Source organism: Macaca mulatta, chromosome 5 (assembly GCF_049350105.2).
Source record: "Macaca mulatta isolate MMU2019108-1 chromosome 5, T2T-MMU8v2.0, whole genome shotgun sequence".
In the NCBI taxonomy this organism is placed as follows: Eukaryota; Metazoa; Chordata; class Mammalia; order Primates; family Cercopithecidae; genus Macaca; species Macaca mulatta.
Genome location: NC_133410.1, coordinates 16,223,968 through 16,772,500, shown reverse-complemented (window position 1 = coordinate 16,772,500; position 548,533 = coordinate 16,223,968). Strand labels below are relative to the sequence as shown.

At 42.2% G+C, this 548,533-nt stretch overlaps 5 protein-coding genes, 2 long non-coding RNA genes, 2 other non-coding genes and 2 pseudogenes across 9 annotated transcripts in view; 7 read left to right on the top strand and 4 right to left on the bottom strand.

Annotated features, from left to right (window-relative positions):
* The window catches only part of FAM184B (family with sequence similarity 184 member B), a 151,940-nt gene extending 72,476 nt beyond the window's left edge, over nucleotides 1–79,464 (top strand). Inside the window, exons 2-18 of the mRNA XM_015138087.3 lie at nucleotides 1–752; nucleotides 1,813–1,948; nucleotides 3,935–4,074; nucleotides 4,621–4,827; nucleotides 16,485–16,595; nucleotides 19,838–19,945; nucleotides 44,613–44,710; nucleotides 51,729–51,858; nucleotides 53,308–53,520; nucleotides 59,241–59,394; nucleotides 64,129–64,283; nucleotides 67,373–67,545; nucleotides 69,710–69,856; nucleotides 72,535–72,652; nucleotides 74,402–74,506; nucleotides 75,645–75,844; nucleotides 77,645–79,464. The exon at nucleotides 1–752 is cut by the window's left edge and continues 1 nt beyond it. Of these exons, the coding sequence (XP_014993573.3) occupies nucleotides 1–752; nucleotides 1,813–1,948; nucleotides 3,935–4,074; nucleotides 4,621–4,827; nucleotides 16,485–16,595; nucleotides 19,838–19,945; nucleotides 44,613–44,710; nucleotides 51,729–51,858; nucleotides 53,308–53,520; nucleotides 59,241–59,394; nucleotides 64,129–64,283; nucleotides 67,373–67,545; nucleotides 69,710–69,856; nucleotides 72,535–72,652; nucleotides 74,402–74,506; nucleotides 75,645–75,844; nucleotides 77,645–77,738 (3,041 nt within the window). The 3' untranslated portion in view covers nucleotides 77,739–79,464. The remainder of the gene's footprint in view (nucleotides 753–1,812; nucleotides 1,949–3,934; nucleotides 4,075–4,620; nucleotides 4,828–16,484; nucleotides 16,596–19,837; nucleotides 19,946–44,612; nucleotides 44,711–51,728; nucleotides 51,859–53,307; nucleotides 53,521–59,240; nucleotides 59,395–64,128; nucleotides 64,284–67,372; nucleotides 67,546–69,709; nucleotides 69,857–72,534; nucleotides 72,653–74,401; nucleotides 74,507–75,644; nucleotides 75,845–77,644) is intronic.
* Nucleotides 79,465–84,600: 5,136 nt separating this feature from the next.
* Nucleotides 84,601–94,885, bottom strand: MED28 (mediator complex subunit 28). Its single transcript, XM_015138086.3, has 4 exons — nucleotides 94,718–94,885; nucleotides 88,939–89,005; nucleotides 87,222–87,334; nucleotides 84,601–85,309 (listed from the first exon to the last, which is right to left on the bottom strand). The coding sequence occupies exons 1-4, from the start codon at nucleotides 94,874–94,876 to the stop codon at nucleotides 85,112–85,114; spliced, it is 537 nt and encodes a 178-aa protein (XP_014993572.2). The 5' UTR covers nucleotides 94,877–94,885; the 3' UTR covers nucleotides 84,601–85,111.
* Nucleotides 94,886–99,957: 5,072 nt separating this feature from the next.
* On the bottom strand, nucleotides 99,958–131,326 carry LAP3 (leucine aminopeptidase 3). The gene is given in 13 exon segments (NM_001260698.1): nucleotides 99,958–100,522; nucleotides 101,005–101,114; nucleotides 103,616–103,695; nucleotides 109,594–109,696; nucleotides 111,020–111,108; nucleotides 112,617–112,741; nucleotides 119,201–119,359; nucleotides 123,342–123,506; nucleotides 124,830–124,989; nucleotides 126,394–126,499; nucleotides 126,975–127,029; nucleotides 128,851–128,966; nucleotides 131,218–131,326. Coding segments are annotated over 13 exon segments (1,560 nt in total). The 5' UTR covers nucleotides 131,320–131,326; the 3' UTR covers nucleotides 99,958–100,332.
* Nucleotides 131,327–145,131: 13,805 nt separating this feature from the next.
* LOC100427096 (nascent polypeptide-associated complex subunit alpha pseudogene) lies at nucleotides 145,132–145,542 on the top strand (annotated as a pseudogene).
* An 18,331-nt stretch (nucleotides 145,543–163,873) lies between these two features.
* On the bottom strand, nucleotides 163,874–163,977 carry LOC114678589 (small nucleolar RNA U13). Its single transcript, XR_003730023.1, has one exon. It is a non-coding gene; the product is annotated as a small nucleolar RNA U13 (small nucleolar RNA).
* Nucleotides 163,978–165,754: 1,777 nt separating this feature from the next.
* Nucleotides 165,755–177,979, bottom strand: CLRN2 (clarin 2). Its single transcript, NM_001194741.3, is given in 3 exon segments — nucleotides 165,755–166,042; nucleotides 169,828–170,007; nucleotides 177,625–177,979. Coding segments are annotated over 3 exon segments (699 nt in total). The 5' UTR covers nucleotides 177,878–177,979; the 3' UTR covers nucleotides 165,755–165,776.
* Nucleotides 177,980–180,909: 2,930 nt separating this feature from the next.
* QDPR (quinoid dihydropteridine reductase) lies at nucleotides 180,910–207,137 on the top strand. Its single transcript, XM_015138085.3, has 7 exons — nucleotides 180,910–181,169; nucleotides 183,742–183,834; nucleotides 188,909–189,005; nucleotides 191,527–191,667; nucleotides 201,197–201,305; nucleotides 202,797–202,880; nucleotides 206,297–207,137. Exons 1-7 carry the CDS (start codon nucleotides 181,068–181,070, stop codon nucleotides 206,400–206,402), a joined length of 732 nt encoding a protein of 243 aa, XP_014993571.1. The 5' UTR covers nucleotides 180,910–181,067; the 3' UTR covers nucleotides 206,403–207,137.
* Nucleotides 207,138–209,379: 2,242 nt separating this feature from the next.
* LOC106998276 (uncharacterized) lies at nucleotides 209,380–210,252 on the top strand. The gene is made up of 2 exons (XR_001444696.3): nucleotides 209,380–209,501; nucleotides 210,111–210,252. It is a non-coding gene; the product is annotated as an uncharacterized LOC106998276 (long non-coding RNA).
* A 33,964-nt stretch (nucleotides 210,253–244,216) lies between these two features.
* LOC144341129 (uncharacterized) lies at nucleotides 244,217–548,211 on the top strand. Its single transcript, XR_013417782.1, has 3 exons — nucleotides 244,217–244,665; nucleotides 246,543–246,659; nucleotides 548,074–548,211. It is a non-coding gene; the product is annotated as an uncharacterized LOC144341129 (long non-coding RNA).
* On the top strand, nucleotides 258,388–265,937 carry LOC106998272 (small ribosomal subunit protein eS7 pseudogene; annotated as a pseudogene).
* Nucleotides 379,976–380,112, top strand: LOC114678560 (small nucleolar RNA SNORA75). The gene has a single exon (XR_003729996.1). It is a non-coding gene; the product is annotated as a small nucleolar RNA SNORA75 (small nucleolar RNA).
* Nucleotides 548,212–548,533: the final 322 nt, after the last annotated feature.

Below are 548,533 nucleotides of genomic sequence, written 5' to 3'. Positions count from 1 at the left end.
TGATTTATGCCCTGAACACCCGCCAGGATGAGGCTGAGGCCAGCATGGAGGCGCTGCGGGAAGCGCACCAGGAGGAGCTCCAGAATGCGGTGGCAGAGACCAAGGCCAGGCTCCTGCAGGAACAGGGCTGCGCAGAGGAGGAGGCGCTTCTCCAGCGCATCCAGGCCCTGGAGAGCGCCCTGGAACTGCAGAAGAGGCTGACGCAGGAGGCGCTGGCTGAGTCGGCCTCCTGCAGGCTGGAGACCAAGGAGAGAGAGCTGAGGGTGGAGGCGGAGCACGCCGAGCGGGTCCTCACGCTCTCCAGGGAAATGCTGGAGCTCAAGGCTGACTACGAGAGGAGGCTCCAGCACCTGACGAGCCACGAGGCTCCCCCGCGGGGCCGGCCGCCCCAGGAGAGCCCTGATACCAAGTCAGAGCCAGGCCAGGGCCCGGAGATGCAGGAGGTCCTGCTAGAGGTGCAGCGGCTGCGAGTAGAGAACCAGCAGCTCAGCAAGGACTACGCCCGCAAGGCCGAGGAGCTGCAGGCCACCTACGAGCGGGAAAACGAGGCCATCCGGCAGGCCATGCAGCAGTCGGTGAGCCAGGCTCTGTGGCAGTGGCAGGAGAAAGAGTCGGACCTCCGCAAGAACTTCCAGGTCCAGGAGTCGGCCCTGCAGGCTCAGGTCCGGAAGCTGGAAGGAGACCTGGAGCACAGAGGCCGCAAGATAAGTGACCTGAAGAAGTACGCCCAGAAGCTGAAGGAGAGGATTCAGGTAAAGCAGCATCTCTTCTTACAACCCCTAAGGGGATAAATCAGCAGGGCTGCTTATTGTGAACCTGCTACAGGTCAGGCAATGTGCTCAACACTTGCTTTCTAAGGAGGTGAGCCCTATTATCTCCATTGAATTCAACTACATTCGTTCCACACACAAAAAATAGATATATATTCGTTTGTTTGTGTATTTTTGAGACGGAGCCTCACTCTGTCTCCCAGGCAGGAGTGCAGTGGTGTGATCTCAGCTCACTGCAACCTCCACCTCCCAGGTTCAAGCAATTCTCCTGCCTCAGCCTCCCTAGTAGCTGGGAATACAGGCGCCCACCACCAACCCAGCTAATTTTTGTATTTTTAGTACAGGCGGGGTCTCGCCATGTTGGCCAGACTGGTCTCCAACTCCTGACCTCAGGTGATCCACCTGCCTCAGCCTCCCAAAGTGCTGGGATTACAGGTTTGAGCCACTGCGCCCCGCCTACAGATATTTATTGAACACTGACTATCTGCCAGGCCCAGGACTATGGGCAAGGGACACATAGTGAGTTAGACTTGGTCCCTAACATTGGAGAACTTGGAAACCTACAGTCTATAGTTGAGAAGCTAAGACCGAAATTGAGAGGCTTAAGGACTAGCCTTATTGGCACATGGCTAATAAGTGTCTGAACTCAGGTCAGCCTGATTCTATAAACCCCTGTTCGTTTCACAGCAACCTGCCTGCCCTAAAATCCCCAGGACTTTGTGTTTATAGAGAGCAGGATCATTGATGATTCAGTTATGTGAGCCCCACAAAAGCACAGAGCCCCATCTCTAAAAGTAGAAGCAGTTAACATTTCTAACATTCCCTGAGCATTTTTTTTAACCACTTTATCTCATTTAATCCTCACTAAAGGAAGACCAGAGGATGAGGAGGGATTTGATGAACCCTGGGTCACTGAATTCCACAGACTCAGGGCTTCTGCTGTGCAATACCCGCCTTTCAGGTCTGATGGCTATTCTATGTACACAGGATGTCTCTATACAGAGCTATAACCAGAGAAATGGGACCCTTGCTGTCTGTTTAGGACCTGGATGTGCAGCTTAAGGAGGCTCGACAGGAGAATTCGGAGTTGAAAGGCACTGCAAAAAAACTTGGGGAGAAGCTGGCTGTTGCCAAAGACAGAATGATGCTGCAGGAGTGTCGTGGGACCCAGAAGACAGGTGAGATGCCCTGGAATGATTTCCTTAAAAGACCCAAGGTTAGCTGCCAGCTTGGTCTGGTGCTACTGGCAGCCTTACGCCTGCTAAGGGAGCTGAGAGGAGGGGCAGGGCTGCTTGATCTGACCCATCTGGTGGGTGAGACCAATCTCTGCAGGGTACAGGTGAGCTGATACCTACAGCTGCCTCACCTGGATCTGGCTCAGGTTGGACATCTAAAAGGTATGATGTGAAAGGACCCCTTGCCCCCAAAAATTTCTCCACCAGGCTCACCACAGTGCCTGAAATTCTTAGCACTGACTCCCTTCACCCCCTACCACTTACACAATGCTTTATGCTTTTAATATCCTTTAGCACAATTATGCTATTGAGTCTTTCCAATAATTTTGTGATAAGTATTGTCCATCTGGTTGGGCAGATTGATGGTGGCTCATGCCTGTAATCCCAACACTTTAGGAGGCTGAGGAGGGAGGGCCACTTGAGCCCAGGGCTTTGAGACCGGCCTGGGCAACATAGTGAGACTCTGTCTCTATGAAAAAATAAAAATTAAAAAATTAAATACAGGCCAGGCGTGGTGGCTCATGCCTGTAATCCCAGCACTTTGGGAGGCTAAGGCAGGTGGATAACCTGAGGTCAGGAGTTCAAGACCAGCCTGGCAAACATGGTGAAACCCTGTCTCTACTAAAAATGCAAGAAAATTAGCCAAGCGTGGTGACAGGTGCCTGTAATCCCAGCTACTTGGGAGGCTGAGGCAGGAGACTCGCTTGAGCCCTGGATGCAGAGGTTGCAGTGAGCCGCAACTGGGCCGTTGTACTCCAGCCTGGGCAATAACAACAAAACAAGAAAGAAAGAAGGAAAGAAGGAAAGAAGGAAAGAAGGAAGGAAGGAAGGAAGGAAGGAAGGAAGGAAGGAAGGAAGGAAAGAAAGAAGGAAAGAAGGAAAGAAAGAAAGAGAGAGAAAGAGAGAGAGAGAGGGAGGGAAGGAGGGAGGGAGGGAGGGAAGGAAATTAAATACAAAGTATTGTCTTGAAATTTGGGGCTCAAGTGATCCTCCCACCTTGGCCTCCCAAAGCGTTAGGATTACAGGTGTTAGCCACCACACTCAGCCCAAAAAGTATTGCCAATCTTTCATGTTACAGATGAAGAAATAAGACCAAGAAAGGATAAGTGGCTGGCTCAAGGTCAGCCAACTGGTTGGTGATAGAGCTCTTGCTTGTGTCCAAAAATACATGATTCTAAGTGCCTTCCCCTAGGCCCCTCAACAGAAAGCTCCTGACACTGGGACACAGTGTCAAAGGCACAAAACCTGGGAGCTGCCTTCAGGGAGCTCATGGGTCTGTACCTTACAGCCCACAGCATGCTTTGGTATCATAGACACGACCCAGGCAGCAGACGAATAACGTGCATGGGAAAGAAGCCACCATGGGAAAGAAAGGTGCAGAGAAGGAGAGGTACTGGTTCTGGAGAAACCAGAAAGGTGCAGAGAAGGAGAGGTACTGGTTCTGGAGAAACCAGAAAGGTGCAGAGAAGGAGAGGTACTGGTTCTGGAGAAACCAGAAAGGTGTTGTGGGTTTCGAGCAGAGGTCTCAAAAGTGGTACACGAGTACTTTAGAGAATATGGGAGGAAAACTTAGTCATTCTGCTTATATTAAATATTTTTTTTGTTTCATCCTTTAAATTCCTATTAAAAGAACGTATATTTGGAACATGCTCAATTTTTTTAACCTATGGAAACTGTAGTCAAAAAGATTTGAAGATTATTTAGGAAGGGAAAGCAGGGCAGCTATTTAAGCTCACGAGGCTTCTTGAGAAGAGATGAGAATTGCTACCTTGACCATGCTTGGGGACCAGCAGACCACAGGGCAGGAATTACACAGGGGGTATTGGACAAAGTGGTTGAAAAGCGGAATGGGGGCCTGACAGCAGAAAGCCTTGAACCAGAGGCTGCGGCCAAGAGCATCCCAAATAATGCTGAAATGTATGCTTGCAGATGCCAGGAAGACTGAGCTAGTTTCAGAGAACAAAGTCCTGGGGGAAGAGAATGACTTGGAAGCCGGCAATCTTCATCCTCAGCATGATCAAAGCTGTCTCAAGGAGTGCCCTTGCATGAAAGGAGGCACAGATATGCAGGTAGTGTCTGACCCAGCCCTGGGAATGGACAAGGCACAGAGAGCTTTGCTATCTATCATAAGCATCAGGTAGAGGCCAGTTCCCAAACATAGTGGATCCACTTGGAATCAGCAGACCCCGTAGTTCCTAGAGTAGAATTCCAGCCAACTTACTGCCTACTCCATGCCATTGGAAACCAGGAGACTGAGAATGTAGCAGAATCCTCCCAATGCTATGTCATCGGCTTCTGGGAAACTGGAAACTGGCTTAGGATCTCATTGCATGTCCCCAGTCAAAACAAGCAGAGCATTATTTAAAATCTACCATAATATGGGCTGAAATATCCAATCTCATGATAATAGATACACCATTCCAAAAAGCCCTTTTCCAGTGGTGGAGACTCTTCCTAACATCAAATATATAGTCTTGTAAAATTGATTGCACCTTGTGCTACGTGCTGTAAAAAATGAAGTATAAACCTTGTAAAAGTTGTATGAAAGGGAAATCGTGATTCCCTGCTCCTCATCCCTCCCCAGTGGTTTTACAGGGTCCTTTTTCTTTTTATAGACCAAGAAAGAGGCAAGTGCTGAGACAGAATATATGAAGCAACAGTATGAAGAAGACCTTCGTAAAATCAAACATCAGACAGAAGAGGAGAAGAAACATCTCAAAGACCAGCTAGTGAAGCGACTGGAAGACTTGGTAAAGAAGCACACCGTGGAAATCAAATCCGTTCGCTCATCTATGGAGGCCGAAAGAAAGAAACTGCAGAAGGTGAGACCTACTTCCATAGAGATTGTTCTGGTTCTTTTTTCTTTCTCCCACCTCCTTTCTTCCCTTTTTTGTTCCTTCTTTTCTTCCTCGAACATTTACCGAGCTCCTGCTCTGTACAAATGTAAGCTTCTTCTCTGAATACACACAGATGAAACGTACAGTTATGATAGCAGAGCTCCCTATGCCTTCTCCAAAGGGAGTCCAGGGTCTTTTGGAGGAGACAGAGGGACGCCCCTATAAGCCTGGAGTCGTTGACATGGGGCGGAATCATGTCATGAGTGGTGAACTTAGGGAAATTCAACTCCACTTACTCTGCAAAAACACACAGAGAAATACCATGAACCAAAAATTCAGGCCTGGAGGACTTCCTGGATCCAGTTCCCCACTCTATCACCACACTTCAAGTGATTTAACCTGGGCCCCCACAGAGGGAAATTCCACATGCCTCAGGATCCTCATTTGTAAAATGGAGGATAATAATAATAGCACTTCGTAGAGTAGCTGCAAGGATTTAATGAGGAGCCACGTGAAGACACAAGGCGTATCCTAATGCCTAGGACACGTGCGCAGCAGGCCAATGCACGTAATTAATCAGCAGCGTGCCAAAGTGAGGGAAAATTCTGCCCATGTGTGCTGTTCCACTCTCCCTCCAAACAGGACGGCTTTCTACTGGCAAGTCATGCGAAGCCTCATCTCTTGTGTTTGCTGGAATAAGTAAGTAACGTGAAGATTTCGGAAAAGAATGAAGTGTGAAGCAATATCATGGTGAACGTAGGTGGAATGCTTTGTTTAATTATTATAAGGAGGCCTCTTTATAGCCCAAGATTCTGCAGTACCAGCTTTGAGTGTTCACTGAAAGATAATACTGTATCACTGGGGCGTGCACTGTTGTGCGGGGGTTACGAGTAGTAAATACTCAAGATTATATGTTAAATGAACTCGTGAAAGATCAAAAGATCAAGACTAGTCTTGGATCTAAGTCTGAACCCTAACACAAGCTGTGTGGCTGTAGAAAGGTCATACAACCTCTCTGAAGCCTTATTTTTTTTTTTTTTTTTTTTGAGACAGAGTCTTGGTCTCTCACCAGGCTTAAGTGCAGTGGTGCGATCTCGGCTCACTGCAACCTCCACCTCCCAGGTTCAAGCAATTCTCCTGCCTCAACCTCCCAAGTAGCTGGAACTACAGGCGTGTGCCACCACACCCAGCTAATTTTTGTATTTTTAGTAGAGACGGGGTTTCACCATGTTGGCCAGGTTGGTCTCCATCTGGTGACCTCATGATCCACCCTCCTTGGCCTCCCAAAGTGCTGGAATTACAGGCATGAGCCACTATGCCCGGCCTAAAACCTGATTTCTAAAATAGGGCTAAATACTTCAAGGGCTTATTATGTAAATTAAATATGGTATTATAGTATATATAAACCCTTATCTTAGTGCAAAGCATGTAATGAAAGTTCAAGATACGGTAAGTATTGTTAATTTCTTTTTTTTCTTTTCTTTTTTTTTCTTTTTTTTTTTTGAGACAGGGTGTCTCTCTTGCCTAGGCTGGAGTACGTTGGTGTGATCATGGCTCACTGCAGCCTCAACCTCCTGGGCTCAAGGGATCCTCCTACCTCAGTCTCCTGAGTAACTGGGGCTGCAGGTGCACGCTACCATGCCTGGTTAATTTTTAAATTTTTCTGTAGAGATGGGGATCTCACTATGTTGCCCAGCTGGTCTTGAACTCCTGGACTCAAGGGATCCTCCCACCTTAGCCCCCCAAAGTGCTGGGATTATAGGCGTGTGCCACCATGCCCAGCTCTCATTGTTAATTTCCATGTGCATTGGGTAACATAATGTGTGATAATGTTATTTCATGCCCATTATACTTTATAAAGTACCTGATACTTTAGAACACATTTAGTCTTTCCAACAATATTACAAAATGTTCATATCCCCATTTAGAGTTGAGGAAACTGAAGCTCAAAGATGTTATATATCAAGACACACAGCTAAGTGGTGGAGCTGCAATTCAAACCTGATATCCTGACTCTAGAGCCCGTGGCTTCACGCTGGGTAGGCAGCTGTAGTGAAAACGTGTTTTCCTCCCCGTGAGCTGCAACTGGTTGCACAAACCTAATCCTCAGACAAACAGATGGACACTCTTTCCATCCCCGGCCGCAAGCGGCAGGAGGGAGCACAGCATGCTCTCGCAGAGCTACAGGTTGCCCTGGTAACCTGTCAGCCACACCTGACTCTGCATGTGTAAATCTCACTTCGGCCTTAATAGGGGGCATGAGTCCATCTGGGATATGAATCATGTCGCAATAAATTGCACTTACTTGTTTTTTTTGGTTTTACATTTTGTTCGTTTTCAAGAACTGAGCATTTAAATTAGGCCATGCACATTGGGAAAGGTAAAACCTTAAAGAGGCCTCCAATCTAGGGTTTATGGACTAAAAATAGATACCATTGTCCCCTGTAGAGTTAGGAGTGCACTATTTCTTTGAGCCCTTGTCTGCAGGTATATTGTGTATCCTGAATGCTACCCTAACCTAAAGAACACACTATAGGAGGTGGCCTGGAGCTGACCTGGAGGCCTTGATGCCTTCCTTGACCCCAGATTAGATGCTACTGTCACCGAATCCTGATGGACAGCACAGTACACATCCTATAATTAGCATTTGCATACACTGACTCTTAGGAAAGGGATGCAGACGATGTATTTAGCACCTCCTGAGCTGTGCTAATCACTTCTGCACATTCTCATTTGTATGTGAATCACTTAGGATTCTTGGTGACAAGAATCACAAACCCACCTGGGAGTTTATGCAGAAAAGGAATTTAACAAAACATAATGGAAGACCAGGGAACTGGGCTTGGCAACTACCCAGCCAAGAATAATGTCCCAAATCTATTGCAAGACAGATTAGAACACCTATGCTGCCACCTCTGAACCTGGATCTGCAGCTTACACAGCCGAAACCACCAACACTGGGCCCTGGGCATTGCCTGGAGAACTGAGCTATCTAATATGGGAGCCAATAGACACATGTGATTACTTAAATTTGAATTAATTACAATCAAATGAAATTTAAATTTCAGTTCCTCGGTGGTACTAGCCGCATTTCAAGTGCTCCCTAGTCATATGTGACCAGCACATGTCATGTGTGACCAGTGGCTACCCTAATGGCCAGCACATCTCTGAGGGATTTCTGCACATTAGCTATGTCACACTGTGGAACATTCCATCATCACAGAAAGTTCAGGTGGTCAGTACAGCTCTAGAACAGCTGGCCCTGCTGCCCCTGAAAACTGCAGGTGCCAAATTCTGTGTGACTCCCACTGTCCACATCACTGGCCTCTGATTTGAAATCCAGGATAGGTGCGCCTTACTGGGGAGCTTCAGTCCCATGCCCATGCTCAAGTTGCTGGCAGTCTGGTGTTTTCCAGATCTATGATAAGAAGAGGGCTCTGATGCATCAGATGGAGAGTTCTCAAACACCAAATGGAAGGGAGGCTAGATCTTTGGCAGCCAAAAGGAATGACAACTCTCCACTCAGCAATCAGATCCCGACTTCAGCTCTGTTATTGTTTTTCCATTTCATAGACAAGGAACTTGGGAAATTAAGTAACTTGAGTAGAACACAACTAAGAGATAACAGACTTGGATATGAATCAGGCCTGTCTGACTCCACAGCCAGTAATTCTTGCTCTCTACTAGTCTACGTGTATAAAAGAATATACATTGCCCTGGGCCTTGGATAGTAACATTCAAGTCCTTGCTCTATCATTATCCATATACTGTTTATTTATCATTGACTGAATGCATATTTATGTTTTGAGCAATGCAGGGATACAGGAATCGGCCATGTCTTCAGGGAATACACAGTCTGGTAGGGAGGAAAAGATCTAGTGATACAACCAGAGTCAGGTCAGTGTGTACTGAGCGCTGTGCCTGGGGAGAGCATTCTCACTGTCAAGTCTTAAATATGTCACTTCGAACCACTTCGAAAACAGAACCACTTCGGGCCTCTGTTTTCTAATTTGAAATAACAAATATTAATGATATTATTTTCTCAAATTTTTTCTTTATTTGCTACTACCACCAAGATCTCAGATTTTTTTTTTCATATTTCTATCAATTCCCAAAATACCCCTGGTTATTTAGAAGTATATTGTTCAATTTTTAACTATTTGGTACATTTCTAGATACCATTTTCTTATTGATTTCTAATTCGGTTCCCCTGTGGTTAGAGAATAGATTCTGTCATTTCATTCCTTTGAAATTTGTTCAGCTTGTTTTTGACCCAAATATGGTCTGTCTAGATGAATGGTTCCTGTGTGCTTGAAAAGAATCTGAATCTGCTGCTGTTGGGTGGAGTGTTCTATAAAAGCTAATTAGGTCAAGTTGTTTGATAGTATTGTTCAAGTCTGTTACGTCCTTACTGATTTTTCTCTACTTGTTCTGTTGATCATTGAGAGAGGAAGATTGAAATCTCAAATTAGAATTGCAGATTTGTCTATTTCTCCTTTTGGTTCTCAGTTTTTCCTTCATGAAAATTGAAACCTTTTTATTAGTGCATATACATTTAGGATTCTTGTGTCTTCTTGATGAATGGATTCTTATTATTTATGAAATATTATTTGTCCTGAAATCTGCTTTGTCTGATAATATATACATATTCTAGCATGTTTATGGTTAGTGTATCTTGGTCTATTTTAATCTGTCCTTTTATTTTAACCTACCTGTGTCTTTCTATTAAAAGTGCTTTTGTGGTATACTTAATCCTTTTTTATACAGATTGACAACCTCCGCCTTTTAGGGGACATTCAGACCATTCACATTTAATGTAATTATCATTAAGCGTACGATCTTGTTTTTCCTACTTGTCACATCTGTTCCCACCCCCTTTTTCCATTTAATTTGGGTACATTGAGTATTTCGGGGGTATTCCATTTTCTAGCTCCACCTTTGACTTATTAGATATGCTCTCTTTTGGCAAAGTGGAGAGCTAGCGGTTACTCTAGGATTTGGAATATGCATCTTTAAATTTATTGGTCTGTCTTGAAATACATTACTTCACACATATAAACCTCATGATAATACATTCTCATTTTACCCTTTGTGTTCTTCGTACAATGGTTGTTATATGTTGTATTTTATTTTACACATGCTGTAAATCCCACAGTATGTTGCTTTTATATTTGCTTAAACAGACAACCATATTTTAGAGAAAAAAATTTAATGAGAAAAAAGGGTCATTTTCCCATTTGTTTGCCACTTCTGCAGCCTTCATTCCTTTGGTAACTTCAAGTGCCTGTATAGTATCATTTTTCTTTAGCCTAAAGAACTTCCTGTAACATTTCTTGTAGCATATGTCAACTCCTACTCACAACATATTTTCTTTCTCTATTTTGCCTTCATTTTTGTTGAATATTTTTACTGGATATAGAATCCTAGGTTGACAGTTGTTTTTTCTTTCAACACTTTAAAGATGTCATTCAGTATCTTTTGGTTTGCATTTTCTTCTAGTGAAAAGTTAATAGCCACATTTATCTTCTTTTCCTTTTGCATAGTATGTTTCTTCTTATCAATTGCTTTCAAGATTTTCTCTTTATCACTAGTTTTCAACAATTTGATTATGATATGCCATGATGTGATTTTCTTTTTTTTTCTTTTCTTTTCTTTTTTTTTTTTTTGAGACAGAGTTTCACTCTTATTGCCCAGGCTGGAGTACAATGGTGTGATCTCGGCTCACCGCAACCTCTGCCTCCCGGGTTCAAGCGATTCTCCTGCCTCAGCCTCTCTAGTAGCTGGGATTACAGGCATGAGCCACCACACCCAGCTAATTTTGTATTTTTAGTAGAGATGGGCTTTCTCCATGTTGGTCAGGCAGGTCTCGAACTCCCGACCTCAGGTGATCCACCCACCTTGGCCTCCCAAAGCGCTGGGATTACAGGCGTGAGCCACTACATCCGGTCACCATGATGTGATTTTTCTTTGTGTTTTTGTTATAAGTTCATTGAGTCTATGGGTTTACAGTTTTCATGAAATTTGGAAATTTTAAGGCCATTATTTCTTCCATTTGTTTTTCCTGCTCTTGCTCCTCTTCTAATATTGTCCCACAAGTCATTGAGGTTCTCTTCAGATTCCTTGTCTCTGTGTTTAAGTTTGGATAATTTCTCTTGCTGTATCTTCAAGTTTACTCATCTTTCTTTCTGTACCATCTAATCTTTTTAAAAACCCATTCAGTATATTTTTCACTTTAGATATTATAATTTTTTGCCTTAGAAATTCCCTTCTGTTCTTCTTTACAGTTTTTTTTTCCATCCTCATTATTTTCATGTTTTCCTTTAAATTATTGAACATAATTATAATTATTCCTTTAGCATTGTCATCTCTGTCAATTTTGGGTATTTTTGATTGACTGGTTGTTCCGCTCTTTATGAGTCACATTTTTCTGCTTTTTGCCTATTTAGTAATTTTTTATTGGATGCTGGACATTGAGAATGTTAAGTTATTAAACATCTGGATTTTATTGTCATTTTTGCTAAATTTTCTTTTGACAGGCAGTTAAATTACTTGTGAACTAGCTTCATTGTGTGAGACATCTTTATTATGATAAATTATACATAATATAAAGTTTTCAGTTTTTGAGACAAAGTCTCACTGTGTCACCCAGGCTGGAGTCCAGTGGCGTGTTCTTAGCTCACTGCAAGCTCCGCCTCCCGGGTTAACGCCATTCTCCTGCCTCAGCCTCCCGGAGTGATTATTTAAGGCCTTGTACTTGTTGACTCTTTCAGCTGCATCATGAACTTTAAATATATGCCAAATAATTAACTTTTCTTTTTGAAAAAAAGTTAACAAGTTTTCTCTTAAAACTCCAACTGAAATCTCCACATGGTAATTTTCTGTGATTGCTCAGTTGTTGTCCCTTACAGTGGCACTTTTACATCGCTTTTCCTTAATTACCTGTAATTGTAGACAATCTGGACAAAGAAACAGAAAATGAGTGTGAGTCCTGTATCTATGTCTTATCAGCTGTGGGATTTCCTCTGTGTAAAATGGGTGCCATCAAACCTGTTTTCCTGGGTATCTGAAAGTTCAGTGAGAATAGCATTTATGAAAATGCTCTGTGAATTCTAAAAATTAATGGCCCATGAAACAGTTTTCCAGATTCAGGATGAAGCAGTTTAAATATCTGAGAGCATTCGTCTCCTTTTTTCTCAATATCCTTGTCTTTGTTATTTTTTTATTTTTATTTTTTCTCTTTACCTGAGTTAAGGGAATTTTCCTGTTGAAATCTTCAAGGTCACTTTCAGCTGAGCTGGACCGGGCATGCTTCTTTCAAATCTGTGTTCTCCAGTGACCCAGAAATGTTTGTTTTCTGACAGTAAACCACATTATTTTGCACCCAAAATGAAGCTTACTTATGCCAAAAATTACTGCTGAAATTGATTATTTCCATCTGTGGGGGAATTTTTTTCACATTAGGTTCATTTGTCAAGGTTACAGCTGAAGCTATGATTAGTTACTTGTAGACTGGGAAGTCAAGTTATGTAAAATTAGAAATAGCCATTCGTTTATGCTAAAAATTATTATCACAGGGGATTGTCACTGTGCTGTTACAGTGAACACATGTTGGCAGTGTTAGTGTCTTCTTTATTAAAGCATGTTCAACAAAACTTCTGTTCAATAAAAGCTTCTATGGATGAGAAGCTCATTAATGAAGTAAAGAAAATGAATTTTTGTTGAAGGGATGGCCTTGCTGCTGATGATTGCTTAAGTTACCTGAACTTGTTTGAAACCAAAGGAGAATTTACATACCGTGTTTAGAAAATGAGCTCTCAAAAACAACAAGCCCTGCAAAAGGGGATCATAGATTTACTGAACAGAGACTATACACATGTTAAATGTCCAGGGTTTTTTTCTTCTCTTTAAGTGACTGACCCCAGGAAAAATGCTAAGGGCCTCCCCAGAGTCACTGGCCTAGGCTGGGCTTGGCCCCACAGAAAGTATAAAGGTGTCATGGAGGTGATCAGCAGCAGTGTCTTTTCAGATGTTCAACTTGGAAACCCAGGAGTCAAACATGATCTCTTTCTCACCCCTCACATTCAGTTGTCCATCTAATGTATTAATTCTGCTTCTTCAATGACTGTGGAATTCCTCCACTTCCCCCTCTCCTCAGTGGTACCATGCTGATCCAGTCAACCACCATTTCATGATGGAACGTGCGATGATTTCCCTGCCTCCAGTCTACCCACTTCATGTAATCTAATCTTCATTGCAGTGGAACCTTCTGAAAATTCAACCTTCATTTCAAACTCTCCAGTCACTCCCTATCATCTTTATAATGTATTAAATAGTTCCAATTCCTTAACATGATTTTTAAGACCCTACAGAGGCAGACTCCTGATTGCTCTCTCCTGCCTTATCCCACACCTCTCCCCTGTCCTACTCTGCCCTCCAGCCTTTTACTTTTTATTCATTCATTCATTCATTCATTCAGAGACAGGGTCTTGCTTTGACACCCAGGCTGGAATACAGTGATGTGATCATGGCTCACTGCAGCTTCGAACTCCTGGGCTCAAGTGATCCTCCTGCCTCAGCCCCCTGAGTAGCTAAGACATGCCACCAAGCCCAGCTAATTTTTTAAAAATTTCATACAGATAGTGTCTCGCTGTGTTGCCAAGGCTAGTCTCAAACTCCTGGCCTCAAAAAATTCTACTGCCTCAGTCTCCCAAAGTGTTGGGATTATAGGTGTGAGCCACACTCAGTGGTTTCAGCCTTTTGGTTCATCATTCATTCCATGTTCTTTCCCTTGACGAAGAGCACTTTCTCCCTGCTCCCAAATTTTCCTGCCTGATCCTGTCCAGTTCTTACTGATCCTTCCAGTCCAGCTTAAACATGGGTTTTCCTACAAGTCTTCTCTGCTCAGCCTAGTGATGCTGTTGTCTGATACATGACAACTTCTGTACTCACATAGTCAAGCGTTTTTCTGTACTAGGAGCTAAATTTTCCTTGAGAAGGCAGGGAAGAAGCACAGTCAACCAGTCAGGCTTTCCTGAGTTCAAATCTTGACCCTGGGCAAGGCATTTAACCTCTTTAAGTTTCATTTATTTATCTTTACAATAAGCCTTGGTGGTAGTACCTAAGTCATAGGGCTTTCACGGAGACCAGAGAGATGGTCTGTGTAAAGTGCCAGCAAATGGCATGTACTCGGCAAATGTCAGCTACTGTTTTCATGTCCATTAGATCTACAGGTCCATAATCAACTGACAGCTTAGGAGAGCTGCTCTACAAATACCTGCTGGATATTGTAACCTCTAATTCATAGGAAATTTTGGAATGTCTGAGGGCTTGGTTCTTTAATGTCTTATATTTTCCTCATGTTCTCATTCCTGTTCTCTAGCTTTTCTCATTCCAATGCATGCCTCAATACATTCTGTATGCTGATGGCTCCCAAATGCATACTCCAACCCAGAACCCTCCCCTGAATTCCAGACCCTCCCAGAATCCTCCCCTGAATTCCAGACCCTCTCTCTATCTACTTAGACATCTAACAGATGTATCAAACTTGACACATGCAGAGAAGCTCCTCAGAGGGTCCCTGAATCCACTCCTGTCTTCCCCATCTCAGTTCATGGTGGCACCATTCTCTCCTTGCTTAGGTCAGAAAGCCTGGTGCCATCCTGACCTCTCCTTTCAGTGAGTCCTGTCAGTCAACATTCCACATATGTCCCAAGTTCTACCCCTCCTTCCAGCTGCACTGCTGCCACAGGCCCAGCCACCATCACTCTTACTTCAGTTACCACCACAGCCTCCTCCCAGGCCTGCCTGCCACTGCTCTCCCCCCACCCCTCCACCCATATCAGTCTGTACTCAAGACAGAAACCAGTAATGAAGCTGGGCATGGTGGCTCATGCATGTAATCCCAGCACTTTGAGAGGTGGAAGTGGGAGTATCACTGGAGTTTAGGAGTTCGAGACCAGCCTGGGCAACATAGCAAGACGCCATCTCTACAAAAAAAATTTTAAAATTCGCTGGGCATGGTGGCATGTACCTGTAGTCCCAGCTACTTGGGAGGCTGAGGTAGGAGGATTGCTTGAGCCCGGGTGGTCAAGGCTGCAGTGAGCCATGATTGTGCTATTATACTCCAGTCTGGGTGACAGAGCGAGACCTTGTCTCAAAAAAAAAAAAAAAAAAAAAAACCAACAACAAAACACAGTAGCAAGCTTATCCAAATATCATTGCAACCACATCACTACATCACTCCTCTGACCAACAGTTAAGTGGCCTTCACCTCACTGGTAAGTCTAACTTTGATGTTTGAGGCCTCAGATGGTGCTCCTCAGACCTCATCTAGTCCAGCCACCATGGCTCCTCTCTGTCCTTAGAATGTGCCAGGGCCTTTGTACATCCTGGAAATCTCACACCCAGACATCTCCTTGGTGAACTCCCTCACTTATTACAGGATTTTACTCCAAAGTCACTTTCTGGAGCACTTCTCTAGCCAAGTTATCTAACATTTCAGCCCCTCCCCAGCACTGCAGAGCCCTCTCCCAACTTTATTATTTCTCCATCCAACCTAGTGTTTGCCGTCTTGTTTACTCATGGACTTTGATTGCTGCCTATCTTTTTCACTCAAACGTCAGTTTCCTGGTGTGTAGGAATTCTCCCTTTTATCTCCCCAGCTCTGAGAACAGTGCCTGGCGCACAGTAGATCTCAAGAAATATTTGTTGAATGAATGAGTGATACAATATCTACCTAAAGTTCAGCTAAGAGGGACAGACTATCTCATTCACTACTCTAGATACTTGCACAATGTCCATAGAAATTAAGCTAGAACAGAAAGCCTCGGTCTCTATGAGAATATTATTAGTGCCTATCATCTACCGATCCTTTACTATGTACCTGGAGTGGCAGGGAGCATGTGAGGAGCACAGTGAGTCACTGAGAGGTTAGGAAATGTGCTCGAGATGACAGATGGAACGTGACTGCACCACTCATGTGGTCCCCAGAATGTTCCTTCACCTGGATCTGCTTTGCACTGAGGTTCATGGGCTGTGGTGAGGGACCATGGAGCAATCGGCCCTGGGAATCCCATCATTTATTTTATTTTATTTTTATTTATTTATTTATTTATTTATTTTATTTTTAAAATAGAGACACCATCTCACTATGTTCCCTGGGCTGGTCTTGAACTCCTGGGCTCAAGCGACCCACTTGCCTCGGCCTCCCAAAGTGCTGGGATGGCAGGCGTGAGCCACTGTACCCGGCTAACCCCATCATTTTGACTCATGTATGGATGCTGTTGAGAAGAAATTTCATACTGCTTTTCCTATTTCCCTGCATCCGAAAATGTAGTTGGCTTTTTTACTTATGTGACACTGAGAATTTTGTTAGTAATGAGCATTTTTTAAAATTTGATGCTAGAAAACTTAAAGACAACAATATGCCCCACCCCACCCCTATATATATATATCAGGCTTTGTGGTGTGAAGTTAACACACGTTTTCTTTTGACCTTCTCGTGTATGTCTAGTTTCTGTTTATTTGTGGTATTTTATGACTCTCGTAAGCTTCTTTGATCTCTGGGAAGAAGGCAGGGTGTGAAAACGTTAAGTGTCCTGTTTCCGTGCCTTGTATGGTTAACTCTAACAATCGTCATTTAGGAAGTAGAAGCACAGCTGGAGGAAGTGAGGAAGAAATCAGAAAAGGAGATAAAGCAGCTGGAAGAAGAGAAAGCAGCGCTCAATGTGAGGCTCCAGAACTCTCTGCTCGAGGTAAGCCCTGAACAAATGCAAGCCTTGGGGTGCTGTTTCTGGTCCCTGGGAGCTTCTGCCTAACTGAGAAGCCAAGAATTTTGGAAGACAGAAAAGGACACTCAGCCAGACAGGAAGGCTGTCTCAAGGGGCATGCTTTTAGCTACAAGTAACAGAGAACCAGATTAGAGGTGCTTAAACAAAGAGGCCTTTAATGTCTCAAGTAAGAGAAGGACACAGGAGGCCGCTGGTGTTGGTGCTGTGGCTTCATGAAGGCACAAGTGGGTAACCTGCAGTTCCCCTGCCTTTGCTTCCCCAGGGCTACATTCGCCCCTTTGTGGGCTCTTAGCAATTTTGCCTTTCTAGGCCCTTCCTTTATTAAAAAATATTAAAAATTTATATTTTATGACTGCAGTGGTAGAAATATGAGTATCATCCAGACTATACATTTTTCTGATTTTAAAAGAAATTAACACATTTTCATGGGCACCTGAAAGTATCAAAGAACTAGTGGAAAAGGCTAGAAACAGAATCCTAAGAGCCATTTCTGAGCCTGCTTAAACCAAAAAAATGTCAACAAGTTTCATTCCTTCCCCTGTCCTCCCTCAAACCTTCCAGATGAGACCTGTGTCTCCCATCTGCTTCAGGAACCCATGACGCCAGTTCCTCAGCCCTGCTGTACATCACAACCTCTGGGGTATTTTTAAGAACACAGAGGCCACGCGCAAAACAGTATCGATTGTTTAGGAATAGCCAAGAGGTCAATCTAAACAAAGCACGAGGATGATAGAATCAAATTGGGCCAGTGGTTTTCTCTAGAAGGGAGAGAGTGTAAGGGGCTGCAGCTGTATTTGTGACATGTTATTTCTTTAGCTGAGTGATGAGTACACAGGTGTGATGTTTTCTCTAACTCCTTCTATTTCTAAAATCATTATTTTAAAAAATGATGAGCATGTCATTCCTTAGACTTGATATTTCAGGGTCTAGAGGTAGGTCTTGGTGAAAAGTTCTGGGATAGAGTCTTCTGGTCCAGCCCAGACCAAGGTGGGGCCGCACAGCAAAGAAGCCTTTCTCTCTCCTTCCTCCTTTCTGCCCTGTTGTCCTCCCTTCCTCCCGCCTTTCCCTCACTCCCTCCTTCACTTCTCCCTCCCTCCATCTCTTCCTCTCACCCTGTTGGAGATACACTGCCAGTGTTCCTGTTGTACCTGGACCACACCTTGCTGCAGAGCTTAAGGTGGCCTCATGTACATGTATGAGACCAACCGAGTTATTCGTTTTTTTGGTTTGTTTTTTTTTTGAGACAGTCTCGCTCTGTCGCCCAAGTGGAGTGCAGTGGCGTGATCTTGGCTCACTGCAGCCTCCGCCTCCCAGGTTCAAGCAATTCTCCTGCCTCAGCCTCCCAAGTAGCTGGGATTACAGGCACCTGACACCACGCCTGGCTAATTTTTGTATTTTTAGTAGAGATGGGGTTTCACCGTGTTGGCCAGGATGATCTCAACTTCTTGACCTTGTGATCCACCTGCCTTGGCCTCCCAAAGTGCTGGGATTACAGACCCAGTTATTCTTTTGAATAACACAGGTCAGGGAAGCCTGGGCCCTGACCTATTTCTGTGAATGTGCCTTAGAGCTCTTTTTTTTTTTTTTTTTTTTTTTAAGCGGAATCTCACTGTCACCCAGGCTGCAGTGCAGTGGCATGATCTCAGCTCACTGCAACTTCTGCCTCCCAGGTTCAAGCAATTCTCCTGCCTCAGCCTCCCAACTAGCTGGGATTACAGGAGCATGCTACCACACCTGGCTAATTTTTTGTATTTTAGTAAAGACAGGGTTTCACTGTGTTGCCCAGGCTGGTTGCGAACTTCTGAGTTCAGGTGATCCACCCGCCTCTGCCTCCCAAAGTGCTGGGATTACAGGCATGAGCCACCGCACCTGGCCCTATTGCTGTAAATTCTATGCAGTAGTACCTACCTTATAATGGCTGTTGTGAGGATTAAAAGAGTTAATACTGTAAAAGGCTTAGGTTCCTGGCTGGGCGTAGTGGTTCACCCCTATAATCTCAGCACTTTGGGAGGCTGAGGTGGGAGGCTCTCTTGAGCCTAGGAGTTTGATACCAGCCTGGACAACATAGCAAGATCCCATCTCATTTTTAAAAATAATAATAATAATTTTTTTAAAAAGGCTTAGATTCCTGGGTGGCACAGAGCAAATGGACCATTCAGGAGGTGCTCTTATTATGTTATACGTATCTCTACTGGGTGTCATTGGGGTTATAAACATTTATCTATCCCCTTCATAAAGTGATAGCTTTTTAAAGGCAGGGACCATGCTTTATGATTTTACTATCTTGCTCTCTGTCCCTTCCCCATCCCTCCTTGTACCTAGCATGGTGCCTAACTAGTATTAAGGTTTCTAGAAAAATTTGAGGAAAGTCCAAGTTTCCTTTATGTTTTTTGGCCTCATTCTCCTCAAAGTCTAGGGGAAAGCCGTCTGTTTAATTCATATATTACAATTAGTTGGTTAATCATCATCATCATAATTAAGGCCTTACACTTTAAGAGCACCCCCAAGCCACTCTTCTCTCATTTTATCTACATAATTCTTAAGTGTTGTTCATTTTCTTTACCAATTAGCTTTTTTGTTTTGTTTTCAAAAGAAATTGAGTGGCCTTCCGGGAATGATATGAAAGCCACCCTACAGATCTAGTATAGAAATATGTATGTAAATAACTTAAAGGAAACTGTGGAATACTATAAACCTGCTGGGCACATTTTCTTCTGGAAAGACTAAGCAACTAGCTCATTAGACATGGCATTTCTAGGCCTGGCGCAGTGGCTCACGCCTGTAATCCCAGCACTTTTGGAGGCCGAGGCAGGCAGATCGCTTAAGGTCAGGAGTTCGAGACCAGGCTGGGCAACATGGTGAAACCCCATCTCTACTAAAAATGCAAAAAATTAGCTGGGCATGGTGGTGCGTACCTGTAGTCCCAGCTACTTGGGAGGCTGAGGCAGGAGAATCACTTGAACCTGGGAGGCGGAGGTTGCAGTGAGCCAAGATTGCGCCACTGCACTCCAGCCTGGGTGACAGAGTGAGACCCTGGCTCAAAAAAAAAAAAAAAAAAGTATTTCTAGAAGTGTGTGTAAAATTTGCCTAATGGGGCACTCTTCCCAGAACAGACTGACCCAGGAGAATTGATTCCCGGAAGAATGACTGTGTCGAGGAGGCAGAACTTGGTTTCATTGCGTGGTGTTTCTTATCTCCTCTTTTAGGTTTTAAGGCTGGAGGAATTTATCCAACAAAATAAGGCACGCCCCACAAGAGCTGAGGAAAGTCCCCAGGAATTAGGCTGCCAGCGCTGCAGCATTCTGGAGACCCAGGTAACCTCCAGCTTTGTCAGATTTAATTGAAGATATTTCTCTTCTCAGTCTCAGCCTTTCAGTGTCCCCAGTGACGCATATTGATGTTAATGGGCTCTTTTACATCTCCCCTCGACACTGCCAAAATGCCTGGAAAAAAAAAAAATCACCACAAAATCCATTCACAGAAACCACGAAGGAAATAGAATTCTGACTAATTATCTGGGTGGTTTGAAAAAGAATAAGGCCTGTCAGATGAGTCTCCGCTCTCTCTCTCAGAGCAGCCTGCCTGGCGGATAAAGGGCGCACTCAACTGGAGCAGGGCCTTTGATTCTGCCCAGCATGAACCCCAGTAGTCATCATAAAAGCCCCTCTCTTGCCCCGGCTGCCTCCCTCCACAGCCATGATCTCATTTACTCTCACAACAGCCCTTGTCCGTGAAGCTGCCCTTTCAGGGACGCCGCTTGAGGGTAGAAACTGGTTGGTTTGTGTCTCTGTCTGGCCTGCGGTGGGTTGTATCGTTCTCTAGGATCACCATAATGAATGACCACATACTTGGTGGCTTCAGCGATGGAAATGTACTCTCTCACAGTTCTGGAGGCCAGAGGTCTGAAATCAAGGTGTTGGCAGGGTTGGTTTATTTTGGAGGCTGCAAGGGAGAACCTGGTCTGTGCCGTTCCCCTCGCCTCTGGTGGTTGCTGGGCAGTCCTGGTGTTCCTTGGCCAGTCTTCCTTGCAGACGCTCACTCCGGTCTCTGCCTCCGTCATCACATGGTCTCCTTCCCCGAGCGTCTGAGTCTCTGTGTCTTCACATAGCCTTCTTATAAAGACACCAGTCATTGGATTTAAGGCGCACTCTACTACGGTATGACTTAATCGTAACTAATTGCATCTGCAAAGATCCTATTTCCAAATAAGGTCACATTCATAGGTACCAGGGCTTAAGACTTCAGTATGTCTTCTTAGAGACACAGCCTAACCCACAAGATAGGCACTCAGTGAACATTTGTTGTACCATGTCAGGAATATAAATAATCCCTGTGAAGTGGGCGCTTGAGTACCCTGGCTTGAATAACCCTCTTAATTCCTGTTTTGGCAGCAAGAGAGTCAAAAAAAAAAAAAAAAAAACCCACGGCCTTCAATTTCATTTATTTGATTGTTGCCTGCAATTTTCAGGCCATTTCAAACTCAAGGCAGGAAAACACTACATGGGTGAGTCTGAATCTTCCCACATCAGTCTCACTAGTCTCTTGTTTACCCATTTCTGTCTACATGAGTGTCCTCAGGAACTGCAATTTCTCTCCCATGACCCCCATCTTCCAGGGCTCAGGCCCTGGTCCTGCCAACAGCCCCCATGACATACTCCTCTGGAATAACCCCCAGTCAACCACATATTCACCAGGGCAAGAAAGAGCCAAAATCTAGTGACTGTGGATTTAAATAATAATTAACATTTGTATGTGAACTGGTCAGTCGTAGAGCACTGTTCTCATCTTTGACTTCATTGGAGTTTTTTGTTTTTGAGACAGAGTGTCTTGCTCTGTACCCCAGGCTGCGGTGCAGTGGTGCAATCATGGCTCACTGCAGCCTCGACCTCCTGGCCTCAAGTGATCCTCCCACCTAAGCCTCCCGAGTAGCTGTGACATCATATGTGTGCCACCATTAGTAGAGACGGTGTTTCATCATGTTGGCCAGGCTAGTCTTGAACTCCTAACCTCAGGTGATCCTCCCAAAGTGATGGAATTACAGGTATGAATCAGCATGCTCAGCTTCATTGGAATTTTGCAACAACCCTGTAAGGCACCCATTTTACAGAAAAGAAAACTGAAGGTGAGGGCAGGTGACCTGCCCACAGTCACAGGCCGGTAAATAGCCAAGACAGGATGGAACCACGGGCTCTGATCCCCTCCTCTCTCCATAAGAGCGGCACATGCCCAGGATGCCTTCCAGATAAAACAGGCCCCAGCTGTCATTGGGTTAAGGGGAGCAGCCAGGACTCTCTGGGTTTCCTCCTTCTTCCTCTGACACCCAGAAAAGGGGAGAATCCTTGAGCAGCCCTGTTGCCCCCGCTGCCCCCCGCCACTCCGGTAAGCCTGGAAGAGAATCCTAAAGGAGCAGAGGCACCCTCATCCACAGGGCTTTCCCCTTCCTGATCTGAGGCTGTCCCCCTCCTTTCGGAAGATTTCTGCCCGAGGGAGGTGCAGATATTTTCATTCTCCTCGGTTTCTTAAGAACCAGTCTCATGAGCTGGCATTCCAGAGAACTTTTGGCCCCATGGACAACTGCGTCTTTCACCAGCACCATGTGGGGCTTCCGAGAAAGGTTGTCCTGAGATATTCAAGTATTTCTCAGCTCCTCAAAGTGATGGTGGCAGGGAGATGGACCGGAGTTGGCTGATATCCTTCTTGATGAAATTAAATCTGAAATAAGGTTGGTAAGCTGGAGACTGAATTAAAAAATGCAGTTCAGGAAGATTGTAGAGCAGGCCGTATTTTAGGAGGGAAAATAAACACGTAGAAGTTCTAGGTATGTTCCGGGGCTGATGACCCGAGTCTACCAGTCACGGTCACGATGTCCATGAGCCGGTGCTGCCACCACAGCTCAACTTCAGCACTTGACTTTGGGGTTGGATAATTCTTTGTTTTGGTGGGTTGCAGGGAGCTGTGCTGTGTGCTACAGGATACGTAGCAGCCTCCTTGGCCTTTACCAACAAGATGCCAGTAGTACCCTCCCAATCAAAAATGTCTCCTGGGGGCAAAACTATCCCCAGTAGAGAACCACCTCTGTAGCTAAAAAAGCAAGTCCTGAAGAAGTCCAGAATACAAGTGCCTGTTGGGAACATGGGTTGGTCCACCAGGAAACTCCTCAGCATTTTTTTTTTTTTTTTTTTTTTTTTTGAGACAGAGTCTCACTCTGTCACCCAGGCTGGAGTGCAATGACGCGATCTTGGCTCACTGCAACCTCCGGCTCCCGAGTTCAAGCTATTCTTCTGCCTCAGCCTCCCGAGTAGCTGGGACCACAGGTGTGCACCCATGCCCGGCTAATTTTTGTATTTTTAGTAGAGATGAAGTTTCACCATATTGGTCTATGTCTCAAACTCCTGACCTCATGATCCGCCTGCCTCGGCCTCCCAGAGTGCTGGGATTATAGGCGTGAGCCACCGCGCCCAGCCCTCCTCAGCCTTCTTAACCTAGAATGTTGTCTTTCAATGAGCTTGGGTTTTTTTGTTTGTTTGTTTGTTTTTTAAGTTCCAGGGTACATGTGCAGGATGTACAGGTTTGTTACCTAGGCAAACATGTGCCGTAGTGGTTTGCTACACCTATCAACCCATTACCTAGGTATGAAGCCCAGCATGTATTAGCTCTTTGCCCTATTGCCCTCCCCCAAGAGGCCGCAGTAAGTGTTGTTCCCCTTCCTGTATCCATGTATTCTCATGGTTCAGGTCCCACTTATAAGCAAGAACTTGTGGTGTTTGGTTTTCTGTTCCTGTGTTAGTTTGCTGAGGATTATGGCTTCCAGCTCCGTCCATGTCCCTGCAAAGGACATGATCTCATTCTTTTTTATGGCTGCACAGTATTCCGTAGTGTATATGTACCACATTTTCTTTATTCAGTCTATCATTGATGGGCATTTGGGTTGGTTTGATGTCTTTGCTTTTGTGAATAGTGAATGAGCTCGGTTTCCAGAGGAAAGTGCAGATGCCTCCTCTATACCGTTGCAGCAGGAACCTCAACAAATATCAGTTTCATTTGATTCAACTCAGTATGCACATTATTCATTCATTCTGCAGTTGTGTGTGCAACACCTGGGATATGCCAGCCTCTGAGCTGGATGCTAGAGGGAGAAGTGTGCATAAACAAATAGCTGGAAAACAATGTGGACAATTAGTAACAGCTTAAACATCTGGTGCTGTTTTCTATTAGGCATTTTGCAGGTATTTGTTCTTTCAAATTAAGACCACTTTTCAAATAAGCAATCCACATATGTGGTACAGAACTCAAATGGTATATAAAGGTATACATTGGAAAGCATCTTTCTTCTTGCTGCCAAGTTCCCTATCCCAGGGCAAACTACTGGCTGTGTTTTATCTTCTCTCTTTTTATATATCCTTTCAGAGATATACTGTATATACAGGCATAATTGTGGATTTTTTAAATATAAATGATAGCATACTCTCATGAAATCTTTTTTTTTTTTTTTTTTTTTTTTTTGAGACTGGATCTTGTTCTGTCATCCAGAATAGAGTGTAGTCCTGGCTCACTGCAAACCTCGACGTCCTGCCTTAGCCTCCTGAGTGGCTGGGACTACAGGCACCCACCACCATGCCTGGCTAATTTTGGGGTCTCACTGTAATCCTCAGCTCACTGCAGTCCTGGCTCACTGCAATCCTCCTTGCTTGGGCTCAAGCAGTCCTCCTGCCTCATCCTCCTGAGTGGCTGAGACTACAGGTGCCCACCACCACGCCCAGCTAGTTTTTGTATTTTTTGTAGAGATGGGGCTTCATCATGCTGTCCAGGCTGGTCTCAAACTCCTGGGCTCAAACCATCCACCCACCTCCGCCTCCCAAAGTGCTGGGATTGCAAACATGAACCACTGCGCCTGGCCAATCTGCTTTTCTTAACTTAAATTTTGTAGCTTAGAGACACTTTTATAGCTCAGTACACTTCCCTTTCAGCTTCATTTTTTTTAAAAAAACAAACCAACCATCTAGTTCTCCCTTGTATAGAAAAACCATATTATATTGAACCATTCCCTTGTGATTGACATTTAGATTGTTTTCACATCTTTCTATTTTAGATAATACTTCAATGGATGGCACCATAGAGGGATATAATATAGTATAGTAGTTAAGCAAGCTCACCCCGAACCAGACACCTGGGTTCTTACTGGCTGGATAATCTTGGACAAATAATTTGATGTCTCTTTGCTTCACCTTTCTCATTTATATGCCAAGGATGATGATAGCATCTACTCCAGAGGGTCTTTGTGAGGTCTAAATGAATTCCTATCTGTCTGGTGCTGGAAACAGCACCTAGTGTGTGTAAATGCTCCCTCGGTGCTAACTCTTGCTCCCATGGAATGTGCCAGGTCCACTGGTGTGTGCGTGTTTAACTGCAATAGATACCACCACTTGCCACCCACTGAGGTTGTTCCGCTCTGTGCCCCCACCAGCAGCACGTGTGCCTTGCTAATACAGCAAGTTACAAAACTTTCTGAACTTTTCCAGTCAGAAAAAAAATTGTAATCTAGTTCAAATAGTTTTGGCAAGCCAGCTCTGTGCCAGCCTGGTGAGCCGAAGCTCTGCCGAGGTCTAGAGGAGGTGTGAGCAGCATACTTCAGCATGGCCATACCTGCAACCACACAGGATGGTACAAGGGGCAGAGGTAAAGCCAGGGAGGCGTGGGCAGGGGCTTGAACAATCCGATGGCAGATCTGCTGGTGGAAACAGGGGCATCAGAACAGGATATTAAATGACAACTTCCCCAGTGATGTTCCTGCTGGATTGAGGCTATAAAATGTAAGTTTGCTCAAGACTCAGGGGTTTTAGTTTAGGCCAGTAGCTGTTCTGCCAAAGCATTTCAGTGAGTCAAGAGAAATAAAAACAGGCCAGGCGCAGTGGCTCACGCTTATAATCCCAGCACTTTGGGAGATGGAGGCGGGTGGTTCACTTGAAGCCAGAAGTTCAAGACCAGCCTGAGCAACATGGCAAAATACATGTTAAAATACAAAAACTACTTGGGCATGGTGGCACACCTGTAGTCTCAGCTACGTGGAAGACTGAGGCACGAGAACCACTAGGACCTGGGAGGTGGAGGTTGCAGTGAGCCAAGATTGTGCCTCTGTACTCCAGCCTGGGGAACAGAGTGAGACTCTGCCTCAAAAATAAGTAAATAAACAAATAAACAATAAAAAGAAATCTAAAAAAGAAAGAGAGAGATAAAAATAATAATGTCAGCTGAGAGCAGGCTTTCCACTCCATTCCCAGAACATGCAGCGAGAGGGCTGCCAAACGTGGGTGTGACTCTGTCCCCACCAAACTTAGCTGGGACCTCACTAAGCCTTTAATCCTGGTTTCTCCCTGCCAGCCCTTGATTTCGTAGATTCAAAGTTTTACTAATTGGTTTCCAGAAAGCTATTTTAGTCATAATCATTCTGAAGGAAAATTTTTTTCCAGAAGACTCCTTTGGTGCCTGGGCCACACAGAACGGGCAGTGGAAAAGGGTGGAAATTTTCATACATACCCCTGCCCACGCCCTCTCCAGAAGGAAAAGGGAGTCATTTGTGGTAACTGCTATTTAAGTCATCTCGTCTCTACAAATATGTCTGAGTACCGTCACTATACAAGCCATGGGGCTGCATGTCCAGGAGAATGAGGCCTAATCTTGGTCCTTGGAGGGCTCATATTTCAAATGGGAGAAATAACTATTTCCTTAAATATTAACCTGTTATGATGACTGCTATGATGATGGCAAGAAGATATATTAATGGCAAGCCCATATGGGAGAGGAAGCTTTCTGTCCAGGGGAGTCCAGGAAACTATTCCAGAAGAATGACGTCTGCGGACATCTGCTTGACACTGAAATCTGAACATGACTTCACCAGAAAATGGGATGCTGTGGGGAAGCAGCCCAAGGCAAGCTCCCTGAGGTGTTCGGGAAGGAGCCAGGGACACTCCCAAGCTCTCCAGGCCTGAAAGTGTCCCCTGCTCCTTGGAGGCCTTGAGTAGTTTGCTGGGCAACAGTCACCCCGTGCCATATGTTGGAGGACCATAGGAATTGGAGGTGTCAGCTGTCCTGGCCGTTGGCAGGCAGATGACCACTAGGCTGTTAAACAACTGTGACATCCTGAGTGTTCCTCAGGCCAATTGGGAGCCAGCACCCTCGGTCTGGTGTGAATGGAGGGGTCTGGTTCCATCTGACATGGAACAAGGCAGCCTGCCCTTCACTCCACAGAGGTTCTGGGCATCAGCTGAGATTCAGTGTCGGAAGACAGTGTAGGGCAGGGCCACCCGCCTAAGGCTTAGGACATGGGTTCCACCCAGCTCTACCCAAGAGCTGCTTAGGAGCCTCAGACAGGCCAGAAACCATCCCTGAGATCAGTTTCTTCATTATTCATAATGGCAAACCCAGAGTACTTCACACAGTTCACAAACCACCCTATGAGACTTCTTATAGAGAAACCACGGCCCAAAGGGTGGCACCAGGGCCTGCGCTATAAGCTGCAATGCTGCACTACTTCTTGTTAGTAAAACAGCAGCAATAATCCCTGCCCTTCATAACCCCAGAGACTTGTGGTAATGAACAGGAGAAAGCATATAAAGGCACTTTTCGGAACTATTAAAGATTCTGTCAATGTGAGGTGACTTTATAGTATCTATTACAGTCCCCTGTAATCATTTCAGCAAAACTCCATTACATTTGGTGTTCTATTTTAAGATGCACATAATGCTACCTTTGAAAGATTGTCAAATGAACTTGAGAATGACTGAATATTCCTTTATAGGAGATTTCCTGGGCGTGGGTGTTTCTTTAAAATAGAAATAATCCAGAAAAGGTTAAATAAATGGAAGATGAAAGACGAGAACCTAATGTGAACATGGATTTAAAATAACCAGCCATTTGCCTGGGAGGAAGTGGGAGGAGGCATTTGCAGTGGATGGTTTGGAGGAGAAGCAGATCCATTTATTTTTCCATGCACTAACTATTCATACCCAGGCCACTTTAGCACTGGAGAGAGCACTGGACTGAACCTGAGAAATACGCCTTTTGGGAAAAACCCAAGAGTAGGAATTGGGTTAAATAACTCAAGATATACCAGGAGTGGTTCAGGGATATTCTCAGAAGCCATGTTCTGAGTCTGTTTTATTTAGAGTTCAGAGAAGTTCAAACAATTTTTTTGTTTTGTTTTGTTTATTTATTTCAATAGGGTTTTGGGGAACAGGTGGTGTCTGGTTACATGAAATAAGTTCTTTTTTCTGTTATATCATTATTTTCACTGAACACGTGTTTAAATCTAGGCTTTTAAGGTTTTCACAAGACAGAACTATTATATATTTAGTGCAACCAGGTACAAGACAGGCTCAGAAACAAAACTGAAAAAGATCTGTGGAAAAGCTCTCAAAATAACAAGATTTAAATATAATTTTTAATGACAAAAACTATAATTTATCATGTGTAACATGTTTTGAAATATCTATACCTTATGGAATGGCTCAATATAGCTACTTAACATATGTGTTAACTTATATGCTTGAATAAGTTCTTTAGTGCTGATTTCTGAGATGTTGGTGCACCCATCACCCGTGCAGTGTACACTGTACCCAATGTGCAGTCTTTTATCCCTCACCCTCTTCTCACCCTTTGCCCTGAGTCCCCAAAGTCCATTGTATCATTCTTATGTTTTTGTATCCTCATAGCTTAGCCCCCACTTATGTGTGAGAACGTACCATGTTTGGTTTTCCATTCCTAAGTTACTTCACTTAGAATAATGGTCTCTAATTCCATCCAGGTTGCTGCAAATGCCATTATTTTGTTCCTTTTTATGGCTGAGTAGTATTCCATGGTGTGTATATATATATATATATACCACAATTTTTTTAATCCACTTGTTGACTGACGGGCATTTGGGCTGGTTCCATATTTTTGCAATTGCAAATTTTGCTGCTATAAACATGCGTGTGCAAGTATCTTTTTCATATAATGACTTCTTTTCCTCTGGGTAGATACCCAGTAGTGGGACTGCTGGTAGTTTAACCACTATAGAAAACAATATAGAGATTCCTTGAAGAACTTTACACACTGTTTTTCATAGTGGTTGTACTAGTTTACATTTTCACCAGCAGTTGTAAAAATGTTCCCTTTTCACTACAGCCATGTCAACATGTATTTTTTTTTTAATTTTTTGACTATGGCCGTTCTTGCAGAGTAAGGTGGTATCACATTGTGGTTTTGATTTGCATTTCCCTGATCATTAGTGATGTTGAGCATTTTTTCATATGTTTGTTGGCCATTTGTATATCTTCTTTTGAGAATTGTCTATTCATGTCCTTAGCCCACTTTTTGGTGGGATTGTTTTGTCTTGCTGATTTGAGTTCCTTATAGATTCTGGATATTAGTCCTTTGTCAGATGTATACATTGCAAAGATTTTCTCCCACTCTGTAGGTTGTCTGTTTACTCTGCTGATTGTTTCTTTTGCTGTGCAGAGCTTCTTAGTTTAATTAAGTCCAATCTATTTATCTTTGTTTTTGTGGCACTTGCTTTTGTTTTGTGGGTCATGAACTCTTTGCCTAAGCCAATGTCTAGAAGGGTTTTCCCAATGTTATAGAATTTTTATGGTTTTGGGTCTTAGATTTAAGTCCTTGAACCATCTTGAGTTGATTTTTGTATAAGGTGAGAGATTAGGATCCAGTTTCAATCTTCTACATGCGGCTTGCCAATTATCCCAGCACCATTTGTTGAATAGGGTGCCCTTTCCCCACTTTTTTTTTGTTTGTTTGTTTTTGTTTTTGCTTTGTCAAAGATCAGCTGACTGTATTTGGCTTTATTTCTGGGTTTTCTACTGTATTCTATTGTTCTATGGGTCTCTTTTTATAACAGTACCATACTGTTTTGGTGACTGTGGCCTTATAGTATAGTTAGAAGTCAGGTAATGTGATGCCTCCAGATTTGTTCTTTTTGCTTAGCCTTGCTTTGGCTGTGTGGGTTCTTTTTTTCTCCCACATGAATTTTAGGATTGTTTTCTCCAAGTTCTGGGAAGAATGACGGCAGTATTTTGATGGGAAGTGCATTGAACTTGCAGATTGCTTTTGGCAGTATGACCATTTTCACAATATTGATTCTACCCATTCCTGAGCATAGGATGTGTTTCCATTTGTTTGTGTCATCTATGATTTTTTTCAGCAGTGTTTTTTAATTTTCCTTGTAGTGGTCTTTCACTTCCTTGGTTAGGTATATTCCTAAGGTTTTTTGTTTGTTTGTTTGTTTGTTTGTTTTGCAGCTATTGTAAAAGGGGTTGAGTTCTTGATTTGATTCTCAGCTTGGTCAGTGTTGGTGTATAGCAGAGCTACTGATGTGTATACATTAATTTTGTATCCTGAAACTTTGCTGAATTCATGTATCAGTTCTAGGAGCTTTTTGGAGGAGTCTTTAGGGTTTTCCAGGTATACGATCACATCATCAGCAAACAGGGATAGTTTGACTTCCTCTTTACTGATTTGGATACCCTTTATTTCTTTCTCTTGTCTGATTGCTCTGGCTAGGACTTCCAATACTATGTTGAATAGAAGTGGTGAGAGTGGGCAACCTTGTTTTGTTCCAGTTCTTAGGGGGAATGCTTTCCTCTTTTCCCCATTCAGTAGAATGTGGACTGTGAGTTTGCTGTAGATGGCTTTGATTACATTGAGGTATATTCCTTCTATGCTGATTTTGCTGAGAGTTTTAACCATAAAGGGATGCTGGATTTTGTCAGATGCTTTTTCTGAATCTATTGAGATGATCATGTGATTTTTTGTTTTAATTCTGTTTATGTGGTGTATCACATTTATTGACTTGCATATGTTAAATCACCCCTGCATCCCTGGTATGAAACCCACTTGATCATGGTGGATTATTTTTTTGATATGCTGTTGGATTTCATTGGCTAGTAGTTTGTTAAGGATTTTTGCGTCTATGTTCATCAGGGATATTGGTTTGTAGTTTCCTTTTTTTGTTATGTCCTTTCCTGATTTTGGTATTAGGGTGATACTGGCTTCATAGAATGACTTAGGGAGGGTTTCCTCTTTCTCTATCTTGTGGAATAGTGTCAATAGGATTAGTACTGATTCTTCTTTGAATGTCTGATAGAATTCAGCTGTGAAATCCATCTGGTCCTTGAATTTTTTTGGCAATTTTTTTTACCATTTCAGTCTCACTGCTTGTTATTGGCCTGTTCAGAGTTTCTATTTCTTCCTGGTTTAATCTAGAAGAGTTGTATATTTCCAGGAATTTATCCATCTCCTCTAGGTTTTCTAGTTTATACATGTAAAGGTGTTCATAATAGCAACTGAAACAAGTATTGCTGGACTTGAAAGAGCTCATTCAGGTCGGGTGCAGTGGCTTACACTTGTAATCCTAACACTTTGGGAGGTCAATGTGGGCAGATCACTTGAGCTCAGGAGTTTGAGACCAGCCTGGGCAACATGGCAAAACCCCATCTCTACAAAAAATACAAAAAATTAGCAGGGCATGGTGGTGTGTACCTGTAGTCCCAGCTACTTGGGAGGCTGAGGTGGGAAGATAGCTTGAGCCCAGGAGGCAGAAGTTGCAGTGAGCTGAGATCGTGCCACTGTACTACAGCCTGGGTAACAGAGCCACAGACCTTATCTAAAAAAAAAAAAAAAAAAAAAAAAAAAAAAAAGCATTCATTCAGTCAACTATTTATTGATCTCCATGGTCAAGTTCAATTGTGAAATACAGTTATATGTCACTTAATGACAATGATACATTCTGAGAAATGGGTGGTTAGGCGATTTTGTCATTGTGGGAACATTATAGATGGTGTAACCCACTACACACCTAGATTATGTGCTATAGCTTTTTGCTCTTAGACTGCAAGCCAATACAGCATATTACTGTACTAAATATGTGGGCAGTTGTAACACAAGGGTAAATATTTATGTATCCTAATGTAGCTAAAAATAGAAAAGATAACGTGTAACACTATATCTTTACAATGGCTATGTCATCATTAGACAATAGGAATTTTTCAGCTCCATTATGAAGGCATACCTTGGAAATATTGCAAATTCAGTTCTAGACCACCACAAAAAAGAAAATATTGAATAAAGCAAGTCATACAAATTTATTGGTTTCCCAATACATGTAAAAGTTATGTTTATACTATACTACAGTCTATTAAGTGTGTAATAGCATTATTTATAAAAATATATGTACCTTAATTTAAAAATATACTTCATGTCTCTGTGTCACATTTTGGTAATTCTCACAATATTTCAAAACTTTTATTATTATAGCTGATAAGGTGATCTATGATTAGTGATCTTTCATGTTGCTATTGTAATTGTTTTGGGGCACCACAAACCATGCCCATAGAAACTGGTGAACTTAATAAATGTTGTGTGTGTTCTGGTTGTGTTCCAGAACCAGCTGTTCCCCTGTCTCTTTCCCTCTCTATCCTTGAATGTCCCTATTCCCTGAAACACAACAATATTGCAGTTAGGCCAATTAACAATACTAGAACGGCCTCTAAGTGTTTATGTGAAAGGAAGAGTTGCACATTTTATGTTGAATCAAAAACTAGAAATGATTAAGCGTAGAGAGGAAGGCATGTCAAAAATTTTGAGACAGGCCTAAGCTAGGCCTCTTGTGCCGAACAGTTAGCCAAGTTGTGAGTGCAAAGGAAAAGTTATTGAAAGAAATAAATAGTGCTACTCCAGTGACACATGAGTAATAAGAAAGCAGAACAACCCTACTGCTGATATGGAGAAAGTTTTAGTTGGCTGGATAGAAGATCAAACCAGGCATAACATTCCCTTAAGCCAAAGCCTAATCCAGAGCAAGGCCGTCATTCTCTTCAATTCTGTAAAGGCAGAGAGAGGCGAGGAAGCTGCAGAAGAAAAGTTGGAAGCTAGCAGAGGTTGTTTCATGAAGTTTAAGGAACAAGCCATCTCCATAACATAACAAGCAGCAAGCGCTGATGGAGAAGCTACAGCAGGTTATCCAGAAGATCTAGCTAAGATCATTGATGAAAATGGCTACCTTAAATAACAGATTTTCAATATAGACAAAACAGCCTTATATTAGAAGATGTCATCTAGGACTTTCATAGCTAGAGAGGAAAAGTCAATGCCTGGCTTCAAAGCTTCAAAGGACAGGCTGACTCTTTCGTTAGGAGATAATAAAGCTAGTGACTTTAAGTTAAAGCCAATGACCATTTATCATTTCAAAAATTCAAGAGGCCTTAAGAATTGTGTGAAATCTACTCTACTTGTGCTTTATAAGTAAAGCAATAAAGCCTGTATGATAGCACATCTGTTTATGGCATTATTTATTGAATATTTCAAGCCCAGTGTTGAGACTTACTGCTCAGAAAAAAAAAGATTCCTTTTAAAATGTTATTGCTCGTTGACCAATTAGTCACCCAAGAGCACTGATGAAGAGGTACAAGGAGAGTAATGTTGTTTTCATGCCTGCTGACACAATACTCATTCTGTAGCTCATAGATCAAGGAATAATTTCTCCTTTGAGGTCTTATTATTTAGGAAGTAGATTTCTTGGCGCAATAAGACAGGGTGAAAAAAAAGGAATACATTTCATTTCATAAGGTTATAGCTGCCATAGATAGTGGTTCCCCTGATGGATCTGGGCAAAGCCCTTTGAAAACCTTCTGGAAAGCATTCACCATTCTAGAAACCATTAATAATATTCATGATTCATGATTTATGGGAGGAGATAAAAACAACAATAGGAGTTTGAAAGAAACTTATTCCAACCCTCATGGATGACTTGGAGGAGTTCGAGATTTCAGATGAGGAAGTAACTATGTAGAGACAGAAAGAGAACTAGAATGAAATGTAAAACCTGATGATGTGACTGAATTGCTGCAATCTCATGATAGAACTTCAATGGATGAGGAGTTGCTTCTTACAAATCATGAAAGAAAGTGGTCTCTTGAGATGAAATTTACTCCTGACGAGACTTCTGTGAGCGTTGTTAAAATAACAAGACAGGATTTAGAATATTACATGAACTTAGTTAATAGATCAGTGACAGCCAGGCGCGGTGGCTCACGCCTGTAATCCCAGCACTTTGAGAGGCCGAGGCGGGTGGATCACAAGGTCAGGAGATCAAGACCATCCTGGCTAACACGGTGAAACCCCAACTCTACTTAAAATACAAAAAATTAGCCGGGTGTGGTGGTGGGCACCTGTAGTCCCAGCTACTTGGGAGGCTGAGGCAGGAGAATGGTGTGAACCCGGGAGGCAGAGCTTGCAGTGAGCCGAGATCACACCACTGCACTCCAGCCTGGGCGACAAAGCAAGACTCCATCTCAAATAAATAAATAAATAAATAAATAAATCAGTGACAGTTTGAGAGGATTGCCTCCACTTTTTAAAGAGGTTCTACTGTGAGCAAAATGGTGTCAAACAGTATTGTATGCTACAGAGAAATCTTTTGTGAAAGACAGAGTAAAGCTATGTGGCAAACTTCATTGTTATCTTATTTTAAGAAATTGCCACAGCTGCCCCAGCCTTCAGCAATGATCATTTTGATCAGTCAGCAGCCATCAACATTGAAGCAAGACACTTCACAGCAAAAAGATTACAACTCACTGAAGGCTCAGATGATTGTTAGCATTTTTTAGCAAAATAGTACTTTTAAATTTAGATATGTATTTTTAGACATAAGGTTATTGCACACTTAATAAACTGTAGTATAATGTAAACATAACTTTTATGTGTACGGGAAACAAAAAAAGTGTGTCTTGCTTTATTGCAATGTTTGCTTTATTGTGGTAGTCTGGAACTGAACCTACAATATCTCTGAGGTATGCTTGTAATTACTAATATTTTTGTCTTTTAACTTTTATGCTAGAATTAAAAGTGATTGGCACACTACTGTTACAATAATATAGTTCTATATTTGCCTATATATTTTCCTTTTCTAATGAGTTTCATACTTTTAGGCTACCCTGTTGCTGTTTAACATCCTTTCATGTCAACTTGAAGAAATCCCTTTAGCATTTCTTGTAAGGCAGGTCTAGTGATGAAGGATTCACTCCACTTTTGTTTGTCTGGGAAAATCTTTCATTTATTTTTGTTTGTTGTTGTTGTTGTTTAAAATTGTTTTTTATTTCCATAGGTTATTGGTGAACAGGTGGTGTTTGGTTACATGAGTAAGTTCTTTAGCGGTGATTTATGAAATTTTGGTATACTGATCACCTGAGCAGTATACACTGCACTCAGTTTGTATTCTTTTATCCCTCACCCACTTCCCACCCTTTCCCCCTGAGTCCCCAAAGTCCATTGTGTCATTCTTATGCCTTTGCATCATCATAGCTTAGCTCCCACTTATGAATGAGAACATATGATGTTTGGTTTTCCATTCCTGAGTTATTTCACTTAGAATAATAGTCTCTAATCTCATCCAGATCACTGCGAATGCCATTAATTCAACCTTTCTATGACTGGGTAGTATTCCATTATATATATATACCACAGTTTCTTTATCTGCTCGTTGATTGATGAGCATTTGGGTTGGTTCCACATTTTTGCAATTGCAAACTCTGCTTCTATAAACATGCCTGTGCAAGTACCTTTTTCGTATAAGGACTTCTTTTCCTCAGGGTAGATACCCAGTAGTGGGATTGCTGGATCAAATGGTAGTTCTACTTTTAGTTCCTTAAAGAATCTCCACACTGTTTTCTACAGTGGTTATACTAGTTTACATTCCCACCAGCAGGGTAGAAGTGTTCCCTGTTCATTGCATCTACACCAATATCTTTTTTTTTTTTAATTTTTTTGATTATGGCCACTCTTGCAGGAATAAGGTGGTATCACATTGCGGTTTTGATTAGCATTTCCCTGATCATTAGTGATGTTGAGCATTTTTTCATGTTTGTTGACCACTTGGATATCTTCTTTTGAGAATTGTCTATTCATGTCCTTAGCCCACTTTTTGGTGGGATTGTTTGTTTTTTTCTTGCTAATTTGTTCGAGTTCATTGTAGATTCTGGATATTTGTCCTTTGTCAGAGGTGTAGATTGTGAAGATTTTCTCCCACTCTGTGGGTTGTCTGTTGACTCTGCTGACTATTCCTAATAGGTGCCAATCCTATTGACACTATTCTACAAGATAGAAGAAGAGGGAGCCCTCCCTAATTCATTCTATGAAGCCCGTATGACCCTAATACCCAAACCAGGAAATGACATAACAAAAAAAGAAAACTACAGACCAATATCACTGATAAACATAGATGCTAAAATCTGTAACAAAATACTAGCTAACCAAATCTTACAACATATCAAAAAAATGATTCATCATGATCAAGTGGGTTTCATACCAGGGACGCAGGGATGGTTTAACATATGCAAGTCAATAAATGTGATACACCACATAAACAGAATTAAAACCAAAAATCACATAATCATCTCAATAGATGCAGAAAAAACATTTGATAAAATCCAGCATCCCTTTATGATTAAAACTCTCAGCAAAATTGTCATACAAAGGACACACCTCAATGCAATAAAAGCCATCTATGACAAACCCACATTCTACTGAATGGTAAAAATTCAGCAGAATGGGAAAAAGTTGAAAGTATTCTGTCTGAGAGCTAGAACAAGACAAGAATGCCCACTATCATCACTCCTCTTCAACATAGTACTAGAAGTCCTAGCCAGAGCAATCAGATAAGAAAAAGAAATAAAGGGCATCCAAATCAGTCAAGAGAAAGCAAACTTTCTTTTATTTTTGAAGGAGGGTTTTCCCAGGTATAGTATTCTTAGTTGACATTTTTTTTTTTTTTTTTTTTTTTGGCACTTTGAATATATCATCCCATTCCCTTCTGACCTGCAAGGTTTCTGCTGGAAAATGTTCATTGTCTTATGAGGGGGTTATTTTGTATGTGACAAATAGCTTTTCTCTTTCTGCTTTCAAAATTTTATGTCTTTGACCTTTGACAATTTGATTATCTATCTCAGTATGGTTCTTTGGGTTCATCTTATCTGATGTATTTAGGGCTTCTTGGATCTGCATGCTTATTTCCTTTTCCAGATTTGGGAACTTCTTAGTCATTATATTTAAATAAGCCTTCTTGTCCTTTCTCTCTTCTTTTTTCTTTTTGCATCTTTGACTGAATTATTTCCAGTGACCTGTCTTTGAGTTTACTAATCCTTTCTTCTGCTTGATATAGTTTTCTATTAAATTCCTCTAGTGAATTTTCTTTTTTTTGAGACGGAATCTCACTCTGTTGCCCAGGCTGGAGTGCAGTGGCACGATCTTGGCTCACTGCAAGCTCTGCCTCCCAGGTTCATGCCATTCCCTTGCCTCAGTCTCCCAAGTAGCTGGGACTACAGGTGCCCGCCACCACACCTGGCTTATTTTTTGTATTTTTAGTAGAGACGGGGTTTCACCACGTTAGCCAGGATGGTCTCGATCTCCTGACCTTGTGATCTGCCTGCCTCAGCCTCCCAAAGTGCTGGGATTACAGGCGTGAGCCCCTGTGCCCGGCCAGTGAATTTTCATTTCAGTTATTGTGTTATTGTGTTTTCAGATCCATGATTTCTTTTGGTACTTTAAAAGTATTTCCTTTTTTTGTTGAAATTCTCACTTTGTTCATTCATTGTTCTCTTTATCTTGGTAAGCAACTCTATCAGAGTTATTTTTATTCTCTGTCAGGTAAATCATATAATTGTTTCACTAGGGTCAATTTATGGAGATTTATGTTTTTCCTTTGTTTGGAACATCTTTGCCTGATTTTTATTTTCCTTGACTCTCTGTGCTGGTGTCCATGCATTAGACAAAACAGTCACCACTCCCAGTCTTCCCAGGTTCATCTTGTACAAGAGAATCCCCCATCAATGAGCCTGGCCAGATAATGGGGGTCTCTACAAACTCATTTCCTCCCAGTGAGAAGCAGGAAGCTGCAGCTTTCGTTTGCTCACTCTACACTGAGCCAAGGAGGAGCTATGGTATCTACCAGTCCAAGTTTCTATCTCCATTCTCTTCCAAGTGGCTAGACTGTGATGGACCTTATAGAGCTCCAACAGCAGCAAAACAAAAGCTAGTCCTCTAGGGACCTCCCCCTTGGAAAAGTTGGGGTACTAGACATGCCAATGAACTCCTTTCCTCCTCTGGTTGAAGCTAGTGTAGGGGGTCTCTTCATGATCATATGGTACTTCACCAGGGGCAGCATCTTTGGCAAGAGTGTGTTCTGAATCTCCCTACCAGCTTTGGAGTCTGTTTTTGCATTCTCCTGGGGTGCAGGAGCCTTTTGATTAGTTTCTGATTTTTTACAAAGGGAATATGTACATGAATTATTGCTGAAGTGATATGCTCATTGGGGAAAAAAGGGATCAGGACTTCCTTCTGCCATGTTGCTGACGTTACTCTTCTCAGGTTGATTTTTGAGTCGCAGTTTTTTAGATACTTGGTATTTGCACAACATGGTTTGAACTCATATCCATTTAGGCCTTGATGCTGGTAGTTGACAATCATGTCAAAACAGCCCAGCTGAGTGTCAGTGCGGTGACATGGAATTACGTGGATGAGAATCAGAAAATATAGGGCTCTACTTTTTGTGCCACCCTCCGGTGGTCATGAGACCTGAGACAAATGGCTGGACTTCTCCAATTTTAGTTCCACATTATGGCAGTGCCTTTCCTGGCTACTTCATAGAGTCATATGCATCCATGAGAAAATGCAGAGAAATAGACAAATGCAGTGTAGCTGGGAGCCAGTGTTGTTATCTGGGTGCATCAGCCATTTTAGTATTTTCAGTCCTCTCCTCTTTCTGGACTCCTTCCCAGGACTCCTTTAAATATAGCTGTGGCCAATAAAATGGCCCAAAAATTATATCCTGCAGATTCCCTTCCATAGGCCCTGTGTTGTCTCAGAGTACATTTGGAATTCTTTTTAATCGCTAATAACTGTCATGAGATCCTTGTCCATTATTCATGTTGCTTTAAGTTTTTTCTCCCCTTTTCCTTGATCAGGCTTGCCAGAAGTTTGATGCATCTTTTCTTTCTTTCTTTTTCTTTTTCTTTTTTTTTTGAAACGTAGTCTCTCTCTGTTGCCCAGGCTGGAGTGCAGTGGTGCAATCTCGTCTCACTGCAAGCTCCGCCTCCCGGGTTCACACCATTCTCCTGCCTCAGACTCCCGAGTAGCTGGGGCTACAGGCGCCCGCCACCACGCCCGGCTAATTTTTTGTATTTTTAGTAGAGACAGGGTTTCACCGTGTTAGCCAGGATGGTCTCGATTGCTGACCTCGTGATCTGCCCGCCTTGGCCTCCCAAAGTGCTGGGATTACACACGTGAGCCACTGCACCCAGTCGATGCATCCTTTCAAAAACCCAACTTTTAGATGTGTTGGTCAGATGTGTTTTTTCTATTTCATTTGTTTTGTCTCTTATATCTCTTTCCTTCTACTTGCTTTGGATTTATTCTTTTGTTCATTTTCTAACTTCTTGAATGTCTTCTAATGAATACATTTAAAGCTATAAATTTCCCTCTAAGTGTATGTCTTATCTGTGTCCCAGAGTTTTGAAGTTTATCTGATTCTTTTAAACCTACCTTCTTATTGCTTTCTAATGTTCTTGCAGTGCCATCAGATAACACAGTCTGTAAAATGTCAGCACTTCAAACTGTGTTGAGGTTTGCTTTGTAGACCAAGTCAGGGTCAATTTTAAATAGTTCCTATAGATAAGGAAAAAAGCATATATTCTTGGTGTGGTAGTAAAACACGCATATTTGAATCCTGGCTCTGGAATATATTCACTGTGTGACCTCACATAAATATTAGTAGCTGTTGGTTTATTTCTTAGCTATTAGGTTTAGCTTACTGATCTTGTTCCAATCTTCCTCATCCTAGCTCATTTTGTCTGCTTAATGCATCAGTTTCTGAGAGATGTGTATTTAAATCTCCCATTATAAGTTGTCCCATTTCTCACTACAGTGATACACATTTTGCCTTATGTTTTCAGGCTCTGTCGTTAGAGGGCTACAGCTTCATTGTTGAGTGTTTTAGTGAACAATTCCTTTCATCAGAAGAGCTCTCCATGTAGAACTTAGCCAGTTCATGTTTGTTCTGACTACTGGTCTTATTAGAATTGTTTTGCCAATATATTTTGTGTTTTCTATTGAACACAATTTCTTTGTAACCTTGAATTTTCCTTTTGAGACAGGGACCTACTGAATCATACATCATTTATATATTTATATTGTAATAGTACGTATGCTCATCTGATTATCTGTTTTCCTTCCACGTTCACCATGCGATTCCCCCAGGTTTATACCAAACCTGAACTTATGGCAGGTAACTCACAAAGCTGTTTTGCTTCTAGACTATGATATTTACTGCTGGGTTTTGTGGGAATTAGAGATCTCTGAGATATTTTTTATGCCCAAAATACCTGAAACTAGGAGGCACAGGAGGACCTTTTAGCCTCTGGTTCACATGTAGGTTGTAATCTGTTTAGTCACAACATGTTTGAAAATACGCGACAATGAACCAACCTCACTGGACCCTGTGACCAGTTCATGTCAAACAGCTTGACTTCAGTTTCTAGTTACATGAAGAGGGAGGACTCAGGCTATGAAAAAAATACTGTGCTGCAGGTTCTCAGTCCCTGGCTGTAGGGTTTATAACATTTTTAAAACTATATCTGGGATTATGTTTACATTCACTTATGTTTAGGAAGGGAGAAAGAAATTGCTCCTATAACAATACAAGGCAGAAAAACTTGTGTTGTTTTGTTTATTCATGTGTTCCTAGAACAATGCCTGGCACATAGTAAGTGATCAATAAGTATTTGTAAGAAAATTGTGGTAGCAAGGCTGGCTGCGGTGGCTCATGCCTATAATCCCAGCACTTTGGGAGGCTGAGGCAGGTGGATCACCTGAGGTCAGGAGTTCGAGACCAGCCTGACCAACATGGTGAAACCCTGTCTCTACTAAAAATACAAAAATTAGCTGGGCATGGTGGCACTCACCTGTAGTCCCAGCTACTTGGGAGGCTGAGGCAGGAGACTCACTTGAACCCAGGAGGTGGAAGTTGCAGTGAGCCTAGATCCCACCACTGCACTCCAACCTGAGTGACAGAGCAAGACTCCATCTCAAAAACAAAACAAAAAACAACAACAACAAAAAGAAAATTGTGGTAGCAAAAAATTGTTATGGGAACTTCAAGAGGAGAAGGTGTAATTGCAACAAAAGATATTGTGAAGCCTTCATGAGGAAGTAACAGTTGAATAGGCCCTCGAAGAATAAGTAGGATCTGGAGATTAAAAGGTGCATCAATTAGGGTTTGATCACAGAAACAAGCTACTAAGAATGATATAGGATATGAGATTAAATTTAGAAACTGACCTAGCATAATTGAAGGCGCCAGCTAAACACTTTACATTCCACTGTTGCTTCTTTACCTGGTGGTGGGACTAAAGTCAGCAGGGTGGGCCGCTGGAAGGAAAGAAGGACAGAAGTGAAGTGAGGAAGATCAAGAACGAACTGCAGCCCACAAGGCTGGGCTTGAACCATGTCAGTGTCTGAAGCCAACAAGGCTCCACATTTGCTAATGCAGTGACCTGTAGGAGAATCAGGCATCCTTCATCATGGAGCTAGACATGCACGTGGCCGGGGATAGGGAGAACCCTGAGGAGGATCTGGTGGGTGTGGGAGGAGCTTCAGGCCTGGCTGCTGCCCCAGGAGCTGTACACACAGGCCCAGGATAGAGAGGACTCAAGGAGAAACCAGCAGGAGCTGAAGGAGCTGAGAGGCCAAAACCTGCCCTGGCCGATAAGGTGAGCGAGCAGATCAGCAATGACATGTGTAAGTACAACAGCACCAGGTGCCCTGCATTCAAGCATCCAAGCTTAACAGGGAAATGACTGCTGCTTCACTTCCATCTTCCACATTTTATGCAAAGTCACATGGTCCAAAGTATGCAGGGAAGGAAGTCCTGGGAAGTGTATTTCTGGCTTAGCAGAGTTAACTCAGAACATGTCCACCCCAGAGGGAAGATAAGGGCTTAGGGAGAAAAGCTGCAGGACGCAGAGTGGATGTTTACTCTCTCTCAGGCCATCACTTTGGAGTGCCCCAGGACAGATCCTCCCAGCACAGTGGGCAGTGGGTACCCAAGTGCCATCTCCTTGCTGATTCTCTGGAAGTGGGCATCACATGGTATTCTGCTACATTTAGAGGCAATGCAAATGATTTAAACAGAACTTGAACTTATGAATCATAAAGGCTCCTAAAGCAGGGCAGGAAAACACTCAAAGTTTGGGCAACAGCCATCTCCACATGCCACCATCCAGCCACATGCCCAGGGGATTTTCATGACAATGCAGCAATCCCAGGCCCTTCTCTCCATGGGATGTAAAGCAGGGGAAGGGTGGGTACTGTGACTTACACCTGTAATATGAGAACTTTGGGAGGCTGAGGCAGGAGGATCATTTGAGCCCAGGAGTTTGAGACCAGCCTAGGCAACAATAGCAAGACACTGTGCCTACAGAGAATGTAAAAAGTACCCGGGCATGGTGGCATATACCTGTAGTCCCAGCTACTCGGGAGGCTGAGGTGGGAGGATCGCTTGAGCCTGGGAAGTTGACGCTCCAGTGAGCCACAATTTCGCAACTGTACTCTACCCTGGGTGACAGAGTGAAATCTTGTATCATAAAACAAAACAAAACAAAAAAACAACAAATAAAAAAACAACAACAAAAGTGAGTATAGGGTAAGCATGGGAGAGAGTAGTCTTCCCGCTATCCTGGAGTGGCCCGTGACATATTTGTGCTTATTCGTTTAGTAATGACTCACATGTGCCACACACTGTTCTAGGCATCAGGGAAACAGGTGAGCAAAGTCCCCGCCCTCATGGAGCTTACCTTCCAGTGAGGGAAACAGATAATTAAAAAGTGGACAAGTCAACATCAGGCCGTGATATGTACTTTGGGAAAAACAGAGCAAGGTGGGGAAAACAGAGTGAGAGGGGCTGGAATTTTAGAGAAGGTATCCAGGGAACAAGAATCCCAGGGAACAGTCCAGACATGGTGGCTCACACCTGTAATCCTAGCACTTTGGGAGGCCAAGGTGGGCAGATCACTTGAGCTCTGGAGTTCGAGACTGGCCTGAGCAACATGTGAAATGCGTCCTTACTAAAAATAAAAAAATAAAATTAAAAAATGAGCCAGGCATGGTGGCACGCGCCTGCAATCCCAACTACTCGGGAGGCTGAGACAGGAGAATTGCTTGAACTCGGGAGGCAGAGGTTGCAGTGAGCTGAAATTGCACCACTGCACTCCAGCCCGGGTGGCAGAGTAAGACTCTGTCTCAAAAAAATTAAATAAATAATAATAATTCCAGGGAATAAACTTGAGTGTTGAGTGTTCCTTAGGTACCTAATACTGTTCTAAGGACTTTACATTGTATCGACTCATTTAATCTTTGGGAAAACCTAAGTAATTTTCCAAGGTCACATCATTAATAAGTGAAAGATCTGGCATTTAAACACAGGTCGTCTGGTAGCGGAGCCTGAGCTTTAAGTCAAAGACGATCTCCTGGTTGCAGTGAGTGAAGTGAGGGAGCAAGGAATGCAAATATCAGAGGGAAGAGGGAACAGCCAGTGCAAAGCCCTGAGCCAAGTGCATGCTTGTTGTTTGGAGGAGTAAAAGCAAGAGTTTGGTTCTGGACATGTGGCAGTTTGAGAAGCAGGAGAGGAGGAGACTTCAGCAGAGAAGACTGAGAAGCAGCAACTGGGGGCGGGGGGAGGAGAAAGCCCAGGAAAGAAGGCTGCATAAAGGAAGGAATCATCAATATTTCCAATTCTGCTGGGAGGCCCAGTTAGCACAGACCCAAGAATTGACCATTGGATTTGGCAATGTGGGGGTCTTCATTGGTCTTGACATTGATGGCCTTTTATAGACAATACAGTATGTGGAAAGGCAACCAAAGCAGTTCCAGATCAAGGGTGAATGGGAGCCCAAGGCTCTACCCTCCAGCCTCAGCTCTGCCCCTTCCTACCACGAGACACCTCCCAGGATCCCTGGGACACAGTTTGACCACAGATGTAAGCCAGCCCCTTTGTTTCACAGCTGATGAAACTCAGGTCCAAAAAAGGGAAGAAGCTGGCTCAAGGCCATACAACTAGTTAGTGAAAAGCACACGTTACAATGATCACTATTTCATGAGACAAATCTATTCCTACCCTGTCTTATGCTGCTTTCGTGGACCGTGTGGTTATGACAAATAGAAAAATCAAAATAACAAGGTCTTTTACACCCGTGTATCTCTGTGGGAAGGAAAGAATGATAACATGAGCAAATTCAATTCATAAAATATTCAGAAGCCTCATTGTTAACTAATAGTTTCCATATTCTCCTCCCATACCACATTTCTGGTCATTCAGCAAGTTCCATGTTTTCTGATCTACATAATGGGACATAGCAGACTACAAACTGTACAATGGATGTAATAGTAACACTAGTTGCTCACACTTACTGACCACTAGCCATGAGCCAGCATCGTTCTCAGGTCCTCACAACAGCCCTGTGCAGCAGGCTTACCAAGGAAACAAAGCCCTCTCTGAGGGTTATGCTTGGAACCATATCATGAAGTGGTCAAGAGTTCAGTCCCCAGGTCCTATTGTCCAGTTGCATATTTCATTTCCACTCCTCACTGATGGTGGCACCCTAGCCAGGTTACTTCCCCTCTTTATGCTTTAGTTTTGTCAGCAGTGTGAAATGCTTCGTAGACTGAAAAACAGGATACAGGGATCAGGGCTGGCATTGATCACAGTAAGCCAGGCACTGTTCTAGTCACGTCATCATCACAAGCCTTGGCATCCCCTGCAAGCAGGGCACTGATAGTGGGTTGCCTAGGCTCCCTCTCCTCTGCTCTCTGATTTGAATAAGCCACAGATTGAATCATTAAGCTGTACTTAAGCTCATCTTGCCTTTTTTTTTTTTCTTTTTGCCTTAGGATCCATGCTTGAAGCTGGATGAAACTTCACCGAGAGGAGAGGAGTATCAAGATAAGTTAGCAGCTGAAGAAGGAACCAGCAGTGATGAAGAAGAAAGGTACAGAAAGACATGCAGATTTCTGAGTGCTCCAATGAATGAGGACTCAGATGTGGAAGGATTCTTCCATTCATTCATTCTATCCTCAAGTATTTATCACTGCTCCTTGCAGCATGCTTGGGGAGGCAACAAGCATATCTTGTAGGTCTTCAGCACAGCTATGGGCTTTACATAAACTATCTTACTTAATTGTTACAACTACCCAGAGAAGCCATTTTTTAGCTTAAGAACCTGGAGCTCAAAGAAGTTAGCAAACCTGTCCAAGATTCAGACCTGCACTGGCCCAAAACCTCTGCCCCTATGTTTCCAAGTGTTCTTTAATTAGGGGATATAAGCGAGGTTTGTGATCCTGAGGAGATCCCCACCTATATCACCTATGTCAGTCAGCTATTGCTGCTATAACACCCCCAAATATCAAAGATTTTTAGCTCATAGATTAGCTACCCTTATGATTGGCTCTATCAGGCTCTGCAGGTATATTAGGTCATTTCCACACTGCTATAAAGAAGACCCCAAGACTGGGTAGTTTATAAAGGAAAGAGGCTTAATTGACTGACAGTTCTGCTTGACTGGGGAGGCCTCAGGAAACTTACAGTCATGCCAGAAGGGGAAGCAGGCACGCCTTACATGGCGGCAGGTGAGAGAAAAGTATGTGTAGGAGGAAATGACAAACACTTATAAAACCATCAGATTTCGTGAAAACTCTCACTATCATGAGAACAGCATGGGGCAAACTGCCCCCATGATCCAATCACCTCCCACCAAGTCCCATCCTCAACACGTGGGGATTATGGGGATTACAACTTGAGACGAGATTTGGATGGGGACACAAAACCTAACCATATCAGTGGGACTTATATGAGCTTGGCTCCTGGGTGAGGGTCAGGTGTTATTGCTCTGCCACACACTACAGTTAAAATCTGCTCCACATGCCATCTCATTCTGTGGCCCAGGCTGAAGGATTAGCCCCCATCTAGGGAATGTTGTTGTCATGGTAAAGGGAAGATGTTCAAAAGGCTTATGGAAACATGCAGTGGCTCGTCAATCCTAAACTCAGAAATGCACTCTCATTTCCACCCAGTTTCCATGGGCCAGAGCAAGTCACAGAGCCAAAACTAATATTAAAAGTCTTGAAGAAGAAAGTTGGAGGACTCAGGCTACCTGATTTCAAGGCATGTTATAAAGCTTTAGTGATAAAGACCTTGTGATATCAATATGCCAGTACACAAATAAGCTAATGAAACACAATGGAATGTTAAGAAATAGATTCACACACACATAGTTGCTAGATTAATTTTTGTTCATGGTGCCAACGCAATTCAATGGACATAGGAAAAGTTATTCAACAAATGGTGTTGGAACTGGATACACATGAGAAGAAAATGAACCTCAACCCCTACTATGCCCTATGCACAAAAATTAATTTGAGATGTTTCATACATCTAAAATATAAAAACTAAAACAGAAAAGTATCTTTGAAACTTTGGTGTAGGCAGTAATTTCTTAGATAGGATGTGAAAACAGTAATTATCAAAGGAAAATTAATACATTGGTTTTCATCAAAATTGAAAGTTCTGCTTATTAAAAAAAAACTTAAAATGAATAGAAAAGCCACAGACTGGGATAAAATATCCCATCTGTATTAAGAATATATAAATAACTCTTATAAATCAGTAATAAAAAGACAAACCTATTTGATTTTTAATTGAACTTTTAAGTTCAGGAGTTCATGTGTAGGTTCATTATATAGGTAAACTTGTGTCATGGGGGTTTGTGTTACAGATTATTTTGTCACCCAGGTATTAAGCCTAATACACATTAGTTACTTTTCCTAATTCTCTCTCTCCTCCCACCCTTCACCCTCTGGTAGGCCCCAGTGTCTGTTGTTCCCCTCTATGTGTCCATGTGTTCTCATCATTTAGCTCCCACCTATAAAAGCGAGGACATGTGATATTTGGTTTTCTGTTCCTGTTTTAGTTTGCTAAGGATAATGGCCTCCAGCTCCAACTATGTTCCTGCAAAGGACATGATCTCATTCTTTCTTATGACTGCATAGTATTCCATGGTATATATGTACCACATTTTTTTAAATCCAGTCTACCATTGATGGGCGTTTAGGTTAATTCCATGTCCTTGCTACTGTGAATTGTACTGTAGTGAACATATGTGTGCATGTATCTTTATAATAGATTTATGTTCCTTTGGGTAGATACCCAGTAATGGGATTGCTGGGTCAAATGGTATTTCTGCCTCTAAGTCTTTTAGGAATTGCCACACTGTCTTCCACAATGGCTGAACTAATTTACACTCACACCAACAGTGTATAAGCATTCCTTTTTCTCCATAACCTCACCAGCATCTGTTATTTTTTGACCTTTTAATAGCAGCCATTCTGACTGGTGTGAAATGCTATATCATTATGGTTTTGATTTGCATTTCTCTAATGATCAGTGATGTTGAGTTTTTTTCATATGATTTTTGGCCACATGTATGTCTCCTTCTGAAAAGTGTCTGTTCATGTCCTTTGCCCACTTTTTTAATGGGATTGTTTGTTTTTTTCTTGTAAATTTGTTCAAGTTCGTTATAGATGCTGGATATTAAACCTTTGTCAGATGCATAGTTTGCAAATCTTTTCCCCCATTCTGTAAGTTGTCTGCTCTCTCTGTTGATAGTTTCCTTTGCTGTGTAGAAGCTCTTGGTTTAATTGGATCCCATTTGTCAATTGTTGCTTTTGTTGCCATCTCTTTTAGTGTCTTCGTCATGAAATATTTGCCTGTTCCTATGTCCAGAATGGTATTGCCTAGCTTGTCTTCCAGGGTTTTTATAGTTTTGGGTTTTACATTTAAGTCTTTAATCCATGGAGTTAATTTATTTTCTTAGAGACAGGGTCTCACTATGTTGCCCAGGCTAGTCTTGAATGATCCTTCCACCTCAGCCTCCCAAAGTGTTGGGATTCAGGCATGAGCCACCATGCCTGGCCTTAAGTTAATTTTTGTATGTGGTATAAGGAAGCGGTCCAGTTTCAATCTTCTGCAAATGGTGCCGTTATCCCAGCACCATTGATTGAATAGGGAATTCTTACCTCATTGCTTGTTTTTGTCAGGGTTGTCAAAGATCAGATAGTTGTAGGTGTGTGACTTTATTTCTGGGTTCTCTATTTTGTTCCATCAATCTATGTATCTGTTTTTGTACCAGTACCATGTTCTTTTGGTTACTGTAGTCCTGTAGTATAGTTTGAAGTCAGGTAGCATGATGCCTCCAACTTTGTTCATTTTGCTAAGGATTACCTTGGCTATTTGGGCTCTTTTTGGGTCCATATGAATTTTATAATAGTTGTTTCTACTTCTGTGAAAAATGTTCAATAGAGATAGCATTTAATCTATAAATTGCTTTAGACAGTATGTTCATTTAACAATATTGATTCTTCCTAACCATGGGCATGGAATGTTTTCCCATTTGTTTGTGTCATCTCTGATTTCTTTGAGCAGTGTTTTGCAGTCTCCTTGCAGAGGTCTTTCACCTCCCTGGTTAGCTGTATTCCTTCTATATTTGTGTGTGTGAGAGAGTTGTGAATGGGATTGTGTTCCTGATTTGGCTCTCAGCTTGAATGCTGTTGGTGTATAGGAATGTTAGTGATTTTTGCACATCAGTTTTGTATCTTGAGACTTTGCTGAAGTTGTTTATCAGCATAAGGAGCTTTTGGGCTGAGACTATGGGTTTTCTAGATATAGGATCATGTCATCTGCAAACAGGGATAGTTTGACTTCCAGTCTTCCTATTTGGATGGCCTTTGTTTCTCTCTCTTGCCTGATTACCGTGGCCAGAACTTCCAATACTATGTTGAACAGGAGTGAGAGAGGGCATCTTTGTCATGTGCTGCAAAACTATTTTTTAAATGGACAAAATACTCGAACAAGCACTTTCCTAAAAAAGATGTATGTGAGGCCGGGCATGGTGGCTCATGTCTGTAATCTCAGCACTTTGGAAGGCCAAGGCAGGTGGACTGCTTGAGCCCAAGAGTTCAAGACCAGCTTGGGCAACGTGGCAAAACCCCATCTCTCCAAAAAAAAAAATACAAAAATTAGCTGAGCGTGGTGGCACATGCCTGTAGTCCCAGCTACTCAAGAGGCTGAGGTGGGAGGATTGCTTGAGTCTGGAAGGTTGAGGCAGCAGCAACCCATGGGCCACTGTAATCCAGCCTGGACAACAGAGCAAGATCCTGTCCCAAAAAAGAAAAACATATATATATGTGAGTGGCTCGTAAACACATGAACATGTGGTTAACATCATTAGTCATCAGGAAAATGCAACTTACCACCACAGTGAGATACCATTTCCCACCCACTGGAATGGCTAAAATTAAGAAGTCTGACAACATAAAATGTTAGCAACAATCCAGGGCAACTGAAACTCTCATACATTGCTGGCAGGGTCTAAAATGGTACAATCACTTTAGAAAACTATATGATTGTTCCTTAAAACATTAAGCACATACCTACCAGCAGCTCCACTTTTAGGTATTTAAGCAAAATAAATGGAAAACATTGCCGGGCGCAGTGGCTCACACCAGTAATCCCAGCCCTTTGGGAGGCCGAGGCAGGCGGATCACCTGAGGACAGGAGTTCAAGACCAGCCTGGCCAACATGGTGAAACCTCGTCTCTACTAAAAATACAAAAATTAGCTGGGCGTGGTGGCACACACCTGTAGCCCCAGCTACTCAGGAGGCTGAGGCAGGACAATCACTTGAACCTGGGAGGCGGAGGTTGCAGTAAGCCAAGATCACGCCACTGTACTCCAGCCTGTGTGACAGAGCGAGACTCTGTCTCAAAAAAAGAAAAGAAAAACATATATCCACAAAAATCCTTGGACACATTTATTTCTATCAGCTTTATTTATAATAGCCCAGAAGTGTAAACAATCCAAATGTCTATCAATAGAAAAATGGATAAACAAACTACCATATATTCATGTAAAGGAATACTACACAGCAACAAAAGGAATGAATTGCTGACATACACAACAACATGGATGAGGCCCAAAGACATGATGGGGAGCAACATAACCTGGAAACAAGAGAATGCATCCCACATGATTCTGTTTGTATGATGCTTCAGCTCAGGCAAAAGTGATCTATGGTGATGGAAATCAACGCTTTGGCTGCAAGGGAAGTTTTGGGGTCATGAAAATATTCTGTATTTTGATTGAGATGTTGGTTTCATGGTTGTATATATTTGTCAAAACTCACTGAATTGTACACTTAAGATCTGTGTACCTCACTATATGTAAATTTTACTTGAATAAAACATTAAAAAGAATAATAATAACTGAGCCCCATCCTGAGAGAAAGTTCAGCCCCCTCCTCTCTCCCGGGACTCACCGGGAGTGCTTACCTGGCGGTGCCACCTGTCACTCTTGCCCGAGGCTGCTCCTCCGCTTTCTCTGGCCTCCTAACCCTTGGTTTCATACCCAGAGTTCAGACCCAGGTATCCCTGCTTCATTGCTCCTTAAAGGTGGCTATGTTTTGCACACCTTCGAAAGGCTTGAGGATAACCTAAGAGAATCAGAATGCAGAGAAAGTAAACGTCTCTCTTTTAATGTGTAGTTTTGTTTGTTTGTTTGTTTGTTTGAGACGGAGTTTCACTCTTGTTGCCCAGGCTGGAGTGGAATATTGTGATCTCAGCTCACTGCAACCTCCGCTTCCTGAGTCCAAGCAGTTCTCCTGCCTCAGCCTCCTGAGTAGCTGGGATTACAGGTGCCCGCCACCACACTCAGCTAATGTTTTGTATTTTTAGTAGAGATGGGGTTTCACCGTGTTGGTCAGGCTGGTCTCGAACTCCTGACCTCAGGCTATCCACTCGCGTCTGCCTCCCAAAGTGCTGGGATTACTGGCGTGAGCCACCGCGCCCAGCCCATAGTTAGTTCTTTATGTAATTCTTACTATGTGCCAGACACTGTTTTAAGTACTTTATAGATACTGACTCTACTAATCCTTGTGGAAAAGGTAGCATTATTAACCTTATGTTATAGAGGAAGAAGCTCAAGCCAGGAGAGTTTAAAGATCTCACCAAGATCTCACTGCATTGAGTGGGCTGTAGAGCTGGAATTTGGAGCTGGGTAGTCTGGCCCTTGCACCATCCTCTTGGCCACCTTCCTATGCTGCTTCTAGCATTATACCCTTCCTTTCAGGGGTCCCCATTGTCTGTCTCTTCCTTAACCCCCCAGCCTGGGCCTTCACACCTCTGCCAAGCAGAGTACCCCATCTCATGGCCTTTTCTCACAGCCCAAGACCCTAAACCCCACCTCTGGAGCTCTGGCCTGATGTCCTTGTCAGGGGAAGCAGATGCTGCTTATCACCTGGCAGTCTCTCCAGAGAGCCCCACCATGTGGCATCCTTTCACGTTGTGAAACAAGATAAATACTTAACATCCCAATCTAACCCAATCGCACTTGAAATTCTCAGCTGGTTCAAAAGTTCAGAATTAAGGAAGGGAGCATCTTATCTAGAATGCAGAAACTCTTGCAGCTTTAAACTAGCATTTCCTTGTTCACGTTACATATGTGGAGGCCTATTTATAGTCCGCCGATTTGTACTTGGGGATGCCAGTAAAATGTGTGAGCGTGCTTTGACAAGCGCAAAACACTGTGTTAAAGTGAAGTGTTGTTGTCATTTTTATATGTGCAGAAAGAGCTGCAAAATTAAGACCATAGAGATCTCTTTTTGGAGCCCCCAAAGACCTCATATCAGTAACTCTAGCTTTCAGTCATTTTGACAGTTGATCACCATTTATTAAGAACCCGCTAAAACAGATATCGGGTGGTTCCTGATTGTATCCTAAGTGCAATAATACACTTTATATGGCAGGTTGCTTTTTGAAAGTCAAGTAAGATGTTTCTAACCCCCACTAACTGCTCTCAGAGCTCCCTCCTCCCAGGCACAGTGGCTGTCACGTTATCAGAGTGGCAGTGTCATTCCCAGCCCAAGGATCTTTTGTGATTGTGGCATCCCTATCTTCAAAGGACCGAAGTGCTTCTCAAGGAGGGAAGTGACCCACAAGCTCCACTGGGCTCTTTGTTGAAGGAGAAAACATCCGAAATCCCCCGTCTACAGGAGGACTGGCAAAGCCAGAAGGCCAAATTGCAAGCCCAGGTAGGACAACCCTGGTTGGGATTTCTCCCTTCCTGAGATCCTGCTCCCTCCTTTTTACAAACTTGGAAATGCATGCAGGGCCGGATTCACATCCAAGCTGGGAAGGCATTACAGGACCAGGGCAAAGTGGGATTCTTGGTTTTATTCATTCATTCATTCCAAACCTGCTGCAGCTGGGCACGGTGGCTCACGCCTGTAATCCCAGCATTTTGGGAGGCCGATGGGGGCAGATCACTTGAGGTCAGGAGTTGGAGACCAGCCTGGCCAACATGCTGAAACCCTGTTTCTACTAAAAATATAAAAAATAGCTGGGCATGTGGTGGGCACCTGTAATCCCAGCTACTCAGGAGGCTGAGGCAAGAGAATCATTTGAACCCGGGAGGCAGAGGTTGCAGTGAGCTGAGATCACACCACTGCACTCCAGCCTGGGTGACAGAGTGAGACTGCATCTCAAAAAGAAAATAAAAAACCTGCTGTGCTAATGAGCACTCAGTATGAGCCACTGATGAATTCATCAATGCACAAACCAGAAAAAATACCTTACATTTTACGGCCAGGTGTGGTGGTTCACACCCATAATCCCAGCCCTTTGGGAGGCTGAGGCAGGAGGAACGCTTGAGCCTAGGAGTTCAAGATCAGCCAGGGTAACATAGCAAGACTCTGTCTCTACAAAAAAAAAAAAAAAAAAAAAATTACCGGGTATGGTGACATGTGCCTGTACTCCCAGCTACTCGGGAGGCTGAGGTGGGAGGGTTGCTTGAGCTCAGGAGTTCGAGGCTGCCATGAGTCATGATCACAACACTGCACTCCAGCCTGGGCAACAAAGCAAGACCCTGTGTCAAAAAAAAAAAAAAAAAAAAAAAGATATTTTATATATATATAAAATATATATATATATATATATCTTTAAATATAAAGATTATATATATATTTTAGCAATGGAAGTGGGAACAGACAATAAATGGTTGACATAAGAAGTTAGTAAATCACGTAGTTCATTCTAAGGTAATGATGGCTCAGGAAAAAGAAAACTAGAGCAGGGAGGCTGTCCTGTGATGGGGGACGTGGGCTTGGGGGAGGTAGTACTATATGGTGCTATCAGGAGAAGCCTCAGTGAGGAAGCCAGATTCGAGCAGGCACCTGAGGGAGGAGGGGGGACGTCACATGGGTCCCTGGAAGGCATTCCAGTCCCCTCTTGATTTCTCTTGAAAGGTTGGTGTCCCCACCCCTCTCTTCCTCTTTCCCGGCATTCGTGGCTCTAGCTGAGGGGTCCCTGGAAGGACTAGCCACCCCCAGGTCCTTCAGGCTTGCAGCTTCCATCCCCTCAGAGTCCCTAGAGACAGAGGAGGCTCAGCTGCATGGAGGTGACATTTAGAAAGCTTTTATTTAAAGAAAACATCCCAGGAAAGGCAAGGGGCTTAGACTGAGGGTAGGATGCCTGGTGCGCAGGTCTTGCAGATGCAGCAGGCTCTGGAGCAGTGCACCAGCAACTACAGGGAGGACCTGCAGGCGCTCAAGCAGCTCTCGGACCTTGAGAGGGAGAAGCTGCAGCGTGAACTCCAGGAGACCACTCAGCAGAACCAGGCTGTGAAAGCCCAGCTGGAGGCTTCCCATCAGAGAGCCCTGCGCATGCTGGAGAAAGCCAGACATCAGGAACTCAAGGTGAGGGAATGACTGTGTGGTCTACTCTGTGCCGGGCACCTGCTAGATGAGAACTGCCATGCGCAAAGCCGTCCCTTTTCTACATGACGTCCAATCCCCCGAGAATCTTTCCAGATTGTTATTAGTGTATTCCCGTTTCCAGATGAGGAAAGAGGCTCAGAGAGATTTTGTAACTTGCTCAGGGTCACATAGCTAGTAAGTGGCAAACCAAGAAAGCAGGCTAGGTCTGCCGGGCTTCTTGTGCTACGTTTCCCCACCTGCTTGCGACCTTGGTGGCATAAGAATGAGTTGCTTTCATGACTAGAGCAGTGGCGTGCATGAACACACCAGGAAGGCAGGCTCAGTCCTACGGCTAAAAACGAAGATGGCAGCACAGTTGAGAAAGAACAGCTCAGGCTGGGAACAGTGACTCACGTCTGTAATCCCAGCACTTTGGGAGGCAGAGGTGGGTGGATCACCTGAGGTCAGGAGTTTGAGACCAGCCTGACCAACATGGTGAAGCCACGTCTCTACTAAAAATACAAAAATTAGCCGGGTGTGGGGGCAGGTGCCTGTAATCCCAGCTACTTAGGAGGCTGAGGCAGGAGAATTGCTTGAGCCTGGAAGGTGGAGGTTGCAGTGAGCCGAGACTGTGCCATTGCACTCCAGCCTGGGCGACAGAGCAAGACTCTGTCTCAAAAAAAAAAAAAAAAAAAAAACTCAGCCACAAAGACCTTTCCAAGGGTTTGGAAAACCGTAGTGTGTTATACAATGATGGATAATCTGGTGGGGTGCTTCAGGCATGTTTCATCCAGCACCTTCTACCTTGTGGCCTGGCTTAAACACAGCTTTCTCAGAGGGTGTTCCCTTCCTGCCCTCTTAAGAGTTCCTTGAAGAGGTGTCCCACAAAAACAAGGGAGCAAACCAAGGAAGAGGGAATAAAAGAGAGATGGGAAACTGGGGATTCAATGTAGGAGCAAGAAGGAAGGTTTGAGGAGTCTGGCTTTGCAGCTGGACAAGGAACTGGGGGCTCTGGAAGAGCTGTCTCCAGGGGAAAGCAGACTGATGGATTCTCTGATCGATTTGGCCATGTGGAAAACTGCACTGTGTGTTTTACAAAGCATTTAGAAGTTGTAGGAAGACTTTGCCAGATAGCCAAAGGAAACTAAACAAGTAAAAAATGCAGCATTTATTAATGCAAGGAAAAACAAAAAACTGCACAAGGCAGAAGTTCAATCATAATAATTTATTCAGCTCAACAGTAAATAATATTTACATATTCTCTATAAGGAAAATAGGAAGTGTACTTCAATATATTAAAAATATATATTGTATACTATGTAAAAGGAATGGAAGACATAGAGTGAGTGAGACCTGAAATCCTGATCTACTAAAGTAGAAAGACAATTCATAGTCTCAAAAATGATCAAGATACACTAGAATGGAAACATTGTCTTTTAAATGCTGGTAAATACAACAAGAAACAAGGAGCTGACAATGGCTGCCTCAGAGAAGAGGAGTCAGAGAGGGAGGAGGAAAGGACTAGGAGGCTGCTTATTTTCCTTTCTTTTAATACTATTTGGCTCTTTATACTAAATGCACATATTCCCCTGAGAAGAATATAAGAGAAGTTTTTTAAAAAAAGAAAGAAAGTCGAGCACAGTGGCTCACGCCTGTAATCCCAGCACTTTGGGAGGCCAAGATGAGTAGACCACTTGAGACCAGCCTGGCCAACATAGTGAAATCCCAACACTACTAAAAATACAAATATTAGCTGGACATCATGGTGCACGCCTGTAGTCCCAGCTAGTTGGGAGGCTGAGGCAGGAGAATTGCTTGAACCCGGGAGGCAGAGGTTGCAGTGAGCTGAGCTCACACCATTGCTCTCCAGCCTGTGTGACACGGCGAGACTCCGTCTCAAAACAAAAGGAAGGAAGGAAGAAGGGAGGGAGGGAGGGAAGGAAGGGAGGGAGGGACGGAGGGAGGGAGGAAGGAAGGAAGGGAGGGAGGGAGGGAGGGAGGAAGGGAGGAAGGAAGGAAGGGAAGGAGGGATGGAGGGAGGGAGGAAGGAAGGAAGGGAGGGAGGGAGGGAGGGAGGGAGGGAGGAAGGGAGGAAGGAAGGAAGGAAATAATGCACATGGACTGCCCGGCACTTATTAGGTGTTCAAAAAAGATGTCAGTTTCCTTATTTCTTTATTTCTTTAATTCTTCTAAATCTTTTTTCACTTTGGCTTACAATCTGCAAGAGCTCAGTGTGGGGAGATCCCAGGTGTATTCGCTGCTGGGTGATATTGACCTTTGTGTATGGCCGAGCTTTATTCCTCCATGCTGTGGACCCCAGTTTCTCACAGGAGGCAGACAGGCAGGGGGCTTCACCCACCTGAGGCAGGGAGTTCCAGGGGCCCTAGCGGGTTGGACTCATAAGGTCTGAGTCCCGGCCAAGGGAAAGTGAAAGGACATTCTGCCCATCGGGTATACCCCAGTTCCTGTGTCAGCGATTAGGAATGGGCTGCCTGCGTTCAAGTCCTGGATCTGCCATTTACAAAGTGTGGGAGCTCAGATAGGTCATTTAGCTTCTTTGTGCCTCAGTTTCCTCATGTATAAAATGATAGATGGTAGTATGAATCTTATGAGATGGTTATGAAGATCAAAAGGGATACTGCTTGTAAAGTACTTAGAACAGTGCACGGCTCAGTAACAGCGTGGTTTTTAAAAGGTCCACTTGTATTATTCACTCATCTATCCTGCAGGCATTAATTGAGTAGCTGCCACGAGCTGTCATCATGCAGAGCTGCGGAGATACCAGATCATCACTACACTCTCTGTCCTTACGTAGCTCACCTCTAGGGGAAAAGGCAGCCCCTCAAACAGGTTGCTGGGATCGTTGGGTGGAAGCCATGAGGGAGTTGTCTAAGGTATTTGGAAGCACTGGGAATGGAGACATTATATAATACAGGACTTTTGGAGAGACAGGGTGAAACTAGGTCCCTCAGGAGGCCTCAAACTGGCCACCACAAGATCAAGGTAACCCTCCTATAGCAGCTGGAGAAATTCACCAGGAATGAGTCTCCAACTTGCCCTGAGCCTTGAATGCTGCACCCTGTGTGATCCTCACTGCCAAGGGCTCCTGAGCAAGCGAGTGGGCAGTGCTGACCTGAATCTTTGGTTGCCCCCAGGGATGGAGAGAGGCTAGGTCAGAGTGAGAGAGTTTGGCTCCCTCTTGCAAAGCCAGGCTTCAACCTCTCCATCCCCATTTCCCTAGGGATAAAAATGTCACCAGTTGGTGTTCTCTGAGCCTTGCAGCAAGGGAAAAAGGAGGAAGGTATCAGAGAATTTGAAAAGTATGAGGCTTTTCTGTTTTATTAAATAGTCTTGCAGCAAGGGAAACAGGAGGAAGGTATCAGAGAACTTGAAAAGTATGAGGCTTTTCTGTTTTATTAAATAGTCTTGTAGCAAGGGAAAGAGGAGGAAGGTATCAGAGAATTTGAAAAGTATGAGGCTTTTCTGTTTTATTAAATAAACTCGCAACTAGGCATGGTGGCTCACGCCTGTAATCCCAGAACTTTGGGAGGCCAAGACAGGAGGATCACTTGAGGCCAGGAGTTTGAGGTTAGCCTGGGCAACATAGAGAGAACCAAGCTCTACAAAAAAAAGATTAGCCAGGTGTAGTGGCGAGCATCTGTGGTCTCAGCTACTGAAGAGGCTGAGGTAGGAGGATCACTTGGACCTGGGAGGTCAAGGCTGCTGTGAGCCATGATTGTGCCGCTGCACTCCAGCTGGGCAACAGAGTGAGACCCTGTCTCAAAAAAAAAGAAAAAGAAAAAGAAACTCGCCACAGAATGACTGAGTTTCCCCTGGAAGGAGTGAGACCAGTTCCCTATTGCTATCCCCAGTGACAGGTGGCAGAGACAGGCTGAGGAAAGCCTCCATATGATCCGCTGGGTTCAGGAGGCCAACTGGGCTCCAAGATGGTTGAGTTCTTCCCTCACGGGAGCCTCATGCATTTGGTGAAATCCCAGAGGAAATTTGGTGAAATGTCCACTGCATGAGTGAGTGGAAAGGGCTTGGGCCCTGGACTCCACCACTAATGGGTCACGATCCTGCCTCTTCCATCACCTGTCTGCAGGCGGGTCCCCTGCCTCTCTGGCCCCAGTTTCCTGCTTTGTTAAAAAAGATGGCAGCGGGGGTGGGTGCCTGGGCGTGGTGGCTCATGCCTGCAATCTCAACACTTCAGGAGGCTGAGGCGGGAGGATTGCTTGAGCTCAGGAGTTTGAGACCAGCTGGGCAACATAGCGAGACTCTCCCTCTCCATATATATATAAAAAAAGAGTTAAAAAAAAATGGGGGGATAATACTTTCTGCATCTTTTTCCGTGTGACCCTGGGAAACCAAATTCATCTCTCCAGTGCCCATCTCTCATTTCCTTATCTAAAACCTGGGGATATATATTAACTGGAACTCTCCTAACTGAAAAACAAAAAGCAAAACAGAAACTATATTAGTTTCCTATTGCTGCTGTAACAAACTAGCACAAGCCTGGTGGCTTAAAATAACACAGATTTATTATCTGACAATTCTGGAGGTCAGAAATCCCAAAATCATAGAATTGGCAGGGCTGGTTCCTTCTCAAGGCTGCAGAGGAGAATCTGCGTCCTTGCCTTTTCCAGCTTCTAGAGGCTACCCAAGTTCCTTGGCTTCTGGTCCCTTCCTGCATTATCAAAGCCAAAAGTGTAGCAGCTTCGAGTCTGGTGTTCTCTCTCCCTCTCCCTTTCTCTCCCTCTCCCTCTCTCTCCCTCTTTCTGTCTCTCTGACCTCTGCTTCCACCATCAACTCTTTTCTCACTGAGCTTCCTACAGCCTTCTTATAAAGACTCTTGTGATTGAGGCCCACCCAGATATTTCAGGATAATCTCCCATCTAAGATCCTTAATCACATCTGCAAAGTCCGTTTGACCGTGTAAGGTAACATGCTCAGTTTTCAGACATGGACATCTTAGGGGTTGTTTTTGTGCCTCTCACAGAAACCAACTTGCAGGCAGTGAAGAGACACTTATTAAAGTTTACCCAGCTGCTCACAGAACTTGCTTTGGGTGTTCGACACACAGTGGGACTTCAGTAAATAAATGTTTGTTGAGTGAAAGCATAAATGAACCAAAAATAAAAAGTAGGGAAAGAAAGAATGAATGAATATGAACCCAAGGACAGAGACACAGCCAGTTCTCAGGACCAAACAAGAGCAGGGACTGAAAAGCTGTAGGGATCCTTCACCCCTCCTCATGTCATTTCTGCTCTGCTCTGCTCTGCTCTGCACACCAGCCCTGGGCTTCCTCCACAGATGGCCGCCTCCACCTCACTGGTCCTGCAGCAGATGTCAGATAGTTACCTTACTGCTCCTGAGTATGGTAAATTTGGAGCCACAGAGTCAGTATCTGCCTGTCAGTCTCTTTTGCTCTATCCCCCACCTCTTCATATCAAATTTGCATTAAAGGAACTCTGATTGTCCCAGGTTTAGAAGAGGTATCCACTCTCGCCCAATCAGCTGTGGAAGGGGGTGGGTTCACCTGGTACAAAATGGCTGCTGTGGCCAGGCTATTGCTACAGCATTCTCTGTAGCCTGATAAGCCCTCCATGGGAGAGAGCAAGTCTTCAGAGCATCCTGGCTCAGAAGAGTTTGGCAAAGGAGTCAGGTCTCCCACCCTTGTGCCCACTTTCATGCCTTCTTGTCCCCACTTTTTCCCACAGGCCACAGAGGAACGCTTGAAGAAGGAATCCAGCCACAGCCTCCAGATCCAACACCAGGCACACCGGCTGGAGCTCCAGGCCTTGGAGGAAAAGGCCAGGCAAGAGCTGCAGGAGGAACGTGAGAGGATGCAGGCACAGCAGGCCCTGCTGCTAGGTATACACCCAACAGTGCACCAAGGAGGGCCTGGCCAGCTGCAGGGTCTGCACGTAGAAACCAGCGACAAGCTGAGGGCCAGGGCTCCTGGGCTCTCTGACTCACAGGCCAGGGCTCCTGGGCTCTTGGACTCACAGGCCAGGGCTCCAGGAGTCCCGGGTTCACAGGCCAGGGCTCCAGGGCTCTCGGACTCACAGGCCAGGGCTCCAGGAATCTCGGGCGCACAGGTCAGGGCTCCAGCATTCTCGGGCACGCAGGTCAGGGACAATCCTGGCTCTGCCACCAACTAGCTGTGAACCCTGGGATGGCTTACCATGAGCTTCATTTTCCTTTTGTATAAAATGGAATTACAATTGTCCCTACCACATAGGCTCACTGTGTGGATTACATGAGATATTAAATATAAAGTGCCTAGCATATAACATGAGCCCAGTGAATGTAGATACTATCATTATCATTATTATTGCATGTAACCCAGATCTCTGAGCCTTCATATGAGTTTCATGGCATTGCCTTAACCTCTCATTTCTGTTCTGAAGATTTCGGCAAGTTGGGGGATCTTAGGCCTCCAGGCTCTGCTTCCTCTGCCTGCCCCCACATCATCCCCAGCTCAAAACTCTGCCCCTTTTCAGTTGCCACATCAATAAAACACTCACACAAAGCATCCTGGAAGTCAACAGAGGTAGTTAAGATCTTTAGAGCCAAACTGCCTGGGTGTGAAGCTCAGCTGTAACATTCACTGGCTGTGTGACTTCGGGGAGGAAGTTGCTTAACTGCTCTGTGCCTCAGTCTTCCATGTATAAAATGAGGATAATAATAGCATTCACCTCACTGGGCCGTAATGATGATTACATAAGTAAATACATGAGAAGTGCTTCAAATAGAGCCTGGTATATAGTAAGTCTATGTAAGTGTTCCCTGTTAAATTATGACTGAATATTTCTTTTCTTTTCTTTTTTTGAGACAGAGTCTCGCTCTGTCACCCAGGCTGGAGTGCAGTGGCGTGATCTTGGCTCACTGCAGGCTCCGCCTCCCAGGTTAACACCATTCTCCTGCCTCAGCCTCCTGAGTAGCTGGGACTACAGGCACCCGCCACAACGCCTGGCTAATTTTTTTGTATTTTTTTAGTAGAGATGGGATTTCACCATGTTAGCCAGGATGGTCTCGATCTCCTGACCTTGTGATCCACCCTCCTCGGCCTCCCAAAGTGCTGGGATTACAGGCTTGAGCCACCACACCTGGCCATGACTGAATATTTCAATGTTGCATGCCTGATTCTGGAGACCTCTGTCATTTTTGTAGATCATCCCTGTCACTCATTTTCTCCTATACTCTTATCTTTCTCCTCACTCTTAAGAGCAAGACAAATACCTCTCACCATTTCATGCTAAGCACTAAAGATCTTGTTGGCTTTATTAAATATTTCTTCCAAAACTAGACAGGGCTCTTCTTAAGAGATTTCTGAGTGCTGAGTGTGGTGGCTCATGCCTGTAGTCTCAGCACTTTGGGAGGCCAAGGTGAGAGAGGATCACTTGAGGTCAGTAGTTCAAGACCAGCCTGGACAACAGAGCAAGACCCCATCTCTACAAAAAAAAAATTAATTAGGAAAAAAAGTAAAAAGAGAATTCTGGAGGACAACATTTTCTTTACCTCCGTAAGTGAGTTAGGCTCTACCTTGCTGCTTGTTTGAGTTCTCATTAGAAAGCGTGTCCCACTGACTGCATGTTTCTGAGGAAGTGGTGTGAGAAGCAGGAAGTTTCATAGACTTCCCAGTTAGCAGCTACCCTGGAATGGAGGCGTCCACATGGGAAATGCTGAAGTCAGCAGCATGTAAACATAGAATCCAGGCTGTGCCACATGGCTCAGGTCCAAGGCTCCCCATGGACAGGTCAGGCTGGACACCCTGGTGATTCCAACACCCAGCAGCAGCTGCCAGTGCAGATGTCCCTGCCACCCCTTCCCTGGCTTTTCTGACTCCACAGCAGCCCCGTTCTTCCCTGAAGAAAAGAATCAGGAGGGATCCCTGGAAAGACCCTGGGGAAAGGCTGGGCTTCTCAGCACCAGTCCCAAGAAGAAGGGGCTCTGTGGACTCTGTGAGGCCAAAAAATCATAGTCTTCAAGGGAAGGCGTGAGCACCTAGAGCAATGGCAGGTTGATATGAGATATTCCTGAAGCTGATTATTCATCTTCTGATATCTGTGTGGGACACAACTGACCTGCAATACCATAGGTCCCTGTGAGAGGGCAGGGAGGGTGGGTGTTTACTAGAGGGTTGGAACCCAGACATGCTGGATGGATGGATGGATGGATGGATGGATGGATGGATGGACGGACGGACGGACGGACAAGTGGATGGGGTGTGGGTGAATGGATGGTTGGATGGACAGGTGGATGGACAGAAAAATGGGTCAATGGATGGGCAGGAGGAAGGAAGGATGGATGGATGGATGGATGGACAGATGGAGATGTATGGATGGGCAGATGGGTGGGCAGACAAATGGGTGGACACACAGATGGATGGGCAGATGATTGGGTGAGCAACCGATGAGTGGATCGGTGGATGGATGAATGGATGGACAGATGGGTAGACAGACAGATACATGGACAGACAGATAGGTGGGTGGATGGATAGGTGGATGGATGGATGAGTAGATGGATGGATGGATGAATGGATGGATAGATAAGTGGATGGGTGGATGGATGGACAGGTGGATAGAGGGATGGATGTGTGGATGGATAGATGAATGGTGGGAAGGTATGAAAGAAGGAGGAGGGTAAAGAATGAATACCTTATAATTTATGATTTGGTAAAAAGTTTTATTGCATATATCTTGTGATAACAGTTTTCAAAAAATGGGGTTGTGTTTGGAGAATTTTTTTTTAAGAAAATAAGCTATAGAAATCACTTTATCAAAATTCTGCTGGAAAGGAAAGATGACCAAGTAAATTTTTCATCTTTTTTTTTTTTTTTTTTTGAGACAACATCTCGCTTTGTCACCCAGGCTGGAGTACAGTGGCGCAATCTCGGCTCACTGCAAGCTCCGCCTCCCAGGTTCATGCCATTCTCCTCCCTCAGCCTCCCAAGTAGCTGGGACTACAGGTGCCTGCCACCATGCCTGGGTAATTTTTTGTATTTTTAGTAGAGATGGGGTTTCACCATGTTAGCCAGGATGGTCTCGATCTCCTGACCTTGTGATCCAACCACTTCAGCCTCCCAAAGTGCTGGGATTATAGGCATGAGCCACCACGCCTGGCCAATTTTTCATCTTAATGTCATCCAAATACACTATGCTTTTGCACGTGTTTAATATAGTTAACCTTTGAGGGCAGGTTAGTAAGCTTATAGGAAAGCTTTTATAACTAATACACTTTTATCACCTCATCCATTTTCATTCTAAAGATCGTTTATTTTACAAATACATGTTGAGCACTTGCTGTGTACTAAAACCTGTGCTGAGTGCTTATGGAATGATCAGAACAATGTTTCAAAGGTTATTTTCAATAACTAAAATACAGAGTCTCAAAAGCTCATTACAGAAAAGTAAAGTATCAAATTTACAAGCACTTAAAAAGTATCTTTTTTGAAAGGAATATCTCACTAAATAGCATCTGCTCTATCAGAAAATATTCATTTTAAAATAATTGTTTCAATCATGCTGGGAAGTGTCTAGTGTACTAGAAATCAGTCTCCATCCTCAGAGGGGAAGCTCAAGTTTCTGGTCTTACTCTCCCCTGAGTTTAAGAGAATGTACACATTTCTTCTGGATGATTCCATTGTAGTTCCTATCCTGCTGGGATGACATGCCATCTCCTGCCTCCATGATCCAGCCAAGTGAACATTTTGTCTTTTTAAGAGTTGACATTGACCGGGTACGGTGGCTCACACCTATAATCCCAGCACTTTGGGAGGCCAATGTGGGTGGATCACTTGAGGTCAGGAGTTCGAGACCAGCCTGGCCAAAATGGTGAAATCCCATCTCTACTAAAAAAATTCAAAAATTAGCCGGGCGTGATGGTGCGTGCCTGGTCCCAGCTACTCGGGAGGCTGAGGCAGGAGAATCGCTTGAACCCAGGAGGTGGAGGCTGCAGTGAGCCAAGATCGTGCCACTGCATTCCGGCCTGGGCAACAAAGCGAGACTCCGTCTCAAAAAAAAAAAAAAAAAAAAAAAAAACTGACATAAACTTCAAACTTTCCAACTTGAGACCATTGCCCCCAGTAGAGGCCTTTGGGTCATTTGATAATTGCCTGTTCTTTGCCTGGTCTCCTAACTTGGTGCTGAGGCCAAGCGTTGTCACAGGATTTGGCCCTGGGCTCAGGCCATGCTGCCCTCACCTGCCACCCATCCTAACCAACCAGTAGAGGGCAAGCAGGGGGTTCAGAGTGAAGAACCACTTGAAATTTTGCATCCAAACTCCACTATTTAATAGCTGTGTGGCTTTGAGCATTGTACTCACCCTCTCTGATGTTCAGGTCCCTCATCCTAAAATGGAGCAGGGGTGGGGAGAGGGGGATAATTCATACCAGAAAAGATGGTTGTGGACTTAAATGAGAACAGTTTTCACACATGGCCCTGTTGTTACTGTTATCTTGGAAAATGTTTGGGGAACTCAACCCACCACAAGCCTTCAGCAGCCCCTCACTTCATCCACCCCCGCCCCAGAGACTGTTGTCCCCACCAGACAGGCTTCAGCCTAGACCCAGCAACTAACTCCCTACTGCTCTCCCTTTTCCAGAGTCCCTTAGGCAGGAGCTGTCGGAGCAGCAAGCTGCCTGCTCTGGGCACCAGAAGGACTTGGAGGCGCTGCAGGCCGAGCTGAGGGCTCTGGGCAGACAGCAAGCCAGCAGCCAGTGTCCAGGAGACAGCGAAGACCACATCATCACCACAGAGGTCAGCACCCCTCCCAGAGCAGCATCAGGGCCTCAGGGCCCCATAAAGAATGGGCTCTGAGGCCAGGTGCAGTGGCTCACACTTGGAATCCAGCACTTTGGGAGGCCAAAGCCAGAGGAGCACTTGAGGCCAGGATTTCAAGACCAGCCAGGGCAACATAGCAAGACTATGTCTCTACAAAAAAATCAAAAATTAGCTGGGCGTGGTGGCATATGCCTGTAATCCTGGCTTGGGAGTCTGAGGCAGGAGGATCACTTGAGCCCAGGAGTTCAGGCTGTAGTGAGCTATGACTGTGCCACCGCACTCCAGCCCGGGCAACACAGCAAGACCCTGTCTCAAAAAAAAAAAAAAAAGGATGGGCTCTGGGTACTCAGTCATTCCCCTGCCCCCTGCCCCCTGCCCCCTGCCCCCTGCCTGAAGCGGGGAAGACCCTTCTCCACAGGCCTGTGGGATACTGGGTGGGCCTGCAGGGTCTTGTCTTTGAAAAGAAAAAAAAAAATGGTCTTAAGCGCTGCATGTTATTTATAGTTCAGAGGCAATGGTATCTCAGGGTGTTGGTGCTAGCCAGGCCTTCGATGCAGCTGGTCTGGGCTACTCCTTTGGATCTGCAGGGGAATTTCTCAGAACATTTTCCCAGATAGGCTCTGTCTAGACCTTGCTGTTCCCCTAAGTGGAGCAGCTTTGTTGTCACCCAGACTCAGTGCCGGCTCTCCTTCCTCTTCCTGCTCAGACTTTGCCCATCAGCCCCTTCCCTGCACATCCATCATTCCCGGTCTAGCTGGGTGGCACAGTCACCTCCTAACAGCCCAGTCCTCTCTCCCTCCAGTCCATAGTGTATGGCTTCAGGTATTCCCCCAAAGCCCAGCATCACTTTTCATAAAGCCTTTGGTGGTTCCCACTGGAGAAAGCTCCAAATGCTTCAACTTGGCATTGAAAAGCTTCCACCACTGACTATGACCTGTATGTCCTGCCATATTCCCTGTGGCTCATAAACCCAGCATCTGCACCCTCCTTTCATCCTTTGCCTGTGCCACTCCTCCTGCCTGGGATGCTGCCCAGCATGTCCCATGCTGGGGGTCTCCCCTGGCACACAGTGGCCTCCTCTGGCTCTGAGATCCTGGAGCACTTGCTGTTAAGACAGCTCAGCTGACTTTAGGATCTACCACCCGGTCCTGTTGGGGACATGCCATTTCATGGACGTCTTTGTTGCCTAGACTGGATCAGAGTCTTTTGAGGATAACCCATCTGTTCTGCCTCATCGCTGCCCCACCCCCACTCCTAGCCCTCAGCAGAGTCTCCACCAGTGCCTGTGGATGGTGAGGATTCATTGGTGGCCCAGTCCTGCTGAAGGTCCCGGGGACATGAGAATCATGTGTGCCAGATTTAGCTGTTGCTGAGCATAGGAAGGCGATTTCTATGTTTATATGAAAAATACTAACAAATGATGAATCACAGGTTAGCCCAGTGGGTAGGTCTAGCAGAGCGAAGACAGAATGTGTTCCATTAAGTGTTTAGATGGGTGGGAGCCACCGGTACCAATGGGAGGGGACAGGGGAAACGTGGGATGATGACAGCTGGGGACTGGGCCATGGAGGAAGACAGTGTTTGCCCGAGGGCTTGGGATAGAAGCCAAGGAGCACTGAGTGCATGAGCCGCTACCTGGCCACCTGTGCACCAGCCCTCACTTTCGCCCCATAGGAGGGAAGCCTGAACCCTCTAGAAGGAAAGCGTGGTCTCAGGTGATACCCCACACAGAGAGCAGATGCAGGGGTGTCAGCAAAGAGGCACAGCCCAGGTCGCAGGAGTCAAAAAGGAAAGGGAAGGGGACACATGCCAGACTGCAGGCCCAAACTGGCCACCGCTGAGCTAAGTGGAGTCCGTCCCACTGGAATCTAATTCTCATATCTCTCCTACCCAGAGACCCAAGAGGGGAACGCATTTTTCCATCCGTTTCTGTCCTCCATGGGTCACAGGTTGTCCTCACAAGGCAGTAACCCCCCTGCTCTTGCTCTTCCAGGCTATGCATGTGAGAGTGCCAAGTGGGTGCCCACAGGCATCCCACACCATGCCAACCCCAGGGCAGGAAGGCAGGGACATGGGGCCTGGGCCACAGATTCTCCCTGTGCACAGCTGTGCAATCACTGTTCAGTGAACAGATAACCTGCACAAGTGGTCGGGCATGTTTGAGTGAATTTGAAAACTGGAACATTCACTAATCACAGATTAAATCTGACCCCATCTGCTGTTGGACAGCAATCTTTGTGTTTCTACCTGAACTACTGACATTCTAGCACAATTTTATTTAGCAAGCATTCACATGGCACCTATAGAATACACCAGGCTAGGTGCTACAGGGTTGGAAAGATGAAGAGAGGAATAGCTCCCAATCTAGCCAAGGAAACCAGCATGGAAACATATTCTCTTCAGTGTCACCCCTTACAGAGCCAGAGTTAGCGATATTTGGTGGTATTAGAGAAAGTTCATCAGTTCTCCCCTGAGAGGCGGGGAGGACTTCACTGAGGCAGTGTCACTTCACTGAACGCTTCACTGAGGCGGTGTCACTTCACTGAACACTTCACTGAGGGAGGACTTCACTGAGGCGGTGTCACTTCACTGAACACTGAGGCGGTGTCACTTCACTGAACACTTCACTGAGGGAGGACTTCACTGAGGCGGTGTCACTTCACTGAACACTTCACTGAGGGAGGACTTCACTGAGGCAGTGTCACTTCACTGAACACTTCACTGAGGGAGGACTTCACTGAGGCGGTGTCACTTCACTGAGGGAGGACTTCACTGAGGCAGGCAGGGAGGGCACCCAGGCAGGTGGAGTGTGGTTGGTGTTCATTTGGATGCAAGCCCCATTCTTGGCTCAGCAGTTTTATTAAACTCTAAGGGCCAGATTTGGCCAACACCCAAAGAAGGAAATTTTAAGAGACTGAATGGGAGTCCCTGCAGGGGACCCATCCAGGCTCCAGCCTGGGCGGGTCGCCCGTGGGTCTCCATCTCGCCGCAGCACATCTCTGGTCCTTTGTAACGTGTCCGCCCCTGCGCCTCCTGAAAACACCTCCTGGTTGCCTTCTCCTCAGGAGCGGGGCGGCCCGGGCCAGACCGGCTCCCCACCGGGCGCTGATGGGCAGGGTTCCAGCGAACGATGCGGGCTCTGGGAGGAGAACGCGCAGCTCCAGGACGCGGTGCGGCGGCTGCGCACGGAGGTGGAGCAGCATCAGCAGGAGGCGCAGCAGCTCCGCGACCAGCGCAGGTGGGTGACCGCCCCCTGCCCCTGCTCACCAGCTTCCCTCCCTCCCCCACTGCGGCTCGCTGAGCCTGAGACCTGAAATGGGTCACTCCCTCGGCATCCTGCCCCGCAAGACACTAGACACTTAATGCGCCAGCATTTCACAGATGTTACTCCTCTGACCCATGAAATGTCCCAGAGCTCCCGAAATTCTAGATCTCAAAACCGCAGATGAAGTGCCTTGAAATAGAAAAGGGAGTCCGGCCGGGCATGGCGCCTCACGCCTGTAATCCCAGCACTTTGGCTGGTAGAGGCGGGCGGATCACGAGGTCAGGAATTAGAGACCAGCCTGGACAACATAGTGAAACCCTGTCTCTACTAAAAATACAAAAATTAGCCAAGCGTGGTGGTGCGTGCCTGTAGTCCGGTTACTAGGGAGGCTTGGGAGGGAGGATTGCTTGAGCCTGGGAGGTGGAGGTTGCCGTGAGCTGAGATCGTGCCACTGCACTTCAGCCTGACTGGCATAGCCCGAACCTGTCTCAGAAACAAAAACAACCGCGCCCGTCAGGGCTGTTTTAGAGTGCAGTGGAATGTGTGCAGGAGGCTTGGCATGTCCCTAGCATGAATGAAGCGCTTGGTTAATTTTAGAAGTGAATAACCTATCATCAATCCTGAACTCAGAGCCTTTTTCCCCCTTGTTGGAAAGTTTTTGATAAAATTCAATTTCTTTAAAGACTTAGGACATTTCATATTGTCTATTTCTTAAGTGAGCTTTAGCAGTTGGTATCTTTCAAAGAATTCATCTATTTCATCTAAGTTTTTGAATGTCTTAATGCCAATCATAAAGTTGCTCATAATTTTCTTTTTGTCATTTTAATGTCTTGAGGATTCCTTTTTTCTTAATATTTGTCAACTGTGTACATTGAACCCTGTTGTGTTGGCCCAAAATTGCTTTGAGCCTTGACTGGGCTTGTTCATTAAATTCTCCCCTCCCCTCCCCTCCCCTCCCCTCCCCCCTTCCCCCCTTCCCCCCTCCCCTCCCCCCTTCCCCCCTTCCTCCCCTCCCCCCCTCCCCTCCTCTCCTCTCCTCTTTTTTGGAGACAGAGTCTTGCTCTTTTGCCCAGGCTGGAGTGCAGTGGTGTGATCTCAGCTCACTACAACCTCTGCCTCCCAAGTTCAAGTGATTCTCCTGCCTCAGTCTCCTGAGTAGCTGGGATTACAGGCGGACACCACCACGCCCAGCTAATTTTTTTTGTATTTTTAGTAGAGACGGAGTTTCACCATGTTGGTCAGGCTGGTCTCAAACTCCTGGCTTTGTGATCCTCCTGCCTTGGCCTCCCAAAGTGCTGGGATTACAGGCGTGAGCCACTGCACCCGGCTCCATTTAATTTTCATAACCACCTATTTTGATAAAGGTGAGGGATAAAGATTCAGGGAATGGCTGGGCATGGTGGCTCATGCCTGTAATCCCAGCATTTTGGGAGGCTGAGGCACGTGGATCACCCGAGGTAAGGAGTTCAGGACCAGCCTGGCCAACATGGTGAAACCCCCGTCTCTACTAAAAATACAAAAAAATTAGCCAGCGCCTGGTGGCGGGCACCTGTAATCCCAGCCACTTGGGAGCCTGAGGCAGGAGAACCGCTTGAACCCGGGAGGCGAAGGTTGCAGTGAGCCGAGATCACGCCATTCCACTCCAGCCTAAGCAACAAGAGCAAGACTTTGTCTCAAAACAAAAACAACAACAAAAAAACAAAGTTCAGGGAAGCTTTCCACTGCATTGTAGTTGTTAGGAAAGACCTGGTCTCCCGGGTCTCAGAGTCCCAGCATTCAGGCGATACTGATAGAGAATCTCGGCCTCCTGCCTCCCCGCCTGCCCCAAGTGAAGAGCGTGTGTTCTGCGGCTCCCCTGTAGGGCTGCTCTCCATCGCTTCCGCCTGAAGGCTGTCCCCATGCTCAGGTTTCTCCTTCTGAGATGGGAGGGTGCTGAGAAGGGGTCCCATAGTGGGGGTTTGTCATGGACTCCACAACTCGGAGACCTCAGCTCTCCTTATCACAGGTGTCCTCAGATCACAACCTCTCCCCACTGAGGCCTCCCAAACTGGGCAGCAACGAGGGGAATAAACCCCAGAGCCCAAGGGGCGCCGTCCCCGGAGCTGGGCAAGCCTGGCTGTGCTTTCGTCCACCACAGGTTGCTGGAGGAGACTCAGCAAGCCCTGCGGACCAGGGAGGTGGAGACGCTCCGCCAGGAACACCGGAAGGAGATGCAGGCCATGGTGGCAGACTTCAGTAGTGCCCAGGCCCAGCTCCAGGCCCGGCTGGCTGCCCTGGAAGCCGAGTAAGTGAGGCCTTGGGCCCCAGGGAGGGACTAGCAAGTGTGCCATTCAGTAGGGTGGCCAACTCACCCCCGTGGCCCTGGGCTTTCCTGGTTTTCAAATTCAAAGTCCTGGGTCCTGGCCAGGCACGGTGGCTCACGCCTGGAATCCCAGCACTTCGGGAGGCCGAGGCAGGCGGATCACTTGAGCTCAGGAGTTGGAGACCAGCCTGGCCAACATGGCTAAACCCCATCTCTACTAAAAACACAAAATTAGCCAGGTGCGGTGGCACACGCCTGTAATCCCAGCTACTCCGGAGGCTGAGACAGGAGGATCAGTTGAGCCCAGGAGGCAGAGCTTTCAGTGAGTGGAGATCAGGCCCCCGCACTCCAGCTTCAGCAACAGAGCAAGTTCTGAGTAGGGGATGGGTGCAGGGAACAAGCCAGGGGCTCATCAGTCTCCCTTCATTTTATGAAGCTGTGCTCCCGTTTCCTGCAGGGCACTGGGAATCTGTGAGGATGAGCATTGGTTTAACCCTCACACTTGGAAGAAATCAGAAGGATCAGGGCTGCTCAGTTATGAGCATTTGCTCTGTTCTAATCTGTATCATCTAATTCCATCTTCACAACAGTACTTCACGAATATTTGTTAAGGAACCATTGTATGCCCAGCACTGCTTTAGGCTCTGGAGTCACCGCAGGGAACAAAACAAAGACAATGCTCTCATAGGCTCACAAATTCTGCTGAAGATTCAGATAAGAAATAAGCAAACAGGCTGGGCTTGGTGGCTCATGCCTATAATCCTAGCACTTTGTTTGCATGGCTGAGGCTTGAGCCCAGGGTGGATCCCTTGAGTCCAGGAGCTCGAGACCAAACTGGGCAACATTGTGAAACTCCGTCTCTACAAAGAATACAAAAAAAAAAAAAATGCTGAGCATGCTGGTGTGTGCCTATAGTCCCAGCTACTTGGGAGGCTGAGGTGGGAGGATCTTCTGAGCCCAGAAGGTTGAGGTTGCAGTGATCCGTGATTGCACCACTGCACTCCAGCCTGGACTACAGAGAGAGACTGTCTCAAAACAAAACAGACCCTGTCTCAAAAAAAAAAAAAAAAAAAAAAGCAAACAGTTAAGTTTATACCAGGCAGTGAAAGTGCTAGAAGACAGGATTGGGAGTGGCAAGGGTGGGCAAAAGAAGGCCTCTGTGAGGAGGTGCTATTTAAGGACAAGGAGGTGAGGGCACTCCTGAGGCATCTGGAGGAAGAGCATTAGAAGCAGCTGGAACAGCAGGTGCAAGGGCCCTGGGCCTGCCTCAGGCTCCTGAAAACAGCCCAAAGGCTTGTGTGGCTGAACAGAGTGAGAGGGAGGGGGAGGGAGGAGAGGAGCTGGGTGAAGGAACCCCTGCCCTGTTGGGAAGGAGTTTGGATGTGTTCAGAGTGCCCTGGGAAGCCATCACAAGGCACTGGGCAGGAGTGACATGCCTGACTTGCCTTTTCACAGGGTCACTCTGACTGCTGAGAAGAAACAGGGGGAGGGGGTGACTGCAAGAAGACCATTTAGGATGTGATAGCAGCAAGCCAGGTCCAGACAGGTGAAGCCGCTTGCCCAAGGTCAGGCAGCATTAATTGAGTTTAAATGTCACCTGTGTGACCTTTAGCCTGAGCTCTTAAAAACATCTCCACTGTCTCCAATACAATGCAAATCATCCAAAAGCCAGCAGGAAAGCTTTTACCAGCTACAGTCTAAGGAGCACTTACTACATGCCAGGCTCCCATTATCACGTTGAATTCTCACAACCACCCAGTTTCATGCCCACTTTAAAAGAGAGGGAACTGAGGCCCACACACAGGTGAAATGATGCCCAAGGTCGAGAAAAAAGCAGAGCCAGTATTAAAGCCGGGTCATCTCACCCGAAGCCCTGGGCTCTTACCAACTCTAGTCAGTAGATTATCTGCAGCCCCTGTCCTCCTCTCCCCACCACCTAGTAACTCCTCTCTGGCTTCAGGCTGAAAAAGCAGTGGGGGTCGGGCGTGGTGGCTCAAGCCTGTAATCCCGCCACTTTGGGAGGCCAAGGAGGGCGGATCACGAGGTCAGGAGTTCCAGACCAGCCTGGCCAACATAGTGAAACCCTGTCTCGACTAAAAATACAAAAATTTCCTGGGCATGGTGGCACGCGCCTGTAGTCCCAGCTGCTCGGGAGGCTGTGAGGCACGAGAATCGCTTGAACTAGGGAGGTTGCAGAGAGCCGAGATAGCGCCATTGCACTGCAGCCTGGGCGACAGGGCGGGACTCTGTCTCAAAAAACAAAAAAGAAAAAAAAAAAGCCGTGGGTAGCAGCCACTGACCGCACTCCGTGTCCGCCAGCAGATGGCGACAGAGCATTAAGAGAACCCTAGCGGCATTGTTCTCCCAGTAGCATCCCTGGCTCTTGAAGCCCCCGCTGAGTGCACCATCTAGCTGCACACACGGGCCTTTGCTTCCTGGCCCTGCAGCCTTAGGGGACCTGACAGAGCTGGGATCCTGGGTTCTGCAAGTCATCTCCCCGGCGGGTCCTGGGCAAGCTTTTGCTGCTATCTGAGCCTCCCTGGCCAGGCTGAACACAGGATGGCATTCCCATCGTGTGCTTTGAGGCACATGTGTGCCCATCTCCCTCCTGTTGAGTAATTGCCATAAGGGGAACTTGACTGCATGCCTGCTTGAAACAGACTGAAAGATTCCGGAGAGAAGCCAGGGAAGGGAGCGTCCAGGCCAGAGGACCTTCAGCTCATAGGCCGCCTGCAGACTCGCCTGAAGGAGAGAGAGGACATCATCAAGCAGCTCACGGTGAGGTTGTCAGGGGGCGCCTCGCCCACGCACCTGGCCGGGCACTGCGAGCTCCTCTGGGAGGGGCGTTCACTTGCACCCAGCATTTCTCTAGGTGCCCTAACATCTTGCCTTATAAAGAATCCTTTCTGGCCGGGCGCGGTGGCTCAAGCCTGTAATCCCAGCACTTTGGGAGGCCGAGACGGGCGGATCACGAGGTCAGGAGATCGAGACCATCCTGGCTAACACGTTGAAACCCCGTCTCTACTAAAAAATACAAAAAACTAGCCGGGCGAGGTGGCGGGCGCCTGTAGTCCCAGCTACTCGGGAGGCTGAGGCAGGAGAATGGCGTAAACCCGGGAGGCGGAGCTTGCAGTGAGCCGAGATCCGGCCACTGCGCTCCAGCCTGGGCGACAGAACAAGACTCTGTCTCAAAAAAAAAAAAAAAAAAAAAAGAATCCTTTCTGACCGGGTGCGGTGGCTCAAGCCTGTAATCCCAGCATTTTGGGAGGCCAAGGCGGGTGGATCACTTGAGGTCAGGAGTTCGGGACCAGCTTGGCCAACCCCATCGCTACTAAAAATACAAAAATTAGCTGGGTGTGGTGGTGGGCACCTGTAATCCCAGCTTCTAGGAAGGCTGAGGCAGGAGAATCACTTGAACCCAAGAGATGGAGGTTGCAGTGAGCCAACATAGCGCCACTGCACTCCAGTCTAGGCGACAGAGCAAGACTCTGTCTCAAAGAGGGGAAAAAATCCTTTCTCTTCTATTATTACAGAAGACATATGCACTAAAAAGTTAATACAGGAAAATAGAAGGCAAAAAAAATCATTTTACTCCCAAGTCCAACAGCATCTGCCCCATGTTAATATTGCTTTTTTAACTTATAGAATTTGAGAAAATCTACAATGGCTTAGGTTTGAATTGTAGTAGAATCAGTGTTTTTATTGTTGATCTTTTTGTAAACATGACCACCTGTTTTCTACTTAGCAAAGCCACTCCCTAGACCCCTTGAAAAGAACCCAGCTCCCTCTGATTCAGTATCCAACCAAGGCCTGCTAGTCATGTCTTTGGAATGTCTCCCCCTTTGCCTGCTCCTGCCCGCCCACCTCACTTCTGTATCTCCCTGTGCTTTGAAAATTAGGTGGCATTGATAAGGAATTATTGCTCATTTGCTAAGTGTGAACAAAGGTATCATGGGTTTTTTTTTTAAGTAATCTTTATTTCTTAGAAATTACATATCGATGTTTTTACAGAGAAAATTATGTAATCACTGAAATTTAGTAATACAGCAGGAGAGAAAAAAGTGGAAAATGATACACACAAACAAGATTGGCCATATTGTTATAACAAGTAAAGTGGGGGATGGGTTTCATTACCCTCTCTATGTTTGTATATGTTAGACAACACAAATGTCAAAAAAAGGAAGAAGACAGGCAAAATCCTTTGCATACCTGGGGGTTTTCTCTCTTTGCCTTAATCACTAACTTTCTGCAGTAGGTTACCTTCACATGCTAAGAACAGTTGGATTTCCAATTTCCAGGCAAGCACAAGCTTGCCCTTTTCTTTACAAGAGGGGCTGGGGACATAAAAGACAAAGAGCAAAGGTGCTTCCTCAAAAGCTTCAGTGTCTGGCAGCTTGCTTCTGACTTCCCCTTCCTCCTCCGGACTTCCCTTCTCTCTCTATTCTGCCCTCATAGCCATCTTCCTTCAAGTCAAACCCAGTGCTGTGTGGTTAGGCTCACTTAGACTCAGTTGTATTGGTTTTCCAGGAAGAGAGAAGATTTCACTATGCAGCATTCCCCAGTGCAATGTCCCACCGGAATCGGTCTTTCTCTTTCAATCCTCACCCGGGATATTTGACCCCTTCCATGAAGGTAAATTGGTTCTACTGGTTTTAATGCATTACACAATTCCATTGATTTCGTTTTTCTTAAAGGTAACCACAGGTTATTTATGGGCTGGTGTACACCCAGAAAAATATTCATTGGAAAAAAAAAAAAAAAACCCACAAGAAATAGTCCAAAGTATTAACCGTGTTTGTATCTGGCTGGGCAGATTATGTGTGGTTTTTATTTTTTATGGGATTTTGTATTTTCCAAATTTTCTAGAATAAGTATGTGTTAGTATTAAGAATAGCTCTATCTAGGTGATGGGAGGGAGGAGTAAAAATCTTCCACTTCTGTACATATTTTTGGAATTTTTCACAATGAGCATATTCACATCCAATTCTCATCTACTATCACAAAATCCTAAAGGTTCTTGAAAAATAGTATTTTTGGCTGAGAGCAATGGCTCACACCTGTAATCCCAGCACTTTGGGAGGCCGGGGTGGGTGGATCACTTGAGGTCAGGATTTCAAGACCAGCCTGGCCAACTTGGTGAAACCACAACTCTATTAAAAATATAAAAATTAGCTGGGCATGGTGGCAGATGCCTGTAATCCCAGCTAATCAGGAGGCTGAGGCAGGAGAATCGCTTGAACCCAGGAGGCGGAGGTTGCAGTAAGCTGAGATCGCACCACTGCATTCCAGCCTGAGCGACAGAGCAAGACTCCATTTTAAAAACAAAAAATAGTATTTTTAAAAATAGTTCACAGGACAATACACTTGTGACCTAACTAATGTGATCTCGCATGTAGTTTTTATGTATCCTTCGGTATGACAAAATGTAAGTTTCACTCCAGAAATGTGAATGCATTTGAGGCTAGGGTGGGCCCAGCCCCTGCTGGGGGTGTTATATGACCTTCTAAAATCTTAAACAAAATTGAGTTGCAAAACACATCCATCTCCAGAAGTTTTGGTTAAGAGGTTGTGAACATACATATTTATTTATAATATAAAATGAAGATTGGAGGGAAAAGTGCTTTAAAAAACAGCATGTTAAGTATATAAATGAAATTGTTGCTGCTTCTCCGATACAATTTTGATTGGGTGAGCATTATTTGCTTTTATAATAATGCTTTGTTTTGTTTTTTGCATTGCACTGCACTAACATTTCCATTAATACAAACAGAAAAAGAAGATGGAGGACGTGCCCAGCCGTGTGGTCAGCGTGCCGAACCTCGCTTCCTATGCAAAGAACTTTCTGAGTGGCGATCTGAGTTCCAGGATTAATGCCCCTCCAATAACTAAATCACCCAGCTTGGACCCAAGCCCCAGCTGTGGCCGGCCCTACAAACCCAACCAGTCTACAGATGCAAAAACTGCCACAAGGTTGTAGGGGATGTTGGGGGCAGAGGCCCTTATTGTATTTCCCTGTAGACAAGAGGGAAATTAGGATTCTTTCTGGCACCTGCTAATTACCCGGCATTTGGGCGATATAAAGAGTAGTAAAACAAGCCCTGCCTTTGAAAAATGGTAATTTAGCCAAAAGGGAAGACTGTAAGAGAAGGGAATTATGTCATTCTTTGGAAGGGGTACTATTCCTGGTACCAAATTCCAGAAGGCCTTTTTCCATGGATGATTAGACAAGGGACACTGAATCACTTAGCTGAAAACTTCAGCATGGGTTATACAAAAGGTGGACTCTATCTGGCCTGGAGGTCTGAATTAGTCTTCCTCATTCTCAGCTGTGTGGCCTTGGACAGGTCACTTGACCTCCGGGTCTCCATATCCTTCCCTCTAAATTTAAGATAATACAGCACCTATCTCATCAGACTGATGTGAGACTAAAGGAATTAATTCATAGGATGTGCTTAGCACAGGACTTGGCACAGAAATCTTCAATATAGTTTCAGTATCATTACTAACATTCCTCAAGATTTACTGTATCACCTTGGAATTCTTTTTTGTTTGTTTGTTTGAGACAAGAGTCTTGCTGTGTCCCCCAGGCTGCAGTGCAGTGGTGCGATCTCTGCTCACTGCAAGCTCTGCCTTCCGGGTTCACGCCATTCTCCCGCCTCAGCCTCCGCGGTAGCTGGGACTACAGGTGCCTGCCACCACGCCTGGCTAATTTTTTTGTGTTTTCAGTAGAGACGAGGTTTCACCATGTTAGCCAGGATGGTCTCGATCTCCTGACCTCGTGATCCGCCAGCCTTGGCCTCCCAAAGTGCTGGGATTACAGGCTTGAGCCACCGCGCCCTGCCTTTTTTTTTTTTTTTTTTTGAGATGGAGTCTTGCTCTGTCACCCAGGCTGGAGTACAGTGGCTGAATCTTGGCTCACTGCAAGCTCCACCTCCCGGTTCACGCCATTCTCCTGCCTCAGCTTCCCGAGTAGCTGGGACTACAGGCGCCCGCCACCTCGCCCAGCTAGTTTTTTTTTGTATTTTTTAGTAGAGACGGGGTTTCACCGTGTTAAGTCAGGATGGTCTCAATCTCCTGACCTTGTGATCCGCCTGTCTCAGCCTCCCAAAGTGCTGGGATTACAGGCTTGAGCCCAACCTATCACGTTGGAATTCTAAAGTCTCTTAATCAGGCTGGGCTCAGTGGCTCACGCCTGTAATCCCAGCACTTTGGGAGGTGGAGGTGGGTGGATCACCTAAGGTCAGGAGTTCGAGACCAGCGTAGGCAACATGGCAAAACCCATCTCTACCAAAAAAATACAAAAATTAGCTGGGTGTAGTGGTGTGTGCCTGTAATTCCAGCTCTTCGGGAGGCTGAGGCACAATGATCGTTTGAATCCAGGAGGCTGGAGGTTGCTGTGAGCCGAGATCATGCCACTGTACTCCAGCCTGGGTGACAGAGGGAGACTCTGTCTCAAAAAATAAAAATAAAGTCTCTTAATCTGTAGGTTTGGTTAATCCTGCATAATTATCAGAGCTACAACCACTAAGTCTCAAAGGAACAACAGAGAACCAAACAATGGTGAACCTTCTGTTTTCAAAATGAGGATTAGGTACTCCCTCCCCAGCCCCATCCTTTACAACTTGTTTCCCACTACTAATGTTGGCCGGTCCCATTCAGGTGTTTCTAAAGAGTAAACATGCAGTTACCTTTCCCTGAAAAGATGGTGGGTATTAAGCTGTTTCGTGCATAATTTTCAAAACCATATAAAAAACCTTTTTTTGTTTGTAGGACACCAGATGGTGAAACGGCCCAGCCCAAAGAAGCCCAGCAGAAACAGGGCTCTCCGCACCAGGAATGGTTTACCAAGTACTTTTCTTTCTAAGCTAATCTTTGGGATACATCACAGAGGATACTTGAAAAACATTTCTTTTAAATCATCTGATTGAAGGAATGAACTAAAACCGACCAACCAAATAATATGCTTGTAATATGATTTATATATGAGAGCTAAAACAAATTTTGGCATTAACACTCCATACTGCTCTGCCAGGCACAGTGGCTCACCTCTGTAATCCCAGCACTTTGGGAGGCTGAGGCAGACGTATCGCTTGAATCCAGGAATTTGAGACCAGCCTGGGCAATATGGTGAAACCCCGTCTCTACAAAATATACAAAACTTAGCCAGGCATGGTGGTGTGTGCCTGTGGCCCCAGATACTTGGGGGACTGAGGCGGGAGGATCACTTGAACCTGGGAGGCAGAGGTTGCAGTGAGCCGAGATTGAACTCCTGCACTCCAACCAGCCTGGTGACAGAGGGAGACCCTGTCTCCAAAAAAAAAAATTGTTCCATGGGTCCATGGTGACAGTTCATTACAAATATCTTGACATTAAACAAACCAGTGTTATTAAAAAGCATCTATAGGAAAATGTTATTAGCATTACTAATGACCTGTATGTTGTATTTCTAGTGTCCATAACATCATACTCCATTTTGTAGAATATCAGACTTTGTGATTTCCATGATCTACTTTAAAAGTGGTTGTACTTGTCCTTAGGATGCTAGTCAACTCCACTGGAAAGCTGTTTCTATGTAAAATGATGCAATTCCAAAATGCACATCTAACCTCAATAGGAAGATGAATAAAAGTTAAAATAAACAGGAAAGTCAACTAAAAAGAAAACAAACCAAACCTACCAGAAATGGATGGTAGCATGCTTGGACTATTTTCACTTCCTTGGTCTAAGACAAGCAGCAGATTGTAGATGGGATGACACCTACCTCTAAAAGGGCTTTGCAAGGATTAAGCAAGATAACATAAGTTAACATGAATTGGAATTAATTAAGTACCACAAGGTTTTTCTGTAAATAACCAATCCTAGCCCAGTTACAGGTCTCAATGTAATGACTGTAGTGTCAACTTGATCATTTGTGAAGGTCTCGAGACTATCTGTTCTTTGAAGTCAAAGATCTTCTAGACTGTGCACATGGCTCATGCTGTAATCCCAACACTTTGGGAGGTGAGATGGGAGGAGAGCTTCAGGCCAGGAATTTGAGACCAGCCTGGGCAACACAGTGAGACCTCCATCTCTACAAAAAATAATTAGTCCAAAGAAAACAAAAAAATAAAAATAGTAAATAAAAATAGTAATAATTAGCCAGGCACAGTGGTGGGTGCCTGTAGTCCCAGCAACTTGGGAGGCTGAGGTAGGAGGATAGCATGAGCCCAAGAGTTCGAGACCAGCCTGGGCAAGATAGTGAGTGAGACCCCATCTCTACAGATAAAAAATATTTATATCCTGAACCTCTGGTCTTTGGGTTTGAGCCATTTGCCTCATGGTGTATTGCTTCTTCATTGCATGAATTCCCAGTGGAATAAAAAGGAACCGGAATGGCTGTTCACGGTGCTGTCTTGCTCTCAGTCCACACTGATTTGTCTCACCTTCTGATGGAGCAAGGTGATTTGACAAGACTCAGTACAACTTTTAGGGAGCAAAATATTTTTTCAGTCTTTGGTGCTGGCCCAGGAGGTGGCCCACAAACCAATGTTAATTCTATGCATTGTCAAATCTTTGCTCTTTAAATAAAACTTTGAACTGGGCAATAAAAATAGTTGACTTGTATTGATTTTCCACAGAAAGGTAAAATGAGATGAAGACAGCTTGGAAATAGAAAGTTCACTTCACATTAACCTCAATCACATCACCTTAAAAAAAAAGCTGATTATACATTATAACTGTCAAACAAACTTACATATTAAAGGTAAATTTACCGCCTAATCAAAAAGAGGCCCCAATACATTTTTAAATACAAACACTTGTCATCATACATTAACACGCCATATTGTTTTTCATTACCAAATATTTTTTGTGAGTTTCCTGCTTAGAGTGTCTTAGTTCGTTCAGGCTGCTCTAACAAAATATCTTACTTATGCTGGATAATTTATAAACAATGGAAATGTGTCACTCACAGTCCTAGAGGTGTGATCCCCGGGCAGGAAGAGAATTTTACTAATTAAGACTGTACATCTGTTTTGACTCCTTTCTTGTTGCAGGCGCCTGAAAGATCTTCTTAAATTTCTAAATTCTACCCTGCAATGATTATATCTTTGTTAACAAAATCTTGGCATGCTTCTATAATTTTTTCTTGAGGCCATATGTCTTGAGTATTGAAGTAAGGCATTTAAGGACACAAACTTAAGCTTTTTGTTTGATATTACCAAACTGCCATTCAGCAAGTTTCTAGCAATTTACACCCTTACCTGCAGTAAATGAACCTGCTGTGCCCAACACTATTGACAAAGAAATACAATTTGATAGATAAAACATTCTTTCTGTTTTAGTTTGCATAATGATTCCATCAATCTCTCAAGAGCAGAGTGGTCTAGAGATGACAGTGATGGCACAGAAGTGACAGACAGTGGAGATGAAGAGAAATTATCCAATTCGGGATTAAGTTAGGAGAGAGAAAAAATGGGATATTATGACGTATGGAAGAGGTAACATGTTCCTGTAGCAAAACTGAAGGGAATACTATCTGTTCCACATGAATGCAAACTGTTTTGTAATTGGGGTAGGTAAGAATGGATTCACCTAGTCAATGGCTTGCACACCACATACCTGAGCCCTTAACTGCTCTAACATTGATGTAATATCCAACCCAGCAATTGTGATTGAGACTACTTGGTTAATTTTTCTCCAGGATCCATCTGGATTCTGCAGACGAGGCTGGCAAATTAAATGGAACTATGATAAGGACCGTCTTACTGCATCTGTCAGATTTCCAAGGGTAGCACTGATCTTGACTGTCACCTCACCTCCACCCCCAGGATGCAGTATTGTTTGTTTGTGTGTTTTTGAGATGGAATCTTGCTCTGTCACCCAAGCTGGGGTGCCATGGTGCAATCTCAGCTCACTGCAACCTCCACCTCCTGGGTTCAAGTGATTCTTCTGCCTCACCCTCCTAAGTAGCTGGGACTACAGGTAACCACCACCACGCTAATTATTGTACTTTTAGTAGAGACGGGGTTTCACCATGTTGGCCAGGCTGGTCACGAACTCCTAACCTCGAAGTGATCCGCCCGCCTCAGCCTCCCCAAGTGCTGGGATTACAGGCGTGAGTCACCGTCTGGCCTCAGTATTGGTTTTGATTATTTCTACCAGCGCCTCCAAGATAATGACAGAGGCCCCAGGCACTCACAGTCACCTCATCAGTTTCTCACTATCCCTCTGCAGGGAACTGACACTCTACTGTCCTTGTTGCAGTACTCCTCTTACCTCCCACAGGTTTGACTCCTCACATTCCCCTCCACAGGGATATTTTCCCAGGGCACCACTAGTGGAATCCTCAGCAACTGGGCCACCCCCTCGTGAGGTGACTGTCCATACCTCACACGCTGCTCCAGATGGGTTTTGCTGTCAGTTGGGCAGTGAGTGAGCCAGTCCCCAAGCCCCATGCTATTGCCTGCTCTCAGACCACATCCAGTCACAATTGTCTCAGTCAGGTCCTCCACCAGGCACGCCCCGAGACACAATGAGAAGCGCAAGACATTCACTGGGGGGTGTGAATGCCTTTAGCCAAAGCCCACCAGAAACGCCTGATTTGAACAAGGTGGGTTTATTCATCACAGAGAACCATGGGCTTCTCAGACAGAGAATGTCACAAAGAACCTCTTTTAGGATTCTGGCCCTGGTTGGGTGATTTCAAGGAAGTGAGGATTCACTCGACTGGATGCTGTCAGAGTGGGGGCGACTGTAGGATTGAGCATCTCAATACATCTTATTTATAGGAAGGTGGACTAGCGTAGGAATAAAGGTATAATTGCATATATATACATACATATATAGCAACTGTCACTCATTTTAACCAGGAGAAGGATGTTTGGTATTTTGTGAGTGGTAAACTAACCCTGAATTTTCTTTGTATGTGCTTAGACAAAATTATGAAGTGGTTTATTTTATCATGGCCTGAGAGCAACTTTAGAGTTGGTATTCAGAGACTGTTTATGTCCTACAGGAGAATGACATGACCGAACAGTGTTGTCAGCTTCTGAATGTCAGGGACAGGTGTTTTCTTCTCTCTTTTTCAGGAGAAACACCTATTTAGAGAAAGGGGAGAGGACATAGAAGACAGGAAGAGCCTATGATGTAGGTCTGACAGGTGGGCCAAGGAACACTGGGGCAAAAGAAGGCAGGACAGCTCCGAAGACGTTGTGGCCGGGCTGATGGAAGCGCCCAAGCAGACTGCTCAGTTTTTTTTTTTCATTTTTATTTTTTTGACACAGAGTCTTGCTCTGTCACCCAGACTGGAGTGCAGTGGCTCGATCTCAGCTCACTGCAACATCCACCTCCTGGGTTCAAGCCATTCTCCTGCCTCAGCCTCCTGCGCCCGGCCTCAGACTGCTTATTAGAGGAGTCCTGTGTCGAGCAGAAATGGCCTAGCACCTGGACCTCCACTGTGCTTGGTGACAGCCAGGACCAGCATGGCCTGGGCAGGAACACGGCGGCAGATCCCCAATGCCAGGAGCTTTTGTAACTGAACTCCTTGAAGCTGCTTTCTTGAAGGGAGGACTGAGCAGCACTCCTTCACAACCTCTAGAGGCCCACAACCAAACACTTGGGAATGTTAACAGTTAAGACATTTGGGTAGAGGAGAAAAGAGGAAAGAAGGGAAGATGAATGAAAAAGAATTAAGTTTAAGTAAAGAATATGAAGATGGGCTGGGCGCGGTGGCTCACGCCTGTAATCCCAGCACTTTGGGAGGCCGAGGCGGGCAGAGCACTTGAGGTCAGGAGTTCAAGACCAGCCTGGCCAATGTGGCAAAACCCCGTCTCCATTAAAAATACAAAAATTAAGGCCAGGCACGGTAGCTCACGCTTGTAATCCCAGCCCTTTGGGAGGCAGAGGCGAGTGGATCACGAGGTCAGATCGAGACCATCCTGGCCAACATGGTGAAACCCCATCTCTATTAAAAATACAAAATTATCTGGGTGGGGTGGTGCATGCCTGACGGCTACTTGGGAGGCTGAGGTGGGAGAACTGCTTGAACCCGGGAGGCCGAGGTTGCAGTGAGCTGAGATCGCACCACTGCACTCCAGCCTGGACAGAGTGAGACCCCGTCTCAAAAAAAAAAAATTAGCCCATCTACTTGGGAGGCAGGAGAACTGCTTAAACCTCTGGGAGGCAGCGGTTCTTCTGGGGGGAATGTCAAATGGCTGAAAAGGTCACCCACCAGCTTTGATGTCGGGTGGCAGGAATGTCCTGCAGGAGGCAGTGCTGCCAGCTGCTGTTTGTAGAACACACAGGCTACCTGATGGCTGGGTTGGCCTTTCCCCAGCACTTGCCTGTGGCACCCCGTTGTGCCACTGCACTACAGCTTGGGTGACAGAGCAAGACTCTGTCTCAAAAAAAAAGGCTGTCCTGAAGATGTAGATAGGTTTATCTGTGGAGAGTGACAGCCCACAGGCAATCTGCATCTTGGAGCCTGACAAGGAAGCTGGAAGCTAAGTAGTATTCAAGAAAAAAGGCCCTCCTGGTGGAACTTTCTACCTTTCAAAGAGCTACCACACCCAAGACAACCTTGGCGTCTTAAGAACACCCTGGAACCACAGGTGGGTGGGCTGTTATAACACACTGACCAGGGAAGAGAGGCGTGAAAACTCACTTCAAATCCTGCTTCTGTCAAGGGTTAAAAAGACTAACCTCTTGACTTTGGGCAAATCACTTAACCCTCCTAAATCCCATACTCTTCCTCCATAACCCTCCTCTTCCCGGAACAACAGAAATCACTAACACCTGAAGAATACTTGCTACATTCCAGCACCCTTGCTACTGACTTCCCATTCAACATCTCCTTTTTCTTTTTTGAGATGGAGTTTCACTCTTGTAGCCCAGGCTGGAGTGCAATGGCACAATCTCAGCTCACCACAACCTCTGCCTCCCGGGTTCAAGAGATTCTCCTGCCTCAGCCTCCCAAAGTGCAGGGATTACAGGCGTGAGCCACCGCGCCCGGCCTCAACATCTCCTTTAATCTGCAAAAATAATCCTGGAGGATAGGTCCTAGTCTTATCCCTATTTTATAGACTTTTTTATCCATCTGTGAAAATGGGAACAACAATATTGATTCTGTTATAAGCCTTCTAGAAGACTGAATAGGATCATTTACAGAATATGTGTGGCACAGATGTTTGTTTGAAAGTCGAAAGCCTGAAGCCTATGGACGGACCTTAGATCAAGCAACAAGCCAGGCCAGAACCCACCCGTGGACAATCAGAGCGGGAGTCTCTTCCAAGACATAATACTCCTCCACTCCTTTCTAGTCACTCTAGTCCCTTGGAGTCAAATCCACTGGCAACAACCTTCCTTAATGGAAAATGTTTCCCCTCCCAAAACGTAAAACAAAAATGAAACACGCAAACAAAACTCAAAGCAGAAAGAGACAATCAGAGCAAGCTTTAGCACCTCTTAGCTCACCTATGCCCCCACTGTCATGCTACTGAAAACAGTGTCTGCCCCATTAAACAGATTCATTACTGCAGAATGTAATGAATGTTAGCGTATCACTGCTCCCACTATATCCTTCTCTGTCAAAAAAAAAAGTAAACAAACACCACGTAAAATATAAACATACCCCAAATAGAAGTCAGCATCAACCTAAGGATCCTAGTGTAAGATTACTACACTAACCCAGGAAAATTCCATCCTCTTCCCACCTATTTACAAAAATATCCTCATTGAGAGCTCTGGAAACATTACAAATATTGTATTAGATTCCTCTTCTTGAGGTAGTTCAAAGTCTTAAAACAGAGCAAATTTACATACTTTTCTATACACCACTGAGGGGTAATTATCATAAGACCTACAACCAAAATCCCCATCTCCTGATTCTCAGGCTACTATACTCTTCTCCTTCAGATCAAACTACAGGAAACACACATACAAAGATGAAAAGTCATACAAAAATTTAAAAACAAAGCCACCATAGAAAATAATCTGTATCATCACACTCACAGTCTAAACTTTGCTAAAGACAAAAAAAAAAAAAAAAAATTGGTTTATCCAAGCTACAGACATGTTATGAAGTACTCAAGAAATTAACAGCTTATAAAAATAGTGGAAAAATTTTCAATGCAAGCATAAAACTAAAATGAACTCATTATCTGGCAAAGAGTTCTTCCAAAATGTCAAGTCCCCAGGAAGGGATATGTGGCCAACCTCACGCACCAGCCCACTCATAGGCCGAATGCCTCTGCCCTTTGCTCACGTTGGCTTCAGAGGTGCAGGGATGTTGGCAGACGCCTGCTCCAGGTAGGCCAAGGAGCCCTGAGGGATGTCGGCGGGCTTTTTGTGCTGCACGTTGATTTCCTCCAGCACCTGCTGCCAATGCCTCAGCTTTGTCAAGTGCTTCTGGACTAGTGCGTCTTTCCGCTGTAATTCATTCCTTAGCTCCGACACATCCTGCCGATGAAAGCGATGGAGTAAGTCAGAGCAAACTCAAGAAAAACACACACGGTTCTGGTTGGTTAAAAGGCTAACAATTCAAAACAAAGAGAATCCATTAAACCATATTAAGCCCACTACTCTGCTTGGCTCCATTATTTAATTAACCCAAATGATAGATTCTGACATAAGTTTATATGGGTTTTCTTTTTTTTTTTTTGAGACGAAGTCTTGCTCTGTCACCCAGGTTAGAGTGCAGTGGTGCAATCTCGGCTCACTGCAGACTCCACCTCCCGGGTTCAAGTGATTCTCCTGCCTCAACCTCCTGAGTAGCTGGGATCATAGGCACACGCCACCACACCCGGCTAAATTTTGTATTTTTAGTAGAGATGGGGTTTTGCCATGTTGGCCAAGCTAATCTCGAACTCCTGACCTCAAGTAATCCACCTGCCTCAGCCTCCCAAAGTGCTAAAGTGCCGGGATTACAGGCGTGAGCTACCACGCCCGGCCTATGTTTATTTTTCTTATAGAAAGTAATATGCAAGTTACAAAATTGAAAAGGGCAGCCAAAAAGAAATCAGATTGATATGGTTTGGCTATGTCCCCACTCAATCTCATCTTGAATTGTAACTCCTACAGTTCCCAAGTGTTGTGGGAGGAACCTGGTGGGAGGTAACTGAATCATGGAGGCAGGTCTTTCCCATCCATGCTGTTCTCCTGGTAGTGAATAAATCTCACGAGATCTGATGGTTTTAAAAATAGGAGTTTCCCTGCACAAGTTCTTATCTACCACCACGTGAGATGTGTCTTTCACCTTCTGCCATGATTGTGAGGCCTCCCCAGCCACGTGGAACTGTAAGTCCATTAAACCTTCTTCTTTTGTGAATTGCCCAGTCTCAGATATGTCTTTATCAGCAGTGTGAAAACAGACTAATACGCAGACTCTATCCCATCCTGGTCCCCAGCCACCCAGTACCTCTCTCCAAAGGTTACTGCTGAGAACCTAAAACACTGAAAATCTGAAACATTTGTTAACAACTGTTTACAAAAAACTCCACACCACTATTCTATCACTTCAGATTATGAACTGTTAAAATTACATTTTCAAGAGCTTTTTATGAACAACAGCGTTACATCCTTTACTAAAGACCCAGTCTTGGACATATCTGCATTGTTATTCAAGTATTCACACCAGGAAATGATCTGACATGATAAACTGTAAGAATATCTATCCCCAACAGCTGGTATCATGAAAGAAAAGAGACTTTTTGATTAATTGGGACTAGTTACTTCAAAAATTGCCCCCAACCAGTAATCTCAATTCAGTGTTTCTCACTGAGGGCATCGCTGGCTTTTTGGGCAGGATGATTCTTCACTCTTCCACATGGCATGGAGCAGATCCTAGCCCAACCCATTCAATGCCATTAAAGCTTCCCAAGTCATCGTGGCAACCCCAACACACTTCCAAATGTCCTAGCCTAGAACAACTGCGATCAACGAAATCCTGAGTTTCCAGGAGCCTGGGTCGAACACTACTTTCTGATTTCTTGGATTCCTGTGTGCAAGGCACTGGCTAAGGCAACTGGGGACACAGATCTCAGTTTTTGTCAAAACAAGCCTATATATGTTATGGCTTTTTATCCTTTTTTCACATGGCAGAATCTTTTAAGAAAAATCTTTCCTGAAGGCTAATGTATGACACAAGTCACATCAGAGCTGTTCTGTCTGACACTCTGCTTTTGGACCCCACTCCTTGGCTCTACTTCTTGTTCAGGTTGTCCCAAACATGGATGACTAGCCACGTTTCACACTGACCTATAAAGCCTGAATGAAACTCACGGGAAACGGGTACATCTCATTTAAAGCATAAAAGGATTCCTGGCACCACTTAGTTATTCCTATAGAGCTAAGATGAAAACTGAGTCCATACCTCTTTGATAACTTGCTCTGGTTTCTGGACAGATAACTGCAATCTTTTTTGTAAGAAAAAACACTCTGTCTGTCTTGCAATATCCAGAAACTTCTGGATACACTGATCAACACCTTAAAAAAAAAAGGACCAAAATTATTAAAATAAGAAAAACAACAGACTCATGTATCTCCCTCATAAATGAATAATCAGAAGGTAAAAACAGAGCTTTCTCATAGACAACTCAGGGATTTTAATCTTGGCCACAGCAGTAGTAATAACCCCCAACTTCTCATGTGTTAACCAACATTAAAGAGCAGATAATTTGTGCTTTTCTCAGGTTAAAAAAAAAGAGAGCCCTTAATACAGTATAAAAGGCATGAGATCTTTAAAAAGACAATGCAGCTGGGCATGGTGGCTCAAGCCTGTAATCCCAGCACTCTGGGAGGCCAAGGCGGGCAGATCATGAGGTCAGGAGATCGAGACCATCCTGGCCAACATGGTGAAACCCCATCTCTACTAAAAATAAAAAAATTAGCTGGGCGTGGTGGTACATGCCTGTAATTCCAGCTACTCAAGAGGCTGAGGCAGTAGAATCCCTTGAACCAGGGAGTCTGAGGTTGCAGTGAACCGAGATCGTGCCACCGCACTCCAGACTGGTGACAGAGCGAGTCTCAAAAAAAAAAGACAATGCAGAGGCTGAGCGTGGTGGCTCATCCTGTAATCCCAACATTTTGGGAGGCTGAGGCAGGAAGACTGCTTGAGCCTAGGAGTTTGAGACCAGCCTGGGTAATACAGCAAGATCCCATCTCCACAAAAAAAATAAAAAAACAAATGTGGTAGCTCACACTGTGGTCCCAGCTACTAGGGGGCTGAAATGGGAGGACTGCTTCAGCCCAGGAGGCAGAGGTTGCAGTGAGCAGAGATCATGCCACTGCATTCCTTAAAAGCATGAGAGAGCAAGACCTCTGTCTCCAAAAAAAAAAAAGAGAGAGAAAGACAATGCAGAGATCCAGCAATTAGCATCATAATTTCCAGTTAAAATGGCACATATAAGGCTGGGCGCAGTGGCTCACGCCTGTAATCCCAACACTTTGGGAGGCTGAGGTGGGTGGATCACCAGAGGTCAGGAGTTCGAGACCAGCCTGGCCAACATGGTGAGAACCCCGTCTCTACTAAAAATACAAAATTAGCTGAGTATGGTGGTGCATGCCTGTAGTCCCAGCTACCTGGGAGGCTGAGACAGGAGAACTGCCTGAACCCGTGAGGTGGTGGTTGCAATGAGCACTCCAGCCTGGGCAACAAAAGTGAAACTCCATCTCGGAAAAACAAAAAAGAAAAAGAAACATGTAAAATATAGTACGAAGAAATCAGAAGCTCTGGTTACCTTTAGGGACAGAACTCGGGGAATAAAAAGAAGCACAGGGGACTTTTCTCTGTAAGACCTATTCCAAAAATAATAAAATTTTTTTGAAAAGCAGTACACACCATTGGTCTTCTTCTTTACCTAGTACCAGTATGAAAAGTTCATTATAAATGATTCATTATGGGTGATATAAGATGTCAATTAATAAACTGAACCAAGAGTCAGCAGCTCATAGAGATTATGTGCACACATTTCAGTCCCTGAAATATTCTCTTAGGATAAAAGCAGGACTGAAACACATGAAGTATAAAATTAGCAACTAGGAAATCTTGCTGAAGCCAAGAACATTGTGTACACAGAGGGAATGCTTACCAGTTCGAATTTCTTCCTGATCAGTGCCATTGACATAGTCCTGACTCACCAGAGACGCAAAGCAAGCCTGTGTAATAAAAACGTAGGAAAGAAAAAAATGTCATTCACACATCAAAAATTTTACTCCAGAGGAAGAAATAACTTCTCCTGAAGTCATGTGATAAAGTGGCAGCATCTGTTTGCACGAGATGGCAAGACATCAGGCCAATGGAAACATTTGGTAAACTCAGTTTACCAATTAATTAGGCCCATGGAAGAAGCGCCAGGCAAATGAGCTGCCACCACATTTGGTCTCTGTCCTACCACATGCCCCTTCCCCGTACCTTATTCCACACCAGGCCCAGACACTCTTCCAGCCCCACTGTGGCCTCTTGCTGGTGCTTACACAACTCACATCACCACCCATTCAGGACTCAGGCCAATCTTCTCCCCCTCAGAGAGACTAGCCAGTCTACCCTTTCTAAACTGTGCCCCTCCTGCTCACGCTCCACACCCAAGCACAGTTTTATAGTTTTTCACATAATTAAGTGACATCATATCCATTATTTTCATCCATTATTATCTGTCCCCTACTAGTAGGTGGGAATTTTGTCTGTCTTGTTCACCATTGTCCTCCTAGTGCCTGGAACACTGCCTTGGCACAAGGGAAATGTTTAATAACACATATTACTGACTGACTGGACGGCCTAAAAGGACAAGGTTGGTGTCACATAGATAATCAAGTCCCAGAGAGAGTTATCTCTAAAGGGCACCTATACAGATGCAAATGTGAATCAGCCAAGGGGTTCTGCGCACAAGCAACTCTAAAGAAATGTACCAAAGCAGGCCCACTGCAGGAAGTGGGCAGGGAGATTGGGGAGGCACAGAAAGAGAACAGCATGGCAGGTGGAAGAGCAGGAGTTAGAAAGGAAGCCTCAAATACAGGAAAGCAGAGCTCTGTCAGCAATCAGCAAACTACACTTGGTGTGAGGCAGACAGATCTGAGCTCAAATTTAGAACATTATCTACACATGAAGGCCCTTTGAGAAGCAAAACTTCTGCCTGCCTGCAGCTCCCGCGCTTGATTTACAGAGAAAGTAAATCAGCAACACAGATTGCCCATTCTCGGGATTACTTTGAAAGTTGACTCCTGGCCGGGCACGGTGGCTCATGCCTGTAATCTCAACACTTTGGAAGGCCGATATGGGCGGATCACGAGGTCAGGAGATCAAGACCATCCTAGCTAACATGGTGAAACCCCTTCTCTAATAAAAATACAAAAAATTAGCTGGGCATGGTGGCACGTGCCTGTAGTCCCACCTACTCGGGAGGCTGAGGCAGGAGAATCGCTTGAACCTGGGAGGCGCAGGTTGCAGTGAGCCAAGATCGCACCACTGCACTCCAGCCTGGGTGACAGGGTGAGAATCTGTCTCAAAAAAAAAAAAAAAAAAAAAGGGGGGGCCGGGCGTGGTGGCTCACGCCTATAATCCCAGCACTTTGGGAGGCTGAGGCGGGAGGATCACAAGGTCAGAAGACCGAGACCATCCTGGCTAACACAGTGAAACCCTGTATCTACTAAAAATACAAAAAATTAGCCAGGTGTGGTGGCGGGCACCTGTAATCCCAGCTACTCGGAAGGCTGAAGCAGGAGAATGGCAAGAACCTGGGAGGCAGAGTCTGCAGCGAGCCAAGATCACTGCACTCCAGCCTGGGCAACAGAGAGAGACTCCGTCTCCAAAAAAAAAAAAAAAAAAAAAAAAAAAAACGAAAGTTGACTCCTGTTGGGTTTGGGATGTGGGTAGGATGTACCTCCTTTGTGAGACCTATGGCTACTGGAAAATGTCACATCAAGAGGCCAACCAGTCACAAACTGGCCAAAAAAGCTGGGCCAGCTCCCCAGAGCCAGGAGGCCTACCAGATAGGGTGGCAGGAAATCTGATCTCAAGAATTTTACTGCCCTCCACCTGCTTAAGAAAAAAATTTGGGGTCAGACGTGGTGGCTCACGCCTGTAATCTCAACACTTTTGGAGGCCAAGATGGGTGGATGGTTTCAGCCCAGGAGTTCAAGACCAGCATGGGCAATGTGGTGAAACTCTCTACAAAAACAAAAATTAGCCAGGCGTAGTGGTGCGCACCTGCAGTCCCAGCCACTTGGAAGGCTGAAGCAAGAGGACCACTTGAGCCCAGGAAGTGGAGGCTGCAGTGACCCAAGATCGTGCCACTGCACTCTGGCCTGGGTGACAGAATGAGCCTCTGTCTCAAAGAAAAAAAAAGAAAAAAACAGATACACAGGCCTTTATAGACAGTTGGACAGCTGTATTAAGAAGAGAACAGCCTTTTTTTTTTTTTTTTTTTTTTTTTGAGGCGGAGTCTCGCTCTGTTGCCCAGGCTAGAGTGCAGTGGCACGATCTTGGCTCACTGCAACCTCTGCCTCCCGGGTTTCAGTGATTCTCCTGCGTCAGCCTCCCAAGTAGCTGGGATTAAGGCGTATGCCACCACAGACCACTAATTTTTGTATTTTTAGTTAGAGATGGGGTTTCGCCATGTTGCCCAGGATGGTCTCGAACTCCTGACCTCAAGTGATCAGTCACCTTGGCCTCCCAAAGTGCTGGGATTACAGGCGTAAGCCACTGCATCTACCTAGAAAGAGAATAGCTTTTTAAAAGCATGGCTAAAACAGAGCCTTTGCCTGGAAAGTAAGTGCCAGTCCTCATTTCCACAAACCCAATAGCTGGCTTTGAGCAAGTAACTTGTCCTCACTGAGCCTCAGTTTCTCTATCCATGAATAGAGGAAATGGAACTAGATGGTCTCCAACGTTCCCTCCAAAATCAAGAGTGCATGAGCTCAATAAATTCCTTCCATCAAAGAGCATGTACTGAGCAGCTAGAATGAGCAGACAGAAACCTCAAGGGGTGGCACCCCAATAGGAATGAGAAGCAGGTAAGCAGGCGCTGCCATGTGCCACTGGAGGCTGTGAAAATTGAGGTCCACACAGAACACAAGGGAGGAAACAGGAAAAGTTCCAAAGAAAATGTGGCCTTTGAATTGAATCTTGAGACAAGACTAGACCGATCGTGATCACCCAGCAGCAGAGAGAGGATCCAGCTCGCACCTCTCCCACTCTCCTTCGCCTGGCTAAATCAAAATGCTTCTTTGGCTTTCATGCTCTCTGGGAAGCCTTCCTTGATGTACACACCTATATGTGCTCCCACAGTACCCTAGATTTCTTCTATCAGAGCAGTGATCGATCCTACAGCAAGGCAACTGCCTGCCGTTTATCACAAGCTTCCTGAAGGTAGGGACTGGTTTTCTCTGTATTCTCCGTATGGATAATCAAGTCCCAGAGGGAGTTCTCTCTCAAGGGCACCTACAGACACATTTGTGAATCAGGCAAGGAGTTCTGTGCACAGGCAACTACACTACAGGCTCCTTCAATGTCTGACAAATGTTCATCTAGCACTTGCTATCTACTACCACTGTATTAGCCCTACAGGATACACAATGTGAGGGGTGGGGGTACAAAACAGGTAGTCTCTGACTTCATGCAGCCTGGTTTAATGGTAAGTATTAAAAAGGCCAGAGAAGGGTCCACTAAGGAAGTGATGCAATGAGCTGAGGAGGGGCCTGGAAGCCCAAAAAGAAAACAAATGGTACACATGGGAAAGTCTTGTGTGGCTGGAGTAAGAAAATGAGTCTCGGCCGGCCGGGCGCGGTGACTCAAGCCTGTAATCCCAGCACTTTGGGAGGCCGAGACGGGCGGATCACGAGGTCAGGAGATCGAGACCATCCTGGCTAAAACGGTGAAACCCCGTCTCTACTAAAAATACAAAAAATGAGCCGGGCAAGGTGGCAGGCGCCTATAGTCCCAGCTACTTGGGAGGCTGAGGCAGGAAAATGCCGTGAACCCGGGAGGCGGAGCTTGCAGTGAGCTGAGATCCGGCCACTGCACCCCAGCCTGGGCAACAGAGCGAGACTCCGTCTCGGAAAAAAAAAAAGAAAAAAGAAAATGAGTCTGAAGGAAAGAACTCAACATGCAAAGCCTGGGAGACCACACTAAACATCTTGATCTTATCTCAAGAGCAACAAGCAGCTACTATAAGTTTTTAAGCAGCAGGGTGCTGGGAGTCAACTTTGGCTAAGATTTGTACAGGGCCAGTCTTTCAACAAGTGCCCAGGACAGAGAGCCAGCTCCCCTCAAGAACAATGCTAGATGCTGCTCTAAAGCTCACCAGTCCCTTCCTTTACCACTTACCATCACCTCAAAGGCGTCTCCTCCTCCTCCTCTCCCTCCTCCTAAACGGTCTCAGTCCTTTAAATCATTTATTTCTGGCTAGGCACGGTGGCTTATGCCTGTAATCTCAGCACTTCGGGAGGCAGAGGAGGGTGGATCATGAGGTCAGGAGTTCAAGGCCAGCCTGGCTAAGATGGTGAAAACCCGTCTCTACCAAAAATAAAAAAAATTAGCCGGGCGTGTGGCGGGCGCCTGTAATCCCAGCAACTCAGAAGGCTGAGGCAGGAGAATCGCTTGAACCCGGGAGGCAGAGGTTGCAGTGAGCCGAAACTCTGCCACTGCACTCCAGCCTGAGGGAGAGAGTGAGACTCCATCTCAAATCATTTATTTCTAAATCTTTGTACATCCGTGTAGTAAAAGCATTTTGTCCATGCCGTCTGAATAATACAATCGCTTACAAATTACATATTTATAATTATAAATGTACCACGGTGCTATTAGATACAATATTAAAAGTCACAAAATTGGGATTTTTATTTAATTTAATTTTATTTTTTTGAGACGGAGTCTAGCTCTGTCACCCAGGCTGGAGTGCAATGGCGTGATCTCGGCTCACTGCAACCTCCGCCTCCCGAGTTCAAGCGATTCTCCTGCCTCACTCTCTTTCGTGTCTGGGATGACAGGCGCACGCCACCACGCCTGGCTAATTTTTGTATTTTTAGTAGAGTCGGGGTTTCACCATGTTTGTCAGGCTGGTCTCGAACTCCTGACCTCGTGATAAGCCCGCCTCGGCCTCCCAAACTGCTGGGATTACAGGCGTGAGCCACCGCGCTGGACAAAACTGGGATTTAAATGTGGAAAAGTTAACTCCAATTTGAAGTTATGTTACTTTATTACTAGACAGGAATAGCTCATCTTCCATTTTAAAGACCACTGGAAATCACCAGAGCACTTATTTTCACCTCTCTATCTTCCCTCAATACACAGTTCACCTTTCTCGCTACAAGGTAAACTCCTTGGGCAGAACTGAGATTGGGTCATCTGTGGCTCCCTCGCTCCCTAACCTCCACCATTCCTCTTTCCTCGGCCCCTAGTACCAAGCTGCGCCTGGTAATTTAAGGAAGTCAATTTCCCCTCATAAGAGTCTCTTTAGGATCGTTTAAGGGTGAAGCCCAGCGGAAAGGATACAGGACACAGTAGTGAAACTTTGAGCTCCGAAAAGGCTTAATGAACATGCAGGGATGCAAGAAACGGTGCTCAGGGATGAGACCGACGACCGGTTGGGATGGCAGCAGCCGGCTGGGAATCTGGAAGGGTTCCAAGTTTGGGGTTTAGGCAAACTTCGGGTCCACATTTCCAGAAATCTCGAGTTTACGCGCCCCCGCCAGCAGACCTGAATTGAATACGGGCCACGGGGAAGCCTAAAGCAATGACTTACGTTCTTTAAGCCTCAGTTTCCCTATCTGTAAATTAGTTGCTCGCATCCCTGGAGTAGATACGCGTACGCGCAGCTCACGTTTCAGAAAAAAGGAAAGGCTGGGGACAAAGACGCCCATGTCTTATATTACCTCGAAAGATGACTCCAACTCGTCCACCAAAGTACTGCTGGAAGGTCTAGGAGCGCCTGGAGCTGCCTGAAGAAGCGAAGCTTGGCCCGGAAGGCCCGGTGGGGCCTGAGGGGGCCCGGGTGGCTGCCCAGAAAACATACCCCCTAACGGAGCCGCCATGTCTGGAATGGCGCAAGAGAGGTCCACTGCGCCTGCGCGGAAGCCGCCTCAGAAGGTCAGGTGTCTGGTGTGCGATGCGTGGTCACGTGACAGGACCGCGCTGTGGAAGGATTCTGTTGCGCCTCCGGAGGGAGGATTTTTGATTCTTCTGTCTTCTCGTCTATCGCAAAACAGAGTTTACATGTATTTTCCTTTTTTCTTAGCTTAAGAATTGAAGACTGTGGCTGGATTAGACCTGGTTGTATGGAAAGGGGAATGAATAACTACAGTGGAGCGAGTCCTCCCGCGAGAGTCGAGATACTACTATGCTAGTCCCGACTCTGCCCCAAATGCCTGGAGAGACTTTGGCTAAGTCACTTTTTCTTTCCGCGGGCTGTTTACCGTTGGTAAAAGGAGAGGGTCACCCACTCTCTCCACAAACATTTGTTGAGTCATTGATTATAGCGGGAACAAGACAGGCAAAGTTCTTCCTGAATTCTGGTTGGTGGTGGATAATGGAAACAACTTTGTTGAGGTTCCCAACGTGGCCGGCACTGTTCTCTTTAGATGTTTATGGTTACATCAAAGAGAAAGTCACTGTGCTAATCTTTTTTTTTCTTTCTTTTTTCTCAGGGTCTCACTCTGTTGCCCAGGCCGGAGTGCAGTGTCATGATCAGGGCTCGACCGCCCGGGCTCAAGCAGTCCCCCCACCTCAGCCACCCAAGTAGCTAGGACCACAGGTGCGTGCCGTCGCGCCAGGCTTTTTTTTTTTTTTTTTTTTTTTTAGTTGAGTCAGGGGTTTTACCATGTTATCCAGTTTGGTCTCCAACTCCTGAGCTCAAGTGATTCTCCCGCCGCGGCCTCCCAAAGTGACTAAATCACCTACCCCCCTCCTCCTTCTCTATCAAACACATGCCAACTAGAAAATAAGTTCTATACATACATCAGAGCCTGCCTGTCTTATTCACCTGTATCCCCAGAATCTAGAATGGTGCCTGGCATAGATAGACATAATAAATACGTGATCACTGAAAAAACCAGAAGAGACTGCCAGGAGGAAACAAGTCCAGCAGTTTTCAGACAGTTTTGGTCTCAAGACCCCTTTACACTCCTAAAAATTATTGAGGATCCCAAAGTTTTTGTTTATGTGAGTTAAGTCTGCTAGTATTTATCTGATAAGTTAAAACTGAGACTTTAAAAAATCAATTCATTAAAAAATAATAAATTCATTACATATTAACAGAAATAATCTTTATTAAAACTAATACTCTATTTTTTAAAATAAGGAATAAATTAGTAAAAATAATGGCATTTTACTTTTTAGCAAGTATATATATATATATATATATATATATATATATATATATTTTTTTTTTAGACAGTGTCTTCTTACTCTGTTACCTAGGCTGCAGTGCAGTTTCACAATCACAGCTCACTGTAACTTCCGCGTCCCAGGCTCCCAAGTAGCTGGGACTACAGGCCTGCACCACCACACCTGGCTAATTTTTTGTAGAGATGGGGTCTTGCCATGTTGACCAGGCTGGTCTCGAAGTCCTGGGCTCAAGAAATCCACCTACCTTGGCCTCCCAAAGTGCTGGAATTACAGGAGTGAGCCACTGTGCCCAGCCTTTCAAGTCTCATTAATATCCAGTTTACCTAACCTCAATGTAAATTTCCTGAGAGCATGGTCAGTGGTATTTCTCTTGCAGTCCCCCTGGAGTACTGCACAAAAAAGCACTAACATTTTTTGGATTTTGCTGAAAACCCATCACTTCATTTATAAGATGAGGGAACACTGTTTTAGAAAAATTACCAAGAACAAGATAATGTATGTAGAGGTTTAATACAGTGCCTCGTGTAGACTGAGTTGCTAAGGAGTGACATGATGTAACTCCCTTTTTTTAATTTTTAGAGATAAGGTCTCACTATGTTGTCCAGGCTAATCTTGAGCTCCTGGCCTCAAGTGATCCTCCCACTTTGGCCTCCCAAAATTCTGAGATTACAGGCATGAGCCATTGGGCCTGGCCTGATTTATGTTTTAAAATAATCTTTCTAGTCATACAGATAACAGGAGAACAAGTGGAGAAGGCAGGGAGACCAGTGAGAGTTATCTAGGCGTGCAGAGAGGATGGTGACTTGTACCAGGGCAGCTGAGACAGTGGTGGTGAGACTTGGGTCAAATAAACCATGATTTGTTTAACAACCAACTGGTTGGGAATAGAATGTTAGTGTGATTTTAATGTAACTTTTTTTGTTTTGAGAGGGAATCATGCCCTATCACCCAGGCTGGTGTTGGAGGGCAGTGGTGCAATCTTGGCTCACTATAACCTCTGCCTCCTGGTTCAAGTGATTTCTCCTGCCTCAGCCTCCCAAGTAGCTGGGACTACAGACACATGCCACCACGCCCAGCTAGTTTTTGTATTTTTAGGAGAGACAGGGTTCATGAAGTTCTTGGCAGCTAGATGCACGTTCAGTGACAACTATTAAATTTCATCTCAGTCAGGCACAGTGGCGGCTCACATCTGTAATCCCAGCACTTTGGGAGGCCTATACAGGTGGATCACTTGAGGCCAGGAGTTCGAGACCAGCCTGGGCAACATGGCAAAACCCATCTCTACTAAAAATGCAGAAACTAGCTGGATGTGGTGGTGTGCACCTATAGTCCCAGCTACCTGGGAGGCTGAGGCATGAGAATCGCTTGAACCCGGGAGGCAGAGGTTGCAGTCGGTTGAGATCATGCTACTGCACTCCAGCCTGGGTGACAGAATGAGACTATCTTCAAAAAAAAAAAATTCATCTCAACCAGATTAGGTAAGCCACATGAAACCAGGGCCTGTGCTATGCTTTTTGTATCCCACACACTAGTAAACACAAGAGTTCCATTGTTCCTTTATCCATAAAAAGCCTTGACAGAAAGCCTTCTATCAAAGCCCGACTGAGGCTCTGTATCACCCAGAATAAATCTGTTTTCAGTTTCCTTCATAAGCCTGTAATTCCAACCCTCTGATTCCATCTTTCCTGATGAAGTGACTTCTGAACATGGATAACCAGGGAAAACTGTGTTTGCTCACTACACTTACCGGGTTTTAATTCTAATAAATACCACAAACATGCATGCTCATTTCCATTCCCACTATAAACCAGTTTAGATATACAATATTTTTGCACGTCAAATTTCTTTAATGTTAAAATTAACAGTAACAAAGAGCTTTTCCTGTCAAACATTTTCGAAGTTAAAAAAAGGGCACACATCCCATTGATGGATTAATTTGATTCATCGGATACAAAAGTAAAAGAGGAGAGCTTTGTTCTAAGTCTGCACCAATGGAATTATGTTGATTGGTTATAGTCTCAGGAGGTGAGCAAACAGTTTTACCCATAGACAGTCTTTTTTTTTTTTTTTTTTAAGAGATGGGGTCTTGGTCTGTTGCCCCAGTACAGTGGCTCATAACTCCCTCATAGCTCACTGCAGCCTCAAACTCCTGGGCTCACGCAATCCTCCTGCCCCAGCCTTCTGAGTAGCTGGGACCTATTTATTTATTTAGAGATAAAGTCTCGCTGTTGCCAGGCTAGAGTGCTGTGGCACAATCTTGGCTCACTGCAACCTCTGCCTCCAGCGATTCTCCTGCCTCAGCCTCCCGAGTAGCTGGGATTACAGGTATGCACCACCGCGCCCAGCTAATTTTTGTATTTTTAGTAGAGATGGGGTTTCACCATGTTGGCCAGGATGGTCTCAGTCTCCTGACCTTGTGATCCACCCGCCTCGGCCTCCCTAAGTGCTGGGATTACATGTGTGAGCCACTGCACCCAGCCTTAAAATTATTTTTTTATAGAGACAGGGTCTCACTATGTTGCCCAGGGTAGTCTCAAACTCCTGGGCTCCAAGTTATCCTCCCGCCATGGCCTCCTAAAGTGCTGAGATTACAGGTGTGAACCACGGCATCCGCCTGCCTCCCCACCTGCTTTTTGAAACAGGTTTGTTTTTGTTTGAGATGGAGTCTAGCTCTGTCGCCCAAGCTGGAGTGCAGTGGTGCGATCTTGGCTTACTGCAACATCCACCTCCCAGGTTCAAGCAATTCTCTGCCTCAGTCTCCCTAGTAGCTGGGATTACAAGCATGTGCCACCACGCCTGGCTAATTTCTTTTGTATTTTTAGTAGAGATGGGGTTTCACCATATTGGCCAGGCTGGTCTTGAACTCCTGACCTTGTGATCCGCCTGCCTCGGCCTCCCAAAGTGCTGGGATTATAGGTGTGAGCCACCGCGCCTGGCCCAAGACAGGTTATTGCTCTTTCACCCAGGGTGGAGTGCAGTGGCATGATCAGGGCTCACTGCAGCCTTGACCTCCAGGCTCAAGCAATCTTCCCACCTCAGCCTCCAGAGTAGCTGGGCTCAGCTGACAGTCCCTTTTATGATCATTTCTTTTATCAACACGGTGTTGCTGGCTTGAATTGTTTCTTTTTAAAATTTCATAAAATAGAGACAAGGGTCTAACTATGTTGCCCAAACTGGTCTCAAACTCCTGGCCTCAAGCAATCCTACTGCCTTGGCCTCTCGGAATACTGGGATTACAGGCATTAGCCACTGTGCTTGGCCTGTGGTCATGTTTCTTACTTCAGTACTTCAGATAAATTCTATATCCATTCAAGTCACTGAACTGAAAAAGAGCATTGCGGTGTACCAGTGCAGCAGCCAGACCACCTGGCTTGAACTTTGAGCTACCAGTTACTTGCTCTGTGACATCAGTGCCATGTTACTAAACCTCTCTTGTGCCTCGTTTCCCTCATCTGTCATATGAGGGTAATAATAGTACCTGTCTCATTGGGTAAGACTCAATAATTTAATACCTGAAAACACTGAGGACAGTGTCTGGCAGATGGTAAGTCAACGATGGTTAGCTAGTATCATTCTGACCGATTCATTTTGGAAATCATGTGCCAAGCCACTTTAAGTGATGAGGAACATTGAGAAAATACATAGACCACTGTGTGCCAATTTAATTACACAGTTCATATAACATGGCTACAAAGACGAATGATATTCCAATAATAAGTTAGTGGGTTTGTAGCAATATGTAAGTAAATATCAGAGCCACACCAGAGGGCACAAAATGGATTTATTGTTTCTGACAAGTGCATAGTAATTTTCAGTTTGCTCATGTTCCTAGCATCACAAATCTGAGGTACAATTTTGCTTATCAATTAAAAACATATACTCTGAAAAGTGATTAGGAAGTTCTAAAAATTTTAATCATTTATAGAGTATCTTAAAAATCCTTGTCAAGTAAGATATTAACTTTACCTTTATAAATCTTTGTGTAAAATGAAAAAAAACTCAAGGCATACAAATTTCATTGTGTTCTACATTTTTAAATACCATCCTCTGTCTCCATTAAAAGATTTTCATCCATTTATTCAAAAACCTTTTAAGTTCAACTGTCCAATTTAAGACAGACCGAAGACATTTTTGAGTATCTGAACTAAGCATTGTCTTGACTGAAACGAAGTAAGAACTCGATGAGAGTCCTTGTGGGCCTCCCGGTCATGCCTTTCCGGAGATAGGGAACCTCATCTTTGTTGGTCATCACGCCTGCTATGTCTAAATGTGCCCACTTAGGATGAGTCACGAATTCTTTCAGGAATGCTGCAGCTGTACATGCTCCCGCAGATCTGAAGAGAAAGACAAAAAGCACTTTACAACCCCATGTAACTGTGCACTGAGATCCCACATTCTTGTTAAGTACATTCTATAACCAGAGAACAAAAGTCAAGCTTATAGGACCTATTAAGATGCTAACCCACATATCACTTTCAGAATATTTACTTTCAGATATTGCTTTAAGCAGTAAAGGATACATTCCATATCCCTTTTTGCTATGGTAATGAATTCCCGTATTTTCCATCTCTTTCCCTTACCATTTACTTAAAATTACTGTTAGATTAGAAACATGCAAATTTTGAGACCTGGTTGAAGATATATTTGAAAATTAAAAAGCTTTAAAAAGCTTTTTAAAAGACATTAAAAAGCTTACAAGCACTACACCGAAAGGATATTAAATAGTTAAACCTTTTATAAGGGGATAAAATTGAAAATAGCTATTCTGGCAATCAAGGATGATTGTATAAATGTACATTTAGCTTATCTTACATACCTATATTTTCCAATGTTGTTAACATCAGCAAGCTGGCAATCTACAACCTGTCTTGTATAATGTTCGAAGAGAGGCATCCTCCATACACGGTCCCCTGTTTCAATGCTGGCCTAGAAGAAACAGGTATGACAGGTGGAAGAGTGGATGAGGCGGTTCTGGGAAATTCATGGCATTAACATGCTCAATGCATGAAGGAAGAGTTGTTCTAACCTGTTACTCTAAAACATGAAACTATAAAATAGGATTCAGAATTGTGTCCACTCATTAAAAGATTTATTTTAGAACTATAAAAGAAACCAGGAGGCCAGGCACGGTGGCTCACACCTGTAATCCCAGCACTTTGGGAGGCTGAAGCAGGTGGATCATGAGGTCAAGAGATCAAGACCATCCTGGCCAACATGGTGAAACGTGGTCTCTACTAAAAATACAAAAAATTAGCCGAGCGTGTGGCCGGGCGCGGTGGCTCAAGCCTGTAATCCCAGCACTTTGGGAGGCCGAGGCGGGTGGATCACAAGGTCAGGAGATCGAGACCACAGTGAAACCCCGTCTCTACTAAAAATACAAAAAAAGCCGGGCGCGGTGGCTCACGCCTGTAATCCCAGCACTTTGGGAGGCCGAGGCGGGCGGATCACAAGGTCAGGAGATCGAGACCACGGTGAAACCCCGTCTCTACTAAAAATAGAAAAAAATTAGCCGGGCGCGGTTGTGGGCGCCTGTAGTCCCAGCTACTCGGGAGGCTGAGGCAGGAGAATGGCGTGAACCCGGGAGGCGGAGCTTGCAGTGAGCCGAGATTGCGCCACTGCACTCCAGCCTGGGTGACAGAGCGAGACTCCGTCTCAAAAAAAAAAAAAAAAAAAATTAGCCGAGCGTGGTGGTGTGCACCTGCAGTCCCAGCTACTTCTGAGGCTGAGGCAGGAGAATTGCTTGAACCCAGGAGGCAGAGGTTGCAGTGAGCCAAGATCGCATCATGGCACTCCAACCTGGCGACAGAGCGAGACTCCGTCTCAAAAATAAATAAATAAACAAACAAATAAATAATAAAAAGAAAGCAGGAAAGCTGTGAAGCAATTTCACAAATCTGTAGGGCATTTTGCTAAAATCATCAAACTACAATTACAGGCTTTGTGGGTTGATTAGGGTGAAAGAGTTCTTACGTGGCAGGTCACTTCAATGTGACAGAAACACATGACTGGACCTGTATCGCTGAAACCCTGAGACACAGTGACCACATTCATTCATTCATCATTTACCCACTCACTCATTCATCGTTTACTGAACTATTGAGCACCATCAGGTATGCTGAAATACTACTATCTGAGTCACCCAAGGGCCTACAGGCTAGTAGGAGAAACAGATACATAAACAGATTATTTAACTCACTGGTAAAAAGTCAAAGACCTAAAAGTGAAAAATCAAGAAGCGGCAATATAAGCTGTTATTTTAAGACGTAAGTAAATACTAGATGAATCAGCCAAGGGTTGAAAGTGGCTGCCTTCTGGAAAACAGACTGTGGGCTGCTGATTGTTGATTTATGCACATATAACTGAGATTTTTTTTTAAAGCTTAAATGATTTTTAAAAGTCAAAACAACAATGTTGTGGGTGCCATGAAAGAGAGGGATAACAGTTATGTGGGAGGCCAGAGGAGAGGTTCCTGGCCCGGCCTGGAAGGAGATGATGGGGCTGAGTATTGCAGAGCTGGGAAAACTGGGCTTCACGAATGATGACATATATGAAGGGGAAGCAGTTTAGGGTAAGCTCCCATTAATTACTAGTTGAATGAGTCAGCAGCCAGCTGGAGCTGTCTAGCAACCACATGGGTACACAGAGGCTGGGGCTCAGGAGAGAGACGGGAGCCATCAGGCACATGTGTTGGCTGGAGCTTCCCTGTGAGGACTGTGTAGAGTAGAAACATCCTATATCCTTGAACTGAACACCAGCCAAAGGGTGGCCAAAGGGAATAGATGAAGAGAAGGACAGGAGAATCACCAGAGAAGGCAGCCCAAGAGGATTATCACAGAAGCTGAACCAGGTGTCAGGAGGCCAGAGTCACTTGGCCTGTCACAGAGACAGGCTGAGTTAGGCTAACAGTGGCGTGGGCAGTTGAAAACCAATGGCAGTAAGTGAGGGTGTGTGTGTGTGTGTGTGTGTGTGTGTGTATGTGTGTGTGTGTGGAAATGGGGGTGACTGCTGGGAAGAGGCTGGCTGTGAAGGGTCATGGAGGGAGGCACAGAGCACAGGAGTCTGAAGACATCCTCATCGCTGCAGGGTGAACTCCCTTACATGACTCACGACACGCAGTCACAAACGCTGCTCCACAAAGCCGTTTCTACCTCAGGGATTCTAAACTATGACCACAGCGTTCATGAGACATTTTCACAGGACTCTTGAGGCTACCGGAGGGGAGCAGGGGGTATCATCCCCTCCTTTAGAAGCATTTGTGGAAAACCTGATGCCACTGAACTCAATTTATTGCTGCAGTTCATTTTCAATTCAAAGGCAAACCTGCAGCATAAAAATCTCTAACACAGGGTTGAAGAAGTCTATCCTTCTAAGGCTAGGATAATTTATTCACCATCTCTACAATTTAGATATACAAATATTATTCCTACCTCGAAGAGTTTGTTCCAAAGCCAGGACGAATTGGTAAAGACCCCAGTGGCACCGGACCCCAAAGCTACATCCATGGCACCTGTAAAACACAAGGCCTCAGGTCAAGTGCGGTCTCTCCAGGCAAAATGGGCTCCTCCACCCCGCAGGCGGAAACCTTAGCACGTAACCTATTCAATGGCTTCCTCATTTTCAAAAATAGATAAGCTTAGAAAATCTTTCCTGTAAATACTTACCATATTGTTATATTTTTCAAGCCAGAATTCACTTAAATTATTAGGAAATGCACAAAAGGAACCTACTGAATTTGACCAATAATTGCATTGTAGGGATAACTTACCTATTTTTGACATTTCCTTCCAGACCTCTAAACCTTTTTTTTGAGAAAGGTCTCACTGTCACCCAGGCTGCAGTGTAGTGGTGTGATCAGAGCTCACTGCATGCAGCCTCAGACTCCTGGGCTCAAGTGATCCTTCTGCCTCAGCCTCCTGAGTAGCTCTAATTACAGGTACATGCCGCCATGCGCAGCTAATTAAAAATTTCTTTTTGGGCAGGGCACGGTGGCTCACACCTGTAATCCCATCATGGGCAGCTCACCTGAGGTCAGGTGTTCAAGACCAGCCTGGCCAACATGGAGAAACCCCGTCTCTACTAAAAATACAAAAATTAGCCGGGCGTGGTAGTGGGCACCTGTAATCCCAGCTACTTGGGAGACTGAGACAGGGAGAATCATTTGAACCCAGGAGGCAGAAGTTGCAGTGAGTCGAGATCACACCATTGCACTCTAGCCTGGGCGACAGAGTAAGACTCTGTCTCAAAAAAAAGAAAAAGAAAAAAAAAAGGCCAGGCACAATGCCTCACGCCTGTAATCCCAGCACTTTGGGAGGCTGAGGCGGGCAGGTCACCTGGTTGGGAGTTTGAGACCACCCTGACCAACATGAGAAACCCTGTCTCTACTAAAAATACAAACTTAGCCGGGGATGGGGCGCATGCCTGTAATCCCAGCTACTCAGGAGGCTGAGGCAGGAGAATCGTTTGAATTGCTTGAACCCGGGAGGCAGAGGTTGTAGTGAGCCGAGATCACACCATTGCACTCCAGCCTCAGCGAAACTCCATCTCAAAACAAACAAACAAACAAAAAACAACTATTTCTTGTTGTATAGATGGGGTCTCATGTTGCTCAGGCTAGTCTTGAACTCCTGGGCTCAAGCAACCCTCCCATGTCAGCCTCCCAAGGCACTAGGATTACAGGTGTGAACCACCATGCCCAGCCCAACTTCTAAACTTTCATAAGAAACACTTAAGACCATCCTTATGTGTTCAAGCGTGTGTTCCTCGTTTTTTGAGGCAGAGTCTTGCTCTGTCGCCCAGGCTGGAGTGCAGTGGTACGATCTCGGCTCACTGCAACCTCCGCCTCCCGGGTTCATGCCACTCTCCTGCCTCAGCCTCCCGAGTAGCTGGGACTACAGGCACGTGCCACCACGCCTGGCTAATTTTTTTGGTATTTTTAGTAGAGAGGGGGTTTCACCGTGTTAGCCAAGATGGTCTTGATCTCCTAATCAAGATCCTCATGATCTGCCCGCCCTGGCCTCCGAAAGTGTTGGGATTACAGGTGTGAGCCATCGCGCCCGCTGTGTTCTTCCTTTTATGCTTTAAAAATTTATTCTAGTCCTCTTTGGCTGGGCGCGGTGGCTCATGCCTGTAATCCCAGCATTTTGGGAGGCCGAGACGGGTGGATCACTTGAGGTCAGGAGTTCGAGACCAGCCTGACCAATATGGTGAAACTCCGTCTCTACTAAATATACAAAAATCCGGGTGTGGTGGCGCATGCCTGTAATCCCAGTTACTCGGGCGGCTGAGGCAGGAGAATGGCTTGAACCTGGGAGGCAGAGGTTGCAGTGAGCTGAGATCCGGCCACTGCACTCCAGCCTGGGCAACAGAGCGAGACTCCGTCTCAAAAAAAAAAAAAGGAAAAATTATTCCTTTTTTATAAACAAATGTTTGAAAGTCTTTTTAATGATTTAAAAATAGTCCACTGGATGGAGGTATCATAACTTACATACTACTGGAATTGAGGAATCTAATTTTTCAGCAATTTTAATCACATCTAAGTATTGCTATAAGACTTTGATATCTATTATCACTGCATTCATATTTACTTGTTTCATCTTTAGTTTTTTTCTAATTAGGATATGTTTTAAAAATCAACTTAAAAATCCAGATTTGCAGATCCTCTTGAGAAGAGACAATCAGGTACAGCCATTAGTGCTGCCTCCTTTAGTTGTGGTATTAGCTCTCCGCAGTCTCCTTTGTTACTTGCCTGGCCCATCTGTAAGCATTGAGTCAAGGAACACGTCTGCTTCCTATGCATATCCTTAGGGCCCAGAAAGCACACTGCCTGGCGTAAAGGAGTTAAGTATTGAAAGGAAAAGCAAACCTTACTATCCTTCAGTACCAGGACAAGCACTGAACCCACCACCATCAGTACCGGGACACGCATATGGAATGTCAGAGGAGACAGCACTGAAACTGGGGGAAATCTACAGTCTTCACAAGGTGGCATTTGCTCCCTGTAATGCAAAGTATGTCCAAGTTGCTCCTTAAATTCTTAACCATGTCTTTACATGAAACTGCTCATTAGCATCTCTCCCAAGGAAAACTGAAACTTGCAGATACTACTAACTAGTCAGCCCTCCGTTATCCATGTGTTCTGCATCTATGGAGTCAACCAAATGCAGACGGGAAATATTTTGAAGCGGGGGAGATGGCTGCATCGGTACTGAACACACACAGACTCTTTTTTCTTGTCATTATTCCCTAAACAATACAGTGTAATGAATATTTACATAGCATTTATATTGTATCAGGCAGTATACGTAATCTAGAGATGACTTAAGTATACTGGAGGATGTACATAGGTTATATTTAAATACTATGCCATTTTACATAAGGGATGTGAGCATCGTGGGTTTGGCATCTGAGGGGGGATCCTAGAACCAATCCCCCATGCATACTGAGGGACAATATATACATACCCATTAATACTTTTTCAAGTTAGTGGTTTTTTACATGATTATTCACTTGTCCTCAAAATATTTCAGTCAATCCCCTAAGAGTCATCTATCAGTTTTAAAATTTGTCACAGAAAAGATGAACAATCCCCTCAAAAAAGAACATGCCATCTTCTCTTAAAGTAATAGAAAATGGCAGGCATAAATATTTAAGGTGGTCCAGTTGGGACACGGCTCTAAAGATGATTTCATTGTATATTTAAGTAGTTTATTTTCTCTAATTCCAGAATTATTACCACTACCCATTTCAGAACTACTAGTAGCAGAGGCATACTTCCCATTTTCCTTCACAAGGCACACTTGGAGCCCTGTGTTGTGATGCTCACTAATCGATGTTACCAGAATTGCTCATAGTCTGGAAGAAACATCAAAGCCCCAAGGAAAGTGAGGATAGCACCACAGTCATTCCAAACTAAATTATGCCCATGCATTAAGAAAATGAAGAGAAGCACCGTGATTGGATGGCCATCCCTGAATATGTCACTGTTCCTACAATCTGGGGTATGGCCTGCCTTTCAAAGGACACTAACATCTGTTCAGCGCCTATGATGTACTGGGCCATGCACATCAACCTGTATCGTCTCCTTTAATCTTCGCAGGCATCCTTCCTGTGAACGAGGTGTTGTTATACCCCTTTTATGGATGAGACAACTAAAGCCTAGTCCAAAGTCATGTGTTATTAAAAGTGAGAACAAGTTTTAAAATCAGGTCTTCTATTTCTGAAGACTGTGTACTTCCTCCTATCAAGAGCCTAAGCTTAGAAACTGGTTCTTATTCTCCTCTTGGAACCCTAGCTTCTGGAACTCAGAAGGGGCTCTATAGTATTTGGGGAACCATCACCCGGTGTGGTCTGAAAGGACACCCAGGTCACCCTTGGTTACTTAGGGCCTTTCTCACCTTCTCAATCCCTCAGACTGAGAAAAAAGTGGGGTAGAATGCTGCTATTAAGCACCTAGGAAAAGTATTTCCCAAGTGGTATTATGAAGGTTATGTTTAAGTTGTAGAACTTGATGTATCTGATGTATCTCTCCTCTGTGATTCCTCATTTACAGTAAGGGGGTACCTGCTTCACCACCACTGCCTCCCCCAACCCCCCACCCTAGAAGCTCTGCTTTTCAGCTTAAAGTGTTTGCTAAACTGAATAGGTAGACCAAAAACCATGGAAACACTATAATACCAGCTTTGAAAAAGAACTCTTAGCATAATACCAGCTTTGAAAAAGAACTCTTAGTCCTTAGACTTATGGACTATTTTAGACCTACATATAAAAGGGAACATGATTTCTGCCAAAGTAAAGGCTCAACATGACCAGGGCAAGAATAAAACCAAAGGATAAAAAATGATCTAAATTTTCATCTTAAAAGTGGCAGAGTCTGACTTTAAGATTCAGAAATTAGTCATCCCTTTAGGAATCTATTCCCGGCCCTCCAGGGCTGGTGGTGTCACAGCCTGTATTAAAGAGGCTTTCTAAAAATTCCCTCCAGCCTTTACAACTCTTCCAGGTAAATGGAATTGTTCCCAGCTACCAATGCTCAAAAGGGATAAAGAACTTGCCTGGCTAACTTACTAGCAGGTGGCACAGCTGGGAGTTCCACCCGAGCCTGGCCTTAAAGCGCAGGCTTCACACTGTGTCACTTGTTAAATGAGGATCCTGCTACCCTGTAAAATGTTTTTATTTCCTTATAACGTCAAGTATAAAAAGTTCCGGTGGGGGGTTGGAAAAAAAAAAAAAGCTCTGAAAGCTCAGAGGATATCAGATACATTACAATTAGTTATAAAAAGTAAAAGAAAGCTGTTGACTTGGGGATTTATCATTAATCTTTTCAGATCTGTATCAAATGATAATTGTAACAGAAACCATCTCTTAACATCATTTTTTTAAATTTAATTTAATTTTTTTTTTTTTTTTGAGAGGGAGTCTCGCTCTGTCACCAAGCTGGAGTACAGTGGTGCGATCTTGGCTCAGTGCAACTTCTGCCTCCTGGGTTCAAGCGATTCTCCTGCCTCAGCCTCTTGAGTAGCTGGGATTACAGGCATGCGCCACAACACCCAGCTAATTTTTGTATTTTTAGTAGAGACAAGGTTTTACCATGTTGGCCAGGATAGTCTTGATCTCCTGACCTCATGATCTGCCCACCTCGGCCTCCCAAAGTGTTCGGATTACAGGCGTGAGCCACTGCTCCCAGCACTTTACATCATTTTTAGATGTCACTCTAGATGAGTTCATCGGGCCCACTTGTTATTTCTTTGTTTAAAGGTACAGCCCAGGCTGGACACGGTGGCTCACGCCTGTAATCCCAGCACTTTGGGAGGCCAAGGCGGGCAGATCACCTGAGGTCAGGAGTTCAAGACCAGCCTGGCTGACGTGGCAAAAACCCCATCTCTACTAAAATATAAAAATTAGGCCAGGTGCAGTGGCTTATGCCTGTAACCCCAGCACTTTGGGAGGCCGAGGCAGGTAGTTCACCTGAGGTCAGGAGTTCGAGACCAGCCTGGCTAACATGGCAAAAACCCTGTATCTACTAAAAATACAAAAATTCACTGGGTATGTTGGCGCATACCTGTAATCCCAGCTACTTGGGAGGCTGAGGCAGGAAAATCACTTGAACTCGGGAGGCAGAGATTGCAGTGAGCTGAGATCACGCCACTGCACTCTAGCCTGGACGACAGAGTAAGACTCTGTCTCAAAAAACAAACAAACAAAAAAGGTACAGCCTGGAATGTTTTAAAACAACAAACCTAATATTCAAAACATTTTACAACTGCAGAACAATTCCTCTGGTGAAAGCTCTTTGAATGCCAATGGACCAAGCCAAATTTTAGCAAAATAACGCCCAAGTATAGTGTGTGAATCCATGTAACAAACAAGACTTCCTTCAAACAAAATCAAGGCAAGTGCGTGGTCTGACCTGTTAAGGTGGCAGCATTGAGGATGACCTTCGGGTTAAATGTGTGTGCGTAACAGAGCGCATCAGCCAGTATGAGCCTCCCCTCAGCATCAGTGTTATCAACCTGCAGAGGGTCAAAAACAGAAAGGGTAACAGCTTGAGTAACGAATATGAAAACTAGACACTTGCAACAGTGTTCGACAGAAAAGTTGGAAAAAGCTACTGTGACGTGTGTCATTATCAAAACCATTCATATACTTCAATGAGAATAGGAACATATCTAATTGGGAGAGCAAATATTATTTAATAATTCCCCAGCACCTTGGGAGGCAGAGGTGGGCAAAGAGCTTGAGCCCAGGAGTTTGACACCAGCCTGGACAAGATGGTGAAACCCCATCTCTAATTAAAAATAAAATAATACTAATAATAATATAATAATCCCTGTACCAGAGCTGATGACTAAAGTTGATGACTTTGGAAGCCAAAATAAATAGAAAAATGTCTGGCCCACTTTATCCATAACTTTGTAACAAGAAGGGGAAAAATGTAAAGATTTCTGCAAATGGGGTTAAAGAGCTTACGCAGCTACAGCTACATGGCAGTCTCAATCCTAAAAATGAAAACTCTTGCAACTTCAGTAACACTTCCTAACTATATTCCCTTCTTTTAAATAGAGGTCCAGTCATTATGGGTGGCTTGTACACACACGCATGCATGTGCCACATGGAGGACTTGCTGCCACATCCCCTTGAGTGCAGGGCCCACGATGTAGGACAGCGTTTTCCACCTCAACAGCTAAAATGGAAAAAAGTCACTCATAGCACAGGTAGATCCAGAAGATAGCTCACAATTTTACTGCTTTGCCACACTCTGCAGGGCTGGCGGCAAATTCACCGAAACGTGTGTGTACAGCATACAGGAAGTGGGAGGAACAATCCGTCTGGAAAAACATTCTTCAAAATTTCAAAAAGAGATACTTCTGCCTTTACAAGAAAAGCTACTCAGGGGCCAGGAAAGGTGGCTCACACCTGTAATCCTTGCACTTTGGGAGGCCAAGGTGGGCAGATCGCTTGAGTCTAGGAGTTTGGGACCAGCCTGGGCAACATGGCAAAACCCTGTCTCTACAAAAAATTAGCCAGGCATGGTGGCATGCACCTGTGGTCCCAGCTACTCAGAACGCTAAGGTGTGAGGATCACCTGAGCCTGGGGGGGTCAAGGCTGTAGTGAGCCATGATCACGCCACTGCACTACAGCCTGGGTGACACGGCGAGACCCCATTTCAGGAAAGGAAAAGGAAAAAGAAAAGAAAGCCTACTCAGCACTAAAGAAAGCACCCTCCCCTAATATGGTGCTGGGTCTCTGTACCCATCCAAACTATGGTTATGTGGCTACCATGGGATTCCTGAGGAATGCCGGATGGGGAGTGCTGTGTCTCGCATTTACAAACCTGGATGGTCTTCCCGTTCCTGGCTCTAACAACATCCCCTGGCTTGTTGGCCTTGCCGCTGGGCATATTTTCACAAAGAGGGGCCAGACCTATTGGAAAGAATATATGAAAGCACACAATACATGCTGGGTCCAAACATGCCATCCATGGGACAAGAGGCCACCTGTGAGCCATGAGAAGCAAGACACAAAGGCCACCTTAACGCACTGATCAAACATCACCAATGACACAACTGACATGATGTGTCAGCAACAAGATGTACACATCAGCCATGTAGCATTCTTCCCAAAGAAGTCTAACTTGATTCTAATCAAGAAGAAGCAATTCAAATAAATACAAATTGCAGAATATCATGAAACAAGCCTTGACCCTTCAAAACTGCTAATGCCATGGAAGAAAATAGGAATACGGTCTAGACTCAAGAAATCTAGAGGGACATGGCACCAACGGCAACGTGTGCTCCTTGATTAGTTTCTGGATTCAAAAGCAAAATATAGGCTGGGCACGGTGGCTCATGCCTGTAATCCCAGCATTTTGAGAGGCCAAGGCGGGCAGATCACTTGAGGTCAGGAGTGCGAGACCAGCCTGACCAACATGGAGAAACCCGGTCTCTACTAAAAATACAAAATTAGCTGGGCATGGTGGTATATGCCTGTAGTCCCAGCTACTCAAGAGGCTGAGGCAGAAGAATTGCTTGAACCCGGGAGGCGGAGGTTACGATTAGCCAAGATTGCGCCATTGCACTCTAGCCTGGGAAACAAGAGCAAAACTCTGTCTCAAAAAAACCCAAAAAAACAAACAAAAAAAACCCTAAGTATAAATAAATAAAATGGACGTTTTTTACACAACTGGAAACTTGAATTAGGTTACTGTATTAATCCTTGGAAAACATAATGGTTTTGTCATTACATAGAACGTCCTTTTTCTTAGAGGACATGTCATGATGTCTGCAACTGACTTTTAAATAGTTCAGGAAATAAAAGGACTATGATAGTGAAGGACAGGGGCATGTCTGACAGACCTGGATTCCAGTTCTACCTTCCTTGTGCAACGGACATGACTCTGGGCATTATTTAATCTAAGACTCTCTCCTCCTTCCCCGTCTGCTCTTAAATGAGTATGAGCAATGCTATTACACAAACTCCCAGCACTGTGCCTGGGAGTTTGTATCTTCCACTACTAAGAACTGCCACATAATGAGCACTTTTTCTGTCCTAGGCACTTTCTGTGTGTTGTGCCATTTCACCGGCCACAATCCTACGAGGCAATGAGCCAGCAATGTCCTGCCACCCCAGCTACCAAGCACATGTCATAATGTCAACTACAAAGTTGACATTATGTGCCCCTGACTGCTAACCACCTGTTGCAGAAGTAAAACAAATCAATTTCAGTTACAGCCCACGGGCTGCAAGATACATTCGGCTCAATCAGCTCTGACAGTAAAACACTTATCTGAGCTAAATAGCTTCTGCTTGATGACTATTTAAAAATCATTTCTTATCTTTTCAGATTAGGGGAAATCATATCTGTTGTTTCTGTTCTCCCACCTGGCTGGAATCCAGAAGCTCTCTGAGATGTAATCCCTTGCCCCACTTACCTATAATATTAATGGGCAAATTGAGCTTTGCAGCAGACACGATGGCTGAGCATATAGTTGCAGCTCCTCCCATGTCAGCCCTCATGAGGTCCATATTTGCAGAAGCCTTGATGGAGATACCACCACTATGGGGAAACAGACAGTGTGCAATATTAATAGCAAAGAAGATGGCCAAAATTACTTTATTTAAAAAGTACAGCCAGGCACGGTGGCTCACGCCTGTAATCCTAGCACTTTGGGAGGCCGAGGCGGGCAGATCACCAGATCAGGAAATCGAGACCAGCCTGGCTAACACGGTGAAACCCCATCTCTGTTAAAATCACAAAAAATTAGCCAGGTGTGGTGGCACGTGCCTGTAGTCCCAGCTACTCGGGAGGCTGAGGAAGGAGAATCGCTTGAACCTGGGAGGCGGAGGTTGCAGTGAGCCGAGATCGCACCACTGCACTCCAGCCTGGGTGACAGAGCGAGACTCTGTCTCAAGGAAAAAAAAAAAAGACATAAACTGAGAGTTAACCACCACATAAAAGCACCATATATGCCAAAAACAAGTCAATTTTCTAAATTTAGAATCTGATTTCAACATTTTCAATGATGATAAATTTAGAATCTGATTTCAACATTTTCAATGATGATAGTACAGTCTTTATAAAAGACACAAAATAATTCCAGAAATATAGATGAGTGTCTTAGCTCTTTTTCTTTTTTTTGAGATGGAGTCTCGCTCTGTTGCCCAGGCTGGAGTGCAGTGGCACGACCTTGGCTCACTGCAAGCTCCACCTCCCAGGTTCATGCGATTCTCCTCCCTCAGCCTCCCGAGTAGCTGGGATTACAGGCGCCCACCACCACGCCCGGCTAATTTTTTGTATTTTAATAGAGATGGGGTTTCACCATGTTAGCCAGGACGGTCTCAATCTCCTGACCTCACGATCCGCCCACCTCGGCCTCCCAAAGTGCTGGGATTACAGGCATGAGTCACCTTGCCCGGCCTTTAGCTCATTTTATTTCTACTTGAATGAAATTTAAACAGTGCCACTGGAAACATTACTATATCATAAAATCAACACTGTGCAAATTCCATCTCTTTATTATCTCATTAACTCCTGACACCCACATAGTCTTTTCAGCAAATTTTATGAATTGATCAACTGATGGAACGTGAAGGTCATGAGCTGTGAAGGAAAGCTGATGAGCTCATAGACGACTGGGAGCGTGTCTCTCAAACCCACAGGACAGAGGGCTAACATTTCCTTCCAACACTGCACAAGGTGTGCTCTATCCTGCTGATGGCAGAATACAACCTGAATGAGGCACAGGCCCAACGGCTCAGAGACAGTACTTCAACATGAGAACTGAATAAGGCTGCAATTAGCAAGAAACCAAACTACCTGACCCCAAGAGGCCTCTAACTAGTTAGTGGCTTTTCTGCTTCCAGTCTGTAGGAGTCCGGAAGCAACATGCTTCCCAGGCCAAGCACAGAGCCAGGGGCTTTGACTCGGAGTTCTAATTGAGATCTGCTGCTCACGTGCCCTGGTGGCTCACTGGAGAGAGGTGTGCCTGCTGCTCTGAAGGCTGCTTTCCTTCAAAATTAAGTCCTAATTCTCACTTACCTCAGCAGCACTTGTTACTTAGATGATGGGCATGTTCACCAATAATTAAAGATGATCCCCTGGCTCAAACAAGAAAAATACATGGGAAAACCCCATGGACAAAGGGGACGCGCTTTTGCATTTGAAGTTTTTCTTCTGTCCACCTGCCACATTTATCTGCAGGCCTCTTCTGGAAGTTCAGCTCTCTAATTCCTATGACTGTGGTTCTAAGGCAGCCACCAGTTAAAGATCAGCAATCAGCTTTGCTCACTTTTTCAATCTCTCTCAAATCCACCCACTTATTTTCTACTCAGCCGCCCTCGTTGATGCTACCACCCTCTGTCATTTAGACGTTTGTCAGGTCTCCTTAAAGGGTCTTTCTGTATCAGTCTCACCACTGTCATTTCATTAACCACAAAGACAGCACATTTTTACACACACACAAAATCTATCTCAATCAAACTCTCAGTAGGTTTTGTTGTGTGAAAAAACAAGCAGATACATCAAGTGTGGTGGCTCACGCCTGTAATCCCAGCACTTAGGGAGGCTGAGGCAGGCAGATCACTTGAGCCCAGGAGTTCGAGACCAGCTTGGGTAACATGGCGAAACTCCATCTCTATAAAAAGTACAAAAATTAGCTGGGCATAGTGGTGCGCATCTGTAGTCCCAGGTACTCGGGAGGTTGAGGTGAGAGGATCACCTGAGTCCAGGGAGGTTGAGGCTGCAGCAGGCCGACATTGCACCACTGCACTCCAGCCTGGGCGACAGAGTGAGACCCTGTCTCAAAAAAAACAAAACAAAACAAACAAACAAAAAACCCAAGCAGATTCTAAAATGTATATGAAAATGCAAAGGATATAGCCAAAGTCATTCTGAAAAAGAAGAGCAAAGCTGGAGGACTCATGTGACTAGATTTCAAGCCTACTCAAAGCTGCAGTAATCAAGATACTTGGTCTCCAGACACTGGTGAAAGGATACAGAGTCCAGAGGCAGACCTACAATTATATGGACACCTGATTTCCACCCAAGGTGCCAAGATAGTCCAGTAGGGAAAGGACAGTCTTTTCAACAAACAGTGTTGAAATAAATGAACATCCACATAGGGAAAAAAAAGACAAAAAACAAACCACGTCTTTTCACACCATATACAAAGATTCAAAGTGAATCATAGCCTCAAAAGCTAAAACTCACTTAAAATGAAATATATTTTAAAAACCTTAAAACTCTGTAAAGCAAACACTCCTACAAAAAGGGACAAAAGATTTGAATACCTTACTACAGAAGATATACCAATGTCCAATAAGCACATTAAAAAATGTCCAGCTTTGGCTGGGTGTGGTGGTTCACGCCTGTATCCCAGCACTCTGGGAGGCTGGGGTGGGTGGATCACTTGAGGTCACGAGTTTGAGACCTGCCTGGCCAACATGGTGAAAACCCATCTCTACTAAACATACAAAAATTAGCCAGGCATGGTGGTGTGTGCCTATAGTCCCGGCTACTCGGGAGGCTGAGGCAGGAGAATCGCTTGAACCCAGGAGGTGGAGGTGCACTCCAGCCTGGGTGACAGAGCGAGACTCCGTCTCAAAAAACAAAAATAAAAAACAAAAAAATAAAAAATGACCACCTTCATTAGTCACTAGAGAAATGCAAATTAAACCACAAAGAGAGATGACTGTATACTCACTGGTACAGCTAGAAATATAAAGACTGACAATATCAAATACTGAGGAAGGTGTAGAACAATTAGAATCTTTGTACATTGACGGTAGAAGTGAAAATGTAAACACTTTGGAAAAGTCTGGTAGTTTTCTTGAAAGTTAAACACGCAATTATACAACAGAGTGGCTGTTTTCCTAGGTATTTACGCAAGAGTAAGGAAAACACGTCCACACAAAGGCTTACAGACGCTCTTAACTTTCTTCCTAATAGCCTAAAACTGGAAACAACACAAATTTCCACCAACAGAAGAATGGGTAAACAACATTTAGCATTTCCATACAATGGAACACTACTCAGCAATAAAAAGGAAGAATGACTGACATGACCAACAACATAGATAAACCCCAGATACTATGCTGCAAGAAAGAAGCCAGACATGAAAGACTGCATTTATATGAATTTCCAGAACAGGCAAAACTAGTCTGCAGTAATAGAAAGATGATCGGCTGTCTGGAGCAGAGGCAGTGGGAGAATGACTACAAAAAGGCAGAAGGAAACTTCCGGGGGATGATAAAAATGTTGTATTTTCCTGACAGTGGTGAATAGTGCAGAGGAGCATACATTTGTTTTTTGGTTTTTAAAATCAATCAATCTATTTATTTATTTAAAGATGGTGTTTTACTATGTTGCACAGGCTGCTCTTAAACTCCTGGGCTCATGTAATCCTCCTGCCTCAGCTTCCCAAGTAGCTGAGATCACAGGTGTACGCCACTGCACCCACCCGGGCGCACGCATTTGTTCAAACTCACTGAGCTGCTCACTTAGAGGGTGAATTTCACTGTATGTATAAATCTCATGTCATTCCATTTGCTGGAAACCCTTCAGTTACTTCGAACTGTTCTTAGAGCAGAGTCCAAAATCTAAACAGGCCTGCAGCGACCAAGCTTCTGTGTACCTCTCTGGCCATATCTTGCCCCTTCTGTCCATCACGCTCTTGTGTGCAGGCACACCGGTACTCTTGCCATACCAGGAATTTACCCTGCTCCTTCCCACCTTGCAGCCTTCACCATGTTTCCCTGTACTAGAATGCCTGTCCCTAGTCTCTGCTGGGCTAATTCCCCCTGATCCTTCCCATCTTCAACTAAAACTGACACTGCTGCAAGGAAGCCTTTTCTAAACCCAAAGGCGGCTTTGGGTTTAGGCCTTTGGGTTTAGGCCTCTTTGTTTTTATTCTCAGCAAAAAATGCAAATGTGGATTTAAATTAACAATAAATTTCACCCTTAGCATAAAAATATTTGTGTCACAATTGGCAAGACATTTAAAAACAGTTTAGGGCCAGGCGTGGTGGCTCACACCCGTAATCCCAGCACTTTGGGTGGGTGGATCATGAGGTCAGGAGTTTGAGACCAGCCTGGCCAACACGGTAAAACCCCGTCTCTACTAAAAATACAAAAAAATTAGCCAGGCGTGGTGGCAGACACCTGTAATCCCAGTTACTCAGGACTAAAAATACAAAAAAATTAGCCGGGCATGGTAGCAGGCCCCTGTAATCCCAGCTACTCGGGTGGCTCAGGCAGGAGAATCGCTTGAACCAGGGAGGCAGAGGTTGCAGTGAGCTGAGACCATGCCAATGCACTCTAGCCTGGACAACAGAGCGAGATTCCGTCTCCAAAAAAAAAAAAAGAAAAGTTTAGGCTGGGTGTGGTGGCTCACACCTGTAATCCCACCACTTTGGGAGGCCAAGGCAGGCAGATTGCTTGAGCTCAGAAGTTCAAAACCAGCCAGGGCAACATAGTGAGACCTCGTCTCTACTAAAAAAAAACAAAAAACAGTTTAACTTTCTAAATTGTATTTGCTGTATTGTTTTTCTGATATACATTTTAGTACAATAGCATAATGCATGTAACTTATAAAAAAGCATGCATATTTTGAAAGGGACGTGCTCAAGATCTTTTACCAATGGGCTATACCAGGAAAACCATTTGGAGATCAATGCTTTAAAGGAGAAAATGTGAACTAGGGGGTGGGAGACACAAGAGGCACTTTGACCTGCTAACACAAGGAGACCACACTGACAGCAAGCTATGCCAATGACAGGGGCTTCCTACATCTAGAAGAGTTCCAGAAAGGGCACAAAAATGTACGAGGGAACATCAACATCTTATGGTTCTCTAGCAGCATTTTCCAAAGTAGTCTGCAGGTAACGTGATTCCCAGAAATCAGGGTTCCTTCAAAAGGAAATACAGAAAATGCTATGTTCCGTACCCTGAGAAGTCCTGTAGTTAACCAAATAAAACGAAGATGAAACCCCTCATGTGTTTCTCTAACCTAGATTTTTTGCTAAGCAGCCCATTTTACGCCTCATACTCACTGGCATCCCTGAAACTTGTGTTTGGCGGCAAATGCTTCCCATGGGACATACCAAACTCCACCATCTTTCTCAGTTCAGCCTCTCCTTGGTTGACATAACCAGACATAGTTTCCAACTCTAAGAAATACTTATGGTTGAACCAGATTCATGGGAGCTAGACTGGTCAGCTAAAAGAAGTGATCATCTGAAGCAAGCAAAGGGAAGATAGCACAGTCCAAACAGGGGCATCACCACTAACCTCGTGGAGAATCTCTAACAGCCACGGAGGACAAGCAAAGTGCATAGCAGAAAAATCTGAAGACACTTTAGGCAGAGCACAGTGGCTCATACCTACAACCCCAGCACTTTGGGAGGCTGAGGTGGGAGGACTGCTTGAGACAGGAGTTTAAGACCAGTCTGGGCAACATAGTAAGAACTCATCTCTATATTTTTTTTAAAAAAAGAACACACCTGAGTTTGACTTCTGACTCCACTTCTAGTTATGAAACTTTGAACAAATTATTTAAACTCTGAGTCATGGTTTCTTTACCTGTAGAATGTCTACAATACCTAGCCCACAGGGGTACGGTTAACACATGCAAAATACCTTACAGTCTCTAACATATTCTAAGCATTTTAGAGGTGGTAGCATAATAAATTTAAAGTAATATATACCTTCAGCCAAACACCATGCTTTTAAATCAAACTATAAACCGGCCAGGCGCAGTGGCTCACGCTTGTAATCTCAGCATTTTGGGAGGCTGAGGCGCAAGGATTGCTTCAGCCTGGGAGGTGGAGGCTGCAGTGAGCCGAGATCGTGCCACTGCACTCTAGCCTGGGTGACAGAGTAAGACTATGCCTCAAAAAAAAAAAAAAACAACAACAACAAGAAGAACAAAAATCAAACAAAAAAACCCCTATCACCAAGTAATTTAACTGCATACAAATAATTCACCAAAATACAAAACACAGACACCATAAAAAATACCTGTCAAAGGTAATTCCTTTCCCAACAAACACCAGGGGTGGTTCGTTTGCATTGGGGCTGCCTTTGTAGTGAATTTCCAAGAAGACTGGGGGCTCATCAGATCCTTTGGCCACACTGAGGAATGATCCCATTGCCTGTTCCTCAATCCAAGACTTGGGTCTATAGGGCCGAAAGAGGGAAAAAGTAAATATACTGTTAGGTTTATTTCAAAATAACAGAAAAAGCTCATCACAGTGTGTGGAAACGTATAATATACAAGCTCTTAAAGTATACACACATTAAGGTTTCAATTATCAGGTCCCATTATTTGCTTTCTGTATATTCTTGGGCAAGTCACTTGATTCTAAGCCTATCTCCTCATCTATAAAATGAGGTCTGTAACTCTTTCATCACAAGATGATCGAGTTACTAAGAGAAGTCATGTAAGGTACCTAATACAATGTCAACTAATAGTCTATAGTCTATATAATTAATTTCCTCCCTCCAATCTACTCAGATATTTCTACAATTTTAATTTAAAGATGAAGTTAGAAGGCCGGGTGCGGTGGCTCATGCCTATAATCCCAGCACTTTGGGAGGCTGAGGTGAGAGAACTGCTTCAGCTCAGGAGTTTGAAACCAGCCTGGGCAAAAAAGTGAAACTGTCTCTAAAACAAATAAGGTAAGATATAATAAAGATGAAATTAGAGGCCAATGCAGGAGGATTATTTAAGCATAGAAATTTGAGACCAGCCGAGGCAACAAGTTGAGACTCGGTCTCTACAGAAAAAGAAAAAAAGACAAAATTAGCCAGGCATGTTGGTGCATGCCTGTTGTCCTAGCTATTGAGGAGGCTAAGACAAGAGGCTCGCTTGAGCCCTAGAGGTCAAGGCTGCAGTGAGCCACGATCTCGCCACAGCACTCAACCTGGGCAACATAGCAACACCCTATCTCTTAAAAAAATAAAATTAGGAATAGGCTCTGAGACCACAAAGAGTGCTTAAAGATAGGTAAGGGATCCATTGCTTTATTTCTAAAAATGAAAAAAAAAAAAAAAATTCAACCAACAAACAGCAAACCAAAGCTATATTCCAATGACTGGAAAAAAATTGCCTATTTATTTGCTTTTTAAGAACTGCTGAGGCCCGGCGCGGTGGCTCAAGCCTGTAATCCCAGCACTTTGGGAGGCCGAGACGGGTGGATCACGAGGTCAGGAGATCGAGACCATCCTGGCTAACATGGTGAAACCCCGTCTCTACTAAAAAATACAAAAAACTAGCCAGGCGAGGTGGCGGGCGCCTGTAGTCCCAGCTACTCGGGAGGCTGAGGCAGGAGAATGGCGTGAACCTGGGAGGCGGAGTTGCAGTGAGCTGAGATCCAGCCACTGCGCTCCAGCCTGGGCGACAGAGCCAGACTCTCTGTCTCAAAAAAAAAAAAAAAAAAAAAAAAGAACTGCTGAATTCTATCTCTTTAATGTTGTCACATACTGTTTCTCACAGTTTCAACTGTAGCTTGAGGCATCTTTGATTTAAGTGAGAAAACTAATTAATTCTTACTCGATAAACACAGGATTAGGCGGGTAACAGAATGGAAACAGTCCTTAGTTCAAACTAGAAAACTGATGCCATATTGCTCTTCTTTCTAGGCTAGGAGCACAAAAGGGCTTTGTATTGATTTCTGGCCACAGTAACTAGGCCAAGAAAGAAATCCTATCCTCTCACAGACCAGTAACAACCACAGCCCAGGAATGCTCCTCCAGCACTTGCCAGCCACTTGTTAAAATGATTAAACTAGGACTGCATCATGGTGGGATGATCAGCACACTTCGAAGGGAAAAAAATTTAAAACTGGAAGATAAAAGTTTTAAAAATCACTTCAAAAACAAAAAACAAAAAACAAGGCTGGGCAATGTGGGCATTTTAAATCATTAACTCAGTGCTTGACATCTGATTAAAGTCCTGCCCTTGTGGAAGAACTGCCTGTGTATCTCTGATATACACCAACCTACAACGGAGAGGGCTTAGTGCAGCTATGTCTCAGTTTAACGAGTCATACTCCACCCATGCGTCCTGCCTGGTCTCTGCTGAACTCTTTTCTCTTTGCGTGGCTACAAGTCTTGCACCTTCTTCACCTGAACTGCCCTGCCCCACTCTCTTGTACTATTAACTTCTAAACAACCTACAGGACTCTGCGTAGGCTCCAGTCTTTTTTTTTTTTTTTTTTTTTTGAGACACAGTGTCACTCTGTCGCTCAGGTTGGAGTGCAGTGGTGTGATCTCAGCTCACTGCAACCTCTGTCTCCCAGGTTCAAGTGATTCTTGTGCCTCAGCTTCTTGAGTAGCTGGGAACACAGGCACGCACCACCACTCCCAGCTAAGTTTTGTACTTCTGGTAGAGATGGGGTTTCGCCATGTTGGCCAAGCTGGTCTCGAACTCCTGACCTTAAGTGATCCACCTGCCTCAGCCTCCCAAGTGCTGGGATTACAGGCATGAGCCACTACCCCTGGCCTAGACACCATATTCTTTTTAAAATTTTTATTTTAGAGATGGGTCTTGCTATGTTCCCTAGGCTGGCCTTGAACTTCTGGACTTGATCTACCCTCCTGCCTGCCTCCTGAGTAGCTGCAAATAGAGGCGTGGACAATCGCACCAGCAGCTCCATATTCTTTGGCAGTCCCCCTCGTCCCTCTGCTCCTGCAGCACCCTCTGCAAACCCCATTTACCTGCCTATTCCTTCTTACAACATCCTCACTTTTTGCAAGGACAAGGACCACTGTCATGCATCTTTGTATGACAAATTCCAGGCACACCAGAGGAGCTGTCATCACCATTATTTGGTGACCAAAAGAACCTAAACACTGCTATAGATTAAACATATACTAACCATTCCAGAAATTTTATCAAGCTCTAAGTACTGTGCTTTCTATAGACTATAAATTTTTCTTCACTGCCTAAACCATAGGTGCATTCCTGAAAAAAAAGTGAACTCTAATCACAATTAAGTACTAAAGAATTCTTTAAAATGGAAAGAACTCTTTAGGTCAAACAAATACCTGTTGATGTATTTTAATCATAAATTCCCAAATGCTCAGAGTTGGTTTGCTTAAAGGGCTGGAGATCCCAACAGAGCAACGGAACTGGACGAGCAGCCTTTCAGCTCCAACAGCCTCCCACTGACATGGCACTCAGGGCTGCCTGGGAGCACTGATGCTGGAGTCTAGGCTAAGGGAATCTACGCGGCAGAAATTCCCATCCCATGTCTAGTGAGGCGTGCTGTGTTCTTCACTTGTGTCCAAAAGTGAAGATAGGAAGAATTCACCAAAATAAACCATGTTAAGTTCCTCAAAAAATTAAACAGAGCTACCATTTGATTCAGCAATTCAACTCCTATTCAACCAAAAAGAAAAAAAAGGTAAAAAACAACCGGTGTCCATCCCCTGATGGTTTTAGGGGATGGGAATCAGGCAGTAACTGCTAATGGGTACAGGGTTTCTTTTGGGGGTTATGAAAATGTTCTAAAATTGATTGTGGTCATAGTAGCACAACTCTGTGAATATTCTAAATATCAGGCCAGGCTGGGGGGCTCATGGCTGTAATTTCAGCACTTTAGGAGGAAAAGGTGAGATTGCTTCAGCCCAGGAGTTCAAGACCAGCATGGGCAACATGGCAGGACTCATCTCTACAAAAAATTAAGAAATTAGTTGGGCATGGTGGCACACACCTGTAAACCCAGCTATTCACGGGGCTAGGGTGGAAGGCCAGAGTCCAGGAGTTTGAGCCCATGTTCATGCCTCTGCCCTCTAGCCTGGGCAACAGAGCAAAACCTTGTCTCAAAAAAAAAAAAAAAAAAGAAAAAAAAATCATTGAAATCATTGAATTGCACACTTCGCATTGGTGAACTGTATGGTACGTTAATTGTGTCTGAATAACACGGTTATGAAACATACACGTACATAGTGTATCATGGCACTCTCTCAAAGGCAAGGACAGATAGAAAGAACCTCAAACTCAGCTCTATTCCAGCTCCTGTGTGGCCCCCCCGTGGGTCATCTCATATCTCTGGTCTCAAGTTATTCCTCTAAATAGTGAGGGAGCTGGATTTTAGGATCTCAAGGGCTCCTTCTGGCTGTAACATCCCAAGTCTGTGACACAATCCTGAATTACCTGATATGGACCTCGGTTTTACTACTAGCACTTTTGAGATTCTTCTCAATAATTTCGGCAAATCTGGTTGGCGTCATCTCATTGGCTGGCGTCTCCATCAACTGGCGTGCCAAGTTCTGCCCAGAAGCAAACAGGACTCCTTTCTGCCAGGCCTCCTGATCCCCACTGGCAGAAGAAAGATAAAGTGACTGTCAAATAACCTCTCAAGAATGCCGACTGCCTGCCAACTAGGAGACACTCTTACCCTACAGAAAACAAAAGAGGAAGACTACAAATCAAAAACGATTGGCACTCAGGACCTGGATTCATTTCTCGTGATCTGACCCAGGGCAGCAGATGGTATGGTGCAAAGAGCTAGAAAACAGGGCCACGTGCAGCAGAACCAGAGGGTATCCGGTCAGGCACTTCCCTTCAGAATCCTCAGCTGCATAAAAAAGGGCCTGTGCTGTGGGGTCTTTGAAGCTCTAAATCTGCCACATAATTGAAGAGAAGAGGCTTCCACAGAAAGGCGCGTTTTGTTCTCCTTCACTGTATCAGGAATGATGGAGCCCCAAGTGCTAACTGCAAAGCAAGCATACGGCAGTGGCTCTAATGTGGCACTGAAGGCCTTTTTGCCTTCTTTTACCTAAGTCGGGGCTCCAAATTCCAACCCTTCTGTAAGCAGGACCAGCTTTAGAAGAGAAAGGATACAGGCACGTGTTTCACAACCCTGGCTCTTCCTGTGGCAACACAGAGGTGGGTGAGTAACAGTAGATGGCCTGGAAGGCCTACCACGTGCCCCCCACTTGATGTGCCCTTTTGGATGATGACACAAACCCCATGAAATCAGTGTTACGACTCTATTAACAAAAGTAGAAAATGAAGCACAGAGATTTCAGTCATGTAACCAGCAAGGTCCCCCAACGAGTAAGTGGTGGAGGCAGGACTTAAGCCCATGCTGACTGGCTGCAGAGCCCGCACTCTCCCCCACTCCCCACAGCTGCCAACCCTTGGGCAGTGCCAGGGCCCCCACTGTGCTTGGCACCATCTGCTGAAGGTCTCATCTTATTTATTCCTGATAGCAGGGACCCCACTAGCCCACAAGGGCAAGGACCAAGCATCCAGAGGATCTCTTCATCTGTGTGGTGCTTGCGTTTAGCACAAGGCCAGCAGGTGCCAGCCAAATGAACATCATCTGGGTTGAAACCTGTGGGATATGTCTGTCATGTCATTCCTCCCTCTCAGGTAAGAGCTACCTGTTTATGGCTTCCTTGTAATCAGAGCAGGGAGGGATCCGGGAGTCATGGGGGAAACAGACACAAGACGAGAGCCAGGAGCAGAGCTTGGGCTTAATTGTGACCACATAATTAAAACGGCTGAGGCAATGGGGAGGTCACAGCCAAGCCATGCAGCTGTGGGTGGCGCTGAAAAGCAGGCAGCTCATATCCCAAAAGCCAGGCTGTCAGAATGCCAGGGAGCACCACCCTCCTCCTAATTTGCTTCCATCACCTTCCATAGAGCTTCGCCGACACAGTCATCTTCTTTTTTTGCTTCAGGTCATCGTATTCATAGAGACCAAGCACCGCTCCCTCCGCAGCAGCCTGAGCGTCTCCACAGGGATCCACCTCCACAGAAGAGAGCTCCAGGTCTTGAACCTGCCTGCACCCCGCTTGAAAGGACAGAGGAATCAGAAAACTGGAGTCAGTCCAAGACAATTCAAATAGCACACAGCAGAGGCATGGTGTGGTGTGCTGAGAAAACAGCCCTGGGGTTCAAATCCCAGCCCTGATACCCAAATGTTCTGAGCCTCATTTCCTCTTCTGAAAAATGAAGATGTGAGTGCATTTCACAGAAAGTACCTCACTCCCAGGTGCTGGTGGTGAGGACAGGCTGATGGAAAGAATGAACAGCTCCCCCCGGAGAGCAATACAGGCTCTCAGGAAGTGGCAATTATTCCTAGGATTATTATTTTTTTTTTTTTTTTGAGACGGAGTCTCGCTGTGTCTCCCAGGCTGGAGTGCAGTGGCGTGATCTCGGCTCACTGCAAGCTCCGCCTCCCGGGTTCATGCCATTCTCCCGCCTCAGCCTCCCAAATAGCTGAGACTACAGGCGCCCGCCACCACGCCCGGCTAGTTTTTTGTATTTTTAGTAGAGACAGGGTTTCACCATGTTAGCCACGATAGTCTCGATCTCCTGACCTCGTGATCCACCCGCCTCGGCCTCCCAAAGTGCTGGGATTACAGGCTTGAGCCACCGCGCCCGGCCTTCCTAGGATTATTTCTGAAACACTATGATTTCCTGATGAAGCTTCCCAATTGCCAAGAACTTCTCTGATTAAAAATGGCAGGGAAATGATGATGCTGAAATTATATCCAAGGAACTGAGCAAAGTCCATTATTAACACAGCATTTTATTAAGATCAGGTCAGCAAAAACTCTCAAATAAAAGTTATTAAATAACCACTTCAGTGACATCTGAAGTTAATGAGCATTTACAATATACACAGGCCTAAAGAGTAATCAAGCCAATTATCACTGTTTCAGAAATGTTTTCTAAAGCATCTTTAATCATAGCTCTTGACGGTATTAGGCCCGTCCTGCTGCTTAACACTAAGTGACTCAATGACCTCTGCTGGGACACGCTGGGACAGGCACACATCTTTGGCTAGTGATAAACACGCATGCCACGCTTTGCTTCCTTACTCTCCTTCTTTGTAAAATCTGATGACTCTGTGTTATTTAAAAGTCAGGAAACATCAGGGTGGCATTACAAAAAATCTACGCACTACAGGTTTTGGTAAAACACAGCTCTAACATGACAAGAGCGAACAAATGGTAGTAAAAACACCCAAACAAGATATAGACACATTAAAAATAAAATTCCATTAGCTAACCTTCTGTATTTATCATAAAGCCAAGCATATTCAGCAAGAAGAACTGAATTTTTGTTAAGATGAATTATGTCTGTGTGAACGTGGGAAGGGGTAGCGATTGGTAAAAGGACAAAGGGGGAAAGAGAGGTCATCATAAAGAGTGGATCCTTAGGATTCTTTAAACTTAAAAAGTAAAATAACCTGCAACAGCAGCTCTGATGTTTTCTTTGCCTTCATGCCAGTTTTCCTGTTCGTCGATTCCAGCTGCCTTTTTGCCGAGGCCAACTAGCACCACGCTGGGGAAGTCCTGTCCCACAGATACACCAAATCAACCATTTTATTTCTTTCATGCGTTCATTTCCAGCAGGGAATTTTACACGTGGAAACTCACTGAGCTCCCACACAATTACTTTAACTGTAGCAACAGGACTAAACTCATGGTGAAATTTGGTTGTGGTTTTTTTTTTCTTTAAACCTGTGTGTTCTGGCAAAATTTTATAACTTCTATGTTTGAGAGGCAGAGTGAGTGAGGATACTTTTGCAAATAATTCTATGTAAGCCAGAGCCACAACTGGATAAAGAAATCCTTCAGATTGAGGAATATAAGATAGGCAGTACTTTTTGACAGTAATTTGCCTCTTAATCTTAAATGTTTCTGCTTAATACTGGAATAAAATCATACAATCCAACACAAAATGTTTAGTATGACTAGACAGTCACAATACTTGGTATACATTAGGTGCTCATTGAGGGTTTACCAAATGATCATGTTCTTCTCATACCTGATGCAGACCATAAAAGGTTCGAGTCTTGCCTGCCTTCAGAGGTGGTCCAGATCTAAAACAAGAGGAAACAGTCGTTTTAAAACAGGTAGTTTGCTCTGCTCACTTGGGAAGGCACACTTACATACTCACCATTATCACACTATTCTGCTAACTGCTTCCATGGTCTTTTTCACTAATGGTTTTATCCAAATACAGAATACTCTCAAGCCAGATTTCTTTTCTTTTTTTTTTTTTTTTTTTTTGATAGAGACAGGGTCTCATTATGTTGCCTAGGCTGGTCTCAAACTCCTGGGCTCAAGCAATCCTCCCACCTCAGCCTCCCAAGGTGCTGGGATGACAGGTGTAATACAGATTACACTGCTGATCTACCATGCCCAGCCCAGATTTCTTAGGTGTAGCCTTTCTAATTCTAGCTCAAAAACGATTTAACAAACTTTCAGATTAGATCTAACACAAACATATTTGAAAACAATGGAAAGCAATGCCACAGCTGCACAAGGCATCTGAGCACTGACTGACGCTGAACCCAGTGAATCTCAAACTTTTTCAATAAAAGACACAAGACACCAAAAACACTGCAGTAATCTAAGTGGTGTTTGGCCTGGAGGTTGTATATCTATGTGGTTTCTCTACAGACCGGACACCCGAACCGGATACTGACTATCCTGGGCAATTTCCAAACAAAACAGATCCATGACTATAAAAGGCCCGTAGCACAGATGCTCTGGAATGCAGCTGACAGCCACCCATTAGGAACGCAGGGTGTTCCGTACTCACAGGTTAGCTTTCGGATTAGTGAATTAATCAGTGCACTTGAGAATGCTCTGTGTACTGCAAGAACTGATAAGAAATTGAGAAGAGATACAAATTCTCTTAACTGACAATTAGTTACCATAATTAGACTGCATCTATTAGATTCTAATTAATACCGTAGTTGCAGTGGTTTACGTGAATACTTCTATGTCTGCCAAATATAGCGCGCAGTTACAATGTTTCCCTGCTGTCAGGATCTCCAGCCCCACGGAGACTTTTTGTATTTTAACTGTATCCCCAGGTGATTCACAGATATTTTAAATTTTGAGAAACCCTTGCAACTCCAGGCATGCAATAAAAGAGCAAAACCCTTAGGCTGCTATTAACTATCTTAGGGATCCTGCTGTCTCTCACAAGAAAAGGGGAGTTAAAAGAAGTAGAGAGGCTGGTGAGAAGGCAGCTGGGAGGAAGAGGGTGGGGAAAGTGAATTTGAGCTAGGAGGGTGGGCTGAGGAAATCTGGTACTTTCCAGATTATTCTGGATCCCTCCTTCCCAATAGATTTGTGATTGGGCTGGAAATGGCCTGACTTCCCAGAACTGCAGACCCATTCATACTGAAACAAAGTACCAAAGTGCACTCCAAAGACACAGGCTTTCACTTCTGCTTCTGGCCAGAGCACTTCCCAGAATTGTCTCTTCTGACAAAAAGGCACAGAAAAATATTCTTGGCCTGGCACAGTGGCTCACACCTGTAATCCCAGCACTTTGAGAGGCGGAGGCAGGCAGATCACTTGAGGCCAGGGGTTCAACACCAACCTGGCCAACAACGGTGAAACCCATCTCTACTAAAAAAAAAAAAAAAAAAAAAAAAAAAAGAAAAAAAAATATATATATATAAATTAGCCAGGAGTGGTGGGGCATGCCTGTGATCCCAGATACTTGGACGTCTGAGGCATGAGAACGACTTGAACCCAGGAGGCAGAGGTTGCAGTGAGTCGAGATCGTGGCACTGCACTCCAGCCTGGGCAACAAAGTAAGACTCTGTTTCAAAAAAGAAAAGAAAAAATACTGTTTTGATTTGGTGGCACTTTAAGAACTAGAGCCCACAAGCAACACTTACATGTTCAAAGTCTCTCTCAGCTTTCCAGCTATCAATTTATCAAAATTCTCTCCTGCACTTGTGAACTGCGGCACATCATCTTCTTTTTCTTTGGAATAGATTCCTAAAACAAGGCCCTGGGAATAAGCAAAAAATATAAATAAAATAGAGTAGATCCCTTAGAGGGGCTCAGGAGTCCCCAAATTCCAGAAGGAACAAATAATTCCACACAAACCTTGTCCTCCCCAAGGACAGAAGAAAGCCAAAAAGGCAGCAGGAGCTGGGCTCAGCTACATGTGCACCTGCCCAAGTGCTTCAGATTCCTGCCAAAGCAAGACCCATCACTACCCGTCCTGGACATTGCCCTGGGTTTTTGTGCTCACTCATGGGAGACAGCTTCACTTTCAAATAGAGCAGAAAGATGTTTTGTTTAAGAAAAATCCATTTAGAAAAATGGATTTGTTACGAAAAATCCAAGTTAGACCCTGAAAGGAATCAGAACATGCCACTCCAAAATGTACCGCTTTGGCACACTGGTTATTTTGAGCTAAAGGCTCTTGAGAAACAGCAGGTGTAGAAGGGCTCTCTGACCTCCCTTTCTCCCTAAAAGCAGGTCATACAAATCCCCATGAGAAAGGTGATCTCCCTGTACCAGGAAAAGGAGAACATTCTTATCACCAGAAACTGGAAGTCAACACCAAAATGGACCTGTACAAATAAACCTACTGAACTTACCCTTATCTTCTATTAGTTCCCCTCCATATGATTTCCTAGTGATTATTCCACAGTTTACTAACCCAAGCCCCTTAGTCTTGTCACATCCCCACAACGTATTGTCCTTTGTTTTAAAAGGTATACAAGCTTTTGGGCCCAACGCTTCTTCAGGTCTTCATTTTCCTCTTGCAGTCTCCCGTATACACGTAAAAATAGTAAATAAAATCTGTATTCTTTTCTCTTAATATATCTTACGTCAGTTTTCTTAGGCCCAGCCACAGAACCTAGGAGGATAGAAGGAAGATTTTCCTCTCCTACAATCCTCAAGTGCAAATCCCAGGTATCCTAGGATGCCGTTCCAATCAAGGCAATGGCTGTGCCTCCCATCATAAGGACTGTTGCCACGTAAGGACTGCGGTCAACATAGAGGCTGTAAGAGAAGTACCAACTTCCTAGAGAGGGTAGAAGCATTCTGCTAAGCACTTAGCGGCTCACTCCCTTCTTCTCCTTTGCAAGTCCCAGGTCTCAAATACCAGAAATGAGGAAGTAAACCTAGTAATACTTAGTATTTACTTTTGCACAGCAATTTATGACTTTAAAAATGTTTCGTCTGCCTGACGGCAATTCTGCGAGGTGGAAAGAACAAGTAGTCTCATTCCCTCTTGACCGATAAGGAAACTGAAACCTAATTTGACAAAGGAGCTCCTGTGTAGTAGGACTGAGTGAGAATCCAGATGTCTTCCCACCCATCAGTTGGTCTTTCCACAAAACCACACAGACACTCAGAATAGTGACCTCTCGGTCTTTTCCACCCAAGACAACAGCCTTCCTTGGCATTATTAACTCTGCCAGGTTCTAACTTTCCTAAGATTGTTCACTCCCCGGGAATCAAGCCAACTGGGCAACTGTTATCTGGGTAGGCTGTGGCACAGTACCGAGACAGCACTGGTCAGGCGACTGGTCCCTTAGCCACTGAGATACCTGCAGGAGACTGGAGCTCAAGCTCCACCTAGAACGTTCTTCTGCAGGGACAGTCATCTCTTTCTGGTGCTCAGGTGTGACTCCCAAGCTTGTGCTGGTTCCGAGAGTCATTCCCTTTCCAGATCCTTCACATCTGACGAGCGACCTTCGTAATTTTTTGGAGTTCACTTTTCTTCTGGAAGGTGCTCTTAATTCTGGGAAATGTGGGTCTCTCTGCAAAGCCCTTTTCTCTAGAGAGACATGCATTTCCTCTAGAAACCCTTCCAAACCACTTAACTCCCTGACCTTTCACTTCCGCGGGGGAAAGAGCCCTGTGACTCTGGGACCTCAGAAACCCTTTCACCTTGGCAAACTCCCCCAAGCTCGGGTGGGGGCCCCACCGCTGCGTCCTTCCCCGGGTTACTGCGAGGACCGCGGGTGACAACCGGAGCAAGCTCGCGGCCGAGCGGAGCCAGGTAAAGGGCGGCTACAGCCATCACCCCCTCACCCCAAACGGGAAGCGCGCCCTCAATACGATCGCTGGGGTCCTCAGCGGCCTAGGCCGATCCCCGCAAGGAGAGAATTTTTCTTTTAAACTGATTTTTGCAACTTGGCGTGGACGCCCCGCACACCGCAGCTTCGACCCGTCCAGCAGCCCAGTCGCCCACGGGCATGGCCCCAGCATCGCACCGAGAGCGAGCCGCCGCCTCTCACCTTCGTCATGTCTGCGGCGGAGAGATCCCGGCTCCCGAAACGTCTCACCGCCAGACGTCGGACGACAACTCGCCCCGCAGCCGGAAGAGGCAGCAAGAACATCTTGTCGGCTCAGCCCCTCGCGCCGCCCTCCAGCGAGCACGTGGAGAGCGGTGGGCGGGCGCGCGCCTGGGGGCGTGGCTTTCGGGGTGCAGACGGCGCGCGCGCGAACGGGCTCGGGCGCCCGGCGAGCGGACTTGCGTCTAGGGGGTGGGGCGGATGGGCAGCACCGGCCGACTGGACTGTTGGGACCAACCCGCGGCTGTTGAGGGGACTCAAGGGTGCGCCCGCATTCGTGTGCGCGTGCGCATGCGGGCGGGGGCGAAAAGGCGGGGCTTCCGGACGCGGTTTACAGTCCCGGGACGAACGCGAAGTAGAGGGGCGGGACCGAGAGGGTGACGTCACACGATGGGTGGGACGGAGGCGAGGAGAGCTCTGAGAGCGGGTGTGGGCGGAGCGCTGGGCAACTCCCGGGAAATAAGAACTGAGTGCCAGAGCTTGTTCTCAAAGTTGCTGAATAGTAAGACACTCCTACTGAGTTTTCGTTTTTTTTGTTTGTTTTGTTTTTTTGAGTCGGAGTCTCACTCTGTCGCCCAGGTTGGAGTGCAATGTAGTTATCTCGGCTCACTGCAGCCTCCACCTCCCTAGTTCAAACGATTCTCCTGCCTCATCCTCCGGAGTAGCTGGGATTACCGGCGCCTGCCACCACGCCCAGCTAATCTTTTTTTTTTTTTTTTTGAGGCGGAGTCTCCCTCCTGTATCCCTGGCTGGAGTGCAATGGCGCGATCTTGACTCACTGCAACCCCAGCCTCCCGGGTTCAAGAGATTCTCCTGCCTCAGCCTCTCGAGTAGCTGGGACTACAGGCGCCCAACACCACGCCTGGCTAATTTCTGTATTTTTAGTAGAGACAGTGTTTGGCCATCTTGGCCAGGCCGCTCTTGAACTCTTGACCTCCGGTGATCCATCCGCCTCAGCCTCCCAAAGTGCTGGGATTACAGACGTGAGCCACTGTGCCCGGCAAATTTTTGTGTTTTTAGTAGAGGCGAGGTTTCACCATATTGGCCAGGCTGGTCTCGAAATCCTGACCTCGTGATCCGCCTGCCTTGGCCTCACAAAGTGCTGGGATTATAGGCGTGAGCCACCGCTCCCGGCCTGCTGTCATAATATTCTTAGTTATAATATTTGCAAAGGTGGTTTCATTCTTATTGTCTGTTTCCCCCCAGTCGTCTAGGGAGCCATGCCTTTTTCATCTCTGCATAGCGAGTACCTAGATCTAGCATTTAGACTGTCCCTGGAACCAATACAGGGTGCTCATAATATGTTTGAATGAATTCATGATCAAGGTCTAGTGCAGGTAGCATCTATAATTAAAGAACAGGATAGGTGCTATGTGTGGCTTTCAGATAATAGAAGCAAAAACAAAGAGAAAGCTTGAAAGGAGCCAGCAGAATGAGAATGCTATAGATGATTGAGGTGGAGATCTGAGTCAGGAGAATGTGTGGGAGGGTGCTGGCTTGGCTTGGGGGTGGAGAGATCAGGCCTGCCTGGAATAAGAGGTAGTTATACAAAGAGAGTGATGCTGGATTAAAGGGAATCTTGAAAGGCAGGAAGAGACGTTTATTGTGGATGTTGGAGTCAATAGATAGTCTTTGTAGAAGCTGGTGGGGTGGGGTGGTGAAAGCTATTTATGGTTGATAGACACTGGAGTCAAGGGTGGAGAAAGACTGAGCAGTGCTGGGAAGAGTGGTGCCTTAGTGAAAACCAATGCATCATCCAGAGAAACCCTTTTCTTAAAGACAGGGTCTGGCTCTATCGCCCAGGCTGGAGTGCAGTGGCACGATTGTAGCTCATTGTAAACTTGAAGTCTTGGGCTCAAGTGATCCTCCCACCTGAGCCTCCCAAGTAGGTGAGACTACAGGCTTGTGCCACTAGGCCTGGCTTTTGTTTGTTTGTTTGTTTGCTTTTAGTAGAGATGGGGTCTCTCTCTCTTGCTCAGGCTGGTCTCGAACTCCTGGGCTGAAGTGATCCTCCCACAACAGCCTTCCGAAGCACTGGGATTACAAGTGCACACCACCTTGCCCAGCCCAGAGAAACTGTTGAGGAAATTCCTTTGGGTTATCTTACTCAGATTCTATGGAAGCTTTTTCACAACTCTGTAAATTGCAGACAGTTATGAGATGCAGTCAACTCTTGTCTATAGATATGTAAGTGCTATCCTGTCCAGTTGATATGCATTCAGTTTCTGAATCTCATTATTTACGGTTGACACCTATTATCAGGAGCAGAAGTCCAAGTGCAGTCAAGAATGGGACAGAACAATGATTTACTCACACAGAGAAGAGACAGAGCGGAAGCAGCTTCAATAGTGGGTGTTGGTCCCCCATGGCCAATGGGTCCCCCTGCAGCAGACACAGGGCAGTTGGCCTCCATGTACCTCTCTTGTGCTATAGCAGCATGACCCTTTGACACCCCGCCCCTGCCCTGACTACCTACACTCACCCCACCAGCACAGAGTGTGAAACACTGAGAGCTGGGGAGTGTGTCTGAAGGTCGTTGATGCGCACACTGCACACACTGAACACCTCGAGCCATGTTTCTGTTGTGCTAAAATGGAGTGTTCACTGTCTACATTGCCCTGGTGAGACAGGGGTGCCACACCATTCGCAGGCCACATGTCCTTTCATCAGTGACTGTGTGAGTGGGATGTTCCATTGTTCAATGGCTCCATGTCCCTGTGGATGACAGGGTGCGTGGCAAGTCCATCATATTCCATGGAAGTCAGTGGTGCACGCCTGTAATCCCAGCTACTTGGAAGGCTGAGACAGGAGAATTGCTTTAACCCGGGAGGTGGAGGTTGTAGTGAGCCAAGATCATGCCATTGCACTCTAGCCTGGGCAACAAGAGCGAAACTCTGTTTCAAAAAAAAAAAAATGATCCACCCATTGTTGTATTGCTTGGACAATGAAAGAGGTTCCTTGGTCAGAGTGAGGTCTCTTGGGGTATCCAAAAACATAAGTTCTTTTCAAGGGCCCCTATGGTAGCTATAGCATCCATAGGACAGACTGGAATGGCAACACCATAGCCTGAGTAGGTGTCAGTGGCAGTGAGGCACCAATGGGGCCCATGGCTAGGGGTCAAGGGTCCAATGAGGTCAACCTACCAGACTTAGGTGTGTCCTAGTACTCAGTTTATGTGCCCTAATTTTCCTCTCGAAACAATTTAGGCCCATTGGCAAGAATCACAAGATTGTACTGCATCCTTAGTCTCATCTTTCAGGATCATCCCTCAGGCCTTGGCCCCTTCTTGTGTCTGTGGTGGACTTCCATGTCTAGTGGGTTGATGTATCAAGCAGGCAGTTGTCACTCATAGGGCATAAGCTTGATCGGTGAGAGTTTCATTCATGATCCATCTCAAAAGGCCGTTTTCTATGAGCATCCACGTGAGTGACATATATTCATCCTTCCCAGTCAGCAAGCTGCTTCCATAGTTCTTGTCCCCACATGGGGGATCTCTCAATAGTCCAGTCATTCAGCTGCCATTCCCCAATCACATGTTAGACTCTTGGCAACATCCCATGAGTCAGTGAAAAGTAGCAAGGTATAGTGGTAGGTGTGGCCTGTGTGGTCATCACCACTGCACACAGTTTGGCCCATTAGGGAGAACATTCATATCCAGTCAAGTCAAAAGATGACCATCTGCTAGCCAGATGGTAGCAGTCACAAGCCAGGGCACCCCATTTGCTTTGTTTTGAAGACTCATCAGTAAACCATGTCATACCATTGGCAGGTACATCTTTGAATCTTGGACCCCAGGTCACCACTGGAGGGGCAAAGCATTAACAGTGGGTCTCTTTTGCTAACTGGCTATTTGTTCATGGAGGATTTTAGTTCCTGTGGTCCTGGCTGGGCCTGATCTTGGATGTTCCGTTTCCATTTGCTGATTAAGCTCTATTGAGCCTATCCAATTTTATTGATAGGATTCATAAACACGAAAGTGAGAATGGGCAGTTTAGGTCATAGCATCATACGCAGCGCTCTGGCTATAGGATGCTCAGCCTCCACCAGTGCCCAATAGCAAGCAAGGAGCTGCTGTTTGAAAGGGGTGTATCTGGTGGCTGCCTCAGGCAATTATATGTCAAAGATTGGAGAGGCTGGTGTCCTCTAGTGGCAGTTTCCTGCTGCCACAGATTCCAATTGGCATGTGTGGATTTTGGGGTCACCAGCAGTTCTGTGGGGCCAGCAGGCTCCAAAGGCTGCAAAGGCAGTGTCTGGTCCATGGTTTATTAAACAACTTCCAAGGCTACTGCTGCAAAGGACCCTGTTTCAACTGGCCTCATCCTTAACTGTGCCATTTGTCCTGAGACATTTGCATCTATATTGTCCCTTTATCGAACAGATGTGCCAGCCAGGCTGCGTGAGACTTCCCTGGCATTCGTCCATATTTGTCCTTCCATTTTTGTGTTTCATTCTCAGAGAAGGACCTCATTTCCACAGTTCTGTTTTCAGCAGTGCCATTGGTGGTTCTGTGTTGAGTGCAAACAGATCTTATTTGAGGCCAGCAAGTGACTGGGATAGGTGAAACTCTCTGCACTAGGGGCTCCTCCCACTTCCGTCTGACATTGTCTGTGGCCCCTGGGACACCATGGGAATATCACCCCGTGATCAGAGGGAGGCCAGCCTCCCCTGCCCCTCTACACCCTAGAGAGTCTGCAACACCCTGGGGCAATGTGGCTGACAAGCCCTTGCATTTCTACCCCATCATGATGCGTCTCATAGAGACTTGCTCACTGAGCCAAACTGTCAAGCAAGTGACATCTGTTGCCTATTATCAGGAACAGAAGACCCAGCCCTTCCGCCCACTGCATTCTGGTGTCTGAGTCACCAACGGAAGCACAACACAGTTGAACCCTGAATGGAACAGTGCTTTACTCACACAGAGAAGAGACAGCAAAATTAGCTTCAATAGTGCATGCTGGTCCCCCATGACCATGAGTCCCCTCGCAGCAGACACACCCCCCACACCTGTTTCATGCAGCAGCAGAAGGACCCTGTCTCCTCCCTGCCCCTGTGGGGTCTAAAATACTGATAGCCAGAGGCATCCCTGAGGGCCATTAACGCACCTGCTTAAACAGGACAAAGGAGCACACATTGAGCCTGAAACGGGGAAAGACATTCCCGCACAAGGTGATAAGCAGGGCCCAGGCTGTGTGGGCTCTTTGTCTCTGTTTTTGTTGAGACGAGTTTCGCTCTTCTTGCATAGGCTGGAGTGAAATGGTGCGGTCTTGGCTCACCACAACCTCCCCCTCCCGGGTTCCAGCGATTCTCCTGCCGCAGCCTCCCGAGTTCCTGTGATTACAGGCATGCACCACCACACCCGGCTTACTTTGTATTTTTAGTAGAGATGGCATTTCTCCATGTTGGTCAGGCTGGTCTCGGACTCCTGACCTCAGATGATACGCCTGCCTTGGCCTCCCAAAGTGCTGTGATTACAGGCATGAGCCACCACGCCCGGCCAGGCTCTTTGTCTTCTCTTTTATCTCTTAGGAAATGTTCCAGGCCCTTTTTTTTTTTTTTTTTTTTTTTGAAACACAGAGTCTTGCTCTGTCGCCCAGGCTGGAGCACAGTGGCACAATCTTGGCTCACTGAAACCTCCACCTCCTGAGTTCAGGTGATTCTCCGGCCTCAGCCTCCTGAGTAGCTGCGATTACAGACATGCGCCACCATACTTGGCTAATTTTTGTATTTTTAGTAGAGATGAGACTTTGCCATGTTGGCCAAGCTGGTCCCAAACCCCTGACCTCAGGTGATCCGCCCGCCTCGACTTCCCAAAGTGCTAGGATTACAGGCGTGAGCCACTGTGCTGGTCCCAGGCTCGTTTTTATGTGGCTAAGGAGGGGGTCAAAGGGCTGTGTGAATGAGGCTGCCTTCCCCAACATTCGGTGCATAGTTTCCATCCTCAAGGTCTGTGGTTGCTGCCGTGTCAGCTAGGCAGGAGGAAGGGGAAAGACCAATGGCACCCACCCAGTTGAGTCATGCCCTTTCAAGAACGCTTTTCAACAACTTCCGCCTACATTCCACTGGCCATCCCTGTCTGGAAGGAGGGCTGCTATCCTGAATAAAATCTGGGTTCTAAAACTAGAAAAGAGAGAAAGTCTCAGCTAGGTGCAGTGGCTCATGCTTGTAATCCCAGCACATTGAGAGGCCGAGGTGGGAGGATCGCTTGAGCCCAGGAGTTCAAGGATGCAGTGAGCTATGGTTGTACCACTGCACTCCAGCATGGGCAACAAGAGTAAGACTTTGTCTGGGATGTCAGGGAGAGTGGTGGGAGGAGAGAGAGAGAGAGAGAGTATATGTGGATATTGTCTAGGCAACAAGCAATTTCTGCCCATGTAGTAATTACTAGTCATCTCACAGGTCAAGGCACAAATTTAGTTCCCCAAAGAAACATTTTCTTGATGCCTGCACCTAGATCAGGTCCTCTGTGTCTATGATTTTTAACCTCTCATACTCTTTTTTCTTTCACAGGGCTTATTGCCATGCCAATTAAATCATTCTTATGGCCCTTCCAATACCCTGTGGCCCATGAGGACAGGAACCATGTCTATCTTATTCACCATTGTATTTCTAGTGCCTGCTATTGCCACTGGCACATAGTAGGTGCTCAACAAATATTTGTTGAATGAATGACTGAAAAGGTTTTCATTTAGTACCTGGCATTTTACTATAAGGAAGGGGTCAGAAACCAATGTTTCAGGCCTTTCCATCATCCTGCCACCTGTAGAATGCAGATGCAGTAGAATGTAGATGCTGTGAATGGAGCTTCCGGAGCTATCTTGGCCTGTGAAGACAAAGCCACACCCTAGGGATGGTGGAGTAGACAGGGGAGGGAGCCTGGGTCCATAGTGGCTTCATGGACATTCTATACAAGTCCTGGACAGCAAGCCCACACTTCTTTAATGCGAATGTGTAAGTCATGGTGCATTTCAGTTACTGTTGATTTGGGCTGGCTGTCACATGTTGCCAACTCTAACCTTCATAAATCAGTGAGGTTCACAGGTACAAAGTATCTTCCCCAAGGCCAAGCTACAGTTCTCCGAGCAGGGATTTGGACCTTGGCCTGTTGAGCCCTAGGGTCTGTACCTTTAACCCTTAAGTTACAGAACTTCCAGAAATCTCAGAAAAAATTGTGTTGACATTAAAGCAGCAAATAGAACTTTGCACTTGTCATGAGTAGTAGGGATTACTCACTGGACTTTTCCACACCACTTTATAGCAAGGCTCAGAAAGAACTATTGTTCACATTCTTTTTTATCTTTTGTATTTAAATAAAGCTACTGAACAACATGAGGCTCTGCCTATGCCTACATTAAAGCGGCTTGACCATCAACTACTTGGCGGTCTTACTCTGTTTTCATCATGTTATTATTAGAGGCAAATACAATTGCTTCTCGGCCTTTTAGCTAAGATCCAGTGCAGAGCCAAGTACAGTGTCTGCTTCAATGTATGTTTAATCAGTGAATAATAGATTTCACTGAAACAAATGGAGGGTTTCTTTAGCTCTAACCCGTTAGTCAACGGAAAAGCAACATAAGCAAATACAATTACCTAATCATGTTTGTTTTCTAATAACTGCCTATATTTTGAATTTCAGTCTTGCACTAGAGTATTAGTTCTTTTCCCCAGGGGGAGAAATTCTAAACTCTATCCAAAGCAAGTTGAGTGTTAGAATTTGGATCAATTTGGGGGGCTGTGAAGGCAACTGATTTGTTCTCCAGCAGAGCAGTGATCAGGTAATAGAACTATCTGTGGAGGAAGTAGAGGACACTTCAATTCCTGGACAATTAAACTATCTGTAAAGCACATGTGCCTGATTTCCTGTTTGATGAATTCATTTAGTTTTGTGAATTTTTTAAGTTAAATGTGAGGATTAATTTTATTATTTTACTATCGGTAGAATGGACTTGTAAGTGAAAAGAAACTCAATAATTATTTAACTTTTTAAATTATTTTTTTTGTTCCTATTCCATATGAGGAAAATCAGTTTTTTAAAAAATTTGAGTTTCATCTTTGGTTTAGTGTGTTTGGTCTTTTTAGATAAGTATAGAGCTGGAAAGAAATATTCTGGACTTTTTAGAAACTTAACTCCTAAATATGACCTGTACTTGGTACAATATTTAGATGTTAAAGCTAGCTTATTATTATTTTTTAAACTTTTAGGTTCGGGGTACATGTGCAGGTTTGTTACATAGGTAAACTGTGTGACACATGGGTTTGGTGTACAGATAATTTTTGTCACCTGGGGAATAAGCATATGTATTTTTTCTGATCCTCTCCCTCCTCCCATCCTTCATCCTGAAGTAGGCCCCAGTGTGTTTTTGGCCTTCTAGTACCCATGTGTTCTTTTTCACACTAGCTTATCTTAATACCCCTTTAAGACTTTTCAGGAGGGGTTGAAATCTGAGCCAATGCTGAGTCAATGTGTATTTTGACCTTCTTACTTACATGCATCGGAGGCCAACCTGTTGAACATCCCTTCATCATCACTGGCCAAGGAGCATCTATTGCATATTTTCCCCTCATCCTTGTTTTAATGCCACTTTCTAATCTAATTTGTTGCCAGTAACAAATACCAGCATTTGTTAATGTTGTTTAAATCAATACGATTGCACTGTATATTACAAATGCTGAATAAACTCATGGCTATGTACAAATCGAAGTTTAATGTTTTAAACTAATATATGTGAAACTTTGAAATCTGTTTTAATAAAACAGTCCTCGAAGATGTATTTCAATTAGAAGGAATCTCAGGCTGAGTGTGGTGGCTCACACCTGTAATTCCAGCACTTCAGGAGGCCTAGGAAGGAGGGTTGCTTGAATCCAAGAGTTTGAGACCAGCCTGGGAAACATAGTGAGGCCCCCGTCTCTACAAAAATAAAAACAAAAAAATTATCCAGGTATGGTGGTGTGTGCCTGTAGATCCGGCTACTCAGGAGGTTGAGATGGGAGGATCCCTTGAGCCCAGGAGATCTAGGCTGCACTGAGCCATGACTATACTACCGCACTCCAGCATGGGTGATAGAGTGAGACCTTGTCTCTCAAAAGAAAAAAAGAAAAGAAAAGAAAAAGGAAGGAACCTCATGTGCAAAGATCATTGGCAAATTTATCTCCTGAGTGAGATGATAACAGCTACTACTATATATTAGGTATCTACTAAGCACAAATAAAGACTGAACATCTTTTTTTGTTGTTGTTATTTGTATCCATTTATTATTTGTTTTTAAGAAGGAGTCTCGCTCTGTTGCCCAGGCTGGAGTGTAGTGGCATAATCTCGGCTCACTGCAACCTCTACCTCCTGGGTTCAAGTGATTCTCCTGCCTCAGCCTCCTGAGTAGCTGAGATTACAGGCACCCACCACCATGCCCAGCTAAATTTTGTATTTTAGTAGAAATGGTGTTTCACCATGTTGGTCAGGCTGGTCTAGAACTCCTGACCTTAATAGATCCACCTGCCTCGGTCTCCTAAAGTGCTGGGATTACAGGTGTGAGCCATGAACATCTGTTTAACATATGGTTTTTTTAAAAAAAAAACATTGATCTATTTCTCATCTCTTTGTCTTTTTGTTTATGAACTTCTTATTTCTGGTACGAAATATTTTCATTTCCCAGAGCTTGCTTTTCTCATCGATGCAATACTTGCTATTGTCTTTCCGTGGATATTAATTACACTTTATCTGAAGATTTTTTTTACTGCTCTCTGAATTGGCCCTGTTTGTTCTGACTTCTGATTTCTTCTTTGTTTGTTTTGGTCTCTCACTTTGATGTTGGCAGGATTTCTTCCAATGCCTGGTGATCTTTGACTGTTGAATAAGTGGGGGACTGGGGGTGGGGAGGGGGGAAGGGTTGAAAAAGTAACTATGTTAGTACTACGTTCACTTAATAGCTTGCCAGGTGATGGGATCAATTGTACCCCAAACCTCAGCATCATTCAATATACCCATGTAAAAACCTGCACCTGTGCCCCCAAATCTAAAATAAAAATTGAAAGTATCAAAAAACAAAAAAGCAGACAAACAAAAAGTGAGGACTGAAAGGCCAAATGAACCTCTTCGTGCTCATGGGAAGGACCTGATAATTGGGGTTTCTTTAGGTATTACCTTGGCGTGATTAGGTGGGACTCCATCATTTCATTGGGACATCACCAAATGTCAAACTCTACAAGCCTTTTCTCTTGGGCTTCCGCTTTCCCCTAAAGGGGATCCTTCAATTGCCCATCTGTCTTAATAGCCTGACTGCTAGTTTTTTTGGGAGCAAATCAGGAGAAATATATCTGGGGTCAGATAATCCAGTCTGTAGCTTTTCACTTCATGTCCCTATTTTCTGTTAGGTGTCTCCCCCTCCCTGACCTGGGTCTGGGCCCCCCAAATCTGGAGTATCTCTGATTCAACCCCTTTAGAAAGAAAATCTAGTCTTCTAATAAGTTGCGAAAAAGTGCATTTACCTGGGGGAAGGTAAATAAAACATGGGTAAAGACCTGAGATATTATTTCGTGTTTCTGTTTATGTTTTCTTCCTTCCTGTGTAATCTGGTCTCAGGATTGCTTTGTCAATTAAGAATTAAGAGGATGCTCTCAGTGTAACTGTATCACAGACTGCATAATGTATTCCTCCTCAGATTACTGGGATGGAATTTCGGCATGTGTGTCCGTTCATTTATTCAGCAAATATTTATTGAATGCCTGCTTTGTTTCAGGCAGTGCTCTAGACAGTTGGGGATACAGCAGGTGAGCAAGACGAGCAAGAGTGTCCTGAGGTACAAGGGCCCCAGCGTTGATCCATTCACTTCATTCCTTCACTTACTCCTGAGCCCAGCATTTTATCTATTTGCTTAATTCCTTCACTAACTCATGAGCCCCAGCATTGATCTATTTGCTTCGCTCCTTCACAATAAATACAATGAGGACCTACTATATGGCAGGTAATGAGATAGGCACACAGGGGTATAAGATAAACAAGGGACGCAGTCTCCGCCTTTACTCAGCACATGGTGCAGCAAGGAAGAAAGACAATTCAGCAGCGTGAGCTGAGCACAGCATGTGAGAGAGGAGTTCACGGGGCTCCAAGAGCACAGAGCAGAAGGCTCTTACCTAATTCATGAGTCAGGAAGGTTCTCCCATAAAAATTAACACTAAAGCAGCAACCTGAATGACAAGCAAGACTGATACAGGTGAGGAGAGAAGGTGAGTGAAGGGCTTGAGGAAGGGCAGAAGAAGGTGGCTGGTCTTTCACAGAACTGGAAGAAGGTGGATGTGGCTGCAGTATAGATAGTGAAGGGAAGATGGAGCTGGACAGGTGAGCAGGGTCCAGTGGTTGAATGCTTTTGTGGGCCACAGGATAGAGCTGATGGTGGCTTGTCCTATATGGGGCTGAAGCAGAGAGAGAGGTGGAAAATTGCCATGCTGCTTGGAGGGTAGGATCAAGATGACTTCATGATGGACTGCATCTGAAGTGAGGGAAAGGGGAAATTTAGAGATGACTCCTAAACTTCTAGTTTAAGCAACAAGGTGGGTATCCTGCTTTCAACTGAGAATGAAGACCCAGGAGGAGAAGCAACTATAGTGAGGGTAATGAAGGAGGCAGCAAGGAAAACAGCTCCATTTTGCACAAATTGAGTCTGAGGAACCCAAGGATATCCCAGTGGAAAGATGCAATAGGCAACTGGGTATATGGGTCTGGAGAGCAGGTGAGTCATGCTGGCTAGTGATGCCAATTTTGGAAGCATTAGCATATAGCTAGAGTAGAATGTGCAGTCTAGGGAAGGTGATGTGTTTTGTTACTGTTTCGCTTTGGTTTTTGTTTTGAGACAGGGTCTCACTCTATTGCCCAGGCTGCAGTGCAGTGGCGCGACCTCAGCTCACAGCAACCTCCGTCTCCTGGGTTCAAGCGATTCTCCTCAGGCTCCCGATTAGCTGGGATTACAGGCATATGCCACCATGCCCAGCTAATTTTTTTTTTTTTCAGCAGAGACGAGGTTTCACCACGTTGGCCCGGCTGGTCTCGAACTCCTGACCTCAAGTAAACCACTCGTCTCGACTTCCCAAAGTGCTGGGATTACAGGCATGAGCCTCTGTACCCGACCAGGTGATGTGTTTTTGTTTGGTGCACAGCGATATGCTTACTTTTTAAAACTTTTTTTTTTTAATTTCCAAAAAATTATTGGTGGCTGGGTGCGGTGGGAGGATCACGAGGTCAGTAGTTCAAGACCAGCCTAACCAACATGGTGAAACCCCGTCTCTACTAAAAATACAAAACTTAGCCAGATGTGGTGGTGTGCGCCTGTAATCTCAGCTACTCAGGAGGCTGAGGCAGGAGAATCTCTTGAACCTGGGAGGCAGAGGTTGCAGTGAGCCAAGATCACGCCGCTGCACTCCAGCCTGGGCAACAGAGCAAGACTCTGTCTCAAAAAAAAAAAAAAATTACTGATTTACAGAAGGTTGGAAAGAAAGTACAGAGAGATTCCACTTACTCTTCACTGGTTTTCCCCAGTGGTTACTTCTACGTCTAGCTAATTAGTGTAATATCAAAACCAGGGAAGGTGCATTGGTCTAAGGTGGTCATACAGTTAAATGTTCTTTTATCATTTGTGTAGATTTTTGTAATCACCACTGGTGTCAAGATACCAACCTATTCCATCACCACAAAGATCCTTCTTGAGCTACCCCTTTGTAGTCACACTTACTGCCTCATATCCCTAACCCTTGGCAACCTCAAATTTGTTCTCTAGCTCTATAATTGTATTATCTCTAGAATGCTATATAAGTGGAATCATAACGTATGTGAACTTGTTGGAATCTTGCACTATTGCCCAGGCTGGTGTGCAGTGGTGTGATCTCGACTCACTGCAACCTCCATCTCCCAGGTTCAATTGATTCTCCTGCCTCAGCCTCCCAAGTAGCTGGGATGTAGTGAACTTTTGAGATTGACTTTGTCACCCAGCATTTGCTCTTGAGATCCATTCAAGCTGTCATGTATACCAGTAGTTCACTCCTTTTTATTGCAGAGTATTATTCCATGGAATGGATGCATCACAGTTTTGTTTTGTTTTATTTTTCTGTCATTCACCTATTGAAGGACATTTTGGTTGCTTCCAGTTTTTGGTAATTCCCAATAAAGCTGCTACGACATTTGTGTACAAGCTTTCATGTGGAAATAAGTTTTCATTTTTCTGGGATAAATGCCCAGGAGTATAAATGCTGGGTCATGTGATGTACATTTGTACATTTAGTTTCTTTCTTTTCCTTTCCTTCCTTCCTTTCTTTCTTTCTTTCTTCCTTCCTTCCTTCCTTCCTTCCTTCCTTCCTTCCTTCCTTCCTTCCTTTCTTTCTTTCTTTCTTTCTTTCTTTCTTTCTTTCTTTCTCTCTTTCTCTCTTTCTCTCTTTCTCTCTTTCTCTCTTTCTCTCTTTCTTTCTCTCTTTCTCTCTCTCTTTCTCTCTCTCTTTCTCTCTCTCTTTCTCTCTTTCTTGTCTTGCTCTGTCGCCCAGGCTGGAGTGCAGTGGCTCAATCTTGGCTCACTGCAACATCCGCCCCCTAGCCTCAAGCAATTATCCTGCCTCAGCCTCCTGAGTAACTGGGATTACAGGTGCATGCCACCACAGCCAGCTAATTTTTGTATTTTTAGGAGACACGGAATTTCACCATGTTGGCCAGGCTGGTCTTGAACTCCTGCCCTGAAGTGATCCACCCGCCTGGGCCTCCCAAAGTGCTGAGATTACAGGTGTGAGCCACCGCACCCAGCCCCATTTAGTTTTTGAAAAATAAACTGTTGCCTTCTTGCTGGCTGTCTTTCTGCCACCATCCTGGTCTCATGTTCCCTTCACTAAATGCCTGGTGAAGCCACAGAAACCATTCCTACTACAGAGCAGGAGTTGCCACAGCCCCAGGTGGAGACCAGGTCTGGAACAGAACCTGACGGTGATAAATCAGTACCAGAGCTCGAGGATCGGGATTCCACAGAGACACCACACAAACAGCCCAACTGGCAGCAGTAGCTGAAATCAATGAGTGTCAATCAGTAAAGCAAAACAGAGTTAGAGTGAAAAGAAGGCACGTAAGGCTATGTCCAAACTCGGTCTTCCGTAGATTACAGGGGTTACTCCAGTCACTACTGGAAATCTAAGAATATCTTCTTTGTCATCACAAAACCAGATGTCTACAAGAACCCTGCTTCAGATACCTACGTAGTTTTTGGGGAAGCCAAGATCAAGGATTTATCTTTTTTTTTTTTTTTTTGAGATGGAGTCTCGCTCTGTCGCCCAGGCTGGAGTGCAGTGGCCGCATCTCACTGCAAGCTCCACCTCCTGGGTTTACGCTATTCTCCTGCTTTAGCCTCTCGAGTAGCTGGGACTACAGGTGCCTGCCACCTCGCCCAGCTAGTTTTTTGTATTTTTTAGTAGAGACGGGGTTTCACTGTGTTAGCCAGGATGGTCTCGATCTCCTGACCTTGTGATCCACCCGTCTCGGCCTCCCAAAGTGCTGGGATTACAGGCTTGAGCCACCGCGCCCAGCCAGGATTTATCTTAACAAGCATGGTTAGCACCTGCCGAGACACAGCGTGAGCTGTCTCGAGCATTCAAGAAAACACATAGACTCCAACTGTACAAGAGGAGACCGGAGAGGAACAGGTTGATGATACAGGTGTGGAAGTTAAGGACGTAGTATTGGTCATGTCACAAGCAAATGTGTTGGGAGCAAAGGCAGTGGGAGCCCTGAAGAACAATGGTAATGATATTGTAACAGCTATTATGGAGTTAGCAATGTGATCTCCTGAAAATGACTTTTTTTCTGTGTTTCAAAAGAATAACTGCATCTTGGTTTGAAATTTGTACCTGTTTCTATCCTAAGTAAAATTATGGCTTCTTGTTGGAAAAATATTAGAATAAAATAAACATTCAAATTATGCAAAGTCCCACAATCACTGCACTCCCAGCCCAGGCAATTATTAATGGCTAACCACTTGCCTTTTAAAGAATTTCATTGGCTAGGCGTGGTGGCTCACGCCTGTAATCCCAGCACTTTGGGAGGTCGAAGCGGGCAGATCACGAGGTCAGGAGATCGAGACTATCCTGGCTAACACGGTGAAACCCCGTCTCTACTAAAGATACAAAAAATTAGCCAGGCATGGTGGCGGGGGCCTGTAGTCCCAGCTACTCAGGAGGCTGAGACAGGAGAATGGCGTGAACCCGGGAGGCGGAGCTTGCAGTGAGTCAAGATCGCGCCACTGCACTCCAGCCTGGGCGACAGAGCGAGACTCCGACTCAAAAAAAAAAAAAAAAAAAGAATTTCTTGGTATTCTTCTGCTTCCAGAATAAAGGAGACTAATAATCTTTTCTCTTATTCTCACCTCTATCAGGTCGGGGATCTTCCTTTAATACTACCCTGGGCCAAGAGCAGTGGCTCACGCCTGTAATCCCAGCATTTTGGGAAACAGAGGCAGTAGTATCACTTGAGCCCAGGACTTGGAGACCAGCCTGGACAACATAGTGAGACTCCTGTCTACACAAAAAATACAAAAATTAGCTGAGTGTGGTGGTGCAAGCCCATAGTTGAGGCGAGCGGCGATGGCACCACCGTACTCCAGCCTGGGTGACAGAACGAGATTTTGTCTTAAAATTAAGAAAAATTATCTGCTGTCCCTGAAATGTAAGTGATGTAAGTGACTGTCCTGAGAAATGCTGGTGCCTTTTTTTTTTTTTTAACTGCCAAGATCCTTTGTAAATGGGAACTCTTGTTTTCTTGTTTAGCAGTTTGCTCATCTATATATACTTTCAGAGACAAACTGTTCTCAGTATTGAGGATTAGAATAAACTCCTTTCTCTAATAAAAGATCACTGACTGAAAAAATAAAAAAACCCAAATGTATCATTACAGTTATCAATATGTCAAATGTATGCTTGCCACAATTTTTCATATGACAAAGTGATTTTTCTTTTTTATTTAATTCTAATTTGGTCCTCACTATTGGAGTTACATTTAAGTTCTTAACCATTCTGGTGCTGTATATTTTCTTTCTTTCTTTCTCTTTCTTTCTTTCTCTTTCTTTCTTTCTCTTTCTTTCTTTCTTTCTTTCTTTCTCTTTCTTTCTTTCTTTCTTTCTTTCTTTCTTTCTTTCTTTCTTTCTTTCTTTCTTTTTCTTCTCTTTCTTTCTCTTTCTTTTTTGTTTCATCCCCATGAACACCAAGGAAGCTCTGTATATTTTCTGTGACAACACCCTCAAACTTGTCTACCTCGGTAGCTCACAAATGCCAACTCTAAACCATCAACTGGGGAATTCCAAACACACATAGCACACACACACTGCTCTCTTGCTCTGTCTTTCTCTCTCTTTCTGGAGTCTACCTTCCTTCCTTCCTCTCCTTCCTCCCCCAAGAGATTCTGATTCACTTTTAAAAAGCTCACCAGGTAATTCTGACCATCAGCCAGGTTTGGAAACTATTGAGATAATTCTTCATATCTGTATGTGTCTATCTACCCATCCTGCTTTCCTTATTCCAGAAGAGATTTAAGGTGTTGACTTAATTAAATACAGTAATTTGGGAAACCATTTAAGAAAATAAAATATCAACAGTGGGTTTAATCTTTATCTTCTTTCTCACGATTTTGTATTTTTTCCAAGTTTTTAAAATATATTATTACAACGATAATTTTTAAAAAGAGTGAAACTTTATAGATACAAAATTGAGTTTGGGCAGGGTGTGGTGGCTCCTGCTTCTAATCCCAGCCCTTTGAGAGGCCAAAGCAGGCGGATCACTTTAGCCCAGGAGCTCAAGACCAGCCTGGCCAACATGGCAAAACCCCATCTGTACGAAAAATACAAAAATTAGGTGTGGTGGTGCATGCCTGTGGTCCCAGCGACTGGAGAGACTGAGGTGGTAGGATTGCTTGAGCCCAGGAAGTGGAGGTTGCAGTGAACTGAGATCGCGCCGCTGCACTCCACCGCATTCCACCTGGGGTGAGAAGTGAGACCCTGCCTCAAAAATAAATAAATAAATAAATAAATAAATAAATAAATAAATAAATAAGTCCAGTCACTTGTCAGAGTTGCTGGGCCTGTGTATTATACTATTTTATACTTCATTAGTTATTAATCAAGTATAGTAATTTGATTTTTACAACCCTGCGTTGCCACAGAGGACCAGAGAGAAAACCTTTATGGCTGTGACCTTATAGGTTACTGGTAGGATGTAAGATCTCTAAAGTTTTTTTGTTTGTTTGTTTGTTTTGATGGAGTCTCGTTCTGTCGCCCAGGCTGGAGTGCAGTGGCGCGATCTCTGCTCACTGCAAGCTCCACCTTCCGGGTTTACGCCATTCTCCTGCCTCAGCCTCCCGAGTAGCTGGGACTACAGGCGCCCACCACCACGCCTGGCTAATTTTTTGTATATTTGGTAAAGTCGAAGTTTCACCATGTTAGCCAGGATGGTCTCGATCTCCTGACCTCGTGATCCGCCCGCCTCGGCCTCCCAAAGTGCTGGGATTACAGGCGTGAGCCACCGCGCCCGGTCAAGACCTCTAAAGTTCTAACAGTTTCTGTTTCCTAGGGTCCTGCAACACCCCCATGAGAAATAGCCCTCGTTATACTTAGCAACGTTATCTAAAATATTAAAAGGTATTTCCTTATTCAATTGGAACTTGAAACTGCAAGCATAGTGGAATCACAGAGTGACTGAGCTGAAAGAATCATTCAAGATTCCTTGACCCAACCGGCAGCCCCACACCCGCTAGGACATGAGTTTATGGTCAATAGATTGCTTCCCCCTAGTGGCAAAAGGTGGTCATGCCACTTCCACTTTTAGACGTGTTTAACCTTAGAATCATAGTTTAGAAATTGTTTTGCACCATGGATTGCTTTGATATGATTATTAAAACATATACCGTGTGATAGTATTGTATAGTATCCATGGTAAAACTATTAGCTAATGCATTTAACAATCACAGCAACAATACCTAAGGCGGTCAAAGCTCATTACTTCTCTAATTTCTTTCTGATTTACTTATGAAACAATTTATCCCTGATTTATAATATTCCTTCTAAGTCTTAAAGAAATGAATGTAATTGTGTAGTTATAAATAAGCTCTTTTCAGAGCAGACAGCATTATAAGCCAGTATGATAAAGATTCCAGAAATGGCAAATTGCCACCAAATAGTTATAGCCTTTGGTAACAAACAGAACAAAACAAAAAAGAAAACAATTGACCCTTTTAACTACCAGATCCAGGATTTGATAAAATGATCACGACCGAAACGAAGTTTGTCATTTTGAGGCAAATTGTTCTTAAAGCCTCAACCGAACTCAGCAAAGCTTTAAAATCGTCTTTTAGTGTCCCAGAGAAGCTTATATATAATTATAATTTATTTTTCAAAAAATGCTGCCTTATTCAGTTTTCAGGGAATTTTTACATATACAGTATTATTATCATTTGCCCCTTCAACTACTCTCCTTGGTAGACAGGAAAGGTATTAGTATACTTTTTTTTTCTTTTTGTTGAGATGGAGTGCTGTCGCACAATCTTGGCTCACTGCAACCTCTGCCTCCTGGGTTCATGCGACTCTCCTGCCTCAGCTTCCCCAGTAGCTGGGATTACAGACATGCACCACCACCCCTGGCTAATTTTTTATTTTTAGTGGAGACGGGGTTTCGCCATGTTGACCAGGCTGGCCTCAAACTCCTGCCCTCAAGTAATCTGCCCATCTCAGCCTCCCAAAGTGTTGGGATTACAAGCGTGAGCCACCACGCCCGGCCAGTATATATACCTTTTTTATGGCTGAAGAAACTGAGGCTCAGAGATATCACACGGCAATAGGGTCCCAGAAATGGCACAAAAATCATCGTTGTTTCACTCTTCTTGAAATGCTTCAGACTTTTACATCCAACTGTCTGCTATGCATTTTTACTGGGATGTCTCATCCACAGGCTCTGAGCTCCAACTCATCCCTGGATCCTGTTACAGGTAGTGACACTGCCTTCTACTCAATCGTCAAACAAGAACTCTGGGAGGTCCCCGATCCTTTCTCCTCTATCCCCTCTTGCAACTGATGTCTTGCTGATTTTCCTGACCCTCCTCCACTTCCTATTGTACCGTTGTATTAGTGTGCTAGGTCTGCCACAGACTGGGTGGCTTCAACAACAGAAATATATTACGTCACAATTCTTGGAGAAGTCCAAGATCAAGACATCAGAAAGGTTGGTTTCTTCTGAGGACTCTCTTCTTGACTTGTACATGGCCGTTGTGTTAGTCTATTTTACATTGCTATGAAAGCATACCTGAGGCTGGGTAATTTATAAAGAAAAGAGGTTTATTTTAGCTCGCCATTCTGCAGACAGAACACTGCAGAATCTTATAATAAGCTTCTGTATAAGAAGCATAGTAGACCAGGGCACGGTGGCTCATGCCTGTAATCCCAGCACTTTGGGAGGCCAAGATGGGTGGATCACTTGAGGTCCAGAGTTCAAGACCAGCCTGGGCAATGTGGAGAAACTTCATCTCTACTAAAGATACAAAAATTAGCTGAGTGTGGTGGTGCACACCTGTGATCCCAGCTACTCAGGAGGCTGAGGCAGGAGAGTTGCTTGAACCTTGGAGGTGGAGGCTGCAGTTAGCTGAGATTGTGCCACTGCATTCCAGCCTGGGCAACAGAGTGAGACTCCATCTCAAAAAAGCATAGTGCTAGCCTCTGCTTCAGGTGAGGCCTCAGGAAGTCTTGTTTGTTTGTTTGTTTATTTGAGACAGAGTCTTGCTCTTTTGCCAGGCTGGAGTGCAGTGGCATGATCTCAGCTCACTGCAACCTCTGCCTCCCGGGTTCCAGCGATTCCCCTGCCTCAGCCTCCCGAGTAGCTGGGATTACAGGCACACCCCACCATGCCTGACTAATTTTTGTATTTTTAGTAGAGACAGGGTTTCACCATGTTGACCAGGATGGTCTCGATCTCCTGACCTCATGATCCGCCCACCTCGGCCTCCCAAAGTGCTGGGATTATAGGCTTGAGCCACCGTGCCCGGCCTGGAAGTTTTTACTCACGGTGGAAGGCAGAGTGAGAAGAGGCCTGTCAAATGGTGAGAGAGAGAGCAAGGAGGGAGGAGGAGCTGCTGGGCTCTTTTAAACAACTAGCTCTCCTGTGAACTAATAGAGCAAGAATTCACTTGTTAACACGGGGATGGCCCAAGCTATTCTTGAGGTATCTACTCCCATGAGGGATCTGCCCTGTGGTAGCGAGCCTGTAATCCCAGCTGCTGGGGAGGCTGAGGCATGAGAATCTCTTGAACCCGGGAGGCGGGGGTTGCAATGAGCCGAGATCATGCCACTGCGCTCCAGCCTGGGCAACAGAGCGAGACTCCGTCTCATAAAATAAACAAAAGCCCTGTCTCCAAATATGTCGCATTGTGAGGTACTGGGGGTCAAGACTTCAACATGAGTTGGGGGGGCAGCGCAGGGCATAACCCTGCCCATGACAGCCCTGGTTCATTTCTGAACTGGTTGAAGGCTGCCTCCTTCTGCCCTTGACGCTGTACCACCTTCCTGCCCAGATCCTCTGCTCCCAGGTACTGTCCACATGCTGCTCGAGGGCTCCTTCTAATGCGCCACCTATCCTGCTTCTCAGCCTTCAGTGAAGCCCAGTTCCTTCACAGGACACAGGAATCCCTCTCGAACCTGGCCCTACCTTTCTGGCCTGCCTGTGTTCCTTCCATACTTCTTGTCTTGCACTTGCCCCAGTGGGTGCTGAACTGCTGTGACCTGGCTGTGCTGTTTCCTGCCTGGATACCTCTGCTTATATCTATGCCCTCACCCTGAGTCTTTTGTCTTTGCCTGCCTACCTCTCCTTCATTCTTCAGAATTGATAGTGAGAGGGAGACTTTCGTAGTCCCTTCGATTCCATCCCAGCTCTGGCTTCCGGACCAGAGAGACCTGCGTACATGCACAGATCCCAGGGTAGGCGGATAGCTGCGGACAGACCGCAGGTGGACAGATGGCAGTAGGCGTTACCTCGGGAACAGTCTGTTAAGGCCATGCTGATCACTGCACCAAAGAACTGTCCCTGTACCCCAGGGGGTTTCAGCTGTCTAGACCAGGAGGCCTACAGGAGCCACCTCCTTCCATCAGGCAGGCAAAGCTTCTTCCTGGTTTTATTATGTCTCTTAATATACAGACAATTCAATGTCTTCCCATTTTTGGCTGGCTATATATAGATACATATATATTTTATATGTTTGTATACATTTAACTTAGATTCATACCTGTGAGGCTGATACTAATTTACAAAGATAGTAATTTATACCTACCCCCTGACTTTCTCCATTCAAGCTAGTTGCAGGCCTCACCTTAGGGGAAACTTGTGGTAATGTGGACAACAGAAGAGCTATCACCGTGGCTTTGCAGTAAGTACTCTGGGTTTTCTAGATTGTGATTCATGCCTAGTACAGTGGACCCATGGTTCCATTGAACTTGCTTTCACAGTTTAGCCAACTCCAACCTCATTGTTGTAGCTACTTTAACCCTGGCTAAACTTTAAAATAATAGCACATAAGCACTTCCATACTAGCAACTTTACTGTAAACTTACCCTCACCCCGGCATGTAATTACTATTTTTTTTTTTTGAGATGGAGTTTTGCTTTTGTTGCCTAGGCTGGAGTGCAATGGCGTGATCTCGGCTCACCGCAACCTCCTCCTCCCGGGTTCAAGCTATTCTCCTGCCTCAGCCTACCGAGTAGCCGGGATTATAGACATGTGCCACCATGCCTGGCTAATTTTGTATTTTTAGTAGGAACAGGGTTTCTCCATGTTGGTCAGGCTGATCTTGAACTCCTGACCTCAGGTTATCCACCCACCTTGGCCTCCCAAAGTGCTGGGATCACAGGCATGAGCCACCGCCCCCGGCTATGTAATTACTATTAATAGTTTTATTTGTAAACCCCACCGCTTCCTGCCCCAGGCTGTGTCAGGATCAGCTCTGTCCATCCTCCAGCCTCCTGTTATCGTAAAATGCAATGTTTGTGTTTCTAGTTCCTGGTCTGCAATCTGCCCAAACAATGTCATCTTCATCTTTGTATCCCCAGGACCTGGCATTGTGCCAAACACATAGTAATGTTCCCAAAATAATCTGTTGAAAATAAAATGAAAATATTTGGATCTATGGGATGACAGGGCAGGGACAATGAAGTAACTATTTGGAATAATTTTCAGCAAGAAGCTTTTGTTAATGGAGGTGGAGAGTGGAGGTAAATGTCCAGGTGAAACAAAATTAGCCATGGGCTGATACTTATTGAAGCTGGATAATAGGTACCTAGAACTGCAATATTGTAGTTTTTATGCAGATAGATAGATAGATAGATAGATAGATAGATAGATAAGGCATATTAAATACATATTCGCCAATAAAAAGTAAAAAGCCAAAACAAACCCATGTCTGTTTACTAAGAAACCAGTGTGAGAAAGAAGTGCTAGTACTATAATGAAGCAGGCTGTCATTTCTGCTTGTTTACTTTTCATTTCGGCACAGTGGTCCTTTGTGAGGAACAATGACAATGACTTCCACCTCTTCCAGGGAGAAGCCCAGATGAGGAGGTCAGTTGCTGTGGCCTGTCAGTCCTTGAGGTGATGTCACAGTCTCCCGAGGACAAAGCCTTCATTTAGCAAGAGGGAACAGTTGAGTAGTAAAGTGATTATTGTTACCGGTCATCCTTTGGCTCAGATTTTGTAAACAGATTCATCTTGAATGATGGCATGAGTAGGGATTACTGGAACAACTGCATTGTCTGAAATGACAAGCCTGGAAATTTCCACTGTGGGAGGATGTCATGGGATTCAGTACTGGTAGAGCCATTAAAACTTAGAAAGAAGAAAATTCTGTAGAAATAAAAACATGCTTAATATATTTATTTGAAGAAAGCAGAATGAAAATAAGTCTGATGTGTACTGCATGGGAAGAGGAACATTATGATATTATGATGGCATAAAAAAGTTAAAATGTTGAGATATTATGCTACAACATGGATGAACCTTGAAAACACTAGGCTAAGTAAAAGAAACCAGTCATTAGTTATACGATAACCATATATGGTATAATTTCATTTTTATGAAATGTCTAGCTAGCACAGGCAAATTCATAGAGACAAAAGTAGATTAGTGGCTGCCTAGGGCTGCATAGGGAAGAGAACGAAGAATGACTACCAATGGGCATAAGGTTTCTTTTTTGGGTAATAAAAATGTTCTAAAAATGTTCTAAAAATGTGGTAATGTTGCACAATTCTGTAAATATACTGAAAACCACTTGAGTTGTACATTTTAAATGACTGAAATTATGCTGTAAAAATTCTAGCTCAATAAAGCTGTCAAAAATGCTGGGGTATTGGGATAAGAGGATTCTTTTTTAAAAATTGTCTTACTGCCGGGCACAGTGGCTCATGCCTGTAATCCTAGGACTTTGGGAGGCCAAGGCGGGTGGATCACTAGGCCAGGAGATCGAGACCACCCTGGCTAACACGGTGAAACTCCGTCTCTACTAAAAATACAAAAAATTAGCCGGGTGTGGTGGCGGGTGCCTGTGGTCCCAGCTACTCGGGAGGCTGAGGCAGGAGAATGGCGTGAACCCGGGAGGTGGAGCTTGCAGTGAGCCGAGATCGCGCCACTGAACTCTGGTCTGGGCAACAGAGCAAGACTCCACCTCAAAAAAGAAAAAAAAAATTGTCTTACTGCATCATGATGTAATTTATTACATTTTCAATAAACAATACAAAATGTATTGTCACATAGTAAAAATCCAGCAAGGATACATCACATTCACCAGATAATAAATATTTATTTTTGAAAACCCAGTGTGTTTCTAATAAATCTTAAAATTGAAGGTGTTCAAAATTCAGTGCAATCAAGTTTCCACTGAGTGTTTGACAATTAAACACCTGCGTGGAGTGCAGTTGGTTTTCCAGCAGGTACTGCAGCAGCTGCTGATGACCTCTTCTCTTTTTTCTCTGTTTCTTTGTCAAGGATGAAGTTGGCAAGAGTTTGCATGCTAGCCAGTGCTCCAGGGTGAGGGAGCAGTGGTCCCTAATCCCAAATGGGAGTTACATTGGTCTTCCCAAATCACTACCACGGCCCAATTGTTATTTTAACGGTGTTTTCCTCATGGTTTTGTGTGGCATGGTAGCAAAATATTATTGAGTTGCTTTCATTCTTCTGTTATCTCTAACCACATATCCAATTTCCTGAGCTTCGCTTTTTCATTTATATAATAGGAACAGTGACAGTACCTACCTTAAAACTCTACCATGTTAAAAAAACAACAACAACAAAACAACAGCTGTACCATGTTGATTCCGAGGCTGGGATGGGGGAAAGTATTAAATGAGCCTAGAATCTTTCCATGCCATAGGCGAGGAAGTGCTCAGATAATGATGTGGGCATGTCAAAAGGAACAGGAGCTAGCTGGAAAGAACTCTCACCAACCAAATCTGGGACAATTTGAGTATCAAAATAAATAATGATGGAAATGGAGAGTAAACCATAGAACAAAATAGGAATTAATGGGTCTATAGTGATATAAATGTATGAATCAGTGGGAGAGAAGGGAAAGCTCTTCCCTACAGTAGAATGCCAACCAATAAACTTAGAAGAAATAATGGGATTAGAAAAGGAACCATTTGGCAATCACCACAGTAACAACTGATTCAGGCAGAAAATCATCAATGGATGCTAAAATCATGGTTTGAATGGTGAGAATTTGATGAGAAATAAGATATTTACAAACTCAAAATATATCTCAACAAGATACTAATTAAAATGGGAAAAATAGAAACTACAGTGGAGAAATCTCTCAGTACTACTTCTTAGATGATTAAAGTCAACACCATCAGCAATGGGAGAAAAAGATACACATGCTTTCTGTTGAGATGCGCTGAGATGGGCACAATATCATCTTGCAGGTATTCTTGCCAAGAAAGCACATGCTTGAATCTAATCATAAAGAAGCATCAGGCAAACTCAAATTAAGGGACATCCATAAAAGAATGTCCCATGTCATTAAAAAATGTCAATGTCATAAATGACAAGCACTGAGGGATTGTACTGATTTAGAGGAGAACAAAGAGAAATGAAGAACAAGTGCAACCTGGACCTTGCACCAGTAGAAAATATTAAAACAACAAGAACTATAAAGGACATAAGGGGAGCCCCTGACAAAACTGGAGTAAAATCTGTAGATCAGATAACAGAACTATGCCAGTGTTGATTTCTCGGTTTTCATCACTCTAATAGTGGTTGCTGTACATTGAGTTTTAGAAAATATACATGGACATATTTAGGGGTAAAGTGGTAAGATGTCCTTGGCTACTTACTGTGAAGTGGTTCAGCAAAAATTTATGCACACAGATGTTTGCACACGCACACATAGAGAAAGAAAAAAGAGGGAGACTATGATAAAGCATATGTGATAAAAATTTCAACTAAAAAAGTTTTAAATTCTCCATTTTTTTTGTGGAGACAGGGTCTCACTTTGTTGCCCAGGCTGATCTCGAACTCCTGGACTTAACTGATCCTCCTGCCTCAGCCTCCCAAAGTGCTGGGATTATATTAATAGACAAACATCTCCTTTTCAATTGAAAGAATTCTTTTGTCCTATTCACTCCCTCCTGCCTCCTACCCCAAGGAGGCGTAAGCCACCACACCTGGTCTGGTGCTGAGAACTGTTGGCCTCTTACAAACATCTCTCTCTCTCTTTTTTTTTTTTTTTTAAATAGTCTCACTCTGTTGCCCAGGCTGGAGTGTAGTGGTGCGATCTTGACTTACTGAAACCTCTGCCTCCCAGGTTCCAGTGATTTTCCTGCCTCAGCCTCCCGGGTAGCTGGGATTACAGGCACGAACTACTACGCCCAGCTAATTTTTTTATTTTTAGTAGAGACGGGCTTTCACCATGTTGGCTAGGCTGGTCTCGAACTCCTGAGCCTCAGCCTCCCAAAGTGCTAGGATTACAGGTGTGTGCGCCTGGCCACATCGCCTTTTCAATAGAAAGAATTCTTTTTGTCCTATTCACCCCCTCCTGCCTCCTACTCCATTGAAATCTGTAAGGTTGAAAGAATTGCTACGTTAGAAGAAAAAAATGTATTACATCCAATTTATTGTTCCGCAAGAGGTCAATGACAAAAGAAAAATCGCTGTGGTTCCAAAGTCATTTGTTAGTGTTGTTTATTATTTTTTCCAAAACAAAAAGCAATAAAGCAAACAATTACATGCTATGTTTTTACATTTGTTTTATTTAACCAAGAACTCAGCCGTGAACATCAGAGAAATGCATATGCAGTATATTCAGAATATAGTTGAATTGGTGGTTGAAATCCTCACAATATTGAATTGTCAGTGTATGTAACAGCATCTCCAATCACACTGGTAGTCAACTATTACCAAAAAGCATTCACGAAAATGCCTAACTTAGTTGCCCGGCATATAGTTAGGTGCTCTATTCAGTATAAATCTGGATATATTACATAGCATTAAAAGACATAACATTTTAGAGAAGGAAAGAAAATTAGAGATTATCTTACGCCACTTGATTCTATTACAAATGAGAAAGCTGTGTTTCTAATTCTTTAACTTGTGAATAAATGTAATGAATAAATGTTAATCTGAAAGAGTCAATCCTTCAACATGGATCCTGAGTGGCTAACTGGGCCTAAGTTTTGAATAGAGCCAAGGAGCCACTTGCTTATTAGAGGTGAAACATACTCTGCGTTCCCCAGGAAACCCACACTTTTTTAACTTTGAGACTTTCAGGTCTCATCTGAAGCAACCAATCAAAGCTCACCTGCCTTGGCCAATCAGGACTCAGCTATATAAACTAATCAGGGTGCAGCTCTACTGAACAATCAGAACTCAGCTGTGTTGGTCAGTCAGTGCTAAGAACGTTTCCATCCTTTATTTTCATAAACAGACCTGACTGGGAGGCTGTTGGGGGGGATGTTTTGCTATAAAACCTGAACCCTTTCTTTGTTCTCTGGAATGCACTTTTGTTTTACACTGAAGCTGTTTCCCCAGTTTGCAAACTGTTCACTGGAATAAAGTTTCTTTCCTCCAAATTACTTTTCAGAGAACTTTTGTTCACAAACTGAAGGCTGCGTCTCCTCAGTTTGCAAACTGTGTCTCCTTGGTTTGCAAGACCAGGAATGGGGTGTGCACCTACTTCAAATACAGATATAGTAAGCTGGGTACATCCTTGAAAATCACAGAGGGGTAGAAGGAGGCTGCATCTCTCTGGTTTTCAAACTGCTCATTGGAATAAAGTATCTTTCCTCCACATTTCTTTTCAGAGAACTTTTGTTCAAAAACCCAAAAACTGGTAATAAGAGCAACTACGTCTCAGAATTTTTAGGAGAATGAAAATGAAACAATGCATGTGGAGTACTTAGCAGAAAGCCTAGCATATGGCAAATGCTCCATTATTCATTGGCCTTATTTTTGTCAAGCTGTGACTATTGCTGACTCATGGTTGACATTGCTGTAGAAAAGAAAGTAAGAAACAGAGAGCATACAACCTAATTTATTTGGCAAGGATTTCACGCGTGTCCTAGTTGCATAGATTTGTTAAGAAGCTCTACTCTTGGTTTCACAACCCAAACTACCAAAACTAAAAGGAAACAAAGGATCTTGAGGAAATGAAAAGGAGAAATATTTCACCTGTAGAAATTCATCTAAAATCAGCTCAGGAAGCCGGGCATGGTAGCTCACGCCTGTAATCCCAGCAATTTGGGAGGCTGAGGCGGGTGGATGATTTGAGGTCAGGAGTTCAAGACCAGCCTGGCCAACATGGTGAAACCCCGTCTCTACAAAAAAAATACAGAAAAAAAAATTAGCTGGGCATGGTGGTTTATGCCTGTAGTCTCAGCTACTCAGGAGGCGGAGGCAAGAGAATTGCTTGAACCCAGGAGATGGAGGTTACAGTGAGCCAAGATCACGCCATTGCACTCTAGCCTGGGTGACAGAGTGAGACTCCATCTCAAAAAGAAAAAATAAAATAAATAAATAAGTAAATAAATAGAATGGGTTCAGGGACTTCTCTGAGTTGCTGTGTCCCTCTCTAGTATCACATCCTGAAATCATATTTCACATTTCACCTTTGAGATTCCCTGTGCCCTGCATAGCCTCCTTCCCTTCTATGACTTCCAGTGATGAACCTGGCTTAATATTTAAGTATTTTAAGTAGGTTAGCACCCCATTCCCAGCAAGTATTTTCTTTTTTCTTTTTTTTTTTAGACAGAGTCTTGCTCTGTTGCCAGGCTGGAGTGCAGTGGCGCGATCTCAGCTCACTGCAACCTCTGCCTCCTGGGTTCAAGCGATTCTCCTGTCTTAGCCTCCCGAGTAGCTGGGACTACTTATGCGCCACCACGCCCAGTTAATGTTTGTATTTTTAGTAGAGACGGAGTTTCACTATGTTGACCAGGATGGTCTCAATCTCTTGTCCTCGTGATGCACCTGCCTCGGCCTCCCAAAGTGCTGGGATTATAGGCGTGAGCCACTGAGCCCGACCCCAGCAAGTATTTTCTAAATTGTGATGCTAATCTATTAGTAATAATTAATACTTAGCAGGAGTTAGCATTTTTATTATATGCTGTTGGAAGTGTGAGGAGTTGTTTAATTTACTCTTCATACTTTCACATTTTTCTTGAAAGAGAGAGAAGTATATTTGTAACATATGACTCTGCTCTGATTTCACATGGAAAGATCCTTGCTATCCAAAAGTCTTGATTAATTATATATGTTATTAGTTATATTTTCATTAGTGAAAACCATGTATCACTCATTTTTTTTTGGATGGAGCTTCGCTCTTGTTGCCCAGGCTGAAGTGCCATGGCATGATCTGGGCTCATTGCAACCTCTGCCTCCCAGGTTCAAGCGATTCTGCTGACTCAGCCTCTCGAGTAGCTGGGACTATAGGCACACACCACTACGCCTGAATATTTTCTGTATTTTTAGTAGAGGCAGTGTTTCACCATGTTGGCCAGGCTGGTCTTGAACTCCTGACCTCAGGTGATCCACCTGACTCAGCCTCCCAAAGGGCTGGGATTACAGACTTGAGTCACCGGCCCTGGTAATTACTCATTTCTTAATACTGTGAACATAGAGTAGAACTTCTTTTCACCAATAACAAATTACTTTTCTTGATTGCAGCTAAATTTCATTGACTTTGATCCCTGCAGTTAGTATTAGTAATATCATATTAGCAATCATACAAATGTATGCATATGATAATTATTTTTAAAGGGCCTATGAAAATTAATCATCATCACACTCTAATCAATGTCATAAACTAATGTTATGACCAACATTTTGACTTTGCATGGACTGGTCGGCTGGAAGGGATAGTGCACTGCAGGCCATTGGACACCTTTGTGAGCCTTAGGAAAAGGCGCCCCCTTTAGGAGAAAGCACCCTTGTGGATGAGGCCAGGAGAAGCCAGGGGCACTTGGGCTAGTCCCTCGCCTCCTATACTTCACCTCCCTTGGGCAGGGTGCAACCTGCACAGCCACTTGCAGAAACCCTGAGAAGGAGCCTCAAGGGTGATTCAAGGCAATAATCTTGCTGTATTGGAAAAGTGGTGGCCTTGACATCATATAAATCAGGGCTGAAGTCTTTCTCCATTATTTATTAGCAATGAGGCTGAGCAAGTTCCTTAAATTCTCCAAACCTAAAGTTACCCATCTGTTAAAAAAAGATACTAATATTTATCTTGAATAATTGTTGTCAGAATTAAGGAGAAAGTGTACAGTGCCTGGCCCACATAAGATAATGAATGACCTCTGAGAGGAAAGAACTCAGTGTTTTCCTCAGCTCTCAAACTACTCTCAACAACAATTAATACAGCAGACTTCGATGACCAAATGTGGGGAACTTCCCTCCATCAACCAATAAGCAGTCAGCTCTGCAGCAGACACCGGCTGGGTATGCTCTAAGTCAGTTCTGACACTATCCACCTGGTGATAGAATCAGGTCCCATAGGCTGAGAGCTCCGTCCCCAAAGCTGTCCCTCCTCCCTCAGACACTAGTCCCAAGTAGCCAAACCCACAACTTTGGTTTTGGCTAATTTGCTGGGGCAGCTCACAGAACTCAGGGAAACACTTCTATTTACTGGTTTATTACAAAGGATATCACAAAGGATACAGATGAAGAGACGCATGGAGCAAGGTATGGGAGAAGGAGCGCGGAGCTTGCATGCTCTCCCTGGGTGCACCTCCCTCCAGGAACCTCCACATACTCAGCCATCTGCAATCTCTCCAAACCCAGTTCTTTTGGGTTTCTGCCGAGGCTTCGTTATGTAGGCATGATTGATTAAGCATTGGCCATTGGTGATCAACTTAACCTTCAGCCCCTCTTTCCTCCCAGAAGTCATGGGTGTGGGTGGGGCTGGAAGTCCCAACCCTCTAATTCTGCCTTAGTCTTTTCCTGTGACCAGCCGCCTTCCCGAAGCTACTATTTATTTACTCATAAAATGACCACATTAATTATAGTCAAGATAAAGGAGCTACATTTTCCTCTGTGCATTTGAAAATAATGCAAGTGAATTTTGTGACCCAGATACTTAATCTCTCTTCTTCCCACCCCCACTCTCAACCTGCTAAATTCCATGTAGGAATCTCATTTACAGTATTTCTGAGAGATGGTCTTTCAGACTAAGCCTGATTATTGCCAGTAACATTATGGTTGCCACCTGATAGCTCATGGTTTAAAGACATTATAGATACTTCTGAAACACTTTCAAAAGCTATGGACTCTGTCACAGAAAAAATGCAGATGCGTACAAAAGCCTGCACTTTGACTTCTTGAAACACATCTGGCTGGGCGCCGTGGCTCATGCCTGTAATCCCAGCACTTTGGGAAATGAGGAGCATGAATTGCCTGAGGTCAAGAGTTTGAGACCAGCCTGGCCAACATAGTGAAACCCCGTCTCTACTAAAAATACAAAAAATTAGCTGGGCTTGGTGGCGGGCACCTGTAATCCCAGCTACTTGGGAGGCTGAGGCTGGAGAATCACTTGAACCCAGGAGGTGGAGGTTGCAGTGAGCCGAGATCCCACCATTGCATTCCAGCCTGGGCGACAGAGCAAGACTATGTCTCAAAAAAAACTGAATTCACCCTGCCCCCTTCTTCTTTTTTTTCTTTTTTTTGTGAAACAGAGTTTCACTCTTGGCATCCAAGCTAGAGTTCAAAGGCGTGATCTCGACTCACTGCGACCTTCGCCTGGGTTCAAGCAATTCTCCTGCCTCAGCCTCCTGAGCAGCTGGGATTACAGGCATCTGCCACCACGCCCAGCTAATTTTTGTGTTTTTAGTAGAGACGGGGTTTCACCACGTTGGCTAGGCTGGTCTTGAACTCCTGACCTCAGGTGATCCACCCACCTCAGTCTCCCAAAGTACTGGGATTACAGGCATGAGCTACTGTGCCTGGCCCACTCTGCCCCCTTCTTGGCATGATAGTCTGCATATGACTGAAGGCAGTGATCAGTTGAAAGGCTATGGCCCTGATGACTTTTTATTTTTATTTTTGGAAATAGAGAGAGAAGGTCTCCCTGTGTTGTCCAGGCTGAACTCCTAGACTCAAGCAGTCCTCCCTCCTTGGCTTCCCAAAGTGCTGTAATTACAGGCATGAGCCACCATGCCTGGCCACCGTGCTAACTTTTCAAATAGCTCCATCACAAGCCTGCTCAGTATGTTTCATCCCCAGCTGCTGGGAGAATGAAATGTCTGGAGGGCAGGGATTTTTGTCAGCTCACTGCTTTAGTCCCAGCACTACATCAATATCAATACTGTTGAGTGAATAAATGTACCAAGATCCTCAGACACTTGTAATATAAACTGTTGTCAGATTTTCTGTATTTATGTTGATTTTTAAAAAACCCATCAGCAGGACTTTGTGTTCAAACTTGATATGATATTGACATTTCCTCTTGTTTTCAAGACAGCTTGGCAGTCTCTCACTATCTTTTGGATCCATCTCCTATCACATTAACTGTCTCTTTTGGATCTGTCTCCTATAACATAACTGTCTCTTCTAGCCATGTGCCATCTGCATCTTTGGTGAGTGACATCAGTCCACTAAATAGTGCTGAAACTATGCCTGGGATGTGGAAAAAGGGCTGAAAGGGGCAGATGAGCCCAGCAAGGAATTATAAAGAAGAGATGACATGAGCACTTCCTGAAGTCACCAAATCAGGTGTCATTTTAGATGGAGCTAATTTGGGGGATTAGATAACTTAAAAAAAAAAATTTCCCAGGTTGGGCATGGTGGCTCATGCCTGTAATCACAGCACTTTGGGAGGCTGAGGTGGGTGGATCACTTGAGGTCAGAAGTTTGAGACCAGCCTGACCAACATGGTGAAAACCTATCTCTACTAAAAATACAAAATTAGCTGGGAGTGGTGGCACACACCTGTAATCTCAGCTCCTTGGGAGGCTGAAGCAGGAGAATTGCTTGAACCCAAGAGGCGGAGGCTGCAGTGAGCTGAGATCGTGCCATTGCACTCCAGCCTGGACAACAAGAGCAAAGCTCTGTTTAAAAAAAAAAAAAAACATTTTCCTTTTTTTTTCCTTCAGATCAGATGGGTAACGTGCGGATGTCATAACAAGGTTCCAGGGTGGCACATCTCACACACGTGCATGAAAACTCAATCATCATCCTCATGAACTACAAAAGGATCGCATTAGATAACATTTGCATGACATGAAGATAGGAGACCTGGGAAAGGATTCATCCCAGCTAGCATCATGGGAAAATTAGTTCATATAGTTGTGTACCTCTGTTAGTCAGGGTTCTCCAGAGGAACAGAGCCAACAGGCTGTGTGTGTGTGTGTGTGTGTGTGTGTGTGTGTAGTGACAGAGAGAAAGAGGTGGGTATTTTAAGGAATTGTCTCACATGACTCAGGAGGCCAGCAATTCCAGAATCTTGAGGCTAGGTGGGCAGGCTGGAGATCCAGTGACAGTTGCAGTTTGAGTCCAAAAAGTCTGCTGGCAGAATTCTCTCTCCCTCAGGGGAGCTAGGCCTTTTTTCTATTAGGGCCTTCAACAGATTGGATGAGGGAATTACCATCCAATTACAGATGGTAATCTGTTTTACTCAAAATACACAAATGTAAATGTTAATCTCCTCAAAAAACACCTTTGAAAAAACATCTAGAAGTGTTTGACCAAATATGTGGTTACTGTGGTCCAGCCAAGGTGACACAAAAAATTAACCATTCCAGTGGCACTTAGGAAAACTCAACACAAAACTGCTGAATATCTCCAACAGGTGATGAAAGCAACATTCCAGTCCCATTGAGTACTCACATGCCTCTAAGCCCTCGTTGAAATTTCTTTTTCTTTTTTTTTTTTTTTTTTTTGAGATGGAGTCTCACTCTGTCGCCCAGGCTGGAGTACAGTGGCATGACCTTGGCTCACTGCAACCTCTGCCTCCCGGGTTCAAGCAATTCTTCTGCCTCAGCCTCTTGAGTAGCTGGGACTACAGGTGCGCGTCGCCACGACTGGCTGATTTTTGTATTTTTAGTAGAGATGGGGTTTCACCATATTGGCCAGGCTGGTCTCGAACTCCTGACCTCACGATCTGCCTGCCTCTGCCTCCCAAAGTGCTGGGATTACAGGCATGAGCCACCGTGCCTGGCCCCTCCTTGTAATTTCACACCCTATGCCCAGCCTCCTTACTGACGAATCCTGGAATGCCCTTCTCCAACCTTGCTTCCTTCACCACTGGAAAAATCTACTCATTTTTCACAACTCAGATCAAATGTTCACACTGTGATACTTTCTTTAGCACCACATCCCATCCCCAAGATTTAATTCCCTCCTTGGTCCCTTATGGCTGTTCTTTTATCAGGTTGGTGCAAAAGTAATTGCTGTTTTTGCCATTAGGACCTGATGAGTTAATAAATGAGTGAGAACAGTGTCTTGCACATAGTAACCACTCAAAAAATGGCAGTTATTTTCATTCTTAGTGTTACCGTTGCTAAGTCCTATGTCATGTGGAAAGATTAGGTGTTTCTGGAGGGCAGGAACAGGAACAGTATCATATTCCTCTGAGAATTCTTCCCCACTCACCAGCCCAATATTGTAAATGGAATCGACCAGGGATCTACAGACACTTACTGGAGTCTGTAGTATCTTATATTTGTCAAGTGCTCTACAGAATGCAGAATCTGGCAATATTATCACCCATTTAAACTTCACAACGGCCTTGGGAAGTTGTTACTATGCTTAAGCTGGCAAGTGGCAGAGTCTCCAGCTGCAACTGGAACTCCAACGTCATGAGAGAGGAATGCAAGAACGCTGGGGATCCCGGGCAAGTTTTTCTCTTCTGGCCCAGGAAACAGCCTTGGTCCTTCATATCCTTTTTCTTAACTGCTGAGAACATGGCCGTGACGGAGTGGGAAGGCTGCAAAAACACGAGGACTCCATTCACACACAGAACTGACTTAGGCCAGGGTGTGAACAGGGGAAGGCTATTAATACAAGATATCCTCAGCCGTGACAGTGGCCTCTTCGATCTTGGTCTTAATCTCAGGGAGGGGAATATGACTGATCGCCACCACAACCAAGTTTGCGGCGTGGGCCGACGCGCTGGCCACGCAGATCCAAAACGACTCTTCATACTGTTCTTCCAGCACCACAAACTGGAAGAGCTTCTCCTGAAAGTTGGCGATTCGTTCTGTCAGGTCATGAAATTTCACCGCAGCCATGAAGCTGGCTATGGCTAACGCCACGACTCCACCTGAAACCCAAAAAGGTCACCCTCATTCACGGCTCCTTTTTGCGATTGTGACACCTCTATGAGAGGTGGCATTTCTGTGCCACGTGTGACAAGCTTGCTTTGGGTTAAAAAAGTTATGAGGAAGACATAAGTTTTAATTTGCTTTTAAAAGTAGGAGCTAACTCACACAGTATGAAGGAGAAAGGCAGGATTGTGCGGGGAAAGAGAGAATCTGCTTTATATCAGATCAAGTTTGAATTTCCACCCCTCCAATTTTTATTTATTTATTTATTTGTTTATTTATTTATTGAGATGGAGTCTTGCTCTATCACCCAGGCTGGAGTGCAGTGACGCCATCTCAGCTGACTGCAACCTCCACCACCTGGATTCAAGTGATTCTCCTGCCTCAACCTCCCAAGTAGCTGGGACTACAGGTGCCTGTCACCACACCTGGCTAATTTTTGTATTTTTAGTAGGGACGGGGTTTCATCATGTTGCCCAGGCTGGTCTCGAATTCCTGATCTCAAGTGATCCATTCGCCTTGGCCTCCCAAAGTGCTGGAAATACAGGCGTTTGAGCCACTGCACCTGGCCCACTCTTCCAATTTTTCCCCTTACCCAGTACCATGCTTCCCGGGGATCCACATTTGGAGAAGTTCATTGTCTAAAATATCTCAGGATTTCTATGAAGACCATGAAGGCTATGTGGCAAGATGTAAGAAAAACTGTTGCTCTCCTCTTTAATTATCCTCCTTCCATGCTTAAGGACAAGGATGACCACTCATAGAAGGAGGAAAGGAGGGAGGCGAAAACTGGAAGAATTCCAAACTACTTCCCTATGTTTTGCTTGAAACTTTGACCTTCTGGGAGGAATCTCACTCTCTCTTTCTCCCTCTCTCCCTTTCTCTCTCTCTCCCTCCTCTTCCTCTGGTTTCAATTTTAATTAATATTTTTAATAACACATTTATGATGCTCTTAAAAGATTATTATCTTCATCGAAGAAAAATTTGGACACTAGAGAAAATCATAAACAAATTTACTTTTATCCTAAAAACCAGCATGAACACTTTCAACATTTGAGTGTTTTTCTTTATGTTTCTTTCTCTTTAACAAAATTAGTATTATGGTGTTCTTACTTGGATTTTAAATTTGATCTTTTCCCCTCACTTGGACATTTTTACGTGTTGCTAAATATTCCGTTACAGCACGACTTTATTGTTTGTTTTTATTTTTTTTGAGACAGGGTCTTGCTCTGTCATCTAGGATAGAGTGCAGTGGCGTGATCATGCCTCATTGCAGCCTTGACCTCCTGGGTTCAAGCGATCCTCTTGCCTCAGTCTCCTGAGTAGCTGGGATCATGGGTGCGTGCCACCATGCTTGGCTAATTTTTGGTTTTTGTTTGTTTGTGGAGATGGGGTCTCACTACGTTGCCCAGGCTGGTCTTCAACTCCTGGGCTCAAGCAATCCTCCCACCTCAGCATCCCCAAGTGCTGGGATTACAGGCATGAGTCACCGTGCCAGGCTTACAGCATTACTATAAATGAGTGCATAGTATTTTTAGTGAAGACTAAACAGTCTCTACTAAATTATAGATATACGGTCACACACTATAATTTATGGAAGTATGACCTTATTTCTGGGTGTCTATATTACTTCTAATTTTTGATATCATAAAATGCTACAGCAAATACCATTTTATGTACATCCTTGTTCTCTTGTCGAGTATTTCCTTAGCATAAATCCAAACATGGAATTGTCTAGTCCAAATATATGCAAAGGCTATTCACCTTTTTATGCCTTTAGACACTGCAGTGTTTTTGTTTTTTTTAAGCTCAGTGGCAAGAAATAAAGTTTTGTCAAAAGACATTATGTTTTACCTGTTTTTATTTTTATTTTTTTTGAAACAAGGTTTTGCTCTGTTGGCTGAGGCTGGAGTGCAGTGGCATGATCATGGTTCGCCACAGCCTGGACCTCCCAGGCTCAAGCAGTTCTCCCACCTCAGCCTCCCTAAGTGTTGGGATTACAGTTCCCAAGTAGCCGAGACTACAGGCGCCTGACACCACGCACAGCTAACTTTTTTATTTCTTATTTTTGTAGAAATGGGGTCTTGCTATGTTGCCCAGGCTATTTTGCCTGTTGCTAAACTCTCATCAGTAGAGTTTGAGAATGCTATCTCTCTGAGGAAAGAAATGGACAGAGATAAGCATTTATTGAAAGCAGGGTTGAGCATTTTTTACATGCCAGCCTCTGTGAGGATGCATGCAGATGAGAAAGACACCTGTAGTCTTGATGAGGGTGAGCCATGTATATAAACAATTCTACAGGGTGGCTACCATCTGCAAACAAAGGCAAACACATAATAATTGACTTCTTGATATACATTATAATACATAATAAAATAACACTACCTGTTTTTATATTTTATGATATTCTTGTATAAGGTAATCATAGTGAGGGGTTATTGTCTGAATGGTACCTTGAATATTTGACCTGAGTTTTCAGAGATAGCCCTCATTTCACAAGATTCTGTTATTTTCATTACAGATGATGTGTTAAGTGCATAATTAAATGTGAATTAATTTCTGTGCATCAATATACTCCCAAATCAACATGCATGCACGCATGTGCGTGCGTGCGCACGCGCACACACACACACACATCTTTTAGTTTTTGGCTTGGAAAATAGGTCATGATGGTCATAAACGAGAGCATGGATCTGTGGAAAAATAAAGAGCTTAGAATCAGTTATGCCTAGGTTGGAATTCCACCTCTGCCACTCATTGCTGTGTGACTGTTTAACTTCTCTGAGCCTCAGGCTCTTCATCTGTAAACGTGGGTCTAATAATACCTCCTATAGAGATGTGGTGAGATGTAAACAAAGTAATGCATGCAAAATCCCCAGGTCCATGCCTAACTCTTAGTGGCTGCTCAGTAAGTTGCATCTCGTTTAAGGGCATGGTGCAGTGAAGGCGCTGGGAAGGTGAGAGGAGGGAGAGTTGAGACAGCCAGTGAGCCCTGTCTGCATTAATATGCCCAGGTATGTGTGGGGGGAACACTAAAGACCTTGGCAGCTAGATGGCACTCACTTCCCCTTCTTAACCCAGAGCCTGAATGGAGGAGCCTTTCACAAATGGCCTCTTGCTCACAATACCCTTCTCTTCCGTCGTTGGTGGAGTTCCTCCCAGCCTCAACTGCAGCACCAGCTCCATCTCTTTCCCCGTCCCAGGGCCCCCACCTCTCCCTACTTTCAGCTCTCTGTCTTCTGGCCTCTCCTTTCACCTCGATCTCTCTTCACTGCTCTAAGTCCTCAGCCATTCACGTACTCTAATAAGATGGTTCTTTATTGTGACAGACTCTGCAACTTAAAGAGGAAATTCATGAGCACTTTGGGAGGCCAAGCAAGGCGGATCCCTTGACCTCAGGAGTTTGAGACTAGCCTGGGCAACATGGTGAAACCCCATCTCTACAAAAACTACAAAAAATTAGCTGGGCATGGTGGTGCATGCCTGTACTCCCAGCTACTTGGGGGCCTGAGGTGGGAAGATCACTTGAGCCCAGGAGGTCAAGGCTGCAGTGAACTGAGATCGCACCACTGCACTCCAGTGTGGGTGACAAAATGAGACCCTGTCTCAAAAAAGAAAAAGAAAAAGAGGACATTCATTCCATGCCCATCAAGAAGGTCTTAGACACAGGAAAGTTAAAGCTCCAGTGGCACATTTTAGTTCCTTCACACCTTCTGCCCAACTACTTGGAGCCCAGCCCTGTGATGGTGTGGACACAATTTTCTCTCCCTAAGGGACTTCTTACCTGCCAGAACATTCCATAGGCAGATACCCCCAGGACCGTTGACTGCCTGGTATGGGACCTGGATCATGTTGAGAATGGCAAAGCCCATGCTGACCAGAGCCAGGGCCAAGGCCAGGAAGAGGAGCAGCAGAATCATCACATGAAGGCCTGCGTTGAGCTCTTTCACCAGGTGTGGGAAGACTAGGGAGACAAGACACAGCCGCTATTTCAATATCAGAGTTAGACTCACTTTCAGAAAGCCCAAGCTTGCTTACCATGAAGGCTTCGACAGACAGGGGTGAAGGCAAGATAGCAAGCATGCGGTTTTCAGACAGCGGGAGATTTTCTGAGATGAACTCATGGCCCCCAGATTCATGCCTGTCAGTTGATCAACAAGCCTCTCTTCCTTGGAGCGGACACAAAATCAAAATGTGTCCTGGCTGTCAGTTTAAGCTGCACCGAGCTTGAAGCTCTGGGGTCTGATGTGAACTGATGCACACAGGCCCCAGTGACTCAGCAAGGTAGGCCCTTGCTTACCCCCACGTATGAAGGACACATAATTCTCACATTGCACAACATTTTATTAAAATATTAATTTGCCTTACGAATATGGCAAAATAAGTTAGTGAAATCTTAATTTCTATTTGTTTTCTCTATGTTTGCCACTAGTACTGGCTGTGAAGATGAAATGGCGTAGCATAATGGAGTAGCTCAAATATTGCCTGGTCAAGTCAGTTCTCAAAAATGGCAGCTGTGGTTGTTGCTGTTATATTTTGACGGTCTTGGGAAAGTCATGTGACTTCTCAAGCCTCAGTTTCTTCATCAGTACAATGGGGATAGTAATCCGTGCAGATGAATTGAGGATAGTCAACATTTACTAAGTGCAGTCATGGGGCAAACATTTTACATGGTCATCTTGTTCAATGCACGTGACAAAGACATGAGGTAGATTTTATAAACTCCCTTTACCCACAGGCTTGGAGACATTAAATTGCTTCTGTTTGGGCAAGGCAACTCTATACTGTATATAAGATTTATAATTCAATATACTATGAGAACAAATGTGACCCTGAAAGAGCCAGTCCTTCAAGATGCGTCCTGAGTGGTTAACTGGGTCTAAATTTAAAATAGGGCCAAGTGGCCATTTACTTACTGACTAGGGGGTCACACACATCCTCTGAGTTCCTTGAAAACCCACACCTTTTTATCTTTGAGATCTGCCTCAGCCAATCAGGGCTCAGCTGTAATGACCAATCAGGGCTCAGCTGTATCAGCTAATCAGGGTTCAGCTGTTTCGACCAATCAGAACTAAGTGAATTTGAATCCTTTATTTACGTAAACAGACCTGATTGGAAACCTGGGTGGGAACTTTTGCTGTAAAACCTGAGCATTCCCTTTCTTCTCTGGAATACACCTTCCTTTTACACCAGAGGCTGTGTTTCCCTGGTTTGCACACTGTTAACTGGAATAAAGTCTTTCCTCAAAACTCCTTTTCTGAGAACTGTTGTTCACAACTGTGTGTTTTAACAGTGTCAAGTCATGATCTTTAGTAGTTATAAATGAAGAATTGAACATTATGAAAGCTACAGAACTTCTGAGCATACTCATTCCTCTGCAATTGCTCCAAGGTTCCTGCTGAATACCCACCCTGATGGAACTAGTTCCTTTGCTGGTTCACCTGCCTCTCTCAGCCACTGAAGGTTGGCGTCTCCCAATCCTGATAAGTAGTTTTTATTTTTCCCATTAGGTGTCCTTTCCACTCACACGTTTTCAGGCACTCCACGTTTACACGGTAAGTTCTGATGTTTCTTTCCAGTTCTGAATTTCCATTTGTTTTTATCTCCCTATGGTTATCTAATCGGCATTGGAAACTTTACCCTGGAAGATGAGCTCCTTTCCAGTGAGTTTGTCTTTGTAAAGCATCTTTCTTCCCTGTGCCTCTATCCCATCTTAATGTCTCTTAGATTTTTTTTTCTCTTTTCAAACCCTCAGCCCCTTTTTGTTTCAGACACAGTAGCTTGTGCCTGATTTTTATTTATTTTTATTTTTGAGACAGAATCTCGTTCTGTTGCCCAGGCTGGAGTGCAGTGGCACCATCTCAGCTTGGTGCAACCTCCTCCTCTCTGATTCAAGCAATTCTCATGCCTCAGCCTTTCCAATAGCTGGGATTACAGGCACCCACCACCATGCCTGGCTAATTTTTGCATTTTCAGTAGGGGGGGGTTCACCATGTTGGCCAGGCTGGTCTCGAACTCCTGGCCTCAAGTGATCTGCCCGCGTTGGCCTCCCAAAGTGCTGGGATTACAGGCATGAGCTACCAGACCCGGCCGCTTGTGCCTGATTTTTAAATTGTTTCATTATCCCCTTTCTTGACCAGGCAATCCTTAGGACACATGACTAACATAGTAATGCTCACCCAAACTCTTAAAATAGAAAACAGTCACCTATGTGAATGGCAAAGATCAAAATGTTTGCTAACACACCGTGTTGACAATGGTGTAAGGAAGAGGCACTCTCAAGTCTCGTAGAAATATTAATTCATGTAACCTTGTTAGAGGGCAATGTGGCAACATCTACTAAAGCAAATTCACTTCTAGGAATTTATTTTCCAGAAGCACTCCTACATGTGCTCAAAGCATGGATCAAATATTGGATATTCATTACAATAGCGAAAGATTGGAGAAAAAACAGTATGTGAATAGATTGATTTAATAAATTAAGGTGGCCGGGCGCGGTGGCTCACGCCTGTAATCCCAGCACTTTGGGAGGCCGAGGCGGGCGGATCACGAGGTCAGGAGATCCAGACCATCCTGGCTAACACGGTGAAAACCCGCCTTTACTAAAAATACAAAAAATTAGCCGGGCGTGGTAGCAGGCGCCTGTAGTCCCAGCTACTCGGGAGGCTGAGGCAGGAGAATGGCGTGAACCCGGGAGGCGGAGCTTGCGGTAAGCCGAGATCGCGCCACTGCACTCCAGCCTGGGCGACAGAGCGAGACTCTGCCTAAATAAATAAATAAATAAATTAATTAATTAAGGTATCCATAATGTACATAATGTACACAATTCACCTTTTAAAAAGAAAGAATCATATCCACATAATGATTGAACCCCTATCCAGATTTGATTTTAAAAAATTGAGTAATAACCATATTAGGATGATGGGGGACAGGGAATTTGGGGCATATGGAGTGATGTGGAGAGGGAGGTAAAGAGTGCCCAGTCCTAGGTCTTCATAGTAGGAAGCGCATTAACTATATATAAAAAATGCTTACTGGCAAAGGGCAAATCTCACTCAACCCCCACATTCTTGTAACATAACTCAGGGCTCAGACCTCATGGTTAATTGAGATTTTATTATTTTTTAATATATGTCATTATTTAGAAATTCGAGGCTGGGGCGGTGGCTCATGCCTGTAATCCCAGCACTTCTGGGGGCCAAGATGGGGGGATTACTTGAGGCCAGGGGTTGGAGATAAGTCTGGGCAACATAGCAAGGTTCTGTCTCTAACCTAAATTATTTTAAAAAAAGAAGAAGAAAATAGAAATTCGAATCATGTCTCAGGAGTGTTAATGCACCAGTTCTTTCTACTTTCTGAGGGGTGACTCCGCCTTCGCCTGACACCCAGTGCTGCCCTAGGAAAGCTGTTGTTCCCTTGCCTTTCATATTTGAAACCCAGACTCCAAGAGTTTTAGGTGTCTCCCACTAGGAATTACATTTAAGTTTCCCGCTTGAAATCCATGACCTTACACACTATTCATGGTGATAAATGACAACACATGATTCACGGTGATAAATGACAACAGCCACCTATATGGGGTGCAGACTATGTGCCGGTGGCTTTATACATATTCTTTGTTTTGTTGCTCATGGACACCCTCTCTCACACTTACAAATGAGGAAACTGAGGCTCGGAGAAGTGAAATAGCTTAGCCACGCTCCCATAGCAAGAAAGTGTCAGCTTAACTACTCTATTACAGGGCTAGAGCAGAAAAATCAGAAAGCACAGATAATTAGAGGTTTAAAATTGTAAATATAGAGTCTTGAATTCTGGAGGTCTTATTTTGAATTTGAATAGATATAGTTGTTTCCTACGCATTAGAGGTAACTCACTTGAATACCAGAATTGATTAATCATTCTATCAGCATCTAAGACTATTAGATAATTTGTTTGCTCCGAATCCCAGAGAGGTCTGGCAGCCCTTTTTGCCCCAGCAGGGCAAATAAGAAAAGCAGGACATCTGAAGTCAAACCCAGGTCCTGGCCACTAGTGGAATATTTGTGGGGTAGGAAGTAGAGAGGAACCACAGAACTAAAAGCTGCAAAGCAATCTATTACATTAGGTGCTTTTAAAGAAATTATTTTATGTATTGATTTCTCTGATCTCTAATTTCCTCATCAGTAAAATGGGCGTAATAAAATCTCTTCTCTAGCATAGTAAAAATGGAAGGAAATGAACTGTAACGCTGTGGCTTCAGATACTGTGTTCTGTGCCTAGTACATATTTACCTGCCTCTCCTTTATCAGATGGTAAACTTTTCTTTTTTCTTTCTTTCTTTTTTTTTTTTTTTGAGATGAATTTTCACTCTTTTCACCCAGGCCGGAGTGCAATGGCACAATCTTTGCTCACTGCAACCTCCACCTCCTGGGTTCAAGTGATTCTCCTGCCTCAGCCTCCTGAGGAGCTGGGATTACAGGCACCTGCCACCACCCCTGGCTAATTTTTGTATTTTTAGTAGATACGTTGTTTCACCATGTCAGCCAGGCTGGTCTCAAATTCCTGACTTCAGGTGGTCCACCTGCCTTGGGCCCCCAAAGTGCTGGGATTACAGGAGTGAGTCACTGTAACTGGCCAGATGGTAAACTTTTCTAGGGAAAGTACTTGTTTGTTTTGTTCATCCCTGTTTTCCTAAGAGTCTGGTCTGTAAATACACCATAGTACAACTGAATGTGTGGACAATGCTAAAGTAATGTTTGTCTCTTTCTTTCTCTAGCCACCCAAACAGCCACGTTGACTTGTTTTTATTTCATAGGGTCTGGGTATTAAAAAAGGGCCTTAATCTTTGTGATGAATAGTTCTCTGGTTTTCTCCATGACTGGTGTGGGAATCGATTCCCCTGGGTGATTTTTTGGGAACACCTCCGTGATGGGAGAAATGGCTGCTTGTGAACGAGACCCAGTAAAACCTCCCCACCCCACAGTTTACAAAGCACTTTCACTTTTATCCCCATCTACACTGATCTGCAACTGCGGGGATTTTTTTTTTTTTTTCCTACAGATGGATAGTCAATGGCAGAAGGAGACTCCAGGAGAAACAGACTCCAGGTTGTGGGAGGCTCTGATATACCCGGTAGCTGCCTCGAGGTTACATTGTGCTAGAATTAAAAGCTGTAAATCTAAAGGAGACTAGACTGGCACTAGAGAACCTTATAACATCAGTGTCCCTGAGCTGTATCTGGGTAAAGCCAGCCAAGCACAGGAGGAACCTGGCCCCAGGCTCCTCCTGAATGCTTTGAAAGAGAATCACATCCAAGGTACTGTGAACGGATGTTTATAGACCCTCCTCTGAGAAAACCCCAGGGCCGCAGGAAACAAAACCTTCTCAAATACTCTCCTACTCAGGGACAAGAATAAAATGTCCTTTATGCTTCTCACAGGGTTGTGATGCTTTCCAGACCAGAACATGTTAGACGAACCGAAAACGTTTCCCATGGATGTCCTAAGAAGGAAGGAGGAGGAAGGCAAGAAGTACTTACTGAATTCCTCCAAGGCTCAAACAAAATACGTATTTGTTTGCAGCTTCCCACTCAAAGCAGTTTACATTTCTGTGAGCTGGGAATGGCAGGTGTCTAGTCATTAGGTTGATGCTGACATGTGACCGCTGTTTAATCTTCTCACCCTATTCAAGTTTCAACAATTGTCCTGTTGGGGTTCAGAATCCAATACCCCCCAAATACGAAGCTTTGTGAAGAAGCCTCAAGGTCTCTCTGGCCTCCCCTCTCCCTCCTGTCTCCCCATTCTTTGTCTAAAGCACGGGATGAGGTAGTTTTCTGACGTTCCCTTACCTGCCTACGTCCAGGCCCACTGAAGAAAAAGACCTCTGGTCCCTATCCTGAGTGTTCATTAATTGTACCCATATCACAGGAAGGAAGACTGAAGTCTGTTAACACAGCTGGACAGACTTTTGTCACAAGCCAATGTCTGCCCTGTGGGCCCAACAGACTTTGTCCCAGCTCATTGTATGTTCTGCAAGCCCATTGAATTTCCCTAAAAATAATTTACTAGTCCCCTAAAATCATCCACACTTCCCCATCTCCCTTTCCCCTAAGATGAAGAGGATATAACCATCTGTACCCCATTGAGATAGCGGACAATCACTCTATGATTTTCCCCTATGCGTGCTAATAAATGTGTATGCCATTTTCCCTATTAATCTGCCTTTTGTCAGTAGGTTGTTTAAAGAACCTTCAGAGCGCAAAGGGGAAGTTTTCCCTTGGCCCCTACAGTCCTGATGACATCATTTATAGCAATAGCATCTAGTTCAGAATCGAGTAGTCCCTATAGTTGTCATGGTTAGCTTTCAGCATTTCTTTTTTTTCTTTATGGTGTGTATTTTCAAGTTTTATGTTATAATTTTGATGGCGCTATTTTTTCAATATCCAGGGTTTAATCTAATTGCTAGGTAAATATAAATATGCCCAGAGATATTGTTCTTGAATATACATAACAAATATAATTTTTTGTGTGTATTTAAATGATGACAATTTGTATTATATTTGCCAACGGTTCCAGCTTTTTGTCCTTATAAATTTAATATGACATTTACCTTGGCCAGATATCTATAAACTACTACAATTCTGAAATACAGAAATCAAGGAATGAATACAATTCTGTATCACCTTGCATTGGCATGGTATTGATTAATTACGGTTTTGTGTGGACACTGTTTTCACCAGCGATCTCATCGATTCAAAAGGCTTGCAGAATATGGCCTGTTTTGTTTTTTCCTTCCCAGAAGCCCATTCCTAAGCCTAGCTTGGATTCCTGTTTGTGCAGACTGCTCTGCTTACATCCTGGGCAGCTCTGATGCCACATTGAACACCAGCCAAAGTCCATGCCCGCTCACGTTCACAGAGAGCAGGCAAGTGCCTTGCTTGAGGTCTCCCCGCCAGGAAACTTTCCAGTAGGGGTTCCAGCCGGGGTAGTCTGATTCCAGAACCCAAGCACAGTGCCCCTGTGCATCTTCTCAGACTATGCAGTTTTTACAAAAGTAGACATGGAAGTGTTCATCATGCTTCCCAAAGGTTCAGTTCTGCAGGCAGCCCCCACACACTTGTTGTGGTCACGTGGCATTGGTCTGGAGTCCGGCTCTACTGTTTCCTGGCTGGGTGACCTCAGGTAAGTTATGTAACCTCTCCAAGCCTCAGTGTACTCCTCTGGAAAATGGGAACATTAACAAGTCCTTCTATATAAGTTTGTTGTAAGTCTTTAAGGAGACAAGTGGTGTGAGGTACTTAGTAGAATGTCTGACACATGTAAACCCCTCATGTTTCAATAGTCATTATTAATAGAGGTAACCTGCAAAAATGCACAAATCCTTGTTTCTATCTAATGTTTCTATACACCTCTACAGAAAAAGAAAAGAAGGAAGGAAGGAAAGATCTTTTTGATGTGGGTCCAGAACCCTCGGCTCACTGTGGACTTTGACATTATGCCTGAGATTGAGGCAGCAGCCAAATTCCACAATGAGACAAAAGCACTCTTGCACAGTAACAAAAATAAGTGCCTAGAAACAGCTTCCATGCCCCCAATATACTTACTCGTGAATTGGGACTGGCGGCTCCCAAGCCCACACTGCCGCACCTTACACCCTCGGAAGAGCCCATAGTAAATGTCCCCAATGAACTTGACCAGCTCTCTGTCTGTGGCATTGACCAGATCCACTCCAGTCTGACAAAGGATTTTCCCACTCAGCCAGTGGGGCACTACCAGGGCAACGATGATCAGGATGAAGGAGGAGAAGCTGAGTAAAGACGCCAGCCCATACCACGCCTTTTTGAACCATCCAGGCATGCTAGTGGGTGCAGGTCATCCCCAAGGTCTCCGAGCAGCAGTGAGGGTCGTTGACATCTTTCAGATACTCGGCAATGCTCTGCTCCAAGGTCAGCTCTTCCAAACACTCTATTTCAAGATTTTAAGTCCATCCCCTCGTCCTCCTTCAGCGCAAGCTTGCACAGTCCATGTTTACTATAACCACATCCGGAAGCCTCTACAGAGACAATCTTCACCTGACTATGTAGCGGAGTGTGTTACTGAAGGAAGTAACCTTATATCTCCTCCTAGACTAACGTTTCAGCAGAGGGTTTAATTGTTCCTGTTTCAAGTATTTAAATAGCCCTGGTGTGGACCTCATAATGATAAAGGAGTTAGTAATAAGCAAAACCAAGTACCTCTGATGATAAAGAGATGCAAACCAATCTCAAAAAATGCATATGGTAGAAGGAAAACAAAAATGGAATGATTAGCACCTGAATATCGCCAACAATGCACAGTGTCAAATGTCGATCTCTCTGATGCGTGGGTGTCCTGGCATTTCTTTCTCTGAAATGTCACTGCTGTCAGAATCTTTAGGACTGTTATTAATACCATCAAATGACCCTGGTTCTTGGGGCTTTAATACTGAAATATGTAAATAGGGTCTTATGAATTTCTCACTGTGTGAATCTGCTGGGGGTAAATTGTGACTAGAATTAATTTGTGTCTGTTGGGACAGCCTGGAATCCAACATTTAACATTCCTCTCTCCTGCCCCTCCTTCTACGTTATCTGAAATGGGACAGAAAAGTGTTTTTCTAGTATATTAGCAAATAGTAGCCACACTGCTGGAGTATTGATCTCTTCTAATAGTGGAAGATCTAGGTTTTCCTTTTAATCTGTAGACACTAGGAATGAAATATTCTTTCTTCTCTATCTTATACTGTGGACTTTGACATTTTGACTTTTACCTTATTCCTGAATATCAACTTAACCTCATGTGAGACTGGCAACAGCCACTCTCTCCATATCTCTGGGGACCAAAGTTGGGCAGAGGTGGAGCAGTAAAATTGTTTAGTTGGTCACAGAAGGCTGAAGGGGGGTTCAGGAAGTTGCACTGTTAACCAATAGGGGTCCCAGGAATCTCACTTGGAGAGTGTCAAGGAAGCAGAGGGACATATTAATGGAAATGTCAGTTTCCTTCCTCATAATTGGGGCTCACTTCCATGGCCTCTCCACAATGAAAATAAAGATGAGAATTTCTGAGCCTGGGCAATGTAGTGAGACCTTATCTCTACAAAAAATTAAAAAAAATTAGTTGGGCCTGACGGCGTGTATCTGTGGTCCCAGCTACGGGAGGCTGAGGCTGGAGGATTGCTTGAGCCCAGGAGCTCAAGGCTGTAGTGAGCTATGATCATGCCACTCTGAGTAACAGAGCGAGATCCTGTCTCCCTATCTCTCTATAGAAAGATGAGTGGCACTTTACCATATACAAAATGCTTTGACCGTATGCTTGCTCACCTCTGATGCTTCAGCAACCCTTAATGGTAAACAGGAGATGTACGATTTCAGTCATTTCTCTCACGGAAAACTGGATGTCGGTGCTGGGGCTGAAATTCGGGTCTTTGAATAACAACAGCTCATCTTCATCCCAGTGACTTCGAAACAGCAAATGTTTTTCTGGTAAAAAATAACAGAATACATATAAAAGGCTTAGAAGACTGCTTGGCACATCAATAAGTGATCAATAATGTTAGTTCACATTCTTATTTTAACATTAAGCATGCTTTGACAAGTCATCCGTAAATATCGAGTCATATTTCTGCTGTCAATGATGGACCTGTGTCAACTTTTGGTGTTTTGAGGGTTAAGCAATTGTTTTCAGAAAAACTCTAAGGGAAATAAATACTTGATTCCCAACAAGCCTTTGCCTTACTGAACAAAGGTGTGGTTAAGTGGAACTCTAGCCATTGAAGACCTGGGTTCAAATTCTTACTCTTCTGGACAAGTGTCTGAGACTCTCATGACTCAGCTTTCTAATCTGCATAGGATTATCGTGTGGAGTAAAATGAAATAGCACAGGCAGATCACTTAGCACAGTGCCTTGGATATAACGGGCACTAAATCCATGGTGCTCTCCTCTCCACCCAGCCTCCTAGCAGTTCTATTTCTGATAATGAAGCTTCTGACAACAAAATGTGCTGCTGGCTGCATCCTCTTCTCTAGTGACATATTTCTGTGTGCTTTACCTGGCACAAGTTTACTGAACAAACATCTGTGTCTGCTGTGTACAAGGCTCTGTGTGTGGGAAGTGGCACAAAGATGTATATAATACAGGGGTCTGCTATCAAGAAGGTTATGAGAGTGTTAGAGCTCTGGTTCTCTATCAGTGATGAATTTGCCCCTAGGAGGCAACTGGTAAAATGTGGAGATATTTTTGATTGTCATGAGTGAGGGGTAGGGGCTAGCTATTGACTTCTAGTGTATGCAGGCCAGGGATGCTGTAAATATCCCACAATGCCCAGGGCAGCACCTGTCACAAATAATTATCTGGCCCAAAATGTCAGCAGTGCTGTAGTTCAGAGGCTCTGTGTTAGAGATACAGGCCATGGGCAGAAATAACTAATATACATGGGAGAAAATGCTAGGATCTGTGTCTGACGATGAGTTTCATGTGGTAAAAGGGCCATTTGGATTAATGGGTATAAATGTACGGTTAGATAGAAGAAATAAGACCTAGTGTGGTTTGTCTCGTCTCCGCAGTGAACTTTCAGCTCCTTGAGCGTAGCGACCTCTTCCGTTTTTTCGGCAGGTAGGGATATTTAAATCTCTATTTTGATGCATAATTAAAAATAAAAAATTGCCAAAACAGTGGTCGAAAATCGTACTATACTATATTTCACATGCTTACACTTCACAAATTAATGCTCGTAAAACACCCACTCTCCCCACTCGCTGCATGCCCCGGGGCTCAGCACTTGCCCGCGGGTGGGAGGCGGGGCTTCGCCAAATCCCCGTCCCTTGGGCAGGGCCTGACCGAGGTTACAGTCACTCCGGGTGGCGGGGCGCCCCGAGCGTGGCAGCGCGCTAGGCGGCAGCAGCGGGCGCGGAGCGGGACGCGGCCGCTGCGCGTTCCCTCTTGGCGGGGTTGGCCGGCCGGGGCGGGGCGCGGCGCGGCGCTCGGGCTCGAGGGAGTCGGAGCTGCGGTAGCCAGGCCCGCCAGGAGCAGGATGGCGGCGGCGGCTGCAGGCGAGGCGCGCCGGGTGCTGGTATACGGCGGCAGGGGCGCGCTGGGTTCTCGATGCGTGGAGGCGTTTCGGGCCCGCAACTGGGTAATGGCTGCGGGCTGAGCGCTGCTGGGTCTCCGCGGGGGTGGCCGGGGCTTTCGTGTGGAGCCCGACGGGGGGCAGTCTAGAGGAAGCTGGGTGCCCCTGTGCGCCGCTTGACCCGTGTTGCTTGCACGTGCGCGCACAGGTCTCGCGTCTATACCTGTTTCCGAGTGCGTGCGCACGCCAGTCCCAGGGCGCTGGGCCTTTGCTCTCCAAGGAGGTGCTCCGTGGGCCTCCACCAGACCCAAAAAGTCCGGCGTGACTCGGAAGAGAATTCCAAAGCGGAGGAACGGGAGCGGGGGTGAGAGGACGGAGAGAGAGTGTAAAAGGGAGGCTTTGGAATGAGACAGCCCAGTCCCGGTTACTAGTCTTGAGACGGCGTATTGATTACTTAACGCCCTAGGACCTCAGTTTCCCCATTTGTAAAATGGAGATTCTGATAGTGAGAGTTGCGAGGATTAGATGAGATAATTGGTGTCGTTGCACGTAAATTACCTGACGCCTGGTAAAAACTGTTTAAATGCTGGTTATTAATGTTACTGTTACTACCCACCCCTGTTCTTTTAGCCCCCTTGGATCTGACAGTTTGAAGTCTCAGCACGGAAAAACACTGACAGCTTCTTTGCTTTGCAAAGACTATTTCAACTACTTTGCATAGTCAGGTGTCAGTTTCCAGGAGGCAGCAAGTCGGAGCAGAGCTGATCCATGGCCAAAGACCCTTGACCCCAGCCGCTCAGCAGGCCTCAGCACTTTCCCGGTGGAGACCCTGCCAGGGGCAGCGTTCTGGGAGCTTAGCAGCAGCAGCAGCCTGGGCAAGAGTTCCCCTGGGACCAGAAAAAGGATCTCAGGATTTTCTTTAAAAAAAAACAAAAACCAAAAAACTTACTTATCTAATTTTTATAGATTTAGGGGCACAAGTACAGTTTAGTTACATGGATATGTTGTGTAGTGGTGAAGTCTGGGCTTTTAGTGTAACCATCACCCAAATAGTGTATATTTATCAAGGTTTTCTCCTTGCTCAGAATCTGGTACAGGAATATGCTTCTAAATAATTCAGTCACACCACTCCCTTCCTGCCACCCATGTGCTCAGAGCCTGGGGACACTGATGAGGGCGCTTTCCCAGGTCTTCAAGAGATGTATGGTGGTGACAGAGGCAGCACTTCTGCCAAGGGCCAGGCACTGTGCTCCCAGTACCAGAATTCCCATAGACTCTTAATGCTCCCAGTAACTTTAAGGTAGTAGATCCCGTTAGTGTCATGTGTTAGAGGGCGAAGGCTGTGCTTTCTCCTGGTGGTGGCACTTGGTCTTGGCAGAATCTGGAGAGCTGGTTTACCTCTGGCTCTTGGTCTTTCTACTCCAAATTCTTCCTGCCATCTTAGGGAGGGCTAGGATGATGGAGACTTTTCATTGTTTCAGAATCCCCCGTGGGATAACAAGTTAATTAATAATATAACAAATGTTGATAAATAGATGCTGTGTTTACAGCTTATGGCAGAGATAATTATCTCTGTGGACTTCAGACCAAGAGACCCTGAGTAAGGACTGAGCATCACCTGTGCCAGGAGCTTTCTCTTCTTCCATTTCATTTAATTCTTACACTGCCCCTGTTAATCATCAACAAACAACCTCTTTTGTTGGGAACCGCTGCCCAACATCGGAGTGAGAAAGCCATCTGGCAGAGCTGGAATTCAAACCTGATCTGTCTGATTTCCAATCCTAAAACCCATCCCTGTCTGCTGTAGGGCAGGGATCCTCTGTGGGCTGAATTTGGTCTGCCACCTATTTTTGTGCAGCCCAAGACTTAAGAATGGTTTTACATTTTCAGGTGGTTGAAAGTAAAATCAAATGAGGAAAGATATTTTGTTATATGTGAAAATTATATGAAATTCACATTTCAGCTCTGAAGATTTATTAGAACACAGCTGCACTTATTTTTTCCCCCTATTTATTGCTGTGTTCTGTTACAATTGCAGATTTGGGTAACGGCAGGGTTTGTGTTTTAGAGGTGAATGTGGAGGAGGAGGGGAGTGTTTGGAGGTAGGAGGTCCTGGGATGGAGCTCAATATGGGGTAAGCTGGCCAAAGGCAGGTATCCCTGGAACGTGTGAGAGAGGTCGGTTGCTAGTTTCTTTCTCTGGTGAGTTTTCATTTAAGCTTCTTACCTGTTTCCAGTCTCCTCCTTTCTTTTTCTTTCTTTCTTTTTTTTTTTAAACGGAGATAAGGCCTCCTTCTGCCGCCCAGCCCGGAGTACAGTGGTGCGATCATAGCTTACTGCACTCTCCAACCCCTGGGCTCAAGTGATCCTCTCGCCTCAACCTCCCGGGTAGCTGGGACTACAGGCATGTGCCACCACACCTGGCTAATTTTAGCATTTTTTGTAGAGACCGGGTCTTGCCGTGTTGCCCAGGCTGGTCTCAAACTCTTGGCCTCAAGAGATCCTCCCACATCGGCTCCCAAAGTGCTGGCATTATAGACGTGAACCACTACATCTGGCCACCTCCCCTCATTTCTGTGTGACTCTTTCATGGAATAACAACTCACTGCCTCTTAACCAAAGCTGTTTTCTCCTTCCAGTGGGTTGCCAGCATTGACGTGGTGGAGAATGAAGAGGCCAGCGCTAGCATCGTCGTTAAAATGACAGACTCGTTCACTGAGCAGGCTGACCAGGTAATTTCAAAAAGGCCCCCAAACGTTGTGAGGGGAACGCTGGGGAGAGGTGACCACTGTATGTTCTTCCTTTTTTTTTTTTTTTCTGGGACGGTGTCTTGCTCTGTCACCCAGGCTCTAGTGCAGTGGCGTGATCTCCGTTCACTGCAGCCTCTGCCTGCCGGGTTGAAGCAATTCTGCCTCAGCCTCCCGAGTAGCTGGGATTGCAGGTGCCCGCCACTGTGCCCACCTTCACATCCGGCTAATTTTTTGTATTTTTAGTAGAGACAGGGTTTTACCATGTTGGCCAGGCTGGTCTTGAACTCCTGACCTTGTGATCAGCCTGCCTCGGCCTCCCAAAGTGCTCGGTTTACAGGCATAAGCCGCTGCGCCTGGCCTGTTCTTCCTTTTTTTAAAGCTGTTGTTTCTCTAATTAGGAAAGCCATTGGTGCTCATTGAGGAAAATTTGGAAAAAGTGAGAAATGATACAAAGATAAATTATATAATCATTTTGAATTAGTTCACTGTTAATGTTTTGGCCTCTTTTCTTGTCTTTTTCTACGCATATTGTATGTTACTCCTTTTACAAGTTTAGGTAATTTTGTATTTTATAGTTTCTGGTCAGCTTTGTGTTTGTGTTTTCTATACTTAAATACTTCTCCAGATTACTGAAAAAACCTCTTTGTAGATGTGTGATATTCCATTTTATGGAACGGCCACAGTTTACTTAGTTTCTGTTTATTGTACATTTGAGTTTTTTGCAGAATTTTTGTTTTACTATTATTAAGAATGTTGTGATGAACATCTTTGTCTACATATCTGATTATTATAATTATTATTTATTTATTTATTTATTTATTTTTTTGAGATGGAGTCTTGCTCTGTTCCCCAGGCTGGAGTGCAGTGGCCGGATCTTGGCTCACTGCAAGCTCCGCCTCCCGGTTTCATGCCATTCTCTTGCCTCAGCCTCCTGAGTAGCTGGGACTACAGGCGCCCGCCACCATGCCCGGCTAATTTTTTATATTTTTAGTAGAGATGGGGTTTTGCTGTGTTAGCCAGGATGGTCTCAATCTCCTGACGTCGTGATCTGCCTGCCTCGGCCTCCCAAAGTGCTGGGATTACAGATGTGAGCCACCGTGCCCAGCCGGTTTTTTATTTTAAGAGTCTTGCTCTGTTACTAACGCTGGAGTGCAGTGGCACAGTCTCAGCTCACTGCAACCTCTGCCTCCTGGATTCAAATGATTCTTATGCCTCAGCCTCTTGAGTAGCTGAGATTACAGGTATGCACCCCAATGCCTGGCTAACTTTTTTGTATTTTTAGTAGAGACAAGGTTTTGCCATGTTGGCCAGGCTGGTCTTGAACTTCTGACCTCAAAGTTATCCACCTACCTCGGCCTCCCAAAGTAATGGGATTATAGGTGTGAGCCACTGCACCTGGCCCACATATCTGATTATTTAGGATACATTCTAAAAAGTAGAGTTACCCAGTTCACAGCATGAACGCTAACAAAACAGGTTATTTTAAATTATAAAATTATATGCATATTATAAAACAAAAGTCCAACAAAACTATGTAAATAGTTTTATAGAAATAAACTGTGAAACTGTCCCTTTTCTCCCCATCATAGTATCATTTCCCAGAAGGACGCACTATTAACAGTTTGATGGATATCCTGGTATAAATGTCTTAGATGCTCTAGGCTGGGCGCGGTGGCTCACACCTGTAATCCCAGCACTTTGGAAGGCTGAGATGGGCAGATCACGAGGTCAGGAGATCGAGACCATCCTGGCCAACATGGTGAAACCACGTCTCTACTAAAAATACAAAAATTAGCTGGGCGTGGTGGCGTGCGCCTGTAATCCCAGCTACTCAGGAGGCTGAGGCAGGAGAATCGCTTGAACCCAGGAGGCAGAGGTTGCAGTGAGCCGAGATTGTGCCACTGGACTCCAGCCTGGGTGACAGAGTGAGACTCTGTCTCAAAAAAAAAAAAAAAAAAAGAAAGAAAGAAAATCTTAGATGCTCTTAAGCTGTGCTTAACTTATTTGAGAAGCCCTTCTGGTGAGCTGCCTGGATGACTTTTGAGTCAGGTTCTCATTGTGTTGCCCAGGCTGGACTGGACTCCTGGGCTCAAAGGATCCTTCTGCTTCGCTCTCCGGAATAGCTGGGACCTCCTGAGTAGCCACTGTGCCAAACCGACTCTGTGTTTAATGGTTTTTAGTGCTGCAGCCCACATTCCCAAGGATAACTTCACATCACTGTGTGAGGCGCCATATTTTCCCAACCTCTCAGTGTGGCAGCAGGCCATTTTACAGCTGTGAAGATAAGTTTGCAGCGACTAAGTGACAAGGCCAACGAGCTGCTCGGCGGGGGGGGGGTGTCAGGATCATAGGTCTCCAGATACGAACTTTAGTAAGTTCAGGTGCCGCTTGGTCTGCACGTGGGTCTGCTTTTCATTTAGTTGCCCTCTCCTTGGTAATCTCAATACTGACGTTTTATGATGCTTATCTGTTTTTTTATAACAAATTTTTAAAATTTTAGAAGTGATGCATGTATGATATAGAAAATACAACTAAGCAAAAAGAAAAGGGAAATCATTTATAGTTCTAACATATAGTTAATCATTTATTTATATTTCCTTCCAGTCTGTCTCTCCAAAATATACATGTATAAATCTACAAATTTTGAACATAAAACTGTGAGCACAACTGTGCTACTCCTTTGCTCTTCCTGAAGTGTCAGTTTGACATAGATTGGAATGTAAAAGCCAGATGACTTAGTTTAGCACTTCATTTTTGTTGTTCTTATTTTTCTTAGTGTGGTCTCAATGTTCCCATACCTAAGTGATACAGATTGGCCTTAGTGAATTTAATACTGAAAGTTAACATGGCATTGTTAGTTGCCAGGCACCATTCTCAGTGCTTTATTTTCATTAACACATGTTGTCTTCATTACATCCCAAAACAAAGCTTCTAATTTTATCCCCCTTTTAAAAGGGGGTAACTGAGGCACAGAAAGGCCCTGGTATTTGTCCAAGGTCAAACAGATAAAAGGTTGCATAGCCAGTATTTGGACACGGGCAGTGGGGGTCTGACAGCTGTTCTCTTAACTGCTATGCTAAGATGCCTTAAAGCAAAATCGTTTCATGTGAATAAAGTAATAAAGGCTAAAATGGCTGGGTGCAGGGCCTCACACCTGTAATCCTAGCACTTTGGGAATCCGAGGCAGGAGGATCACTTGAGCCCAGGAGTTTGAGACCAGCCTGTGCAACATGGCGAAACCCCATCTCTACAAAAAAATACAAAAATTAACTGAATGTGGTGGGACTGTAGTCCCAGCTACTCGGGAGGCTGAGGTGGGAGGGTGGCTTGAGCTTGGAAGGCAGAGGTTGCAGTGAGCCAAGATCATACCACTGCCCTCCAGTCTGGGCAACAGAGCCTAACCTTCTCTACAAAAGAAACAAAAAATGAAGTAATAAAAGCTAAAACGAAATGGAAGGGCTGTGCCTGGGCTTGGAGAGCCCCAGCCCTGCCAGGTGCGGGTCTCTGTAATTGGTGTCTGTTCTGTGTCTCTTCTGCTCTGATTAATTACAGGTTTCTAACGTCCCTGTAGATTGAATGTGGAGGTTATCCCCACCCAAGGCTTGACAGTAGAGTGCATCTCTAAGACAAAGATTGAGAGATGCATTTGTGCTTGTAAACTTAGCTTTGCAAGTCTCTTCCCTCTTCCGCTACTCCACCAAAGGAAGAGGAGTACCTTCACCATACCCCCAACCTTCAGAATTTCCGAACAAACAGTGTAACATTCAGTTTTGTCATGAAACTGGGGAAAGAGGTAATCAACTGAAATGTTCCTGCTGGGAGAGACACACGGTGTTAAGTCTTTTTTTAAAAAAAATTAAATGTAGGGATGAGATCTTGTTATGTTGCCCGGGCTGGTCTTGAACTCCTGGGCTGAAGTGATCCTTCTGCCTCTGCCTCCCAAAGTGCTGGGACTACAGGCATGAGCCACTGTGCCCAGGCTGACTTAAATCTTAAGAAGATTGGGCCAGGCCTGGTAGCTCAATCCTGTAATCCCAGCACTTTGAGAGGCCGAGGCAGGCGAATCACCTGAGGTTAGGAGTTTGAGACAAGCCTGGCCAACATGGCGAAACCCCATCTTTACTAAAAATACAAAAATTAGCTGGGTGTGGTGGCAGGCACCTGTAATCCCAGCTATTCAGGAAGCTGAGGCAGGAGAATTGCTTGAACCCGGGAGGTGCAGGTTGCAGTGAGCTGAGATTGCGCCATTGCACTCTGGCCTGGGAGACGAGCAAAACTCCATCTCAAAAAAGAAAAAAAAAGAACTCTTAAGAAGATTGATCCTAATGAAGCAATTGGGATGTGTTGTCTCAGCCATTCCAGAGAAATATGGAAGGGTCATGGTGGATGGCCAGAATTGCCTGTCCTGACAGACTGTTCTTTTAATAAATTATAACAAGAGGGCACCTATATTTTCAATGCTTTAAAATCTCAAACAAACAGAAGCAGAGAGATCATTAAAGTGAACCCCCATGTACTTAATATTACCAACATATTGCTATTGACTGTATTTTTTCTTTCTCTCACTTTTTCTTACAATTTTTCATTGGCATTTTTTTCAGAGTTGCAGTTAAAGGGATTTTTGGATGGGGGTGGGGAAAATAGGGTTGATCTTCTTTTTGGATTCTAATTCTGTGATTTGTGAAGAAAGTCTGGAAAGAAATATACCAGGATGTTAAGTGTGGGCAGTGAAGCTCTAGGTGATTTTTTTTTTTAACCTTTCCCTACTTTTATTTATTAATTGTTTTATTTCAAGGGATGCTCATGCCTCTACCTTTCAGAATGTATACAGAGAGACTCTAGATTGTGTTTTAAAAATTACACTGAAGTGTACTTGGGCTTCAAAGTCTGAAATGCTCATCAGAGCTTAGTCTTCCACCTAATTTTCAAAGTGTTAATTGCCAGGTCCTGTAAACTGGCTTAAAAAGAAGACAAAAAGAAACTAGTATCTGTAAAGATGCTAGCCTGTGTTGGCTTACCTTACAGTTTATACATTTTTTTTGTTCCTGTGTTGAAGGTGACTGCTGAGGTTGGAAAGCTCTTGGGTGAAGAGAAGGTGGATGCAATTCTTTGCGTTGCTGGAGGATGGGCCGGGGGCAATGCCAAATCCAAGTGTGAGTCCTGTCCTGAGTCACTCATTCGTTCTGCTCTGTTCTTTGTCCAGCTGACAAGGATTGTGTATGGACTAGGTGACAGGCCAGCTGTGTTTCTGTATATATCCCAGAATCTTTACAGTTGCTCGGGGAGAGAGTGATTAATGCTCTTAATCCATTTTATGGATAAAAAAGAAACTTTCCCTAGAGGACGTGAGGGGACGGGGGCATTGAGTTTGAGTTTAAAGTCGAGGCAGAATGAAATCAGTGTGGCCTGTGCCCCAGGTCATGTGCTATTCAGGCATTGGAGGATGTGTAGGAAGTGCAGAGATCATTTAGAAAGTCAGAAGAAGTCAAACTTGAGTTTTTACTAAAGCTGATTCCTTTTTTCATCTTTTCTTTTCCTTTTCTTTTCTTTTCTTTAAGACAGAGTCTTGCTCTGTCGCCAGGCTGGAGTGCAATGGTGCAATCTCAGCTCACTGCAACCTCCGCCCCTCAGGTTCAAGCAATTGTTCTGCCTCAGCCTCCCGAGTAGCTGAGATTACAGGTGCCCACCAGCACACCCAGCTAATTTTTTGTATTTTTGGTAGAGACGGGGTTTCACCATGTTGGTCAGGCTAGTCTTGAATTCTTGACCTCAGGTGATCCACCCCTGTCAGCCTCCCAAAGTGCTGGGGTTACAGGCGTGAGCCATTGCGCCTGGCCTATTTTTCAACTTTTCATTATGAACATTTCTAAACATACCGGAAAAGTTGAAAGAACAGTTCAGTGAACACCCTTATATGCTCCATCTAGATTCAGTAACTGTTAACATTTGCTGTACTTGAGTTGAGCTTGTTTTCTTGTGCCTGTGTACTTTGTGCATTTTTTTGTTAACTGTTTGAAAGTAAGTTTACGCCTCACTATATTTCAGCGTGTTTCTCCAAAGAATAAGCCCATCCTACTTTATGGTACCATTGTACCTAAGAAAATTAACAGTGATTATCTAAGATTAATGATACTGAGCCCACATTAAAATTACCCCAGTTTATCCCATGTCTGTTATAATTCTTTTTCCCTAAACATATTCCACTCAAGGTTTATGTACTGCATTATGTTGTTTTTAGTCTCTTAATCTAGAAAATGTAGAATTAAAAAAGAAACTTCCTGTGATAAGACTTTGTGTCAAGTCCTTGGGAGTTTTCATATACCGTGTCTCACATTCTGAACTTGTCCGAACTTTTTTTTAAGGTGCTGTTTGACTTGTTCCTCTATCCTTGGTATTCCCCATGAACTGGAATTTGGGTCTAGAAACTCAGTTAGATTTAGCATAAACATTCTTGAGGTGCGAATTCTTCCTGAGTGATGGTGTGTACCTTATATGCCATCACCTGGGAAGCTCAACATGGCATCACCTGGGAAGCTCAGCCTGGCAGCTTGCCCTACCCTTAGGGATGCCAAATTTGATGCTTGGTTGAGATGGCAACTGCCAGACTTCCATTATAAAGGTACTTTTTTTCTGTTTGCAGAAGTAATTCATATGTGGGATGTATGGTACTGTAGTATTGTGTGTCAATGTCCTGTTTCCCAAGTATTATCCTTGGGATATACTTTTTACCCAGTGGTTTTAGGCATTCGTTGATAATCTCTGCCTGAAGCACTTATTCTATCAGGGGTCCGAAAATGGTAGTTTTCTGATTCTGTCCTCCCTTCTACATTTATTAGCCAAAGCCATTTAAAAATACATTGACATTCTGCGACCCACATGTCAACGTGAGAGTAGTGCTTTGTGAGGTGATCAGGTTAGCAAAACAGCTTGATAACCTTTTTGTGTGTTTCGGGAGCAAGAAATGATAAATGTGGATCCATCAGGTTTTTTCCTAGTCTTTTTAGTGGGGAAATGCAATTCCTTGTTTATCACCCCCCGACCCCTCCTATATCAGGAGGACGTCCTTTTTGGATCACCAGGTACCACATGCCCTTTGAGTCGCCCAGTTGGTGGTGTGACATATGTGACCATTTGTTCTTCCTTATGTCTCTGGCAAGGCCAGGGAGTTAAAACAAGTGTGAAATGGTTGTTATTTTAGCTTTCTTTTAAAGAGTCTTTAAAGCTAACGTTACACTTTCAGCCACGAATTATGTAGCTCAGTGAAAGCCCTCTTTATAGCTGTATAGTAATAGGCCCTTGGATTTTTATCACAGAGAAAACCTGACGTAGACATACAGGTTCTTATTACAAATCTGATACCATTCATAAAACAAAACAATCTTTGAATTAAAGCCAGTCCAGCAAATCAGTGAACTCCAGGTTTATTTGCTAAAATTTATTGGCCAACATTTTGCCAGTGTATAGGTAAGGAGGCTGAACCTTGGGCGATCCCATGGCCTGGGTTTGAACCCGTGTCTCTGACCACTGATCCCTGTGCTGTTTGTATTAGACCTTGCTGTAGACAGGGACCTGCGGACCAGGAGAGAGGGCTTCCCTGAGTGTGGGGCTGTGTGAGTTGAGCTCACCTTTTGTTTCTTTTCTGGGAATGCTGAGCCCACATGTTTTTTCCCTCAGCTCTCTTTAAGAACTGTGACCTGATGTGGAAGCAGAGCATATGGACCTCAACCATCTCCAGCCATCTGGCTACCAAGCATCTCAAGGAAGGAGGCCTCCTGACCTTGGCTGGCGCAAAGGCTGCCCTGGATGGGACTCCTGGTAAGCCTTTATTTCCCCATCTGTGAAGTGGGGGTGCTTACCTTGCTTGCTGGGGCTGCTGGGCACTTCATGGGATGAGGATTGTTAAAGCCTTTACCCTCTAAGGTGCTTCACAGATGGATGGATTTTGCCTTCTTTTGGGCCTGAATCATTTTAGGGAGAAGAGTTCCGATCTTTTGTTTGCCTGTCCTCATGTTTATGGTGGTAAGGAACACTGTGATCTGGCACCCCCCATTTAGTGTATTTATCTGTGATCTACACTGGAATGAATGGTGTAGTGGAAATTAATCAACATGGATTATTAGTATCACATTGTATCCATGTGTTCCAGGGAAGCAGCTTAGCAGCTGGAAATAGCATAGGTTTTAGAATGAGAGAGGTTCGTTTGGCCAGTACGGTGGCTCACACCTGTAATTCCAGCACTTTTGGGAGGCCGAAGCAGGAGGATTGCTTGAGCCCAGGAGTTCAAGACCAGCCTGGGCAACATAGTGAGCCCCTGTCTCTACATTAAAAAAAAAAAAAATAGGGAATGAGAGGGTTGAGGGTGGATTCTTTACCCTGGATGTGTGACCCTGAACCAGTTCTTCGGTCTCTGACCAGATGTCTACTCTAGTTTCCTTAATTGTAAAATAGTGACAATGACATCTAACTTGAAGAGTGCTGTAAAACTGTAGAGGTGTTGCTATGTAGAAAGTCCACATGGTAGGCACCCATAAGTGGTAAGTCTTACTGTTATTCACAATAAATGGTAGGTCTTATAAAAGTCTTCACTCTTTTCACTTCACATATATTCTCACTTTAATCTCATCAATATTATCTTTTTCAGTTTACAGGTTAGGAAACTAAAACTTGGAGAGTTAAGTAACTTGTCTGAGTTTGTGCAGTAAGTAAGTTGCAGACTGACTCGAACCAAAACCCTAATAATTTACCAACTGTGTGCTTTTTCCATTATGTCATTTCTTTTGCATTTTTTATGACCGGTATTAATTTGCTTGGGTGGCTTAAACAACAGAGATTTATTTTCTCGTAACTCTGGAGGCTAAAAGTCTGGAGATCAAGGTATCCGCGGGGCTGGCTCCTTCTGAATCCTCTTATAGATGGCTGCCTTCTCCTTTTGTCTGCACGTGGTCTTCCCTCTGCGTGTCTGTGTCCTCGTTTCCTCCTCTTTTAAGGACACCAGGCATGTTGGACTAGGGCCCACCTTAATGAGCTCATTTTGACTTTGTTGCCTCTTTAAAGACCTTCGAATACAGTCACATTCTGAGGTACTGGGAATTAGGACTGCAATATATGAATGTTGGGGGGATGCATTTCAGCCCGTAACACTCCCTGTGGGATAGGGCTAAAGGAATTTCAGCTGGCGTAGAAAGCGGCAGCATAGGGAGGCAGGAAGTGTCTGCCTGAACTATCTAAGTTGAACTCTTCTTTAAGAAAAATGGGAGCTTTCTTTGACTCTCTAGTAAGTGGTAGAGACCTTGGGACCCTTCTCAGTTATTTATTTTTTTAGAGACAGGGTCTCTCACCCAGGCAGGAATGTAGTGGTACGATCCTAGCTCACGGCAGCTTGGAATGCCTGGGCTCAAGCAGTCCTTTGCCTTGGCCTCCTGAGTAGCTGGGACTGCAGGCACACACTGCCATGCCTGGCTCATTTTTCTATTTTTGGTAGAAACAGGGTCTCGCTATGGTGCCCAGGCTGGTCTCAAATTCCTGGCTTCAGGTGATGCCCTTGCCTTGTCCTCCCAGAGCACTGAGTATTACCGGCACGAGCCACTACGCCAGGCTCCTTCTCAATTTAAATGTAACTCACCGAACTGTGAGGCCGTGACTGCTAGCAATACCTTGCCTCTCATTTTCTTCTTCCGTTTCTTAGAGCGTGTGATGTTACAAGTCCGTGGCCATAGCAATCATTAAAGCTGTGTAAATGTTAGCTGTCTGGTTGGTTGAGATCTGATTTTTATTTTAGATGACATGGGCAGAGGCACTAGAAAGTAAACAGAGAAAGGAGTCATAGCTTGACATTTAAAAAAAACAAAACCCTAGGATGGAAAGACTGGTTTTTCTTTTTTTCTTTTTTTTTGATGAGGAGGAAGAGAGTTTTATTTTCTGCAGGGAGAAGGCCTGGAAATGATCACCAGACCAACTCAGAATTACAGAATTTTCCAGAGCTTATCTACCTTCTAAGCTATATGGAAAGACTGATTTTTCTAAATGACAGAAGAGTCTCCTACTTTCCTTTGGTTTGCAAGTATCCTTTGATTACATTTTGGGTAGTGGTTAAGACTGTAGGGTCTGGAACCATGCACATTGGTCTTCTGGTAAGGCTCTGCCACTTACTGACACATTTGGTAAGTTACTTCGCCTTTCTGAGCCTCCGTTTTGTTATCTATAAAATAAGGTTAAATAATATCTCCTTTATATATATGCTGGTTGTGCCTTGTAAATGTCTTAATGGATCTAAACGGATGAGAAAGGTATTACAGAGAGTCAACAGTAAGTGTGAGCCATTATTATTATTTACTCCAGGCTTATTTCTGCCCAGCTTTTCCTGCCTCAGATGTTAATGAATTTGTTCATCTCTAAGCTCTTAAGTTAGATTTTGTTAAGCTATTAATAATTTGAGTCATGAGATCTTTTAAGTATGCTGCAGACCTCAGAAAAATCTGGGGAAATTGATCTACAATTTGAAAGTAAACGATGAATCAGGATTAATAGTCCCTCAAACTCAAGAAGATTTGTTCGCACATGAGAAGTTTTTCACTTGGAAGGATACGGAGAAAACCTCACCCTCCTATTTCCAAAGTTGTATTTCTAGACTGTCTAATGTAGGATAAACTATTAAAATGGTGGTCACTTTTGTTTACCATTAAAGGATCTGTGCTGTGATTGGAAATCACTTTTGGGGGACCTCATCGATTATTTAATAATTTGGAAGTGTTGACCTTCTTAGTGAAATGCCTTTTTTCCATATCTTGCAAATAACTCCTTTTGTGTGTCCAAGGAAAGGCCATTCTGTAGAATTAGGACATTACGGTTGCCATTTGCTTGTTTCTTTCCTTCGTTAGAGTCCCTGCTCTTGTGTTGTGTTGTTTGAATGGAGTGAAGAGAGCACTCTGGGACTTTGAGGACCAGGGCTGGATTAATGAGCACTTATGCCCTGGTTTATTTTATTTTATTTTATTTTATTATTATTATTTTTTTGAGACGGAGTCTTGCTCTGTCGCCCAGGCTGGAGTGCAGTGGCTGGATCTCAGCTCACTGCAAGCTCCTCCTCTCGGGTTCATGCCATTCTCCTGCCTCAGCCTCCCGAGTAGCTGGGACTACAGGCGCCCGCCACCTCGCCCAGCTAGTTTTTTGTATTTTTTAGTAGAGACGGGGTTTCACCGTGTTAGCCAGGATGGTCTCGATCTCCTGACCTCGTGATCCGCCCGTCTCGGCCTCCCAAAGTGCTGGGATTACAGGCTTGAGCCACCGCACCCGGCCGCCCTGGTTTATTTTAATCACTGAAGAGTTTGTTATGTTTTTATACTGCCCCCTGATTAAACAGAGAAGCTAGGGATGGTGAAATATTCTTCTTGTGCTTCCAAATAGCTCTTTGAGACCTTGACCTTCTTTTGCAATTTGAGGTTGTTGTTGAAGCAGTTTTGTGATTGGTTCCTTGGCTGGGCTGTGATCCCCCCGCCTCCTGCTGGACCTGTGATGCCTCCACAGCGATTACATTTTAAACAGTGTGTGTGCCGAGGATTTTAGGGAGGCCTATGACCTCTAGAAGAAACAGTGGTTTTCAGAAGGTGGAGAGGTTTACAGTGATTCACCCTTCCTTCTTGTTGCTGTGATAGCAGCATTTAGTGAGCAGCTACAATTGGGTGCAGTGGGGGAACATAAAGAGGAAAGAGACCTCATTCCTGCCACATGCCTGCTGGGCAGAGGGAAACCTACCCTAATAAAAGGCAACCCTTGATTCAGTCAGCAAATAGTCATCAAATAGTGGGAGGAAAGGAAGACCAATCGGTGGCAGGTATACACAATGTCAAAATTTGCTCAAATGGTATACCCTAAACATGTTTAAGTGTGTTGTATTTCAGTTATACTTCCATAGACTTGGAGAAAAAGGAAGAAATCTTTTTAGGCATCTGTCTTCTGGGTGCTTGGCTTGTCGGGCTAAGCTTGATCTTACTTCATCACCAGAGGTGTCTGTAAAGTAGGTGCTATTCTTTTCCCTTGATTATAGAGGGAAAAAACCAAAGTTCAGTGATTTTAGGTGCTTTCTGTAAGACAACCTGGCTAGTCAGTAGCAGATGGGTCTGAGTAATAAATTGATCAGTAATTAATATGTAATTATAATCAGTAATTATAACAATTACTGATAATATAATTATGTTGAGATAATTTTATAGTTATATTGAAATAATATAATTATATTGAGAGCCTTCTCTGGGCAGCAGGTGTGCGGGTGGTGTGAGTGTGAGACCGGGCTAAATTACGGTCTAAGCAGAGTGCTCCTGGCGGGGTGAGTCCACCTCTGAAAAGGTTTTGTTGAGGGAGCTGATTCAAATAGGGTCTTGGAAAAGGACTTGCTTTGACAAGTAGTGCTTATGGGAAAAGCTAAGAAGGCACTGTCTTCGTTTTTATTTAAGTAATTTAATTAATCAATTTTTAAGTTGGAAAACTAACCAATGCATGTAGTAAAAATTCACTTGGCACTAAAAGAAACACAATGAATAGGAAGACGCTCTCCTACTCACACCCCTGATCTCTATGGCACTCCCTCCCAGACCCAACTACAGTGGTGGCTTCTTGGGTGTCCTTCTGGAAGCATTCTGTGCCATTCTACTGTGCGCCCATGCCATACTCATATACTTTTTAAAAAGCACCATAATTTGGCAGAGTGCGATGGCTCATGCCTGTAATCGCAGCACTTTGGGAGGCCACAGTGGGCGGTTCACCTGACTTCGAGACCACCCTGGCCAACATGGTGAAACCCCGTCTCTACTAAAGAATACAAAAATAATCAGGCATCATGGCAGGCACCTGTAATCCCAGCTACTCAGGAGGCTGAGGCAGGAGAATCGCTTGAACCTGGGAGGCGGTGGTTGCAGTGAGCCGAGATTGTACCACTGCAACCTGGCGACAGAGTGAAATTCTGTCTCCAAACAAACAAAAAAAGAGGCTGAGGTGGGAGGATTGCTTGAGCCCTGGAGGTCAAGGATGCAGTGAGCTGAGATTGCACCATTGCACTCCCGCCTGGGCAACAGAGTAAGATTGTCTCAAAAAAAAAAAAAAAAAACACCAAAATTTGATGACTCAATAGAGGCTTTTCTGTGCTTTACTCTTTTCACTTCATCATAGATTAAATAATTTAAAAGTTAGTTTGTCTGGAGTATTGAGAAACTCATGAGTTACTGAGAATCACCTACCATAGTTTTAATGAGCAGAGCTACCAGTTTGTTCGTTTTGTTTTTTTGTTTTTTGAGACGGAGTTTTGCCCTCGTTGCCCAGGCTGGAGTGCAATGGCGCAATCTTGGCTCACCACAACCTCTGCCTCCTGGATTCAAGCAGTTCTGCTCCCTCAGCCTCCAGAGCAGCTGGGATTACAGGCACGCACTACCACCCCCAGCTAATTTTGTATTTTTAGTAGAGACGGGGTTTCCCCATGTTGGTCAGGCTGGTGTTGAGCTCCCAACCTCAGGTGATCCACCCGCCTTGGCCTCCCAAAGTGCTGGGATTACAGGTGTGAGCCACCGTGCCTGGCCCCAGTTTGTTTTTTCATTCCCACCGTTTTGGAGTGCCCACCATTTGATTAAGCCCCATTATCCTCCTTTGAGAAACCCACGTATTGCTCTTTTCTGAAAGCAATGAATAAAATATTTATTTATTTATTTATTTTACTTTTTTTTTTTTTTGGAAACATGGTCTGGCTCTGTCACCCAGACTGGAGTGCAGTGGCATGATCTTGGCTTACTGCAGCCTCGACCTCCTGGACTCCAGCCATCCTTCCACCTCAGCCTACTGGGTAGCCGAGACTACAGGTGCGCGCCATCACACCTGGCTGATTTTTGTATTTTTTGTGGAGACAGGGTTTCGCCATGTTGCCCCGGCTGGTCTCAAACTCCTGGGCTCAAGAGATCCACTTGCCTCAGCCTCCTAAACTGCTGGGATTACAAGCCTGAACTACCTCACCTGGCCAAATAAAGTATTTATTGAATGCCACCTTTTGATTTGGGATACATTGGTAAACAAAACAATGAAAATCCCTGCCTCTGTGGAACTTACTTTCTTCTGGGAATGAAAGAGCCCTTTCGAGTTCATGAGGCGTGTCACGTTTCACGTCGTCTTCAGGAAAGCCTATGACCTGGCCATGAGATCCCATTTAGCAGGGAAGAAGCAGAGGCTGAAAGAGCTGCTCACCCAAGTCGCAGTGGCGAGGAAACACCTGGGTTCCAAGCCCTGGCCTTGAAGTCCAGATTCTGGGTTCTTTCTGGTGTGCCGTGCCGTGCCTGGGAGCCAGAGAGCTGCCTTGTGCTTCTTTGTCTTTCTAACACTGAGCCTAGGGATTCCCACATGGAAGAGGCTCCGTGACATGGGGTGTGGTAAGTGGGTTTTGATGCCCGGGAGCAGGTGGTCCATGGCTGCCCCTTTCCAGACTCTGGCTTTACAGGCAGCAGAGTGATGGCAGGTTGGTTTGATGGTGTTAAGGCCAGAGTTGTCACCTTCCCAGTGATGTCACAGTCCTTCCATCGCTGATAAGGAAGGAAATGCCCCTGATGGGCCGCAGATGACTGCTTGATCTGGAGAGGAATCATGCATTGTAATATGAATAATGATGAGCTGGGAGAGTGGGAGAAGCATCACCCGCTCCCTGCTGCAGTCACTGGGAGAACATCTCCCTGGCAAGGTGCTGAGCAAAGCCATTGCTACACCAGGCTGGGCTCCCTCCGCACTGATCGGGTTCTGTGCGTGCCCTCCATGGTTTCCAACGCCCTTCTTGGATGCGGTCTCCCGCCATCCTCAGCATGGCCTTGTGAATAAATTGTGATCTGAGTTACCGCTCCCATTTACAGACGGAAAAAGCAGGCCTACAGAACCTATGAGTTTTTTTGGTGGCTGGAAAAGCAGGTGTTAGGGCTGCACTTTTTGAATTCCAAGTTGACGACCCTTTTTGCAACTCCTTATTGCTGTCCGTGGAAAAAGAGTTGCCAGTGACCTGCTGAGAGTCATGAATGACAATAATGGCCAGGACTGAGTGTTCCTCTGTGCTCAGTACTGTACAAAGGGGATTTGTTAACCTGAAAAAAAAAATCAATGGAGCTTTATTACTTGACATAATTAAGGAGGATGCTGGAAGTATTCTCCAAAGCAGTGTCTCTCCCAGGAGGGTTTCCTGGGGTGATGGAGAGGGGAGAGGGTGTGTCACGGCATGTGGAGAGGGGGTCCCAGGGGCACAGATGCAGTGAGTCATCACGCCAGCACATAGTCACATGTTCTGGTGATGAAGCTGTAGCATGGTAATGAGGAAAGTCCACTTGGGATCATCTCTAAGTTGCTGGTTTCACCTGACTAGTTGACTACATTCCATGCAAGTTGTGGGAAAAACCAGGCTGTGAAACAGGCTGATTGTTCAAGCTGTTGAAACTCCTGTAGTCCCTGGAGACCCTCCCTGTCTGCTACACTTGTACATGGTATTTTATTTGATTGTTGTTAGGATTTGGGATTGCCATTCTCTTTTCATGGAGTGGGAAACTGAGGATTCCAAGGTTTAGTAGCCTCTCCCAGAGTCAGTCACTAGCAAGCAGCAGAGCCTGGACACAAAGCCAGGTAGTCGAGTTCCAGGGCACATTTCTTCTGTTGATTTGATGGGAAACATTCATTGAGTGCCTGTCCTGTGCTAAGGGTGTGCTCGGAATTAAGTACTCTATTCCTGTGTGTCGTAATGAGCCCCTCTGGATCACACCTGAGTTTATACTGATAAGGTGATTAGTAGGTTGAGGCCCCTAGACAGCCTCAGGATGGAGCTACCTCCTAGAATGATCAAGCGATTAGGCGGTTAGAAATTTCAGCTCCACTTACCAACGTCCTGGAAGGGAGTGGGGCTGGAGATTAAGCTGTACAAAGCCTTCCAGATGTGATGAGTGTCTGGGTTGAACACATGGAGGCGCTGGGAGGGTGGCGTGGTTGGAGCAGTCATGGAAGTTCCATGCCCACCCCCTCTCCTACGCTGCCTCTGTGTCATTCCACCTGGCTGTTCCTGAGTTGTATCCTTTTATTATAATAAACCGGGAACTATTAAAAAAAAAAAAAAAAAAAGTGTTTGCCTGAGTTCTTCCAGCCATTCTAGCAAATTATTGCACCCGAAGAAGTTGTTGTGCAAACCCCCGATTCAGCCTGTTGGTCAGAAGTCTAAGTGGCCCAGGACTTGTGACTGGCATCTGAAGTAGGGTCGGTCTTGTGAGACTGAGCCCTTAAATCGGACTGGAGTACAGTGACGTGATCATAGCTAATTGCAGCCTTGACCTCCCCCAGGCTCAAGTGAACCTCCCACCTCAGTTTCCCAAGTAGCTGGGACCACAGGCATGTGCCACCAGGCATGGCTAATTTTTGTAGAGATGGGGTCCCACTATGTTGCCCAGGCTGGTCTTGAACTCTTGGGCCCAAAGAGGGATTCTCCCGCCTCAGCTTCCCAAAATGCTGAGATTAAAGGCATGAGGTACCACACCCAGCCGGGAGTTCTAAGTGAATTGTCAGACACCCAGTTGGTGTCTGGAGACTTAGAGAATTGATTGTGTTGGAAAACACCTCAAACCCATTTTACAGATGCAGCAACTGAGGATTAGAGAGGTTTTGGGAACTTGCCCAGAATTTCTTTAGTGGTAAATGGAGGAACTGGGACTTGAATGTGTCTAATTTGACCTCAAGGCCTGTGTTACAAATAACTGCTTGATTTTGCTGTCCCATTAAGTGCCTCTGTGTGCCAGGTGCTCACCAGCATTTAGTGATCAAAGGGTTCAGAACCCAGTTCTTGCCTGGGCTTTAACCTCTCCATCAGCTTTGGCACACGTTTGTGTGTGAGCCTGGCATGTACTCAACCTGTCTGAGTCTTGGTTTCCTAAGAATAAAAATAAGATCAACCTTTTGGCTTGTGTAATAAATGTTAAGTGTTAGATGCATAGTAGGTACACTTGAAATGTCATGTCCCCTTCATTTTCTCCCCATAAATGTTCATTTATCTTTTCTTCCTGGCCTCTTCCGGACCCTGGAATGCTGCACCTTGGACGTACTGGTGGCCTGTGTGAAGCCTGTGTTCTTGGAAACTGGCCAGAGGCCATAACTCCCAACCCACCTATTCCCATCCCCTCTTTCTCATGGCTCTTTGCCATTTTTTGGTGGGGGTTGGTGAGGGCGTCCGGCCTGGAGGAGGCCAGACACAGCTATTTATAAAGTTTTCAGGGACGAGAGATCTCAAGAGAAGATTGCATGTCCTTGCTGTCCCCCTGGCCGCCAGTGGTCACTAAGCCATCTTCTCCCCATTTCCCAGGTATGATCGGGTACGGCATGGCCAAGGGTGCTGTTCACCAGCTCTGCCAGAGCCTGGCTGGGAAGAACAGCGGCATGCCGCCCAGGGCAGCCGCCATCGCTGTGCTCCCGTAAGTGCTTGGGGTTCCCTGGCCACTACCCACCTCTGCCCCACTGCTGCGGGTGACCGTTTGTCTGACTGTAGCTTTCCACAAGTGACCTGTGTGTGTTCTCACCTCGGGCTCTGAAACACACCAAAGTCTCTTAGGATATTTATTATCTTAATCTGTTTGAATTGCTCTAACAAAATACCTTAGACTGGGTGATTTATAAGGAGCGGAAATGGATTGCTTACCGTTCTGGAGGCTGGGAAGTCCAAGATGAAGGCGCCAGCAGATTTGGTGCCTGGCAAGGGCTCATTCCTCACAGATGGCGACTTCTATATGTGCTCACATGGTGGAAGGGGCAAATGGGCTTCCTCCAGCTTCCTTTATAAGCATGCTAATCCCCTCCTAAAGGCCCCCAATTGTCTCCTGCAGACCCCACCTCTCAATATGATTATGTTGCAGATTGCATTTTGTATGTGAGTTCGAGGGGGATACATTCAGACCATAGCAATACTTCAAGTTTTGGGTTCTCCTGGGCTGTCCAGAATGTTTGATTGGCTGGTTGGATGGGTCTGTCTTTTTTGCCTCTTTTTTTCCTCTCCTTTTCTTTTCTCCCTTCATTATTTCTTCTTTTAAAATTAGACCACACATGTTATTTTTTTATATGTAGCTCTGTCTTTCAAGTCATTATATGACGTATGGGTGTGTGAGAGAGAGAGAGAATATGGGAACCTGTTGGAGGTGTTTCTGTTGGCCATCAGGGGACAGTCCCCCATCAGTCGTCCCAGGCAGAGGCAGCTGCTTTGGAGGGAGGCTGTTTCTTCTCACTGGAAGGCTTCTAGCACCAGCAGGCTTGCCTCTTGCCTGTGGTCGTATTATAAAGGGATGCTGAGACTGTAGGGACTGCACTGATTAACTTTCTGGTTCCCTTTTAGTTGTGAGGTTCTGTGATTCTGTGACATGATTCCCACAGCTGTTTTGAATGATTCGAATGATTCCTGAGGCCCGAATGTTCTTGGGAGATTCATGCATATCTGAATTCTCTATTCTCCTGCCAAAAATCTTAAGGTTTTGTGGAAAATAGCCACATATTTAAAATTTTAGTACTTCAGTATTCTCATATTGAAAGGCATATTACTACCTTAAATCCTTAGAAATGAGTGTGCTACATGTTAGGGAGTGAACAAAGACACAGCAACAAAGCAGTTTAATTCAGTGAAGACTCTTTTTAAAAAAGGCAAAATGTGGCTCCTTCTGTTTTGTTCTTATCTGCCTAAGTGGTGAGCCACAGCGCACCTTATTGAATTATGCTCAGATCTGGCCTTTGCTAGCGGGGACAGCTTCCTGCTCTCTCTCTGCTTATCTTTCTGGCTGATCTTTCCATGTAAATAGCACCCTCGGTGCCAGAGGCTCTAGGTTGTCATGCTGTATGTTTGCGTTTTCCTGGCCAAGGACTGGGCACCTGTTGTTATAAAGGGGCGACATGAATGACGTGCTTATCTGTGTCCATTGCAGGGTTACCCTGGATACCCCGATGAACAGGAAATCAATGCCTGAGGCTGACTTCAGCTCCTGGACACCCTTAGAATTCCTAGTTGAGTGAGTATTATAGTCATGTCCATGACTGAGCAGCTTCCAGCCCCTATTCTCTGCCTTGCTGTGGTCCAGAGGGCAAGTCTGTGTTCCCTGAGGTCATCAGGGTGGTCTTGGGAGGTCTCTGGGACTCATCGCCCATCAGATGGAATCTCAGGGTAGCTGGACTTGAAGACAGGCAGCAGAGTGGTGGAATGGGTAGTGCCGATGTGAATCCTGGCTCCCTCCCTCCCCAACGACCACGCTGAGCACATTATTGACCTGCTGAGGCCTTAGTTCCCCCACCTGGATCATGAGGTCCATCGTGCTTGTTAGGAGGATTAAATGTGATAGTGTGTGCCAAGCACTCGGCACAGTGTCTGGCCATAGCAAGTGTTCAGTGATCCCCAGCTGCAGTTTGTGTCGATACTGCTGTGACGAGGAGCCTCCACGGGGGAGGGGGACACCAGGTGGATGGCCTGGGGCACATGTCTGAATCAGTGTCGAGCCACAGACCCACAGAAAGAGCCCTTTATTTCCGAAATCCTTTTCGCCCATTTGTGAATATGGGTGGCATTTGAACGCTCATGAAACAGAGAGCTGAATTCCTCTTTTGTGTTTGTTTAGGTGTCAGTTCCCCAAGCCCCTCTAGTTAGTAAGCATGTGTTCATCGAGCACCCGCTATGGGCCAGGCGCTGCCCTCGGCCCTGGGGTCAGGACGAAGATGGGATCCCTGCTCTCATGGAGCAGGGGGGCCGAGAGGGTCACGGTGACAGCCTGACCCAGCCGTGCCTCTGTGTAAACTGCTTTGACGACTGTTTGTCAGAGATGTTTGTGAATATACCAGTGTGCTTCTGGCCTGATGTTACAATCTCATTTAAATTCAGTCGGGAGAAATTTGGGACTTGCATTTTATGTTTGAAACATGTACTTACAGAGCACTTTTTATGTCCCGGCCACCATTCTAAGCACTTCATAACTCTGATTTAATGCTCATAGCAAACTCTGAGGGAGGAGCTGTCTGTCATTTTTGTTTAAGGCTTAGAGACTTGGAGGGATGGCAGGGGCTAAGTCACTTGCCTAAGGTCACACAGCACAGCCAGGATCTGACGCAAGTGGTGTGGCTGCAGAGCCAATGGTCTTAACTGGTCTGCTGATAGTTATTTCTGTCTATGCCAGGAATCATGCTAATGCTTGATTTGCAGGAAAAAAATTGAAGTTGTAGAGGAAATCAAGCTTTGAATCGTGTTTGTGTTTGAATTTCTTTTTAAAGGCCGACACTCCCAACCACGCTTGAGATATTGATCTAAGACCTAGACTCTAGATGGAACATCTGGGGTCTTGTGTCTGAACTCGTGCTGAGCCACAGACCCACAGAGGACGGGCTGTCACAGGCCCCTTTGTTCTAGACCCATTTGTGGTATTTGAAAACTCTCAGAAAAGTTGGCATAAAGTTTGCTTTGAGATGTCGGCGAGCACATCCTTCTTCTACCATCCCCGGTTAGAATGGCATTCTCTCTCACCTATCCACGCTGCAGATGAGGGTGAAGGAGAAGTAGCACCATTTAAAACATGCATTGCAGCAAACCAACGTGGCACATGTATACCTGTGTAGCTAACCTGCATGCTGTGCACATGTACCCTAGAACTTAAAGAATAAAAAAAACAAACAACAAAAAAACATGCGTAACCAACACACAAAACCCTACACATCAAAACAGCACTGGTCTCTTTCAGAGCCTTCCCTCAGCAAGCCCTGCCCTGTCCCCAGAGATGAGACCGTGACACATGACAGTACTTTAGAGAGTTTTAGCAAGGCTTTGTTTTTTGAGCCCATGTGCTCAAATGAGCTCATTCAAACCCCAGAGTAGGGGCCTGAATGACTGGACCTTCAGACATCAGCGCTGGCCAAGAAGGTTCCAGATCGGCCCTAGGAGTCTCCCGGGAAGGAGCTGCTGAGCACTTTCCAGTTAATGAAGGTCCGGAGTCTCAGCTGGTGCATTTTCAAAATGGATGATGTACTCAAATGTAAATGTTTTGTGTTAAAGAATTATCATCTACTTCTTGTTTCTTGTGAATTTCTTTTGCCCTTTTTAATTCCTGTCTTCTTACAGGGCGTTTTTGACTGCCGCAAGTGGGGTCAGTTGCTCCTCTCCTCAGATTTGTGAAATGCCCCTGTTACCGTATTTAACATTTTATTGTAATAGTCTGTTTTTTTGTATCTCTCTTTCCATTGTTTGGCGCAGCGGCGGGTACTCTATAAATATTTGATTTAAAAAATGCCAAATAAATGAATTCTGTCTGTTTCTTTCATAAATTTCTGAGAAGGTAATATAGCGAAGTATTGTGCATATGTCTCTCTCTTTGAATGAACTAATTAAAATCTTTAAAAACAATTTTTTTTTCTCTTTGAGACAAGGTCTCACTCTGTCACCCAGGCTAGAGTGCAGTGTCATGATCACGGCTCACCCCAGCCTTGATCTTTGGGGCTCAAGCAATTGTCCCACCACAGCCTCCTGAGTAGCTGGGACTACAGGCATGTGCCACCATGCCCAGCTATTTTTTGTATTTTTTTTAGAGGTGGGGTTTCACCCGGTTGCCCAGGCTGGTCTCAAACTCCTGGGCTCAAGTGATCCACCTGCCTCAGCCTCCCAAATTGCTAAGATTACAGGTGTGAGCCACCACGCCTGGCCAAATTAAAATCTTTTAAAATCACAAAAGAATGCCAACAAAGTAGAAAAATACCAAAATGAAAGTTAAATTCATGCCAAATCCTGCCACTCAGAGATTAGAATGAGTATACCACTGAACTCACTGGAGGCCTCAGTATGTGTCCATCATGCCTACTGGCTTTTATTTATTTTTTATTACTTTTTTGGAGACAGGGTCTTGCCATTGTGTCCTGGCTGGTCTCAAACACCTGGGCTCAAGCGATCCTCCTGCCTTGGCCTCCCAAAGTGCTGGGATCACAGGTGTGAGCCATAATGCCTGACCTTTAGTGGCATTTATTTATTTATTTATTTATTATGTTTTGTGAGATGGAGTCTCACTGCGATGCCCAGGCTGGAGTGCAATGGTGCAGCCTCAGCTCACTGCAACCTCTTCTTCCCGGGTTCAAGTGATTCTTCTTCCTTAGCCTCCCAGGTAGCCAGGATTACAGGCACATGCTGCCACGGCTAATTTTTGTATTTTTAGTAGAGATGGAGTTTCATCATATTGGCCAGGCTGGTCTCGAACTCCTGACCTCAAGCGATCTGCCCACCTCAGCCTCCCAAAGTGTTGGGATCACAGGTGTGAGTCATGGCGCCCAGCCCTTAGTGGCTTTTAAACAGTCGCTGCTGTGCCACCCCTTTCCCCCACCCCACAAGCCGTCATTGTGAATGTCAGCATGTGTCCAGATTTTTGCTTTGAGAATGTAAAAAAACTTTTCTTTTTTGTTCCAGAACCTTCCATGACTGGATCACAGGGAAAAACCGACCGAGCTCAGGAAGCCTAATCCAGGTGGTAACTACGGAAGGAAGGACGGAACTCACCCCAGCATATTTTTAGGCCTCATCTCAGTGCCTGTGAGGGGCCTGCCAGAAAAGTCACTAACCCGTTTCAGTGTGGCCTTGTCCAGCCTTGTGTTTTCTGTAACCCCTGTTTGTGGAACGAGATAATGAGTCCTATTTTTCTCTCACGTAACGTGCATTTGCTCTCCTAGGACAGTGTAATACGTTTATGTGAAGTGAAAACATGCAAGACTGGTGGCCTGCAAATAGCATCCGTCAATCTGTGTTAACTGCATAGGGAGGGCTCTGCATAGTCCCTGCTATGGCGGTGTCATGTTGGATCGCTTTCGAGACTGTTTATCTGTCCTTGACAGTGGCTGTCATCTTGACTACTTTGTTGATTTGTTGGTATTGGGGACATTTGAAAGGCTGAGTTATTTTTGAATGTCATGTTTATGTCATAGACGTAGTTTTCGCAGCCTTGAATTAAACTGCCTTAAAACTCCTTTTGTGGTATAAGCAAGATTCCATGGACCCTGTCCTGGTATCCTTTTCCTGTGTGGTTGCCCCGTGTCCTCTGGCCTAGGGTTAAGTGTGCAAGATGACTACTTGTGAGTGTTCAGAATGTTGTTCCTAATACATGCACTTGTTGTCCGTCTTCTTTAATCAAATCACGTCTTATATACAGCAGTCAGAGATGAGTACACTAGAATCATGGATTGCTGGAGGTCTTTTAATCTGGTGTTCTCAGAAGGGGGTGGATTTAAATCCTGAAATAAATATTTCATCACAAGAACACAGGCCTGATTCTGCCTTGGACATGTCAAAATCTGGGGGTGATGGGATGGCCCTATGCATTTAGAAGCAACTCTCCACATATGGCCAATATAGGCTGTCCTGGTCAAGAACTAGCAGTGATTTAATCCAACCTGATCATTTTACAGATGAGGAAACTGAAGTCCGGAGAGACAGTACCTTGTTGCCAGTAAGCGGCAGAGCTAAACCCAGATCTCTAGGCACCACACAGTTACTGTTTTTAAAGGCCTTTACCACGTATTTTCTTTCTTTTTTCAGTGAGGTGAAATTCACATAAAATTAGCCATTTTAAGGCTAAGTTTAAGTATTAAAAGTTAAATAGGTGAGCAGTTTAGTGGCATTTAGCACATTTATAGTAGTGCATAATCAGCACCTCTGTCTAGTTCCCAAACATTTTCATCACCCCAAAAGAAAAACCAGCGCTGTTTAAGCAGTTCCTCCCCATTCCCACTCCCTAACCCCTGCAACCCCCAATCTGTATTTTGTTTTTGTGAATTAATTCTGGGTATTATCATTTTTTTGAGACAGTCTTGCTCTTTCTTGCCCAGGCTGAAGTGCAGCGGCATGAATATGACTCACTGTAGCCTTGACTTCCTGGGCTCAAGCAATCCTCCCTCCTTGGCCTCTCGAGTAGCCGAGACTACAGGCACGTGCTGCCACGCCCAGATATTTTTTAAAGTTTTTTTGTAGAGATAGGGTCTTGCTATGTTGCCCAGGCTGGTCTCAAACTCCTGGACTCAAGCAATCCTCCTGCCTTGTCTTCCCAAAGTGTTGGTATTACAGGCGTGAGCCATTGCACCTGGCCTGTTCTGGGTATTTTGTATAAATGGAATCGGTATGTGACCTTTTGTGTCTGACTCCTTCCACTTAGCTTAATGTTTTCCATGTTCTTCCCCATTGCATCATGTATCAGTTCTTTATTTCTTTTTGTGGCGTAGTAATATTCCATTATATGTAGCCACTGCAATTTTGTTGATCTACTGATCTGTAGATAGACACTTGGGCTGTTTCCACCTTTTGGCTGTTGTGAGCATTGCTGCTGTGAACATTGATGTGTAAGTGTTTGTGTATCTGTTTTCAATGATTTTGGATATACCTAGGAGCAGGATTGTTCCATCATGTGGTAACTTCTATGCTTAACTTTCTTTTTTTTTGAGATGCAGTCTTGCTCTATTGCCCAGGCTAGAGTGCAGTGGTGTGATCTCAGCACACTGTAACCTCTACCTCCCAGGTTGAAGCAGTTCTCCTGCCTCAGCCTCCTGAGTAGCTAGGACTACAGGTGTCCACCACCACACCTGGCTATTTTTTTTTTTTTTTTGGTATTTTTAGTAGAGACGGGATTTCACCACGTTGGCCAGGCTGGTTTCAAACCCCTGACCTCCAGTGATCCACCTGCCTTGGCCTCCCAAAGTGCTTAGGATTACAGGTGTGAGCCACTGCGCCTGGCCTCTATGTTTCTTTTGAGAAGTCTCTTGATTCTTGCCACTATGATGTTATTTTATCCAACTATTACAGGAAAGAAAATGGGAGCTCAGAAGGTCGGACTGGTTGTTCAAAGTCACCCAGCTAGAGAGCTGCGCAGCTGAGACTAGTACACAAGTCTAGCTGTTGAGAGCACCCTGAGCACATTACCTCATGCTGTACCTTGCATGTCTTCTTGTTTTCATTTTTCAGATGAAGAAACAGTTCCACACACTAAGAGACTTGCCGAGGGTACAGTTAGTTTCAGGAGAGCTGGTAGTTTTCATTCCGTATAGAACTGGACCTGATAATTATTGATTATCCTAACAAATGCACTTCATTTATTGTGCTTTTTTTTTTTTTTTTTTTTTTTTGCGACAGAGTCTCGCTCTGTTGCCCAGGCTGGAGTACAGTGGCACGATCTCGGCTCGCTGCAACCTCCGCCTCCCTAGTTCAAGCGATTCTCCTGCCTCAGCCTCCCAAGTAGCTGGGGACTACAGGCATGTGCCACCACACCCAGCTAATTTTTGTATTTTTAGTAGAGATGGGGTTTCACCACTTTGGCCAGGATAGTCTCAATCTCTTGACCTCGTGATCCACCTGCCTCGGCCTCCCAAAGTGCTGGGATTTACAGCCGTGAGCCACCGCGCCTGGCCTGTCTTCTTTAATCAAATCACATCTTATATCCAGCAGTCATAGATGAGTATGCTAGAATCATGGACTGCTTGGAAGTCTTTTTATCTGGTGTTTACCTAGTGATCTGTTGGTAGAAATTTGGGTTGCTTATTAAATATTAATTATTTTTAATTATTGAATATCAGATCTGGTTTCTACATGGAACGAAGACTACCAGTTCTCCTGAAACTAATCGATTATTGAGGTATGTTTCTTTTCCTTCCCTGGTGATGTGCAAAGAGAATGAAAAGGGAAAAGGGGCCAGGAAGGAGATGTTTTTTCTCCTTCATACATTCAACAGCTAATCTGAGTACCAGCTGTGTACAAGGCACTAACCTAGATGCCTGGGACACATAATGAACTAAGTAGACAAAGGCTCCTAGATGCCTGGGACACATAATGAACTAAGTAGACAAAGGCTCCTACCCTTAATCATTGAGTTTTATTCTAGTTGGGGGAGAGGGTGACAGATAATAAACAAGAGTCATAATATGAATTCATTGGAGAGTATGTGAGAAAGGCGAACTGTGGGGAGAAGAGTGCAAGGTAAGTGGGTGAAGGAGTGTTGGGGAGAATGGGATTGCAATTTCAGAAATGGTAGTGGTATGAACTGAATGTTGGTGTCTCCCCCAAATTTGTATGTTCAAGTCCTCACTCTAATGTGGCTGTATCTGGAGATGGGGCCTCTAAGGAGGTAACTAAGATGAAATGAGTTCGTAAGGATGAGCACTCATTCAACAGTATTAGTGTTCTTATAAGAAGAGACATGAGTTCTCCCTCTCACTTTCTTCCCACACGCACGCACTGAGGAAAGGCTGTATGAGGACACAGCAAGGAGGCTGCCATTCACAAGCTGAGAAGAGAGCCCTCACAACAGATGGAATTGGCTGGAGCCTCAATCTTGGACTTTCAGCCTCCAGAACAGAGCAAATAAATGTGTGTTGTTAAGCCACCCACTCCATGGTGTTTTGTTATGGCAGCCCACACTAATACAGGCAGTGATGGAATATCTCATGTGAGGAAGTGACATTTGAACACATCTGAAAGTGTAGAAGGCAGCCAAGGGCATCTGAGGTAAGGACATTTTAGACAGAGGAACCAGTCATTGCAAAGGGCCTGAGGCAGGCGTGTACCAGGCAGGGTGAGGAGCACAGGGAGGCTGGGTTGGCTGGGGCAGAGTGAGTGGAGCAAACAGAGGGGCCGTTTCAGGAGATAAGATCAGACAGATGATTGTGTAGGGTAGGGGTTCCTCAACTTTCTAGGCCCATAGTGCCCTTAGTGTCATTGTAATTTTTTACGATGCCCCTACGTCAAAGAAAATAACTAATGGTTTGGATTTACAAGTGGTTGGGTTCTAACAATTTTATAGTAGTAATATGACTGATACTGCTGTATAACCTAGAACTTAGAAAAGTACCCCGTAGTGTCCCTGTGAATGCTGCCTTGGAGTGCCTTGGTGCACAGTTTGGGAATAGCAAATGTAAGGGGGTGTTGGGCATTTCAAGGATTTGGTTTTGGATTTTGGGAACTACTGCAAGGATTTTGAGCAAAAGAGTAACATGATATATGTTAAAAGATTGCTCTGGCTGTTGTGTTGAGGATAGTACTGAGGCTTTTGCTAGAATCCAGGCAAGAAATGACAGTGGTTAGGGTGGTAGCTGTGGAGGTTGTGAGAGGAGAATTGGGAAATGGCGGATATCTTGAAGATAGATTCAAGAGGATTTCCTGGTGGATTTAATGTGAGAGCAAGAGAGAAAAGAGTTAGTGGTATCTCCCAAAGTTTTTGACATGAGCAAATGGAAGGATTAAGTTAGCAAGTGTGATAGAGAAGGCTGTAGATAGAGCAAGTATTGGGAGTATCTGGAGTGTTGTTTTGGACATACAGGTTTTCTCTATTAATACCCCAGTGGAGATGTCACGTGGGCAGTTGTATTAAGTCTGGTGTTCGAGAGAGAGAGAGAGAGAGATCTAGGGGTCCTGAGAGATCTGGGGGTCCTAAGCAGTTAAAGCTATGAGATTAGGTGAGATCACTAAGGGAATGTGTTGGTCAGGGTCCAGAAGACAGAAGCCGCACAGTATTGTGAATGAGGTAAGTGTAATATAAAGAATTATTGAGTGGCAAGGATTAATTCTAAAAGGCTAATGAGAATGCTGAAGAATATTCTTGGGCTGAGGGACAGTACTTGAGGAATAAATTTGGAAGACAAGTCCTTCCCCAAGGCTGGGACCTGAGCTTCACTGGAGAAGGTATGGCTGTGGCTCACTGGACCGCAGAGTTTGCTGGGTTCCCTGGGCCTGTGTTGGTCTACAGCCACTGGGGAAGCAGAAAGCACCCTGCCAGGGTCCATGAAGTGCTGCTGGATGTCCCTCACATGTACATGGTAGCCATGTGTCAGGAACCATATGGAAACACACCAGAACCAGGAAGGGAAGCCCCCTCCTCCAACACTGTTGGCAAAACTGAACATTGTATCAGCTGTGCAGGAGAAATGCCTACAGAGTCCAGTTCCATTATTGCAGAACAGGCAATGAAGGGTGGCTTTGGAGCAGAGAGGAAATAAATTGGAAACTGGCAATATACTAAATATGTGAGAAGAGAAGAAGATAACTTCTCTGATAATAGGGAGAAAAAAAAATCAACAAAAGGGCACCGATAGGGAACAACCAATAAAGTAGGAGAAAAAGAAAGAATGTAGTGTCCCAGGAGTAAAGTGGAGAAAGTATCAAGGAGGGAGGGAATGAAGGTATCAAGGAGGGAGGCAGTGTTGAATGCTGTGAGAAGTCAAGTAAGACAAAGGCTATAACAACTGACCATTGGACTCAGCTGTGGGGAGGTCCTTGTGATCCTGACAAACAGTTCCAGTAGAGTAATGGGGAGTAGGGAAGATTCGAGTGGGGTTATGAAAGCATGAGAGGAGAAGAAATAGTGTACAGACAGCTTTAACTTAGGTTAGGTACTTTGTTGGAACCTTCTAAACTTTATCCTTGAACAGAATCTGGAAAACTCTACCAGGCTTTTGAATCTGTTCTCACAGATATGCTTTATAGCTGAAATCATTTCTTGGGGAATTGATCAGATACATGTACTTTGAAGCCTGGCTTATTGAATTTTAGATTCCCTCAGCCTGAACTTGCCTGAAAGCTTGCCTCTAGCTGCTAATTTCCTGCTACATTCCAGATTGTGCCTTCTGCCCCCTTCCAAATGGGCTGTCACCAGCTTGGAGGTCAGCCTGCATGTTCCTGGAAGCCGAGAGCGAGTGTACACAGCTTCTAGGAATAGAGCAGTGTGCCATGGGGCTCCAGAGTACTGGGAAGGAACCCACTGTGGTCTGTTCCATGAAACAATTGTGACTTTTTCTTTGGAACTTTCAGTGTGAGTATAACCTACACCTAGAAGCAATATGGAGTTATAGAAGGACCCTGAGTCACGTCACATGCATTTTAACATAGTTCTTCCAATTACTTGCTGTAGAACCTTGAGAATATTTTTTATATCTCCATATCTCAGTCATATGAGAAATGGGAACATTCTCATGATCTCCAGGGATTAAACAAATGAATGTATACAAAAGGACTGGCATATAGAAGTGCTTAGAAAGTATTGGTTGTTATTCTTATTATCTGTTTCTAATTTTATATGGAAGTATGACAGGAAAATAAGGTTCACCCATGTTACACAGCATGTGGCAATACTTCAGTGTTTTATTGCCAAATAATATTCCATTGTATGGTTGCTAGACATGTGAATTGTTTCTGCTTTTTGGCCATAATGAATTATGATGCTGTGAACATTTGCAAAACTCACCTTTTGTGTGAACATATATTTTCATTTCTCTTGGTACATGCCAACAAGTAGAGTTATTGAATATCAGATGGTGACTCTATATATTCAACCATTTTAGCAATTACTAGACTGTTTCTCAAAGCAGCTGCACCATTTTACATTTCCACTGGTAGTGTATGATGGTTTTAGTTTTTCCACATGTCCAGTCCAATCAGTCTTGATTTACATCTCTCCAGTCAGGTAAGTCCATCCTCTTCCTCGTACGGTAAGGAGCAAGTAAGGACCTCAAGGTCTCATGTGTCAAAGCACCACAAGTATTACATCATTTTTAATTCAGTTGGTATCTTAGACTCTAAAACTTTGGTTTTCTTAAAACTAGCACTGGTTGCTTGATTACAGGTTGTCTCTTTTCGATTATAGCCATCCTAGTGGGTGTGGAGTGGCATCTCATTGTGATTTTGATTTGTATTTCCCTCATAGCTGATGATGATGTTGAGCATCTTTTCACGTACTTCTTGGCCATTTGCATATGGTGAAATGTCTGTTCAGATCCTTTGCTCAATTTTTAATAATATCCTTTTATTGTTGAATTCTTATATTCTCTATTTACTCTAGATACAATTCCCTTATCAGATAAGTGATTTGCCACACGTTTCTTTCATTCAGTGGGTTGTCTTTTCACTTTATTGATGGTGCCCTTTGAAGAACATAATTTTTAATTTTGATTTTCAGTTGCACGTAAGCTTTTGTTTCTCACCGTTTTCTAGGGAACCTGAACTAAGTACCTGAGTGAGGTAGACATTAGTTCCATATCTGGTGAGGGAACTAAGGATCACAGAGATTAACTAATTTTCCCAAACCACATAGCCGGCATAGAAAGAAGTCAGAATTTGCGCTGAAGTCTGTGAGATCCCTTATGGACAGGGTGCAGGACATACTAAGTGTGAGTTGAGCTTGCACATTGGAAGGTTGGGCATGGTGGCTCCCAGCCACCATGGGAGGCTGAGGTGGGGGATCACTTGAGCCCAGGAGTTCGAGACCAGCCTGGGCAACACAGTGACACCCCGTCTCTACAAAAAAAATGCAAAATTAGCCCGGCATGGTGGCACATGCCTGTAGTCCCAGCTACTCGGGAGGCTGAGGTGGGAGGATTGCTTGAGCCTGGGAGGTTGAGGCTGCAATGAACTGTCATCATGCCATTGTACTCCAGCCATCATGGAGTGAGACCCTGATTTGGTTTGGCTGCATCCCCACCCAGATGTCAACTTGAATTATGGCTCCCAGAATTCCCATGTGTTGTGGGAATGGAAGGGACTCGGGGGAGATATTTGAATCATGGGGCTGGTCTTTCCCATGCTATTCTCATGATAGTGAATAAGTCTCACGAGATCTGATGGGTTTATCAGGGGTTTCTGCTTTTGTTTCCTTCTCATTTTTCTCTTGCCATCGCCACGTAAGAAGTGCCTTTTGCCTCTCGCCATGGTTCTGAGGCCTCCCCAGCCATGTGGAACTGTAAGTCCAATTAAACCTCTTTTTCTTCCCAGTCTTGGGTATATCTTAATCAGCAGCATGAAAATGGACTAATACAGACCCTATCTCAAAAAAAAAAAAAAAAAAAAGATTGCATATTGGCACTTGGTCCCTGAATGTGCTAATGATATGTGGCATTCGTGGGCCGTCTGCTGTGTGTGGGGTTCTACATACATCCTTCCTTGAATATCCTTAAGGCATTCACCTCTTCAGCCTCCAGGATGGGAAGGTTTTTGTAGGAATGTATCTTTTCCTCTCTTGAGGTCCTCACTTGCTCCTCGTCATAGGAGGAAGGACGGATTTATCTGATTGGAGAGACTGTAAATACTGACTGACTGGAACATATGGACCAGGGGCGGGCCTGCTGCATGGACTTTGGGTCGTGTGGGTTGCTCACTCTCCTGGCCTCTTCTTGCCTATGCAGAACTGATTTCTCACCTCTACCTTTTTGTCTGTTCCTGGTGGGTTAGGAATGTAGAGGAGAGAAGGGATGAAGATTAGTTTCTCTGAGCCCCTGCAGCATTATTTTTCATGTTGCCTCTCCACCTGTTCATTGTTGAGTAAGTGTTGAATGAGTGGATGGGGAAACAGCCTTGGAGAAATTTACAATCCTGCGTATCCCTACTAAGTGATGCAAGTGAGTCAGGGAGCCTGGGTCCACACCCAAGCACCACTCTTGGTGGTTTGTATGATTCTCTGGTTAGGGAGGCATGACGGTAACATCTCCCGCTTATTCCTGCCATCTGCCGCTTTGTCTGCCTCTCATCTCCCTGGCGGCTTCTTCCATGCAGCAGGTTGGTGGACTCAGGTGTACTTTGTTCACTGCCTGGCCCTGCCACATCGTAGTTGCGGGACCACGAGCAATGGGCCAGCCATTGGCCTCTTTTCTCACATTTATTCCTTGCCCTTCTCAGTCCCAGTCTGCATGTCAGGCACCACATTTTCCAGGCTTCCCTGCCACTGGCTTCCGGTAGGGTCAGGCAGTGGGGAGCCTGGTAGAGAAAGGGAGGATGGGGAGAGGAGAGAAGCACAGTATCCCCATTACCCCTCCTGCCTCAGTGGCATCTCAGGGGCAGCGGTGACGTTTTCGGCTGTGGCTGTGTCTCCTCTGTTTTCCCTGTTCCCACTGACTGGCTCCTTCCTTGGTGGAAACAGCTCCCCAGGACCTGCCCATGGCTCTTCCTTTGAGTCTCAGCCCTTGAGTTGCAGTGGCTTCTCACTGTTGCTCATCTCTGGGTCACTTCATTGTCCCCTGTTTGGATTCTGGATTTTTCCGTCTCTGATATGACCCATCCCCTTTATTAAATCTCCTCTATTGGAGTGGTTCTGTTTTCTGGCTGGTCCCTCATCAGTAAAATGGGAGTGTCCTCATCAGTAAAATGGGAGTGTTACCATCTCCCTTCTGGGGTGGCTGTGGGTATTCGATGAGATGGCAGCTGGTTAGTATTTACTGGTTTTTTTTTCTGTACTTCAGAGGGAAGAGTGGGCCTCTCTGGGAAACACTGCCTCTGACTTCTGCATTTTTAATTTGCCCCAAAGCCATTAGTCCTTAATTTCAGTTTCTACATGTTGCAATGGTAGGGCGGTAGCAATATCGCCACTCACCCTTCTGGAATAGCCTGGGGCTTGGGGAGAGGTGCTCCCAGTGTGGCCACGTTCTGTAGCAGATCATGTCTAGCCAGGGACTTGGGCAATATGCTGCTGTCAGCTATGAGTGTTTTTAAGTCACAGCTACTTAAAATCCCAAAAAATGGAAAGTGTCTAAGTGGAGTGAATGGTGCGGCCGCCTGCTGCCTTTCAAAGTGCGACCGACAACCTCTCCTGGGGGCTTGGCAAGAGAATTGGGAGGGGTCAGTTTCGGGGGCTCTGTCCATGGGAGGAAACTGGTGCTGAGTCCAGGTTTTTCCCCCTTCAGGTCAATTTCTATTGTAATACTATCACTTAGATGTAAAAGAAAGGCCACTGGGGGGCATTTTAGAGACAGAGACAGGGGAAAGCAAAGCTCCGTGGGGGATAAAGGAAGCACATTAGAGAGAAAATCCAACTGTGCCAGGGGCTTCTGCTGTCCTAGAACTCTGTACAGGGGATTATTGGAAGAAACTTAATGTTTTCCTTCCTTCCCTCCCTCCCTCCCTCCCTCCCTCCCTCCCTCCCTCCCTCCCTCCCTCCTTCCTTCCTTCCTTCCTTCCTTCCTTCCTTCCTTCCTTCCTTCCTTCCTTCCCTCCCTCCCTCCCTCCCTCTTTTCTCTTCCCTTCTCTTCCCTTCTCTTCTTTCTCTTTCCTTCCTTCCCTCCCTCCCTCCCTCCTTCCGTCCCTCCTTTCTCTCTCTCTCTCTCTCTTTCTCGCTTTCTTTCTTTCTTGACAGAGTCTTGCTCTGTCACCCAGGCTGGAGTGCAGTGGCGCGATCTCGGCCCAATGCAACCTCCGCCTTCCGGGTTCAAGCAATTCTCCTGCCTCAGCCTCCCAAGTAGCTGGGATTACAGGCACCCACCACTGTGCCCAGCTAATTTTTGTATTTTTAGTAGAGACAGGGTTTCTCCATGTTGGCCAGGCTGGTCTTGAACTCCTGACCTCAGGTGATCCACCTGCCTTGGCCTCCCAAAGTGCTGGGATTACAGGCGTGAGCCACCACACCAGGCCTGAAACTTGTTTTTCTAGAATGTTCTTAGCATTGAGCGAGCCTCTATATAGTCTGGAGATACTCCTGGACTAAGCAAGTCCCTTTTTGGCCTCTGCCTCAGTTTTCTGTTTCCTGGCAGAATTTCCTACTGCATTTTTGCAAATTATTTTTTAGCTCTGGATAAAGTAATTCGGACTGAAAATCTGAGTAAGAGAAGAATTAAGCTCTCTCATCTCAATGGTTATATCTAAGGACTGCAAATGGAAACAGTGAGATAGCATTAATAATAGTTACCAAATTAGCAATGATTTTTAATGCATGTGGTAACTGGTAAAGTGTAATTTCAAACCCTGCCGGTGGCCAACTGAGTAGCAGAACTTTTCTGGTAAGTAATCTGATGAGGGTCTTACAACTTCATACCATTTGATCTAGTAATTCCATATCTTAAGTGTTATGTAATAATCAGCAACAAGGACAAAAAATTATAGCAAATGAAATTCCTGCATCATTACTGAAATCTTGGAAACAATCCAAAAGACAAACAGCACAGAACTGTTAAATAATCACCGTATGTTATGATATAATATGATTTGTGCCATAGAATAACTGCTGAATGGGAGGCGTGCCCTGGGCAGGGAAGGAGGTCCAGGTCCTTTCTGGGGAGTATGTACTGCTGTGAACCCATGTGGGGTCTACTTGACATTGAACTGTATCTGCTCTAATGGCCTAGGGGCTTCAGTCCCCTGCCCAGCTCCTCTTGCCATCTCTCTTCCTTAACATTGACTGAATGAATCCTTACTATGCTGTAGGCCTTGCTTTACAAGCATTGACCCAGCTTCACAACTTTAATGAGGATACCTGTATTATTACGTCCATTTCACAGTTGAGAAGAGTGCGGCATAGGGAGAAGTTACTTGCCCAATGTCACACAGTTAGGAAGCAGCAAATATCAGGATTTGAGCAGGCATTCAGACCGCTCTTAGCTACTATATTATACCAGACGGCAAATAAGCTGTACAGTTAATTAGCACAACCTAGTTGTGCTAAGAGTTATTAAAAATCACATCTTCAGATGATTTTTAGTGATATGAGAAAATTCTCATGGTACAGCATCAAGCGAAAGACAGCATGCATGATACATGTTATGATATAGTGAGATGTGAGCCAGATGCGGCAGCTCACGCCTGTAATTCTAGCACCTTGGGAGGCCAAAGTGGGAGAATTGCTTGAGGCCGGGAGTTCGAGAGCAGTCCAGGCATCATGGCGAACCCCATCTCTACCCAAAATACAAAAATTAGCTGGGCATGGTGGTGTGTGCCTTTAGTCCCAGCTACTTGGGAGGCTGAGGTGGGAGGATAGCTTGAGCCGTGATTATGCCCCTGCACTACAGCCTGGGTCACAGAGCAAGACCCTATCTCTAAAATAAAATAAAATAAAATAAAAGCAAGTTTTGCTGTATGACTTAATGAAACAGGAAAGAGAAATAAGTTCCATGAGACAAGAGCAGTGCCATTTACTTGTCTGTTATTTATTTATATTTTGGAGATAGCATCTAGCTCTTTCCACCCAGGGTGGAATGCAGTAGCACGATCTCAGCTCACTGCAACCTCTGCCTCCTGGACTCAAGCGATTCTTGTGCCTCAGTCTCCCAAGTAGCTGGGACTACAAGTGTGTGCCACCACGCCTGGCTAATGTTTTGTATTTTAGTGGAGATGGGGTTTCACCATGTTGCCCAGGGTTGTCTCGAACTCCTGAGCTCAGGCAATTCACCCACCTTGGCCTCCCAAAGTGCTAGGATTACAGGCGTGAGCCACTGCACCTGACCAATTTGCCTGATTTTTAAACTTATCCTTGCAACTCCCAGTATGTCCCTCAGTGCCAGGCACATAGTAAGGCCAGAGAGAACTGCTAAATAGGCGGACTTCTCTCTATGCGTCACTCTTCTCAACTGTGAAATGAACATAATAATAGAAGTTTCCTCGTTAAAGTTGTAAAGATGAATCAATGCTTGTAAAGCAAGGCCTAGGCCTATGGCATAGTAAGTGTTCAGTCAATGTTAAAGAGCCCTGGGGAGGGAAGGAGGTCATGGTCTTCCCTGGGCAATATGGGCTGCTGTGAACCTATGTGGGGTTGGCTTGAACTGAATCCATTGTAATGGCCTGGGGGATTCAGTCCCCTGCCAAGCTCCTCTTGCCTTCTCTCTCTTTTTTGTGTTGTGCCAGAGCCATGTAAGGGACTGAAACTGGTGTGGCATAGGAATACAGGCACTCAGGCCAAGCAAGGATGGCTTTGCTGTTGAGTGAGTGGATTGCAGCTCATCTCTGTCGTGACCTAGTCCATTTCATGTGAAGCAACACTTATGGGTGGGCCCAGTGCCTGTTTGCTTTCAGGGAAACAGCACAGTAATCAGGATCAGTAAATTTGATGTTAAGTCTTTATCCCTTGGACTCTCCCATCCCCCACTCAGGTTCCCATCAGCATATTGTCACCTCATCCCTGCAACGGTCTGGCAGCTCTGTTTTGCCTCAAAGAGGCTCTGACAAGCCTCTCTGGGGTGTGCAAGCCACTGGGCAAGGCTAATAATTTGGTGATTCTTTGAATAAATTTTAAAAATATCTACTGTGGAGAAATGAAGTTTTGGTTAATAAAAATTTCATGCAGAATTCTTTTCTTTTCATGCAGAATTCTTTTCTTTTCTTTCTTTCTTTCTTTTTTTTTTTTTTTTTGAGACAGGCCCTCGCTCTGTCACCCAGGTTGTAGTGCAGTGGTGCAATCACAGCTCACTGCAGCCTTGACTTCCAGGCTCAAGTGTTCCTCCCACCTCAGTCTCCCAAGTAGCTAGGACTATGGGCATGTGCCACCACACCTGGCTAATTTTTGTATTTTTCGTAGAGACAGAGTCTTATTATGTTGCTCAGGCTGATCTTGAACCCCTGAGCTTAGGCGATCCTTTTGACTCAGCCTCCCAAAGTGCAGGGATTATAGGCAGGAGTCACCGCACCCTTCCTTTTTCTTTCTTTTCAAAAAACTGATTTATTTCCATGGGTAGAAGAAGACCCAACATTTTGAAAATACATTTGTACCACGACTTTTTTTTTTTTTTTGGGGATGGAGTCTCTCTCTGTCACCCAGGCTGGAGTGCAGTGGCGCAATCTCGGCTCACTGCAAGCTCCGCCTCCCGGATTCAAGTGATTCTCCTGCCTCAGCCTCCCGAGTAGCTGGGACTACAGGCACCCGCCACCACGCCCGGCTAATTTTTTTGTATATTTAGTAGAGATGGGGTTTCACCGTGTTAGCCAGGATGGTCTTGATCTCCTGACCTCGTGATCCTCCCAACTCAGCCTCCCAAAGTGCTGGGATTATAGGCGTGAGCCACCATGCCCTGCCTGTACCACGACTTTTTTTGTAGTGTTTGTTCCTCAGCTACTTTCGCTCTCTTATCTTCTAAACTAGACTCCTTCGGAGGTGCATGAAAGGGCTTGCAATTTAGGTAGTCAACAGCTAGTAAGCGGCAAAGATGCAAACATGATCTGAATCAGCATCTTAGCTGATGGTGATTGTGGGCTTTCAGCTGCCACTGACTCCAAAGTGTATAAAAGGAAAAAAAACTCAGATGAGAAAAGTTTTCAAAATGTCCACTGGGTGGAGCTGTCAGTTTAACCGGAAGTATGATTGGCTTACTTAGCTACAAGTTATACCAGTGATGTTTCGGTGACTCTTAAAATTGGTGCCCAAACCCTTTTCTACTTCCTTCAAACCCAGATCATAATTACAACTAAATAACATTGGTGGGATTATTGTCAGTTTTCACTCACAAGACTGTAAAGTTCATGGAAACCCTGAAGGTCAGGATTCCCAGAGATGCCACTTTGGTCTTCTTCCTCTAAATTTAGTTGGTTATCAAAGGAATCATTTTGGGAGCTTATTAAAAATGGATTCCTGGAATCTTTCCCAATCCTGATTTAGTAGCAGTGGGGTGGAGCCATGTGTTAGTATCTATTGATGTGTAAACAAATCACCCCAAAACTTAGAAGCTTAACAGAATAGTACTTATTATCTTTCACAGGTTCTGTGGGTCAGCAATGTAGGAGTAACTTATTTTGGGGTTATGGCTCAGGGTCTCTTGTGAGGCTGCTGTCAGATGTCAGCTGGGGCTGTCTTCATCTGAAGGCTCGACTGGGGCTGAGGGATCCACTTCTGAGGGTGCTGGCAAGCTGGATCCAGGAACAGTATAGGCCAGGGAGGATGTGCTGGACTGGCTCAGATATATCCAGACATAGGTGCTGTCTAGGCATGGCAGATGATTAAATGTTGGTTCTTTGGCTGGGTGCACCCTGTTGCATCCTCTGACCACAGCAACCCTGGAGCACACAGTCTTTTCCCCCAGCAGGTCCCCTCAGCCTCTAGGCTTCCATGGTCTCCTCAGCCTCTAGGCTTCCATGGTCCCCATCCCTGCAGGGTCACTTTGTCTTTCCAGGCTACACTCCTGGGGAGTGTTCCTTTCAACATGGCTTGAGGCTGGCTCCTTCCCATGTGGCCCACATCTGGCCTTGGGAAAACATGAGCATTTGCCCGCCTTCTTCATTCCCCAGAAAAGGGCAGGAAAAGGAGAAATGGCACAAGATTCCAACAGCTCTCCGGAGACATTGTCTCTCTGTCTCTTCTACCTCTCCACCATCATAGGCTGGTGGCTGGTATGCATGGGATCTGGATCTGACAGTGGCCTCCTAGTCTCTTGATGGGTTCTGCACCAGTGACCTAACACTTTGCCTGGGAATGTGGGGACTTGGTAGCTGTTGGCTTCTTGGCCTTTGGGCATTAATGAAAACCTGATACAGCAAGTCCCTTTCAAGATCCTGTTCCATTTCTCCATACTCCAACTTTAAAGCATCCCTAAGCATCCAGTTCCAGCACCCAGGAGCTTCTTGACCTTCTCCACTTGGGTATCGCAGAGTTAAGTTGAACATGGTGCATCAGAGCTCAGTATCCATCCTGGGAGCCATATTCTCCTCCTTCCCTTTCTGTCTTGAGTGGAGACACAGGGGTCAGAAACCACGTTATCCACAACCGCTCTTATTCCCCACTCATCATCCTGTTACTCACCTTGCCCAGACAATTGTACCCCATAATTATTCCTTGAACCTGCCTTCCTCCTGCATCTGCACTCTACCTTCCTCCATTGCTTTAGCCCAGCCCTTTCTCTGCTCTGCTCTACCTTGATTCAGCTAACTCCTCCTAGAACTGCCATAACCATCCGTTCCAGGAACCCTTATCTGATAAAATCCCATCCCTTTGCCCAAAGGCTGGGCTGGGTTAGGTGCCCCTCGTACCCTCCCAGTTTCCTGTGTCATCGGCCACCTCTTATGCCTAGCCTTGCATCCTCTCTGCCCACATTTTATTCCAGTCATGGCTGGGGCCGCTAGCTTTGAGCAAGTGCAAGCTGACCACATTTCCCTGGCTGTCCTGCCTACCTCACTTTCTGCCTCTGGGCGTGCCTGACATTGAGGGATGGGATGTCTGTAGAAATGTGCCGGGCACTCACACATGAGCAAACCTGGGAGGGTGGAGAGTTAATGCTCCAAGGGGCAACACTTGACCACTGGGAGACAAGGGCTGGTGGATGAATGTCCCCCTCTTCTGTCCTTCTGGCAATGTGTCACAATGAGGCACATCACTCCTCACCACTCCTTAGAGAGTCTCCAGTGGCATCATCCCCAGTTACTTAGAACGTAGTGCAGCTTGGTATGAGGTTGGTGCAAAAGTCACTGTGGTTTTTACCACTGAAAGCAATGCAAGAAATTGCAATCACTTTTGCACCAATGTAATAAAATGTGTATTGCCTTTCCCTCCTGCCCTGTGTCACTCTTCCTATGCCCCTAGTCCCCGAGTCTGCTTCCTAGGACCACTTCCTTAAATACATTAGTGCCCGCAATCCCTTATCTTAGGTTTTGCTTTATTTGAGAGGGACACAAGCTATATTTAACTCAACCACTGCCTTTGTCAAATTAAGAGTAGAATAGTTACTTGTCTATATTTCTGTCTCTTCACTCAACTACAAGTTCTTTAAAGCAGGGACTATGCCTCCTTTGTCATCCAAGTAATGCATAATAAGCGCTTGTTAAGTGAATGGCTCAGGGGTAGTAAGAACAGGCTACATTTACCCATAGCACCTAAAGCGCACAGGGTGTAAAGCACGCTTAGAAGATGATCTGCATGCATTACCTCATTTAATTCTAATTTAATTCTAGAGCAACCCCAGGAGGTAGGTGCTGTCATCATTCCCATTTTACAGATGAGGAACAAGTTGAGAGAGTTAGATACCTTTTTTTTTTTTTTAAAGTATGGAGTCTTTTTTTTCATACTTTTCATACTTTTTTTCATACTTTTTTCCCATACTTTTCAAAGTATGGAATATAACTCTGTTTTGCCCAGGCTGTAGTGCAGTGGCGTGATCCTGGCTCGCTGCAGCCTCTGCCTCCCAGATTTAAGTGATTCTCCTGTCTCAGCCTCCCGAGTAGCTGGGACTACAGGCGTGTGGCACCACACCTGGCTAATTTTGTAGTTTTCGTAGAGACAAGGTTTCACCATGTTGACCTGGCTGGTCTCAAACTCCTGACCTCAGGTGATCTACCCGCCTCGGCCTCCCAAAGTGCTGGGATTACAGGCGTGAGCCACTTGCCCGGCTGTGAGTTAGATAACTTACCCAGAGCCACACAGCTAGAGGAAAAAGCATCAGAATTTTGAACTCTGGTCTATTTCATTCCCAAGTTGGCCTCTTATCAACTCAATTAATTATTGGGGAACTATGGAGCTTGTTACTATTACAGGATAAAGTGCTGGCGGGTAGTGCACGGAGGGGAGGTGTCTTCGTGGGCAGGGGCTGCATCATGAAGGATCTCTGTCAGGTGGTTTTTATCTTTCAGGCAACGGGGAACCTCTGGAAGCTTAAAACATTTTCTTATTGTGAGCCTTTCCAAGTGTCCTGGCATTATAAATAAATAAATAAATAAATAAATACACAAGCAGTTTGAAGAACTTCCACAAGGGGGCAGGCATTGGTAGCTGATGAGAAAATTCGTCTTGGAAAGCCAGCGTGGGAAACTTGGTTCAATTTTCTTTTCCTGGTGGGGCCTCTGCTCAGCTCTGTGAGTGGATCTGAGATCGATAAGTCACCTCAAGCACTGGAGACCTGCTGCTGTTCACTTTGCCTTTCCCTCCTGCCCTGCCTTCCTGTCTTCTTCCCCTCACCCTTTCTCCCCCTCATTCCTCTGGCTTACTTCACAGCAGTGGAAATAGGTTCAAAAATGTGTAGGTTGGTGCAAAAGTAATTGCGGTTTTCGCCATTATAAGCAATAGCAAAAACGGCAATTACTTTTGCACCAATGTAATAGTAGCTGCTTCCTAAACATTACCAAGTTTGCAACATCGTGAAAGCCCAATCCACCTTCAAACAACAATGCACACAAACAGCACAGCCACTGCAACAGCAGGGTAGACCTCAGTGTGTCCACCAGCCACGGGAAAAGGTCTGTGCCCTGCCGTCACATACCACGAGTCCCTGTAAAGTGTTCGTCCCCTCTGCACACTTTGGAAATGGTTATTGATTCCAATTTAGGCTCAGGTGACATTTGCTGAATACCTACCACGTATCAGGCTTGGTGCTGTGAGATCGAGCCTAGGTTATTTCACTGAATCTTCATTCTCATAGTTTGAACTAAGTAAGATCTTCCCTGCTTACAAAGGAGGAAACTGAGTATCAGAGAGGCTAAGATCACAGGATTGGCAGGTCATGAAGCCATATTTAAACCAGAGTTTTGAACTTTTACTGTAGTGTTCCTGCCTTTAAACCACACTGGAGTGGTTGGCTGATCATCTCTCTATGTGAATGTGATTCAGAGTGACTGACAGGGGGAGGAGGGAGATGTGAAGCAGCCTTTTTTCTTTGATGTCAACTAGGCTCAATGCATAGATGCTCTGGAGAGAAAAAGAGGAGTGGAGAGAGAGGTGGTCATTGTTCTAAACTTCAGCTTTCTGACTCCATGTACCGGGTGGGGTGGCGTGGCGGGGGGTATGCAAGCTGGAGAACTCAGGTAAGAGGAATGGGTTTAAGGGCCCAGGGAGTGGAAATCCTTGGCTGACTCTCTGCTCAACCACTGACTGTCCTGGCTAATCCTGGTGGACAGCAGAGGGCTGGGGTCTAGCAAGAAATTCTATGGAACCCCTGTACAGAGGAGAGTGCTAGGGAGCAGGAGTTTCAGAGTGACCCGTTCAAGGCCATCAATGGAACAGCCAGGCGTGGAACTCTGGTTTCCCGTCTTGAGGGCCTTGAGCGTCCCTTTGCACCAGAATTTTCCAAAGTGATATCCACACTGTGCTCTGGGGGCAGGTGTACTGGAGGTATGGGGAGGGACCCAGGTGAATGCTTCTTATTCAACAATCATTTGTTTATTTCTATGTGTATTAGGAAAATACATAGCAACCACATCAAAACCACGAATACATGGATATTATTGTGAGGATGAGGCTAAAATAGACAGTGCATAAAAAGTAAACATTACCTGAAGAACACACTACATAATGTAATGTACATAGTGTATTAGCTTCCTATTGCTGCTGTAACAAATTACCACCAACGTATTGGTTTAAAACAAAACAAATTTATCATCTTACAGTTGCAGAGGCCAGAAGTCTTAAAATCATGGTGGCTGGGCATAGTGGCTCACACCTGTAATTCCAGGACTTTAGGAGACTGAGGTGGGTGGATCACTTGAGCTCAGGAGTTCGAGACCAGCCTGGCCAACATGGTGAAATCCTGTCTCTACTGAAAATACAAAAAACTAGCCAGGCATGGTGGCTCATGCCTATAGTCCCAGCTACTTGGGAGGCTGAGGCAGGAGAATTGCATGGACCTGGGAAGTGGAGGTTGCAGTGAGCCAAGATCATGTCACTGCATTTCAGCCTAGGCAGCAGAGTGAGACTCCGTCTCAAAAAACTAAACCCCAAAAAACAAAAATGGAAGTCTTAAAATCAAGGTGTTGTCAGGGCTGCATTTCTCCTAGGGGCTCTAGGGAAGAATTTGAGTCCTTGCCTTCTCTAGCTTTTAGAAGCTGCCTGCCTGCCTTAGCTTAGGGCCCCATCCTTACATCACACCTGGTTTTTCTGAGTTTGACCCTCCTGCCTCCCTCTTATAAAGAGTCTTATAATTACATTGGGCCCCCCTAGGAAATCCAGAATAATCTCTCCTTTTCAAGATCCTTTTAATTGCATCTGCAAAGTCCCTTTTGTCACGTAAGGTACCATATTCACAGGTTCCGGGAATTAGGACCCAAGCATCTCTCGGGGGGTATGGTTCTAGTAGACATGGTATGAATGTGTGGTGCATGGGGAAACTCATGCAGCTTATGTTTGAATGATTGGAGACTGGGGATTTCTGCTTTACACTCCAGCTGCCTCCTTATGGGCCATTTTTGGATTTGAAGTTGGCTTTCTTGGGATCTGTGTAGGTGCAGGCTTAGGCAGAGGAAAACTTTGCTATTTGAGAGCATACTTACCTGTTAATGAGGGCTTCTATGGGAATGTCCTTTGGGGAGCTGGTAGACCTGGAATCAAATTCGGGGGTTGAGGCCACAAAGAGCTGACTGGCTCCACATAAAAGTGTGAGGAGAGAGCAAAGGAGAATGCACAGCTTTGCTGAGGTGGTGTGAGGCAGAGGAACTCTTAAAGAACAGGGTGTCTGATATTTAATCTGGAGTTATTTTCATTCTTGCCATGTAACTGCTCCTTTGTTTCATCTCATGCTTGGAAAAAATCTATAAAAATGCTGTGTGTGTGTGTGTGTGTGTGTGTGTGTGTGTGTGTCTGCGTGTGCCTGTGCATGCATGGGTTGAAAAAATTACTGACCTCCATTGGTTAATTTTTCTTTTTTTTTCCTGAGACTCAGCCTCTCTGTTGCCAGGCTGGAGTTCAGTGTGACACGATCTTGGCTCACTGCAACCTCCGCCTCCCGCGTTCAAACAATTCTCATGCCTCAGCCTCCTGAGTAGCTGGGACTACATGCCCAGCTAATTTCTGTGTTTTTAGTAGAGATGAGGTTTCACCACGTTGGCCAGGCTGGTCTCAAACTTCTGAGTTCAAGTGATCTGCAGGCCTAATCCTCCTAAAGTGGTGGGATTATAGGTGTGAGCCACCGTACTCAGCCTGGTTAATTTTTTTTTTTTTTTTTGAGACAGAGTCTTACTCTGTTGTCCAGACTGGAGTGCAGTGGGGCAAACTACAGCCTCGACCTTCTGGTCTCAAGTGATCCTCCTGCCTCGTACACCTAAGTAGCTGGGGCCACAGGTATGCATCACCACGCCCAGCTAATTTTCTTGATTTTTAGTAGAGAGGAGGTCTCACTATGTTGCCTAGGCTGGTCTTGAACTCCTGAACTCAAGCGATCCTCCTGCCTCAGCCTCCCAACGTGCTGAGATTATAGGTGTGAGCCACTGTGCCTGGCCCACTGATTAAAATTTTTATCCCTGCCTCCTTGCTCCCTCCTATTAAAGGAAAGCCTGGTTTCCTTATCTGGGTCTTGAGGGACAGACTATGATGCACAGGCTGAGTAGCTAGGCACAGGCAAAAGCAACTGTGACAGTAAAATATTTGCAAATATCTCAGGGGAGGCTTTGGTCTTCCTCACCATTATCTCCGTTAATCCTCACTGGGACCTCTGAGACCCAGAGAAGTTGGTTTCACAATGGACCAACTGGGATTTTAGTTACATCTGTGGGACTCTAAGGCCAGTTCTGGAATTCGTTGTCGTGGACAAACATACCTGTTTCCTGCTTTTTGGAAACAGGATAGTCTCAAATCTCACCTAGAACTCATTGCATTAACTAGATCCTCCTGCATCAATTTTAATGAGTCTTCCCTGAAGGCTTTTCATGTGTGGAGAACTAGGTGGAGTGGCAAAGATAAACAAAGTCAGACACCAGTTAATGTGATATGAACAGATTTTAATCATAATACAGTGGTCTTCTCTTATCTGAGGGGATATCTTCCAAGACCTCCAGTGGATGCCTGAAACCACAGATAGTACCAAACCCTATTGTATTAGTTTTCATGCTGCTGATAATGACATACCAGAGGCTGGGCAATTTACAAAGGAAAGAGGTTTAATGGACTTACCGTTCTATGTGGCTGGGAAGGTCTCACAATCATGGCAGAAGGCAAGGAGGAGCAAGTCATGTCTTCAATGGATAGCGGCAGGTGAAGAGAGAGAAGAGCTTGTGTAGGGAAACTCTCCTTTTTAAAACCATCAAATCTCATGAGACTTATTCACTATCATGAGAACAGTACAGGAAAGACCTGCCCCCATGACTCAATTACCTCCCACTGGGTCCCTTCCATAACATGTGGGAATTCAAGATGAGATTTAGGTGGGGACACAGCCAAACCATATCACCTATATACTGTTTTTTTGATCTGATAACCCAGATTGCTACTGAGTGACTAGTGGGCGGGTGGCACAGGCAACGTGAATACCCTGGAAAAAGACATGATTTACATCCAGGTCAGGAAAGAGTGGGATGGTATGAGATTTCATCATGATACCCAGAACAGACATGGAATTTACAACTTGTGAATTGTTTATTTCTGGAATTTTTCCTTTTATATTTTCAGATCACAGTTGCCGGTAACTGAAACCACAAAGCATAAAACCTCAGAAAGGGGTTAACTACTGTATACTATTGAAATAGGGAAGAAGGTCAGGTATACACTCAATTTTGATTTGTACGGAGGTGACCAGGCATTTTAAAGGGAGACTGGAGTAGGGAGGGGGTGACTGGGGGCTCAGTTGAGCCAGAGAAATGACAAATTACAAAAAGTGGGAAGAAGAGGTTGGTCCATGTGAAAACCATCTGGGTTTGTTGCCTGGCTCTTATTGAAGGTAGGCTTCCACCCTCCCACAGAGACTGGGAGACAGGCCCTGTCCTCAGGTGTTGCTGGAACAAACAGTACATTCTTTTGGCAACTAGAGTTTTCTCAGGCAGGCACTTTAAGGAAGCTGGAGTTGTCCTAGGGATATGTTAGAAACTATGTTAGTGTTTGCCCAAGTCTTTCTAGGCCAAGCTTGAGGCCTAGTAGAGAAAGGGCTCAGAGGGTCTTGGCTAGAGTTTGGTCAAGGACAGAATCTTGGTCAGGAGTGTGCTACAGTGTGTCAGGTGTGGTCCTGCACTGTTCCCAAAGTGTGTTCCTTAGAACACCATTGTGCTGGGATGTTAATAGGTGTCCATGGTAAATAAGTAACGAAAATATTGAAAGTTAATCCATCATCTATCTATCTATCTAGTCATCTATCATCTATCTATCCATCCTCTATTTGTCATATCTATCTATCTATCTATCTATCTATCTATCTGTCTGTCTGTCTGTCTGTCCATCCATCCATCCATCCATCCATCCATCCATCCATCCATCTATAGATAGATAAAACTTATCAGAGCCTCTAATATATGCACTGGGGATCTCCAAGAGGGAGGTTTCCTTGGGAATCAGTATCTAGAGAAAATGTGTGCCTGGCACAGAACAAGTGCTCTGTGACTGTGTGTGTGGCATGCATGAATGGAGTGAGTGGATATTAGAGATGATCGACTGCAGGAATCCAAGAGAGGAAAGAAAACTTACCACATCAGTACGTAGCTTGGGACTCTGGAAATGAATGATCAAATAAATAGAAAAGTATGAATATTTACCTTTTTTTTTTTTTTCCCCACAGAGTTTTGCTTTTGTTGCCCAAGCTGGAATGCAATGGTGCGATCTTGACTCACTGCAACCTCCGCCTCCCGGGTTCAAGCAATTCTCCTGCCTCAGCCTCCCGAGTAGCTGGGATTACAGGCGCCCATCTCCATGCCTGGCTAATTTTTGTATTTTTAGTACAGACACGGTTTCACCATGTTGGCCAGGCTGGTCTCAAACTCTTGACCTCAGATGATCCACCCACCTTGGCCTCTCAAAGTGCTGGGATTATAGACATGAGCCACTGCGCCCAGCCGATTATTTACTATGTTAACAGCCACTATTTATTAAGCAAATACTATGTGTTGGGCATGATGCTAGATGCTTTCTTCTATTATCTTTTTTAGTTAAAACAGATCAAGAAATATAATTAATCATTTAGGAAGGTTTTTGTAGGCTCGCTTTATAGAAGTAATCACTAAAAGCAACTGTGATAATCTGACAAAGACTTAAGCTAACCGGTGATCGTAACAGGAAGGACTAAAGACCAGCTGACCCTTCAAGCCAATTGGAATATTAGTAATTAATAGCAGAGTGTTATGCATGATTAGACACTACTAGTGTGCAGCTTTTTTTGAAATGCAGCATTTACATTGGACGTCAATCTTTGCTTTCGTCGGGAAACCACCAGTGTATGGTACATTGTTAAGTGAAAGCAAGCAGCCAGGTTAAATTCTAATTAAACACTACCATTGTTATTTGAAAAATAACAGCTTAGTGTTGGTGTCAAATTGACTTTTATCCACGAATGGAATTAGAACATTTTGTCATTTTCGGCTAATACATGTGAATAACACTTCCTGATAAGCCTTCTTTGACTTTAGTTAAGTTGAAACAAAGAGAATTAATATGTTGAGAATGTAAATGAGGATGTCATTTAGCAAAAGAAAAGGATTATGTTGTATCTGTTTTCCTTTGAGCCTCTACCAATGCTTTGTAAGCAGGCTGGACATTTTTTCTGGGCTGTGAATTCCAAATGTAGCTCCCGTTCCTGCATGGCGGTTCAGTGGGCAAGCTGTTCCCTTTTGCTGCCTGCAACTTTCCCAAACCAGCTGTCTGAGCAGGGAAATGAGTGGCCTTTCTCAAGGGTCAGAAGGATAAGAGGACAGAAAACTTTGAGTTTTAAGAAAATGTGTACTGAGAATCAATGTATCAAGAACTTGTTAGGATAGAAAGTAAATTTAAGGCAGAGTTGCACATATATAAAGCTGGTAGGGAGGTGGCATGGTGGTGGGCATTGAAAACCAGACAGACTTATTGACTAGTTATTGATTAAGTTCACCTATGTGCCAGACCCTGGCAGTCACTGCCTTTGAGGCTCTCAGATTTCAGAACTTTGAGGAAGACCTACAATTGCAATGGGATTGCGGAGTGGACAGCACAGTCCAAATCTCCAGTCTTTTAGTTTCTACCTATGTGATCTTGGACAAATTATTTCACCCATCTGATTCTCATGTTTTTCATTTGTAAAATGGGGGCACTAGCCTTGACCTCACAGATTTTTATTGTGAGGATGAAGTGAAATACTACATTAAAAGATCTAGTGTAGTGTCCTGAATACACATGGCCCTCAGTAACCTCTTTTGTCTTAATACTGAAACCACCTTTGTCTTAATACTGAAATAACTGAGACAGAGAAAGAGATTTGACCTAACCAACTCCATCTTGCTTCTAACCTCCAAGCTGTCCTTGTTCATTCCAGGGTATAGGCTGAACTGACTTTGGGAGGAACTTAGTTTATGGTTTAAAACAAAGACAAAAATAGCCCTTGCCCAAAACCCCCTTCTTGCCTGGGGACTAGACTGCCTTTGTAGGACTGACAAGTTAGCCACAAGATTAGAAATTGTAGTTTAGGGCTGGGCATGGTGGCTCATGCCTCTACTCCTAGCATTTTGGGAGGCTGAGGTGGGCGGATCACTTGAAGTCAGAAGTTTGAGACTAGCACAGCCAATGTAGGGAAACCCTGTCTCTACTAAAAAAACAAAACAAAACAAAACAAAAAAACAAATTTGACAGGCATAGTTGTGTGCCTATAATCCCAGCTACTCTGGAGGCTGAGGCAGGAGAATTGCTTGAACCTGGGAGGCCGAGGTTGCAGTGAGCCGAGATCTTGCCACTGTACTGTAGCCTGGGAAATGGAGACTCTCTCTCTTTCTCTCAAAAAAAAAAAAAAAAAAAAAAAAAAAAAAAAAGACAAGACATAGTTCAGGCAGCTGGAGGCCACAAGATTCTGACTCTCCCTAAACTGCTCCTAAGATCAGTGCTTGAGACATTTTGCAGACCCTGTACTTGATGGATCAGCTGGCACCACCCAGATGGATAAACTGGCTCATCTGATCTTGTGGTCCCCATCCAGGAACTGACTCAGCTGCAAGAGGACAGCTTCGATTCTCTATGATTTCATCTGGGACCCAACCAATCAGAGCTCTTGATTCACTGGCTTCCCCCTACCCACCAAATTGTCCTTAAAAACTCCGACCACCGAATGATTGGGGAAACCAATCTGAGTAATAATAATACTCAGGTCGCCCACACAGCTAGCTCTGTGTGAATCACGCTCTCTATTGCAATTCCCCTGTCTTGATAAATTGGCTCTATCTAGGCAGCTGACAAGGTGAACCCTTTGGGTGGTTACAATACCTCCTTTAGTAGACTAAAGAACAACTTGGATACAACCAGCAAGAAATGGATTATATCAAGGGAAATAGTCATGCCCATCCCAGACCATGATAAGAAATGAGAAAGTAATATAATGGAAGGATTTTGTCTCTTCTCATTGGGACTCACTCTAAGCACCTCTGGTTAGATGTCATTCTATGTCTGGGATGATTTCAAGATTATGGTATTATCCTCTTGTGCTATCAATTTTAACTCACAAATGGATGTTGATGTCATTTATTCTCTTATTCTACAGACCTTTATTGGCTAAATGTGTAGTATGGGCGAGAGATAGGTGGTCCTGACAGAGGAGTGGGAAGAGCCAGTACTCTGGAGTGGGGTTACTTTCTGTCTGCCTGCTCAGGAAAGTTGTTTCACCATTCTCAACCTCAGTTTCCACATCTGTAACATATGGAAATTAATTTCTACCTCATAGGATTGTTATAATTATTAACTGAGATTAATATATTATTATAATGCTTAATTAGATAACATATTTAAAAATATAATTCCCCTAGATATAATACATATGCATATATAATATATAAAGGGAATTGTATCCAAATCTCTGTATAATATTATATCTCTGTTATGGAAGTGGTGCAGGGAAGTGCTGGATAGAGAAGGGCAGGGTCCTTGGCAAAAGCTCCAACCTCAGGCCTGTGCCCACAGACCTAAGTGAACACAGGTGCTCCTGTTTTCAAGCCTGAATGTTGCATTTTCCAAGACCACTCTGGCCCACCACACTCCCCATCCTGTGTCCATACAAACCTGAGACCTTAGAGGGCACACGCACAAGTGGCTGAACATTGAGACCAGCGGACCAGTGGACCAGCAGACTAGCTGACCAGCAGACCAGTGATGGTGGAACAATGCGGCAGAGAAAGAGAGTAGAGGAGAGATGTCTGGACACCGAGGGGAGTTTGGCCGGGGGTGGTTGGAGAAGAATCCGCTCACTGGACCCAACTCCAGGGGAAGACCACATTCCCACTCCATCCGCCTTTCTGGCTCCCTATCCATCTTGCTGAGAGCCACCTCCACCACTCAATAAAATCTTGCTCTCATTCTTCAAGCCCACGTGTGACCCAATTCTTTTGGGACACTGGGCAAGAGCTTGGGATACAGAAGGCGGTCACATTGCCCCTGCCCTTGCTATAAGGCAGAGAGTCCATTGAGCTGATTAATACACAAGCTGTCTGCAGATGGCAAAGCTAAAGGAGTACACCGTAACACATGCCCACTTGGGCTTTGGGAATCTCAGACACCCACTCCTAGGTGCTGCTGTGGGGCCAGAGTCCAAAAGTGCTTACCCCAGTTCTTGCACCTGCCCGTCTGCATGCTCTCCCTTCTGTAAAGGGTTTGAGGTGTGGGGTGACCAAACAGGTGAGCCACACCCCTGTTGCAAGTCCTGCAAGGGGAATCAGGGAACTCTCCCATTTCATTAGTTTGTTCATGCTGCTCTAAAAAAAATACCTGAGATTGGGTAATTTATAAACAATAGAAATTTATTCCTTACAGTTCTGGAGGCTGGGAAGTCCAAGATCAAGGTGCCAGCAGATTCAATGTCTGGTTAGGCCTGCTCTTTGCTTCCAAGATGGCACCTTCTTGCTGTGTCCTCAGATGGCAGAGGGGCAAAAAGGGCCTTGCTAGTTCCTTCCAGCCCTTTTATAAGTGTGCTAATCCAATTCAGGAGGGTGATGCTCATGGCCTGATCACCTTATAAAGGCATCACCTATTAATACTGTAGCACTGGGGATTAATTTTCAACATGAATTTTGGAGGGAACACAAACATTCATATTATAGCAATATCTTCCAAGCTGTAAACTCCTTATGCACAAGACTGTCTTATTTGGAAAGCAATATGGTATCATGGTTAAGTGGGAGCTCTGGAGTCAAGTCTGGAGTTTAAACCTTAGCTCCAAGTTACCAACCTTACCAGCTGGTATTCTTGAGCAAAGGATGTACCTCTGGAACTCAGTTTCCTAAATTAGAACATTAGGATAATAATACCACCCCACAAGGTTTTGTGAGAATTCAATAGTGTATAATGAACTTCTGCTTGAGGACGAGGGAGCAGTTGGTAATGGATTAACCCTTGACAGAAGTATACAAGCTAGAAAAATTATGAAAAACAGGCACTTGAAGGCCTCAGAGAACAGCCAAAGCAACAATGAATTTTGATAATATTTTATTTTTTGATCTGAGTAGTGATTAGGTTTTTTCACCTTAAGTTGATTGAGCTATACACTCATAAACTGTTCTGTGTGTATGTTTTACTTCAGTAAGAAAATTTACTAAAAAAAGAGAATTGGACATTATAACCACTGATTATGGCACTAGAATGGAGTACGTGCATCCAGACATTATCTGCTCCCCCCCACTTTTTCTTTTAAATGCTCTGGCCTAGTTCTGTTCCCTGTACATAGGAGATACTTAACAGATATATGTAGAATCTAATTGATCTCTACTAAAAAATACAAAAAACTAGCTGGGCGAGGTGGCGGGCACCTGTAGTCCCAGCTACTTGGGAGGCTGAGGCAGGAGAATGGCATAAACCCGGGAGGCGGAGCTTGCAGTGAGCTGAGATCCGGCCACTGCACTCCAGCCTGGGCGACAGAGCAAGACTCCGTCTCAAAAAAAAAAAAAAAAAAAAAAAAAAGAATCTAATTGAATGGAAAGTTCTGCTTTTTCATGGTGCCTCTTGAAAATATATTTTCTCTTCTTTTATTCCCTCTCAGAGGCCCATTGCCACTATCAATTCCTTCCTCTATTGTTTATACCAAGTTGATTATTTTGAAAGAAACCTCAATTGCACACCTTGTCCCTTAGAGGTATCCATATAATGTTTGCTGTTAAAGAGATGTCATTTCTCCAATATTGTGATTAAACTATCTGCTGAACTCGGGGTTGAGTTTTCAAACACTCCTTGAACACAATGTCAAATCCATGGATGATGTCCTAATGCTCACTCACTGCCACTTTAGTGGCTTCTTCAAGCAACATGCTCTTTACACCAAAATCAAGGGCAGCAGATTTCTATAAAGTGGAGAGAATCCTAAGCAGGTAACAATTTTCTATATGTATATGATTTAATGAAGAAAAGACAATTTTAATAAAGTTTAGCTGTTTCCTTAAAATGAAGGCACTGCTCTACTTTGTAATCCTTGAACTAAAGCAATAAATCAGGAAAAGCCTTATTTGATCTGAGAATTTGAAGGTGCTCTGGATAAACCTGAAAGTGAGGAGGCTTTATTGCCTAGTGGAAAGAGGGGTCTGAGAGCTTGGCTTCCCTCCACTCATCTTTTCCTCCCCTCTTTCAGACACTTTACTTCTGAACAACAAATTGGTGTCTAGTCCTCCTTTACAAATGAGTTATAGTTCCTTGAGGGTACCAGCTTTAAGTCTAGGTAAAACTAATATAGGCATAGCTCAGATATATTGTGGGTTTGGATCCAGACCACTGCAATAAAGCCAATTCACAATAAAGTGAGCCAACAATGTTTTGGTTTCCCATTACATATAAAAGTTACGTTCATACTATACTGTAGTGTATTAAGTATACAATAGCATTATATCTCAAAAACAAGGTACATGCATTACATACAAATACTTTATTGCTAAAAATGCTAATGCTTATCTGAGCTTTCAGAAAGTCATAATCTTTTTGCTGGCAGAGGGTCTTGTCTTGATGTTGATGGCTGTTGACTGACAAGGGTGGTGGTTGCTGAAGGTTGGGGTTGCTGTGGCAGTTTCTTAGAATAAGACAACAATGAAGTTTGCTGCATCAATTGACTCCTTTTTACAAAATATTTCTCTGTAGCATGTGATGCCGCCTGATAGCATTTTACCCACAGTCGAACTTCTTTCAGAACTGGAGTCAATCCTCTCAAACTCTGCCACTGCTTTGTCAATTAAGTTGATGTAATATTCTAAATCCTTTCTTGTCATTTCAACAATGTTCACAGCATCTTCCCTAGGGATATATTCCACCTCAAGAAACCACATTCTTTGCTCATCTATAAGAAGTACCTCCTCATATATTCAAGTTTTATCATGAGATTGCAGCAATTCAGTTACATATGCAGGTTCCATTTCAAATTGTAGTCTCTTGCTTATTAACCACCACTTTTGCAGTTACTTCCTGCACTGAAGTCTTGAATCCCTCAAAGTCATCCAAAAAGGTTGGAATCAACTTCTTTCAAATTCCTGTTATTGTTGATATTTTGACCTCCTCCCATGTATTGTGAATGTTTTTTAATGCCATCTAGATACATGAATCCTTTCCTGAAGGTTTTCAGTTTACTTTGCCCAGATCCATCAGAGGAATCACTATCGATGGCAGCTATAGCCTTATGAAATGAATTCTTGATCCATGTGCTACAGAATGGATGTTGTGTCAGCAGGCATAAAAAGAGCATTAATTGCTTTGTACATTTCTATCAGGACTCTTGGATGACCATGTGCATTGTCAATGAGCAGTAATATTTTGAAAGGAATTTTTTTTCTGAGCAGTAGATCTCAACAGTGGGCTTAAAATATTCAGTAAATTATGTGTAAACAGATGTGCTGTCATCCAGGCTTTTTTCCCCTACTGATAGAGCACAGGCAAAGTAGATTTAGCATAATTCTTAAGGACCCCAGGATTCTTGGAAACTTTCTCCATATTAGCAATAAGAGTGTTCCACCTTCTTACCATTCGTGTGTTCACTGGAGTAGCACTTTTAATTTCCTTCAAAAACTTTTCCTTTGCATTTACAACTTGATTAACTGTTTAGTGCAAGAGGTCTAGCTTTGGCCTATCTGGGCTTTTGACCTGTCTTCTTCCCTAAGCTTAATCATTTCTAGCCTTGGATTTAAAGTGAGAGACCTGTGACTCTTCCTTTCTTTTGAACACTTGGAGTCCATTGCAGGGTTATTAATTAGCACTGGTTTCAACTTAAAGTCACCAGCTGCATTAGCTCCTGGCAAGAGAGTCAGCCTGTCCTTCGAAACTTTGAAGACAGGCATTGACATCTCCTCTCTAGCTGTGAAAGTCCTATTTTGGCGTCCTCTTCCAAAATAAGATTGTTTTATTTGCGCTGAAAATCTGTTGTTTATGAGAACACATGGACACAGGCCAGGGAACACACCGGGGCCTCTCAAGGGGTGGAGGGCTGGGAGAGGGATAGCAGTAGGAGAAATACCTACTGTAAATGACGAGTTGATGGGTGCGGCAAACCAACATGGCACATGTATACATGTGTAACAAACCTGCACTTTGTGCACATGTACCCTAGAACTTAAAGTATAATAATAATAAAAAAGAAAATCTGTTGTTTAGTGTAATCACCTTCATCAGTGATCTTAGCTAGATCTTGTGAATAACTTGCTGCAGCTTCTTCATCAGCACTTGCTGCTTCATCTTGCATTTTTGTTGCAGATGTTTTCTTTCCTTAAACTTCATGAACCAATCTCTGCTGGCCCCAACTTTTCTTCTGCAACTTCCTCACTTCTCTCAGCCTTCATAGAATTGAAGAGAGTTAGGGCTTTGCTCTGTATTAGACTTTGGCTTAAAGGAATCTTGTGGCTGACTTGATCTTCTATCCAGATCACTGAAACTTTCTCCGTATTAGCAATAAGAGTGTTTCACTTTCTTACCATTTGTGTGTTCACTGGAGTAGCACATTTAATTTCCTTCAAAAACTTTTCCTTTGCATTTACAACTTGATTAACTGTTTAGTGCAAGAGGCCTAGCTTTGGCCTATCTGGGCTTTTGACCTGTCTTCTTCCCTAAGCTTAATCATTTCTAGCCTTTGAGTTAAAGTGACAGACCTGTGACTCTTCCTTTCTTTTGAATACTTGGAGTCCATTGCAGGGTTATTAATTGTCCTAATTTCAATATTGTTGTGTCTCAGGAAATAGGGAGCCAAAAAGTGAAGTGGAGTAGTCAGAACACATACAACATTTATCAATTAAATTCACTATCTTATATGGGCATGGTTAGTGGTGCCCCAAAACAATTATAATAGTAGCATCGAAGACTGTGGGTCACAGATCACAATAACAGATATAATAATAATGAAAAAGTTTGAAATATTTTAAGAACTACTGAAATGTGACACAGAGACATGAAGCGAACATATGCTATTGAAAACACGTTGATGACAATAGACTTAGTTGACACAGGATTGCCGCAAACCTTCAATTTCAAAAATATGCAACAAAGCCAAGTGCAATAAAAGGAGGCATGCTTTCAGTAAAAATTGGAAGTCAAGCTTATAAAGGGGTAAAAATAAGAAGGGTTTGATCACTTTGTGCAGACCTTTAGTTTTGTCTTCCAGTCCTTCCCACACTGCAATCCATGACCCAGCAAATTTCAGGGTCTCTAGGGTGCAGCAGAAAACTTCAGAGTCAAAGTTAGTTTTAGAGTTTGGTGACCTAATTCTTTTGTCTTTGTTTTTGTCTCTGCACATTGCTTAAATTTGTGCCAGCTTACTTAGTGATGCATTTCAAAGATAGTTTTAAAAAATATTTCATTTAGTATTTTAGTGATTTTCCATTAGAAGGGTAGTTTGAAGTACCTGGTCTTCCATCCTGCTGGAAATAAAAATCCCTTTAATGCCTGTACTAGGCAGGGTTCTTCAGCGAAACAGAACAGTATATAAAACTACATATTTATATACGTATTTAAAGAAAGAGATTTGTTATAAGGAATTGGTTCATGTGACTATAGAGGATGAAAAGACCTGAGATGTGCAATTAGTAAGCTGGAGGCCTAGGAGAGCCAATGGTGCAGTTTCAGTATGAGAGCCGACAGGTTCAAGACCCTAGAAGAGCTGATGTCTGATACAATCCCATTTTTTTAATTTTTGTTTTTGTTATATGAAACTAAAAAACTTCTGCACAGCAAACGAAACAATCAACAGAGTAAAAAGACAGCCCACAGAATGGGAGAATCTTTTTTTTTTTTTTTTTTTTTTTTAAGACGTATTCTTGCTCTGTCACCAGGCTGGAGTGCAGTGGCACAATCTTGGCTCACTGCAACCTCTGCCTCCCTCGTTCAATTCCCCTGCTTCAGCCTCCTGAGTAGCTGGGACTACAGGCGTGCACCACCACACCCAGCTTTTTTTTTTTTTTTTAATTTTAGTAGAGATGGGGTTTCGCCATGTTGGCCAGGATGGTCTTAATCTCCTGACCTCAGGTGATTGTGGCATGATCTCAGCTCACTGCAACCTCTGCCACCCGGGTTCAAGCGACTCTCCTGCCTCAGCCTCCTGAGTAGCTGGGATTACAGGCATGCCCCACCATGCTTGAGTAACTTTGTATTTTTAGTAGAGATGGGGTTTCTCCATGTTGGTCAGGCTAGTCTCGAACTCCCGACCTCAGGTGATCTGCCCACCTCGGCCTCCCAAAGTGCTGGGATTACAGGCATGAGCCACCACGCCCAGCTGAGACTGGGTAATTTACACATAAAAAGAGGTTTAATGGACTCACAGTTCCATATGGCTGGGGAGGTCTCACAATCATGGCAGAAGGCAAAGGAAGAGCAAGGTCACATCTTACATAGCAGCAGGAAAGAGAGAATTTGTGCAGGGAGACTCCCATTTATAAAACCATCAGATCTCGTGAGACTTATCCACTATCACAAGAACAGCATGGGAAAGATCCACCCCCGTGATTCAATTACCTCCGACTGGGTCCCTCCCATGACACATAGGAATTATGGGAGCTACAATTCAAGATGAGGTTTGGGTGGGGACACAGCCAAACCATATAATCAGAGAACTGCATATCAAAACCACAGTGAGGTACCATCTCACCCCAGTTAGGATGGTTATTATCAAGAAGATAAAAAAAACATTCTGGCAAGGATGTGGAGAAATGGGAACTCTTACATACTCTTGGCGGGAATGTAAACTAGCACAACCACTGTCGAGAACAGTATGGAGGGTCCTCAAAAAGCTACAGATCAAACTGTCATACGATCCAGCAGTCCCATTTATCCAAAGGAAAGAAAAGCAGTGTATTGAAGAGACACCTGCAGTCCCATGTTTATTGCAGCCCTTTTCACAATAGCCAAGATATGTAATGAACCTAGGTGTTCAACAACAGATAAATGGATAAAGAAATTGTGGCATATGTACACAATGGAATACTATTCAGCCATAAAAAGGAATGAAATCCTGTCATTTGCAGCAACATGGATGGAACTGGAGGATAATATATTGTTAAGTCAAACAAGCCAGGAACAGAAAGTTAAACACTGCATATTCTCAGTCATATGTGGAAGCTAAAACATAGTTGATCTCATAGAAGAAATAGAAGAGAGGAGACTAGAAGGTGGGAAGGGTAAGGAGAAAGAGGGATAGATAGGAAGAGATTGGTTAAGGTTATAAAATTACAGTTAGATAGGAGGCATAGTTCTGGTTTACTACAGCACTGTAGGATAACTATAGTTAACAATAATTTACACAGTTTCAAATAGCTAGAAAGAGAGCATTGAATGTTCCTGACACAGAATGGCTGGGCTTCTGGCTAAACTCCACCCTCAAGCCTGGAACCTGGGCCCTAAGTGAAAGCAGCTGACCTCATTTTTCTGCTCAAATAATTGCCTTTTTGGCCCTCCCCACCCCCATCCGGTGCCCATAAAAAGACTTCATCTGGCAGAGCAACACAAGCAGCTGGTGCAAGTGGCTGGGGATGCAAGCTGCTGAGCCTTGGGGATACAAGTTGCTGAACTTTGGGGATACAAGTAGCTGAGTGTCAGAGACTACGGAGACGCAGCTAACTTCAGATGGTTCAGCTTCAGGGAAAGATCTTCTTCCCATACCATCCTCTTTCCAATTTCCCATCCCACTGAGAGCCACTTTTATCACCCAGTAAAATCCTCCACGTACACTACCCTTCAAATAGTTCATGTGACCTGATTCTTTCTGGATATCGAACAAGAACTCAGGTGTCAAAAAGGGCAGGTGCAGGAGGCTATCACCCTGACCCCTCACTGAGCTGCTAACAGTTAACCATCCATGGACTGCAGGCTGAGTGAAATGAGCCACTCCTGTTCCTGCCCACACAGGGGGTCAAGGTCAAAGAAACAATCCCATCTCAGTCCCAACACAAAAAAATGGTAAATGTTTGCCATGATGGTTATGTTAATTGCCCTGATCTGATCGCTCTACCTTATATATGTATTGCAATATCATTACGTGCCATTCATATGTACAATTATGTGTCAATTAAAAAAATTAAAAATAAACAACTGAAAAGAAAAAGAGCTGATGTTTCAGTATGAGTCTTAAGGCCTGAAAAGACCAATGTCCTGGCTCAAGGCAGTTAAGCAGGAGGAGTTTCCCTTTATTCAGCCTTTTTGTCCTGCTAAGGTCTTCATTTGATTGGATGGGGTCCTCCCACGTTAGGGAAGGCAATCTTCTTTTCTTAGTATACTGATTCAAATGTTAATCTCATCCAGAAACATCCTCACAGACACACCCAGTATAACGTTTGAACAGATATCTAGGCATCTAATGGCCCACGCAAACTGACACATAAAATTAACCATCACAATGGATTAGCCACAAAAGGGCAGCTATCTCTCTAACGGGAATTCAGCTCTAGCTTTTGAAGTTTTTTTTTTCCTCTTTGTCACATATATTATCCTATGTAGATCTGGTCATTCATTTATTCATCAAGGACCTCCTGAGAGCCTGCTGTGTGCCAGACACTGCTTTGGAAACTGGGGAGACAGTGAACAAAGTAGACTTATAGTGAAAAAAAGTACACACTGGCACTATCCTGATTTTGTGTAAATGGTTCCTGAAAATGTGACTAAAATAAAATGTGAGAAAATCTAAACATTAGGCTTATTTAGTATAAGGGACGGTTCATTAAAAAAAAAAAGCTAAGAAATATTATAAAACTGCTATTTATATTTTGCCTTTTAGTCATAATTTTGACAACAGATTCCCAACTTTCAGAATATTTCTAAATTTGTTTTTATTTTTGTCTTTCTATAAGTGAACACACAATTGCTCTTGTTAAGCCCCATGCGTGTTTGTTTGAAGCTCAAGATGTGTCATTTTAGACACATATAATGGTCTCCATCTCTATCTCAGTTCTAATAGGTTTGTGATATTTACAGTTCTTATCAGGTATTAGGGTTTTTATTTTTCAGGGTTTCACTTACTATAGGACATAAGGACCAATGCTCCGCAACTTTACTAAAAAAAATAAATAATCTTTATACACTGGTTACCTAGTTACGGGCATTTTGTTAAGTGTCTTATAAATATTATATTTTTAAATCCTGGGATAGGAGTACATTTCTGGACCATTTACAAAACTGCATTCTGTTCAATGAGTTATTACAGAGACAGGGAAGTTGATGAAGTTAAAAAGATCATCATGCCATGATGAATAGTACACAAAAGACATAATTAGCATGAAAAAAATTCAGCTTATTCAAATAGAACTGTAGTTACTCTAATGAATAAATGATCCCTTGATTATACTTTCAAGTAATACCAAGTCTAAAAATGGTTGTTAAACCAATGACTTCTAAGTTTTAATTGATTTGGAATGAATATGTTGACCTCCATTATCATGAGCCAGATCACAATGTAGTTGAGATGCCCACTTTCCCACTATTCCTAGCCCTGACCTTGGCTAAACTGCTCAACTCTTTGAGCCTCAGTTTATTTTTCTGTAAAATGGGAGCAATCGTAAGAATGTCAAAGGATGCGAAAAGGATAAAATATTTTGTCCTTTATCAAAGGACAAAATAATGTATCCTTTATCAAAGGACAAAATAATTTATCCTTTATCAAAGGATAAAATAATTTGTCCTTTATCAAAGGATAAAATAATTTGTCCTTTATTAAAGGATAAAATAAATAAAGTTTAATAAATAAAATAACAACATACAGTTTGGAACTTGGAACATCCGGGAGAGGTGACAACATGCTAGCAGGCGTCGCTTGCTCTTGGCGCCTCCTCGGCCTCGGCATCCGCTCTGGCTGCGCTGGAGGAGCCCTTCAGCCCGCCGCTGAGCTGTGGAGGCTCCTCTCTGGGGCTGGCCGGAGCCGGCTCCCTCTGCTAGCTGGGAGGTGTGGAGGGGGAGGTGCGGGCTGGAGCTGGGGCTGCATGCACGCTCACGGCCGGCGCGGGTTCCGGGTGGGCGCGGGCTCGGTGGGCCTGCATTCCGCGCGGCCAGCCAGAGCTTGCGGTGCTTGATCAGGGGAGGAGCTCCCTCTGGGCTGCGCGAGTGCCCGCTAGCCTCAAAGTCCGTTGCGAGTGCTAGTGAGAGGTGAAGCCTGCTGGGTTTCTGGGACAGGTGGGGACTTGGAGAACTTTTCTGTCTAGCTAAAGGGTTGTAAATGCACCAATCAGCACTCTGTGTCTAGCTAAAGGTTTGTAAACGCACCAATCAGTGCTCTGTGTCTAGGTAAAGGTTTGTAAATGTACCAATTAGCACTCTATCAAAATGGACCAATCAGCTCTTTATAAAATGGACCAATCAGCTCTCTGTAAAACGGGCCAATCGGTAGGATGTGGGTGGGGGCCAGATAAGGGAATAAAAGCAGGCCACCATAGCTAGCCCGGGCTACCTGCTTGGGCCCCCATCCAGGCTGTGGAAGCTTTGTTCTTTTTCTTTTTGCAATACATCTTACTGCTGCTCACTCTTTGGGTTTGCATAGCCTTAATGAGCTGTAACACTCACCATGAAGGTCTGCAGTTTCACTCCTGAGGCCAGCCAGACCATGAATCCACCGGAAGGAAGGAACAACTCCAGACGCGCCACCTTTAAGAGCTGTAACACTCACCACAGAGGTCTGCAGCTTCACTGCTGAAGTCAGTGAGACCACGAACCAAACTCCTGACACACCGTCTTTAAGAACCGTAACACTCACTGCGAGGGTCTGTGGCTTCGTTCTTGAAGTCAGCGAGACCAAGAACCCACCAATTCCGGACACAATAGTTGTTTGAAAATATTTCGGTTTCTATTTCCTGAAGGCAGATATGTTGTAAGTATTCTACGAATGTTTGCTGGAGATGTTGAATTCTAATATTGATAAGCAAAGAAAGATATATATTAAAATAAAATGAGTTATTTGGTGTTAAGTAGTTTAGTCTAGAGCTGCCTCTTTACATATTTTGAGTTGAGCCTAAAGATTTCGCTGTACATCATGAACTATAACCTAAGTGGAGGTGTAAACAGATTGTAACCTACTCTTGTGCCAATCACCGAGTTTTGGCCAAAGGGTGCCAACTGTTCAAACCATGTTCAAATAAGGTAAATACCTGAACTGTCACGAGTCCAGCTGTTTCTATACCTCACTTCTGTTTCCTGTGTGTCACTTTTCTTTTTCTGTTCATAAATCTTCTTCCACCCTGTGGCTGCTCTGGACTCTGAGCCTACTCTGGCTCTGGAGGCTGGCTGATTCATGAATCATTTGCTCAATTAAACTCTGTTACATTTACTTTGGCTAAGGTTTGTCTTCTAACATTGGAAAGAAAGCTGAAACCTTTCAAACTTTACTCTTGAATCTTCTTTTCCTGGTCAGGGAACTCTTCAAGGGTGGATGTTCTGGAGTGGCCAATTATTTGTCTAATTGCTTTGTTTCTTTCCTGACCAGCTAGGCTAAAACACCTCTGATAAACAGGCATACAGGCCCCCCCGCTCCCACCACCCCATAAATAGGACTGTAGGTGAGAAAGGCAGGGAGTCTGCACTTCCCCCTTCTGATCTGTGCGGGGGAGATTTCTGCTTCAGGGGATGTGGAGGAGACTGGTCCCGTCCTGTTTTAGTCTTCTTAGGTTAATCTTTGGCGGGGGCAGCAAGCTGCCTCTTCTAATCTGCCTTCCAAGTGCATGTAGTGGTTCATGACACTGCTTTACAAGAGGAATGGGTGGAGCACTTGTACATTTTTAACTTACGAAGTCCTTGTGAGCCAGGCACAGCGTCTCATGCCTGTAATCCCAGAACACTGGGAGGCTGAGGTGGGAGGATCACTTGAGGCCAGGAGTTGGAGACCAGCCTGGGCAATATAGTGAGACTCTGTTTCTACCAAAACCAAAGAACAAAAAAGAAGAAAAGAAAAAATAACTAGCTGAGTGGTGGCACACACCTGGAATCTTAGCTACTCAAGAGGCTGAGGTTGGTGAATTGCTCAAACCTAAGAGGTTGAGGCTTCAGTAAAGCTGGCTATGATCATACCCCTTCATCCAAGCCTGGGCAACAGAGAGAGACCCTGTGTCTAAAAAACAACGACAAGAAAGTTATTGTGAAACCCTTAGAAGAGACAGTACTAGAGCTTATCAGTATCTGGTTTTTCTTTCCTTCCTGGGTCCAGCACAGAGGATTACGTTGCCTACCTCCCTTGCCAGTAGGTGGAGCTGTGTGTCTAGTTTCACTTCAGAGCCCAACCATAGAACATACAGATGTTCAGACTGCCACTCTCTCTCTTCAATCTTGTCTTGAGATGTTAGAGCCACAAGGCAAGGGACATGTAGTTTGCTGAGTTACTGCATTGACCTCAGTTGTCCTGGAGAGCTGCCCAGACATACAGTAGATGTGGCAAACATGAAGAGTAAACTATTATGGTATGAAGGCACTTAAATTTGAGGGCTGTTACTGCCTCATAATCCAGTTTATTCTGACCAATTGAGCCTCGTGGGGAAGGTTTGAAATGGGGTAGAAAGTATTCTGTGCTACCAACAAAATATCCTAAAACTATGCCAAATAGTCTACTGGTAAATGATGGGGAACCAAGACTGGAGGTGGGAAATGAGGGGAAGGAAAACAATGAATCTGGAGAAGCTGCGACAGAATTACTGTCTAAATTAATGATCAATCACTTTTTCTGGGTTTTAAGCTAGCCTGTAACCTTCTGCCTTCCAGGATTCTCAAGTAAATTCTATACCTTTGCCTGTCTCAAAGGAATCTCCTTGAAGACCATTGTTTTTGAAATGCCTTGAAGATGGCTCACAGCAGAAACCAGTTTGGCACTTGTCTGTTGTAAGTAATGATAATCATATGACTTTAAACTATCATTCTTCCTTCACTTGAAGTGAACAAATTTGAGTCAACAAATAAGGATGGGAGCTTACATGAAGTGACTGTACTTGGCTGTGGGGATACCAAGATGAAGAAGGAATGCTCCTGCCCTCCAGGAGCTCACAGTCTAGTGGGAGGGAACAATGCAGGCAAAACTGGCTACGGAACAAGTTAGCCTGGGGAAGGGCTTCAGTAGAGGCATAAACAGAAAAAGTCAGGGTCCAGAGGGGGAGAAATCTCTGTTCTGTTTGTGGGGGAGGGGTCTGGGAAAGCTGTATTTTAAGTTAGTACTTGAAGGATGACAAAGATCTTGACGGTTTTCTGTGAGGTATGAAAAACCGCCAGTGTTGTATCTCTAGCTTCAGGAATTTTATTCCTATGCTGCAGAAAAATCCAGCTCGGCAGATGTGTAATTTAAGCATTTTCAAAGCCCATATAACCAGAGATCTGGGCTAATGGGAAAATAGTCATAACATTGCCACTAAATGCAATGACTTGATATATTTTGCTCAATTGCCCTTATTAATTATTCATTAATCATTTTTGCTTCCTGCACTAAAAAAATCTTGCTGCAGAATTTTACCCACACATATACACACCTAGTTTTTGGCCCTTGGCAGCCTTCCTAAGTGGAGAGTATTTTCCAGTTGTGGTTGTTGACGTGTAGATTTTGAAATTCAACAACAATGGATGCATATAAGAGGGAGAGGAGACTGAGAAAGTATCCTCCATGACATGCAAAGATCAGTGTTTCTTACAAGGTGGTCCTGGCTGGGTGTGGTGGCTCATGCCTGTAATCCCAGCACTTTGGGAGGCTGAGCTGGGTGGATCACCTGAGGTCAGGAGTTCAAGACCAGCCTGGCCAACATGGTGAAACCCTGTCTCTACTAAAAATACAAAAATAAAGAAAAGGAAAGAAAAAAAAATTAGCTGGGTGAAGTGGCACGCACTTGTAGTCCCAGTTACTCAGGAGGCTAAGGCAGGAGAATCGCTTGAACCCGGGAGGCAGAGATTGCAGTGAGCCAAGATCACATCACTGCACTCCAGCGTGGGTGACAGAGCAAGACTTCAACTAAAAAAAAAAAAAAAAAAGGGGTCCCTAGAGCACTATTTTTGGATGAATGAATGTGGTATAAAAAAGGATTATGTGGTGTGTTTTTTGTCATTGTGCCAACTATCAATTTATCACCTCAGCTCCAAATTCACCCTTTTGTTACCAGCTCCACAGTGAAGCCTTAAGCATTGCTCTTTTGTAGCAAGCATGGCATTTAAGCTTTGTCAGTAGAGGAACACTGGAGAAACATTGCAGGAGGAGGGAGATTCTCTTCCTGCTGGCTGCAACCACACCTTTTCCAATAGGGTCTGAATCCCAACCTTGGGGAGGCCCCCACTTCCAAGTTTGCTTCTCCTTGGGTGTTCTTCCTTGGACCTGGAGTATTCTTCAGTGTTCTTTTCACATCTCTATAGTTACTCCCCTGTTGTTTTTATTTTATTTTATTTTTTTGTTTGAGATGGAGTCTCATTCTGTCACTCAGGCTGGAGTGCAGTGGTGCGATCTCGGCTCACTGCAAACTCTGCCTCCCGGGTTCAAGCGATTCTCCTGCCTTAGCCTCCTGAGTAGCTGGAATTACAGGCACCTGCCACCACGCCCAGCTAATTTTTGTATTTTTAGTAGAGACGAGGTTTTGCCATGTTGGCCAGGCTGGTCTCGAGCTTCTGACCTCAGGTGATCCACCAACCTTGGCCTCCCAAAGTGCTGGCATTATAGGCATGAACCATTGCGCCTGGTCCCCTGTTATGTTTGATAAGGGTTTATCTTAAACTCTCCCTGTTCAAGTTATTGTATAGCTCCTGTCTCCTCATTGAACTTTAACTGATCGAGTCAGGATAGGTGTTAACAACGGTTCTCAAAATTTTATTATCAGGACCTCTTTCTACTCTTAACATTATTAAAGATCCCAAAGAGATTCTATTTGTCTAGGGTATATCTACTGATATTTACAATATTAGAAAGTAGAACTGAGACATTCAAAAAACAATAAAATTAATTCCTGAAAAATGATAAATGAATTACATGTTAAAGAATATGGAAATATACCTACTTTTTCAATAAAAAGAGTATTAGTTAGAAGAATAGTATTGTTTTACAATTCTGCAAACAGCTTTCATGTCTGGCTTAATAAAAGATTAAGGATTATCATATCTGCTTCTGCAATCTGTTGTGATAGGTTGTTTAGCTTGAAATTTGTGAAGAATAACTAGCATCTCACAAATATGTAGTTGCATAGGGAAGAATATTTAAGTAGTCTTTTTAGATAATTGTGGGTATTCATCTTATGCTGCACCAACATTCAAGTGGTAGTTTTTATGACGTTGGCTGCAATGTGGAATCTAAAACTAAAATTCATTGATTTATCTTGCACTTTGAGTGACTTTGCACATGCATTGGTCACTGCGAAAATACTGGTTCATTGAGTTAGTAAGATCTAGATGTTGACACATTTTTTTGCTTTAAAAAATAATTTCAATAGATTTAGGGGTGTATATGTGCAGGTTTGTCATGTGGATTTATTACATGACACTGAGGTTTAGGGTGTGAATGATCTCATACCTAGATAGTAAGCATAATACCCAGTAAGTAATTTTTCAGCCCCTGCCACCCTCCTTCTCTCCCCTCGCTAGTAGTCCCCAATGTCTATAATATGGTTATTATATCCATAATCTCATCTTGGATTGTATATACCCAAATCTCATCTTGAATTGTAATCCCCATAATCCTCACAATCCCAACCGTGTCAAGTGACAGACCAGGAGGAGGTAATTGAATCACAGGAGAGGTTTCTCCCATGCTGTTCTCGTGACAGTGAGTAAATTCTCATGAGAGCTGATGGTTTTATAAGAGGCTCCTCCCCCTTTATTTGGCACTTTTCCTTTCTGCTGCCTTGTGAAGAAGGTGCCTTACTTCTCAAGTTCTGCCATGATTTTAAGTTTCCTGAAGCCTTCCTGGCCATGCTGAACTGTGAGCCAATTAAACCTTTCTCTTTTATAAATTACCCAGTCTTGGGCAGTTCTTTATAGCCATGTGAAAACAGACTAATACAGTATATTGGTACTGCAGAGAGTGGGGTGCTGCTATAAAGATACCCCAAAATGTGGAAATGACTTTGGAACCGGGTAATAGGCAGAGGTTGGAACAGTTTAGAGGGCTGAGAAGAAGAGAGGAAGATGTGGGAAGGTTTGGAACTCCCTGGAGACTTGTTGAATGGCTTTGACCAAAATGCTGATAGTGATATGGACAATGAAGTCCAGGCTGAAGTGGTTTCAGATGGAGATGAGGAACTTGTTGAGAACTGGAATAAAGGTGATTCTTGCTGTGCTTTAGTAAAGAGACTGGTGGCATTTTGCCCCTGCCCTAGAGATCTGCAGAACTTTGAACTTAAGAGAGATGATTTAGAGTATCTGGGAGAAGAAATTTCTAAGCAACAAAGTGTTCCAGAGGTGACTTGGGTTCTTGTAAAAGCATTCTGTTTTATGCATTCACAAAGAGATGATTTGAAATTAGAACTTCTGTTTAAAAGGGAAGCAGGGCATAAAAGTTTAGAAAATTTACAGCCTAACGATGTGTTAGAAAATAAAAACCCAGGGCTGGGCGCGGTGGCTCATGCCTGTAATCCCAGCACTTTGGGAGGCCAAGGCGGGTGGATCACGAGGTCAGGAGATCGAGACTATCCTGGCTAACATGGTGAAACCCTGTCTCTACTAAAAAAAATTACAAAAAAAATTAGCCGGGCGTGGTGGCAGGTGCCTGTAGTCCCAGCTACTCAGGAGGCTGAGGCAGGATAATGGCGTGAACCCGGGAGGCGGAGCTTGCAGTGAGCTGAGATCGCACCACTGCACTCCAGCCCAGGAGACAGTGAGACTCTGCCTCAAAAAAAAAAAAAAAAGAAAAGAAAAGAAAAGAAAAAAACCCGTTTTCTGAGGAGAAATTCAAGCCAGCTGCAGAAATTTGCGTAAGTAATGAGGAGCCAAATATTAATCACCAAGAAAATGGGAAAATGTCTCCAGGGCATGTCAGAGGTCTTCATGGCAGCCCCTTTCATCACAGGCCCAGTGGCCTAGAAGGGAAAAATGGTTTTGTGGGGTGGGCCCAGGGCCTTGCTGCTTTGTGCAGTCTCAGAACTTGGTGCCCTGTGACCTAATTATGGCTAAAAGGGGCCAACATACAGCTCAAGCTGTTGCTTCAGAGGGGGAAAACTGCAAGCTTGGGAGGCTTACATGTGGTGTTGAGCCTACAGGTACATAGAAGTCAAGAACTGAGGTTTGGAAACCTGCATCTAGATTTCAGAGGATGTATGGAAATGCCTGGATGTCCAGGCAGAAATTTGCTGCAGGAGCAGAGCCCTCATGGAGAACCTCTCCTAGACTAGTGTGGAAGAGAAATGTGGGATTGGGGTCCCCACAGAGAGCCCCCACTGGTGCACTGCCTAGTGCAGCTGTGAGTAGAAGGCCATCGTCCTCCAGACCCCAGAACGGTAGTTCCACTGACAACTTGCACGGTGTGCTTGGAAAAGCCACAGATACTCAATGCCAGCCCATGAAGGTAGCTGGGAGTGGGGGTGCACCCTGCAAAGCAACAGGGGTAGAGCTGCCTAAGGCTGTGAGAGGCCACCTCTTGCATCAGTGTGACCTGGATGTGAGACATGGAGTCAAAGGAGATCATTTTGGAACTTTAAGATTTGACTGCCCCACTGGATTTTGGATTTGCATGGGGCCTGTAGCCCTTCATTTGGGCCAATTTCTCCCACTTGGAATGGGTGTATTTACCCAATGCCTGTACCCCCTTTGTATCTAGGAAGTAACTAACTTGCTTTTAATTTTGCAGGCTCATAGGTGGAAGGAACTTACTTCTCTCAGATGATACTTTGAACTTGGACTTTTCTGTTAGTGTTAGAGTGAGTTAAGACTTTGGGGGACTGTTGAAAAGGCATGATTGTGTTTTGAAATGTGAGGACATGAGATTTAGGAGGGACCAGGGATGAAATGATGTGGTTAGGCTTTGAGTCACCACCCAAATCTCATCTTGAATTGTAATCCCCATTATACCCACGTGTCAAGGGACAGACCAGGTGGAGGTAATTGAATCATGGGGGCAGTTTCTCCCATGCTGTTCTCATGATACTGAGTGAGTTCTCATGAGATCTGATGGTTTTATAAGAGGCTCTTCCCCCTTTACTCATCACTTCTCCTCCTTGCCACCTTGTGAAGAAGGTGCCTTGCTTCCCCTTTGCCTTCAGCCATGATTGTAAGTTTCCTGAGGCTTTCCCAGCCATGCTGAACTGTGAGTCAATTAAACCTCTTGCCTTTATAAATTACCCAGTTTCAGGCAGTTCTTTATAGCAGTGTGAAAAATGACTAATATAGTCTATTATTCCATGTCTATTATGTCCATGAATACCTGATGTTTAGCTCCCACTTATGAGACTGTGTGATATTTGATTTTCTCTTCCTGTGCTAATTCACTTAGGATAATGGCCTCTAGTTGCATTCATGTGGCTGCAAAGGATATGATTTTATCCTTTTTTCTGAGTGTGTAGTAGTCCATAGTGTCTATGTACTATATTTTCTTTACCCAATTCACCTTTGGTGGGCACCTAAGTTGATTCCATGTCTTTGCTATAGTAACAATGTTGCAATGAACATAAAGAGTGCATGTACCTTTTTTGTAGAACAGTGTATTTTCCTGTGGTTATATAATTAGATGTCTGGGTCAAATGGTAATTCTGTTTTAACTCCTTTGAGAAATCTCCAAACTGCTTTCCAAGTGGCTGAACTAAGTTACATTACCACCAACCGTATATAAGCATTTCCTTTTCTCTGCAGCTTTGCCAGCATTTGTTATTTTTTTTATGTTTTAGTAATAGCCATTCTGACTGGTGTGAGATGGTATCCCATTGTGGTTTTGATTTGCATTTCTCTGATGATTAATGATGTTGAGCAATTTTTGTATGCTAGTTGGCTGCTTGTATGTCTTCTTTTGAGAAGTGTCTATCATGTCCTTTGTCCACTGTTTTTCTTTTTGACATAGGGTCTCACTCTGTCATACAGGCTGCAGTGCAATAGTGTGATCAGGGCTCACTGCAGCTTCAGCCTCCTGGGCTCAGGCAGTTCTCCCACCTCAGCCTCCCAAGTAGCTAAAAGTACGGGCACATGCCACCACACCTGGCTAATTTAAAAATATTCTTTCTTTTCTTTTTCTTCTCTTTTTCTTTTTCCTTTTTTGTAGAGATAGGATGTCACTATATTGCCCAGGCTGGTTTTGCCCACTTTTTAATGTGGCTATTTGGTTTTTTGCTTGTTGAATCACTTAAATTCTTTACAGATCCTGGACATTAAACCTTTGTTGGATACATGGTTTGCAAATATTTTCTCCCATTCTGTCGTTGTCTGTTTACTCTGTTGATAGTTTCTCTTGCTGTGCAGAAGCTCTTTAGTCTAATTAAATCCCACTTGTCAATTTTTGTTTTTGTTGCAGTTGCTTTTGAGGACTTAGCCATAAATTCTTTGCCAAGGCTAATGTTGAGAAGAGTATTTCCCAGGTTTTTGTCTGGGATTTTTATAGTTTGAGGTCTTATATTTAAATTCTTAAGTTAATTTTTTTGTATGTGGTAAAAGGTAGGGGTTCAATTTCATTTTCCTGAATATGGCTACCTAGTTATGTCAGTATTGCTTATTGAATAGGGAGTCCTTTCCCCATTGTTTATTTTTGTGGTGTCTGTAGAAGATCATATGGTTGTAGGCATGTGGCTTTATTTCTGGGTTCTCTATTCTGCTCCATTGGTCTATGTGTGTGTGTTTGTACCCTGCAGTATCATGCTCTTTTGGTTACTGTAGTGGTATAGCATAGTTTAACAACAGGTAATGTGAAGCCTCCAGGTTTTTTTTTTTTTGGCTGTTTGGACTCTTTTCTGGTTCCACATGAATTTTAGAATAGTTTTTTTTTTTTCTAATTCTGTGAAAAATGATGTTGGTAGTTTGATAGGGATAGCATTGAATCTATAGATTGCTTTGGGTAGCATTACCATTTTAATGGTATTGAGTCTTCCAGTGCATAAGTATGGAATGTTTTTCCATTTGTTTGTATCATCTATAATTTCTTTCAGCAGTGTTTTGTATTTCTTCTTGTGGAGATCTTTCATCTCCTTGGTTGGATGTATTCCTGGGTATTTATTTTATTTTATTATTTTATTTGTGACTATTGTGTATGAGATTGTGTTCTTGTTTGGCTCTCAGCTTGAACATTATTGGTGTATAGAAATGCTACTAATTTTGTACACTGATTTTATATCCTGATTTACCAAAATCCCTTTTTCAGTTCTAGGGGCCTTTTCGTGGAGTTCTTAGGTTTTCTGGGTATAGAATCGTATTGCCGGAGAAGAAAGATAATGTGACTTCTTCTTTTTCTATTTGGATGCCTTTTCTTTCCTTTTTTTTGCCTGAGTGCTCTTGCTAAGACTTGCAGTACTATGCTGAATAGGAGTGTGAGAGTGGGCATTCTTGTCTTACTCTCGTTCTTAAGGTGAATGCTTCCAGCTTTTGCCCATTCAGCATGATGTTGGCTGTCAGTCTGTCATAGATGTTTCTTATTATTTTGAGGTATGCTTCTTTGAAGCCTAATTTGTTGTGGCACATTTTCTTTTCTTTGTTTTGTTTTTGTTTTTGTTTTTGTTTTTTTTGAGATGGAGTCTCGCTCTGTTGCCCAAGCTGGAAGCTGGAGTGCAGTGGTACAATCTTGGCTCAGTGGTGCAACCTCTGCCTCCCAGGTTCAAGTGATTTCCCTACCTTAGCCTCCCTGTAGCTGAGATTACAGGCACGCGCTACCATGCCCAGCTGATTTTTGTATTTTTAGTAGAGACAAGGGTTCGCCATGTTTGCCAGGCTGGTCTCGATCTCCTGACCTCAAGTGATCCGTCCACCTTGGCCTCCCAAAGTTCTGGGATTACGTGTGTGAGCCACCATGCTTGGCCCACATTTTCTTATATAATATGAAAAAATCCACATTCATTCACATTACCACTGATCTCATTAGGAAAAAATTATTTAAGTATTAGCAGCTACCAAGCTCACAGTGTCAGATAAAAGTTTTCCAAAATGCTAAGATTCACTTGAAAATCTGAAGTTTATCATTAGCAAGAATATGTTTGCCAGATAATTAAGTCTGAATAACTGTAATTTGTCTGTCAGTCATCCTTATAAATAAGAAATTTTTTAAAAATGGAAAAGTAGCTAATTCAGTTTGTAGCTCAAACAATCGTAAGTATTTTTTCTCATGACAAACCACAGTATTTTGGTATGTAGTGAAAGAGCTTTATGTCTACATTATATTTCATCACAAAAAATATTAAGAAGATGTGTACTCAAAAGTGAGATTTAAAAAAATTAGTCTTTTTTTTCTGTTGCATTAAGTGATAAGGCAAAACTTACATTTTATTTATTTATTATTGATTTTATTTTTTAATTTTTGGGGACAAGGTTTTGCTCTGTCACTCAGGCTGGAGTGCAGGGGCATAATCATGTTTCACTGCACCTCAAGCTTCCAGGCTCAAATGATCCTCCCACCTCAGTGTCCCAAGTAGCTGTGACTGCAGTGATGCACCACCATGCCTAATGTTTTATTTATTAAAGAGATGGGGTCTTGCTATGTTGCCCAGGGTGGTCTCAAACTCTTGGGCTCAAGCTATCTTTCTGCCTTGGCTTCCCAAGGTGCTGAGATTACAGGCATGTACCACAGTTCCTGGCAAGAACTTTTGCATTTAAAAAAAGCTATGACTGCATGGGGGTGAAAACTACAATGGCTATTAAGTACAGTTTGGTAATCTACTATGATTTGTGACAAGGACTAGACATTTTACCCATTGCTATAGTTTGGATATTTGACCCTCCAACCCTCATAATGCAAATTTGATCCCCAGTGTTGGAGGTGGGGTGCAGTAAAGGTGTTTGGGTCACAAGGGTGGATTCCTCATGAATAAGTTAAGGCCTTCCTTGGGTGGGAGGTGAATGACTTCTCACTCTGTTAGCTCCTGAGAGAGCTGGTTATTTATAGCAAGCTTAGAACCTCCCCTCTCTTTTGCTTCCTGGCTACGTGATCTCTGCACAAGCCAGCTCCCCTTCTCCTTCCACCATGAGTAGAAGCAGCCTGAGACCCTCACCAGCAGATGCTGGTGTCATGCTTCTTGTACAGCCTGAAGAACCATGAGCCAAATATACCTTTTCTTCTTTGTAAATTACCTAGTCTCAGATACTCTTTCATGGCAACACAAATGTATGGAGACCCACCATTACTTTTACATCATTCATGTAAATGTCAACATGATGAAAAAGGCAAACAATGTCCCAGTATTATTAATTGCAAACATAGTTTTGGCTGGGCACAGTGGCTCATGTCTATAACCTCAGCACTTTGGGAGGCCGAATGGGTGGATCAACTGAGGTCAGGAGTTCAAGACCAGCCTGGCCAACATGGTGAAACTAAAATACAAAACCTAAAAATACAAACTAAAAGTACAAAAATCAGCCTGGTGTGGTGGTGCGTACCTGTAATCCCACTTACTGGGGAGGCTGAGGCAGGGGAATCACTTGAACCCAGGAGGCGGAGGTTGCAGTGAGCAGAGATTGCACCATTGCACTCCAACCTGGGCCACAGAGTGAGACTCCATATCAAACAAAACAAAACAGAAACAAGTTTTGACTTAATGGATACCATGAAAGGGTCTGAGGACCCACAGGAGTTTGAAGACTGCACTTTGAGAACTGCCAGGCTAGTTATGCTGTGATGACAAATGACGGTGGAACTTCAGTGGCTTAAACAACAAGGACCTATTTTTTATACATACAACCTGTTCATGGTGCCATGACTGCAAGTTTGTTCTACATCATCTTCACTCCGGGACTCTGTATGTGGACTAGGCTGCTTCTGGAATATTGATGACTGCCATGGCAGAGGGAAAGAGACAAGAGGAGACGTGAGCTGACTCTTAAAGCTTTGCCAGACATGACAACAGTAAGTGATATGAATCACTTCTGCCCTTTCACTTGAGTTCATCAGTGTAGAAATGTATATTCTTCTTTTAGTGAAAGAAACCGGAAGCACGGCAAACAGTGTACAACCTAACGCAGTGGTCATAGAAGATTAGAAAACGACTGGGCGCAGTGGCTCACGCCTGTAATCCCAGCACTTTGGGAGGCCAAGGCAGGTGGATCACGAGGTCAGGAGTTCGAGACCAGCCTGACCAACATGGTGAAACCCTGTTTCTACTAAAAATACAAATATTTGGCCGAGTGTAGTGACACACACCTGTAATCCCAGCTACTCAGGAGGCTGAGGCAGGAGAGTCACTTGAACCTGGGAGACAGAGGTCGCAGTGAACCGAGATCGCGCCACTGCACTCCAGCCTGGTGACAGGGCGAGAATCCATCTCCAAAAGAAAAAGAAAAAAAAAAAAAGATTAGAAAACACTGCATAAAACACTCCTTTCCTAGAAATTCACAATAAACAAAGGCATAAAAAGACATGAGGAAATCCTGCAGTAAGGAAACACTGTGCACTTGGTTTAATTAAGGATAGGGCTACTGAGAGGAAATTTTAGATTTAAGATCTGATGCTCACTGCCCCCTTCCTGTTTGACCCTTTGCTGGTCCTGGGCAGAGAAAAAGGCAGCCTCGCCCAATCCTTTCCCATGTACTCAACAACAGGTTAAAGAACATTGGGATCATTACTCAGTAACTGGCCAATTGGGCTCAGTGACTGACCAAATGAGACTCTCTTCAAGACTTCCCTTATTATTACCCACTCCTATGCTGGTACACAAGGACGCTGGATGGATTCGCTTGTGTACTCAAAGAGTGTTACTGATACAGAAGCGGGGAAGGGAAGTGCTGGGAAGGGAAGGGCGTGGTCTTGGCTAGGGCTCCACTCCTGGGGCCCATGCCCATGGACCTAGATGACGAGAGTCATTTCTGTTTTCCTGCCCAAATGTTGCATTTCCCAAGACCATCCTGGGCTGCCACACCCCCATCTGGTGCCTATAAACCCCCCTGAGACCCTAGCAGGCAGAGACACATGTGGCTGGAAGCAAAGAGGAACACATTGGCGGAAGAACACCCAAGTGGTTGGACGTTGAGAGGTCGATGAGGGGAGCACACCTAAGAAAGAGCACACCAGCTGGCTGTTGACCGGTGGAACGGCTCAGAGTTTGGATGGGATGGTTGGAGCAGAGCCTAGGCCACTGAGCTGCCTGACTCTGGGAATAAAACCACTTTCTCACTCCATCACCCTTCTGGCTCCCCCATCTGCTGAGAGCTACTCGCACTCAATATAAACGTTGCACTCATTCTCCAAGCCCACGTGTCCTCCCGTTCTTCCAGTACACCAAGGCAAGAAATCCCGGGATACAGAAAGCCCTCTGTTCTCATGATACAGCAGGGGGGTCTAATTGAGCTGACTAACACAAGCCACCTACAAATGGCTAAACTAAAAGACCACCCTGTAACACATGCCCGTTGAGGCCTCAGGAGCTGTAAACATTCAACTCTATAAACACTGCTAGAGGTTGGGGACCCACCAGCCCGTCTGCATGCTCCTCCTAGGGGTTTGAGCAGTGGGGCACCGAAGAAGTGAGCCACTCATCACATGCCCTGCGAGGGGGATAAGGGAACTTTTCCCGTTTCAACACCAAAACAAAGATTCGCCAGCATCACAGTTTGGGGTACTCCACTGGTGAGAGTGAATCTGAGCAGAAGGTGAGTATCAAACCTGTGTCAGAAGAGGTCCCAAGTTTCTGAGAGGGGCTCATCTTGGGACATTATTGTCCCCTGACCTGTTAGGGGTCACCACCTGCTGGTACCTAGAAGTCATCATAATTGTCTTTAACTATTTGGGACTCTCTTGAGAGGCCTCAACACTCAATCATTTTCTTTGTTGGTTAGACTCTGATCATAATAAATCTTGTGTATTGCCTATAGCCCAATTAAATCTTACTTTCATTCTAAATCCAAATTAAATTTCACTCCCATGCTGGCTGTTTTTTTTCTCATAGCTCTTTGCATCTTTTTTTTTGTTTTCTTTTGTTTTGTTTTGCATTGCACTTACCACACTGTTATTATCTCCATATCTGTGTGACTATTTTCTATATGTCTCTAAAAGCTCCACGATGGCAGAGGCCATGTCTGTGCCTAGCTCAGTGCCTGATGTGTGTAGATTATCAATAAATATTCATTGAATGAATAAATGAGCAAATGAATGGAAGTCTACTCAGGAAGTGAGAGTTCTCTTTTGTAGATTTCCGTGGCATTTACTGTCTATACCATTTCAGTGACATTTACAATTGATTACTATCATCCTAATAAGTGGGCAATATATTGTTAGAAAACAAAACCCTGACCTTTGCAGATGGTGAAGGGATATTTGATAGCACAACCCAGTAAGTAATAATAGATTTGGTTTTTTTTTCATTTCAAAAGTTGGGAAACTTAAGAACAGTTTGGAAAGTGTTCTCTTTTTACTAAAACCCATTGTTGATGTAGTCCTTGACCTGACAGCTGAGAGAAAGAGGCTGCAGCAGCAGGAAATTTTACGGAGTATGAGTGGAGAAATATGAGCCTCCATAAGTTCCACCAATGCACAGATCTATGAGGTATCAAATGAGGGGTAATAAAAACTACAGCTTAGAAATGTAGATGACGATGAAGCCTTTGAGCAGTGGCAGAGAAACAGAGAGTGCTCCTCAATTAGCCAGTGAAACATGGTGCAAGGTAGCCTGACATGCCAGTAAACAGGGAACTTCAAAGAACACACGCAACTGGATCAGGACTGGAACATTTCTTTCCCTAAAGATCCAGTAGTTCTCTAATGAGGGAAACTGCAGTTAAAGCCAGAATCACACTGCTATGGTTTCACTGTGTCCCCCAAAAGTTCATGTGTTGGAAACTTAATCCCCAATGCAACAGCATTGGGAGGTGGAGCCTAAGAAGCAGTGATTGGGTCATGAGGGTGGAGCCCTCATGGATGTATTAATGTCCTTCTTGCAGAGGCGGGTTAGTTATCACATGAGTGAGTTATTATAAAGCGAGTCTAGCTCCCATGCTTTCTCTATCTCATGCACTCAACTCTGCCTTTAAATTCCTTAAAAGCCAAAGATCTTTTCTTCATTGTTTTTATTTTGCATGGCATCCAGGAGAGTGGAGAGTTACTTGGGTTCAATAAGTGCTACACACACACACACACACACACGATTCAAAGTTCTGAATATTTATTTCTCCTCATTACCTCATTTATTTATATTTCAATAGCTTTTGGGGTACAAGTGGTTTTTGGTTACATGGATGGATTATCTAGTGGTGAATTCTAAGATTTTAGTGCACCTGTGTCACCCGAGTAGTGTACATTGTACCTAATATGTAGTTTTTTATTCCTAGCTCCCCTCCCACCTTCTCCCTTCCGAGTCCCTAACGTCCATTATGTCACTCTGTATGCCTTTTCATACTCATAGCTTAGCTTCCACTTATAAGTGAGAACATACAGTTTTTGGTTTTTCATTTCTGTGTTATTTCACTTAGAACAATGTCTTCTAGCTCCATCTAAGTTGCTGCAAAAGACATTATTTCATTCCTTTTACTGGCTGAGTAGTATTCCATGGTGTATCTATACCACATTTTCTTTATCCATTTAATAGTTGATGGCCACTTAGGTTGGTTCCACACCTGTGCAATTGTGAATTGTGCTGCTATGAACACATGTGTGCAAGTGTCTTTTTCATATAATGACTTCTTTTTCTCTGGGTAGATCCCCAGTAGCTGGATTGCTGGATCAAATGGTAGATCTACGTTTTGCTCTTTGAGGAATCTCCATACTGCTTTCCATAGAGGTTGTACTAATTTACAGTCCCACAAGCAGTGTATAAGCATTCCCTTTTTCCCGCATCCACGCCAACATCTATTGTTTCCTGACTTTTTAATAGTCACCATTCTTGCAGGAGTAAGGTGGTATCTCATTGTGGTTTTGATTTGCATTTCCCTGATGATTAGAGATGTTGAACATTTTTTCATGTTTGTTGGGCATTTATTTATCTTCTTTTGAGAATTGTCTATTCATGTCCTTTGCCCATTTTTAAATGGGATTATTATTATTTTTTTCTTGCTGATTTGTTTGAGTTTCTTGCAGATTCTGGATCCTTGGCTGGATGTGTAGTTTGCAAATATTTTCTCTGTGGGTTGTCTGTTTACTCTGCTGCTTATTTCTTTTGCTGTGCAGATGCTTTTTCATTAATTAGGTCCCCTTTATATATTTTTGGTTTTGTTGCATTTGCTTATGGGGGTCTTTGCCATGCATTCTTTGCCTAGCCTGATGTCTAGGAGAGTTTTTTCAATTTCATCTTCTAGAATTTTTATAGTTTGAGGTCTTATATTTAAGTCTTTGATCCATCTTGAGTTGATTTTTATGTAAGGTGAGAGATGAGGATCCAGTTTAATTCTTGTGGCTTGTCAGTTTTTCCAGCACCATTTATTAAATAAGGTGTCAATTCCCCAATTTGTGCTTTTGTATGCATTGTCAAAGATCAGTTGGCTGGACATATTTGACTCTATATCTGGGTTCTCTATTCTGTTCCATTAGTTTATGTGCTCACTTTTATACCAGTACCGTGCTATTTTGATAACTATAGCATTGTAGTATAATTTGAAGTTCAGTAATGTGATGCCTCCAGATTTGTTCTTTTTGCTTAGTATTGCCATTGCTATTTGGGTTCTTTTTTGATTCCATATAAATTTTAGAATTTTTTTTTAGTTCTGTAAAAAATGCTGTTGGTATTTTGATGGGAATTGCGTTGAATCCGTAGACTGCTTTGGGCAGTATGGTCATTTTCATAATATTGATTCTTCCTGTCTATGAGCACGGGATGGATTTCCATTTGTTTGGGTCATCTATGATTTCTTCCAGCAGTGTTTTGTAGTTTACAGAGATCTTCCACCTCCTTGGTTAAGTGTATTCTCAGGTATTTTACTTCAGTTTTTTTTTTTTTGAGATGGAGTCTTGTTCTGTCAGGCTGGAGTGCAGTGGTGAGATCTCAGCTCACTGCAACCTCTGCCTGCCGAGTTCAAGCAGTTCTCCTGCCTCAGCCTCTCAGGTAGCTGGGACTAGAGGCGCGTGCCACCACGCCTGGCTAATTTTTGTATTTTTAGCAGAGACGGGGTTTCACCATGTTGACCAGGATGGTCTCGATCTCTTGACCTCGTGATCCACCCACCTCGGCCTCCCAAAGTGCTGGGATTACAGGCGGGAGACATTGTGCCAGGCCTACATTACTTTCTTACTTTATTTTTCAGCTGCTGTAAAAAGGGATTGAGCTCTTGATTTGATTCTCAGCTTGGTTGTTGTTGGTGTATAGCAGTGATACTGACTTGTATACATTGATTTTGTAACCTGATCCTTTACTGAATTCATTCATCAAATCTAAGATTATTTGGGGGAGTCTTTAGGATTTTCTAGATATACAATCATCTCATCTGCAAACAGCGATGGTTTGACTTCCTCCTTTCCAATTTGGATGCCCTTTATTTTTCTCTTGCCTAATTAACTCTGGCTAGAACTTCCAGAACTATGTTGAACAGGAGTGGTGAAAGTGGGAATCCTTGTCTTGTTCCTGTTCTAATGGGGAATGCTTTCAACTTTTCCCCATTCAGGATGATGTTGGCTGTAGGTTTGTTATATATGGCTTTTATTACTTTGAGGTTGGTCCCTTCTATATCTAGCTTGTTGAGAGTTTTTATCATAAAGGGATGCTGGATTTCAAATGCTTTCTCTGCATCTATTAGATGATCATATGTTTATGTGATGTGTTACATTTATTGACTTGTGTATGTTAAACCATCCCTGCTAGGTAAATATTTGAGATTTGTTGACCAGCAGATCATCTCTTTGTCCTTTTCAACTGCTCAAGCCTTTAAAATGGGCCTGGAGTGATAGCTGCACTATGAAAAGCACTGTGTACATCATAAGATGGCTTAACAAACGCGTTTTCATTCCTGTCTTGGGCCTTGCTCAGGCAGTAATCCCAGCTGAGTGTAATCCCAGCTACTCGGGAGGCTGAGGCGGGAGAATTGCATGAACCCAGGAGGTGGAGGTTGCAGTGAGCCAAGATGGTGCCATTGCACTGCAGCCTGGGCAACTGAGCTAGACTCCATCTCAAAAAAAAAAAAAAAAAAAAAAAAATTCCCAGCAAAAGATCTGGAGCTGATTCTTACTGGTTCAACAAGAGTCATGTGTTCAACTTGGAACCAATCATTGTGGCCAGGAGGCTGCAGAGCTCTGATAGGTCAGGCTAGGAGGCGCCTGTCTCTCTGATGATCATGTGCTCTGGTTTGTAGGAGAGGGTCTAAGTTTGTGCCTGTTGTCTTTCTTGGGTGGTTTAGCATTTACCCTGATTTCTTTATTTTTAATAAAATGTTATTAATAGTGACATTAAAAATACATGGAAATGGGTTTGGTAGACCCCTACTTTGTATTTCCACCTTTTGCCATAGATGACTCCGGTCATATGAGAGAAACATGTAGTGAAGACGCTTGAGTTTAGTCCGTAGTTAAATCTAAAAGTCATCCAGCCGTGATGACTCTCTTGTCTGGACCCTGGCATAAAATAACTAATACCTGTTCTCAAGGGCAGTAAGCTGGATGCTTAGGGAAGAGCAGCTTGGGCTTGCAAATTCTTTTGGTCTTGGGCGGTAGTACACATTATATTCTCTATGCCGTGCACTCATTTCCTCCAAATGGCTTGCATTATAATAGAAAATAATCTGAATGTTCTTGCCACAGTGCTTTTGTCAATTACTGTGTGGTGAAATCTGCAACTATTTGTTTCATTGTTTAGTAATATTTTTTCTATTTTGCAATGACTTTTAATATTATTTTAACATCAGTGAGTTAAAAAATGTGCTTGTTTGTTGAAAAATTAATGAACGAATGTTAATTTCTCAAGAAAGCTGACCATAGGCCGAGTGCAGTGGCTCATGCCTGTAATCCTAGCATTTTGGGAGGCCGAGGCAGGTGGATCACTTGAGATCAGGAGTTCAAGATCAGCTTGGCCAACGTGAAACCCCGTCTCCACTAAAAATACAAAAATTAGATGGGCGTTGGTGGCGCGTGCCTGTAAACCCAGCTACTCAGGAGGCTGAGGCACGGGAATTACTTGAACTTGGAAGGTGGAGGTTGCAGTGGGCCGAAATTGCGCCACTGCATTCCACCCTGGGGAACTGAGTGAGACTCAGTCTCAAAAAAACAAAACAAAACAAACAACAACAAAAAACCACAAAAACAAACAAACAAAAAACCCACAAGAAAGTTGATGATAAAGGTTAACTTGTACAAGATATTTATTGACTTTATCATAGCTTTATCATAGGTATGGGAGAGGGCATAATATTTTCACTAACCACTTGAAAACTAGAAGGCACAAGTCTATGGGAGCATCAGGATCTACTTCCAGTGTTGGTAGTTATTTTAAGATTGTGACTTACAATGATAAATTAACACGTGCCATGGCCATAGGTGCTTTTGTCTATCCCTCTGTGAATCACGACTCTTCCTTTTTTTTTTTTTTTTTTTTGAGACAAGAGCCTTGCTCTGTTGCCCAGGTTGGAGTGCAGTGGCCTGATCTTGGCTCACTGCAAGCTCTGCTTCCCGGGTTCATGCCATTCTCCCGCCTCAGCCTCCTGGGTAGCTGGGACCACATGTGCCCGCCACCACACCTGGCTAATTTTGTTTTTGTATTTTTAGTAGAGATGGGGTTTCACAGTGTTAGCCAGGATGGTCTTGATCTCCTGACCTCGTGATCCACCCGCCTTGGCTTCCCAAAATGCTGGGATTACAGGTGTGAGCCACCGCACCTGGCCGAATTATGACTCTTCTTCTAGATCAAGTGACTGCTCTTCTAAATTCAGTTTGCTCATTGTTTATACCAAGTTTTCTTGTGCAATACAAAAAGTAATACGATAGCTGTTAGTGTGTTGTCTCCATTAAAAAGAAATTTGCAGACAGTTAAATGGGTGCCAGCTTTATATCCATGTTCTGAGATGGTTCAGATAGAAAAGTTAACTTCTAGAATTAGTTAATATCTATATGGGTTTACATTGTTCACCCAATTATTGAAAACAAACTAAATTTGGAAATTTGTTCTATTAATGGTGAAACATTTGACATTATTATGGATGTTGTAGATTAAGTTAGAAAGATCAACATTGAAGATAAAATTATTTAGGGTAATAAATACATTTACAATTTTTGGAAAAACATGATGTCAGGGTAAAACAACTTTTGAAAACTAAATTTGAAACCTATCAAGGAAAATTGTACATGGAATTGGTTGTACTATACACATAATTCAGAAATGCATCTGAATAGGCTGTGATATTCTATGGATCAAAATAGAGCTTTCCTGTCAATTGTATATAATTTTTAAACATATGCATAATGAAAAAACTGCAAAATTTTTGTAATTAAGCTGATGTTGGATTTAAAGAAATCTCTTCAGGCTGCTGGAATTTGAGAAGCCTTTTATAATACTTGGGCACCTTCTTAAGCCCCAGCTCAGCAAAGAGGACTTGTTCAGTTCGAGCACCAAGATCATGAATCCCAGCTGCAAGAAGCTGAATATGTTCGAGAGTAGCTCTTCCAGGCACTTCTGAAGCTGGAGATGAACCTCAGGCTCAGTTCAGGGAGCTGAATATCATGGCAGCCAAGTAAATTGAAGTTGGTGGTGGTCAGAAAGCTATCATCATCTTTATTCCTGTTCCTCAACTGAGTGTTTCCAGAAAATCCACATCTGGCTAGTACATGAACTGGAGAAAAAGTTCAGTGGGGAAGAATGTTGTTTTTATTATTCAGAGGAGAATTCTGCCTAAGGCAACTCAAAAAAGCCATACAGAAAATAAGCAAAAGCGTCCCAGGAGTCGTACTCTGACAGCGATGCATATTCCCCTCCTTGAGGACTTGGTTTTCCCAAGTGAAATTGTGCACAAGAGAATCTGCCTGAAACTGGATGGCAGCCGGCTTATGAAGGTTCATTCAGACAAACACAGCAGAACACTGTGGAACACAGAGTTGAGACTTTTTCTGGTGTCTATAAGAAGCTCACTGGCAAGGATGTTAATTTTGAATTCCAAGAGTTTTCAGTTGTAAACAAAAAAGACTAAAGTATATCCACAGTAAACAAACAAAAAAACCAAAAAAACTCTTCTTCAGCCTGGCATACTTTTTTCCTTACTACTTATCAACAATTAGATATGGGAAATGTTTGAATCTACAGATAAGAGAGTCTATTCAAGCTTTCAACCAGTGTCATAGTGCATGCAGTTTTATGAAAATATTAAAAATGATCATTAATTCTTCAGAAAATACCCTTGACATTGTCCTAGAGACAGATATGGTTAAGAAACTGATTGGGCCGGCCATGGTGGCTCACATCTGTAATCCCAGCACTTTGGGAGTCCAAGATGGGAGGATTGCTTGAGCTGAGGAGCTCTAGACCAGCCTGGGAAACATAGTGAGATCCCATCTCTATATATACACACACACAGTTAGCCGAATGTGGTGGTATGCACCTGTAGTCTCAGCTATTCAGGAGGCTGAGGTGGGAGGAATGCTTGAGACTAAGATTGAGGCTGCAGTGAGCCATGATCGGGCCCCTGCAGTCCAGCCTGGGTAACAGAGTGAGATCTTGTATCGAAAAAAAAAAAAAAAGAAAGAAATTGATTGAAATACCTAATGATGTGTGAAGAATAATTATTTTGCTTATTTTTAATTTTCAGAAAATCAATATAAATAAAATTTGATGTCCCTCTTCCCCACCTCATATTTTACTCTAATGGTTGTGCATATGTTTTATTTTTTGGAAAAAATGTATTTTTGAAAATAGTTTTTGAAGAGGACTTTTCATAGGCCCATCCGTTTAATAAAATCAATTTATTGGTCACTACATAGTTCAAAAATTACATAATTACGATTTTAAAAACATTTATTCTCACAATGCCATAAATTTGAAGATAAATTATATGGTCATTCTAGGGATGAGAGTGATCAGTTCCACTGGATATCTACAAGCTGACAGTGAGGCATGAGGAACTCTGCAAAGGGAAGTAAAGATGATGGAATGGATGCTGGGCAGGCAAGACCAACTGTGTCTACTGGTACCCAAGTACCAGATCAGAACTGGGGTTTTCTTACCTACCTGTGATGATCCAATACTGAATTTCATTTTCCATTCTCCCTGATAACTTTTAAGTTATAACATTCCTTCCCCTTGTCCCTTGGTTCACCAGCTCCTCCATGCAGCTCCGAACAGCACAGCTTCCCAGCTTCCCTTAATCCCCTGATAGAAGCCGAGAGACAGTTCTTTTTAAACATTTCTAAAAGCTGCAACATGCTCACTCTCAATTCCCTCCAAAACAAATTCAGAAGGCTGAAATCATTGTTCTCAGCAAATTGGGTGAAAATGGAGCAAAGGCAGAAGCTTTCAAACAAAGCCTCAGGAAAAATGAGAAGAGACTGTAGAATACTGAATATGTAAGTAGAACTCTGTATTTCACACACTTCTCCCAGTCTCCAACCCTGAAGCTTGTGTTTGTTTTTTTTTTTTTTCATAGTTGTAGTTGCCAAAGCAAAGCAATCACTCCATTAATTATAAAGTAAGGGAAAAAATGGGTGTCGATCTTAACTAGTTCCCTTTTACTTGTTGAGTATTAATTGAAAGTTATTCTTCTGAAGACACTTAATTCTTTGGAGGCACTGTAGAAAATAATGTTTAAATATTCATTCAGAGTTAAGTGAACTCAGAGTTGAGCTTTTATAAACAGGATATTTTAAAATTGGAACTGGATTTTATGTAAGTGACAAAATGATTTCTGAGTTCTCTTTAGTTCTCATGGTTCAAGAACTCACTTGCTGATGTGCATGTCTAGGGTGGTCAGAGTATTTGTCCAATTAGTGCAAAGACAACGTGCTGCTCCCTTACCCAGAAATGCCCCTTGTAAAAGCAACATCCATTCATTCATTCATTCATTGATTCAATCACTCCTGGGCACTGGGATCTTGACTGTAATACTGTTGGACACCAACTGAGATCTAAAAATTATCTGGGTATAAGAATAATTTTGGCTAATGCTTATATAGTGCTGACTATATACAATATATTGTTTGGAATGCTTTATGCACATTAACTAATTTAATACTCAAACAGATTACTAGAGGGATACAATCATCATCATCATCTCCACTTTACAGTAGAGGAAACTGAGGTATAGACAAGAGAAATAACTTGCCCAGGTCGCTCATCTGGTGAGCAGCACAAGATTTGGACCCAGGCAACCTAGCTTTAGAGTCTGTGCTCCTGACTGCTACTCTATAGTGTTGCTATCAAAAATATTTTTTTCTGTTTACAGAAATATGTAAGGCGTCCTTTGGTGACTATAAAATAGTTCAGTTGAGAATGTCTATACTCACACATTGGAATAATAACTGGATACAGCTAGTATAAGCATACTTTTGTGCAAGAGATATGATACAGTGGGCCTTTGATATTTATCTACAATTCATTTTTAAAAGAATTGGTAAAAACCTTTATGTGGAAACAGCCAAACCTCTGTTCAGTTCAGTTCTGGATTGTTTTAAATTGTTTAAATTGTTAAAATTACTTTTACTTTTTTAGTGGGTTTCATGTATGTTTAAAAGTAAGGAATACCAGGTGTGCTATCTAAGCTCCACCACTAAATTATAAAACCTACAAAGCAAAATTGTACTTAGAGTTGTTTGCACAATGGGGATTCTAGTAAAATGTGCTAAAAAATCAGTAAAGTGGGGGTATCTTTGTCATCTTTGCAGGGTTCTTGTGAGGGTTATAAGATACTATAGTCTCTTGACTTCAGGGCATTCTACAGCCTATTTCTTGATGTAATTTGGTGCCTAATGTAGTGTCTGTTTCATCACAGAAGTATAAAGGATATCAGTTGAATGTGAATGAAAGCGCCTGGCACATACTAAATTTCACTGGCTCTGAGAGCAATTTTTTGTATTTTAACTTCGGGTTATGTCTCACAGTCAATAGAATGTTACAATAGATGTCAGCCAAATGGCTGTTGAGATGTAGTTGTCATTGCTCATAAAGCTGTGGACTTGGTCTTTATTCCAAGGTCTTTCAAGGAATGAATATAAATGCAGGTTTGTGTTTGAAAACTTTCCATTGATACCTCTTGGTAAAGGTAGTTTCAGCACCAAGACTTGCAGGATGGGTGTCAGTGGTTCCAAATAATACCTTCAGAGACGGTAGTGCAGCACTCTTTCAAGAAATGCTATATTATCACTGCATTTGATGGCACAGAGTGTGATATCATATGGGAAAAGAAAAAATAGACATTACCCAGTCTGAGTCAAAAAGGGATTTAGCAGAGTTTAACACAGATTTAAAGCATTTTAATTAATACCGTAAATAATTTATTTTACATATATATTACTTTTTGTGCACAAGAATGGTACATAAAAGTATTTAGATGAGTCTACAAAGCTCATTAAAATAAAATGATGAATGGTTAGTGTATTAGTTTGCTTTTACACTGCTATAAAGAACTGGCCGGGTGCGGTGGCTCACACCTGTAATCCTAGCACTTTGGGAGGCTGAGATGAGTGGATCACTTGAGGTAATGAGTTCGAAACCAGCCTGGCCAACATGGTGAAACCCCGTCTCTACTAAAAATACAAAAAAATTAGGTGGGCGTGGTGGCATGTGCCTGTAATCCCAGCTACTCAGGAGGCTGAGGCAGGAGAATTGCTTGAACCTGGGAGGTGGAGGTTAGTGTGAGCCAAGATCGCGCCACTGCACTCCAGTGTGGTGACAGAGTGAGACTCCGTCTCACAAAAAAAAAAAAAAAAAAAAAGAACTACCCAAGACAGGGTAATTTATAAAGAAAAGAGCTGTAAATGACTCACAATTCTGCAGGCTGTACAGGAAGCATCGTTGGGGGGCCCTCAGGAAACTTACAATCAAGGCAGAAAGTGAAGGGGAAGCAAGCACCTTCTTCACATGGTGGCAGGAGAGAGAGAGTGAAGGGGGAGGTGCTACACATTTTAAACAATCAGATCTCGTGAGAATTCACTCAGTATCATGAGAACAGCAAGGGGGAAATCTGCCTCCATGATCCAATCACCTCCCACCAGGTCTCTTTCTCAACACTAGGAATTACAATTGCCATGAGATTTGGGTGTCCATATCATATCATTTTGCCTCTGGCCCTTTCCAAATCTCATGTCTTTCTCACATTTTAAAACACAATCATGCCTTCTCAGCAGTCCCACAGAGTCTTAACTCATTCCAGCCTTAACTCAAAAGTCCAAGTCCAAAGTCTCATCTGAGACAAGGCAAGTGCCTTCTGCCTATGAGCCTGTAAAATAAAAAACAAGCTAATTACTTTTGAGATACAATGGGGTACAGGTATTGGGTAAATAGACCCATTCCAAGAGGGGGAAATCAATACTTAAATTTAATCCTCAGTGTTGGAGGAGGGGCCTGGTGGGAGGTGATTGGATCATGGGGGTGTACCTCCCCCTTGTTGTTCTCATGATTATGAGTGAGTTCTCATGAGATCTGGTTGTTTAAAAGCATGTAGCACTTCCTTCTTTGCTCTCTCTTCCTCCTGCTCTGGTCACATAAGACATGCTGCCTTCCCCTTCACCTTCTGCCGTGATTGTAAGTTTCCTGACCCCTCCCCAGCCATGCTTCCTGGACAGCCTGTGGAACTGAATCAATAAAACCTCTTTTCTTCATAGATTTCCCAGTCTCAGGTAGTTCTTTAAAGCAGTATGAAAATGAACTAATACAGAAAATTCATATCAGAGAAGTGGCGCATTGCTATAAATTAAATTAAATTCAGTCCCTCAGTGGCACTAGTCCCATTTCAAGAGCTCAGTAACCACATGTGGCTAGTGGCTACCACATTAATTGGCTCAGACACAGATCATTTCCGTTACCACAGAAAGTTCTTTTGGACAGCCCTGGTCCAGGTTCTTATTGCTTCTCAGTGACAGGGACTTCTCCTAAGTGATCTCCAGGCCAGGCTCTTAGATATGCCTTCCTTGGTCATTCCATAGATACTTACTGCACATCTGCCACATGCCAGTCATTGGGAGATATGACAATGGGCAGAGCAGGCAGGGGCCACTCTCACCGTTCCTGCAGTCTCCAGCCTCAACACCTCCCCTACAGGCCATAGTCTACTAGTTTCCTGAGGGATTTAAGATACAAGTCTGAATGTGTTTCTCCAGGAGCACCTTTGTCCCCCACAAAATATAGATGGTCCCCGACTTGTGATGGTTTAACTTAATATTTTTTTGTCTTTATGATGATGTGAAAGCAATACGCATTCAGTAGAAACCATACTTGGAGTACCCATACAATCATTCTGTTTTTCCCTTTCAGTGTAGTAGTCAGTCAATTATATGAGCTATCCAACAATTTATTATAAAAATAGGCTTTGTGTTTCATGATTTTGCCCAACTGTAGGCTACTGTAAGTGTTCTAAGCATGTTTTAGGTAGGCTAGGTTAAGCTATAATGTTGGGTATTTTCACTTGGTGATGAGTTTATTGAGATGTAATCCCACTGTAAGTTGAGGAGCATCTGTAACCTCATTGCTCCTTAGAGTACACCAAGATTCCCTAGGATCTGGCTCCCACCTTCATCTCTAGTCTGAAGGCTCATGGAGTGTCTGTTGCCAGGGGCACCCCTAGGTGCTGTGACTACAGTCACCTGCATGGTGGAGGCCTCTTCTGCAGCTTTGCTCTCCCAGGCACTGAGAGCCAGGACTCAGGACCTGTGGCAGCATTTTTCAGGGAATTCTCCAGCTGTGCAGTTCTCCTTCTGTATCTTGGCTAATTCCAACTCATCCTTCAAGATCTGGCTTAGATGACACCTTCTCTAGCACTTTTGCATGACCCCGTGATATATACTAGGCTCTTTTTCTTCCACGCTCCTGTAGCACCTTGCACCAGCCTGTATTCTGAGGCTTTAAATGCCAACTGTTCAACCAACGTGAGTGTCTGCTGTGGGCCACATACCCTACTAAGCTCTGTGAGTGCAAAACCAAATGAGACTGCTACCTGCCCGCTCCAAGCTCAGCATTTACAGAGGGAGACAGTCCACTCCACTAAATATAAAACAGAATGTGACCCAAATGTTATTAGAAGGAGCACAAAGCAGAGAGGTAATGCAGTCAAGAGAGGTGGTTTGGATTGGGGTAATGGGTCATGGAAGGCTTCTACCTAAGCATGGTGTCTGTGTTACATAGTTGAAGAATAAATGAATAACAATAATAACCAATAGGTATTGAGCATATATTATATGTCCGGCCCTGCCTGTGCTAAGTGGCTTTCCATGCATTCTATCACTTATTCCTCATAACTACATGTGACTCATGTATATTGATACCATTTTGTAGATGAGGAGACTGAGGCTTAAGAAACTTGACCATAGTCACCTTAGCTAGTAAGTTGAAGCAACATTTGAATCTAGGAGGACTGTCTGACTCTAAAGTGTGATATCACCATGTCAAACTTCTGCCTTTTATGCATGCAGTAGGATTTTGTAGAATGAATAGGAGTTTCTCATGTGGTCAACAAGGGTGATGGACATTCAAGGCGGAGGTATTCTAAAGGTGATGCTCAGAGAGGTTAATTAATTTGCCCAGTATCACACGGTGGGAATTGAGAGTTTGAGCATGTTTCAGAGAACCTATTAAATGCCAAAGCTGGATATGATGAAATGGAAGAAATTTTTTTAATCCCCTTTTTCTCTTCCACTTGCTGCATAAAAATGAAAAGACTATTGATTGGGAGGGCAGAATGTGCAGTTAGTAATGAGATTCCCTCTGAAAATCCTTTAAAGTCTCCATAATTAATTTATTTGAGAGGTGAAACAAACTGTGCATGTGAAATGTGTTAAAATTATGAACAGGTTGCACTGGGTCCACTGCCTGAAGCTGCCCGGCCTGATGAAGGGCACCGGGATTCATGTCCGCACATCATCCTTGCAATCAATTATTGATCACAGCTGGGGTTCGAGCAGTTGTCTCAGCCACTGCAGCTCAGCTATGCTGCAGCTTCTGAGTCCATTCTGGTCCTGCCTGGCTGAGCCATGAGCAAGGAAGTCTGGAGAAAAGAGTGGGATCCCTTCTAGTCCCACTGATGTTGAATTCAAGAAGAGGCTAAATGTATATGTGCAGATACAAGTCAACATAGTGTTATCTGGGTGGGTGGAGTGTTGGCTGGTAATGGGAGTCTCTTCACGGAACTTTCCAGAGAGATGGAAATAGTCTGTACCTTGATCTGAGTAGGCATTCCTCCCAACGGTGCCAATGCTGTGAACTGCATCTCTGTGGCCTCCCTGAGGGAATGAGGACCTGCGGCACATCCCCAGTCCTGCTAAATCCTTGGGACTCTCATTTTTCCAAGTCAGAGTAAGCCTGTCACCAAAAGACTGGAATTAGGATTTCTTTCAATGCTGAGATATAAATTAAGAAAAATATTATGTCTGCGTGTCACAACAAAAGTCATACAAGTGACAACAGTTTTGCAAAACATTTTTATCTCTGTCATTATTTAACCTTGACAACAATCCTACGAGTGAAGGATTAGCATTCTCATTCGACAGATCTAGAGCCAATGAAAGCTTGAAGAGGTTAGTAGCTGAGATAATTCTGAAATGCAGGAGACTTGACTCCAAATCTGTTGCTTGCTTTCCTAAATCTGGTGTCGAGGACATCCTCTGAGGGGAAAAGAATTGCCCAAAGGTATCCCATGGGAAATTATCTTCATACAATGCTAACTCCAAGACCAGCTATCACAAAGCTCGTGTAACCGAAAGGCTCAAGGACCAAGTTAAGACGCTTAAATCACATAGTTTAGTATATTAGCTTAAAACACATAGTTTGAAGCCAGAAGAGTGAGGTGGGTAGTTAATGGACATAGGAGAGGGTGCAAACAGGGAAAAATGGCCACGCTTCCTGCACCCTGGAATATGCAGAACTCCATCTAATATTCTTGCCACCAGAGATTGGCTCAACCGGCCCAATCATTTCTTCTAGCTTCATGTCAACAGCTGGTCCCTATTAGGCCCCTATAGTGATCAGCTGGTCCCTATTAGTCCCCTATAGTGATCATCTCAACCAGTGGCCTTCAATCCTGCTTACATATTAGAATCACCTGGAGAGCTCTTAGAATTTGTCAATGCCTCATTCTTCTCCCAGAACAATGAAATCAGAATCCATATGGGTAGAGTTCAGACACCTGTATTTTGTAAAAGTTCTTCAGTGATTCTGATTTACAGCCAGAGGTGAGAACCAACAATTTAGATTTTAGGATAGCAAATAGATGTCACTTCAGATGCTAACTCCAACTAACTGATAGTAGTAAGAGAAGGACCACGAGCTGCTGTGTGGGCTCAGAGAGAGAAAGTGCAGTGGGCAATGCAGAGCCTCAACTCTCTGCTACATGAGTCTTCCTGCTGATGGTTAGGTTACAAGATCAGAGTTGAGGTTGAACAAGGAGCTTGGCACGTGAAAAGTGCCTGGGCCAACACAGTGAACTTGTTCTATTGGGAGATTCAGGGGCAGTCACACCTGGCCCATGGTGGTAACTCATCCTTGACTTTGCCAGCAGCTCTGGATTTCATTTGGCAGAGGACTTGTGGGGCTGGAATGGGTGTCAGCAATGGATGGCTGATTTCAGTTCTCATAAATATTGAGTGCCTCATGTATATTGAATATATTATGACTATTTGGAAACTCCTGTGCCTTATGTATATTTGGTGAGTCTCAAATATTTGCTACCTCTGGGTCTTTCCATCTCTTTCTAAGCTCAGCAGACACATGCTCTATTTAATGTATGCTAAGATGTCACCCTATATTTATATACACTTAACCTATCTAATGAATTCTGCCTCATAAGCTTAATTCTGTCTCATAAGTTATTTGCTTCTATACTTGTTTCATTTATTCTTCTTTGTATTTCTGATTTTCTCTAGCAGAATGGAATATCTTAAATAATATAACAAACACATTCCGAAAGGGGAACTGTGTAAGGGACTCTGTGCAAGAGTCGTTGGGTTGACCAGAGTGGTGGGAAACTTCTGGACTAATGGATACTCGCTCAGAGACAGCATGTGAGGAGTGTGTGAGTTCAGAGTCAGTCCTGGGTTTGAACCCAGCTCCACTGCTGACATCTGGGGACAGCTTCCTAACCTGTCTGACCCTCAGTTTTCCCATCTAGGAAGGGCATAACCACACCTACCCTCTATAACTGTTTGATGATTTAATAAGTACTGTCGTAAGCATTAGCACATGCTTAAGACATGCAGCAAGTTTTCCATAATGTAATGTTAGACCTGGATGAGGGACTCACCTCCTTTCGATCCTTTGTAAGCCCTATTTGTGACTGTCCTGCAAAGCATGGTTTCATCCAAGGCCACTTTTCCAACCAGAGAATCAGATAGAAGAGAATTTATATTTGTTGAACCCAAAGCAGCCATCCTAGAGGCTGTAGGCTTACGTGCTGTGTCCTCATGGTGCCAGCAGGGTGGGAAGCACAGGTGGTATGGGAACACAATTGACCTACCCTGGAGCAGAGAGGAGGCTCCGGAAGGGCTTCCTGAGTTGAAATTTGCATGGTGAGCAGGCATTAGCTAACGAGCCTATTAAAATTAGGAGGAGGAAGGCAGGAAGTCCTGCTTTAGGCAGAAGGGTAGCAGAGATGAAGACCACAGGCAAGAGAAAGCCTAACACATCTGAAGACCTGCGTGAGATTCAGCCTGGCTCCAGTGAGTGGGACGATTGATGGATGACTTCTGGTCACCATGGACCTGTTCTGAACTTTCTCACGGACCAAAGACAGAGGTAGAGTTGAAAAAGTGATATATGCCTTTATTCAAGTCTTAAGTGGTAAAATATGCAGCGAAACTAGGAAATTGGACGAGGAGGAGCAGTGAGAAGTGTTTGAGCGTGGGGGTTTTATGTTTTTAATGTGTGAGATGGTTCTAGCATCCAGTTAATACTACTCAGTTTAAATGTGTTTATCTTTATGCCAGGAAGATGGTGGGCACAGAGGATCTGAGATGTGTCTTCCAGGATTCTTAGTTCATGTGCATGAGGCTGAGATGACAGCGCACATATTCAAACTTGGCCCTGACAGAATTTAAAAAGCAGTTTTGTGTTTTATTTCTCCCTTATGGGAAAGGGTAAAAGTGGGAGATTAAGCGTCAGCCAAATTCATTCTGATTTCTTTCTGTTGGAATGCATCTCTACCTCCCTGGTCAATTGCAGTAGAAAGTGGCCTTGAGAGTTGAGATGGAGGTTATTTTAATGTAAATAGAACTTTAAAATTACCCTTCCAGGAAACAGTGCTCAGACAAACTCTCTGACAGGTCTGAGATTTGATTGTATTAAGTAGCTCTTCCTGGGGAGAATGCGAGTGAATCTGGCCACTTCTTACCCTGACACTGGCTTCTTCAGGAAGGGACACGTGAAACTTCATTAGGAAAAGCTGAAGCCCCATCGTGATCTACTTTAACGCAGTCTTTATTCTGTGGGCCATTTGCTAATTTAATAAAGATTGCATATTCCTGGTGGCTGCAAGAAATTTGAGAAGTCAGTGCCTGAAATGCTCAGCAGAGTGGTTTAGAAGAAAGCTAGAGATTTACTTCCCATTTTCTAGAGAGGGAGATGGGCCTGGCTTATGTTTCAAAGGAGAAAGCCATGTGGGCAAAGAGAGCAGTGAAGGACTTAGAGTCACTGGCCTGGGTTGGAATTCAAGCGCTCACACTTTTGGGCTGTGTGACCTCTCTTGAGGGGCTTCACCTCTCTAAGTCTTATTTTCCTTATCCGCAAAATGGGCATAATAATCTTGACCTTCTAGAACTGTGAACAGTGACTGAGGGGAAGTATATAAAGTGCTTAGCCTAGTGCCTTTGATACAAAGTTTTGAACTTCAAGTAAATTGGAGCTGAGAGAGCGAAATGAAGGTGGCCTGGTATACAGGATGAAGGGCAGTGCTTAGATAGATAACTGACCAGACAGCTGCAGCCATGAGCCCCATGCCTGATGCCGCAGAGGTAGGGGGGCTTGCTGTAGAGGCATTGGCAGAGTGGGAGGGGGCCACACCTGACTCTAGCTCTTCAGCCTTCCCTTGTGTAGTTTTCAGGCAAGAAAGGAAGCACAAGCAGGCATGCAGGAAAACTCAGCACCCAAGAAGACGTTCAGGAGAAGGTATAAATGCTCTCTTATGGCAGGGAGAAGATGGTGCCAGGGATTGGCTTTGAGACTCTTGTTCTACTGTAGGATCCAGAGAGGAGTAGCTGAGAGCTTCAGATATGTTGATTAAAGGTCATGGGAATCCCAGGTGTGATCTGTACAGTGCTCAGTGGTGGAGTCATGGCAGAGGCCAGAAGAGGCTCTCTGAGTGTAGGGCAGGAATCCAAGCACTCTGAGCCGGGCGCCTATGGGGAGAAAGCACTGTTTTGGGAAGGAAGCTAGGCCTGGGAAAGATAAGACTCTACAATGAAAATGGCATCACAAGGAAGTATGATGAATCACACTTGCAAATAAACAATTACAAACGAATTCTGTGTAAGAGAGATGCAAGAAATGTTAAACTTTAGACTAATAACTGTAGGTAATTCAATAAGAAAGATTTTCAAATAAGTATATTTATAATATTCAAAGAGATAAGTAAAGAAATGTAAATCATTAGGTAAGAAGGGAAAATTATGGGAAAAGAAAAGGTGGATTTGACAAAGACCAAGTAGAAATTCAAGAAATAAAAAACCATGAAGTCACTGAAGTTAAAAGAAAAAAAAAAAAAGGTACTCATGAAATGGCAGACTAGAAATAGTTGAAGAGAGAATTAATAATGTGGAAACAAAGCTAAGTAAATGAACCATGAATGTAAAAGAGAAATTATAAGGAAACTTGACAATAATGCTCCATTGCTTCTAAATACTTCAGTGTTTATTTCCTACAAACAAGGGCATTTTCTCACATAATCTCAACATAATAATGAAAGGCAGAAAGTCAATATTAATGTATTATATTTAATCCACAGACCCAACAGGTTTTGACAGTTATTCCAATAATGTCCTTTACAGCAAATGGATCTAGTTCAGACTCATGCATAGTATTTTGTTGCCATGTCTCCTTAGTCTTTTCCAGTCTGTGACAGTCCTCCATCTTGACTTTCATGACCTTTACAGTTTTGAAGATTCGAGGCATGATATCCCTCCGGTTGGATTTTCCTGATATTTCATCCTCATTAGATTCAAGTTATAATTTTTTGGCAGGAATATCACAAAAGTGATACGATGTTGTGATTGCACTGTAGCATTTCATTTAATAACTGAGGTTGCTCATTTTGACCACTTCATTAATGTGGTGTCTGCAGGGCTTCTTCACAATAACACTACTCATTTTCCTTTGTATTTAATATACATTTGATGGAGAGGTACTTTGAATCCACATAAGTTCATTAATCACCAAAGTCTCTCTCTATAGCTTTGTTAACCAAACACCAGGGTTTCAGTCTAGATCCTGCTGCTTGCTGCACAGAAAGCCAATCACTGAGATGACAGATATTGCCAAAGAAGAAGACTTTAATCCAGTGCTGCAGCTGAGAGAATGCAAGCTCAGTCTCAAGTCCATCTCCTTGTTGATTAAAACTAGGGGTTTAGATAGCAGGCAAGAAATGTAACAATGTGTAAGAAAATAAGAACTAGGGAGGGGACAAGGAGGCATCAGGTGCTGTGATCTGGTGAGTTTCAGTTCTTCAGTACTTTTTTTTGAGAGGTCTGAAAGTCCTTTCCTGAGGAAGGAACTAGGATAAAACAAATACAGGTTTCAAGCTTTAACAGCAGAAGGGTCAATTTCTATTCTATGTTTATCCAAAAATAACTGTCTATGGGACTATTCGGCCGGTTTCATATCTTTTTGTCAGATGGACTCATGTTTTCCTATTTAATGGCTATATCCTGTTACTATCATGTTTTTGATGGTCAAATTTCCCCAGGTGACACCCCTTAAAGCTGGCTCCTATATCCTTTGACATGCCCCCATTATTATTTGAGCATTTTCTTACTTTTTAGAACAAGATATTCCCAACTCATCTTGTACTTTTCTTGTTTCAGTCCTGGAATCAGACACTTCTTCAAGGAATGCTGATTCCTTTGACTGGAAAATGACATTTAGAAACTAGATATGAATGGTAGCTGTTCTCATTGCTTTCGGGATAGTGCTGTTCTCAGGTACTCTCAGTGGAGAGAGCAAGGTGAAATATGTATACACATACACTCTCAGTCACATTTACATTCTATGTATATATGTGTATGTATGAATGGATCATCCATCTGATACGGGAGGTGGTCAGGGAAATGCAGGGTAGAGAAGGGTGGGGTCCCTGGTGAGGGCTCAACCCTCAGGCCTGTGCCCACGAACCTAAGTGAGGACTGGCACTCCTGTTTTTGCACCCAAATATTGCATTTTCCAAGACCACCCCGGTCTGCCATGCCCCCGCCCCATCCCATGCCTATAAAAATCCTGAGACCCTAGCAGGCACATACACAAGCAGCTGGACATGGAGAGTAACATGCCGGCAGAAGAACACACCAGCAGACACTGGCAGTCCATTGATGGTGGAACGATGTGGATACCAAGGACAATTTGGCTGAAGATGGTTAGAGGGAAGTCTGGCTGCTGAGTGGCCCAACCACTCATCCCCCTCCTGGCTCCCCATCCAGCGACATCACCACTCAATAAAACCTTGCAGTCATTCTCCAAGCTCACGTGTGATCTGATTTTTCTGGTACATAAGGACAAGAACCCCAAGATACAGAAAACCCTCTGTTCTTGCAATAAGGAAGAGGGTCTAATTGAGCTAACACAAGCCGCCTGTGGACAGCTAAGCTGACAGAGCACACTGTGACACACACCCACTGGGGCTTTGGGAGCTGTAAATGCTCTAGATGCTGCCATGGGGTTGGAGCCCACGCTCCCCACGACTTGCCTGTCTGCGTGTTCCCACTAAGGGTTTGGTTTGAGCTGTGGAGAACTGAAGCAGCGAGCTACACCCCCATTGCATGCCCTGCAAGGGGGATGAGGGAAAACAACTCCCATTTCACATCTATCCTCTACTCTCCTTCCTTCCCTGCCCTCCCCTCTCCTCCCTTCTCTCTTTCCTTTCTTCATCTATCGTCTACTTACCCATCGCAAGCCATGAGTTCACATCAATGCCTCCAATTACAATCTAACAACATAAAGTTCATTCTTGTTTCCTCTTTTCTAACATTTTTAAGTTTCTTCTGTGGCAGTGAGAAACCTGCTGCTCATTATCTTTAGTATGTTTACTGATGGGATCAATCACCCAGTATGTAACCAACCTCCACTGCTGTAGCTGATCCTTCTGCTGTGCAGCTGCCTTCTTTGCTCTGCAGGGCCCCAGACACCTGCATCAGGTTGCTGCTGCTTCTGTCCCCACCCTGCATAGAAGGGTTTCTCACTCATCCTAGGCTCAGACACCCACCTATGGCAGCACCTGTGTTGACCCCACCTATGAACGCTGTCACTCCTGTATAACTAAGATTTTTTATTTCTATAACTTTTTCGTTGTAGTAAATATACACAAGGTAAAATTTGCCACTTTAACCATTTTAAGTATGTAATTCAGCGACCTTAAGTACATTCACATTGTTATGCAACTGCGTCCGGAATTGGTGGGTTCTTGATCTCACTTCAAGAATGAAGCCGCGGACCCTCGCAGTGAGTGTTGCAGTTCCTAAAGATGGTAGTTTCTTCCTTCTGGTGAGTTCGCGGTGTCGCTGACAGCAGTGAAGCTGCAGACCTTCACAGTGAGTGTTACAGCTTTTAAAGGTGGTGCGTCTGGAGTTGTTCGTTCTTCCTGGTGGGTTTGTCGTCTTGCTGGCTTCAGGAGTGAAGCTGCAGACCTTTGTGGTGAGTGTTACAGCTCATAAAGGTGGCATGGACCCAAAGAGTGAGCACCAGCAATATTTATTGTGAAGAGCAAAAGAACAAACCTTCCACAGTGGGGAAAGCCACTAGAACAAGTTACCACTGCATGGCTTGGGCAGCCTGCTTTTATTCCCTTATCTGACCCCACCCACATCCTGCTGATTGGTCCATTTTACGGAGAGCTGATTGGTCTATTTTACAGAATGCTGGTTGGTCCGTTTTGACAGAGTGCTGATTGGTGCATTTACAATCCTCTAGTTGGTCATAAAAGTTCTCCAAGTTGCCACTTGCTTAGCTAGATACAGAGTACTGATTGGTGTGTTAGAATCCCTTAGCTAGACATGAAAGTTCTCCAAGTCCCCACTAGACTCAGGAGCCCAGCTGGCTTCACCTAGTGGATTCCTTAGGGTGGCTGCAGGCGGAGCTGCCTGCTAGTCATGCGCCTTGGCCGGGCACTGCTCAGCTCCTGGGCGGTTGATGGGGACCCAGTGCCGGGGAGCAATGGGTGGCACTCATGGGGAGGATCAGGCCATATGGGAGCCCACGGTGGGGGGCTGAGGGGGTTCAGGCATGGCGGGCTGCAGGTCCCGAGCTCTGCCCCGAGGGGAGGCAGGGGAGGCAGCTGAGGCCCTGCGAGAACTCCAGCGCAGCACCGGCGGCCCGGCACTGCTCAGGGACCAGGGGCAACCTCTGCAGCTGCTGGCCGGGACCCTAAGCACTTCACTGCCCTGGGCCGCAGCCCCGGACAGTGCTCCGAGTGCGGCCCGCCCATGCCTGCCGGAACTCACACTGGTCACAGTGCAGGGCGCAGCCCCAGTTCCCGCCCGCGCCTCTCCCGGCCACACTTCTGTGCAAGCAGAGGGAGACGGCTCTGGCCTTGGCCAGTCCAGAGAGGGGCTCCCACAGTGCAGTGGCAGGCTGAAGGGCTCCTCAAGCGCTGCCAGAGCAGAGGCCGAGCCCCAGGAGGTGCCCAGAGTGAGGGCTGCTAGCATGTTGTCACCTCTCACAACCTTCACCATCAACCATCTACCAGAACTTTTAATCATCACAAACTGAAACTCTGTACCAATTAAATGATAACTCCCCATTCTTTTCTCCCCACGACTCCTGGTATTCACCATTTTACTTTCTGCCTCTATGAATTTGATTAGTTACCTCATGTAGATAGAAGTATGCAATATTTGTCCTTTTATGTCTGGCTTATTTAACATGTTTTCAAGGTTCATCTATGTTGTAGCATGTACCAGAAATTTATTCCTTTTAAAAGCTAAATAATATTAATATTTCATTGTATGTACATACCCCATTTTGTTTATGTTTTGGTTTCTTTACCTTTTGCCTGTTATGAGTAATGCTGCATGAATATTGGCATAGAATCTGAGTCTCTATTTTTCGAGTCTATTGGATTTATACCTAGAAGGGGAGTTGCTAGATCATATGATAATTCTATTTTTAATATTTTGAGAAATTGTCTTGCTGTTTTCCATAGTGTATGCATCAGTCTAAATTCCCACCATTTATACACGAGGATTCCAATTGTTCCTCATCATTGTTAACACTTGCTATTTATTGATTTTGGTAATAGCTATCCTAATCAGGGTAAAGTGGTATTTCAGTTTTGTTTTTATTTGCATTTCCCAAATGATTAGTGATGTCAAGCAAATTTTCATGTGCCTATTGGCTATTTGTATATCTTTTGTGCGAAAATATCAGTACAAGTTTTGATCCATTTTAAAAAATCAGTTTTTTGGTTATTGAGTTGTGGGAGTTCTTTATATATTCTGTATATTAATCCCTTATGATATTTATAATTTGCAAATATTCCTATTCTGTGCATAAAAGTTTTTAATTTTGATGAAGTCCAATTGATCTACATTTACTTTTGTTGTCATATTCAAGAAATAATTCCCAAATTCAGTGTCATGAAGCTTTTGCCCTACATTTTCTTCTAAGAGGTTTATAGTTTTAGTTCTTATATTCATGTTTTTGATCCATTTTGGCTTAATTTTTGTATGAAGTGCATATTAAGCTCAAAATTATTTTAAACACTTCGTAGTTTTAAAAGAGGAGCCAAAGTTATCTTTAAAGTTGTTTAATTTTGGATCTCCAGGGTGCTTATCTATTTTTGACTTTAAAATATTATTATAAAAGTCTTCCAACATTGCCTGAATTTTGGTAGTTTCTAATACCTGAGCTTCTGGGGAGACAATGTGGCTCAGTTGAGGAAAGCAGGAGGATCAGAGACCAGGAAGGTCGGATGGTGAGCAGAGGGATGGAGGGGGAACGTGTTATGGGTTGGCTGCATGTCTCTAAGTCTCTTCGATATCATTTGGTGAGAGCCATGTCCCTTCCTATCCCTCAGCTTTCTCCTTTTGTTACTTCCCATCCCTGATTTACTGGTGGTTTTGGAGTTTTATTCTCTCATGATTATTTTCTGGTCATAGTGCAGGCCATTGGTCATCTGAGTGGTGCCAGTGGTTTCGCTGGATCCCAGAGGACCAAGGCCACTCAATAGTAGCCACTCCTTGAGCTGCTGAGCAGGAAGATAAGCATTTCCAGGGAGGAAATGGCATTCATTATGTAACCCATGATGGAGGGCAATGATTTTTCTTGAAGACACTCCCTATTAGTGTTGTATAAGGAAGTTCAATTGTGACTGCTCACTATTCTCTGATTGACTTCAAAAATGGAAAAAGTTGGTCATAGCAGACTTCTTCTGTAAAGGGATGTTAGTGGAGAAAATCATTGACTATTGGACTAATAGAACTGGAAGGACCTTAGTGATATCATCTAGGTTGGTGTTTTTCAGACTATTTTAGTAACTGGATTTTTTTTCATCCAAGTGCAGTTAATCATATGATCAATCCCAATAAGTAAAAAAAAAAAAAAATGCTTAAACTTTTCTCCTCCTTCTGCTAAGAAACCCTCTGTCTAGTCCAACATTCTAAACTAAAGCCAAGAGAAAGGAACTGATGTATCGAGAGTTACCTAGCTTGTATTGGGGTGGGGATGGGGCCAGAACTCACATTTTCCAATTATTTGTTCAAGGCTCCTTAATCCAGAGAAGACATGGCCTGCTGTTCTGGGGCCTTTTGTTCTTCTAGAGCTCAGACAAGGGAAAAGAAGGAGGAGATTCATCTGGCACCTTGATGATTTCTTCCTAACTGAGCAGGGAGTATGATTTAGTTAAGGGCCACATAGCAATCCCTGGTCAGTGTTGTGGTGAGGCAGCCGCCTGGCAGGGGCTGTTTTAAGGGTTCCTCCGCAGTATAAATAGGGCACCTCCAAGAACTGGGAATGGAAAAGCTAGGAAAACAATGAAAACTCATGTGAACTGGAGACATGTGTAAGCAGATAGAGTATTCCATTCTCCAGAAAGTCTCCAGTAGAATTTTCTTTTGCAGAAAGCAAGGGCTTCACAAGCTCTCTTCTGTGGGGAGCGAGAGTGAGTTGGGCAGTATTGTCACCATTTCTCCTTGCTGGAAGAAACAGCCTTCCAGCAACGGCGTCTGCTTGCTGGGAGGCTGGTAGGTGGGAGCAGGTGAAAACAGAAAGGCAGTGTGGTGGGAGGAAAATACAAGAAAAGTCTGGAAGCCTCTATGATGATTGGGAAACTTGGGCAAAAGAATATTAGTAGGGAGAGTTGGGGGAACATTAAAGCTGGAGAGGAGATTTTTTAGGAGTCACTGTCAGAAAGTTTTTCTGGAGTTTGCTGTTGGGTGAAGGAGAGAGATGGCATGGAGAGAGAGAATGGCAGTAATAAAACTGTCTCCAAAGGATATTTAAAATATTTTACTGTGCATTGGGAATGCATTGTCCTTTACCATTTTTCTCAAGAATCTGAGTAAAGAGTTAAATTGGCTTAGAACACTTTTTTGGGTTACTGAATTTCTGATTCTTTGAAACATAGAAGTTACAATGTACACAGCCTTTAATTGTGTTTGAAATACTGTTGCATAATGACCAAAAGAAGATAGGAAGGTGCCTAGGGCGGGGGGCCTTGACTACCACCCTACTGAAGGAATTAGCACATGTAACAAAGCAATGTGTTAGCTTGAAGTGGCAGTAATCAGAAAACTATAAAAATAGAGACATAGAGGCCGCTGTCTCATTTACCCCCATATCCTCTGTTCTCACAACTGGCAGATGAATGAGTGATGTAAGTCTGTTTGGAGGCCTCTCAGTGTCAGACTATCGGGGTTCTCTCAGTCCCCAAACCTGAGCTTGCTCTGGAATCTGAAGTCCTAGCTTTTCACCTACTCCACCTTGAGGCTTATATTCAAATATAGAGCTGTTGATAGCTAGCCTCTGTTCTGACTGCTCTGTGCCCATGCAGGTCTGGTTGTTAAATATTTAGAATATCACCCCCAGTTTGTCCTACTTTCCCCGAGCCTACTAGGAGCCCAAATCTGTCCTTATGGTCAACATATGAGGTGATGAGCGTTCTGTTGCAAAAGCTGTTTTAATCTGTGTAGTTTGGGATGCTGGGTGCATATATGAGGTGCAGTTGGGAGTTGGGGGCTCATTAGACTGGCGGGCCAGATTCAGAGGAAGGCTGCAGGCCATGTGTCTATGTCTAGCTAGGCTCTGTATTCTTGCCTAGCAGGTTTTGGTTGCAAGATCTAGTTTCCATATGGAAATACGAAGATCTTAGAAGGCCCCCTAGGTGATACATATACTTTTATAAATGAAGGAATTTCACATTCATCACATTCGTTTCTCATCTATTCTCTGTTTAAAATAATCTTTTAATAATGGAAGCTATAACTGTACATAGCGGGTGCTCAGACAGGTTGGTCAGATTTGTGAATTGAATTTTCCTCAAAGGGCTTACCTTTTGAATTATTTGGGATTGTTATTTGCAAATGATGAAGTTCTACTTAAACTAGTTTAGGTAAAAGGGGAAATTAATTTTCTTGGGGAGGTGGGAAGAGAGGGTATGACTTGGGAAAACTGAAGCCAGGGACTTATTTTCCTTGCGCTTGACTTCTTTTTGAATGTCAGCCTCAGTGTCCCTGTGGCATCTTGCCTTCTCTGGAGGAGAGAGAGTGATGATTAGTAGCTTCCATACTCAAATATTCGCAGAGTAGCTTGAGAAGAAAGGACCCTTACCCCAACTCCAGTTTGAGAAAACCTGGATAAGAATTCTAGTTGGCTAGGCATGGGTCATGTGGTTAGTTCTTGGACCAATCACTATGCTCCATCAGGTTAAAGTACTAAGACCTGCTCAGAATGGATACAATACCCACCCCTGTGGCTGGGGGCTTAAGCTTCTATGATCCACTGACCCAAGGGGTTGGCATTGGGGGCAATAACTGTTCACTGAAAGAAACGTAGAATATTTCTCAGATAATAGAGGAATGTTGATGGGGAGAACCGCTGCTCACTTTACACATTAAAAAAACAAAAACACCCAATTGATTGAGTTGGGTGGTATTGACTCAGTGTATTAGTTATTTTGATTGGAGAGATCAAGCTAAATGAAATAGTCAAATTTTGAGAAGGTAAAACTTGAGCTGGTTGCAAAGGGGGATGAGATTTGGATGTAGAGAGGAGAAGAAGCAGGGCTTTGGGCAAGGGAGAGAAATGGATAAAATTTAAGAATGGAGTTTGGAGGAATAAGAAAGCACTAACAAAAACAAAAGCAACACCAACAGCTAGCATTTATTGACTGATACTATTGAAAGATTGTATCGTCTCACAGGGTCCTTCCAAACACTCTCTGAGACAGTCATGAGAGCAAAGGAAGATGGAAGGTGCAAGTTGGAGAGCTGAAGGAAACATATTTTGCATAGGAGCTGAGACATGCTATTAATTAGTCATTGAGAAAAACAATTCTTAAAACTTTTTTTTTTTTTTGAGACAGAGTCTTGCACTGTCACCCAGACTGGAGTGCAGTGGCATGATCTTGGTTCACTGCAACCTCTACCTCTCGGGTTCAAGCAGTTCTCGTGCTTTAGCCTTCCGAATAGCTGGGATTACAGGCGTGTGCCACCACACCCGACTAATTTTTGTATTTAGTAGAGATGGGGTTTCTCCATGTTGCCCAGGCTGGTCATGAACTCCTGACCTCAGGTGATCTGCCTGCCTTGGCCTCCCCAAGCGCTGGGATTACAGGCGTGAGCCACCATACCTGGTGCATTCTTACAACATTGAGCAAGTATTTATTGAGCCCATGATTAGATCTCAGCTACTGTGCAACTTTGCTTTATAAAATTTTAAATAATTCTCTTGTAAATTGGTTTTGGCAAGCTTTGCGTTTAATTTCCTATATGGATCAGGTTAACATGAGTGATGCTGCACTAATATAACACCCCCAAAATCTCATAATTAACTAAAGTTTACTTCCTGCTTATTGAATTCTTGGGGTTGAGATTCTAAGCACCTCTCCAGTACAAAGTGTCAAAATCATGGCATGTCCATCTCATCACAAAGCCTCTGAGTCCCATGTGATCATCTCAGCAAGGGAAGAGAACATGAAGGGTTTAAACCAAACTTGTCACATGATCCCACTTAATTACAAAGACAGTAAGGAAGAGTAATCCTTCTGTAAGCTTGAACGAGAGGAAACTTGGTTATGAGTGCACACTACATTCTCCATCTTATTTCTGGAGTGAGATACTTGAGATACCTGGTTATCCATCCATCCATCCTTCCTTCCTTCCTTCCTTCCTTCCTTCCTTCCTTCCTTCCTTCCTTCCTTCCTTCCTTCCCTCCCTCCCTCCCTCCCTCCCTCCCTCCCTCCCTCCCTTCCTCCTTCCTTCCTTCCTTCCTTCCTTCCTCTTCCTCTTCTTCTTCTTCCTTCTCTCCCTCCCTTCCTTCTTTTTTTCCTTCTTTTTGCCCTGTCATTTGTCTTCAGGGTTGGCTCATGTTCAGCCTTGAACATGACTTCCAGAAACATCTGTGTGACTGAACTTTGTTTTAGTTTCTCAGCTCTAAATTAGGAGAGCGTAACAACTAGGCCAGGCTGCATTAGCCTGGGGGACTGAGGATGATTAATGACCATGCTCATGTTTGACTATACAACATCGTACCATATTTTCAATCATAATGGGTATTGCTTTATCACAATGTGCTTTAAGATTGATGAGGTGTACCTGCTCCTGGTGCAGTGAGGAGACATCTAGAACTGCACCAGTCTGGGGCAGGGGCAACTGCATGGCCAGGTCAGACTTCCCTAGCAATGAATGACTTAGTAACAGGGAGCTGTCTGGTTAAGGCCTGGGTTCTAGGACAAGGGCATCTTCCTGAAAAGTGTTGGTGATTTCTTTTTAGTGAATACTGATGCAGCTGCCTTTCCTCTGTACCTTTAATTTTTAACATTATTGGTTGAGACAGGGTCTCTGTTGCCCAGGCTGAGAGCAGTAGTGCAATCATGGCTCACTATAGCTTCAACCTCCTGGGCTCAAGCCATCCTTCCATCTCAGCCTCCCAAGTAGCTGGAACCACAGGCACATCCCACTATACCCTGCTAGTAGTTTTATTTTTTTGTAAAAATGGGGTTGTACTATGTTGCCCAGGGTAGTCTTAAACTCCTGGACTCAAACGATCCTCCTGCCTTGGCCTCCCAAAATCCTGGAATTATAAGCCCGAATGACCACTCCCAGCCCTGTACCTTTGAGACAAGAAATTTTATTTGGTTTACCCAAGTAGTGTCTGTGTGCATTTATTCTGCCACTCTGAGCTTATGATACACCTGTAAATATAGTGGTTTTTTGTACTTTCTCTCTCCTCCTCCTCCTCTCCCTTTCTCCTTCTTCCTTTCCTTTTTAAAGCACTAAATTGTAGGCACCATGCTAAGTGATGAGACTTTAAGATAAATGGGGTATATTTACCTGCCTTAAACATGTTATGTGAGGTTAGGAGACCTCATATTGCTGCTGCTTTTCTGCAGACAGGTGTCTGGTACTCCAGATGCTTGCCCAGTGTTAAAAGAAAACCTATTTTCTCATTGAATAATGGAGGCAAACCAAAGGTTGTATGAAAAGTCACAATGGCCAGAGGCCTAAGATCGCCTGCCCATGAACAAGAAGGAAAATTGAAATGGAATGATAGTCTGATAGGGAAGATTGATTGAGAGCAGGAGAGCAACAACGCTAGGAAATGACAATAACAGGCTTTCAGGATCTCACCCCAATAAGGGAGGTACCCAGTAATTGCATAGGGGCATGGTAGCCCTTGTTCAATTATGAAGTTCAAGTTGTGTGGAAAGTATCCCAGTAAACAGATTTTTTTTTTTTAAAGTTCTGTGGTACATGTGCAGAACGTGCAGGTTTGTTACACATGCCATGGTGGTTTGCTGCACCCATCAACCCCTCATCTACATTAGGCATTTCTCCTAATGCTATCCCCCCTGCCCCCTCACCCCCCAACAGGCCCCAGTGTCTGATGTTCCCCTCCCTGTGTCCTTGTGTTCTCATTGTTCAACTCCCACTTATGAGTGAGAACATGAAGTGTTTGGTTTTCTGTTCTTGTGTTAGTTTGCTGAGAATGATGGTTTCCAGTTTCATCCATGTTCCTGCAAAGGGCATGAACTCATCCTTTTTTATGGCTACATAGTATTCCATGATGTATATATGCCACATTTTCTTTATCCAGTCTGTCATTGATGGGCATTTGGGTTGGTTCCAAGCCTTTGCTATTGTGAATAATGTGACAATAAACATATTTCTGCATGTGTCTTTATAGTAGAATGATTTATAATCCTTTGGGTATATACCCGTTAATGGGATTGCTGGGTCAAATGGTATTTCTGCTTCTAGATCCTAGATCTGGTTCTAGAATTACCACACTGTCTTCCACAATGGTTGAACTAATTTATGCTCCCATCAACAGTGTAAAAGCATTCCTATTTCTCTACATCCTCTCCAGCATCTGTCATTTCCTGACTTTTTAATGATCACCATTCTAACTGACATGAGATGGTATCTCACTGTGGTTTTGATTTGCATTTCTCTAATGACCAGTGATGATGAGCTTTTTTTCATATGTTTGTTGGCCGCATAAATGTCTTTTGAGAAGTGTCCGTTCATATCCTTGGCCCACTTTTTGATGGAGTTGTTTGTTTTCCTCTTGTAAATTTGCTTAAGTTCTTTGTAGATTCTGGATATTAGCCCTCTGTCAGATGGATAGATTGCAAACATTTTCTCCTGTTCTCTAGGTTGCCTGTTCACTCTGATGATAGTTTCTTTTGCTGTGCAGAAGCTCTTTAGATGGAGTCTCCCTCTGTCTTGTCTAGGCTGGAGTGCAGTGGCAGAATCTTGGCTCACTGCAACCTCCACCTCCTGGGTTCAAGCCGTTCTCCTGTCTCTGCCTCTGGAGTAGCTGGGACTACAGGTGTGTGTCACCACACCCAGCTAATTTTGTATTTTTAGTAGAGATGAGGTTTCACCACGTTGGCCAGGCTGGTCTCGAACTCCTGACTTCAGGTGATCCATTTGCCTCGGCCTCCCAAAGTGCTGAGATTACAGGCTTGAGCCACCATGCCCGGCCAGAAAATGGAATTGTTTTTCCAGGACTTTTTGCATGGTTGGGGTCTCCTGTGTATAATTCCCAATCAACTATGCATTTTGACGCTTTGAAATAATAATTTTCTAGAGTATCATGGTGAGTTCTTCATCTGATAGAAGAGGATTTGTGTATCAATCCTCAATTGCTTGAATTCTTTCAAATCCTACTCCTGGATGGTCATCTGCGGTCATCAAAGGAAGCACAAAACCATGTTTTTCTAAACACCGTAAAGAGATTCACATCCCTCATCACCCACCATTAGGTGCACAGGCATGTGAAACCATGACATCTATTTTATTTTGATAGGAATTTATTGGCAGGATAACATAATGGTTAAAAAATTGGCTTCTCATATCAGGCCTAGGTTTGCATTATAGCTTGGCCATTTGCTGTCTGTGCGACATTAGGGACATAGCTCTTTGAGCCTGAGTTTTCTCATCTATAAAATGGGAGAAATGATGGTTCTAATCTCATAGGACTGTTTCGAGAATTGAATGAATTAGTGCATAGAAAGCACTTAGCGTAGAATCTGGCATTTAATAAGTGCTCAATTCACACTGGCTTTTATTATTAGTTATTAGTATAAGTTGTATGTATCTTGGCTTTTATTAATAAGCTCCATTTTATGCTGTTCCTGGGGGAATAGATGCTAACCCATGCCTTTAAAATAAAACTTTAGGAAATGAATTATACTTAATAAATAGCATTTATTTATCAGTTTGAATCCATCAAAACCTGGGGTTTATGTAGGAGAAATCACATTGGGGATTTTGGTGGTGAAAAAGAAATGACCTTCTTGTACCATAAGGTAGAGATTTTAAACTATAAACGTAGCCTGCAGAGGAGTTTTGTTTGACTTGGACAGTATTTGTTTACAACTTGATTTAGTTGCTGACGTTTAAGAACCAACTGATTTCACATAAAAATTAGCATTTCCTTCTGGGCTTGGGTCTGGCCTTTTTATTTTTTTATGTTACCTGTCTGTGGTAGGCAGAATAATGATCCCCTGAAGATGCCCATGTCCTAATTCCCGAAAGGTGTGACTCTCTTAGGTTATATGACAGAGGGAAATTAAGATTGTAGATGGAATTAAGGTTGCTATTCATCTGACCTTAAAATAGATTATCCTGGATTTTCTGGGTGCGCCCAATGTAATCACAAAGGTCTTTTTTATCAGTAGAAGAGGAGAGTCAGAGGCAAGTAGCTTAGGGAAGAATGATGAGAGAGATGCAACATTGCTGGCTTCAAAGATGGAGGACGGGACCATAAACCAAAACATGCTTGTGTCCTCTAGAAGCTGGAAAAGACAAAGAAATGGACTCTCCCCTTTACCCACTAGTGGAGATGCAACCTTGCCACCATTTTGATTTTAGCTCAGTGGGACCTGTGTTGGACTTCTAACCTACAGAACTGTAACGTCATACATTTGTTGTTTAAATCACGAAATTTGTGGTAACTTGTTAGAGCAGCATTAAAAACTATTACACTTCTTTATTCCTATAGGATAAGAGTATGATTTTTATGTAATTCTGTTGAGGCACTTAATCGTCTTGGCAAAGATGTGAAGCCCACCAGAGTTGCAGAAGCTCCCTGGCTTCCCTACTTGAAAATGCAGACCAATAAGAATGCTTGCTCTCTCTGATGGGAAGCACATGTGCTGGTATTACTAAAGGACTTTCAGCTACACAAGCAAATGACCCTTTTGATCCTAAAAAAGTATTAAGGGGGCCGGGCGCGGTGGCTCACGCCTGTAATCCCAGCACTTTGGGAGGCCGAGGCAGGCGGATCACGAGGTCAGGAGATCGAGACCAGCCTGGCTAACACGGTGAAACCCCGTCTCTACTTTAAAAATACAAAAAACTAGCCGGGCGAGGTGGCGGCGCCTGTAGTCCCAGCTACTAGGGAGGCTGAGGCAGGAGAATGGCGTGAACCTGGGAGGCGGAGCTTGCAGTGAGCTGAGATCTGGCCACTGCGCTCCAGCCTGGGCGACAGAGCGAGACTCCGTCTCAAAAAAAAAAAAAAAAAAAAAAAAAAAAAAGTATTAAGGGATAATTACTGTGGAATACTCACATTCCCTGCTTATGGGAGTTTAGCACCATGTTTTTGTATGATTGGAGTAGTTCAGCATTTTTCTCCAAGACAAATTGCCTGGGCTAGATGGGTAATTTCACATAGGAAGGGAAAGATCTTATTTGAGAAGGTGTAGTCTCATTTGTCTGTGCACAAATGACCACAGGAACCCTTGGAAGAAACTAGGATCAAGAGAGGCGGAAGAAATAGAATTCTTCCAAAGAAACCCTGGAGTAAAGGACAAAGGCCTTTGGGAATAGAGATGATTGGTCTGAGATGTGCATTAGCAACATGGAATGACATGAGTTCTGTGGGCAGGGCTGCAGCCAGGGCACCTTTGGGCCAGGTGCATGGAGGAAGGAACATGGGTGGTTTTAGTCACTCCACTCCTGGCCCCAGGGAGCCTTTGGGTGGGGCCCAACATGCAGAATTAGACATGGCGGCTGTCTCTTGGGGATTCAGAGTCGTAAGTAACACTCTTCTCCAGTCCTGAGATAAAGATTGTTTGAGAGATGAATAGAGGAGTCAGAAAGATAGAGCTAGAAATTCCACTGCTGAGTATTCACCCCAAAGAACTGAAAACAGAGACTCAAGTAGATATTTGCACACGCAGCATTATTCATAGTAGCCAAAAGGTGGAGGCTACCTGAGTGTCCATTGACAGATGAATAAATAAACAAAAAAAATGTGGTCTGTATGTATAATGGAATATTATTCAGCCTTAAAAAGGAAGGAAATTCCGACACATGCTACAACATGGATGAACCTTGAGGACATTATGCTAAATGAAATAAGCCAGTCACAAATGGACACACAAAAGGACACATATGTCCACTTATATGAGGAACCTAGAGTAGTTAAATTATAGAGACAGAAAGTAGGATGATGGCTACCAGAGGGTGGGAGAGGGAAGAATGGGGAGTGATTGTTTGATGGGTGTGGAATTTCAGCTGGCAAGATGAGAAGCTCTGGAGATGGATGGTGGTGACAGCTGCATAATAATGTAAAGATACTTAATGCCACTGAACTCCACAGTTAGAAGTGGTTAAAGTAGCAAATTTTATTTTGTGTATATTTTACCACAATTACATAGAATAAGGAAAGAAAAGGAAAGCTAGCAAACAAACATTTCTGCTTTATTTCTAGTATGAGTTAGATTAGGTGATGATACCTAGATGTGTGGCCACAAAGAACTTCACAGCACCCCTTCTTTTTTTTCTTTTGAGACAAGGTCTTACTCTGTCACCCACGGTGGAGTGCAGTGGCATGATCATGGCTCACTGTAGCCTCAACCTTCCCTGGGCTCAGGTGATTCTCCTACCTCAGCTTCCTGAGTAGCTGGGTCTACAGGTATGTGCCACCATGCCTGGCTAATGTTTGTATTTTTGTAGAAATGGAGTTTCACCATGTTGCCCAGGCTGGTCTCAAACTCCTGGGCTCAGGTGACCAGCCGGCCTCAGCCTCCCAAAGTGGTGGGATTGCAGGCATGAGTCACCATGCCCGGCCTCAGTACTCTTTCTTGAACTGAATGACCTGTCTGCAGCCTGCTCAATGTCTGGCCTCCTGCTTACAAGAGAAGAGTGGGTCTCAGAAGCTCACCCTCATTAGATGAGCGGAGAATGTGAGAGTCCTCCTGTATCTTAGGCACAGCCCCTTCACAGAGGCCCTGCTGGACATACTCAGTCCTCCCTCTGTCTCCAAACTCTCCAATCAGATAAGTCATTCTCCTTATCTTCTGGACCAGATAGTGAGGGAGGAGGAAGAAGGTCACAACAACCCTCCTGCAGTTTCCACATTGGGCAGGGGCAGTGGAAGTTCTCTCCCCTTTATGGAGACATAAGGGGTGGCGATTAAATGTGCCTCCTTCACATGTATGTTAAGTACACGTGTGTACTTATGGAGATCTCTCTATAACGTGTTCTTGCTTTATGTTTATTTTTGATCTCAATTTTGTGGAAGTTGTGATATTACCACCACTTCAGAATAAATGGAACCGGACATTGACATAGTTTGCATGTTTGCTGCAAATCTCATGTTGAGATGGAATCTCCAGTGTTGGCGGTGGGGCCCGGTGAGAGGTATCTGGGTCATGGGGCGGATCCCTCATGGATTGGTGCTGTCCTCGTGTTAGTGAGTGAGTTCTCATGAGATCTGTGACAGCTCTCCTTGCACTCTCTCTTGCTTCTGCTTTCACCATGTGACTTGCCTGCTCCTACTTTGCTTTTTGCTGTGAGCAAAAGCTCCCTGAGGCCTCCCCAGAATAAATTATCTAGTCTCAGGTGTTCCTTTATGGCAAGAAAAGAATGGCCTAACACAGACCTGTTTCACAATTTATCCATCTTGATTCACTGATTCTAGTCCGTGTTCTCTCAAGTTTCTGAGTGTTTTCATACTCTTGTGGGATGTTGGTGAGTTGTACCAGATCTTTGAGAGGGGCAGATCCTCAAGTGGGGAGGGATGGGCCTCCCCCCTCCCCCACCCCAGTCCTCTCTTCTATCTGGGCTCTCCACTGCTCTTCCCCCTACCAGCCCCTGCCTAGTTACTGGCTTTCAGCTTGGAAAGGCAGATGGTGGTAATTCTCAGAGCATTCCTCTGAACAGAGAGGGTCTCTCTTAATACTTTTTTTTTTTTCAGTTGTTAAGGCTTAAGACTTGAAACACTGAGACCCTTCAAATATAGACTGTTATATTCTAATGCTCTGATTGATACCAGATCCAGAAGTTCAAAATTCACTCCAAAGTGTCAAATTTGCCACTAAAAGGAATGTTTCTAATTTGCCTTTGTATTTGGAAAGCATGTGGCTTTAAAAGTCCTTCATATCTCTCCAGCATTTGCTCCCTAAAACTGAGCTTTGCTCTGACACATCCAATCCCTTCCTTCAGTGTGACAAATTTTGAATGTATTTTTCTAGACACACATATATACCAGCATGATCTCCCGATGAAGTCTAAAATCCAGCTTGACTGAGAACGGCAGCTTAGTCACTTGGAAATTGCTTGAGCAGTGGTTTTTAGAGGTTTATTACATAAGCTCAGGTTCAAATCTGACTTATCTGGGAGGGAGCTGGGAGAAATCCCCCATACAATGGCCATGTGAAGCAGAGGGACTCTGACTCAAGCACTCATCTGCCTTCCTCCTTCCTGTGACTGGTAATTCACCAGGTAGAAACGAAAAGATTGTGGGACTTTGCACTGCCTAAACAAAAGATAAAAAAAGAAAAGTTCTAATAGTAATTACTCTTTGCAAAGGCAGAATTTACCTTAGGTCTCTTGGCAGAAATAGGGGACTTCCACTCCCGGGAAGGAACTGCCAGAATAAGATTTGGAAAGCAAATCCACAAGCAGGGCTTAGTACACCAGATTTATACATGCTGCCAGCTTCTGAGCAATATAATTATTGTCATTTTTCTGCCTTGAGCTGCTGCCTCTGGTTCCTGAAAATAGGGCTAGACTATTTCCCACTTGGTGACATTTATTACCACCACACCTCATAGCAAAGCTCACCCCGTCTTCAGTCCCCCATCCCCTACTAAATCTCATGTTTAAAAAGAGCCCCAGTCTTGTTTCCAATTGTTAACATGAAAATGATCAGGTGACAAAGTTTTCCGTGTCTCAGGCTTGTGAGAAATCACAGACAGTATCAGGTCCCAGTAAGCATCTGGGCTAAAGCAAGATGGGAGCCCAAGTCTGCAATGCCACCTCTGTGGTATGGACAGGTCTGTGGTGTGAACCCATGATAGATGCTTTGATTGACGAATGTATCATGCTGGCGAGTCATTGCCCTGAGAAGACGGATTTACTGGAGGTGGGGTTCTCATGTATGTGTGCGTGTATACGTGTGTGTCAAATCTCTACCTTTGAACCTTTGTTCTATCCTGTCTCTGGTCTAGAATTGGTGGCCATGTGAAGGAGAGGGACTCTGACTCAAGCACTCATCTGCCTTCCTCCTTCCTGTGACTGGTAATTCACCAGGTAGAAATGAAAAGATTGTGGGACTTTGCACTGCCTAAACAAAAGATAAAAAAAGAAAAATGTTTGAGGGGAACATATAAACTGGTGTTTGCTCTGGTTTTAGTTCTTATTTTTTAAAAAACATTACATTAAAATAAAATACTTCTCTGATTAGAGAAGAGAGAATTATTTAAAATTGGAATGGAATTGGCACTCAGGTGTCATTTTTTAACTCTATGGGCTGAGGATGGTCTGCAGAGTAGGAATCTACAGATGAGTAATAGCTGATCAGTGCTCAACACTCAAAGATGGAAATCAGTAACTTGTGGAGATGCGTTGTTGGCCTTGATCCTCTTCCATCAACATCACCATCCTCATCTTCATCCTCATCATCACCACCTTCATCATCACTGTCATCGTCGATGACCATCATTCTAACATTAATCAAGAGTCTTCTCTGTCCAGTGCTGTACACCTCAGAAGTACTGTTTATTTGACTCTTATAACAACACTGCAAATTAGATATTACCGTTCCCATCTGGTAGCAAGGCAACTGTGGCTCAAGAGTGACTAAGCATCTTACACCAGGTTACAAAATGGGTGACAGGCCACCAGATGTGCATATAGAACTGTTTGCTTTTAAAGCCTGTGTCCTCAATACCATATGATGCTGCCTCTCATAAAGATTTAGCTATTTTCCTAAATAGAGGTTTTGTCATGCCCCAAATCAGTAGAATTGGTAAAGCTGGATTAAATAAAAACTTTCTTAAAGCTGAATGCTAAAATGAAACAATAGATTCCTTTCCCTAAGCTCATTACAGATATGAAGCATTTAGCAATCTAATTAGGGCACACTTTAGCCTTCATTGCAGTCGGTGGAATACAAATATTTTAGAACTTGACCTTACTCTTTGGTTTTGTGTGGCTTTGACCCTTGCAGGCCCACCTGCAAGCCCCTTCAAATGATATGTTTGCACTGAGTTTTCCTTCTTCATAATAGAGTATTCCCACGCATGACTGTTTTTCATTGATTTTCTTGACTTCAAGAAAGGGAGGGGTTGGGGAGATTTTCGGCTCCTAAGACTTCACAAGAATCAATGACCAGGAAAGTAAAACAAAACAAGGAAAAATAAGCCAAATCAAAACACACCAAAACCTCAAGAAAGGTTAGTGCTCACGGTTTCTTTGTTTTAACTCTTTTGCTGGATTATGGAGCATCAGAGGTTCTGTGGGAAATAAAGGTGCCTGGGGTTGGGCTGGAAGCCTGGAGGGTTACGAAGGGAGGCAGATTCCATTGTAGAATGAAATGTAACATTTGCAGCTCACAAAATTTTTTTATGGGCTATTTTCCACTGAATTCTCATTGCTTCTTGACATGTTCAGGAGCTTGGCCTGTTCACATTCATTGGCTTTATAACAGAAACATTCAATTAAGGTATAAGGAAAGTGTCATTCTGTCGCAGGCTGAAAAGAGAAGGGGAGATTCAATCAGAAAAATGTTTGAGGGGAACATATAAACTGGTGTTTGCTCTGGTTTTAGTTCTTATTTTTTAAAAAATTACATTAAAATAAAATACTTCTCTGATTAGAGAAGAGAGAGTTATTTAAAATTGGAATGGAAATCTTAGCCTATAAGCGTCTTTTGATTCTAATGAAGTCTGGGCAATATGTTTTCTAAGTTGAGAGAGCTCTTAGATTCTCATATGTACTTTAAGTCCTTTTGGTGATCTCAGCTCTTTTGGATGGGTACAGGGGGATAGGAATTTAACAAATGCAGAAAGCTAGTGACTCAAGCCAATTTTTTTTTTTTTTTTTTTTTTTAAATGAGACAGAGTTTCGCTCTTGTTGCCCAGGCTGGTGAGCAATAGCGCAATCTCAGCTCACCTCAACCTCTGCCTCCCAGGTTCAAGCAGTTCTCCTGCCTCAGCCTCCTGAGTAGCTGGGATTACAGGCATGTGCCACCACGCCCAGCTAATTTTGTACTTTTAGTAGAGACGGGATTTCTCCATGTTGGTCAGGCTGGTCTTGAACTCCCAACCCCAGGTGATCCACCCACCTCGGCCTCCCAAAGTGCTGGGATTACAGGCATGAGCCACCGCACCCGGCCCCTCAAGCCAATGTTCTGAACAGTCCAAGGGGTCAGGCGCTCTCCTGTCTCTGGCTCCAGGGTTTGCTCTCTTGCAGTAGAGTAAAATAGATGAGGCACGCAGGGTTTGCAGGCATTTATGTTATTTACATAGACCTCAAACAGTTAATGGATGAGACACCGCAGAACCAAGAAATTCTCAAACTCCTGGGTTTAGATACAATCCCTGTGTATGATCCAGGATGGTCTCCTCATGATTCCATCTTTTGCTCCTGCACATTTTCTCCCCAGTTTTTTCCAAGACCCTTTCCTAAGATGGAGCTATTTAAGCTAAATGTTGCTTTCTTGTCCAATTGCCTTCATTTTTCTGTGGCTTTTTAAAAATGATTGTATCATAGGCTGAGGAAGGGCTTCTTTACTAAGGCAACCGCATTTGTGGGCTGTGCTCTTTCAGTGTCCACTGGATCTCTGTTCAGTTTGCTTGATCCTTTGTGGGGCGTTGTTTCTGTGCTATGTGACCCTTTTTAAGCTTTAAATGAGCCAGAACATGACAGATCTTTTCATTATTTCCAGTATGATCAGTCACTGCAAGCCCAAGGACAAGGGGCTCCAAAGAAACAGATTTGAGCAAGGGCAAGTTCCCTTTGTCTTTCACAGCCTGGAGAAAATGCACCTGACCTCAGGCATCGTGTTGCCTGTATCAGGTATCTTGCCTCTACCCCAGCAGCGTGAGATTCTTTATGCAACCGTATCTTTCCTCAGCTGGCTTCCCGCTCTTACCCTGGGTCCCAGAGGTTTTACATCCTCCGTTTACTCCTTTTGGACTATTGCTATCAGTTCATTGAGGTCATGGGGCCGCATTTTACTCAATGTTTGTTACCCAGCACCTAGCCCAGGGTCTGGCATATTGCAGCAGTTGGTTAATAGTCAGTTGGGGAATGATCTATTCTTCCCTTTACCATCCTGAGACCTAAGCAACAAATCCATCAATCAGCAGATATTTATCAGACACCTACTGTTTTTTGGGACCTGTGCTAGCCTCTGAAAGTCTTTCAAAATTCTTCACAACTAGGATGGCATGGATAGTGATCATGCAGGACTGACCTGGACCAATCAGAAAGGATGCCTGTTGTAAATAATTGGTGTATATATGCATGTGTGCGTGTGTGTGTGTGTGTGTGTGTGTAGGTGTGTGTGTGCATACTGGCTTAATCTTGGCCCCAGACCCAGAATTTTTTGGTCCCAGCTCTTGTGGAATTTGTAGTTCAGTGAGAGACCTAACAATGAATGAGTAATTCTAAGTGTGTTGGTGTTGGAAGGATTGAGTTAGGTTGCTATGGAGGTATAATGGGAGGCTTAACCCAGTGAGTATTTGTGAGGGTCAGTATAGGGAGCCATTCTCTGAGAAAATGCTTCTACTGGCCAAAGTTGTCATCCCCAAGGCCTCCTATATTGACACAGGTATTATCTCCCCTCCTCTCTGGAAGGAAGGGATTGCAACTTTGGTTTCTACTTTTCCATAGTGACCTAAAGACTCTTAAGCTTTGTATTAGTTCACTTCCGCTTCCCCTTCCCTTCCCCCCCCTTTTTTTTTGAGGCAAAGTCTCGCTCTGTCACCAGGTTGGAGTGCAGTGGTGCAATCTAAACTCACTGCAACCTCTGAGTCCCTGGTTCAAGTGATTCTCCTGCCTTAGCCTCCTGAGTAGCTGGGATTACAGGCACATGCCACCATGCCCAGCTAATTTTTGTTTTTTTTTGTTTTTTTTTTTTTTTTGAGACGGAGTCTCGCTCTGCCACCCAGGCTGGAGTGCAGTGGCCGGATCTCAGCTCACTGCAAGCTCCACCTCCTGGGTTTACGCCATTCTCCTGCCTCAGCCTCCTGAGTAGCTGGGACTACAGGCGCCCGCCACCTCACCCAGCTAATTTTTTGTATTTTTTAGTAGAGACAGGGTTTTGTGATGTTAGCCAGGATGGTCTGGATCTCCTGACTTCGTGGTCCACCCGCCTCAGCCTCCCAAAGTGCTGGGATTACAGGCGTGAGCCACTGAGTCTGGCCTTCTTTTCTTCCTTTCTTTCCCTTCCTTCCTCCCTCCCTTCTTTTTATTCCTTTCTTCTTTCTTTCTCTCTTTTTCTTTCTCTCCCTCCCTTCCTTTCCTCCCTTTCTTCTATTTTTCCTGTTTCTTTTTCTTTCTTTTTTCCTTCTACCTTCTCCTTCCTTCCATTCCTTCCTTCCTTCCCTCCCTCCGTCCCTCCCTCCCTCCCTCCCTCCCTTCCTTGTCTGCCTGCCTGCCTGCCTATCTTACTCTGCCACCCAGGCTGGAGTGCAGTGGTATGATCACGCTCTCTACTGCCTCAAACTCCTGCGTTCCAGCAATCCTCCCACCTTAGCCTCCTGAGTAGCTGGGACTACAGATGTGTGCCATCATACCTAGCTAATTAAAAAAAAATTGAGTAGAGACATGGTCTTAGTTTGTTTCTCAGGCTGATCTCAAACTCCTGGTTTCAAGCAATCCTCCCACCTTGAGCTTCCAAAGGGTTAGTGAACCACTGCACCCAGCCCTTGTATTCATTTTCTAGGGTTGCCATAGCAAAATACTACAGACTGGGAGGCTTCAGCAACAGAAATTTATTTTCTTATTTTTAAAATTTTTTATTATTATACTTTTAAGTTCTAGGGTACATGTGCACAATGTGCAGGTTTGTTACATGTGTATACATGTGCCATGGTGGTGTGCTGAACCCCTTAACTCATCATTTACATTAGGTGTATCTTCTAGTGCTATCCCTCCCCCCTTCCCCCACCCCATGACAGGCCCCGATGTGTGATGTTCCCTTTCCTGTGTCCAAGTGTTCTCATAGTTCAATTCCCACCTATGAGTGAGAACATGCGGTGTTTGGTTTTTGGTCTTTGTGATAGTTTGCTGAGAATGATGGTTTCCAGCTGCATCCATGTCCCCACAAAGGACATGAACTCATCCTTTTTTATGGCTGCATAGTATTCCATGGTGTATATGTGCCACATTTTCTTAATCCAGTCTATCATTGATGGACATTTGTGTTGGTTTCAAGTCTTTGCTGTTGTGAATTAGTGCCAGAATAAATATACGTGTGCATGTGTCTTTATAGCAGCATGATTTATTATCCTTTGGGTATATACCCAGTAATGGGATGGCTGGGTCAAATGGTATTTCTAGTTCTAGATCTTTGAGGAATCGCCACACTGTCTTCCACAATGGTTGAACTAGTTTACAGTCCCACCAACAGTGTAAAAGTGTTCCTATTTCTCCACATCCTCTCCAGCACCTGTTGTTTCCTGACTTTTTAATGATTGTCATTCTAACTGGTGTGAGGTGGTATCTCATTGTGGTTTTGATTTGCATTTCTCTAATGGCAAGTGATGATGAGCATTTTTTCATATGTCTGTTGGCTGCATAAATATCTTCTTTTGAGAAGTGTCTGTTCATGTCCTTTGCCCACTTTTTGATTGGGTTGTTTTTTTCTTGTAAATTTGTTTGAGTTCTTTGTAGATTCTGGATATTAGTGCTTTGTCAGATGAATAGATTGCAAAAATTTTCTCCCATTCTGTAGGTTGCCTGTTCACTCGTAACAGAAATTTATTTTTCACCATTCTGGAAGTCCAAGATCAAGGTGCCAGCAGATTTGGTTTCTTCTGAGGCCTCTCTCCTTGGCTTGCAGATGGCTGCCTACTTATAATATCTTCATGCGGTCTTTCTTCTATGTGCAAACATCCCCGGGGTCTCTCCTTGTGTCCTAATCTCCTCTTCTTATTAATAACGACAGTAAGGTTAGATTAGAGTCTACCCTACTGAAGTCACTTTAACCTAATCACCTCTTTAAAGGCACTATCTGCAAACGCGCTTATGTTCTGAGCTGCTGGGAGTTAGAGCTTCAGCAAATGAATTTTACCATTCAGCCCATAAAACCTTTTCAATCTTTCAGCTGAAGAATGACAGATATTACCTGGGAAGATTGAATTTGGGGATTCTCTTACATTTTGTGGCATACGTGGGATATTAACAAATAAGCAAATGGTGGTGTAGCAAGGTGGAATAAGACAAGGCAATAAGAATGATGGGACCATGGGGAAAGGATTCCCTATTTAGTAAATGGTGCTGAGAGAACTGGCTGAAAATTGAAACTGGGCCCCTTCTTTACACCATATACAAAATAACTCAAGATGGACTAAAGACTTAAATATAAAACCTGGAAGTATAAAAACCCTGGAAGCAAATCTAGGCAATACCATTCAAGACATAGGCATGGGCAAAGATTTAATGATGAAAACACCAAAAGCAATTGAAACAAAAGCAAGCATTGACAAATGTGATCTAATTAAACTAAAGAGCTTTTGCCCAGCAAAAGAAACTATCCTCAGAGTGAACAGATAACCTACAGAATGGGGGAAAATTTTTGCAATCTGTCCATCTGACAAAGGTCTGATATTCAGAGTCTGCAAGGAACTTAAGCAGATTTACAAGGAAAAAAGAAGAAACCCCATTAAAAAGTGGACAAAGGACATGAACAGACACTTCTCAAAAGAAGACATACATGCAGCTAACAAACATATGTTAAAAAGCTCAACATCACTTATCATTAGAGAAATGCAAATCAAAACCACAATGAAATAGCATCTCATACTAGTCAGACTGGATATTATTAAAAAGTCAAAAAAAAAAAAAAAAAAAGAAACAAACAAAAAACACGACAGATGCTGGCAAGGTTGTAGAGAAAAAAGGAATGCTTTTACACCCATGGTGGGAGTGTAAATTAGTTCAACCATTGTGGAAGACAGTGTGGAAATTCCTCAAAGACCGAGAGGCAGAGATACCATCTGACCCAGCAATTCCATTACTGGGTATATACCCAAAGGAATGCAAATCATTCTGTTATAAAGATACATGCATGTGTATGTTCATTGCACTATTTACAATAGCAAAGATATGGAATCAACCAAAATGCACATCAATGATAGACTGGATAATGAAAATGTGGTACATATACACTGTGAATACTATGAAGCCATAAAAAGGGATGAGATCATGTTCTTTGCAGGGACATGGATGGAGTTGGAAGCCATTATCCTCAGCAAACTAGTGCAGGAACAGAAAACCAGACAATGCATGTTTTCACTTATAAGTGGGAGTTGAATGTTGAGAACACATGGACACACTGGGTAGGGGGGTGCCGGGGGAACAGCACACACTGGGGCCGGTCTGAGGGGGGTGAGGAGGCGGGAGAGCATCAGGAAGAATAGCTAATGGATGCTGGGCTTAATACCTAGGTGATGGGATAATCTGTGCAGCAAACTACCATGGCACACGTGTACCTGTGTAACAAACCTGCACATCCTGCACATGCACCCCTGAACTTAAAAGCTGAGGAAGAGAAAAAAATGGCAGGACCAAAGTCATGAGGGTACACAGATACCTTCTATTTGGAAGTATCGGGGAAGTCTTATCGATCATAACAGTAGCTAATGTTTATGGAGCATCTTCTCTTCATTCAACCAGTATTTATTAAGGACATATTGTGTGCTGGAAACTATTCTGGACATTGAGAGTACACATCAAATAGTAGGGAAGGTGGTCGCTTTTATGGTTTTTATAGTCTAACAAACTACTTTTGCACACTATAGTGGTTACTGCCTTGCCCCACCTAGATCCCCATTTAGGAATCAGGCAATCAGGCACTTATTCCTCTTTCTGTTGGCCTTGGCCAGCCTTGGTGACTGGTGGCTGAGGAACCATTCCTGGCTAAATGGTTCATTATGTACAGTGCTTTACTGCATGAAACATTTTAGCAGAAAAAAAAATTTGTAGGCTGGTATTGACAAGATAGTGGAGGAGGAGGTTTTTTTTTTGAGGGGGACGAAGTCTTGCTCTGTTGCCCAAGCTGGAGTGCAGTGGTGTCATCTTGGCTCACTGCAACCTCTGCCTACTGGGTTCAAGTGATTCTCCTGCCTCAGCCTCCCTAGTAGCTGGGACTACAGGGATGTACCACTATGCCTGGCTATTTTTAAATTTTTTTTGTATTTTTAGTAGAGACAGTGTATCACCATGTTGGCCAGGCTGGTCTTGAACTCCTGACCTCAGGTGATCCACCCACCTTGGCCTCCCAAAGTGCTGAGATTTTATGCATGAGTCACTGTGTCTGGCAAAGATTCTTAAATGCTGATGCTCCTGTAAGTTATAGGAGATAAACTGCCCTGAAAAGTAAGGAAACAGTTTCTAGCTGAATGCTTCATTACATACTGGGTTTTTTCACTGCATGGAAGATTTTGCTGCCTACAAACTCCTTTTTCTGAGTCCTTCTTGTGGCTGTATTCACAAGAGCCCCTTAGTCCTTCTTGTGACTGTATCATGTTGCAACATATGCCCCTGCCCAATCCTGTGTCCCTCCTTATGCCAAAGGTGGCGTTTTGAATCGTAGTCTGCAAGAAACTTTCTGGGTACAATCTTTATCTCCGAGCCTATTTCCTGGTAAATCTGACTGTCTTTGTTTTGTGCTGCTAGAACGGAATGTCTGAGACTGAGTAATTTATAAGGAACAGAAATGTGTTGGCTTATGGTTCTGGAGGCTGAGAAGTCTAAGGTCAAGGGGATGGTTTGGCAAAAGCCTTCTTAGTGTGTCATTTCATGGAAGAAGGTGAAAGGGTGAGAGAGAAACAGAGAGAAGGCCAAACTTGTCCCTTTTTGAGGAATCTACTCCAGCAATAATGAACTCACTTCCATGATAATGACATCAATCTATTAATGAAGGGAGAGACTTTATGGCCTAATCACCTTTCCTTAGGCCCCATTTCCCAACCCTGTTGCATTGGGGATGAAATTTCCAACATCTGCTTTTTTGGGGAACATATTCAAACTATAGCACTGACATAACACGTGATGAGGCTGACTAACTTGTGAGCTAGTAAACAATGAAACTGGGACATTAACTCATTTCTAATTGACTTTAAAGCATGTTGTCTTTAATATTACCCTATGCTATCCTACTCAGAGGTGGTAAGTATGCTGGGCCTTGAAGACTGGCAGAGTCTTGGGCAAGCCTGGGTTTTGAGGATGACTTCTCTCAGTTCTTATTAATCTGGATGTGTTCATTGCCTGGGGAAGAATCAAGTCATTTATTATTGGTCCTAAAAAAGCCACTGTTCTTTTTTCCTAAAGTGTCTCTGTAAGTACAGCATATTGATTCCAGAAAGATAATCTAAGTCAATTTTATTAAAACTATGAAGGTATAGATTTTGCTAAAAACTAAAACCCATGAAGTCATTTTGATTTCTCATGATTGTATTCTAACTGCTGACTCCCATTGAAGAAGACCAAATGTTAACTAAGTATAGGAAGGGGTGATATTATTGAAATACTTTATCTACATGAGGTTGAATTCTCTTACTAAAAGCACTGAAGTTTTTAAAAATGAAGTTTGTTTAAATGCCATCTTCTATATATGCATTTAATAGCCAACAACATTGATATGGTTTGCCTGTGTCCCCACCCAAATCTCATCTCGGATTGTTGCTCCCATAATCCCCACTGTCATGGGAGGGACCTGGTGGGAGCTAATTGAATCATGGGGGTGTTTTTTTCCCATGCTGTTCTCATGATAGTGAATAAGTCTCATAAGATCTGATGGTTTTATAAAGGGCAGTTCCCCTGCACATGCTGTCTTGCCTACTGCCACGTAAGATGTGCCTTTGCCCCTCCTTCACCTTCTGCCATGATTGTGAAGTCTCCTCAGACACATGGAACTGTGAGTGCATTAAACCTCTTTTTCTTTATGAATTACCCAGTCTTAGATATGTCTTTATTAGCAGTGTGAGAAGGGATTAATACAAACATATTTTTCTATTTATTGTCTCACTTGAGAGTTACCCCAAACTGGCAGGTGGGTTTTAGTATTCCTATTTTATAGACAAGGAAACCGGGACTCAGAAATATTAAAGTGCCCCTCCATAGCTAGAGAAGAGTCCACACTCAAAAACTCTAATCCTTTGTCTCCCACCTCCTAACTGCTGGGAGATGATGTAGTCAACTGAATATTCTTTATGAGCCATCCTGTACCATGTTCACTTAAGCTATTTTTGCTGATCAACAAAAGCATCTTCATCTAGAACTTATTGGCATGTCCAAAACCAGATCTGATGTTCATTCTGTTTCCCTCATCTGAGATAATTATGCAAATGTTCATTCAATTATCTAAGCTGGAAACCCCAAACATTCTTGAATCTTTTACCTTTCTACTGGCATCCTTACTTCCTCCTCCCTCTATGTATGTATGTATGTATGTGTATATATATATGTATGTATGTATGTATTTAGTTGTTGGAGACAAAGTCTTGCTCTGTTGCTCAGGCTGGAGTACAGTGGCGTGATCTCGGCTCACTGAAACCTCAGCCTCCTGGGTTCAAGTGATTTTCCTGCCTCAGCCTCCCAAGTAGCTGGGACTACAGGCACGTACAGCCATGCCCAGCCAATTTTTTTTTTTTTTTGTATTTTTAGTAGAGATGAGATTTCACCATGTTAGTCAGGCTGGTCTCAAACTCCTGACCTCAGGTGATCCACCCTCCTCAGCCTCCCAAACTGCTGGGATTACAGGTGTGAGCCACCATGCCCAGCCTCTCCTCCCTCTATTTGAAACTTCATTTTTCTCTTGTACCAAAATACTTATCAAGCCTTATTGTTACTCGGTTCAGTGATCATCATGTGTCATATAGACTAATATTAATTCAGTAGTTCTCTCACCTGTATAGAGTTAGGTGTCCTTGGTCTGTATTCTCTTTCAATACAAAGGAGTAATGTCAAGTTGTAGAGTCTAAGACACACTGCTTGTATTTAAGTCATGTTTTTAACCAGTAACTGACTAGACTTTCTGGACAAACTTCCCTGGACAGACTTCCTTGCCTTAAGGTCTTCATCTGTTAAATGAGGGAAAATAATAGTAACAACCTTCTTGGATTATTGTAAACATTAAAGAAAATAATATTTGTAATGCACGTAGAACAATGTTAAGTATACAGTAAGCACTCAGTAAGTGCTAGCTTTTATTATCATTCATCTTCCTTTTGGACATTGGAGCAGTCTTTCTCAAACATGAATCCAATCTGATTGCTTTCCTGTTTAAAAACCTTCAGTAGCTCCCAGAACCTTTAGAATATCATTATAGACTTTTTTAAAAAGTTCAAAAATAGGTAGGCACTATTTATTGCATTTGATGTGGTTTGGCTCTGTGTCCCCACCCAAATCTCATGTCAAATTGTAATCCTCAATGTTGGAGGAGGAAGCCTTGTGGGAGGTGATTGGATCACAGAAGTGGACTTCCCCCTTGCTGTTCCCGTGATAGTGAGTTCTCATGAGATCTGTTTGTTTAAAAGTGTGTAGCACCTCCACCTTTGCTCTCTCTCCCTCCTTCTCTGGCCATGTGAGATGTGCCTCCTTCCCCTTCCGCCATGATTTTAAGTTTCCTGAGGGCTCCCCAGCCCTGCTTTCTATACAGCTTGTGGAACTGTGAGTCAATTAAACCTCCATTCTTCATAAATTACACAGTCTGAGGTAGTTCCTTATAGCAATGTGATAACTGACTAAAACAGCATTCTACTCTGTGTTCCAGGCACTTCAGTTATTATATTTAATCCTTTAATAGATAAAGAAACATGTATTCTTATACAATTTACATTATTATTATTTTTTGCTTCAACAGTTTGACTTGGGAAACTTTTTATGTCAATGTGTAAATTGACCTCATTCTATTTAAAAACTGCATAATATTCTATTGTATAGATGCCAAAATTCAACTATTTCCTTATGTTTATTATTTTTATACTGGTGGGTATGTAGGTAGTATGGTAGATTGAAAAAATGGCCATAATTCTTTACTTGACCCTCTGTGCATGTACCCTTGCAATGTGACATTGTAGCTTCTTGAATCAAGAGGTTGAGATTATTTCTTTAAATCTTGAATCAGGAGTGGCCTTGTGACTTGCTTTGACCAACAGACTTTGGAAGAAGCTATGTGTACCAGTTTAAACCTTGACCTCTTGAGGCCTACCTTTTAGTTGCTTTTTTGGGAGGCTGCTGTCAAGTGTGTGAACAAACCCCAGTGTTCCTTGTAGAACAGGAAAGACCATGTTGAGCAGAAGCAAGCCTCCACATGTGCTAGCACCCAATTGACCTAGCAGCTGACCACATTTATATGAATGAACACAGTGAAGGCCAGAACTGTCCAGTTTAACTCAGTCAAAATTCTTAACATGCAGAGTTATAAACTAATTAAATAGCTGCTGTTTTCAGTCATTAAATTTTGGGCTTATCTGGTATGCAGCAAATAACAGACACAAGTATTTCCCATTAAAATTACACTTCAGGGGATGTCACTGTTCATGTATCTTTGGGTAACTATGTGAGCATTTTTTGGTTATTTTTAATGAACAAAAAGCATGTATTTATCATATACACTGTATGGTTTGGAAATATGTATACGTTGTGGGATGGCCAAACCAAGCTAATGAACATGTGCAGTACCTCACATACTTATCATTTTTTTTGTGGTGAGAACACTTAGAATCTATTTTCCTCTCAATTTTCAAGAATACAATACACTGTTATTAACTGTAGTTAGTATGTTGTACAATAGTGCTCTTTAACTCATTCCTTCTATCTATCAATACTTAAATTTAACCACAATTTTATATCCTTATGTGAACATTTCTGTAGATAAATTTCATAGTGGAGTTTTCAGGTCCAAGGGTATGTACTTTAACAAAGAAGAGAGTTTGAGGCCAGGTGCGGTGGCTCAAGCCTGTAAACCCAGCGCTTTCGGAGGGCGAGGTGGGAGGACTGCTTGAGCCCAGGAGTTTGAGACCAGCCTTGGCAACATAGTGAGACCTTGTCTCTACAAAAAAATAAACAAAATCAACTGGGCATAGTGGAGTGCACATGTGGTCCCAGCTACTCAGGAGGCTGAGGTGGGGCAATCACTTGAGCCCTAGAAGTTGAGGCTGCAGAGAGCCGTGATCATACCACTGCACTCCAGCCTGGGTGTCAGAGTGAGATCCCATCCCCCAGCCCTCCAAGAATAAAAAAAACAAACCCAAAGAAAAGAGTTTTATTTGACTCCTGATTCTAGTGGCTAGAAGGTTCAAGATTAGGTAGCTGCATCTGGTGAGAGCCTCATGCTACTTCAACTTACGGCAGAAGGCAGAAAGGGAGAAGGTGAGTGCAGAGAAATCATATGGCAAAAGAGGAAGCAAGAGAGAAACCGAAGAAGCCAGTTTTTTTTTCTTTTTCTTTTTCTTTTTTTTTGAGACAGAGTCCTGCTCTGTCACCCAGGCTGGAGTGCAGTGGCGCAAACTCGGCTTATTACAAGCTCCGCATCCTGGGTTCAGGCCATTCTCCTGCCTCAGCCTCCCGAGTAGCTGGGACTACAGGCGCCGGCTACCATGCCCCGGTTAATTTTTTTTGTATTTTTAGTAGAGACAGGGTTTCATCATGTTAGCCAGGATGGTCTCCATCTCCTGACTTAGTGATCCACTCGCCTCGGCCTCCCAAAGTGCTGGGATTACATGTAGACGTGAGCCACCGTGACCAGCCTTAAACCAGATTATTATTGACCACTCTCTCTTACAGAATTTAATCCATTACTGCAAGAGTGAGAACTCACTCATCCGCACAGGAGGGCATCAGTCTATTCATGAGGGATCTGCCCCTATGACCCAAACACCTTCCAGTAGGGTCCAGCGTTGCCACATGAATTTTGGTGGGGATGAATGACATTCAAACCATAGCATTCCATCTCTGCACCCCTAAGACTCATGTCTTTCTCACATGCAAAATGCAATCATTCCATTTCAATAGTCCCAAAGTCTTAACTTGTTCCATCACCAATTTAAAAGTCCAAAGTCCAGCTATTGGTGTGTAAAATAAGACACAAGTTATTTACTTCCAAGATACAATGGTGGGACAGATGGAGGGTAGACATTTCCATTCCTAAAGGGAGAAATAGGCCCCAACAGTAGAGGAATATGATTCTGGAGAATAGTTCTTGGAAATGCAGCCTAGGCGAGGCCTGTTTCTCCAGCCGTTCCAATAATTTTGTAATACATGGGAAAAAAATTCCTCGCTATGGAAACCGTCTAGGGAGATTTCTGTTGTCTGCAATGGAGTCCTAAATGTGATGGTATCCTTTTTGACTATTCACTGGTTATTGTTGGTGTTTAGAAAGCTATTGTGTTTTCCATGTTGATCTTGTGTCTGCTCATGTTACTGAATTTTCCTATTAGTTCCAGTAGTTGGGAAAATTGGTTTTCTTAGAATTTCTAAATGGGTTATAGTATTACCTAACAATGTGGAATGTTTTGTCCCTTGCTTTTCAAAAAACGTTGGTTATTTTTTGCCTCCTATTATTGAGATGATGATGATGATGATGATGATGATGATGATTATTTTTTGAGACGGAGTCTCGCTCTGTCGCCCAGGCTGAAGTGCAGTGGCCGGATCTCAGCTCACTGCAAGCTCCGCCTCCCAGGTTTACGCCATTCTCCTGCCTCAGCCTCCTGAGTAGCTGGGACTACAGGCGCCCGCCACCTCACCCAGCTAGTTTTTTGTACTTTTTAGTAGGGACGGGGTTTCACCGTGTTAGCCAGGATGGTCTCGTTCTCCTGACCTCGTGATCCGCCCGTCTCGGCCTCCCAAAGTGCGGGGATTACAGGCTTGAGCCACCACACCTGGCCTATTGAGATTATTAGAGTCTTTAGCATAGTATCGATTTGTAGGAAGATTGCAGATTTTCCTGTGTTGTTCCTGATGACTGGGAATCTTTCTAGTGTTTCACCATTAAGTGTGATGTTTATTGTTCATAGATACTGTCTATTAACTTAAGATTTTTGTTTGTTGGTTTGTTTGTTTTTTAATTCAGCTGAATGTGGAATTTAAAAATACTTTTTAGTATCTATCAATGTAATTACATGTATATTTATATTTCTTTTTTCTTAACCTATTATAATAGTGAATTTCATTAATGTATTTTCCTTAATGTTAACCCATTCCTAAGATTTTTTTTCTAATATTAAAAAAAGACATTGTGACCAGACATGGTTGCTCACACCTGTAATCCCAGCACTTTGGGAGGCCAAGGCAGGTGGATCACCTGAGGGCAGGTGTTCGAGACCAGCCGGGCCCACATGGTGAAACCCTGTCTCTACTTAAAAAAAAAAAAAAAAAAAAAAAAAAAAAAAGACATTGCAAGATTTGATTTACTAAGATTGTATTTAGGATTTTTCTGTTTATCTTCATCAGTAAACTCAGCCAAAGGGTGTGTGTTTGTGTGTATGTGCATGCTATATTGTTTCATATGATTTTATTATCAGGATTATGCTAGCCCAAGAGAATGAATTAAATATTTTATCATGCTTTTCCATGCTGAAATATTTAGTTAACATAAAGCTTAGTATTCTTCTTATAAAACAATTTTATAAAGTAGGCCCAATGCCTTTTTTAGTTCTAAAATTTTCACGATCTTTTCTAATTTCTTCCTTAAGTATTAACCTACTCAGTTTTAAAGTTCTTCTTGAGTCACTTTTTCATTTATATGTTTTTAGGAAATCATACATTTCATGTAGATGAAAGTCGAAAGTCGAAATTGTACTCTCACAATAATAGCTGAAATGTATACTTTGCTTACTACGGTGTCAGGAATAGTGTTAAGTACTTTCTTATATAAAGTAGTTAATCCTTCTTGAGGTGGGTACTATTATTAAACTCATTTTATAGATGTGGAAATTGAGGCACAGAAGAGTGGTTTAGTAGCTTTTCCAGCAAGAGGTGGGACTGGGATGTAAACCCATGTAATCTGTCTCCAGAAACTACAACAATTATTTCAGTCCCTCTGTATCTGTAGTTATGCCTGTCTTCCTTTTCTTTCCCCCTTTTTCCCTTTTTTGTCTTCCTTTCCTTGACTTATTATTATTATTATTTTAATTTTTGAGATGGAGTTTCACTCTTGTTGCCCAGGATGGAGTGCAGTGGCACAATCTTGGCTCACTGCAACCTCCGCCTCCCGGGTTTAAGCGATTCTCCTGCCTCAGCCTCCCCAGCAGCTGGGATTACAGGTGCCCAACACCACGCCTGGCTAATTTTTTGTATTTTTAGTGGAGACGGGATTTCACCATGTTGGCCAGGCTGGTCTCAAACTCCTGACCTCAGACAATCTGCCTGCTTCAGTTTCCCGAAGTGCTGAGATTACAGGTGTGAGCCACCGTACCTGGCCTCTTGAGTTAATTTTTGTTCTTTCTCTTTTCCTCATAGCCAAACTTACTAAAGAATTGTCAGTCTTATTATTGCTGTTGTTATTTCTCCATCTAAATGACTGGTTGTCATTTTATTGATCACAATTATTGAAAACTTTTATTTTATACTTACTGTTTATTTTACACTTAATTAACTTATACTTTTATGTATTGGTGTCTTTCTTTTCCTTTTCCTTATATTTGTCTTTTACTTTGTAATTTCTTGAATTGGATACTTAGATAATTAACCTAATAAATATATCAAAGATCTCTGAATACCACTGAGGCTGAATCTTAAAAGTTTTTGTTATATAATGCTGTCATTAGCATTAATTTTGACAGATTCTGTAATTTTGGTTTTAATTTCAGCTTTTACTTAGAAGTTATTTAAAATAGCTCTTTAAAATTTCCAAATAGTTATTTTGGGATAGGATGATGCTGGTTATCTTTTGTTGTAAATTTCTAATGCCTTTGGATTGTGCAATAATTTCTACTTTTGGAGCTTCCTGAAATTTTATTTTTAAATCTTTCATGAATGTTTAAAAATGTATTTTTTGGCTATTATTAAAAAGTCAAAAAACAGCAGACTCTGGCAGGGCTATGGAGAAATGGGAACGCTTATGCACTGTTGGTGGGAACATAAATTAATTCAGCCACTGTGGAAAACCATTTGGAGGTTTCTCAAATAACTTAAAACAGAATTCTCATTTGACCTGGCAATTCTATTACTGGGTATATATGTCCAACAGGAAATACAGCATTCTGCCAAAAGATACACACACTCGTATGTTCAATGAAGTACTGTTCACAAGAGCCAAGACATGGCATCAACCTGGTACCCATTGAAGGTGGATGCCCTGATATTGAATTGGGGACTGGCTTTGGGGCATAAGGAAAATGTGATACATATATACTATGGACTATTACACAGCTATAAAAAAGAACAAAATTATGTCCTTTGCAGCAACGTGAGTGCAGATAGAGGCCATTATCCTAAGCAAATTAATGCAGGAACAGAAAACCAAATACTGCATGTTCTCATTTAGAAGTGGGAGCTAAACACTGAGTACTCATGGATATAAAGAGGGCAACAATAGAAACTGAGGATTACTAGAGTTTGGGGAGGCAAAGGTTGAAAAACTGATTATTATGCTTAGTACCTTGGTGATGGATCAATTGTACCTCAAACCTCAGCATCTTATAATATACCCATGTAACAAGTCAGCACATGTGCCCCCCAAATCTAAAATAAAAGTTGAAATGACCCAAAAAAGTATGTTTTCTGTGGTGTACAATTTCTTTATATTGCTGTGATTAAACTTGTCAATAATGAAATTCAAGTTCCTGTTTCCATATAGAAATACAATTATTTTTTTCAGGTGTCCAAATTCATCCCACTATTTCTATGGATTAGTGAGTTTCTGTTTGCTTTCTAACAATTTTTGCCTTGTATATTCTGAAACTATGTTAACTGCTGTTGTAGGTTTTTGGAAGGTTTCACATTTTGTCAACATAAAAATTTCTTGCATCTCATTTAATGTTCCACTCTTGAATTTTATTTCACTTGAAATTAATATTGAGTCACTGTTTTCTTTGAGGAGGACAGACTGGGGAATAGTAGCTAACATTTGTCTGATTTATCTTCCACTGTCACCTTATTTAAATTTCTTATTTTAATGTGATTCCTATGAACATCATGCAGACAGTTTTTATTTGTTTGATTTGGTTTGGTTTTCATGACCAATCTGGGAGTTTCTGTGTGGAAAATATAACCCAGATGTATTTGTCATGATTAATGGTATGTTTGGACTTATTCTTGCCATCTTATTTATTTCATGTTTTATTTGTGTTTTTCTATTTTGCTCTTTGTTGAATTTATAAGGCTCTTTGTTACATTTTTTTCCCTCTAGTAGTTTGAAACACTTGCATACTATTTATATTCTTGTAGTGTAGTGCTTTCTTTTAAATTATTGATGTACATTTAAACTTATTTAATAATCAACATCTAGAATTATTTCCATGGTGCTTAATCTGGTGCCTTTATCACTTATGCAAATTTCTTCCCATAGGGCTATGGTTCCCAGTCTCTTTCATTTTATGGAGCAGTAGTATTTCCAAAAAATAAATTGTGGATCTATATAAGATTATCCATTTTAATTTTGTCTATATGACATCTGTCATATGCCATTGCCACCATTTCATAACAGATACTATATTTTATTTTTAAAACAAGTTTAAAATTTAAAATTTTTGTGGGTACATAGTAGGTGTACAGATAGGAAATTTTATTTTTAACAAATTACAGAGGATGTGGTCTCATAATAAAAGGTCATTTGAAGCAATTATATAAATACCTTACGTATTTAACTTTGTGGAAAATGCCATGCTTATTTTTCTCATTTCACTGTGGATTTATGAAAATTCCATCATGGCCTGATACTGAGGCCAGGCTTTTGGGCATTACTGGTTTGCAACCAGTGCTTTTTAGCCTCATTCCCCCCTCCTCCACTTCCCACTGTTTCTTGACTATTTTAAACCCTCTTCCTTCCTTCCTTCCTTCCTTCCTTCCTTCCTTCCTTCCTTCCTTCCTTCCTTCCTTCCTTCCTTCCTTCCTTCCTTCCTTCCTTCCTTTCTGTTTTCCTGTCCTTTCTCCTTCCCTCTTTCTTTCTTGCTTTCTTTAATTCTTTCTTGCTTCTATGTGTTTATGAATGATACTTACATTTTCTTGAAATGCCTTTCCCCTGCACTCATGGACAGAGATTACAGTGTATGTGAAGGATAGATTTTTAAAGAATTTACATAATTCAAAGCTACCATAATTGAAGATGAATTTTCTCATAGACCCAATGAAAGTATTTCTGATGGTGGGTTTCTGTTTACCGGCTCAAGTGGTAATAACATCAACACTGCTTGCAATTCACTTTGCATAACAGCACTGAAAACAAACAGTTCCTGATGAACTAAACAATGTTTTGGAAATTGCCTAATTTTGAATTTTGTGCATAGATGGGGACTTCATTAATATTTTTATACCATATACTTTCACATTAATTCAATGTTGCATAATATGTAATTGCCCTTCATTATGTTACCTACTCTGATTTCTCATTAGTGCTTAATTATATTTGTCATAATAATTGCAATAGTTGCAGCAGAAACCTTCACTCATTTTCTCTAAGAACGGAGTTGCTGTTTGAATTCGGTAGAGTCTAAGTGCTCAATTGGGCAGAGTTAACATCTGACTGGTAAGACTGTAGTGCCTGAAAGGAAGGGGGACTGTGTCCACTCTCTGAGGACAGTTCTGATTGATGGCATTGTCTACCATGAGGCCACTGATATGGTTTGGCTGTGTCCCCACTCAAATCTCACCTTGAATTATAATAATCCTCACATGTCAAGGGTGGGACCTGGTGGAGATAGCTGAATTATGGGGACGGTTTCCCCCATGCTGTTCTCAAGAAAAAGTCTTATGAGATCTGATGATTTTATAAACGGGAGTTCCTTTGCACAAGCTCTCTTGCCTGCTACCATGTAAGATGTCCCTTTGCTTTTCTTTCATCTTCCACCATGATTGTGAGGTCTCCCTAGCCATGTGGAACTGTGAGTCCATTAAACCTCTTTCCTTTATAAATTACCCAGTCTTGAGTATGTCTTTATTAGCAGTGTGAGAACAGACTAATACAGTCACCCTTGGCCAGGACTCATTGGCAGCAGCATCCCATGGTGGAATTGCTCTCTATGTGCATCTGGCTTCCAGGGGGCAAGAATACCTAGGCAGGCCTGCCTGTTTTTTGATTCCACTTTAGTTCCCACACCAAAGCGTCTAACTTAGACACTAACTTAGATGCTAACTTAAACGCTTAACTTAGCATCTAACTTAGACGGTAAGTTAGAGGGATGCTATGCCGCACAGATCCTGCCATATGAGGTTCAGGGCAACTGACTTCTTTAGACTTTGATTCTTTCCATATATTAAATCCAGCATTTACCTGAGCATGTGATATGTGTTTCCAGGTGCTTTTTCTTCTCTTTGTAATTTGGCCCTTGGCTTCCTCCTTGCAGCTTGTGTGGACAGCTTTCTCTGTAGGAGGGGAGGGAGGAGTGAGTGCAGAATTGCCAAAACCTCTCTCCCTAACAAGCATATCCCGGGTTTGGCGGTTGGTTGGGAAGTGTGGAGTTGTCCTTTTCTCATTTTTTGAGGTGAGGCTCACGAAGCCCAGGGTTTCTGCTTTGTTTATCTTTTTAGATCCAGTCCTGGCAGGTCCTGATGCTCAACATTTCTGCTTTATTAAATAAAACTCCTTCCCTGTTAAATCATTGCCCGTGAATAGACAAGTCTCCCTTCTGGCTGAATGAGACACTTTCCTTACTGTATGTTGAGCATCATTTTCTCCTCCAGGTGCTTGGAGACTCTGGCAAATGCCACTTATTATGCCTCTTCTGGAACCTGAAGGCAGATACTGTTACCCTCAAATTCTATTTATCTGGATTAAAAAGCCACACCACTTTCAATATTTCCCCACTGTGTTCTGTGATTCAACAACTGAAATCACTTTGTTCTTCTTTGGACCCTTTCCAATTCCTTCTCATTCCTCTTTAGATGTGGAGGCCAAAAATGCAAGCCAAGTCTAGAGAAAAAAGGATTTTTCATTGGCAGTTTTATATCCTTATCTCTCAGCTTAGCCCCCCTTGTCTTAATTCTAGACAAGCTCTTGACTCGTTCCACTTGTTGTCCATTGTAGTTCCCATGGGCTTTTATTCTCTTTCTATTTCTTGCAGGTCATTGATCCTCTTGTATCTTGGGTTTTGTTTGTTTTGGTTGCAGTCTAATAGCTTATACTTAAAGCCTATTAAATTAAACCCTTTGATTCTGTGCTTTATTGAATTCAGAGTCAACTTGACACATTATATTGTGGATTTTTAGCAAATTTGCTCAAGTCTTCATAAACTGTATTGATTACTACTAGTAACTTATTGTCATAGATTTGCTTGACACATTGTTCTAGAACTGCACTATCTGATACAGTAGCCACTAGCCACATGTGAATATTTAAAACTAAACTAAAAAAAAAAACTCAGTGTTTTTCAGTCACACTAGCCACATTTCAAGTGCTGAATAGTCACATGTGGCTGGGGGCTGCTGTATTGCATGGTCTGCAATATAGTTGGAAAGCTTTGGTCTTGAATTCAACTATATTATTTTTTCTTTTTGTTTACTGAGTTGTAAGGCAGATTTCAATTGGCTAGTACAGACATGGACTATTTTCATCACTGAAGAAAGTTATTCTGGGCTGTGCCAGTCTAGAAAGTTTTCCAGTTTGAAGAGTAGCTTTGGAGAAGGTCACATTGGTGACCTCAAATCATAGACTCAGAGATACCCTTGTTTAGTAATTCCTAATATTTTCATGTCTGAAAACTTCTATTTGTATTTTTCCTGTTAAAAAAGGTTCTGCCTTGCAAAGTTTTTATTAAATAATGGATATCTTCTCCCATTTCTTCATTGCAGGCATGAACAATTGCAATGCCACCTATTAGGAAGTAGATATGATGTCATTGAGCTGACATGATAGTAGCCAAAATTAAAAAAAAAATTTATTGTTTTTCAATTCGGGTGGCCTTGTCACGTGTAAAGGTGTGTTTTCTATTATAAGTATTGATCCTTACTGCCTTTCCTCTTTCTAGTTCTTTAACCCAGGCTGATCACACACTGTAACCCACAAAGTGAGCTCCCACCGTTGCTTGCAGACATCTCTTTGGCTGGTTCCCTTCTTGCTGTGTCGCATCTTTGCTTGCTCTGATCTGATTTCTGTATCAGTCCTCTCCAAAATGGAGTGCTTTTTACTCTAGGAGTTATGCAGTATTAGAAGCTTTGTATTTGTTTTTCTTATTGGTTAACATGTCCTTCTTTTGTGCAAATTTCATGATGTATATAATTTACAAACATAGTTCTATACATATGCAATTTGCAGACTATGCAGTTACATATTGCACTCAAGACATTGTAATGGGGTGCCCAATCAAATAACACTGGGAGCCTGTTGCTCATAGTTTTGTCTTGGTCCTGGAACCCTGGCTTCTATTCTGCCTCTGCTCTTCTGGTGTTAGCACTTGCATTTTCACCCTTTCCTAAGCAATGCTAACTCTTTGCCCTACCTGTAACCCTGTGTACTCCAATTCTAGGCAATAGCCTCTTGACCATCATCTTGCAAAAACAGCTGTAACAGTCTCACTTCTTTTAACAGAGGGGTGTCTTGGACACCCTTTATGACGTGTGCAAGCCTTGGCAGCCCAAGGATTCTAGGCTGGAAAGCTTTGGTCTTATTTAACTATATTATTTTTTATTTCTGTTTACTGAGTTGTAAGGCAAATTTCAAAATTTATTAAAAGCTGTAAATAGCCAACTGAATATTGCAGAAAAGGTAACCCATAATTTTAATCTTTGTTCAGTCTATCATGGATTCCTTTGTCTAGGCTACTCTTACTTCCAGAATGTTGCACTATGTACAAAGGATGCCATTTTGCCAAGTCTGTGTTCTTGGTCTCACTCTTGGACCACTCACCTCAAGCTATTCCTGGGGCCTCCTGACTTCATTTTCGTTTCTTTTTCTTGCCTATTTGCTTTTGCAAGGTCTTGTCTTTCTGAGTTTGAATTGGATTTCTCTTGACAAGGATGTGGACTTGCTGCTGGGCCTACTGAGTTAAGCTGCTTGGGAATGTCTCTTTTGGGAATGAATTATCCAGATCTTCATACGCCTTTACCTAGTGGCCATTATTCTTGCCACATTTATTCAAGTCCTTCAGGTGCTGTCCAATATTTTCTTTAGCCTCTCATCTTCATTTTCATTAGATTTTCTCAGGATCATTTAATTTATGAGCTGGAAGAGACCTCAGAACTCATCTAGCCCAACCCTTTCATTTTCTAAAAGCATGAACTAAAGGGAGATGACTTACTCTGTGTTGTACAGTTAATTAAAACAGAGCTAACCTTGGGCTCTAGCTTTCCTGATTTGTCTCTGATTGTCTTTTCATTTAACGATGTTCTCAAAATGTTGTTGCTCACAAAAGGATTTCCTGGCCAAATACATTTAGGCAACAATGAGTTAACCAAGTTTAAGTAGGTTTCTATATTGCAAGAGTTCTTTGAGCCTTTAAGATAAGAGATCCATAATATGAAATTCTAAGGTGGCTGGAGGTATACTATATTTGTCATTCCCAACTTATTTGGAAATAAAGTTCTATACTCACCCAGAATTATGTAAACGTAACACTATCATTTTTTCAAAGCAGAGGTCCTTGAATATTTTCATGGGAAATTAAATACTCTTAAATGTATTTTTTTCCTTTACTCACCAAGAATTCTTTTTAATAATCAGCTACTTGATTCTTGGATCATCTTTACTCAATGAGGTCAATACTCAATGAGGTCAAGGTACAAGGTGTTAAAAGAAGAGGCTCTCATTCATGTTCAACTTTTTTCCCCTTAGGGCAATATATGTAGGATTTTTGGCATTTTGCTTTGTGTTTAAGTTGGATTCCTATTTATTAAACCTTTAGATTTGGTTTATAAATGTCAAGGTTAAATGAAGGGGATATCAAACAGTGCTAGGAAAGCCAAGAGGCAAATGCTCATAGTTAATCCATGTCTATTCTTGGGCATTTAGCTTTTCTCAGCCATTAGCATTCAGACCCTGTTACTAGCACATAGACACCCAATTACCCCGTGTGCATTATCCAAATTAGATGTGTTGATTAAAGATATGAATTATGTGATATGTGTTGATATATCAAAATAAGATGATTTTAGCTTGACAGGAAGGAGAGTATTACTTTGCTCTCTGTGTGTGTGTGTGTGTGTCTGTGTGTGTGTGTGTGTGAGAGAGGGAGAGAGAGAGAGAGACAGGGGGAGGCAAAAGTGGTGTGATAAGTTAATATCTATTTGGCAATTTTGAAAAAAGCAGTCTGACAAAAACCTATTTTCCCCTATGTGTTATGGTATTACTAGGAAATTAAAAAATGAGTATGACTATAGTGTGAAATTCTTGTGAGTGTGCAATCAGTTAAGAAATCAGATAAATTAAACAATAGTCATATGAGACGTAGTGTGCTGGTGAGTATTATAACTTGTAATAAAAAGTATGATTCTAGCAGGAACCATGTCACTTGAATGAACAATCTCATTTAGTGAGTAATTGTCTTTAGTGGAAATGATAAACTGTTTATCACACACACACACACACACTCATATGAGTGGTCATTGGGCAGAGGAAGGAGTTAGTTATAAGGGGCTTTTTAAGATAGCCAGATTACTTTTAATTTTTTATAAAAGTCCTAAAACAGGGTAGAAGTGCAAAATTATTTTTAGAAGAACATTAAAGTGGTAGTGAATAATTATACTAAATGTTTGAATATAGCTATTGCAGCCTTCCCCCTTAATCTCTTAGGCTATATCCTCCAGGCTGCTAAGCTAAGGCTGTCTGCACTCAGGCATTATTAGATATTCACCTTGTGCATTAAGAAGTACGAGTTACCTTCTAGGATTCTTGCAACCTTTTGTTTTTAATTACATGCTATAGAAGAGATTAGCAAAATCCTCAGACAACTAGCCCTTACATTTGCTGTTATTTCCTCTACAGAAAAATGTGCATATGTAATAATTCAGGGTTTTTTGACCTTTTGACCTTATTTCATCAAACCTAGAACACCATGGATTATAAGATACACCATTGTTTTATGTACTACTAAGAAAGAAAGGTGTTTCTGCTTAAACTGCGACATGCCATTCATAAGATTGAGATGTTAAAATTTGAAGAAATGTGTTGTAATCAGTGAAATATCGATATATAATTTGGAGCCCATGTAAAAGGTTGTGTTTTCCATAGTAAATGCTGTTTACTAGTTGTCTTGGCACTCTGACTGGTGATATGTACATATCACCCATGGCTGGTGATATGTGCAAGAAGGTTTAATATTTTTGGTGATTATCTATGTATTTGGATATTTTATAATAATTTAACTTTTCATCTATTTAGGATTATCTCCTAATTGGGTCGTAAGATACTTTTTATCAGGCCTTCAAATTTAGCCCATAGTAGTGACTCTTGCAAACAGCAGATATCAATAGGCCTTCCATTTATTCATTTGTTCATTCATTCAACAAATGAATGTGCATATTGAACACTTACTGTGTTCCAGGCAGAGGGAAGCTGGAGAACATGGCACAGACTCTCCTTTCGAGGATCTCGCTTGACAATGGGAGAGGCAAAAAAGCCATTGCACACAGAATAAGAAGTGATGAGACACAGTGATTCTGGGGTGCGTGGGAACACATAGAAGCCTTCTTAACTGAGACTTGGGTCATGGAAAACTTCCTGGAGGCTATGAGGTGTGCAATTATGGAAGGGGGTATGAGTTAGAGATGTAAGAAGGAACCAGACCATGAAGACCTTAGTTTTTTAGTTTAGTAATTTATTCAGTCATTTATCTTATTAGTCAGTCAATCAGCAAGCATTTAGCCGCTTTCACATAGGAGAAAAATAATCATGATAGTACATGCTCTTGTGGGGTCAAGCACTGTTCCAAGTGCTTTGGATAAATCAAGCCATTTTAATATTCATAATAACCCATCAAGTGAGGATTATCATCCCATCTTTCAGATAGGAGAACTGAGGCAGAGTGGTTAGTAAGTTGCCTGAAGTCCTACAGCTGCTAAGTGGGATTGAAACCCACACATTCTGTCTCTGCCACCAGCCCACTTAATATCACTCTGCAATCCCTTCCCATGGTAAGTGACAGCTCCACCACTTATCACAGCTGTGCCCCTTGTTACCTTCTGGGTGTGATGAGATGGCTAGAATTCTCTCTTCTTACTGCAATGGGGATGCTTACAAGAGATGAAGGCTTACGGAAGCTGCTTCAAAAGGAAAGCAGTAAAGAAAGTAGCCTGCTTTTCAATAAAGACATAGAGATACTCATACTAGCCCATGAGCTCCTCCCAACACTGGCCTTTGTGGCTAAAGGGCTGTATATATCTTGGAGCCACCCGCTTTTTGATCTTGACTTCAATGAAATGAACTTTCATTCACCCTAGCATGTTCCAATAGGTGTGAATAGGAAATGGACTTGAGAGGGGAGGATCCTATGCCTAATTTACAAAGGCACATGATTTTCCCTGGTGACATTTTCCTCTGTGAGGTATTATTTGATCTTTTCTTTTTACTAAGGAAGGGTGCCAGCCATCCACTCTTTGCTTCATTCCTGTTTTTTACACTTTATCTACTGAAAAACGTTTGGAAGAATGCTGATCTCTTTTAGGTTAGCTGAGATATTCATGACTTTCAAATACCTTGGCATCATCATTGAAAATAAATATGAAAAATAACAATATAGGCTAATTTTTAGCTTTGTAGGTGTAAGAAATATATTTCCTTTTTCTATCATTATTTGATCTTTTCTTTTTACTAAGGAAGAGTAACAGCCATCCACTCTTTTCTTCATTCCTGTTTTTTAGACTATCTACTGAAAAACGTTTGGAAGAAAACTAATCTCTTTTAGGTTAGCTGAGATATTCATGATTTTCAAATAGCTTGGCATCATTATTGAAAATAAATATGAAAAATAACAATATAGGCTAATTTTTATCTTTGTAGGTATAAGAAATATATTTTCTTTTTCTATCATTTCAACATTATGACAATGATAAGGGAACACACCTGAATCTTGTCCAGGAGCCCTCAGGGATGATCTCAGGCAGGTTTGGAAGGTAGAGACCTTTACATAAGATTTGTCACATTAGAAAATGAGTGTTGAGTGTAAATTAAAAAAAATTCTAAACTGACCTCATTAAAATTTGTTTTCATCTTCCTTTGCTAACTTTATTTTGTATAGGTTTTCAACTTCACTGACTTTGCTGGAAGACTTTCTTTCTCGGAGGCTGAGCTGGTAGTCAGCACTATGTATTCTTGGTGTGTCCTAAGATTCTCTGATATTATATAAACTGCACTTCTAAGAGAAATAATTTTTTTTTTTTTTGAGATAGAGTTTTGCTCTTGTTGCCCAGGCTGGAGTACAGTGGCACGATCTTGGTCTAAGAGAAATCACTTTTAACACATCAGAGTGCAGAGGTTCCTTGTAAAAAAAATTGACTAAACATGCATTCATTTTAAAAGTGACTATCTTCTTCTTTGGAGGTAAAATATAATTTACATTTCTCAATGTGCTTTATGAATAAGATTGCTGATTGGACTTCATCATAGGATCCCGAAGTCCTGATTACCGACATAGAACTCAGGGATAAAGAAGAGAAGCACAGAAACCACGTAATCTAGCCAGTTTGCTGCTGAGGTTTGAGAGCTAGTTCTTAAAGTTTGGGCATCTTTACTGCCACTAGCAAAAGGAGATTGGCTGCTCCAATCTCATTCCAGGAGTGCCTATTAACCCTGGTAAAACACATTTAATTGAGAAAGCCATTAGGCCGAGGCACCTCTAGTGCTTCTGGTTTCTATGTAAGCAAACCCAAAGCCCAAAGTGAGAAGTAAAACTAAACTTAAGCTTAACCAGTTAGAAACGACTAACTGAACTCTAGCTAGAGTATTCAACAATCAGAAAACACCAACTAATCTCTATGTAGGGACTTTCCACTTTAACGGATCAAATATATTTTCTTTGTCTGGCTTCCATGAATGCCTTCTATAAGTTTCTCTCTCTCTCTTCCTCTCTCCTTTGGAGTGTTGAACCACTTGAGGACTGGGGCTGCCCAATTTATGAATCTCTGAATGCTCAGATAAACTCATTAAAATTTTATTGTGCCTAAGTTTATCTCTTTTTTTCTTTTTTTAAACTTTTATCTTAGGTTCAGGGGTATACATGCGGGTTCGTTACAGAGGTAAATTGCATGTCACAGGGGTTTGGTGTACAGATTATTTTGTCACTCAGGTAATAAGCATAGTACCCAATGGGTAGTATTTTGATCCTCTCTCTGAGTTTATCTTTTAAGGCTTCTGATCACATGGAATGAATGGAGCCTGAAAATTACATTCAGAACTCCATAGCTAGAGGTCTTAGTTCAGCCTGCCACTGACTGTGTGACCTTGGATATGTCACACAACCTTGCTCAGCATCAGTTTTCTCATCTAAAACATGAGGTTGGCAACAGTGGCTGACACACCTTAAAGTGACTCCCAGTGAGTCACAACGCTACATAATTCCCTCTGCTTAAATGTGGAAGGAGCCTGTGAATTGCTTCTAACCAACAGAATCTGGCAAAGATGACTATAGAGGTTATGGTATAGAAGACTCTTAGCAGCCTGAAAAAAGATGCTGTCCTTACTGACTTGGAAGAAGTAAACTGCTGTGTTATGAGAGTCCTATGGAGAGGGCCACATGGCAAGGACCTGAGGGTAGGCCCTAGGAGCTGAGAGCAGTCCGTCCAACAGCTATCAGGAAAATAGAGGCCACATTCTTAGAGCCCCAGGTAAATGAATTCTGCAAACAACCTGAATGAACTTGGAGGTGGATTCTTCCCTGGCTGAGCCTCCAGATGAGAAGGTAGCTTGACTCCCACCTCAATTTCAGTCTTGTAAGACTCTGAACTAAGCTAGGCCTGGAATCCTGACCCATGGAAGCTATGAGATGGTAAATGTGTGGGTTTTTGGTAATTAAAAAAAATTAATTGTGGTTGTATTAGTCTGTTCTCAAGCTGCTAATGAAGACATACCTGAGACTGGGTAATTTATAAAGAAAAGAGGTTTAATTGACTCACAGTTCCACATGGCTGGGGAGGCTTCACAATAATGGTGGAAGGTGAATGAGGAGCAAAGTCACATCTAACATAGCGGCAGGCAACAGAGTGTGTGCAGGATAACTCCCCTTTATAAAATCATCAGATCTCCTGAGACTTATCACTATCACGAGAACAGCACGGGAAAGACCCGCCCCCATGACTCAATTACCTCCCACTGGGTCCCTCCCACAACATGTGGGAATTATGGGAGTTACAATTCAAGATGAGATTTGGGTGGTGACACAGCCAAACCATATCAGTGGTAAACACACATAATTTTAAAATTATGAACTTAACTATCTTTAAGTGTACAGTTCAATAGTGTTAAATATTTCACATTGTTGGACAACCAATCTCTGGAACATTTTTATCTTTCCAAACTGAAACTTTGTACACGTTAAATAACTTCCCATTGTCCCTCCCCATGGCCGCCGGCCACCACCTTTTTCTATCATTTTCTATCCATCATTTTCTATCACCATCCTGCTTTCTGTTCTTATGAACTTGACTAACTGAGGTGCTTCATAAAAGTGGAATCATATGGTATTTGTCTGTGACTGGCTTATTTCACTAAGCATAATTTCTTCAAGATTCATCCAAGCTGTAGCATGTGTCATAATTTCTTTCCTTTTTAGGACTGAATAACATGCCATTGACTGTATATAGACCACATTTGGTTTGACCATTCATCCATCTTTGGACATTTGGGTTGCTTCTCTCTCTTGGCTCTTTTGAGTAAATGTGTTTTTTTAAGCCTCTAGGTTTGTGGTAATTTGCTAGTTATCAATAGAAAACTAATACAACAATAATGCCACACAGGGATATGGTAAACATTAAGAAATAAGCTTTATGAACTCTAGAGTATAATTTTATAGTGAAGTCACATCATCTACACATTTAACTCAATAAAATGTAACCCTGGAGGTCCAGAAAAAAAAAAAACCCTTTAAAAAGTGTGAGCGGCCTGGCGTGGTGGCTCACACCTGTAATCCCAGCACTTTGGGAGGCTGAGGCGGGTGGATCACGAGGTCAGGAGATCGAGACCACGGTGAAACCCCATCTCTACTAAAAATACAAAAAATTAGCCGGGTGTGGTGGCAGCACCTGTAGTCGCAGCTACTCGGGAGGCTGAGGTGGGAGAATGGCATGAATCCGGGAGGCGGAGCTTGCAGTGATCCGAGATCACACCACTGCACTCCAGCCTGGGCAACAGAGCGAGACTCTGTCCCCCGCCAAAAAAAAAAAAAAAGTGTGAGCAATCATGCCGGTCATTCCATGCAATGAGCTGACACCCTGGAGAAAGCCTGAAAAGGGGGGTGTGAATCTGTGTCCTCAGGTGCCCAAGCACTTCTGGTTGAGTTAGGTTCTAGTGTTTCTGAATGTGTTGGTTTCTCAGGCTGCATGACAAATTATCACACATTTAGCAACTTAAAACATAATTTTTATCTCCCAGTGTCTATGGGTCAGGAACCCAGGTGGGACTGAGCTGGGTTCTCTAATCCACGGTCTCATGAAGCTGCAATTGAGATGTCAGCTGGGCTACATTCTCTTCCAGTGGCTGAGCCAGAGAGGAATCTTCTTCCAAATTCACTCATGTTGTTGGCGGTGCTCTTTTCTTTGTGTTTGCAGGACTGGGAACTCCAGCTTTTTGCTGGCTCTTGGCTGGAGGCTGCTCTCGGCCTCTAGGGTTGCCCGCAGTTCACAGCATGGGAGCTGCTTCTCCAAGGCTAGCAGGAGAGTGAATCTGTAGAGCGAGTCTGCCTGCAAGATGGGGTCTCATATAATAAGACAATCATATTATGTTTACCATATTCTACCCTTTAGAAGCAAGTCACAGGTCCCACCCACCTCATAGGGGGGATCACACAAGGACTCCACCACCAGGAGCTAGGGACCATTGGGGTCACCTACAGTCTGTCTGCTGCGCTAGGTTAAGTTTAGATAGGGCCTTGAAGCGGCTCAGTGCTTCTTCAGCCTTCTTTATACATAAAAATTACTTGCGGATTTTTTTTTTTTTTTTTTAAAGGAAGATCTCGAGTCTGCTCCAAACCCTCAGAATAATTCCTCCTGGAAGGTGGAGTCCAGGCAGCTGTAGTTTAAAAAGAAAATTCCATGGTGATTTGGATATATAGCCATGATTGAAAACTACTGATCTAGTCCAAATCCCTTCTTAAACACAGGGTCTCACTCTGTTGCCCAGGCTGTTGTGCAGTGGTGCAGTCATGGCTCACTGTAGCCTTGACCTCCTGGGCTAAAGCAATCCTTCCATATCAGCCTCCTGATTAGTTGGGACTTCAGGTCTACACCACCACCTGGAGAATTTTTTGTTTTTTAGTGGAGATGGGGGCTGTGTTGCCCAGGCTGGTCTCCAATTCCTGGTCCTAAGCAAGCCGCCTGCTTTGGCGTCCCAAAGCACTGGGATTACAGGCGTGAGCCACTGCATCCAGCCAAATCTCTCCTTTTAGACATGAGAGACACTTGGACTCAGAATGGGAAAAATGACTAACCCAAGATCATATTAGAGGCAGAGCTAACACTAGAACTCAGGGATTCCTAAATTTCATTTTGTGCTTTTTCTATTGCACTATGCTTTCTTCCTAATTTGGAATTTGCTGACAAAGTTTTGCTTCTTTGCAAGCTTGTACGAAGGGCACTTCAATAGTAAAAAACTGATTTTTAGTGGGGTGCTAGAGCTAACTCGCACTGGCTCCTGAGAGCTGACTGTGGGCAACAGTTCCCATTGCCTCATTTTAGTGACTTCACACTGGGAGCTCAAAACTGGCCATGGTGGAAATATTTACACCATGGAAATTGGCAAATGCTATATATCAGGCCTTCCACTGATAATCGTTCCTGGAGAGCTGGTAAACCTTTACCAGCACACTACTGTTTATTTTAATTTGAAATATGCAGGGATGTATTCTTACAATACATATTATAAAATTGTGTTTACTCTTGGCCACATAGCAAATAGAGATAAGTACGTTAAAAGTGTAAGCAATAATACCGAGAGTGATGTCTTCCTTCTTATCTTGACACAATATTAATACTTAATGAATATTTGGTGAGTGACAGAATGAACCATTTGGAGTTCATTCTCCAGGTTTTCTTGTTTCCAAAGTTAGTGTGGACTGGTTGTGTTCACCATACAGCTTGTTAATTTATCCTCAGAATAGAGCTCACCTTCCATTTTCCTTCCATTTTCAGTCAGAGTTTCTTGCCCTGGGGGTCTCTGTTGCTAAGGGCTCCGTAAGATGTGACATTAACTGAATTCTCTGTGCATTCGCATGTGCCAGATTCCCGAAAGAGAGGCTTGTAGGACCCTTTACCTGATTATCTGGGCAGAGTCTTTGGGATGTCAGGTGGGAGAAACCAGAATGGTGTTTACAGAAAACAAAATCTTCTGTTGTGTTCACAGAGTGAATTTTTCTACCTACTTCTGCCCTGGGGGGACCTTGAGGAAGTGTTTCTGTCAGTTCTGTGTCATGGCTGTGAGGTATGGCTTTGAGCTTTGGTTTCATGGGAATCTCAGAGACTGGAATCCCCACAATTTCACCGGAATCTCAGAGGCTGGAATCCCCATGATGGAGCAGAAAGCTAGGCTGTTCCTGAAAACAATTCTGAAGAATTTCCTCTTGATGTGAGGTGCCTGCTCATTCTGTAACCTGCCAGCGCTTTTGACTTCAAGTTGTGAACCACGAACTTTGAACTTCATATGGATACTTCTCCTTCCCTTCTCCTACTTACTGATCTTCAACTACTGAGCTCTTCTTTGTCTTTGAGGGAAGTCAGTATGAAGAAAGTGGCAGCATGGTTTAACAGAAAAAAAAACAAAACAAAAAAACCCCACAGATTTGAGGTTGGAGGGACTTGCATGGCTCCACCACTCACAAGCTGTGTGACCCCAGGGCTGGTTGCTTTCCGAGCCTTGGTCTTGTAAAATGGAGCCAATAATACCTGTTCTTCAAGGTTGTTTTTGTTGGGAGGATTAAGTGAAAATTACACATAAAATGATGGCCAAATGCCTGGCACACAGCAAATACTCAACAAATGATAGTTCTCTCTAGTGGGTGTTCTCTGTAATAGCAATACTAAATATTTATAGCATATTTGCAATTTTATGAATATTCACTGTATCCTGCATTTTACATGCATTTATTTCATTTTATCTTCATGGCAACCTTCTGTGTTTAGGAGACCAAATTTCATTTCCTCAATGACATTTTTCTTGAAATTTTTTTCTAAGGTTATTCCACTCAATGCTCTAGTATATTTTCTTTGGAGCACTTACCATTGTCTGGAGTTACATTATGTAACTGCTACATATTCATTTTTCTGTCTCTGTGTGTTAAAATATTAGTTCAAATGAGGAAATAAACTTTTTTTTTGAGATGGAGTCTTGCTTTATTGCCCAGGCTGGAGTGCAGTGGCTCACTGTGACCTCTGCCTCCCAGGTTCAAGTGATCCTCCCGCCTCAGCCTCAGCTGGGACTACAGGTGTGTGCCACCATGCACAGCTAATTTTTGTATTTTTAGTAGAGCTGGGGTTTCATCATGTTGGCCAGGCTGGTCTTGAACTCCTGACCTTAGGTGATCCGCCTGCCTCTGGCTCCCAAAGTGCTGGGATTACAGGCGTGAGCCATCAGGCCCGGCCAAATAAACTGTTTTGATCTCGATTGCACCTCCAATGCTAAAAATACGGCTTGGCATGTAATAGATAATCAATAAATTATTTTGAATAAATGAAGTAAATACTATTACTTTATTCATTTTTCTCCATGAGGAATCACAAGCTTAGATATATTAAGTGAGTGGTTATAGAGCCAGTAAGAGGTGGAAAAAGGCTGGATTGGAATTTAGGTTGTGGGACTCTGGAATCCATGTGTTTAATTACCATCCTACCCAGGCTTCTCTTCCACGGGTGAAGTTTTACAGAGAGTCACTGTGTTTCTCAAAGTCTATGTTAAACTATATTATGGGGTCAGCACTGCATTGAAGGATATGAGATTTGCCCTCAGAAATACACAGAGACAAGGCAGATGGAGGGAGAAGAACTGTTGAAAGACACCAAGGAGTGATAGTCTGAGAAGTAAGAGGTTGGGGAGAAAGAGGTGTCAGGGTAGACAAGAAAAGAGAGGGTTGCATGAAGAAATAAATCCTCAGCTGACTGGAATCCACAATCCCATGTTGCTGCAGTTCCTAAGAGAGGGATTGAAAGCAATCATTAACTTCGGCAATTCAAAATCTTTGTTTTAAAGGATCTTACCCTCTAACTGGGAAAGTTAGGTATACATCATGAAACAGAGGAACAAAAGAATTCTCCTTGTTAAGTGCTCAAAAGTTGAAGAAGAAAGTATATGGTTGTAATTTTTCAGAGATGGGGCAATAATAGACACCAAAGCTAGAGTTTTTTTTGTTTGTTTCCACGTCCTCTTCAATTGACTTGTTCACCTATCCAACAGACATTAAATGCCTACTAATAGGCAGGCACTACACTTGTTATGCACTTCGCATATACAGAGGAATACCTGAGGGTCCTCCACACTCAAGAAGCTCATGGTTCATGGGAAAAGCGGATGTATACAGAATTAATTATGCTGCAACATGTTAGCCATAATCATAAAGAGTTTCATAGGGCATCAGGCACACCACAGGTAGAAGGAGGAGAAGGTGTGGGACTAGTAGCCAGGGACCAGCTTATGAAGGGCCATTTTGGCTACATTACAGAGCTTGGTCTCTGTTTTCTAGGTTGGTGATGCTCAAGAGGGGGTGATGTTGACCCCCCTAGGGAATATCTGGCAATGTTTGGAGACATTTTGATTGTCACAACTTAGGGAGTGTTACTGGCATCTCGTGGTTGGAGGTCAGGGATGTGGCTAAACATCTTACAATGCAAAAGTAGCCACAACAAAGAATTTTCTATCTCCAAATGTCATAGTCCTCAGGTTGAGAAATTCTGCTCTCAGGAAGGGAGCTGGGTTATTGCAGGGCTTTAAGCAAATGCGTGGCATAGGAGGATAGACTTCTGCAGCAGCACAAAGTGAGAACTGGTGAGTAACTGGGCTAGAACCTTTGTAGTGGGATGGAGGATAATTGCTGGAACTGAGGACTTACTGACTGTTTGGATGTGAGTGGGAAAAGAGAGGGAGTGGTCAAGTTTCTGTCTTGTATGATGGGGCATTTGGTGCAGCCATTACTTGAGGTTCACCCAAGAGGAATAAGAGATATTGGCAGAAATAGATGAGATCAAGTCAAGCAAGCTGGTTTGAGCTGCCCATGGGTTATTCAGGTAGAGACATTCAGTAGGCATTTGTCTAAGCGTCTCTGAAGCTTAAAGAAACATAATTTTAGAGTCAGCAGTTACAGTAGTGGACGAAAACCAGAAAAGAATATTAGTTTATCCAGGGAGAATGGAGACAGCAATGAATTTAGAATTTTGCCCTCAGAAATACACAGAGACAGGGCAGATGGAGGGAGAAGAACTGTTGAAAGACACCAAGGAGTGATAGTCTGAGAAGTAAGAGGTTGGGGAGAAAGAGGTGTCAGGGTAGACAAGAAAAGAGAGGGTTGCATGAAGAAATAAATCCTCAGCTAATTGGAATCCACAATCCCATGTTGCTGCAGTTCCTAAGAGAGGGATTGAAAACAATCATTAACTTTGGCAATTCAAAAGATGGGTAACCTTGAGGAAGGTATTTTGTTGGTTTGATGGTGACTGAAACCACATTTCAGTGGGTTGAGGAGTGAATGGAAGAGGCAAAAATGCAGATAAGAGAGTGTAGATTATTATTTCTAGAAGTTTGACTGAGGAGGGAAGAAGAGGGAGGGAAGTGGGGCTAAAGGGTGTTGCAGAAAACTCACAGGAATTTGGTCATGCCCAACTCCCTGGTCCTTTTATTGACAACAGTGACCAACAAAATATTGGGGTGTTTGAGGGTGACGACTGTTCTCTTATAATCTCATTGCCAGGTTATAATGAAAGCAAGTCTCAGGCCAAATTCTGACACACATACATACATGTATTCACATGTACATTATTTAACAGGCAAACAGTGCATTCAAATGTTCCGAAAGCATCACAAACTCCCAACTTTCTGACCTTTTTGGGGATCTGATCTTCACTTTGATGAAGTGTTCATTTGAGGCTGACTCAGTAAGTATTCCAGAGATACAAGTCCATTGCCACCTCATTATATCAGGCAACCAAATGGCCGGACACTGTTAGAAATCAGATCTCTTGTGCCATTTCTAAAATTACGGCTTTATTTTATTTTTTAAATAATCTTATGCCCTCTTCAAGCATGGACAGTACTGGGTTGAATGTGTCTCCTCCTCCTTAACCCCTTACCAAAATTCACATCTACCCAGAATCTCAGAATGTGACCTTATTTGGAAATAGGTCTTTGCAGAAGTAATTATGTAAGAAAAGGTTATATTGGATTAGGATGAGACATAAACACAATCACTGGTATCCTTATAAGGCCACATAAAGACAGAGAAGAGAGAAGGCATGTAAAGACAGAGGCAGAGATTGGAGTGATTCAGCTATATGCCAACAAACACCACAAATTGACAGGAACCACCACACACTGGGAAGAAGTTAGGGAGTCTTATCGATTGCCTTCAGAGGGAGCATGGCTCGGTCAACACCTTGATTTCAGGCTTCTAGCCTCCAGAACTGTGAGAGTAAGTTTCTGCTGTTTTAAGCCACCCAAAATACCAATTTGTGGTATTTTGTATGGCAACCCTAGGAAACTAAGATGACTGAAAAGTGTAAGCCAACTCAACGTTTTCTTGAATACCATGAATTTCACTGGTGAGAGACCATTTCTAATATCCATGATGCTAATTAAACCATTAATTTCTACCAGTTAAAGCTCATTTATGACCCTTATTATGTTCATTATCAAAGCTTCTGGTGTTATCCAAATGCCATGGTTTGAATACATGTATCCTTCCTAAATTTACATGTTGGCACTTACACCCTAAGTTGATGGTATTAAGAGGTATGGGGTCTTTAGCAGGTGATTAAATCATGATGGCTGTGCCCTCATGAATGGGATTAGCTCCACTAAAAAAGACATTGAAGGGTGCTAACTAGCTCCCTTTTTGCCCTTCCACCATGCCATTCATGACGTTTATCCCTTCTGCCATGTGAGGATGCAGCAACAAGGTACCATCTTGGAGCACAGAGCAGACCCTCACCAGACCTCCAACCTGCTGGCACCTTGGTTTTGGGCTTCCCAGCCTCCAGAACTGTAAGAAATAAATTTCTATTGTTTAAAAATTATTCAGTGTCAGGTGTTTTGTTACGGCAGCAAAATTGGACTGAGATGTTGAGATAGGAATAACAGAAGTGCTTGTAGTAACTTCCCCAGAAGTGTGAGCCCTAGAGTGCAACTTAGCCAAACACATGCATGTGTTACACTTTTTATGCTGGTGTATTTTAAATTACAGACACTACTGGTAAGGGAGATTAATATTTTAGAATGGGAAAGACATAGACTTAGGGAGAAAATTCAGGGGAGAGGAATGCTTGGAAAGTACAGAAGAAACAGGCAGCAGTAACTGATACTCATCGATAAACCTTTTTTTTTTTTTTTTAATTATACTTTAAGTTCTAGGGTACATGTGCACAACGTGCAGGTTTGTTACATATGTATACTTGTGCCATGTTGGTGTGCTGCACCCATCAACTTATCAGCACCCATCAACTTGTCATTTACATCAGGTATAACTTCCAATGCCATCCTTCCCCCCTCCCCGCTCCCCATAATAGGCCCTGGTGTGTGATGTTCCCCTTCCAGAGTCCAAGTAATCTCGTTGTTCAATTCCCACCTATGAGTGAGAACATGTGGTGTTTGGTTTTCTGTTCTTGCGATAGTTTGCTGAGAATGATGGTTTCCAGCTGCATCCATGTCCCTACAAAGGACATGAACTCATCCTTTTTTATGGCTGTGTAGTATTCCATGGTGTATATGTGCCACATTTTCTTAATCCAGTCTGTCACTGATGGACATTTGGGTTGATTCCAAGTCTTTGCTATTGTGAACAGTGCTGCAATAAACATACGTGAACGTGTGTCTTTATAGCAGCATGATTTATAATCCTTTGGGTATATATCCAGTAATGGGATGGCTGGGTCATATGGTATTTCTAGTTCTAGATCCTTGAGGAATCGCCATACTGTTTTCCACAATGGTTGAACCAGTTTACAATCCCACCAACAGTGTAAAAGTGTTCCTGTTTCTCCACATCCTCTCCAGCACCTGTTGTTTCCTGACTTTTTAATTATCGCCATTCTAACTGGTGTGAGATGGTATCTCATTGTGGTTTTGATTTGCATTTCTCTGATGGCCAGTGATGATGAGCATTTTTTCATGTATCTATTGGCTGTATGCATGTCTTCTTTTGAGAAGTGTCTGTTCATATCCTTTGCCCACTTTTTGATGGGGTTGTTTGTTTTTTTCTTGTAAATTTGTTTGAGTTCTTTGTAGGTTCTGGATATTAGCCCTTTGTCAGATGAGTAGATTGCAAAAATGTTCTCCCATTCTGTAGGTTGCCTGTTCACTCTGATGGTAGTTTCTTTTGCAGTGCAGAAGCTCTTTAGTTTAATTAGATCCCATTTGTCAATTTTGGCTTTTATTGCTGTTGCTTTTGGTGTTTTAGACATGAAGTCCTTGCCCATGCCTATGTCCTGAATGGTATTACCTAGGTTTTCTTCTAGGGTTTTTATGGTTTTAGGTCTAACATTTAAGTCTCTAATCCATCTTGAATTAATTTTTGTATAAGGAGTAAGGAAAGGATCCAGTTTCAGCTTTCTACTTATGGCTAGCCAATTTTCCCAGCACCATTTATTAAATAGGGAATCCTTTTCCCATTTCTTGTTTTTCTGAGGTTTGTCAAAGATCAGATGGCTGTAGATGTGGGGTATTATTTCTGAGGGCTCTGTTCTGTTTCATTGGTCTATATCTCTGTTTTGGTACCAATACCATGCTGTTTTGGTTACTGTAGCCTTGTAGTATAGTTTGAATTCAGGTAGCGTGATGCCTCCAGCTTTGTTCTTTTGACTTAGGATTATCTTGGCAATGCGGGCTCTTTTTTGGTTCCATATGAACTTTAAAGCAGTTTTTTCCAATTCTGTGAAGAAAGTCATTGGTAGCTTGATGGGAATGGCATTGAATCTATAAATTACCTTGGGCGGTATGGCCATTTTCACGATATTGATTCTTCCTACCCATGAGCATGGTATGTGCTTCCATTTGTTTGTGTCATCTTTTATGTCACTGAACAGTGATTTGTAGTTCTCCTTGAAGAGGTCCTTTACATCCCTTGTAAGTTGGATTCCTAGGTATTTTATTCTCTTTGAAGCAATTGTGAATGGAATTTCATTCATGATTTGGCTCTCTGTCTGTTACTGGTGTATAAGAATGCTTGTGATTTTTGCACATTGATTTTGTATCCTGAGACTTTGCTGAAGTTTCTTATCAGCTTAAGGAGATTTTGGGCTGAGACAATGGGGTTTTCTAAATATACAATCATGTCATCTGCAAACAGGGACAATTTGACTTCTTCTTTTCCTAACTGAATATCCTTGATTTCTTTCTCTTGCCTGATTGCCCTAGCCAGAACTTCCAATGCTATGTTGAATAGGAGTGGTGAGAGAGGGCATCCCTGTCTTGTGCCAGTTTTCAAAGGGAATGCTTCCAGTTTTTGCCCATTCAATATGATATTGGCTGTGGGTTTGTCATAAATAGCTCTTATTATTTTGAGATGCATTTCATCAATACCGAATTTATTGAGAGTTTTTAGCATGAAAGGATGTTGAATTTTGTTAAAAGCCTTTTCTGCATCTATTGAGATAATCATGTGCTTTTTGTCTTTGGTTCTGTTTATATGCTGGATTATGTTTATTGATTTTCATATGTTGAACCAGCCTTGCATCCCAGGGATGAAGCCCACTTGATCATGGTGGATAAGCTTTTTGATGTGCTGCTGGATTTGGTTTGCCAGTATTTTATTGAGAATTTTTGCATCAATGTTCATCAGGGATGTTGGTCTAAAATTCTCTTTTTTTGTTGTTTCTCTGTCAGGCTTTGGTATCAGGATGATGTTGGCCTCATAAAATGAGTTAGGGAGAATTCCCTCTTTTTCTATTGATTGGAATAGTTTCAGAAGGAATGGTACCAGCTCCTCCTTGTACCTCCGGTAGAATTCGGTTGTGAATCCATCTGGTCCTGGACTTTTTTTGGTTGGTAGGCTATTAATTATTGCCTGAATTTCAGAGCCTGCTATTGGTCTATTCAGGGATTCAACTTCTTCCTGGTTTAGTCTTGGAAGAGTGTAAGTGTCCAGGAAATTATCCATTTCTTCTAGATTTTCTAGTTTATTTGCATAGAGGTGTTTATAGTATTCTCTGATGGTAGTTTGTATTTCTGTGGGGTTGGTGGTGATATCCCCTTTATCATTTTTTATTGCATCTATTTGATTCTTCTCTCTTTTCTTCTTTATTAGTCTTGCTAGCGGTCTATCAATTTTGTTGATCTTTTCAAAAAACCAGCTCCTGGATTCATTGATTTTTTTGGAGGGTTTTTTGTGTCTCTCTCTCCTTCAGTTCTGCTCTGATCTTAGTTATTTCTTGCCTTCTGCTAGCTTCTGCTAGCTTTTGAATGTGTTTGCTCTTGCTTCTCTAGTTCTTTTAATTGTGATGTTAGGGTGTCAATTTTAGATCTTTCCTGCTTTCTCTTGTGGGCATTTAGTGCTATAAATTTCCCTCTACACACTGCTTTAAATGTGTCCCAGAGATTCTGATCTGTTGTATTTGGTTCTCATTGGTTTCAAAGAACATCTTTATTTCTGCCTTCATTTCGTTATGTACCCAGTAGTCATTCAGGAGCAGGTTGTTCAGTTTCCATGTAGTTGAGCGGTTTTGATTGAGTTTCTTAGTCCTGAGTTCTAGTTTGATTGCACTGTGGTCTGAGAGACAATTTGTTATAATTTCTGTTCTTGTACATTTGCTGAGGAGTGCTTTACTTCCAACTATGTGGTCAATTTCGGAATAAGTGCGATGTTGTGCTGAGAGGAATGTATATTCTGTTGATTTGGGGTGGAGAGTTCTATAGATGTCTATTAGGTCTGCTTGCTGCAGAGTTGAGTTCAATTCCTGGATATCCTTGTTAACTTTCTGTCTCGTTGATCTGTCTAATGTTGACAGTTGGGTGTTGAAGTCTCCCATTATTATTGTATGGGAGTCTAAGTCTCTTTGTAAGTCTCTAAGGACTTGCTTTATGAATCTGGGTGCTCCTGTATTGAGCACATATATATTTAGGACAGTTAGCTCTTCCTGTTGAATTGATCCCTTTACCATTATGTAACGGCCTTCTTTGTCTCTTTTGATCTTTGATGGTTTAAAGTCTATTTTATCAGAGACTAGGATTGCAACCCCTCCTTTTTTTTGTTCTCCATTTGCTTGGTAGATCTTCCTCCATCCCTTTATTTTGAGCCTATATGTGTCTCTGCATGTGAGATGGGTCTCCTGAATACAGCAAACTGATGGGTCTTGTCTCTTTATCCAGTTGCCAGTCTGTGTCTTTTAATTGGACCATTTAGTCCATTTACATTTAAGGTTAATACTGTTATGTGTGAACTTGATCCTGTCATTGTGATATTAGCTGGTTATTTTGCACATTAGTTGATGCAGTTTCTTCCTAGCATCGATGGTCTTTACATTTTGGCATGTTTTTGCAATGGCTGGTACCGGTTGTTCCTTTCTATGTTTAGTGCTTCCTTCAGGATCTCTTGTAGGGCAGGCCTGGTGGTGACAAAATCTCTAAGCATTTGCTTGTCTGTAAAGGATTTTATTTCTCCTTCACTGATGAAACTTAGTTTGGCTGGATATGAAATTCTGGGTTGAAAATTCTTTTCTTTAAGAATGTTGAATATTGGCCCCCACTCTCTTTTGGCTTGTAGAGTTTCTGCCGAGAGATCTGCTGTTAGTCTGATGGGCTTCCCTTTGTGGGTAACCCGACCTTTCTCTCTGGCTGCCCTTAACATTTTTTCCTTCATTTCAACTTTGGTGAATCTGACAATTATGTGTCTTGAAGTTGCTCTTCTCGAGGAGTATCTTTGTGGTGTTCTCTGTATTTCCTGAATTTGAATGTTGGCCTGCCCTCCTAGGTTGGGGAAGTTCTCCTGGATGATATCCTAAAGAGTGTTTTCCAACTTGGTTCCATTTTCCCCCTCACTTTCAGGCACACCAGTCAGACATAGATTTGGTCTTTTCACATAATCCCGTATTTCTTGGAGGCTTTATTCATTTCGTCTTCCTTTTTTTTCTCTAGACTTCTCTTCTCGCTTCATTTCATTCATTTGATCTTCAGTCATTGATACTCTTTCTCCCAGTTGATCGAGTTGGTTACTGAAGCTTGTGCTTTTGTCACGTATTTCTCGTGTCATGGTTTTTATCTCTGTCAGTTCGTTTATGGCCTTCTCTGCATTGATTATTCTAGTTATCCATTCTTCCATTCTTTTTTCAAGATTTTTAGTTTCTTTGTGCTGGGTATGTAGTTCCTCCTTTAGCTCTGAGAAGTTTGATCGACTGAAGCCTTCTCCTCTCAACTCATCAAAGTGATTCTCTGCCCAGCTTTGATCCGTTGCTGGCGATGTGCTGCGTTCCTTTGGAGGGGGAGATGCACTCTGATATTTTGAATTTCCAGCTTTTCTGCCCTGCTTTTTCCCCATCTTTGTGATTTTATCTGCCTTTGGTCTTTGATGCTGCTGACGTACTGATGGGGTTTTGGTGTGGGTGTCCTTTCTGTTTGTTATTTTTCCTTCTAACAGTTAGGACCCTCAGCTGTAGGTCTGCTGGAGATTGCTTGAGGTCCACTCCAGACCTTGTTTGCCTGGGTATCAGCAGCAGAGGCTGCAGAAGACAAAATATTGCTGAACAGCGAGTGCTGCAGTCTGATTCTTGCTCTGGAAGCTTCGTCTCAGGGGTATACCCCACCTTGTGAGGTGTGAGGTATTGGTCTGCACCTAGTGGGGGATGTCTCCCAGTTAGGCTACTCAGGGGTCAGGGACCCACTTGAGCAGGCAGTCTGTCCGTTCTCAGATCTCAACCTCCATGCTGGGAGATCCACTGCTCTCTTCAAAGCTGTCAGACAGCTGTCAGACTCCGCCCAGAGGTGGAGTCTACAGCAACAGGCAGGCCTCCTTGAGCTGTGGTGGGTTCCACCCAGTTGGAGCTTCCAGGTGGCTTTGTTTACCTACTTAAGCCTCAGCAATGGCGGGCGCCCCTCCCCCAGCCTCGCTGCTGCCTTGCACTTACATCTCAGACTGCTGTGCTAGCAATGAGGGCGGCTCTGTGGGCGTGGGACCCTCCGGGCCAGGTGTGGGATATAATCTGCTGGTGTGCCATTTGCTAAGACCCTTGGTAAAGCACAGTATTAGGGTGGGAGTGACCCGATTTTCCAGGTGTTGTGTGTCTCAGTTTCCCTTGGCTAGGAAAAGGGATTCCCTTCCCCTTTGCGCTTCCCAGGTGAGGCAATGGCTTGCCATGCTTCAGCTCTCGCTGGTCGGGCTAAACCAGCTGACCAGCACCGATTGTCCGGCACTTCCCAGTGAGATGAACCCAGTACCTCCGTTGAAAATGCAGAAATCACTCGTCTTCTGTGTGGCTTGGGCTGGGAGCTGGAGGCTGCAGCTGTTCCTATTCGGCCATCTTGCTCCCAACCCCCGATAAACCTTTTCAATCTGAGTGATTGGGAGCATCTTAATGTGCCTTTCTGTTTTTACTTTTTCTGGAAAATCACTTTCCTTTTTCCCTTTTAGTAGAGCTATGGATTTTTTTAAAACTGTAGCTACAGTTAATACAATATATAGGTTTGCCAATTTATCCGAGTGTGCCTGCATCTTTTCTGGCTTTAGGAGTAAAAGTTCTGTATTCCTGGAAGCCCCCTAGTCCTGGGCAAACCAGGACAGTTGATTACTATTTCTATATTTGCTCAAACAGAATTTCATGCTCCTTTTTCTTTCCTACTAAACGTATTTTTTCAACTAATTAGTAAGATCTTGTTAGTTCCTGTCTCCTGTGCCAGGGCAGTTCACCTGTGCTGGGCCTTGGGGAAGAGTGGGGAGAAAGTGAGAGGGTCACCATCTGTGGACACTCTGGCAACTGGACAGTCATGATTTTTGGCCTGTGGGTTTCTTCTGCTTGTAAGTAACTGCTGAGCTTCTGGAAATGCCATAGAGCTCCAGCAGAATGGGGCCATTGATTGGTTTCATCAATTTGCTGAATTTCTCAAGCTTAGATTTAAGTTACAGAACACCGATTAGAAATTCTCATAATATATGTAATGTAGATGAATTGATCTGTAAACCTATATGTACAGAGTGAATATGAATAATTTTTGTGATAGAGTTTTGTGTTTTCTTGGCATGCATCTCTATTGTCCCTAAGTATTTGAAGATCAGAGTGGTAACTCCTAACTTCTGTTGAACTCGGCTACCTGGAATGCAGTTGACATCCAAGCAGTAGAACAAATGGCTTCTGAGCAGTCAAGAGAGGGGGCATCAATTGTATACAGTGAATTTGTATAGTTTAAGTAATTGAAGAATGCTTTAGACCCTCACTATTTGCCTACAGATTGTTGTTTTACACAAATTTTAAAACCTGTGTTATCTTTTTCTTTTCTTAAAGCTCTTCATAATTTAGAAATGGGCAGTGTGAATTCTACTAGAAGGCAGTCCAAAGAAGGGAGAGATGCCCACACACTCCAATTACATTAAAGAGAGAAAAAACAATGTCAGATGTAGTCACAGAATATACTATGGTTTGGGGTCATTTTGTGTAGAAGCCCACAATGCCACACCCCCTGTTAAAGTCTGAGAGTACCATGGTGATAATAACGATGACACTTATGATGATATAGTCACAAAGCTCTAATGAGGTGGAGATTCTAGACTTGAGAAGGTGAGGGCCAGATCCTGACAAGTTCACCTGGTGAGATATCTTGGAGGCAGCTAGCTGATCTTCTCCAGATTTTTTTTTTTTTTCAAACTTCAGTGACACCTGCAGTAGAACTGACTTGAGTATCAGAAGAGATGGAAGCAGAACAAAAGCATAAGGTGAAACTCAATCTTTTAAGTAACTCAGCAGCGAGTATGATCTGCAGCAACTAAGCTGTAGAGAAGCACCCCCGCCTCCAAAAAAAAAAAAAAATCCTCAAAAAACCAAAAACAACCAAACCCAGCAGTACAATACATTTGTGGGTTTTATGGCATTTGGAAATGGAATGCTGCATCATTATCAAACTCATTTAGGCAGGAACAGCACATGTGATATGATTTGGCCAAGAATCCTAGGCGAACCACAAGTTTAGAAATATGGATTAAATTGCAGATCTTATTATGTGCAATAATTTCCCCAAAGCTTCAGTCCGATCCAAGGCCACTCAGTCAGAGGGTCAGAAGTTTTATGGGGTTGTAAAATGATGGGCAGAACTCCCACCTTTTGGGAATTTCTACCACTTTCTGATGACTGAGGCCTTACATATCTCCATAATTTTTCCACTTTCAATTTCTCCCTCACAGCTGGGTGCAGGGCTCACACTTGTAATCCCAGCACTTTGGGAGGCCAAGGCAGGTGGATCAGGAAGTCAGATTGAGACCATCCTGGCCAACATGGTGAAATATCTCTACTAAAATACAAAAAATTAGCCAGGTGTGGTGGCGCATCTGTAGTCCCAGCTACTTGGGAAGTTGAGGCAGGGAATCATTTGAACCTGGGAGGTGGAAGTTGCAGTTAGTGAGCCGAGGTCGTGCCAGTGCACTCCAGCCTAGCAACAGCGAGATTCCCTCTCAAAAAAAAAAAAAAAAAAAAAAAACAAATTTCCCTCGTGATCTCTTCTCTTCATAATTTCCATCTGGAAAACACCTCCTCAACAGTAGAACTTAGCTCCCATGCTGCTGCTTCTGAGCTTTTTCCAGGCTGGCTTGCAATGTATCTGTTGATATATCTGTCCCTTCTCTTAGACCAGAGGCCAGTGTATTTTTTTTTTTCCTAAAAAGGGTCAGATAGTGAATATCTTGGACTTTGTCATCCATATAGCCTCTGTCACACCTACACAATTGTGCAGTTATAGCATATAAGCAGCCACAGATAATACATAAATATATGGATGTAGCTGTTTTTTAATAAAACTTTATTTATGGACACTGAGGTGTGGATTTCACATAATTTTCATGTGTCACAAAACATTCTTTTGATTTATTTTTAGTCACTTAAAAATGTAAAAATCATTCCTTGCTTGTAGGCCATACAGAAACAGGCAGCAGGCCAGATTTGGCTTGTGGGCTATCGTTGACTAACTATGTTAACTTTCTTTTGCTGCAAAACAAAAATGACTACAAATGTAGCAGCTGAAAACAAGAGCATACATTTATTATGTCACAGTGTCTGTGGGTTAGGAGTGCAGGTACGGCTTAGTTGGGTCCTCTGCTCAGAGTCTTGAAAGGCTATAATCTAGGTATTGGCCAGGCCTGTTTTAATCTGGGGACTTGAGGAGAGAAGAATCTAATTCTAAGCTCATTTATGTTGTTGACGGAACTCATTTCCTTATGTCTGTATAACTGCACGTCCTGACTTTTGACTGTCTACTAGCTGAAGGCTGCCTGCAGTTCTTTGCCATGTGGGCTTCCTCAGCATGGCATCTTACTTTATCAAGCCAACAAGGTATCTTAAGCAATGTAACCTAATCCCAGAGAGTGACATCCCATCACCTTTGTCATAAGGTGTTGATTAGGAGCAGCTCACATTTCCTGCCTGCACTCAAGGAGAGGAAGTTATACAAAGGCATGAATACCAGAAGATGGAATCATGAAGAGTCACCTTAGGGTCTATCTATTACACCAACCTCTGAACTATACCAGATGATGAATTTTGGAGACAGGAACAATTGAAGAAGAATCTATGAACCATTTTAGTATCTTCAGCATTTAGCAAAGGATCTGGTACAGCATGAGGTCTCAATAAATGTTGATTGAAAGAATAGATGGCTGGTTGCTTATACCCACTCGAACAATGCATAAAGTTATTGTAATTCTCCAGTAAAGTTGTCATAATATTGCTGATATTAATAGTTCTGATTCAAGACTATTGATAACACTAAGACGTATTTTGGGAATAGGATTTTAGGATAGATGGCATCTATTGCCATCTGTTTCTCATATGATATATAAGACATATTTGTGGGAATAGGATTTTAAGCAGAAGCCTAAATTTGACCTACATTCTTTCTTGGATTTGGGTTCATGGCTAGATTGAATTCATCAGGTATCAAGAGTGCTTTCCATGTGCGAGATAATGAATGACTTGAAATACACTCCAGTCAATCAGCATAAAAACAAAATTGAAACAGGAGAATCCATTTTAAAGCTCTAACCAGGGTACCGGTATAGTGAAACATTTCCAGAAGCAGTTTTCAAAGACGTGCAAATGCTGCTTTTTGGGTGTTTTTTTCCCTGAATGAATATAGCTGAAAACAAGGTGAATTTTTATTTAAATAAAGGGTACCAACTTTTAAGCAGTAATAGGAAGGAAGAGAGAGCTAGAATGTGAATTCAGAAGGGCAAAAAATAATGATACTGAAGTAGGTGTATATGGAATTAATATGACTGTGGGCAAAGTCATCTGAACTGCCGGATTCTCCCCAAAGCCTCGACTCCTGAGCATCTTCTGATTGAAACACATGGAGCCACAGTCATAACACCTGTTCCATCTGCTAATCTCCATCAAACACCTACATATATTGCCATCGATTGCAATTTCTGTTGTATTATCTATCTAATTACCTATCTATCTCTTCAACTTCTGCTTTATGGTTCACCTGATTATTTCCTTTTCCATTCAGAGATGGGATTGGGGTGAGAGTTCTCTTTTATGTGGTTTGCTTTGCATCCTGATTGGAACAGATGGTTTCTCTAAATGCACATCTGGTTGTGGACTATAAAAGAACTCAAATTGGGCTCTGCTGATGTAAAGTGAGACTTGGTTTTCCTTTTTTGTTTGGGAAGTATCCTCTTTGATTGGGATTAAGAATAATATTCTTTCAATAACAGATCATAAAAGCCAGAGCCTGAAGTTTTAGATTCAAATAGATCAATGGCCTTTGTCAGCTTTGGGCTGCTGCCATCTTGCTAACTCCATCTTCAACGTTATCTTCCCAACTCAGAATGTACAGTGCCCAGGAGAGTTGGATTATAGCTTGCATTCTGACCTTGAACACTCAATTTCCATCAGCCTGTTTCCACATCTGTTCTTTAAGATGATCGAACTAGATCCTCTTCAAAGGCTCTTCACACTCAAACACTAGCATTCAAGGGTTATCATCAGAATTTATTAAAACAAATTGGTGAGTTCAGGGGATGTTTGGATTTGTTTTTGTTCATTTTGATAAATTACTTTTTCCTTAATAAAAATCATGCACAACTAAAATTCTTTATTCATGAAATTCATACAGGAAAAATAACATTTGCTATTATGTATATCTAGTTCTTCTATCCAAACACACCAAAGTGAATATACTTTAAATGTGATTTTTGATAAAATGGTATTGCTTTGGAATCTCATTATCACACATAGTAGATTAGATTGTCCCATGTTACACATTGGGGGTACAAAGATGAATAGGATTTAGACTCTGCCTCCTGAAGTCAATCTTCCACACTATTGTCATGGATGTAGATGAAGCATGCGAGATGTTTCCTGTTACTCTCGTATTTGAACTTCAGTGTTGTCCTTGGTTTCATCCATTCAGTCAACAGATGTTTATTGAGTATTTACTATATGCCAGATGTTGGGCTTAATTGGGGCTATGCAGTGAATGAGGCAGATGAGGTACCTGCCTCCTTGGTTGGTGCTTGCTTTTTGGCAGGAGAATTCAGATAATAAACAGTTAAACAACAATCAAACAAGATCTTTTCAGATTGTGATAAGTACTTGAAAGAAGCAGAGTGATATGTGAGGTAGTTAATCTTGGATGGTGTTATTTTGCAAATGTGATTAGGACATTCTGTCTGGGAGCTGACATTTGAACTGACACATGAATGATGAGAAGGTAGAGAAAGAGGGTACAATAGGAACATCGGGATGAAGGGCCTGAGGAGGGAAATATCTAGATATGTTCAAAAGGAAAACAAAAATAAAGCGACGGAAACCAGTTCCCAAAGGTTGGTAAGCAAGGAGGAGAGTAACATGAGGAAATCAGACATGTGGGCAGGGGCTAGATCATGTAAGGGCTTATTGACTAAGGTAATTTTTTCCAACATTCAGTGGGAAGCAATATTAAGGGTTTACGTGGTTTCATGATATGACATGTCATGACTTATGTTCTAAGAGAATCATTTTTGCAGCTCTGAGGATAATCATTGTGTATATGTGCTTGTGGAGTCAGGACAGGGGAGGGGGTCAGGAAGAGCAATAAGGAGATGACTGAGGCAGAGCAGGTGACAGATTTTGATGACATGGATTTGGCTTGTGGAGGTGGACTGGCATGGATAGATTTGAGACATATTTTGCAAATGGAGATGGTAGGACTTGCTGATGGACTGGATGAGGGAGCTGAAGGAAAGGAAAAATAGGGAAAATTCTAAGTTACTGGCTGGAGGAATGAGATCCTGGTGTTATTTATTGAGATGTGGAAGATTCGGGGTGAAGAATATTTAGAAGAGGCAGAGTCAAAGAATTCTGGGGGACATGATACTTTTGAGATGTGTTTAGCCAATTCAAATGAAGATGGGAAGTAGGATGTTGGATATATGAGGGGAGAAGACACATTTGGGACTTAGAGAACATGAATGGTATTTTTATTCATGGACTAGGTGATGATAATCTAAGAAGAACAAAGAAGATAAATAACAGAAGTGGGGAGTCTTGGACAGAGCTGAGGACACACCAGCATTTTTGGTAGCAAGTGAAAGAAGCCAAGTCAAACCAATTTAAGCACATAGGGAAAAAAGTAAGTTTACTAGAAGGATTCTGGGGTATATTTTTTTCTTTTTCTTTCTTTCTTTTTTTTTTGAGACTGAGTCTCACTCTGTTGCCAGGTTGAGGAGGTAAATATGTAGATATGTTCAAAAGGAAGACAAAAATAAAGCAATGGAAACTAGTTCCCAAAAGTTGGTAAGCAAGGAGGAGAGTAACATGAGGAAAGTCAGACATGTGGGCAGGGGCTAGATCATGTAAGGGCTTATTGACTAAGTTGTCAATAAGTGTGCAGTGGCATGATCTCAGCTCACTGCGACCTCTGCCTCCAGGGTTCAAGCAATTCTCCTGCCTCAGTCTCCCAAGTAGCCGAGACTACAGGCGCATGCCACCATGCCCAGCTAATTTTTTTTTTTTGCATTTTTAGGAAAGACGGGGTTTCAACATGTTGGCCAGGATGGTCTCGATCTCCTGACCTCGTGATCCACCTGCCTCGGCCTCCCAAAGTGCTGGGATTACAGGTGTGAGCCACCGTACCTGGCCCGATTCTGGGATATTTCAAGCAACTTATGCAAGAACTGGAAAGAAATTCCCATGAACTCTAGCATCCCTGTCTTCTTTCCAGCTGCTGCTTTGCTGGGTTCATTTGCTTTATTCTTCACATCCTGACAGCAGTTTTTTCTTGCTTCTCTCTGTGAATGACATCACATAATTTTTATTTTTTCATCTCTATTCAGGAGGACAGCCTAGACTGATTAGCATGTTCTCATACCAATTCCAGATTCACCAGGGAGGATCTGATTGGTCCAGCTTGGGTCACATGGGTGCCATGGTCTGATAAACTATGCCCAGGAGAGTCATGGGATAGAAATATGGCTGCTAGGAGCTTAATCTTGCAGGTGAAGACTGCTTTTCAGAAAAAGGGGGTTTATGTGAGCTGGGCATTTACTGCCATCATCACCTGGGCCACACCTTCTTGCCTGTCTCAGCTTTACACACTTGTCAAATGCAGTTCTGATATCTCTGTCATACTCTGTGTTGATCTATGTTTCTATGCCTTTCCTTCAGCGGTTTCCTCTGCCAGAAATGCTGGGTCCATCTTACTTTGCTCATATGTTTTAATCTGTCTGGGCTGCCATAACAAAATGCCACAGACTGGGTGGCTTAAATAACAGACATCTATCTCTCACATTTCTGAATCCTGGAAGTTCAAGATCAGGGAACTAGCATAGTTAGTTTCTGGTAAGGGCCCTCTTTCTGCTGTGGCCTCACATGGTAAGAGGAGAGAGAGCAAGCAAGCTCTCTCATATCTGTTTTTATAATGACACTAATCTTTTCATGAAGGCCCTACCCTCATGACCTCATCTAACCCTGATAACTTTCCAAAGGCCCCATTTCCAAATACCATCACATTGTTGATTAGGGATTCAACATACAGATCTGGGGAAACACAATTCAGTCCACAACACCATCTAACTTTCCCATCCTTCGGGGTTCAGTCCTTTCTGTTGTTTTCTCCAGGAAGTCTTTCCAGATTCTCCAGGGGCCTACGTGCTCAGCACTGCCCTTTCACATTGAGAACCACTGGGATATACATGGATGGGAGCATTTACCACGTTAGTTCAAACTGTTTGTTTACAGCCTGCCTCTCCTCCAGGGCAGGGTCTGTGTTAAATTCATTGCTGCATTTCCAGCTTCATGCAGTGTGCTCTCAAAATATGCTGGATGAGCTCAAGTAACTACTGGTCAAGATGACAACACCTGTGAATAGATTGTAATACAGTCTGATGAGTGCAATGATAGAAGCAAGTTCAAGTTGCAGAGAGAAGTGATTATTAATTCCATCACCTAGGAGGAGGAAAGATACTTCCCCAGGGACTGAGACATCTGAGCTGAGTTTTAGAGGGTGTTTAGAAACTGGTTCATCAGACTGTGTGTGTGTGTGTGTGTGTGTGTGTGTGTGTGTGTGTGTGTGTGTGTGTGTGTAGGCATGTGTGTGGGGAAGGGAGAGGATGTAGGGATGGGGTAACTGTTCTAGTTTTTTGTATGGTACTGGGAACCATAAAGAGGGATATATCACAGGCTCTGCCTTTTGGAGGTGGATTTTATTTTATTTTTTATTATTTTATTTGATTTATTTTTTTGAGATAGAGTCTCACTCTGTTGCCCAGGCTGTAGTGCAGTGGCGCGATCTCGGCTCACTGCAACCTCCATCTCCCAGGTTCAAGTGATTCTCCCACCTCAGCCTCCTGAGTAGCTCGGATTACAGGCACACACTACCACACCTGGCTAATTTTTGTATTTTTAGTAGACACGGTGTTTCACCATGTTGTCCAGACTGGTCTCAAACTCCTGACCTCAGGTCCACCCGCCTCAGCTTCTCAAAGTGCTGAAATTACAGGTGTGAGCCACTGTGCCCGGCCTGGGAGGTGCATTTTAATCAGGAGTGAGCTGAATGAGAAAGCAGGACTGCCCAAGCTAAGTACAGAATTATTTGCTATTGGCTGATAAGAGAGTCAGTCAGTAATGTCACAGTGGTTTGCAACAGAGAAATAAATGTATCTGCACAATGGTTAGTTGGAGGGATTACACAACCTCTTCCCCTATCTGCATAAAGAAGCCTAGAAAGGCCTAGCCAGAGAACGGCATGGGCCAGCCGAGAATATTGAAAGGAATAGAATCTATGGACAGGAAGTGTCCATTCTTAGAACATCTACTACTTTTTGCCATTGGTTGCCATTCAGTCCTAGTACTTTATTTGTAAAATACTGGTGGTAGTAACATTCTTACTATCTATCACTGTAATCAGGCTTATTATTTGCATCATGGATGATGTAAAGTACATTACAAATATTTTCTTACTTAATCCTCAAAGCAACTGTATGCAGGAACTACCTATGGAAAATTCTCATTTTCTATTTGAAGAAATTGAGGCTCCACTAAGGTTCAAAGACTTGGAATTCTCTTTCCCCACATTCCTGCTGGGCACCTGCTCATCACTCAGGACCCTGCTTAAATGTGATTCCTCAGAGAAGCCTGTACTCACCACTTAGTCTCAAGCAGTCTTCCTCTGGGATCTCTCATAGCAGCCTGTTCTTGGGTTTTGTATTAGTTATCTATCGTAATGTAACAACTTGCCCACAAACTTGCTTAAAGTAACGTATATTTATTATCTCATAGTTTCTGTGGGTTAGGAGGTTGAGCATGGCTTTTTGGGGTCCTCTACTCAATCTCTCACAAGGTTATAATCAAGGTGTTGGCTGGGGTGAAGTCTTATCTGAAGGCTTCATAGGGGAAGGATCTGCTTCCAATGCTTATTGATGGGCTTCAGTTAATTGTGGGTTGTTGGACTAAGAACCTCAGTTCCTTGCTGGATTTTGGCCAGAGACTGCCCTCAATTTCTTGTTCATGTGGATCTTTCCAACATGGCAGCTTGATTCATCAAAGATTGCAAGGCAGAGTCTTCCGGCAAGGTACAGTCACAATCTTAGGTAACCTAATCATGGAAATAACACGCCATCACCTTTGCCATATTCTGTTGGTAGAAGCAAGTAGCTAGGTTCAGCTCACACTTAAGCAGAGAAGATTACACAGAAGTGTGAATACCGAGAGGCAGGGTTGTTGGGGGCTATCTTAGAATCTATTGGCCACATGCTTACAGCATTTAACCCAAATTCCATTAGGTTTGCTTGACTCTTGTCTGGCTCCTTACATAGACAGCTCTGAGGACAGGGTTTGAGTACAGTTCTAGCCACAGGATGGAACATGGAGCCTGGTACTTAGCAGGTGCTCAGTAACCTTGTTTTGAATAAATGAATGACTTGTTCAGGATCACACTGTGCCCAAGGCCTTGGGAGCCCACCCCTTGCATCAGTGTGGCCTAGATGTGAGATATGGAGTCAAAGGAGATTCATTTGGAGCTTTAAGATTTAATGACTACCCTACTGGATTTTGGACTTGCATGGGACCTGTAACCCCTTTGTTTTGGCTGATTTCTCGCTTTTGAAATGGGTGTATTTACCCAATGCCTGTATTCCTATTGTATCTTGGAAGTAATTAGCTTGCTTTTGATTTTCAGGCTCATAGGTGGAAGGGACTTGCCTGTCTCTGATGAGACTTTGGACTATGGACTTTTTTAGTTAATGCTGAAACGAATTAAGACTTAGGGTCTACTAGAAGGGACGATTGTATTTTGCAATGTGAGAAGGACATGAGATTTGGGAGGGGCCAGGGGCAGAATAATATGGTTTGGATTTGTGTCCCTGTCCAAATCTCATGTCAAATGGTAATCCCCAGTGTTGGAGAAGGGGCCTGGTGGGAGGTGATTGGATCATGGGGGTGGATTTTCCCCTTGCTGTTCTCTTGATAGTGAGTGATTCTCATAGATTTGATCATTTAAAAGTGTGTAGCATCTCTCCCTTCACTCTCTCTTCCTCCTTCTCTGGCCATGTAAGATGTGCTGGCTTCCCCTTTGCCTTTTGCCATGATTGTAGGTTTCCTGAGGTCTCCCCAGCCATGCTTCATGTACAGCTTGTGGATGTGAGTCCATTACACCTCTTTTCCTTATAAATTACCCAGTCCCAAGTAGTTATTGATAGTGGTGCGAGAATGGACTAATACACACTGTATGGCACCAGCAGCATTGTGATAAGTCAGGTCTGTTGTTCAACAAAACTCTGATCTTTTTACTTGAGTCACTCCCTCCCATGAGCACAAGAGGGAAATGGTTCTTTTGGAAGAAACCATCATGCTGCCTGATGAATGCCATTGGAGGCCCTGTTTTTTCCAAGATCGTTAAGTTACAATGTGAGTTACTTGGTAGAACTTCACTTCCTGGAGCATGGAAAATTGACTTTGATGTCCACTAATTGATGTCATACATTTTCCTTGGTTTTATTTTCTATTTATTATGATAATAATTGAAAGGGCTCAAACACCTCCTAGTATTGGAAAAAAACATAGGGAAAATTCTATTGTTTTTAAACTTTAATAACTTTTTAGCCTTGGAAGATACAAAGTTCAGTTAGGATTTAATAAGGAAAATGCCTATCATGTTATATTGGAAAATGTCAGATGGAATAAGTTTGAACCCTAGTTTCAACTGTAGCTTTGTGACCCATAGAAAATTTCTGAACCTCTCTGGATCACAATCCCCATATAAAAATGCTTTTTACACTTCAGTGTTGTGGAGACTTTTAAGATACAAAGTCCAGTTAGGATTTAATAAGGAAAATACCTATCATGGTATAGTGGAAAATATCAGAGGGAATATGTTTGAATCCTAGATTCAACTGTAGCTTTGTGACCTGTAGGAAATTTCTTAACCTCTCTGGACTGTAATCCCCATTTAAAAATGCTTTTTACACTTCAGCGTGGTGGAGACTTTTAAGAGAGATTATAGGTGTGAACTTGCTGATGTTTACTAGGCTTTCGAAAAATGGCAGTTTCTTTCATATCTCATCAGAGACTATAGAAGGTAAGATAACTTTAAAATAATGAGAAAATGAAATGTGCAAAGAAGGCAGGATTTTTAATACCACTTCCTACTCCAGGATTAAGGAGAAATATACACTAGCACTCTAATTTGAGAAGGAAGACAGATTCTCATAAGGATCAAACAATCTGGAAAACACCTTCCAAACACTGGGGAATGGAGGTTGACCATTGTGTCTGTGCTGTGACTGAAGCCATCCTCAGCTTAGCTGAGTTTTCATTCTGCTATTTTTTCTGCAACCTTTGCCTCCCAGGTTCAAGTGATTCTCCTGCAGCAGCCTCCTGAGTAGCTGGAATTACAGGTGCCCACCACCACACCTGGCTAATTTTTGTATTTTTAGTAGGGTTTTACCATGTTGGCTAGGCTGGTCCCTAACTCCTGACCTCAAGTGATTAGCCTGCCTCAGCCTCCCAAAGTGCTGGGATTACAAGCATGAGCCACCGCACCCGGCCTTCATTTTGCTGTATTTTGAGGAATCCCAGAAACAAATGGGAAGAGTGCTGTTTTTCAGAAACCATCAGATCACTGGAGATGGAAAGAGGATGCCACATTTTTACTATTTCTGCTGTATGTGGCAGGATAAAGTTTGAAACATGACTTGTGTTTTGTTCTCCTTGTTTTTCCTATTTCAAGAAGGTAATTGGGACTTCAGCTTCTATTGCTTCTAGGGAAATGTGTTTCAAAGTTTATCAAAGGCAGGCTATTATTTTGGCTTTTGTCTTGAGTAGCCTGCCTTCCTAGTGTGGAATTGGAGCAAGAAACAAATACCTGTGGGAGCAGCGAGGTCAAAGCTCTAGTGGGGAGGACTAGAAAGGGACAGGGGTTGGTGATTTTGTAAGTAGCAGGACCCATGTCCTTTCCTTCATAGTGCCTGAGACAGGAGGTGGCAGGACCCTAGAGGGGAGAGGATGTGCAAGGCATAAGAGTTAGGTTTCAGGCTTCCAACTTGAGGCCCAGCCAAGGCTTGCACATCCAAGCCTGGTATGAAGTGGATTCTGCGGGTGTTCTGTCTACATTTCTAGATCCCACTCCTTCTGTGTGTTTCTGTGGACTTCCAACTGCCAGTAGGTGCATCGTTACAATAAGTGTCTCCTAAAACTTTGGAAGGCTGCTCTGTTCTTTTTTAGAGCAGGCCAATAGAGCCAATAGAACCAGAGAATTAACGCTCCTGGGAGCAGTCTTCTACCAATGACTCCAGGGAGCTGGAGTATAAATACCCCAGTTCCCTTGCCCTTTAGTTGGTATACTTCCAAAGAGGGGAACTTTGCAATATTTCCAATATTTTTCCTATGAGATTAAGTTCTGGTTACTCAATCCTTTAATTGCTGTCTTTCCATTTCTGCTTCACTTTCTCCCTCCCCTACCACTGGTGCCTTCACCTTCTAAATAAACTACCTCTCTGCTCTCAAATCCTTATCTCAGGGTCTGCTTCTGGGAACCTAAAATAAAGCATCAGGAAAGCAACAGAGGACCTCTCCTTCCATAGAACCATGGCTAGGACATGGAACAATTAGCAGTGACCAGTGTAGAACAATGACTGGAGGACCCTTCCTGAATTTTTGTTGTGAGATAGATCTCTGTGCCTTCATGTACCTCAGGTATGTGCAGAGTGTAGCAGAGGGCATAAGGATTCCATCTAAGTGACTGTCAGAAACAACTGAGAAAGACCAAAGTGGACAAAGAAAAGATAATGAAGTGTTCTGTCTAAACACATCTTTTCTGCTTATCTCTGCCTTTTACTGTCTTTGAGCTATTTTACGACGCTGTAAATTATAGAAAACTGATGCTAGTGAAAAGGATTTTCATCTATAGAAATGCAAATTAGTTATGTCAGGTGGGAGGTGATTGATTATTTGCCCTGTGGAAGACCCATTTGGCATCTATTTGCAAATTCACTTTGCATTTCTTACCTGCATAAATAGGTGTCCTTCTTTGAACTCCTCTTCAGACTGGTTCCAACTAGTCCAAACTAATAAGGGAACACATTATTAGTTCCCTCATTATTTAATGAGTTAAATACATTTTTGGGCACATGTTCATTTTATATTTGTGTGAAAGTCATGATTACACCTTTTAAAAATATGTATCCTTTAACATGACTAAGATTAAATTCTCTGTAACCTGGTGCAATGGGCACAGAGTTGGATTTAAGGAGCCTCTGGAGGGATACACAGGAATTTGGTAACTTTGTTGCTTTCAGGAAGGGAAACTGGGTGACTGAAGACAGAGGTGGAATGGGAATTTTTTTTTTTTTTTTTGAGACGAAGTCCCACTCTGTCACCCAGGCTGGAGTGCAGTGGGGCAGTCTCGGCTCATTGCAACCTCTGCCTCCCGGGTTCAAGTGATTCTCCTGCCTCAGCCTCCTGAGTAGTTGGGATTACATGCGTGTACCACCATACCTGGCTAATTTTTGTATTTTTGGTAGAGACGGGGTTTCACTATGTTGGTCAGGCTGGTCTTGAACTCCTGACCTCGTGAACTGCCTGCCTCGGTCTCCCAAGAAAGGGGAGATTTTTGTGTGTGTTCTTTATCTCTTGAATTTGGAATCATTATCCAAACAAATTATTAAAATTATCAAGCAAAAATTAAATTACAATTAATTTAAAAGTAAATAAAAAATATGACTTAAAAATTTAGTAAAAAAATTCTGTATCTTTAGTGACCTTTTGTGCTGTGAATTTGGATGGAGAGAGGGTGGATAAATTTTTATTTAGACTATTAGGATTTTTTGGTGGAAACCTTTTGGAAGTATTACACACATTGAGAGAGAGATTGAGAGGGATTAATACACATATTTTGGACAAGGATAATCTTTGCAGCTATGCATATGTGTAGCAAATATGAATTCTCCACAAATTCAGATGTGCAAAACATAGGTTGTTAGTATCTCCAAATCATTTTTCCATCTTACGGCTTTTAAAAAGTTAATTTGTTCTGAAAGGTAATACATTAAAATGGTACAAAATTCAAAAGGCATACAAATATAAAGTGGATAGGAAGGCATTTAAGTAGATGACAGCTTTTTGTTTCAAAATTTTATGCTCTTTTATGTTGTAGGGTAACTATGCTTGTTTTAGAATAAACATGATTATCTTCATTGTTAGAAAAATTGATGCTCTAGGGGGTCAATTGCATCTGTCTCATTTGCTCATACCACCCGGCACAGAGCCAGGCAATTCAGGAGTCTCTACACCTCTGTTTGACGAGGCATGGCCACCTCTTCATTGAATGTTTATTATTTTACCTTTGTTAGACACTAAGTGAGTTAGTGAAAGTCATGCAGGCCATGTTAGTTGATTGGAAGGGGAAAAAAGTTGTTTAATTTTATTGCAGGGAGTTTAAACAATTAACAATAAATCTTTTTGGTCAAGGTTTAATAGTTGAATAACTTATTCAGTACTAGGTTTTCTTCCGCATTGTGACAATAAAAACAAATCTAATTCTAGGTTCCACTAATTACTTGTTGAGTGCTTTAAAAATGCAATGTGTTTATATAAATGCTTAACAACTATTATGTGCTGTTGTTTGGTTTTGTTTTCTTATGGGTAGGAATTCCAATTTCCCTTTTGACCAACTGGGTAAAATAAAGTAATAACTTTGATTTTTATTATAGGATGCTAACTACCTGACAAAAAGGCTTGATACTTAAACTAAAATGGTATATATAGGTTGAAATTTTCCCCAATTGTTATTGATGTGTAAAGGCAATTAAAGTGTTTAACAGATTCTGGGGCTGAGTTTTAATCTAGAATTCACCTTCATTTCAAATTTTTATCCAAATAGCTTCACCTTGAATCACATAGATCTCTTTAATTGCATCTTGTAGTTCTTTCCTCTAGATAATAGCATTAGTTTTAAGTGTTTTTGAAAAAGGATTTATTCATCAAAATAGGTAGCTAAGGTTTTATACTTCTAGCTAGAGCGAGCTGCACACATACACATATATGTATTTAGTTTAAGTTTGTATGAGTACTCACGTATTCATAAATCCTAACAAACTTCAGAGCTTCTAAATCACAGTTTATCTGTAAAATTGAGGTATCAGTGATGACCTCATAGGTTTGCTGAAAGAATGGAATGACATATCTATGTAACAAGCTTAGAATACTTCCTGGCACAAAGGAGTGCAAAATGTATGTGTTTATTACTATTATTATTATTAGTAGTATAATTTGCATTGTATTGGTGAAGGATCATGATAATAGAAGACTTTTAGAAGAAGGTGATATTTAAGCTGAATTTTGAAGTCTGAAGAAAGAAGAGAAAGGATTAGTGGAGAAAGACACAGAGAGTGAGCACAGCCTAAGGCACCAACAGTATATGCAGGGAAGCTCTGGGGTGAGGGGGAGACTAAAGTGGGCTATGCTAATTCATTTGGAATTTATCCTAAATATGAAGCAGGAGCCATTAAAGGCCTCTCCATTATAAATGAGATAATCAAATACTTGTTTATCCTAAATACACATTTGTCCTAAAGAAATAGCTAAGCAGGTGCCCAAAGATGTATATTCAAGAATGCTCACAAAATATTGTCTCTAGTATCAAAAATTTGGAAAACAACCTAAATATTCAGTCGTAGAAAATTCATTGAATAATTTATACTGAAGTCATTATGATGTTTACATGCTCTTATGTATTAACATGACAAGTTGTGCAAGATTTCCTGTTGAGTGAAAAAAACACAACAGCCAGGTTTTAAAATAGTTATAGTATTGTTTTGCAAATATATATACATGTTTATTTGAATTGATATGCTAGGAAAATTCTGGAAGGATTACATTAAGGAGTTAGCAGTAGTTATTTTTTGGTTGTGGAATTCAGAGCGATTTTAATTTAATAATTTTTATTTTTGTTATCTATATTTACCAGTCATTTTATAATAAATGTGAATTAGTGATTTGATTAAAATAACAATGTGAAATGAAAGTAGTTATGTTTTGTGGCATTAATGTTCATCAATGAAGGGGAAAAACTCTTCTGTGCTAGAGGGAACAATCTTAGTAGAATGGTATTGGAGCCATGGGTGGAGGTAGGATTTTGAGAAGGTGGGCCTTTTAAGCCTAAATCCTACTGCATTTACTCCTCTTGGAACCCCATTTACCTTCTCCCTTTCTTGGCACATCTTCCTACTGAGACAAAGATTCTCAGCTGGCTTGTGCTTGCATCTTATCAACCTTCTCAGGTACCCTGCTAAATTTTGATGGAAGTGTAAAAACGCATTTTTGCTAGAACTGCATATACCATGGCAAGGTCTATAGTGTTGTGAGGGACATGACATTCTATCTAAATGAATCCCAGTTCCATGTTACTTCTGAAGTTTTTATACTTATGTAACAGCATTACACACCTTGAATGATGGAGAGATGGGTTCCATTTGTGTCATTTATTACTCTTGTTATAATTTTGGGCAAATCCCTTGAACTGGTAGAAATACCAGTTTCACAAACTTTAAAGTGAGTTGAGTATAAGTAAAAAATGCCTATTGCGAAGGATTGTTTGAGGTTTAAAAACCATATAATGTGTGTGAAGATGCTTAGGAAACCTCAATGTAACAAATATTTATGGAGTGCCTAGTATGTGTTGGGTAGTGTTAGGTAATGTGCCAGGTGCTAAAATTGAAGTGACCCACAGATGCAATGATCCTACACAGTCCTCTGGGTAGCTGGTAATGGTCCCAACTGGTGCCTTCCCATGTCACATTAAATGATAGCCTTGTGCACTGTGGCTTGTGTCTATTTGTGTGTTTTGAAGTTGAAGTCATTGACTTGTTGAGATAGGTCACATTTGTAGATTGATTAGAGATCGAGTCCCAGGAACTGATGCAGTGAGGGCTTGGGGGTGAATTTCAGAGTGATTTTTCAGAAATTGTGAGAGTTGTTAATATGAACATATGATTTTTTTGTGACTTTGATTTTTATATGTCTGCCTCCAAGAGGGGACAGTAGAGAAGGATGATCTGCGAATTGGTTGTGATGGTTGAAGGGTTTGTGTTCAAAAAGTGCTTTGTATGCTTGAAAATGTTGTTCGGTTGTTGCACATGGTTCCAATAATCATCACTATCCTCGGTGTATTAGTCCATTCTCACACTGCTATAAAGAACTCCCTGAGACTGGGTGATGTATGAAGAAAAGAGGTTTAATTGACTCACAGTTCCACAGGCTTAACAGGAAGCATGACTGGGAGGCCTCAGAAAACTTACAATTGTGGTGGAAGGTGAAGGGGAAGCAAGCACCTTCTCATGGCAGCGGGAGAAGGAGAGAGAGAAGGGGGAAGTGCCACACACTTCTAAACCATCAGATCTCATGAGAACTCACTATCATGAGAACAGCAAGGGGCAAATCTGCCTCCATGATCCTATCACCTCCCACCAGGCCCCTCCTCCAATTCCATGTGAGATTTGGGCAGGGACACAAAACCCAAACCATATCATTCAGGAAATGACCATCTTCTCTAGTTGAATTAAAGTTGATGCTTTGGGAGGGCAGAAAGCAGAGTGGGGGCCCTACAGGACTTCAACAATATTCCTTTAAGTTTCAGGAACTATAGATGCTGCAGTTCTGACTCGGTGATTGGGCAGGGGATATTTTGAAGTAGTCTAAAAGCAAACTTCCAGGCCCTCATTGTTTGAAAATTCACAGAAAGCTTTTGGGTAAGACTTATTCCACAGAAGTATCTTAGAGTGACGGTTCTGGCTTTTAAAATGCTTTCCCATAAAGATGGCTACCACTTATATGAGCACTAACTCCTAACTCTTAATGGCAAACACTTCTAAATACTTTGCACATATTAGCCCACTTAATCCTCACGACAACCTTATGACATAGGATCTTTGCTTTTCCCTGCTTTACAAATAAGGAATCTGAAGCACAGATAAGTTAAATGAATGAATGCATAGCTTGCCCAAGGTTATATAGCTAGTAGGTATTGGAGATGGGGTTTGAACTCAGGCTGTCTAACTCTGAATCTGACCTCTTAACCATGAGGTCATTTAATCTCCACAGTGGCTCTTGAAAGAGTCAGGATAGATGTTATTATTGTCATGTTTTTGGATAGAAATTTGAGTCTTGGTGAACTTAAATGACTCAACTCATTTGTGCTAAATGGTTTAGCTAAGACCAGTGTTCCAGGACTTGCCAAACCTAGTCCAAATCTTTCTTCTCTGCATTAGATCTTAATTATTTTGATGGCCATGGGACAGAGGCTGATCAAAGGGCTTTGTGCAGACAACATCAGACAATGTCTAGTTATTACCTCCTGTTTGAGGTGGGATATCATCTTCCCATCTCAACTGATCTGGAGCCTTAGTTTTGTTCCATGGTGTAGGGTTGGGGAGGGAGGCATCAGTGGGATCTTGACTAAAATTTATAACCAGGACCTTGAAGGGTCCTACAAAGGGAAGGAATGTCTGTCCTACAAAGGAAGGGGATGTATGGCTGCCTTTCAAAAATTTCCCTAGGATCATAAATTGTGAACCCATGACCACGGATTGGAATTTAAAATTTGCCTTTCTGAGGATATATGTAAACAAGCTGAATTTCCAAACAAAAGGGAGTTTTAGGAAATTTGCAGATGTTATTTATTTTTCTCTCTCAACACAGATGTGTAGCCTATCTTTCAGGAAGGGACACAGGGACACTGGCATTCTTTGCTTTTTTTTTTTTTTTTTTTTTCGCACAGGGTTTCACTCTGTTACCCAGGGTGTAGTGCAGTGGCATGATCTTGGCTCTCTACAACCTCCGCCTCCTGGGTTCAAGTGATTCTTGTGCCTCAGCCTCCCAAGTAGCTGAGATTATAGGTGCGTGCCACAATGCCTGGCTCATTTTTTTGTATTTTTAGTAGAGACAGTGTTTCATCTTGTTGGCCAGACTGGTCTCCACAACTCCTGACCTCAAATGATCTGCCCACCTTGGCCTCCCAAAGTGCTGGGATTATAGGCATGAGCCACCATGCCTGGCCTATTCTTTGCTTTCAAGATCAGTGGTAACTGTGTCTAGCAAGCCCATCTATTCCAAAGAGGAGGAAAACCATACAGTCTCATATGCTGTTTGGGCGTGTGGAGGGCACTCCACGACAATCACAAAACTAGGAATTGATGGAGCCTGGACAGGAGCCCAGGCTTTGGACTTCTCATCTATTGCTATTTTCATGACTTCACAGTATCTCTTAGGAACTTTTGAAAATGAGTTTACATGTAGTTGCTAAAAGTTCTCCCTTTGCAGTAGAGCCACCTCAGCCGTTTCTTCAGTATGTAGCTTTTCAGTGTTTGGCTTTGCCACTTTTGACTTCGTTTCCCCCTAAGTTTCCTCTGTAAATTAAAGCCTATTTCATGGGGTTGCTCCTAAGATTAAAAAGTTACCACATATAAATCACAGAGTAAGTGCTCAGTAAATATCAGCTCTTACTATTGTTAGAATAGGAAGGGAACCGGCATTGTGATGGTTAATTGTGCCAACTTGACTGGGCCAAGGATGCCCAGATAGCTGATTAAACTTTATTCTGGGTGTGTCAGGTTGAGGATGTTTCTGGAAGAGATTACCATCTAAATTCATGGCCTCAGTAAAGTAAATGGCCCTCCCCAATGTGAGTGGGCAAGATCCAATCCATTGAGAGCCTGAATAGAACAAAAAGGTAGAGGAAGGTTAAATTTTTTCTCTGATTAGTTAAGTTTGGGCATTGATTTTCTTCTGCCTTTGGTTCTCCTGGTTCTCAGGCCTTTGGACCTGGACTGGAATCTGCACCATGGACTCTCTGGCTCTCAGGTCTTTGAATGACACCATCAGCTTTCCTGAGTTTTCAGCTTGCCAATGGCAGGTTGTAAGACTTCTCAGTCTCCGTAATCATGTGGGATAATAGCATTTAACACATCTCTTTCTTTTTCTCTTTTTCTGTCTGATTGATTCTGTTTCTCTGGAGAACCCTGACTAATAAAGTTATCTTTCCAGTATCGCTACATGCAGTAGATACTGTATTTATTACATCGTTTACCACTTAAGGCAGTCCTTTGCGTTTGGCACAATTGCTGTTATTTCATTAGAGCTGAAGGATCTCAAGTTTAGAGAGATGCGGGGTACTTAAAAAGGTCACATAGTCTCTAGTCTTCCCATTCCTCCATGCTATCCTTCAGGGTACTGGGTGGAGGTAGCAAGAAAAAGGGTTTAGTCTAATGCAGGAACAGAAAACCAAACACTGCATGTTCTGACTTATAAGTAGGAGCTGAACAATGAGAGCACATGGACACAGGGAGGGGAACAACACACACTGGGGCCTGTCAGGGGTGGGGAGGGGGGAAGGGAGAGCATTAGGATAAATAGCTAATGCATGCTGGGCTTAATACCTAGGTTATGGGTTGATAGGTGCAGCAAACCACCATGGCACACGTTTATCTATGTTACAAACCTGCACGTTCTACACATGTATCCTGGAACTTAAAATTCAATTAAATTAAAAAATAAAAAAAGGAAGGCTTAGTAGGAATCTAGATGATTGACCCTGTTCCAAAAACCTTGCATTTAAAAAATATAGTGTAAGAGTTTAGAGTCAGATAATAATTCTGAAGAGATGGGAGATGATATACACATTCATATGCTGTACAATAAAAAAAGATACTGTGGAATTTAGAAATGCTTTGTAAAGGCCAATTTACAATTGAAAATGTTTTGAATTATGATGTGTTGAGGTTCAACAACCAAGAAAGGATGTCATTAAAGGGCATAATAGGTGCAATAGGTGTAAAGATGGCGTGAAACAAAGTAGTTGAGTAGACTGTCTAAGGTGAGATGGCTATAAAATCCCCTCTCTTGGGCTTCACTGGATTGTCACACCTTCTTGCATTTCAGGGCTGCAAACATTCTTGGCCACAAAAGCCCTATTCTTTGTCATGGATCTGCCGTAACATGTGGATGAAACTGTGCATGAGCCCCTGCAAATCTAGTGGATCCACAGAGAAGAAAATACTAGAAGCCACCTCCTCAAGAGATGCTTAATGAATTGCCTGGGATGGATTAGGCTGAAACCAGAACATCTGGACAACTTAGAGTGAGGAGGGTCCCATGGCTGGGGCCCCAGGGATTTTCCTCGGCTGGCAGCATCAGTACACCCCCCACCAAAGAAAGACCATTCCCCTGGTGTCTCTGTTTTCTGGGATAGTTCTCTGGAAAACGCATTTAGTTGCTACACCCCATTTCTCTTACTTGCGGAGCCCTGAATTCTCAGGCTAAGTTTGAGCTTTTGTGGGCCCAGTTTCAATTCATATTGCCTCATTTTTTCAAGTACCCTAGTGGATAAAAGAAGCCTGGGCACGGTGGCTCACACCTGTAATTCCAGCACTTTGGGAGGCCAAGGTGGGAGGATCACCTGAGGTCAGGAGTTCGACACCACCTGGCCGACAGGGCAAAACCCTGTCTCTGCTAAAAACACAAAAATTAGCCAGATGTGGTAGCATGTGCCTGTAATACCAGGTAGTTGGGTGGCTGAGGCAGGAGAATTGCTTGAACCCAGGAAGCAGATGTTGCAGTGAGCCGAGATCACATCACTGCACTCTAGCCTGAACAACAGAGTAAGACTCTGTCTCAAAAAAAAAAAAAAAAAAAAAAAAAAATATATATATATATATATAAAAAAAAATACAATTCTGTACAAAATAGATGGCATGGCTTTACTCATTTCCTCACTGATTTCCTCTAGGACAGCATATTTGAACACCTTTTGTATGCCTGGCTCTATCCTAGGCACTAGGAGCTCTCAAATTGCTCACGGGAAGCTGATAGCAGCCGAAAATGCAATATTAACATTGTAGGAATGAAGAGTATGGACAATAGAGTATTATTGTAAAGGAGGGAGAGATCCAATTGGCTTGCAGAGAGCATGTGAGAGATCGAGGAGGTATTTGGACTGGGGCCTCTGAGATTTACCATGGGATTCAGACAGAGGGAGTGGAATAAGGAGGCAAGGGTGCTTCCCCAAGGCTGGCTCATGTAGGATCAAATTGTTGAATGATGAATTTACTTAAAATTCAATTCACGGCCGGGTGCAGTGGCTCAAGCCTGTAATCCTAGCACTTTGGGAGGCTGAGACGGGCGGATCATGAGGTCAGGAGATCAAGACCATCCTGGCTAACCCAGTGAAACCCCATCTCTACTAAAAAATACAAAAAACTATCCGGGTGAGGTGGCGGGCGCCTGTAGTCCCAGCTACTCGGGAGGCTGAGGCAGGAGAATGGCGTAAACCCAGGAGGCGGAGCTTGCAGTGAGCTGAGATCCAGCCATTGCACTCCAGCCTGGGCGACAGAGCGAGACTCCGTCTCAAAAACAATTCAATTCACTTTCCCCATTCTCCCCAACTGTTTATTTTGAAAAATTTCCACATTGTCCCACTCTCTCACACAGTTTTTCTTTTAGCTGAACATTTGTAAATTGCAGACATGATGACACCTCAGCCCAATATCCCAGCAAAGGTCTCCTACGAACAAGGACGATGTACCCCATAACCATAATACCATCAGCACACCTTTGTACGTGTGTGTTTTTGCACACTTTTCAGGGGCTTATTATTGTTTAGTCTTTTCAAGATTTTAAAAACAATAAAACAAACAAGTAGGTTACATTATAACAAAATGCAAAGGGAAAGTGACCGAAGTGTTCAAGGGTAAATAAAATAGAGGGCTATAGGCATAATGAACAACAAGAAAACCCCTTCATTTCTGAAATGCTGCTAATTGGCTGTGAGTGAAATGAGCTGGAAACACAAATTACTTTGATGTGGTTTGAGTTCAGGTGTCTCCTGCTGCCAGAGAGCGTGTGAGGCTGATGTGACTCAGAGAGACTGGGTCTCGGGGTTCAGATTTTATCCGCAAGGCAAAGGTGAGAGGAAAGTTTTAAACACGAGAGTGACATCATCAGCTATGTGAGAGGTGGCTCTGCATCTCCAGGTGGGTGGACGAAGAGGCTGTGGGAAGTGGCAGGCTGGGCGGGTGTGAGGCTTTGGCAGTCGCAGGAGGGAAGATAAAAACGGCCTGAACCGGGGTTCGGGGCCTGACTAGGAAGGACGTCACTGTGGTGAATCAGAGGAAGCCCACCATCTGCTTCAGGCCCTCTGACCTTCTGGAAAACTACTGAATTGTGTCAAAATTACAAAAATAAACTCTGGAGTTCTCAATGGTGCCTTTCCGCCCATCATGGAGAAAACTAAGCATGTTGCTAATTGGCATGCCTCTTATTTTGCATAGACATATTCCTAATAATAAAAACACCTGCAGTATCCCAGGAATGTGAAATCCCTTCATTTGGTTTGCTTTCACTGCAAAAAATCTAATAATTTTTTTCGGGATAGAGATGGGTGGTAATTGACTTAAAGAGTAAGAATATTATCTACCTCAGGCACAATTAGCAAATCAGTTATGGTGGGATTAGATATTGACTTTTGCTTTGACTAGGTATCAAGAAAGATACCATTCCTGGAGGCCAGCATATTTTCATTTTTATTTGGATAGCTCTCAAGTGTCTGATGAAGAAGTAAATAAGAAAATGTCTTGAGGAGCAATGGGTTTGTTAAAGATAACGTGTGATTTTGAACCTGAAAGTGTGTTGTAGATAGACAAGAAAAGGCCCTCCTTCTTTAACTACTGCTGCTCGAAATTAACAACACCGTCATTATCAGTGTATTGATTGTGCAGGAAAATGTGTTTACTCATGACATGCTCACAGATACTCTGTGCTGGGAGTTGGGCTGTGACGAGGACCTCCTTGGCGGGGCAGTGAGCTCAGGATTGGGGGTGGGGACATCCTGGAACTTGCAAGGGCTGCTCCTGGGGTTGGATGTGGAAGAAAGGAGGAACCTGCAAGTTGAGAGGACTGGGAGTGAAGGATCAGGTGTCACAGATGTAGAGGCTACACACAGTCAGGGAATCCAACTGGACTCCACGCTGGGGAGTGGGCTGTAACAGATAAGGGGAAAGTGGGAGAAACAGGGCAACCAAGTCAAGAGCATGAGCTGGCTTAGTCTAGTAGAATGCTGGCTAGACCACACGAGGTGATTTACCCAGCTGGGGGTGAGGCTGCGAAGGGGGCGCTTACATGGGGTAGGGGGGAGGTGAAACAGCTTAGACATTTAAGGGAATTTCCAAAAGGAAACCAAATCGTATACAGAAAATACTTTTACTCAGGTATATAGGCATCATATGTGTGTTCGTATCACATTTCACAGTGATCCCCTTATTTCTGTTTCCTAGAGCTGCTGTAACTGATTACTGCAAACATGGTGGCTGAAAACAAGAGAAATTTATTCTCTTACAATTTGGGTGACCAGAAGTCTGAAAGCAAGAAGTCAGCAGGGGTGCTCCCCATGGCAGTTCCAGGGAAGAGTCCGTTCTTGCCTCTCTCTCTCTCTCTCAGCTTCTGGCGGCCCTGGCCATCCTTAGTGATCCTTGACTTGTGGACGGATCACTCCGGTCTCTGCCTCTGTCTGCACAAGGCTTTATCCCTGTGTGTCTCTCTGTGTCTGTGTGTCTGAAAGCTCCCTGTTCCTTTCTTTCACCATCCTTGAATTTAGAGCCTATTGTAAATTCAGCATGATCACATGCCGAGATCCTTAGCTTCATTACATCCGCAGAGATCCTATTTCCAAATAAGTCACATTCACAGAATGCGGGTGGGGTGGATGAAGGTGGGGAGGCTTAGGACTTGGACATAGCTTTTTGAGGACCCTGTTCACTCCTGTTACCAAGCGTATTAGTCTGTTCTCACATTGCTATAAAGAACTATCTGAGACTGGGTAATTTATAAACAAAAGAGGTTTAATTGACTCACGGTTACACAGGCTGTACAAGAAGCAAGGCTAGGGAGGCCTCAGGAAACTTACAATCATTGTGGAAAGCAAAGGGTAAGCTGGCACATCCCACATGGCTGGGGCAGGAGGAAGAGAGAAGGGGGAGGTACTACATACTTTCAAACAATGAGATCTCATGAGAACATACTCACAAGACAGCACTCGGGGGATGGTGCTAAACCATTAGAAACCACCCTCATGATCCAATCATCTCCCACCAGACCCCCAATACTTGGGATCACAATTCAACGTGAGATTTGGTTGGGGACACAGAACCAAACCCTACAGCCAGGAGTAAGAATAAGATACTGTACTGCTTATCCACCTTGTGCTCTAGACTCTGCAAGGAGAAAACGGAAAAGGATGGAAAAGACACAGAATGTGTCCACAGGTTGCTCATAGTCTAGTGGCAGGGAGGCAGGCAGACCCTACAGTCCAGTGTGGCCAGGGGCGGGGAAAAATGAGTAAATTTGCTATGAGAGCCCAAGTCAGGAGGGTACCAATCTTAGCCTGAGGTCAGGCTGGGCTGGGCTGGAAAGTGTTCCTGGAGGAGATGGAGGCAGAAAGGAATAAGGTGTGAAAGGTGGGAAGAGGCTTTCCAGATGGAAGATACAGCCTATGCAGAGGCGCAGTCAGAGGCAAGGGGAAGAGAGCATGGTGCAGGTTGGAGCCATGGGTCTGAATGGAAAGCAGAGTCTGAGGCAGGGTGGAGGGAAATGGGGCAATGAGGTAGGGAGGGCTCCAGGCACCAAGAGCCTGGCATATCAAGGCAGGAATTGGGACCTTGCCTTTAGAGCAGTGAGAAATCATGGAAGTGCCTTGAAAACTACGAATTGCTCTAGAAATGTGAATAAATGTGACTAACACTTTTTGCTGTATGCTGGACATTTGTACTTAGTAGAAGAAATTATTTGCAAGAAATATAATTTTGGCACTAGAAGGAAAATATGAATGCTTTGGTATTGCTAAAATTACTTTTTTGAGCCAGCCTGACATTAAATTCGAAAAGAAAAATATTTGAGAAGAATGACTGAAAATGAGCCCCATCTCCTGGTAGGAGGGAAAATGCAGGAAGGCTGACTAGCAGAGTGGCAGTTGTGTTTCTGTTCAAATAGGACAGGGGCACCAGGACAGTGACTATCCCCAGGAGATCTCCAAGGAGATCAAAGCAAGGAGTAAGGTAGGCCTCCAGCCTGGAGAAGCACAGGGCCCTAGACAGGGCAACTGGCCAGTTATGAAGAGAGATTCAAGCTCAAGCCTCATCATTGGGCTGGATCAAGGTGCCAGGCTGGGGTTGCTGGTCCCCAGTGATTACTTAGTCTCCTCTATGCAGATACAAGGCTTCCATTGTTTATGGACATGACTGTTCACCCACTTATCCAGACTAGGGCACTAGAAGTGAAGCGTTACTAAAACCTTCTCCCTTCTCTCTCACACCCTACCTCTTGTTGCTTGCTAAGTTTTGTTGATTTTCCTTCTCTTCACTCATCCCCATTCCCTACTGCACTGTGTGGTTCGGCACCTTTGGCTCTCATGTGGACATAGTTCTCTTCTCCTAGCTGGACCTCACTCTTCCAGTCAATCTATGGCTCTAATACATCCTCCATGTAGCAGCCAAAGTACCCTTTCTAAAACACCAGGAATCTGTCTTTCTAGTTTATTCTTCACCCCATGGCTTCTGCCCTCTCTCTACTCCCAGCTCCCACCAGTACTCCCAATAGAGCCTGTGACGCAGACACCACAGCCCACCTCATTCCCTGAGAGGCACACTCCTTTACACACCTGTGCCCATTACCCATTCTGTTGCCTCTGCCAAGACCCTCAACTCATCTTCAGGACTGGCTCCAATGTCTCCTTTTGCAGGAATTCTGTGCTCCATCAAACCCACAGTCTATTTATGGGCCATCACTCCCACTAGACAGTGGGTTACCAGGAGGGCAGGGCTCCCTTCATGACATTATCCTCAGCATCCAGCCAAGTGCCTGACCTATGACGAAGGCGACTCAGTGAACAATAGATGAATAAAGGGTGTAGATTTACTTTCTAACAGGGGCCTTTACAGTCCCAACTTTAACATATGACTGTGGTAGGATGTCAAGGTCTACAGCGCACTAGGGGGAGATCTCCCTCCACTCTCCTGGCATCATGCTTTCTACATTGATTCTTCAGTGCTATTGTACAGAGCTGTGCTGTCTACTCTAGAAGCCACTGGTCGCATGTGGCTATGAAACCCTTGAAACATAGCCAGTCTGAAATGTAGCTAATTCTTTAAGTGTAAGATGTACCTCCCTTTTTTTTCTTCTTTTCTTTTTTCTTTCTTTCTTTTTTTCTTTTTTTTTGAGATGGAGTCTTGCTCTGTTGCCTAGGCTGGAGTGCAATGGCGTGATCTCAGCTCACTGCAACCTCCACCTCCTGGGTTCAAGCGATTCTCATGCCTCAGCCTTTTGTGTAGCTGGAATTACAGGTGTGCACCACCACACCTGGCTAATTTTTGTATTTTTAGTAGAGACAGGGTTTCGCCACATTGGCCAGGCTGGTCTTGAACTTCTGACCTCAGGTGACTTGCCCACCTCAGCCTTCCAAAGTGCTGGGATTACAGGTGTGAGCCACCGCGCCCAGCCAGGATGTACCTCTCATTTTAAAGAGTTAGTACAAAAGAAACAATCAAAATATCTCATGAATAATTTTTATATTGAGCTCACATTCAAATGATAATATTTTGGTATATGGGGTTAAATAAAATACATTATTAAAATTAACTTCACCCGTTTCTTTAAACTTTAAAAAGTATGACCGCTAGACAATTTAAAATTACCTGCGTGGCTTGCATTCTTCTATTCCTGTGGGACATCGCTGTTATAGAGACTTGCCTGACAAGAGCAAATATTTAAATTGTTACAGTACCATTTTTTCCCACTAGTTATAAATGTTTTTGTTCATTGTAAAGCATTTTGAAAGTGTAATGATCAAAAATAGAAATCTTCACTGGTGAAATCTCTCTGAGATAGGCAGATACGCATTTTGGGGATATTTTCTTTCATTATCCTTTCATGTAGAAAACAAAACTGAAACCACACTACATAGCCTCTTGAGCACAAAGCTTTTTTCACTTGAAAGTGTATTGTAAATATTTCACCATGTTATTAAATATTGTTAGACAAAATGATTTTGGTGGGTACAGAGCATTCTGGTAGAGGTTCAGGTTCAGGGTACCAAATGGCATTCCTCTTCTCTGAGTTTTAAACCGGTGGAGTGTACACCCAGATATCAACAACCAATGATGAATGAAGACCTGCTTTATTAAGGGATATTTGGCCAGGCTCCCAACAACCCATCTTTCATCACATGGTGTAACATGCATTGGAGAACATAGCTTAGACCTGAATCTGAATCTGGAGACCTTCATTGTGTGTGTGTGTGTGTGTGTGAGAGAGAGAGAGAGAGAGAAAGAGAGAAAGAGATAGCAAGTGAGAACACACTATTTCCTAACTGGCCACATTAATGGGCACCATAGTTAAGGCCCCGGTGGGAAAAACCAACGTGATGGATGAGCCTCTGCCTTCAGCAGCCGTATCTTCCCAGGTGTGTCTACCACATGGCAGCTGCAAAGCTCAAGCAAGTCTTTTGTATCCAAGGAAGGAAGTATAAGAAGACATGGAAAGAGAACAAGAGTGCGTGTCAAGAATGTCCACTAACCATTATCACAGTGCAGTGTGACCCAGTGCATGTGCACGCTCTGGCCATGTTCAGCTGCTTCCATATTAGGGAAAAGTGAGTAGGAAGATGGAGGTGAAGAAAAGGCAGAAATGCCTTCCCCAGAACTTCCTCATACAAGGAGAGAAGGTAAAATGCTTTTCCCTGTGGGCTGCAATGTGGGTAGAGGACATTATACTCTCCCAACAAATTCCAGATAGTATAAATTCAAGCTGAGGTGTTGCTTGCTGTCCTAGCCAATATGGTGGTTTGGAATTGTCGTGTTGTCTTGGTGGATATTGATTGCCTCCAAGGATTAGAGGTAGATGAAAGCCATGGCTGCTTCTCTTCCCCAAGGTGTTGCTATCAGCTGATATGTTACCATGAAGTTTAATGAATTTTGCTGCCCAAGTGCCAACGTTTATTAGCAAGCAGAACCCGTAGCAGTCCTAGGTCTGATCTTGTATTCTTAGTGAAGCCCTCGCTCTCTGCCCTTTGGCACTTTTTTTTTTTTTTTTTTTGAGACAGTCTTGCTGTGTCGCCAGGCTGGAGTGCAGTGGCGTGATCTCAGCTCACTGCAACCTCTGCCTCCTGGGTTCAAACAATTCTCCTGCCTCAGCCTCCCAAGTAGCTAGGATTACAGGTACCTACCTTCATGCCTGGCTAATTTTTGTATTTTTAGTAGAGAAAGGGTTTTGCCATGTTGACCAGGCTGGTCTTGAACTCCTGAACTCAAGTGATCCACCCTCCTCAGGCTCCCAAAGTTCTAGAATTACAGACATGAGTCACTGCGCCCAGCCTGCCCTTTGGCACTCTGAAAAGCACCTTGCAGGAAAGGTTTACTGCAGGCAGATGTTGCAATGTTGCATTTAGTAGAATTGGTCAGCTTTCCAGTTGGATCAGGAAATAGCATCATCTGTCAAGTGGTGTAATATAGTATCACAATGAGATCTAGGCTAGGGTGTCCCACTGAAGTAGACTGTTGGGTTCCTGAGATTCTTATCTTCCATTTACACTCTAGTGGAGATAGACTAACCAACCCACATGTTTGATCACTACTCCTTTCAACAGTAAGAAATTATTTCAAATATCCCTAACGCAAAATTAATAAATCCCATAGTATAGATTAAGAATTTGCTATTTGAAGTGATTGTCATAGAGTTTCTGGATTTGGAACTTCTGATAAGGATCTTTCAGATTTTAACTAACACTCCTAAGGTGTATATTTTCTGATTAGCATTCTTCAAAGGCTAACTAACCTACCCTATAAGGTAGATTGAAACTAATTTACACACACACACACACACACACACACACTACACTTCCTATTCTGATGTACTTTAAAATAAATTATTGACGTTTATTTTAAATGAAAATTCTAAAAAAATCTAGGGAATGGTACAATCCCAAACTTACTTTTCAAAGCCCTCAGTGAAAAAATTAGTCTAGAAACATTGTAAAAATAGATTTATTCATGAATTCCTTGCTTCAAACTGTGGGTTTGTTAAAACAAAAGAAGTTGAGCCAGGATAGGTTTGATGCATGACATATTTTCTAGTTTTTCTTTTCCCAGCCCATTTTAGTATTTCCTTTTTCAGTGTCAGATATTTGGGGGAGAGGTGCAAACTGTAAAAAATTTTATTAGAAACACAAAACACAACAAAACATCCCCACAAACCAGAACTGAACCAGCAATAGTAGGAATATGAAAAATTAGGTCTGTGGTTTCTCTTTGGCAGTGAATTGACTTTGCTGTTTACAGCTGCTGTTGCTCAGACTTTATGTGTCTTTTTGAGGATGTGCAAGCAGAGCTGACTGCTATTTGTTTCTGCTAACACAGCTCGATCTGGGATTCCTGGGGTTAGAGCGGATGTATTCTTTTATGAACTGAGTAATTAGTCCATCTGGTGATATTCTCAGAAAGGTGCTGGGACAGGAGAATTAACCTCAATCCTATTTCACATGGCTGTTATGGGAGTTAAGAGATAAAGTTTATGAAAGTGCTTTGTAAACTGTAAAGAGTTATTTATTTACCATTATTATGATTACCAGTAGCTTCATAAACCCTTTCTCTACACAACCTGGATGCTTGTGTGCATTTTATTAACAGATATGTACGTAGAGAGACCCTTACATTTTCAGAGCTTATGTTTCAGTCAATGAATACATATGTATTGAACACCTACTAGCAGCAATGTGCCTGGAACAAGCACAGACTCTGGCTTTTGCTCTTGAGGTCCATCAATACCATGAGAGAAGCAAAATATACACAGACACAGCTAGAGAAGAAGACACCATTTCCTTAAGTACCACATTTGCTACTCGCTTAACAAAATTAGAGAAGGTAAATTCTGGGTGCCAGATTAGTGGAGGATATATCCCAATGGATTCATTTTCATTTTAAGTATTTTTTCCATTTTGCATTCTCATTTCTTGGGAGTCAAAAGTGGACATCTGGGATGTATTTGGGGCGAGCTCAATTTTCATTTTCTTGAGTTCTCTCTAAAAATTTTCCACAGGCACAAGAGCAATCAGGTATTTGCTGTTTCCTTGATTTATATCTCTCCCCTCCCTTCTCCCCAACACCACCTTAGGTCATTTGATTTCCTGTTCAAACAGCAATTCCTCAGGACAGAACCTTTTGCCTTAATCTTTTACAATCAGCTTCAAACCATTCTCCTCTGTTGTTTGATGCTTGATGAATCTTTCGGTAATTTACTGTCTGCTTTTGGCCCAGTTGAAATTCTTATTTATGTCCAGAAAGAAGAGCTCTGTAAGTTATAGAGGGGTTGGAAAATTTTCTGAATGGCTGCTCAGGCAATGCCATAGCTTATCTGGGAAGAAAGGATGAGTGTGAGTGAGTGACTGTGTGTGTGTGTGTGTTTGTGGGTGTGTGTGTCTGTGTGTGTTTTGCAAAGTGCTGTTGAGAAAACAGATTGAGTTGGAGGTGCTCCCTTCTCTTCGAATCTCCTCTGCCCTCTGTCTTAGGTTGTAATTTTCATTCTGCTTTCAGGACTTTCCCATCCTAAGGTATTTGCTGAGGAAAATTAACAAAGATAAAGTCATTATGGCTCCTAGTGATTTTAAATCTTTTATTATTCTTCTGATAAAAACAAAAGCAAAACCTAACAGCAATCCACAGAAGAGAGAAGCAACAGGGCCCCTACAACCCATTTAAGAGTCTAATTTCTAGAAGAGTTGTTTGAGTCTCAAAAATACCATCACAACCCTCCTTCAATCTCTCTCCTAACCAGCATCACTGGACAGGGAGTGGAGGGAATGTTATGAGGAGAACGACAGCCAGCTGGCCACAGCTTATGTGTGCATATCTGTGTTTAGAAGCCTCCTGCAACTCTCTTCTTGAGAAGTTTTGGCATCTTCTAGCATTCACCACCGGTGCATGAGACCTGAAGAGGTTGAGCTTTTCTAAACATCTTGGCATCAAGGTACCTCCTGGACTTTCCCTTGTGGTTTTACTGTCGCAGATTTGAAGAATAACTGTCTCAGGTAGCCACTGAGTCACTCTGAGAACAGCACTTAGCAGAGTTGATATTCTTCTCATTTGCGTGATTATTTATTATTTTTTGCCCATGCCAGAATGCCGGTTCTCAGAGGGTGGTGGCCTTGTCTCATGTATTCTTCCAGAAGAGGTCCTAGCACATGGTGGACGCTCCATCAATATTAGTTGAATAAATTCCAGATTCCACAGACCCTGCCTTTCAACTAAGGGGAGAAGAAAAATCTTCTAAGACGTTTGAGGAATGTGGATTTTCATGGGGTTGCTTTATTTAACGGTAAGGAATTCAGAAGAGGCACCCCTCCTGACAAATGTGACTCCGGAAGGTCCCTTGAAGGGTCATGTCATTGGCTGTCATGAATGTGGATCTCTTGGATCCACAAGCAGAAAGGAGAAGCAGAGATGAGGTGGGCGGAGCAGGAGGCGTGGAGATGGAGCATGCTGGGGACAGAGAGGAGGTAGGGAGATGTAGATAGAGAAAATGTGTCCACCTCCTGGGCTACAGAGTTCATATCTTTAAAAAGTTAGTATCTTCAAAGTTAATAAAATATTTTTTAAAGAGACCACCCCGATTTATTTTATTTTCAGATTATAAATTAATGCAAGCTCATCATAAAACTAAAGCAGAATTCAAGTAGAGAAGAAAATCAGCATTAATCTCACCACTTGGTCAGTTCACTTTGTGAACATTTTGCTAGGTTTCTTTTTTTTTCTCTACACACTCATACTTCTCTTGTTTTGGTTTGACATATTTGATTACATAATGTGCACCAGTTTCGCACCTTGCTATTTTCACGAAATGCCATGAAAAGTTCTTTTTTGTTACTTAGTATTATTAAAAATGCTTTAAAACATCATTTTTAATGGCTACGTAATCTTCTGTTTTATGGCTACATCATAAATCCTGTTGCACAATTTTTTTCAGGTTTTTTTTTTTTTTTTGTAATTATAGGTGAGTTAGTGATAAACATCTTTGTGAATGAACTACTGCCCTCACTGTTTGATTATTTCATTCAGGTGAGTTGCCAGAAGCAAAATTACAGGGCCTGAGCATAGGAATTTTTTACAGACCTTGAAGTATGGTGCTGGATTGCTTTTCAGAGGCTTTGTACCAATTTACATGGAGTATTTCTATTTTGGGTCCCCCTCCTGGAACAGGGAAAGATTTTCTAGCTCGAGAGAGAGAATGACCTGTAGTGAGATTTGGATCAGAATTTCATGCTTTGTAAATCATTGATTTTAGGTTTCTCCCACTTTCTGTGTTTATTTACCTTCTATTCTCTTGCAGTAATTTTAGAAATGTCATTGGGAAAATTCCAGACTGTTTCCATGGTGCTCAGAGCAGACAGCAAAGGGAGTTTGGTCCGTGCTGTGGACAGAGCTGCCAAGAGTGGGGGACCATGTCCTGTGGTGGGGGTTGGTGGGGGAGGGGGTCCAACCTATGATGGCAAAAGGAGACCAAATGAGACACATCATGGGAAAGGTGACACATGGGATTGTAGTGATGGTGCTGAGGAGTGGAGATTTGAGCTGATCCTAAATTTTGGAGGTTCTCATTTTTGTTTTAACAAGAGTAAGATTTCTTGATAGCAGGCTGGACTGGATCAGTGATTTTCAAATTTTCCTTCCTTTTCCCAGAACTTTTGAATTCTATGGTGGTGCTTGAGTTAAACAAACAATTTTAAGGTCATATGCACCTAATTTAAAACTGTGTTAGTAGTGGTAATAAGTATCAACACATACACATATAAATGTATACAGAATGTCATATTTTAACACCACATGGACCTGAGGGTAGACATGCACTAACTGGTTTTAGAGCAGACTTTGAATGAAGCATCTGTCTCTTGAATTGAGGAGAGCTCTGAGGTTGGAAGGGCAGCGTGATTTGACCAGCTGCTGCAGCAGCAGCAACATTGTCCGTCAAACCAAGATGGACTTTTATCTTGGGGAAAGTGAATCAGAAACTTCATGTTACAGAGTAAACAAAACAGAATATAGAGCCCGGATGCTGAAGCAGATCGAAAACTGCAAATGCCCTGTTTAACTCTCAGCTTAAATCTGGTCACAATAGCCCTCATGTTCTCTTTGCTAGACTTTATTATATATATGCAAACAGACACCAATCATTTTTGACTGTTATATGTACAGCGGGTCCATTTTCATTTGAAAAAGAGTTCCTCTGAGGACCCTTTCAAACACTAACATTTTCTGATCAATAGGCTGACTTTATTATCCCATTTGATGGATAGATAAGTTGAGGCATTAAGTAAAGTCCTGCAGAGAGCTGGCTTTGCAGTTTAGTCTCTGTCAGATTTTGAGCAAGTTAGTTTAGTTCCCTGAGCCTCAGTGTTCTCATTTCTAAAATGGGAATAATAGTACCACTCTGCAGTGCCGTTATGAGGGTGGAAATCAAACCCAATCTTTTCCTTTGCTCAGTGGCTAGGCTTTGGGAATGGGCATCGAATTCACCTTTGCCAAATGCTGACTCTTCCCTCTTGTCCATGCTGGCCTCATTCTTGCCGTGACTGTTTAATGTACTCTGGTAAGCTTTAGGCATAGAAGAGGAAAGAAATACATGTATTGCCTACATACCCATTGGAACTTGGGATACTTTAAAACATGCAGTCTTATTACAGTGATTCTTCTGTAACAGCATTATTTATTTTCTAGTCTGGGGAACAAAAAGCCTTCTTTTCCTTTCTTCCATTAATACATTGAAATCCAGTAGCATAGAATCTCTTAGAATCATTTCTTGTATTGCTTCCTAACTTGACCTTAACATTCTGTGTGACCTTTCGAGCCCTTTTTTTGTTTTTTTAAACCTCTCTCAACCTCTGCTTCCTGTAAAATGAGGTGGTTGGGTCAGGTGACATCAACAGTCCTTACAGCTTTTCAGTTTTTAAATTCTACAAAGACTTAGGAGTAAAACCTTGAAGTGTTACGTTTCTTTTCTGCAGGGAGGAAAAAAATTACTGTTATTTTAAATTGGCCACGTGGGGTCGCTAGTGAACTAAGAGACTGGTTCGCGAAGTTGGTACTGTAAATGTGCGGTGCTTCAGCGAACAGATTCTGGGGGTGGTTTATGAAATTTTCTTTTTGTCTCTCCCTTCAGCTCCAAAATTCACTCAAAGACTTGATCGCATCATTAGTGTTGAGAACCATAAGTAGCTGCCAGGGACTGTGTTCAGAGCCAGGCCATGGTATCTCATGCCCACCTCAAAAGAAAAGAAAAAGGAAAAAAACATGGTAATCCTGGGGTGCAACTGGCTCTCCTTTTAGACTCTAACTCAAGCTGCTACGTAATGTGGCCTTGCAATTCCTTGACTTAAGAAGTAGGTCCTGCAAAGTTAAACTGGGTGGTATAAAACATGCCTTAGTGATGGAGTCAACCTTTGTCTCAAAGAATCTGGAGTTACCAAAGGCAAGAGCATAGCAAAATTCTCACTGAAGAGCTGATGAGCGTCTCTCTTGGCAATTTTCCTGGTGGGCTTTGCTGATGGTTGAGGTGGGGTGGGGTGGGTGGCAACAGTCTTGAATGACTGTAGAAATCAAGGAGGGTTCATTAAACAAAAAGTAAATAAAACAAAATAAAAATTTGGAAAGCTCAGTATCTTCCCACACCAGGGACAGTGTGCCCACAGCACGCTCGGCACAGACCAGACGCTTTATGGAAAGTCAGCTGAACCTTGCCCTCGGGATGCAAGGAAAAAAAATGTCTTTTCTGCCAGAAGTGTTGTATAAACATCCTTTTCCTACGATCTTGGATCCTGATCCTATAGCTCCAGGACCCAGAGGAGTGTAGGGAAAGTGTCTTAATGGAGACGGATTTCGAACTCCTGCTGTCCCCTTTCAGATCGTAAATTACTGTTAATGCTGTTTATACTCTTCCCCCTTCCTCCCTTAATAGTTTTAGAAACAGTAATTGACAACAAAATAGAGCCGCAAAGGGTGTAAGGGAGCCCTGCTTGGCTGGCTGAGAAGCAGCCAACTAAGTGTCTGTTCATCGTGCACATACCTGCAGCAAAAGTTAAAGATTTACCTACCCAGGTGCCCTTCCTTGCCTTCCTTTCGTCATTTTGCTGTGATGGAGCAGGGTACGTCTCAATTTCAATTAACTGGAAAGAGAAAAGTTGTGTGTGTTTGTCTGCTTGCTTTTTGTCCACCCTGCTCCCGGTATGGGAGGCTGCACAAAGCTGGTGTGGGCTGTGGAGCCTCGGGAGGAAGCTGCTCAGAAGTGGATCCCAAGATCTCTGGGTTCTGTCTGCCTGGGTGTTGTCTTGTTTTGTGGTGCACGGTCCCCGGAAGCAGTTTCCTAAGACAATTCCAGCGTGAGGAACATTCCCAGGCTTGAAGTTGGGGAGAGCTGGATTTAAATCCTAGCTCAACCTACTTATTTAGCTGTCAACTTAACCTCTTAGAGCCTCAGTATTCTCCTCTGTAAAATGGGGATAATACAGGTTGAATATCCTTCATCCAAAAATCCAAAACCCGAAATGCTCCAAAATGCAAAATTTTTGGATTTCTCATCCAAACTTTTGTCATTGAGTGCTGACACGACGTTCAAAGGAAATGCTCATGGGAACATTTCAGATTTTGGATTCTCAGAGTAAAGATGCTGAACCCACAAGTATAATGCAAGTATTCTAAAATTAGAAAAAAAAATCTGAAATCCAAAATACTTCTGGTCCCAAGCATTTTGGATAAGGGATACTCAACCTGTAACAATATTCCCCTAAGGGAGTGGTTTGGAAGATTAAATAAAGCTGTGTTTCTAGAAAAAGTGACTGAGGCCTAGCAAGACATCCATGAATGCCTGTTCTTTTTTCCCTCTTGACTTGTGCTGTCCAAGATGGTAGTCACATGGGGCTATTGAGCACTTGAAGTCTGGCTACTTGAAACTGACAAGTTCTGTAAGTAGGGAATACACACCAGATATCAAAGACTTAGTAGAGAAAAAAAAATGTAAAACATCTCATTAATAATGTTTTATACTGATTACATACTGAAATTTTAATATGTTGTAAATATTGGATAAAATATATTCTTTATTATTATTATTATTATTATTTTTGAGACAGAGTCTCTGTCGCCCAGGCTGGAATGCAGTGGTACGATCTCCACTCACTGCAAGCTCCACCTCCCGGGTTCACACCATTCTCCTGCCTCAGCCTCCCGTGTAGCTGGGACTACAGGCGCCTGCCACTGTGCCCGGCTAATTTTTGTATTTTTAGTAGAGACGGGGTTTCACCATGTTAGCTAGGATGGTCTCGATCTCCTGACCTCGTGATCCACCCGTCTCGGCCTCCCAAAGTGCTGGGATTACAAGCGTGAGCCACCGCGCCCGGCCGGATAAAATATATTCTAAAAGTTAATTTTACCTTTTTTTAACTTTAAAAAATGTGGCTACTAGAAAATTCAGAATTAGATATGTAGCTTGTATTTGTGGCTCACATTATGTTTCTCTTGGGCTGTGCTTCTGTAGTTTCTCTTTTACTCACCCTCTATTCAAATTCTTTCCTTCTCTTAAGGCCTTGCTCAAGCTTTGCTGTCTTTTTGGGTCCTTTGGGTCGATCTTTCCCTTCCCTAAAATCTCCTAGGGGTTTTGTCATGGAGGCAGTCACATAATGTGTATTTGTGGGCTGAATTTAAGCAGGAAAAGCAAATAAAGTGTTTAGCCCAGTGTCTGGCACATCACAAACAAAATACTATGTTTTTTTTTTTTTTTTTTTTTGAGATTACCATCGGGGTCTGGCTACCTAGTTCAGACCTGGTTTTCTGCTGCTTTGCATCCTTCTTATGTGTTTAGTCTCTCTTCCTTGTGTGTTTAGTCTTGTCGAATATGCCTGTGAGGATAGAGAACCTGCCTGTTTTCCCTGCGTTTGTTCTTAACCCACAAGGCAGCTCTAGCACAGTGGATTCTCCCCTATGATTATTCATGGACAAAGCCAGCGCCTGTTGATTGACTTGTCATCTTGGAGTCATTTGCCATTCTTTCCATTCTTTCCTTCATTCCACAGGTTCTTCTTGGGATGCTTTTTCACCACTCTTTCTTCATTGAGCTAACTCTTTTGCATCCTGAAAACAGTAATCGAGGTCAACATGTATAACACTCACTATATATTCACCATATTCTAAGTAGTTTATGTATATGAATAAAGTTAATCCTCACGGCTGCCCTGTAGGGTGAGTATTATCATTTAACTCATCCTTCAGATAAGGAACCTGAAACACAGAAATTGAGTAACTCATCCAAGGCCGCAAAACTAGTGAGGGGTGGGGGCTGGATTCAAATCCAGTACTACGGTCCCAGAAACCGTAGTACTCTGAATCACCAGGCTCAAAGTCACCTTCACCACAAGCCCTTCTGGAGCACTGCTCCTAAATTTTCAACATACCACTTGGCCCTTCCATCATACCCAGCCCCACGTGAGTATCTGTTGTAGGCCTTATTCCATATGATTGCAATTCCTGGTTTCCTCTTCAGTTCCCCTCATTGCCCTGTGATCTCCCTGAGGATCCCAGTGAATCCCTGTGAAAGAAGGAGCATGGCTTTAGGCTGCAGGGGACAGATTCTCCCAGGATCCAAAGACATGAGACTTAAAGAAGTTCTTCCTCTTTCATGTCATCAAACTGTTCATTTTTTCCCATACCTCTTTTAGCAATCTGTAACCATCTTGTTTGTTTTCATTTACTTGATCAAAACAAAACAAAAAAACCTTTCCTTCCCCCCAAGAATGAAGGCAGAGAATTTATCTGTCTTGTTTGCTGCTTTACTTCAGTGCCTGACACAGAATGTATATTCAGTAAATATATGTCAGGCGAATAAATGAATGAATGAATTTATTGTGCTTCTATTATATGCCAGGCACTGTGTAGACACCATGGTTCTTGCCTTTACAAGGTGAACAAGTTTATGGAGGGTGACGGGGAAGACAGGGCAAGAGGCAGTAACTATATAGAAACGGAGAAAGAACAGGGAGCTTGGCTTCTCATTGAGCTCCTTTCTGTCCATTGGTGGCAGTTGAGGTATTTGCATGAGAAGAAGAGAGAATTCACAGAACTAGCATTATTTTACTTTCTGTCTTTACAGAGGTATATTTGGCTGTTTTGTGAGACATTCTGGGAAGAAAAAACAAACAAACAAAAAAGAACAGGGAGTTTGGAGAGCCAAAAAGAAGAAGGATTTAGCACTGGGTGAGGGGAAGTCCAGAAAGGATTTCTGCAGAAAGTGACAACTAAGAGACCTGAAACATAGTTGGGAAATGACCAAGCAGAAGACAAAGGAAAGAGCTGAGTAAGGAAGGAGAAGAGAGATGTTTCAGGTAGAGGGAAGGAGAGGTAGGAAAGGCCTGGCAATCCGGTTATTTTCAGGTCTGTTGGGTGCAAATGCTAGAAAGGAGGAGCTTCATGAATTTTGGGCACCTTGATGTCCAAGCCATGGCAGAATTGGACTTCCCTTCATGTATTCCTTTTTCCACCCCCCACCAACTGTCTTTGTTGCCTTCATTGTTCCCAAAGCCTCCTTTTCATCCTTGTTTCTTCCTGGCTGGAATAGGTTCAGTGGAACCATATTCCTCCGACAGTTTGCATTGCTTCACTTGCTCAGGAGTCTGTAGCACTGCCAGCTGCCTCTGGGAATGGAATTTCTTACATTTATCTCATGATCTATACTTTTCTGTCTATTTTTGCATGTTATCCTTTGATCCTCGCAGCAACTGTGTGAGTTCTCTCAATTCTTAGCCGAAACCTAAAACGTGTCTATTCTCAGCCTCTTACCCCCATCCCACTGCGATTCTCTTAAGTGTACTACTCTTCTTTCCTCTTCCCTACACAGATGCTTGAATCTGCCAAGAAATTTGTTTCCCTTTCTCTCTCTATGTATATCATGTAAGAACCCCTAAGCCAAAAACACACCATCTGATGAATACTTAGGCCAGTAGGGTATAGTATTTATACTCAGATCTGTACTTTTGATATGTTCTGGGAGGTCAGAGATATTTGGTCTTAGATTTCATGCTTTGTGTGTTTCCTTTGTTTTTGAGACTGTCAAGGTCTATTCTGTCTTTGGACAGCTTGGACTACTTAGACTTTTCTTTTCAGAGTGAGTTTTGATGTGTCTGCTCATGGGGTCTAACCACTGGTCCTAGTTCTACAGTTAGGTCCAGGAGGGCAGAATAGCTGAGTAGCTACATGCATCTGAATCTTGGCTTGCCACTTCCTGCCAGCTTTGGGAGGCTATCAAGACATTCTGCTTTCTGTGTATCAGCCACTCCTCTGTAAAATCAGGCAAATGGTAAGTATGCAAACTCACTGAATGTTCGCTGTTATCATCATCATTATTATTACTCCTTGTGGCTATAGTAAACAAGAGAAGAGTGGGTTTAGAATGGCCTGGTGTAGTATACCTGGAGCTCACACTTTATGAAATGCAAATTTTACTCACCTCTCAGCAAAAGGGAAGAAATATTCTTAAGTCAAATGCATACCATTCCAGGTTATTTCTCTTAGAGATTTGATACTATCACTCTGATAGTGAAGTTTTAATTGATGCAGGATACTTTCTTCAAGAAGCTACAATCTTTCCCTACATTCTTAAGATTATATCACAATAGTATTTATAGATATAAGGTATAGCTGGTGGCAGCTCTCTTTTGTATTATTTTTAATTGACACATAATAGTTGTACATATTTATGGAGTACATTGTGGTATTTCAATACATGTATACAATGTAGAATATCCAAATTAGGATAATTAGCATATCTATCACCTCCAACATTTATCATTTCTTTGAGATGGGATTATTCAAAACCTGCTCTTCTAGCTATTAAAAAATATATGATAAATGGTCGCTTTTAATTATAGTCACCCTACAGTGCTCTAGTACACTAAAAGTTGTTCATCTTATCTAGCTGTGCTCTAGATCCATTAGCCAACCATTGGCCATTCCCTCCTCCCACCATGGCAGTGGCTCTCTTTTTGCCGGCAGGAAGGGATGCCAGCATGGGTGGCCTTATCCCCTGGGCATGTTCGCTCTGGATAATGGCCTTGAGTGGGAACTTGCCTTTTACCTGTGAGCTGCCATTGACATCCACTGGGAAGGCCAACAGCATATCCACCAGTAGCAAAGAATTATTCTTTGGGAAGCACACAGTGGGGAGACAGAGGAAGCAGGACTGTTGCCAGCAGGAGAATGGGTGAAGGGAATCCATCCAAGTAACTCTCCCCTCCATGTGCCACAACTAGGGATCTTTCGGAAAGACGATGGGTGAGCTGGCGTGTGGCAATCAGAAATGGGGGAGTGTCCTGGAAGGGGAGCCCAGGAGCCCAAGATGCAGGCCACGTAGCTACCCAGACTCCTCCATGTATGAGTTGGGAGCAGCATGAACATTTCATGGAGATCTGAACTCTATTACTAGTGTATCCTAGCCATTTGGGATTTTTTTTTTTTTTTTTTTTTTTTTTTTTTAAAGGAGGAAATGAAGGAGAAAGAGAATGGAATTTTCCTTCCTTTCTGGGCAGAGATCTCAAAGCACACAAATTGAAACAAATGAGTAAATTATATTTCCTTTAAACTACAGTATAGTTAGACTTGATGCATTCAGAATGTAAGTAATGTCATCTCCTGATTCTTTTGTTATGAAAGGAACCTGAATTCAAGATGACAACTGATCTTCGAGGCTTTAGCCAGAGGAAGTTAAGCTGGACAAACAAACCTGGATACTCCCAGTCTACTTGTTAAAAAATTATTTTCTGATTCTGGTTTCTATTCAGCTGTTGGGCAAAACAAATGCATAATTAAGAACTTCACCTTTGACAGTTTAGCTCTTCTTATTTTTTTTTAAACACAAATAGGAATTTTCCATTTTCATATAGTAATATCAAGATACTCTGCTACATTGAATCCACCAGTAGGTTTTGAAAATAAGCATAACAAACCATATAAAAAATAAGAAAATCCACTTTTAGGGTTTTAGATTCATGGCGTTTAATTGTTCGTCTATTTTCATGATAAGGTGAGACTGGTCTCGTGTCACCGGAGGGACTATATCCTGCTGTTTTTTTTCCCATCCTCATTTACAATGATTATGTTATCAGGCTGGCCAGGCAAAAGGGTGGAGCAACTATAATTTCAAAGCAGGATTAGGTTGAAATAACGAGGTCACCAAGTTGTGGTTACCAAGGCAACGTCACATCTAAGAATATGGGATGCTTCTAGGAGATGAGGCAAAGCCTGGAGCTTTTCTCTCCCTCTTGTGCAAAAATCACCCACTTCCTAGATAAAAATTGCTTATTAATTGCTTTTAAATGTATTTTATTCTTTATTTTTAGGAATCAGTTTATAAATTATAACCTGATTTACAGTTCGGTTTTTAAACTAGTAATACATATCAGAATAATCATTGTTTTCTCCTCTCTTTTGGATTCACATTTACTTTTTTCAAGTTTCATTCTTTCCTTCATCCTTTCCTCCCTTTCTTCCTCTCTTCCTCCATTCCTTCCTTCCTTCCCTCCTTTCTTCCTTCTTTCATTTCTATTTTAATATTGCAGGAAAAAGTCATGGAACAAAAGAGAGGAAATTGGAGAATTGGGTGCTCTGTTTAGACCTTGATATGACAAAAATGTGATAAGTGACAGAAGCTGTAACCTACACCCACCATACTCATTTGACCCCCTAAAAACTACTGAGCACAGGCCGGGCGCTGTGGCTCAAGCCTGTAATCCCAGCACTTTGGGAGGCTGAGACGGGCAGATCACGAGGTCAGGAGATCGAGACCATCCAGGCTAACACGGTGAAACCCCGTCTCTACTAAAAAATACAAAAAACTAGCCGGGCGAGGTGGCGGGCACCTGTAGTCCCAGCTACTCGGGAGGCTGAGGCAGGAGAATGGTGGGAACCCGGGAGACGGAGCTTGCAATGAGCTGAGATCAGGCCGCTGTACTCCGGCCCGGGTGGCAGAGCGAGACTCCGTCTCAAAATAAATAAATAAATAAATAAAACTACTGAGCACAAGCGAGAACAACCTTGGTCTTCATTGTTGTTTTTTAAAATTGCAACCTACCTTTACAATTATGGACTATGGAGGTAAAGCAGGAAAGAGGGAGAAGACCCACAGTCTGTTTCTGATCAGTATCAGCTATCAGTCCGAACAATTCCCACCAATTACCTCTTTTTTCCTCTGTATTCATTTCTGTGTCTCAGTTTTTCAGATGATAGCTTCAAGTTTCTTCATTTTATAAAAAGCAGGCTTCTTTTAATACGGGCTTGTGTTTGTGAGGCACGGATTTTACATAGGTCTCTTTTTAAAAAGAATATTTCTGACCTACGGTTGAATCACTGGACATGGTGCAGTGCGACTGGAACCCTCAGATTCCTTTGCATTACAACATGACTGCTCTTTAGGATATGTTAACTATTCACCTTTTGCCCTGGCTTTGCATAAAGAATATGAAGTGTGCTTGAAACCATGCCAGTGTGCAGTATTTTCCGCCTCCTGGAAATCCATGTCAAAGGAGTCTCATTGCCTTGAGAATGTGTTTAGTTTTCAGCCTGGGAGGATGGAAACCTTACAGGCTCTAGAGCCTACCAGATCTGGGTTTGAGGCACTGCTGTGTGACCATGGACAGGTAAAGTCACATCTCTGACTATCTTCACAGGGCAGTGTGAGGACAGAATGAGATTTCATGGAAACAGCTCTTAGCTGAACGTCTGATGGGCAGCTTGGGTCTCAATGAATCTCTTAATTCAAAAATAATAAAGATGTATGTGAAGTTAATCTTTATCTTTCCAGTCTCACTCCCTCCCTATCTTTTCCCTCTTTATCCTGGGAATAGTTTTTATAAAATGCAAATCAGATTATATTGTGTCCTTGCTGTACTGGGTTAAACTGTGTCCCCCCAAAATTCACTTCCATGTGGAACCTGGGAATATGACTTTTTGGAAATAGGGTCTTTTTGGATGTAATCAGCTTAATATAAAGTCGTAGTGGATCATGGTGGCTCTTAAATTCACTATGACTGGGGGTTTGACAAGAGAGAGATTTGGACAGAGACACCTACTGAGAGAAGGCCATCTGATGACAGAGGGAGGTTTGGAGTGATGTGTCTATAAGTCAAGGAACACCAAAGATTGCTGACAGTCACCAAAGATTGCTGAAAATGCTTTTCTGTTGTTCTAAGCCACTTGGTTTGTGGTCATTTGTTACAGTGGCCCTAGGAGACTAACACACCTGATTAAAATCCTGCTGTGGTTCTTGGCCTATCATTGAAGTGAGGTCCAGGGCCTCCACCTTGCTCAAGTCACCTAGGATCTGCTTCCTGGTGGTATCGCCATTCATTTATCCGAACTTGATGCTCCATTGGTCCTGACGGCTTTTGATTGTGCCAGGTAGAGCTCTCTTTTACCCTTGAGGTGGCATCATCTGCCAATCTCTTCTTAGAACATGCTCTCTCTCACCAGTTACCTGGTTAACTAGAGGTATCAGCTAGATGTCCTTTCCTCTGAGGTCTTTCCAATACATAGATTGTGTAAGCACCCCTTCAAGTACTCTTACAATGCTCTTCAACATTTTTCCAGTTACTTAGTGGGAAGATTGGTCTTTCCTGCTAGACTCTGAGCTCAAAGAGGTAACAACGAATTCTTTTTCTTGCTCACTTCTGTGTTCCTGTGTCCCAGCATGGCGTATGACATTGCGCATGCCCACGATTAGTATGAATTGAATGGTGCAATGAATGAATGACCAAGGAAATAACTGTTTGACATATGGTTAAAATTCTTAGTAAGATTTAGTGAGAAGTTGAAATGCTGCTGATAGATTCAAGATAAATTAATTGCTAATTTGCAATTTGAATTGATTACCATTAGCCAAAATTGATAGTGATTTTGACTGGTTTCATGAAACATAGAACCAAAGCCCTCCCCCTTGCCGTTTGATAGTCTATGTTTAAAAATTAACATATGCTTATTGTAAAAAATTAAAATATTTCAGTCTGGGCAACCTTATCTCTACAAAAAATACAAAATTTAGCCAGTTGTGGTGGTGTACCCCTCTAGACCCAGCTACTAGGGAGGCTGAGGTGGGAGGATTGTTTGAACCTGGGAGGTTGAGGCTGCAGGGAGCCATGAGCATGCCACGGCATTCCAGCCTGAATGACAGAGTTAGGCTGTGTCTCAAAAAAAAAAAAAAAAAAAAGTTCAATGAAAAGTAAGTTTTCCTTATATCTCAGAACCATGTACCCACTGCCTACCTTAGAAGCAACAACTATGACTTTCTTTTGTAGCCAAGTGGAGATATTTTAAACATACAAATTCATATTATACACAGTGTTTTGCAGTTTGCTTTGTTCATTTAAAATGTACCATAGAGTTTTATATTTGCATACATAGATAGATCTCATTCTTTTTTATTGGCTGCAAGATACACTATTTTGTGCATGTTCCATACTTTATTTAAGTAGCCCGCTAATGTTAGAGATTTACATATTTTCCCATCTTTTGATATTAGAAACAAAGCTACAATAAACTGTATTTTTGTGAGATATAACTGTTGGATACCTTTTTAAAGGTGGCATTGCTATGCCTTTAAAAATGTTATATGGTCAGACTCTAACCCAACCACAAATGTATTAGAAGTGACCAGTTGCAGAAAGAGAATAACTTTGATAGAAAAAAATTAAAGGTATAGAGAGTGCATGAAATAGCTATTTGGCAGATTATTACAGATTTTTTTTGTCTTAGATCTGCCTATTTCTTTTTTTTATGTGGGCCAACAGGGTCTAAAGAAAATGGCTGTTAAGCAAGAGAACAAATAACTCAGTTAAAAAATAGGCAAAGGACGTGAATAGACATTTTTCAAAAGAAGACATACAAATGGCCAATAGGCATTTGAAAAAAATGCTCAGTATCACTAATCATCAGGGAAATGCAAATTAAATCACAATGAGAGATCACCTAACACCTGTTAGAAGGGCTATTATCAAAAAGACAAAAGATAACAAGTGTTGGCAAGGATGTGGAGAAAAGGAAACCCTTGTATACTGTCAGTGGGAATGGAAATTAGTACAGCCTCTATGGAAAAGAGCATTGAGTTTCCTCAAAAAATTAAAAATAGAGCTACCATACGACCCAGCAATTCCACTGCTGAATATATATTGGAAGGAAATGGAATTAGTATGTTGACGAGATATCTGCACTCTTGTGTTCACTGCAGTATTATTCACAATGGCAAGACATGGAAACAACCTAAGTGTCCATTGATGGATGAATGGATAAAGGAAATGAAATATAGATACACACTGGAATACTATTTAGCCTTAAAATCAAAGGACGTCCTGTCATTGTGACACCATGGATGAACTTGAGGACATTATACTAAATGAAACAAGCCAGGCACAGAAAGACAAATACTGCACGATCTCACATATGTGGAATCTAAAATGTCCGACTCATAGAAGCTGCCAGCAGAATGGTGGTTGCCAGGAGTTGGAGTGGGAGATAAGGAGATATTGGTCAAGTGTTACAAAGTTTCAGGTAGATAGGATGAATAAGTTCTGGAGATCTGTTGTACAGCATGGTGACTATACTTAATAATACTGTATTGTATACTTGAAAATTGCCAAGAGAATAGCTCCAAAATGTTCTCAGAGCAAAAAATATGTGAGTTAATGCATATGTTAGTTAACTTGATTTAAACATTTTACAATGTACACATATGTCAGAACATCACATTGTACACTGTAAATATGTACAATTTTTATTTTTCAATTATACCTTAATAAATCTGGAAAAAAGAGAAAGGAGAAAAGAGAAGCCTTCTAGACAAATTCTGAAATTATGATTCTAATTATTATTATGTTTTCTTTTATCAGCCATATGGCTAATTTTTATATTGGCTAGATTTTTAATGTAGCATATTAAAGAGGAGAATCAAATTAGCTTAAAAAACGAGTACTGGCTCAAAACAATTTTGCATTATTAAAAACTAAGCACAAGCAAAATCTTGCTTGAATTTCAGAAAGATTTAGTAATCATTTTGAGTTTTCTATGCTAATCAGGAGTATGTGTGTCAAAATCCTTTAAAAAAACAGGACATTGGCCAGGTACGTTGACTCACGCTTGTAATCCCAGCACTTTGGGAGGCCGAGGTGGGTGGATCACGAGGTCAGGAGATCGAGACCATCCTGGCCAACATGGTGAAACCCCGTCTCTACTAAAAATACAAAAATTAGTCGGGCGTGGTGGGGTGTGCCTGTAGTCCCAGCTACTCAGGAGGCTGAGGCAGGAGAATAGCTTGAACCTGGGAGGCAGAGGTTGCAGTGAGCTAGGATCATGCCATTGTATTCCAGCCTGGGGGACAGAGAGAGACTCCGTCTCAAAATAAACAAACAACAAAAAAAAACCCCAGAACATCAGGACAGCAACAGAACTGGTAAAAAACAGGACATCAACAGAATTGGAAAATTCATACAACCAAGATTCAAAATACCCAACACGATTTTGAAGACTCAAGATATTTCTAAGTCAGAGGATGAAGGAACTGATCCCAAAAAATTAAGACATATTGCAGTGTTCTTGGAGATGGGAGAATATGCCCATATAAAAATGGCTAGTTTTCAGGACTAAGAGTGCTAAGAATTTATTTCAATATTCATTGATTAAGCACTCATAGTATGTACAGTTTTAGAGTAGAAGAGAGAGAACTTTCAACCAGAAGGAGCTGGAACTTGTAATTGAAGACAACTATTTGTAAGGACAAGGAATGTTTTATTCTTTCAAATTCCTACTAAAAAAAAGAGAAATATAAATTGCTGGAAATCATTTTTACCTTAAAGTGTGGCTAACCTTTAACCCAGGAATTCCATATTTATAAATTTATCCTGAAGGAGGCAACCTTGAATAAACCCTCGCTCCCCTCAGAAAGGAAAAAGAGACAAAGATAGAGAGATAGACACATATGCACACGCAGATATTATATGTATGTATATATAATATATACATATATACATCTATGTATCTGTGTGTATATGTACATATATACATACATATATACATACACACACACACACACACATATATATGGAGAGAGAGAGAGACAGAGAGAGGGACAGAGACAGACAGAGAGAGAGAGAGAAACAGAAAAGGTGGATCCCCCTTGCCTTGCCTCTTGGAGATCTGAGTAAAATCGTATGTCCTGTTGTTTGGTTCCCGCTTCCTGTTTCTTTTCATGCAGCTTCCATTTTTAAAAAAATTTCCATTTCAACTTTTAAATTTTAGATTCAGGGGGTTACACGTGTAGGTTTGTTGCCTGGGTATATTTTGTGATGCTGAGTTTTGGGGTATGATTGATGCCATCACCCAGGTGGTGAGCGTTGTACCCAATTGTTAGTTTTTCAACACTTGCCCCTCTTCCTCCCTTTCCCCTTTAGTAGTTCCCAGTGTCTATTGTTCCCATCTTTGTGTCCATAAGTACTCAAAGTCTAGCTCCCACTTATAAGTGAGGCATGTAATATTTAGTTTTCTGTTCCTGCATTAGTTCACTGAGGATAATGGCCTCCAGCTCCATCTAATGTGCTGCAAAAGACATTATTGCATTTCTTTTTATGGCTGAGTAGTATTCCATAGTGTATATAGACTATATTTTCTTTATCCAATCCACTGTTGATGGGCATCTGGGTTGATTCCATGTCTTTGCTATTGTGAACAGTATGGTGATAAACATGTGAGTGTATGCGTGTGTCTTTTTGTTAGAATGATTTATTATTTTTTTTTAAATTTCAATAGTTTTTGGGGAGCAGGTGGTGTTTGGTTACATGGATAAGTTCTTTAGTGGTGATGTCAAAGATTTTGGTGCACCCATCACCCTGAGCAGTGTACACTCTACCCAGTGTGTAGTCTTTTATCCTTCACCTCCTTCCCGCCCTTCCCATTGAGTCCCCAAAGTCCATTGTTTCATTCTTATGCCTTTTGTGTCCTCATAGCTTAGGTCTCACTTATGAGTGAGAACATACGATGTTTGGTTTTCCATTCCTGAGTTACTTCATTTAGAATAATGGTCTCCAGCTCTATCCAGGTTGCTGCAAATGCCATTATTTCATTCCTTTTTATGGCTAAGTGGTATTCCATTATATATATATAAAATATATATGGCTATCATATATATCATGATATATATCATTTGTCATATATATCATGATATATATATTTTATTATATATATATCTATATATATCAGTCACATGATTTATTTTCCTTTGGATATATATATCTAGCAATGAGATTGCTGGGTCAAATGGTAGTTCTCTTTTTCGTTCTTTGAATAATCTCCAAACTGCTTTTCACAGTGGCTGAGCTAATTTACATTTTCATCAATAGTGTATAACCATTCCCCTTTCCCTGCAGCCTCACCAGCATCTGTTGTTTTCTGACTTTTTAATAGTAGCCATTTTGAGTGGCATGGGATGGTAGGTGTCTCGTTGTGGTTTTGATTTGCCTTTCTCTGATGACTAATGATGTTGAGCATTTTTTCATATGTTTGTTGGCTACTTGTATGTCTTCTTTTGAGAAGTATCTATTCATGTCTTTTGTCCACTTTTTAATAAGGTTATTTATTTTGTTTACTTGTCAAGTTGTTTAAATTCCTTATAGATTCTGGATATTAGACCTTTATGAGCTGCACAGTTTGCAACTATTTTCTCCCATTCTGTAGGTTGTGTATTTACTCTGTTGGTAGTTTCTTTTGATGTTCAGAAGCTTTTAGTTTAATTAGGTCTCACTTGTCGTTTTTTGTTTTTGTTGCAATTGCTTTTGAGGACTCAGTCAGAATTTTTTTTCCCAAGTCTGATTGTTCAGATTGGTGTTTCCTATGTTTTTTTTCCTAAAATTTTCAGTCTGAAGTTTTACATTTAAATATTTAATCCATCCTGAGTTAATTCAGTTTCTTACGTGTCAGTTCAGATATGGAATCTAGCCTCTTCATCTATTCTGGGGTAAAAACAAACAAACAAAAAACAAAAAACAACTCTACGAAAGTGATATTTAAGAGACAAGATTTGTGGGGACAGGTTCACTACAGTATTCTGTTCTCCTGGATTTGTTTGGTCACCATGTCACTAAGGAACCTCTCCTGTTCCCACTCAGCACCTGCCATCACATCCTGCCCTTGCCTGTCTCTCTGTCTCTCTTTCTCTCTCTCCCTCTCATCTCTCCTCCATTCTATGCCTTTCACCTTTCACTCTGCCTCTCTAGAACAATGAGAAAATTCATCTTCTTGTTTCAGTAAGTGCAGTAAACTTTTTCTTGAAGTTTTGGGGGCCAGTTGCTGTATACCCCTTGGAATCTCAGTATAACCCCAAGCTCTTAATAAGGGATTTCTGCCTAAAGAAAGTTTTTCCCCTGAGAGAAATTTTGACACTATATGTTTGAATAATATCTTATTTTTTATGCCTCTCTATTTTTAGTAAATATTTGAAAACAATCTAAATGGTCATGGACAGAAGAATGGCTAAATTTTTATCATAACCTAGATTGACTACTATGCAGTCCTAAAATTATATTTACAAAGATATTCATTCATTCTTCAATTCATTTATTCATTTATTAAGTAAGTACTGAGGGCCTACTATGTTTTGAGAGCTATGTTGGTCATGTGAACAGCAAGGACAAAGTCCCTGTTATAATCTAACAGGGAGAACAAATATAAAACTAATAGTTTTATATTAACTGATGAAGTGAGGTTTTGATAAGTGCTATAAATGAGCTGTAGCAGGTGCTAGGAAATTATAAAAGGGAACCAGAATTGAGCTGGAGAAAGTAAATTTTTTAAGGTGGTATCTGAAGCTCAGTTATCTAGGCAAGGGGGCGGTAAGTGGTGGTGGGGGTGAATTCCAGCAGAGGGAACAGCATGTGTGAAGACCCTGGTGTGGAAACAGACTGAGTTCAAGGAACAGAAAGTGAGTCTCATGAGGCTGGAGTATGCAGAGCAAAGCAGGGATGACATTAAATGCACCTGGAGAAGGTGCCAGGGTCAGAACATGCAGAGCCTTATAGACACATTACCAAATTTGGACTTTTGTCTTAAAAATAGAGGAAAGACATTGATGGTTTTAAGCACGAGGATTACGTGAGATTTGAGTGGTTTTTTTCCCCCTAACACAGTCTTGCTGTGTCGCCTAGGCTGGAGTGCAGTAGCAAGATCCTGACTCACTGTAGCCTCTGCCTCCTGGGTTCAAGCAATTCTTGTGCCTCAACCTCTCAAGTAGTGGGATTACAGGCATGTGCCACCATGCCTGGCTAATTTTTGTATTTTTAGTTGAGATGGGATTTTGTCATGTTGGCCAGGCTGGTCTCGAACTCCTGGCCCCAAGTGATCTGCCCGTCGCTGCCTCCCAAAGTGCTGGGATTACAGGTATGAGACACTGTGCCCAGATGAGATTTGAATTTTTAAAGATCATTCTTGCTGCAGTGTAGAATGAATTGTTAAAGACTAAGAGTACACATAACAGAATTGATTAGAGTTACTGAAGGTGTTCTAGCAAGAGATGCTGATGGGTTAAGCTAGTGCTTCTCAGCCAGAGGTGGTTTTAACCCTCAGTATGCAACCCACACTTTTGACAATGGATGGAGACATTTTTTTCTTAAATTAATTTAATGACTCCAGCTTTCTTTGACTGTTAACAGGGTATATTTTTCTCTACCACTTTTCTTTTAACCTATCTGTGCCTTTATGTTTAAAATGAGTTTCTTGTAGACAATGTATAATTAGGTCTTTTTTATCATTTTTTTAAAAAAACAAATAATCTCTGTCCTTTAATTGGCATGTTTGAGCTAATTTATATGTAAAGTGATAATTGATATAGTCAAAATACTATCTGCCATGTTTATCATCGTTTTCTTTTTGTTGTGCTTATTTTTTTGTTTCTTTTTCTTCTCTTTTTCTGCCTTCTCTGGTTTTAATTGAACATTTCATACCATTCCATTTTCTCTCCACTCATAACATATCAATTATACTTCTTAAAATTTTTTTAGTAGCTGGCCTAGAGTTTGCAATACACATTTACGACTCGCCTAAGTCTCTTTTAAGTAACACTATATTGCTTCATAGGTAATATAGGTATCCTATAACAGCACACTCAATTTCTCTCTCCCATCCTATAGCATTACTTTCACTCATTTCACTTATGCATATCCTATAATCATACAACACATTGTTATTACTTTGAACAGTTTCTGTTTGATCAGTTAAGAATAAGAAAAAATAGTTCCAGGTCTTATATTTCAGTCTTTAATCCATCTTGAGTTAATTTTTATATATGGTGAGAGATAAGGCTCTAATTCCATTCTTTTGCATATGGCTATCCATTTTCCCAGTACCATTTGTTGAGTAGTTTGTCCTTTCCTCATTGTATAGTTTTGTGAACTTTGTTGAGGATCAGTTGGTGGTAAGTATGTGACTTTGGTTTTGGGTTCTATATTCTGTTCCATTGATCTATGCGTCTATTTTTATACCACAACCATGCTGTTTTGATTACTATAGCCTTGTAGTATAATTTGAAGTTAGGTAATGTGATGTCTCTAGCATTTTTCTTTTTACTTAAGATTGCTTCAGCTATTTGGACTCTTTTTTGGTTCTATATGAATTTTGGAATGATATTTTCTAATTCTGTGAAAAATACATTGGCAGTTTGATAGGTATTGCGCTGAATCTGTATATTGCTGTGGGAAATATGGTTGTTTTTAATAATATTGATTCTTCCACTCCATGAGCATGATATATTTTTCCATTTGTTTCTGTCATCTATGATTTCTTTCATCAGTTTTTTTGTAGTTCTCTTTGTAGAGATCACTTACCTCTGTGGTTAAATATATTCCCAGTTCTTTTTTTTGTGGTTATTGTAAATGAGATTGAACTCCTAATTTCATTCTCGGCTTGAATATTATTGATGTATAGAAATGCTACTGATTTTTGTATCCTGTTGATTTTCTATCCTGAGACTTTACTGCAGTAATTTATCAAGTCTAGTCATCTCTTGGAGGGAGGGGTCTTTATGTCTGTCTACGTATAAGATCATGTCATGTGTGACCAGAGATAATTTGACTTTCTCTTTTCCAATTTTGATGCCTTTTATTTCTTTCTTTTGCCTGATTGCTCTGCCTAGACTGGAAACTGTAAAAATCCTATAAGAAAATCTAGGAAAAACTCTTCAGGACATTGGCCTAGGCAAAGAATTTATGATTAAGACCTCAAAAGTGAATGCAACAAAAACAAAAATAGACAAATGAGACTTAATTAAACTAAAAAGCTTCTGCACAGTGAAGGAAATAATCAACAGAGTAAACACACAAGCTACAGAATGGGAGAAAATACTTTCAAACTATGTATCTGATAAAGGACAAATATCCAGAATATACAGGAAACTCAACTCAATGAGAAAAAAACAAATAAGTCCATTAACAAGTGTGTAAAGGACATGACAAACATTTATCAGAAGAAGGCATACAAGTGGCCAAAAAATATATAAAAACAACATCATCAATTATCAGATAAATGAAAATCAAAACCACAATGAGATGGCATTTCATACCAGCCAGAATTGGCTATTACTATAATTTATTTTATTTTAAGTCCCTGGATACATGTGCAGGATGTGCTGGTTTGCTACACAGTTAATTGTGGGCCATGGTGGTTTGCTGGACCTGTCAACCCATCAGGTAGGTATTAAGGCCTGCATGCATTAGCTATTTATCCTGATGCTCTCCATCCTCCTGCACCTTATCCCCCCACAGGCCCCAGTATGTGTTGTTTCCCTCTCTGTGCCCATGTCTTCTCATTGTTCAGCTCCCACTTATGAGTGAGAACATGCAGTTTTTGGTTTTCTCTTCCTGCATTAGTTGCTGAGGATAATGGCTTCCAGCTCCTTCCATGTCCCTGCAAAAGACATGGTCTCATTCCTTTTTGTGGCTGCATAGTATTCCGTGGTGTATATGTAGCACATTTTCTTTATCCAGTCTATCATTGATGGGAATTTGAGTTGACTCCGTGTCTTTGCTACTGTGAATAGTGCTGCAATGAACATATGCATGCATGTATCTTTATAATAGAATGATTTATATTCCTTTGGGCATATACTCAGTAATGGAATTGCTAGGCCAAATGGTATTTCTGGTTCTAGGTCTTTGAGGAATTGCCACACTGTCTTCCACAATGATTGAACTAATTTGCATTCCCACTAACAGTGTAAAAGCATTGCTTTTCTCCACAGCCTCGCCAGCATCTGTTGTTTCTTGACTCTTTATTAATGGCCACAGAGTCAAAAAACAACAGATGCTGGCCAAGATGCAGAGGAAAGGGAATGCTTGTACCCTGTTGGTAGGAATGTAAATTAGTACAACCTCTATGGAAAGCAGTATGGAGACTTTTCAGTGAACTAAAAATAGAGTTACCATTTGATCCAGCAACTCCACTATTGAATATCTACCTAAAGGAAAATAATTATATATATACACATACATACATATTTGTATATATATAATTTTATATATACACATATACATACATACATATTTGTGTATATATAATTTTATATACATAAATATATATATTTGTCTATATGTGTGTGTATATATATATGTTTATTGCAGCACTATTCACAATAACATAGAATCCACCTAAGTGTTCACCAATGGTGGATTAAAGAAAATTTAACATATATAGACCATGGAATGCTATGCAGTCACAAAAAAGAATGAAATCATGTCTTTTACAGCAATGTGGAGGAAGCCAGAGTTCATTATTCTAGGTGAAATAACTTGTAAACAGAAAATCAAGTACTGCATGTTCTCATTCGTGAGTGGGAGCTAAACAGTGGGTACACATGGACATACAAAAGAAAATAATAGACACTGGAGACTCCAAAAGGGGAGAGGTGGGGGTGGTTGAGGGTTGAGAAATTACCTATTGGGTACAATGTTTACTATTCAGGTGATGGGTACACCAGAAGCCTAAACTCCACTATCCATGTAACAAACCACCATGTGCATGCCCCGATTCTATTTAAAAAAAGAATAAGAAAAACTCAAAGATTTTATATTACCTTCATTTATTCCTTTTCTGGCTCCTTTCCTTCCTTTATGTAGAGCTGAGGTTTTGATTATTGTAATTTTCCTTCTCCCTAAGAACTTCTTTTCATATTTCTTGGAGGACCAGTTTGCTGGCAATGAATTTCCCAAGTTTTTGCTTGCCTGAGAAAATACTTATTTCTTCTTCACTTTGGAAGGATAATTTTGCTGGGTGTAGAATTCTAGGTTATTTATTTATTTAACATTTTAAGTATTTCAATCCACTCTCTTTTTGCTTGCATATTTCTGACAAGAAACCTGTTGTAATTCTTGTCCTTTTTTTTTTTTTTTTTAACTCTCTGTATTCTTTCAAAATCTTCTGTTTGTCTTTGGTTTTCTTCAGTGTTACTATCATATGCCCAGGTGTAGACATTTTAGTATTTATCCTACTTTGTGTTCTCTGAGCTTCCTGGATCTGTGGTTTACTGTCTGTCATTAATTTTGGAATTTCTTGGCCATTGTTATTTTAACTATTTCTCTCTCTTCCTTCTGGTATACAATTGTATGCATGTTACACCTTTAGAAATTGCCAACAGTTCCTGGATATTCTGTTCTGTTTTCAAATTCTTTTTTTTTTTTTTTTTTTTTTTTTTGTAATTTCAGTTTGGGAAGAAGTTTCTATTGACATATCTTGAAGGTCACTGATCAGTTCCTTGGCTGGGTCTAGTCTATTGATGAGCCATCAAAAAGTCATTCTCCATTTCTGTTCCAATGTTTTTGATTTCTAGCCTTTCTGTTTGATAATTTCCTAGAGAGTGTATCGTTCTGTTTATATTACCCATTTGTTCTTGTATGCTGCCTACCTTTTCCATTAGATTCCTTAACATATTAATTACAGTTATTTTAAATTTCCTGTCTGACAATTCCAAAATCTGTGTCATATCTGAGTCTGTTTCTCATGCTTGCTTTGTCTCTTCAGATGGTGTTTTCTCTTGTGTTTTGTCATGCTTTGCAATTTTTTATTGGAAGCTGGATATAATATATCAGGTAATAGGCACTGAGGCAAACAGGCCTTTAGTGTTAGGTTTTATATCTCTCTGGCTGGGATCTTGGCTCTATGTAATGTTTGCTGTAGCTGAAGGCAAAGGGGCTTCAAATTCCTCTAGTGTCCTTGTTTTAATCTTTCATGTTGTCTTTGGCATTCTCTAAGTGCTATTCTTAAATAGAGTTTGTACCTGTGTCTGCTTTAATCTTGTACCTGTATGAGTTTTAATCCACTCATATACTGATATCCTGTTGATGGGCTAGTAAGAAGTGAGGGAGGGGAGGCATTCTATAATTCAAATCAAATCTCAATATTTTTCTGGGCTTGTGTCACTGGGCTGTGACCTTCCTAAGTGTTTCTTATTTCCCCCTGCTGCCCACCTCCCTTAGGTGAGACAGACAGGTTAGAAGGGGCTGGGGCTAGGTAATTTTGTCCCCCTGGATAAGACTCTGGCAAAGTTTTTACTTGGGAGAGAAGGTTTTTGTTATGTAGAATGCACTGCATGTATTCCAAAATGATTACTTTATAATATCTAGGACAGCCCCCTCCAAGGAAGAATTTTCCGGCCTCAAATAGCAATGGTGCCAATGTTGAGAAGCGCTTGTCTAGGGAAGCGCTGAAAATAGAACAGGAGAAAAGCAAATGTGTTTGAGATATATTTAGGAGGTAGAATTGATTAAGACTTACTGATACACCGAATGTTGGAGGAGGGGGAATGAATGACAAAGATGACTCCCAAGTGTCTGGCTTAGGTCTCTGGCAGATACCATTATGAAGAAAGGAATGCTAGAGGAAGATCATGTTTAGAGTGGGGAAGGACAGGTAAACTTTCTAATAACGCAGGGAAAGGTCTAAATGAAAACATTTGGGTAAAAGTTTTCTATGTATTATTATGTTAAACATAAAGAAAACAAAGTCTCATGAATAGAGAAGAGACTGGTTAGGTTAAAATACTCTCTCCTCTGTGTGTGTGTGTGTGTGTGTGTGTGTCCACATGTGTGCATGTGCACACATGTGTACATATGTTTTAATATTTAGGTCTGAGTAAACTTAAAATAATTTTATTTATGTGAAACTATTACTGGTACTAATACTAATACTGAAGGGACTCAATAATATTCAACGTGTTTGTTTTTGAGTAGTGGAACTGATAACTATTTTTTTTTTTTGAGATGGAGTCTCAATCTGTTGCCCAGACTGGAGTGCAGTGGCATGTTCTCAGCTCACTGCAAACTCCCCCTCCCAGATTCAAGTGATTCTTCTGCCTCAGCATCCTGAGTAGCTTGGATTTATAGGTGCCCGCCATCACACCTGGCTAATTTTTGTAATTTTAGTAGAGACGGGGTTTCACCATGTTGGCCAGGCTCGTCTCGAACTTCTGACCTCAAGTGTTCCCCTTGCCTTGGCCTCCCAAAGTGCTGGGACTACAGACATAGGCCACTGTGCCTGGCCAACTTTTTAAAAGCCCGACTTTTATTTATTTATTTTTATTATTATTTTTTATTATACTTTATGTTCTAGGGTACATGTGCACAACATGCAGGTTTGTTACTTATGTGTACATGTGCCATGTTGATGTACTGCACCCATTAACTCGTCATTTACATTAGGTATATCTCCTAATGCTATCCCTTCCCCCTCACCCCACCGCACAACAGGTCCCGGTGTGTGATGTTCCCCTTTTATGTTCTCATTGTTCAATTCCCACCTATGAGTGAGAACATGCAGTGTTTGGTTTTCTGTTCTTGTGACGGTTTGCTGAGAATGATGGTTTCCAGCTTCATCCATGTCCCTACAAAGGACATGAACTGATCCTTTTTTATGGCTGCATAGTATTCCATGGTGTATATGTGCCACATTTTCTTAATCCAGTCTGTCATTGATGGACATTTGGGTTGGTTCCAAGTCTTTGCTATTGTGAACAGTGCTGCAATAAACGTACGTGTGCATGTGTCTTTATAGCAGCATGATTTATAATCCTTTGGGTATTTACCCAGTAATGGGATGGCTGGGTCAAATGGTATTTCTAGTTCTAGATCCTTGAGGAATCACCACACTGTCTTCCACAGTGGTTGAACTAGTTTACAGTCCCACCAACAGTGTGAAAGTGTTCCTATTTCTCCACATCCTCTCCAGCACCTGTTGTTTCCTGACTTTTTAATGATTGTCATTCTAACTGGTGTGAGATGGTATCTCATTGTGGTTTTGATTTGCATTTCTCTGATGGTGAGTGATGATGAGCATTTTTTCATGTGTCTGTTGGCTGCATATATGTCTTCTTTTGAGAAGTGTCTGTTCATATCCTTTGCCCACTTTTTGATGGTTTTTTTTTCTTGTAAATTTGTTTGAGTTCTTTGTAGATTTTGAATATTAGCCCTTTGTCAGATAAATAGAGTGCAAAAATTTTTCCCCATTCTGTAGGTTGCCTGTTCACTCTGATGATAGTTTCTTTTGCTGTGCAGAAGCTCTTTAGTTTAGTTAGCTCCCATTTGTCAATTTTGGCTTTTGTTGCCATTGCTTTTAGTGTTTTAGTCATGAAGTCCTTGCCCATGCCTGTGTCCTGAATGGTATTGCCTAGGTTTTCTTCTAGGGTTTTTATGGTTTTAGGTCTAACATTTAAGTCTCTAATCCATCTTGAATTAACTTTTGTATAAGATGTAAGGAAGGGATCCAGTTTCAGCTTTCCTACTTATGGCTAGCCAGTTTTCCCAGTACCATTTATTAAATAGGAAATCCTTTCCCCATTTCTTGTTTTTGTCAGGTTTGTCAAAGATCAGATGGTTGTAGATGTGTGGTATTATTTCTGAGGACTCTGTTCTGTTCCATTGGTCTATATCTCTGTTTTGGTACCAGTACCGTGCTGTTTTGGTTACTGTAGCCTTGTAGTATAGTTTGAAGTCAGGTAGCGTGATGCCTCCAGCTTTGTTCTTTTGGCTTAGGATTGTCTTGGCAATGTGGGGTCTTTTTTGGTTCCATACTTTGAACTTTAAAGTAGTTTTTTCCAATTCTGTGAAGAAAGTCATTGGTAGCTTAATGGGGATGGCATTGAATCTATTAATTACCTTGGGCAGTATGGCCATTTTCACGATATTGATTCTTCCTATCCATGAGCATGGAATGTTCTTCCATTTGTTTGTGTCTTCTTTTATTTCGTTGAGCAGTGGTTTGTAGTTCTCCTTAAAGAGGTCCTTCACATCCCTTGTAAGTTGGATTCCTAGGTATTTTATTCTCTTTGAAGCAGTTGTGAATGGAAGTTCACTCATGATTTGACTCTCTGTTTGTCTGTTATTGGTGTATAAGAATGCTTGTGATTTTTGCACATTGATTTTGTATCCTGAGACTTTGCTGAAGTTGCTTATCAGCTTAAGGAGATTAGGGGCTGAGACGATGGAGTTTTCTAAATATACAATCATGTCATCTGCAGACAGGGACAATTTGACTTCCTCTTTTCCTAATTGAATACCCTTTATTTCTCTCTCTTGTCTGATTGCCCTGCTCAGAACTTCCAACACTATGTTGAATAGGAGTGGTGAGACAGGGCATCCCTGTCTTGTGCCAGTTTTCAAAGGGAATGCTTCCAGTTTTTGCCCATTCAGTATGATATTGGCTGTGGGTTTGTCATAAATAGCTCTTATTATTTTGAGATACGTTCCAACAATACCGAATTTATTGAGAGTTTTTAGCATGAAGGGCTGTTGAATTTTGTCAAAGGCCTTTTCTGCATCTATTGAGATAATCATGTGGTTTTTGTCTTTGGTTCTGTTTATATGCTGGATTACGTTTATTGATTTGCGTATGTTGAACCTGCCTTGCATCCCAGGGATGAAGCCCACTTGATCATGGTGGATAAGCTTTTTGATGTGTTTCTGGATTCGGTTTGCTAGTATTTTATTGAGGATTTTTGCATCGATGTTCATTAGGGATATTGGTCTAAACTGACTTTTATTTTTTAATATCAAGTACGTATTTGGTATTATATATCCCAACTTGACTTGCAGTGTACGGATTAGGTTAATACAATCTCGCCTCTGTGTGTGTTTCCACGCATGTGTGTGCATACATGTGTACATGTGTTTTAATGTTTAGGTCTGAGTAAATTTAAAAGAATTTTATTTATGTGAAACTATTACTGGTACTAATACTGTTAATAGCTAACGCTGTGTCTTTAGTATGAGCCCAACCTTATGCTAAGTACTCTATATGGAATAATTTATTGTGGCAACAACAAAATGACCATACTACAACTAATATTTTGATAGTCATTAGAGATATTCCAATGAGATCTGCCTCTCCTTTCCCTCTGGGCACAAGGTAGGATTGTACTTTCTTAGCCCTAGTGGTTGGATGAGGTCATGTCACTGCTGTGGCCAATGAGTTTTGAGTGAATGAGACACTTTCATTCTGGATATTTAATTACTGGTGCAAGACCTTCCAGGCTCTCTTTCCCTGTGACATAACCAACAGCATTTAAGATAGTCGCAGCTGTGAACCGGGTCCTTGGGTGATTTGATGAGCAGAAATCCCTTGTTGATTTATTCAGTCTGTCATATGAAGAAAAAATACATTTCAGTTGTGTTAAGCCACTGAAACGCTGAGGTTGTTTGTTAACATAGCATATCCTGACTTATCCTGACTAATACAAATATCTACTGGACTCTTGCTATGCCCTAGGAACTTAGAAAGTGCTTTACATTTATTATCTCACTCAGTTTTCATAGCACTTCTGTGAATTAGGTATTATTATTGGTTTCATTTTTAGATAAGGAAACTAGACATAGAATAAATAACTTGCCAATGTAACAAGTTAGTGTCAAAGCTGGGATTCAAACCCAGGTGATCTGGCTCAACTAAGCCGCCCCTTTCTATTGGACATTGTGTAAAATATTTAAGGCTGGAAAAAAAAAGAGAATGAACTATGGCTCTGCCTTTGAGAATATTCTCAATTCATCTTGTAAAAACAAGATACATATTTATAAAGACTTAACTGACAATTAGGCACAAGGCATCATATAAATGCCAAAGGAAAGACATTGTCAGCATGTATGTTGACAGCAGAAATCAGAAGAAGGAGAGATGACTTAAAGTTTTGGGAAGAGAAGAAAGCTTTCTGCATGCGGGAACTGAGCTTGGAGAGAATTTAAGGGAGCAGAAATTTTAGTTGAAAGCCTTAAGAAATGTAAGTTCTAAGAGGACATGGAATATGCTTTCTACTCTCTCTGCATACTTGTCAACATTTCTGAACATTGCAGGAATTAAATAAGTCATAAGAATCCACTACAAATAAAATTTTCTAAGCAGGTTAATATTTCCCACTGTCTGTCGAGCGTCAATGCTTGACTTCCCTTTGGCATCTCAAAATCGTTCTCCCCAAACCTGATTTTTCTTTATTAATGATGTTAATTTCCACCCAACTATATAAGATAAAAAATCTTGACATTATTTATTTCTCCTTTCCTCCTTTATTTTCCCTATTTGATCATGTAATTTCTTCTTCTTCTTCTTCTTCTTTCTTCTTTCTTCTTTCTTCTTTATTCTTTCTTGAGATGGAGTTTCACTCTTGTCGCCTAGGCTGGAGTGCAGTGGTGCAGTCTCGGCTCACTGCAACCTCTACCTTCTGGTTTCAAGTGATTCTCCTGCCTCAGCCTCCCAAGTAGGTGGGATTACAGGTGCTTGCCACCATGCCCAGCTAATTTTTGTATTTTTAGTAGAGATGGGGTTTCACCATGTTGGCCAGGCTGGTCTTAAACTCCTGACCTCAGGTGATCCACCGGCCTCTGCCTCCCAAAGTGTTGGGATTACAGGCGTGAGCCACCACACCTGGCCAGTATCTTCTACAATTCTAAATCAGGGTCATTTTTCTGATTTAGTCCTTTCTACTTATTCCTGATGCTACTCTTTTAGTTCAGGCCAGCATTGTATCTTATGTAGACAACTACAAAAGCTCCCATAAATGTTTTTCTCTCCTTTCCCTCATCTTCACATAGTTCCTAAAGGTTCCAGTCTTACTTTATGGCTCCCCTGATTTAATATTTCGACTGGCTTTCCAGTTTATCCCTAGGATAAATCTGTATGCCTTCCCCTGGTGTCTCAGTCTGTGTGCTATAATGAAATACTACAGACTAGGTGATTTATAAAGAACAGTTCTGGAGGTAGGAAGTCCAAGATCAAGGTGCAGGCAGATTTGGTGTCTGGTGAGGACACAGTCCCTGCTTCTGAGATGGTGCCTTGAACACTATGTCCTTACATGGTGGAAGATAGAAGGGCAAGAAAAGCCTAAGCTACTTCCCTCCAGCCCTTTTACAAGGCACTAGTTCATTCATGAGGGTGAAACTCTTATGACTTAATTGTTTCCTAAAAGACTTTATCTCTTGGCTGGGCACGGTGGCTCACGCCTGTAATCCCAGCACTTTGGGAGGCTGAGGTGGGCGGATCACAAGGTCAGGAGATCGAGACCATCCTGGCTAACATGGTGAAACCCTGTCTCTACTAAAAATACAAAAAAATCAGCCGGGCGTGGTGGCGGGCACCTGTCGTCCCAGCTACTCAGGAGGCTGAGGCAGGAGAATGGTGTGAACCCAGGAGGCGGAGCTTGCAGTGAGCTGAGATTGTGCCACTGCACACCTGCCTGGGTGACGGAGTGACTGAGTCTCAGTAAATAAATAAATAAATAAATAAATAAATAAATAAAGACTTTATCTCTTGATACCACCACAATGGGAATTAAGTTTCAATAAGTGAATTTTTGGGGACATTCAGACCTTAGCACTTGCTAAATAAGCCATTGAGAATCTGTCCTCCTTTCTCCCTGGTTTCATGTTCTGTTTGCACTTCCACAGTACAGACGATTCAGAGGCATGGAGTGCAGACCCTGAACTCAGATAGCTCGATGTCTCTGTACTGCTGTTTCTTTATTTCATGATGCCCTTCCTCTCCTTCTCTAATTTACCAGTTTCCACATATCCTCGATAAACCAGGTCAAACAACACCTTTCCATTAAGGTTTCCATGACTTCTGTACAGGGGTTATAAATCTCCATGTTACATAGTTTTTTTTTGTTTATCTGAGTTCAACACTTAACCTAGTATATTTAATTACTTACTTCCAGATTGTCTTTCCCCATTAAGCTGTGCAAGTCTTCTTATTCTTTTAAGAAAGCACTTGTTCCAGTGACCTTATGTAGCTCCTAAATGTAATTCCTCATTGTCATTACTGGTGAGGAATTAAGCTATTAGTTTAGTTTGATCTTACTGGTTAGAGGAAAGGAGGACACTGGTTCCATGGATTTCTCTTAGGTCTTTCTGGTTACTAGGGACTATTTCAGGGCCATGGACAAAGGTAATTCAGTACTTAAATGTTTGCTCTGCTCTTAGCAGCAGAATCAGACCTTGTGTGTTTCATCAATAAGCATGAGACCAAGCAAGGCTTGACCAGAGTGTCCCAGCCAGCAACCCCCCTTGAATTTCAGGGGCACCCGGGCGAAGGCTGCAGAGAGGCAGTCAGAAATCTCTGGCTTGCAGTTACTTTCCACTTACTGAAGACTTCTTTAGTACAAAAATTGAGGTGGTCACACAAAGGAAATAATGAATTCTGGAATTTTGTTTCTGCCTTGTTTTTGAGTTCTTTTTTTTTTTTTTTTTTTTTTGAGACAGAGTTTTGTTCTGTCACCCAGGTTGGAGTGCAATGGTGTGATCTCGGCTCACCGCAACCTCTGCCTCCCGGGTTCAAGCGATTCTCCTGCCTCAGCCTCCTGAGTAGCTGGGATCACAGGCATGTGCGACCATGCCTGGCTAATTTTGTATTTTTAGTAGAGATGGGGTTTCTCCATATTGGTCAGGCTGATCTCAAGCTCCTGACCTCAGGTGATCTGCCCGCCTCAGCCTCCCAAAGTGCTGGGATTATAGGCGTGAGCCACTGTGCCTGGTGGAGTTCTCTCTTAAATAAGGGTGTCCTGTAGTCATTTGGCCATTTCACCCCTTAGCAAAAAGGTCCATTTTAATATAACATTTGTCAAGTGTTTACTATGTGTGGACTAGGCATAGCTTGAATAATGAAGACATGGAACAATTCTTCCATTGAAAAAGAATGCAGACAGACAGACACATGCACACACACGTAGGCCATGAAAGTATTTCTCCTAGATGTATCTACTCTAGAACTTTCTGGGCTGTTAGGTGAGCACAATTTACTACCAAGACTAATGACTAGACTTCAGTGTTGGTTCATTACAATTTTCCTGTCAAATCGGTGTATGCATGAATGTAATACAGATGATCCAGTTTAACTTGCATCCAAATTCCATTGCTCACATCAGTAGTGTAGACATGGCCTATGGTTTCAGCCTGTCTCCCCACCTGGGAATTTATTGGGAAATGTTGCTTTTCCCTTTTTGTATGCATTACCTTTCTTTGCTTTTCCAATAAAATTGATTTTTGCTCAGGATGAATCCCTTCCTATGATTACTCACAGTCTCGTTGATGGAATAAAGTTCTGAGGAAAAAGCACATTTTATATTCCATGTGGGAAAAACCTCACTGGGTATGATTACTTTTAACCATGTGAAGTTCCACGTGAATTTTCATTAGATGTACAACCATTTTCAACGAGCTTGGAGAGAGAAAGGTGCTGTACTTTGTACCTGAGTCTCTGAAGGCATTCAGTCGGCTTCCGCAGTTATCTGACCTAAAGGAAACCAAGTTCTCTTTCCTCATTGCAGTCTGCCAGCTTCCCCTTCTTCCTCGCCTAAGCTTTTCAAGCGTTTGTGTCTCGGCTCAGAGGGAGAAGCAGGAGAATGGGCCCCGGCTAAATCCAGATAACATAAACATTCATTTAAAATCAGGTGGAAGAAATAAACTGGACAGCTATTGGAACAACTAAGTTCAGCAGAAGGCCACAAAGATAGAGAAATATCAATAGCTTTTTAAATATACCCATTATGTGCTATATAAATAAATAAATAAATATTCTTTATAGTTGTGTCTATAGTAAAAAACCACAAAGTCTTATTTAGTTGGAAGATATTTTTAGCAGTTGGGCTATGCCTAATATTTGTGGCTTTTTAAAAACAGTATTATCTGAGAAAAATTTAATAATTCTGCCTTAATGGCTAGTCACTGGGTATTTTAAATAATTCTGCAAATAAGTATAGACCCCATCTTTATGAACTTTTGTGACATGACATTATTATGTTACCGCAGAATAGATGAAAAACAGCACCTAATTTCTGTTCAGCCACAATGAGAGGTGAGGTTACAGCCTACTTCATTAATCTTACAGATAAGAAATAAACTTGTTTTTCCTAAACTGTTATGAGATTGATACCGCTGCTACTGTTGTGTTTTGTTTATTTGTGTAAACTGTCTGGGCTTGTGGACACTCTCCTTGATTTGTCACTTCTGGATAAGATAATTTGGGATCTTTCACATTTCCAAATTATGTTGTGCCTAAGGAGTTGAGCCAGCTGACAAATGTGATGTGCCTGTGCCGTGGCTCTGAAGGGGGGACGCCGCAAGGGGGCCGATGGTGTGAGCGGCGTGTTGGTTTATTAACAGGCACATTTGATTCCAGAGGTTAATGCTTCTGTGCACAAGACAGATTACACAGCACACACTCTGCATCCTGAAAGGAGACTCAGAGGTGCAGTGAGGTGGGTTGGGGACTTGGTTCCTTGGAGCTGCTGTTGCTGTCAGGCTGCTTTAGGAAAAGTGCTGGGGCCCCAGTTCTTGGAAGACCATGTTTCTGGGTTTCTAGTATTGGACCCTTTCCTGCAGTTGTGGATTTTTAATTTTAATTTTGCCATTGCCTGTGTAAGCTGCCTTTAAAAAGAAAGTTTGGGATAGGAATTTGGGGATGCTGCAGGCAAAGGCAACTTGTTGCATTGTTATGAATGCAGCATTGAGTGAAGTCCTTGTGTCAATCTATTAAAAAAAAGTCAGATAATAGTAAAAATATATAATGCTTATTGAGTGATTGCTGTATGCAAGACACGGTTCAAATATATTCTCATGTATTATTTCATTCTCATTTCAAGATGAGGTGGGTACTACTCATCCATTTTGTAGATAATGAAACTGAGGTTCAAAGTCATTAATTAACTTGCCCAAGGTTGTTAACTTGAGGAGAGAATCTCTGCAAGTGTCTTTTCAACCCAAGTAAAGGCAGCTGCAGAGCTGCACTCCGAGCTGTGGCGACAGTAGCTCCCATGGGTAGGAAAAAACCTCACTTGGAGGTAATTCTAATTTGTTTATTTTTCTCAATGGATCTGGAGTCTGGCGTTGAGTTTAATCTCCTCTTGAGAGAGCATAAAAACGGTTCCTCAGCTCACATTGATCCATAGCAGAAAGATATCTCCCTTGATCCAAGACTTTTATACCAGAGACAGTGATATGGTTTGGCTGTGTCCCCACCCAAATCTCATCTTGAATTGTAGTTCCCATAATCCCCATGTGTCATGGGAGGGACCCAATGGGCAGTAATTGAATCATGGGTGTGGTTACCTCCATGCTATTCTCATGATAGTGAGTAAGTTCTCACGAGATCTGATCGTTTCATAAGGGGCTTTCCCCGCTTTTGCTCGGCACTTCTCCTTGCTGCCATCATGTGAAGAAGGATGTGTTTACTTCCCCTTCTGCTGTGATTGTAAGTTTCCTGAGGCCTCCCCAGCACTGAGGAACTGTGAGTCAATTAAACCTCTTTTCTTTATAAATTACCCAGTCTTGGGTACGTTTTCATTAGCAACGTGAGAATGGACTAATATAGGCAGAGAATTAGTCTCTTTCCAGACAACTACTCCAAGCATCCTCACTCACTGAATTTCTATAGCTCTGGGTTCCCCTAATAGCTACTATACGGATTTATATAATTTGAGGTAATAATGACACTCCTGCTCCCCCCTGCCTTTTTCTTCTGTATGCTTTCTGTTAAAGGACCATTAGGCTTGGAATAATGTCTCATAGATTCTGCTGTTCACCTGGTCTTTAAAGGCAGGAGTCCACTGATGCTTTTCCTGAGAAAAATCTGTCTGCCATTTTGACCACAATCTGAGAAAGATCCCCACTTGCCTCCAAGTCACTGAATCTGTGACACATTCTATGTTATAAAGAAATAAAGAAACATCTCCTTTTCTTTAAGAACTAAAAGTAGAACTCCCATTCAATCCAGCAATCCCACTACTGAGTATCTACCCAAAGGAAAATGAGTCATTATATGAAAAAGTTGCATGCCCATACATGTTGATAGCAGCACAATTCATAATTGCCAAGGTATGGAACCAACCTAAGTGCCCATCAACCAATGAGTAGATAAAGAAAATGTGGTACATATACACCATGGAATACTATTCAGCCATAAAAAGGAATGAAATAATGTCTTTTGCAGCAACTTGGATGGAGCTGAGGGCCATTAATCTAAATGAAGTAACTCAGGAATGGCAAACCAAATATTTTACGTTCTCACTTATAAGTGGGAGCTAAGCTATGAGGATGCAAAGGCATAAGAATGATACAATGGACTCTGGGGACTCATGGAGGGGAAGGCTGGGAGGGGAACAAGGGATTAAAGACTACACATTGGGTACAATGTATACTGCTCAGGTGATGGGTGCACTAAAATCTCAGAAATCGCCACTAAAGAACTTATCCATGTAACCGAAAATCACCTGTACCCCAAGAACTATTGAAATAAAAAAAATAAAAAAGAAATATATCTCTGTCCCTATCTGTCTCCTTCCTTACCTATGGTATCTTCAGCAACCCTAATGTATGGCTGTTTTGTCATTTCACGTCTGCTCTCAGTGAGTGACTCCATAGTGGAGCCCAGCAGCTGCAGATTTCTCAATGTTAAGACTTACATTTCTGCCCACATTTTAATATCTCTGAAATTGGGATATATCTTACAATCAATGGTAAACAAGATTTAAATGGGGGCATTTTTTCTTTCTTAGAGATACATAAAATAGTGTATCACATTATTGATAATTACTTAGATTCAATGAAATGGGATGATACGTATTTGAGGACCTGGGGAAAAAAAAATCTCTTTTCAAGTCAATGTTTGTCAAATGTCTGCTAGATACCACATGTTTGCCAAATGTTAGAAATACAAATATGAACGGGCAGGTCCCTAACCTCAAGGAGCTCACAATCTCCTGTTTAATAAGAGTAATAAAAGGTTTAAGAAGTGAGGACTGGGATGTACTAATGCATGCAAAGGGATTTGCAATGTTTAAAAACAATTTCTAAGTATAAGTTGTTGTTATTATGTCCTGAGTTCTATAATAGTAAAACTGCCTTCAGAATTACAGTTGGGACCATCATTCTTCAAGGCTGTCATTATATTCCCTTGATGCAATATTTTTCTGACAGAAATCTGACAGAAATCAACCAGTCCTCGGAGTTTTTACTCTTAGCCTTTCTCTCAACTTAACAAGGGATCCTTTATCTTAATTAGGTTTAAATATATCTTCGTTTGACCCTAATCAACCCCTACTGTACGGCTGTGAATTTCTTATGCTTTCTTCTTTGTCATTTTTTGATTGACTTTCCTTAGTGAGTTCTTTCAGTTAACAGACCCCTTTAGAAAATGAAGTGGTAGAAAGTAATAGAGAGTGAAGCAGACTTACATGGAATCTGCTCTGGTTTAGCCATTTTTCTCTGTGCCTTCAGCCTTCAGTCCATGGTACTCTGAGTATGGTCCATAGACCATCACTTGGAAGCTTTTTAAAAAAATGCTGAATCTCAGGCCCCACCCCAGATCTACAGAAACAGAATCTTCATTTTAACAAGGATCCCAAAGTTGTTTGTGTGCACGTGGAAGTTTGAAAATTGCAGTTTAACATTACATAGCTGAAAAGTAGAGGAGTGAAGATTCAAATCTAGGTTTTTACTGATGTAAGTTATGCTCTTCAACAGTGATTCTTCTGTGTTCTAAAATGCCAGTGCACTGAAAGTGAAATATTTTCTTACCTATTTGTATTTTGCATACAACCGTACACATCACAAAGAGCTTATTAAAATCAAACAGGATTATTGTAAGGTTGGGGAAGAATGAGTGGAATGAAGCCAAATGGATAAAGCCAAACTATGGCCATGGTTGTCAGAACAGCCATGTTCAGAGGTTGAAATTTCACATCCTACTCTTCCAATTGCAGGAAGTGATAAGAAGGAATGGAAAGGCTTCTACTTAGGAAGGAGGAGGAGGAGGAGGCAAGAAGAGGGTTGCTGGTTGGCCACTGGCTGATGAAATATTGCCAAGTGTTGCCATAAATAAAGAGAAATGAAGGGCATTCTTGGATACAGAATGGTAGCAAATGGCTCCATTTGGATTCAGTGCCGTTCCGTTCGTTGTTGTTGTTGTTGTTTTAGAGAGGAGGGGTCTTGCTCTGTCTCCCAGGCTGAAGTGCAGTGGTACAATCATGTCTCACTGCAGCCTCAACCTCCCAGGCTCAAGCAATCCTCCTGCCTCAACCTCCTGAGTAACTCAGATGTGTGCCACCACACCCAACTAATTTTTGTATTTTTTTGTAGAGATGGGTTTTTGCCATGTTGTCCAGGGTGGTCTTGAATTCCCAGGCTCAAGAGATACTCCCACCTCAGCCTCCTGAGTAGCTGGGATGACAGGCGTGCACCACCACACCCAGTTAATTATTTATTTTTTGTAAGGACTCATTATATTGTCCATGCTGGGTCTCACTGGGTTCATGTGATCCACCCGCCTTGGCCTCCCAAAGTGCTGGGATTACAGGTGTGAGCCACCATCCCTGGCCATGGATTTGGTGTTATTCTTTTTTTTTTTTTTTTTTTTTTGAGACAGAGTCTTGTTCTGTCACCCAGGCTGGAGTGCAGTGGCACGATCTCAAGTCACTGCAACCTCCACCTCCTGGGCTTAAGCAATTCTCCTGTTTCAGCCTCCCCAGTACCTGGGACTATAGGTGCACACTACCATGCTCAGCTAATTTTTTGTATTTTTAGTAGAGACAGAGTTTCACCATATTGGTCAGGCTGGTCTTCAACTCTTGACCTCAGTTGATCCACCTGCCTCAGCCTCCCAAAGAGTGGGATTACAGGCGTAAGCCACCACACCAGGCCTGGTGTTATTCTTTATAGAAAAACAACCCTTTTGCTAGTAATACCTTTGGTAATCCTTATAGAAAATGGTATGGAGAAATATTCTTCTTATCTCCATTTTATGGACAAAGAGTAGGAGATTTACTCAAGATATTAAGTATGAAGCCATATCTAGAGAAGCTCAGGGCCCCTGATACAAGTGCTTTCTTCAATATACCCCTGTTCCTTAAACTTCAGTCATTGTTGTTCAATACTTATAATTTTTCCTGCATCTGCATAACACCTCTGCTGTTATTTACTGAATATTTTTCTTTACATTGATTGCTTTAAATTTAACCTCTACTAAGTACTAATATCTGTGAAATTATGAGTTACATGTGCTTATTATATATATTTAGAAACATATTAAAATAGCTTTATAATTATCTGAAAATTTACCTGCTTAAGTAAATTGCCATTTATCCATACAGTGACCATTTGCCTTGATGCCACGTTGTCAATTTTTTGAAACTTTTTATTTGGAAATAAATTTAAAAGGACAGAAAAGTTTCAAGAAGAACACGAATAATTCTGTACACCTTTCATCATGTCACCGTGTTTGCTGTGTCATATTCCCCTTTGAAATCAGAAAATTTAGTGCATGGTGCATGCCCGTAATCCCAGCCCAGAAACCAGTGCATGGTGCATGCCCATAATCCCAGCTACTTGGGAGGCTGAGGCATGGGAATTGCTTGAACTCGGGAGGCAGAGGCTGCAGTGAGCCAAGATCACGCCACTGCACTCTAGCCTGGGTGACTGAGACTCTGTCTCAAGAAAACAAACAAACAAAAAAATAATAAATGCCAACTAATAAATGGAGGAGTTAGAGAAATCACCATTTTGCAACTGTGATTGTTATAATTGGTTCAGGTAAGGCTCATCTATGGGTAATAAAACCTAGAGACTAAAAGTTTAATAAAGAGCAAGTTATTTACATAATCTCAAAGTATCTTCCCTCATTGTCTATAGTAAGCAAATATATTTTGACTAGAAGTCACTTTAAAGCTGAAATATGCTGGCTAAATAACGATTTCAGGCCTGCCATGCTGGACTCATCAAATCAGAATGTCTGAGATTGGATCCCAACAATCAGCTTTTTAATAAATGTCCCAAGATGATCCTTAAGCATGTTAAAATGCAGTAACTACTGACTTCATGCCTCCAGTCTTTGAGCTGATGAGAACTCCACTTTTGTCATTTTACCATGACCCAGGGTGGGACAGGGCAGGTGCTGACAGGTATCAGAATCACCAATTTCATTTCCTCTTGATTCTGATTTAGATCTGATTGTTTTAGACCAGGGATTAATTGGGGACCTTGTGCTTGCTACAAAGCATCTTCTTTTTTTTTTTTTTTTTTGTCAAATCAGGAACAAAGATTTTAAGATACTAAACATACAGTTTTTGACTTGTTATCCATGTGATTTTAATTAAGTTTTAACTAATTCCCTTTATCTTGTTATAGTTATTATGACTCTCCAAGTCATGTCACATTAATATGTGAAAGCAGCTCCGTGGCCTGTATGGCCAAGGAACAAAGCCATTATGACCTGTCGTGTTAAATTAAAGTAGGGAAACTGATCAACTTGCAGTTTGCTACCTTCTTTGATAATTTATGCTAAAGGTGAGCAAAAGTGCAAAGGAGACAAGCATCACAACCTATCACCCCTGCTACAAATGCAGTGTATGCAGTGTATAGAAAGAAGTATTGCAGATTGTTAAAATTTACATATATCACTAGAGGGATGGAAAACAAGGTGGTTCATTTCAGGGAAGCTATTGGTAGCAATTGAATCGATCTATTCCAACTGAAACTTTCAGAATGTTAAAGTCTTTATAATGATATGTTTTCTAATGTCAAAATGGCAAATGTCCTGGACAATGATTTTTTTTTAAATAAAGATTTTATAAAGGTGAACAAATTAAGTCACATTTATCTTCTTGCTATTGGAAAAAAAATAGGAATTCACCTTGGACCATCTGGGAATAGACAGAATCACTGCAGGTGGGAATCATACTTTGGGTAAAGCAAGACAAGGCAGGTTGGAAGGGACAGTATGTGTTCTCACTGCTGCTAGAAACAAATGCTGACTATTCCGGATGTGTTTAATGCAAGCACGTTCAGAGCCTCTTGCTGTGCAAACTCTCAAGTTGTCTTACAGGACAGGACCACTAAGCCTCATTAAATGTTCTGCTGATATGTAAGTAAAGTGGTCAGCATGTTCAGTTTAAGAGATCTTTAATTTTTAAAATAAAATTTTTGTTAATCTTTATACGTAGCTATCACTTAATGAGCATGTGCTGTAAGTCATGTGCTGTGCTGAGACCTATTCTCCACACTAATTTAATTCAAAGAATAAAACTGGAAGATGATAAGCATTATTACTGTCCCTGTATATGATGAAGGTACTGAGGTAACTGAGGTTAGGGAACTTGCTCAGCTTCTCAGTGGTAGAGCCAGGATTTGAACAAAGGTCTCCGGCTTCCAAATCTATAGTGTCTGGCTCACTCTAGTGCTCTTACAAGAGGGAAAAGTCCAGTCATGCTGTCACCCTGTAACTCTCTAGCCACTTTGTCCTTTCGCTCTGTGAGCAGGGCCTTATGGGGAGACTTTACTCTTTGGACCCCGGACTAGGTCAGGCACAACTCCTCCCTGTTATGTTTCTATGGTTCCTTTATTTTCTTTACCATAACAAACAATAAAAGTTCATTGGTACTACACATTTAATGTTTCTATTCTCCACTAGATTGTAAACTTCATGAGGGCAGGAGGTATGTCTCTGTTGTTCACAGCTATATCTAGTATTTCTCATGGCACACAGTAGGAGACCAATAAATACTGAATATACAAGGAATGTGCCAAATCATCACTGAGTTGCTGTCGTGGTGAAAAGTCTTTTCTTCAGCCCTGACGTCCCTCCCTCATCACACCTTTCATTACAACTCCTTCTCTTCTCCTGCCTTTTTGTCCCATCAGAACATGTAGCAAGCAGTGGAGCAAAGGCTCAGATGCAGGCCTTATTTCTGTGTTCACATTCTTTCCTCTACCCTATCCTGTGTTTAAAAGGAGGCTTCTGGCTGTGGCTCATATCAAATCATCTGATGATTTCCCTTTTGCTTCTTATTTTCTGTCCCTAACACTAATTTTTAACTGGCTGCAGCACCATGGCAAGAAAGTGCCACCCTTGAGTGTCCTGCTTACTCAGCCAAAAGCAGCAGCTGTTCCAATAAGCAATTTGTTGTTCAGCACCTGAGATTGGCTTCCTCCTCCAGCAAGACTGCAAGCTCAACAGAATGTAGGAAAGCATGAAAAAGTTTCCAGCTTGTTTCTTGTAAAGCATCAAGGAAAACAGCACAGGTTGAGGAAGGACATTTGCACTCTGGGTAAGGAGAATGGGTCCCTCCATGTACAATTCCAGCTGAATTTCTCTTGGTGGAGTTCTGAGATTTAAGAATGGTTTGTTCATCAAGGACTATAAAGAAAAGACTTAGAGATGATTTTGTTATTATCCTATTGTCTGCGCCAAGTGGTGTGCTGGTAAATGTGGCTTTCCCCCTAAAAAGCCCTGATTGGCAGGGTTTGCCAATTTCTGTGGTGTAAGTACTTCCATCATGACTGATTTCAAGTGAGCAACATGATGTCACTGAATACATTGTAGAGAGGTAATTAATGCACATGACTGACTCTCATAAATTAGTGTAAGCAGATCCAGCACACTGCTGTCTGTTTGGATCCCATTACCTCCTACAGGGCAATAGCGTAGCTGAGTTGGGGCCCTAGTTAGGCCTGATATTTCTCATGGGACACCATGGTAGGTGGTGAGAAGCAAGGGGCCAAGCCAGTGCATATGACAAGCTGACAAGGCACCTGAACTAGAGAGGATATAAACAAACATCCCGTCATCTAGTGGGCTGGAGGTGGAGGTGTAGGGGGATTAAAGTGATGACCTTAAACATGAAAGTTTATCACCAGAGGCAGATAGATTTATAGTAGAAACAGTTGTCTCACTGACTATCTGTGACCTTGGATATGTGACTGAAACTCTCCATGCTTCAGTTGCTTTTGCTATACAATGAGATAGATAATGATAGTTCTGTCCTTGAACTGAACTGGATCCATTTGCCTGTGCATCAGAAAGGCAAACACCAAAGGACCAGGTTTTTTTTTTTTTTTTTTTCCCCCAGCAAGAAAGGTTTATTGCAAGTCTACTGGCAAGGAGACAGGAGGAAATTCTCAAATCTATCTCGGGGGGTTGGGTCAGGTTTTATAAGCATAGGGTAATGAGGCATGATCTAATTGGATTTTGTGACAAGGTGATGTTGGGAGGCATGATCTGACTGGATTCTGCCGTGGGGCAGTGCCAGGGCGTAGACTCACTGGATTTTGGATCCTGCCGTGTGGTGTCCACTTCTTAATTCATTTCCCACCTTCTTGGTCCAAACATTTAGGTTCCTCTGTGGTTGCATGCTTGGTTCCTTTGGGCACGTTCAGGCTCTATGACCTGAGGGTCCATAGCAACTGAAAAACAACTTACAACTTTATTACATAAAAGTTGAAGCAGATTGGTCTGGTGTGGCTACAGTTCTTGCCTTGAAGAGTTTTTGTGATGCTGGATTATTATAATATATGTAAAGTGCTCAGCATGGTGCCTGGCACAGAACAAGTATTCAGTGTATAGTAGCTATTCAAATAAAGCTAGAATGCATAAGAATGGGGTGGGGCTTCCCGAGAAATTGTCTCAAACATTAGGAGGTGTTTGCAGCTTATCTTGTCGGGCTGGCAGTAGGTTTACTGGGGGTTCACTGTCCCAAAGGGTCTGGACCGAGGGGGAGTGCTCAGTGTAGCTGTTGGTGAGAAAAAAAATCAAAACATTTTTTGATGATTGGCAGTATTTTTTTTTTTTTTTTTGGTCTTCAAAACGGGTTAAAAAAATCTCATTCTTCCCTTTGTGGCAGGTTGTGCAAAACAGTCTTTAAAATGGATTTGCGGTGGCTCATGAACAACGAACAAGTACATTTTCATGTTGAAATTCTGTTAAAGGAGAGATTAGAAACCATATTTATAGCGAGGAAGAAGAGGTGAGAAAATTACTGTACTAGAACATAAAATTTAGCTCTGAGCATTTTGGTGGCTTAAGGAGGAAATATATATATGTCTATGTATATAACATGCTATATAGCTTTCATGAAGAATGCCTGTTTTTCAAGCAAGACCATCTCTTCTGTTTTGTTTTTTATATTGTTTGTTTGTTTGTTAAATTCCAGTAGATTCTGTTAGTCATAGGGAGCCTGAAGTACCCATCGCCACCTGTCTTCCTGGTTTTTTGGAGTCGGTAAATTTGAGAAAGGCAACCACTCAGGATTTATTGCACCATTTCTAAGAAGTACACTGTGTGCCTCTACTGGGCCTCCACTCTTATTCCTCCTCCCAGTCCATTCTTGAAACAACAATACAAGTGATCTTAAACATATAAATTGGATGTCACTTTGCTGCTTAAACTCTGGAATGCCCTCAGAATCAATCCAAACCTTTCACTGTGACCACATTGCCTCGTGCAATCTGCCTCTGACCTCATGTCTCACACTCTGCCCTGCTCTGGACCTTGTAGTTTCACTGCTTTCTCTTTCCTGCCTCAGGGCCTTTGCACATATCTTCCCTTGGCCTGGAACAATCTTCCCCCTCTCCACAGAGATGGCGCCTCTCTCACTACTATTTGCCGCCTCAGCCTTCCAGGTGGCAGTTTCAAAAGTAGATTTCATCTCTGCTTGTCTCTTTCTCAGCTTCTTTTTTGCCTTTAAGGCTGGCATTTGAACAAGCTATATTTGGTAAGATAAGATAAGAAAATAACTCTATTTTTCACCCACCGCAGCTTCAAACCTGCTTGGGAAGGATTTGCCAAAAATAATATTGTAAGCAAATCCCATGGCTTTTATGATAATTATTGAGTATTAAAATCCTCTTGTTTTTTAGATATTAAATAGTTTTAATCCAATAATTTCAGTTCCTCATTCAGTTGGTTTTCCTGCCCTTGTAGACTCAAGCTGGGCTTAGGTCCTATTGACAACAGTTGCAAGTGCATTGTGGTTCCATCTTCCATTTCTTCACCTTCTTTGCTTCTTTTCTCTCCTGCTTCCCCACTGGACTCCTCCTGGCATTTTCAGAGTCAGGCTGAAAGAGGAGGGATGAGGGAGAAATGAGAGGTTAATGGGCAAGAAGATCTTTTCCAGGTAGCTGGTGCTGTTTGCAGTTCTCTCCTGACTGTCAAATGTCCTCTGTCAAGGTGGATTCACAATTGCTGGCTCTTCTGCAGGAAGAATACGCCCTCACAGAAGGCCTGCATCCTGCCCACCCAGCCTCAGTGGGGGGACTCTCCGACTCGCTCCCATGAGTCTTGACCCTGCAGTTCCGTCTCAGGCACTGTACCTGACAACCTCTCTGTCTGTGAGGGTGACCTCACTCCCCTGGGCAACTCTTTCCAGATGATTCAGGCTGGGCAGCTTTGCACAGCATCCGCTCTGCCCCCCGGAAACATTAGGTATTTTACTATGTACTCCTGGGGAACTGGCCACTCCCAAGGCAGCCCTGTCCCTTGGCTCCCTACCCTGACTGCTGCAGCCAGCCTCTGGCATGCGGACTCTTTCTCTGGTCTCTGTGCACTGGGAGACTGAGAAGCTCCCCCAAGAAGTCACCTTCTGTTCTGGTCCCTTGGTAGCACCAGGGACAGAACGCCCCTCACCACTTGCGTGAGATTCTCTTCCTCCATCTCTGGGCTTCCTTCCTACATACAGGCTGGGGCATCGGAGGTGGGCTGTGGGTCACAGGACTTCCTGAATGGGTGGTCTACACCTTTCCATCTTTAGTTACAGTTTGCTGGAGGAGGAGTGGGAGGATTTTATTTATCACCTATTGTTCTCAGCTTTGGGCTTCAGCCAAAATTCTAAGACAACACCGAAAATTCCGTTGGAGATCTTATTCTATGTAACGATTTGTTGTTTTTTCTCAGGAGCTCAGCTGAGCTGGAGAGAGGGCTGAACCATCAGGTGTAGGAGTAGCTGATGAAGCATCGGGGGGTTGACATGGAAGTACCAGTTCAATCTTTATTCACTAACTGCCATGATACATGAAAGGGGCTAAATCCATGCAGTAAGATTTTCCCTGCTGCCCATGGCACAGTGCACAGGCTGAGGTCAGGTGGATCAGAGCAGGTGTGGCGTAGAGGGAGCAGTTTATGGCCTCTGGGATTGGGGAAGATCAGGGCTGAGAGCCAGGAGTGGAAAAGTACTGAGTACTGAGTCAGAGTGGGAAAAATGGTCTTCCGGGTGTTTCTGTTCTTTTCACCATAAGGAGGACTTGGCAGAGATGTCTGAAGAGGACCTCTGCCCAAGGCCTCAGATAAAGAAACCCAGGAATGAAGGCTCTGGGGCTAGGAATACAAACATGTGAAGAGCAGGACCAGCTAGAGGGGCCTGAGTCCTTTCCAGTTCCCTTTAGAGCCTGCCATGCAGTGGCTGTGAGCCAGGTTTGCTGTGGGAAGGGCAGATGTTGCCCATGGAGCCAGCCAGGTAAAGCCTTTGTACTTGCCTATGATTGGCCGGAAAAATCACATGTAGGCTTTTTAACCAGGAGCTGGACTCTTCTTTTTTATTTATGTATTTATTGTTTCTTTTTTTCTGGAATGAAATCCCTATAAAGATAAAGACCTTCTCATTGGTCCCCTGTTGATTTCCCTCGTGCGAAGCACAGCGCCTGGCACGTAGTAGGTATTTTATAAGGATGTGTTGAGTAAATGGAGGAATTCCAGGCCAGTGGGGTACAGAGGGAAGACCCTGTCGTGGACTTCAAGGGGGTCCTTGACGGATGAGGCCTAAATGACAATATTTGACAGAACAGCACACGTTTAACCAGCATTTATTATTATTAGAGGAAAGAAAGATTGCTATGATCAAGGGGGCAGGAGAGGCTTCCAGGAGGGGCATGGCTTGAGGTAGTGGGTACGTTATGGATGGGATCTGAAGAGGTAGAACTCAGAAAACACCATTTGGCTCATAAACTTGACGTCAGGCTCACCCACACTTCCTAGAGCCATCTGTCTCGATATCTGCCACTTTCCCAGCGGAACACGTAGAGCATGCAAATATCTGCCCAAGTGCTCGCAGCTCCCCACCGGCATCAAACCGAGAGGCTAAAGGAGAGGGTGGTATTTCGGGGACCCAAATCTTTCATCTCATTTAGTCCACCCCTTTTTTGGGGTGTGGACATTTCATTCCCTTGTATTTTTTTTTTCTCCTCCAGATCATTTTTACTCTCTTTCATCTTCTGTCACTACTTCCTGCTTCTACTGAATTTTAAGCTTCTGTTTATTGAATGGGGATGACAGTATTTTCAGGTTTGTTCGAATGCACAAAGGAAAAAGGGGCTTTGTAAATGCATGGCAATCCTTGCCGTATTCTAGGAATCTTTGATCCTCAAAACTTGTGAGCCTTAATCCTCCCATCCTTGACCATGGTGGGCGGGGAGGGCGGGCTCATGGTTTCTTAAGCACTTAGCCATTTAAAGACAAAAAGTAAAACCACAAAATCATAGAATCTCAGCTTAGAGAAGAACCTTCAAATTCCCCTGCATGTAAAAGGCAATATTTTTCTCTTGGGTGGATGAATTTATAGGAACATTCCTTGGTAGGTCTTTTAGGTGAAGAAGATAAGCCCTCTCTTACCCTTCCTTGCTCCACCCTGGGTGTATATTGGATGGCAAAGATGAGGTCAATAAGGGTCCGGAATGTACTGGGACAGCAAAATAAGGTCAAAGTTTGAATGTCTATGGCAGGCAAGACAAAATCTTGTCAGAACCCAGGAGTCGAGGGTAGGAAGAGATGGAAGACCACGAGGAACTTTGCATGCTGCTTGGACAAGAGGAGAAATGACAAAGCCAATCAGGCACTCTCTGTGGCAGGGAGTGGAGAATATATTTCTAGGGATTTGATGTCTGATTTTCAGTTTGAAGCTGTTTTCTGCTTTATGCTCTAAATACCTTCTGCTGTCTGCAAAACTTTAGTAGAAATCTGCAGCAAACGATTGTCATATGTTGGTGGTACTCGGGGGAATAAATGCAGAGGGGTGTTGTGCATGGGGAAGTGACCAGGAAGGAGAGGGCACCAGCCTCAGGAGCCAGAGGGTCCACTCGCAGCAGTGATGAAGCAGGGATTAGGGTGTACTGACTTAGGCGGACACGAACGAAGAAAGCCTGTGTAGTACTTCCTGCACCAGAAAGAGGTGGTGCTTGAAGGACAGTGGACAGGAACATGATTTAGAGTACCCTTTATCTTTTTTGGTTTTTTTTCAGATGGAGTTTTGCTCTTGTTGCCCAGGCTGGAGTGCAATGGTGTGATCTCAGCTCACCACAACCTCCACTTTCCAGGTTCAAGCAATTCTTCTGCCTCAGCCTCCTGAGTAGCTGGGATTACAGGCACTTCCACCACACCTGGCCTTTTTTTTTTTTTTTTTGGTAATTTTAGTAGAGATGGGGTTTCACCATGTTGGCCAGGCTGATCTTGAACTTCTGACCTGAAGTGATCCACCTGCCTTGGTCTCCCAAAGTGCTGGGATTACAGGTGTGAGCCACTGCGCCTGGTCTAGAGTTCCCTTTATTTTATCTCACCTTTGAAAACACCCATGCATTTGATGAAATGCTTTCTTGGTTGGGATCCAAATCACTGATCCAGAGCAATAGGCTTGAAGAGGCTGCTGTTTTATGGGACCATAACATCAGAGATGGCCTTTATCTGTCCATATCTACCTGCCAATCAGAATTCTTTGCTTTCTGGAAACAACTAGTTACAAACCATCCATGCTGTCTGTTTCCCCAGCCCATACTTCTCCATTTCCTCAGAACAATTTGATGCATCTTGTCAGATGTGTCCGGAAACCAGTTATCCCATGTCTGATGAGTTTTCTTTACTTTCTCAATTAGAAACATCAGTCAAAATGGGAATAGGTCAATCAGATATGACTGATTTTTCATAAACATGTGGCTTTTCTTTGGCTGGATTTGGTGTTCTAAATGATGACAAACCTATTTTCTGATAGAGTTCTCGTCTGTCAGGTCTGGAAGCGATGGTGGTGTTGGATCATCTCATCCCACAGTCTTATTTTGTGGAAGACTGTGAGCCTCGACTTGGCCAAGGTCACACAGCTTGTAAAAAGTAGGGGATTGAATTTAGCTTGTAATAAACATCTCCTTCTATAGTTTTCTACTGTATGCCTTTTTTTTATTTTTATTTTTTTGAGATGTGTATATACTTTGTAGCTCAACTGAAGTCTTTTTATTTTGGCTTTTAAAACGTGCATATACTCTTACACTAAAGAGAGTGTAAATTCCTCTAAGGATGGTATTTTTATTGTTTGTAGCAGAGGCCAGGGATGCTGCTAAACTTCCTATAATGCACAGGGCTGTGTCCCACAACAAAGAATAACTCAGTCTAAAACTCCTCTCATAACTGTTCTATTATTAGTTGTAATGTGTTCTCTCTTTGTACCCTGCACCCAGGAACTTTGCAGAGAACATTCAGTCCTCTGTATCTATATTCAAAAGAAATTAAGATTTTGCTTCCAAGTGACTGTCACTCTTGAGTTCTGCAGTGATGAGCTAGTCATTTCAGATGATGAACCAGGTCATTTCAGATCAATGTTTCTGTTGAGAACTAGACAAGCAAACACACGCATGCACACACACACACAAGCATGCATGCATGCACTTGTGCGCACATACACACACACATGAACACACACAAACCCCTGTGTAAAGGTGCTGGCCAGGTTAACAAGGCAGGGAAAATGTGTAAGTTTAAGGCCTCTGGGAGGAGGCAATCAAGGGAAGTGAGCTCTCTATTGGGAGCAACTTTTTCCCTCATTCCAGAGTGGCAACAAAGAGGCTGAGAAGTGAGTGCAGCTTTGACAGTCTCAGGGATTGGGAACTTTTGGTTGGGATCCTGTAGGGCTACACCCTGGGACACTGGTTCTCAATGGGGCACCTTTGCCCCTTCAAAGGACATTTGATAATGTCTGGAACATTTTTGGTTGCTACAATTGAGGGTGTGCTACTGGCATCTAGTGGGGAGAAGTAGGGCATTCTGCTAAATGGCCTGTAATGCACAGGGCAGCTCCCCCATAACAAGGAATCTTGGGCCCAAAATGTCAATAGTGCTGAGGCTGAGAAACTCTAGTAAGAAACCCTTCCTAGGAGTAAAAGCCTGGAAATAAACCAGCCCTCACAAAGACCAAAGCCTGGCTTCAAATCATCTCAATCTCTGAAAATCTCTGGTTTTTCAGCCTATCTACCTGACAGAAGCAATTCTGAATTCTCCCTGGAGCAGGATAATGTTAAGGGAGCCTCAAATGTACACTAATAATCACATATAAGGTGGGATGGGAATAAAAGGAGTCAAACGTCAGAAGATTCTAAGTTCCTTACATGGCTGACTGGCAAACTGCTAATTTATGTTAAACCTTAATTAAAGTTAAGGATGTATATTATAGTCTTTAGAGTAACCACTGAAAGAATGGCAATTTTATCTATCTGTCAGTCAACCTACCTACTTATGTATCTACCTATGTATCATATATTGCTATAGTTTGGCTGTGTCCCCACCCAAATTTCAACTTGAACTGTAGCTCCCACAATTCGCACATGTCATGGGAGGGACCTGGTGGGAGGTAATTGAATCATGGGGGTGGTTCTTTCCTGTGCTGTTCTCTTGATAGTGGATAAGTCTTACAAGCTCTCATGGTTTTATAACTGGAATTTCCCTGTACAAGCTCTCTCTCTGTCCATCACCATGTGAGACATGCCCTTTGCCTTTCACCATGATTGTGAGGCCTCCCCAGCCATGTGGAACTGTGAGTCAATTAAACCTCTTTTTCTTTGTAAATTACCCAGTCTCAGGTATATCTTTATCAGCAGCATGAGAATGGGCTCACTCTATCTATCTATCTATCTATCTATCTATCTATCTATCTTATCTATCTTTTATTTTCTATCAATCTACCTATTTATCTACCTATGTATCATCTATCTACCTGCCTACTTACCTACGTACTTATCTACCTATAATTTACTATCTATTGACCTATTATCTCTCTGTCTGTCTGTCTGTCTGTCTGTCTGTCTGTCTATCTATCTATCTATCTATCTATCTATCTATCTATCTATCTACTCTCTATCTCTCTATAAGGAGAAGGAGATGGGACATTTAATATATCCCAAAGAAGTCAGGAATCAAAAAGAAATATTAAACAAGAAGATGGTAAAATTAACCACAACTATCTCAACAGTACATTAAATGAAACCTACCATTCCCATTAGAAGGGAAAGATTGCCAAATTAAGTGAAAGAAACAGAATCCAACTAGAAGGTTGTGATTCTTTTCAATCATTCTGACTCTAAAAGGCAAATTCTTATAAGAACTAACATTACACTGAATGATTTCTGTTTTAAGCCATTGCATGTATTTATCATGTAACTCCTGAATTTGGCTCTCTTATTTCATCTTCTTTAGATGAGAAAACTGTGGCACAGGGAGGTTCAGCAACCTGCTTGAGGTCACCTGGCTAGGCTGGTACATGTTAAAACGAGGATTTAACTCAGGCCTTCTGGTTCCAGGACTCATGTTCTTATCAACACTGCCAAATCTAACTGAGGTGTTAGTACTATCTTGTGTTTTATGACGTTTCTGGGAGTCTCAACTGATTATGTTTTTTCCTACAAGTAATTAAACAATATTTTCCAGAATATATTCTGTTATTCTTTTGTTCAGATAATATAGCACCTCTTATTATCCCTATCCTCATTTTAGCCACATTTTCATTTAAGATTCTTTGGTTGCAAGGACAGAAATGGACTCTTTTTGCCTTAAGCAAAAATAAAGTGTCCTGAAAGAGCATGAGAGAGTTTCACAGAATTAACTAAACTTTGGAGAACCAGACTTAGGAACCAAGGCGTTTCTGGAGTGGGGAGGGGTATAAAGGTGGCAAGAACAGTGCAATAATCTTACATGGAAATTGCACTGGATTTATAAGCTTAAACTCTTTTTATGTTCCTCTCTTTCTGTCACTTTATTCAAGATGCACATCCCAGCATGGAAGTATCTGATTGGCCTCATGTGAGTCAGATACCCTCCCCAGGGTTAGGGGAACACAGGACATTCCAGGTGACATTCCCATCAGATATATCACTGGAAAAGTAATACCCAAAGGAGAATATGGCCGCAATTACCAAAGGAAGGTGACATAGATGCTGGGAAGCCAAGAATCGCATATGTCCATCATGTCTCTCTTTAAAAAAATTCCAAGTAGCTCTACTATGATTACTGATTTTTTAAGAAAGGAAATTTAATACGGAAGAGTGCATATATAGGAACAAAAAAGACTGGGAAGAATTATAATAAGATGTATGTAATTTTGTTTGAGTTGTAGAACTAGGGTTGGTTCCTTTTTTCTTTGGTTGTTTTTTTTTCTATATTGTGCACTTAATACTTTTTTGATAAAACACTTTATCTTTCCAGATGAGTGGAATGAAGGCTCAGAGTCCATTTTGAAGGTCTGAGGATATAATCACTAGCTACTCTGCATTAATAACAGGACCGTATGTTCCTCTTGAAATGCAACAACTGTCTTAGGATTTTATTAAACTCTAAACAGAAACAAAAAACACACACTAACAAAAAAGACAGACTAACAAAACACACACACACACACCCCCACACACACCCACACCCCAAACACCTCACTTTGGAAGGGACTTGTGCTCATGGGTTAGATGCAGAAGGAAGCAATTTTCCTCTGTTTTTTTTCTGCCGGAGCAATGCTTTTGCACTTTGATATTCATTTCACCAATAAGGTGTTTCATTATTTCTCACACATAAAAAGCTGGTGCCATTATGAGATACCATTAAAGACTCTGGCTTGCCCAGATGTGTCTCAGGAAAAACAGCCTTTCTGTGCAGTGAACGAGACTTGTGAGGTTGATGGGAGTGGTGGGGAGAAGAGATCCTTTTTCAGAGACTGGAAAAAGAAAAGAAAAATCAAGCCATTTGCCCTGCAGAGATGACAGAACACATTTTTCCTAATCAGTGGGTCACTTCACCTCTGCGCTATGTTTGGGGGAATCATCATGTAATTCCAAGCCTAAGGCAGGGTCACCAGATACACTATCTTCTGCTGACCCTTCTCTGAGCTTCTTGTTCCAGTTTTCATGATCAAATTTCCCTGCTCCCTTGGACCGGCTGGAAAAGAAGTTATGAGATGTCTCCATCATTTGCCGCTCTCCTAGGTCCTTCCTTTGAAGCTTTTCCAGTTTTGGTCTCTTTTTCTCCTCCTCTCAATGTTTCTTCTTCTCTCTCCCCAACTTTTATATTTCTGGGGATTTCTTTCTGTTCCCCAGGGCCTTTCTCTTTCTATTTCATTCTCAAAACCCATTCTGGGATTCTGTTTGAGTCTATTTATCTGTCCAGCTGACCACAGCTAAAACCAGGAAGTTGAATCAGTCCCAGCTGCCGAGGCCCAGGCTTCGGCTCTGCCCCGAGTTGCTCCGGGTGCAGTCTGGTATCTGCTGTTTCCCATCATTCTCCAGGAGCGCTGCCTGTTCCGAGCTTGGATTGTGCTTTCTCTCCCCCTGCCAAGGGGCTCTGCTTCCAAAGCCCAGATTAGAAAAGATGGGACATTTGGGGAAAAAAAAAAAAAAAAAAAAAAGAGCTTGTGCTATCTTGGCATTTCCTGTTCCAATAGCAGATTTCTTATGCTTTGATGATTCCAGAGTGAGAACACAAATTGTTAAGTGGATTGGGGGTGGGAGGTTCTAGTGAGGGAGAAAGCTTATTCCTTTGGGCCTCTTGCTGTGGCTCTGCACCCTCCTTGCTGCCCTTCAACCAGAGTGCTTCTGGAGGCCAGGGACTCTGTCTCCCAGGCCTCAGTGCCCATTAGATGTTCAACAAATGTATGGATTAAAGATCTCTTTCCCATCTTGAAGATTTGTTTTCCATCCTGGCCATGCACTGAATATGTCCTGAGAGCTTGTGTGGTGTCGACTGATTAAAGCTGAGAAGAGCAATGATGAGGAGGCATTAAGCAGAGAGGAGGCTGGAAGGAAGAACAGTAGCCGGGAAGGAAGAGGGAAGCGTGTGTCCCAGCAGTCAGGACTGGAATTCAAACCACTACAATAGAAGCAGAGCAAAGGAGCCCTTTAGACCTCCCATCTCAGAGGACCTGGTTGATTTCTCAGATCTCCTCACTTTAATAATAACAATAATAATAGGTAAACATTGACATGAATACAGCATTGCCGGAACTGTTCTAAATGCTTTACAGGTACTAACTCATTTTGTTCTCACAATCGTCCTAAAATGTGTGTCTTATTATTACCATTCCCATTTTACAGACGAGGAGATGGAGGCTGAGCAACTTACACAAGGTCACACAGCAAATAAATCATAGAACAGAAATCTTGAGACCTGTGATACAAGAAGAACTTTAGACGATAAGTTTAAGAGTTTATGTGAGTGAAGAATGATTCATGAATCAGGCAACCCATAGAAGCAGAAGAGGTTCAGAGATCTCTGATCTGCAACGTGGAGAGTGAGTATTTATAGACAGGAAAAGGCTGAAGAAAGCAGACACAAGGAACAGAAAATGAATTGGTCGTTTCAAAGTCCTTTCCTTGTAAAGGTTGAAGCAGAGGGGACCTCCTTATTCATCAGGTTTAAACTGGCCTGTTTGGGGATATGCTGTTATTTATTTCTCCCTCTTCTAATTCTTCAGAAGGTCATATAAACAGCTTAGTTATGGCTTGGTGATGTGGAACTTTAGCATGAGTGACTCCATTTTGGTTTGGTCCTTTGGGGCCTGCTGCAGGAGGAGCTCAGTCCCAATCAATGGCAACCTATAAATTTTATTTAACACCATGCAGGCAGCTCCAGAGCTTGGTCTCTTCACTGTGCTCTAACCAGTAACTCTGGTGATTTGTAGATGTTTATCTCTAGGACTGGCTTGTCTAGAGAGCAGCTGACAGCAGACCCCCTGGGATGACCACAATCCTGAATTGGGTCCTATCTTCATGCTCCCCTGTGGTCCTCTAGAACTGCCCACGGATGAAGCTGATTGAGGGCCTGTTGAGCTGGAGTAGGGGAAGGAAACGATGGGGAGGACCGCTGCACAGGTGTCCCCCACAAACTCATTTCTCCCCGCTCCTCCACCTCCTGTGTGTCCTTTCTTGGCAAATGGCACCTCTCTCTAACCAGGAATCTGTGAAATTTCCTTGGGCCTCTTCTTCTGTCTCATGAGTGTCACCAAGGCTTGCTCCTCTGACCTCTTTATGCAACTCACATCCTCCCCTCGCAGGGATTGCCCCCGTGTGTGTTCTCTCAGCATTCTCTAGAGCCACCAGCAGCAGTGTCCTAACTGGTGTGCTCTCAGTTATGCTGGTGTCTAACTCAGTGCTTCTTAAATGCGTTAAAACACAGATTCTAAGCTCCCACCCAGATTCTGATTCATTCGGTCTGAGATGGGGCCTGAGAATGTGCATTTCTAGCAAGTCGTTTGGTGTCGCTGATGCTGCTGATTGGGGACTGTGCTTGGAGAGCCGCTGTGCTAACCTACTCTCTACGCAGCCTCCAGATAAGGCACCTAAACCCTGGGAACTACCATGCTTTGAATCTGACCGTGGCTCCCCACTGTCCTAGGAGAAAGTCCAAACTACTTAGTGTGCACAACAGCTTACCTCTGCCGCCTCATCCTATCTCGTAGGTTACACTTCTCCAGGACACAGCTGTTCCTAATGCCACCCTCACACTCCCAAGACTACACTGGTTCTCACCTTCTCCTCAGTGCTAGGGACACAATACATGGTAGCCATTATTATAGGATTAGAGCTGATGATCACAGGGGCACCATTGAAGGCAGAGTCTGGACCCTCCCTTCAGCTTACAGCCGAGAGCCCTTTTTCAAGGCTTAGGTACTAGCTCCCACATGCAGTTTGCTGGTTGCTTCCTGGCATTACCCTTCCTCTCACCCGGTCTGGGCTGCCCCCTCCTCTCCTTTCCTGGTCCTTTTTTTTTTTTTTTTTTTTTTTTTTTTTCTGAGATAGGGTTTTGCTCTGTGTCACCCAGGCTGGAGTGCAGTGGTATGATCATGGCTCACTGCAGCCTCAATGGTCCTGGGCTCAAGAGATCCTCCCACCTCAGCAGCCTGAGTAGCTGGGACTATAGGCACATGCCCCCATACCCCACTAATTTTTGTATTTTTTGTAGAGATGAGGTCTCACCATGTTGCCTAGGCTGGTCTCAAACTCCTGGGCTCAAGTGATCTGCCTGCCTTGGCCTCCTGAAGTGCTGGGATTACAGGCGTGCGCCACCATACCTGGCCTTGGATCTGACTCTTTTACTTGTGCACATGGGGCCATCTGAGATAGATTGGGAGTCAGCTTTGTGGTGGGCACTTTTCTTCAGGGACTCCTGTTAATGATGCTATTGATGCAATGAGTCATCTTGGCTGGATAAGATCAGCTTCTCTGCAGCCCATGTCCTAGCTCCTTCCAGGGCAAATCTCCTTGCTAGTTGTCTGAGTGATTATTGTCGATGTCCTGTGTTCCTTTGCTGCCAAACCAGTGGGAGAAGGGAATGCAGAACTAGGAGGCAGGATGCATGTTGCATTTTAAATTTTTTAAATTTTATTTTTATGATTTCAACTTTTATTTTAGATTCATGGAGTACATGTGTAGCTTTGTTACATGGGTATACTGTGAGATGCTGAGGTTTGAAGTATGAATGAACCTGTCACCCAAGTAGTGAGCATGTACCCAATGGGTAGTTTTTCAGCCCTTGTCTCTCTTCCTCTCTTCCCCCTCTATTAATCCCCAGTGTCTATTGTTCCCATCTTTATGTCCATGAGTACCCCGTGTTTAACTTCCACTTATAAGGGGAAACATGCAACATTTAGTTTTTTGTTCTTGTGTTGATTCGCTTAGAATAATGGCCTCTACCTGCGTCCATGTTGCTGCAAAGGACATTATTTCATTCTTTTTATGGCTGCATAGGATTCCGTGGTGTATCGTACCACATTTTCTTTATTCAATCTGGTGCAATGCATTTGATTAAAACTTCACTTGTAGTATTACTCCCTGATTTGCTCTTATCTTAAAATCCAAGTAAATATTCTACGCTTTGGAATGTAACTCAAGTTCTGAAAAAAATCTTGGATTTCCTTACTGATTAGATTTCTCTCCCTCCCCACCCGGCTCTACCCAAGACATTGTGTAAGAGTTTGGGTTTCCTTACAGGCTCCTGTTCCTTCTTCCACTGAATAAAAACTTTGCAGCATATGAACTCTAAGGACTTGTCCTTAAAAGTCCCAAATCCTGTCATTAGAGGAACTTTGGCTGTTCCTAATTAACCTTGACCTTGTTCTCTCTGCAGCCTCAGGCTAAGCCTGAGCCTTTAGCTCAAAATATACAGGATGTATTACAGCTGCATAAGAGGGAGAGGAGTGGGGTCTTATGAAAAATCAATCTGGATTCAGCAAATATTCGTTGAGCCCCTACCATATGCTATTGCCTGTGCTAGATTCACTTACAGATACCCAGATCCTGCCTTAAAACCTGTATTTCACCAAAATGGCTTTGTAAATAAGAAAATAGATAAAACAATTATGTAACTAGGCCCCATTGTCTTCACGACCTTCATAATCAGTTGCTTTCTTTGTTCCATTTTAATTAAATTTGTAGGTTTGATTTCCTTTCTTGGGACTTTGGTTTTTCTCTGACCCTGCAATTTTTTAAAAATTTGCTTTTAGATCAAAGACATTTCACAAGAAAGTCTCTTATTTAAAAATCTTAATCAGACTAAAGGAAGAGGCCCAAATAGCAGAGATTCTAGGTATACCCACAGAGGCTCAAATCAAGCCCACTATAAACCAGCCATGTGTAAAACTTCCAGATGCACAGTTAGAGTTCTCTGGGACAGAGACAAGTCCATGCACTCTTTAGTGGCCCTCTGTTCAGTTTTATTCCTGGGGGGTGTTTTTTAAAATCATTTTTTGGGGGTATAATTGATGTACAATGAACTGCACATATTTAATGTGAACAATTTGGTGAGTTTGGACCTAGGGCAGTTCGTGATGACTGTGGGGAAGCCCAAAGATAAAACCCAAGTGTCAGAGTGTGTCATCATCCCAGGGGGGTTGCAGTCGGCTGACCCTCAGGAGATAAGCCTGTCCTAGAGATAAGCATGTGAGGATCATCAGAAAGCGTCATGGTTGAGAGACCAAGCTCTGGAGCTGCCTGCCTAGATTCGGGACACTGCAGTAGCACATGCTACACTACACGTGGCCATAAAAAAATTGTCATTTTTCATCTACGTGTCCCTTTCCATTCATCAGACTCTGCGGACCATCACTGTGTCTCACTCATCTCTCTGTCCCCAGCACCCAGCACCCAGCACAGTACTTGGTACACAATAGATGTTTATTAAGTGAATAAGTAATGATGCAAAGCAGTGATACAGCTTACAACTTGATTGAAGAGAGAAATTGCTCACAGATACTCCTCTGGGTAGAGAAGATTTACTGGTACAATGACATGGGACACCTAAGAAAGGAGAGTCTGACTGGAGCTGTAGAAAGAGTTCAGGGAAGCCTTCGTCAGGGAGGCAGTATTGAGCTGAGCCTTAAATAGTATTTGCATATCAACTGAGCTGTATAGATAATAGATAAAGGTTTGCATATATTTTCATAGGAACCTCAAAGTGCATCTCAATTCAATGTGCATGATATTTAATGTGCATTGCTTTGCTTGGCCAAATAAGTCCCAAGGGAGTACTGTTAGAATTGCTATATGCTCTTAAGAGACAACATACATTCTGGAAGCTCTTTGCTGCTTCAAAAATCCAATCGTTGAAAACCCAGCTCTATACCTTCTGACATGGAAAACAAAACACTATGAATCTGGGTAGACGCTAACCTGCTATAACAAACATACCCCAAAATACCATGACTTAAGGGAGATAGAAGCTTATTCATCCTCATGTAACATTCCCAAAGTGAGCAATTGAGACTTGTGTGCTGGCTGGGATTCATATGGCCATTCATGGGCCAAGTTCCTGTTTTTTCGTCTTATGACTCTACCATTCCTTAGGGCATTGTCCTGTCTATATGGTCCTTCTGAGATGCAGCTCATGTGAAGGGATATAGAGGATTTCCCGGGCAAGCAACCTGGAGATGGCACAGAATTTGCATATTTCATTGCCACTCACTTCCCATTGATCTAACCTAACCATACACTTAGTATGCATAGCTAGTTGTAAGGGAACCTGGGAAATATAGGCATAATTGAAGCTGACTGTACCCCAGCTTCAATTCTATTCCTAATGAAGAAGGAAGAAATGGCTTCCAGTGGATAGCCATCAGTGTTTGCTGAAAAAGGATTCACACAAAAAGATAGGCAATTTATAAGTATTTACAGGGAACTTTGGCAATCATTTGATTAATTCTTTATTTTAGGCTTCAGCAAGAAATGCTTCAATCATCCAGAAATCCACAGGGTGGTAAGTTCAGATGGCTTATCTAGTCCAATTTTAGGTGGGACGGTTTAGTCTTAGTCTCTCAGGACCCATTCATAATTTCTCCCTTTCTCCCTCTCTCTCTCTCTTTTTTTCTTTTTTGAGATAGAGTCTAGCTTTGTCAGCCAGGCTGAAGAGCAGTGGCATGATCTTGGCTCACTGCAATCTCTGCCTCCCAGTTTCGAGCAATTCTCCTGCCTCAGCCTTCCCAGTGGCTGGGATTACAGGCATGTGACACCATGCCCAGCTAATTTTATATTTTCAGTAGAGGTGGGATTTCACCATGTTGGCCAGGCTAGTCTCCAACTCATGACCTCAAGTGATCCACCCACCTCAGCCTCCCAAAGTGCTGGGATTACAGGAGTGAGCCACAATGCCCAGCTCCCTTTTTCTTTCTTATCCCATACCACCTCTTGGCCATTTTTCATTCTGTTGCTTCTTTCTTCAAACTTCTCCTTCTCCCAGTGTCTGACCTTAAATTTCAGTTGTCAGTCATTGTGTGCTCTACCTGATCCCACTGCTTGGAAGGGTTTTCTGACAGAACGAGGAGCTTCACAACTTGAGATTAGAGGAGAGGAAGGGGAAGGGGTCCTTACTAGGGTCAAGCATCAGGGCAGATGATCTAAAAGACTCCTAACCTCTTATACTGCAAAGATGCCTGCAATGTATTATGCTCAAAGAGTTTGTGAGTCTTTTTCCTCTGTGAATTACAAAACACAGTCCTCTCCTACAGATTAATCTCTGGAATTCACAGATAAAAGGTGATGAAAAAAAGAAATGCCTACCCACTATGATGGAAAGAATTAATGCACAAATGAATGAGTGAGTGAATGAATGCATGAAATTTCTGACTTGCTTCTGATTCGCCATCGTGTAGGGATATAGTGGGATGCAAGTCAGATGTGCTCCTGCTCCTGTGGGGCTTACAGACTAGTAGTGAAGACAGCCACTTACTAAGTCACTTTGAGTGGACTGAATTTTACAAGGGAAGAAGTATAACGGGCTCTGACACCTGTAAATGAGTGAACTAGGTTGACATGTGGGGAAAGGAAAGGCTTATTTCCTTTAAAGCAAGGTTCAGGCTAAGATTCAAATGACAAGGAAGTGTTAACTAGATGAGGTGTGGGTGAGTGAGTGGAGTGGGGAATGGGCAGGGGAGAAGAACATTCTAGGAACAGAGAAAAGCATCATGAGAGCCTGGCAGTGGGAGGGAATATGGCCCCTTAATGGAACCAAGAGAAGTTCACTGTGGCTAGAGAGTAAGAAACGAGAGGGAGAGGGCAGGACGGTGCCCTGGCCATGTAATTCTCTCTGAGGAGGAGGTTGAACTTGATTCTGAGGGCAAGAGGAAACGATTGAAGAATTTTAAGTAGGCAAGTGATATGAATAGATTTTCACTTTAAAAGAAATCCATCTGGAATCAGAGTGGAGAATAAATTGGTAGAAGGAAGGGAAAGGGGCAGAATGGGAGGCTGTTGCTTTAAACTCAGGACTGAGAGGACAGCAGTGGGTAGTGGGTGTAGAGTGAGGAGGGACATAGGTTGGAGGAATTTTAGGTTCTATCTAGATGATGTCTCGGAGGCTTAGGGGGATGAAATAGGGATTTACCTAAAGTATCTAAGTTACGGAGAGGCAGAGTTTCCAACAGGACATGTAAAATCCCAAGCCCTAGTCTTCACTGTTCCTCTCAACCAGCAACTGGTGAGAACAAGTCTTCTAGTGACAACCAGAGGCGATGGGCAGTTACAGATGAAGAAACAGAGGCTGTGAAGGATGAAACAATTATCCCAACATCAAATAGTTGAAGGTGGCTGATGTAGACTCAAACCCAGACAGGCAGACTAAAAAAGCCTACATCCTTCTCCATGACAGCAGTCTCATGAAGCCACAGTGCATGCCTCTGAGTCCGCTGGGCATGACCCTTCCTGGCACTGTGAAGGTCACCTCCTGCTATGTACTCTGCTCAAAGAGTTTGAGTTACAAAGCACAGTCCTCTCTTACAGGCTTACTTCTGGAAGTAGCAAAGGAAAAGTGATGGAAAGAGGAGAGAAATGCCTACTGTGGCCGTTCTGGGGTTTGGGGAGGAGATAGGACCCGACAAAGAAAAATGAGGAATTGAGAGAATGTTAACAACGGAGGTAAGAGTGAGAGAAATCTGACCCTGGGCCCAGACAACCATGATCCTTCCCGGTTCCCACTATCCCCGTGATCCAACCACATGGTAGAAAGAGCTGGACTTTGAATTCAGGCAATCCTTTATTTGTTAATGGCTCTGAGGTCTTCAGTCATTTATATGAACAGTTTGTCTGTAAAGTGGGGATAATAATACCTACAGGTTTGGGATGAATTAATAAAGATCATGTATGGAAAGAGCTGATTGAAGCATCTGGTGCATGGTCAGTACTTAAAACACAAGGCATCCTCATTTCCATGGTGATCATTTAATTTATTGTCCAAAGGGGGACACATGGGAGTCAAAGGGGAGGTTGTAATGATTACACTGGGACAACAAGCAATAACGGGAACTGTTGCAGGCAGACTAGGACATATGGAGGGGCCTGATCACATCCCACTCTGACCTCAGAAGCCACTAAAATTTCCCAGCTCTACCTGAACCCAGACTTCTGCTCTGGAGTTTTCAGAACTCTCCATTCTTTTGGGCCATTTATTTATTCATTCACTTGGGGAAAACAGTTCCAGATCCCATGCTAAGGGCAAAGGAGGCAGTTGCTAACGAGATTCAGTGCATGGTACTTCTAGAGGAGTTCAGAGTTTGATGGAGGAGGCAGGCAGTGACACCACAGCGTGGTCATTGCTGTCTCAGGCGCAATGGCAAGGTGTCTGGAGGTGGGGCAGAGAGAAGCATGGAATTCAGCGTTGGAAGAGTTCCTTGAGACGTAGTGCACTTCCTTCATTTTACAAAGAAGAATACTGAGGCCCAGAGAGGTAAATCAGCTTGATGAAAGTCACTCAGCTAATTGGGGCCCACATGGGAAACCAGGACCTGAACATTTCATCCTGTTGCATGATGCCCACGGTACTGATGATTCAACAGCACTGGTCAACCAGAACTCCTCCCTGACCTCTCCCAGATGCTCTCCCATCTTACCCTCTACTGAACTAGCTCTGGACTGCCCCTTTTTCTTCTCACTACCTCTCTTCTCTTTCCTCCCTTCCGTTCATTTGACTAGATACTGTGGGGAGTGCAGACATGAGTCAAAGAGGTTCTAGCCCTTAAGGGAGATGGATGGAAAAATAAATAATGAAAAAAAGTAAAGAATAAATTGCTCATTAGAGGAAAAAAATACGTGCATGGGTAGTTTAAAATGATTGAATCTGGTGGAGAGGGTGCAGAAGACTTCTCTGGAAGGCGGTACTGGAGCTAAGTCTAGATACCTGTTTTAGAAACTTGTTTTTAATAGCTGAAGAAATGGGAAAGGCTTTCCAAGACCAGTGTAAACAAAAGCTGTAAAGAATAAAAATGCCTTTCATATTTATGTGATTATTGTAGGCAGGGGACAGGCAGGCAGACATGTTAGATATGAGGAACAAGGAGGGGAGTAGGTCATAGAGCATTTTAAGTACCTTTTAATAACAATTGTTATTCTTTAATAACAATAACAAATTAAGAATAATAATTCAATGCCTGCCACAAGCCAGGTGTTCTGGTGACCACAGTTGTTTAGACCTCATGACAAATATTTGAGTTAGATGTTATGGTCCCATTTTATAGATGAGGAAAACTAGGCACATAGAGATTAATTATTTATCTGAGTCCACATAGTTGGTAGTTGACGGGCAGGCAAACTATTTGAATTCAGCCCCCTTTGCAGTAGACACAAGCCTCAGAGAAGTTTGGAGTAAAGGGAGGGGACGGGCTAGAATATTGCTGGTGCTGCCCTGTAACCTTGGATGTGTCACCTTCTCTCTCTAAACTTTAGCTTACTCATCTCTTAGCCAGACACCATTATAGTGTGTGTTCCACAAGTGATATTACAAGTAAGTAGTAACTGGTTGGCATGGCATTGACCGGTTATGATGGGGGCAATCTATAGACAACCAGGATGGCCACTGTGAGGAGCAGCTCTACCCACTTCATCAGGCTGTTGAGAAAATTAAGTGAGTGTGTTTGTAAATCACTGAGAACAGTTCCTAGCCCATCGTAAGCACTGCAAAGGAGGCGGTTGATTATGAGACTCAGTGCACAGTACTTCTAGAGAGGTTTAGAGTTTGATGGAGGAGGCAGGCAGTGATACCACAGTGTGGTCATTGCAGTCAATAGTGATTGGAGATATGGGAGAGTTTAGGATGGAACAAGGGTAAACTTTAAAAAGTAGGAGTCAGATGAGAGAGATAATGTGGGATACATTAGCACTTGTCAGGTGAGAATTCTACCACTGATTCCCCCCCCTCTCTGCCCCCAGGGGAGACTGGCACTTGGGGGAAGCTCCACATAGGCACAAAAGTTAAGACTTAGAGTCTGACAGGTCCGGGTTTGAATGTTGGCTTACTGCTCGGCTACTAATTTGTGATGTGACTTTAGACACTTACTCAACCTCTTTGAGCTGAAAGTGCTCACTTGTAAACAAGATAAATGCAATCTTCCTGCAGAGCTGTTGTAAAGAGCAGGTTAATGATGCCCAGGAAGGGACCAGCCTTCATAGGGCCACATATATTCATAGGTGACTTTTCTCACTGTGGAGTAGCTTACTGCTCATTTACATGGAGCTGTGATCTGAGCGGGATCTTCATTTTCTCCTCCTCACCATGGCCGGGAAGATATTTCCCAAATGGAGCTTGAAAATATCTTGATGTGTCACAGTAAAGTAAATCATTGTAACATTAAATGTCTTTCTTTCTCTCTTTAGTTTGTTGTGCCTAAGACGTTGGGTATTCAGTTGGCATCTTCCATGCATTATTATAAATTGACACCAGTGACAGGCATAGACCCAGACAATGCCTGTGGTGGCTATGAATTTGTTTGTTACTTAAAATGGCACTGAAAAGTGACTGACAAGAACAAAGGTCAATTTGGTGGAATTAAGCTTGTGCTTCTTTTTTCCAATGTTGCTGGTTGCCTAGCAAGGTGTGGGTGGGCTGCGTGTGTGCTGGGCTCCCAGGATGGTTAAAACTAGAGGAGACAGATTCTAGTGGAGGAGGCAAAGGGGTGTAGGCAGCTGATCTTGGCTGAGTGGGGACACCGAAATGAGCAAGATTGCAGTTTAAATTCAGGCTCTGAAACGTATGTGCCCTGGAGCAGGTGGCCAAATATATCTGAGTGAGTGAGCATACTGAATAACTGAGTAACCGTAATACATCTGAGTAACTGAGCATAGACATAATATGAAATGGGTGGTGGAAGGGAGAAAAGGACGGGACAGTGCAGGGGAAAAGGTACTGCTTCAATGTACCAAAGTAAGGTCTATATCTCCACACGTCCCAGAGAAAAGAATGTTTTTGTGTCTTCCAAGAAGTTTGAACTGGCATATTCAGTTAGGATCTGAAACTGAGTTTTTCGGTATCTACAACTCAAGATCTAGGTTTTATTTTCTGAACAATTTTATGCTTTATCACTTTGGCATGTTTATTCATGAGTTCCCTTACCAGGAATGCTGAAATAGACTAAATGTTTGTCCCCCTGCCCCAAATTCATATGTTGCAACCTAAATCTGCAGTGTGATGATATTTGGAGGAGAAGCCTTTGGGAGTTGGATTGAATTCCACCCTCTTGTATAAGATTCGTGTCCTCATATAAGAGACTCCAGAGAATTTCCTTGCCCCTTCCACCTTGTGAGGATGCAATGAAAAGATGAATTAGGAAGTGGGCCCTCACCAGACACCAAATGTGCCAGCACTTTGATCTTGGAATTCTCAGCCTCCAGAGCTATGAGAAATAATTTTTTTTGTTGTTTAAGCCACCTAATCTATGGTATCTTGTTAGAGCAGCCAAAACAGACTAAGACAGTTGTTGTCGTCTTTGCATGTCTAAATCATACCCAACCTTCAAAAGCAGCTCAAATGCTACCTTTTCCTAAAAACCTTGAAAACCTTTGTAGTAGACCTAAGCCTCAGAGAAGTTTGGAGGGAAGTCAGGGGATGGGCTAGAATCTTGCTGGTGCTGCTTCAGCCCTGTGATCTTGGATGTGTCACCTCACCTCTCCTAAGCTTCAGTACTCATCTCTTAGCCAGACAGCATTATAGTATGAATTCCACAAGTGATTTTACAAGTATTTAGTAACTGGTTGGCATGGCATTGACCGGTCATTTTGTAAGAGAAAACTGTGCAAAAAGGTTTTGCATGGCATTGACCGGTCATGCAAAACCTTTTTGTAGGGTTTTCCCTCTTCAAGCACTTGCATGTTTTTCTTTTTTGTTAGAATACATGAATTAGTTTCCCTGGTAAGCTAAAAATTCATAGGTAAGCTCAATTGTTTATCTTCCATGGAACTTAAGACAGTGTATTGCTCATGATAAATATTAGACAAAGGCTATCTATTGATTCTGAAAACAAACAGAAAAATGCAACAAGATAGTAGCTAGCAAGACAGTAAAAATACACAAGAGTACAAGACACTGCCCATCAAAATATTTGCCCATTAGGGCTTCTTAAATTTCTCATTCTAGTGATGTTCTAAAGGGTAAATCGGTCTTTTGTGTGGTGATTTTATTTGCTTTAATATTCATTTTTGTCACTGCCAAGGAAAAGTGGATCTCCATTATATTTATGTCCTAATAACAAGGCCCTGCTGTGCCTTGTTCTGGCTTGCTATTGTGGTTATCAGAAGCTCTCTAAGCTTCAAATTTTCTGAAATGAAGGGGGCAGGAAAGAGAGCAGGATCAGGCTAAGAAATGTTTGCTGTGATTTTCTTAAGCTTCTTCTCTTGGTTTGTTATGAGAGCAAACTGATTAGAAGCCCTAGTGGAAGCAAAGGCTAGAATTAGGAACAAAAGAAAGCAAAATTAGAGTGGAGTTAAATCTAAGTGAGATGGACCTAGATCGTGAACGTGAAACCCAAATAAAGGATATGTTGTATACTATGTACACTGAGAATAAGATATTAAAGATGCACTACCTGGGGGAAGTCATTAGCTCATGACTTTATTTAATGAAAACATTTTTGAAGGCGTTCTCCTGTTTTTATACATACACATTCCAAAAAATATGCATGTGCTAACTGCAAATGTGTGAAAAATGCAGATATTCATGGGATGATGGGGGCTGCATTCCAGAAAGCTGAAAATACTAGAAAATTCCTATAATTACTTCTTCATTTTTGATCACAATTTTCAATCACATATCATGAATGATATTTTGTACATGTTTATCTTCTGTTTCTTGTCCTTGACAATGAATCGCATGTGTGGTTGACCATGCGAAGTTCGTTAAACATTGAATTGAGACAAAGTTTGCTGCTTTGAGCGTGCTTAAAGATTTCTATCTTAATTTTGATTGTAACATGTTTATACCTATCACGTGTGTCAAGACTTCTATTTTTAAAAATTTTTCCTCATTTTTTATAAAAGAAGGATAAAATATAATAAAACAGCAGGTTAAAAAATTAAACGGTGAAGTTCTCTTCAAATAGAATCTTACCAGGATCCTAATCTGTAAAACATAGAAATAGAGCAGCCTGATTCAATTCAACAATCCCAATACTGGGCACCTACCCAAAGGAAATCATTATATCCAAAAGATGCCTGCACTTGTATGTTTCTTGCAGTGCTATTCACAATAGCAAAGATATGGAATAAAAGTGTCCATTAATGGAGGATTAAAGGAAACACGTATCTGTATACATATATATATACACATATATGAAATATGGTGTATATATACTCACACACCATGGAATATTACCCAGCCATAAAAAGAATGAAATCATGTTCTTTGCAGCAACATGGATGAAGCTAGAGGCCATTATTCTAAATAAATTAATGCAGGAACAGAAAACCAAATGCCACATGTTCTCACTTATAAGTGAGAGCTAAATGATGTGTACACATGGACATAAAGTGTGGAATAATAGACATTAGAGACTCAGAAGTGTATAAGGGTGGGATAGGTGAAGGATGATAAATTTAATGGGCACAATGTACATTATTCAGGTGATGGTTACACTAAAAGTCCAGATTTCACCGTTATGCAGTATATCCACATAACAAAATTGTACTTGTGCCCCTTACATTTATACAAATAATAAATGAAACAAAATAAGTAGACCAACTTTGATTAAAATTGAGACAGGAATACAAAGGTCTTAGAGGCATCTCTCTGGGATCCCCAGAACCCTGTTTAAAGACCCTTCCAATATTATATTCATATTCTGCATTAAACACTATTTTACAGCCCAAGGTGATAATGCTGTCAGAAAGGGACTTGATGGGTACTACTATTAAATAGTTCAAAATGTTCATTTGTCAGCTCACAGAGGAAAGTCTTTATTGGTATACGAAAGTCACTTTATGGTGTCGGTGTGCAATGTGTGAAAAGGCAGGTTGTCTGAAAGTAGAAACTTTGGAAGTGGCCTGGTGCAATGGCTCATGCCTGTAATCCCAGCACTTTGGGAGGCTGAACAGATGGATTACTTGAGGTCAGGAGTTTGAGACCAGCCTGGCCAACATGGTAAAACCCCGTATCTGCTAAAAATAAATAATTAGTCAGGCATGGTGGCATGCACCTGTAATTCCATCTTCTCTAGGGAGGCTGAGGCGTGAGAATCACTAGAACTCAGGAGGCAGAGGTTGCAGTGAGCCGAGATTGCATCACTGCACTCCATCCTGGGTGACAGAGCAAGACTCTGTCTCAAAAAGAAAAAAAAAAAAAAAAGAAAAGAAACTTTGGAAGTGGATGACTGTCTGCATTTCACTGGTCCAGAACCACCTGTCTAAGTGCAGCCATCAGACAACTCTGTCTTCTTTCTTCTCCAATCCATTGCACTGAACTCCAGTCCTTCCACTCACCTTTTCTTGACTCTGAGACTGCATTATCCTATTCTGTCCTTTTTGGTCATCTCAGCTGCTTCTTAGGTATGGAATGAAGAGATTGATTTTTGAAGAATTTCAAGTTCTTGGCCACTCAACATGTGACCATGCACTAATTATTATGTTGAAATTGCTGTGATGTCAAGTGTTTTCCCCAAGCCTTTACTCTGCTCATTTGTAAAATTGGTTCTTTGTTCACATTCTTGAGCTTTTTATTACACACACATTTGCTGAATGCCTGACACAAGTAAAGCACTGCGGAAACATGTGGGGCTTCCCCTCCTCTTTCGAAAGCCTATCAAATGGCACCTCCTCCATTAACTTTTCCTGCCTTTATCATGGAAAATTAGGGCTCCTGGTTCTGGGCTGGGGCTTGTACATAACTATAGGCCAGTGTTGATTACAAGCTATACTGTAGCTGTTTACAGGACTGTCTCTTCCACTAGTGTATGAACTTTTGAAACATAGGGGTGCTATGGACTGAATGTGTCTCCCCCAAATTCATATGTTGAAATCCCAACACCCAATGTAATGGTACCAGGAGGTGGGGCCTTTGGGAAATAATTAGGTCATGAGGGTGGAGACATCATGAATGGGATTAGTGCCCTTAGAAGAAAAACAGGAGAGGTTAATGATTCTCTCTGCTTTGTTCTCTGACATGTGAGGATACACTGAGAAGACGGCTGTCTGAACACCAGAGAGAGTCCTCACCTGAACCTGACCTTGCAGGCATTTTGACCTCTGTTTCTGGCCTCCAGAACTGTGAGAAATAAATGTCTGTTGTTTAAGCCACCCAGGGTATGATAGTCTGTTGTAGCAGCCTGCACTAAGACAAGCGGCTTGTTTTAATCATTTTTGTTTCACTTAAGGTAGTATGATTTGCACATAGCAGACCCTCTACATGTGGAAGAAAGGAAGTAAAGAAACAAGGAAGGGAGGGAGGGAGAAAGGAAAGAAACCGTGTGTGGCAGATACACTCTAAGGTTGCCCCCAATGAGTCACACCTCCCCTTGTGTGTGGTTGGAGCCTGTGACTTGCTTCTAGACCATAAAATATGACAAAGGTGATATGATAGTCACTCCCATTGTTGTGTTACATTACATTAGACTCTGCCCTAGCAGACAGGAGTGAGAGATACACCTGCTGGCTTTGAAGAAGTGATCTGCCAATTTGTAGGAGGTCCTATGGAGGGGGCCACATGGCAAGGAACTGAGGGTGGCTTTAGAACTAAGAGTGATCCCTGGCTGACTGCAAACAAGAAAACATAGGCCTCAGCCATGCATCTGCAAGGAAATGAATTCTGCCAACAAACGTGAGTGAGCTTGGAAATGAATTCTTCTCAGTCAAACCTCCAGATAGGAACTTGGCTCAGATGACCCCTTTTTTACAGTCTTAGGAGACCCTAAGTAGGACCATGCTGAGCCAGGCCTGGACTCCTGATCCTGGAAACTGTGAGATGATGAGTGGATGATGTTTTAAGCTCTATGTTCATGGTAATTTTTTCTGTGGCTGCAGAATAAGATACTAAAGTCCAGAGTGGGAGGCAGAGAAGCCTCTTATTCTGTGAGCTGCCATCTAACATGAGCAGCCAACATTCCCCAAAGGGGGCAAGAGAGAGCCTTGCCATCATCACTCCTTGCCCCCTCACTCATTCTACAAAGGAGAGGACCAAGGAGGAAGACAAGAGAGATCCTTTGGGGTTGGTGTGCTGATGGGGAATATTCAGGTGAGAAGTGATTACCTTACCCCTTCTCCCCTCAAAGTCAAGTGATAGGGACTATCAGAGAACCCCTAGAATATTGGAACCAGCCACAGGAAGCAGTGATGATCATCGTAGCCATTAGTTACATCTGTATTTAGGTAGCAGATATGCCTCTTGAGTAGAAAAAGTGAATGACAGTGAGTTGGCAAAGCCTAGAAAAGGCTGGCAATCAGGCAGTCAGCACTCTCATCACTTGGCATGTCAGAAACCATGATTTTCCTAGAGGTTAAGAGTATGTCGCAGGGTCAATTCAGGCTGTTTACTAGCTGGGGAAACTGCAACACCCGTGGGAGCCAAACGAGAGACTGCAGAGGTCAATTAAGATTTCCCAAGGCAGGCATCTGTGCTTTGGGGAGACTGCAGAGCGCCCTGGAGGAAGCCACGCAGGAGAGACAGTGTTTAGATGCCCACCACACAGAGGGAGGGCCTCAGCGGTTCACATCAGCGAATGTAAGGAGAATTCCCTGCTCCCTGATCCATCCTCTCCATGCCCAACTCTTGATAGGCAAAGAGCCTACCCTGAAGGAGGAGAAGGAAGTGAAAAATTAGACCTAACACCCTCCCACTCAGATTTTCCCAAACTATGTGTCCAGCCCACAAGGCAGAAGAGGTTAAGTTTGTATCACAGATAAAATTGAAGTTTTAAAATAAAAGGGACTTTTAGTACCTCAAGATAACCATGAAGTTATGTATTATGCCGAAGTGTCGTCGAGAGATTGAAGAGAGGGATTCAACACAGAGTGGTGGAAAGCAGTCATTGGAAAAGACAATGATCGTTTCATGTATATGACCCCAATGAGTTAAGACTTCCTAATACACTTAGGTTTTGCCTTCAGTGAGCTCATAGGTGAGTAGTAGAGATATAAAAAGATCAGATATAACACATGTTAGGAAGGATGAGAGTAAATGTATCATATAAAGTGCTCTGGGAATTCAGAGGAGAGATGGACTTTTCTGATTGGGGGAGGAAGAAAGGCGTCACATGTTGTCTATAAATTTTCTTTAATGTCATCTCAACAATTATGATATATGTTCGAAAGCAAAAAGTTCTCCATGGCTAACATCCCAGAATTATAAAAGATGTTGGACTATCTTTATTTCATTTATTTTGTATATTGATGGTTTTTTACAAGATTGGATTCTGCACAGTTGGCTGAGTACCAAACTAAAAATCCTGAGTGCTCTAGTGTTTCTTTCACTGTTAAGAAATGACCATTTAAAGTAACAACTTAAACTGCCTTTTCTCCCTCTCCTTCCTCTCAAATATAACCTTACTGAGGAAGGAAAAAGTAGAAATGTTCTTGATATGTATGTTGGTAACACAAAATAATAGTGAATTTGAACCTTTTCTGATAGCTGTGTTTTAATGTGGGGTCCTGGAAAATAAGGACATATACGTCAAAGTATCATAGAATATTGGAGTTGACAAAGATAATAGAGTTTTTTGAACACAACCTAACTAAATAGTAATGTCAAAATCAAGAGGAGAAGACAGATTTTTGAGTTCTTCAAAACTTGACTGTTGGATGTAGGGTGGGTAAGGAAGAAAGAGGAGTGAAGAAAATATCTGAGGTTCTGTCTTGGTCAACGGGGTGGGTAATGGTGTAATCATGGAATTAGAAACACTGGAGAAGGAGAACAACTTGGGAGAGAAGTATTGCATTATGTTTTGAGTTACCTAAAACATTTTCTGAAATCATGAGAGATATGTTCATGAACTCAGTGGCCATCTCTCAAGGCTATGGTCATTGAAGTCATGGCTTAGTTTTGGTGAATTTTCCTGCTTTTTAAGTTCAATAACAGGTTACTACAAAGGGTTCAGTGGCAGAATGGGCATACATGTAGGCACAGTCCTGCAGGCATTTACCCAAAAATATTCACTGTGTAGTACTATGTGCCAGGTACTATTCTGGTGCTGGGGAATGCCCTGGTGAAGCAATGGATAGGGTCCTTACCCTTATGGAGTTTACATTTGCATTGAAGTATCAGACAATGAACAAACAAATAAGCAAGAGAGATAGGAGGCTAAACCCTGTTCTTTGCAGAGATTTAAACATACATTGTGGAAGAGAGTGACTGGGGCAATTTTGAATTGGATATTGTAGTTGTTGCTTCTGCTTGTTTTCAATAGCCATTCCTGCCCCAACCCTGGCCTCGCTCCTTGTACTGGCTGGCATGGCTTCAAATTTCTTACCCTCTGGTCACCTTAGGGAATGTGAGCCTTGCCCAGATCCCTCACTAACATCAATCATGGTGGTCTTCTTGCCAGTGATCAGTTTAGGCACATCAGTTCTGGTCAATGGCATCAGAGGGTTACTGATTGGAGGACCTCTGGTAAATGCTTTTCCTGCTAATAGAAAGAGCTGCATGAAAGGAGGGGCCTGTCTTTTTCACTGATCACCATTGTGTCCTCATGTGAACCCTGGAGCAGTTGTGGTCACCTTGTGACCATGAAGGCAGCATTGCTGATCTGCTGAAGATGGCAGAGTGTAAAGCTGGGCAGGACCTGAGGCTTTGATGGAGCCCTACTGCTGAATCATCGAACCCTCAGAACTACCCTGCCTCTTTATGTTATACGTGTGCATTGCTGAAGCCTTTTTTTTTTTTTTTTTTTGCTATTTCTGGTTGGGTCGTCTTTGTCACCTTTTGCTGAATGCATCCTAACCGATACATGTGAGGCTTTCAAGCTAACATGTGAAAGTCAAGGAGGAGGCCGGGCACAGTGGCTCACACCTGTAATCCCAACACTTTGGGAGGCTGAGGCAGGTGGATCAAGACCATCCTGGCTAACACGGTGAAACCCTGTCTCTACTAAAAATACAAAAATTAGCCAGGTGTGGTGGCGGGTGCCTGTAGTCCCAGCTACTCAGGAGGCCGAGGCAGGAGAGTCACTTGAACTTGGGAGGCAGAGGTTGCAGTGAACCGAGATCGCTCCACTGTACTCCAGCCTGGGCAACAATGAGAGACTCTATCTCAAAAAACAAAAAAATGTCAAGAGGGAGGCAAGGTATGTCAAGGGCTTGGAGGAGGAGCACCACAGCCAGTAGGGGCAGCAAGTCCAGAGGCCTGAGATGGGAACAAGCATGATGTGTTTGAGGAAGAGAAGAGGTTGCTATGGTGGTGCTGGCAGTGATGGGAACATAAATGAAGGTCAGATCAGAGGGTTAAGGCATTGCCAACCCAGGTAAAGGGGCTTGGGTTTTCATCTAAATGCAGTGCAAGTCACTGGAGGGGACAGTTTCATTTCTTCCATTTCCCAATCGCCTATACCCAGCACCTAATTGAACTACATTTTGGCTCAGAGGTTTTTAGTTTGATCGAAATAATTCCAATATTAGAAAGATTGTTTGAAAGTGAATATTTTTCTCCAATTCCTCAGTGTAAAGAGATAAGACCTTCTCTCTGGCAACCGACAAAGGGGTTTCTCACAATTCTTTTATCAGATAAAACTTCAGAAAGTACGGGTAAAGCAAGTCAGGAACACGTGCAAAACTGCAGAGATGACGACTCTTAATTAGCTGCATCAAATGACTCTTGGCATTCTTAATTTTCACCTTTTTGTAACAATTCAATTCATTCCAAGGTTTTACCAGAGTAGACAGGCATGAAATGAATTCTCCATGGTAGGTTACCAATGGCAGAGAAATTGTGAGCTTTGAAATGGCTGGAAGAAATCACGTGTGCGCTGGCTCTTGCTTTTCCCTAAACTCTGTGAATTCTGTCAACATTAATTCTGTGAAATATGTAGGCTGCATTATGTGGAAGAAATAAGCAGTTTTACTTTCTTTAAGGCTTGTCTGTATTCCATATTTTCCCTGAGACCCCGCTCTCATGAGAAGGATATTTTCTAGTGGGCATGCAGTGTGGTGGATGAGAATCAGAAATTGGGACACCTGAGTGCTAATCTGGTCTGAATGTGTAAAAAAGACAATGTAGGGGTTTTAGTTGACTCTAAGTTCTTTGTAAGTCAGTAGTGTAACAGGGCTGTCATAGTGAAATGAGATGAGCTTTCTCCTGTCCTGCTCTAGAATGCCCCCGCATGCTGCCCGCGTTACTGTTTGCACTCTGCAGAAAAAGCCACACTGTTTCCTTTCACTGAGTATTTTATTAAAGCTTTATTGGGGTACAATTGATATTCAAAAATTGTACAGTTAATGTATACATTTTGATGGATGTGGACACATTCATACACCTACGATACCATTGCCATGATCAAGGTACTAAACATATCCATTACCTACAAAAATTTCGTTGTGTTCTTTCATAAATTTTGTTGTTACTGTTATTTCATTTTTTTGTGATAAGAACATTTAACGCGAACTCTATCCTCTTAACATACTTTAAAGTGCAAAATACTGTATGATGAACTATAGGCTAAATTATGTTATACAGCAGATCTCTAGAACTTATTCATCTTGTAAAAGTGAAACTTTATACCAACTGAGCAACAATTTGCCATTTCCTCTTCTTTCCAGCCCCTGGCAACTATCATTCTATTTCCTGCATCTATGAGGCTGACAATTTTAGATACTACATATAAGTGGAATCATGCAGTATTTGTCCTTCTGTGTCTGGCTTATTTCACTTCTCGTAACTTCCTCCAGCTTCATCTATGTTGTCAGAAATGGTAGAATTTCCTTCTTTATTTTAAAGGCTGATTAATACTCCATTGTATGCATCTGTTACATCTTCTTTATCCATTCATTTGCCAATGGGCATTTGGGCAGTTTCCATATCTTCGCTGATGTGAACAATGCTGCAATGGACATGGGGGTGCAGATATTACCTGCTGAGTCTGGAAATGCATCATTCCTTCTTCCTGGAATGTCCTTACTTTCCCAGTGTTTTCTGTTTTAAGCTGTGTTGAACACAAACCTTGTTCACCTTGTCAGATTCTCTTAACCACTTTCTTATTCTAATGCTTCTGCACACCTTCTGGAAAATGCCGTCACCTCATTTTCTGGTGTCCTTATGAACTCCCTGAGCTGGCTGGTTCTCACAGTTAGAGCTCTGAACTGCATTGTCTCCATGCCTTACAAGCAAGCCCCTCTGCTTCCAGACTTTCAAGATTAGAACTTAAAAGTCCCACCATGGAATATGATATCTGAGTCCTTGATTGGATGCCAAGAGGCTGGAAGATGGAATCTGAAGAGTGGGGCAATCAAATCCCTTTAGGGTGATCCTTTCACAATAGGAATCAGGAGATGGGAAGGGAAGCTAGGTCCATAAATTCCAACTCCTTTTGTCTCTTTTGGATTGTGGTGAGATTGTGCAGTTCCTGTTTCCAGAGATCCCAGAGAGATCTTGTGTGGTGAGTAAACATGTGTCTTGAGTTGCCAACTGTATCTCTTTGTTGTTAATTGTGATATGGTAGCTGTTGCATTGAACTGTGTTGCTCAGTCTCTTTCCTTACCTTATTTCACCTTTTCCCTTAGCACTCAGCACCCCAGGCTTGTACCTAATAATTGAAGTGACAGCACTGTAATTCTCGCCTTGGGGTCTACTTTCAGGAGGCCCCAGGCTGTGATACTTTCCTGACTGCTTCCCACTGGGCTTTGACCTCTGCTATGGGACAGTGGAAGCTCTCTTAACCCATCCTCTGTTATTTTATTTTATTTTATCTTTTGAGATGGAGTTTCACTCTTGTCACCCAGGCTGGAGTGCAACGGCGTGATATCGGCTTGCTGCAACCTCCGCCTCCTTGGTTCAAGCTATTTTCCTGCCTCAGCTTCCCAAGTAGCTGGGTTTATAGGCATGTGCCAGCACACCCAGCTAATTTCTAGTATTTTTAGTAGAGATGAGGAGAGGTAAACATGTGCCATGGTGGTTTGCTGCACAGATCATCTATGTAACACATCTGCACATCCTGCACATGTACCCTGGAACTTAAAATAAAAGTTGAAAAAAAAAAAAACTACATTGAATAATATGGATTTAAAGGAATGTTGCTAAAAAAAAGAGAAGAACTACAGTAAGATAATTGTAAAAGTTTTGGGGGAACATATAATCATCTAGAAAGTTTCTCTAATTTCATGGCTTTCCAAGTGTCTTTAAATTCTTGCTCTAAAGAAACTGAAATTAATGACTAGGACTGATATATTATTGATGTGGCTTATGCAAGAAAGAATACACAGAATGCCAATCAGTAGATGGATAGTTACAAAAGAGGCCTTAGCCCTGCATCAAAAGATGGGAAGCACTGACAGCTCTGTAGCAACCGATGGATGGCTTGAATATAGGAAAAGCCATGCTATCCAGGTATTAGGTCTTGGAGGGCAGAAGTTGCCTCTGCCCTCAAATCAATCCGCTGCTTAAAAATTTACAGAGGAGTTAAAGTCACTTATCAAAAGGAAAAAAAAAAAAAGATTAGGGAATAACTCTCCAATAGAAAGCAGTTCTAAATTACAAGATGTTTTCTAGAAAAGCATGGTGCAAAGGTAAAGCAAGTGCTACCAGTCTACGCAAAATCCGGGCAAAGACGTGCAGCAGCTGCCCATAGCAATGCAAGTGGAATTTCAAATTTTGACTTTTATTATTGGCCAACAAAAAAGTCTTCAAGATTTAAGAGATATGAATTATTTGTTTTTACAAGATAAGTATTCTTTGTAAAACTCATCATGGACAGACACTGAGTTATTCTATAAATTGATTTCTTTTCCATGAATGTATACATTCTGTGAAGAAGTACTTGAAGAAAATAGCTGTCTGAAAAGCCTATGCTTTCTTTATCAACGTTTTTCAAATTGTAGATTTTTATTCTTTGGTGGGTCATGAAATAAATTTACTGAGTTGGGACAAAGGATTTTCAAAAATGAAATGAAATTGAATAAAACAGAATAGAAAATGTCAGTGTGCATTATATGCTATAAAGGCATTTTATGAAAATTGTTTTATTATACATTTTTGTGTGTATATGTGTGAGCATGTATGTATGTGTGTATACATGATATAAAATTCCTAGCTGTCATGTAAAATTTGTCTTGTATTTCTGGCAAAAACTTTGAAGGCCTTTGGTCTAAAATAATGCTCCTTCATGTTTTGGTTATGAATAATGTAAAGAAAGTGATTTAAATAAATGCCAGGTTTTTATAACAGAATGCAACATCCTTGTTCCAAGTTACGGATCAATGAACTATAAAATGTTTTAAAAATAATTTTGGAGTTTCATTTTAGGAAAAAACAGAAGAAAAGAATATATAGGCACCATACATTAAAAATAATTAACATTAAAGGGTTATTTTCTTTTCACATAGCATTTAGTGGGGAGTGACATTACCAGTTTTATATTTACTAAGTCTTAGAGAAAAAAAAACATTGCCTGAAGTTGACAGCACTGGAAACATTTTGGACTATAAGAGATTAATTAAGAGTGAAATCAGTTTGGTAACTGAACCCAGACAAAATCGGAGTTTCCAGTGATTTAAAGAAAGATAATATATGACAATGAACTAATGATTCCTATTTATGCAGTATATACTAAGGGCCAGGGAAGAATCATTAAGGCCATGATAGAAATAAATAAATCAAAAAATAAAAAGGGGAAAGGAAGTATGATCCCAAGTCCAGAGCCCAAATCTTCACATTTAGAAGCCAAAGCTGCCCTGGGAAGAGTTTTGTTTTATTGAATCAGCAGCCAACTATATTACAGCATAACCAATGTACGTGCTTCAAAAGTACAGTTCGAAAACTGTGTTCTTTTTCTTAACAACTTTCAAATAATGGTTCTATTAAAATATTTATATATTTTAAAGAAAACATTTAAAGGTTGTGTGTATCATTTTTGTGATTCACTGCCTCAAGTGATTTTTTTATTTATGTAATCAACACTGGTCGTGATGGTTTGCCTAAAGGCTTCTGCAGCCATCGTCTTCTGTTGCTATTGTTTATCTTCATCTTTCATGTAAGAGCCTAGTGTCGGTGAAGTGAGCAGTTTCTGGATCCCGACTTTCTGGGTTAGATCCTAGCTCTTCTACCTTCCACTAAGAAGATCATGGATGTGCAATCCAGTCTCTCTGAGCCTGACTTCTCCCTTGAGAAGAATGGGGCTGGAATATCACCCAACTTCACTGGATTAAAATTTGAGTAATGTATGTAAAGCCCTGAGCACAAGGTCAGACCCATAAGAAACACGCAATAAATGACAGTTTTCCCCCACTGAGATGCCTTACATTTATCGTAAATGTAATTGGCACAGTCTTTTATAATTTCAAAATATTTTTCCAGTCTAAGTTTTAGATTGCCTGGCATGGGCTAAAAATCATTGTCAATGCTCCCAGAATTTTTACGAATTTTCTCAGCATAGTAGCAGTTCAAAATAATAACACTAGCTTATATTTTGATGCATTTTTAGCTTTTAAATTCATTGAGAGTGGTATAACAGGCCTCATTTTCCCAGTTTTATAGATAGTTCATGATTACAAGGCTCAGAGAGGTTAATTTACTCACCCATGGTCACCCAGCTCATGAGGGAAAAGGGGACTGACTCCATTCTCCTGACACCAAGCCTGGTTCTTTCCAATCACTGTTTTTATGTGCGTAGTCTTCATGGACCTCTGTGTGATCCAGCATCACACCGCATGGTAAAGCAGCTGTCTGTAAGAACTTAGAAACGGGTCCAACTTGAAGGAATCTCATTATCACTTTTTGAAGCATTACCCTGACTGCATTTTAAGTTGTATAATTTTTCTGGATCTGACTCTTAGATTGATGTTGGTTATTGGCAAGTACTGTATTTCATTCGGGTGAAATGTTCTTCATAACCTGATTCAACCTGTATTAAAAGACAAGAGGAAAGGAAAAAAAATAAACCCTTTCAGATAAAAGGCATTTAAGCAACTCTCCTGCTATTTGACTTATAAAAATAATGGCAATGATTTAGTAAGTTTATTACGTAATTCCTCAAGACCCAAAGATTTGTGCCATCTGGACCTCCTGATTGGTCTCTGTTGAGTTTCTTCATGAAGCCTCTTGCCTCTTTTTAGCCACAGCTGAAATAAATTTCTAGGCATCTCTTGTTGTCCTATATATTACAATTCTAGCCTTTTAATATATACATATAAAAGGATTTAAGTAGCTTGGACTAGTCAAAATTACTGGAAAATTTGTACCTTTAGTAATGTTTTGTCTTATATATGTGTGTGTGTGTGTGTGTGTGTGTGTATGTGTGTGTGTATATATATATATTTTTAATCCCATCTAGGTTTCTACATTGTTGGCTGGGGTCAAATTGTTCTGCATTTGTATTTCATTATTTGCTTTCCTCAGCCTTCCTAGATTTAAAAAGCTTTATTTCTTTCCCCATTTTAGTACATTCATTTTCACCCTTCAAAGAATCAAAATTTCATCCCAAAACAACTTGTTAGTATCTTCATAGAATTTATGATTTTAGGAGAGCAGCAAACTGATTCAATGAAATATGAGTTCTTTTTGAAAGTGGGATTTCCCCCTTATTGTCCATTTCTGTTCCCATTTTCCATTGTCCAATATGGAATTAGGTTTTTTCTCCCTCAAACTATAGCATGAAGCCAGTAGACCTCGGTTTGAATCCCCATCTCCTTTTTCACCTTGTGCATTTTTAGGGTCCTAAAACAACAGCTCTTTCTAGGAAATAATTTCTCATGCCCTTCCCATGGGTTTAGGGTGGTCTGCATTTCTTCTTATGTTTTAGAATAATCTCTCACATATGGCTATGATGAGGAGTGGTGAGGGGAAGTTGGAGTCAAGATAAACATTAGGAGGAAGAAGTGGGAGATTTGGAAAAGATTTGTCTCAACGGCACATATTCATATTATACAAAGAAGGCAATGAGCAGGATTTTGGTATGCCTGAAGTCTGGAAGAGAGGTAGATAAAGTTTAAAGTTAAAAGTCTTGATTTCCTAGAATCAAATTCCCCCAAACTTTAAGTACATAGGCAGTTTAGAGAGCCTACACCATTTGGGGTTCACTCAACTGTGCCTCAGAAACCCAGAGCAGTCTTTTCTGTAAAATGAACTATTTAAATGAGTGATGGGTAGATATTAGCTTATTTATTTATTTATTTTAGTGACAGGATCTCACTTTGTTGCCCAGGCTGGAGTGCAGTGGCGCTATCATAGCTCACTGTAACCTTGAACTCCTCAGCTTAAATGATCCCCCCTCCTCAGTCTCCTGAGTAGCTAGAACTACAGGCACGTGTAACAATGCCCAGATAATTTAATTTTTTTTTTTTAATCGTAGAGGCAGGGTCTCACTATATTGCCCAGGGTGTTCTGGAACTCCTGTGCTCAAGAGAACCTCCCTCCTTTAGCCTTCTGAGTAGCTGGGATTACAGATGTGAGCCACTACACCCAGTCTACCTACTCTGTATAGACGTACAGTGCCTTTGAACACCGATTTGGAAAATTGTACTCTAGAATCCAAATGGAATGCAAGTGTGCTCTCGATCCCTAAGGAAAGAGCACTTAAAATCTAAAGGTGAAATGCCCAAACTGAAAAAGCTCTTTAAAATATCAGACCGTTTACATTTTCTCACGTGATTGTCAAAACCAAACCAAACTAAACCAGAAGGAAGATTTCTTTTCTACACTGTCATTTTGCCAACACATTCCTTTATATTAAAAATGAAAAGACCTTAAAATACCCTAACAGATAGCAAAGCCTTTGAGTGCAAGTTTACATGCAGGGCCGGGGATATTCATTAAAATTGTAATTAGACTATGATTAAATTCATTCACAGTAGAAACTTTGCTTGTAAGTGTTGCTACAGGAAGAAACCTCCAGTCTGAAAATTAGTTCAGCAGTCTGAACGATTTTAATTATGCAGAGTTGATTATCGCTAGAGAAGGAAACCTTTATTGCAGCAACAGAATGAAGATCTTTTTTCCCCCCTTTTTGGTTTCCTGAGCTAATATGAGGTGCATATTTTGATAACCAAATGTTTCTTTAGGCAAAGAAAACGTGAGAAAATCTGAACAAACTCTGATAGCAGGAGAACAGGAGTTATTAAATGGTCTCCTGATAAATAATGCAGTGGTCTGTGTGTTTTTTCGTTGTAAGTCAATCATTATCATTTGGTTAAGGGAAAGATAAAGGGACAGAAATGGAAGTTTTTAAACTGTTATGTCTGTGTGCCATCTTTTGTGACAGGCAGTTTCTCCTGCATCCCCTCTCGCATTGCTGTTTCCATTTTATAGGTGACGAAGCTGGGATCAGGTGAGTTAAGTGACTCTCAGATTATGAGTGGTAGAATGAGGACGGAATGCTCTCTGACCCCAATGCCTACCTCTTTTCACTCTGTCATTTGGAGAAGAAATCCAAGGTGAGGGTGGAGAGGCTTTTGGAACTGCTTTTCCTCTTTTGTGTATATGCTCTAACTTGTGTGTGTCACTTTGTGCTGTTACACACGATCTTGGCAAATGCTTGCACCTAGCTCTGCCTTGAACCAGCAAGTCTAAGTGAGACTGAGGGGAACGCATTCTGGACCTGACAGCATTCCTTGAATCCTGATAGCAATTACAGCTTCTCCAGATATGGCTCCACTTCTTCCTTTCATCAAAAGTGTAGAGGCTGTAGGGCTGCTTGCTGAGGGCCTGGGTGCAGTGGAAAGGGCTGGACATGCAGCCAATAAATCTGATTTCTGCACCTAGACCACATTCTTATTAACTATGTGATTTGGAGAAATTTACTATGTCTCCCTGGAGTTCCGTTTATTCTCTGTTAAATAAAGGGAAGGTAGATTTGACATTGGAGGCTTTTACAGCAGCAGTATTCCAGTATTCCCTGATGGTGTCATCAGACTTTCAAAGCAACTGGAATTAGGGAGCGTCGTCTTGGAACACTCATGCTTCCTCCCTGCCATAGCTCAAAGCCATGCTAACCACTCAATTTAAAAAATAATTCTGACAAATGCCAAGTAGTAGGGAGACTAGTATACAGTAAAATGGACTCTCATATACACATCATGTAGATCTAACAATTGTTTGCATTTTTCCATATTGGTTGTATGTATTTTTGTGCTGAAATTTAAAGCATATTATTTATATGATGGCGTTTCACCAATAAATCCTTCAGCATGCATCTTTTTAAAACTATTTTTATTTCAGTAGCTTTTGTGGAACAAGTGGTTTTGGTTATGTGGGTAAATTATATGTAGTGGTGAAATCTGAGATTTTAGTGCACCTGTCACCTGAGTAGTGAACATTGTATCCAATATATAGGTTTTTTTTTTTTTTTTTTCACACCCACCTCATCCTCCTGCTTCTAGGTCTCCAAAGTTCATTATCTCAGTCATTTGCCTTTGTGTACATATAACTTAACTCCCACTTATAAGTGAGAACATGCAGTATTTGGTTTTCCATTCCTGAGTTACTTCACTTAGAATAATGGTCTCCAGCTTCATCCAAGTTGCTGCAAAAGATATTATTTCATTCCTTTCTATGGCTGAGTAGTATTCCATGGTGTATACATACCACATTTTCTTTATCCACTTCATATGGACACTTAGGCTGGTTCTATATCTTTGTAATTGTAAATTAGCTTCAGTGTACATCTCTAAAAAGCAAAGGTCTTTTTTTTAGAGAAACGCCATACAATTTTTATGCCTAATATAATTAATAATAATTTTTAAAATCCTCAAATGACCAGTTCATGCTCAAATTTCCCCATTTGCCCCCCAAAGTGTTACAGCTGAGTTGTTTAAATGAAGATCCAATCAACATCACTCTTGGTTGTTACGTCTGTTAAGTCTCTTTTCATCTAATACTATACTTTTTTTCATGACCCTGACTTGTTGAAGATTTTGAAGGAACGGGGCTAATTGTCCTAGAGAAATTCCTTCTTTCTGAATTGCCTGATTGCCTCCTCCTGCTGTGAATGTTTTGGTTCCTCTTTAATTCCCACATGAACTAAACATTCCATCTAAACATTTGATTAGATCCAGGGTAAACATTTTGGTAAAACTCTTCATGCATGATGCTGTGTCCTTCATATTTAATTACTTCAGTAGACAAGTAATGTATTGGCAGCTTGGGTCTAGCCCTGTGATCTTATATTTCTCCTGCGACTGGCCTTTGGCTGTAGGAGACACTTTGTCATCATGTAAATATCCAGTTTCCTATCCACTTTTCATCTAAGGGTCTTGGTGGTGGTGATAATCATTGCCTTAATCAGTGATTTCATTAGTAACTATAAAATGATAATTTTCTAATTCTGTACTTCCTTCTCCATTTACTAGCCGATATTATTCTAGATAGAAGAATTTTCTGAGGGCCCGTATTGACAAAGGCATGGTCTAAGTCCCAAAGGTTTGGTACCCTGGCTTCTTGCTTTCAGTATCTTACTGGATTTTTCCTTACATCAGCCTTAATTTGGACTAGAGAAAAGCATTTCTCAGCATTGTTAGATCAGGATTTTCTTTTCAATAAGCCATAGCTTCTGAGGAAAACAAAGGTAAGCTAGCTCATGAAATTTGAAAGATTTTCTTTTTCTCTTGAAAGCCAAAGAATCTCAAAGGGAAACAGGTGGTGTACTGCCTCCAGAATATCTTGAAAGTATACACTGTTTTCAACAAGGCTTACATATATGATAAAAAATTATCTCCCTTTACAACAACTTCCTTCTCCAAATTGAACTCTTAACTTTGATATATCATTGCAGGTGTATTAGCAACATTCTCAGGAGATACGGGTTAAATCATTCTCAGGAGATGCTGTAGCCTTTGCTGTTGACTTGGAGATGTCTTCTTGTATCTCCCTTATGAGTTACAGGTATCTTGCCACACTCTGAAGACAAGCTCCAAAAGATGTGAAAATTTATAGACAATAAGGGCTCTGGTCCATGATGACGTGAATTCCAACATTTCGGAGCTTCCCTATGACAACTAAGAGAGAAGGTAAAAAGCTCTCTGAGATAGTGGGCCTGCAGGATATTGATTTAGCGGATGATTTCACTGAATGGACAATATGCAAGCAAGAAATCAGTGAAAACATTTATTTCTGGAATATTTTGACTTTAGACCTCTAAATCATTTTTTGAGACAGAGTCTCACTCTGTTGCCCAGGCTGAAGTGCAGTGGCGCAGTCTTGGCTCACTGCAATCTTAATCTCCCTGGTTCAAGCAATTCCCCTGCCTCAGTCTCCCTTGTAGCTGGGATTACAGGCACACGCCACCATGCTCGGCTAATTTTTTTTGTGTTTTTAGTAGAGATGGGATTTCACCATGTTGGCCAGACTGGTCTCAAACTCCTGACCTCAGGCAATCCACCTGCCTTGGCCTCCCAAAGTGCTGGGATTACAGGCGTGAGCCACCGTGCCCACCTAGACCTCTAAATCTTAAATGGATAGCCTAAATTAAACCCTGTGATGGAACCAATGCACCCAACATCAGAAGTAAAATGAGAAGCAAAATCAAGGTTCTTTGTAGCAATGCCACATAAGCTTTGTTTAGTAAGTTCTCAAGATGGTGTAACTTGGAGTTAGTCAGATCTGGGGTTCCCATTCTGGCTCTGACGTTTAACAACTGGGTCAATCTATTAAGTTTTCTAAAGCTCAATTTTTTCACTTGTTTATAGCTGGAGTCTTGTTTGGGCAAAAGTTGGAATCCAGAGATGTCTTTGTGTATCTGATAAATTCATAGGTCTGTCCTGCTAGAAATCAGTTGGCATGAGGAATTTTGGCCCAGGGAAAATGAGATCAGAGGTCTTTGCAGATGCCTGAGTGTGGGAGGAGAAGGGGAGGCTTACATGGAGTCTGTGTCAGACAATGGTCTTGAAGATCAGCCTTAAGGCAGTGTCTAATCTAGAGGGGGTGCTGACTGGAAGCTAAATGAGATGTTTTCATAATGGTCCTGAAGGTTTACCTTTGGTGCCCAGGGGTTAAAGTGAGACACAAAGTAGGTAGACTTTCCCTCCACTTCTTCATGGATCTCAGCATGGTGTGGCAGGGATGGCAGAAAACAAGACCTGTTTTGGCAATTTAAAAGCTGATAACTTTGAGGGCACCACCGGGGAGACACTTGGCAAACTACCATTTTTCTCCCAGAGATTTGTAGACAGGAGCTAAAGTGAGATGCCAACGTCAAAGGTTTTCGTGAGCAACTCCTCATGGATAGCCCAGAGCTTGAAAAAGGTGGCTATGAGCTCAGATAAAATACCTCCAGCACCCTAGAGATCCTATAGAAAGAGCACACAGGCCCCACAGGATTTATGGCACAAAGGCTGGTATTGGTTTATTTGCATTTATAGACTTTTCTTATGGTCTTTCTGGAGATTGATTTGTAGGAGTTTGGCCTACTGCAAAGAATTGTCTTGAAGATTAAATAAAGAAAACGTTGAACACAACACTTGGCATGATGCAGCAGTTTAACTATCGTTAGCTCCCTTGTGTTTTATTTTTATCCTCATTTCTATGGAGATATATGAGGTCTTCTTTTGAGGTCTAACTCTTTGGGTAAGTAGTACATTGTTATGTACATTGGTTTATTTATTTTGCTGACTTTTCTATACAGGAAAACATTTCTCTATTGCCCCTTTGATTCCTTTCCCCTGTTCTTAGCAACAGTGGCAATAACAACTGAACATGGGTGGCCTTCCATTAACATCCCACAACTCTAAGTGGAACTGGAAAAAAAAATGTGTCCAAATAAAGACGATAAATATATTCTCATGTTCTTGTTAACGAACAGATATCCAACCTGCATGACTTTCTCTTCTAGTCATGCAAGAGGCAAGGGTAATTTAGAAACACTCATGCTCTCTTTGTCACGCTGTTGACAAAAGGCTTGCAGAAAAAATATAATACACCTTTGTTGAAAATAAACATGAATAAGCCCTTAAGACATGCAAAGCAAAGTCTATAATTTGGTGTAAATTATTTAGCCTGAATAAATCACATCTGTTATGTCCTTAGTGCCAAAGAAAGGCGAGGCTGTTTCTGGAATGGGGACAAATCTTTTCTCTTGTCCCCCAAAGGGCCTTGATGCTGTTTAGAAAGTAGTATCCTTGGTGATACAGCCAGGCAGAAATTGTCCAGTAGACAATTTTTTATGGATCTCAGTCTAGTCACTTGTGTTTTTTTCTTTTTTTTTTTTATTGATACATAATAGATGCACATAGTTTGGGGTTACATGTGATCATTTAATGCATTCATGTAGTTGTAAGGATCAAATCAGTGTAATTGGGATATCTATCACCTTAACTATTTGTCTTCTATGATCAAAACATTGGAGTTATTCTCTTCTAGCAACGCTTCAGTGATTCAATAGATTCCACTGGCACATTACAAATAGTTTATGAATATAGTAAAAATTCCTTTGTTTAGATCCTCCCATCTTTGACCCATATTTCAAAATGAATACTTAGACACCCTTCTCCCCCTCTCATTTGACCAGGTAGACTCCAGCTGTCCTTTAATTGCAAACTTTGCCCCCTCCCACTGTATTTGATGGAGTCAACCACCTGTTCTCCATGCTCCCTCCGCACTGCACATTTACTTCTGTTAGGGAATTTACCAGACATGTTACAGAGTTTTGTTTTCATGCTTGTGTCCCTAACTGGAGAGTTAGATCCTTAAGAAAAGGGCCTGGTCTTTCTATCAGTTTATGCCCAGAGTTTAGCTCATTTCCTGCCTTTACAGTAATGTTCCATAAATGTTTGCCGAAGTGATTCATAGAATCTCAGATTTAAAAGGAAATGTTTTGGTCACTTTAGGAAATGTAGAATAGTGGCGCAGATTACATCCAAGCCACACGCTCCCCTCAGTAGGGAGAGGGGGTTGTGAGGCTTGCTCAGGGTCATACTGTGAGTTATCGGTAAGCAGAGGCCAGAATTTGTAACTCCTGGACCAGTTCAAGGACATAACATTCTACAGAACACTAGTTGCTTGGATATTAACAGTTACTTTAAGAAAAAAATACATTACATCTTCAAAGTAGTTGGGCACATCTCTTTAATGTAAAACTGTCTTGTGAAGTTCTAAGAATGAGATAGAGGCTACAGCATTTCCCAAACATTTCTTCAAGGAACCCTTCCCTCGTGCGCCATCTCACAGAGTGGATATTCACCCAAAATAGGTTTTGGAAAACACAGCTGTGCTATGCAGAAGAATTCCCCCACATCCTTGCCACACAAAGATGTCCAAACCCTCGTCTCCAGAATCTGATTATGTTCTGTCACATAGCACAGGGGAATTAGGTTGTAGATAGAATTGAGGTTGCCAATGAGTTGACCTTTAAATGAAGAGTTGATTGTGAACTATCTGAGTGGGCCTACTGTGATCAGGTTCTTAAAAGTAGAAGGGGGAAGCAGAAGAGAAGGTCAGAGTGATACAACGTGGAAAGACTCAACCTGCTGCTGTTGGCTTTGAGGATGGAGGGAGCGGCCATAAGCCAAAGTGTGCAGGTGGCCTTTAGAAGCTGGAAAAGGCTAAGAAGTGAATTCTCCCCCAGAGCCTTGAGAAAGGAATGGAGCTCTGCCAACACTTTGATTTTAACCCAGTGAAAACTGTCACACTTCTGATCTCTAAAATGAAAGGCTAATAAATTTGTGTTGTTTCAAGCCACTAAGTTTGTGGTAATTTGTTATAGCAGCAATAGAAAATCAATACAACAGTTCTAATGTCACAAGCTGCATATTTACTGTGCTCTCCCTCAAGCCTGGGAATAGTTCATATTCATAATTATATTATTTATATTCATGTCTTTATGGTGAGGTGGAATGGTTTTCCTGATTGGCTGCAACCTGATCCCTAAAAACTGTATCTTATTTCATTTTTACAGGCATAAGAGGCAAAATCACACAAAATTTCATTTTTATGTATAAAAAAGGACTAATTAGTAACTGTGAGTTACGAAGGGTTACAAAAATTTGTTTTTCATAAACTAGAAATGGCAACATTTTTAGTTTACTGAAAACTTGAACTCATTATTCTACCACACCGTCTGGGTACTAAATTTAAAGTTTTTTCAGTGAAAGAGTTTATGTCAATAATTGAAATGTTTGTGATTTGGAAGGAGCAAATTTCTTCATCCATGGGGATCAGCATTGTGCTAAACTGGTTATAGTTTATAGGTGCTGGTATGATTGACTGTTAAAATAATAAATTACTGTAAGTTTAGGGATTCTAATTTAGTTTGTTGAGGACTCTTGGGTAAATCCCAGATTGTGTAGTGATATACATTTCTATCAAGAATATTCTTGGACTATAGCTTTCCAGGAATTATGTATTGGCACATAGTAAATGCTCAAATATTTGTTGATGTGTTGAATAAATGTGCTAAATGCTTTCTGCATATTGTCACATTCAATCAAAAAACATTTTTAAATGAGCATGCTGAGGTTTAGAGGGGTCAGGTTATTTGCCCGTGGTTTTGTGCTTGCTTAGTCTCAGAGCTGGGTTGGAATCCAGGAGTCTCCAATGCCAGAGACCCAGTGAGCTCTTCACCATAACACTGGGATTATTGAGATCAAATGCTAAAGCCAATGGCTATATAATACAACTCATTCCTCTGTTGGGATTTAAGAGACTTCCTAGAGTGAAGTCTCCATGTTGTTATGGATTTACTTTTTGATTGAAAAGTAGGATTCAATGGGTTAAGGGGGGTTTTTGACCTCCCTAATTAGACTCTGATGAAAAATTCTTGAGAACGACTGTACTCAGCCAACGAGTGGTCCAAGTACCTTTGTGTGTCTTGGAATCATTTTGCCATTCCATAAGCAAGATATATTAAATACTCCTTATATGTTGGCATTGTTCCAATGGTTGAGGAAGACACCCAGCAATATGATCTTTGATTCAGGTGACCATACCTCTGGGTTTGCCTAGGACAGTTCCCTTTATCTTTGTTACCCTGCTGTAGTTATTTGTAGCGCCCCTGCCACCACCCTTTTCATGATCTCAAAAGAGTTCTGGTTTGGATGATAAATTACATGGTCACCTTACCTGTGATAGACCTTCAAGAGGCTTGCAAACTCATTGGTGAGGAAAAAAAATAGACATATTTAGAAATGTTCACTAATCTCTTTCTGTCTTTGGTAGGCAACTTCTATAATGGCTCCCAGTGATCTCTGCCTCCTTGTATTCATGTCTTTGAGTAATCGCTTCCCTTAGAGTGGGGTTGAACCTAGTGACTTGCTTCTAATTAATGAAATTTAGTAAAACTTATGATATTTCACTTCTGAGATTAGGCTGTAAATAAAATTGCCAGCAAAAACATAGAATGCCAATTTGAATGTAAACTTCAGATAAACATTGAATAATTTTTTGGTGTAAGAATGTCCCATGCAATATTTGAGAGATACTATGCTAAAAAAGTATTCACTGTTTATCTGAAATTCAAATTTAACTAGGTGGTCTACATTTTTTTAAACTTTTATTTTAATAAAAGTAGAAAACACCAATACACATAACATAAAATTTACCATCTTAACTATTTTAAAGTGTTCAGTTCAGTGGTGTTAAGTGTATTCACATCATTGAGCAATTGCCACATTTTCTCATCTTGAAAAGTTGAAACCCCATACTTATTAAAAACCACTTGCCATTTTCCCCTTCCTCTAGCTCCATCAACTACCATTCTACTTTTTGTTTCTATGAATTTGACTCCTCTAGATACTTTATAAAAGTGGAGTCACACAGCATTTTTGTTTTTGTTTTTTTTTTCTGTTTTTGTTTTTTGATTTTTGTGACTGGCTTTTTCACTTAGAATAATATCCTCAGGGTTTATCCTTGTAGCCTGTGTCAGAATTTCCTTTCTTTTCAAGGCTGAATATTCCATTCTATCTGTATGCCATATTTTGTTTATCCATTGATCTGTTGATGGACATTTGGTTTGCTTCCATCTCTTGGCTATTCTGAATAGTTCTGCTATGAACAGTGGTGTGCAAATATCTCCTTACCAGTTATTGTCCTGTTCCCATTTTATATTTCTTTATGATTCAGTCTTGGTAGGTTTTGTGTTTCTAGGACTTATCAATTTCATCTAGGTTATTGAATTTGTTGGCATGTAATTACTTGTAATATTCTCTTATCCTTCTTATTTCTGTAAAATTGGTTGAAATGTCCCCTATTTCATTATATTTGAGTCCTCTCTCCTTTTCTTCATTAATTTAGTTAAAGGTTTGTTAATTTTGTTAATCTTTTTGAAGAACAAACTCTTGGTTTTGTTGATTTTCTCTACTATTTTTCTGTTCTCCAATCCATTTATCTCTCTCTAATTTCCTTCCTTCTGCTAGTTTTGGCTTTAGTTTGTTCTCATTTTTCTAGTTCGTATTCATTGTATTTCTTTCTTCTTTTTTACCATATGCATTTGCAGCTGTAAATTTCCCTCTTTATACTGCTTTGAGTGTCCTGTATTTTTATTTGCTAAATATGGCAACTCTCGCTCTAAAAGATGGTGATTTCTGTTTTGTTTGTACTCCCTCTCTTGCCTTCTTCCTTTCTCACTCTGGCCAAGCCAACTGCCATGCTGTGAGATGCCCTGTAGATACTGAACAAGGACCAAAGGAGGTCTCAGTCTAACAATCCATGAGGAAGTGACTCCTGTCAACAACCACTTGAATGGGCTTAAAAGTGGATCGACTCTCAGTTGAGTTTTAAGATTACTGCAGATCTGGCCCACAACTTGATTGCAGCCTCATAGAAGATCAGAGCCAGAGGCCCCAGCTGAGCCATGCCTGCATTTCTGACTCTCAGAAACTATGAGATAATAAATGTTTGACACTTTAAGTCACTAAATTTTGGGGTAATTTACTATGCAGCAGTAGATAACTAACACACTGTCTTAACATTTTCTTTGGATGCAATTCCACTATCCTCTAATGGCTTTACTTCTGTGTACAGTTTTTGCAATCTTGAAAATAAATAGTAACTTGAGCATGTATCTGATATGTGCATTGCTCAGAAACATGAATTAGAGAGTCTGACATAAAATTAGGTCATTTTAATGGCAAACTACATACAATAAAAATGTCTTGTAAGTAGGAATTTTATTGGAAATAAAACAAATAAATTTATTAGAATCTTGTTGAAATTGCTGGTGAGGGTACTCCTGAGAGGTTCTGCAAGCAGGAAATAAAAATATCTAATGTCTATTTAGTGCACTCTTTTCAATTTTGTGAACATGATTACGGGTTAATGTAATATCATTCTTAAATCCCTATATATATTGATTAAACTATGATGTATTCATCAGTGGAAGACTCTGTAGTTATTTAAGATGAGAGTCCACAAATACAGCTATAGACCTGAAGACTTGTTTATAGTAAAATGTGAGATTAAAAGGGAAAATCAACTGCAAAGTTTTACTGTTATAAGCAATGCTGTGATGAACATCTTTGAAGCAAAATCATTGCACATGTCCATCATTATTTGCCTAGAATGAGTTTTTAGAAGTAAAATTGCTGGATCCAAGTCTACCCCACTTGTAAAAGTTATGTTGTTGTCTAATTCTGGCCATTCCAGGGGACCATGGCAATGGATTTTATCCCTGTGTCCAACATCTGCTTGAAACTTTACACATTTCTAATTCAGGCCTTATTGGAGAGACTCATTAAACCTCCTGCCTCCAATTTGCCTACTGTCTTTTCTAAGGAAAATAGAGTGGCTTATTGACTAAATCTTCATCATTCTACTTCTCTCCTGAATCCATTGCTAGGCAGTTCTTTTTTTAAAAAAAAAATTATATTACTGACAGATCTGTATTGAATATAGGTTTACCAGACACTGTTCCGTGGTTTAAAATCCACCAGTTTTTCTTTGAGTGTGTGTTAAACAGAACACAGTTGTTTATATTCAGAGGAAAACTAACCTGGCTTTATCTGTAACTTAATTACCATGAGGTCCCATGTGTGGTCTCTGGTGCTGTATAAATTAATAATGCTGTAATTGTGGAGTTCCCATACTGGGGATTGTGACTCCCCTTCTCTAGAAAACCAAGCTAGCAAACAGCCTGTGCATTAACATACATTCTCGGAGTGGACTTTTTTCCCCCCTGAAGCATTTTTACCCCCTTTTCAGCCCCCTCCCCATTTTTTTATGTCCCTTTTACTCTCCTTAGAAACAGCCTGTGGCATTCTTATAGCTACTGTTTCTCCTCTGGGTGGCTATTAAAATATCCCCCTAATATTTCTCCATTATAATGGGAGCCATCAATAGCACAACACTTTGTTGGCCTGCCTTTCCAGGACACACTACAGAGCTACTCCATTACTCTGCATCTGTCAGGACAATAAGCCACAAATCTTTTTCAGTGCAGCACCAAGCGTGGCCACCTTTGGGCTGGAAGGCAGAGAAAGGCAGGACTGTTTCCCCAGCGTGGAGACAGAGCAAACATAGATATTCTGGTTTCTTCTGCATGTACTCTTCTGAATGAGCACCACATACTATGAAGCAGTGACCATGATTGGAAGGGAGGAAAGTTTTCTTTGCTTAAATGATTCAGTCAGAGAAATTGCACAAGTCCACTAGGGACAAGACTCCATCCAATATGTGCTGGGTTTTCTTTGGAGGATTTGCTAATGATTGGTGGGAGCCCTGCTGCTTATTTATTACCTGCTTTTCTTAATAATAAAAGAGAGACCATGTGTTGGGTGTGTGGCTTGCTGATAAACTCACTTGGAGCAGTGACTGGTAAGTATGTGTATTTTGTACCCTGTGCTATTAGAAAGAAAATAATAAACACTATTAAGAAATTTGTAGCGATTAATGGGGGTTCCGCTTGGCCTTTAAGGTTTATGCCAATATCAGCTAAAAATATGAGGTGCTAAGTGTTTTATTATTTTTTAAAAGCATTTTGAACATTTTTTAACCTCAGAACATCAAAATAAATTCCAGATGGTTTAAAGAGTTAAATATTTAAAAACCTAAACTGTTAGAAATTCTAGAAGAAAATAGATGTGAATATCTATCAAACCTGTTGGTTGGTGGGGAGGGTTTCTCAGCTTAAAGTTGACAGAATAAATCACTAAAGATGTAAAGACAGATCTGACTACATAAAAATTTAAAACTTTCATACATCAAAAAAATTACCAAGATTAAAAAGCAATCAACAAAACTTGGAATAAGGGTAACTCTTTTAAATAAATATAAAACTCATATACATTCAATAATACCAGGACCTCAGTAAACAAATGGAAAAAGGACAAAAATAGGCAAAAGACAAATATGAAATATACTGGTAAAAACTGTGAAAAAAATTTTAAGTTTCCTAATTAACCAATTAAATGTAAATTAAAACAATAATAGGATGTTATAGCCCTTCTTCCAAAATTTCCCCACAATTATCTGATATTTAAAATGAAATAATATTGAAAGTTGATGAGGGTAAGTAAAACATTTACTCTCATCCAGTGGTAAGGTAAGGAAGATGAAAGCAAGAGAATATCCATGTTAATAAAAATACTCCATTAAATTAAAATAGGGTATAGCAAATAATTGGGAGCTTTAGTTTATATAATGGAAACTTAGCATGTTTTAAAAATGTTCTTACATAAAATTTTTTTCTTTCTTTTTTTTCTAGTTTTTCTAAATTCTCTGTAATAATTATATATTACTTTCAATCAGAAGTAGATCCTAAGTCCCACTCACCTCAGTTTTGTGGTACCCTTGATCCCTTAGGCAGCAGATTTTTCTTCTAATTCCAGTTCTCATTGTAGTCACACCATTTTCCCTTCACTGCTATTAAAGCTCTGCACTTTTCTACACATGGAACCATAACCTCCTTTTCTGCCTTTCCCACCAGTAGTATGTCAGCCTGTTCCACTAAATTTATGTCCTCTCTTTTTCCTATGGCTTTGGCCAATATGCTCTCCTTCAAATCTGAGCTTCCACATTAATCTACCTTTTTTAAAATTTTTTTGAGACAGTCTTGCTCTGTCACCCAGACTGGAGTGCAGTGGCCTGATCTCAGCTCAGTGCTACCTCTGCCTCCCGGGTTTAAGTGATTCTCATGCCTCAACCTCCCAAGTAGCTTGGATCCAGGCACCCGCCATATGCCTGGATAATTTTTGTATTTTCGATTGAGATGGGGTTTCACCATGTTGTCCAGGCTGGTCTCTAACTTCTGACCTCAAGTGATCCACCTGCCTTGGCCTCCCAAAGTGCTGGGATTACAGGTGTGAGCCACTGTGCCCAGCCCACATCAGTCCACTTTTAACCCCAGCTCCTTTTTATTAGCTTTTGAGCCTTTACTACTAACGCTTATTCTCTCTGAGCTTCAATTTTCTCATCCGTTAATTGGGCACAATAACAATATCTGCTATACAGAGTGTGCGAATTTGATTAAGTGAGAACATGTAAGTAAAAGTGCTTTGTAAGCCTTGAAGCTTGAAGCTCTTTGCCAACATCATTGTTGTTCTGATTACTATTATTTATTCCATCTATGTTTGAATCAGAATTATGGCCCTAAAGGTAAGCTGAGTGTTCTCTGTCCAGGCCTCCTGATGCACTGTCTCATTTGCATACTCAGCCACCATTGGTAGGAGACAACTTGGCCTTTGTCCTTACTTGGGAGGGCCTGGGAAGGAGAATGTTTTAGCTCTGCAGCTTTTAGGAGACTTTGGTAGGACACTCTGTTCCTGTTGGTGTGAGTAGAGACAGAGATAGTGCAGGATCAGAGCATCCGTAAGGAGAAAGGATGATTCCTATGCTCTAGAGAAGGAGGTTAGAGAGCTCTCTGCCTTTGCTCCTAAATCTCCTTATTTGTTTTGGGTCAGTAATGACTGTGGTGGTGGGTGTTTAGTTCATTTCTTCTTGGAGTAATGAATTGGTGGACTGCCCTTTGCTGAATGCCTCCCATAATCCAGCAGGCATTCTCTAGTACTAGGAACTCTGCCAGATGCTGAGGTCAGAGATAAGCAGGGCAGGCTCTGCCTGTCAGGAGCCTACAGACCAGAGGAGGAACACTGTCCTGTAAAGAGAGATTTATAATAAAACGTGGCCCATGCTATTGTGTATATATAATTAAGTGCACAGAAAAGTGAGTAGCCAGCCGTGTTCAGACCACAGAGAGGGCAGGGGACAGGGGCATTAAAATATCCTGCACATGGAAAGGATGGCCTTATAGAGAAAGCAGACTTTGAAATGGGCTTTGAAATGTGCAAGGTATTTTTCCAGGTAAAAAGATGGAGTAGAGCTATTTCATGCAGTGGGGAAAGCTTGTATAAAGCCATAATGGGGGACAAAACTGTAGCATAAGGCTATGATGAGGACTGTATATCTGGAACACAGCATGGTGGACATAAATGAGTATGAGGTCGGAGAGGGTGAGGTTGGCAAGGGCTTGGCCACTGGGGACCATCCTTGTTATGATAAGAAAGTACAAATCATGGGCCAGGCGCGGTGGCTCATGCCTGTAATGCCAGCACTTTGGGAGGCCGAGGCAGGTGGATTTCCTGAGGTCAGGAGTTCGAGACCAGGCTGGCTAACATAGCAAAACCTCGTCTCTACTAAAAATACAAAAAATTAGCTGGGCATGGTGGCAGGTACCTGTAATCCTAGCTACTCAGAAGGCTGAGGCATGAGAATCATTTGAACCCAGGAGGCAGAGATTGCAGTGAGCTGAGATTGCACCATTGCACTCCAGCCTGGGTGACAGAGCAAGATTCTGTCTCCAAAAAAAAAAAAAAAAAAAAAAAAAAAAAAAAAAAAAAAAGTACAAATCACAATCCCTGATCCAGAAACCTTTGCGCCAGACGTAGTTTTAGAATTAGAATTTTTCAGATTTTAGAAACATAATATTTTCTTTGTATTATATACATCCTATCCCAGTGGGGCTTGTGGCAACATCCTGTAAAAATTCTGTTAATATTTCTGACACCAAATAGTCACACCTGGGAAAGAAGGAAAGAAAGAAGGAAGGAAGAAAGGAAGGAAATGATCCTAGGTCAATTTTGCTCAACTATGTGTAAAGAAGCTTTAGATTTCAGAGCTTGTTGGATTTTGAAAGTAAGGGTAAGGAGTTATGGGAGCATAGTAGGATTTCATTTTTATTTTAGTCCTGAGGGTAATAGGTGGTCATTAAAAGATTCTGCATAGGAAAAGGATATAATTTTAATTGGGGGCAGAAAAATGTATCTGTAGCCTTTGTAGAGAGTGAATTGGAAGAGAGGGCCAAGGCATTCTCTGACTTTGTCCTACACTCTGCTCCTGAATCTGCTGCTGCTCTCTTTTAACATTCTTTTGACATTTCCTTTCTTTACTTCCTTCCAGATCCTCCTCTTCAGATAAGGCCTTATACTTCACACTCTTCGTGGATCCACTCCTCACATGCCTGGCCTCCCTCCCTGAGGGGAGTGAGTTTTCCTTCATCTTAAATCCTGTCTCCCCCAGAGAGCTCCCCTGCTTGTATCAAGAAGCTTGGTTCTGTCCTCCTCCGCTTCCACACTTTTTCATACTGTCAATCATCTTCCCTTAGTGTTGAGAACGTTAGCATTGCCCAAGAGATGTACAAGGTCATCTACAGGTGAAGAAATGGGCCCAGAGAGAGGCACAACAGAGCAAGTTGCCATTAGAGATGGTTCTAGACCCAGCTCCCCTTGACCATGATTTAGAGTCCCCTCTGTTCAGCAGTACTGGTGAATTATAGCATTCCAAGAGTTTGGTTTGAGCCTGAGCTGACTTTTCTTTGGAAGGATGACTTGAAGGCAATGTTTGATGATTTTAAAATTTTTATTATGATGCTTGGCAAGATGCCAAATGAATGACATTTAGACTCTAGGTCAGACTTTTATACTTAGTCTTTTCTAGCGTTTATGAACTTGAGTCACCATTTTATTCTTAACCTATGAGGTCCTTTGATATACGATAGTATAGTTATGTTTATTTTGAACAATTGTTTTACAACTTTCAGTTGCATCTTGCTAGCTTAAAAGGCGAGTGTTTGGCATAATAGGAAGTAACTGTTGAAGAAATGCTGCCAAGCTCTTTATTATTTTTCAAACCGTGATGGTGAATCTTCCTTTATTTTTTAAACCATGAAATGAGAGGGCTGGGAGGAAATGTGTAATAATTTATAAAATAGCACTTTACTTAAATACCATTATTTAAATAAGGTATTGCCTTTTGCTGAGTGTTTTTAATGCACATTCAGTTAATATATATTATAAAGAGAAGAGGAAAGAGGAGAATGTTAATCTATAAACAGACTCAACGCACCCTAAGAATCATATATATATATATATATGTATATATGTATTTTGAGACAGAGTCTTGCTCTGTCGCCCAGGCTAGAGTGCAGTGGCACGATCTCAGCTCACTGCAACCTCCGCCTCCCAGGTTCCAGTGATTCTTATGCCTTGGCCTTCCAAGTAGCTGGAATTACAGGTGTGCGCCACCACACCTGGCTAATTTTTGTACTTTTTGTAGAGATGGGGTTTTCCTATGTTGGCCAGGCTGCTCTTGAACTCTTGACCTCAAGCAACCTGCTCGTCTCGACCTCCCAAAGTGCTGGAATTACAGGCCTGAGCCACTGTGCCCAGCCTAAGAATCATATTTTTTTCCAGCTATTTTTTTCTTTGCCCCCTGAATTTTCCCCAGCCATCAGAAAAGGAATTACTCCTACAATGCTTTGCAGCAGGCACATGTGAACTATCTTTAGACATATTGCAGGTGATCTATAAACACCTCATCAGCACAGTGTAGCCCTGCTGCTGGAAGACAGGGAAGCAAGACAAAATCCTGAGACTGACAATGCTGTCAGAATATTTCAGGTGTGGAAGTTTGATCTGCTTAGGCTCAGTGATCTCTCATATTGGATCTAGCTGTTGGGGCTTACTGGGTACTTGATTTATGATCATAGATAGTGTCCCTGTAAAAAGGGGAAGAGCTGGACCCTGTTCTACTTCTACCTGCCATGTGACTTTGGGCATGGAAATTACTTCTTTGAGTCATAATTTCTTTATATATAAAACTGATACACCTGCCTCAAAAGATTGTTGTAGAGTTTAAATGAGATCATGTAGAATTACACAGCACTGCACCCAGCACATAGAAGATGCTCAACAGCTGTTGGTTTAGTGAGGTATCATGTCATGGTGAGAAAACCATGGTTTTTGTCTTCATGAGCTCTGGGTGCAAATTCTGCTCCTTCATTTACCAAAGGAATAAACTAGAGTGAGTTGCTTAACTTTTCAAGCCTCAGTTTCTTGATTTATAAAATGTGATAATTTGATGAGGTAATCGTGCTCATTTTCTTATTAAAGGGGTCATCATTGTTTATTAAACAAGTATTTGTTAAGTTCACATTAACAAATGAACTTAGTTAAGTCCTGTTCTGGGCACTGGGGATAAAATAGTGCATAAAACTTATTCCTTGCCTTTAAGGCACTCAGACATTAATCCTGGAGCTGGATAACTGAAAAAGCAATTATAGTAGAGTGTGATATGCACTATAATGGGGAATAACAGAATTCAAATGGCAACCCCTATTTGGAGACACTTATCCAGAGTTTGGAAGCTGCAGAGAGATTTTTAAAAGAAGCGATGGCTCAGATAGAACTTGAAAGAAGTGCAGGAGTTAGCTGTTAGAAGTAGGACTGGGAATAGTTTGTTATGCATAGGCATTATCTAAAATGATTTACATTTCTCACTTAATCCTCATGATGACCTTAAGAAGGAGATACTATTATTACACTGATCTTACAGATGAAGAAAGTAAGGATTAGAGAGCTATGTCCAAATTCACTCTAGAAGGCACTTTCCGGAGTTTTGCAGAGTTCATCACCATCTTTTTCCTCTAGGAATGCTTTCCCTTCACTCCCCCATGCACACAGTGGGGTCTTTAACAGTGGATTTCTGCCATATGTTCCACTTCCTAGTGACAGTTGATTTGACCAAGAATGAACACTTTACCCAGGCTTGGCTAATCAAATTCTCTATTGGTAATGTAGGAATTGAATACAGAGATACAGAAAGCAGAGGTCTTAGAGTTTACTTTGTGTCAGCATGCTTGAGAGAAGGCCCATAGACAGCAAAGCTTTCGTCTGTTTTGGCTTGTATTAGGTTTAACTGTGAATAAAAAATAAACCAATTAGCAGGGCTTTGAAAATATGACATTTCTTCCTCATGTAGAACCTGGAGTTTGGCGTCCAGGGCTGATTTGGTATGTCCTTGATTATCAGAGATCTGCGAATAGAAATAATACTAAGTTTCTTTTCCATCATTATGCTTCTTTTGCTTTATCTTGCTTTATTTCATGAAGTCTTCTGTTACAATTTTGAATCAATTAGGCAGAAAATATCTCATTCCCATTCTTAGGAGGAAAATTTTATTTCACTATTAACTATTTGTGAAGTGTAGTTTTTTTGTAGGTGTTCCTTATCAAATTAAGAAAATTTTCTTCTATTCCTGGTTTTTTAAGGGTTTTATCAGGAATGTGTGCTGCACTTTGTTAAATGCTTTTCCTGCATCTATTCAGATGATCATACTAATTACATATTTTTTTCCTTTATTTGGTTAATGTGGTGATTACATGTACAGTTATACACCTTCTGCCTTTCAATTAGATATTTAGTTAATTTACATTTAATGTACTACTAACGTCTTAGAGTTTAAACTTATTATTTTGCTCTTTATTGTTCATTTGTTCCTTCTGTTTTTCATAACTTTTATTCTTTTTATATATTGTGGTTTGCTGCTTTTAAAATGACATTTGTGTCTATGCACATGAGAGAGATTGGCTGTTACTTTTTTTGTTTGTAATGTCTTTGTCTAGTTTTGATAGCAGGATTACATTGACCTCAAAAAGTGAGCTGGGAAGTGTGCTTTTCTCTGTTTTCTGAAAGACTTTGTGTAACGTTGGTATTTGTTCCTTCGTAAATATTTAATAGAATTTACTAGTAAAATCATCTGTGCCTGTGGGGTTTCTATGTGGCTATTTGTGTTTGAATTCAATTTTTTAGACAGATGTAGGACCATTTAGATTTTCCATTTCTTTTTGAGTCTGCAATGAGTCCATTTCATCTGTTTCAGAATTTTGGGAAATACAGTTGTTTATATTTCTTTATTACCCTTTTAACGTTTGAAAGGTTTGTAGTGATATTCCTCCCCCATCCCCCTTTTTGTTGATATTAGTCACCTGTGTATTTTTTAGTTCATGGTTAGTCTTACTGCAGTTTATCAATTTTATTAATTTTCAAAGACCCAGCTTTTAACTTTGTTAATTTTCTTATTGTCTGTTGTTTTACTATTTTATTGACTTCTGTTCTTGTCCTACTTTAATTTTCTTTAAAACACATTTTAATATTTTATGGGGACAACTCAGGACAGAGTAATTTTAATTTTCAACTTATTTTTACCTTACTATTTAAATTATATCTCGTGTAGCATTTTTTTTTTTTTGCTTTTTAAAATCCAGTTATACACCTTCTGCCTTTCAATTATTTAGTTAATTTACATTTAATGTACTACTAACGTCTTAGAGTTTAAACTTATTATTTTGCTCTTTATTGTTCATTTGTCCCTTCTGTTTTTTTCTCATGCTAATTTCCTGCCTTCTTTTGGATTAATCAGTTATTTTTTAGGACAAAAATTCTATTTTCTTTTTTGTATTGGCTTCTTATTAATATCTTTTAAAATTATGCTTTAATAAGAGCTATTTATGACAAACACACAGTCAATATCATACTGAATGGGCAAAAGGTAGAGGCATTCCCTTTGAAAAGTGACATAAGACAGGGGTGCCCTCTCTCATCACTCCTATTCAACATAGTATTGGAAGTTCTCGCCAGGGCAATCAGGAAAGAGAAAGAAATAAAGAGTATTCAAATAGGAAGAGAGGAAGTCAAATTGTCTCTGTTTGCAGATTATATGATTGTATATTTAGAAAACCCCATTGTCTCAGCCAAAAATCTCATTACGCTGACAACCAACTTCAGCAAAGTCTCAGTATACAAAATCAATGTGCAAAAATCACAAGCATTCCTATATACCAATAATAGACAAACAGAGAGCCAAATCATGAGTGAGCTCCCATTCACAATTGCTACAAAGAGAATAAAATACCTAGGAATACAACTTACAAGGGATGTGAAGTACCTCTTCAAGGAGAACTACAAACCACTGTTCAGGAAAATAAGAGAGGACACAAACAAATGGAAAAACATTCCATGCTCATGGATAGGAAGAATCAATATCATGAATATGGCCACACTGCCCAAAGTAATTTATAGATTCCATGCTATCCCCATCAAGCTACCATTGACTTTCTTCACGGAATTAGGAAAAACTACTTTAAATTTCAAATGGAACCAAAAAAGAGCCCGTATAGCCAAGACAATCCTAAGCAAAAAGAACAATGCTGGATGCATCACGCTACCTGACTTCAAACTATACTACAAGGCTATAGTAACCAAAACAGCATGGTACTGGTATCAAAACAGATACATAGATCAATGGAACTGAACAGAGGCCTCAGAAATAATGCCACACATCTACAGCCATCCCTCTTTGACAAACCTGACAAAAACAAACAATGGGGAAAAGATTCCCTATTTAATAAATGGTGTCGGGAAAACTGGCTAGCCATATGCAGAAGACTTGAAACTGGACCCCTTCCTTACACCTTATACAAAAATTAACTCAAGATGGATTAAAGAATTAAATGTAAGACCTAAAACCATAAAAACCCTAGAATAAAACCTGGACAATACCATTCAGGACATAGGCATGGGCAAAGAGTTCATGAGTAAAACACCAAAAGTAATGGCAACAAAAGCCAGAATTGACAAATGGGATCTAATTAAACTAAAGAACTTGTGCACAGCAAAAGAAACTATCATCAGAGTGAACAGGAAACCTACATATTGGGAGAAAATTTTTGCAATCTATCCATCTGATAAAGGGCTAATATCCAGAATCTACAAAGAACTTAAATTTGCAAGAAAAAAACAAACAACCTCATCAAAAAGTGGGCAAAGGATATGAACAGACACTTCTCAAAAGAAGACATTTATGCAGCCAACAAACATGAAAAAAGAAGCTCATCATCACTGGTCATTAGAGAAATGCAAATCAAAATCACAATGAGATATCACCTCATCCCAGTTAGAATGGCAATTATTACAAGGTCAGGAAACAACAGATACTAGAGAGGATGTGGAGAAATAGGAAAACTTTTATACTGTTGGTGGGAGTGTAAATTAGTTCAACTATTGTGGAAGACAGTGTGGCAATTCCTCAAGAATCTAGAACCAGAAATACCATTTGACCCAGCCATCTCATTACTGGGTATATATTCAAAGGATTACAAATCATTCTACTGTAAAGACACATGCACACGTATATTTGTTGCGGCACTATTCACAATAGAAAAGACTTGGAACCAACCCAAATGTCCATCAATGATAGACTGGATTAAGAAAATGTGGCACATATACACCATGGAATACTCTGCAGCCATTAAAAAAGGATGAGTTCATATCCTTTGCAGGGACATGGATGAAGCTGTAAACCATCATTCTCAGCAAACTAACATAGGAACAGAAAACCAAACACCCCATGTTCTCACTCATAAGTGGGAGTTGAACAATGGGAACACATGGACACAGGGAGGGGAACATTATACACCAGGGCCTGTCAGGGGGTTGGGGGCTAGGGGAGGGATAGCATTATGAAAAATACCTAATGTAGATGATGGGTTGATGGGTGCAGCAAACCACCATAGCACGTGTATACCTATGTAACAAACCTGCACGTTCTGCACATGTATCACAGAACTTAAAGTATAATAAAAAAATTATGCTTTAGTGTTTGATCTAGGGCTAACGTTATGTATCCTTAATTTATCAGTCTGTTTAGAGTCCATAGTGTACCCTTAAAATTCCCCTTAAAACTTTTCACTTGGCACTTTCCATTCCCCACTTCAAAACTGTAATTACTTTAAAACATTCCCCATCCCTTTGTGCTATTGTTGTCATAGTTTTGCTTCTACATGCATATATATATGTTTTGAATAATAGTCTTAATAATAATATATAATAGTTAAATAAATTTAAAATAATTTTTTACTTTAATCATTTTTTTTTAAAGTTATCTTTTAAGGATAATAAAAATACGAAATATGGGGGTTGGCCAAGATGGCCACCTAGAAACAGGTAGTATGCACCATTCTCAGGAAGAGGAGCAGAAGGGGTAAGTGAATACAGCACCTTTAACTGAAACATTCAGGTGCACACATCAGGATTAATCATGGATAAAACTCGACCTACAGAGTATGGAGAAAAGTAAGGCAGGATGACTGCCCACCTAGGAGTGACGTGAAGCCAGGGGAACCACCCCTGCTCAGGGAAGCGGCAGTTGAGTGTGTGACCCTGGAAACCCATGCTTCTCCCATGGATCTTTGCAGCCCTAAGGTCAGGAGATCCTCTCGTGAACCCATTCCACCAGGGCCTTCAGTCTGACATGCAGATCTACATGGAGTCTCGGCAGAGCAACTGCCCAGGCACATGTGTAGTCCTGGGAGCCTTAGATACTCAGGCTTCTTGGAAAAACCAGCTGAAACTCCAGCAAAATGGGAGGTTAGATTCCTGTACATACACCTAGGAAAGGGGCTGTCTCCAGGGGGTTGAGCAGTGACAGTCTGTAGGTCCTGCTTCCACAGCACCTTGCAAGATAAGACCCACTGGTGTGGAACTCCAACCACCACAGGTAGCAGCATTACACCTCCTTGAGACATGGTTCCGGGGGTGGGGGAGGGTTGGGCCTCCATCTTTGCTGTTTCACAGCCCTAGTCATTGTTGCCTTAGGGCTCTAGGGAGTCAGAAGGAACTAGGGACTGGAGCAGCCCCCCAGCACAGCCCAGTAGCTCTACAGAGAAACAGTGAGACTGCTTATTCACCTGGATCCTGAATCCTGCTTCTCTTCACTGTGTGGAATCTCTCAACTGGGATCTCCAGTGAGATACCATCTCACTCCAGTCAGAATCGCTATTATTAAAAAGTCAAAAAATAACAGATGCTGGTGAGGTTGTGTAGAAAAGGGAATATTTATACACTGTTGGTGGGAGTGTAAATTAGTTCAACCATTGTGGGAAGCAGTGTGGCAATTCCTCAAAGAGCTAAAAACAGAATTACCATTCAACTCAGCAATCCCATTATTGGGTATATACCCAGAGGAATATAAATCATTCTACCATAGAGATACATGCACATGAATGTTCACTGCAACACTGTTTACAATAGCAAAGATGTGGAATCAACCTAAATGCCTGTCAATGATAGAATGGATAAAGAAAATGTAGTACATATACAACATGGAATACTATGCAGCTGTTATAAAGAATGAGGTCATGTCTTTTGCAGGAAAATGGATGGAGCTGGAGGCCATTATCCTTAGGAAACTAACACAGGAATAGAAAACCAAATACCGCATGTTCTCACTTACAAGTGGGAGCTAAATGATAACACGTGGACATAAAGAAGCAAACAACAGACACTGGCGCCTCTTTGAGGGTGGAGGATGGGAGGAGGAAGAGGAGCATAAAAAATAACTATTGGGTATTAGGCCTAGTACCTGCCTGATGAAATAATCTGTACAACAAACGCCCCCGCCCCCATGACACGAGTTTACCTACATAATAAACCTGCACATGTACCCCGAACCTAAAATAAAAGTTAAAAAAATATAAAGTATATGCCTTATATTTAACACTTACCACTTCTCATGCTCTTTAACACTATCTTCAGAGTTTCCATCTGGTGTCATTTTCCTTCAACCTGAAAAATACCCTTTTTCTTTTCTTGCAGTGCATGTTGGCTGGCAACAGAGGCTCTCAGCTGTTGTTTATCTGAAATTATCTATATTTCATCCTTGCTTTTGAATGATGACTGTGCTAGCTATTGATATTCTAGGTTGACGTATTTACCCTTCCAGCACCTTAAGGAAGGAGTTCCATTGTCTGTTGGTCTTTTCTGTTTATGATGGGAAGTAATAATTGTATTATTGTTCCCCTGAATGTAATGTGTCTTCATTCCGGCTGCTTTCAAATTTTCTCTTTATCTTTGACTTTTGTTAGTTTCATTATGATATCCTAGGCATGGTGTTTTTTACGTTTATTTAGCCTGAAGTTCTCTAGCCTTTGGATCTGTAAGCTAATCTTTTCAAAAGTCAAATCTGGGAAAATTTTGACCATTATTTCTTTAATTATTTTGCCCTATTCTCACTTTACTATTCTTCTAGGACTTATGATGTTTATGTTAGGCTGTTTGACATTGTCCCATAGGTCTCTGAAGCTCAGTTTATTTAGCTTTCTATTGAATAATTATACTAATAAAATAACTACCAATTATGAATACCTACCATGGGTAGGCATCATGTTAAATGCTTTATATATATTGTTTCATTTAGTTATTCCAACAAACTTTATGAGGTATGTTTGATTAAAGTTGAAATTATGTAATATCTTCATTGCATAGATAATCCAAGGGTGTTATTTTTTTTCTTCACAGCATCAGCCTCCTTTGCATTTGGGTGTACCTATGTGTCTGAGTTCTGGCCAATAGAATATGGATGGAAATGATATATACCACCGCTAGGCTTGGCTAATAGAAATCCTCTAAGGAATTCTCTATCTTCTCTGTTCTCTGCCAGCTGAGTGTGTATGCTTATAATCCCAGCACTTTGGGAAGCTGAGGCAGGAGAATCATTTGAGACCAGGAATTTGAGACCAGCCTGGGCAACATAGCAAGACCCTGTCTCTACTAAAAATACTTTTTTTAAAAATTAAAAAAAAAAAATAACCAAATGTGGTGGTGCATGCCTGTAGTCCCAGCTACTTGGGAGGCTGAGGTGAGAGGATCCCTTCAGCACAGAAGGTGGAGGCTGCAATGAGCTATGATCACACCACTGTACTCTACCCTGGGTGACAGTGAAAAACTCTGTCTCTAAAAAATAAATAAAAACAAAACAAAACAAGCTTATAATATTTTTGTTGAAAATGGTGAAGAGTTCATCAGCCTAAATCCCTGAATCACTGCATGGAACAGTTCCCCAACACTCTCCCCCATTTGCCTTGCTGCAGCTTCTACTTCACATGAATAAGAGATAAACTTCTTTTCCCCATGCTAATGAAATTTTAGGATTTATTTGTTATAAAATCAGTATTACCTTAACTAATGCAATATTAAAGCTCAGAAGAGTTTTAAATTTTACAGACAAAATAAGTAAGGGTCAGATAAGTTAAAGAATGTGTCCAACGTCACACAGCTAATAGGTGGTGATGCCTGCATTTTTAAAACCAGAATTCTCTTACACAAAAGCATGCATCGGAATCACTATCTAGTTTTCCTTCCTTTCACATCTATGTCTCAGAAAAATGTTTTGCTACTTGATTTCGAGTGAAAATGTGATTATACATTCTTACCAAGCAGAGTAGAAAAAACAGAGGGTCTGGAGTCAGGAAATCTGGTTTCAGTGCAGGGTTTGTTGCTTTCTGCCTGCTTAATCGGGTGCACATCATGCAGTACCTACCTTGCAGGATTAACTCTATCATTACTTGCAGCAGCCATAGAAAAAGCAGGCAACATTTATTGAGCTTTTGCACACATTATCTCACCACTCTCTGGTGCAAGTACTATTATTATGCTGAAGTGTATAAATGAGGGAACACAGAGGTTAACTTTAAGGATAATCTTCAATAAAATAATGTGTTCATAGTACCAAGCACAGTGCCCGGCATATAATTAAGTACAAATGCATGTTTGTTCTTTTTTTTCTTGTATCTTTATATATTGTTCAGTAGAATCACAAAGAACATGATGCATTCAACCAAACACTAACACAGATAATATTCTAGGGTCGTGTTTTTTGTCACTCAGGTTGCCAGTTCAGATTTAAACTCTTTACCTTCCAAAATACATCCCCAAAAGGCAATTCCTTCTTCATTCAGTAACCCATTCACTTGGAACTATTTCATTAACTGACGGCTTCTAGAATTTTCATTGATGGAAATGGAAGTTCTAGATGACCACATCTTGTTCATCTCCCTGTACAGCTAGGGAAGGGTGAGAAAAGACCCTTTTTGCATTTTACTAAAAAATAACTCATTCAGCATTGCAAATTCAGAAAAAACACTAAATTATATTTGAGCTAAGTTAATCTATGTGAATTAGACTGATACTTAAGTTATTTTCTTTATATAAATTTCATTATAGTTACCCAAAACATCCTGGTATGTGGGGTGTTAAGTGGTTCATGAGTAAAGCTTAAATGCCAAAATTAATAGCGCAGCTGTGCAGAGAGCAGAATTTGAGCTTTAACTCCATTATGATTTTGCTTTTTGGAGACTGAATATTGTATCTTAAGTTTGGGCAAAGGATTTGAGGAGGATGAACCTGTAGATGTAGAGTAAATGATGAATTAGGTAGTAAGGTAAAATTATAACAAGTGGGGGCAAGTTGCTAGCTTCCATACTGAATGGAAACCATCTTTTGTTCACAGCTCACTCAGTCCTACTGCTCTGAGCATGCTCTCTTGCGTTTTGTTGTAGACAAAAGCTGCATGTTAACTTTGAGCTTCCAGAGGCAGTCATGGACCTGGCTTTGCAGTCTCTACTCTAGATTCTGACAGTACTGAGACACCTGGGCCAGTCTACTTCAGAGTAATCATAGCCGAAGTGCAGCAAGTTAATTGGTCACTCTCTAAGTGGACCAAACACACCTGAACGTCTATGAATCTTTGGACAGACCTCCAATCATTGGAGAGCTATAGAAAAAGCATGAAAGATCATCTCTTCCAGGCCTACATCCTTGTGGCACTCCCAGAATAATAACACAATAACCTGTATGACCCCTTTTCCTACTGTAGACATGCATAAGATTTGTGTCACTTTGATTTTTCCAGATTAAAGCTGTCTACAGCACCCACGTATCCATATTAGCAGACTAGCCCATCTCTCCTCCTCTCCTATTCTGAATTATCCAAGAGCTCCAAGGTTTTCTCAGTCCAAAAGATCCGGTCTTGCCTCAAAATAGTTCTTGGAGGAAAAACTTGGCAATGTGGTAAACCCATTTTTAGTCTCTTTTCTTCTATTGTTGCTTCTGTAACTGTCACGTGGCCCAGGTCTTAAAAACAGAAGATTGCCGGGCGCGGTGGCTCAAGCCTGTAATCCCAGCACTTTGGGAGGCCGAGGCGGGCGGATCACAAGGTCAGGAGATCGAGACCACAGTGAAACCCCGTCTCTACTAAAAATACAAAAAATTAGCTGGGCGCGGTGGCGGGCGCCTGTAGTCCTAGCTACTCAGGAGGCTGAGGCAGGAGAATGGCGTGAACCCAGGAGGCGGAGCTTGCAGTGAGCCGAGATCGCGCCACTGCACTCCAGCCTGGGCAACAGCGTGAGACTCCGTCCCAAAAAAAAAAAAAAAAAAAAAAAAAAAAAAACAGAAGATATGCCTAGTTGTTTGCCCTCCGGGAATCACATGTTTCTTTCTGGATGCCTGGGTGCTGCTCTGGGCATTGGACCGTTTCATCTGCTGACAGGGCAAGTGGAGGGAGAAAGGAGAGACCTCTCCCTGCAGTGTTCTCTGGCTCCTCAAATCCCAGCAATTTAACAGGAGACTGGAGAGGGCCTTCCAGTGGTGTTTTGGGGAAGGACCTTCCTGCCCCTCTCAGAGTCACCTTAGCCAAAGATTCTCCAAGTCAACAATGGCCTAGGCTCTGATATTTTAATTCTTGATTCCTTCATACCAGGGCAACAGCCAGCCCCAGGGAGTGCTATGTAAGAAACAGGCTCTGGAGCCCATGACCTCAGGAACCCTCAGACCATCCCCCTTCCATCTTCACATTGCTGCCCTGGAAGTCCTTCCTCCTCTCTGTTCCAAGTCCTCATCTGTCCCCCACCACAGAATGAATGACACTACTTTTAAGAGTCAAGCTTTCTTATTTCAAATCACATATCAATAGTTATAAAAATAATGTCCCAAATACAGTGGTCATGTATAAGGAATAGATGAGGAAGATTTTCTTAGCATAGTTTTGTAGATGAGGACACTGAAGCCCAGAGACATTAAGTGACTTTATCAAGGACACAGAGCAGAGCCAGAGATAGACCCCACATCTGTCTGATTCCCTAAAAATGAACCTATAGGTATGAGCATTATTTTTAGCATCATCACCTGGAACACAGACAAGAAGGAATGCACCTGGGTGGAGAGGTGGTGATACCAGTGACTACATCAAGGATACAAGTGCCATAAGGCTGTGGCAAAAATCCACCCAGGACAAAGGCTGGAACTGCACCCTCTCAGACCCCTTCTCTCTGGTTAGGGCGTGCCATCTTCTTCCTCCTTGGTCTCTCCTCCTGTCACACATAAGGCCAAGATGTCAAGTCCCTGTGATATCCATTCCTAGGTTGGAACTTCTTCCTTCCAGGCACTGCCACTGACTGGATCCAGTGGGCCAGGAATGGACCCATCCTGAGTGCCCAGGGCGTGGTAGGCACGGGCCCATTAACTAGACTCTTAGTTAATGTTTGTTATATGAACAAAGATGGATATTCACTAGACATGCACATCAGAGAGATGGCCAATTCACCACCCCCTTCAAAGGGTAACAGCCCCATCGACAAAAAGTCACCCTAGATAGTTTCTTGAATGAAGAATTGCTATTTAACATTCCTGAATTGTAGTGAATATTGGACTTGAGGGCAGCTGATTCCTATGCTGGCTACTGAGCCATAGGGAAGTCAAGCCCAGCCTGAAAATTGAGGGAGGACAAGGGAATGAGCCTGACCAGCATGATTTCTCCCTTTGTTTCATCTACTGGATTATCCAAGAGCTCCCCAGGAAGACCAGCCACATCAACAAAAGGAGAACTAGATGAGCAGTGAGACTGACTTCCTTACTCACCTGGAAGAGTACATAAAATAAGCCAATGTGTAAGAGATGAAGAACAAAAAGACACAAATAGGAGAAAACAAACACTAAAGTCCCAGGACTGGTGATTCCTTAGATTTCAGATAACAAACTGGCTTCTTTTGTGATCCTGTCTCTTTTATTTAATGTTCATCCCAACAACAAATCTATGTTATTCGAGGTAGCTTAACAGAGTCTCTGTTTGCAGCCAAACCAAAAGATCCCTTTTTGAGGTGGGTAAGGGCATGGCTCTGCTTTGGGGGTGCTGTCTTCTCTCTACCAGACAAACCCTCTGCTTCTGCCCCAGCATGGTCTGTCTCTGTGCTTGTTTCTGGTTCAACCTGGCATGTTTTCCTCCTGGATCTCCTAATGAGGTTCTTGGCCTTCCTCCTACAGCTTCATGGCCTCCTTCAACAGGGACCCTACAGGTCCAAACATGGGAGGACCGAGCTCCAGAGGTGGGTGCAGCACCCTCAGTGGATAGTGGTGAATGTTTATAAGAGCCATCTTTCTCCTCCTTCCCCACTGTCTTAGGGTTCTGTCCTCACACTGCCTCTTCTCACAACCTCGGTTTGCGGCTTCTCCTGAGTAGTGTCTCTGGACAAGAAGAAACCCGTCTCTCTTGGGTCTGGCTCACTTTCATGTTAGGTGCCTCTCTAGGTCCCACCTGGCTTCAGGTTTCTTGTCTCATCTTTTGGATTATCCAAGAGCTCCCCAGGAAGACCAACCACATCAACAAAAGGAGAACTAGATGAGCAGTGAGACTGACTTCCAAAACTTTGTGTTGAATGAGATTTGCAAATCTAGTGCATTTTGGAAGTTTACATTTCCAGAGAATGGTTTAACTCTCTGGTTAATCTAAAAACTCAACAGGAGAAGACGACTATATTCTGGTTTCACTTCTAAAGCAACAGAAGAATTCTAGGTTCTGGGATCTAGCTTCTTAGCAACCTGTTCTTCATGAATGAGGAAACAGGATTGGAAAGGCCAAGCCCCTTGCCTAATTTCAGATCCATTAAAGAATCCTAAAATCCTCAGACTGATGCTTGTCTTCTTCACCAAAGACCCTCCCTGAAGTGCTTTCTTAATGGTATAAGCTATACAGTTAATAAGTTTGTTAGTGAGGTTACTGAGGAGGGAGTGAGGGCATGTGCAAACTGGATGTTATATATACATATACTATGTCATTTAATTCTTAAATCACCCTTTGAGATGATTATTATTGTTCTCACTTTAGAAACAATAAAACTAAGGCTCAAGGAGGTTAAATAATAATGATAACGATGACAGCTATCATGTGTTAAATGCTTGTTACATGCCAGTTTTAAATGATTTACATGCAGCAACTCAATCCTGCATACAAAAACCCTATTAGGTAAGCACTATTACTAACCAAATTGCCTGGGAACACACAGCCTAGATTTGAATCAGGTCCCACCACTCCAACAGCTGCATTTGAGCTAAAGCAGATGTTCCTAGAGCAAATCAAATTTCTATGTAAAAATGTGTGGGAAATTTCAAGGAACCAGCATCAAGCATGCAAACATGTTTATTGCAATTGTGTCCTAGATAAACAAGAATCTCTGCAAGGTGGATGGATAAGGTTTATTTCATGTTTGTTTCCCCAGTGCACTCAGCATGCTGGGGCGTAGCAAGTGTTACTTGATAGATAAATGAATGAATGAATATAAAATATTTTCATTGCTTTGCCATTAACTAATTTAGTGACCTTAGGCAATGGCTTGGTCTCTCTAAGCCTTTACTTCCTACTTGTAAAATGCTGATGAGAAAAAGAAGGAGGCATGTAGTCCTAATCACTTAGCTTAACCTCTGTGCTGATTTTTGGCGGGGGTTGGGGGCACTTGAGTCGCTTCCCTGGGGCTCCCAGAGAGCTGGGAGAACAATGCAAAGTCTAAGCCTACACCTTCAGAATAATTTTCCTTTTCACACCAGGTCTTGTTGGAAGTCACCTGTTATAGGTCAAGTCAGTCTCAAGCTGGAGGAAACCAAAAATTCTTAGGAACAATATAGTGTCTCCAAAAAATTACTGGAGACAATCATTTGGTCTCCCATAATCTTTGCTCACTGGTATTAGGCTTGTGAATATGTGATATTGCTTGGGAAAATACACTTTGCAGTTGGAATTAAGTTGATAATCAGCTGGCATTAAGTCAGGACATTATTCTGGATTATTCAAGTAGGCCCAATATTATTGCATGGGTACATAAAGTCAGAAGAGGAAGGCAAAAGAGTCAATGAGAGAAATATGGCAAAAGATGAGGAGGCAGAAGAGATAGAAAAGATGCAGAATCATGAGGACTTGACACACTTCCTGTCATTAAAGATGAAGGATGGAGGCCATGAGGCAGGCAGCATCTAGGAGTTGAAAGCAGTTCCCAGATGATGGCCAGCAGGGGATCAGGAACCTCAGCCCTACAACCACATGGAACTAAATTCTGGTAGTAACCTGAATGTCACTGGACATTCTTGTCTCCAGAAAGGAATGTAGCCCAGCTGACACCTTGATTTTGGCCTTATGAGACTCAAAGCACAGAACCAGAAAGATCCACCAGACTTTTGGCCCACACATCTGTAAGGTAATAGATTTTTGTTGTCTTAAGCCACTAAATATGTGGTAATTTGTTATAGAAACTGTGGAAAACTAATACAGGTTTCAAGTAGAAACAGGAGTCAATCTTAGTACCTGAAAAAAGGGAAATGTAATGCATCCACTTTGTTATCCTGGTGGTGGAAGAGCTGAAAAGTCAAAGAGAAAACAGAGGAAAACCTAGAGATTGGTACTAGCAGGGAATGATGACTACTCCTAGGCTCTGGGAACAAAAGGGGGAGTTTGGATGACTGGAACCAAGGGGAGGATTAATAGGCGGAATTTGGAACCAGTGTGGAGATGCTGCTGTTGCTAAGGATGCAACATTAGGTATGGAAAGAGAAAAATGACTTCCCATTGGCCAAACACAGTGAAAATCTGGCTGACATGGGAACCTTGGAAACACAGCCTGCATGGCACAGGGTGAGGAATGGTGGTGTAAAGTTGGGGAGGGAGACAGATTTCAAGTAAATGGGTCTAGGATTGACATCACATTTCTCTGGAAGTTAGATGGAAGGCAGCTTAGTTGTCTATCATAGATTTTTACCCTGGTATATTTTGAAACTATGTTATTATATTGAAGTAGTTTATAATTGTTACATTTTTGAAGTAAACTTTAAAAAATTGCCATTATATAGTGATCCTTTTCAAGTCTAATAATGCTTTTGGCCTTAAAGTGTTTTTCTGATATCATAAAACCAACTTTCCTTCATCTGGTATTTTCCTGATACATAGTTTTCTGTACTTGTTACCTTTCTGTGTTCTTTTAAGTGTGTTGCATATAAGCATTTGGCTAGATTTTTAAAAATTCGTATCTAAACATCTCTGTTTTTTAATTGGTGAGTATAGTCCATTTATATTTATTGTGGTTGCTGATGTATTTAGTTTCATTTTTACCTTTTACTTGGTGTTTTAAAATTTTTCTCTCGTTTTATGCTTCTTTCCTCTAACTTTCCTTCTTATTTGAAAGTTCTTTACTGTTTTCCCCCCCTTAATTGTTACCCTTAAAATTTTAACATGCCTGTCTAGCTTAAAGCCCCAAACTATCAATAGTTCCACACTCATTCACAACATTGCAAGGAACCTAAAAACACCTCAGTCCTGATAACCTGCCTGTGGCCTAACATGCTATTATTTTCTGGTATTTTATTCCTATCTTGCTTTTTCTTTTCTGTAATCTATTCCACATATTTGATACATATAAAATAATTTATCCAAGTGATATGGTTTGGCTCTATGTCCCCACCAAAATCTCATCTTGTAGTTCCCATAATTCCCACATGTCATGGGAGGGGCCTGGTGGGAGATGACTGAATTCTGGAGGCAGGTCTTTCCCGTGCTGTTCTTGTGCTAGTGAATGGGTCTCATGAGATCCAATAGTTTTAAAAATGGGAATTGCCCTGCACAAGCTCTCTCTTTGCCTGCTGCCATCCACATAAGATGTGACTTGCTCCTTTTTGCCTTTTTCCATGATTGTGAGGCCTCGCCAGCCATGTGGAACCATAACTGCTTAAACCTCTTTCTTTTGTAAATTGCCCAGTCTTGGGTATGTCTTTATCAGTAGCAAGAAAATGGACTAATACAGAAAATTGGTACCAATAGAATGGGGTATAAATGGGTAACAGGCAGAGGTTGAAAAATTTGTTGGGCTTAGAAGAAGACAGAAAAGGCCAGGTGTGGTGGCTCCCTGTACTTTGAGAGGCCGAGGCAGGCGGATCACAAGGTCAGGAGATCAAGACCATCCTGGCTAACATGGTGAAACCCTGTCTCTACTAAAAATACAAAAATTAGCCAGCCATGGTGGCAGGCACCTGTAGTCTCAGCTACTCGGGAGGCCAAGGCAGAAGAATGGCATGAACTTGAAAGGTGGAGCTTGCCATGAGCCAAGATCACGCCACTGCAACAGAGCAAGACTCCATCTCAAAAAAAAAAAAAAAAAAAAAGGCAGAAAAATGTGGGAAATTTGGAACTTTCTAGAAACTTGTTGAATGGCTTTGCCCAAAATGCTGATAGTGATATGAATAATAGAGTCCAGGCTAAGGTGGTCTCAGATGGAAATGTGGAACTTGTTGGGAACTGGAGCAAAGGTAACTCTTGTTATGTCTTAGCAAAGAGAATGGTGGCATTTTGCTCCTGTCCCAGAGATTTGTGGAACTTTGAACTTGAGAGAGATGATTTAGGGTAACTGGCGGAAGAAATTTCTAAGCAGCAGAGCATTCAAGAGGTGACTTTGGTGCTGTTGAAAGCATTCCGTTTTATAAGGGAAGCAGAGCATAAAAGTTCAAAAGATTTGCAGCCTGACAATGTGATAGAAAAAAAAAATCCCATTTTCTGAGGAGAAATTCAAGCCTGTTGCAGAAATTTGCCTAAGTAACGAGAAGCCAAATGTTATTCCCCAAGACAATGGAGAAAATGTCTCTAGGGCATGTCAGAGGTCTTCACAGCAGCCCCTCCCATCACAGGCCTGGAGGCCTAGGAGGAAAAAGTGGTTTCATGGGCCAGGCCCAGGGTAACCATGTTGGGTGCACCCTAGGGACTTGGTGCCCTGCATCTTAGCCTCTCCAGCCATGGCTGAAAGGGGCCAATGCAGAGCTCGGGCTGTGGCTTTAGAGGGTGCAAGCCTCAACCCTTGTCAGCCTCCCTGTAGTGTTGAGCCTGTGAGTGCACAAAAGTCAAGAATTGAGATTTGGGAACCTCCACCTAGATTTCAGAAGATGTATGGAAACATGTGGATGCCCAGGCAGATGTTTGCAGCAGGGGTGGGGCTCTCATGGAGAACCTTTGCTAGGGCAGTACAGAAGGGAAATGTGGGGTCAGAGCCCCCACACAGAGTCCCTGTTGGGGCACTGCCTAGTAGAGCTGTGAGAAGAGGGCCACCATCCTTCAGATCCCAGAATGGTAGATCCACCGACAGCTGGCACTATGTGCTTGGAAAAGCCACAGACACTCAATGCCAGGGCTTGAAGGCAGCCAGAAGGGAGGCTGTACTCTGCAAAGTGATAGGGATAGAGCTCCCCAGGACCATGGGAACCCACCTCTTGCATCAGGGTGATCTGGATGTGAGACATGGATTCAAGGAGATCATTTTGGAGTTTTAAGATTTGACTGCACTACTGGAGTATGGACTTGCAGGAGGCCTGTAGCTCATTTGTTTTGGTCAATTTCTCCCATTTGGAATTGCTGTATTTACCCAATTCCTGTACCCCTATTGTATCTAGGAAGTAACTAACTTGCTTTTGATTTTACAGGTTTATAGGCAGAAGGGACTTGCCTTGTCTCAGATGAGACTTTGGACTCTGGACTTTTGAGTTAATGCTGAAATGAGTTGAGACTTTGGGGACTGTTGGGAAGGTGTAATTGGTTTTGAAATGTAAAGATATGAGATTTGGGAGGGGCCAAGGGTGGAATGATATGGTTTGGCTCTGTGTCCCAACCCAAATCTCACCTGGTAACTCCCATAATTTCCATGTGTTGTGGGAGGGACCTGGTGGGAGATGACTGAATTATGGGGGCAGGTCTTTCCTGTGCTATTCTTGTGATGGTGAATGGGTCTCACAAGATCTGAGGGTTTTAAAAATGTGGGTTTCCCTGCACAAGCTCTCTCTTTGCCTCCTGCCATCCACATAAGATGTTAATTGCTCCTCCTTGCTTCTACCATGATTGTGAGGCCTCCCCAGCCACGTGAAACTGTAAGTGCATTAAGCCCCTTTCTTTTGTAAATTGCACAGTCTCAGATATGTCTTTTTTTGGCATCATGAAAACAGAATAATACACCAAGTTATAAAACATGACAATTGATGAACATCCATGTATCCACCATCAAGTGTATGGTTTATGCATTACCTGTAAATTGTTATGTGCTTTTTCTCTATCACCTTCTCCTCTATTTCCTCCTCAGAGGGAACCACTTCTGATGTTTTTTTGTTACTTGTTTTTATCTGAAAAATTTGTTGAATTGAAGCAACAATAGAAAAACAGAAAAATTTGTTGAATTGCAACAACAATAGAAAAACAGAAAAATTTGTTGGATTGCAGCAACGATAGAAAAATTTTAAATTTAAACAATTTTAACAAAGGTTAACTAACTTTGTTGGATGTGTTTAATAATGTTATACTCTTTTTAGGACTTGCTTTAAAAAAACTCAACATTATATTTTCAAGAAAACACATTGCTTTGTGTAGCTGCATTTTATTCCTATCCACTGCTATATAATATTCCATGAGTGAGATCATAATTTGTTATCTATTTTCTTCCAATAGGTAGTTTCTCCAGTTTTTCTATTATGAACAACGCTTTTGTGAGAATTCATGTATTAGTCAGTTTTCACATTGCTCTGAAGAACTGCCTGAGACTGGGTAATTTATAAAGGAAACAGGTGTAATTGACTTACAGTTCCACATGGCTAGGGAGGACTCAGGAAAGTTATAATCATGGCAAAAGGGGAAGAGGGCACCTTCTTCACAAATAACATTTGGCAAGAGAGAGTGTGAACATGTGAAGGAGGAACTGTCAAACACTTATAAAAGCATCAGATCTTGTGAGAGCTCACTCGCTATCATGAGTACAGCATGGGGGAACCACCCCCATGATCTAATCACCTCTCACCCAGTTTCTCCCTCGACATGTAGATATCATGGGGGTTACAATTCAAGATGAGATTTGGGTGGGGACGCAGCCAAATCATATTGATTCATGTCATCTAGTATGTATACTTAAGAACAGAAGAACTGGGGCATTGCTGAAAACTATTTAGCATTTTATTTTATCTCCACATTTTAGATATGCCTATCTACTATTCTTTTTTTGCATCTTAGACCTCCCTTCTGGAATAATTTTCCTTTCCATAAATCGTCCTTTAGAAGTTACTAAATGATGCTGGGCACAGTGACTCACACTTGTAATCCCAGCACTTTGGGAAGCTGAGGCAGGTGAACCACTTGAGGCCAGGAATTCGAGACCAGCCTAGCCAACATGGTGAAACCCCATCTCTACTAAAAAATACAAAAATTAGCCAGGTGTGGTGGCACACACCTATAATCCCAGCTACTTGGGAGGCTGAGGCATGATAATCACTTGAACCTGGGAGGTGGAGGTTTCAGTGAGCTGAGATCGCACCACTGCACTCCAGCCTGGGTGACAAAGTGAGAACTGGTCTCAAAAATAATAAGTTACTTAATGAAGACATCACACTTTCCCATCTCAGCTTTGAAAATGTTGCCAGCCATCACCTTCCCCCAGATTAAAGGTTGAAAAATTATTCTTTGAGTGAAATTGATAACTTAAGAGAAAAGTACTTATGAATAATGACATTTGGGAGTGCCTGTATCAAAGGGCTGAGTCTTTGCCCTATGCCTTCATGTGAAACCTTCAATACCCGCAGAGGTGACAATAGCATTTCTCACTTCAGTTTTAAATATGAAAGACAACCAAGGATATATAGGCACCCATAGAAAAGGGAGTAATCTTTGGAAGGAAGACATGGGATTCTGGAAACAGGTTGAATGTAAAGATGTTTCCTTGGTAAGTATTGGAAAATTCATCATGAGCAGTACATAGCAGACCTGAAGGGCAGCCATTGGATCGAGCAGGAGAATCCAACCTTCTTGGTGTGATGGATTAAATTATTTGTCTCAAATTCTCCTCCCCTTTCTGCAGACATATAATTGGCACACTCTTATGGTAGGGAAGCTTGACTTTGGGCTTGCCTATGTGAATTCCTTGGGCATATGGCATGCGGGTTGAAGTAGAAGTTGCCAGCTCTCTGTCTAGTTCTCAAGGGATTTGTATGTTTCTTATTTATTTCTCTTGCTTCTATAATCACCATGTAAAGTCCACTAGCTGGCTGGTCCTGGGAGAAAAGTGAGATACAGATGGTGCAGAATCAAGCCTGCAGATCCATGCAATTAATGGTAACCTTTTAAGGCAATTGAGCTTTACTGAAGAAATAGCTAACCAATACAAGTAGAGATATGATCGAGATACTATACATCTCCTGATGTGCAAGGAGGAAATACATCATGTGATCCACTTGTAAATAATATTTTATAATGTAAACATCAAATACTGATTTAACCAAAATTGAGATACGATAGTTAGGAGGACGGGGATGCAAAGCGAGTTGGGGTGTGCGCGTGCGCTACTGGGGATTTCACGGGTAAAATACTCTTTCAAAATAGAAAATTGTGGAAGAAAAATAGTTGCTCAGTAATATATGTTTTTTTTCTTTCATAGTAAGAAAAATTTAGCTAATAGTATGGCTTCTCAGCATAAGGACCAGAGTTCCCAACATCATCTGTAGTGAGATGGGGCCATTACACTAAATACTAAACAGTAAGATATAAGTAGAATTAATCTATACATTTCCTGGGTTATAGTCTTAAAGGGAAGCAACAAGTTCCCATTCTCATCTCCCATCCCATTGGATGAATTGTGGTCATGGTGATAGCCTGCCTTAGATCAGGTGATTAAGGGTTCTTCTAACTTGATGCTCTGCCTTCAGTTACAAAGAAAAATCATTCTTTACTTTAAGGCACTGCCATTTTATTATCTGTCACAATATCCCAACCTATATCTTAACTCAGAAACCAAAAAGTAACATATGAAGTTGAACAATCAAGAATGAGTGGTATAGGGTATTATTTAGAAATATTTCATTAAATACCAGAAGAAATACTTAAAAGACTTAAAAAAAAAGTTGCCACTGGAAAGTCTTAAAGTTATAGAGAGGGATAGAGTAGGGAACCAGTTGTTTGTCCTTTTGAACTGTGTACATTCATTATTCCCATTAAAATTACATTAAAAATCTTTCTCACACAGATTCATACACAATTTTATAATTTGTGATTGCTATCACCTTGAGTGAAATAGGTTCTAACGCAGAAAATTGTGATTTAAAGTATTAGAGAAAACACCAAGATAATAAGAGTTTCATCTGAAACCATACAACTGCTGACAAAAGTTTGATCAATGACATCACTCTCATGTTTGTAAGCTGAAAGCATAAATATATTGTAGATTAGAGGATGGTTTCAAAACAGCTAGACTTTAGTAAAACTAAAGTTATTCATGACCTTAGTATGAGACTGTGAGAGAAGTGGTGAGGGTGCAAACACAATATATATAGGGGGCAAACCTCTTTTAGTGATAGAGTGTGACTAGAATTTAAGTGTGAACTGACTTTTTTTTAAGGAGTATTAGGGAAAGTGGTGAAAGCTAGCCAAGGTTCCACAAAGAGTTTAGGACTACATAAATGTTTCATTCAAAAAGTATTGAGTTTTTATCATGTGCCAGATACTGTGCTGGGTTCTGGCCACACAATCTGAATCAGGCAATTAGCCTGGAACTAAGTGTGGGAAACAGACATATAAAAAAGATACTTAAAATACAACCAGCTGCACTTGGCATAGCACACACCATTCTAGAAGATAGCCATAACTATTAATAAAATATTAATGCATTCTATTTATTTATTCATATATCTCATCACAAACACAATTAAGAATTTCATTCTTCTCAGAGACAACATTTTATGGGCCCAATGATAGAACTCTTTAAAGGAAAACACATGGTTGTTCACAACTAATATCAGGTTTTGAAAGGCAGAAGTAAAATTATGTCAAAAGTTTCTATTGTAATTCTGTGAGAATCAGAAGGAGCACAGGTGCTATATTCAAAATAACTCACTGAACTGAAAAAGAGATGGAGTAATAGATGCCTAGAAATTTCACGAAGGCTGTGTAAACACTTCCTAACTACCTGTCACCTATTCGTGTCAATATTTATAAGTCAACAGACATGGTTTTCACGTGATGCCTGCATGTTCATTGGTTAAAGTAATTGGGAGAAACAAAGCCCAACTGAATCTGGAAAATTCACATGAGGGTTTTATGTAATATATCTAAATTTAGTGCAGATACCAACAGATACCTGGGAACATGAGATCAGACAGTAGAGGTTCCTCACCCAGGCCTGGTGTGGAGTGTGGAGGAAGAGGAGCAGGCTTGAGAGGTGCCTGCAAAGGCACCTCATGGAACCAGCCAGATGGATAGGAGGGAGGGTTCAGGAAAGGGAGACCACAAAAATAAAGTCATGGGCGAACTGATCCAGAATGTGTGTGTGTATGTGTGTGTGTGTGAACGCATGTGAACGCGTGGGCATGTATACACCTTTACACCGTGAGCAGTTCAGCAGTGCTGTAGAATAAAAATGTGAAGAAAGGTTTCAGTGATGAAATAGATAAAATGGTCTTTTGAGCTTAGTTGAAATTGAGAGTCATGTGAAGAGATCAGAATGGGTGAGACTGGGATTACAGAAACCAACCAGAGCCTATGGCCAGGGTCCAGGAAAAGGTGACAGTACAGATCACTGCAGTGAACGAAGAGTAGGGAAAGAAAATGACTTAGAGAAATGCCTGAGACTTGGTTTTGAAGGTGATATGATTCAGCTGTGTCCCCACCCAACTCTCATCTTGTAGTTCCCATAATCCCCACGTGTCATGGGAGGGAAGTGGTGGGAGGTAATTGAATCATGGAGCAGTTACCCCCATGCTGTTCTCATGATAGTGAGTGAGTCCTCACGAGATCTGATGGTTTTATAAGAGGCTTTTCTCCCTTTGGTTGGCACTGTTCTCTCCTGCTGCTTTGTGACGAAGGACATGTTTGCTTCCCTTTCTGCTATGACTGCAAGTTTCCTGAGGCCTTCCCAGCCATGAGGAACTGTGAATCAATTAAACCTCTTTTCATTAGAAATTACCCAGTCTTGTGTATTTCTTCATAGTAGCCTGAGAATAGACTAATACAGAGGTGCTGTAGGATTTTGGAGTTTACAGTAGAGGAAAGAGCCTTGATCAGAGTTTCAGGAAATAAAGACACTGTCATTCTGGTTTGCCCTATGTGACCACATGTATTCCTGTGGCAGACCCATTCACTACTATGCCTCAGTCTCTCAATTGCTTGCAGTCTCAGTTACCACTGCAAAATGGGGCAACCTAAGGAGGAGACAGCAAAGGTTCCTTCAAGCACAACAGTTCATGAGTATGTTGTTTTCAGCTCTGGATAAGCAAAGCACAATAACACCTTCATTCAGAATTTCTAATTGCAAATATTTGAGACCAACAAGTTGGCAGACACTGTGCTGTGACAAACATTTTCCTGCCTTTGGAGGGGCAGATTAGTTCCTGGTCCCCAGAACAAGTTTATTCCCCTCCCTGTTGGAGAGGAGATTTTCACCTTCATGCTTATTCTCCTAGGAACCAGAACCATTAGGCATGATTAAAAACAGGTCTTATCTGGAGTTGAAGCTGGTGCTCTGAGATGAAAATACTAGGTACTGTGAAATAAACTTATTGTAAGAATAAAAGAACCCACAGAATGCTGGCCCTGACCTAGCAACTGGTCTGTACTCAAAGTGAGCCATTAAGAATGATCATTTATCTTCATTGTGGTAATTTGTCCTTTTATGAAAGAATTTCTGGATGTGCGCTTTTACCACTCTTAGAAAGCTGGTAGTTTTGACAAATTCACAAAATAGGTTTCTAATTCCATTCTGCTCCTATCGCGTCCCAGTAATTCTCACATTATTTCTGGAAGATTAGCAGACACACAGTTGTAGTGACATAATTAGTATTCATAGGAGATAATAACATCAAGGGGTTTTGTTGCTCTTAGAATCTAAATGAAAATATAAGGATAGCAAAAGTTGGATTTGTGGTAATTTCTTGGAACAAATTGGGTGCTTATCTAAATAAATTTTAATGTCACAAATGAGATTGTGTAATGCAAACATGTTGGATAAATCACTTACAAGAAAGTAGACTTTGTTGACTTTATCCTTAGTGCCTTACCTGTAAACAAAGGCATTGCTGTTTCTGCAGAACTCCCGTTCTGCAATGAAATGGTTAATCTGAGAACTGTTTCAGGCAATAAAATACTGACTGGAATCTTTCCGACAATACTTTACTTCTTGATCTTTTTTTTTTTTTTTTTAATGACTAATTGAAATGAAAGCCTGGGGAAGCGTAATGTGAAGGAAACAGTATGTGCTGTGTGTGGTAATTCTGCGAAGGGGTGTTTGTGGTGGGGAGCTCTCTGCTCTGGAATTTTAAGTTAGAGATCTAACTGAAGAATCAATATTTCAATTAGATGCTGTAGTGGGTTTGGGATTACTGTTACTGTAGCTGAAAGATTGCTAGGTCTTTTCTTGGGAGGGGTCATTACTGTGAGCTGTTTTTTATTTTCTTTTTAATCATCGCTCCCAAAGTCTGTCTACTTTGTCTGAGTTTGAACAACTGAAGTGGCCAGCTAGAAAATAACCAGAAACGTAAATTATTATTATTTCTCTAATGGCTGCTAACATCTGCAGCGGCCATTTGATGGAAAGTCATCATTGTCTATTATTTTGTAAAGTCCTAGGATCTGTGACCCTTTGAATTGCAAGGACCAGTCCCACTATTTTTTTTCAAATAGTGCTTCCAGTGATCACTTGGAGGTGTGGTCAGTGACAAGGCGACAAGGCACGGTGTGGGTGGACTTCCTCCCCTTACCCTGGATTCAGTCCACCAGAGTAACTCCCCTTTCATCTATTTTGTATGTTGAGTTTTATGTGAGATTTGATTTCCAAGGTAATTTCATTATCTATGAGTGAAACATGACTAATGCCAAGTCATCCTTTCTGACTATCCTCACAGATGGTCGTCCACATTCTACTGAGCCACTTCTAGGGTAGGGCATCCATGAATTGTCATTTTAAGCAAAGTCACCACTAGCACCACCACCAACCAAATGGTTTACTTCTCAGAAGTTGAAATATTTGGACCAAGATAGTCTCATCTGACTTTGAAAGACTTTCATCCTCAGAACCACATTTTGTCACCAAATGCTATTTTCTCAGTATGGCCAAGAATAACCATACAAATTAGTTATGATCATCCTGGGAATAAATGGAATGTTTTTCCCTCTTCCTTCTGATTTTTCCAAAAGAGGCTCAGTAACTGCATGAAGCAATCACTCTTCCAGTCCTTTTAATCTGTGTTTTTTTCAATACTTACGGAGTTTTTAGCAATAGTGTATCACACAATTTAGATCATGATCTGGAAGAGTTGTTCAGAAACATTCATTCCTATCCAGCAATCTTATATGGCTAAACTTTTTACTCCATTCGTACTGGTTTTGCATCCTTGGTATAATGAAAGCAAAGAACATTGGCTGAATTGCATAAAATGATATCTTTGTATATCTATTTTTTCTACTAGTTCTTTGAGAGCAGGAATTATATTTTAGTCAACTACCCCCATCCCCTAGAGCACTGCCTAATCACAATAGGCGCTTAATAAATGCAGTTTTAAAATCTGGAATCGGAGCACCTGTGTTTAAGTCTCTTCCAAGACATTTACTTGCTGTTTGACCATCTATGAAGCATTTCACTCCTCTGAGCTTCTACTTCCTTACACATAACTTAGTGAAAATAAGAGTATTACCTCAGGTTATTGAAAGAATTGAATGAAAGACCATCAAACACTGTTAAAAGGCTGAGAGAAGAAATAAACAGATTATCTGAAGAATTCATAGTCTAAAAATTTATCAAGATATTTAAAACTTTGTCCTAGGATCAAATTGAGTCATAGAAAGGCCATATACTTGCAACATATTACTCAGCCCCTCACAGAATGTCTTTAATTAAATAATTGTTAATTATAACTTTTCAGTTATTTCAGTGTATATTGAAATATACTATAAAAACAGTCACAAGGATCTTGCAAATGTATTACTTAAAGGAATGTTGACAAGGAAGATATTCTATGATGCTCAGAACTCCCTATATACTCATTAAATATTTAGTGTCATGAAAAAATTTAAAAATTTAAAGGACTATTACAATTTGATATTTGAGAATGATCTAACTATGTCCCCATTTTTCCTTTGGCTGCTGGGAAGCTCAGAGTCAAATTTGAGGCTCAATTAGAGAAAATACAATTTTCCACCAACAAAAATAAGGATAATTGATCTGGTTATTCTTTTTGGTTTGCAGTATCTGTGCTTTTGTATTACATAGTCTTGATTTATTTTTTAAACTATGATTTTATCTACTATGGAATTTTACATTCATGGGAGATATTTTTAAATTGTTTCATTGAATGTTTCTCAGGTTACTTGTGGAACAAAAAAATTAACTTGGTACTTAAGATAGCTGAATATAAAATAACACTTTGAGAAATTTAAATATCTATGGTGGAAATGGCTAGCACCTGGCTCATCTTACAAAAAAAATAAAACAGAACAAAATTGAAATTGATCCTAACAGATATCTTACTGTTAGAATTTAGGATGAAATTTCTGCCAGGTATAAGATTGATTATGTTGGATTTTTAAAAAATTAGAGATATACCCATGAATCATTAAATAAAACCAACAGGGTTCTGCCTGGCTGATAAATTATAATCCACTATCACATTCTTAGAGATTCGTCTCCACAAATAAGTGCTGAATGTGGGAGCTGTGCCTGGGAGAACATGTATTCCATTGACTCATAGTGCCAGTGGTCTAGGTGTGGACAACTTCCTTGTAGTAGGCATTGTGTGTGTGTACGTTGGGGGAATGATATTCAATATCCAACCTCTCTTCCCCTTTAGGGATAACTCACACAATGTGTGTAGATTTGGTGGGATGCAGACTGCTTACTACCATATGAAAAATGAAATCTGGGAGATTCTTATGACAGCCTCTAGTAGCTTAGAGAATGAGCACATAACTTAAGTTGATCCAATATGTGTACAACCTGAGACTCTGGCTTGATGATTTTGAGAATAGAACCAATCTCAGAGATTTTCTGAATAGTGAAGTGCATAGAACTTCCACAGCTGCAAACAAAATCCAACTGAAAACAAAGTGGAAACAGAAGTGTCTAGAGATCTGGTCCTACTAAGCCTGAAACCCGACTCTGTCTTTGGTATTATGTTACTTGTACCCAAAGCACCCTAACTGGCATAATCCTCATTCCACAAGTCCAATAGATCTATGTGTCTAAATATATGAAGGTCTAATGGATGCTGGGAATAGTTTAGAGGCTACTTCATATCACTTATTCTTTCTATATTGGGAAATTCAGGAGTATTAATTCTACAAAGTTCGTTATCGTTAGAGTGGGAAAAACGTTTAAAGGCTATCTCATACTGCTTATTCTTTCTATATTGGGAAAATCAGGAATATTAATTCTACAAAAGTAATTATCACTTGAGTGGGGAAAAAAGTGTAAAGTAACAACAACCTATGAATATTATTGCAAACTTAATAACACCTCAAAATTCAGCGGAAGCACAGTTGCTGGAAAATGACTTCCACCGGACCCAAAAGAACACTAGAAATGTTTTGGAATCCTCAATAATGTCAGGAGAACATGGCCTTTACTGGAGATCAGAAACTGATAAGAGAAGTAATAGGCTGAGAAATAATATGACATTATAAATTCAAAAGGATAAGACATAAAGGCAACAAAATGAAATGAGGAGGGATCAGGATGAGGAAAGGGATGTTTAAAAGAAAGCTAACATTGCAATCAGAGAATTAAAATCTGTATTTGAGGAAGTAAAGAGTAGACCTTAGTAAATCAAATTAATTCTGTGGAAATTAAATTTCAGATGCATTCTGAGAGAGAGAGATTATATATAAGTGGAGGAAAAAAATATATAGTTAAGTTATAGGTAATTTTCTTTTCTCTTTTTATTTATTAGTTTTAAAAACCTTTTTCTATAATAAATAGGTATTAATTTTGAAGCAGAAAAGGTTTTTTCTTTCCTTCAAAATTGTATTTTTAATATACATTTCATTCCTGGGTATCTATCCAATCCAAAATTCCTTAGCATCCAGAGGACCAGGGAAATCTTCACTTGCATGGAAAAGAACAATCAAAAGACTCCTATACCATGGCCACACAAATGTTTGTATTATCAGACAAAGACTTGAATGCAGCAACTGTAAAAATGCTTGAAGAAAGTTTGCAAACACTGCTAAAGTAGATGGAAGAATAGAAAGTCACAGTAAAAGGTTTAAGATAAGAAGCAAGTGGAAATTTTGGAACTGTAAAGTACATAATAAAGATTTAAAAATTAACTAGATGGACAAAATAACAGACTGGATATGACAGAGGAGAAAGTAAATGAACTTAAAGATTGATCAATAGAAATTATCCAGCCTGAACAGTAGAGGAGGACAAAAGCAAGAGGCCTAACATTTGTGTCTCTTAAGTTAAAGAAGAAGATAAAGGATGTAGTGCTAGTAAAATAGGTGAAGGAATAATGACTGAAAATTTCCTGAAGTTGACCAAATAAATTGAATTTATTATTAAACATCTTCTGAAATAAAATTCACTTGCTTTGATGGTTTCACTGTCTAATTCTACAAACATTTAAAGAAGATATAACAATGCTATGCAATCTGTTTGGAAAATAAAAGTGGAGAGAGCCTTTCCCAATTCATTTTACAAGGCCAGCATTACCCTAATATCAACACCAGACAAACACAGAACAAAAAGAAAACTACAGACCAATATCCCTCATGAACATAATACAGAAACCTCAATAAAAATGTTATACAATGGAATCCATTACCAAGTGGGTTTATCCTGAGAATGTAAAGCTGCTTTGATGTTTGAAAATCGACCACTGTAGTTGTGATGGTTAATTTTATGTGACAACTTGACTGAGCCATGGGGTGCCCAGATACTTATTCCATCTGTTTCTATGAGGGTGTTTTTGGATGAGATTAACATGTAAATCAGTAGAATGAGTAAAGTACATTGCCCTCTCTAATTTGGGTGGATCTCATCCAATCAGTTGAAAGCTCAAATGGAACAAAATGACCCTCTAGCAAGAGAGAGAGAGAATTCTCTTGTCTGATGGTCTTCAGGTTAGAACACGGGTTCCTCCTGCCTGATGGCTTTCACACTGGGGCATAGGATCTTTCTTCTTGTACAGTAGCCTGCCAGCCTTTGGATTCAAACTGGGACATCAGCTCTGCAGATTTTGGATTTGCCAGCCTCCATTATCACAAGAACCAATTCCTTATAATAAATCTCACACACATATGTATGTATATGTATAAAATGTGTATATACATATACATTTTATTCATTCTGATTCTCCAAAGAACTTTGAGTCATCCAGTAGCCCACCATATTAACAGTCTATAGAAGAAAAAAACAGGACTATATCAATTGGTGCAGAAAAATAATTTGACAAAGTTTAACATCTATCCAAGATAAAAACTCTCACTGAAGATTGATATGGTTTTGCTGTGTTCCCACTCCAATCTCATCTTGAATTGTGGCTCCCATAATTCCCACGTGTTGAGGTAGGGGCCTGGTGGGAAGTAACTGAATCATGGGGGGCAGGTTTGTCCCATGCTGTTCTCATGATAGTGAATAAGTCTCACAAGATCTAATGGTTTTATAAAGGGGAGTTCCCCTGCACATGCTCTCTCTTGCCTGCTGTCATGTAAGACATGACTTTGCTCCTCCTTTGCCTTTTGCCATAATTGTGAAGCTTCCCTAGCCGTGTGGAACTTTGAGTCCTTGAAACCTCTTTCCTTTATAAGTTACCCAGTCTCAGGTGTTTCTTTATTAGCAGTGTGAGAACAGACTAATACAGATAGAACTTCTTCAAACTAATAATAAACATCTACAGGAAACCTACAGGTAACATTATTATTAGTGGTGAAAGACTACTTTCTCTCTAAAATAGGGAACAGGCATAACTGTTCACACTAAACACTTGTATTCAACATCAGATTCAAAATCTTAGCCAGAGCAATAAAGCAAGCAAAAATACGTAAAATTCATATAGGATAGGAAAAAAGAAATAAGACTATTCTTTTCTTTTTTAGACAGTCTCACCCTGTTGCCAGGCTGAAGTGCAGTGGTGTGATCTGGGCTCATGGCAACCTCCGCCTCCTGAGTTCAAGCAATTCTCCTGTCTCAGCCTCCCAAGTAGCTGGGATTACAGGCACATTTCACTACACCCAGCTAATTTTTAGTAGAATATTTTTAGTAGAGGTGGGGTTTCACCATGTTGGTCAGGATGGTCTCGATCTCCTGACCTTGTGATCCACCCACCACAGCCTCCCAAAGTGCTGGAATTACAGGTGTGAGCCACCGTGCCTGGCCAACTATTCTTATTTGTAGATGACATGACTGTCTCATAGAAAATATCAAGGAATATACAAAAATACTTTTAGAATTAATGAGTTCAGCAGTGTCATAAATATAAGATTAAAAAATCAATCTCATTTTTATAAACTAACAACCAAAATTTAAAAGGCAATGCCATTTATAATTGCTCCAAAGAAAACTAAATAGTAAAATATTTAATATAATATTTACAAAATGTGCTGACTACAAAATAGTGCTGAAAGCAAAGAAAACCTAAGTAAATGGACAGACATATATATTCATGAGTTGGAAGACTTAGCAAAGATGTCAGTTCTCCCCAAAGTGATCTATAGGCTTAATACAATTCCAATTAAAATCCAAACAGCCTTTCAAATGTATATACATACTGATTTAAAAAGTTATATAAAAAGACAAATGACCTGTAATAGCCAAAACAATTTTGAAAAAGAAGAATAAAGTTAGATGAATCACACTTCCTGATTTTGAGATGTAATACAAAGCTATAATAATCATTGGATGTAATGCAGTGGAGAGAAATCAGCATCACTAGGAAGTGAGATGCAAAATACGTTAAATATTCGGAAGAAACAGGAAAGCTAAGTTAAAGAGATGATGAGCTGAACATATTTTGAACAACAAAAATATGTTTTGCTAGTGCAAGCCGGAGGACTGGGAGATACCCAGGTGGCTGACATGACTTGCTATTACATTTCTTTATGCTTATAACATTATCTATAACAAACAGATTTACTATTTCACACATCAGTCTAAAATGGTTATTAAAGCACATATGGCAATTTTTGTCCATCTCAAAATTGTACTGAAATAACAGAAGTAATAGAAAAATAAGAAAGATTCCAAGGCAGTCCTGGCAAGCCAGGAACAAAGACTTCAGTAGATCAGCAACACTGAGGAATTTCTAGGGCATAAACAGAGAAGGGGATCAAATCAATGATGCAGCAGCTGGGGGGAATCCACAACACAATACAGGCTAAGAAGGAGGCCCCTGAAAAAGTGAAGTTTCCCAAAAGGACTCTGGGGAAAAAATTACAATATGTGGCAATGGCTGGCACATGGGAAGAGGCCTCGCCAGAACTGGCAGGGTTGCTAGTTAAAAGGCTGCCAAATCGCTGACTGCCCAGCACCTTCAATGTGGATGGCTTTAGGGTTTGCCCTTAGCGTGAATTCAAGAGAACACATTCTTGGTAGAATGGTTGATTTGCCTCTGAGTTTTCTGAACTTGTGCCTTAGAGGTGAAAACAAGTATAGGATCATGCCCGAGGGAAGGTCTAGCTGCTGCCAGGTGGCCGGGGTCCCTGTACCGCAAAGGCACACAAACTCTGCGTAAACCCTGAAAAGAGGTCTATGCCTCTTTTGCATGGGTTGCTGTAACTATAATCCACAATCCCATGCACTGAGAACAACCTCCTTCTACTACCAGGCCTCTCCACTAGGCAAAATGGGCACAGTGCCTGTGCCTGGGGCCCATGACACTGTTAGGGGCCCAATAAAATGTTCTAATTTCTTTTGAAATCAGAATTTTAAAAAATGAATATGCTTCAGCCTGAAATACATTCATCTTTATACCAATGCAGCTATCAAATATAATTTTAAATATTTTTGTATGGAGAAGGTGGCCCACAAAAGTTATAATGGTGCCATGCTCACTATGAATATTAATAATTCTATGTCTTCTTTGTGAGTATAAACAGGCAGCCAGGAATCACCAAACTTTGTAAGAAAACAGCATGAAATAGCAAATCAATCTGAAAAAAAATTGAGGAAAAAATTCCAAGGAAGCAGAGTTAATGATGGAAAAGATACAAAGTTTTGAAAATTTGAATTAGTATGTTCAGAGGTTTGAGAGCATTCCACATATAAAAAATAAAATGGATTCTCTGAAAGCTAATCATTGAGCATTTCATTTAAAGTATTTTCCACATACAGTAGTCCCCCTTATCCATAGGGATACATTCCAAGACCCCCAGTGGATGCCTGAAATTGTGGACTGTACGGAATTCAGTATACTGAATACATTATGTTTTTCCCTAGATAAACAGGGCTATGATAAAGTTTAATTTATAAATTAAGCACAGTAATAGATTAGTAACAATAATAATAAATAGAACAATCATAATAACATACTGTAATAAAAGTTACGTGAATGTGATCTTTCTCAATATTTCATTTTACTGTCTTCACCCTTCTTGTGATCTGTCATTAAGTCTTTGTATCATGAAGCATTAGGTCTGGTTCTCATTCCGTGATGTGAGGCAGCCGTCGACAGTCAACGTCAAGATGCATTACTTCCTCGTGGTTGTAAAATGATGATGTTCTCACTTGATCATTCTTTCTTTATTTACTAGCTAAAATATTTCTGTAAATAGAAACTTCCCCTCATCAGCCTTTTGGTTACCCTGAGGGACAGTTTGTGCCAAAGAGACAAAATAAATGCTTTCTATTAAATTAATTTTTAGACCAAGTGATCTGTGCCTTAGCTACTTCCAAGGATTAACCAAAGTGTTTGTTCACTCATTTCTTTGTTTTGAAGTATCATTGTGAACTGACAGATTTTAATATATTGGTATTTTAAGACAATGCATTAAGTACTCTTCTTCATGTTCACATTATTTCATATTTGGCTAGTAGGAACCTCTTCAAGTTATTCTTCAGGCCAATTCTTTCAGGTCAATTCTTTACATTTCTGTCCCAGACTAACAGTGAGCTATTTCTCCAGGCATCTTTGAGTTCCTGATAGTGGAAAATGGTGGTTAGAAACCACAATATGCACTGTTTTTCCCCTCCTATTTTTTAAAAAAACTATATATTCAGAAAATTAACCTTTAGTCTCTAAGTTGCAACTTTCTTCCTTGCTTTATTATTTGTCTTTTATGTTGCTTATAATGTTTTTATTCCACACTTATTTTTGCTTTCGTGTAGACTTTTAAAATCATTTAAAACTAATTTTAAGATCCTGGCTAAATTTGATAAATTTTTAAAACTATATCATGGGCAAGTATTTGTAACCTAGACCAACATTCTATCCAAAGTATTATTCAAGTTTGAGGATTAAGACTTTTTTTTAAAAAAATAAATAAACCCTATAAGTTTACCATCTATGAGGCCGGGCATGGTGGCTCACGCCTGTAATCCCAGCACTCTGGGAGTCCGAGGTGGGTGGATCATGAGGTCAAGAGTTCAAGACCAGCCTGGCCAACATGATGAAACCCCGTCTCTACTGAAAATATTAAAAACTTAGCCGGGTGTGGTGGCACGCACCTGTAGTCCCACCTACTCAGGGGGCTGAGGCAGGAGAATTGCTGGAACCTGGGAGGCAGAAGTTGCTGTGAGCCGAGATCATGCCACTGCACTCCAGCCTGGGCAACAGAACAAGACTCTGTCTCAGGAAAAAAAAAAAAAAGTTTACGATCTATGCATCTCTTTTGAGAAAACACAACAAAATAAATGTAAAAATTTTTACATGTGTTATAATAAACATCATTACTTTAACAGCCCCTTCTTTCTTGCTAATAGAATTCAGAATTTTATCTAAGTACCAGATAGACATGTGTACAGGAGAGGCTGGCCCCTCTTCAGCCACGAGGAATGAATCGTGGTTAGACTAAGCCAGACACAGTGATCTCATTCTCCTCGCCAGTGATGGGAGAGGAGAATCTATCTCTAGGTTCTAGAAAACACTGGGTACTTCTGGAAAAAGTTTTCCTTAAGCCCTGTGGGAGGAAACATCTTTTTCTGTCTCAGATGCTATTTGTCTGCAAATAACACTGGGAAACACTATCACCATTTTAAAACCATAGAAGGACTCATCGGTATGCTGAGCCTGGCAGAACAGAAAGATGAACACCTGGTGCCTTGATGACAGGGTGGAGCTGCTAGATTAACCAACAGGGACTATGGCCAGGCTTCTAGTTGTGAAATACCCAATGCCCCTACTCTACAAACCACTGCTGCAGGGTGAGGTGGGGAGGGAGGACAGTGAGGTCTGTTCCTGGTGGCTGATAGTATCTTGATTGACTCATAAACTCCATGGAAGGGGAGGTTGAATACAAGACACACTGATGAGCAAAGGAGCCAGCTGAACTCATAATTAGGCCTAAATAACTGTTATTAGTGAGGCTGAAATTAAAGGGAAAGGATTCCCAGAACATAAGAAGCACAATGTTTAAAAAAAAAGAACAAATCTGGAAGAAGTAAAATTCCAGGTGTTTTCAAGAAAACCTGGGGGATATGGTGGTGCAGAGGAGAAGTAAATCTGTGCTAAAGATTTTGTCCACTGGGGTAGGATAAACAGGGGAAAGTTCTAGATCAGCAGTTCTCAGTCCTGGCTGTACATTAACATTACGTGGTACATTAAGTGCTGACATTCAGGCCCCATCTTGGACCTAAACTCTGGCAGTGGTGCCTGGTTATCATGTTTTTTTAAAATGCATATTATATTAGAGACTTTTTAAACAAGATTAATGAATTTATATCAGGCAAATCAAAACAAAAGAAAGGCAGAATAATAATGTGAATATTACTCAAGATAGATTCAAGATACAGTCTGTGTATTAAATGAGACACAAAGGGATGTTTAATTTTCATGTAGCATATATGGACAGGTCTTTAATATTTGATATGTGAGCATTTCTATGAATCAAAATTACTTTGGAACTTTCTCTAATTTCATCTGATGGACAAGAAGACCAGTGGGCTCTCTTGGGGGAATTGGGGCCCTCGTGACCCTTCCTGAGATCATTGAAAGCCTGAGCAGCCTATGGAGAATGTCCATCCAATTCCAACCACAAAGCAAGGAGAGCCCACTTCCTGTACCTCCTCTATGCAGTGACTTCTCACTGTTGTGCAGCAAGCACAGGCCTTCCTCTGTCCTGCCGACATAGCTGGACCACACCGAGAAAGGTCTCTTTCATGCTGGCTGCTACTGTATCTCACTGGCCCAGCTACCAGCATGAGCCAGGTGGCCATTTGAAGGAAAGCATCTCTACCTCCTCAGGGCTGCACTCTTTTTTTTTTTTTTTCAGATTTAGCCCTATTTCTTCTAAGGTTTAATGCCCCAAACCCATCCATCTACCTGTTGTAAAACTCAAACGGCAGCACTTGTTCTAGCTTTGAATTCATCATGGAAGACAACAGATTTTGCTGCATAAACAACCACCCCAACTCTTACTAGCTTAAGATAACAACCATTAGTTACTGCTCTTGAGTCAGTGGGCTGGGTGGGTTCTGCTGAACCAGGCCAGGATAGGCTGATTGTAGCTGGGCTCCTTCATGTATCTTTGGGCAGCTGGAAGATCAGCTGGGGTCTGGCGGGTCTGGGATGGCCTCAGTTGGAATGGCTGATCTGTCCTTGCTGTGGTCCCTTACTCTCTACCAGGGTGGTTTGAGCTTATTCATATCATAGCATAGAGTTCTAGGAGCAAGAGGAAAGGTGTGCAAAGGCTTTTGAGGCTTAGGCTTGGACCTGGCCCAACATCTCTCTGAGACTCTGAGAGTGAGTCACAGGGTCATTCCAGATGCAAAGGTTGAGGAAACAGATCCCTCCTATTGGTGGGAAAGTTTGCAAAGTCTCATTGCAAAAGTGCAGAGATTCCAGGAGGAGGGGTCAATTTCCATATTTGGAACCATCAAGCTTTCATCCCTTTCATTTCTTGGACCAGGGTCACCACATTTAGTTGTACAGGCTTCATATTACACAGTTCCAGGGGGTGTGAGTCACATTCTAATTCTGTTCCACAAGGAACAAATCCCATCATTCTTTCTTAAGATGCTCTTCAGACACTTGAAGAGAACTATTCACTCACTGCATACATACACACACACACACACACACACACACACACACACACACACACACACACACACGCTTCCCAAGGGCAGCTTAGTCTACTACCAAATTGGTTTCTGGGACATGAAAACAAAGTCTGCTATTCTAAAATTCAGCTAACGATGTTAACATATTACAGGTTTAAATATAATGAATCTCTAACTTCAGCTGTTTTACATGGTGGCATTAAACTTGCTTAAGCTACAAAAACTTACACTGTTGACCCTTTAAAATAAATATTTGTAAGTTTCATTTTTAGGAAAAATGTTTTAGTGTCTATTGGTTTGTATTATCTACAGCTAAATATATTCTGCAGTTAGTTTAGCATTATTATTTCTAAAAAAAAATCCTTGGGCTTAAGTATACATTTTTGGTGAGGCTATGAGATCATTCAAGTAAATGAAGAGCCTTGACATTGTTATATCTCTTCCTCATTTTCATGAAAAAGGGGACTTTCATTAGGGCAGAGATTTCATTTTGAAAATATTATTCCATTAAGATTGTTGCATTGCTGGGAGAGTAGATGAGTATCTATTTCTGTACATTAAGATCCAAATTCCATGTAAACTGCCGCCTTGAAACTAACGATGCTATTAATAGGTTCCTCCAGTGTTCTATTCAGCATGGAGAGTAGGAGTGAGGCAGCATCTTTAATTTACTGAGGGTTGGAACACCTTTATACAACTATTATTTCTGGAAGCAACCTTTACCTTTCTGAATGATCTATTTGTGCAATAGGATGGATGTTACAGATTTGTATTACCAGAGGTTAGAAATCACTCATTTCTGCAATATCTCTGGCAAGCTGATATTAAATGCATTTTTTCTTTATTAAACTGAAATTGAGTTTGTTAATCTTTATTTTTAAAAATACTGTATTCAAATCAACCTAATCTCATCAAATATATTTATAGTAAAAACTTGCTAATTTGGCCATGTTCATTAGGACTCTGTGATTATTTGGAGAAGGCCTGGGGTAAAGTTCATCTATTAGCAATATCTAAAAGATGGATTAATAAACAATAAAATAGTTTGAACCCAATTTCAAGGAGAATACATATCTTTTGAACAATAAAATCTGCTCTTAAGTCCTTAGAAACACCTATTTCACTCCAGACAACATAATTAAAGGTCATTTCTGTTGAAACTCATGTTTGTTTGCTAATTATGAAACGTTTTTGCCTTCTAAATGAGGAAATCCTTGTGATATGAAAGAAATAAACCTACAGTTCTGTGAAAATATTTTATAATTTAGACCACTGCTGAACAATAGTTTATGCATGAGAGTCAATTCAGGAAGAAATAAAATGTTTGCAAGTTATGCTTATTTTTTTATTTTTGTTCAAAGCAGGATAAACTCAATGAGAAAATTGATATTCAGCCACTAACATATTACCATTATCAGGACACATTAATATCAGATTTTGAAAAGTAGCAGTAGAATATGGTTTTATATTTCTTGCACTTTCCATTTTGAGACCTTTTATAGTTTACTGAGGGATGTTAGTGTGTGGTACTTCACTTTGTGCCCAAGTGATACCTGAATTAGGGTCTCACTTTGTTGACAGTGACAGAGACGCTCACACAGGTGAAGTCACACAGAGAGATGGCCACAGCACTGGAGTAAAAACTGGTCCATTTCATTCAGGGCTTCATGTGCCTCAGGTGGAGTGGATGAGGTGCTGTGCTATAGAGAAGGATGCTGCCGGTGCTGGTGATGGAAGCCTCCACCTCCCCTTCCTCTCTCCTGACCAAGCTTGTCTCTAGTCTCAGCTTCACCTGCAAATTCTGCGTGGAACTGAGAATGTCCTTTAACTTTCTGAACTTCAGTTTTCTTGTTCATAAAAGGGAGGCTTCGATTTGATTAGTGTTTCGAAAACATCATTCTTCCACCTACCATATGCCAATTTTTGCCATGGCCATCATCCATCAGTATCTGGTATGGTTTGGCTTGTCCCCACCCAAATCTCATCTTGAATTCTATGTGTTGTAGGAAGGACCTGATGGGAGGTAATTGAATCATGGGGGCAGATCTTTCCAGTGCCATTCTCGTGACAGTCTCATGAGAGCTGATGGTTATTATAAGCAGGAGTTTTCCTGCATAAGCTCTCTCTCTGCCTGTTGCCATCCATGTAAGACATGACTTGCTCCTTCTTGCTTTCTGCTATAATCGTGAAGCTTTCTCAGCCATGTGGAACTGTAAGTCCAATTAAACCTCTTTCTTTTGTAAATTGCCCAGTCTCAGGTATATCTTTAATAGCAGCATGAAAACAAACTGTACAGTATCCTTGGCTTGATATCGCTATTATTTCATGGACTTTGCCTTCCTAAATTTATTGATTTTCTAATGTATTGATTGCTCTCAGAGTCTCCTCTTGGTTGGCAAGTTTGCAAAGTCTCGTTGCAAAGGTGCACAGATTTGGAAAGAGGAAACTTTCTACTGCTACCTTAAATGGAAAACCAGCATTACTTTACAGAGAGAAAACTGTTAAATACCGTGAAACGAAACAATGACAGTCAGTCCTCACACATGCTGTTGCCTGTGTCACATGATGCAGCTAAGACCTCCTCCCTGTCTGTTAAAAGGGAGACCAGCAAGTGTTAGAGAGTTGGGAAAGACAGCTCTTCATGTAGACGTTCTTGACACACTCTAGTAGTGAAAGACAATTGAAAAGGGAATACCTCTTTCCTTTTGTGAGCCAAAGTCACTTAATTCATTGTCTGTTCTGCACCCAAATGTCTTCTCTACCAGCTGTGGCCTGCATCCTACACTTTGAGAAACACTGACAGGGAGAGGGGGTCTTTGAACGTTCTAAGAAGCTATCATTTATCCGATTTTAAAGAACTGAAAGATAGGAACCCCCATGGCAATCAATGACTATCTTTCACAGCTGTCAGGAACTGGAGTTCTTTTTCTACTTCAGCCCTTCCTGCTGTTCTGGAAACTCCGGTTATATTAGCCAAGCCCCAGTAGAAGCAGAAACAGCTGTTCATCGTCTTCCCCTAAATTCCCCTCTCGTGCTTGAAGATTGTTAGTGAGTCACCACTTGGTCTTTGTTTTTCTAAGCCAAATTATGTCGAGTCTTTAGCTTTCTCCTCTTCCATCCCATTTACCAATTATGTTTGTGGCTGTCTGATTTCCAACAAATTTCTACATGCACCTTGTGGATCCTTGAATTCTTCCTAGACCAAGGCCAGGGTATAAAAGATTTTTGGAGGTCTGCTATCTTACCCATATTACTTGAAGGCACCTTTCCTAAGAGAAGCATCAAAGTGTATGTAAGATAACTTCTATCCCAGGACCAGGGTTTGCTTGGCTGTCTCCTGCTCCTAGTTTCCTTCTCTAAATCTCTAGACCAGAGGTGCCAAATGGACTGCCGGAATATTGGAGCTGGTACTACTTGTGTCTAGCCCTGTGCTATTCCAGGTGTGATCTCTGGGCTGGCAGCATCAGTTCACCTGGGAGCCTTTTAAAAATGCATATTTTCAGGCCCCACCACGACTTACTGAAGCAGAATTTCTTGGCATGGGGCCCCTTAATCTGTGTTTTAACAGGCTCCTCAATTGATGTTTAGGTCCAATAAAGTTGAAGATTTGGCTGGATCCCACATAATATTTTAAACATTTTTGCATATGGCTCTGATTTTTAAAAGTTAGGTCTTTCATAATAATGCAACTTTCCAGCTTCTCTTTAAAAATTCCACCATCTGGAAATAATTTTCCAGACTTCACCTCCCTCCTGGAATCGCGCCTGTCAATATCTCCCAGTGATAATCTCCGCATGGAGATCCAGTGTCAGCTGCCATTTTCCATATGCAGGCATTATTGTTTTTCCTGGAGTGGAAGGAAGGTGAATGTAAATTACGTCTTGTACGTAGATTGCTATCGAAAGTGGTCAAATGAAAGACCCAGAGGGCCATGGGATTCAGTGAAAAGGAAAAGATTTCTGAGCGGAAGTGATGTGGCTTGCTTTAATCCTCTCCATTGTTTTCCTAGCCCTGTAAACATTTGCATATGTGACTCCAAGTGTGTTTTACATTTGTTTGACTTTTCAAACGACAGCTTCCTCCTTTGACTCTGCGATATTGCCTCTGATTCCTGCTCAAGCCCTCTGCCTGTTCAAACCCTGGGTCCTGACCTCCTGCAGCCTGCTCTGACCCTTGGCTGTTTAACTGCTGCATGGCATGGATGCCACAAGTCACTCTTCAGTTGATTAGGAACCCCTGTGCTTTTAGTTTAGTACATTGATTTGTTCGGAATGTGCTGTGCCACGTAGGATGGAGGAAAAGCCTGCATTTGGGGAACAGGAGAGCTGAGTTTGATTTCAGGCTCTGCACTTACTGGGCTGTTAGGAGAACTAAGTGAGAAACACATGGAAAGTTCCTATCATAGTGTCTGACACATAGTAAACACCAAGTCAGTGGTATTTTTGAAGGAGTTTAGTACTTGTTTATTTGGTAATAATGTTAACTATGTATTTAGCACCTACATGAGGCCGGGGCTGTGCTAACTAGACATTAGGGTACAAAGATGAGGTAAGGGAGTCAGGCACATAAACTCTTGCAATAAAGGCCTATGTACGAAATGCTCTGGGACTGTGGTTAGGAGGAGCATTTGAAAGATTTTGTGTAGGTAGTTGTCGAGCTGGACAGTCAAGACTGCATAAGAATTTTCTTAGCAGAGAAAAGAATGAAGGGCTACTTGTGTATAAATACTCAGACATAAGAAAGAGTGTGGTGTGTTCTGTGAATGTTCCAAAAATAATGGTTAATTCCGTGTTCCTGGAGTAAATGGGAAGAGAACGAGAACATATGAGATTGGAAAGGTAGACAGGTGAATGGTGAAAGGCACTTTCCCAAACTTACAAGAATTTAAACTTCACATTGGAATAAAATTTGTGTTTTCAAAAGGCCACTGTGACCCCTGGATCTTCTAAAAAATCAATTAAATTATGCTCTATAGATTGTATGAGGAAGACATAGATTTGAGAGAAGACTCTTAGAGAAGTTACTATCCAAAATGGTGGACAAATATTTTTAAGGGACAATGTAGTCTCAGATTTGTTGAAAACTTAGGGAACCCATTCCTCATGCATTCCAGTGAGTAAAAGTTTTGCTGCATCAGACTTTCAGCTAAGTCAACGCAAACTTTGTGATTGAAACTAAAAATGACCAGAGTGGTGAGAGTTGTTGCCTTGGCAACACTGACAAAAGTACAGTCAGAGAAGGATTTACCTCCAGCTAGGCTGGGTAGGAATTTTCTGCAGCTAGGCTGTAGGTAAATTACTATTTGGTCTACTTTGGGCCAGCAAGTTAACACCATAGAAAAGTGTAGCTTGGCATTCCCTGACTTGGAAGTGCTTTAATTTGCTCCTCTCCACGAAGTATCCCCATGGGCTTTGCTCTGGGTTGGCCCTTTGTGAGGCAAATGTGTGATTCGATGGGCTTTGACAGGCCTGCCAGGCCAAAAAAATATCTTGCCAGGACCAACATTCCCACTCTGAGCTTTTTCTGTTGGTTAACACATTATTTCCAGAAAGCTCTGTCAAAATGTAGAAGCGTTACTGGAGAATTACAGCACAAGAAGCAAACAGCAGAGAAAAATGCAGGTCGTGTCAAAGAGAGAACACTAGATCGCCAGGCAGAGGTCTGGGTTCTACCCATAAAGTAACCGTAGCACAGCCCTCTGATCTTGGGCAAGTCTATTATTATGATTACTATTTGAATATTGGTTTCACTGTATATATTGATATAATATTTGTTCTCCACTGGGCAACTGTGAAGGTCAAATGATGTAGTAAGGTGTTTTGTAAACTATAAAGTACTATGCAAAATATAAGAGGCTATTATTTTACATGTGTCTAGGAATGAGGCGGAGGATAGTAATATTTTGATTGGGGTGAGGAAGGAACACACAGTGACTACAGCATGGGAAACAAGGTTGTAGCAGAAGGTGAGAAGAGAGGGGTCGGCTTCCATGAGGACATGGCATGCTTTTTGAGTCTTGTCTCCATGATACCCTAAGCCACTCTCTCTCTATCTCAGCCATCCTTAATTACTTGCCATCTACGCAACAGATCATGTTGTTTCATGTTTGCATTTTACAAAAACTGTTCTCTCTGCGTGGGTTTCCCTGCTCCATCTGGTCCACCTAAGTAACTCTGTCTTCTTTAAAGATCCATCTAGATAGGTTAGATGCTTCGCCACAGAAGTACCCAATACCTTTATGGTATTTGTTTCATCACATGGCAATTATGTGTACATATTTGCCTTTTGCACTTAGATGGTGCTATGGAATGAATTGTGTCTCCCCATGCTTCCAAACCCCCAAATTCATACCCTGAAGACCTTATCCTCAATGGGATTATGTTTGGAGACACAGCCTTTAAGGTAGTAATTAAGTTTAAATGGGGTCATAAGGGTAGAACCCTAATCCAATAGAATTAATGTCCTTATAAGGAGGAGAAGAGAACTGGAGTTTGAGTGCAGAAAAAAGGCCATGTAGGGGCCCAGGGAGAAGGCAGCCATCTACGACTCAAGACCTCATCAGACACTAACTCTTCTGGCACCGTGATATTAGACTTCTGACTTTCAGAAGTGTGAAAAGATAAATTTCTGTCGTTTAGGTTACCAAATTTGTGGCATTTTGTGACAGCAGCCTGAGGAGACTATTATGTAGATATTTTGATGGTAAGATCTTAAGGGCAAAGACTGCGTGCTACTCATTTTTGTACAACCAGGGACTGGAAAATAGTAGATAGTAAGCATATAATTCTCGAATGAATGAATAAATTAATAATGTGGCACACCAGCCAGGAGCGGTGGCTCACGCCTATAATCCTAGCACTTTGGGAACTTGAGGCAGGTGGATGGCGAGGTCAGGAGTTTGAGAGCAGCCTGGCCAATATGGTGAAACCCCATCTCTACCAAAAATACAAAAATTAACCAGGCATGGTGGCGTGCACCTGTAATCCCAGCTACTCAGGGGGCTGAGGTAGGAGAATCTCTTGAACCTGGGAGGCAGAAGTTGCAGTGAGCCGAGATTGCGGCATTGCACCCCGGCCTGGGCAACAGGGCGAGACTCCACCTCAAAAAATAATAATAATAATAATAAATAATAATGTAACACACCTGGGCTCAGTTGGTAAATCAGGTGAGGCCAGAACCTGACTAGCTGTTTACTCTGGGGCAGTGACTGTGACTATGGAGGCCTAGAGAATGAACAGTAGCAGGAACTTAGTGCGTTCATAGAGCAAGTCAGGGCAGGCAGATGTAAAACCAAGAGAGTCCCACTGCAGGTCACAGGCAGATGTCCAGGCTGGCCCTGGAGTAGATGTCAGAGAAGTTTAGTATCAGAGGAGCCTGGCGATGTGGGTAATACTTGCCTAAAACCCTCTAAAGTACTCCATTATCTATAGGATAAAGGTGAAGATTTGCACTCTGTCGATATGGTACTCTATGACATGGCCACAACCCACTCTCTCTGCCTACAATAGCCCTGTAGGTTGCACAGTAGGTATTTGTTTGTCTGTTACGGGATTATGTCTTCTTCACTTTTGTTTTTACCCAGTACCCAGAATAAGGCCTGCTATATTGTAGGTGTTCAATAAATGAATGGGATAAGTCTAAGTAAGTTATATTCTGAGTGTGTCTCAGTCACTTGAAAATCCTCTTTGTAGGCAAGTGTCATAGAGCTGGTCACCAGGATTTTTAAGTGACTGAGAAACACTTAGAATAGAACTTTTTTGTAGGGTCTTACCTTACTTTCATAGGGCTGCAGTCATCACCAGAAACTTGGTGGCCAAAAACAACAGTAATTTTTTTTCTCGTAAATCCTTCCTTACCTCTTCTGGATTCTGCCGTTCTGGGTGTTCCTTGGCTTCTGGCTGCAAAAATCGAATCTCTGCCTGTCTTCCCTGGATTTCCGCTCTGCGTGTTCTCCTCTTCTTTGTGCGTCTTCTCTCCTTCTTTTCTCTATACTTGGCATTGGACTTAGGGTCCATTCTAATCTAGGATGATCTCATCTCAAGATTCTTAACTTTATTATATCTGCAAAGACTCTTTTCCAAATAATGTCACCTTCGTGGTTTTGTATAAACATATGTTTTGAGGGACCACTATTCAACCCACATAGATCCTCAGAGAATTTGCCACCGGGAAATAAGCTAAGGGAGTCGTTGGTCAAAGTTGGGTCTAAGATGAATGCTTAAGCTCATAGCTCAATTGTGGAGAGTGGTAGGAGGCAAATAAAGTCAGCAGCACAACTGGATTTGGTGTTAAATCCTTGAGCCATTGGCCTAGTGTTCCTTACATTGCTACAGACTAGGAGAGGAGCATAGAACCCAAAGAAAGACAGGAAGACTAAGCAGCCTTGGTTTCAAGTTTGGAAGAATGCAAAAGCAGAAGTTTTGTTTTTTTTTCCTTTGACATTAAAGCCTGGTTTAAAAAAATACAGAGAGTGATACTATCCAATTTTTAAGAGAGTGAAGGGAAATGGTTACTTTCATATTAATGGTGAGGATCAAATTGGTACAACTGTAATACTCAATGTACTGAAATTTTTAAAAGAAATTTGCATACACTGTGATCCAGCAATTCCTCAAGTAAGGCAAAGATTTAGCTGCAAGCATATAGCAACAGGAAAAAACTGGAAATAACCGGTATTTTCAACAATAGGTGATTATTTGACTACATGACAGTTATCATGAATTCAATCGGTGGAAAACTATATTCCTATTAGAAAACAAGCAAACAATTGGTGTTGCTGCAATGTACTCTTTGACCTGAGGTGATGATCATAAATATTCTGCTGAGTGAAAAAAGCAGATTAAAAAGTATATACACAATATTGTCCTATTTTAGTGAAAACATTTACATTTGACCTGAAGATAAGGGTGTGTGCACTGACATGTGAACAGCAATTATCTCTGTTTTGTGCAATTGTAAGTAATTTTTTTTGCTAATTTTTGTCTTTAGTCTATCATTAACATGTATTACTTATATGAAAATGCAAGTTATTTTAGAATATGAAAAATGTGGTCTCATTGAATAAACTTTTTCTAGACTGTGTATTAGCTGCTACTATTATAGTTATCTAGCCATAATTATCTCTGATCTAATTTGCATAGTAATGTTAAAAAAAATGGCATATATTCTTACGTTAGTAGGAAACAAGAGCAGACAAGTGAATTTGTTTAAACATTTGTAAAGTGCCAGCAGCCTGGATGGCTTGAGGATTCCAAAATTCATCTTAATGTTTTAGAACATGCTGGCTGCTGAACCTTCTGTGCTGTCCACACTGTGTGGCATTAAAAGCTGGAAATGTAACCGCTTCTCACTTTTGATCTACTTTAAATGATCAGATGTCAGATGAAGCGAAAGGGGGTTGGGAGAAATCTCTTTGTAAATGGTGTGCAGCTGTGCAAGCAAGGGGCTTATTGTATCTGTTTCCTGGAAGGCATGTTGGAAATGCCATGGTTCTGGGGGCACCCAAACTCCCTTCCTTGGAGCCCCAGATTGCCTTGGAGGTGAGAAAGCAGCCTGATGGGGGGAAGAATTAAGGGCCTAACAATTCAACCTGAGAGACTCCACTTGAGTCAATGGGATATATCAAGGATTCTGCTGCTCAGGGAGAAATTTGAAAACCTCTGATTGATCCAATCCCCTCATTTTAGAGAAGTACAAACCAAAGCCCAGGGCCAGGATGGGTGGGGGTGACTTTCCTGAGGTCACTTACTGGCATAGCTGGATTTAAATGAGTCTTTGGATCTCTAATACTGTCTTCTTGTCTCTGGACTTTATTGATGTCCTCATGTTAAAACAGAACTCTAGAACCTCTCATGTATAGTTATGCGCTTCTTAATAATGGGGATATGTTCTGAGAAATGTATAGTTAGGCAATTTCATCATCATGCAAACATCAGAGAGTACTTTCACAAACCTAAGTGGTATAGCCTACTACACAACACATCTAGGCATAGCCTGTTGATTGTAGGCTACAAACCTGTGCAGTATGTCACTGCACTGAATACTGTAGGGAACTGCAATGCAATGATAAGTATGTGTGTATCTAAACATATAAATACAGTCAAATGTGGTATAAAAGATATTAATAAAAAATGGTATACCTTTACGGGGTACTTACCATGAATGGAGCTTGAAGGACTGGAGGTTGTGCTGGGTGAGTCAGTGAGTGAGTGGCGAGTGAACGGTAAAGTCTAGGATGTTTCTAGACAGTACTGTAGACTTTATAAATACTGTACATCTAAGCTACACTAAATTTATAAAAGTATTCTCTTTAATAATAAATGACCCTTACCTTTTTTTACCTTAGAAACTTTCAATTGTTAAAAACATTTTGACTCATTTGTAACACAAAGAACAACTTAAAACACATATTTTACAGATGTACATTTTCTTTCTTTATATTCTTATTCTATATGTTGTTTTCTATTTTTAAATTTTTTATTACTAAAAAGTTTTAAGAAATGAAGACACAAACACACACATTAGCCTAGACCTCCACAGGGTCAGGATCATCAATAGCAAGGTCTCCCACCTCCACATCTTGTCCCACTGGAAAGTTCTCCAGAGCAGTAACACACATGGAGCTGTCATCTCCTATGATCACAATGCCTTCTTCTGGAAGACCTCCTGAAGGACCGCCTGAGGCTATTTTACAGTTCGCTTTTTTTGTTTTCATAAGTAGAAGGAGTGCATTCTAAAATAATAATAAAAAGTATAACATAGTAAATACATAAACCAGTAACATAGTCATTTTTTATCAAGTAATATGTACTGTACATAACTGTATGTGTTAGCCTTCCATATGACTGGTTTGTTTACACCAACATCACCACACACACATGAGTAATGATATACAGTGGCTGCAATGTCACTAGGCAATAAGCATTTTTGATCTCCATTATTATCTTATGGGACCACCGTCTTATATGTGGTCCATCATTGACCAAAACGTTGTTATGTGGAACACGGGAGTAAAACGATAGTTGCCTCTGATCTGACCAAAGGTCCACAGTGATAATGGCAACAGTTCTCCTCCTCCTTTACCCTCTTCTCCCTGAGTTTAGTAAATATGAAGTTTTGACCAACAGTAACCCCAAGCTCTAGTTCCTTCTGAGACCTCAGAGCTTATACCAGGTGCTCTTAGCCACAGGAAAATGGCTCGTGGAGGGACTCAGTGATCAATGCAGACCGTAGTCTCAGTGTGCAGCTGCCCCACCTCATTCCAGGGACAACACAGGAGGACCCACTTCTATTTTATTAAAGAAGGAGGATTTTTTCAAAAGTCAATTTTACTACAAGGTGCTGTGAAAGAGCAGAGATTACTTATGCATACCCTTTGCTCCTCAAGAATCTTACGATCTATTAGATACATAGAGACAATCCATTTTATTACCAGGAAGAATGGAATAAGAATTTAAGATGGATTCAAGCAAACCTCTGCAGGGACAAAGAAGAAAGAGTGGTTCATTCTTTCACTACTAACACGTGTGTGGAGCATCTACTCAGGGCCCTGAACTAAGTGTTTTAACACAGGAAGTAGCAAAGAATTGTTCGCTCCCAATTTCTTGGCTTGATTGCCTAGAAAACTAGAGCACTTAATAATTTTTGTTGAGCCTGGAAATATAGTTATCTTCTTTTTAAAATATGAGTAGTCATCGTTAGACATTGAGAATGTTCAAATCTAAGCTTCATAGTTACATAGTCGTATATATATGGCCAGACGTATTCATAAAGGCTGAGGCAAAGTAGAAATCATGGATGCAACTTTGCATGTGACCAGATTTTTCTGGTTGTGAGTTCTGTGTTGTGAATTTTGTGTCCAATAAAATATAAAGCCCCTTGGCACATATACACCATGGAATACTATGCAGCCATTAAAAAGGATGAGTTCATGTCCTTTGTAGGGACATGGATGAAGCTGGAAACCATCATGAACAAACTATCGCAAGGACGGAAAACCAAACACTGCATGTTCTCACTCATAGGTGGGAACTGAACAATGAGAACACTTGGACACAGGATGGGGAATATCACACACCAGGGCCTGTCGTGGGGTGGGGGGAGGGGGGAGGGATAGCATTAGGAGATATACCTAATGTAAATGACGAGTTAATGGATGCAGAACACCAACATGGCACATGTATACATATGTAACAAACCTGCACGTTGCACACGTGTACCCTAGAACTTAAAGTATTATAATAATAATAAATAATAATAATAAAAAATATAGAGCTCCTTGGAATCATGGAAATGTAGAGACCCAGAAACTTAGAAGTCATGCAGGAAAACCCATTCATTTCACAGATGATTACATTAAAATGTGATTACTACTCCAATCACATTACACTGTTGTATTTTTTGATACTATTTATCACTATTTACAAACATGTTTATTGATAAAAGGTGAAGATGAAAGGCTATTTTTCCTTCAAAATGTGCCCAAGTTATTTGTTGTTACCTAAAGGAACTCACATATCTCTCTTGGCCATTTTACCCAGTCCTTTGTCCCACCCCTTCTAATTCCAGGGAATGCCCTAGAATAGTATCATTAGGCAACATTAGTAATATTATTATAGATATATCTGGCTCAAAGCCATTTCAAGGCTCTGTAGTTCCAAGGGGTGAGCTTATTGTTTTGGTGTCCACATTTGAACTCCCTTTATTTTAGATCCTCTTCCTACCAGTGGCCAAGACAACGCTGGGGGACTGGGACTGTTCCTGCTTAGGGGAAGACCTGGCCATCTCTCTTTGGCTGTGACCTTCACACCCTTTTCTGCTTTCTGATTGGTCCTTTCCAAATATCTGGGGAGGTCATATGGTGGTGTCTAGATGCCTCTTCCTGCATGGGGAGAGGAGCCCTTTCTTTCTATGCAAGGAAATCAGAGAGAGGCTGTTGTTTTGCCTTGTCTAGGCTGAAGAAATCTTCCTGACTCTGCACCATCTGTCTCACTTTCCAAAGTTTGCCGATCTAACTAAAACTTTGACATCAATGCCTCTGTTATACATATGGATCCCTCCAGAACCTCAAAAGATGATAGGTGGCAGTTGAGGGAAGGATTACATCTCCTATATGTCCTTTCTCTCTCACACACACATCTATCTGTAGCTATCTCCTCTATGTATTATTGCCTACTTTTCTATGGTTTTCATAATGCTTAATAACTGGCAGAATCACCTACTCAGTCATTCAATTGGAGATATTCATTCATTCAGAAATAAGTTTACATAGGAGCCAACAAGGTTGCTTGCAAATCCAGTTACAGATTAAGTCCACTGGTTCTCTTCCCTTAACATCTCTGTGCTCTATTTCCATCTCTCTGTCTCCACTGCTACTGCCTTCATCTGGCTTTCATTAACTCTTCTCTTCTTTATTCCTCTGCCAGTCTTCCTTATTCTAATCTGTCATGGAGATGGCCAAGGACAATCTTTCTGAACATGATTCCTTTCACTAACTCCAAATGCGCCTGGTAAACCAGACAGGATGGAGAACACATGCTTTCATGGGTTATTCAAGACTCTTCCAGATTTAACCCATGCTCTCCTCTCCTTTGGGACCTCTTACCACCCTGATCAAGTTGCCTATGTCTCGACTACACTCATCAACCTGCAGTTCCCAATTCAACAGGTGGGTTCACACCTCCATTCCCCTGTTTACTCTGTAACTTCTGAAGAGAATTTCCATTGCCACCTGTTTGCATTTCAAGGTTCACCTATAGTGTCACTTCCTTTCTAGAGCCTCTTGTCCTCTTCTCTCTCAAGCAGATTTGACCATTTTCTGTAGAGACTACTATGGGGGAACTCTATTGACAGGGCTTTCAAAACCATTTATTACTCCCCCTTGTCAATGTCCACACTGGATCTAGGCCCTATTAGTTCAGTTGTCTATTTTATTTATCTCTGTATTTTTCCCATTCCTATGGTGTAAATATGTCTCCCCCAAAGTGTATAAGATAAAATCCTAACCCCCAAGGTGATGGTTTTAGGAGGTGGAGCCTTTTGAGATGTGATTTAGTCATGAGGGTGGAGTCCCCACGATTGGGATTTGTCTCCTTATAAAGGAGACTCCAGACAGCTGCCTTGCCCCTTCCTCCATGTGAGGACACAGTGAGAAGACACTAAGACACTGTCTATGGAGAATGAGCTCTCACCAGACATCAAATCGGCTGACACCTTGATCTTGGACTTCCCAGCCTCCAGAAATGAGAAATGAATATCTGTTGTTTACAAGCCACTAAGTCGATGGTATTTTGTTACAGCAGCTCAAATGGACTAAGACACCTTCCTAGCACAAGGCCCTCACACGTGGTAGGCACACAGTAAATGCATGTTCAGTTAGTTAAGGTCCATGAATTGGACTGGCCATTATCACACAATCCACAAGTTTTAACAGGTGAGACCAGTTCTCATTCTTCCTCCTTCTCTGCTTCTCCTCATGCTCAGTTTATTCCCTTCCTAGCCCCTGAAGCCAATTTTAGAACAAAAACCTGATTTTCAGACATCTCTCTCTTCCTCTATTAACAATGGCTTTATTGTATTTCAAATAAAATCTAACTCCTTATTAGTTAGGAATGTTCCTATCTAAACTTTTGCCAGTCTCGTAGCTTTATGTACATGGCTAGACATATTTATCAAGGCATTATAGAAAATACAGGTGATCATTTGTACATGACCAAATTTACCTCCTTAGTTTGATCTACAAAGTCCTATACGATTTGGTTCCTGACTTCTGTTACTTTATCTGGGCCACTCACCACTTCCTCACCACATTCCAGCACCCTGTTCTTCTTTTATCTCAAACACACCAAACTCAATCCTCCTGTCAGGCCTTTTGCACTGGGTGTTCCCTTTCTCTGAGATGCTCCCTGCCTCCCTCTGCTCAGTTTGTATCATGCGACATTCTAACAATTCAGGGCTAAGCAAAAATGCCACTTCTCAGAGGAGAAATTCCTGATAAATTCACCCCTACTCCAATTATTTTTGGTACTACTTATCACTATTTATAAACAAGATGTTTATTGATTTATTCCCTTGCATATTGTCTTGTTTCTGTGGACAAGAATGTAATAATGACACTTACATAGCTCACATTACATGCTGGCCATTGTTCTAAGTGCTTTCATGTGTATTGCCCACTTAGAGCAATGAGCCCATGAGGAAAGATCCCAGGCAGAGAGGGGCTGAGTAATTTGTCCAGCGTCTCAGTCCTCTTAATCACTGTGCTGTGCTGCTCAATGTGTGGATGTGGATCTTACGGATTGTGTTCACTACCATATTTTGGTTCTAAAAGGATATTGTTTTTATCCTTATGATCCAGGAAATGAATGAGTGAATACATGAAAACAGTATTGAATATGCTGCCTCTCCTTATTTTACGAGATGTTGGTATTGCATTTCAGTGGAAGAAGTTATAAAGAGGTAAAGTGAAATGCTTTTTGGTTTAAGTAAATTATCTTTATTCTAATTCTCTGGATATACTTTTCTAGACAGAAATCTGAAATCACTCTACCGCACAACAACAACAACAACAACAACAACAGCAACAACAACAACAACAGTCTTTGTTTAAGCTAGAATAGCAGTGAAAGGTTCACTCTATTCTTGGGAAGACATAAAACTTCACTTGCTATGCTCCATAAAGTATCCAGAATAATTCTATGCATAGCCATTAAAGAACTCTATAAAAGGCACTGAATGTTGAGATCACTCAAGCAATCTGATTGCTTAATTAAATGTCTAGAAATGCTCAATATGTGCCAATTGAAACTGTATCACCCATAAAGAAGAGAGACATGCTTTCTCTTTTTCTTTTAATTTTTGGTTTATAATAGCAATAACGACGTTGGGTATGGGCATTTCCTGGAGATTAATGACTGGCTAGGCTTTATGGCCCGGACTGCTTCTCCAGTGGACAATCAACTCCTCCCCACTTGTCTTTCATCCCCTGAAAAGCACCACACAGCTCCCTCTGGTTTGCTAAGGAATGTCAGTATTTGTCAAAGCTCGGGGTGGGGGTTGGTTTGTGAATAGTGATTTGTGGATTCTTGGAAACTCTGTGGCAATATTGACATCTCCAAAGAAGACAGGTTGCTGACTAACCTCAGAGGTGGCCTTTGATACACTCAGTGTATACACAAGAGCTTGCTTTCTTCCACTGAACATTTCAGTGTGATGGTTTAAAGGAGCTTACAATGAATTTTTCTGCTGTTGAAGCTTTGTTCTTTTGTCTTCTGCTATGTGATTTTCTTAAACCCATGTATGGACATAAAATGCTTTGAAATCATAGAAAAAAGCCTCTTTTGAAGTCAAAGATGTTGATGGCTGCATCTAAGGAAATGGTTCTGAATACGTATAGGAGAATACAAGCAAGTCAAGTTTCCTTCACCCCATCTTGGCAAGGCTAGGAGTGCTGGAAAATCTACAACTGGTTGCAATTTTAATTGTGATTCTTTGCTTGTTAATTGCCAAAAGAGAGACTTAATTTAAAACATGATCACTCTCTCTCCAGTTCCAGAATGTCAACGTGGCATATATTTAGTTACTCCTTCCCATTTGTCAACAGCAGCGTCACAGTTTTGTAAGCCTGTGTTGTAAGTATGGCCTTGAGTTTTGTCTACGGTAACAATGATATTAGCACCAAACATTTGAATAGTGCTTTAGAATTTACAGAATGCTTTTTAGGGGCACATGATCAATCTTGTTTTCCAGAAGAGGAAGCTGTTCTGAGAGATACTGACTTGCCCAAAATCATATGTTCTATAAGTAGAGGAGGTATTCCACATTTTCTGATTCTAAATTCAGTCTTTTCTCAGGTCTTCCTATTTCCTATCTTTCAAAGAGAGCTCATCATACACTTTTTTTTAATCCCTTAAATAATTTCTTTTTTTCTATGTGAGAGCAGGTGATGGGCCTTAAACAATAACAGTTGCTACTGTTTATTGTTAACTATGGACACACATTTCACATATATTATTTCATTTTATCTTCACAGATCAGTGAGGCAGGAACTATTACCATATTACAGGGGAGAAGACTGGTTCAACAAGGTCAAATATTCTAGTGGACTCAGGCTCTGTAGACAAGTCTCTAAAATCCATAATCTTTTGGCTGTGCTGTCATGCTATTCAAAAAAGACTATCCTTTGTGGGAATTTGATGGTTTGGTAATTTTATTTCTGTTGCTTAATATGAAATATGGCTGTTCAGTGAGTCAAGAATGAAACCTTTGAGAGCTCAGGACCAATAATACTGTTGACCACAAGATGAAAATATCCCACCCGAATGGTAGCCAGAGTGGAGCTCTCTTTAGAGGTGGTATGGGGTGGGCTTTGGCATTCCCCTTGATTATGACAGGAATAGTTAATCTGACAAATATCTTCATTTTTAAAAATTTTTCCTACTTGTGACATCAAGTGGTATATATAAATATACACACACACACACACACATATATACACACACATATATAGACACACACATATATATACACACACACACATATATATATATCAAGTGATATATATACCAGGTGGTTGGTTGTTGTATCATGGGACAGACATTTGCAGGTTTTGTGATTGCCAGGCTTAAACCTTAGGGGGACGTAGTTTAAAGACCCACTGGACTACTAGGAACTAGACGAATCTTTTACTTCATCGCTCACACTCTTTGGAGTAAGGAAACTAAAACCTAGGAAGGCTAGATTACTTGCTCAAAGTCTTTAAGCAAGTATTGGTTTCATTTTGTTTCCTGGAGATAAGTGATTGATGAGTTTTGTAGCTGCTCTGGGAATTATATTTGTACTATAGAGAAGGAGATAGACCCAGGCCCTGCCCTCGGAGAGCTTAGCGTGTAAAGTCAGAGATTAGAATCTTTCTTTTAGCATAATTCAATAATCAACTAAACATGCTACTCTTTTGTTTTTTTTTTGTTTTTTTTTTTTGTTTTTTGAGACAAAATCTCACTCTGTTGCCCAGGCTGGAGTGCAGTGGTGCCATCTTGGCTCACTGCAACCTCTGCCTCCCAGGTTCAAGTGATTATCCTGCCTCAGCCTCCTGAGTAGCTGGGACTACAGGCACCCGCCACCATGCCCGGCTCAGTTTTTGTATTTTTAGTAGAGACGGGTTTCATCGTGTTAGCCAGGATGGTCTCTATCTCCTGACCTTGTGATCCACCCACCTCAGCCTCCCAGAGTGCTGGGATTACAGGCCTGAGCCAAGGTGCCCTGACCATGTTACTGATTTTAAAGCTATGCTCATGTCTTCGCTCACCCTGAGTCCTTGCTGGTCAGGTATGTATCAACATATTCTTGTGATGCAGCACCTGGGATGTCAGCTACACACAGGCGATAGCCAGGGAGTTTCCCTTTTAACCTGATGAATTGGAGTGGAGTAAAACACAGACCTTGAAGGTGCTCTTCACATACTTCTGGGCTGGAATTAGGCCTGGGCAACTTGGTGCCTCCCTAATGCTTCCTTTTCCCTTAGAGCTCGACTCTAGTGCTGATCTCCTGCGGAGGGATAAGAAAGCGACGGGATCAGTGCTTCCTTTGAAGGCTTCACTCCCCATTTCCTCCCTCCTCTGCTTGTCTCCTCCTTTTCAGGGAGTTTCATTCTGTGATGGTCCCACTGGGCCATTTTGTTCTTCGGGTGTCCCTGACAGACATCAGATCTCCCCCTGAAGGTTAAAGCGAGGAACAGGGCAATATGGTCAAAACTGCATCTACTTGATTGAAGATCTTGAGAAATGAGATTGTTTTGTCAGTTTTTCAAGTTGTTCATTTATATGATTCTATTGCACAGCCTCAGGAGAAAACAAAAATAAAAGCAAACAAAAACAAAATTAAAAAATAGCACCTTGGAACTTCAGAGTCCACGGTAATTTATTTTCTCTGAAGAGCTTTCTCCTGTGGTTTCTCACTCTGGAGAACTTGATTTGCCATCAATATTTAAGATGAAAATAAAGTAGTTCTTCAAAAATGAAGATCACTTAAAACACAGTGCTACTTAAATGTCAAGAAGCCATTATGTTTAATAGCATTTTTTAAACTATTAAAGTTGAGTGGTTACTTTTTATTTTGCATTTAGTCACTCATGGGAGACATTTATTTAGTCTTCTATGCTACAAATAGTGATGATGTTAGTAGAGAAAATTCTCATTCTGAATAATGGTCTCATTTATATCATATCTCTTAGTAGAAAATATTCATATCTTACCAAGGAATGAAAATGTACGAACTGTTAAAAGAGTGAGAATACTGTGAAAATGATGACCTTAAGGCTATAGAATTATGAAATCAAAAAATGTGATAATTAGTTTGTGTTGGTGAAATGGCATATACTGTGTATGTGTTTTAACCACCTTTAGGGGAATGGGCAACCTTAAAAACAAATAAAAAGATCTTAAAATTTCTTGTCAATAAATTTAGAATACAATACCATCCAGGCCCCTTCCATAATATAACCGAACACACAAGAGGTGAAAAGAAAATATGGAATATAAATATAAATGAGATTCTTTCACTCTTGTGTGTTAATTTATGAAGCAATTTTTAAATAGCCATTTTTCTTTTTTTTTTTTTTTCAGAACTCCTTTATTTTCATTTTAAACATTTGTGGTAAATCAAGCTCTCCAGAGACAGTGCCTGGCAGTTACTTAAGAAAAATATTTAGTAATTCTGTGGAAATCTTGCAACCTTTTCTTTAACTTTTTAGTCTCCTATCAGATGCGTTAAATTCTTGACGATAGCTCTAAACTAGAGAAAAATTGCAAATTCTATACAAAAATGGCATTATCTTTTGAATCTTTGTTTTTTGTGAGTACAAATCAGAAATGTAGAATGTGTTGAGGACACAGGAGAGGGTACAGATGTGTGCTGCGGGGAGCTAAAACATGCAATTCTTATGTAGACAGCATCTGATCCTTTAACATTTGTGATTCTGAAGTCCCCTGATCCTGGGTCTCATGTGGATGATAACCTTTAATGAAAAAGGCCACCACTTATGGGGTGTCTACTGTATGTTGCATATTTACCAATTTGGTCAATTAAGATTTTTTTGGGTGTAACTGATGGAAAAATCAAGTAAGAATTGACTCTTCCAGTATTCAAACAATACCACCTGGAGTTGACGTTCCTCCACTTCTCAGCTGTTTCTTTATGTTATTAGATGTAACCATGCAGTCAGGGCAACATTTCTTAACCTCAGCTCTATTGCCATTTTGGGACAGAAAATTCTTTGTTGTTGGGGGCCATCCTGTGCATTGTAGAATGTTTAGCACCACCCCAGTCTCTATCCATTAGGTGAGAATAGCAGCTTTCTCAGAGTTATGACAACCAAAAATGTTCCCACATATTGCCAAATGTCCCCTGCTGGTCATTGAGAGCCACCAGAACCACTGGAATAAATTAACATGGTGCCAGGTGCTCTTGAAGCTGTATCTTTTCTGATTCAGAACCAGCAGAGAAAGACTTCTGTCCCAGAATTCTCAGGGAAAAACATTCTGAGATTCACTCTTATTGGACCTACTCAGGAAGGTGGCCCACCCTCGAAGCAGTTGCCTTTAAGTCACCCCTGAAGCCAGCTGAGATTGGTAGGCCCAAGCCATGTGCTTCACCCTAGGGATGGGAATGGAGCACCAGTCATACCATGTAGATGAGAGATGGGTAGAGAGAGACTATCACCCAGTGAAAACCAAGGGAACAGCTGCAAGAGGGGTGGAAGCTGGGTGAGGCAAACAGCAAATGTCTACTTGCAGAAAAATGACCTCATTTAATTTCACCGTAAGTGAGGCACAGAGAGAATAAGTAAATTGCCTTAAGTCATACAGCCAATGCATGGTCAGATATACAATGGTTTTATTATATGAATCAGTGGGAAACAACGCCTTTCTTTCTACAATCATAGAGCTGTCAAGAGTTAACAAATTCTTCATGTCCAGGTGTATTTGCAGTGCCTTTCTGAAGCAGAGTAGGATATCTGCTCTCAGTACTCTGACTTAAAAATTAAAATATATTTTTCCCCAGTTACAATATCATAAGTGGTCAAACGGTATATTTATAATACTGCCATGTTAGTATTAACACCTACTTCTGATTCATTATTAGTTAAATAGGCTTATTTGCTAATTTAGAAAACCAGTCATAATGAATGAAATTGTTTCTATCAAAAAATGCATTCTGAATACTAAACTGTCAGCTTACCAATGAACTTCTGGAAAATGCAGTACATTTCTAAGCTAGGGCTTGCATGTGTTATGAAGCCGACACTGTACTTTTAGGTGATTCATTTCTTCTAGGAGACTTGAATTATTTGTTCAAAGTTTCAAGTCACTGGTTGAATTTCTAATAATAATGAAATTTACACAAGTTCCCATGTTACAGACCAGAAAATGACCCAAATCTAAGAATACATGAAACAATGAGAAGTTGCACAATGAGCTCCAGGGATCTACCTGTCACTTGCCACCTATATTCCCATTTCTAATCAAAGATCTTTGTTAATCATATCTGGACAGGTTATAAGTCACTATATCTTAAGAGATTTCAACTCAATATTGAGCTCAAAGTTGATTTACTTACATTAGGCAGAAAGGAAACATGATTGTTTTTACTTGTGAAATGCATTGGCTTCATTTTAAAGCTGCCCAAAGTCCTGAAAGCAGAGAGAGAGGAAGAGAGATCCCTGCGCTTCCCGAGGTTAGAATTTTGGACTTGTCTTTGGAAGTGCAGTACTTCTTATAACATTTTCTTACCTGTCTCCCACTCACATCTTCAACAATTTAACAAATTCCCTTTAAGTAGGCTGCCATTTTACACTGTTGCCATCTACTTGTCAACTTTTAAGCTGCTCTTTTGCATAAGGTGATGGTAATGAGCAGGGAAATCCCATTGCTTAAATTTAGTGAAACTTTAACTCACTCAAGCGGCCTCTTTGGTGAGTTATTCTCTTTAAGAGATGATGTGAAAATATCTATTTAAAATAAGGTTAAGAGCATTACTGCAGTAACTTTTACTTTTAAAAACGGGTACCTTTGGAAACACATTTATATCAAGAATGTTCAAGAATTGCAGAAAACAGCTGCACACAGTCTTGAGAAAAATAGCTTTAGCTTTCTATAATTTTTGCACTGTTTAAGGACTGCACTAAAGGAATTTGAAATCAAGATGATTGACATTATGCTTTTCTTTAATGCTGCAGACATGGGCTTAAAAAAAAAAGTACTCCACACGCAAAACATAATTGCTCTCTGCTTCTGCAAAGGGTTCCCTTCAATATAATTGCATTTTCCTGATATAACTGATTAAAATAAATTAAATGAGCCACTCACTTATTCTTCCAGTTTGCAAACTTTGAAATTTTTAACAGGGTTTTTATACAGGCATACACTGTGCAACTCTACATACTATTTAGTAAAGTGTATTATAAGTGCACTTTTGAAAACCTAGATAACAAGTTCTTAATAAAAAGAAAAGATGACACAATGTCTAGCCCAGGGGCCATCAAGTAAATCTCTTTTGATGCCTTTTCAAGACAGCTGGTTCTTACCAGCTTTGTCTAGGCCCTCTCTAAGATGGGAGCTGCCTTCGGTGAAATTTATATTTCCTCTGATTTGTTTGCATCACCATTTGGTAAATGTTGATGAAGAAGAAGCAAAGTTCTTGGGATGGGCTTCCATTTCCATGTTCTTTCATGATCCTTAGCTTTACTATTAAAAAAAATATGTATCTGTATCTATATGTATGTGTGTATATTACATTATTAATTATGTATATGTGTATGTTTTACAAAGATGGGCTGGTTTTGAGGCTTTTTATAAAGAAGTCCCAACTAAGCTTTCTTGTGATTTACACATTTATGAACACATGTATTATTTTAGTGGTAAATCGATGTCATTTGCACTACAGAAAATATATCAGAGCTTATAAATATGTTGCAAAATAATGGCTACTTGGCTTAAAGTAACTTATTGAGTATGTGGCAGTTGTTAGAAAAAAAGAGTTCATGCATTGATCAATGGAACGACTGCAGAGTGACTATAAACCAAAATGGGAAGGGAGAATAGAGAGAATAGAAATCGTGGTAGAAGACAGAGTGGCAGACGAAATATTGGAAATAATCTACTCATTTTCAGTTTTCTTTCTAAATAACATCATATCTCACTGTGTCTGTTGTCACCAGGTGTTATAAACCTTAAATATGTGGGTTTTTTTTGTTTTGTTTTGTTTTTGTTTTTTTTTCTCTGAGAAATTTTGAGGGAGTGAAGGAGACTGAGCTCCTCAAGTCTTTTAAACATTCTGGTCAGGTTTCCTCCAGGGGCTTGCTGCTGGAAGAATGTCTTATGGGTAAATTTCCACTCTCTCAGCGGGGAGTGTTTTGCATGAACTGACTCCCAGGAGAATATGTTATTCCATACAACAAAGCCCGGGCAGTGACTCATATTAAACTGACCAGGATGGGGGAGGGGAAACGTTGACCTGGAGGGAGTTGAGGGGAGGGTAGAGGACACAATTTACTTTCTAAAAACTGACTACAGCTCTCTGGGAAATGAGAAAGCTCTGAGGTTTCTGTGTTTCCTTGTGATGTCTTTGTATAAAAAGTATTTGCAACATGTCATAAGAATTTTCTAAGACAAAATGAGGATTCTTAGTCAAGGGAAGAAAACCCAAGACTTTCTGAGACAAAAAGTAAGGAAACTGTCTTTCTCACCCGCAGTTGTTAGTGATAATATCAGCCATAATTGATAGGATGGACATGGCTAATTTAATAAAGCCAGTTACTGCTCAGCACCAGAAACAAGACTCATAAAGATACTGATTTTAAAGGAAAGCCATTTCTTGCCTGGATTTGCATGTTTCAGTGCGACACAACGTAAACATGGATTCCTCTCACATTAGCTAAAATAACTTGAATCTCCAATACCTTTCCTTTTTAAAAAGGTTAGCGACTCCCCGACCATTACTGCCCTGATGTTTTCTATTGTTAGAGGTCTGCTTCTTGATAAAAATGATACAGCTTTGCAATTCGATCCTTTTAATTATCTTTTTTATTATTACAACATGCACCAGGGGCCTAAACTTCCGAGGATTTATTGATAAGACCATCTTCCACTTGTACGGCCCCATTTTATTGCTGTTTTTATAATGGTTTCTAACTAATAAAATGTTATCTTATTCATTTTGTTTATGTGTAATAAATCAGAAGCCTTTCCCCTTCTTCGGCTAGGCAGATATGGGTGTGCACCGTTTGGGGAGATTGTCTCAATATGTTAAACCAATGATGTCTTTTGCATACAAATAGAAATTAGTACAAGAGCATTTCATTAAGGAAAGTATCACTGTTCTGCATGACCTAGGGACAATTAATATTCTAAATACAAAATCATGTGACTTGGGGTTTTGCCTCTTTCCAGCAACCAAAGCTGTGAAAAGCTGTCTGGAATAAAGCTTAGGTTTCTTCTTCATTTCTATGAGCAATATTATTTCCTTGATGAAGAAAATAGATGCAATGGAAAAAAGCGTGTGCGGTTCTTAGGCAGCTTTATATCCTGGATGTTATATTCATTCAACAGATATTTATTAAACCCTTGAGATGTGTCAGACACTGTGGTAGGTGCAGGAGTGAACAAGAGACATGGTTCCTGCCCCCAGACAGCTTATATTTTTATGGGGGGAAACAGATACCAAACAAATGATTATGTCAATGAATATGTAATTTCAATTGTGATCAGGATTGGGAAGGAAAAGCTCAGGAAATGGAGACAGTATGTCGCATTAGGATTCATTCACTCATTCAAAGGACTTTTCATTTTCTTGCTTTATTCGAAGACAAGGAAGGCACCGCTGCAGCCTGGTGAGGGAGGCTTGCCCTTGCAGACTGTCTCATGGGGTCCCCTGAGGCACTGAGGAGCAGTTCACCCAAAGAAGCAGGCAGGACATTGTGCTGAGAGGAGGAGCTGCCATGTTATCTGAGAGCCGAAAAGTTTTCCGGGCACAAGACCACATGGGCAAAGGCAAGGGGAAGGGCAGGGCATGCTTTCAGAGGAGAGGGAATAGTTCTAGGAAACCAGGGGAGGGGACCTGCAAGGTTTGGAAGTAAGCCTGGAAAATCAGGCTGAAGGCAAGTGGTGAAGAACGTTGTGTGCTTTGCTGAGACATTCGGACTTTATTCTGAGAGCTGTGGGGGGTCCTCGTAGGAATTTAAAGAGGGAGGTCATAGTGGACATATTCAGTGACCGATAGAGCATCCATCTGTCCATTTCGCCTTCCTGAGAGTAGTTCCACTTATTTACAGCTAGCTACCCATCTCCCAATAGCCCATATGCTCCAGGGGAAGTTGAACCGACCTCCAGCTGCAGGGCTTGACCCTATTAAGGATCATCAGAACCCCCTTAATATTACTTAATAGCCCTCTTAATACTTCTCTGGACCTGACTGATCTGGCCATTTTGGCTGAGGCCAGTCAGCTCATGACTTCGCTTTGGCTACAGAACCCAATTTAGGAATAAGTATATGACCAATTCCTGCCAGTTAGATGCAAACGGGGGACCCGTGGGAAAATTCTGGGAGAGCAATTTCTTTTCTCTTAACAGAGCCATTGAACAAGATGCCTTTTCTTCTTATGAAAGCCAAGGGGGTACAGATGTGGAGCCCAGATTGCTATAACCAGCATGCTGTCTGGTTGCCGACCTCAAGCTGAAGCTCTCACCCCCAGTACAGTACAGTTTGCATGGTTTTGTATGCCCCTGACTCACGTGATCCTAGGTAGGGTACACAATGGAGATAGTCATTGTAAATACCTCATAGGAGGCTTGGCACGGTGCTTGGCTCATGGTAAGTGCATAATAAATGTTAATTATTTTTATTCATTCATTAAATACTTACTGAGAGTCTACTATATCCAGGCACCTTGCTAAGTACTAAGGATAGAAAGTAAGCAAGAAAGACACAATCCTTGCCCTCAAGGAATTTGCAGGTTATGACTTATCTTTTATTTGTCACTAGCATGGATTTTATTATTTTCCATATTGTAGTTAGCGACTGACATGTACTTTACTCATGTTCATGTCCACCCATGGTGCTTAAGATGGTGACTTATAGGTGGTGGGAACTCACTGAATGTCTGCTGAAAGGAAATGCCAAAATAAACGTATCCTATGCCTTGTAAGTGCAAACCCTGAGCCAAGCCACAGTAGCAATACTCATGGAGAGTCTGTGTAGTTTAGTGGTTAGAGGAACTGGTATTGGTTTCAGAAAGGTTTTCCTTTAAATTCTGGCTCTGACGCTCAATAGCTGTGTAAACCTGAGCATGTTACTCTTTCCTTGTCCTTAATATGCTAATACCTGTCTCATTAGGGGTGTTATGAGGGATTAAATGAGATGGAAATTATATATATTAAATATTATACATAGTGCATTGCCTAGAAGTACACAATATATTATATATTGTACATAGTGCATTGCCTGGAAGAAAGTCACCTCAATAAATTACAGTTCTTTGTTATTTTTTAACAAAGGTGAAGTTGGGGTATTTCACTGACATGAAATATTCACTTTGTATTCATTTGGGTATTTTATTTTAACAAACTTTAGTCATTTTGGTTCCCCAGCTTCTGGATACTTTCCTATTTGAGCAGAAGCCCAAGGAGGGGGCAAGTATTTCCTATCTCTACTGGCTAACAGCTAGATCCAGGGCCAAAACTTGAGTGTGAATAAGAAGAAGTTTCTGTCTAGGACTTTGAATAATGAGAGAATGATGTGAAGACATAGAGACTGTTAGACATTATCCATGGCATTTATGCTGGACTCAGGAGATCACTGGTGTAGAGTGAATGTCCAGGGCAATTGAATCTAGCAGGATGGAATGGGTCGGGAGGGAGCACATGGCCAGTAGTGATGGGGCAGGGTCCTGGCTGTACTCACAAACTCTTGAGCCTAGTTCCTCTGCCTTCAGATCCATTCCTTGAACGTCCCAACACCATTTATTCATTCCCTTCCTGTGTAAATCAACCAGAGTTACTTTCTGTTGTTTGCCACCAATGACCTTAGTTGCATTTGTGATTGCATAAATGCATCTAACATTTGCATTCTATGAAATGTGAGAACTTCTAAACCAGAAATTCAGATTTTGTACTTTTATGGCATTAATGGAATACCTTATGAGTTACTGAAGGTTATTTGTGTTATTAAAAAGTAAACTTGAAAAAAAATCAATATGAAGTCTTCTCACTTACTCTTTCTAAACCATTAAAAGCCAGATACCCAGCTGTGAGGCTACCATATAAAAATAACATTATTTTATATTTCTTGAGCTTGGCTGAAATCCAGACATGATGCTGCTCAGATAATGTTATTTTCAATGTGTCATCTTATTTCGTGGCAATCTTCACTGTATGTGTAACTCAAGAAAATATTGACTACAAGCCAATCCATGGGCCAAAACCTTAAATCTAAAACTCTCTCCCAACTTTTTACTTTAGCTCACTTTTTACTTTTGAAATGCAGTCTTTGTAATAGGCATTGTCTCAGTTTTAGAGGAGGGGATCTTCTGTCAACAATATTTAGATCAGTTGTAGTTAAAACTTTATTTTTCTCTTATCTGGAAGGTGATTTTAATAGAAGATTCTCTTTGAATAAACCCAGAGTTCAGAGGCTACATGATTTTTATGGTACTGTTCTCAGGGAAGATTGGAGCCTTTTATTGGTCATGGTCTCTTCTGTGTTAAACAATATACGGAGCAAGATAGAAACAGTGTTGAATTCATGGACAAAAACAAATTAAACAAATTAAACAAATTTGAGAGGAGAAAAAGGGGAATCATGGCAGACAGGAAGCAGGACTAGATTGCAGCTCTGACTCGGATGGACAGAGCAGTGTATGGAGGCTCGCATCATGAATTTTAGCTCCAGAACGACTGCAGGAATAAACTAGGAAACCCGAGAGGGCCCACCGACCCTCTGAAGGAAGCGGGTTGCTCCCGCGGGACCCAGGAGACACTGCAAATATGCTGAGTGCCCAAACTGCAGAAGTGGGAAAGGGAGATTGTCTACCTCTAAACACACACTCCCACTGGGGAAACTGAAGGTCTAGATTACGGGAGAAGATTTTGACCTTATCTGGAGCTCAGTCAATTTAGAGAGCCAAGGGAGGTACGGAAGTGGAGGAAGCAGTGGAAAAGGCCCTGTGAGCTCTCTGGGTCCCCAGGCTGGTCATTCCTGCCTGGCTTCACAGGAATCCTTTGGGAGGGCTGCCAGAGGCACTGGAGAAAGGCCACAAGGAGAAGGAAATCTCTAGCTGAACATAGTAACAATTTGAACTGATTAAGAAGCCTCCTGGCCAGAACTTGGGGAAGGGTGTGAATCTGGAATGCAGATTCCACTGACTGGGGAAGAAGGAAATCCATACTTGCTTTCGCAGCTGGGAGGCAGGTAACCTGGGGCAAGTTCATAGCCCTGCTCACCCACTGCCTGGAAATAAACTTGGTGTGGTTGGGGGTGTATAGTGGGAGTGAGACTGGCACTCTGGGTTGCATGGGAGCTAGGTAAGGTCTGTGACTGCTGGCTAGCCCCCACTTCCCTGACAATCTGCATGACACAGTAGAGATAGCCACAATCCTCCTGGGAACATAACTCCATTGATCTGGGAACCTCACCCCCATCCCCCACATAGCTGCAGCAAGGTCCACCCAAGGAGAGTCTGAGCTCAGACAAGCCTAGGCCTGCCCCCACCCCGTGGTCCTTCCGTACTCATCCTAGTAACTAAGACAAAGGGCATATACACTTGGGAGTTCTAGGGCCTCACCTACCATCTGTTTCTCTCCACACTACCACAGCTGATGCTCTCTGGAAAGCACCACCTCCTGGCAGGAGGCCAACCAGCACAAAAATAGTGCATTAAACCACCAAAGCTAAGAACCCACACAGAGTCCATTTTACCCCCCTGCAACCTCCACTGGAATAGGCGCTGGCATCCATGACTGAGAGACCCACAGATGTTTCACATCACAGGACTCTGTACAGACAGCCCCCAGTACTAGCCCAGAGCCTGGTAGACTCCCTGGGTGGCTAGATCCAGAAGAAAGATAATAATCACTACAGCTCAGTTCTCAGGAAGCCACATGCATAGGAAAAGGGGGAGAGTACTACATCAAGGAACACCCCATGGGACAAAAGAATCTGAACAAAAGCCTTCAGCCTTAGACCTTCCCTCTGACAGAGGCTACCCAAAGGAGAAGGAACCAGAAAACCAACTCTGATAATATGACAAAGCAGGGCTTTTAAACACCCCACAAAAAAAATCACAGTAGCTCACCAGCAATGGAAACCAAGAAGAAATCCCTGGTTTACCTGAAAAAGAATTCAGGAGGTTAGTTATTAGATAATCAAGGAGGCACCAGAGAAAGGTGAAACCCAACATAAAGAAATCAAGAAAATGATGCAAGGTGAAGGGAGAAATATTCAATGACATAGCTAACATAAATAAAAAACAATCAAAACTTCAGGAAATAATGGACACACTTATAGAAATGCAAAATGCTCTGGAAAGTCTCAGCAATAGAATTGAACAAGTAGAAGAAAGCAATTCATAGCTTGAAGACAAGGTCTTTGAATTAACCCAATCTAACAAAAACAAGGAAAAAAGAAAAAGAAAATGTGAACAAGGCCTCCAAGAAGCCTGGGATTATGTTAAGTGACCAAACCTAAGAATAATTGGCATTCCTGAGGAAGAAGAGAAATACAAAAGTTTGGAAAACATATTTAGAGGAATAATTGAGGAAAACTTCCTTGGCCTTGCTAGAGACCTAGGCATCCAAATACAAGAAGCACAAAGAACACCTGGGAAATTCATTGCAAAAAGATCATCACCTAGGCACATTGTCATCAGGTTGTCAAAGGTAAGATGAAGGAAAGAAGTTTAAGAGTTGTGAGGCAAAAGCACCAGGTAACCTATAAAGGAAAACCTATCAGATTATCACAGATTTCTCAGCAGAAGTCCTACAAACTGGAAGAGATTTGTGACCCTACCTTCAGCTTCCTCAAACAAAACAATGATCAGCCAAGAATTTTGAATCCAGCAAAACTAAGCTTCATATATGAAGGAAACATACAGTCTTTTTCAGACAAACAAATGCTGAGAGAATTCACCACTACAAAGCCACTACTACAAGGACTGCTAAAAGGAGCTCTATATCTTGAAACAAATCCTGGAAGCACATCACAACAGAACCTCTTTAAAGCATAAATCTCACAGGAATTTTACAACAAAAACACAATTTAAAAAACAAAAACAAAAAATGACAGGCAACAGATAGCACAATGAATGGAATGGTATCTCATACCTCAATACTAACACTGAATATAAATGGCCTAAATGCTTTACTTAAAAGATACAGAACTGCAGAATGGATAAGAATTAACCAACCAACTATCTTCTGCCTTCAAGAGACTCACCTAACACATAAGGACTCACATAAACTTAAGGTAAAGTGGTGGAAAAAGACATTTCATGCAAATGAACACCAAAAGTGAACAGGAATAGCTCTTCTTATATCAGACAAAACAAACTATAAAGCAACACCAGTTTAAAAAGACAAAGAGGGACATTATTGGTAAAAGGCCTTGTCCAACAGGAAAATATCACAATCCTAAACATATTTGCACCTGCACTGAAGCTCTCAAATTTATAAAACAATTGCTAATAGACTTGAGAAATGAGATAGACAGCAACATAATAATAGTGGGGACTTAAATACTCCACTGACAGCACTAGACAGCTCATCAAGACAGAAAGTCAACAAAGAAACAATGGATTTAAACTCTACCTTGGAAAAAATGGGCTTAACAGATATATACAGAACATTCCATCAAACAACTGCAGAATATACATTCTATTCATTTTCTAGTTTATGCATGTAAAGGTGTTCATAGAAAACTACCGACCAATATTCCTGATGAACATAGATGCTAAACTCCTTAACAAAGTACTAGCTGACCAAATCCAACAACATATCAAAAAGATAATCCACCATGTTCAAGTGGGTTTCATACCAGGGATGGTTAAACATATGCAAGTCAATAAATGTGATACACCACATAAACAGAATTAAAAACAAAAATCACATGATCACCTCAATAGATGCAGAAAAAGCATTCAACAAAATTCATCATCGCTTTATGATGAAAACTCTCAGCAACATTGGCATGCAAGGGACACACTTCAATGTAATAAAAACCATCTATGACAAACCCACAGCCAACATAATACTGAGTGGGCAAAAGTTGAAAGCATTCCCTCTGAGAACTGGAAAAAGACAAGGATGCCCACTCTCACCACTCCTCTTCAACATAGTACTAGAAGTCCTATCCAGAGCAATCAGACAAAAGAAATAAAGGGCATCCAAATTGGTAAAGAGGAAGTCAAACTGTCATTGTTTGCCGATGATATGATCCTCTACCTCAAAAACCCTAAAGACTCCTCCAGAAAGCCCCTAGAACTGATAAAAGAATTCAGCAAAGTTTCTGGATACAAAATTAATATACACAAATCAGTACTCTTCTATGCACCAAGAGTGACCAAGCAGAGAATCAAATCAAGAATTCAACCCCTTTTACAATAGCTGCAAAAAATAAAATAAAATACAATACTTAGAAATATACCGAACCAAGGTGGTGGAAGACTTCTACAAGGAAAATTACAAAACACTGCTGAAAGAAATCATAGATGAACAAACAAATGGAAACACATCCCATGCTCATGGAAGGGTAGAATCAATATTGTGAAAATGACCATATTGCCAAAAGTAATCTACAAATTCAATACAATTCCCATCAAAATACCACTATCATTCTTCACAGAATTAGAAAAAACAATTCTAAAATTCATATAGAATCTAAAAAGAGCCTGCATAACCAAAGCAAGACTAAGCTAAAAGAACAAATCTGGAGGCATCACATTACCTGATTTCAAACTATACTATAAGGCCATAGTCACCAAAATAGCATGGTACTGGAATTAAAATAGGCACATAGACCAATGGAGCAGAGTAGAGAACCCATAAATAAACCCAAGTACTTATAGCCAACTGATCTTCAACAAAGCAAACAAAAACATAAGTGGGGAAAGGACACTCTTTTCAACAAACAGTGCTGGGATAATTGGTTAGCCACATGTAGGAGAATAAAACTGGATCCTCATTTCTCACCTTATATAAAAATCAACTCAAGATAAAGGACTTAAATCTAAGACCTGAAACTATAAAAACTCTAGAAGATAACATTGGAAAAACCCTTCTAGAAATTGACTTAGGTAAGGATTTCTTGACCAAGAACCCAAAAACAAATGCAATAAAAACAAAGATAAATAGCTGGGACTTAATTAAACTAAAGACCTTTTGCACAGCAAAAGGAACAGTCAGCAGAGTAAACAGACAACCCACAGAGTGGGAGAAAATCTTCCTAATCTATACATGGGACAAAGGACTAACATCCAGAATCTACAATGAACTCAAACAAATCAGCAAGAAAAAAAACAGTCCCATCAAAAAGTGGGTTAAGGACATGAATAGACAGTTCTCAAAAGAAGATATCCAAATGGCCAACAAACAGATGAAAAAAATACTCAACATTACTAATGATCAGGGAAATGTAAATCAAAGCCACAATGTGATACCAGGTAACTCCTGCAAGAATGGCCATAATTTAAAAAATCAAAAAAACAGTAGATGTTGGTGTGGATGTGGTGATCAGGGAACACTTCTATACTGCTGGTGGGACTGTAAACTAGTGCAACCACTATGGAAAACAGTGTGGAGATTCCTTAAGGAACTAAAAGTAGAACTAGCATTTGATCCAGCAATCCCACTACTGGGTATCTACCTAGAGGAAAAGAAGTCATTATATGGAAAAGACACTTGCACATGCATGTTTATAGCAGCACAATTTGCAATTGCAAAAACGTGGAGCCAATCCAAATGCCCATCAAGTGGATAAAGAACCTATATATATGTGTGTGTGTGTGTATATATATGAATACATATAAGTGTGTGTATATATATGTGTGCGTGTATATATGTATCACCATAAGTGTAATATTTATATATTAAAAAAATGGAATAGTGCTCAACCATAAAAAGGAATGAATTAATGAAAATGAAGATTATTATTCTAAGTGAAGTAACTCAGGAATGGAAAGCCAAACATTGTATGTTCTCGCTGATGTGTGGGAGCTGAGCTATGAGGATGCAAAGGCATAAGAATGATACAATGGACTTTGGAGACTTGGGGAAAAGGGTGGGAGGGAGGTGTGGGATAAAAGCCTACAAATAGGGTGCAATATGTACTGCTCGGGTGCTGGGCACACCAAAATCTCACAAATCACCACTAAAGAACTTATGTAACCAAACACCACCTGTTCCCCAATAACCTATGGAAATAAAAAAAAATTATAAATGGAGATAAAAAGTAAACATAGAAAAGGTACAGTAAAAATATGGTATTATAATCTTATGGGACCCCTGCTGTATATGTGGTCTGTCATTAACATTAATGTTGTTATGTAGAGAGTGACTGTATATGGAATAACTCATGAGGCTAACATTAGAAACCATTTGAAAAATAAAGTAATGAAAAACTCCTAAAAAATAAATAAATTTGAGGGACATTAGAGATGATCTAGTTTAGAGAAATCAAACAGCCTTTATTATGCATGCCAATTTTAATCATGGGTGGGGTTGCATGGAGTGTTGTTGAGAATATTTATGAAATTGCATCCAAATTCAGTAAGAAAGAGTACTATAATCAATGAGTAATGCCTGTCATAGAAGGGCAGGGTCATGATACATATGTCAATTATTTGTTCTGTGATCTAGTCCAAAACCTTCATCTCACGAATGAGGAACAGAATTCCAGAAAGGGGAGGGCCTCTCCATAACTTGTTAGTTTATGATGTTCCTTTTCACAGATAAACACCTCAGTTCTCCAATGATTCTTTATGGAATGTGATTTTAAGACCCTGGCCACACTTTGTGCTGTATACATTTCAGTTTGTTGTGTGAGAACAGCAAGGGGTCCTGAAAGGCATTGGCTATGGATTCCGGACATAGCTAGGTTTGAATCCTAGCTCATCTACTCCCCAACATCTCTGAAACTTAGCTGCCTCATCTTAAAACAAGATTGGTAATTATTTTATATCCATAGGGTTGTGACAGTCCATTTATTCATTTCACACGTATTTCTTGTGCACTTGCTATGTGTCAATGCACTAGAGCTAGAACAGTGAACAAAATAGGCAAAATCCTTTACCATCCGGAAGCTAACTTTCTACTGGGTTAATGAGATTTTATGTGTGTCTGTGTGTGTCTATTAACAAGTATCTGACACATAGTGGATACCCACTAATCACTGGTTCCCTTTCATCCCTTGCTGGCCCTGAACTCTACATACTTCTCTATGTCTGATGAGGGCAGAGCAGCTGGGCCTGGCAATAACCTTCCTTTGTTAGCGACATGTACTAAATTTGGTTAAGAGCAATCTTAATTCACAAGAACTCTTGGGAGATCGTTCTTTTGCTCTGTGGGTCCTTTCCTAGCCTGAGTAGGGTATAACTGGCATCTATGGGTGGCCACAGACCATTGGCACCCTGCCCTCAAATGGTAAGTTCAGCCAGGGTCCTCTTTTGCATACCCACTGGACATCAGTTTCTTTGTCACTCTTTCTACTAATTCCCTCCCTCCTTTCTACACACATAGAACAAAGGAAGAATGAAATTCATGAAGGATAAAGCCTGTCGGTGCTCAGAAAATCAGTCGCTCTCTCTTCCCTCCACGTTTTTTCCTTGCAAAAGAAGGAAGGACTCTAATGTCTAGCTGCTCACATCTCTTTCTTGAGGTTTAAGGGGGTTCTATTAGGAACAGAAGAAGGGGTAGAAGCCTCCCCTACTCACTTGAGTGCCTTGTAGTTGTGATTTGCACATCTCCTTCAAATTTCCATCCTGTACACTTTAGGAAAATAAAAGTGGCTACTCACCAAGAAAAGACTAGGTAGGTAGTTAATAGATGGATTCAGTTCTTGTTGGGGAAAGAAGAAACCTAAATACAATGGATTTAAAATGTAAAATGATTTCAGTGGACAGTTCCTAGAATCTGAAGAAATATATAGTTAGAGAAACAGTTTTGGTAATGTGAACCAGAATTGGACTAATCTCCTTCTCCCCTAAATTTGATTATTTTCCCCAGGTAGTTCGCACTCTTACAACATAATGAAGGGCTAAGTGCCCAGGGGAGTTTTCCATTTCCTCTCTTTCCTGCTTGGTTTTGGGTGTGCATGGAAAACAGTGCTTGTGGAAAATTTGGTTGTGGTCTGTTTCCTATGGTTCACAGTCCAGGTGAAGCCAGTTGGAAATTAGATTTCTGTTTGGAGAGATGTATAGATTTTTTTTCTCCTATGCAAAGATAATGATGCTGTTGGTGTGAGGAAAAGTTGGAGGACATTTCCTGGGCACAAGATTTGGGGGGCTGGCACAAAGTTTGGGAGTGGTTTCCACATCTGCTTTTCACTTCCTGGTTGTGTAAGCAAAGAAAGTGGGAGGGGAGAGATCTTAGACATGCACAGAATCTTGCCTATGTGGAAAACTTTATAAACTTTCAAAGTGCTGCATGCACTGCCAGCAGCATCTTCTGAATCCTGTAGGGGCCGTGTGGAGGAGGCTGGGCAGAAATATTTTCCCTGTTTCATATTTGAGAAAATGGAGATGTGGCAGGGCAAAGTGTCTTGTTTACACTTACTGAGTAAGACAGAGGCAAGACCAGGATGAGAACTCACATCGCCTGCACTTCAACCAGGTCCTGTCCCACCTTCCTGCCGAGGCTGACTTCACTTGTCTAGGAGCCTGGTACCTTAAAGCTCTTCGTGACAGTTGCTCCAGCTGCTGGTCCCGGTCTCAAGTGGTTTATTATCCAGCTGAGGGTCTCAAAATCTGCGACTGTTGCCAGTGACTAAAGCTGAGCCAAAGATGGACTTCTCTGTCTGTGTCCCCACAAATCCTAAACTAAAGGTCATTTGGGCTTCAAGCCACATGCTGATCCCAGAATCATAAGACCTGTCTCTTCCATCCACTAATTTAAGTTGACTCGTTGGCATTCCAGTTTTATCATAGAAAAAGTAATGATGAGAATTGTTTGCCTCGTGGAGTTGTTATAACTAAGGGAGAAAATTAATGTGAAGATGTTTTGTAAAGAATAAAGTACTGCATAAATGTAATTTATTCATGTATTACATAGCAGTTACTGTGTGCCAAGCCCTGTTTGAAAGCTTTACAAATATTAGCTCAGGTAATCTTCACAGTAACCCTATGAGCTAAATGTTATTACAATGATAATCCTTATTTTACACATATGGAAACTGCTTGTCCATGTCCCACAGTTGGCAAAAGTAGAGCTGGGATATGAACCCAGGAAATATGAAGCAGACAGAATCTACATCCTCGACCATAACCCCACGCTGCCTGCAATACGTGATGATTATAATTATGATTAGAGATGTGACTAGAAAAGGCACAAACAACTCTCACTTTTTCTCTTTTAAAAGCCTGTGAAAAATAAAATAAAATTATGCAGAGAATGAATCGAGGAATGTTGAAGATAAAAGCAGAAATTAATAAATTATAAAAGAGAAAGATTCAGAAATGACAGACACTTTCAAGAGCTGATTCTCTGAAGAAAAAAAACGTAAAAGAAAGAAACTTCTTGAAGTCTAATGAAAAAAAAAGAACAAGTAAAAGCACAACCACAAACACTAGAAATGATAAGATATATCATGTATTAGGAGGTGGAAAATGTATGAATACATTATCTATAATTCTATAGCAAGATGTGAAAAAATGTTCCCAGATCAATTTCCTAGGTTAATTTTGGTAATTTAGAATTCCTTAGGAAATTGACCAAGGAATGAATATATATATATATGTATTCATCTGAAATATATATATATTATACATGTTATATATCTAATATATATAAGATATTATATATAACATATATTATATATATCATCGCATAATCCTTTAATGGCAAATATATAATATATATTATATATAAAATATATGTTATTTATATATAATATATATGTTATATATATTATAACATATATAATATATATATATCATCGGCATAATCCTTTAATGGCAAAACTGAAAGGGAGTCCCATGAATATGAACATATCCACAATCATCAACCCTGATTTGGCAAAAAGATAAGAAATAAAGCAGAATAATTCAAAAAGATGGGGACAAAACTATGTGTGATGGTGTTCTTAACAATACGAAAATCTCAACCAAAGGAGCAAATAAATTAATAAGAGTTCGGGAAGGTGGCAGGTTAGAAAAGAAAATAAATATCCAAAATGTAGGTTTCCTGCCTACTAGCAATAATTAATTTTCAAATGACATGGAAAAGTCCCACCCCCTTTGTAACATCAGCCAATATTGTGGAATAATTATAAATACATAATAAATGGGCAAGTATGTGTACTACATTTCAGAATCTACCTATTTAAAATTTCAAAACTTTATCCCATTGTGGTGGCCATGGAAAGAGAACCTGCTTGACTCCAATACCGCCCACCAAGTAAAGGCCACGCCCTCCCCGGGATGCTCCCAGTCAATGAGCAAAAGCGATTGGGTACCAGCACATGGCTAATTCTACCAGAGGTGGAAATCCTCCATTGCGAAATCTTTGGCCTAGGCTCCCAATCAGCTGGGTGAGATTTTCTTGGCTGCACAGCAGTGTGAGGCTAGTTTTACCCATTTCCTTCCCCCACCTATTTCTTGTCCTTTCCCTCTCCCCTCTTTTTCTCAATAAGACATTTGAGGTTTATTCCTTTCCTTCTTTATGAATGTCAGATTTCATCAGTGGCTGACAGTGTTCCTGCCTTTTCCTGTGTTCTCTCCTATATTTTTCTCAGGCTCCCCCGCCACCTACCCCATAACCTAAAAAAGCCACTAGAGAAAATTATCTTTAAATATGTTGGGTTTACTCAGGAATAAGAAATCAGGATTATAATCTGGAATGCATGGAATGGCAAACCACCAGGGAAGGGTAAAAGGAAGCTTGCATTAGCAAAAAGGAATTTAAATAAGACCTTAGAAACAAAGTTTATTGGTTCCAGAGATGCAAAGCCAGGATTGTTGTCAGTTCATTGGTGGTCTTCCCATTTACTGGGCATGTGTTCTGAGAGAATCTTACCTGAATTACTGCAGTCCTAAAGAATGTCTGGTAATAAATCTTATCAAAGCAGGGGATGCATGAAGGTGAAAGGGTTTCTTACGGGGTTTTTAGAAAGTCCTTGTGAAAGGTTTTTATCTCAGGCATGTAAGCATGTGCTTCCTCTGCTTCATGCCTTCCCAGCCTTATTTCGTCTGGGTCTAATGAAAGTGATTTCCTCTTGTTATCCGCAACTTTCACACCCCACAACGCATCTCTTGCATGTCTGATTCTGCTCTAACTTTGGCTTCCTGAAGAACTTGAATTAAAACCCACCAACAATGCTATTTCATAAGCCCCTTTCCAGCTTTTTTTTTTTTTTTTTCTATTTAGCTCTGTCTACTATTTAACATTCTCTGGTATACTTACTTATCTTGTTCATTGTCTTTATCTCTATCTCACTAGAATATAACCTCCATGAGAGCAAGGAATTCTATTTGTTCTTTATGTTCAGTACCTAAAATAATTCCTGGCTCATGTCAAGTGCTCAATAAACATTTGTTGAATGAATTAATGAAGGAAATGTTGTTAAATAAGACTTGAATAATGTTCTTGGAAAAGATGAAAATCCCAGTAGAATTTTAAAAAGTTTAAATTGAAAAATAAATATTTAAAAATAGACAACAAAATGTCAAAAAGAATAGCAAGATATTATGTGAGATATTGAAAATCTAAAGATGCAATAATTAAAGCAGCCTGGTGATGATTTGGGCATGGATGGACTGATCAGTAGGGGAGAATTAAAGCCCACTGTCATGCATTTTTGCAAACTCGAGGCATGAATAAGCATTTAAGGAAAGTATTATTCAATAAATGATATTAGGAAATCAACGAGAAAATAACAAAAAGACAATTCACAAGAGAAGAAATACAAATAACTTATACAACTATGAAAAAAATATTTGACTCAAGGAATTACAATAAAAAAAAGGCACCATTTCACCTTTAAATTTGGAAAGGTAGGGTAGGTAGGTAAATAGAATATTTATATTGAACAGAGAAATCATGTGTTCTTTATGCTATTGATGATGCTGTCAACCGTCAAAAGACTGTGGGATGATTTGACACTATACGTAAGAAAACTGATGGTTTTGTGTATCTTTTGAACAACTTTCCAATTTATGATTGCAGCTTAAGAAAATAACATAAATATGAGCAAAAATTTAACTAAAATATATTTCTTGCCATATTGTTTATAAAAACTTAAAAAATGGAAATAAATATGAGACACTAAAAAATTGGCTGAATAAATTGTACCACATGCACATGATGATGTATAATTTAGCCATTTGAGTGATTTTGTAGAATATTTAATGTCAGAACGATGCTAAAACTTTTACTGGTCAGAATAAACTAGATAAATGGAGATAGGTATAATCTAGTGTGAGAAGAATTCCAGAGTTCTCAGTGCCTTACACAATGGCTCATATAGAACTGGGTGACTCTTAAAGACAGCTCTCCTCCCTCCACATGTTGGTTTAGCATTTCAAGATATCTCCTTCTTATGGGAAAATATCCTATATTTCCATCTCCATGTCATAGCAGGAAAAGGGCAGATCAGATAGTCACTACTACTAAAATGCTTCTACTTCAAAGTCACATATGTCACTTCAACTTAAATTTTATTTGGCAAAGTCAATGGTTATATCGCACCTCAAAGGACAGGGAAGTTAGTCATTTTGTGGACTTGCAAGGAGAAGAGAACAAGATATTAATTAATAGTAGTATTCTTCCAATTAATGTATTCTGTTAAGAGTTTAAAATGACAGTACAGCTTGTAAAAATTGCATGTATATATTGTTTGTGTGTGCATCTCTGTGTGTATCTGTTTGGATAGAGATATGGATAAGGTAGATGTAGACAGATACATATGTACATATAGAGTCAACAGAATCTCTCTGGGTAGCAGGGCAATAGATGATTTTTGTTTTCTCCTTCTTATCTGTTTTTTTTTTTTTTTTTTTTTGAGACGGAATTTCACTCTTATCACCCAGGCTGGAGTGCAGTGGCATGATCTTGGCTCACTGCAACCTCCCCCTCCCGGGTTCAAGTGATTCTCCTGCCTTAGCCTCCTGAGTAGCTGGGATTACAGGTGCCCGCTGCCATGCCTGGCTAATTTTTTTTTTTTTTTTTTTGTATTTTAGTAGAGACGGGGTTTTGCCATATTGGCCAGGCTGGTCTCGAACTCCTGACCTCAGGTGATCCTCCCATCTCAGTCTTCCAAAGTGCTGGGATTACGGGTGTGAGCCACCAGGCCTGGCCTCTTATCTCTATTTTTAAAGTATTTTTTACAATAAGCAATGTTGTTATAATAAGAAATGAAGTTGTAACATTAAGAAAAAAGGTACATAATATGTTTATAACTGTTTGAAATTCAAATTTTATGTGTCTTTTAAGAAAGTAAAATCCTTTCAATTTTACCCTTTGCCATTTTTTATCATTCCTATCTCTTCTCTCTACTACTTTGCTCAGGTCCCTAAGCAGAATAAATTGTTGTTAAACTTCTGTTTGAGATGATTGTTGTTAATTTCCTTCCCAGTTCAATAAGATAGTGCTCAACTCCTGTGACTGAGTTATGATTAAAATAGCATTACTCCTCTTAAGGAAGATACAACGAAAGGACAGTTGGAGTTAAGTATATTCTAATGGCATGAGAGCAATTGTCACTAAAGAGATTTAAGATATGACCTTTTATTCTCGACCACAACTGTTCTAAAAAAAAAAAGAAAGAAAGAAAGAAAAAAAAAAGCCTTGTGCATTTTGAATATCAGCACTCAACCCCATTTGGCTTAGCAAAAAACTTTGAAGGTTGAATTTTAACCCTGTTTTCTATTTCATTCTTGCCCCTTAGAATTCAAGTGTCTGTATTGGTGAAGGCAAAAGTCCTGCTTGATTGAGGCCTCCATAGCCTGTGACTCCATCTGAGCAGTGTCCCTTCAGAAGCTGCTTAAACATTTCCCTGAGCTTACAGAATTGCACTGCACTCTGGGTAAGCATGGTGTCTATTATATGGTATTGAGATTAATGAGATGAATCTGCCTTAGACGAGGGGATCTTCAGAAAGCATCCAAACCAGCCTGCACACAGGACAGCTTGTGTGATAAAGCAGAGTCTTTAGAGAGATGTATTTGGACTTCCACAAGTTCTGATGAGATCCTCACTCTCCTTCAGATGTGAGGCTCCAAAAGGAGGACTTTAGGATCTAGAAGTTTGCATCCCAGTGTCTCCTGGAGAACGTTGCTAATCTGTTTGCTATGAATTCTGACTTTATTAACTTTCTTCCAAATCTTTAAAATAAACAAACCCTATTT

Bases quoted from the DNA above. Each gene is read 5' to 3' on its own strand.
- MED28 (XM_015138086.3), bottom strand. From the start codon at position 94,876: ATGGCGGCTCCGTTAGGGGGTATGTTTTCTGGGCAGCCACCCGGGCCC. The intron at 87,335-88,938 runs GTAAGCATTCCC...TTTTTTTTTAAG, and splicing joins TCAGGAAGAAATTCGAACTG to GTGTTGATCAGTGTATCCAG. The intron at 85,310-87,221 runs GTATGGACTCAG...TTTCATCGGCAG, and splicing joins CAGAGCAAGTTATCAAAGAG to GATGTGTCGGAGCTAAGGAA.
- QDPR (XM_015138085.3), top strand. From the start codon at position 181,068: ATGGCGGCGGCGGCTGCAGGCGAGGCGCGCCGGGTGCTGGTATACGGC. The intron at 181,170-183,741 runs GTAATGGCTGCG...TTCTCCTTCCAG, and splicing joins CGTTTCGGGCCCGCAACTGG to TGGGTTGCCAGCATTGACGT. The intron at 183,835-188,908 runs GTAATTTCAAAA...CCTGTGTTGAAG, and splicing joins TCACTGAGCAGGCTGACCAG to GTGACTGCTGAGGTTGGAAA.